This window comes from Aotus nancymaae, unplaced genomic scaffold (genome assembly GCF_030222135.1).
Source record: "Aotus nancymaae isolate 86718 unplaced genomic scaffold, 86718_ANA_hifiasm-v0.15.2.pri h1tg000173l, whole genome shotgun sequence".
Classification (NCBI taxonomy): domain Eukaryota; kingdom Metazoa; phylum Chordata; class Mammalia; order Primates; family Aotidae; genus Aotus; species Aotus nancymaae.
Window position 1 is genome coordinate 236,630 of NW_026988588.1, and position 576,716 is coordinate 813,345.

The 576,716-nt window shown below is 46.8% G+C and overlaps 2 protein-coding genes and 1 pseudogene across 12 annotated transcripts; 1 reads left to right on the forward strand and 2 right to left on the reverse strand.

The window, feature by feature from the left end:
* Window positions 1-12,266: 12,266 nt before the first annotated feature.
* DIP2C (disco interacting protein 2 homolog C) lies at window positions 12,267-404,245 on the reverse strand. 5 transcript variants are annotated; one of them, XM_064371793.1, is made up of 39 exons: window positions 404,067-404,151; window positions 207,867-207,938; window positions 206,175-206,342; window positions 196,338-196,448; window positions 178,622-178,747; window positions 163,328-163,537; window positions 159,558-159,692; window positions 155,930-156,049; window positions 154,260-154,457; window positions 145,594-145,685; window positions 139,439-139,549; window positions 130,894-131,017; window positions 130,446-130,555; window positions 130,176-130,278; window positions 127,790-127,854; window positions 122,558-122,651; window positions 121,997-122,116; window positions 120,656-120,770; window positions 103,123-103,262; window positions 100,490-100,626; window positions 96,140-96,348; window positions 92,622-92,736; window positions 91,915-92,116; window positions 88,174-88,283; window positions 86,854-86,934; window positions 82,048-82,171; window positions 81,062-81,183; window positions 80,011-80,122; window positions 79,820-79,929; window positions 76,481-76,611; window positions 62,123-62,291; window positions 59,075-59,245; window positions 46,816-46,845; window positions 45,385-45,446; window positions 25,787-25,844; window positions 23,759-23,833; window positions 20,912-21,086; window positions 18,952-19,075; window positions 12,267-15,611 (listed from the first exon to the last, which is right to left on the reverse strand). In XM_064371793.1, exons 1-39 carry the CDS (start codon window positions 404,149-404,151, stop codon window positions 15,359-15,361), a joined length of 4,869 nt encoding a protein of 1,622 aa, XP_064227863.1. In that variant the 3' UTR covers window positions 12,267-15,358. The 5 variants fall into 5 exon arrangements, with proteins under 5 accessions (XP_064227863.1, XP_064227864.1, XP_064227865.1 ...); XM_064371794.1 differs by having other exon boundaries at window positions 206,175-206,339; window positions 404,067-404,136; XM_064371795.1 differs by lacking the exon at window positions 46,816-46,845.
* On the forward strand, window positions 363,144-367,723 carry LOC135272991 (uncharacterized; annotated as a pseudogene).
* An 83,957-nt stretch (window positions 404,246-488,202) lies between the features above and the next one.
* Window positions 488,203-567,021, reverse strand: LARP4B (La ribonucleoprotein 4B). 7 transcript variants are annotated; one of them, XM_064371801.1, is made up of 19 exons: window positions 566,619-567,021; window positions 564,196-564,276; window positions 558,779-558,898; window positions 557,596-557,655; window positions 537,184-537,325; window positions 536,813-536,953; window positions 520,143-520,221; window positions 518,024-518,160; window positions 511,597-511,700; window positions 507,042-507,152; window positions 505,865-505,918; window positions 505,551-505,760; window positions 502,032-502,138; window positions 501,343-501,594; window positions 496,915-496,960; window positions 494,790-494,954; window positions 491,181-491,305; window positions 490,872-491,085; window positions 488,203-489,505 (listed from the first exon to the last, which is right to left on the reverse strand). In XM_064371801.1, exons 3-19 carry the CDS (start codon window positions 558,857-558,859, stop codon window positions 489,218-489,220), a joined length of 2,316 nt encoding a protein of 771 aa, XP_064227871.1. In that variant the 5' UTR covers window positions 558,860-558,898; window positions 564,196-564,276; window positions 566,619-567,021; the 3' UTR covers window positions 488,203-489,217. The 7 variants fall into 7 exon arrangements, with proteins under 7 accessions (XP_064227871.1, XP_021526392.2, XP_021526393.2 ...); XM_021670717.2 differs by lacking the exons at window positions 564,196-564,276; window positions 566,619-567,021 and having other exon boundaries at window positions 558,779-559,216; XM_021670718.2 differs by lacking the exons at window positions 564,196-564,276; window positions 566,619-567,021 and having other exon boundaries at window positions 490,977-491,085.
* Between the last annotated feature and the right edge of the window lie 9,695 nt (window positions 567,022-576,716).

Here is a 576,716-nt window from a genome sequence, read left to right on the forward strand (position 1 = left end):
TATTAGAATTGTGTTCTAAAATAGCCTTTTCAATAACAAAAATTTCAACTGACAGATAGGAAACCCATATCTATAAACATGAGTATCACTAAAAATTTCAGTCATTGATTACAGCAAAATGAAAGAAGGCCTCTAGGAAGGTGTTCAGAGTAAGTGAAGTGACAGTGTTGCTTCTGTAACTGGGAGGAGACCAAATTGAAGTAGTGAAGCAAGTGGCTTAGAGAATAAAAAGCAGTTTGCACTTTCCAATATTAAAACTAGAAATACACTTGTGTGAGAGTGGTCTTTTAATAAACAAGAAGGAAAAACGTGCAATTCTTGTAGCAAAGCAATAGCTTTGGTCTGGCTACTCAGGACAAGATAGGTGTAAACAGGTAAGTTTAAAAAGATTTAATAACTTGCTCAGACTTACCCAGTAGGTGAATGGCAGAGCTAGGTCTCAAGCTCAGGTCTGTTCGATTGTAAAGCCCATTTTCTTTACTCTTATGCAAAATTGAATATACAGATAGAATATTATTTGATAAACATTTGAAATTAATGTCATCAAGTTCAGTACATCTAAAATCAAACCCATCACCCTCCCCTGCCTCCACTTCAGCTAGCTCACTGGATGCCAGTCTCAGTTCACGGCAGCATCACAGTCCTGGTCACCCAGACTAGACAGTTCTCAAACTTGTGACATCAGGATCACTGGAGGGCTTATTAAAGCACCACAAGCTTCCACTCCCAGCATGTGCATTGCTCCCAAGTTCCTAAGTGTTGCTGACGGGAACATCCTTTGAGAACACTGCTTTACTGACATGGGAAAAAAAGAAAAGCCATGGACCCTTTCCTGAAAAGTGCACATACACATATATGCAGATAAAATATACAAAATGCTGAGTAAAATTCTATGGATTCCTAAGGCCCAGAATTAGCTTGACCCTCATGTTAAGAATCCCTGATCCAGTCGGACCGGAGCAGCAGAAGTGTGGGGTGGGGGGCAAGTGCAGGCCTGTTACTGTAACTAGGTCAGAGCCTCTCAAACGCTTATATGCGCACAGATCACCTGAGGACCCGGTAAAGATGCAGAATCTGATTGAGTGGGTCTGGCACGGGTGGGGCAGGTAATTCTGCCAGTTCTAATGAGCCTCCAGGTGGTACTGATTCTTCTGGCCAGGGACGGTGTGAGAGGCCAGGTGCCCAGGAGTGTGGAACTCATGAGATGAGGTACTACTGCACTAAATTATGAACCCCATGAAGCAATAGTGTTAAATAAAAATGTATGAGGCAGCATGTAACTTTAAATTTTCTAATAGCCATATTTGAAAAGTCAGAAATAGGTGAAGTTAGTAATACACCTCAATATATCCAAAATACCACTTCAACATGTAATTAACATAAAAATGACTGAGATCACTTACATTCATGTTTAACACCAAGTCTTTAAAATCCAGTGTCTCTGATACCATTCAGACTGGCCATGGTCATTCACAGGCAGCTGGTGGCAACCTGTATTCAATTCAGTGTATTGGGCAGTGGAACTACAAACAAGAGCTTTTTCTTAGACTAGTGCATGCCCTATAGGCGCCTTACCCATAGTAGATATTCATATAGCAAACATGTATTATAGCTTACTCGGAACAAAGGAGCTGAAAAAATGATGAATTCTCACCAAAATTTAAGCCTCGCTGAGGGTGGGCTCTTGATCTGTTTCAGTCTCAGGTTTGAAAGCTTAGGAATATCTAGTCGAGGTCCAAATTGACATTTCATTTAGGCAACCCTGGAAAGGGATCCTAAGTATCCTTGCGGTTCTAACTGGCAGTTTGTAAACCCTTGAGTCTAACTCCTTAATTCCACACTGGAGGTAAAACAGACCCAGAGCTTCTTGGTGTCACAGACAGTAATAATACTACCATACCTCCTCTTTTGTAGTCCTTTACAGACTAGGTGGCTTCATAAAGTCTTGCAAGGACAGGAAGTAGTCCCTACCCTCCTGGAACGAGGCAGGGCAGTTTAGCCAATGCTGTAGAATGCTGAGGAAATTCAGAAAACACCGTGGAAACATCATCCATCGATTCATCACTGTGAGAACTGCTTTAGCTCCTACAGCATCTGTGTGGGATGTAGCGTAAACAGCAATGAGCAGAGCAGACCTCTCCTGTCTCTTGAAAGCTTCGACTCCAGGGAGCAAGGTGCCATGAAGACAGAACGCAGGAGTGTGGAATACAGAGGAAGCATCATGTCTCAGGCGGGGCAAGAACTAGTAAGCTGAACCTTTCAGGGGGAACAGGGGTTAGCTGGAGATGAAAGAGGACAGAGGAACCATACTGATTTTGGATGACTTGTTTTCCTCCATATTTTTACAATGAACATTACTACTTTTGAAAGTAGGGGGAAGTTAGAAAAAGGCTTGGTAGGGAGGTCTGCAGTGTTAAAAGTCACAGGAGAGTCATGGGAGACTCGATGTGGTTATGGGCAGAGGCAGAAGGAAGGAGCGTGCTGGCTTGCAAGGAGAGCAGAGACAGTGGCACAGGGAGGGCAGTAGACCAAGACGTGGATAGGAGACAACCCAAGAAATGTGGCGAAAGGGAGAAGGAAACAGACGGAGGTGCTTGGGACCACAAGAAGAACCTATTTTATCTAACCAGGAGCCCCTTGGTAGAGAAGGTACAGGTCTTCTCCAACACTAGGATTTTAAAAAATTATCTTAGTTTTAAAATTGATACAAAAGTCAAAGGTTGAAAAAGTTACAAAGTCAAAATGTCTCAGCCAATTTAGTTCTCTTGTTCAGAGGCAATCACAGACACCTCCAGTTTCTATGCATCCTTCCAAAGACAGACAGGCAATGCTAGTGCCACCCTAGCACTGAGAACAGTCAAGTTCACTTCTTATCTGTAAATGTGAATGTATAGCACATAGGTGTATACATACATGTGTGTCTATCAACCTGCACTCAAAGTTGCTTTGAAGTATAACCTGAAAGCAGAATGAATTGTAAAGTAGGAGCACAGTGGTTCACACTTCTACTCCCAGCACTTGAGAGGCCAAGGCAGGAGGATCACTTGAGGTCAGGAGTCTGAGGCCAGCTTGGATAACACAATGAGACCCCACTTCTACCAAAAAAAAAAAAAAAGGTTTTAAAACATTATAGAAAGTGCCAATCCACTGTCTTCTATCTCACTTTAGAGGATCAGAAACATTAGGAAAGACTAAGCTCTGAATTTTTAGAATCTTTTAATAATTCTAGCAACTGAATATCTGCTAATGGGAGGGTGAAGAGGTGTGGGACTGAGGACCAAACATTTTTGGATTTGTCTCCAGTAAAAATTTTGTTATTTGTATTCAGTTTCTTACTGCTCTTGATCCTTAGGCCAAAGACAGCTTACTCGGAACAAAAGGAGCTGAAAAAAAATCAGTTCTCGCCAGAATTTAAGTCTCCCTGAGGGTAGGCTCTTATCTGTAAATGTGAGCTTATACACAAATGTACATATTTATACACATATGTACTCTTTCCATAAATCATTACCAAGCATTTTTATTCAGATTTCACTAGTGTTTGTGGGAAGCCTTCAGAGTCCAGGAAGGGTTAGGGTTAGGACCCGCATCTTAATCTGCATTTTAATGATCTCAGTAGTTTTATCCATACCCCTCTTTTAGACTATTATTCTTTTAGTGATTTCTTTTATTGCTCTAAGCAATTGTCAGCTAGGCAACAAAGGCGTATTTTGGAGACCCATCTTGCTCATTGGGTGTCTTTATAATTAAGCAAAGAATAGTTGAAGAATATTGGGCAGCCCCCAGAACCAGAAGGGGTTTGTAGTAACACTGGGACTAACACGAGAGGCGTTTCAGGGAGGGAGTCAGAGACCTGGGGATTTTCCTCAGCTGGTAGTGACGGAAGATCTCCTTGTTTACCTCCTGAATGGAGGCAATTTTCTCAGATTTTATTTTAGAAGCTTTTTAGGTACTGCTGGAAGTCTTCCATTATTTGTGTCTAAAACTAGCTTTTTCCAATTGTATATGAAAATACATTATTTTAGGTATTTCAAAAGACCTCCATTTTAGGTCACTGTTGTTTATGATCATCCTGGGTTAGGTGGGTCCCCTTTCCTAAGTATCTATAATGTATGTAAAATCTGCTGCTATTTAATAGGAGTTTGTCACAACTGAAAAATCAGGCCCAAATTACAGAAAAGCAGCTGCAATTTTTAAAAGCATACTATGTAAAAAGAGATCACAAATATCTAACTGTAAATCCTTTGACCTGAACCTCTGCTGTGAGATAGGGGCAGAAAAACCTTTGACCCAAACCCCTTGTCCTGAAACAGAGGAAGAAAAAAATTTCTCTGTAGAGTTCTTTACCTGAATCTCCTATCCGAAGAGAGAGAGCAAAGCCCTTATGCTAAAAAAAAAAAAAAAAAAAAAAAAAAAGGGGAGTTTGAAAAACAGTCTCAATGTAAGTCTGGACTTTTAACCAAAGAGTGGTGTTACCAAAACGCTAGGGGTTTGATCTAGATGCTGCTGCTTGCTGCATAGAAAGCCAATCTCTGAGACAACAAGTATTGGCAGGAAAGAAGGCTTTAATCAGGTGCTGCAGCTGAGGAGATGAGCGATCAGTCTCAAATCCATCTCCCTAACTGACTAAAATTAGGGGTTTATATAGCAGGGAAGAAATGTGACTACATGTAGGCAAACAGGAACTAGGGAGGGATAAGGAAGGAGTCAGTCAACAGGCAGCAGATGGGTGGTTAGGCAGTCATGATGATGGGTGGTTAGGCAGTCATGATGGGTGGTTAGGCAGTCATGATGGGTGGTTAGGCGGTCATGATGATGGGTGGTTAGGCGGTCATGATGGGTGGTTAGGCGGTCATGATGATGGGTGGTTAGGCAGTCATGATGATGGGTGGTTAGGCAGTCATGATGATGGGTGGTTAGGCGGTCATGATGGGTGGTTAGGCAGTCATGATGATGGGTGGTTAGGCGGTCATGATGATGGGTGGTTAGGCAGTCATGATGATGGGTGGTTAGGCAGTCATGATGGGTGGTTAGGCGGTCATGATGATGGGTGGTTAGGCAGTCATGATGGGTGAGGGTCCTGGCCTCTCATTGTTCAGATGTGGTGACCTGGTGAGTTTGAGCTCCTCAATGCCATTGGGGAGGCCTGATAGTTGGTGTCCTGAGAAAGAAACCCAGGTAAGAAAAATGTAAGTTGCTCAAGTTTTAAGACTGTAGGGGTCAATTTCTATGTTTATTCTAAAGAAACCATGAATGTCAATTCAATGGGACAATTGGGCTAGTTTCAGTGGGAGGCCCGATTTGAGGAGAACTCACCCAAAACACCTGATAGGACTTCTGAAGACACAGAGTTCCTGCTGGTACCAAATGCTGCTTTCAGAAAGAAACACCAGGTGGTCGGGGGAGACACTCGAAATCCTGTGGACTACACCAGACATTCAACCTAAAAGGAAGAAACTGAAGCAAAGTTAATGTAAGTACAAAGTTTATTTGGGCCAAGCTTGTGGATTGCAATTGGGAGCATAGATTCAAGCTGCCCTGAATATATGCTCTGAGAAGCAGCAGTTACAACTGGGTTTTTTGTTTGGTTGTTGTTGTTTTTGGGACGAAGTCTTGCTCTGTCGCCCAGGCTGGAGTGCAATGGCGTGATCTCAGTTCACTGCAACCTCCACCTCCTGGGTTCAAGTGATTCTCCTGCCTCAGCCTCCCAAGTGGCTGAGATTACAGGTGCCTGCCACAATACCCAGCTGATTGTTTTTTAGTAGCGACAGTGTTTCACCATGTTGACTAGGCTAGTCTCAAACTTCTGACTTCACATGATCTGCCCAACTTGGCCTCCCAAAGTGCTGGGATTATAGGTGTGAGCCCCCATGCCAGGCCACAGATGGTTTTTAAAGGCAAAAAAGGAGGACAGGGAGTTGGCTGACAGAAAATTGGCTGTCAGGAATTCTTGCTGGTTTACAGAAACAACAGTGATGAGTGATTGGCTGTACATTGTTAAGCTATGGGATACCAGTCACAGTGTCTGTGGTGGCATCGCTAGGTTGACTTACAGCTGTAGGTACAGGGCATGTGTCATTAGATTGATTCATAGATACTGTAGCAACAGCAAGCAGTATCAAGAGATGCACATGTGAAGTGGGGATGTGACTTTACATAAGAGGTGCACATGTGAAGTGGGGATGTGACTTTACATCAAGAGATGCACATGTGAAGTGGGGATGTGTCTTTACATCAAGAGACGCACATGTGAAGTGGGGATGTGACTTTATATCAAGAGATGCACATGTGAAGTGGGGATGTGACTTTACATAAGAGATGCACATGTGAAGTGGGGATGTGACTTTACATCAAGAGATGCACATGTGAAGTGGGGATGTGTCTTTACATCAAGAGACGCACATGTGAAGTGGGGATGTGACTTTATATCAAGAGATGCACATGTGAAGTGGGGATGTGACTTTACATAACAGATGCACATATGAAGTGGGGATGTGACTTTACATCAAGAGATGCACATGTGAAGTGGGGATGTGACTTTAAATCAAGAGATGCACATGTGAAGTGGGGATGTGACTTTACATCAAGAGATGCACATGTGAAGTGGGGATGTGACTTTACATCAAGAGATGCACATGTGAAGTGGGGATGTGACTTTACATAAGAGATGCACATGTGAAGTGGGGATATGACTTTACATCAAGAGATGCACATGTGAAGTGTGGATGTGTCTTTACATCAAGAGATGCACATGTGAAGTGGGGATGTGACTTTACATAAGAGATGCACATGTGAAGTGGGGATGTGACTTTACATCAAGAGATGCACATGTGAAGTGGGGATGTGACTTTACATAAGAGATGCACATGTGAAGTGGGGATGTGACTTTACATAAGAGATGCACATGTGAAGTGATGTGACTGCTGCCTCATTCTACTGTCTTTCTGGACGTGATAGTTTAAAAGGACTCACATTCCTCAGATAACAGTTCTTTTCTCACATATCTATGGACAAGAGTAATTTGTATTATTATACTGTGACTGGAGGGGGTGAGCACCTCCCTCAGAGCTCAGGCCTGAGAGCTGCCGGACGTGGGGAGCTGTGCGATCCTTAGCACCAATGGTTGGGGCTCAAACATTTGAGGACTTTCATCAAAAAAATCCAGCTGTCATTTATTTTTGTAAGACCCAAGGGCTGAGAATAGCCTTTATACTTTTAAATGGCAGAAAAAAGATCAATAGAATACTCGATGGGAAAATCATTTGAAATTCAATTCGTGTCTACCAAAAAAGCTCTGGCACTAGCGCCACGGTACTTATTTGAGGGCTATCTCTGGCTGCATTTGTGCTACACTCGGAATCAAGTGGTTGAGATGGAAACCGTATGGCCCACAAAGCCTAAAGTATATTCTATCTGGCCCTTTACAGAAAGTTTGCCTTCCCTGTCTTATAAGGTTAGCAGTGAGCTAGAGCTGACACCAAGCACAGCCAGGAAGCCTCTTAAAATGGTTTAATCTTAACCCACAGAATCTCTAAAAGCCATGAATATCACCTAGTCCCATTTTGGCAGCCCACTTCTACCTCCAGGAAACACAGAGCTGGCAGCTGATACAGGCAGCACAGTGTCACCTGTCTTTGGTTTATGAGCTCCCCAGAATGATCACCTAGCTTATGACGACCTGATGCAGCCCAGGAAATGCCTGCAGCGTGCCCACTAGCAGCAGGAACCACTCTGTGAGGATGAGAACGTTTTACATTAAGAACTCCCTGTTTGTTTTGCAGCGGACTACTCAGGCCACACAAGTGTGGCCTCTCGGCGATTTGAACCATTTGAAGCTCCCTATCCCTGCAGGGAGGCTGGGTTCTTGGTGGAAACCTGGTCTGACAGTGAGAGGCCTGAAGAGCAGACCCCGTGAAAACACCTTTTTACAGTGACCAAAGCCGCCAGTCGTGGGCCAGTGACGCAACAGGTCACCTGGTGCATTCTAGCTCCTCAAAAAAGCAGCCCCCGGGAGGGCCAGGAGGAGGCTGCTGACCCCAGCTTCCCTTGCAGCCGCCCCAAGTATGCCCAGGAGCCCTGCAGGTTTGGGTTCACCACGTCCTACCAGAGGCCCGAGATGCTATATTTCTTTTTCTTTTTCTTTTTTGAGACAGAGTTTTGCTCTTGTTGCCCAGGCTGGAGTGCAATGGTACAATCTTGGCTCACTGCAACCTCCGCCTCCTGCGTTCAAACAATTTTCCTGCCTCAGCCTCCTGAGTAGCTGGGATTATAGCCACGCGCCACGACGCCCGGCTAATTTTTAAAATATTTTTAGTACAGACAGGGTTTCTCCATGTTGATCAGGCTGGTCTCAAGCTCCTGACCTCAGGTGATCCACCCACCTAGGCCTCTCAAAGTGCTGGGATCACAGGCATAAGCCATGTGCCTGGCCCAAGACTCTGCGTTTCTTACGAGCTCCCAGGGGATGCAGATAGTCCTGGTCAGAGGCACACATTCTGAGTATCAAGAGCCATGGGGCCTTCTGTGATTGAGGAAGGGGCATTTCTGGGGTGGGCAGAAGAAAGGTCTCTGGCTGAGCTGGAGCAGCCACCTCCATCACTGTTTTCTAGTAACTGCAACATCCACCGTCTTCCCTTCCCACAGCTGACCATGGCTTTGGAAAATGCTCTCAAACTTTTTCAGAGGAGTTGACCCCCAACTCCGCACTTAGGGGAAGTCAACCCTACTTCTCCTAATCCAGAGAAAGAATAAAAAGGAATTGTTTCTAAAGGCCCTTTAGAAGTATCTTCAGGTCTGACAGGGGCGAGCTAATCTCTCTGGTCACCTTCCAGGAATCTTCTGACTGCAAAAAAATAGCATTACTACATGACTATAAACCCAATTAGAGAGAGAAAAACACAACCATTTAACTCAAGTATAAGCATCTGGCCTCTGCCCATCATAAGAGAGTAACACAAATATCTATTTTCAAGATGAAACTAAATATTATTGACCCAAACATGAATGGGGAGACCTCAGTATGACACAGCTCTTACCTGGATGGAATTCGTAATCAAGAGGATGAGACAGGATTAGAACTTGTGCCAATGTGAAAGGGTTTACTCAGGCATCGTTGATTTTGCTTGAATGCATGGATAATTTCCAAAGTTCCTTGGAGCTGAATTTCACCATTTATTTTAGTGAAGGTCCTGGTGAGCCCACCTTGACTTAGGTGATGGTAAGAAGCAGTGAAGTGGCCACAACGCTGGGCAAGAGAAGCCAGCATCAACAGCCAGGGAGTGGCTGGGTCCTCACCAGGCTGGTGGGCCCTGGGCCAGGAGGAACAGCACCTTTGCCTGGTCCATGAGTAACTGGGTCCAACTCTCCTGTGGACATAGAAGGCCAAGGTGACTGGCATTTGCAGGAAAAGAAAAAGGCAGCCACTGAACTTGGCAGGTTGAGAAGGTGGTCATACCTGCTTAGTCACCTCTAATCAGAGTCCTCCTCCTCAGCCTCAGGGTGAGCCTCTCCTAAGCTGTGTCTTTGGTATTTCATGGGCACTGGGAGCTGGTGAAGAAGCTGGAGGGTCCTCTGGGAGATGACAGAAGCCCAGAGTAGCCTTATATTCAACAAGTAGGTGTGCTTATGAAGTTCTGTTTCCAGATTTCTGGAAACACAGGAAGGCATACGTGTGATGTCTAAGGTAACCTCAGCCTCTGGGTAGGGTCAGAAGGGCTAGCTCCAGTGTCCCAGGAGGGCCTGAGGTTAGTCCCTTCCCTTCCCAGCTCCCCTCCATGGTTTAGCCTGATCCCTTCCGTCCCTGAGTCCTGCACATGGATGCTACACAGAGCCTCTACTCCACTCCCAGGAAATGGAATCTGCACAGCTAGGGCTGCGTAGCTGTCTGTTAAAGAACAGACCTACGAAACGAGCATTCTGACATCATTTCCTGCAGAAACACATTTTTAAATAGCTCAGGTTCTTGTTCCAGTACTGGAGCCTAGGTGTTGCTGGGGTGCCTGGGATGAAAGGGTCCCTAAAAGTGGAGTTCTCCTGCAGTTCAGCTCAGAGCAGAGACACCAGGATGCACTGTCATGGGGTTATCTGTCCTGTGAGGTCAGGCTGGTGGCTCAGGATAGTCCATGCCCTTTCCCTCCACTCTGTTCTATTCCAGACCTGCAGCAGCTGACAAGTGGCCAGGTCCATCCCTGGACATCCACTTGGACCTGGCTACTTCTGCACCTCCTGAAACAGGGATAGGTCCCTGGGGCCTCCTGGAGGGGCGCACACACACCTCCACGTGCTTCTCACACACTCTCCTCCGGTAGGGCCACAAAATATGTTTCTGCCCAACTATGCTGTGTAACCAAACTTCCTAAGGACTTAACCTTTCTGCCTCCTGCACCCTCCTTCCCTGGCAGGGCTTCTAAGAAACATGGCTGGGAACCTCATCTGAGTGAGGCCAGCTGGTTTGTAGAAGTTATTTGCTAGAAGTCTTTGTAGTTGGTGTAGTTAAAAAACTTAGGCTGGGCATGGTGGCTCATGCCTGTAATCCCAGCACTTTGGGAGGCTGAGGCAGGCGGATCACGAGATGGAGACCATCCTGGCCAACATGGTGAAACCTGTCTCTACTAAAAATACAAAAACTAGCTGGGTGTGGTGGTACATGGCTGTAATCCCAGCTGCTCCGGAGGCTGAGGCAGGAGAATCGCTTCAACTTGGGAGGCGGAAGTTGCAGTAAGCTGAGATCATGCCACTGCACACCACCCTGGTGACAGAGTGAGACTCTGTCTCCAAAATAAATAAAAAAATAAATAAATTAAAAATTAAAAACTCAAGTCTCAGAGGCAGTAACGGAAGCCCTTTCTATTTCTACCCATTTCTGCCTTGAATGCCAGTTCTAAACAGGGCTGATCTGGCTACCATGTGACAGAGCTCAGGCACAAACTCGCTGTGCCCACGGAAGTCCAAGTCCAGTTTAGAGATGGGGGGGTCAAGACAGGTGTGAGATCTGGGGAGTGCAGAGCAGAACCACCACTGGACCCCTCGAGCAAGCTGGGTGGACCCATGTTGCCAACACCCACGATGCCCTCGTCTGACAGGCCACGTTAGCACTGGGGCCAACCCAAATCACTTGCTAAGCTAGGGTATCAGCTTGGTCTTGCCCAGTTGTTTTGTTCACAGAATTAACACTACAGGCCAAAAGACAGTAAGAGCTACAACTGAGTAAGCCCTAGACTTGAGCTGCATGTGCCTGCAGTACATTTTGCCAGAGGGAGATGATGATACCAGCCAATGTTTTCATCCTACAAAGAAAACCCAGGGATGACAGGAGAGGTCGTATAGGACTCAGCATGACTTTCTGGAATCTGGTAGAAAAAAATGTTCATCAGCACAGATCAGGAATTGCGAGTTCTACTGAGACAACAGTCAGAGCTCAGCATCACAGCAAATGCTCTCCACAAAAGCACTCTGCCTCTGTCCAGATGGACAGACCAACTCACCCTCAGTGCACTGAGATATTTCACAGAGAATTCTCAACACAAAGTAGGGGCTAGCCAGCCCACAAAACTGCTCTTGGCTGCGTCCTAAGAACCCAGCCTTGTGCAAGGGGCCACAGAGAACGCAAAACACAACTTCATAGCAGCAAATCCTACACTCACGCACAGGCGCTGGAACGCACGCATGCACAGTTCAAAGGAGGGCCCCCCGGGAACAGTTCTTCTGGTTACCTGGTTTGTGCTTGACTGGTCACAGTGAGGGCTGCCACCTGAGAAGTGGGGACCTGTGGAGAAGCATCTCTCCTTTGCTATCTTCAGCTTAATCCGACGCAGCCCTGCAGGTCTCACACCAGCCGTGCACTTTCACACACCCAAAGCCTCATTCTCGGTCAGCGTGGGACTGTCCTGAATGAAAGCTGGGGGTCAGGGGAGGCAAGTGAAATTCCAATAAAAAGGCACTTAGATTACACCTGGGTCTCTGAGCGAAGATTTTAGTTCCACTGATTTTCTTGTGAATAAACGTTTATCTTCACGGAACCACTAGGCTGAAGGCCAGTTGACCTGCTACTGCTTTCCAAAAGACAAAACCATAAGGACTCTCAGATCTTGGGCAAAAGATACAGCTTTTGGTTGTCACATGGACAAAGACAATTTGGGTTGGAATAGTCAACCACTCCTACTTCCTGACACACAAAGGTTCCCTATGATACAATTGACAAAGCATTTGCACACAGGACTCATGCTGTTCGTTCCCAAATTACCAATAATCTGTACACTTGCAGCAAAATGTGAACAAATATATTTAGATATATTTAAAAGAATTTAAAAAAACATTTCACAAAACATTTGTTGCCATAGGAATTATTTTTAGTAATAAACGCCCACATGAAAATTTAAACATTGTTCAAAGTATGATTATCTGTACTAAGTAATGCAACAAATTATGTAAACAGAGTCAGATACATTTCCCTGTAGGAGTGACTTCCTTCTTGGGATTAAAGCTGTCCCAGACATCTTTCCAGGGGACCAATTAAGAAACTGCTATTTTCAGAGCAACAAAAATAAAAGCTTTTATTTGTTCATTTGAATATAAAACAGGCGTTATCACAGATGTACAAAGCGTACTGGTGGTTTAACATACAAGAAGGTTGCTGTCCTTTGCACATAAAAATTTTGTTTGAAACCGTGATTGGTTGAGTACATGAATTTCTCTAACCAGTCACCACACTCTGAAATAACGCTGCTAACATTCAACTGATAAAAGGGACCATCTCCCTTGGGTAAAGTGTCAAGCAGGATTAAATATATATAATAAACAAGCACCATGAGGAATCTGCTCCTGTTTGATTAGGTCTGTGTTTATATGTTCATTGTGTACCCTCTTTTTGTGCAAGTTGATTACACAGTTTTGTCTGACTTCAAAAGCACAAGGTCACAAGACAAACATTTTTTTACATTCTCATGAATGATTTATCTACAGTACAATTTCTGAAACAGAATGACCCTTCTTTATTGCTGAAACTGGTGGTACTGTCTCCTTTCCTTTTTCTTGCACAATGAAATTTCAATCTCAGTCCACCAACTCTTTTGAGCCAAAACTCTAACATCAGAGTTGACAGGATGCAGAAGAGACTGCTGCTAACTGCCCTCACAACTGCACTGCAGCGTTCACTCTCCTTGGACATAGAGTTGATTTGGTGACAGTTGAAATTATGTTTGAAGTGATATCTAAATCTGTTTTGCTTCCTGACTTCCGCTGGACCTCAGTGTTTTCCTGCACACTGCAATGAATGTTTCATAGTCAGTGTCTGACCTGAAGCCCTACACCTACTTCCCTTCAAACAAGGTGGGTGGGTGGGTGGGTGGGTGGAAGAAAATGTCTTTTTTTTCCTGTGTGTGGTGGTTCCCCCCTTAGGAAGCAGAGACTAGGAATGTGTATCTGAAGCATATGGAGAAAAATATTCACACACAGCAATGAGGTCAAACAATATTTCAAGAATCAAATGGTTTGTGGAGATGGAAGGATGCACCACATATGCAGACAAATTTTTTTATATGTGCCACTTAATTTTTTTTTTTTTACAACAATCAGCCTTGGATCTCAGAAGTCAAACAAAACTCTTTTAGCAAAAGGCTTACTGCTGACTGCATACAGCAAAGGCAGACAAAGACACTGCCTACAACATAATGAAAAATAATCTAAATTTTGCCCAGCATCAATCTTAGTCATGCATATCTAGCACCGAGAGCCACTGCAGGTCACACTGGGGCAGTCACAGAACACATCTTTCTCAGAGTGCAGATGCTCCTTCTTGGACACCGTGGGCCAATTCAATTTAGAAGTGCACAGGTGAGCTCTGAGAAGCTGTGGCCAGGAGCTGCCAGGGCAGAAACCAGGGCACAGTCGTCCACAGGCGGCAAACGATGCAGCTGGAGGACTTCTTGCTTTAGCCGGAGCTCTGGCATGAACCCCCGGGAACTGTGCTCAGGAGGCTCACACAGAGCTGGCTAGGTCTTAAGATGAGGGGACGATCACCGATGTGAGTTCCGGACACTCTGTCCACTCCACATTGGCCATCGGAGGGGGAATCAATGCAACCCAGTGCAAATGACCACAGAATCGCATTCCTTTTCATAGCAAGGACCAAAAAAAGATGACACTAACAAAAATGATGAAAAACATTGTGCAATGAATTCTTGCAGCTAAGAAAACTATCTGCCAACCTACACCCCTCAGTATCATCAGCACACACTGGCATAAACACATTCACTGTTGTCCCACAGCAAAGAAAACAACAGTGCACACTGAGCTTTCAATTCTTTCACCATCCTTGAGATGGCAATAATTTCCCTGGCTGGTCTCTGGTTCTAGAAGAAATTGAGACAGCGCTCCTGCGATCTGTGACTGCTGTAACAGCAGAGTGTGTGTGAGCACGGGGGGCACACCATGCAAGTGACAAGTTCTGCATCGTCAACTTTAAAATCTCCTTTGTTCATTAGTGAATTTATATTTCATATATATATATTTGTTGTGATACTATCCACGCAAGATAATACAACACTTTTTTATATTAGCAAACATTACAAGACTTTAATATTCTTGAATGTTTTTCTCTTTTATAGTTCTAAAGAGATCAAAATAAATTAAACGTTTTGTACATAATTACATATTGAGGAAGTTAACTTATTTTATCTTTTTAGTTTAGTACAAAGATATTTGCAAGATAATTGCCGAAATACACCTTATTTATAATTTCTTCTCATTCTATACTAACTTCAAAGGCCATATATCAGCCTTTGTTTCTTCAGCACATTTCTGACAAAGAAAGCTGCTAAAATCTAATTGGAAGGTGCTATTTGGAAGGTTGTCTCGTACCTCAAACTTTCCTAAAAGGATGAGATCTAGCGATGGCTTAAATTAGTAACAGATCCATGTCATTAAGATTTCATGACACATTAAAACAGAGAAAACAATTCTTTGTCACACTACATAAACTGTTTAAAAGAACCCAATAGAGGGCAGGATACTTTTTAATTGCTATTTCGGCTTAACAAAATACCACATTTACGAAGAAAGCACTTATTATCCAATAATTAAAAAAGAAAGAAAAGAAAAGAAAGTTTTTGAAATGGGCTTTTCCAATGAACTGAAGGCAGTAATCCAAAGTTCTTCTGAGCGAAATTCAGTGGTAAATTCACATTTCACCCCCATGCCAATCGTGGCTGCTGTGAGAAGTCCTCTTTCTCCTTCTCTTCCTCCTCCACTCTCACCACAGAATGGCTGCATTCTGGTGAGTGTTGCCCTGTGTCTGCAAGCTTCAGTGGACATGGAGAACAATGTTTACATCTCTAGAAAAGTCCATGGAAGCCGAGAGGCAAGACTACATGTTGTAGGCCACATAGATGGGGTCTAGCTGGTCTGCCAAAAACCCATCTCGCAGGTGCATGCGCTGCTTCTCCCCGCGGGAGTTGATGGGGATGACGCCGATGTCCACTACGACCACCACTCCGACAATCAGGTAGTGCTCCTCCAGGACCACGTTGGTCACTAAGGGAACCAGGTCCAAGGCTTCTTGTTCCGACCCATCGAGCTCAACCACAACCACCAACAAATTTGTCCAGGTAAACACAGCACTAAAGGACAAAAAAGAAAGCCATCGTTATGTGAATTCATGCTTTATTTAACAGCTGCGGTTTCTTTTCACAAGTTCACTGGGCTCTCTCTGACCTGCCCGAGCACTCCCGACAGTCTCCTCCGGCCTCTCCACGTCCTCCGTCTGCCGCTCACTAAACGCCCCCCACACAGCCTTCTTGGCGAAGCACCTGCCAGTGTTTTTCCTACCAGCCTTCTCTCTCGGTGGCTTCTGCACGTATCTCACCATCTTCCTGAGCTCCCATTTCTAGCACAGGGTTATGCCACCTGGCTACGGAGTCTGTATTCCAGTACTGCCTCTGCTGCTTCCTGGAGAACCGATGCCCTGATCGCAGAGTGCAGCAAGCCATCAGCCTCTGCCCTCAAGGCAGCCCTGCGCCTCCTGCTTCTAGAGCCCAGCTCTGCTGTTGCAGGGCGTGGGCGCAGGTGTGTGTGTGCGGAGACCCAGGGCATGGGTGCATACTCCTCTCTGTGTGTGTGGTGCGCCTGAGGGGGAGCGTGTTTCCCAGCCCTGCGGCTTGGGCTCAGCGTGGAAGCTGGTCAGCCTGTGTTAGGGAGGTGAATGCCAGCGGAGGCTCCAGAAGGGCTGGCTGTGGGGGCTTCTCCTGGTGTGTCTTGATGAAGACACACCTGGGCTGGCCCTTGGGTCCCAGAGTATAAGAAACACATGGAGAAGAGCCACCAGTCCTATGCCTGGCCGAACTGCTCGCCCCAACTGAGCCAGCCCTCGACTGCAGATGTGGGGACATCTTAACAACTCTGTCTAAAGCACTGAGCATGGCTGGCTTCCTTACAGCAGCGTCTAATCCATGTGCAGAGAGAAGTCTTCTGGAATGTGGAAGAGTCACTCAAATGTTTTTTTTGGGATCGAGTCATCCTTCGGCAGGATGGGCACCGGAGTATTTATTCTGTCCAGCAGGTGGAAGCGAAAGCCCAGTGCTTTATATTTTAAACTACACAGGATCGGCTTTTAGAAATAGCTGTTTAAAGGCCCTGATAGTCAGACCCTGGTGCTCGAGGTCTGCTTGGCTGAGGAGGCCAGAAGGTTCCCAGGCAGTGGGGCTGGATGGAGACCGGGCCCCAGGGCTGCTGGTCACGTGCCTGACAAACACATTCTATCCCAGCTTGAGGCAGGAGGTACTGAGGAAACTCACTACTGTTCTAAGTGTGAGAGTAAGTCAATTAGGAAAAAAATATGTATTTTATCCAGTATGGCCCATATATGTTAAACTGAAAGGGAAAATTGGAGAATTTTCCTGGAAATTCTCAACAGTTCTCCTGGATTTGGCTTTGTGATTGCTGCACGCCTAGAAGCATGCTAAGAACTGTTTCCAAGAAAACGTGCTGGTGCTTAATTCCAGCCACACTGCTCCTTGTGATGTTAGAACGTTGCTCTGCGTGGCCCATGTGAGCCCACATTGTGAGTCTGTATCACAGATACGTACGTCTCAGGCACATTGGGTATACTTTTATTATGGCATTTGAAATTTATAGAACAGTCCTAGAATATCATAATGCGCGTGGCTCTCCAGAGGTAAGAGTTGGTGGAGGGTGTGCTTGCTCTATGGCTTCCTCTGGGCTGCGGGGACCTACGGGATGGTGCCAGTGACTCGAGCTCTCAGAGCTTTCCCAGGAGCAGTGCATGCTACGTAGCGCTGACAACAACTGACAGAAGCGACAAAGTGCGTCTGGCCTGAATCTGGCAACACGGAGTCCCGTTCCGCAAAGCTGGGGTCACGGCTCAGCATGGAGCAGCCAGTGGTGGCCGGAAGGGGCAGTGCAGGGAGGCTGGGAGAGGGAAGATGGAGCAAAGCATCATCTCAAGCATTCGAAAGTCCACTCAAAGGGCAGCATGTGGACAAGGGGCATGTGAGTCCCTGACCAAGTGAGGGACAGACCCAGGTCGGCGGCCACGTGGCGGGTAACAGCAGCAACACTTACTACAGAGTGAAGCCCAGCACCAGGGTCTAGAAGCCCAGAGGGCACCAGCGAGGCCCTCGATGCTCACCTTTCAGCGGGAAACCAGACAGAAAATGCTTGAGGGAGGTGATACAAACCAATTAAAGTTATTTCCTTAAAAATACAAAAATGGAAGGCTGTAACTGATAGTCACAGCTATTTAGATGGAAAATAAGGTAGGCCCTGGCCCAGTTTCTGGGTCAAAGTCTTCTTAGAGTTTCTGTCTTCTTTGTATACTCAGGGAGAGAAGTGTCAAGGAGACTGACAATTTGAGGAATTGTGTTTGAGAGTAGGGGCTTAGCCAATTCGAACCACAGGATCACGGTCAGGTATGCAAACTCAATCTTGTAAATTCTCCCAAGTACTCACTGTTCAGATTCAGCAAATGGCAGTAAGTACCAGCCTTTATTGCACCTCAGTTAGCTAAGAAGAGGAACGAACGATCTCAGAAACCATCCTTTCAACCCAGAAAAGCTGTTGATGGGAGAGTGCAGAATGCGCCTCCCTCAGGGTTTCTGAGCTGAGACTGAGACTGTTTCATCAGGGGCCTCTCAGTAAGCACCCTGTCTGTTACCGAGGGAATGAACAAGTCTAAAGCCAATGGTGTTGAGTCGCTTTCCATCCTAACTGCAAATATAAAGGCACCGAGCAAGCCTGTGAAAGTCCCCAGCTCTGGCTGACTTAACTCACAGCACTCTAGCATCCAGTCCACTCCCACACATAAGAACGTGCTGCTGATTCTCCAGCAGCACCATGGACATGCTCAGCACTTCACAACAGATTACACGGGTCAGAGAGGAAGATAAAGTCCCAGCCGCAAAGTTCTCACCTGGGCCCAGACCAGAGCCTGCCCCCAGGCAGCATGTGCAATGCACACACCCTGTCACTGCCAGCCTTGGCCTAACTCAAGCAATTCTTCCTTTGGAAGTCTCCTCTGGGGTCTGGCCACACGCTGCCTCGCCTTCACTGGAAATGTTCCCACGTCTCATGTTACTTACAGTCCCCAAGTCGATAGTCATAAAAGTATTTTCTGTGCCTATGTATGTGTCAGGTTTGTTTTCTTTCTATATCATGCTTTTATAAATTAAAAACCAAACAATAATTTGGCTTCCTGGAAAATGTTATCAAGTAGTTTTCATAGCAATAGTCTGTCGTGTTCAGGTAACACATGATATATTAACTCTATGTGTGGAGCATTCTTTTGTTGCTTTAACCCCAAAAGATAAAGGTTTATAGTTCAATGTTGACTCATACGTCCTTCCCTACCTGAGCGAAACTCTCCTCTACTGCCATGCCCTCCACATTCCCAGTGCTTCACAAACTGCTCCCAATTCAGGTACAAGCCGCGAGCTCACAACTTACCATTCCGTGACGCTTTTATGGGCTCTGATGACCGAGGTCTCGATGTCGATTGGGTGGTACCGCATGCCCCGCAGCTCCATGGCTTCGTCCAGGGCCCCAACCACGTAGAGGGCATCGTGGCGCTCTGTTCAGGAATGAAAGCCTGTGTGAGCTTCCCTGTCATGCTGCTCAAGCTGCTTTCCTTCTTTTCTTTAAAAAGATGAAAAACTACCCCCAAGTGAGACAGGGACATGAAGGAAGGGGATCATGGTTCCGGGGACAGTCTGTCTCCTTCTGCCAGTGAGAGAGCTCCCTGGCAAGGCCCGGCTTGTGTGTCGGTGCCCAACAGGCTAGCTGCAAGGCCGCCATGCTCCCTCTGCACTGGCTCAGCTTCCATACCCAGTCAACTGCCCATCGCATGCTCATCAGGAGGAACTGAGGGATGGGTCAGCACCCAGTGGTCTGCGTCCCGTGGACCCATCAGCCGAGGTCTCGCCCGCCCAGGGTCACACAGGATGCTGTGGCCACAGCAGACCCAGCTCCCTGACTCCATCCCACACAGGCTCCTCTGTGCTATCAGTTCTGGGTATAAACAGGTAAAGAAAGCATAGCTCCTGGTAATGTTCACGAAGAGTTCCTTAGCTCGCGGAGCCATGAAATTTATTTCTATCCTTCATGCAAACCTCAGAATCATGACAATGACGACAAGTGGTCAAGTCCTATCTTTCCTCAAGGAAGTATGTCCTAAATTTTTATAGAGTTGTAAGCATATTAGGGAGAATTTGAAAGGAAGGACTGACATGTAAAATCATATCAGATGTGAGTATTTCCTAATTTCAGTCAGAATGTAAAATCATATCAGATGTGAGTATTTCCTAATTTCAGTCAGACAAAGAAAGATGGAGACACTGACTTGGCCTCTGCCCCTACAGCAGCTTTGCCTCTTCCCCTGTGGCAGGGGACACATCCTTCAGGGAATCCCTGCTCCCAGGACTCAGCGGGACGTGGCTTTCCTGGGCTTTCTCTAGGAGCTTTTGCAGCTTCCAGGAACCTCAGCACACTCAAACTAGTCTATCATGTCCCACAGTGCAAATGTCAGACCAGGATATTTTCGTATGATTCCTAAATTTAGCCCATTGGGCCAGGCCCTCATAGGTATGTTAGACAGGCACATAAGGAAGCCTTACTGCTGTCTAGAAACTCATCTCCCTGGGGTTTTGGTCAGGCAAGATCTCATCAGGAACCTCAGCTTCCATTGTTGTGAAACAGCCAAGTCCTGCCTCTATTTTTAGCAGAACCAAGGAGATAAGAAAGGATTCTGGAATAAGCAAAGAATTAAATATGGAAGTGCACTTTTACACTGTGGCATCAGGAAGCAGCCCTGGCCTCATCCCCGCTCTCCTCTGATGAGGCAAAGGCAATGCCGTACATCCAGCCACTCCACACCAGGCACCAGCAGCTGCAGCACCAGGCCCTGTACTCTGGTGAGTGCATGGGCAGAGACGGCCAGCCACCAGGGCCAAGAGCCTCGAGCCTCCTCTTCCCAGACAGGGACAGACCCAGTCCTGGAAGGGGCAGCATGCACGTTCTTGCAGCTACCGGGCTAGCTTCTGTCTCGGATGGACCCTGCGTGAGCATGCAGCCTTCAGACGTGCTGAGAAGACTCTGTGGGCTAAGACTGGGCACTTTGCTGTGGAAGGCACTGCAGCCTGTGCTCAGCCGCTGGGACCCTCCCTAATTTTCAGTTTGCATTGGTTCTCAGGACAGGACGGCGTACATGAGGCACAGCTCAGCTTGTGGGACACATTTGCATTTTGCCTTTCTCTTTTAAACTCAGCTCTTTTCCCACTGGGTTGCAGCTGGCGCACATGTCCTCTGGGTTTGGCCGCAGTGAACCTTGGGAATGGCTTCTGTACCTAGGGGTGTCTAACCTCTCTGCCCATCTGTGTGGGGGGGCCATCCAGCCTGGACACTTACTCACCTCCATTTGCATCTGTGAGCTCAGTTCTCCGCAGGAACCCCAGGTAGCCTGTGCGTGCCCAGACGGTCTGGGTGTCTCCAAAACTTAGTCTTGAATTGAAGTGATCCGACTGGAGGGATTCGTCTCCGTAAATAGTGAAATAACCACTGGCATTGTGGGCACTGTGAACCCAAATCTGCGAACGGAGAGAAATGTCACTGTGGAGGACATTATTTTATCTCCAGCGAAGTGAGGCTACAACTTTGACAATAAATTATATTCAGTGATATGAAAAGTTTTCTTGAACTGAATAAGCAAAATGATGTTAATCTCATCCAGGTTTCCGGAGACACATGGAGGATACTGACATAGAGGCACTTTACCAACTTTGTGGCCAAGAAACCAAGCAAGCCACCCACCTATGGGGACTGTATTAAAGCGGTTTAGTTGAAGATTTAAGAAACAGCTTTTAAAAACATACACAGCAAATGAACAAAGTCATATTAGATTCCTTACACTCTTCCAAATGATCGTTTCTAAAGAGCAAGAACAAAGTTAAAAAGCTTTGAGATTTCTTCTCATGTCACCTGGTTAGCATATTTCTAGACATATATTGCAATTAAACCACACACCACAGAACAAAACCTAAGGGATGAACGCGCATCACACCAAAAAACGGGGACAAAAATGCTTGGATGTCTGACATCTGGGGAAATGGGTAAGCAAAGACTGATAGAGTGACTCAGAGCCACAGCCACGTGGATCACACTGAACCATGGACAGCGCTGGGTAAAAGCAAAACCAGTAAGTTCCACAGATGCCCATGCTGCTCTGCCCACACAGCAAGGGTCAGGAGAGGCAGGGCCTTTTGGACTCTGGCGTGTCTGCAGTGTAGACGTTCCAGGCTTGGCTGTTTCCGTTATTTACCGACAATGAAAAGTGGTAAGTTCCACGAAGTCAGAAACTGGTTTACTCCGGCACCCACGTCCCAGGGCAGTGCCCAGTGCGCGGCGGCACTCAGTGCCTGCTAAACAAATGACGAAACCGAGAGAGCGCAGCATCAGATCAGGGAAACGACAATGTTCTCGGTTCCCAAACACAAAGAAATTCTCATTAAAGCAATGGAATATTCTACAGCCTTAAAAATGAAGGGAATCCTGCCATTTGCAAGAGCACGGATGAGCCTGGAAGAAGTGATGCTGAGTGAAAAGCCGGAACAGAGAAGGACAAATCCTGCACTACCTCACTCACATGGAATCTAAAAAGCTGCGTGCACAGAAGTGGAGGGTAAGCAGTGGTTGCCAGGGGCTTAGCAAGGGGGAGATGAGGGGCAAAGGTGCAAACCGTCAGACGGCGAACAGGTTCTGGGGAGAAAAGGTAGCATGGTGACTACAGTGAATAATACCCTATTGTTTACTTGAAATTTGGTAACAACAGAGCCTAAATGTTCTCAACACACACACAAGAATGTGAGGTGATGGACAACAGAACTAACGCGGTCGTGGTATCTGTTTCATATTATGTATAAACATCAAAGCATCACAGCGCATCCCTGACTTATGATAACTTTCTCGATCACCCCTCAGAGTGGAAAACACACATTCCCAATGAGAACGTCATCTTGGAAATTTCACCAGTTCTGGCCACCCTCAGAGGGAAGAGAGTTCTGACCTTAGCCCAGCACACGTCTCAGGCAGCACCTGTGGGGACCCCTCTGGGTGCTGGAGAAGCAGGCTCTGCCTTCCAGCTTTGTTTCTAGGAACGTATTTAAAGGAAACTCCTAAGCGGGAGCAGCACAGAATTTTATCTTTGTAGTTCTGATCTTCCATGTGTCTGAGAGAGTCAAGCCAGGGGCCAAAAAAAAGGCCCAGGAAGAAAAGCAAGATGGGATGTGAGAACTGGTTAGGACTTGCTCATTAACTGTGTGTTCACCCACGCACCATGCAGAAACGTGTTCTTGTGTGTGCTGGGGATGCAGCTGGGGCCGAGAAGGTGGCGGCTGCAGGAAGGGGGATGCCTGCCGAGACGGGACAGGTGCAAGGGGAGCGAAGGTGTCCATGGCTGGACAAAGGGCTTGGTCTAACTGCACGGCAGGCCTGGCCTTGGATGGAGTAACAGGCGGGAGGGCACGCGTGCTGGCACCGTGGGAGGAGGCTGGCTCCAGACACACTCTTCTCTGGTGCCCTCCACTTCCTCGTAGAAGCAGCAAGCTCATTGCTAGAAAGAAGAATGGGGAGGAAGGAGGACGCATGAAACAAGTCGCCTCTCAGACTAGGGACGCCCAGCAGCACCAGGGCCTGCTTGAGATGAGGTGTCAAGAATGGAGACCAGACCGTGCAGCTCCACGAGGCGTCTTTCTCCAGCTAAATCCCACCAGTAGCACGGGGGTGGAGGGGCACAGCGCAGGGAGTGAAGAACCAGCCAGGGTGGGCCCATCCTGAACACAATGGGGCAAAGCTGTCAAGTATCCTTGTTTGCTTTCTGATCTGAAATCAACACGTGACCTCTTGGCTGCTGTGAACTAGCATCACTCTCTGTGGAGGTCTCTGCTGTTTTCCTGGTGAAGGACTTCTAAGTAAGAACAGCAGGAACAGAGAAAGCAAATTCGAAAGCTAAGAAGGAAACTCAGTCCACATGCATTATGTGTTTAAATCTTTTCTGAATTATTTGAGGAGAATATATTACACTTCCCTAAGGAAATGCCATCTTGTAACTGTGAGCTTTCATGGACCCATTTGAGCAACAAAGCTTACTTCACGCCATTTCCAAGGCACTCATAACTCACTCAACTCAGATGGGTGTGTGGCAGTTCGAGGGTGTGTGAGCAGTTCTGATGCTGTCAAGACAAGCCGAGGACACATAACTCACCTCTCCGAGGTGCGAGTCCCCCAGTGGTCCTTTCGTTTCTGGGTTGGCAATTATAATCCGAACCCCTGGAAGTATCTATTTGGGAGAGGAAAAGTCTCTTGTCAATGGAAGGAATACAGGAAGAGGCTACACACAAGCCAACCTCAATCTCGTCTTCATGTCATTTCCTTTTTAAAGACGGTTTAGAAAGCAATTAAATCAACATTATATGCTACAAAGTTATGACCCATTATACAACCACAGCCTCACAATCACGGCATCACGATCACACTCTCACTGTAATTGTTACGATATTGTATGCCATTACAGTGATCTTAAAATTAAACATTTTGATTGACAATCATACCTCAATAAAGCTAAAAGAAATCTATTTAAAATCATAAAAACAACTTTTGAACAAAAACATGATAAATGATGTAACGTTTAACACGGCCTGACTTTTGCAAAATGGGAATTTTCAGTTGTTTCAATGAAGTTATTCACAATATTTACACAGATTCAATATTACGTCTTACACTCTGGCACAAGGCATGGATGGAAGGTGATGCTTGCCGTCATCACTGAAGTCAGAGAGTCACAGAATGACGTTTTCAGGGGTAAGCGTGGACTTGAAGATAACCCAAAATGATTCTGGCAAAACTATTTAGCAGACAACTGCTTTGGTGGTGCCAGCAGGGAAAGATTCTGTGTCAACTGCTAGTGAAGTCTGGTGGGCTTTAATTAGGATGTCTGTGTGATATCCAGCTCATCTCCACCGAACTGTCAACTCAAGATACTGGGGAACTGCAGGTAAACATCTTCTACTGTAATGGATGTCAATATTAAACATTTCCTTTTTTTTCATTGAGACAGGGTCTGGCGCTGCCACCCAGGCTGGAGTGTAGTGGCACAGTCACAGTTTACTGCAGCCTCAGCCCCACAAAGTGCTGGGATTACAGGCACGAGACACTGGGTCTGGCCAGAATTTCCTTCTTAATGGAAGTTTAGCCTAGAAATACCTCACATTCCACTGACACCACTTAGATAAGGAATCAAAAGTTCATTCTGGAAATCCTGAACATAGCCTGCCTCAGATCAGTTCATCTACCATTTACAATTGAGATAAAGGCAAAACATTTTATGGTAAAAACATAGAATGTCCTGGAATAGTGACACTGTGCTTTCAGTCTGAATTGAGACTTGAGGGCTCTGGGTTCTGCTGCTGGCGAGGTCCGCCAGACTGTTATGGTGATGGTGAGCACATTCCTATTGCTGGAGCCAACACTGTAAAGAATTCCAACTTGCAGTCTTGCAGGCAATTTTATAAGAGGCCCAGAAGCAACATGAGATGCTTTTAGAATTCTATCAATGGAGAAGGAATCTGACAATTGGGGCCAAAAAAGAGTCGTCATTTAGGTTTAAGTATGTTTACTGCCCTTTAGTTCTAGTAAAAAACACAACCACTGTGGCAGAAACTACTAGGTATTTTTTGATAACCATTCTTTTTTACTCCCACAGTAACAGATACCCCGATTTTTAGGCAGGCCTGCAGATATTCAGAATTGATATCTCAATAGTTCCCAACCTTCTTTTTAGCCAGGGTGGCCATGTGACCAAATTCTGATCAATGGTATTTCAGTGTAGGACAGCTTGGGAACCTTCCCTATGGTCTGCACGCTTTCTTCTCTTCTTTTTCTGTTTCTCCTCCTGCTGGCTGGAATATGGAAATGATGGCTGGAGTGGGAGCAGCTGCCTCAGCCCCTGAGGTACCCTTGGGAATTGGGCTACGTTGTGCAGAACGAGGCCAAAAGCACCACCGCCTGTGCTGGCTTCATGGAGCAGGAAATGCCTATTTCCCAACTTTTACCTGAGGAAAAAAGTCTAACTTGTTTAAAACACTGTTATTTTGAGTTTCTATACTGATTGATATGTTACTTTCCAGAAAGCTTTTGAAAAAAGACATTCTATAAAATACATTTCTTAAAACTTCAAAGCCCATACACTCAGAAGCAAACTGACACAATGCATGCTTCTTCCCCTAATTCTTACCTTTCCCGATTCCATCAGGGGCAGGCTATGAGGGGATCCTCTTTCCACTAAACGGACTCTGCAAACAAAGAGAAAATATTCCTAGATGTGTTTTCTGTGCAGTTTCCCCTTCACCAATTCAGCACGCGGTCATGAGCCCAGCAGGCTGTCAGGGAAAGTTGATTCTGAGCATCATCCAATGGCAAAGACATAAGTCACAGAAAGGGCAACCCAGTAGCAGCGGAAACTGTACCTAAAGTGATGGCCACAAAGAAAGCAGATGAAGCCACATCTCTCAAACCTGCCAAATAACTGGAAAAATAACTCTGAACTTAAAGTAACCATGAGTCCATTTATCATTTTCAGAAAAGGAAAAGAACGCGGATTACAGGGCATCCTTGAAAGAGCTGTGGGTCGCCCAGGACCGTGCCACCTGGTCCTGAAGCATGGATGGCTGCACTGTGGGTGGAAGGCAGGGCCAGGTGTGCAGAGGCCGAGCCCCCTCCCTGCAGGTGGAAGCAGGGCCAGGTGTGCAGGGGCTGAGCCCCCTCCCTGCAGGTGGAAGCAGGGCCAGGTGTGCAGGGGCTGAGCCCCCTCCCTGCAGGTGGAAGCAGGGCCATGTGTGCAGGGGCCGAGCCCCCTCCCTGCAGGTGGAAGCAGGGCCAGGTGTGCAGGGGCCGAGCCCCCTCCCTGCAGGTGGAAGCAGGGCCAGATGTGCAGGGGCCGAGAGTCCTCCCAAGGCAGTGTGAGCATCACAGCCACAGAGCAGAGAGAACTGCCGGGCCCTGTGACGGCAAAGCTACTCAGAAAAGAAACTCTTCAAAGAACACGTCATAGTAATTTAATCTTAAGAACTGCAAGAACATTGCAGCGATCACAGCCAGCACTTCGCCAACAGTCCCTGCAGGCACGTTATTTCTGTCTTTCGAGGCCTTCACTACTGGTTTTGCATTTTTACCAGGTCCTAGTGGACCACGACACTCTTCATTTACCTAAGAGGCAATTTTTATTTAAACAAAGTAAAGCAAAGGAGAAAGTGCTCAAAGGCTTGAAGATGGCAGATCACAGGAGGACCTGCCTCCCACCTGGGGACAGGCTGTGGGCAGGGAGTCTGTTGGCTCCTGAGATGTCCTTCCTGCCATTGATGTGGTTTTTTTCTCAGAGACAGGGTCTCACTCTGTCACCCAAGCTGGAATATGGTGGTGTAATTGTGGCTCATTGCAGTCTTGACCTGCTGGCCTCAAGCAATCCCCCGACCTCAGCCTCCTGAGTTGCTGGGACTACAGGTGTGTACTACCACAGCCGGCTAACTTCTGTTTCTGTAGAGATGAGGTCTCACTATGTTGCTCAGGCTGGTCTCAAGCTCCCGGTCTCAGGAGCCTCCGAAAGCGTTGAGATTACAGGCATGAGCTACCATACCCAGCCCTCACTGAGATTTGAACCACACTCTTAGGCACTGGGCACAGTGGTCTTCCTCTGTAACTGACAGGTGTAGTCAAAGAAAGAGGATGAAGGGGAGGGAAGGGGCAGGAGGTACCAAGAAAGAAGCCTGAGTGTCACAGGGCTCTGAGGGAACAGTCCAGCGTAGCCCTCTGCAAAGCATGAGGGAGGCCGTGGAGGGTGTGTGCACCTCCGGGCACAGGGGTGTTCCTGCCACCAAGGGGGAGGTACCCAGCAGCATGGAAGACACGCAGTGCCAGTAAACCCAGGAGCAGCATGAAGGGCTTGGCGCAGGTGCAGTGTGTGTGCCAGTGTCTTCGGACAGGCCTTGACTGCTCCACTGCTCCTGTCGGACCCAGGGCTGTCTGCAGCCAGGGGCACCGTCTCCTGTGGCTGTTCAGTGACTGAGGCTACAGAACAATTCCTCCCACCCAACCTAGTGTGACTTCTCCTGTTGCTGCAGACAGAGCAGCCTGTGCCGGGGACGGTCATCTGTGGTGGAGCAGAAACAGGGAAGGCTGGTGGCACTTTCCCTTCCGCAGGAGAACAGAGAGGAGACGCTGGGGAGGCAGCCTGCATGTGTAAGCAGGAGTCTGATCAGGGAGGAGGACTTACTGGAGCCATTTCAGATTGGATGACAAGCATCAACTCTTTGGTGTTTGTCTTAAAGGGAAACCTTGCTGCTAACAGCTGCTGATGGCTGCCAAAGAGTTCACACGATTCAAGCTCTTCGGGAATACACCGATATACTGGATGATGCTAACCTCCTCCACAAAAGCCTCACTGGCTGCTTTAACACAGAATTGCAAGAAACCAAAGAACTTTCAGGAGCCAGGTAGGGTTACGCTAACTTCGGGTGGGTCACTACTGAGACCTGCCCTGAGAACACCTAGAATTGTGGTGCAACACAAACATGCCCTCCTCTGGACCCTGACCACGCAGCAGCACACGGCACGAGCACACCTGAGACACCGGCAGGACGTGCCCATGCCGGACAAGGACACCAACTCCTTCCTGCTGTGACAGGAGGCCCGCACACGCGCTCTGATCTGAGCAGTCAGTGGAGTCAAAAGCCGGTGAACTGTGGATTCCAGAAATGGGCGATCTGCTCCAGACGAAGACAGTAGTAGAGAAGCCAGGCCAGCTGACCAGGGCAGCAGTGAGAAAGAGGCACCTGAAGATGGCGAGGAGAGGGAAAGAACGAGAGGTGGGGTCAGATGCCCCTGCCTCAGCGTCCTACAAAGGCCAGGTGACCAGCCAGGGAGTGAAACTCAGCCGAAACTGAGGGCTGTTTTGGACACACTGTTTCCGTTTCTGTGCCCAGTCCACAGTCATCTCTACTTTAGGATGTCCGAGATCTTGTCACTGGCTGGAGTCGGATGAACCGGCAGCTCTGGGAGCTGTCACTATGGGGATGACTTCAGATAGGGTCCGGGGTTCGCTCAGGAAACAAGGCTCTTGAGTTACAAAAGTGACGGGCAAATGCCCCAGGGCTCTGCCAGGCAGGGCACAGGCTGTGCAGTATTCCCAGATCTTCCTTCTCTCCATCCCTGTGAGTTTCTGCCTTGGCCTGTGCCCAGCCACTAATGGGGCATGGAGGAAAACAAGACAGGTGAGGCTCCGGGCAGGTGTGTGCTGGCCGGCGCCTCGCCCTCCGGCCGCACATCCTTCACTCTCTCCTGCTCTTGTCCCATACTGATCCGCAGCCTCAGGAAGGGAAGCAAGATGGAATCTCAGCTGAGAACCTTGTCTGAAGTGTGGAAAACATGGAAGATCTATCATCCAGAATTTCCTCTCTGGTTAGTCTGAAAAAGGTGCGCTCCATATGAAAACAGGTACAGGGTGCTAAACCACTCCGGGCCAGTCCAGGATGAAGCAGCTCAATATCCTGCTAGCAAATGCCACACAGGAATTCCTTCATCTACACCAAGCTGAACAATATCCACATAGCAAAGAGAGGAAAAAAGCTGCCCCTTATCTAAGGGCAGAAGAGATTTTTCCTACAGAACCAGGAGATGTATCTGTAACATACACATCGAAGGGCTGATTAGCTCCATGTGCAAAGAACTCATAGCAATAAACAAGGTGATCTTGGGGTTATTAACACTTCTCAGTTAGAACCAGGTTGTAAGGTTAAAACCAAGGCATCTCCTGGCATGGTTTTACAAGTGAGAGGTGGGCTGCTGGAGGGAAGTGCAGAGGTCTGAGGACTCCAAGAGCCAGACCGGGGCAGGAGTGCTCCATGAGGGAGGGAGAAACACACACAGAGGCAGCCAGGCTAGCCCTCTCCTGCGGGAAGTGTGACTGAGCCACCAACAGGAGGACCCTCATATTGCAGAAGCCATCGTGCCAAGGCCCGTGCCCAGCAGAGCTACCCTCTGTGGCAGAGCACCTGCCACTCAGGTCATGCTGCAAAGTCTGCTTCAGATAACTCAGGGCTGAGTAAAGCTGCCAGCTCCAGACCAGGAACTCTGTGCTGCTTTTCTTGCTGCCTCCAGCGTGTATTACTGCTGACCAAATTGGCTCCAGGAGGTGCGCACTGACACCCTCCCCAGCTGAAAGTCAGTTTTAAACAGCGCACTTACTTTCACATCAAGGCTACAATTTAACCATGTGTCTGAATAACTCTTCTAGCCTGGCCTATCTTGCCCCTTATTTCTTCTTGACTCTAGTATAAATCCTGGACTTGTGGGGAACGAACTGTCTTTTCATCCCACGCTGTCAAGTGGACTTGAAGTTTAGACTTTTACTGGAAAAGCAGAGACAGAGAGTTGACATGAGGGTACTTGCCACTAGCCTCTAACTTGCCCTGTCCTTGAACTGCTCTCAAATCGACTCAAATTAGCAATCTGTTTCACTAGAAGTGATGCCTTGGAAAGCTACAGCCCTGATTGTACCGTGTAACCCTGAGGGGGAATGAAGGCATGGTGGTCACAAGGTCTTTCTGTGAGGTCTTCATTCTTCATTAGTGCTTCCTGGCATCACACACTTGACCTCCTGGGAATGGGTGGGAAGGTGCTGCTTAGATAACCTGGTTTTTCATCATTTGTCTAAGAAGAGCCATGGTCGAACCTCTCTCTAATCCTTCCCCACAAAGTTACAGATGGGACTCTTTCTTCCTCCAACTGAGATTCTCACCAAGGGGCAAGAAGCCTCATCTGGGCCAGGCAAAGGGGGATGAGCACACCTGCCCTCTGCCCAGGACCACTCCCATGTCCTGGCAGTACCGGGAATCCTCCCACTGGCTGGCAGAGCATCCATCAGCACACCAGCTCTGGAGACATAATAACAACCGAGAAACAAAACAGCAATCTCTACCCCAACAGACGAGTGCTGGCACATGGCAGCACCGCCCCCACCAGAAAGACAATCGCTTCAGACGAGTGCAGCTGGAGCCATGACCAACGCCTCGGGGAGGGACACCTGATGCAGAGCACTGCCCTGTCCACCCACGCTGCTGCTCAGCACTGGCCCGATGGCCACTCATGACCTGAAGGTTCCTGCACCCTCTGCACCTTCAATCTCAAAAACCGGCATGAGACCAGATGCAGACAGAGCTGGTGCCGACCTCAGTGCCAACTCTGTGGCATTTCGAGGGGAGGAGACGGGACACAGAGTAACCTGGTGCCACATGGAAAGCTCAGCTGCAGCGCAGCCCTGCTCACCGTTTGAGGATGGCATTTATGAATGTGCTGCTGAAAAAGCAACCAGAACTTAAGATTTTAAACTATACCTTCTTCCAAAATTAATTTGAAACATTTAAAATATCCAATACAATAAGACCATTTGAACAACAACCTTTTAAAAATCCCCCCAAAAAGAGGAGAAATTAAATATTTAAAAACTTTAGGCTAATTGACAGAGATGCTGTGATTGAGTCTAGTCTGCAGCCTCCTGGCAGCTAAGGTGCAGGAGAAGACTGAGGCAAGTGTTACGTCAAAGTTGGGATTTTAAGGTCTTGCTATTTCCTTTGCAACCAGTGAAGCACGTAAGAGCATTAAAATCACAAGGAATAACAATGCTTAGAAATAACAGGCATCATGTTCACACATTCACAACCACTAACAAAACAAACAAAACCAAAAACAAATGCACTAAGATCTCTACAGGAGGTCCTCCCAGGACTCAAGCCCTAACAAAGGACTGCATGAGACAGCCACGGTGGCCACCACAAAAGGCTAAGGGCAAGCAGACTTGGTCATGGAAGCCCAGAAACAGATACCAATCACCCTGAAATAAGCAACAAGAGAAAACAGAAGAAGGCTTTCCTCTAACCAACAGCACTGCACAAATGAAGTACCAGAGCACACTTCGTGTACTTTTTCATGTATAGAATCATAAACTCAACCTGACCCCCCTCCAATCCAGACTCTTCTGTGCATCCTCTCCCTCAGGAGGAAGCGAGCTCTCTGTTCTTTTCTTCCCATAAAAGGCACCATTTGGAGGTGTGGACTGAGCCTACCTTGCAGCACAAACTGCCCTCTTCCATCTTCTTCCAAGGCCAGATGGTTTCCAAGTTTCCAAAGTGCTTGATCTCTGAATGCTAAGTCTGAGCACAGACCCCTGCTACCTAAGATCCCAATCACATGCATTGATGTGCGGGGTGCAGTGGCTCATGCATGTAACCTTAGCACTTTGGGAGGCTGAGGTAGGAGGATCACTTGAGCCCAGGAGTTTGAGACCAGCCTAGGAAACGTGGTGAGACCCCGTCTCTACAAAAAATGCAAAAGTTAGCAAGGTGTGGTGGCATGCACCTGTAGTCCCAACTACTCGGGAGGCTGAGGTGGGAGGATCACTCGAGCTTGTGAGTCAAGAGATCACCGTGGGCTGTGATCATGCCACTGCACTCCAGCCTGGATGACAGAGTGACACCTGTCTCAAAAAAAAGTGTGTGTGTGGGGAAGCATCAGTATTACTATGGCAAAGAGTGGGATAAACTGTTTATCACTTTATGTCCATCCATAAGGTTTTCATGACAAATTCCTTTGCCCTGAATTTAAAAAAAAAAAAAAACCCCTTCTTGTTTTTGATAACTCCTTGGCTTTCAAAAAAAATACTTTCTGAATAAGACCTCAAAAGCACAGGCCACAGAAGCAAAAACAAGCAAATGGGATTCTATATAACTTAAAAGCTTCTGCACAGCAAAAGGGAAAAATCAAAGTGAAAAAACCACCTCCAGAATGAAAGAACACACTTACAAACTACTCACAAGACAGGGAGTTAATATTCAGGGTATGTAAGGAACTCAGACATCTCAACCTCAAAAGCAAAAGCCCAACCAAACAAAAAACCAAACAATCTGATTTAAAAATGGGTAAATGATCCGAACAGACACTTCTCAAAAGACATAAATGGCCAGAAAATATATGAAAAGTGCTCAACATCACAAATCATCAGAGAAGTGGAAGCCTTTTCTTTTTTTTTAAGTGAAAGCAGGTTTATTAGGAAACAAAATGAATAAAGGAATGGCTACTCCACAGGCAGAGCGCAGCATGGGCTGCTCAGCTGCTCATACTTATCGTCACTAGAGAGGTGAAGTTCAAAACCACAGTGAGCTATCATCTCACTCCAGTTAAGATGGCTATTATCAAAATGACAAAAAGTATCAAGTGCTGGTGAGGATACAGAGAGGGAAGAGAGACTCTTAGACACTGTTGCTAGGAATATAAACTAGTCCAGCCACTATGGAGGCCAGTATGAAGGTTCCTTCACACACACACACACACACACACACACACACCCTATGATAGAACTACCATATGATCCAACAATCCCACTGGGGGTTTATCCAAAGGAAAGAAAATCATCTGTCTACTGGAGAGACATCTGCACTCCTCTGTCTACTGCGGCATGATCCAAACAGCTAAGATATGGAATCCACACAGGAGTCCGACCGCAGATGAATGGATATGGAAAGTGTGGTATGTTACACTGGATACAATTCAGCCATAACATAATGAAATCCTGTCATCTGCAGCAAGACAGACGAAAATGCAGGACATTACATTAAATAGAAAGTTACACACTACATGTTCTCACTCGTGTGGAAGCTAAATAAAGTTGATTTCACTGAGGTACAAAATAGAACGAGGGGTACCGGAGGCTGGGAAGACAGGGATGGGGAGAGATTTGTTAAAGGGAACAAAGTCACAGCTGGATGGGGGGACTAAGTTCCAGTGTTCTGCAGGATGACTATAACTAACAGTAATTTACTATTCAAATAGCTAGGAGGAAGACACAAACATTTCCAAAGAACTGATGCATGTTCCTGATCTAATACCCTGATCTGCTCACCATGCGCTCTATGTATTGAAACATAACTATTTACCATGAGTTGTACAATTATGTGCTAATTAAAAAATTTAAAAATACACTTTTTAGGACAGTTTCAGATTTAAGAAAAATTGAGCAGATGGTAGAGCTCTCACGTTGCCCTACAATACACCCAGTTTCAGACTGTGTGCACATCTGACATCAGTTGGAAGTAGTGAGCCAACACTAAGATGACTTAAACCCATGCTTTACTCAGGCTTCCTCACTTTCCCCCCAGTGCCCCTTTCGCGTCCCAGGACCCTACCCAGAATCCCACGTGACATTTGGCCGTCACGTGTTCTTGGGCTCCTACGGGCTGTGACAGTCTCTGAGAAATGTCCTTGATTTGCTGACCTTGACAACTTTGAGGGGACTGGGGAGCTGTTTCGTAGGCTGCCCTTCGGTTGGGATTTGTCTGACCTTGCTCATGGATAGACGTGGGTCACAGGTGTTTTGGAGAAAGGCCTCAGAGATGAGCACCCTTCCCCTGCTCATCACCGTTGACGGTGACCTTGCACTTAGCTGGGTCACATCTGCAGGTTTTTCCCATCCCCTTCACATGCCCTCTCTGGAGGCATCACTCTGCACAGCCCATGCTACAGAGGAGAGGGCATGTGCTCTCTTCCTGGCTTCTGAGATGCAAGACTGCTGGCCTCATGGAGGGCACAGCCTCCTGCCTCTGGGTGACCAAGCCCACGCCCCAGGCCCAGTAGCTTTTGTTTTTAGACAGCATTTATCATGTCATGTTTACATGCAGAGGCAACACTGTTGATATTGGAGGGAGGGGATGTTGGTCAGCCCAAGGGCCGTGAGCAGACAGTAGAGTGCTGGGGTCTGGGGAAGGTGGAGGGGTCAGGAGTAAAGGCAGCTGCAGGGGATCATGGTGAGTGGGAAATGCTCACTGCTTCATTTAGGAGATAAACTGAGGCCCTGAAAGGCTTAAAGTCGTACTGATGCGGCAAAGGAAAAGAAGAAATTAGAAAATTAGAAAATGGGATGTGAAGACTCAAAATATCAATGAGTTTAAACACAGACATAGTCTCTCTGGGATATGGATGGTAATTCTAAAAAAGCACAGACAAAAATATTATGGCAACAAGCCTGCCTCTTCCTTCTCCTGAAAACTTGCCTTGGAGGGGCAGGACCCAGAGCCCGCCTCTGGCAACCATCCTGGCCTGCTTGCAGCCGGCCACGGTGCTCCATGGCTGCTCTCCTTCCACACACATCCGGCTAGGGGATTTTTGGAGAGTGGGGAGCCAGAGAGGCAGGAGCAGTGCAAATCAGGCCACGGGAGGATGGCAGGGCCTCGCAGGAGACTCTCCCGTCCAAATAACACAAGTGACGTGGTCTAAATGTCAGTTATTTCCTTTTCATTCAGTTTTCTCCACTGGTTAGTCACCTGTTTTCTAGTGGACTGCAAGTTCTGTTTAAGGAATCGTGAAAGCCATCCTGTCCCTTATTCAATGATCATGTGTCAAGTTGGGCAAGACGATGGATTAGAAGGCTGTTCATGCCTGAAGACAACCAGAGCAGAAGAAATGAAGGAGAAAAATATAAACTAATCATAAGAAAAAAGGCATCTGCATGAGTACATACACAAAATCGTATATCCACGTAACGGTATAACTACATCAGCTAATTGTACCGAGACCTACAGCCAGCACTGTCCCAAGCACCTGACACATACTAAGAATCCTCCTAACAACTTTAGGAGTGGCATCGCTACTGCCATTTCACAGGCAGAGAAAGTAAAACACAAGAAGGCAACCTGCGTAGGATCTCATGGCCAGAAAGTGATAGATCTGAGGCCAGACAACGGGTCCTGAGCCTAATCCAAGACCTGTTAGATTCATCGCAGCCAAAAAACTCTGAGGCCCAGGTAGGGTACCCAAGGGACAGGGGAGTGAGGGCGAGGCTCCCGGGTACATCTGCTGGGGCAGTCACCTGAGGAGCATGTGACATACTGAGAAGCTGGAGTGAAAAGTACAGTCATGTCCCTTGATGACACAGAGACATTCTGAGAGATGAGTTGTCAACCGACTGCGTCATTGTGCAAACACCATGAGTGCCCTACACACACCTGGATGGGGAAGCCTCCTGACTGTGTCATTGTGCAAACACCACGAGTGACCTACACACACCTGGATGGGGGAGCCTCCTCACTGCATCATTGTGCAAACACCACGAGTGACCTACACACACTTGGATGGGGGAGCCTCCTGACTGCATCATCGTGCAAACACTAGTGACCTACACACACCGGGATGGGGGAGCCTCCTGACTGTGTCATCATGCAAACACCACGAGTGACCTACACACACCTGGATGGGGGAGCCTCCTGACTGCATCATCGTGCAAACATGAGTGACCTACACACACCTGGATGGGGGAGCCTCCTGACTGTGTCATCGTGCAAACACGAGTGACCTACACACACTTGGATGGGGGAGCCTCGTGACTGCATCATCGTGCAAACACGAGTGACCTACACACACCTGGATGGGGGAGCCTCCTGTGTCATCATGCAAACACCACAAGTGACCTACACACACCTGGATGGTAGAGCCTCCTGACTGTGTCATCATGCAAACACAAGTGACCTACACACATCTGGATGGTAGAGCCTCCTGACTGTGTCATCGTGCAAACACGAGTGACCTACACACACCTGGATGGGGGAGCCTCCTCACTGTGTCATCATGCAAACACAAGTGACCTACACACACCTGGATGGGGGAGCCTCCTGACTGCATCATCGTGCAAACACGAGTGACCTACACACACCTGGATGGGGGAGCCTCCTGACTGTGTCATCATGCAAACACAAGTGACCTACACACACCTGGATGGGGGAGCCTCCTCACTGTGTCATCATGCAAACACAAGTGACCTACACACACCTGGATGGGGGAGCCTCCTGACTGCATCATCGTGCAAACACGAGTGACCTACACACACCTGGATGGGGGAGCCTCCTCACTGTGTCATCATGCAAACACAAGTGACCTACACACACCTGGATGGGGGAGCCTCCTGACTGCATCATCGTGCAAACACGAGTGACCTACACACACCTGGATGGGGGAGCCTCCTGACTGTGTCATCATGCAAACACAAGTGACCTACACACACCTGGATGGGGGAGCCTCCTCACTGTGCCATCATGCAAACACAAGTGACCTACACACACCTGGATGGGGGAGCCTCCTGACTGCATCATCGTGCAAACACGAGTGACCTACACACACCTGGATGGGGGAGCCTCCTGACTGTGTCATCGTGCAAACATCATGAGTGACCTACACACACCTGGATGGGGGAGCCTCCTGACTGCGTCATGCAAACACCACAAGTGACCTACACACACCTGGACGGTAGAGCCTCCTGACTGTGTCATCATGCAAACACAAGTGACCTACACACACCTGGATGGGAGAGCCTCCTGACTGCATCATCGTGCAAACACGAGTGACTTACACACACCTGGATGGGGGAGCCTCCTGACTGTGTCATCGTGCAAACACCACGAGTGACCTACACACACCTGGATGGGGGAGCCTCCTCACTGCATCATCGTGCAAACACGAGTGACCTACACACACCTGGAAGGGGGAGCCTCCTCACTGCATCATCGTGCAAACAGGAATGACCTACACACACCTGGATGGGGGAGCCTCCTGACTGTGTCATCATGCAAACACGAGTGACCTACACACACCTGGATGGGGGAGCCTCCTGACTGTGTCATCGTGCAAACACGAGTGACCTACACACACCTGGATGGGGGACCCTCCTGACTGTGTCATCGTGCAAACACCACGAGTGACCTACACACACCTGGATGGGGGAGCCTCCTGACTGCGCCATCGTGCAAACACCACGAGTGACCTACACACACCTGGATGGGGGAGCCTCCTCACTGCATCATCGTGCAAACACGAATGACCTACACACACCTGGATGGGGGAGCCTCCTGACTGTGTCATCGTGGAAACACGAGTGATCTACACACACCTGAATGGGGGAGCCTCCTGACTGTGTCATCGTGCAAACACCACGAGTGACCTACACACACCTGGATGGGGGAGCCTCCTCACTGCATCATCGTGCAAACACGAATGACCTACACACACATGGATGGGGGAGCCTCCTGACTGTGTCATCGTGCAAACATGAGTGACCTACACACACCGGGATGGGGGAGCCTCCTGACTGTGTCATCGTGCAAACACCACGAGTGACCTACGCACACCTGGATGGGGGAGCCTCCTCACTGCATCATCGTGCAAACACGAATGACCTACACACACCTGGATGGGGGAGCCTCCTGGCTGTGTCATCGTGCAAACACCACGAGTGACCTACACACACTTGGATGGGGGAGCCTCCTCACTGCATCATCATGCAAACACGAGTGACCTACACACACCGGGATGGGGGAGCCTCCTGACTGTGTCATCGTGCAAACACCACGAGTGACCTACACACACTTGGATGGGGGAGCCTCCTCACTGCATCATAATGCAAACACGAGTGACCTACACACACCTGGATGGGGGAGCCTCCTCACTGCATCATCATGCAAATACGAGTGACCTACACACACCGGGATGGGGGAGCCTCCTGACTGCGCCATCGTGCACACACCACGAGTGACCTACACACACCTGGATGGGGGAGCCTCCTGACTGTGTCATCGTGCAAACACGAGTGACCTACACACACCTGGATGGGGGAGCCTCCTGACTGCATCATCGTGCAAACACTAGTGACCTACACACACCTGGATGGGGGAGCCTCCTGACTGCGCCATCGTGCACACACCACGAGTGACCTACACACACCTGGATGGGGGAGCCTGACTGTGTCATCGTGCAAACATGAGTGACCTACACACACCTGGATGGGGGAGCCTCCTGACTGCGCCATCGTGCACACACCACGAGTGACCTACACACACCTGGATGGGGGAGCCTGACTGTGTCATCGTGCAAACATGAGTGACCTACACACACCTGGATGGGGGAGCCTCTTGACTGTGTCATCGTGCAAACACGAGTGACCTACACGCACCTGGATGGGGGAGCCTCCTCACTGCATCATCGTGCAAACACGAGTGACCTACACACACCTGGACGGGGGAGCCTCCTGACTGCATCATCGTGCAAACACGAGTGACCTACACACACCTGGACGGGTGTGCCTCCTGTGCTTCTATACTGTGTGGTACGGCCAAGTGCTCCCGGGCTGCATGCCTGGACAGCCCGTGACTACACACACTGTAACACAACAGCGTTTCTGTACCTAGACATACAAAAGGGACAGTAAAAAATGCTGTAAAGAGATAAAAAAACAGTGCACCCATATAGGAAACTTACCCATAAACAGAGCTTGCAGGGCTGAAAGCTGCTCTAGGTGAGCAGGTGGTGAGTGCACACAAAGGGCTAAGACCTCGCCGGAAGCGGCTGTCAACTTTGTAAGCACTGTGCCCGTAAGCGACACTAAATCTACATGAAAATTCCTCTGCTAAATAAATTAACCTCCATTTACTGTAACTTTATGTTGTAAATTGTCGAAAGCTTTTTGACTCATTTATAAAAACAGAGATTAAAACATTGTAGAGCTGTACAATTTTTCCTTATATCCTTATAAGCTTCCAATTAAAAGCTTTTTACTTTTTTTTTTTCTTTTTTTTGAGACAGAGTTTCGCTCTTGTTACCCAGGCTGGAGTGCAATGGCGCGATCTCGGCTCACCGCAACCTCCGCCTCCTGGGTTCAGGCAATTCTCCTGCCTCAGCCTCCTGAGTAGCTGGGATTACAGGCACGCGCCACCGTGCCTAGCTAATTTTTTTGTATTTTTAGTAGAGACGGGGTTTCACCATGTTGACCATGATGATCTCGATCTCTCGACCTTGTGATCCACCCACCTCGGCCTCCCAAAGTGCTGAGATTACAGGCGTGAGCCACCGCGCCCGGCCGAAGCTTTTTACTTTTTAAACTTTTTTTGTTAAAAACTAATAGACCCACACATTAATCTGGGCCTCCACAGGGTCAGGATCACTGAAATTGCTGCCTTCCACCTCCACGTCTTGTCCTATTGGAAGGTCTTTAGGGCAATGACATGCATGGAGTTGTGATCTCCTGTGGGAACAATGCCTTCTTCCAGTTTCCTCCTGAAGGACCTGCTGAGGCTGTCTTACAGTTAACTTTCCACTGCAAGTAGAGAGAATGTACTCTAAGATAAAGACCAATGGTAAGTACGTAAACCAGTTACACAGCTGTGTTTCATCATAATCCAGTATTACGCATGTACTGTGTACGATCCTACTTGCTGGATGTATATACGACGGGCAGCACAGGTTTGTTTACGCTAGCATCGCCACAAACACGATGGCTACAATGTCAAAAAGTCCTCCATTTTCAGAAGAATTTTTTGGCTTCATTGCAGTTTTGGGGAACCACTGTCATTTAGAGAACAGTGTCTTGGGGACCACTATGGTCCGTCATTGACAGAAACGTCACTACGCAGCGCATGGCTAATTCAGTAAAGGGGCGCGGGCTCCGCTTACAGCCAAGCTCCCAGTCTGCTGAAACCACAGGCCACGATGGGTGGACTAAAGACTAGCTGGAGAACTCTGGCACCCTTCCAGCGAATCCTTCTCATGCACACATGTATGCACACGAATGCACTCACACACAACATACTTCCTGTGTGCATACTTGTAACACAACTCCACATACAAAACATAAGGCAATACTAAGACTCAGTTTGCATGTGCACATGCACATACATGCGACACACACAATACTCACATAGCCAACACACCAGCACAAACGCATCTGCATGCACACATCTACACATGCAACATACACACGTACATTCAGTACACTACACTCACATGCACAAACTCACACTTGCACACACATGCACACGAGTGTGCACTTGCATTCTTGCAGACCCTCATACACTTGTACCACACACCCACCCACCCACGCAACATACACGTGCACGCTCATACTTGCATGTACTTGTGTGTACAAATATATGCTGCATATTTGGATGCACACACAAGATGTGCAAAGCCATAAACAGGTACACCAGTCGAAACAGTCATAATTGCAACACACTTGCACACTTGCAACACACTCATGACACACATGCACGTGTCTATATTTGCAGCACACAATATACACAATACACTCATGCACATGCACGTGCAGTTGAAACATGCAATACTGCACACACAGGCACACTTGCAACATAAAACAGCATCATATATACACAATACTCTTGCACAAACTCATACTCTCATGCATGTATGCACTTACATCATACTTGTACCCAGATCACACTCACCCATGCAACATGACACAGGCAAGCTCACATACACACACAAACTCACATTCGCTTATGTGCAGACACTACACACACACTTGCAACACACACACATACATGCAGGTACACATACCACACTCACACATGCACTGAGACACACACACACAAGGACCTGACTGGGTGGAAGGCTGCTGTTTAGCTGTTTGTCTTGATCTCTATCTTCACTCCTTCCATTCTGTTGCTAAGTCTCAAGTCTACTGATGCACTTTTATTCTGTGCCCCCTGCTCTCAGGATCTTGATACCTGGGCTAACCACTGAGTTGAAATTAATTTAATGTCTATGCTTTTCTGGTAATACTCTTTAACTATGACTTCAAGTTACAAGCCCTGAGGAAGCTAAGAAAGTTTTCATTCTCGGACTTTACACCGGTGTAATGTTCATAAGATCTAACAAATTGCTACAACTATTTCTTTTTGAAACAAGGTCTTGCTCTGCCACCCAGGCTGGAGTGCAGTGGTGTGATCACAGCTCACTGTAGCCTTTAACTCCTAGGCTCAAGCAGTCCTCCCACCTCAGCCTCCTGAGTAGCCAGGAATACCGGCACATGCCACCACACCTAGCTAATTAAAAAATCTGTAGAGATGGAGTCTTGCTATGTTGCCCAGGCTGGTCTCAAAACTCTTGTACTCCAGTGATTCTCCTGCCTCAGCCTCCCAAAGCACTGGGATTACAGGTGTGACCCCTGTGCCCAGCCTTAAAACCCCATCTTTAACCGTGGACAAATATCTGTATTTTTTCCTATCTAAAGTCTGAAAAACTCAAGTATTTATGGAAAGACCAAATTGGAAGTCACGAGAGACTACTGCATTCATTTTAAATGAATAACATTGTAAAGAATATTTTAAAAATGAACAGTCTCTTTCAGATAGTCTCTACAGTTTCATCATTTCCTTCCTGCACATATGGGACTGTGATCTGTACCAGAAGCAGGGAGAGTGTGTCTCCTTGCTCTGTGATGCAGAAATGCTCTCCAGGGTGACCTGTGCAGATGCAGGCGGGTCCCACCCACCATGGCTCCATGAATAAAAAGGGCACCAGAAACAGAGGCAGAAAACCAAGTAGAAATGGCTAACGGACCTGTTTGACCACTGACTTCCACAATGGTGGTCTTCCTCTGTAAGCCTTCACTCTCCTCCTCGCTCAAGGAAATTGCATGTGCATACCAATAAGCTAACCTTCTCCAGAGTAATTAGATGATGATGGGGCGGGTGCCTTGGAGCTCCCAAGTGAGTGCGCCATTAAAGTGACAGAACAGTAATTAATCCCGTGATAGAACCTAATGCAGATCAAGTGAGAAAAACCACCATCCCATTTTTATAGGAAGAATAACAAGAAAGAAATAGGGTCAGTGCTTTTGGTGGCTCTCATTTCATGCCCCCCAGCTGCTGGCCTTGGACTGTCTGACTTTCTCACCCTCTGTAGTCAGCTGCCCTGGGCCTGTGGAACAGAAGGGGCAAGTCCTCTGTCATCACCCAGCTGCCAGAGCTCAGTGACAGCGTCTGCCCCAGTCCGACACTTCATAGAGTTCCTTGACATCGTCCTCACAGGTGCCTGGGAAGACTGGTTTTACTGCACCTGTTCTGAGCACCCTCAAAGCTCCTGCAAATGCGATCCCCAGGGTTGGAGGTGGCGCCTAAAGGGAAGAGTGGGAGTCATGTGGGCGGATCCTTCAAACAGGTGTAGGACCTCCCTGGAGGTGAGCGGGTTCTCGCTCTACCAGTTTCCAGGTGAGCCAGTGGCTAAAGAGTCTGTTCCCCCCATCCCCTCCTCCCACCGCGTGATCTCTGCACATGCAGCTTCTTTCTCTCCACCGTGAGTGAAGCACCTGAGGTCTGACCAGAGGCAGATGCAGGTACATTTCCAGTAGAGCCTGCAGAACGCTGAGTCAAATACACTGCTTTTCTTTATAAGTCACCCAGCCTCAGGTGTTCCTTAGAGAGACTGAAACAGACTAAAGCAAGAGGGAAGCCGAGGTGACAGAGAATAACATCTCGTCCCAAAGGAGCTGACCTCTGACCTGTGTGACCCAGAGCCCCCTTCTGCCAGTGGCTTCAGCACGAGGCGTGTTGCATGCTGGTAAAGGTCAGAAGTAATGCTGGAGATTAAAGCCGGATGACATTTTTACCCGGGAATATTTAAGGGAAGTTTAAGGAAGGAAAGGGCGTTGGAGCTGAGCTTGGAAGACTGGAGGGAAGGCCCCTGAGGCCAGAATCCCTGGAGTGGGCAGGCGGCCGTGGGCTGCAGGCTGCGAGTGGGTGCTGGAGGCATTGGAGGACAAGGCTGGGACTCCACTGAGTTCTCTGCACTGGGGTTAAGGGAGAAGGGGCCCAGCCAGACGGAGGGGGCACAGACAGACCCGGTCAGAAAGGTCAAAGAAGAGAACATTGTGAGAAAAAAAAAAGTGAAAGGAATGAGGGAGAGTGACAGCAGCTCCAGGAGCCGGGAGGGAAGGGTAGCGTCTCCCACGCAAGTGCGTGGGAGGAACAGTGGCAAAGGCTGCCTCTAGAGGCCAGCAGGGAGCAGTTCAGGGGTGCCGGGCAGGGCCTGGTGAAAGGAAGTCCCTCTGCCACGTAGAGCCGGACTTTGTTTTTGTTCTTTGTAAGTAAAATGCTGAGGACGCAGGGAGGGTCTGAGTCTCGTGAAGACATCCGGCATCCGAGGAGCTCCCCTTGGTGCTGCTCAAAGGCAAGAGCCAGCGCCGTCAGTGCTGACGGGAGCCACGCTGTGGCGTGGGGGAACCTGACCTGGATGGTGCGCTCCTGTTACCTATGTACTCTCACTTCCATCTCAGATGCTCTCCAAAGGAGCTAGCAGCCTAGCCAGGGCAAAGTTTGCTCTTTGAGGGCCAGGCCATAGACAGAACCACATGAATGTGTTCTTTGATGAGCTACTGCTCACTTCTTCAGGAAGTCATACAATTATGTTTTCCAAAGAATTCTTATGGGGAGTCAAGCAGATTTGTTTTAAAGCCCAAAAGTAATTATTTAGAAAATTGTATGCCCAGAAACAAGTTATCTAATCTCAAATGACATGTCTCTCTAAGTGTTCCAGTCTGAACTTTGTCCCTGGCACCTGGTAAACCTGGGGCAGGTGATGTCTCTGGCCCTCAGCCTGTAGGGCCTCTCTAGGGCTTCTAGGTGGCTGCCACTTATATGTAATTTCTTAACTGTGCAGCCAGTGGGTCTGTCGACTGGAGGTTCTGATACAAGAGCCACAGGGCCAGGCACACATCCACAAGTGTGAACCGTCAGGGCAGCCGTGGCTCCTGGGCCTGGGAGCTCTCAGCCACAGGCTGTTCCATGTAGGCTTCTGGGCAGCATCTCTGCCTCCCCCCACCAGATGCCAGCTGAGCCACTGCTCACATTGTGATGACTGAAAATGCCTCCAGGCACGCCAGACCTCCCTGGGGGCACAGGCACACACAGCAACACGTCACAGAGCAGCTGCCGATGGTGATAAGGGCAGACACCACATCCCATGCACTTCACCTAAGCCACAATGAACGGGCATGTCCAGTCACCAAGTGGAAAATGACCTGTTTCAATGGGGAAGTCTGCAGTAAAAATGACAGCATTCTTTTCTTCCTCTCTGGAGGGAGGTGAGCAGGTGAAATATTATCTGAGCAGGTGAGATTCCTCTAAAGGTCTTTTCGTCCTGCTCAACCCTATCATCCCTGCCTCCTGGAGACGTCCTCACACACTCACCAAGAACTCCACTTTTCTTCTCCGGGGCCACTTAGGAGGCTACATAGAAAAGGTGACCCCTAACTCCTATTTTAAGCACCTTCATAAAACATTTCCATTCATGTAAAGAAATGTGGGCATTTCTTTACATGAATGGGCATTTCTTTACATAACATTTTACGAGAGGTGCAAAATGGTGCCTGACTAAAATGGCCAAGGAAAAGAACCAAGCACCTGCCCCTGGTGAGACGGTCAGATAAAGCAGCTCTGGCCACATTCTTCCTACCACTGCTGTCCCCCAGCGGGTTTCTTTTTCTTTTCTTTTTTTTTTTTTTGAGACAGAGTCTTGTTCTATTGCCCAGGCTGGAGGGCAGAGGTGCGATCTCAGCTCACTGTAACCCCTGACTCCCAGGTTCAAGCAATTCTCCTGACTCAGCCTCCCAAGTAGCTGAGATTACAAGTGCCCACCACCATACCTGGCTAATTTTTAGTGGAGACAGGGTTTCGCCATGTTGCCCAGGCTGGTCTCAAACTCCTGACCTCAGGTGATCCGCCTGCCTTGGCCTCCCAAAGTGCTGGGATTACAGGAGTGAGCCCCTGTGCCCAGCCAGTTTTCTAATTGCAAAGTTCAGGCCAATACCTAACTCCACCACGTCACTCACAACAGCCATGCTCTGAGCACATAAACGTCACACACACCACTTATCCTACACGGATACCTGCATGCAAGGCCACAGAACAGAAAATACAAAGGAAAACAAGAAAAAACCCCAGCAGCATATAGTACCTGTCATGCCTCAGGGCTCTCATGTCAACGTAGACCGTGGTTGGGTCAGGTCCTGAGGTCCCCTGCAAGCAACAACACAGGGTGGTTAGTTCAAGTTTACGTGGAAGATCAGGGTCTATGCTGCTTCTAGCTGCGAAACATTTCTTTGGTAAAATTTTAAAGTGAAAAATAAAACTAAAAGTATTTAGACCAACAACCTCTCCAAGGCACCACCTGTTAGCTTTCAGCTTGATAACCTAAATTCCAGAAGGAATACCTGATTAGGATAATACTGGATTCACACGGCTTGACCACCGATATACAGAAATAGGAGAGAGAAGAGATAAGCCACACACCGTGCCAATTAAACGGAAACTGCCAGGACGGCGGCTGGCCGCAAAAGCAGGTGGGAAGGGTATGAAGCATCTTTGTGGAGAAACTTTTACTACATGCACCCACCTTTAAAAACAAAAGGTGTATTCTGAGGGCCCAGGGCAGTGAAGCAGAGGCGTGACGTGGACGGACAGGTCAGGGAGGAAGAGGTGAGGGCAGCATCTTGATCCTCCGGCCTCAGGAGGACATTTTTGGCCAAGACATAGGTCAGAGAAGGGGTATTTTATCCTGGTAAGCTATGCAGGACTTTGTGGTCTGAGCCATTGGGCTGTTGATTTTACACAGGGATCCAGAAATCTTATCTTGGCACCATAAAATGCTTGAAAAATTACACCATGCTGACTTCTGACCAGTTACCTCTGTCCAGATAAGAGCAGTCTCATTACAAACTAAAATTGTATATCCACTTTTTGGGAAGGCAATGTAATACCTTGGCTGGAAAAAAGACTGAATCTACAATAAATTTACCAAAAAATAAGGAATCCCTTCAGAATTCATTTGAAGAATTACACTAAAATTCTTCAGGAGAGAATTTCAATTTTTCTACTAAATGCATAAAATTGTCTTACATTGTTTATATATAAGGGAAAAAACCCAAAGACAATGTCATTAAAACCATACCATAGTACTCACAACCCTGGGCTGTGGTATCTCACCGCCGAGATCGAGAAAAAGAACAGAACATGCGAGTCAGCTGTGCAGCAAAGCCGCGCCACAGACTGGCGCCGAGCAGGGAACCAGCCACAGTGAGTAATGCAAAATACATAGCCACGGAAGGTCAATTAAGAAGAAACAAGCGAATGGAAAACAGGTGGAGAATGAAATAGAGACGACCCAAACCGGCAAAGGAACCACTGACCGCACCGTGGGAAGACAGCGTCGGCTCCGCGTGAGGCCTCAGCGCAACACCACTGGGCCGGCAGCACCCGTGATCCCAGGGCCCACAGACCCCCAGCCAATCTCTGCACTCAACCGCTAGTCTGTCCCACGGCTGGATGCGCGCAAGGCAGCAGGGCTAGGCAAGGAGGCACGGGTGTGACAGACAGGAAAGTCCCCTACCTGCTCGGCCAGGGTCCACAGCCTGTGAGGCTACAGCAGCAGAAGGGTGAGGACGAGAAGAGAGGAGAGGACACCAGACAACAGAAACCCACACACACAACACACAGACACGCATGACCCAACAGTGAAAAATGGGATAGAGAAGAGGGAGGGGTGGGGAGGAGGATGCGAAAAGCGGGAAACAAAATGAAAAGAAGATCAAAAACAACATCAAAGATGGAAATCATTAAAAATAATCACTGTATCGTTACAGGCTAAAAGAAATGTTTTAAAGATGTCAGCATATCCACAGGGCAACAGAAGAGGCGGCAGCAGGTGACCGGCTGAGTGACTTTTCAACACGTAAGGTAAATGGTGCACAGCACAGTCTCACTCACGGTGCTCTTTCTGAGGGAAGCGGAGGGCAAGTTTTATTTGCTAAATCTGTTTAGGTAGTTCCAAGTTTCTGATCCTAGTAACAAAGGCGGGCCTGCAGCGTTTACATCTGAAATTAGGGCTCTAGCCCTATCCACCTACATGATCAGGCGAAAGCGGAGGCCACTGTGCATCTGAAGCCTGAGAGAATCTGACACTGAGCTCTCACGCAGTCTGCTCAGCAGCCTCACGAGCAGTTTCCACATCAGCAAACGTCCTCTGCTGCTGTTCCCCAGACAGACACCACCTTTAGTTTTCTTCTCCCCCTCATCTTCCATGGCTGTGGTCCCTGCCTGCTGCCTGTATTAAATCATCTACCTCAGCTGCTGGACAATTCCAGAAAGCAACCTGGGCAAGCTCCTTGGATGCAAGGTATTTTTCACTATGTCACTTAGCTGTCTTTCCCAAATATGCCCAAGAAGAACAAAGAGTAGAAGATTTTCCCCAGGTGCCTGGACTGATGCACACCTGTTCTTTGTGTGTACGGCCCAGCACCCACCCACACCCCATGACGACAACAGGCAGACACTAGAGACACAGCCGCAGCAGTCAAAAGGGAGTTCTGAACTGGGATTCTTCAGGCTGAAATATGGTAACAAAGCCAGATGGGAAAACTGCCACCACTCACAACAGAGCCAAGTCTATGAAAATAAGCAATGACTCAAGATTGAAAAAAAAACATTCATGATTCCACTTTTCTCTGTTACGTCGCTAGGGTAATTATGGCTACCGCCCTCTCTCAGCATCCTTATCTTTAAAAAACAGAGGCAGGGCATGAAAACAGAAAATAATTGGTCAATAAAGGCATGTACATTCCAAACACATAGTGGACTTTTGCTGAATATATTCAAGCTGAATGCAGTGATTTAAATAATTTCCTTCCTTTGTGATTCCTTGAAACCTAAATATTAACTGGAATGAAAGGAAGTCAACATTCTCTCTAAATTATCTTAATTCAGAAATTCTATTATAATGGCTCAAGGCAGTATCTCAGAAAAAAACGTGAATGGCTAGTACTTCCTTCCCGTCTTGCATCACGTGGAGGAGGCAACACTACACCTGCAGCCAAGTGGGCTGAAGCATGAATGGAGAAGAATTTGTGACCGAGGCGAAGAGGAAAGATACAGATGCCTCCAAATTACAACATCCCTGAGCTACGAAGTCTGAAATTTCAAGATACATATTGAGTGAGTATTTAACAAAATCTTCATATTGCCAAAGAATGCTATCCTTATATAAAGAGATACCTAATGCAAAAGAATGCCTCTCAGTATTTAAGAATCAAATACTTGCAAAAAGGATCCACAGAAAAACAGCATTATCCATTCCAACTAAAACCTATTCAGAAACAAGATAAAGCATTTTTGAAATTCCACGTTATAGTAATGAGAAAAAAGGAACCACATTAAAATTCAGTTACATAATAAAAACGTTAAAGACTCAGCCTTCCATATCCCTGAGTTTTGCATGTTTAGATTTAACCAACCTTGGTTCACAAATGTTTGAAAAAACTGCACCAGTACTCAACAGGCACAGACATTTTCTTGTAATAATTCCCCGAACGAGACAGTACAACTATTTACACAGCGTTTACATCACATTAGGCATTATAAGTCATTCAGAGATGATTTAAGGTACACCAGAGGATGTGCATAGGTTGTATGCAAATGCTGTGCCATTTTCTAGCAGGGACCTGAGTGTCTGTGGACTTAGGTATCCATGGGGAGTCTGGAAACCTGTCCCGTCCCCCGTGGAAACTGAGGGACAAATGTATATGCCAAAAAATAAGTTTCTAACTGACATAAAAGTATTACACCAATTAGGTAGCAAGTGCTTTTTGAACAGGTGAGTTATATTTAAATCTCAGCTGAAGATACACAGACTCACACCCCAAATATCAGCAAAGAAAACACAAAACGGCACTAATTTTAGCACTTAAGCTGATTAGTGATTATCCTTTTCAGCAATTCACACACCATAATATCAGCACAATCTAGTACTTGCACAGAGGGATACAGTTAAGTAGAAATATGTGAAAGAACAAACCAACTCCAAAGAACTGACACTGGGCTTATCCAGTATGCTAGGTTAGTCTGAGAAGACAAGAAAAAGCTTGTGTATATGTCTCCAGGCAAACAACATTCCTGAAATTAAAAGGGAAAATGACATACAATTTGACTACATCTTTGTACTCCTCTTTCCAGAAGAATTTCTCTATTCGCATTAAATGTAGGTGCTATGAAATGTAACAGGCTTGGAGGAGCCTTAATGTTGTACTCCGAGTCATCTTTTCAAAATGAGTAGCTAAATATGACACGTCCCTGCCTGAAGCCCTATAACAATTTCCCACCGATCTTGGGAAAAGGACCAGTGCTTCACGCATCCCTCTGTCGTCCTCCCTCACCTAACCCTCTGAGGTTGCAGGGGCTTCAGTTCCGCTTCCCTGGCCAGAGTGCTCTTCCCTCCCCATTCTCGTCACCGCTAACTCATCTTTGTGAACTCCAGCCAGCATCTCCTTAAAGAAGCCTGACTGGGAGCTCAGCCCTCCCTGTGCTGTGCCGGATCACCAGCCTCTGGACGTTGTCCTTCACATGGTCTGTGGCCAATGTCCGCCTCTCCTGCACATGGGAAGGCCCACCAGGATGAGGCTGGGTCTGCTCTCGCTGCCGTGAAATACCTTAGACTAGGTAACAGCTGCTCACAGCTCTGGAGTCTAGGAAGTCCCAGATCGATGCACCTGCAGAATGGATGAATATGTTCCTTTAGGCCTCTTGTATGAGGGTGGAAGTCTCATTTGTGAGGGTGCCTTTTTCACGATCTAAGCACCTTCTAAAGGCCTATCTTATTCTACTGTGTTTGGGATTCTATTTTGACATACAAGTTTTGAGGGGACACAGACATTCCAACCTCAGCAATCGTGTGCTTCTCACGTCTTTGTGGGTGCAGCTGCTGTGGGTTCTTGTCCCTCTTGTTCTTTGCTCCTCCCTTCCTGCCTCCTTTGCTCATGAATAGAAAGAATATTTTTGGTATCTCATTTTACCCTCTGTGTATTAACTTTTTGCATGGTTTATTGCATTCTATCTTCACACAGTGTTATGAAAATGAAGAAATCTTGGAATGGTGCATTTCCAGGCCCTTCCTGTTGTCTCATCTGCTATTCCTACACATGCTATAAGCACATCAGCTGTTAATATTTTTGCTTTAAACAGTTAATACTTTTTAAACAAACTGAAAAATATTGACATGTCTACATACTGATAGATTCTAAAATGTTTTCTTGTGTTTATCTGTTTTAGTATTCTTCATTTCTTCTTAAAAATTTGGGCTTCACTTTACGATCATTTATTTTTATCCCAAGACATTCTTACCATTTCTTGTGATACGTGCTTGCTGATGGACTCTCTAGGTTGGCTAAGCATGTGTTTTCTCTTCCGTCCTGAAGGCTCTCCTGTGGATAAACAGTTCTCTCAGCAGCCTGCATGGGCAACTCCACTGTATTCTGGCTTCCTGCACTTCTGACGGGCGCTCAGTATCATTTTTATTATTCCCGCTATGTAGCTTTATTTACACAGCTGCTTTAAGACTGACTCTGACAGTGACTTTCAGTGTTTTGACAACAATGTGTCTGGGTGTGGTTTCTTCTCATTCACTCTGCCTGGAGCTCACTGAACGTCTTGAATCTTTGCGTTGATTTTTCCCTTCATTCCTGGCCATAGGTCTTCGGATTGTTCTCCTGCCCTGTTTTCTCTCACCCACTCCTTCTGGGGCTCCGATCGCTACAGGTAGACCACTGACGTCCCACAGGCTTCAGACACTCTGTTCCACTATATTTTCATGCCTTTTCTCCTTGTTTTATGTTTGGGAAATTTCTGTTGATCAGACTTCCAGTTCATTCAATGAGTCTTCCCTCTGCTCTGTCTACTCTCCTATTAAACCATGGGATTTTATTTCTACTACTACAGTTTTCATTTCCAGTATTTCCATTTTGGTTTTTTCACGGTTGTTATCTTTGTGCAACACATCCCAACTCTTCATAGATGTTGTATACGTTTTCAACGACTTCCTGCTCACCCATCACAGCTATTTCAAAGCCTCTGATAATTCCAACGTGTTTCTTCTACTGACCCTTCTAGCGGCCATGTCCTCTCATAAACATGAGTCCAATTCTCTTGCTTCTTTTAATTTCTGATTACATAACACAAATAGTGTTTTATGAACAATGAAGACTGTGTTTAAAAGAACAGTAAAGATTAAATAACATTTACCCCCAGAATTTACAAGCCAGTGGGCAGGATCTGGATGCTGGGCCTGAGCACTGACACTGGATGTCTTCTGTGCTTTACGGCTGAGAGATCGGCTTTCCAAACAGTGGGAGACTCTTCTCACCTACGGCTTTGCTGCCGGCTCTGTAGGTAACTGGGTGATTCTCTCTTCTCTTCAGTCTCACCTCCAGCCTTTGGAAGGCAAATATGTTACATGTAGTGAAGGGCAAGGACGCTACAAAGAGATGTGCTATGCCCTCATCCCACCTCCATTGTTGAAGTGTGAGTGGAGTGCCCACAGTGATCCGGGCTGCTCTGAAGCGGTAAACACATGGCCCTCCCGGGTGATCTGGGCTGCCCTGGAGGGGTAGCTAGCGGCTCTGTTGGGTGATCCGGGCCATGGAGGGGTGGCCAGCGGCTCTCCTGCTCACCTTCCAGCTCTCCAGCCCTCAGGAGCCCCTGCCTTTTGCACACTAAAGGTCCTGAGTGCCTCAGAGAAAATGAATCCACTTTTAGGGCTCCCTCTTCAGACACCAGGGGCCTGAGGTTTTGTATTCACTAGAATACAAAGGCCTAGAAACCCCAGGTTGGTGAGAACCTTGGGATGCTCATCCACCTTACAAACCAGATACTACCATTTACATTGTTTAAAAAGTTCAGAAACTTTTTGCTTTATCATTTTTTATGGTAAATTCCTCCTCCTGGCCATGGGTAAAACCACATACAGGTCTCAAATTGCCAAAGGAGCTTTCCACTGCTTACAGGTCAGGAAGCTGGCTGATGTGCAGGGTAACCAGAATACGGTTTCCATGATCCCAGCACTGGCTTCCTTAGCTGGGACGACGTGTATCAGCAGGAGAGGGTGTACAAGTTCCTGCTGGCCGTGGCTCATTCCCTGAGGCTTTCAAAATCCCAGCAGCACCTTATTTTTTAATTTCCTTCACCTAAAAGCAGTGTAGGGGGACAAGGACACTGAGAACTCAAGTTAATGAAAGTCTTATTATAACTATTTGAGAATTACTTAAGATTTACATCATCCCCTGAGCCTTCTACATTTATTCCCCTTCCACCCCCGCTTTTTTTTTTTTCCAGACCGAGTCTTGCTCTGTTGCCCAGGCTGGAATGCAGTGGCACAATCCCGGCTCACTACAACCTCCACCTCCCGAGTTCAGGTGATTCCTCTGACTCAGCCTCCTGAATAGCTGGGATGAGGGGCATGTGCCACCACACCTGGCTAATTTTTGTATTTTCAATAGAGGCAGGGTTTCACCATGTTGGCCAGGCTATTCTCAAACTCCTGACCTCAGATGATCCACCCTCCTCGGCCTCCCAAAGTGCTGGTATTACAGGCGTGAGCCACTGTGCCCAGCCCACTTCTTTCTTTTCAACAATCCGTGACTCTATTTCTATTACTAAGGTGGCTTTATTTCTCTTTCATTGTGTGAGTTTCAAGATTTAAGGGTCACTGCAACAGTTACTGTTGATTTGATCCCACAAAGCCACTTATAATAAAGCTGCCCTCTCAGATTAATCAGTTATTTTTTCCATAAAATAAAAATCAAAAGTTTGTGTTTATATTTTTTTCCTAATAAACAAACAAATGAGCTCTCTTGGAAAACAGAAGACCTCATGTTTTTCTTCCCTTCTTCTACTAGAAGGAGGATGCTAATTTTTCTGTTACAGTGAACAGTATCTCTAAATCTAATGCAACAGAAGACATTCCAGCTTACATTTTTGAAGAGTAATTGTGGCTGTGAGAAATATATTTCCAAATATTAATAAATGATACCATCTAATAATCCTAAGAGAAATTTATGTGAAAGGTAATATTAAACATAGAAGTAATAACTTGATCTTTCTAATGTCCACTTCTATCATAAATTCAATAAATTGCAATTGTTTTAAAGTCATTTTTACAGCGAAAGATTCTGGGAAATGTTACTCCTAACAATAACACATAGCTTTTACTTCTAAATTTTGTTGTTTTTACCTTCTAGCTTTGTCAATTAGGAAAGTTCACCTAACTTCTCAGGGCCTTCATCTCTCTTCTGAAAATGACTCAACAGGACCCTGAATGAGCATGGGAAGACCTAACTAGATGCTGTCTGAATCCCAACGGTCCAATGCAATTACTAAAGAATGTATTTTTCAAGCGTGAATGTCTCTTTTCTTAAGGTGCGAGCCCCAGACTTCCTGTTTGAGATGAAAATGCTGAAGCCTGAAGAATAGTAAACCTTGCCTTTCATTCGCAAGGAACAGTTACAAATGTTGTACAAAGCTTTTAGCTGGTGAAGATTCACACCAGGGATTCATTGTAGAGAAAATTCAACATGCCAAGTTATTTTCCATGGGAGACTAGACTCTAGTCAAGTAAGGAGGTGTTTGATTTCTCTAATGTGAATCGTATTTACACACAGACTGGTACTTAAGGGAATCAGTACTTCCACGCAGTGTGGGCAACATCAAGAAGCGATTGTGATTATGTGAGATGGCACTGGACGCTCACAGAGATTCTTTGGTAAAACCATGTTCTTGGCCAGGTGCAGTGGCTCATGCCTGTAATCCCACCACTTTGGGAGGCTGAGGCAGGAGGGTCACTTGGGGCCAGGAGTTCAAGACCAGCCTGGGCAACACAGTGAGACCCTGTCTCTACAAACAACAACAACAAAGAAAAAACTGTTCTCTAACACAGCTACTCACAGAGCAGAACAGACATGGACATGTTTATAAATAATTATAAAGCAGTAGAAAGTTTGAAGGAGGAGGAACAAAGTGCCCTAGGAATTTAGAGGAAAAAGAGCATTGCAGCTGAGGGTGTCCGAGAAGACCCCACGGAGGGGACCCAGGCAGAGAAGCAGTACAAGGGCAGAGCAAAGTCCATCCAGGCCGAGCACAGTGTGCCAGGGTTATAACACAGAACAGGGAAGACTGCCTAAGACAGTGGCTCAGGAAACACTGCACAAAGGGGAGGCAGATGCTTGGGGCTGGATGGTGGGAGGACCAGGGTGCCACTGATGAAGATGATTTTGCAAAGTAAAAACAAACCCCCAATGTATATCTGTATACCTGTAACACTTAGTGTGTCAGATATGTTTAAAAAGTGCTTGTCCAGGTGTCAAGTCAGCACTGATAAAACTGCATGCGGCTTCCCCTTGATGTAGCACTGCTCAGTAGCACCAGCGAGGCCTTTAAGTCCTGCAGTAATAAAAATCATGAACTACGCAGCTCCGCCTTCCCCAAAGACCAGGAGCCCTTCTGAAAGCAATGCCACTGACACGTCCTAAGCCCTGGTGCACACGGGTGAGGCTCCCCTTCTCTTGTGGACAATGTTCTTTGCTGAGTTTGCTCCCTATCTCCTGGAGCTAAAACTCTTCCCTCACTCCAACAGGTGTCTCAGATAAAACTCTTCCCTCCCTCCATCAGGCATCCCCCACCAGAGCACATGGTCAGGGAAGGCCTGCTGGGGTGCGGGGGTGCAGGGGGCACGTGGGCACCAGTGGAGAAACCGACACTGTTAGGACACAGTCCATCAGCTGAGAGCAGACATGTCCCTGCTTCCACACTCGCTCGCAATGCTGCTGTTTCAAACTGAAAACTAAATTTGTCAACATCTTTAAATATTTAGGTACGAGGTTTGGAATTTTGGGAATATCTTAATTTTTTGCGTTTTTGATTTTTTACATCAAATGATTGTGATTATCTTGGAGTATAGATGGGTTTATTAGTGTCATTTATTTATAAGCTAATGTATATATTGATTGTGTTTTCTAAAGTAAATTTTTTTTATAAAGAAAAATCCAATGTATACAAAATTCAGAAACACTTCAGGCTTTCCTTATTACCACTCATAAGAACTCAGTGTGGTTCATACATTTAACGTATCAGGCATGTCCTGTGTGCTGGGCTCTGGAGAGCTGGGGAGTGAGGAGCTGGCTCTGCCTCTGGATCCAGGGCTTCTCCCGCTCTGCTTGCTATCACAACATCATGTTTGATTCTGCAAAATTTTTAGAAAATGAATGTTTCCAAAGACCAGCTCTGCCTGAAGCCTTTGCGCTTACTCTGCCTTCACTGGACTTCCACATGGCTTCAGCCCTTTGCTGTGCTCTGCTGAAGCATTCCTGACTGCCTGACCCCAGGATGTCCCCCTGTGTTCATGGCACGCCAGCTTCTCACTGCCTACTAAGAATTACTCACTTCCCGAAAAAATCATCTACATGCTTACTGTCCATCTCACTGACTATGAGAAATGTTTGATCGTGGCACAAACTTTGTCATAAATTTCTTTGTAGTAAAATTTGACTTAGGCTGACATGAGCCCCTTCACACCTGGGTCTACTGCCCTCCTTGCTGCAGGAGCACTGCCACATGTGATACTGAGCTGTGGCATCACGCATGGCATCTGTGCACGTCACCTTTCACAAAGCCAGAAACCTAATTCTGAGGCACACCTACCCTCAAAGGTTCTGGCAAGGGGAGGTAAGCCTGCACTGCTTTGTACACAAATTTAATTTCCCCCTGCTAGTAGACATGCTGATACTTCCAACTATTTCCCAATACTATAAAGACAAGGAAACGCTGACTGAAAGGAGCTTTCAATAGGGCGAATAAGTAGAAAACTGAACATGTATAAAAATGCTTAAAGATATTGCCAAGATTGCAAAATAGCACCATGACCCATGATTAGTAATACTGCATTTTAATTTAGCAGTCATATTGATGAAACTGTCTTCTGTACGAGAACATACTGCTATTTGCTATTAAGAATACAGAAGAGTCCTCAACATTCTCACAGCACACATTCATTCAACATCCACCACGTGTCTGGCCCCGCCCAAGTGCCGAGGTAAGGACGGTGGCACGCTGCAGATGCCTCACAGCAAACACCTGCACTCCAACTCTGCTCTTCACTCTGTCCTTTTCCCTCACAGCAAACACCCGCACACCAACTCTGTTCCTCACTCTGTCCCTTTCCCTCGCAGCAAACACCCGCACACCAACTCTGTTCTTCACTCTGTCCCTTTCACTCGCAGCAAACACCGGCACACCAACTCTGTTCTTCACTCTGTCCCTTTCCCTCACAGCAAACACCCGCACTCCAACTCTGTTCTTCACTGTCCTTTTTCCTCACAGCAAACACCGGCACACCAACTCTGTTCTTCACTTTGTCCTTTTTCCTCGCTGCAAACACCCGCACACCAACTCTGTTCTTCACTCTGTCCCTTTCCCTCGCAGCAAACACCGGCACTCCAACTCTGTTCTTCACTCTGTCCCTTTTCCACGCTTTTTGTCTTTCACCTCCATGTTTTGATTCGTCTTCAGTGTATTTTATCTTCTACTGTGCATACTCCTTCCTTGTAAACCATGTGAAAACATTTTTGGATCCAGGGGGATAGAAATAAATGAAAAATAAAGAGGAAAATAAATTTATGTACTCTGTAAGAGGCCAGTGTTGCACAATAGGTTGTAGAACTCTATTAGCTGTTGGAGTGCGCAGTGCTAAATGTTACTACGTCAGCACTGAAGCAACTCTGCTCTTCTCCCTTGACTCCCACCCCGGCATTTTAAGAGACAAAGTCAGAAGCAGCAGCCTAGCATTGCCAGTGCCCATCTCTCATAAATCAAGGATTTGCTCTTGCCCAAGGGTCCCTGTGGCTGGTGGGCAGAGGCAAATGGGACATCACACTATTGTTGAACTCATTTATGAAGCAAATTTCTGCATTTCTTATTTCCCCTAATCGGATAGATGGCGATAAACATTTATGAGGAACAGAAAACGGTGAAAAGGGAGAGAAAACTTCAATATTTTAAGAACTAGTTTGGTGAGATAAATCTAATTCTTAACATGACCTCTTAGAAAAGGTTAATTTTAATCACAGGACAAGGTTTACCTGACTCTTGAGAGAAATTTGGTAATTTATAATTTCTTAAAAATGGAGCTATTGTAATGATTAAAAGAGAAGGAAAACAGAAACAAGGAACAACACATATAGGAAAATTAAAAAAAAAAAAAAGGCCAGGTGTGGTTGCTCATGTCTGTAATCCCAGCACTTCGGGAGGCCAAGGCAGACATATCGTTAAGCTCTGGAGTTCAAGACCAGCCTGGGTAACACAATGAAACCCCATCTCTACAAAAAATAGAAAAATTAGTCAGGCGTGGTGGTGTGCACCTGTAGTCCCAGCTACTTGAGAGGCTGAGGTGGGAGGATCGCTTGTGCCTGGGGGTGGGGGTCGAGGCTGCAGTGTGCCAAGATTACGTCACTGCACTCAAGCCTGGGTGACAGAGCCATGCCCTGACTCAAAAAAGAAAAAGAAAATTAAATAAAGCTTTTGTAGCTACTTTTTCTGAAGTGATCTCGGGAAGAGAGGAGGTTCCCTCCTCTGACCCAGTGGCCAACTCCAAGCACCTAGACAGGCACATAAAGGGCAGAAAGAACCTTTGGAGGCTCACCCAGCAGCAACTTAAGCAATCACTCTGGGATCACCCAGCAGCAACTTAAGCAATCACTCTGCGATCACCCAGCAGCAACTTAAGCAATCACTTTGGGATCACCCAGCAGCAACCTTAAGCAATCACTCTGGGATCACCCAGCAGCAACTTAAGCAATCACTCTGGGATCACCCAGCAGCAACCTTAAGCAATCACTCTGGGATCACCCAGCAGCAACCTTAAGCAATCACTCTGGGATCACCCAGCAGCAACTTAAGCAATCACTTTGGGATCACCCAGCAGCAACCTTAAGCAATCACTCTGGGATCACCCAGCAGCAACCTTAAGCAATCACTCTGGGATCACCCAGCAGCAACTTAAGCAATCACTCTGGGATCACCCAGCAGCAACCTTAAGCAATCACTCTGGGATCACCCAGCAGCAACTTAAGCAATCACTCTGTGATCACCCAGCAGCAACTTAAGCAATCACTTTGGGATCACTCAGCAGCAACTTAAGCAATCACTCTGGGATCGCAAGTAGGATGGGGGTGGGCAGAGAGGGAGGTGGAAGTGATGGCACCAACCATTTGCCTCAGCAGCACACCTGCTGAAAAGGAAGCCCTTATTCTTCCAGGAACCAAATCTGCAGCTCTGCCTGGGGCTGGCCAGCCACTCCTCATGTGGTCTCACTAGAACGTCCTCACTTACACCTGTTTCACAGAAATGCAGCTTTGCTGTTTCTAAACTGCCACTGCAGCAGGAATCCCAGAACCTGCTCAACGTAAGCAATTCCTACAGAGATTGTCTACATACATGAGACTAAGTACTTCAAGAGACAGATTCCTCAATCTGTCTAGTATCTAAACCTTAACAAGTCTGACAGCAGGGGTCTGGACACACTACTACTCCTGTCATAAAAATTAAAATGTTCTAGGACAGAGTAAGTGCTATGAATGCTTGTTATGAATAATGGATATGAACGCAGACTGTAGTTTAGAAAAACAGCGATGTGCACCAACCGCAAACATGACTGAGGGATCTCTTCTGAACGTAGCTAAGCATCAGCCGAGGGAGACAGGTGGAGACAGTCTGTGCTGTGCCCGCCCCTGAAGCCACGCTGTCGACTCAGTGCCTGTGACGGTGGCGAATCTCACCTGCAAGCAAATCGCTAGGTTCACCCTGCAGCCAAACGAGGTGCTGACAGCCCGCGGGTGAAGGCCCAGGTCCTTAAACAGCTTTGAGAACGACTGTGTGAGTGCAATCCGAGGCCGCTCTTCTGCCACGACCACACAGGTCCTTACTCGGGACAAGTCCAACCCTCGAGCCTGGAGATAACAACAGAGAAACTAAGTCAGCCCCCATGAGCTGAGCTTGGAGTGAGCCAGAGATTCCTTCACTCGGATCCCTGCATAAACACTGGAAAACTCAACACAGCTATACAAACTGTGTCCACTTTGTTAACAAATCCAGGGTGTTGGTGAAAAAAACATTCACACAGCTTATTCAAACAATTAAGAACGAAATTATAAACATGTCTCAACAGCCACCTGGAGCCACATAACTGTGATGAGGAAAAAGGCTGAGGAAGAGCAACTTCCTGGATGAGACAATTAAAGGCAGTTTGGGAAAGGAGAGGCATCTGATACACTCTTGTGGGCATGGATGTACAAGAACACACACTGGAGAGAAACAGGAAAAATCTACATCTTTTAAAGAGATGGGGTCTTGCTATGTTACCCAGGCTGCAGTTGAACTCCTGGGCTCAAGAGACCCTCCCGCTTTAGTAGTCTCCCCACTTTGGTCTCCCAAGTAGCTGAGACTACAGGCATGTACCAACCACCACACCCAGCATGAAAACCTACATTTTAATATATAGGAATATAAAACTAAATTTTTTAGACGACTTCATATAGACAGTGCTCCATTTATGTCCCATTACACTGAGAAGGTCACAGATATATTCTCACTCTCAAGCGTGTCCGTTTCTACAGTAAGCATAAGATCAAGAACATCTCTCAGTTTCCACACCAAATTTAGTCAGCTGAGCACAGCAAAAGTCATACACGGATTTCAAGGAGTTAAGCACAATTCACTCTGTGGTAAAGGCTGGCTCTGCCTGGGCCAAGTGGAAGGAAAAGAAGCTAACAACAGGCTCATGAATGTGAAGGTGAACCGTGAATGACCATGTCTTGGAGTGGAAACCAGAGCTACTAAGAGGGCAACCACCAAAACCCCAACCGTCAGGTCCTTTGAGCTCTGTCAAGGTAGCCCTGGCATGTGGACAACTGATAAGGGTCCTGATGAGGAGACACAGCTCTAGCTTTGGCATTTGCTCTCAGTGTACAGGCATGACTGCACACACACAGTTAACCAGGAAAAGCTCAAGCTGGGTAATTCAAATTACATATTCACACGTGTGCATGTCTGAGAGGCAGAGCCGCATGCAGCTGCAACAGCAGGTCTGAAGCCAGAGATTCTAAATTTGGCTCCAGGTTAATTCAAGGTAAGAGCCTGGAAAGGTAGCTTAGTTTCTCTTGACGTAACTTTCCTCATCTTTAAAATGGAGACAGTAACGGCTCCTACTTCAGAGAGCTATTGTAAGGATTAAATGAACATGTAAAATGCTTAGTGACCCTCAACTATGTCATCACTATTTTATTTTGGTTATTTATACATGTGCCTACAGGAAGTTCATGAAAATGTACTCACTTTCTAATACAATACAGGTGAACGTGAATAGTATTTTGTAACTTTTTCCTATATAAATACAAAACTTAAAATGATTGCACAATTACTTATGTTACATGAAGTTATCTTGCATTTTGCTTTTCTGATCAAGCTTAATGCATTAGGAAGACAAAAAAATGCAGGACAGATAAATGTACCGCTGAGCTATTTATCTGTGTGTAGATGACACAAACGCAGATACAATCTGTGTATATACAAAGACATACATACATCCAAACAGTACATAGTCAGTACTGAAATCTAATCAAAACTGGTCATATGATTATTCCCTCCTAGTTACTTGGAACTAAGAACTACTTAATTTACAATGAAGATATACCTATCAAAATGTCCTTGGTTTATATGGAGGGAAATGCTACTAATCTTACATAATGGCAATTATTAAAAAAAAAACACAACACTGTTAATTGTAAAACAAATTTAGCTCAGGGTCCAGACTACAGGGTCTCCAGGGAAAACAAAAATGAGTGGTTAAATTCAAACCTACCTTCAGATAAAGTTAACACCACCTAAGAGCTTCTAAACACTGAACACTTCAGAACACTGAATCCACAAAACAAACCAAAAAACAAATTCAGCATCTTTCAAGTAGACCCAGTGGAATGATAGACATTGAAAGTATTTTACATTCTGGCTCGTTGCTGTCTGTGGTTGTGGGGAAATACTCACGTTAAAAACATTTTCATGTTTTGACAGGTGGCTCAGGCCTGTAAACCTAGCACTTTGGGAGGCAGAGGCGGGTGGATCAGCTGAGGTCGGGAGTTCAAGACCAGCCTGACCAACATGGAAAAACCCTGTCTCTACTAAAGTTACAAAATTAGCCGGGCGTGGTGGTGCATGCCTGTAATCCCAGCTACTCTGGAGGCTGAGGCAGGAAAATCACTTGAACCTGGGAGGCAGAGTTTGTGGTGAGCCGAGATCGTGCCATTGCACTCCAGCCTGGGCAACAAGAGCGAAACTCCGTCTTGGGGAAAACAACAACAACAACAAACCATTTTCATGGCCGGGTGCGGTGGCTCCCGCCTGTAATCCCAGCACTTTGGGAGGCCGAGGCAGGTGGATCACGAGGTCAGGAGTTCAAGACCAGCCTGGCCAACATGGTGAAACCCTGTCTCTACTAAAAAAAAAAATACAGAATTAGCTGGGCACGGTGGCGCATGCCTGTAATCCCAACTACTTGGGAGGCTGAAGCAGGAGAATTGCTTGAATCGGGACCCAGGAGGCGGAGGTTGCAGTGAGCCAAGATCACGCCACTGCACTCCAGCCTGGGCTACGGAGCGAGACTCCATCTCAAAAAAAAAAAAAAATTTTCATATGAAGGCAGTTTGTAAGCTTCAGGTGACATTAGAATAAACCTAAGCTTTTTTTTGTGGATTGTTTTAAATTCACCCAATCACAGATGTGCCTTCTTAGAAATGAGTCCCTGTAGGCTTGTGGGGCGCGGAGCTGCTTACCTTGAGGGACTCTGTTTGTGAGCCCAGCCCCTTGGTGCACAGCTCCATCACGGAGTAGGAGCAAAATGTGTCACGGACTTTGTACTGACTCACGGCAAGAAGCCACAAGGCAGGGTTGGTTTCCAGCTCAGAGGGTGGGATCAGGATGGACTGGTGCCCAGAATACACACTGCAGAGAAAGAAGAGGCTGTCAGGGTGGGAGCTCAGCAGCGCTGGTGGCTCAGGGCAGCACTGACACCGAGGAAAAGGAGGACCTAGAACAGTCCATGCTGCCATTTGTAGATGGGGACAGTAAAACCAATGCTGCAAATTGCAACATGAAAGCATTCTGAAAAGCAAATATGTACTAGAGAATCATGAGGCGGTTACTACCACTATGAACACACAATTGAGACATCTAAATGCTGTGATGCTGTTACGTCTCTCAGACCTGCTGCATTAGCAAACTGCATCCTCTTTCTTAGTAGAAAACATAGGGATCAAATTTTTGCAAAAAAATGTCTAACTTCGGAACAGAAGCTAGCAAACCACAGACACTGCCTGTTTTTGTAAATAAAGTTTTATTGGAACAGGGCCACCACCACTCGTTTAAATATTGTTTCCAGCAGCTTTGAGCTGAGTGGTTGGACAAAGACCACAGAACCTAAAATATTTACCAAACAGCAATTTAAGGAAGAGTAGGCCTATACCTGGTTTAGAAAACAGATAGCCAGGGAGAAAAAAAGACAATTATGATAATTCAAGTTAGTCACCCAATCTTTTTAAGTTTGGATTTTTACTTAAAAATCATCTCAACAAATCACCAAACAGAAGAAATGAAGAAAATATAACCATTCTTTAATTTTACCTCATACTAGAGAACAGATTTAGAGAAATGAAGAACTAACAGGTTACATATTTCAATTCATCATCAGTTGATGGGTAAGTGTGGATTTAATAAACAACTTGTCAAAACTACATTTTTAATGGTTTTAATTTTTTGGTTTACTACTATGAATTCACATTAATAGATATCATACATTAAAATGTCCTAGATACGTCACGTTCTAAGATATAAAATTTAATTAATGAGAATGTTCTGGTGCCCAGGCTAGAGTACAGTGGTGTAATCATAGCTCTACTGTAACCTCAAATTCTTGGGCTCCAGCCATCCTCCTGCCTCTCCTGAGTAGGTAGGTCCACAGGTGCATACCACCATGCCTGACCCCTTTTTTCTTTTTTTTTGCAATGTTAGGGTCTCACTATGTTGCCCAGGCTCATCTTGAACTTCTGGGCTCAAGTAATCCTATCTTGTTCCTGCTATGGCCATGTAAGATGTGCCTGGGCCTCCCAAAGTGTTGGGATCACAGGCATGAGCCACCATGCCCAACCTACACAATTTTTTTTTTTTGAGACAGAGTCTGACTCTGTCGTCCAGGCTATAGTGCAGTAGCATGATCTTGGCTCACTGTAACCTCTGCCTTTTGAGCTGAAGCCATCCTTCCACCTCAACCCCCCAAGTAGCTGGGACCATAGGTGTACACCACTAGGCCTGGCTAACTTTTGTGGTTTCTTTTTTTTTTTTTTTTTTTTAATAGAGACAGGGTTTCATTATGTTGCTCAGGCTGGTCTCAAACTCCTGGTTTCAAGTGCTCCTTCTGTCTTGGCCTCCCAAAGTGCTAGGATTACAGGCATGAGCCACCAGGAGAGGCCTAAACAAAATTTCATCGATGAAATAGCACTACGGTTAACGAGTTAGGTCTTGTTAACTACTATGCAATGATACCAAAGCCAGTTCTTTCCAATCTCATTTAAAAATTTTCCTAATTGTTCACAACCAGTTAAAGAAATGTAAGGAAATTAAGTTGGCTAACAAAATATATTTCAAATAGGACCCTTAGCATGAAAAACTACTCTTCTGCAAATATAACAAAGGTATTTTGTGGCAAGTTTCCGTTTCTTTCTTCATTCTCTATCACAAAGCTTTATTTATTTTTGTCAAAAGGAAACACAGTCAGCCCTCTGTATCTGTGAGTTCCCCATCTGTGGCTTCAACCATGAATCAAAGATATTCATGAAAAAAACTGCATCTATACCTAACTTGTAGACTTTCTTGTCATTGACTGAACAACATAATACAACTATTTACATAGCATTTACATTGTATTAGGTACTACAAGTAATCCAGAAATTATTTAAAATACAAGAAAGGAAGTGCGTAGGTGATTTGCAAACACTATGCCATTTTATATTAGGGATTTGAGCACCCTTGCTTTTTGGTATCCGCAGGGGTCCTAGAACCTGTCTCCTCCATTGACACTGAGGGACGACTGTAAACAATGACCTTTTCAAGGGTTTAATCATTTGAGATCAGGGTTAGGCATGTAAGGGGTGAATATCAGGCCTCAAATTATTACTCTGTTGTAAGTTGGCCATTTTGCCTTAGTTTAAAAAATTTTATCATGGTAAAATATATGTAACATAAAGTTTACCATATTAACCACTTCTTTTTTCTGTGACAGAGTCTCACTTTGTCACCCACGCTAGAGTGCAGTGGTGTGATCACAGGTCACTGCAGCCCTGACCTCCTGGGCTTAAGTGATCCTCCCATCTCCCAAGTATCTGGGACTACAGGCACATACCACCGTGACTGGCTAAATTTTTGGTGGGGAGATGGGACTCACTATGTTGCCCAGACTGGTTTGGAACTCCAAGGTTTAAGCAATCCTCCTGCCTTGGACTCCCAAAGTCATTGTAACTATTTCTAAGTATTGCTTGAAGTAGCTTCCTCAAAAATATACATCAACATTAATGATTTGCTTGGTCAGAACTGTCAGCATACAAACAGACTTGGATACTCAATGTGAATTCCTGGCTGAAGAATTTCAAACATACCTGTGAAAACTAAATATAGTTTCATCTCCTTCCTCATCCCCATAAGTAAGACGTCAACATTTAGAAAAAACTAGTAAGTCTTGACAGCAGAAACAAATAGAAAACCCAACTCTTCATTTCCTACTTGCCCTTACCTCGCTCAATATGACAAATGTTCATTAGTTGCTGTATTAGCCAAAATTGATTTTTTGGCACTGACAATAAATACTGCTATGGACAACACAAACCTACTTAATAGCAGGTTGTTTACTCTGAAGACATTATTTTCTGATAATGTTTGGAACCTGAGCTGTTGTTCTTTAGATCTTAACTTCTAAAAGAACAAAATAATTAAAAATAGACATTTTAGTAAGTAGTATAAATTTGCACATTAGCAATTTGACGATTTCAGATTACTAACCTGACAAAACATGCCAACAACTGAAAACTCTCCCAACTTGGGCATTCACCAAGACAGGTTCACCTCACCTGGGGACCCTGCCAGCAGGCATGACATCTAGCCCAGGGTCTCCCTATACACTTTAGCTACCGCAATGCAGTGCTTTATTCTTTTTCTGTTTCGAGACACAGTCTCACTCTGTCACCCAGGCTGGAGTGCAGTGGTGCAATCTTGGCTCAATGCAACCTCTGCCTCCAGGGTTCAAGCAATTCTCCTGTGGCGTTATTTCTGAAGCCTCTGTTCTGTTTCATTGGTCTATATATCTGTTTTGGTACCAGTATCATGCTGTTTTGATCACTGTAGCCTTGTAATATACTTTGAAGTCAGGTAGCATAATGCCTCCGGCTTTGTTCTTCTTGCTTAGGATTGTCTTGGCTATGCAGGCTCTTTTTCAGTTCCACAAGAAATTTAAGGTAGTTTTTTCCAATTCTGTGAAGAAAGTCAATGGTAGCTTGATGGGGATAGCATTGAATCTATAAATTACTTTGGGCAATATGGCCATTTTCATGATATTGATTCTTCCTAATGAGCATGGGATTCCTAATGATTCTTCCATGAGCATGGGATGTTTTTCCATCTGTTTGTGTCCTCTCTTATTTCATTGAGCAGTGGTTTGTAGTTCTCCTTGAAGAGGTCCTTTACATCCCTCGTAAGTTGTATTCCTAGGTATTTTATTCTCTTTGTAGCAATTGTGAATGAGAATTCACTCATGATTTGGCTCTGTTTGTCTGTTATTGGTGTATAATAATGCTTTGGTTTTTGCACGTTGATTTTGTACCCTGAGACTTAGCTGAAGTTGCTTATCAGCTTAAGGAGGTTTTGGGCTGAGACAACGGGGTCTTCTAAATATACAATCATGTCTTCTGCAAATAGAGACAATTTGATTTCTTCTTTTCCTAATTGAATATCCTTTCTTTCTCTTGCCTGATTGCCCTGGCCAGAACTTCCAATACTATGTTGCATAGGAATGCTAAGAGAGGGCATCCTTGTCTTGCGCCAGTTTTCAAAGGGAATGCTTCTGGCTTTTGCCCATTCAGTATATTTGCTGTGGGTTTGTCATAAATAGCTCTTCTTATTTTGAGATACTTTCCATCAGTACCTAGTTTATTGAGAGTCTTTAGCATAAAGGACTGTTGAATTTGGTTGAAGGCCTTCTCTGCATCTATTGAGATAATCGTGATTTTTGTCTTTGGTTCTGTTTATGTGATGGATTATGTTTATTGATTGGTATATGTTGAACCAGCCTTGCTTCCTGGGGATGAAGCAGACTTGGTCATGGTGGATAAGCTTTTTCATGGGCTGTTAGAATCGGTTTGTCAGTATTTTATCAAGGATTTTTGCATTGATGTTCATCAGGGATATTGGCCTGAAAGTTTCTTTTGTTGTTGTGTCTCTGCCAGGTTTTGGTATCAGAATGATGCTGGCCTCATAAAATGAGTCAGAGATTATTCTCTCTTTTTCTATTGTTTGGAATAGTTTCACAAGTAATGGTAACAGTTCTTCTTTGTACCTCTGGTGCAATTCAGCTGTGAACTCATCTGGTCCTGGACTTGTTTTGGTTGGTAGGCTATTAATTATTGCCTCAATTTCAGACCTTGTTATTGGTTTATTGAGGGATTCAACTTCTTCCTGGTTTAGTGTTGGGAGGGTGTAAGTGTCCAGGTATTTATCCATTTCATCTAGATTTGTCTGGTTTATTTGCATAGAAGTGTTTGTGGTATTCTGATGGTAGTGTGTATTTCTGTGGTGATATCCCCTTTATCGGTGGTGGTGATATCCCCTTTATCATTTTTTTTTTATTGCGTCTATGTGATTCTTCTCTCTTTTCTTCTTTAATAGTATGGCTAGGGCATGATGGTACACGCCTGTAATCCCAGCTACTGAGGAGGCTGAGGCAGGAGAACCGCTTGAACCCAGGAGGTAGAGGTTTCGTTGAGTCGAGATTGTGCCATTGCACTCCAGCCTGGGCAACAAGAGCAAAACTCCATCTAAAAAAAGAAAAACAATAGTCTGGCTAGCAGTCTATTTTGTTGATCTTTTCGAAAAATCAGCTCCTGGATTCATTAATTTTTTTGAAGCGTTTTTTTGTCTATCTCCTTCAGTTCTGCTCTGATTTTAGTTATTTCTTGTCTTCTAACTTTTGAATTTGTTTGCTCTTGCTTCTCTAGTTCTTTTAATTGTGACATTAGGGTGTTGATTTTAGATCTTTCCTGCTTTCTCTTGTGGGCATTTAGTGCTGTAAATTTCCCCCTTCACACTGCTTTAAATGTGTCCCAGAGATTCTGGTACTTTGTGTCTTCGTTCTCATTGATTCCAAAGGACATCTTTATTTCTGCCTTCATTTCATTATTTATCCAGTAGTCATTCGGGAGCAGGTTGTTCAGTTCCCATGTAGTTGTGCGGTTTTGAGTGAGTTTCTTAATCCTGAGTTCTAATTTGATTGCACTGGAGTCTGAGAGACTGTTATGATTTCCATTCATTTGTATTTGCTGAGGAGTATTTTACTTCCAATTATGTCGTCAATTTTAGAATAAGTGCGATGTGGTGCCGAGAAGAATGTATATTCTGTGGACTTGGGGTGGAGAGTTCTGTAGATGTCTATTAGGTCTGCTCTGTCTAGAGCTGAGTGTAAGTCCTGGATATCCTTGTTAACTCTGTGTCTCACTGATCTAATATGGACAGTGGGTGTTAAATTCTTGTACTATTATTGTGTGAGAGTCTAAGTCTCTTTGTAGGTCTCTAAGAATTTGCTTCACCAGTCTGGGTACTCCTGTATTGGGTACATATACATTTAGGATAGTTAGTTCTTCCTGTTGCATCCCCTTACCATTATGTAATGTTCTTGTCTCTTTTGATCTTTGTTAGTTTAAAGTCTGTTTTATCAGAGACTAGGATTGTGACCCCTGCTTTTTTTGGCTTTCCATTTGCTTGATAAATCTTCCTCCATCCCTTCATTTTGAGCCTATTTGTTTCTTTTCATGTGAGACATGTCTCCAGAATACAGCACATCAATGATGTGCTGTGACTTTTTTCTTTTCTTTTTTTTTGAGACAGAGTCTCACTGTGTCGCCAGGCTGGAGTGCAATGGCATGATCTCAGATTGCTGCAACCTCCACGTTCCAGGTTCAAGTGAGTCTCCTGCCTCAGATTCCCGAGTAGCTGGGACTACAGGCATGCACCACCACGTCCAGCTAATTTTTATATTTTTAGTAGAGATGGGGTTTCACTTCCCGCGTGAGGCGACGTTGGCCAAGATAGTCTTGATCTCTTGACTTTGTGATCCTCCTCAGCCTCCCAAAGTGCTGGGATTACAGGCATGAGCCACCACCCCCGGCCTTGGGTCTTGACTCTTTAACCAATTTGCCAGGCTGTGTCTTTTAATTGGGGTATTTAGCCCATTTACATTTAAGGTTATTATTTTTATATATGAATTTTATCCTGCCATTATGATGCTAGCTGGTTATTTTGCCCGTTAGTTGATGCCGTTTCTTCCTAGCATTGGTGTTCTTTACAATTTGGTATGTTTTTGCAGTGGTTGGTACCAGTTGTTCCTTTCCATGTTTTGTGCTTTCTTCAAGAGCACTTGTAAGGCAGGCCTGGTAGTGACAAAATCACTCAGCATTTGCTTATCTGTAAAGGATTTTATTTTCTCCTTCACTTATGAAACTTAGTTTGGGTTGAAATGAAATTCTTGTTGAAATTCTTTTCTGTAAGAATGTTAAATATTGGCCCCCACTCTCTTCTGGCTTGTAGGGTTTCTGCTGAGAGATCCACTGTTTGTCAAATGGTTTTTGCTTTGTGGGTAACCCAGCCTTTCTCTCTGGCTGCCCTTAACATTTTTTCCTTCATTTCAAGCTTGGTGAAATCTGATGATTACATGTCTTGGGGTTGCTGTTCTCAAGAAGTATCTTTGTGGTGTTCTCTGTATTTCCTGAATTTGAATGTTGGCCTGCCTTGCTAGGTTGGGGAAGTTCTCCTGGATAACATCCTGAAGAATGTTTTCCAACCTGGTTTCATTCTCCCTGTCACTTTCAGGTACACTGATCAAACGTAGATTTGGTCTTTTTCACATAATCCCATACTTCTTGGAGGCTTCTTTCATTTTTCACTCCTTTTTCTCTAATCTTGCCTTCTCACTTTATTTCATTGAGTTGATATTCAATCTCTGACATCCTTCTGCTTGACCAATTCGGCTACTGAAACTTGTGTGTGGTTCGCAAAGTTCTTGTGCTGTGTTCTTCAGCTCCATCAGGTCATTTGTGTTCTTCTCTGAACTGGTTATTCTAGTTAGCATTTTGTCTAACCTTTTTTCAAGGTTTTTAGCTTCCTCTCATTGGGTTAGAACATGCTCCTTTACCTTGGAGAAGTTTGTTATTACCCACCTTCTGAAGCCTGCTTCTGTCAATTCATCAAAATCATTCTCCATCCAGTTTTGTTCCCTTGTTGGCAAGGAGTTGTGATACCTTGGAGGAGAAGAGGCATTCTGGTTTTTGGAATTTTCAGCCTTTTTGCAATGGTTTCTCTCCATCTTTGTGGATTTATCTACCTTTGGCCTGTGAAGTTGGTGACCTTTGGCTGGGGTCTGAGTGGATGTCCTTTCTGTGATGTTGAAACTATTCCTTTCTGTTAGTTAGTTTTCCTTCTAACAGTCAGGTCCCTCTGCTGCAGGTCTGCTGGAATTTGCTGGAGGTCCACTCTGATCCTGCTTGCCTAGATATCACCATCAGAGGCTGCAGAACAGCAAAGATTGCTGCCTGTTCCTTCCTCTAGTAACTTCATCCCAGAGAGGTATCTGACAGATGCCAGCCAGAGCTCTCCTGTATGAGGTATCTGTCAGTCCCTGCTTGGAGGTGTTTCCCAGTCAGGCTACACAGGGATCAGGGAGCCACTTGAGGAGGCAGTCTGTCCATTATCAGAGTTCGAACGCTGTGCTGTGAGATCTGCTGCTCCCTTTAGAGCTGCCAGGGAGGGAAGTTTAAGTCTGCTGAAGCTGTGTCCACAACCACCCCTTCTCCCAGGTACTCTGTCCCAAGAAGGTGGGGGCTTTATTTATAAGGCCCTGATGGTCTGCTGCCTTTTTTCAGAGATGCCCTGCCCAGTGAGAAGGGAATCTAGTGAAGCAGTCTGCCTGCAGCAGCCTTGCCGAGCTGTGGTGGGCAAGCCCAGTTCAAACTTCCTGGTGGCTTTATTTACACGGTAAGGTTAAAACTGCCTACTCCAGCTTCAGCAATGGCGGACGCACCTCCCTCCACCTAGCTTGAGCGTCCCAGGTCAAGCTCAGGCTGCTGTGCTAGCAGCTAGAATTTCAAGCCAGTGGAGGATCTTAGCTTGCTGATGTCCATGAGGGTGGGACATGCCAAGTCAGACCACTTAGCTCCTTGGCTTCAGCCCCCCTTCCAGGGGAGTGAGCAGTTCTGTCTCACTGGTGTTCCAGGCACCACTGGGGTATGAAAAAAACAAAACTACTGCAGCTTCCTCGGTGTCTGCCCAAATGGCCTCCCAGTTTTGTGCTGGAAACCCAGGGCCCTGGAATTGTAGGTACCGGAGGGAATATCCTGGTCTGTGGGTTGTGAAGACTGTGGGAAAAGCACAGTAACTGGGCGGGAGTACAGGAAACAGTCCTAATGGCTTCCTTTGGCTAGGAGAGGGCGTTCCCCAGCCCCTTGAGCTTCCCGCGTGAGGCGATGCCCCCCGCTGCTTCAGCTTACCCTCTTTGGGCTGCACCCACTGTCCAACCAGTCCCAATAAGATGAACCAGGTACCTCTGTTGGAAATGCAGAAATCACCCGCCTTTTGCATCAATCTCATTGGGAGCTGCATGCAGAGCTGTTCCTATTTGGCCATCTTGGAAACTCCCCCACCATCTTAATAATATTGAATCTTCCAATACATGAATATGGGCTATCTGACACAATTTTTGAAAACAGGTATAATCTTAAAAATATTTTGAAACAATTCCCTTACATTCATGATTTTCAGATAAACAATCCTCTACTTTATGACAGAAGAAAGCCTTAGGATGAGGACACATACATTATGTGTGTCGCTTAAAACTTTCAAATAATCACAAAGTTACATTTAAAATAATTTTTTCTCCTTGAATTATCTGATGGTGAGTCATTGACTTGATGCCTTTCAATCCCAGACACTTCAGGGGTATTTCCAAAAAACAAGTGTATTTTCCTCCATAAACAACTTAGCCATCAAAACCAGAAAACAAACATTCCTTCTATCCCAGCTCAGACCCTATTCCAGTTTCTCCAGCTGTCCCCGATTACATACCCTGTAGCAAAAGGGTCCTGTTTGCACAGGCACACTGCGAGCAAGTGGTTAGCTCGCAGCCTCCCTCTGCCCAGAGCGAGTTTCTGGATGTTTTATGACTCTCACAACAGCAGGCTTTGTGAAGTAATTCTAGGCAGGTGCACTGTCCAGTCCCCTAGCTTAGGTGGCTGATGTTTCCACACAGGGAGATCCAGGGCAGGCATCTTTGGCAGGAGTATTGTGGGAGCAACACTGCTTTCCTCATCTCACACCACGTGCTGCAGGCTTCACCATCACTGAGGTTGCCTGGACCACCTGGTTCAGGCTTTTCCACTGTGAAGCCTCTTTCCTCTAACTACTTTGTAGATGGCTACTATATAAATCCCCACTTCTCATCAAGCATTGAATTTGTTCATCTATTTGTATCTGAATAGTTGGAAAATTTCCTATTTTTACCCGAAGTGTTATAATCTGTTTCAATCTTTATTTCTTGAGACAGGGTCTTGCTCTGTCACCTAGGCTAGAATGGGTGGCGTGATCTCAGCTCACTGCAACCTCAACCTTCCAGGCTCAAGTGATCCTCCACCTCAGCCTCCCAAGTAGTTGGGACCACAGGCACACACCACTACGCCTGGCTAATTAAAAAAATTGGTTTTGGAGGCTGGGTGTGGTGGTTTAGGCCTGTTATTCCTACACTTTGGGAGGCTGAGGTGGGAGGGTGGCTAGAAGTTCAAGACCAGCCTGGGCAACATGGCAAGACCCTATCTCTATAAAAAGTGTAAAAATTAGCACTCCTGTGGTCCCAGGATAACAATGCTTTGGTGAAGGATGGGTCCATGTACAATGGTGGTCTCATGAGACTATTATGAAGCTGAAAAATTTCTACTGCCTATAGACATTGCAGCATACCACATTACTCACATTTGTAGTCATACTGGTCTAAACAAAACTGTACCGCCAGTCATATAAAAGCACAGGACATACAATCACATCTTCAGTTCTGTTCATGTGACGAACCACATTTATTGATATGTATATGATACAACCTTGAGTCTTGGGCATGGTAGATTAGCTTTTTGATGAGCACATATGGTTATGTACACAACCTAATACTTAACCATGATGATATACAACTGTGTTACTGGTTTATGAATTTACTGTATTTTTTGTTATTTTACAGCATACTACTACCTATAAAAAAGAAAGTTAATTGTAGAACACCCTTGGCAGGTCCTTCAGGAGGGTCTTCCAGAAGAAGGTATTGTTATCCTTGGAGGTGACAGCTCCATGCGCATACTGACCCGAAGATGCTTCAGTGGGACAAGATGTGGAGGAGAAGGCAGTGACACTGAACACTCTGGCCCTGTGGAGGCCTAGGCAGGTGTGTGTGTGTGTGTGTGTGTGTGTGTTGTGGAGGCCTAGGCAGTTGTGTGTGTGTGTTATGGAGGTTTATGCAGCTGTGTTAGGCAGCTGTGTGTGTGTGTGTTGTGGAGGCCTAGGCAGCTGTGTGTGTGTGCATGCATGCGTGCACACGTGTTGTGGAGGCCTAGGCTGGTGTGTGTGTGTGTGTGCATGTTGTGGAGGCCTAGGCAGTTGTGTGTGTGTGTTGTGGAGGCTTATGCAGCTGTGTTAGGCAGCTGTGTGTGTGTTGTGGAGGCCTAGGCAGCTGTGTGTGCATGCGTACGTGCATGCGTGTGTTGTGGAGGCCTAGGCTGATGTGTGTGTGTGTGTGTGTGTGTTGTGGAGGCCTAGGCTGGTGTGTGTGTGTGCACGTGCGCATGTGTGTGTGTATCTGTGTTGTGGAGGCCTAGGCTGATATGTGCATGCATGTGTATTAGTTTTTAACAAAAAGTTTAAAATGTTATTTAAAATTTAATAGAAAGGAATTTATAGAGTAAGGACATAAAAAATTATTTTTGTATAGTTGTATAATGTGTGTTTTAAGCTAAGTGTTTTTATAGATGAGTCAAAAATTTAAAAATTAAAATGTTTATAAAGTTAAAAAGTTACAGTAAGCTAAGGCTAATTTATCATTTAAGAACTATAGGCATTTTTGATGAACTTAGTGTAGCCGAAGCGTCTGGTGTTTACAGAGGCTACAGTAGTGTGCAGTAATGTCCTGGGCCCTCACGTCCAGGTGCCACATACTCACTGACCCACCCAGTGAGTTTAACCTTCTGGACCTTACTTTTACTGTACCTTTTTTGTGCTTGAATATGTCTAGATACACAGATACTTACCATTGCGTTACAATGGCCACAGCATTCAGTGTACTGCCACACTGCACATGACTGCAGCCTGGGTATATCAGGCTGTCCCAGCCAGGTCTGTGTAAGCACACTCGGTGTTTGCACAACACTGAAATCACCCAAGTGGAACGCATCCCCATCACCCAACGATGCCTGACTGCACTTACTTCCAATCCCCCACATGCAGCCCATCTCCCTCTGTGGCTGCCCAGTCCCGGAACAAGCTGTGACTCCCACACTGCACCCTGCCTGGCTCCCACAGCCCAGGCTGGGAACAGCCCTCTGTGGACTCCCCTCCTCTAACCTAGGCTTGGGCACCCTGTGTGGCTGCTCCCCACCAAGATGCCCTCCCTACCCTGCTGTGCTCTTAGAGGCACACCCCGAGGACAAGGCCTCCTCACATTTCACACCCCCAGGGCCTCTTCTGCCCGGTTCTCTTTCCAGACCTGCTGAACTCCATGGGAAAGGGAAGTCATTATTATTTTAACTTCTGTATTAGTCATTGTGCATCTAGGACCCAAGTGCTTTTTTTTTTTTTTTTTTAAGCAAGTCCATTGGGATCTGTTTCTATAGAGGATTTTTGTTTTTACTGGAAACATTTATGGCTATATTTATTTGTACTGTTGCAAGGGCAATCAACAAAGTACTGTGATCTTATGACTTCTGAGTTATTAATATTTTTCAGGGAAGATGCTTGTTAAAGTTCATCACAACCTGGACAAGCCCTTAAAGAGTCTATTGTAATTGTTGGTTCACACCGAGAACTTACTTTCCCTGCCACAAACACCTTCTCTGATTTTCATGGGGAGCCAGGCTTGGTGAGTCTGCAGGCAGGAGTCTTCCATCTGTTGGCTTTGGTTTTACTTGTATACTCTGCCAGATGAAATACAGTCACCCTACAAGGGCAGTTGTTCAGAACAGACCTCTGCCCTCCAGCTTCACATGTATATCTAAGGCCATTTTGGCCCAACTGTTGGAATAGTATGTTCTGAGCGATTTCCCAAGGAAAAAAAATCACTCACAGTATTATTGCATTTTAGATTGAGGCAAAAATCATTAAATATTTCATTATTCAGTTTTATCTGCTTTCTCAAAAAGCTGAATTGTCCTAATTAGAATATCAGTATTTTTCAAAAATACAAGATTACATTTTAATCCAACTTAATACTCTTAAATATTAAGAATACATTAAAAATGTTTGTTTACAGACATGAGAAAAAATTCCCACTGGGCACGTGGCTCATGAGGGCAAGGTGGGTGGATCACTTGAGGTCAGGAGTTCAAGACCAGCCTGGCCAACATGGTGAAACCCCGTATCTACTAAAAATACAAAAATTAGCTGGGCATCGTGGCAGGCACCTGTAATCCCAGCTACTCAAGAGGCTGAGGCATGGGAATTGCTTGAACCTGGGAGGCAGAGGTTGCAGTGGGCTGAGATTGTGCCACTGCACTCCAGCCTGGGTGACAGACTGAGACTTTGTCTCAAAAAAAAAAAAAAGAAAAGAGAAAGATCCACTATAAATTTTAGGAAAATCATAACCAATTTCATACTGTAACATCTCAGATTTATAAATACATTAATGCATAATCATAAAATAGTATGTGCAAAAAAGATTTATCAGTGAAGTTACATGTTTGCGTTAGCTTTAATATGCCCCGTTTTAAAAAAAGGGGGGTGGGGAGCAGGCGGAAAATACAAAACTGCTAAAATGCTGATACATGAAGCTGGATGACAGTCACTGGTGTGTACTGCTGGACACGCTCTACACAAGTATGTTTGAAAATGTTAATAAATTGGAAAATGAACTCTGAAACACTATGTGCTCAAATGTTGCTAGTGGATATTTATTGGTAATGCCCTTTATCAGGTGGTATGATTATTGATGGCTTTATTTTCTTCTTTATATTACTTTGTATTTTCTAAAAATTTCTACAATGATCACGTATGTATGATCAGACAAAAAAGCCAAGAAACATCCATTTGGTTTTCTGGTCCTTCATTCATCCCATAAATGTCTGCTGAGCACCTGCTGTGAGCCAGGCTTCGAGCTGACTGCTGGGCAGAGTGCCGCATGCCCCAGGGAACACTCAGCCCTTGTGGACTCACCTCTGGGCTTGCCCAGCCTAGGTCCTGCAGTAACAGCTGGAGTGAAGCCCGAGGGAGGTGAGAGGCTGCAATGCCTGCTGGCCCAGCGGGAACCCAGATCAAGCACGATCGCAAGGCTTTACAGGCATAAGAGCCAAGTCCGAAGCCTGGGAGTCTTCTGATTGTCAGAAATAAAGGTCCACACAGACAACTCTCCAAAATGTTCCTCCACTGCTGCAGAAAGTGACTGTCACCCCAGGCGCTGTTCTGTCCCCAAGAGCCAAATCCACCAGGAGAGAGACAGGGACAGGAGTCAGCCCCAGGCCTCCTCCAGCAGGAGTGGGGGTACGGGGCCAGTGCTGAGGCTGCCTGGCTGGGTGTAAGGTCTGGAGAAGAAGGTGCATGATTTTTTTTTTTTTTTAATATAAAGATATGGAGAGGAATCTTACCTGCAGAGGCACCAGAGGACAAATCCCAGTCCACAGTAGGGGTCCAGGCAGATGGCCACTTCTCTAGAAGGGTAAAGTTCACACTGCAGCTTAATGGAACGGCAGAAGGCACTGGTGGCTGCATGAGACATCTGCAAAACACAGGGCAGTGTTACATGAATGGGGCCTGACACCCTAAGACACCCGTGAGAAAACAAGGCTGCATTAAATGCATGGGACCGCATGCCCAAGGATATCTATGAGACAATAGGCTGCATTAAATGCACGGGGCCTGACACCCAAAGGCATCTAAAATACAGTAAGGCCGCAGGAAATGTATGCTGGCCTGGCACAGTGGCTCATACCTGTAATCCCAACACTTTGGGAGGCCAGGGTGGGATGATGGCTTGAGACCAGGAGTTCCAGGCTGCAGTGAGCTATGACTACCACTGCACTCCAGCCTGGACAACAGAGTGAGACCCTGTCTCTTCAATAAAATTTAAAGAACGAAACCCAAAAAACAACAAATGTATGATATCTGGCACCAAATGCCCAAAGCTGTTTTTAGGACCAGGGACAACTATAGCCAAGCTGGGGCTACACTGTGTCTGGGGAATGTGAGTGGCCGATATTTTCACTGGAGTTCTCATTGTCAATGAGTAAACCTCACTCAGAACTGCAGGTCCTGCAGGACCTAGCAATTCCAGCTGTTGAAATAGTGCATTTGAAGAGCAAGTCATGCAGGAAGGGGTTCTAGTGTGACTCTCTCTCCAACACACTGACCCACAAGTAGAGGAGACACCATGGCACACTCCCGCCTCTGCCAGTCAAGGCTCTGCCTCATTCATGGGTGTCTCCAGGGCTGGACAAGGCCTCTGCTGTGCAGCAGGTGGCCAGTGAGACCTGCTGGGTGGCTCACCATCTCAATGATCAGGAAGTGAAGGCTCACAGAAGTGAAAGATTTTGCTGACTGTGACATGAGTTAGAGCCCAGGTCCTCCTACACTCATCCTTTACCATCCTCCACCACCCTGCAGGGAGATGGTGACCAAAATCCATTCATCCCATCATTGACCAGACAGTGAAGAGCTCTCCGTATCTTCCCCTTCCCTAATCCCTGTAATAGTCCACTACAGTCCATGTGTAACGTAGATTAATTCGAAATACAATAAAATATATTACTAACATTAATTTTCTCACAGAAGCTTTCTTGCCAAACAAACCTAAGAGGAAAATAGAAGTCAAAGCAGCATAGAAAATGGTTCTGATTTCTGTGGTTTTAAAACATGTCACAAGTTATCTGAAGTTGAATGTTGACCAGAGCTAAACTGTAAAGGGACCAGCACAAAGCCTGGTAACTGGAAATCCAGCCAAACGCCTGGCTCCCATCTTTCATTTGCCACTCCAGCAAGACGTGAGACAACCGGGGTTTGGGGTCCTCTCACTGTGAAATTCTGCATCATTGTTGAAAGTTCTGCCCAGAGGGTTTCATAACTGCTTTACTATATTCATACAGTGGAATGTAGAATTTTTATAGAACGTAAAATGTAAGTAATTCTTTTTAGTTTGTTTTTAAGGTAAGTATTTGTTTAATGGAGAAATGAGATTGAATTTATCAAATACTCATCCAGACTCCTGCCTCCCTGGATTAGCAGCTAGTAGTAAAGTCCTGCCTCCCAAAATTACCCACCCACTCAGATCAGCAACTAGAGCAAGCCTACCCTGAACTGCTGCTCTGTGCAAAGCACTATTTCTAGGTGAAGAATTGATCTCTTCAGCACAGCAAATACTAAAGTACTGAGAGCTTGTTATATATCAGGTATGGTGTTAGGTGCTGGAGATGAACAGAAGACTGAAACATGGCCCTGCCCTCTGGGTCCAGTGGGAATTCAGAGATGAGCAGGAGCACAACCATGTATGATGTAAGAGAAGGGTGCTCCTATCACCTGGCTGTGGGTCTCAGACCCACTGGGGCTTTCACGTGACTTCAGGAGACAAACAAGAATGGACACTGGTTAAAGAAAAGCAGCTGGCCAGGCGCAGTGGCTCAAGCCTGTAATCCTAGCACTTTGGGAGGCTGAGGCGGGCGGATCATGAGGTCAAGAGATCAAGACCATTCTGGCCAACATGGTGAAACCCCGTCTCTACTAAAAATACAAAAAAATTAGCTGGACCTGGTGGTGTGCGCCTGTAGTCCCAGCTACCCTGGAGGCTGAGGCATGAGAATTGCTTGAACCCGGGAGGCAGAGGTTGCAGCAAGCCAAGATCGTGCCACTGCACTCCAGTCTGGCGCCTGGCGACAGAGCGAGACTCTGTCTCAAAAAAAAAAAGAAAGAAAAAGAAAAGAAAAGCAGCTAAGAAAGTTCTGATGATCTACTCTACATGAGATGCAGAGATTGTAAGTGGGCCACAAGAATGGCACAATCGGAAGCATGAGCTTCTCTTCTGGCTGTGACAGTAGGAGGGTCACTGCTAACTTCATCCTATAGGAACTACGTCATCTTGATCTGAAAACATTTCTTTTCAAAAGCTTTTGAAAAATTATTTTATTTCACATTGTAGCTAATTTGCCATTTCATTTCAGTTCTACTAAGAGGTGGATGGAGAGTGAGAACTGTTGTGAGGCAGACAAAGCCAGCTTACCCGTCAGACCCACAGATGGAGGCAGAGGGCGCAAAAGGCTGCGGAGTCCCCGATGGGTGGGGTTTGTACAGCAGCTCAACGAGGGTGTCACCTGAGCTGAGAGGGTCATCACCCAGGCTGGAGTGCAGTGGCGCGATCTTGGCTCACTGCAATCTCCGCCTCCCAGGTTCAAGCAATTCTCCTGCCTCAGCTTCCCAAGTGGCTGGGACTACAGGCGCCTGCCACTATGCCCGGTTAATTTTTGTATTTTTAGTAGAGAGAGGGTTTCACCGTGTTAGTCAGGCTGGTCTCGAACTCCTAACCTCAGGTAATCCACCTGCCTTGGCTTCCCAAAGTGCTGGGATTACAGGCGTGAGTCACTGGCCAATGACGACTTCTAATAGAGCCCAGGTTAAAACGCAACAAAGTATAGTATGCAGAGATTTATCATAGAGCACTCAGATTTGAGAACCAGCAAGAGAGAAAAACACGTGCAGTGTTCTACTGTCAGCTATGGAGACCGCGTTCATATAAAAACATATTTGGGGCATTTGGACAGAATTAGTCAGCCTAGTTAAGGACGGAAATGATCATACGTGTCGTGCTGTGAATGAAACACGTACATACGGCTCTTTCCACATCTCAGAGTCTGATTACACGAGTCGGCACATGGGCTTGCCATGTCCAGCACGCTCTGAAGTGGCCTCCCGTGGCCACCTCCTGCAGCCGCCCTGCTCACCTTTACGCCAGCTAGCATCCCAGTTGTGGACACGCTGAAGTCGAGATACGCAAGGGTGTCTGGGTTGCAAGGTTTGCAGATCTGGGCAGGCCGCTTCTTTGGCAAATCATCTGGAGAAGAACACGGCTATCAACAGATCTGGCCTGAGCAAATCCCATGAGCAAACCACCGTCTCCAGCCAAAGCACTGACCTGTGTCCAGGATGAGGGGCCACGTCCTGACATCCACAGCTGCCGCCGCCTCCCTGGACCGTAGCAACTTACAGATGAGCTGTGTTGTCATCAGACAGGCAGAGCGACTCACCTGGCATCAGAGAATGAGAATGAAGCCGGATGAAAGCGTGCTCACTACACACGTGTCTCCTGCTCGCTAAGCACACTAAAACTATGTAGCTTTAATGGGCAGATTAGGCTCCCGAGCCCTGCTGGCTCCTGCTGGTTAGCTGAGGGAGAAGAACGCTAGGAGTCTGGTGATGGGAGCTGGGCCAGAATGTGGGGCAGAGCTCAGGTCCTGAAGCCTGTGCACCTGTACTTTCCTGGCCCAGCAGCATCCACAGCATCATGACCACGTACAGAAAAGAGCTCACTGCTCACACCGTTAGCTCTGTTCTACTGGAAATGTCACACATATCCAGACACATCGTGCGTACTTTGTAGCAGGAGTGGCCACTGTGGGGGTCCTCCAACACCATGGAGAAAGGGACTCAGATGTGGGTGGGACAAGGCATTCTCTGCCCCAAACTGCTTTCCCCTGTAGTTCCTCCTTCAAGGAGGAAAATACAGCGGAATCCTATGAAACTTCTCCAGCTATAGACAAGGGAAAACAGATCTATACTTTCAAACAGGAGCAGGAAACTTCTAAATCCTGAGGAGAGAGCTTTTGAAAAAGTCCTTCCTCTTCCCATGGTGGGTCTGCTCAGCTGGGTTTGTGGGGAAGCCTGAGGGATGGTGAGGATACCCTCTCTTGGGACCTGTTTTCTCCCGGGCATCTTCAACTTCAAGACCTGCAGTAAGAGCTACTATCCAGCTTCTGCCTCCACGTACAAGTTTAGATCTCACCTCTATATTCAGACCGTAGGCTCCCTGCAGGCAGAGACCCTTTCCTGTTCTGACTGTTTGATTCCAGACACACACCAGCTCCCATAGCCAGCTGCTGCCCTGGGAGATGTCAGAGTCTGCGTGCGGTCTGTGAACTCGACACTCAGCTCCAGGCAGGTGGAGGCCCAGCTCCCAGGTACGTTACCTCCACAATCATCTTAACGGTAGGCAGCGTCGTCGCGATGTTCTGTGGGTGCGGGGGGCGGACGGTTATTGGCACACAGCCTGCATACAGGCAGCCATAAAATGCTGCGATCAGGTCTATTCCTACACAGGAGAAAACCAAGCATCACTACTGAAGCAGATCACGCTGCTTAGTGGCCACTGTCCCTGTCAGCATAAATGCCAGTCTAGGACAAGTTCAACGGGTGAACGAGCAGCGAAACTTCTCACAGGCTCCGTCATCCTGGTGGGTTTTGTCAGCTTTGGCAGGCACTGTCATTTTCCCATCCTTTCAGACTGAGATGACGAGGCAGCCTGGAGGTTTAATTTCTACATCATTTTGCTAAGCAAATACCCACCTTTGTAATTGTGAATTTAGTTAAGATTTAGGTACTATTAAGTGAACCACCTGAGGTATCTAGTGACACAAATTAGATATAAAAGTCTTTGAAGGGGCCGGCGCGGTGGCTCACGCCTGTAATCCCAGCACTTTTTGGGAGGCCGAGGCGGATGAATTATGAGGTCAGGAGTTCGAGACCAGCCTGGCCAACATGGTGAAACCCCATCTCTACTAAAAATACAAAACTTAGCCAGGAGTGGTGGCAAGTGCCTGTAATCCCAGCTACTTGGGAGGCTGAGGCAGGAGAATTTCTTGAACCCGGAAAGTGGAGGTTGCAGTGAGTCAAGATCACACCACTACACTCCAACCTGGGTGACAGAGCAAGACTCCATCTCAAAAAAAAAAAAAAGTCTTTGAAAGCATCAATTTACTGAAGCCTCTGACAGTAGCACATGTAGCTGGTGCCCGTAAGTGGTCATAGCGAGACACAATGGGCCAGTAAGCATCCAGCTGGATACAGCACAGACTCCTGGCCATCACACTGCCCTCTCAGGCACCAGTGGGTGTGTAAGGGAGCTCCATGCACTGCAGCGGTCGACGTCTCTCAGGGAAGCCCACCCTGCCTGTACCTGGGGGGTAGACCAAGGCCACATGGTCCCCGTCCTGCAGGTGGCCCCGCTCCATCAGCATCACGGCAATCTTCTCAGCACGCTTGTGCAGCTGCACGCAGGTCAGCGAGTTCGCGATCGCACCCTGCGGGCCAATCACAGGGACAAGCGCGTAAGATTCCTTCAGTCGAGATGTTTGTGGAGAGCGCGCACGCGTCATACAACTCACTGACACAAAGCGTACGTCACTGGGTTTTAGAACATGCACAGACCTGTGCAACCAACATGGAGAGTCAATTTTAGAATGTTTTCAGCTTCCCCTAAAACCACATATCTATTAGAGGTCAACTCCATTTTCTTCCAACTACGTAAGAAGTACAGACCAAAAAGCATCTACATATATTTGGGGTGGCAACAAACATTTTAAAAAATGATTAGATGAATTAAAAAACAGTGGAACAAAAAAAAACCCTAGTAATTCTGGGACTTGTGTTACTGTCATGGGCAGTGAGAATTACCATTGCGCCTGCAGGGCCCAGAAGTTGGTAATGAAGACCGATTAAAAACGTTCATTTAGAAAGACCACATCAAAAATCAAGGAAGTCAGAAAGCAAAAAACAAAAGTAAAACAAATAGTTAAAAATACCCTAAAGGAATGAAAAGAACTGTCAAACGCGATTTCATGTAGACTTTACTGTAGAAACAAATAGAAAACATATTTGTGCTCAAAATGCCTTACAAAAGAGTTGTAAAGGAAGATGGGCTGCAAGATACGTACTAAGAAACATCCTAAGAGTGTAGGATTCACTATTTATTTATTTATTTTTTTGAGACAGGGTCTCTGTCTCCCAGGCTGAAGTGCAGTGGCATGATCACCGTTCACTGCAGCCTGGACCTGCTGGGCTCAAGCGATTCTCCTGCCTCAGCATCCTGAGCAGCTGGGACGACAGATGCCACCATTATGCCTGGCTCATTCTTTTAAAAAAAATATATATATATCTCGCAGATATAGGGTCTCCCTATGTTGCCCAGGCTGGTCTCAAACTCCTGGCCTCAAGTGATCTTCCCACCTTGGCATCACTATTTAAGCCAAGAAGAAAAATATGAATAAACTGCAAATTATAAGCATGCAACTAACCAAAACAAGCTTTTCCTGAGGACACATTTTACAATTTAAGTTCATGTGCAGCATTCTCAGATGTGGAGAGACTGCTGTCTACAGTCATTTAAAAACCACTTCTTTGTGATTGGATTCTGTCTCACAGCTGCTAACAGGGTGAGGATCATCCCTCAAGCAGTGGGCAAGTGGACTGAAGTCCATGGGACCAGGAAGACTCCAGAGCCAAAAAGTGACAGAACAACCAGGCTCAGGAATTCTCGTGTAAGTCACAGCTACAAAGAATAACGTGAGAGTGTGGGGACAGAAAGCACCGCAAGCCCGAGAAGGCTGCCGGGGACTGGACACCGCGATTCAGCGCTTAGGCACCGGGAGAGAGGCCCCGAGGGGCTGGTGGGGAGCTGACTTTGTGGAACGAGGAGGACGCTGCATAGATGAACAGTTTCGGGGGCTATTCAGCAGCGATGCTGGGAAAAGCATGTCAGCCTCCCTGCTCAAAGGGCCCATGTCGGAAACACGCGGGCGGGACACGGTGTGAGTGGAAGAGAACTTCTCAGGAAGCATCAAGATGTGAGCGCTAGACCCTGACCTCTACCAAAACATCCAGAAGACGGCCGAGGAGCAAGGACTGCGGGGAGGCTGCCCAGGTAATTGCCCCATGGGTCTTCAGACCTGTCCCGCCAACTGTGGTTGGTTTCCTCCATGCAGGAGAGCATTAGCTTACATTTCTCTGAATTCAACCTTCTCATCCCACACATTTTCCTTAATTATTTTCCCCCTTAGGGGACGTCTAAAAAATAAGAAAACAGAAACTGATTTAAAGTAGAAGAGCCCAAGAGCAGAAGGTGGCAGAGATGGGCAAAGACAACAAGGCTTTCTGCCATGTTGGTCAGGCTGGTCTCGAACTCCTCACCTCAAGTGATCCACCTGCCTTACAAAGTGCTGGGACTGTAGGTATGAGCCATGGCACCCGGCCTCCACCACTTTAAATGAGCTTGTGACTACACTGCCAGCAAAGAGTGGCCAAATTCATAATCAACAGAAACATGCCTCCTTGATGGAAGCAGCGGCTGAATGGCCACGCCCCAGATGAGTGACTGGTGTACATGCTGAACAGGGATGCTTAGGATATGCTGAGTGGTTCCTTATTGGAATGAATTTCACCTGTTTCTTTTTGCTTTTTAAAATCTTGCTTTTAGAAAATGTGTGATTCTGTATGTTTCCGTTGGACAGTGCTGAACAGGGAAGCTGATTTAGGTGGGGATTACACTACGAACATCGTGGAAACGATGCTGCTGCCTTGGTCCAGGCCGAGCATCTCGGTGTGCATACAAGGCAGCAGAGAGGGAGATGGACACAGATGCCTGATCTGATGCTTGCAGGAAAGAAATGGCTCAAGTGTGCCTGTCTCTATGTGCAGCGAGCCTCGGAAACAGCAAGTCACACCTCCAAGGAAAAGGTATCCTCAGGTCATGCCTTCCTCACACAGTCCAATAGTAAATTACTCATGGCTTTGATGCCTACGTCTGGCCCCCATCTGATTTGCAGTTGTTCCTAATAAAGCCCTTTTCAGAGAACCTGAATCATTTCTAGGAAATACCTTTTCCCAGAAGATCCAGCATCCAGCTATGCAAATGACCACCACAGGGGATCAGGGCCAGACAGACCAGATGCCAAGCCCAGCACCATGGCACCACCCAGCAAACAATCTGAGGGATCCTCTCCAAATCAGGCACAGCTGGAACAGCTCTATTTGCCTCCTGATGGCACACGCTGCCTACGAACACGCCTAAATCATTTCCGAATCTTCGCACATATGGGGGTCTGCTGCTTCCTGAGCTGCCCATCAATACCTCTAGATTATTGAACACAGACGCTCATGTAACCCACACACATGGGTGCAACATGTCAGGCAAGGTCGGGGCAGGGCTTCAAGGAGACTCAGAGCTGAATCCGCCCCTGGCAGCTTGCGGCATGCAAAGGGATGGCCACCTCTGTGAGGAAATTAAGGGAAGGAGAAAGCACCTTCCGAAGGATCTGGGGTGCCGGAGGGAGGCTGGAGTTGGCGCCACAGATTTACGTCGCCACTTTGGAGGTGACAATGGAAGTCTCTACAGCACTGCCAAGACCAAAGGGAAAGAGGAAAAGTCACAAGTAGTTTACAGGAGGAACACTGCTTGGAGAGAACAAAGTCAGAGGAGAGGAGAGGAGACGGGCAGGAAATCAAGACAGCGCCCGAGGACGGCGAACCTGACCATCGACTGGGTTAACAAAGGGGCCTCATCCATATTCACAGGCCGAGGAAGGGTCCAATGGAGAAAGAGACGAAAAGTGGAAGGTGGCATTTCAGATACAGGGACCCACAGCAACTCTGGGTCCTCAAGAGCTCCAGCCCCCGTGCCTGATCTGTCAGCGCAGGGCAAAGGTTCCATCACAGTGCCAGCGAACTAGGGCCAGAGAGGTAACAGAAACAGGCCTTGCTGTTTTTACCGGCTCTTCCTGGGAAATGGTCTCGAGCAGACACAGTGAAGGACCAGCTACTGGGATCAACTCAACACACGCGGCAATGTCAAGACGAGAAGTGCATCTCTGGCAGAGGAGGAGGAAGAGAGGTTATTCCTGTGACTAAATCACATGCAAAGAATGGTATAACAAACTCAAACCAGAGAGTTGGAGAATAATTTCACGATGTTGCTGGCACTTTCTTTCATCTTCAATCCACTGCTTCAAATGGCAGGGGGGCCTAATGCACTAAGATTTTGATATTTAGTAATTCTCAACAGCTATGACTTTTTGAAGAGCTGCAAGAGACTATACTTGTCAAGAAGACTTATATTTCTCATCTATTTTTCAAGCTTCGTTTCCATGGCAAAAAAAAAAAGTTAGAAGCATATTAAGATTTTTGCATTTTTGTTGTTAATAGTATTAGCTTATTTAAGGCCTTACTCTTAAGTACTACAATAGAACAATATTTGATCAGCTTGGTTTTCTCATGTCAAGTGTAAACAGAAACTTTAATTACAAAGTGGAAATAATTTTCATTCTTGAGTCTGCAATAAACATAACTTCTGATGTATAAAAAAGTAGTTTAGGGCCGGGTGTGGTGGCTCATGGGTGTAATCCCAGCACTTTGGGAGGCCAAGGCAGGTGGATCACTCAAGGCCACGAGTTCAACACCAGCCTGGCCAACGTGGTGAAACCCCGTCTCTACTAAGAATATAAAAATTAGCCAGACATGGTGGTGGGCACCTGTAGTCCCAGCTATTCAAACGCTAAGGCATGAGAATTGCTTAAACCAGGGAAGTGGAGGCTGCAGTGAGCAGACTGCCACTGCACTCCAGCCTGGGCAAGAGAGAGAGAGACTGTCGCAAAATAAAAAAAAAAAAAAAAGTAGTTTAGTAATCAAAATAAAAATGCAAATATCTCAGACTTGCAATTTCTCTCTTGTAGATATCATCAAGAAACATTGTAAATAGGGTGCTAAAATATCTGTATTCACAAACAGGTGTAAATAACTGCACAAATTGTTATGTTTAAAAGCAATCCCTAGGTAAAAAAGTCTCATTAGTCAAAATAGCAAAAAATAAGAAGAATTAACATAAGACTGAAGTGAAAGGATTGAGTCAGAAATAAAGAAGCAGAAGCGCTCCCGGGAACCAGGCTGGCCCCTTCGAGGTGAGCAGCCAGGGAACGCGAGCTCCGGGCCTCACCCGACAGTTGAGCAGCGTGTAGAGGACGTGGTCCGGGGTGGTCTGCGCTCTCCACTGCAAGACCTCCGAGAGGAACAGGAACTGGAACAGAGCACAGGTGAGGCTCAGGCTATGCGGTGTGAGGTGAGGCAACCCCGATATTAAACCCACAGAAGTTGTCTGAGTGGCTTTGGGTCTTAGAACCACGTGCTTCTCTGCAGGGAGTCGAGGACACGCATGCTGGGAAAATCTCGAACGCATACAATGGCAGGACAAGCAAGTCTCCAGCTTTGTTCCTGCAGGGTCTTAGATTCACAGCACCCGACTTAAGAGTCACAAAGCAAAGGACTGATGCTGTATCAAGGTTTGAGAGGTTTACTGAAAGTCTGCCCAAGGATGGGAACCATTTCCCTCATAGGCAGGACCAGCCTGCACAGAAATCCCTTCTCCTGGGGCTTCCAGGAGATGCGACATGGATTTCGATGGCTACAACGACAGAATCAGATCTATCCGGTTTTAAAAAGTGAGCTCTAACAAATTTAGGTTTTTTAGAACAGCAATACCCTAATGGCGTTAAGCCACATTGCAAATTACACAAACTACATGTTCCCTACCGATCTGGTTCACGGTAAAAGGGGCCTTGTTTCACATTCGGGTACAGCAAAAGCCCACAGATAAGGCTTCATCCCTTTCATAAATAGGGTTGGCACAGTGATCAAGGGGTTCTGATTAACATATTACTGGAGGTTACCAAGTTGGCAAAGTTTCACAGGGTGGATTTTGCCCCATTTCCTAATGGGCCATACAGAAGGGGACACCTTTTGGCTGCGGGAAACAGGACCTCTGGAGCATTCTCAAGGCTGAACAGTTCTAATGGGGACTTGTAGACACACACAACACCCTGTGCAAAGTCAGGGCCTCAGGAGGTTCTCCCACAGCCTCTAATGCCACTGTCAGGAGGCCTGGGTTTTGAACTGCTTCGTAGAGTCCAAAGAGCCCAGGACAGAAGGCTTGCTGCAAGCTGCTGTGGGGCAGAGTGAGCTTTGGATCTGGGCTGGTGGGAAATTAGAAATGAGTAGTTAGGGGAACACAGTGCAGGACAAGCACGGCCAGACATTTGCCTCAGTCCTGCAGGTCGTGGGATTGGACACCCCTCACCAATTTCTGCATCGACGTGAAATTTTCTGAAACTTTGTATCTCCTAATAAAGATGTTTTTCTTATGAAATTATATGGTCTCTTGCAGGAGAGGACAGGTAGAATAAAGGCGAGATGGCAGTGGAGGTCTAACCGCCAGAGCAGGAAAGTCGGGGATGGTCACCGTGGGGACCCGGGCTCCTACCTTCCGGGCCTGGTCGTTGTCTTCTATCTGACCCAGGTCTCTGCCACTAGCCTGGGCAATTCTCTTCCCAGAGACCAGGTTCCCCACCATCACAGAGGCGGGGCCGATTTCTGGAAAGAAACAGAGGCACACCCATTAGGAAACAAGAGAGAAATTCCTTAAGACTTTGACCTCCCACCTTGGTAGAGACCTACTAAGGCAGGGAGAGAGGAAGGGAGAAGGGGAATGGGGTAGGGGGGAGGGGGGAGGGGGAGTTAAAGAATATATACCGAAAGAATTGCACGTAAAATAACGATGACATTATCAATTTGTGCCTAATCCTTGGTTTGAAGGCTACTGTTAAGTCAAATTCTTAAACTCCCGATAATGGTCAAGTACCAGGTTTATGAACCAGGCCACATGCTGCATTAGTTACCATGCATGAAGAGCTATGGCTAATCAGACTGCTCATTGCCATGTCAAAAACACACACGTGTCTAGATGCAGTTGATGGGGAGGTGGCATAGAACAAGACTTAGGATGGGCCCATCACTGTGACAACCGCCATCGAGTCCCTTCACGGACATGGCGGCACCAGGACCAGGCGGTCAAGGCCTGACGTCCTCTGGCCAGCCCCCAGGGAGAGCAGGGCCACCAGGTCTCTACAGACGCACAGTCATCCTTTTCAAATTCAGGTGCCGTAAATGATTCCACTTATCACAGCTATGCAGGAGAAGGGAGGACACTTCAGCAGGAGTGAAATCCAGAGAACAGTCTGTGAGCAGATGTCTGGGCTTCTGCCTGCCGGTGCTTGGGTTCTAGGTGACTTGTAGGAGGCTCATAGTAAGATGCCTTCTACACTCAGTAAATCATTTTTGAATTTTCACGTCGTAGTTGTGAACAGACTGTTAATTCTTACAGAAGAGGAATAGCCTTTTCACATTTAGCAAAAGAATTTGGTCAGGTGCTGCATGCTGGAAGGAAGGGAGCTGACCTGTGGTGGGAACAATGGCTCCCACACGATTTCCAACACCTGGGAGCACCCTCATTCACCTGCCATGCATCTTCTATCTTTACCAGATAGAAGCATCTTCTGAATGAAGCATCTTTAACAAAAATTTTTTTGAGACAGTCTCACTATGTTGCCCGTGCTGGTCTCGAAGTCCTGGGCTCCAGTTATTCTCCCGCCCCAGCCTCTTGCATTGCTGGGACCACAGGCGTGAGCCACTACACCTGGATGATGAAGCTCTTAGCCTTCTCCTTGGTGACTGATGCTGGGCAAGATGAGATGGCTTTTCTAAGAAGCCAACTTGGAAACTGGCCTAAACGGGTTCCAAGGCTTCCCCCAGTGTCGTTAAGAATTCAGACTGGGGTAGAGAAAGCGAGCTTTTGAGGAGGGATCAGGCTTTGGCAGAGCCTTATTTCGTGCTCCTCTGTCACGTCTTCCCTTATCTCCACGTGCACCCTCTGGACCGGAGTTTGGGACCTTGAATGCCTCCTCACACAGACTCAGGGACTCAGTTTTCCTGACTGCTCCTGGGAGGCAGAGGCCTTCCAGCTGCACCTCACTCTCAAAGCCTGTTCTTAGCAGCAGGGGATGGTCTCCTCTGTTGAAGAGAGGTGGGCGTGTCCGAAATGCTCCCTGGGTGTATCACTCTCTCGCCCATTAATATAGAGTTGAGAGATATCCCAAAACATGTACATTTGACACTCAGTCTCTGCTCTCTTCTGCACCCATTTATGGATTCACCCATCTGCAAGTCAGCAGCTGCAACGCTGGTGTTATCAAATTCCTACCACATGATGTGTGGCAAATTCACTCAGGGCACAGGGCAGGAGTTTTATCTCCAAAACAGCAGCAAGACACACAGAATACCAAGTGGGAGGCGAGGCCAGCCCTTCCCAGGAGCAGGGGCTCTGGCCATTCCTCAACGACCCCCACCACCCATGCTGGGACAATATTCCCAGGGGCGTTTAAAACTGTGGAATTGCACCTAGGTTTGTAACTAATATTTTTGCTAGCTCAGCTGATGAGTTCAAGGTCTTTTAATACTTTTGTGCTCAAATAAGATCATCTCAGGGTACACAGTGCCATTAACGGAGTAAATATGAATTCATCCAGCAAGAAAGGCAATTTGGTTGTCAACAGTCCTTCTCGGTTTCCAGCATCTCAGAACACCTCACCCAAAAATGGCCTCAAGGACTGTTCGCTTTGGCTTCCAATAACCTTGCCACTTACTTGTCAGTGTTATTTTAAATGTTTATTCCAAAGGGGCCTTAAAAGTCATCCAGCCCAATTCCCTCTGTGTGGTTCGGAAGCTGAGGCCCCAAGGGATGTCCTCTGTGCAGCCCCAACTCCTGCCCCTTGGTGGAAGGGCTTTGTAGCAGGCCCTTGGCAGAGACAGACAAGTCTATGGGTAACCCAAAGGAACTCAGCTCCTGACCTCACGGCGAGGCTGCTGGCTGTGTCTCCCGCCTGGGATTTCCTCACCAGCTCTGTCGCCCGCTCAGGTTTTCCTGACTTCGCTCGAAGCTGCTGGCTGTCTCCCACCTGGGTTTTCCTGACCTCGCTGGAGGCTGTTGGCTCTGTCTCCTGACCTCATGCGAGGCTGCTGGCTCTGTCTCCCGCCTAGGATTTCCACCAGGTCTGTCTCCCGCCTAGGTTTTCCCAGCCTCGCTTGAGGCTGCTGGCTCTGTCTCTCCCTGGGATTTCCTCACCTCACACGAGGCTGCTGGCTCTGTCTCCTGCCTGGGTTTCCTGACCTCAGCATGAGGCTGTCGGCCGCTCTCTCTTGCCTGGCTTTTCCCAGTCGCTGGGCTTCTTGACATTTGGCTCAGGTGTGCCAAGCCCTGCAGCTATGGACTCATTACAGCTTTGCATTTGCACAGGATTCTCCCTACCATAAACACCTGTCTGAACCCTGTCTCCACCAGCTACTGAACTGCCAGGCTTCCCATCTGGGAGCAAAGGTCACTGGGGTCACTGGGGTCACTGGGGTCACTGGGTCAAGAGTGTCTGATAATGAATCAGACAGTGGGGAGAGAGAATCAGATCACTTCAGAGTTTACAATACACTATAGAAACAAACAGCCTAGGGAGAGCAACTGCATCTGCATCCTTCACGAGGTCGTTTACAGACAGCAGATGGAGGAGGCGCTTCCCACCCCTCCTGGGGCCCTCAGACCGAGGAGGTGCTCCCCGCCCCTCCCGAGGCACCCTCTAAGGACGATGCCCTGTGATTTCAGTGGCTCCTAACAGAAGGCCATGCACCCACAGAATTTAGCGAAAAGGACACTGTCACCTGCAACTCCACATTCACTGTCGCAATCGTAAAAACCAGAGACCCCGAGAACAAGGGTGTGAACAAAAAAGAAATGGAGGAAGAATATTTAAGGAAATCTCCAACATAAGAAAAAAAATAAAAATAAGTAGGTCAGAAATGAAAGAGCAACACTAAATGTGAACCCGATATGCCTAGAAAGGAGAGCACCACGGCAAGTCCTTCGGGGGAGTGAGCTTTCGCCGCGAGAGAACAACAAAGCCAGTAAGTTCCGCGCTGATGACCACACAAAACAGCCCTGATTCTAGAGAGGACAGAAGCACGACATTTACAGGCAGGAAACCAGAATCCAAGTGCTCTCCCTGTTCTATTCTTGGGGTAACCGCTTCATTCCCGCAAGCATGAGCTTCCTGCAGGCAGCTCTGGGTGAACTCCCGCAGAACTCCTGCACCTCACAAAACCGCCCACGTGCTGCACATACCTGGCTGCTTCTGTCGAGGCTTAGGCAGGTTTGTGACGCAGGTGTGGGGACACATTAGGACGTTGCAGGGGTGCAGAGAGCCCTCCAGAAAAAGCTGTTTTGTTTCTGACAAATGGATGCCACCAAGCGGGGTTTTGGGGAGGGTGTTTGCTGGTACCAAGGCCAGGCAATAAACTCCAACCTGATGTATACTGTCAATTGCCTAGAAAGTTAGGAAAGAAGAAATCATATTATAATAGGAAGCATAAACAGAAACACTCAGTATATATTTATATTATGCAAAATATGATCCACAATACATAGAAGTCTGTCCAGTATAAGCACTGTTCCCAGTGTAAAAACGCCAAGGAAAGAGAAAGGGTTTTCTTACTAAACTCACCAAAACTAAATAATTTTACCCAGGGCTTGGGGAAGACCACATACAGTCAAAAAGGAACTCTGGAGACAAGATAACATGTTCTCAAAATCAAATGGAAAGCTTACTTTGACCTCCCCAAGGTGACCGGTAGGAACCAGTTGTGCAAACTCCTGGTCCCTACACCCTCAATCTGCTCAGCTAGTTTCTGGACACTTGATGTAACTCCTGATCAAATGAAGGGAAGGGAAAAGGATCACCCCATGGGCAAGGCCACAGCTGGTCAGGTCATGATCTGAATGAAGTAGGGAGGCCAGAAACAAGACAAGAGAGGACCAGCGTGGAGGGTGACCTGCAGCACGCGGCTCATCCACTGGAAGCTGTCCTCCTCTGTGGAGTCGGGCCTCTGCTCAGCCACTATCACGATCCTCTCGTCGTGCAGCACAGTCACGGAGAACACGGCTATCCTGCGGGAACAAAGGAGCATGGTGAGCATGCGCCAGGGACACCCACTCAGCCTTCCCTCTACAATCAGGGGCTCCATAACCGTCACTAGTGAGTGACACATCTCAGGAGGCCACAGCACCAACTATAATTCCAAAACGGCAGCTGTGCTTCCAAATTTCCCCACATTCATCATTACAGGAAGAGCTGTGGGAGGTGCCCAGGGATGCCTCGGAGCCGAAGTCATCCTGATCCCCATGGAGGCCGTGCACAGCACCCGTGGGCCCTGCTGACAAGGTTACACCTCTCAGTACGGAGAGTGAGCGTGCGATGATCAGACCTGCTGAAATTTAGACAGCGACACCCTTCACATCTCGAGTTTGCGCCTGTGGAGTTAATGGTCTCCAAATCAGTAGAAATTTCCTGTTTTGGAACTAGTGATTTTCTGCTAAGTGTATGTGCCTTACACAATCAGCATAGCACAGTCAACTATAGTAAACTCTTTTTTACAAAGAGGTTGTAGCTTTAAAGATAATTAAAAGGCGGCAAGTCTACTTCCCACTCCCGTCAGCTTCCAAACTGAAATAAGGCTCTAAAATACTTTATGACTTCCTCCAGATTGGCGAAAACTCCAGAACCAGGGCAACTTGTTTCATCACAGAGCCTCCCCTGTGCACTTAGCAAGGCAGGGAAGAAAACTGTGGGAGAGCGGGGAAGTGACAAGCATCCGCACTCTCACGCGAGTCTGTGGGTGATGGGCGTCCGCACTGTCACGTGAGTCCGTGGGTGACGGGCATCTGCACTCTCACGCGAGTGTGGGTGATGAGCAACTGTACTCTCAGGTAAGTCTGTGGGTGACAAGCATCTGCACTCCCATGTGAGTATGTAGGTGACGAGCATCTGCGCTCTCAGGTAAGTCTGTGGGTGACGGGTGTCTGCACTCTCACGTGAGTCTGTGGGTGACAAGCATCCGCACTCACGCAAGTCTGTGGGTGACGGGCATCCGCACTCTCACGCGAGTCTGTGGGTGACGGGCGTCCGCACTCTCACGTGAGTCTGTGGGTGATGGGCGTCCACACTGTCACGTGAGTCTGTGGGTGATGGGTGTCCGCACTCTCACGCGAGTCTGTGGGTGATGGGCATTCACACTCTCACGCGAGTCTGTGGGTGATGGGTGTCCACATTCTCACGTGAGTCTGTGGGTGATGAGCAACTGTACTCTCAGGTAAGTCTGTGGGTGACGAGCATCCGCACTCCCATGTGAGTATGTAGGTGACAAGCATCTGTGCTCTCAGGTAAGTCTGTGGGTGACGGGTGTCTGCACTCTCACGTGAGTCTGTGGGTGATGAGCAACTGTGCTCTCAGGTAAGTCTGTGGATGACGAGCATCCGCATTCACGCGAGTCTGTGGGTGATGGGCATCCGCACTCTCACGCGAGTCTGTGGGTGACGGGCATCCGCACTCTCACGCGAGTCTGTGGGTGATGAGCGACTGTACTCTCAGGTAAGTCTGTGGGTGACAAGCATCCGCACTCATGCGAGTCTGTGGGTGACGGGCATCCGCACTCTCACACGAGTCTGTGGGTGATGGGTGTCCGCACTCTCACACGAGTCTGTGGGTGATGAGCAACTGTACTCTCAGGTAAGTCTGTGGGTGACAAGCATCCGCACTCATGCAAGTCTGGGTGACGGGCATCCGCACTCTCACGTGAGTTTGTGGGTGATGAGCAACTGTACTCTCAGGTAAGTCTGTGGGTGACGGGCATCCGCACTCTCACGCGAGTCTGTGGGTGACGGGCATCCGCACTCATGCGAGTCTGTGGGTGACAGGCATCTGCACTCTCACGCAAGTCTGTGGGTGATGGGCGTCCGCACTCTCACGTGAGTCCGTGGGTGACGGGCATCTGCACTCTCACGCGAGTGTGGGTGATGAGCAACTGTACTCTCAGGTAAGTCTGTGGGTGACGAGCATCTGCACTCCCATGTGAGTATGTAGGTGACGAGCATCTGCGCTCTCAGGTAAGTCTGTGGGTGACGGGTGTCTGCACTCTCACGTGAGTCTGTGGGTGACAAGCATCCGCACTCACGCAAGTCTGTGGGTGACGGGCATCCGCACTCTCACGTGAGTCTGTGGGTGATGGGTGTCCACACTCTCATGCGAGTCTGTGGGTGATGGGCATCCGCACTCTCACACGAGTCTGTGGGTGACGGGCGTCCGCACTCTCACGTGAGTCTGTGGGTGACAAGCATCCGCACTCACGCAAGTCTGTGGGTGACGGGCATCCGCACTCTCACGTGAGTCTGTGGGTGATGGGTGTCTGCACTCTCACGCGAGTCTGTGGGTGACGGGCATCAGCGCTCTCACGCGAGTCTGTGGGTGACGGGCGTCCACACTATCACGCGAGTCTGTGGGTGATGGGTGTCCACACTCTCACGTGAGTCTGTGGGTGATGAGCAACTGTGCTCTCAGGTAAGTCTGTGGATGACGAGCATCCGCATTCACACGAGTCTGTGGGTGATGGGCATCCGCACTCTCACGCGAGTCTGTGGGTGACGGGCATCCGCACTCTCACACGAGTCTGTGGGTGACGGGCATCCGCACTCTCACGCGAGTCTGTGGGTGATGAGCGACTGTACTCTCAGGTAAGTCTGTGGGTGACAAGCATCCACACTCATGCGAGTCTGTGGGTGACGGGCATCCGCACTCTCACGCGAGTCTGTGGGTGATGAGCAACTGTACTCTCAGGTAAGTCTGTGGGTGACGAGCAACTGCACTCCCATGTGAGTACGTAGGTGACGAGCATCTGCACTCTCAGGTAAGTCTGTGGGTGACGGGCATCTGCACGCTCACAAGAGTCTGTGGGTGACGAGCGACTGCGCTCTCAGGTAAGTCTATGGGTGACAGGTGACTGTGCTTTCAGGTAAGTCTGTGGGTGACGGGCATCTGCACTCTCACGCGAGTCTGTGGGTGACGAGCAACTGTGCTCTCGGGTAAGTCTGTAGGTGACGAGTGTCCACGCACTCTCATGTGAGTCTGGAGGTGACGAGCATCTGCGCTCTCAGGTAAGTCTGTGACTCGACGTCGTCCTTGGGTCTTTCCAACCCTCTCCATAATGAATATCTGAATCTTTAATTTGTTCTGTTATTTATCAGAAATAAGTTTTCAAAAGCATATTTCTATTATACTTAGAGGAGAAGTTAAATGGAAATATGTTTATGAGCTCAGGAAATTTCTATAAAGTCTTGGACATTCAGAAATAGATTAAATCTCAGAGATCACTGAGTGCAGGTGCTTCAATTATATGGAAGAGAAAACCGAAACACAATAAATGTAAGGAATCTGTGTAACTTTTAAACCCTCCAAAACCACATGAAAAGTGTGGTCGACAGGCAATACATGCTTAATTAGCAGAAGAACACCACTGACCTTCCTCTGTAGACAAACTTCATGGGCTCCACGGCCAGGGCGGTGGCCACAATGTCGTCGGCGTTGTGCCTGCGCCCGCTGACCACCATGAGGCCGTCCATCTTGCCCACCACGAAGACAAGACCCCCAGGACCCACAAACCCCAGCAGGCCTGTCCTTATGAATGGGTATTCGCTGATCGGAGCCCCAGAGCTCGTCATGGGAAATACCTGGGGAAAGAGCATCCATCAGGCCATCATCCATGTGGTCAGCTGGTTTCAGTCCTCCCTGCTTCTCCTGTGCACATGGCACTTGCTTGGCTTAAGCTCTGCCTCCTGCCCGGGGGCCGAGGTCACAGTGACCACTGGTGGCCATCAGCCTTTGAGGCAGAAAAGGACTTCCCACCCACCTCGGCAGAAGCCCAGCTGTTCCTGCACCCCTGCACCTCCACTTGCCTGCTAGAGCCTCCTCCCACCTCTGAACCCTGAACAGGTAACAGGTGGCAGTCTCACAGTAGGCCAATTCAGCTAACTGATTACTTTGACTATAAAACCGCAATGTAAAAGATAAGTGAAGAATCAAAGTATATTTTAAACAACACATGTCAATCTTAAAGTAATGTCTGTTCATTCATAAAATGTTATTTTCCCTTGTTCGAAGTATGCTGAAAAGAAAAATATTAAGGAAGGAAATCAATGACTTCAAGCTCTAAACCTTTTTTCCTACACCCTTGCAGATAACTCACATAGAAAAGAGATGTGGTTTTTATTTAGATTTGTATCTAGCTCCAGTTTCAAGGGATATTTTAGAAAGCTGAATTCACATTCAAGAAAGCCATCGTGGACAGGCACTATAACATCTGTTCAGCCACATCCAAAGTTCTAAACATTTAGGCTCGTAACAGTGGTTCGTGCCTGTAATCCCAACACTTTGGGAGGCTAAGATGGGAAGATTGCTTGAGGACAGGAGTTTTAGATCAGCCTGGGCAACAGCATGAGACCCCATATGTACAAAAGAAAATTTTTAAAAATTATTCAAGTGTGGTGGCACATGCCTACAGTCCCAGCTACTCAGCGCTGAGGCAGGAAGATGGCTTGAGCCCAGGAGCTTGAACCTGCAGTGAGGTGTGATCGTGCCACGGCCCTCCGGCCTGAGTGATGGAGCAAGACCCTGTCTTAACAACAACAAAATGTTCTAAACGTTTAGGAAACGTACCCTCAAACAACTTATGTTTTCTTACATACAGCTTAAATGTTGTGCTACTTCTAAAGCCATGACCTACTTGGTAAAAAGGTAAAAGTTCTGAGTGGCAGCACTAAGCATGCAGGCCCACACGTCTGACCCCTTATTAATGTCTCTGCTCATTACACAGCACATCTGTGCACACACCCCATATATGCACATCACACACACATCTGTGCATATGCCCCATATATGCACATTACACATGCATCCATGCACATGCCCCACACATGCACATCACACACGCATCTGTGCACATGCCCCACGCACAATTCACACATGAATCTATGCACATGCCCCACACGCACACATCACAACATGCATCTGTGCACACGCCCCACATGCACATCACATGTATTCGTGCACATGCCCACATGCGCACATCACACATGTATCTGTACACATGTCCCACACATGCACATTACACACACATCTGTGCACACATCCCTCATGTTGCACACATCTGTGCACTCACCACACACACATTACACACGCATCTGTCCACACCATACACATGCACAACACACGCATTTGTGCACATGCACATTACACATGCATCGGTCTATACCACACACCCCCACACATGCACATTACACACACATCTGTGCACATGTCCCATATATGCACATTACACAGGACATCTGTGCACGTGCCCCATATATGCACATTACACATGCATCTGTGTACACTCCCCACACACACATTACACATGCATCTGTGCACATGGTCCCCACACACATTACACAGGCATCTGTGCACTCCCCACACACGCACATTACACACACATCTGTCCACACCACATACACACACCTGTGCACATGACCCCCACACACATCTGTCTACACCACACACATTACACACGTCTACACCACTTACACCCCACACACGCACATTACACACACATCTGTCTACGTCACACACCCCCCAAAAAAGTACATTACCTGTGCATCTGTCCACCACACACGTGCCACACACACATTACACATCTGTGAAAACCACACATGCCTCATACATGCACATTACACATGCATCTGTGCACATGCTCCACACATGCACATTACACTCACCTGTGCACACCACACGCCCCACACACATACACACATCAGCGCACTCCCCATACACATTATACATCTGCATACACACTCCTCCCCACATTACACGTGTATCTGTGCACACGCCCCCCCACACATCACAATCTGTGCACACCACACATGCCCCATACATGCACGTTATACAAACATCAGTGCACTCCCCATACACGCACATTACACATGCAACTGCATACATGTCCCCACACACATTACACACGTGTCTGTACAACACACTTTCCATACAGACACCTTACACACACAGTGCACTCCCCATACACACACACACCTGTGTACATCACACACGCACCATACATGCACATCACACCCACATCTGTGCACACCCCATACATGCACATTACACACGCATTTGTCCATACCACCCCCCACACACTACCCACGCATCTGTGCACACGTCTTACACATGCACATTACACATGCATCTGTGCACACCATGCACATTACACACACATCTGTGCACACCCCATACATGCACATTACACACGCATCTGTCCACACCACCCCACACACACTACCCACGCATCTGTGCACACGTCCTACACATGCACATTACACATGCATCCGTGCACACCATTCACATTACACACACATCTGTGCACACCCCATACATGCACATTACACATGCATCTGTCCACACCACCCCCCACACACTACCCATGCATCTTTGCACACGTCTTACACGTGCACATTACACATGCATCTGTGCACACCATGCACATTACACACATCTGTGCACAAGCCCCACAAATGCACATTACCCACACATCTGTGCACACGCCCCACACGTACATTACACACGCATCTAACACGCCCCACACATGCATATTACACAGACATCTGTCCACATCCCACACATGCACATTACCCACGCATCTGTGTACACACCCCACATACACATTACACACACATCTATGTATCCCACACATTACACACATATCTATGTACACGCCCCACATGTACATTACCCATGCACCTGTGCAAACCCCACACATGCAATTACACATCTGTGTATACCACACACATTACACATCTGTGCACATCCCACACATGCACATTACACATGTGTACAACACACACATACATTACACACACCTGTGTGCACACCCTACATGCGCACATTACACACATCTGTGCACACCACAGACCCATGTGCACATTACACACACGTGTATACCACACCCCCACATGCACATTACACATCTGTGCACACCACACCCCACATGAGCACATTACACACATCTGTGCACATCACACACCCTCCACATGCACACATTACATACACATCTGTCTACACACCCACACATGCACATTACACATGTATCTGCACATGCCCACATGCACATTATACACACATGCACATTATACATGCATCTGTGTACACCACATACACACTCCCTATATACACACATTACACACACATCTGTGTACACAACATACATACTTGCTTGTGCCACTGAGATTGTTACATACATGTCTGCCCAAGTTCTCACAGGTTCATACCTGGCCGCATCTAGCCCAGGATGAGAGGCCGTAAAGGGGCTCCAGTTGGCTTCCCTAGGTCAGGGTTCATACCTAGCCATGTCTAGCTCAGGCCAAGGGGCCGTCAAGGGGCTCCAGTTGGCTTCCCCAGGTGATGGTTTATACCTGGCCACATCTACCCAGGCTGAGGGGCCATCAAGAGGCTCCAGATGGCTTCCCCAGGTGAGGCCCTTCACACACACAAATGCACGTTCCCTCACAATTCAGTTTTCATAGTAAAAATGAGAAAAGTAACAAAAAGGACCCTTTTAAAGAAATCATGCTTATTCTTTTAAACACTGGTTATAAGGTCAGAACAATGCTGATAAAACAAATTGATCAAAAACGATAAAAAGCAGTAAAGTGCAATCATTTTAATTAATATAAACACGTCTTGCTGAAAATCAAGCCTACATTTCATGTCTATCACTGCACACTTGGCAAGGGTTATATGGAGACAGAGCCACAGCCAGTGCTCATGGCAGGACTCTCCTCGACCTACCTCAAAGGTGTTCTTGGTCATGCCAGAGAGGCCATAGTAGGACGTGCCCGTTGCAACTGCACACACACACAGCTCCCCGATCTCATCTGTTCTACACAGCTGAGGAATCCCGTCTGGCTTCACCGAACACATTATGGCTAAAAGCAAACAGAAAAGCACACACAGTGTGAAAGGAGGTGGGGTGGGGAGAACGAAGAGGAGGAGGAAGATGGGAATATGAACAAAAATGGGGCTGGAACAAAACTGCAAGGATGGCCATCAGCCAGGCACTCATTTCCCTAAAGAGTCATGATTTTCAGGTTGCAGCAAAATGTCAAATTTCACAGTTGAAACATCAATACCTATTTTCAATTGTCTAATGTTAATGTGCAAGTTTTATTTAGGGGTGTAACCTCATCTGCCATCTAGATATGGGGAGGACCCTCAGAACCAGCATCAGGGCCACCAGCCACATGCACATCAGCAACGTGGGTGCAGCCTGAACTCTGCAAATCGAGCCTCTAACATCTTATGGAAATCTTCATCTTTGATTTCATACTCCCTGCAAGGTAAGCCCTTCAGAGAACATCGTTTAAGTGCTTCAGCACATGGTTCCAGGATGATAAATTCTCACTGGTCTGTGCCACGAGCACTTTGATGCTTTGTACAATGTCAGCATCCTACGTACCCTCCTGCAAGCCACCCACAAATCTGATTTGGCAACCAAGAGTCTCACATTTCAGAGGGGTGGAGTGTGTACTGAGTGACAGCTGAGCTGTTTAGAAAGAGCCTCAATGGCCGGCACCCAATGGGCTGGAGTACAGGTGTCTAAGAAGTAGAACAGTGTTCAAAACATAAGAAAAGTTACTCACAGGAAGAAAAATTCACATGAAAATTACACTGAAACATTCTTCACCCACCAGATGGGTAAAAATAAAATTCAGGTAATACAGCGGATAAGGGAGTGGAAAAAGAAGTGCTGTTGTTTACCGCTTGGCAGGGTGTAAATCCTCACAGCCTTAGGAAAGACAATTATCGTAACAACTACATTAGTAGTTCTATTTCAAACAGAACTCCCACTTCTAGAACTGTTTCCATTAGACACAAGGGGGTCACTCACTGCAGCAGCAATAGAGGAAAAATCACCCAATCAAGGGAGGCTCAAATAAACTCTGTGCTCCCACAACATAGCACTGTGTTGCCTGGAGAACAGCATGGAGCTCGCTACGCGCTGACAAAGGGACTTTCAGATATAAAACATGCACATGTACACAGTACTCTATCATTCTGTCAGAAAACCCCCCAAACCCAGGGCAGAGACACACACGTGAGTTGCACGCTTCGCAGTACTCCATCATTATGTGAGAGACACACATGTGGGGTGCATGCGTCTGTTTCCACAGCCCCGGGTGCATCCGACAGGGAGCCTGGGAATCTCGCAGTTGCTCTCATGGTCAGAAAGTTGCGTTTTTATCGTGTTCTTCAGAACCTTTTGAATATTTCACCATGCAGCTCTCTTTATTTGAAAACTAGGTATTAAAGGAAGAAATGGAGCCGGGGGCCTGGCCACTGCCGGGAAGCAGGCAGTGGGCTGCACACAGAGGCTGTAGGGCCAGAAGCAGAAGCAGAGCCGCGGGGACGCCAGAGGGCGTCTGCAGGGAATTGGGGGGTTAGTGAGGAGGAGGAAAGCCAAGGGCTGCCTTCATTTCTTTTATGCCTAACAGGGCAAACAGAAAGGCAAGATGGCTTCTGGAATGCCTGGCCCCAGCACAGCTCACCGTGAAGGGCATGAGGGGTCTGCCTCTGTGAGACTCCGCAGGGCAGGGGTCCCTGCTGAGGCCCACCTGACCTGGTGCCCTGCACCTGCTGCTGAAGGTGGCAGCACTGCTTGAACGGGCCTGGCTACCCTGCTGGGCTTGAGTCCACACCCCGTGCCTGGGGAGCTCAGCAGGAGACAAAGGCTTTGGGGGGCCCCAGCTGAGAAAAGAGTCAGGTTCGCTTTCGGGGGCCAGACAGCCAGGGGCTTGATGCTGCCTGTGGTCTCATGAGATGAAAGCCAGGTATGTGAAGCCTGAGAATGGTAAGGTGGCTCCTGGGAGGTGCCTGGGTGTTCCTTGTGGGGCAGGTTGGGAAGCATGGTAGGCTCTGCAGCCAGGCGCTTCCTCACACATCTGTGGAAAGGCTTCTGAAACTTGGAAAAAGGGCTGTCTGCTGAAAACAAGCTTCATGGTCACACAGACATATTCCTCGGTTTTCACAAGTGTCTGCCTTCAGGGAACCCGAGCTTGGCTGTTCCCACTCTGGCTGGTGCCTTAGGGTGAAGGACAGGTACATCCTCTGGGGCAGAGGGGAAGCTGCCCAGGCACCAGTGTAGACCCTGCATTGGCCCCAAAGCCTTCCAGGGAAGGGGAGCCTGAGGTCCCAGTGTGCAAAGGTACCCTTCACCATCTTCTCGATCATCTGGTGTTTTCCTTTACCAGAGAGCGAACACTGCCTCAAACGTCTGAAGCCCAAGAAGGACTTCAGAAGACTGGGAGTGAGGCTCTCACCCGAAAGTTCACACACACAGGAATGTGGAACGCGTGTTCTGGTGACGTATGTTAGAAAAGCATCTAACAACAGGTTAGTCTGTGCAGCTCGAGACCCACACTCACCTCCAGGCATCACGAGGCCGACATCCTGCACGGTGAGCACCGAGAGCTTCTCTTCTGAGTCCACACGAATGACCCCGTAGGTCAGCCCGTGCATGGAGAGGACGCCCCGGCCTGGCGGCTGGTTACTGTCATCTGTGGGCCTGTATAGCAGTTTTCAAGTTGGATATGTGGGAGCACATAAGCCATCACAACCACAGACAGTCAGCACACATGCAGCAGTCTGGGCACCCCTGGGAACAGAGCTGGCCGCCACGTGGACATCAGGGGTGTTCGTTCTGTTTATGACAACTGGCGGCCAGTCTTCTGCTTCCAGCTCTGCATTCCCGGGGAATCTCTACAGCACCCGAGAACTACGAAGGCGGCTCCTCTCCTGCCCCCTCTACGCAAACCCTGCACAGACTGGCTCTCTCTCTCCTCCCAGCTCCCGCTCACTGCACGGTCTGTGCTTCCAGTTTCACAAACATCTGGATGGGTGTGCATCCCCTCCAAGAATGCAGACAAAACCACTGAACAGAAATGATGGAAATCCTGATGGTCCAGCCTCAATTCAGATGCAGCCTGTCTAGGCATATGCCCAATTTTATATATAAGAATCTAAATTAAGATTTACGCTGTGCCATTCTGGCTGCCAAGTTCTAAGGAAGATTATTTGGGTGGCAGGCAAGCTGTAAAATGCATTGTGGGTCAGGAGAGGAAGGGTCTACATAAACCCGTTTTCAGAAGACCACTGCGCTCACGCTCGCCACTCTGTGGCCCCCCGACCTCCTCTGCTGGACACCCGAACTCGCTCCTGCTGCTACCCAAGATGTTCCTCCAGCTGACATCCGCACAGCTTTCTCCTTCCCTCTCTCCAGAGTTTGGCTTAAATTTGGGTCTTCTCGTCCCCTCAGAAAACACCCCCCACCAAGTGCATACACCTGACTACCTGTGCAGCCTCCTCTCTCAGACCCTAACTCTCTCGAGAGCAGCCAGAACTTGTTTTGTTCACTGCTGCGTCCCAGCCCTGGAAAAGATCTAACAATAAATATCTGCTGACTGAATTTGTGAATAAGTAAGTTAAAATATCTCTAAAATCATGGATTATATCCCTGAAAACTAACAATTCTTCAATGGTTAACTAAGGAGTCACCACAATTTAGGTATACATCACATTTGTTTCTGTAACTTTCCATATACAAATCTTTAATGCACTTCAGACCTAGAAGTTGGACTACAAGTTTTCTGTTTAACTTTAAAATATTATGGTTTATAATGAAACTGAAGACATAAATGGGGCAAGATAAAAGTTAAAATTTGCAAAAAGAGATCTCATTTGAATGAGTAACTGATGTGTTGAAAAAAGCATAAAAGACTCAGGAAACAGCATTAGTCTAGATCTAAGAGTCAAAAAGGATAGAGCCAACCAGATATAAAAGATAAGTCTGCCCAAATAAGAAAACCCATGTGGAATCACCTGGATAGGATGAGCTCAAATCACCAAGCTTCAAATTATTATCCTGGCCTTTTACTGCCCAGAAACCCCAAACAAATCAAAACTTCAACACGTTCTCAGTGGTTCCACCACCATTCCCTCTCCCTACAAGAGTTCTCTACAAAGATTCAGTGTGGAATTCAGGAACGGTGAGCTTCAGCATCTGTTGTGGGTTGAACTACGTCCCCGCAAAAGATCACCCCTCATACCTGTGACCTTATTTGGAAGCAAGGCCTTTGCAGAGACAGATGTCCCTGGACTTGCAACGGGGTTATGACCTGATAAACCCATTGTAAAGGTGAAAAACTGCTAGTCGAACCACCTTAAGCCAGGACCATCTGTAGGATCAAGATGAGGTCATGCTGGGTTAGAACTGACTCTAAATCAAATTATTCTGTCCTTGTAAGAAGAGGAGAGAGGCGCAGGCACAGGGAGAAGGTCACGTGACAATGGAGGTAGAGATGGGAGTGACAGGCACCCATTAAGGATCACTGAGCAGAGCAACACCAGAGGTCGGGGCAGGCCCGGGCGGGTTCCCTCAGCGCCTCTGGACACCCAGCCCTGCGACACCTCAGTCTCTGACTTCAGCCTCCAGAACTGAGACAAGTGTCTGTTGTTTAAACCACCCAGTGTGTGGTACTTTGTAATGAGAGCCCGAATACATTGTCTTAGTAATACAAATTTAAGGTATACTTATTGTTTTAAAAAGCCACATGAAAGCAAAGTGCTGGGCAGCCAAGATTGAGAACACTGACCTGCCATGATCTGTGAACGACAGGCCAGGAGGAAAAAGTTGTATTAGGACCCAATCACGTATGTATTGTTGTCTCAGTTACAAAATCCCCTTTCCTTATTTTTTTTATTTTTATTTTTTTTTTTGAGAAACAGTTTCACTCTGTCATCTAGGCTGCAGTGCAATGGTACGATCTTGGCTCACTGCAACCTCGGCCTCCAGGTTCAAGCCATTCTCATGCCTCAGCCTCTCGAATAACTGGGACTACAGGTGTGTGCCACCACAGCCAGTTAATTTTTTTGCTATCAATAGTAGAGACAGGGTTTCATCATGTAGGCCAGGCTGGCCTCGAACTCCAGATCTCAAGTGATCTGTTCATCTCAGCCTCCCAATGTGCTGGGATTATAGGCATGAGCCACCGCACCTGGCCAAGATCCTCTTTTCTATGTTTAAACACAGTTAATGAGAAATAAGACTTGATACCTAAATACTTTAAAATTACAAATTGTGTTTGCTATAGGAAACTTTTAATTATACAACGACAGTTACAGGAGGCTAAATACGTTCACTTACAATGTAAATTAGTGACATTAACCTTGTACTAACTTAACCTGCCACTGTATGTTTATATTCCCTTGCTAGTCAGAGAAACCACATGGCCCTGGGTAATTTTCCTTGCAGATGTGCAAGACACAGGCACACAGGTGGGCACAGAAGCGTGGGGGCTCCCAACTCAGAGGCAGGTGCAGAAGCACAGGGGCTCCTGACTCAGAGCCGGGCACAGAAGCTCCCGACTCAGAGGCGGGCACAGAAGCGCAGGGGCTCCCAACACTGAGGTGGACACAGGGGCTCCCGACACACAGGTGGGCACAGAAGCACATGAGCTGCTGACACACAGGCGGGCACAGAAGCGCGGGAGCTCCCGACACACAAGTGGACACACAGGTGGGCACAGAAGCGTGGGAGCTCCCAGCACACAGGTGGGCACAGAAGCACAGGAGCTCCCAACACGCAGGCACAGAAACGTGGGAGCTCCCGGCACACAGGCAGCCTCACAGCCCCACCTCCCCACAGACGTGGTGTCTGGGGTCACCCCTTAACTTCTGACCTGGTGGTGCTGACGCCTCCCTCTCCAGATGGTAAACCAATGCTCCACTGGCACTGTCCATGTGCCAGAATGGTTCTGAGTCCTTCATGCATAGGGACTCACTTAAAATTCACCACAAGCCTATGACTATTATTCCCCAATTTCCGATGAGAAAACTTGGGCACAGAAAGGTTGACTTCATTACCCAGGTGAGTGGTGGGGCTCAGCGGGACTCAGACCCAGAGCACAGCCCCTGCTGACCTGAGTGCCTGTCCCTCCCTGGCCTTCTCCTGCCTCCGATCCCAAGACATGAAGTGAATCAGTCTACTGCTGTCTTTTTACAAAAACTTAGAAGCAAACAGTATGACCAACATGAGCACATTCTTAGTATGAACAAGGCAAACATCACAGTCAAAAGGGAAAGTCCCTGTTTCTGCTCCAGTCCTATGCCCTACAGATAACCACTATTGAGATTTTTATAACCACTATTGAGATTTTTATATGTAAAGGTTTAGACTCCTAGATATGCAGTTACATATAAAATTTGTATGTATACTAATATATTGATTTTTAAAAGTAAAGCAGAATGAAGATGCATCTTCTTCTATAACTCACTCTCTTCACCAAACATATCTGCAGATCTTTCCATGTGCCTGTGTGGGTGGGTGCATCTGTGTGGGCAGGTGCATGCGTGTGCGTGTGTAGGCATGTGCACCACTGAATTCAGCCGGTTTGTTACACAGTGTTCAGTAATATGAATATATGATCATATATTTTCTTTCATTCAATTTTTATATAGCTGGAAATGTATCTGTAATATACATATCTAGAAAGAAAATGGAAGAATCTAAAAGCATATATACTTAAAATTTTAAGACCTAAATACCCTCCCAGAAGAACATATTTTGCATTCCAACTGACAGAACATGAGTATTATTTTCTCAGCTACTAGAAAAACACCTACCTAGCACTGGCTGTGCGTTGCTGTGGTTATACACTTAACACCCGTTTCTGCACAGCAGCCCTGTGGAGATGGGTGCTGCACCATAACCCTCCCCGATTAGCAGACGGGGCAGGCGTGAGGAGGACCGAGTGCTGCCAAGGCCGCTGCTGCGGTGCTGAGCCAGCGCCGGTCTCAGGCTGGCCTCAATCTGTGCATCCGACCACGGCACCAAGCTGCGCTGGCAGTGCCTGTCTCTGCGCACACTGGCCAACACTGATAATCAAACCTTACAATATTTCCCAATTTGTTGAGTAAAACACCATTCCCTGTTGTTTCAAGTTGTGTTCCCTGTATTATTAAGCAAGTTAGATGACATTTATCTCCATCCACACCTTGCTAGAAAGTAAAAATCCCAAGTAGGTAGACGAGGTGAGGAAGGGAAGAAACAATCCCCATAGGCAGAATTCAAGGGGATTTAAAAATATCTAACTTAATAATAAATATCAGTAAATTAAATAATGGCCGATAAAGGTATCCACCCACTCATCAACTTCCAAACTCAGTTCCAAAGTGAAACGGTGTTCAAGACCAAGCAGGTTCGTGTGTCTCATGAAGAATACGAATTCCAGGAAGGACCAGCTTAGTGATCTCCGGGACAGTAAGGAGGTGGCATCCATGCTTGGAGAGATGGAAGGAGCAAAATACACAGCTATGTGTACAATACCACAATGATGTGCAAAAGGGAAGCGAAAATAAAATTAAAGGACAACAGAGTCTGGATGTTTCGTTGCCTCCAGATCTCACATTGAAACGTGACCTCCAACACTGGAGGCAGGCCTGTTCTCACAGTAACGCGAAGAGTTCTCACTCTATGGGTTCACGTGGGATCTGGTTGTTTAAAAAAGAGGTGGGCACGTCCTCTATATCTAAGCATGTGACACGCAGGGACACATCCTAGTCTGCCTTCTACATGATCATGAGCTTCCTGAGGCATCATTGGATGCAGAGCAGATGCTGCAGCTACAGCTCTCTTACAGCCTACAGAACTGTGAGCCAAAATAAACCTCTCTTCCTTATAAATTACCCAGCCTCATGTATTCCTTTATAACAATGCAGACAGACTGACAAAAAGGAGGGATGCACACCAGACTCAGCAATGAGGCCTCAGGAGGAATGTGCACTATGGCTTCAATGGAACAGTTTGCACCATTTACCTGTCATAGCACTTTCAGCCTCTGTAAAACATTTCATGAGCCTTGCCTGAATAACACCTGAAGAAGCAGCTCCTATTAATTTCAATGAACACATCCACAGTTCACTACTCCTGACCACAAGCAGAGCCTGGCCAGGCTCAGGTCATTAACACAAAACAGACAGATCCAGTAGTAAACAAGCCTTACCAGCCTCTAGTTCTCGGGCTTACAGAGGAACCGCAATTGCATCTGCACAGCTTTAGTGCCACTTGTCATTGGCTGAATCCTTAAGCAAGTGAGTAAACAAAGGTCTTTCATTTCTTTCATCTTATCTGGGTAATCTCCAAGCTAGTAATTCTCAGCTTAGAGAGCTCAGAGAGCGAGCTTCCCACCTTCATCACCTCACCCATCCTGTGTATATAGCCTTTTTTTTTCACTGAATATACTCTTTACAGATATTTAATTTTTTGTTACCAAAAGAGGGATCACACCATATAAACTTTTTGCAAACTCGTTCTCATAAGCATCAGCCACCTTTCTGTGTCCAGGGGAGGTTACGGGCTGGAACTGGGGGACCCCATAGGGAAGGCCCCTCCTCTGGCGTCTTCCTGCTGCACCTCGCACCTCAGCCAAAACAAACTTCTCAGCATCTTCTAACAGACTGTAAAAGGCAGGTGGTGGGTTAAGTAACAGGAAAACTTGCCTTGCTCTTCAGTGCTACCTAATTATCATGTTCTTCTTCAGGTAATTTTCATCTATAAACTATTCTGTAGTTAGAGAATTTCAAAATTTTATCCCAGTTTTTAGATAAAGTTACGTATTTTAGTTTATCTTGCTTTCTCTTACACATGGGATTATGGAACTCTGGGTCTGACTTTTCTGGGCAGTCAGAAGTGCTTGCTCTTGGCAGCTGCTCTGGCTCAGGACTGATGCTGATGTGTCCCCCCATCACTCGTACAGGCAACATCAGCCCCAGTGGGTGTCGGACAGCATCCTTCTCACTGTGGATACCTTTTCTTTGATTTTGTTCCAGCCTTCTAGGCTGGATACTTTCAAAAAACAGAAGATAGCTGTGGTGACAAGGGGATATTTTATCTTTTCTGGAATTACTTTTTTATTGTTTTGTACGATTTTTGCCTTTTCATTACTAAAATATCAAGGTATCCAAATAGTACTATGTAATTACAAAGCTAATTATGTTGTTTAGTTCAACAATTTCACAATGTAGCTTGAAGAAAATCAATTCTATCATCTACATTCTAGAGATGGTAACAGACTCAGATGGCAGAAGGTTTAGGGCATACTTGTAGCCAGGAAATAGTTTCCTGGTTTTCGCCTTGCAATTATTCCTTTAAAAAAATTCCGATGAGTTCAGGCATCACAAGCCCCTATTTCCCTAGTATTTTTCTACTCTAAAACTAACATCAGGAGAAAAGAAAACATAAAGTATAGTAGGCTGGTCACAGTTTTAAAGAGAAGAAACTTTAAATGCCTGGTTGAAAATACAGTTCACGTAGGAAGACAGAGCAGATTTCACTAGAGAACGTGACTTCCTGCTACCACTTGGCTGGAATGTGTGAACACACAGACACGAAGGTCAAAACAGACATGTGAAGGCACACAACATCAACACAAACATGAAGACAGGCACACACAGGTGGAGACAGATACGTGAAGACACACACCACATCAATACAAACATGAAGACAGGCACACAGGTGAGGACATGCATGAACACAGGCATGCATAAGGACACACACATGAACACAGACATGATTGCATGGAGATAGGACATGAACACAAGACATGCCTGAGGACAGGCACACACACACACAGAAGACATGCATGAGGACCGGCACATCTCCAGCCCTTGTCCTTTCAAGGTCTCTGACTCATGTTCTTAAAGAATCTCAACCACCCTGCAATGAGTGCTGGTCATTCCTTTTTGGAGACTGGCCTTTTTCTGAGGGGAGAGCCAGCTGCATAAGTTCTGGCAATGACCTGCCTCCAGTACTGGGTAACCTGAGGGAGGGTACAGTACCTGGAGCCCAGGCGCTAGGCTGCTTCTCCATAACTTCCATCACCAGGGCTGCTGCTGGCTCCCACAACTCTCTCCCACCCCCTCCCCAACTCCAGGGCTGCTGCGGCTCTCACATGCCACCCCACCCCAATCATTGCCAGGGCTGCTGCCGCTCCCATGCCCCCCAACCCCCATCATTGTCAGGGCTGCTCACAGCTCAGACGTCCACACTCTGCCCTGATGTACCTGCAGACTGACTCAGTTCAGACATCCACGCTCTGCCCTGATGTACCTGCAGACTGACTCATAGCTCAGACATCCATGCTCTGCCCTGATGTACCTGCAGACTGACTCAGCTCAGATGTCCATGCTTGGCCCTGCTGTGCCTGCTGCCACTGGGTGGCTTTCCTGTGAGTGCCTCATCTTCTGACTTATCTACTTTTTTGTTTTTTGCAGGAATGAATCACTAAGTGATACATTTTCCAGAGAGGGCCAAAATTCTACAAATAGTGAGCAAATGCATCTGCAATTTTATTTGCATTCTACTGCCGATAATCACTATACTTTTAAAATTAAATGTACTAAAAGCCAAGCAAGCAACCAGCCGCACAGAGCACGGGAAATGCAATCTCTGCTTTGTCACTAGGGCAGAACAAGCTGTCTCTGGAAGATGGTTAAAAAGCAGGACACAAATGCTTATATCACAACATAGAGGAAACGCCCATCCTAGTACCCATTCAAACCCATTCTCCACAGACCCTTCTCTGCAACAAAACAGAGCAATGTAGCAGCCAAACACTTGGTTTTTTGAGACAGAATCTCACTCTGTTGCCAGGTGCCAGGCTGCAGTGCAGTGGCACAATCTCAGCTCACTGCAACCTCCACTTCCCAGGTTCAAGCAATTCTCCTGCCTCAGCCTCCCGAGTAGCTGGGACTACAGGCATGTGTCACCACGTCCACCTAATTTTTGTGTTTTTTTCAGTAGAGATGGGGTTTCACCATGTTGGCCAGGATGGTCTCCATCTCTTGACCTCGTGATCTGGCCTCCCAAAGTGCTGGGATTACAGACGTAAGCCACTGCGCACGGCCTTGTTTTTTTCTTTAAAAATCATAAGGAGTAAATAAAATGTGAGCACTGTAGTTCTTCCCATACCGGATGTGACAACATTTAAGAAGGCATTCATTTTGTTCCCATGCCAAACCTATAGGGAAGCCTTTCCAGACCCCACTTAAAACAGCTTTGCAGAACGTATGAAAGCCATTTTTCACTTAGTAACCTGGCCTCTGACCTCTCCTGCGTGGAAAATTCACCTCAAGTCTTGAGACAGAACACACTATGAGTTCAAAGGCCCTGGCTCATTTTCTAAAAACACGCATCTGTCCCAACCTTTCTGTGGCATACAAATGAAACCCCAGCATGCAGGGAAGTTTTCCTGCTGTTCATATATTCAGAAAACAACACAGAGAGGAGGGTGTTGGTGGAAACACAAGCACGAGTGTGGCTTTCTTCACATTTACTCGAAAGTGACTTAAACATGAGGATCATGAAAGATGCAGATGCTGAAGCCTCGCACTGGCTTCTCTCCTGAAAATTTTCACCACTGAGATAGAGTCATTACCTAACTCATCTCCGGGCAATGAAGGTGGAAGTGCAATGGCCAATTATAGAGATTATCCTTTCGTAAAGCATCAGCACTAAACAGTTTAAATACGCATCGCACGCACAGTAACGCCATAAAAAGACAGCAGGTATCCTGATGAGACTGAAGAATGACAGAGGGGCAGGGAGACCTGGCACAGGAGCTCTCAGGGGCTGCTTCTAGTTTTCAGAACACAGTCATTCCTAATTCAAACTGGAATACTAAACTTGGACCTTTTAATCCTTTTCTGACCTTCAGTTTGAACCCAATCATGCCAATCAGAAAGTGGCACATCTGAGAAGACCACTGAAGCCAACTCCAGGGAGGTGGTTCTGGAGAGGGGCTGCTGTAACCCACTGTGAGCCGTGTCCAGAGAGCACTCCTCCTGACACCGTGCAGGGTGCAGGCCGCAGGGAACCTGATGTACACGGCCACGGGCACCCCTGGGCGAGACAGCGGGAAGGACACATGCCCTGACCTGGTTATTTCTGCCTGTGTCCTGGTCAGTGCCTGCCCTTCCAGTTTTGCCTGTCATAACTCCAAAATCACACACCGCTCTGGGAAGCCTGCTGCAAGCAGGTCTCCACACTCACTCTAACAGAGCTCAGCCCACAGGAATGGAAAGAGCCTCCTCTTCCCTACCACTGGGCATACTGCCACGGACACGCCGCCCAAGGATTCCCACACCTCCTCTTCCTCTGGACCAGCCTTGAGTGGGCCGGCAGCAGCCGACACAGGACACAGCTTCTCCGCCGGAGCCTGTTCTCGGCAGATGGCCACAACAGTGTATTTAGGCTGTCAGTGGCACCTACATCTTCTAAGTAAAATGAAAACCAACAAAAACCCAAAACCACACATGGCTCCGCTTGTGTAAAATGCCAAGTGTGTGCATATCACGTGCATAAACGCACAGGAAGAGGTCTGGCCTTCACTTCTTGTGAATGACATGGGATTGTCACAGGAAAGTGTACAGGAGGAACTTCCTGAATTTACCTACTTTAAATTTTACTTTCATTCACTCAAAAAATATGTATCAGGAAGCAACTATATACCAGAGACAATGAAAAAACAAACATACCAGCAAATCCCACAGCACATAGAAGTCAGTAACACTGCAAGAAAAAAGCAGGCTGATGAGGTCCCCGCATGGAAGAGCAATCGCGCCTCCCAATGCAGGGGCCACACTGCAGGCGGTGGGCACAGGCGCAGTAAAGAGCAGATGCAGGCCTTCAACCTCCTCATGGAGGAACAGCCAGGCCCACGCAAGTGAGAGGAAGGGGCAGGAAGAGAGGCAGCCAGGGCAAGCGGGCAGGTCCCATGGGCCGTGCACTCCTGCAGACTCTGTCACCTGAACAAGAGGCCAAGGAGGGCTCTGGCCAGACCAGAGACAGAACAGGAGCACAGAGCCTAGGGGAGAGCAGCCCTGGCAGCAGCAGGGGAAAGAGAAACAGCTGGATTTAGATGTTTCCTGGCAGCCTGGATTGGGGGGTAGGGCACCAGGAAGGGGCGGCACGAGAAAGGTTCTGAGTTTCCAGCCAGGCAGCTGCAAGGACAGAGGGACCATCGCACGAGGCTGCGGAGGCCAGGAGAGAAGCAGCAATTTCTGAATCACTTTTAACAGTAAAAGTGCATACATTGCTTCCACTGGGAATGTTAAAATATGAGAAATTATGATGACTGACACTTAAATTAGAAACTGTATCCTCCCTGCTTCTTATGCTCATTACCAAAGTGAAAGCAGAATTGAATTGTCAACACAGTGCCAAGACCACAGTGCCGAGATCTTTGTGTATTCCTGGGCCTGACCCTACTTTTCATGGACAGTGAAATGCTACAAAGCCTGGCAAATGGAAAGGTGCATGGCACACACAGTCCACAGGCTCAGTGGCTGCAGATGCCAGGCTGTGACCTCCTGCCCACAACCTGCTGCAGCCCTGTGACACCGGTGGCACCAGTATCAGCAGGCACAGTATTGGCTTCCTCATTCACAAAGGAAGAGATTGGAAACCTCGAAGGATGGTTGGTCCAAGGTGACATATCAGAAGGTCCAGTCAGTCCAATCGCCTGCCTTTTCTACTGAATATGGTGTTTTTGAAAATCAAAATGAAGACTTGAAAGCACTTTTAAATCTACAAAGTAATGGACAAACTCCAGGTAACGAACACCATAGCAAACATCTGGTAAATATTAGCTGACTAAGCCATCTTGTGATACAGCTTGGATTCTGTCCACCGATCCTATCCTAACAGCAAACTGAAGGGGTGAAGGGTGATTTTAAGTCAAGTCAAACCCCAAAATCAGTTCTGGCACAGCGTAGCATTGACCACGCACAAGTTCTCAGCATGGAGGAAATTTGCTGGGGTTTAGAGCCAGGCATCACCTGTCTCTCTGCTCCTGTCTTTCTCATCTCAAGGTGTCCATTGTCCTGGGCCCCTCCGGCGGCTGCTAGGCCTGCAGAGCCGCAGAGGGTGCACAGCCACGGAGCCAAACCCTGAAATCAGCTGTTGGTTTTAGAAACTACAGTACAGTTTTTCACATAACCTGCAACCTGCTTTATTTCAGTTGTCTGTGAGGGTATTTACATCTAAATTTAAAAAATAACCTCCTATTTCAATTTTGGTTACAGGCATTTATCATTCTGAGATCCAAGAAGGAAGGTGAAATGGTGAGGCATCTGTGGTACTTGTGATTAATTTACATGGGTAACACAAATTTTTTTTTTTTACATTGGTAACACAACCTGCACTGTCAAATACATCACAAGACTATTTTCCCAAAATTGTACTGTCTGGCTAAAACCATGAAGTCAGTAAGGAAGCAGTGAGCGTGGCTTAGATTCAAAGTTGTCCACCTTCTCCTGGGCGGTTTTTTGTGGTTTGTTATCTTATACAGGAGCCACATGGAAGGGGGCACACATCACTAAATGTCACATGTGGCCTGGGACACATGGCGTGGACACAGGACATAGGCACAGACCATGAGATATGAACACCGCTGTTACCACATAAGCAGATCAGGGTAATCTTGGCTATGCCTTCATCTCCCTGGTATATTGCAGACTTGTGTGAATCGTGAAATGCTTGCCTTTTGGTTTTAAAGACCGGGAAGAGTCACGGGATAGAGTGCTGAGGAGAAAGGCGAAGCAACTTCGTCAAGGCAAGCGTCCGGACCCTCTGCAAGGGGGAGTGTCCAGGTTAAAACAAGGCTCAGATGAGTCTGCGAGGAAAGATCTTTCATCAACATCTGAAGGTCAGAAGACAGAGCAAGGATCATGAAGCGGATTTGGAAACTCAAAAGCGCTTTCTCTTCAAAAAGCTGTGTTACCGACATACCTTTTTATTTATTTATTTATTTATTTTTTATTTATTTTTTTTTTTTTGAGACGGAGTTTCGCTCGTTACCCAGGCTGGAGTGCAATGGCGCGATCTCGGCTCACCGCAACCTCCGCCTCCCGGATTCAGGCAATTCTCCTGCCTCAGCCTCCTGAGTAGCTGGGATCACAGGCACGCGCCACCATGCCCAGCTAATTTTTTGTATTTTTAGTAGAGACGGGGTTTCACCACGTTGACCAGGATGGTCTTGATCTCTTGACCTCGTGATCCACCCGCCTCGGCCTCCCAAAGTGCTAGGATTACAGGCTTGAGCCACCGTGCCCGGCCTATTTATTTATTTATTTGAGACAGCGTCCCACTCTGTCACCCAGGCTGGAGTGCAGTGGCACGATCTCAGCTCACTGCAACCTCTGCCTCCTGGGTTCAAGCGATTCTTCTGCCTCAGCCTCCCAAGTAGCTGAGGTTACAGGCACACGCCATCATGCCTGGCTAATTTTTGTATTTTTTTTCTAGAGACACGGTTTCACCATGTTGGCTGGGCTGGTCTTGAACTCCTGACCTCAGGTGATCCACCTGCCTCGGCCTGCCAAAGTGCTGGGATTACAGGTGTGAGCCCCCGCCCCCACCTGACACACCTTTTGATGGTATAGTTTGTTTTTTCACAGGAGCTGCCTACCATGAGGTCATTCTGCCTGTCACTCAGGGGTACTCAAGAAGGGGAGAGAAGTGAACCTTCCCGGCCTCTTCAGAGCCCAAGCCCAGGGCTGTGCACAGCAGGGGAGTTGAAATTAAGATGGTCACTTGCTGCGTATGGCAGGAGTCGCACACTTTCTCAGGAAAGGGCCAGAAAGTAAACACTTGAGGCCACACTGCTCCACTCAGCTGCTATGGGTAACTGGTGGCAAGCGGGCACGGCTGAGACCCAAGGAGATGCCAAGCACAGAAAGGGGCAGAGTGGGGTCCATCCATCCGTGACGCAAGGACACATTCTGCTTGTTCACCCAGTGAAACCACAGGGCAAGTTCACAGTATCTGCAATGACCTCTCCCTTGACCTGATGGGCTGTGGACATCCTCCCTCACCATGCCGCTTTCTGGTCTTTCTTTCTGCTGCGTCCACAGCACAAGAACTACTTCTGCCAAACAACAGGTGTTCTAAAAACATCTCCTGAGTGGATGAGAAGCTAACATGGAGCCAGAGACAGGTTGGAAAGCAGAGGAAGGAGGGAAAACAGAAGAACAAGAGTGCTCACAGGTTGAACAGTGAGGGGACCGCAGCAGAGGGCAGGCTCTCCCCGCAGACCCATGTGAAAGAAAAGGGCAAACAGCTGGCTGGGAGGGGAATGTGACACGGGAAGCGTCTAGGAGGCGCTGGGGCCAGGGGACAAGGCCCTTAGTGCTCGCAGCTCCATGCCAGGCCCAGCCAAGACTGTTTTCTGACCAAGTGCTCTTGCAAACAGGGCCCGCCCCACGAATCCTGCCCTCCCACTTCCCAGTTTTGTGGTTGGCTGTGGGAAACAGAGCACAGGCTCCCCAGACCTCTGGAGGCACATGGGCTCTGGGGAAGGGCTCCGGGACCCAGGTGACCCTGTCTCTGGAGGGGGTTGCAGGACCCGGAAGAACAGCAGGCGAGGCAGCCACCCTCCCTCTGGGGTGGAACAGCTCCAGGGAGACCCGCCTGCCCCGGTTCTGGTGTTTTCAGTGGTTATCTGGGAACAAGTGACTATGGCTCTAAAGACTGACAATGGCTGCAGGTTATCATCCGGAGTGGAGAGGCCAGAGGACGGGCAGAGGCATGCTGGAGGCCAGCAGACAGGAGCCAAGCCTCCCGGGGCCAGGTCGGCTGCCCCAGCCTTCTGGCTCAGATCAGCTCCTAGTCTCTGGTACATCTAATACACAGATTCATCAGTCTGGGGTGGAGGTAGGTTCAGATTCTGTTTCAGCCAGTCACAAACAGAGCCTGGAAGCTGCTCAATCTCCACTCAAACTAACGATCCCCCTGTGTATACGGCAGGTTCTCCTGATGCTGGGCATGTTTGCTGGTTGGTGGGTTTAATGCCTGAGCCCCATGAACCATGAGAGAAACGTCTCTCGGGCCACACCAAGACACACTCGGTAAACAGCTGCTGCTTCATTTGCCTGTAACAGACCCTGACCTTTTAATCTTCTCAAAAAAAAAAATTGGAGAGCATTTTAAAAGATTTTACAAGAAAGGATCAAACATCCTTTGCTGATCCTTTCTTCCTTTCGCCAATCGATGCTGGGGCTCGGTGCTGTGGGCCTTCACAGGGTGTGCTCTCAGGAGGCAAATGGGCAAAGCACCCCACCCTAACTCTGTGTATGGAGAAGCACGGGTGAGCCATCGCCCTCCCCATCATAACTCTGGGCTTCCTGCTTGTGAATGGCTCATTTTCTGAATTGTCTGTGGCAAAGCTGTGACTTGACAGAACTGTGGGGTCTTAAACATTGACAGGTGGAAGGAAATTTACAGATTACTGAACCCAACCCCTCATTTTCCGGTGAAGACAATGAGGCCTGGGACAAAGGGCGGTGGTCAGGATCCTGCAGCCACCCACCCAGGCTCTGAATTGGCTCCAGACCCGAGGCCCCACCAGGTTTGCTGCCTGAAGCCCCACCTTGGCATCCACTCTTGGGTCCTCAAATAGACACGCATTTTAGTGCTAATCTCTGAAGAACAGGATTGCGATGGTAAATCCGCTACTACAACCTCGGATGTATTTCTTCTCCAAGGTCTAACAGGAATGCCAGAAGATTATTCAGAGAGCACCTGCTGTTAGGGTAACTCTATCCTTTTAAAAACTGACATAAGAACACCATAAAAACCCTAGAAGAAAACCTAGGCAAAACCATTCAGGACATAGGCATAGGCAAGGACTTCATGACTAAAACACCAAAAGCAATGGCAACAAAAGCCAAAATAGACAAATGGGATCTAATTAAACTAAAGAGCTTCTGCACAGCAAAAGAAACACCAGCAACCAACAGAACAGGAAAAAAATTTCTGCAATCTACCCATCTGACAAACGGCTAATATCCAGAATCTACAAAGAACTAAAGCAGATTTACAAGAAAAAAGCAAACAAACCCATTCAAAAGTGGATGAAGGATATGAACAGACACTTTTCAAAAGAAGACATTTATGTGGCCAACAAACATATGAAAAAATGCTCATCATCACTGGTCATTAGAGAAATGCAAATCAAAACCACGTTGAGATACCATCTCACACCGGTTAGAATAGTGATCATAAAAAATCTGGAGACAATAGATGCTGGAGAGGATGTGAAGAAAAAGGAACACTTTTACACTGTTGCTGGGAGTGTAAATTAGTTCAACCACTGTGGAAGACAGTGTGGAGATTTCTCAAATCTGACCCAGCAATCCCATTACTAGGTATATACCCGAAGAATTATAAATCATTCTATTATAAAGACACACGCACACGTTTGCTGTAGTGCTGTTTATGATAGCAAAGAGCTGGAATCAACCCAAAGGCCCATCAATGATAGACTGGACAAAGAAAATTTGGCACATATACACCATGGAATACTATGCAGCCATAAAAAATGACAAGTTAGTGTCCTGTGTAGAGACATGGATGAATCTAGAAACCATCATTCTCAGCAAACTGACACAAGAACAGAAAACCAAACACTGCATGTTTTCACTCACAGGTGGGTGATGAACAATCAGAACAATTGGGCACAGGGAAGGGAACAACACTCACTGGGCTAGGTGGAGAGGTGGAGGGGAGGGAAGGGGAGGGACAGCAGGGGGTGGGGCAGATGGGGAGGGATAACACTGGGAGAAATGCCTGATGTAGGTGATGGGGTTGAGGGGGAATATGGCACGTATGTACTTATGCAACAATCCTGCAGGATGCAGGATGTGCACATGTACCCCAGAGCCCAAAGTACAATTAAAAAATATAAAAGTGAAGATCAGATTCTGGTTAGTGTTACCTTCTTTTATCTATTTAAATTAGGTAAGACTTTTAACTTCTGGTTTAATCAAAATTAAAAGTGGCTTCTGATATTTCAAATGTTTCCAGTTTCTCAGCCTGCTAGTCAGCTAATCTAGTTAATATTACATGAACACCTAAAAGCTTCAGAAGGTCTCTTTACTTAAGGAAATCATTTCAGTAATATTTTTTGGAAAGCCCAATGTTTTCATAAAGCACAGCAGAACTCACGTACTTTGTACACTGACTTTCCTATGTCATTTACACTATATCTGTGCTCTATGAGAGAAAACCTAATTAGGGATGGAACGCAAAGATATTAAAAAATAAGTCATGTCACAAGTTACAAAGGTCTAGATGAGTCACACACTTTCTGACATGAGTGCTGATGGCAGAGAGGTTGCTCAAACAGGCCTTTCTTGCACTAGCACTTGAGATTGATGGTGTTGAACACTTTCCATCCTGGCAGCACAGATTCTACACCCCCATTACCACTTCCTTCCCAAGCACTATGCCGCCATATAGCAGGCTGCAGTGATCTGGGTCATAGTGACCTGACCCAGGGCCCTCTGGATGACGGCAGCCTCAAGGAAAGCACTCCTTGGGACATCTGGTTACCACAGACCTTCGAGCTCTTAGATGTGGCACTAAGCTGCTGGAATGCTTAGCAAAGCAGCGCCCTTTAAAGTTCAGCATTCCAAAGGGCAGAAAGTGAAGACAGCGAAGCGCAGAAATGGCATGCCACAGAGCGCGTGCTCGGCTGTGAGGATCTCACTTCTTCTAGTGCCTACTCTATCCCATCCCAAATCAAACCAGACACTGATATGAGCACCTGGAAACTGGAGTAACGTGCAAGGACTGGATATTATGGCTCCATGTGTCTCCAGACAGTTCCACTTACTAAGGAATTACAGTGAAACTTCAGGGAGCGATCAATGTTTTTTAATAAACGAATCTAGGCTGTTTGAAAGAATCTGTTCCAGCACATAAAAGAGAAATAAACTCATCCTGAAAAGTTAGGTCCCATTTTCACCCTCACCCTCAGCATTGACTGTCAGGATTTCCTGATCTCCCTCTGCTGCTGAATTAGGATTGTCTCTAGGTTATCTACGTAAATCAGCATGACCCAGTACCTCCGGATGGCTACAGTGAGGGCCTCTGGCGAGCTGGCACAGGGACAGATGACCTCCTGTCGAAGGCCTTTACTTTGGAAGACATTGAGAAATGCATCGCAAGAAGAAATAGACCCTAGAGTGAAAGAGGGACAATGATCAGACAGCTGAAGCACAGTGACTAATTACAAAATCCCGTAACATAAAACATTTCTGAAGGTCGGATTCAGGCACAAGTGGATCTAGGCAGCATGGAAAAACACTGCATTTAATACAATTATGTTACACTGAAAGTTGTTATTCTCAAAATAATAGAACTCAAGAATTTAAGAATGCAATCTCCACATTTATGATGCCTTTTCTGGCAGATGAACTTACTTCAGTCACTTTTCTTGAGACCTCTTCCACCACTTTCAGTATGCAAAGTCCAAGAGGGGGAAAATCTAAACCAAATGCTGAAAACTTTCCTCTAAATTAATTTAAATGATGAGGGCGAGGCATAATTATGAAGAACATATCAGCTAAACTATTTCCAAATACAGATATACTTTCCTTTATGTAAGATGTATTGTTCTGTGGAGTTATGGGTTAAAAACAATTGTTTATTAAATTTGCTCAGTATTTATGAAATTATATAAGTGAAAATGGTTTATAAAACATGTTTATGAGTCTAATTTTGTATTCCTGGCATTAAAGGAGTTTATGCTGCTTTAGTTTACAAATTTAAATGCTGCATGTTGCATAAATGTGGTAAGAAACCTCCTTTCATCAATTTCACTTTGCTTCTAAGCTTTAGATCTTTTCTCACAAAAGCATGCCAGCTAGGTTCTTATTTCAGTTGACTGAAATATTTCTCAAGGTATATTAATAGCATTCTGTAGAACTGCTAGTTTACTTTATCTGGGTATTTTTGTTAGAGAATGTAGTAATGAAATTACATTAAAAATGACAAATTAATTTACTGATCAAGGAAACTACTATAGACCATAAAGTAATAGCAGCCGAATATTTCCTGAGGCACTTATTACCTGCTTAGGGCTTATTTCATTTAATCCTCATGAAAGTTTATGACTTAAGCACCATTTTACAGCCAGGGGAAACAGGGTCAGCAAAGGAACTTTCTCTACAGAACCAAGACATCCTCTGAATCCCAGGGCTGTGGTGTCTGCAAATGCCTGTCCTTATCCTTATGCCATCGTACCTCTCGGCCAGAGTGAGTGACACTGTTTGGTTATTTTAAGACCACTTCTTTACTAAGATAAAGATTAGAAAAAGAAAAATCAAAGTGCAAAGAACGAAACCTGGAAAAAAAAGACTCCACAGATAGCCTGCCTCGCGAGTTCACATGGGTTCTTCACTTACAGGGGTTCGCTCCGTCTGCCACGATCAGCATTCGCAGAGAGGAGAGGTTGATGTCTCTCTGATCTCTGTGTGCTACTAATGCCCAATGCATATCCCTCGATTTCACACACGCCACTTTTGCTAAATAGAAAAATAGAAATAGGTTAGTATGTGCCACTGTCAGACCATCCCCTATTGAAAAAGAGGTTATGATGAGTAGTGGGGAAGGGTGAAGAATCATTTGTCACCCAGCCCCCCAGAGCCACATAGGACCCACTTTTTTTCTTATTTTTAAGATGGAGTTTTGCTCATCGCCCAGGCTAGAGTGCAGTGGCACAATCTTGGCTCACTGTTACTTCCTTCTCCTGGGTTCAAGCAATTCTCCTGCCTCAACCTCCGGAGTAGTTGGGATTACAGGCGCCCCCCACCACGCCTGGCTAATTTTTATATTTTTAGTAGAGACAGGGTTTCACCATGGTGGCCAGACTGGTCTTGAACTCCTGACCTCAGGTGACCCACCCACCTCACCCTCCCAAAGTGCTGGGATTACAGGCATGAGCCACCCTACCCGCTGAGACCCACCTTTGTACTGGCAGACCTTTTGGATCCAGGAGAGAGGATTCACCTTCATCAGCGAGTATGGGATGCTGATCACATGCATCATGTTCATGACACTCTGCAATCAATGAAGGAACACACAGGGTGAGCATGGAGGGGCATGCAGAGGAGCAGCTCTCAGCCAGCGGTGCAGACACCAGGCCACATAGGCCCCCAGAGGAGGAGTGGTTCTCAGAGAATTCCATGAACACCAGGACGCACAGGTCCCTGGAGGCTCTTCAGGGAGGGGATGGCAGGGACGGCCAGTATAGAGAGGCACACAGAGCAGCAGCTCTCAGTCAGTGTCATGGACACCAAGCCTCACAGGGCCCTGCAGGCTCCTTAAGGTTGGGACCATAGGGACAGCAGGGACGGCAAGTACAAAGGGCATGGCAGAGGAGCAGCTCTCAGAGAGTGCCGTGGACACCAGGCCACATGGGGCCCTGGAGAGGAGGAGAAGCGGCTCTCAGGGAGCACCATGGACAATAGGCCACACAGTTCTGGAGGAGGAGCGACTCTCAGGGAACACCGAGGACAACAGGCCACACAGGGCCCTGGAGGCTCATTAGGGTGGGAGGGTGGGGAGGGGCAGGGATGGTTGGTCTCCGTCAGGTGTGAAATGGCCGAGTCTTGCTGTGATCCTGTAAAGGCACGTCTATGGAAAAGCGACTTCTCAAGGTCTCCCTTGAACATCACTGCTTTCCCTAAACTACACTGAGATAATTAATTTAAGTCCAAATCCTTTTGAAGATGTAACCTTTGGTGCAGGATCGTAATTTTCAATGACCTTTCGTATCCTCAAAGCCTAATTCTTCCTAGTGTGATATGCTACCTTTCGTTTCACAGAACCCATCTTGAGAATCACATGCTGCCCTGAAACATGGGGCTGGGGGAAACTCACTCTGGCTCCTGCCAGACCTTGCTGCAGCAGATCGGGATTCCTGAGAAAAATAAACTACGAAACACTGGCTAGTACCTACACCTTGCTGCACCACACTGAGGCTGGGACTCACACCTGCACACTGCTGCACACTGAGGCTGGGACTGACACCTGCACACTGCTGCACACTGAGGCTGGGACTCACACCTGCACACTGCTGCACACTGAGGCAGGACTCACACCTGCACACTGCTGCACGCTGGGGCTGGGACTCACACCCACATGCTAGTGCATGCTGAGGCAGGACTCACACCTGCATACTGCTGCACGCTGAAGCAGGACTCACACCTGCACACTGCTGCACACTGAGGCTGAGACTCACACCTGCACACTGCTGCACACTGAGGTTGAGACTCACACCCACATGCTGCTGCACACTGAGGCTGAGACTCACACCCACATGCTGCTGCACGCTGAGGCAGGACTCACACCTGCACACTGCTGCACGCTGAGGCAGGACTCACACCTGCACACTGCTGCACACTGAGGTTGAGACTCACACCCACATGCTGCTGCATACTGAGGCAGGACTCACACCTGCACACTGCTGCACGCTGAGGCAGGACTCACACCTGCACACTGATGCACACTGAGGCTGAGACTCACACCCACATGCTGCTGCACGCTGAGGCAGGACTCACACCTGCACACTGATGCACATTGAGGCAGGACTCACACCTGCACACTGATGCACACTAAGGCTGAGACTCACACCTGCACACTGCTGCACACTGAGGCTGAGACTCACACCCACATGATGCTGCACACTGAGGCAGGACTCACACCTGCACACTGATGCACGCTGAGGCAGGACTCACACCTGCACACTGCTGCATGCTGAGGCTGGGACTCACACCCACATGCTGCTGCACGCTGAGGCAGGACTCACACCTGCACACTGCTGCACACTGAGGCTGAGACTCACATCTGCACACTGCTGCACACTGAGGCTGGGACTCACACCTGCATACTGCTGCACACTGAGGCTGAGACTCACACCTGCACACTGATGCACGCTGAGGCTGAGACTCACACCTGCACACTGCTGCACACTGAGGCTGAGACTCACCTGCACACTGCTGCACACTGAGGCTGGGACTCACACCCACATGCTGCTGCACGCTGAGGCAGGACTCACACCTGCACACTGCTGCACACTAAGGCTGAGACTCACACCTGCAAACTGCTGCACACTGAGGCTGAGACTCACACCTGCACACTGCTGCACACTGAGGTTGGGACTCACACCCATATGCTGCTGCACACTGAGGCACGACTCACACCTGCACACTGCTGCACACTGAGGCTGAGACTCACACCTGCACACTGCTGCACACTGAGTCTGAGACTCACACCCACATGCTGCTGCACACTGAGGCAGGACTCACACCTGCACACTGCTGCACACTGAGGCTGGGACTCACACCTGCACACTGTTGCACACTGAGGCTGGGACTCACACCCACATGCTGCTGCATGCTGAGGCACGACTCACACCTGCACACTGCTGCACACTGAGGCTGGGACTCACACCTGCACACTGCTGCACACTGAGGCTGGGACTCACACCCACATGCTGCTGCACGCTGAGGCAGGACTCACACCTGCACACTGAGGCTGGGACTCACACCTGCACACTGATGCACACTGAGGTTGGGACTCACACCCACATGCTGCTGCACACTGAGGCACGACTCACACCTGCACACTGCTGCACACTGAGGCTGGGACTCACACCCACATGCTGCTGCACGCTGAGGCAGGACTCACACCTGCACACTGCTGCACACTGAGGCTGGGACTCACACCTGCACACTGCTGCACACTGAGGCTGGGACTCACACCCACATGCTGCTGCACGCTGAGGCAGGACTCACACCTGCACACTGCTACACGCTGGGGCAGGACTCACACCTGCACACTGCTGCACGCTGAGGCTGAGACTCACACCTGCATGGGCAGCACGCACACATGTGCCACAGGCAGGCTGTGCGGTAGGCTGGGATTCTTGCAGTCTTGCAGGCTATAGGGTAGAGGCAGAGCCACTGGCTTGATTGGGGAAGCTCCAGATGAAAGAGGAAAGACGACATGCCCCTTCCCTCCCCAGAGCTCTGCCGGCTCCCTCCCTACTCTGTGCTGGGGGAGGTGAGGGCATCTTTCTGGTTGCTGCAGTCTGCTCAGAGACCTCACTTCAGATGCGATGGTGCAGAGACCCGCACCTGCCAGCTGTACCCCGAGAACAAAGCTGGCACCACCCGTAAGAGATACTCAAGGAGCAAGGTGGCTCCAGGATGAGGCCTTGAAGCAGGGCTGTGCAGACAACGTCACAGCCAGAAATTCGGGCGTCCTAATAACGAGAGCAAGTAACAGCAACAGTAAGGTAGCTGTCTGTTCTTCAGGACCTGATAACTGAATCACATGCACCAAACATACAGGTGCAGCAGGTGCTTAAACTTTCGGCCACATCAAATAGGATTGCCGTTCCCATTCACAGACAGGAAAACTGAGGTTCAGATTTGAGAAGGGCCTTAGACGCAAAGGTGACATGTCCGAGTCACAAAGCAAAGGCTGAGACACGAGCCCAGGTCCTCCAATCCCAAAGTTGGGGCTCCCCCCATCCCCCGCACCAGCACAGGACGGTGCCAGTACCACGCTGCTCATCCCTTCCCCTAACAGCAACCAGGCTTCAGAGACGACCCACATGTGTCACAGAAAGACGCCAGATGGGCTTCTCTGGAGCCTCAGATATTTGGCCTAGGAGATACTTGCTGGCTCCTCCTCACAAGTTCTGCTTCACTGAGAAACAGCAAACCCTGTATTCATATGTCCATGACTCATGCGACAACTACTAGAATTTTCTACCTCCAAAAGGTAAGATGCTTTAGCATGAGAAATTATTCAAAAGAAAAATGAGCGGAAATTACCACATATGAAACAGACCAGGGGAGCATCTAAGCAGTCATGCTCCGTGTAGCTTTTAAGTGCCAAGCCTGCCTTAAAAAACAAGGTTACTTCCCCATGAAAAGCACCCACAGCCCGGCGCCGTCATCCGGGGCACTCACGATCGTGAGACAGTCGTTTCTCTGTAACACACACTGATTTCCACCTTCAAGGGCAAATCCATAAACGACTTTTCCCTGCAGGTAACACAACAGCAGGCCCCATAAACGCCTGTAACACAGGAACATCCAGCTAACCAGATGCACAGGACAGTGATCCACACACAAACCAACCTTTGATGTTACTGTAAGATACTGAATGCCAAAAGTGTGGGAAGAAAGATAATGAACTCCATGTCAGCTGTTTTTTGGCAGCTATAACCTCAATCCATGCATCCAAGACCCTCACACTAGTGGCTGCTGAAACACCTGGTGTTGTGGTGTAGCCGTGAACCACGTTAGTGACAGCATCAGCCTCCTAACAGTGATGGTCTTCCACTCACAGTGTGGGGAGAAGCAACTTGCCCAGGTGGACATGTATTCAAATCTAGTCACTTGTATTCCGACAGCAAGCACACTCCTGTGTGGACAGGCAGGGCGGGCAGGGGACTCGTGTATGGACAGAGGCTGGCGGGACAGTGGACTCCTGTGTGGACAGATGCTGGAGGGACAGGGGACTCCTGCATGGACAGAGGCTGGAAGGACAGGGGACTCCTGTGTGGACAGACGCTGGAGGACAGGGGACTCCCGTGTGGACAGAGGCTGAGGGGACAGGGGACTCTTGCGTGGACAGAGGTTGATGGGACAGGGGACTCTTGCATGGACAGAGGCTGGAGGGACAGGGGACTCCTGTGTGGACAGACGCTGGAGGACAGGGGACTCCTGCATGGACAGAGGCTGAGGGGACAGGGGACTCTTGCATGGACAGAGGTTGAGGGGACAGGGGACTCTTGCGTGGACAGAGGCTGGAGGGACAGGGGACTCCTGCATGGACAGAGACTGAGGGGACAGAGGACTTCTGCGTGGACAGATGCTGGAGGGACAGGGGACTCCTGCATGGACAGAGGCTGGAGGGACAGGGAACTCCTGCGTGGAGAGACGCTGGAGGGACAGGGGACTCCTGCGTGGACAGAGGCTGGAGGGACAGGGGACTCCTGTGTGGACAGAGACTGGAGGGACAGGGGACTCCTGTGTGGACAGAGGCTGAGGGGACAGGGGACTCCTGTGTGGACAGAGGCTGGTGGGACAGGGGACTCCTGTGTGGACAGGCAGGGTACAGGCAGGGCGGGCAGGAGACTCCTGTGTGGACAGTTGCAGTGGGGGGCGGATCTCACTTACTGTGAGGATGCCATGCCAGAGCCCGACGTCCTTCTTGAAGTCCAGCACATTCACAATGGTTTCAGCTGCACGACAGAGGGAGTCAGGAGATTTTTACTTAGGACAGGGCAGCACAGATCAAAATGCAAAGAAAATCCAACATTGCATTGGGGGTAGTAACAGATCTTGGAAAAATATCATTTTGCTGTATCTTGGTGGAAATTCTGTAGCCTCCAAGTAGACCTGTTTGAGTGCCGACCATCCTGGAGTTTCTAGACAGATATCCTGACACGTGAGTGAGCAGCATTAGCTCTCCATGCTGCGCCTTAAAACACAGTGTTTCTGGCCAGAGAGGGTGGCTCACACCTGTAATCCCAGCACTGTGGGAGGCTGAGGTGGGTGGATCACCTGAGATCAAGAGTTCGAGACCAGCCTGGCCCACATGGCAAAACCCCATCTATACTAAAAATATAAAAATTAGCTGGCATGGTGGCAGGCACCTGTAATCCCAGCTACTCGGGAGGCTGAGGCAGGAGAATCTCTTGAACCTGGGAGGCAGAGGTTGCAGTGACCTGAGATCACACTACTGCCCTCCAGCCTGGGTGACAGAGCAAAACTCCGTCTCAAAAAAACAAAAAACAAACCAGTAAACCACCGTGTTCCTTCTCTTTCTATGTATTTCCCCCTCCCTGCCTTTTCCTTTAAAAAATTTCTTTTCGCTTCCTCGTGAGTCTCCCAGGAGAGGAAGCTTTGCAGCCAGCGTGCCCTGCGTGCATAGAGGAGGAGGTGGATTTTTCTCAACGCAGGAGCCTACGCAGCTCTACTGGAAGTCTCCAAGTCTGGGGTTGCGATAAAAAAGGAGGCAGCGGAATTCGGAAGAGAGAGAGAGAAGTCTATTCAATGACTATGGGGGAGGGCTCTAAAAAGGTGCTAAAAGCTCGTGTTTGACGAGGATCTCTATCACCCAGCATGGAAGTGAAGCCCCGGAGCTGGCCAGGAACAGGCCCAGCTTTCTCCTGAAGTCACCCGGCCAGCCAAGGCCAGCAGCTGCATGCACGTGACTCAGTCTCACCTCCCCTTCCACAGGCTGAAGTGTGGCGGGAACAGACTGAGCGGCTTTCACAACAAACAGCCAAAAGGAAACAGCCCAAGTTCCTTTTTAAAGCAGTGAAGTCAGGAGCGAATGGCTCTGTTCCCATCCAACCTCTGCAAGGGTGACTTCCCTGGAACCTAGAGGCATTATTAGGGCAGGTAACAGGGGTCCTAAGGTTAGACAACAGGGCGGTGAAACTAGGACAATGCATCCCCACAGTGAAAAGTCCACGGCCAAACATCTGAATACCCACGAGACACATGTGCTGTTTTTAAAAGGGAGATAATCAGGATAGGGAGAATAAAAACAGTAGAAAAAGAAAAGCCTTTCATTCCACAGCGGAGCAACACATGCCACCATGGCTCCGCCAAGTTCCAGAAAGAGATGCCAGGCAGGGCTGCACACTGCAGTTGTGCCCTGTCAGGACCCTGGTCAAGGGGGTCACTAGGGGGCTTCAGGAGGTCTCTGGAGTGGGTCTCAAGGGGCCTCAGGGCATCCCAAGGGATCTCAGGGCCACGGGGGTTCTCTGGGGGGGTCTCAAAGGGCCTCAGGGCACATCACGGGGTCTCAGAGCATCTCAGGAGGTTTTAGGGGGTCTCAGCAGGACTCAGGGCACCAATGAGTCTCTGGGGATCCTGGGGTCTGCCCGCACCCTTCACTCTGTGCCATTTCAGCACAGTTGCCACGGTTCCCTCCACTCACTTCCCCTCTCTGCCTCCCATACCAACCCAGCAAGGGGAAAGAAAACACAGAATGGGCACCAATTCTTCTCAGCCATGGAAGCCCAGAGTCTGACACGATGGGTACGGGTGGGCAGACACGCGGGCATTTTCTTTACAATTCCCGACGATACACCAATGTGCACCTAGGGATGAACCTGCATGGGGTTCCCAACGTCTCCCCAAATCCACATGTTGAAGCCCCAGGCCCCAGCATGGCTGTGTGTGGAGACAGTGCCTTTAAGGAGGTCATTCACGTTCAATGGGTTCGTAAGGATGGGCTCCTAACTACACATCTTCTTACACCTCCTATGAGAAGCCAGGAGGCCCTCACTGGGAACTGCCCAAGAGCACGCTGACCTCTGACCTCCAGCACTGTGAAAACATAAATGTCTGCTGTTGAAGCTGCCCAGTCTGTGGTATTTTGCTACGGCAGGCGGAGCTGATACCCTAACTCAACAATAAGTTAACATCAGTGGAACTGGGCACGAACTTCACGCTATTTCTACAGCTCCTCGCGGGAGTGATGTGGCCTCTGTGTCAGGTGTCCCGGTTAGAACCAGGGTCCCAAGGAGCCGGGGTCTGGCAGGCCCACCTTCCGTGTAGCCGCACGCCTGCGTCAGGGCCTGGCAGTGGGTCAACAGTGCAGTCCTCGTCACCGTCACGCCCAGAACGCTGCCGTCCTTACACGTCTTGTACTGAAACAAGACAGAAAGTGTGAGGAAAGGGGCTGAGAGGTCAAGGCAGCTTTCCCGGTTATTTGAGGTGCTCTGAGTCCCTTAATTCTGGCATTTGTGTAACCATCAGAAATGCATGTTAGTTCCCAAGGTCACACCAGGGCCAGTGGAGGCCGAGGCTGACTCACCTCAATATATGCAGTGTCGTTATTAGCATCTTTAATGTGAGGGAACCAGTCTCGGGGTGGCTTGGAGAGATGCTTCGACTCTGTGACAAACCACAGCAGCTTTGGCCAACCTTGGAAATGAACAACAAGTTCCTTTTAAGTGTTGCCCAGAAAGTATGTCTGTAGAATTTCTCTCCATTCTTGAGGTATACTTTCAACCACTTCAACTAGATGGAAATCTCTGGTGTTTCCATATGTCATGGGATCTAAGACGTCAACAGACGAGCACCCAATCCACCACCACGTGTTACATCATGTCACCCCACGGGCCAGTCACCCAGATGTGTCATCAGAGATGTGGACGCGTGAAAAGTCGTGGGTCTGCAACTCAGGCGGGATGATGCATTTCCGCAGCTGTCTTCTGACAAAAGACTTGGGCATGCGAGCTCTCAGAGGCTTGGTGGCCTACCTTTAAACTGTGGGATCTCTCCTGTTGGGCTTTTGGGAAGTCCTTTATGGCAAGCATCACTAGTCAAGGCTACAGTAACTCCGCAGCTTCCAAGCAAGAAACCTATCTGCTGGCTCCCTGCATCCTGAGAGGGCAACAAAGAGAGATGAGAATCCATGACCCGCCCCGCTCCAGCAGAAGCACTGCCCAGCCTTCGGTACTGGACAGTGAGCTAACCTCCCAAGCCCTCCCTCCAGAGTTCACATGGAATCTGGAGTCTGCAGAACCAGGACACAACCCCAGCCCTGCTGTTTGGTTTGTGGCCTCAGTGTCCTCACATGTAAAACGGGGACAGAAAGAACAGCCCTCGCCCAGGTTTGTTGACAGACAAATTCGAAGTGTATGGAAAGGGCTCAGTACAGGGCTGGTGCTCCATGGGTTGCATTAAGAGGCTGCTAGTGTAGTTCCCTCTGATTCTATAAGACTATGATTATATGACATAATTACCACGGAGGACAGACAAGGTTTGAGAAAACACTTCTATCTAATACATCAACACCAAGCACCTGATTTTTAAAATACTCGAAGACCAAAGGCATGGAGGGCACACCTGGTGTGGGTGCTAGGTAGGAAGAGTACCTGGGCCAGAGAAAGGAAAACCTGGGTCACCACCTTCCTCACCCTGAGCACGCCCGGTCCGCCCCCTCCTCACCGTGAGCACGCCCGGTCCGCCCCCTCCTCACCCTGAGCATGCCCAGTCTCAGCAAAGTAACTAAGCTTGCCAAAACAGGTCACTGCTGTGCAGCCGCACTGGAGATACGGGTACAGGTGGCTCCTGCCAGCAGCAGTTCTGAAAGGTCAGACCTGCGCAGACCAGACTCCCTTGGCTGCAGCAGCCAGGGAGCCACCATGCCCATGCCAGTCCTCACTCCTGTCCCGCTGCCTGGAAGCAGGTGGGAGAACAGCCAAGGTGCTCACATCACTCTCTCTACACCCACCAGCTGTGCCAGCTGCATGAAGTTTCCATTATTTGATTCATAAAATAATCTGAAAGCTCCAAAACAGCCAGGATTTCAGGAACTAAAAATGCCACACAGTAAGCAAGTCAACCCTCTTCACTCCCCAGATGTCTCTGTGTGCAGCCCCCAGCGTGGACTGCCCCCCAGCACAGACCCCTACAAGTCCTCTCTTCACTCCCCAGATGGCTCTGCGTGGGGCCCCCAGCATGGACCGCCCCCCCCACATAGACCCCTACAAGTCCTCTCTTCACTCCCCAGATGGCTCTGCGTGGTCCCCCAGCATGGCCGCCAGCGCAGACCCACAGGTCACCCCTTTTCATTCCCCAGATGGCTCTGCATGGGGCCCCCAGCGTGGACCGCCCCCCCACATAGGCACCTACAAGTCCTCTCTTCACTCCCCAGATGGCTCTGCGTGGTCCCCCAGCATGGCCACCAGCGCAGACCCACAGGTCACCCCTTTTCACTCCCCAGATGGCTGTGTGGACCCCCCACCACCCCAAGAGTGGACCACCCCAGAGTGGAGCCTGCACAGCCCAGTTGCTGTTGGTGACTGGAGGCCTGGCTGTGGATCTTCCCACCTGCTCCCTGATAATTGAAAACAGGAGATGAAGACTGGTGTTTTCACCTGGGTAAATTAGGAAGCATTAAAATTTCAAAGCTGTAGTCTCTTAAGTGTTTAGTTAGACTTTTCTTACTGTAGATTTAAATCTGTGGAATTTTCACGGAGCAATAACCAAACAGGCCAACCAGTGCACACACGAAGCAACTCCGTGAGGTCTGGCCACGGGGAGCTCAGCTGACAGAACCCACTTCGGTGACGCCTTGTGGTGCTTTCCCTGCAGGCAGTGCTCGCTCAAGTGAAGCCATGATCAGTTACTTGTATGTGAATCTCAGCATCACATTAGAAAATGCCTCAACTCTGCAAAGGTGAGGGGCACAGGTGGGGTGACATCAGCTTCCACAGCAGGAAGGCGGCTCCGCCGAGCCAGAAAGCGCCCAGCTGAGGCAGGAGCACTTGCATGACAGTCACAAGACGGAGGAACGGCTGAAGCCAGTCGCTCATGGCTGTAGGTGAAACGCTGACCTCGGGCCAGGAGCCAAGCTTTCCCTAAACCCTGCCTTTGTAGTGTTTGCCCATGATTTAATCCCTCAAGTGATAAAATCATAAACATAAAAAGACCCCTAAAAATTAAGGAAGAGACCAAAAACCACAGGAGCAGCGGGCCTGGGGGGATGCAGCTGTGATTCAGCCATGGTAAGGCTGGGCCTCCTTCTCCTCATCACATAGACAGTGCCCCCGCAGCCCCATCAGATGTCAGCCCTCAGCACAGCTCTGCCCAGGCCTAGCCGGCATGCATAGAACAGCACTTACCGTGACTCACCCTACACACCCGTGTGGGAGGCAGTCCCGGGAAGCCTTCAACACACACACAGGTGCCCACGCACACACGCACTCACACACATTCAAACACAGGTGCCCATGCAGATGCGCAAGCACAAACACACGTGCCCATACACATGTGTGTGCACATTCACACACAGGTGCCCATGCACACACACATGCACACATTCACCCACAGATGCCTATGCACACACATTAACACAGAAGTGCCCATGCAGATACACATGCACAAATTCACACGTGCCCATACACGTGCATGCACACATTTACACACAGGTGTCCATGCACACACATGCACATTCACACGTGCCCCTGCACACATGGGCACACATTGACACACATATGCCCATGCACATGCATGCATACACACATTGACACACATACTCATGCACACACGTGCACACATTCACACAGATGCCCATGCACAAGTGTGCACACACATGTCCACACATGCATGCACATTCACATACTCATGCACACATGTGCCCATGCACAAACACATGCATTCACACACGTGCCCACACATACATGTGCACACACACATACAGAATCAATAAAGAACAGGACCAGGTAGGTGGTCCCTGCACACAGCACCAGCAGCAAAGGGCTATGGGTCTTCGGTGAGCCTCACAGCCTCTGCACGTGACCCAAAGACGGGTCAGACCACTTGGACTAGTGGCAACGGCTTTCTTAATTCACAGCCCTCAGTCCTCTGTCCTTGGAAGGGTGGCGCCGGCCTCAGTCTGGCTGGATCTGAGGCCAGCTCCGGGACACAGGTGCCATGCTTCAGGAAAGTGTGAATAACAAGAATCCTCCCAGCACCATTCAGAAAACTAGGTTCTCATCAGGGCCTGTATTCTAAGACCCTTCTAGTGGCTGTAGGACTGACAGATGGAAGAGATATTAGGGCTCACACACTTGTCACTACACGAATATGCTCATTTTGCATTGCACCACAGCCAATGAATTCCTTCAATTAAAAATAAAGTTCTCTAAGACCAACAAACTGCTATATTCTAAAGGCACATTTCTCGAAGGATGGCACACAAATGACCAACACATCCATGAAAAGTTGCTTGACATCACTAATCATCAGGGAAACACAAATTAAAACCACAAGGAAGCCAGGTGTGATGGCTCATGCCTCCTAGCACTTTGGGAGGCTGAGGCAGGCAGATCACTTGAGGTCAGGAGTTCAAGACCAGTTTGGCCAAAGCGGCTAAACCCTCTCTCTACTAAAAATATAAAAATTAGCCGAGTGTGATGGCACATGCCTGTAATCCCAGGTACTCAGGAGGCTGAGGCAGGAGAATTGCTTGAACCTGGGAGGCAGAGGTTGCAGTGAGCTGAGATCGCACCACTGCACTCTAACCTGGGTGACAGAGCAAGACTCCCTCTCGAAAGAACACAAAAAACAAACCAAAAACCACCACAAGGAGACATCACCTTATATTGCTCACATTGGTTATAATGGCTTTTATTAAAAAGAGGAAAAATACCTGTTGGTGAGGACGCAGAGAAAAGAAAACCTTTGCACACTGTTGGTGGGAATGCAAATTAGTACAGCCATTATGGAAAATGGTACGAAGGTTTCTAACAAAAAAACTAAAAATACAACTACCATATGATCTAGCAATCTTGCTATTGGGCATTTATCCAAAGGAACTGAAATCGATCCAAAATTCAGGAGATTATCTGCATCCCCACATTCACTGGAGTGTGACACACAAGGGCCAAGAAGAGAAATCAACCAAAGTGCCCAGCGACCGATGAACGGAGGCAGAACCGGTGCTATTCCGCCTTCAGTGAGGAGGAAAGCCTGCCATGTGCTGGCCCAGAGGACATTACTCTATGGGAAATAAGCCAGCCACAGAGAGGAATGCCGCAAGACCTCCTTTGTCAGAAGAGACAAAACCTCAGATTGGAGGAAGACGTTTTGAGATCTACTGCACAGTGGGGTAACTATAGTCAACAAAAATGTAATGTACATTTCAAAATAACTAAGAGTAAATTCCAAATATCTCATCATAAAAAATGAGGGGTAAGCAAGGTGACAAATATATTAATCAGTTTGATAAACATTCCCGTTGTATGCGTATATCAAAGTATCACACTGTACCACATAAATGTGTATCATTTGTCCGTTAAAATAATATTTAAAAAATAAACTCCAGTCACAGTCTTTAGAACTCAGAGGCTCGGCCTTAGGGGAGGTCTGTCTTCTACACCTATGACATCACTTGTGGCTTCCCTAGAATCCAAATGCCCTGTTAATGTCTGTGCATTCTTCACAGCTTTCTGCATAGCCTGAGACAGCTGCAGGCAAAGTCACGTCACAGTTATATTGGCACACAGAGGGCGAGGCAGGAACGTCAGCCATTTCTTCTGAGAGGGGTTTTGGTGCTCATCATGCTTGGTAATAAAACTGCATTCATGGAGGGCCCCTCCCTACGTCCTAGAGGTGAGTGAGGGGACAGGCAGGGGCTCTTTACTGGCATCTTCATGTCCTCGTCACCTGCGCAGGTTACAGTCACTGACACCTAAGTCCTCAGGGACCTCCCAGCATGAGAAGTCCTGTTCTCCTGAGATGTCCCCACCCTGTTTTCCTGCTGTGCTTCCTGCCCTCTGACCACACGGAGTCCCTCTGAGAAGCCCCCATCCCCATGCAGACCCCACCCTGTGCACAGTGAACCTACAGCCTCTACTGGGGTGCAAGGGGCTCTCAGCCCAGGGGACTGTCCGGTTGTCCTGCAGGGGAGGATTACGGTGAAACGTTTCATGGCTGAAATAAATGCCAACTTGGAATTTCTAAAAAATCTGCATCAGTGGTATTTGGAGCTATGCCCAGGATTTCAGATAACAGGATGGCATTTCTGCCAACCAGAAAGCAGCACTCGAACTTGCTCAGGAAAACCACCTCCCACCTTCATCCAAATTATTTTCCTTTGCAAACCAGCCTGGTGTGGAGGACACCAGGCTATACACTTAACATGGACAAATACAAATTGTTAAAGTGAAGAAAAGAAGAAAAAATTGTTACAAATAACAATGATACATGTTCTGTGTCTGGTTATTGAAGCAGTCTCCATATGCTCGTGCCTACAAGTTCCTGCAAATCATCATTTCACTGTTGCTTAGAGACCTCAGAGCATGTCCAGAGAGCCTCTAACCACTGACATGAACATCAGCTGAAGAGGAGCTGCATAAACCCCTCACTAGATCCCAGGATGGGGGTTAATTGAGGCACTGAGAGATCACAGCTGTCACGCTTAGGGAATCCTCCAGTCCTTTCCACTTTTCTCAAGTACTGTGACGACCAAGGGACCCAGGGCAATGTCTGAGGCACACGTGGTGTGCAAGCTGCAGATCGGGGGAAACGCATTCTCCCAGAGTAGCTACCATAGACACCCCCGCCCCTGCTGGAGGGGAGCTCTGCCAGACACACACACACGGGAAGCCAAGCATGAACCTCCTGGCACTGTACATAAGAAATGAAAATAGCAATCATCTTTCCTGTTTCCAAAAAGAATCCCACGTTCTCTCCCTCCTCATCCAAGGGGCAGAGTTTGAAATGCAACCATGTAACTGGCACAGACCCTGAAGAGATACCCATGATATGTTCCAAGAGGTGGCAGACGGTTTTCTTAAATATTGAATCAATAAACTTTCATGTCGGAGCCACAAAGACAGCCGAAAGTTCCTTTGGAAACTCTCAGCCTGGGCTACCAGTGATTGCTGCCTTTTAGAGCTAGAAGAGTCACCCACACGGTGCACTCATTAAAGATGTGCTGAAGGGGCCAGGCACAGTGGCTCATGCCTGTAATTCCAGCCCTGTGGGAGGCTAAAGCAGGCAGATCACCTGAGGTCAGGAGTTCAAGACCAGCCTGGCCAACATAACAAACCTGTCTCTATTAAAAAGTAAAAATTAGCGAGGCGTGGTGGTGCACACCTGTAATCCCAGCTACTCGGGAGGCTGAGGTAGGAGAATCGCTTGAACCCTTGAGGCAGAAGTTGCCATGAGCTGAAATTGTGCCACTGCACTCAAGCCTGGGAGACAGAGTGACTCCATCTCAAAAAACAAAACAGCAATGCACTGAAGGGAGCTGATGGTTTCAAGGAAGTGTCCACAGGCACATCGCAGGTTCAGACCCGGTGGCCCCTCAGGGCGCATAGTGCTGGCTTACTCCCACAGGACTGGCCATCCTACAGGGAGCAGCAGCATGACCTGCACTGCAGCCACTCCACGTTATGTCTCTTAAAGTTACCGTAACTCTGCTTTACAGAGGAACAAACTATCCACAGGGACTACAACTGATATGTAGAATAAACCAATAATAAAATTCTAAGCCCCTCAACCAACCGAAGAGACCTCTTCCCTCAGCCAAGGACATTCCAAAGTTAACCTGAAAAACCAGTTCAGCCATGAAGGGGAGGACGGGTTGGACGTGCCTTACACCCTGGTCCTCTGAAATTCAGGTACAGCTGACCAGCAATGGCATTAAACAGACTCTTTGTAGCAATAAGATACCAACATGACAAATAGCAGGCCCTGAAAGAAATAAAAGTATTTTACCTCAAAATATATTTCTTTGACATAGTTTGAAATAGTCCTATAAAGCTCTCTCTTGCAGGGAAAATCTACATTCGTAGAGAATCTCCTTCCCTTTCTAGGTCCTCTTCCTGATGCAAGAGAGATCTAACTAAGTCTGGCACTGTTTTACGTCTGATAAGAACCATTTACATCTATTCTCTCTGAAGCCTGCTACCTAGAGGCTTCATCCCCATAATAAAAACCTTGGTCTTCACAACCCCTAACCCTAAGACACTGGTTTCTATTGATTCCAGGGCTTTAGATGAATTCTTTCAACCAACTGCCAATCAATCTTAGACTCCACCTGTGACCTGGAAGGCCCCCGACTTCTGCTTCAAGCTGTACTGCCTTTTTAGACCAAACCAACATATGTCTTACATGTATTGACTAATGTCTCTCAGGTCTCCCTAAAATGTATAAACCCAAACTGCAGGCTGACCACTTTGGCTCATGTTCTCAGGACCTTCAGAAGCTGCAGCCTGACCACCTTGGCTCATGTTCTCAGGACCTCCCAAGGCTGCAGCCTGACCACCTTGGCTCATGTTCTCAGGACCTCCCAAGGCTACAGCCTGACCACCTTGGCTCATGTTCTCACGACCTCCCAAGGCTGCAGCCTGACCACCTTGGCTCATGTTCTCACGACCTCCGGAAGCTGCAGCCTCACCACCTTGGTTCATGTTCTCAGGACCTCCCAAGGCTACAGCCTGACCACCTTGGCTCATGTTCTCACAACCTCCCAAGGCTGCAGCCTGACCACCTTGGCTCATGTTCTCACGACCTCCCAAGGCTGCAGCCTGACCACCTTGGCTCATGTTCTCACGACCTCCCAAGGCTGCAGCCTCACCACCTTGGCTCATGTTCTCACAACCTCCGGAAGCTGCAGCCTGACCACCTTGGCTCATGTTCTCAGGACCTCCCAAGGCTGCAGCCTGACCACCTTGGCTCATGTTCTCAGGACCTCCCAAGGCTGCAGCCTGACCACCTTGGCTCATGTTCTCAGGACCTCCTGAAGCTGTGTCAGGGCCATGTCCTTAATTCTGGCAAAATACAATTCTAAATTGAGACCTAACTCAAATATTGTTTTATTTACAATGCACATTAATTTTTTTTTATATTGGATTAAACAATAACTACAATAGTAAGTTTAGTGGTTTAATTATAGAATAAGATCTGACAAGTCACAGGTCAACCTGGGACTAGATAACGTGAAAACACCTGAACAAAAGCAGCATCCACCATCGTTCAAAAAATAATAAATTTAAAAAACTATTATTTACCCCAATTCTAGTGCACATAACACCAAGGAACAGGATTCTCAAACACCCTTGCTTTACTGACCAAGATGCTGCTGCTCCACATTCGACCCCAAAGCTGTGCTCCACCTCGGGGGCACCCATCCCAGCTGTGGGGGCCACTAGTGACCACACCCCTTATTGAGGCCACTGAAGAAAACCCAGTTTCTCAGAACAGCAAGGAGGCCTTCACCCTGCTGGGAGACTGCCACCATGAAAACCATGTCACCCAGTGAGACCAACCAAAGGGCACGCTCCTTACCTTCCTCGTGAGAGGCACCTCGATGGGCACAGGGACCACTTCTGCCAGCAGGCAGCCGTAGAAAGCCACCATGAAGGCGGCCGGGTCGTTGTTGGGGAACACCAGCGCTACCTGTAGGACAGGCAGAGTGGGGTCAGCGTTAATGTGGGATCCTGGCTTCCTAAGACGCCGCAGAAGAGCCTGGTTCTAGGTAAGAGGGCATGCCTCAGTGAAAATCAGGTGCCCTACGTAAGATGCATTTCAGTAAGCTGTGTTTTAGTAAGCATCACATACCTTGCCTTTAATTCACGTAGAAGACAAACACGTGAATAATCGTCTATGACACCGTCACTGGAGCACAACTGCCTCTTTCTGCATCCATACCCACACGTTTTCACACAGATGAAGTTACAGCCTATTGTTGCTCACCAAGCTTTCTAAGTGCTTCCTTGTGTTTCTACAGAGTCTTCATAACTGTCATGGGACGGTTGTACAGTTCTTCATTAAGCCGTGCACAGGACTCAACTCAGATCCCATGTTCATGTTTAGCTCTGGGATCTCGGGCACAACTGTGGCCTTTCCAAGCCTTAGTTTTCTTCTCTCAAAAGTGAGAACGATGATACAGCCTATGTCTTAATGTTTGGTAAAGGTCAAATGAGAGAATGTAGAGAGCTCAGTGGGATACCTGACACACAGCATGAGTTGGTAGACACTAAGTGACTGGAACTGGGGCTGGCAGCACCGTCAGTCACCTGATGCCGCACACATGCATGTGTTGTGGCCCTGCCCTGGCAGCAAAGTCCTCCCTGTGTAGTTGCCTGTATGTGACACCAACTGATCTGCCTAGCTCAGCTTCTCTTCGGAACCAAGTTCCTAAGAATAGATTTGTCACAGAGTTCTGAAAGTGTGGTTAATGTAAATTATCATCAAGTAATATTGGTACCTAATAGATAGTATGATTTTTTTTTAAGAAACAAATTCTCACTCTATTGTCCAGACTGGAGTGCAGTGGCACAATCATAGCTCACTGCAGCCTTGAACTCCTGGGCTGAAGTGATCCTCCTGCCTCAGCCTCCTAAGTAACTGGGACTACAGGAGGGCACTACCACAGCCAGCTAATTTTTAAAAAATATTTTTAGATGGGGTCTTGCTATGTTGCCCAGGCTGGCCTCTAACTCCTGGCCTCAAGCAATTCTCCTGCCTTGGCCCCCCCAAAGCGTTGGGATTACAGATGTGAGCCAGTGTGCCTGGCCAATATGATTTCTAAATGTTTTCTGATAGTCCTTAACAGTATGGTGTATCCTGAGGAAGAATGATTTTCCTTCAGTGATAGAGTTTTAATAGACAACCCTATTTCTGGATTCCCACTACGTCCTGCAGAACTCTGCTTCTATTTTAACACAGGTTACTGGTAGCTTTAGTGTCATTCTTCCTTACGGACAAGTTTGGTATGTTTTCATCAGCACATGAATCCTATGATTTAGCACATATGCATAATTTTTGCATTACCTTTTTTTTTTTTGAGATGGAGTCTTGCTCTGTCACCCAGGCTGCAATACACTGATGCAATCTCAGCTCACTGCAACCTCCGCCTCCCAGGTTCAAGCGATTCTCCTGCCTCAGCCTCCCAAGTAGCTAGGATTACAGGCATGTGCCACCACACCCAGCCAATTTTTTAATATTTTTTGTTGAAACAGAGTTTTACCATGTTGGTCAGGCTGGTCTCAAACTCCTGACCTCAGGTGATCTGCCTGCCTTGACCACCCAAAATGCTGGAATTACAGGTATGAGCCACCACACCAGCTCTCATTCTTGAACTGAAACAACTTTTCATTAAAAATGTCCTAACTGGAAGTAATTTCATTGTAAACAGCTTTAGATAAACATCCTGATAATCTCTGTATCCAAGCAAGCAGGCTGACATGAAAGGATCCAGATGGTTGTTGAGAGAGGACAGGCCATGCTGGAAAGGCCGAGATGCAGGAATCTGGTAGACACAAAATCAAGTTCTGGATTCTATGAATATTTCCTTTCTGTGTGGCATTTCCACAGTCCACTATAATCTGCTAAATAAGAGTTAGAAAAGGAATGAAATGATTTACACGTCTATGCAGATAAGCCACAACCAATTCTTTCTTAAAACTACCTAGTCAGAGCCAATTTATCTAGACTGGAATTGTAATGGAGAAAGAGTAACTCATGCAGAGTTGAGTTTATACTAGTCATGAGTGTCATCTGATGGACTGAGAGCTGATGGCATGTTTTTCAGATCTTGAACAAACAGTATTAAGTTAAATATAAGATTTCCACATGACCACTGCTTCTTCCCCTAAGGCAGACCAAAAAACACCTGGAAACTAAGTTAGACAATTCAGAAGATGTTGAAGTTCCATCCAGAACTGATGGTTGCACGCATTCATAAACAGCGTGTTCAATTCTGACTCGTTATTCTTCCCAGAATACCAGCTTTGGAGGTACAGTCTTCACCAAGGGCACACGGCTGAGCTGGAGAGGATACCTGTCATCCCCACAGCCAGACTGTGATCAGCCCTCCCCCGAGAAGCACCTCGAGTCTGGCTCCTCTCCTGGCTCCTGGCACCTCTGCTCAAAGGAAGTTCTTCCTTACCAAGGGTTTAAAATTCTCACTGGTTTATCACTATTCAGAGTTAATGCTGAAAATTCCACATTATAGACCACTGCAGAGTTGTACTGAAATGTGAAAAGTTAATAAAGCAGAATATGAAACTGTACATTATTGTATGGATGCGAAAATACAAGTAACGGAGAGAAAAGGGTCAAATACTTAAAGGCTCTTTTGGCATCAAAACTGAGAATTTTTTTGCAGTTTGTTTTAGGAAAAAGAAGTTTGTACTTACATCGTTTTTCTTAGGCATTCCTTCAATATGTGAACCAGTCACACATCCTGTTTTATTGGTACCCCCATAGTGACGCCAAAACCATACTGTACGAATGCAAAGATGCTCGATTTTTGTCAACCCACATGGCTTCCCTCCACTCAATCCTGTGTGCTTCTCTGATCTCTGACTGCACCTGATGATTCACAGAGGAGGCATCAGCCAGTCAGGAGACGCAAGCCCAGCCTCCTCAGCGGAGCGAAGGCCTTTCCAGCTGAAGGACTCCCAGCTTCCTCCCAGCTCCCTCCAGGGCTCTGCACGCAGCCGGCCCCAGTGTCCAGCTTCAGCACCTTCCACACTACTTCCGGGTACCTGCCCAAGAGCTCTAGGCTCATCTTTTTCGAGAGGCCTTCTCAGATACTCTTTCGTAAGAAAAATTTTAGAAAAGTGGCCCCTTTTTCTAAAGGGGCTGACCCACCAAGCCAAACCAATCCCTGCCCAAAAAAAGCCTCTTTATGTATTTCATTCAAACTGTGCTCCTGTATCCCTACTGACGTCTTAGAGGAACACAGGAGTTTATTTTGTAATTATTATTATACGGAAACTTTAAGAATCTGGAGGCCATCCTACTAAAGAATTTTTTAAAAAACTATTAAGACTATGAACCACATTACAGATAAAGGAGATATTCCATGACAATTGCCATTTCATTGTTGTGGCAACACAACATTTATGGTTCTAACAATTTTTACATGCAGAATTCAGTAGCATTAAGTACAATCACACTGTTGTACAACCACCCTCACCAGCCATCTCTAGAACCTTCTCATCGTCCCAAGCCGAAACTCTGTCCCTATTAAACGTCACTTTGCATTCCCCTCCCCAGACCCTGGCACCTACCCTTCTACTTTCTTTCTCTACAGTCTGACTACTCTAGGCACCTCATGAAACCACCCTTGCAAACACTGTAACTGCAGAAATTATGACAGTGAAAGGGATCAGAACTAACCGACTCCATCTTGCTTCTAACCTTTAAGCTGTCCTTGTTCATTCCTGGGTGTAGGCCAAACTAGCCTTGGGAAGGAATTCAGTTTATGGTTTGACTCTGAAACAAAATTGATAATAGCCCTTTCAGAAAAAGGCCCCCTTCTTGCCTGGGGACCAGTCAGCCTTTGCAGGACAAACAAATTAGCTACAAGATTAGAAATTACCATTTGGGGTCATACAACCTCTGGCTCCAAAAGTCTGACCCTCCCAAATCACTCCTGGGGATAACATCACTATTGTAAAACCTAAGATCAGGGCTTGAGATAATTTGCAGACCTTGTACTTGATGGAGTAGCTGACACCACCCAGACAGGTCATCTTGCTCACACAGTTCAGTGATGCCACCCAGGAATAGAACACAGCAGGAAAAACTCGCTTAGACCTCCTATGATTCCATCTCCAGCCTGACCAGTCAGCACTCCCCACTTCCTACCAAGTTATCCTTAAAAACTCTGATCTGATCCTCGAAGGCTTGGGGACCAAACTCCCGTCTCTCGCACAGCCAGCTCTGCGTTAATTACTCTTTCTCCACTGCAATTCCCATCTAGATAAATTGGCTCTGGGCAGTTAGGCTCATATGAGTGAATCACGCAGTACTTGCTTTGTGTCTGGCTTACGTTACTAGTCATAGCTTCTTCAAGGCTCATCCATGTAGTATGTGCCAGAATGTCCTCCCTTCTAAAGGGAAATCCACGTCCTGTTCCATGTATTTGGGGTTGCTTCTACCGTTTGGTTTTCTGAGTAGGCTGCTGAGCCTGAGCGTTCTAGTATCTCTTCTAGACCTTGTTTTCGATCCTTTTGGGTGCATACCCAGAAAGAGAATTGCTGGATCAAATGGTAATTCTATGTTTAATTTTTTGAGGGACTGTCATAATGTTTTTCAGAGAGGCTGCACCATTTTACGTTTTCACCAGCAACACACAAGGGTTCCAATTTCCCCACATCCTTGCCAACACGTGCCCTTTTCTGTGGTTTGGTAATTGCCATCCATCTTGGTGTCAAGTGGCATTTCACTGAGATTTTGGTTTGCATTTCCCTGATCAGCGATGCTGAGTAGCTTTTCATGTGTTTATCGGCCATTGGCAAATCTTCTTTGGAGAAACTTGTATTCAAGTCTCTGGCTCATTTAAACATTTTTATTGTTTCTTTCGGTGGTGGTAGTGAGTTGTAGCAATTCTGTAAATATTCTGGATACTAATCTGTTGGAAAATAATTTGCAAACGTTTTCTCCCATTCTGTAGGTTGCCTTTTCACTCTCTTGATAGTGCTCTTTGATGTACAATTTAAACAAAGTTCAATTTATTTTTTCTTTTGTTGCCTGTGCTTTTGGTATCATATCCAAGAAACTGTTGCCAAATCCAATGTCATGAGGTATTTTCTCTGTATTTTCTGAGGCATTTTACGTTTTCTTCCAAGTTTTGGTTTTAGCTCTCACATTTGGTCCATTTTGAGTGAATTTTTTACATATGACATTAGGTAAATGTCCGACTTCATTCTCTTGCAGGTGGATATCCAATTTTCCCAGCACTGTGTGCCGGAAAGACCATCCTTTCCCCATTGAATATCTTTGCACCCTGCTGGATATCACTTGTCCATATATATGAGAGTTTACCTCTAGGCTCTTCGTTCTGTTCCCTTGGTTTTTATGTCTGTCTCGAAGCCAGTACCACACTGTTGTGATTATTACAGCTTTGCAGTCAATTCTGTCATCAGGAAATATGACAGCTACAATTTACTTTTAAAAGTTAAAGGCCAAACGTGTTCAATAAAAAATGGGAAGAATCCCAGTCTACCACAGTCTCCTCGAGCTGCCGCAATCTGTGGAACACACCCCACAGCAGACTCATGCCTTTATAGTACTGCTGAAGTCATCAAAGCTCATGCTCTTGTTGGTTTATGGAGCTCTAAATGATGTATTTATGTAATTCACTTGGAGTCCTTCAGGCAGGATAACCTATCTTGGGGCATCTAAAGCACATAAAGAGGCTCTACATGTAAATGCAAGAAAACCAGGTTCTAAACCAAGCCCCACGTCTAGACTGGGGTATAAAGCATGGACAAGACCACAACCTGCTCAGGATATAACATTAGAATGGAGACACTATTAATAGTATCTGCCCTGTGTAACTTACCAGGCCGCAGGTAAGAATAAAAATTTGCTTTCCAATGGAGAGTGGTGGCGGCAGCGCTGAACTCTGGAATTATTAAACAGTAGGCACCTTTTCCACACAGGACTGTGTGTTTTCTGGATCCAGCAATTTACATTGCACTTACCCTGTCTCCAGGCCGCACCATGGGTTCCTGCTTTGTGCCCAGTTTGTGCAGAATGCTGTAAGCGACCTTCATACTTCTTGTCCACAGCTTGCCTATGAATACAAATCACAGACAAGGGTGCATGTTAAATCACACGAGAGCACTGCTTCTCCAAACCCACGTCTAGGACATGCGTCCATTCTGCTTCCTGCGTATCATGGTCTGCAAGCGACCTGAACTGAGGGCAGCTGAGCAAAGGGGAACTGGCAGGCGAGAGTGGAGACTGAGTGAAAGCAGAAAAGCAGCAGGGGTTCTAAAGACAAAACTTCAGGAGAGAATGAAAATAACAAGTGAAAACCAGGCATTGGCCTGTCTTCTGATCTGTCTGTGATGGGGTGGAAGGTGCTGACAGTGTACGCACCGTCACAAGGCTGGGATCTGCCCAGCTGAGATGACACTGCCAGGGAACGGAAGGGCCCTGAGAACCCTCTTCCTGCAGATCAAAGATTCAACTCATCCTGAGTCCCTGGAGCAAAAGCACTGACTCCAACTCTGACAGTCAGAGCTGCCTGGACGCTCAAACAAGGCCAGCACAAAACAAATCCCCTCTCAGTGTGGGAAGTGCCCGCAGCAAAGCCACTGAAAACGCCAATTATCAGTACAGAAACCGTGGGGAAGGGTCTCGGGAGGAAGTCCTGGGGGGTCCCCGCAACAGCGTCACTGCCACGTCACGCATGGTGACATGTCCCTCGTCCACAGACGGTCCCACGTGAGTGTGATGAACACAGAGCAGAAAACGGCCCGAGAGTCTCGCTTGAAACAGCCTCTTTCCCTCCCCAAGTCCTACGTTTCTCACCTTCAAACTTTCCTAACCTCAGGGGTTTAGGGTTTTTAATCACAAATCCTTGGATTCAGATAATGGTAAATATTTGAAATTATTTAAAATTTCTGAACTCTACGAACATTACCACAAAGCAAGATTAAACACAAACACTTTTGAAAAAGGGCTTGGCTCTGAAGAACACACCTTCACATCCCGGCCTCTTCCACACCAGACACGTCCTCAGCATTATCGGGTCAGGTAAGCAGTCAGAGATCAAACAATGACTTTAAAGCCTAAAGTGAGTTCTCAAATACACCATGGCCTTTTACAACCCAGTCTCAGGACTGCATCTGTGAGAGCTTCTCAGTAGTCAAGGCGTCAGAAGACATAATAATAGGGTAATAAAGGTAACAGCAATCTTAACTATTTTCTGTTTCAATGCAATCACTGTTCTAATCTTTTCCCTATTTTAAATGTAAACACTAAATCAAAGATTTTGTTGTCTATAACAGCTCAAATTTCAAAACTCTGAATTTATTTCACATCAGAATGAGAGCTCCTCAGATTATTATTATTTGTCTATCACAGGATTTATCTCCTTACTAATGAGAGAGCAAAGAGAATGATTATCTCTGATTGCTCTAGTTCCTAGAATACTTCCTGTTCATACTGCGTGCTTTGCAAATGTTTTTTCATTTTTCTAATATCACAGGAAGGCTATGATGAAGTACAAAGTTAGGGTGTGCATTCTAGCATATTCCTGAGCACTTCACTGCTAGACACACGCTTTTATTCATGTTCCCTCCTCCCATCTTCTTTAACTTCTCATCCTCAACACCGTGGGCAGTCTTCAAGACTGGAAGCTTTACAGTCATCTGGAATTCCATTTGAGGGTTTTCCTTTCCTGAAAACGATCACTGGTTCATTAGATGTAACTCAGGGGTATTTTTCCCCCAACAAAAACAGTTATTTTGTGGCTTTAGATTTTTTTAATGTGAACGAGATTAGGGAACTATTAATAGTTGGGTAAACAATTACAATCAATTCATTTCAATTGAAAGAAAAACAATGTGTTGTTACTGAATAGATCAATTACACTCAATTAGCACCATTATAGTTTGTGAAAGTTTCAACTCCATTCTCAGCTAAGAGTCTTGAAATCCCAAGTTCATACAGATGCTAGTTTACAATAGAGAGTTTGAAAAGGCTAAAACACATGCAAACTTTTGGCAAAATTCTTGAAATATAGTTGGTATTTTTATACTTCTCAAAGAGAAAAGTCACGACATTAAGCTGCTGATATAAAGATACAGCAGCTCTTAACTGATGCATAAAGGAGATGTGTGTGATGTAAGCACTGTTGTATTAGATATTAATTATAATTTCCCTTGGCTTTGACTGAGGAACAGGCAACTGTACAGAGTGTGTCACTGCTGAGGGGCGAGGCAGTGGGTGATGACGAGCTGAACCAGAGCAAGCCCGGGTACAAGACGGGAGCTTGAGAGACACACCCTCCACCATGCAAAAAGCAGAAAGGCCACAGAAAGGTGGCCGGGTGCTCTGCTAGTTCCAGCATATAGATTTCTTGAAACATCTGGAACAAAAGTAAACCATAAATAAAACATAAAAAGGGAGATGAACATGAGCATCTGCTTGGTAGAGAAAGCAAAATGAACTCATAGGTCTCTCCCGAAAACCACAGAGGTAGCAGAGGAAAAACGTAAAAGCTTCTGCGAGGTAGGACATGCTAAGAGGTATTAACTGCACAGCATGACTTACTCTTAAGATTATGTAATGCCATGTGCAGTCTAAAGTAGAAACCAGAATTATAGATGTTTTACAAGTTTATTCACTTGCGGTTAACTTTCATTAGCCATCTCTACCTTCTATTGATGATCCTAAGGTTTATCAGCTGGGAATTCTGCTACCCCAGTGCTTCACAGAAAGCTAGATTTGGGGGTTGAGAGAAACGGCAAGACTTTAGACAGTACAGCCCTTTAATAATACCAAATTACTCAGTATTAGAACAATTCTTATTTGATGAGCTTGTTTCTGAGTCTTCTTAGCAACAGCCATCTACGTTAGTTCATCTACGTTAGTGTTTCTACGTAGATGGCACTTTCCACCATGTTCACTGAGTTTTCATCCGATAAGCTGTAATCTTCCATCTGGGAACGTGTTCCTTTCTTATATTCCTTTAACAAGTAAAAACCAAGATCAACCCACGCCTGCAATTAATATGGATAATTAAAATACAACAAAATATAGATGATTTAAAAGCAGGAGTTAAAACGCACTGGTTGTGGGCATGAGTTCTGATGAATCCAACTTTACATATGTAATATTTAGTCTGTGTCTTACATCTCCAATTCATCCTTACCTTGCAGGAAGGGGAAAGACACCAACACTACTCCACTGTTCAATGTGAGGGGTGACACTTCTGATCAAGATCACAAGCCCCGTAAGAACTGTGTCTTATTCATTTTTGATTTCCCAAACCTCAGTTCCATGACAATGAATAGTGTATGCTTAACACATCCAAGAGAACATCTGTTACTTCTCAGAGTGAATGCATGTACCCGTGAACATACGGCTGCTCCTGGAATTCCCCACATATAGGTGGGGAGACCTTAGCAGCCATCAGCTGTCACGCAGCAGTGACTCCAAGTACACAATTAGCTCCAGGGCCGAATTTGGCCAGAGATGACCAAATTTCATCCTTTTGACCAAAAAAAAACCTGTTTCTGAGAGCATAATTTAAAAAATAAAGTTTATGCTCCATCATGGAAGACACACACTATCCATTTAAAACTACTCATTGAAGCCATAAAAGCAAATGGGGCTACGAAACACATGCTTCTAAACCCAACATGTTCCCAAACCCAATGATGTGCTCCCAAACCCAGTGATGCACTCCCAAACCCAAAGATGTGCTCCCAAACCCAGTGATGTCCTCCCAAACCTAATGATGCACTCCCAAACCCAGTGATGCACTCCCAAACCCAAAGATGTGCTCCCAAACCCAATGATGTGCTCCCAAACCCAGTGATGTGCTCCCAAACCCAATGATGTGCTCCCAAACCCAATGATGCGCTCCTAAACCCAGTGATGCACTCCCAAACCCAAGGATGTGCTCCCAAACCCAGTGATGTGCTCCCAAACCCAAAGATGTGCTCCCAAACCCAGTGATGCACTCCCAAACCCAAAGATGTGCTCCCAAACCCAAAGATGTGCTCCCAAACCCAATGATGTGCTCCTAAACCCAGTGATGCACTCCCAAACCCAAAGATGTGCTCCCAAACCCAGTGATGCGCTCCCAAACCCAAAGATGCGCTCCCAAACCCAGTGATGCACTCCCAAACCCAAAGATGTGCTCCCAAACCCAGTGATGTGCTCCCAAACCTAATGATGCACTCCCAAACCCAGTGATGCACTCCCAAACCCAAAGATGTGCTCCCAAACCCAATGATGTGCTCCCAAACCCAGTGATGTGCTCCCAAACCCAATGATGTGCTCCCAAACCCAATGATGCACTCCTAAACCCAGTGATGCACTCCCAAACCCAAGGATGTGCTCCCAAACCCAGTGATGCGCTCCCAAACCCAAAGATGTGCTCCCAAACCCAGTGATGCACTCCCAAATCCAAAGATGTGCTCCCAAACCCAATGATGTGCTCCTAAACCCAGTGATGCACTCCCAAACCCAAAGATGTGCTCCCAAACCCAGTGATGCACTCTCAAACCCAAAGATGTGCTCCGAAACCCAATGATGTGCTCCTAAACCCAAAGATGTGCTCCCAAACCCGAAGATGTGCTCCCAAACCCAGTGATGCGCTCCCAAACCCAAAGATGTGCTCCCAAACCCAGTGATGTGCTCCCAAACCCAATGATGTGCTCCCAAACCCAGTGATGCACTCCCAAACCCAGTGATGTGTTCCCAAACCCAAAGATGTGCTCCCAAACCCAATGATGCGCTCCCAAACCCAAAGATGTGCTCCCAAACCCAGTGATGTGCTCCCAAACCCAATGATGTGCTCCCAAACCCAATGATGTGCTCCTAAACCCAATTATGTGCTCCCAAACCCAGTGATGTGCTCCTAAACCCAATGATGTGCTCCCAAACCCAGTGATGTGCTCCCAAACCCAATGATGAGCTCCCAAACTCAATGTGCTCCCAAGCCCAAATCCCGCATCTGCTGTGAAAGACACGGGTCTACAGCTGCTGCCTCCTGGAGCTCCACCCGCAAAAGGCGAGGCTCTATGAGGTTCCATGATTCAATATAGCATCTGGCTCTGACTTCCATGGCTAATGTAGAAAGCAATTCCTTTCCTACCTGCAATCAAAAAAGTGTTCTGTTATCACCACAAAATCTAAAGTTAAAAACAAATCTGCAACTGACAACAGCTGGAGCTACGTCAACAGGTGCCAAGAGCCTGGAATTGAAACAGCTATGTTTAAAATTTCAACGACCAACATAAATCTCACATATGCAAACATAATGTGAACCATTTTAGTCTTTTAGTTATTTTCTTATCTTTTACAAATTCCAATTAGTTTTTTAGAGATGGGGTCTTGCTCTGTCACTGAGGCTGGAGTGCAGTGACGCGATCATAGCTCACTGCAGCCTTGAACTCCTGGGCTCAAGTGATCCTCCTGCCTCAGCTCCCCGGTAGCTGGAAATACAGGCGTGAGCCATCCTGCCAGCCTTTTAGTTACTAAGCTAGTTTCTTTGCAAAGCTGAGGCAGAAAGTAGGAAAAGAGCTTGACAATCTGCTTCTCCATGGCCTCTTACCCACAGAAGAAAGAGAAATGCATTTCTCTGCTACTGTCAACCATGTGCTCAAAGTTTATAGCCTGTATTGATGGTACTAAAGACTTAAGAAAAAGGTGGAGAGAGATCCAAGATGGCTGATCATTAGCAGCTCGGGCTCCTAGCTCCCAGTGAAAGTGCAGAGAACGAGAGGACGCCACACTTTCAGACGAATATTTGTTGCTCACAGACCAGGAGATTCCCAGCAGAGGAGCCCCACGGGTCGCCAGGGCGACTCTTGTGGCTGGCGCAGCGGTTTTGCTGGTGCCTTAGCGCGCCAGTTTTTGGTGCAGAGTCCGGAGATTTCCGGGCAGAAAAGCACCATCAATCTTAACACCGCTATTTTGGCCAGCACAGTGGACTGCTCAGATTTCGGCGCTGGGAATCAACAAGTTGGACGTCTGCTCAGAGACCTAGTTAGAAAGTCGGTAATTACAAAGACAACAGACGGATAAATATATAATGAAGGGAAGAAATCAGCGTAAAAAGGCAGAGAATACTCAAAATCAGAATGCCTCTCCCTCTACAGGGGATCGCAATTCCTCTTCAGTAACGGAACAAGGCTTAATAGATTACGAGTGTGTTCCAATAACAGAAGCAGGTTTCAAAACGTGGGTGATAAGAAACTTCTGTGAATTAAAAGAACTTGTTTTAACCCAATGCAAAGAAACTAAGAACCTTGAAAAAAGGTTTGACGAAAGGTCAATGAGAATGGACAATTTAGAGAGGAATATAAGTGAATTGATGGAGCTGAAAAACACAACACGAGAACTTCGCGAAGCATGCACAAGTTTAAACAGTCAAATTGATCAAGTAGAAGAAAGGATATCAGAAGTCGAGAACCAGCTCAGTGAAATGAAATGAGAAGACAAGATTGGAGAAAAAAGGATGAAAAGGAATGAGCAAAGTCTCCAGGAAATATGGGACTATGTGAAAAGACCTAATTTACGTTTGATAGGTGTACCTGAATGTAACGAAGAGAATGAATCCAAGTTGGAAAATACTCTTCAGGATATCATTCAGGAAAACTTTCCCAGCCGAGATATTCAACTCCAGGTAACACAGAGACCACCACAAAGATATTCTTCAAGAAGACCAACCCCAAGGCACATAATTGCCAGATTTATTAGGGTTGAAATGAAGGAGAAAATACTAAGGGCAGCCAGAGAGAAAGGTCAGGTTACCCATAAAGGGAAACCTATCAGACTTACAGCAGATCTCTCAGCAGAAACCCTACAAGCCAGAAAAGAGTGGGGACCAATATTTAACATCCTTAAAGAAAAGAACTTTCAACCCAGAATTTCCTATCCAGCCAAACTAAGCTGTATAATCGAAGGAAAAATTAAATCCTTTGCGAACAAACAAGTACTTAGAGACTTCACCACCACCAGGCCTGCTTTACAAGAGCTTCTGAAAGAAGCACTATACATATAAAGGAACAACCAATATCAGCCTTTCCAAAAATATATCAAAAAGAAAAGAACATTAACACAACGAAAAATTTACACTAACTAATGGGCAAAACAGCCAGCTAGCATCAAATGCCAGTATTAAACTTACATATATTCTAATTGGATAAAATGCCAAAACCCATTGGTATGCTGCATCCAGACCCATCTCACATGCAACGATACACAAAGACTCAAAACAAAGAGAAGGAGGAAGATTTATCAACCAATCAGAGAGTAAAAATAAACAAATAAAAAGCAGGAGATGCAATTCTCGCCTCTGATAAAGTAGACTTTAAAGCAACAAAGAGCAAAAGAGGCAAAGAAGGACATTACATAATGGCAAAAGGATCAATGTAACAAGAAGAGCTAACGATTTTATAGATCAACGAGACAGAAAATTAACAAGGACATCCAACACTTGAACTCAGACCCGGAACAAGTAAACTTAATAAACATTTATAGAACTCTCCACTTCAAATACATAAAACATACATTATCACCTCACACCTATTCCATAAGTGACTACATAATTGGAAGTAAATCACTCCTCGGTAATCGCATAGCATTTCATAGGTTTAAATGAAATATTGGTTGGCTGCTCGTTTGTTATTTTCTTCCCTTATTCCTTCCTGTTTACATCAAGTATAATTTATTGGCATAAAAGAAGTTTTCAATACCCATTACTAAACTGCATTCTAGCCTGGGCAAGAAAGCAATACTCCCATTCTCTCTCTCTCTTTCTCTTCCTTTTTCCTCCTCTTCTTTATTCTTTTTCTTTCTTTCTTTCAAAAAAAAAAAAGAAAGAAAAAAAGAAAGAAAATGGTGGTTTCTCTGTCCTTCTGAAAAAGTCCTCTGGAAACCAATTTTGTTTCTTCTGATACATATCAGAAAGTTTAGATATACATTTTTCTAACCAGCAATCTTTGTTGAAAGCTTAGCACTTCAATAAATCGGGTATGTATTTAAGAAGATCTAACATCTTATTAGAGTTATGGTCACTGATTTAAGCAATCATTTCTGGTGTTAACTAAAAAATAAAATTTAACAACTACTCACTTTTTATATTGAAATAATTTTCCTAAAAAGTTTCTTTAGATTCCATTTATTTCTGTGCCAGAAACATAAGGCAGCAGAAAAATCAATCAGCCACCCAAAATAAAGGACACTGAGTTTCAAGTGTTTGGGAGTGGCTACCCAAGGGGATGGACAAAGGACAGAGGGTGAGCCTCCCGGATTACTGTGAGGATGTAGAGGCACAGGGATGGACAAAGGACGGAGGGTGAGCCTCGGGGATTACCGTTAAGTGAGGATGTAGAGGGAGGGGAGGGACAGAGGGTGAGCCTCGGGGATTACCGTAAGTGAGGATGTAGAGGGAGGGGATGATCAAAGGACAGAGGGTGAGCCTCCCAGATTACCATAACTGAGGATGTAGAGGCACAGGGATGGACAAAGGACAGAGGGTGAGCCTTGGGGATTACCGTAAGTGAGGATGTAGAGGGAGGGGATGGGGAAAGGACAGAGGGTGAGCCGCTGGGATTACCATAAGTGAGGATGTAGAGGCACAGGGATGGACAAAGGACAGAGGGTGAGCCTCGGGGATTACCGTAAGTTAGGATGTAGAGGGGCTTCCCGTTTGTGTCCATGGTGGTCAGGCAGGGGGCCTTGGGTGAGATGGTGCCCCACCTCTGCAGTGCAGCTTCCAGCGATGGCGGCCAGTTCGTGACCACACCCAGCTGCTCTCCGCGCATGGCCAGCATCTGGGCCCCCTCCGGCTTTGGTTGGTTTGGATCTGGTTGTTGAACTAAATCATTTGAATACAAGGGGTTACAAGAGAAATGCATCCACATTAGCATGGCTACTTTTTATTCTTCATAAAGAAGCCAGGAGATTTATATTTAAGGTGCACATTTATTGGCTGACAGAAAAGCATGCTTATCTAGAATTGGGGTCTATACACTAGCATCGTGGATGCTGGTAAAAAAAAAATCGATTCCTGTAATTTCCAGGGTAGCATGTGGATGGAGCACTTCGGTGGACCTGGACACATCTGCAAACTGACAGCAGGTGGAACTGCGTACCACATTGTGCCAAAAGCCTGGAATTAAACCGCCATAGATATGCTCCCATTGCTACTTTTTCCATGATAAACTAGTGATTTTGGACCCCAAATTGCTTAAATTTGCTAAATTATGTTTTGTCCTTAAAAACTAAACAATAAATTTCTTTTTGGAGGCAGGGTCTCTCTCTTTTGCCTTAGCTGGAATGCAGTGGCATGATCACAGTTCCCTGCAGCCTCGACCTCCCAGACTCAGGTTAACCTCTGACCTCAGCCTCCCAAGGAGCTAGGACTACAGGTGTGCACCACCATGCCCAGCTACTTTTACCACCATGCCTAGCTACTTTTAGATTTTTTTTTTTTTGTAGAGACAGGATTTTGCCCAGGCTGGTCTCAAACTCCTGGGCTCAAGTAATCCACTCACCTTGGTCTCTGACAGTGCTGGGATTACAGGTGTGAGCCACCGCACCTGGCCTGAGCTATACATTCAAACCTGCTACAACTACTCTGAATAAAAGGAGCGTGGAGCAAGAATGTTCCCAAGTAAAACTAAATCCAGTGTGTCGTAGTTAAATACCACCTGCCCAATTCTTGAGACAGGGAAGAATGGAAATTATCGCTCCCATTTCTGGAACAGGTTCATCTCTCACTTTATGACTGACAAGAAAATTAGTCGTTTTTACTTGTGGTTTAACACATAAGATACTAAGGAGCTCAAGTTTGCTATAACGAGTGATTATTTTATTTGTTTCAACTTTAAGTTGTTTGTGTAGAAAGACCCAGAAGCATTCAGAGGCAAAGGCAGCAGCTCTGGCGTCTGTAAGGAGAGGCAGGAGGAGGAGGGGAGGAGACAGCCCTTCAAACGCATTCAGAGTGCCTGTTTTGCTGAGAGCAAAAGATTTCCCCAGTTTACTTGCTTTTCTGTATTTTTATACTTTTCTTGTATTTCTATACTATTACAGAGTTCTTAAGAACAGACCTGACCTGTGTCACCGAAGAAAATCACATTCTGCAGAGGACAACTAACCACCAGGTAAGAGATCTGCCGACACTGCGGCCGCCCGGGAACATCACCTCCTCCCAACCTGGGTTCCTATCATCCTGTGAATGCCAAGATGACTGCTCTTAAAAAGTAAAAGAGCCTTGTAGAAAAAGTGTCATTGTTTATGGGACCACAGGAGCATCTGAAAGAAACATGTGGGGAAGAGTTCTCTCACCTTCCAATAATTCTTCAAAGTCATCGACAAAGAATTCTCGTAAAGGTGGTCGTTTGGGTCGTTTGAGGGTATTGACAAGCTGCTGGATTTTTGCTGACACCCGGCTACTTACTGGTACTCCTGAAAAACAGGAACCGGGGGTAAGGGAAGCAATCATCACAGCTTGAACAAGCACCCACAGTACCACAGCCCCATCCCCAGTGCAGGTGCAACAGGCTGGCATCCTTCTAGATGCGATTCCAGGAGGGGCCCGATATGACGCTGCTGCACAGTAGCCCTGCAGCTACGCAGGAGACAGGACAGAGATGCATGGGACCCGAATGTCCACCATGCTCCAGGATGTGCTGCTCTGCTGGTCACAATGGGAAGACTCAGGACCACATATGCTTGACCTCAGTTCTGATTCTCAGGACAGAATTTGCCATCTGCAGAAGGCAGACTCTCCTCATTCCCACTGCCCTAGGCCCCCCTTCTCAACAGGGTGAGACCACCAGTGGATCAGTAAGTCCTTCCCTGAGTCTGTCTCTACAGAGACCACCAGCAGTCAGCCTCAAGGAGGTATGAGAACATCGGGCCGGTGAGTCACATCTGGGAACCTCCAGCATTCCCACAGCCCAGGGTTCAGGTTCCAGAACCAACATGCCCAAGCCCTGTCTTCTCCTAATCAAGGCTGAGCTCCTCACACGTGTTCCAAACCCACACAGCTCAGCCCACACATAGGCAATGCATTCTAAAGCACAGAAGTTAAAGTCTCTAAACTCAAATTTTTGTGTAACAGAATACTAGCATATACCTATCCAAGTGTTCTGAGAAAATCCCCATTTTATAATACTGTGCTTATTAATTACAATGATGAATGCTGTATCATTTTGAAAATCAACTAAATGAACTGATAAATGAAAAAAAGGTTTTCAAATTTCAAGATGAATAAATCAAATAAATGAACAAGGCAGAGGACTGAGACGTTGATGCCCCAACCAGATCAAAAGCGTCCTCCCCAGGCACACACTGCCAGCTGGCAAGACCTAGAAAACCATCACCCAGAGCTATAGGCTTGGATGGGGTGGGGTGGGGGTAGGGAGGGTGGAGGGCTCTGCAGGTGCGGCTGGCAGGACCTGTGAAATCATCACCCGGAAATGCGGTCTTGGACGGTACAGAGGGGGTGAGGGAGGTGTCGGGGGGGGGGGGCGCGGAGAAGGCTCCGCAGGTGCAGCCAGCAGGACCTGAGAAACCATCACACAGAGCTGCGGGCTTGGACAGTGCAGGGGGCTCTGCTGGGGCGGCTGGTAGGTCTTTCCCCTCACCCGAGGCAGAGCCCTTGTTTTCCCCTGCAGAGGACCATAAAAAACAGACTTTAGCCAGGCTCGGTGGCTCATGCCTGTAATCCCAGCACTTTGGGAGGCAAAGGTGGGCAGATCAGCTGAGGTCAGGAGTTCGAGACCAGACTGGCCAACATGGCAAAATCTCCTATTAAAAATTAGCCGAACATGGTGGCGGGTGCCTGTAATCCCAGTTATTCAGGAGGCTGATGCAGGAGAACCAGCTGAACTCGGGAGGTGGAGGGTGCAGTGAGCCAAAATCACGTCACTGCACTCCAGCCTGGGTGACAGAGTAGGATTCCATCTCAAAACAAAAAAACAGACTTCAACATTTGGAGGAACAGAACAGAATTCAAGGAAATTTTTTCTTTCAAGAATTTTTAATAGATAGTCTCAAAATGCTCTATGGGCACTTTCAGAATTGAGACATTAAATATTTCATATCTCTGAAAACAGAAAAACACACAATCCAGAATTCTCAACATCTAACCATGGTATTTTCCCATTAAATAGCCCAATTAATTTGGTTCAATGAATCAGAGGCCATTCCACAATGCCAGTGATCCTCAAGCTTAATTTGGCAGAATTGCCTTGGGGCCCCCCTAACTTCCAGCTCATGACGTCTGGGGCGTGGCCCAGAATCACCATGCCAGCAAGTGCCCCTGTGGAATTCTGGTGTGGGAGGCTGCGACACACTGAGACCACACAACGCACGATGCAGGATTTACCTGGGGAATAAAGGCAAAGGTGACAGATTTGAAAGATGACACAGTTACTAAAATGACCATGATGAGACTAACAAAAATGGCCAATTTAGTAAAGACCGAATTGATTAGAGAACTAAAGCAAATGATGACACTGAAACACTTTCCAGGAAAAGTCGTCGCACTAACTAGACACTTGCAAAGGCAAAGCAGGGCTCTGCTTCATGTGAGAACGCAGCAATGCACTTGTCAGAGCTCAGATAGGCCTCCTTCCTGTCTGCCTGCGCCTGTCAGAGGTCAGATAGGCCTCCCTGTTCACCTGCGCCTGTCGGGTCTTGGATAGGCCTCCCTGTCCACCTGCGCCTGTCAGAGGTCAGATAGGCTTCCCTGTCCACCTGCGCCTGTTGGGTCTCGGATAAGCCTCCCTGTCCACCTGCGCCTGTCGGGTCTTGGATAGGCCTCCCTGTCCACCTGTGCCTGTCAGAGGTCAGATAGGCTTCCCTGTCCACCTGCGCCTGTTGGGTCTCGGATAGGCCTCCCTGTCCACCTGCACCTGTCAGGGCCCAGATAGGCCTCCCTGTCCACCTGTGCCTGTCGGGGCCCAGATGTGCCTCCCTGTCCACCTGCACCTGTCGGGGCCCAGATAGGCCTCCCTGTCCACCTGTGTCTGTCAGGTCTGGCATAGGTCTCCCTGTCCACCTGTATCTGTCGGGGCTCGGGTAGGCCTCCCTGTCCACCTGTGTCTGTCAGGTCTGGCATAGGTCTCCCTGTCCACCTGTGTCTGTCAGAGGTCAGATAGGCCTCCCTGTCCACCTGCGCCTGTAGGGGCTCGGATAGGCCCCCCCTGTCCACCTGTGCCTGTCAGAGCTCAGACAGGCCTCCCCTGTCACCTTGCGCCCACTGGGGCTTGGACAGGCCCCCCGTCCACCTGCGAGTCCTGTGCACCACAAGACGGCACGCCAAGGCGGCTCCATGCAGCTTCTCACAAGGGCATTGTATTTCACTGCTAGGCTCTACTGTGACTTTTATGACCCCAGGAAGGACTAAGACTTAAATAGAATAGTAGCTGGGTGATACGAACAGTCATTGTAATTAGAACATACCAAGACCAGGCCACGAGGAAGGACAGAGAACCCCTCAGCCGCAGCCTGCTACCAAATCACTGATATTTCTGTCCAACATGGAAAAAAAAGACCCTCTTTCTTCGGAAGTCTAAAGCAACATATCAGCCCATCTCACAATTACTTTGTTGTACATTTAACTTCATCTTGCTCTTCTAAGTAACTGTTCATGGTGGTTCAATTGCTGAACCACCATTATTCAGTAGCTAAAACGTCAACATCTTATAAAAGTTCTTTTTCTTCTCATGACTAAATTCCTACATTTACATTTTTCCTACAAGGAGTAACATTTGGCTCACTTGGAGAATATTTGCATTTCTGTGGCTAGGCCACCTTCCATGAGAGGCTCCTGAAAGATCTGATTTATTGGCTTTCTTAGAACTGATTGCTCCCCAGGAAGAAACACACCCAGTCACAGGCACAGAAACGGACACTGGCACCAGCAGTTTACCAGAAAGAAACACATCTCTGCTTTGACACGTACCATCCCCGGTCTCCATGAGCTCGGCGTTGCCGTACTTGGGTGCTGTCCGGGACCCCGTGGAGCCCTGCGGTCTCTCCACCTGTATTGAGTGCTCTGAGGTGTACGTGGTTACATCAGGAGGTGCAGAATGATTTTCTGTAAAGAAGCACATCATGAGATTTTCTGGTGGTTGTCAAGTTTTCTCTGAAGGCTAAGCAAGCCACAGCCTAAGAAGAGACCAGAGCACAGGTGCTCTGGTCTATGTGTGCCGTGAGCTGCCAAAGCCACTCTCAGCCACATCCGCCACACCATCCAGCACAAAGGGGGACCTGGCATAACTCATGTTGCCACAAATGGAGCAGAGTTCAGTCCAACTTCCGACGCCATTTCCTACCAGGAGCCACGTCAGCAGACCTCAGTAGCATTTTAACTAAAGTAATGTTAGCCAATGGCAGGGCCTCAGGAACCCTGTGTTTGTTCACGGAAGGGTCCTATTTCCTATCTACCACAGGCAACACAGCTGAGGGCTTACTCACGCTTTGAAGCCAGGAGCCTCGATTGGAAACCCAGCTCTAGAAACTTCTGGGAATTTGGGGAAGTCCCTTAAGCTCTCCATGCCTCAGTTTCTTCATCCATCAAATGGGAACAGTAATGGCCATGACCATGTAGGGTAGTGGGGTGGATTAAGTGAGTTAACATGTGTAAAGGTCATAGGATTTTCTTCATAAAAGGGGAGACATTAGAACTATTATTTTATTATTTGTCTTAGTACAAACAATACTAGTCATTCAAAAAACCACATTTACACCCTAATGTGTACTAAGGGCTGCATTAGGCCAATGAGCACGTGGAGCTCTTTCCCTTACAGCATCCCCTGGAGATAAAGCTGAGCCATATGTGGCTAAGTGTGGAAAAGCAAGCTTTTCTATTTAATGAAGGAAGCGTTGAGGAAGATGCGCCAAGCATCCCATTGATGATGCTCATCACACCTAGAATCTTGATGACGGGCGCCCCGACGCGGATCTTGATTCTGAATCCTCCTCTGACAGAAGCTTTTCGGGAACACCTGCCACTTGTCCCACGTGACAGAAGCACAGTATTTTGTGTTCCTGAAAGTGGTGCTCATCCCCAAAAGCCTTTCTTCACCAGACGCCACCTGTGTCAGCACCATGCCCGGAGGCCATCTAGATGGCGAAATTAACAGAACGCACAAAAACAGGACACAGAAAATTGAGGCACAAAAGAGGCTGTGAAAGGAGGATCCTTTATGATCTGAGAACAGAGCAGAAGTAGGGGGGCAAGCTGCCTGGGCACCGCGTCAGCCCCTCCTCACAGAGGGTGTTAATCTGGGGTCACAAGAAGATTTGGCAAGGCCACAAACTTGGAACCTATGACTGAGAAGAGAAGAATCATCGGCTCTCACTAAGGAGCAGGCCTGCCACACTGTCCGTCAGTGTGACGTTCCGCCTGGGAGGCAGGCAGACCCAGGCCCAACTTCCTGCAGAAGCAACTCACACACCCTCAGTCCTCAGCGGACTTGGACGGCAGCATCTGGAGGCCTCCTCTCTGCTCCAAGGTGTAAAAGTATTGCACACAGCTTCTAGGTGGACAGTGAGTAGAGCAGTAGAAAGAGAAACCTGGAATGGGATCTCCTATCTTATGCCACATTGGCTTGGCTGTTAAGATACATGTGAGATGTCCCTACTTAATTGCTGGCATAGTTAAATTGGCGGAAAAAATCCACAAAGGACTACTTGAGATTTTGCTTCAAAAACAAGTAAAACATGGCCAGCTCTGTGAGACTCTGTGACCTGGACTCCAGCCCTGGGCTTTTCTCCTCTCTGACAAAAGCAGCCTCTGCGGTCTCCACTTCCATCCCTTGCTGGGGGGATCGGCCAGTGTGACTCAGTTGTTTACTGTGGCCTGGACTCCTTAAAACACTCATGTGCATGCACGCGCACACACACACATGCACACATTTTCTTGTTTGTAGGCTTCTATGATCTCAAAAGGTCAAATGCAAATCTGACTTTTTACTTCTTTTGTTTTGCCACAGAAAGTATTTTCTTTTCTCAAGTTTATTTTGCCACTGCTTGCTTTCCAAAAAAATTTCATAGTTATAGAAAATGTTCAGATATTCTAGGAAGATCATCTTTGTGCCAAATCAGAACTTACTGAAATGTATACACCCAAGAGTTACATTTAGATCATACTGAGCCTTGATATACATGAGTTATGAAACCTGCATAGTTTGGATAAATTAATTCTTTGTGCTAAAATTTCCATCATTATTGCAAGGATAAACCCACTGAGGGAGGCCCAAGTGCAGTGATTAATTTGTTCAAAAATATGTGTTTTTCTTGGTAAGATTATGAGCATTTCCTTAAAAATGAATAAAATCAGAAGATACAAATGCTTCCACGTGGCAGAGGTGGTGTTTGGCCTCTCAGTTCAGGTGCCAGATAAAAATGGCAAAGCCTCGGCCACTATCCTGGGATTCAAAATATACATGGAATTTTATTATGTAAAGTCACACATTTCTGTTCAATTTTTAACTTCCTGTGATTTCAAGTAGAGGTTATTAATTTCAAGTAGAGGTTATTAAGTAACCAGTGTACATGTTCCCGAAAATATGTCAAACTGAAGTGTAATAACAGTACTTTGCATGTGTAATAACAGATACTTTGCAAACTTTTAAAGAGTATTTCTATTTTCTCCTTTATACTCCCAAAAGTTCTGAGAGAGAAAAAAGAAATTATTTTTCTCATTTTTCACTAAAAACTTAAAGCAGGAGAAGTGACTTCAAGATCCCAGCAGCAGTTATTGGGAAAAGTGAGACAAGACCCAGCTCTCCTGACCACAAACTCGTGATCCAGACAGAAAACGGCCGATACTTTAACTCTGGGTGAACGCTGGAGGGGCTGAGACCCAAGTCAATCCGAAACACCTCTGAACATCGAAGAGTCCGTGACCTAGAGTGAACATCCTGGGGTTCTGAGGTATGTGTGGGCAATTTAATCACTCGTGACGCTCACTTGTTTTCCTCTGCATTTTCCAGAGAGCAGGCTTTCCTATGGTAGCTGAGATACCGGGAGGGTCTGGGTCTGTGGCTCACACTCCGTTATAGGCAACATGGTACGCAGCATCTCCTGTTGCTGCTTTAAGGAGAGGCATCCCCAAACCCTATTCAACCCAATTCATGTACTTTATGAAAAACATTTACTACTGAACCATTCAAAGGCAGAGCGATGCAAAGTTCATCACCGCTCACCCATGCGCTGGCTATTCCTTTAATAATTCTCACTTCACTTCTTTTCCACAGCACCTTCAAATGTCATAGGGCAGAGGCCCTAACTGCTTTTCCTAACACAGAGGATCTCCCTTGTCATGGAACCTACACACATAACAGTGTGATGTGCCCAGGAAATCTGAACACCTGTGACAGACAGCAGTGTCAATCAGTCCTACTGATCGGCACTCTTAAAGGTTCACTTAGGAGCGTAAGTGAGAAGAAAACACATAAGCGGACATGGCTGCAGGTCTCTCCAGGAACAAGAATGGATTTGCTGATGAACAGATGGCCCCTGGAATTGCAGCTGTGGGAGGGACCTGGGTATGAGAAGCAGTAAAGCAGCTTCCAGAAACAATCAGACCAAAGCACCCCAGCGGCCAGAGGGGCTCTGCGCTTTTTCCACAGAGGGATTCCACAGGGATGATGCAGACAGAGGAGAACATGCACACAGAAAGGCGTTTAGTCAACAGGCACAGAAAGACACTGGAAGCGTGCTCACCTATGTGGGTCTGGGCCATGACGTCTGCCAGCCTGTGGGCGGCACCGCTGCCCCCGCTCTGCGTGGAGGACGAGGAGGTGGTGGACGTGGTGGAGCCGTGGATGGCCTGGCTGATCCAGTGCTCCATGTTGATGCTGCCTTGGCTGGAGGTGGGGGTGCCCTGGGAGTCCCCCTGCACTGAGCCTTCGTCTTCTGAGCCTGAAGAGGTATCTGTGTAAGAAGAAAGGCAATTTGCTATATATTGCAGCAAAAACATGTACCACAATTTCAGTCCCTCTCCAAACACAGATTGACTTCACCTAAGTCTGAACAGTTGTTCAATGACTTTTTGCTGTAAACTCTCTTGTGAAGTTAAACCACTCTTCAGATAATGAACCATTTCTTTTGGAGTAATGAATTTTTCATCCAAAACACCTTAAATAAACATACTACAAGATGTTTATTTTGACAGTGTAATCTCAGACAAAGGCACACTTACCCATTTCCTATACACAACAGTTTCGGAAGAAACCAAGTGTTTTCTTGTGTCACCCACAAAGTGAGAGCACGAGGGCCATGTTTCCTCAGGGACGCTGAAGCCTGTGCTGCTCTCCTGAGTCTCACAGTGTGACTATGTTTAGTCCTTGTTAGTCCTGAGATGTTCTTCTGAGAACTAATTTATTTCTAAGCCAGTGTGTGTTAGCTCCTTAAGGATGGAGCTATGCAGCTCCTTAACCCATGCAGCTCCTTAAGGATGGAGACGCTGATGCCAGTAACAGAAAGAAAGTAGAAGGTACTCACATGGAGCGGCCCCGCCACCCTCCCTTTCTTCCAGTGCACATGACAAACCTTCATCACATTTTTCTCTCAGATGAAATCTATTCACTTTTACAGCATTCGTTTCTTGTACATTCTCATTATTTATTGATTTTTCTATCTGTACAAATTGGATATCTTGGACTGTGATAAGATTTATCAACTTTTTCACTGTAATTTATGAGAATATTTTTCACTTAATAAGTTTTCATGCAGTATCAAGGGTTTGAGAATGAATTATTGGCATATTTGTTATTTAAACTTCAATGTAAGAATGACATTCAGAATCCTTCCTACAGATGAGTTATGGGAGACGCCAGCTCAGGTGAGCAGCTCCAGAGCATCGGATAAGAGGAGTCGTCACGGCAAATAATCTTAAGACACAGGTTTGTTTTTCAAAAGATAGTAACTGCAAACAATTTTCACACTTATTATCACTGTCACATGACTTAGGCTATCTGGAAATTTTTTTAAAGTTTACTTGTTAAAAATTTGTTAGAAAAGCAACAATATTAAGGGCCTGAAAATTCTCTATCACCCTGCCTTTCAAGAAAACTTACACAATTTATATAAAAAGTGAAATTGACACAGCCTCGAGACTTTTGAGAAAGGTACACCCCCAAGTATCCAAACGGAGCACAACTATCTCCCCAGAACGTCTTCTCATGACTCTTCACAGTCTTTCATTCCTAACTCCCATCCGCCTTTTCCAAGAAAGCTGCAGAATAATATGATGTATACACTCCACAGAATAACAGCAAAGCAAACAAGCAGCGTATGAGAAGGATGATACTGCACGACCAATGGTGGCCAGAATTAAATACCTCGGACAGGAATTAAGGTTAACATTCAAAAATGAATCAGTGTTGCACACCGTATAGAATTAAGGGAGTAGAACCACATGTTAACCTCAGAAGACAGAAAAGTACTGACAAATTCAAGATTAAAAACTCAACAAACCAGGAATAGAAGCTAATTTCCTCAACCTGCTAAAGTGCATTTGTGAAAAGCCACGGCTAACATTGTATTTAATGGTCAACAATGGAATGCATTTTCCCTAAGACTGAGAACAAGACAAAGATATGCCCTCTTGCCATTTTTATTCAACATCATCTGGCAGTTTCCAGCTAATAAATTCAATTAATAAATTTAATAATAAACTAAAGACATCCAGTTTAGAAAGGAAGGAATAAAAGGGTCTTTATTAACAGATGACCTTAGATGTAGAAAATTGCAAGAAATCCACCAGAAATGCTTTACATTATTAAAAAATGAGTCTGATGAGGTCACAGGACACAAAATACACATATATTAACAATAAACCTGAAAATGGAATTTATAGTTCCATTCACAATAGCATCAAAAGCATAAAACATTCAGCACAACTTCTAACAAAAAGGTGCAAAATGTGTGCACTGAAAACTATAAAATATCACTGAGAGAAATTAAAGAAGATTCAAATAAATGGAAACAAAATAAATGGAGACAGAATCATAATCATGAATTGGAAAACTCAGTATTATCAAGACAGCAATTGTTCCCAAAGTGTTCTATAAATTCAAGGCACTCCCTAATAAAATCCCAGAAGGGGGTGTGTGTGTGAAATTGAAAGCTTATTCTCAATTTTATTTGGAAATACAAAGGAACTAGAATAGCCAAAATAATTTTGAAAAAGGAAAACAAAGTTGGAGGACTTCACTATCTGATTTCAAAACTTTACATAAAGTCACAGTAATTAAGGGAGTGTCAGCACAAGAACAGACATATATGTCAAAGGAACAAAATTAAACCCAGAAATAAAGTCTTATATTTATGGTCAATTAATTTTTGACAAAGGTCTCAAGACAACTTAGAATAATATGATGTACCCAGTTACCCACACTCCAAAAAGAAAGCATGGGAAAAAAATTCCCCCAAACCAAAACAACAAAAAAATTCACTTAGATCCCTACTGCATGCATACAAATTAACTCAAAATGGATCACGAATCTAAATTAAATGACAGTAAGACTATGAGATTTAAAACCTCCAAAAACATGATCCATAAAATACAAATTATAAACTGGACTTCATCCAAATAGAAAACTATTAAGTTTTAAAAGATGACTATCTCCCTATAGCTAATGTGACAAATTAGCTTGATCGTAGTGGCTTATAACAACACACATATTTATTATCCTACAAATGGAGAAGTCAGAAAATCTGAGTGTCAGCAGAGCTATGTTCCTTTCAGAGGCTTCAAAGGAGCCTTTCCCAACTTCTAGAGGCCACTTGCGTCCTTGACTCACAGCCCCTCCCCATCTTTTCAGAGCATCACTCCAGTCTCTGACTCTTCCTCTTCTCGGGTAAGGACCTTCTTGATTACAGTGGGTCTACTTAGTTAAGCCAGGATAATGGTCCTATCTCAAGATCTTTAAATTAATCATGGCTGAAAAATACCTTTTACCACTTAAGGTAACACGTTCGTAAGTTCTGAGGATTACGACATGAATATCTTGGGGGAGGGGTATTTATTCTGTCTACCACAGAACAGTCTGTCCTTTCATTGAGAAACTGTACATCTGTAAAAGTCTTATGTTCAGATTGTATAAGGCACCTATAACCCATAAGATGACAACCAACCCCTTTAAAACATGGGCAAAAAATCTGAACCGATATTTTACCAATTAATATATACAAATGGCTATGAATAGGAATTAGCACATTAAAAGCTAATAGGCATATTAAAAGATGCTTAGCATCATTAATTGTTTCAAATTAAATGCACAATGATATTCTATTTCACATCAATTAGAATGGCAAAAATAAAAATACTAACAATACCAATTGCTGGTGATGATGTAGAGAAATTGGGATGCTCATATACTGCTGGTGGGAGTGTAAAATGGTGCAGAAATTTTGTAAACAATTTGGCAGTTTTTAAAAAGCGAAACATAAACTTAGGGTAAAAGTCAATCATTCTACTACTTGGCATCCAACCAAGATAAAGGAAATTATATGTATACACAAAGATATGTACATATATAATGTTGACAGCATTATTAATAATTGCTAAATACTGGAAACAATGAATAACCAATTGGTGAATCAATAAAGAGAATGCGTTATATCCACTAATAGAATATAATTCACAGTCAGAAGGAATAAGCTACTGATGCCTGGTACAACATGGATGAACTTCAACAGGTAAAGGAGGTGTAAAGGAGTGCACATAAAATTATAATATAAAAAACTAAAAACCATAAAATCATAAACATAGATTAAAATATTCTAGAAAATTTAGAGAGTGCTGTTACAATTTATAGGATTCTTTTCTTTTCACAGAGCTAAGCTTTCATCCGGTATCATTTGCAATCAGTCTAAAGTACATTCTTTAGCATGTTTATAGCATAGTTCTGCTGATAACACATTCTCTCAGCTTTCACATTTGTGAATGTGTTATTTCACCCTTGTTTGTAAAGGAGATTTTTACTAGATATGAGTTGACAGGCTTTTCCCCTTCTTTTAGTACTTTAGAAAACGTCTTTCCATTGTCTTGTGGTCTCTATTGTATCTTTATGGAAGTCATGCATGGTTCAAATGCTTCTTCTCTGGTATGTAACGTGTCTTTTTCTTCTGAGTACTTCTGGGATTTCCTCTTAATCTTTGGATTTCAGTACTTTGACTATTATAAACTTAGATGTGATTATTTTTATACTTGTTCTGCTCAAAGTTCACTGAACTTCTCAGGGCTGGACACCGGTATTTTACATCAATTTGAGAAAATTATGACTCATTTCTTCAAATACTTCTGCTCTTTTCTCTCTTCCTTCTTGTATTACAAGTATGTTAACATTGTACCATAGGAACTTGAGGTTCTGCCAATTTTTCCTTAATTTTTGTTTCCCTGGTCTTCACTTTGGTTAATTTCTCTTCATCCCTCTTAAAGTTCATCCATCTTCCTTCTACAACCTGTTAAGCCCATCCAGCGAAATTTCATCTCAGTATTGTGTTTTTCAGTTTTAGAGCAATGTCTCATGTATTCTTTCCAACCCCACATATGCACAGCTTCCCCTACCATCAACATTCTCTACCAGAGTGGTACAGCTGATATTTCTACACTGAAACATCATTATCACCCAAACTCCATAGCTCACATCAGGGTTCTTTCTTGGTATTGTACAATATATGGGCTTCGATAAATGTGTAACGTATCCTCGATGACAGTATCATACAGAGTATCGCATGATACTAAAATCCTCCTGCTCTGCCTATATATCCCTGCCTCCTCCAGCCCCTGGCAGCCACTGATCTCTTCACTGTCTCCACAATCTTGCCTTTTCCAGGATGTTGTATAGCTGAAATGACACAGTAACCTTTTCAGATTGGCCTCTTTCACTTAGCAATATGCAATTGAAGTTACCTCCATGTCTTTTTATGGATAGCTCATTTAATTTATTTTTAGCACTGAATAATATCCCACTGTCTGGATGTACCATTTTACTTATACATTCACCTGCTGAAGGGCATTTTGGTTGCTTCCCAGTTTTGGTAGTTATGAATAAGGCTGCTCTAAATATCTATGTGTAGTCTTTGTGTGTGGACATAAGTTTTCAACTCCTTTGAGTAAATGCCAAGGAGTATAATTGCTAGATCATATGGTAAAAGTATATTTAGTTTTGTAAGAAATCACCAAACTGTCTTCCTAAAGGCTGTTCTATTTTGCATTAAGACTGGCCACGAATGAGAGAGAATTCTCACTGCTGCGCATTGTTACAAGCTTTGGTGCTGATGAAGTTCTGGATTCTGGCCATTCTGATAGCTGTGTAGTGATACCTTACTGTTGTTTTCATCTGCATTTCTCTATGACATGTGAAGCATCATTTCATATGTATATCTGCCATCTTTATATCTTCTTTGATGAGGCATCTGTTAGTCTTTGGTCCATGTTTAATTTTACTTACTCATTTTTTAAAGACAGAGTCTCACTATGTTGCCTAGTCTGGAGCCAATTCACAGGTGCAATCCCGCTATTGATCAGCACAGGAATTCTGACCTGCTCCGTTTCCAATGTAGGCTAGTTTATTCCTCCCATGAGGTCACTGGGTTGACACTAAACTTAGTGTGGACAACTGATAGGCATAACTCACAATAACCTGGAACTCCTGGACTCAAGTGATCCTCCTGCCTCTGCCTCCTGAGTAGCTGAGACTACAGACACATGCCATCACACTTGACCGGCCCCTGTTTTAATCACGTTGATTGCTTCGTTATTTTTGACTTTTAAGAGTTCTTTGAATATTTCAAATAAAAGTTCTTTATCATTTACATATTTTGTAAACATCTTCTGTCTGTGGCTTGTATTTTAATTACTTTGTCTTTCAAATAGCAGAAAATGTTATTTTTATTGGAGACCCACTTATCAATTCTTTCAATTCTTTGTTGTATTATCTAAAAAGTTATCACCAAACCAAAGCCACCTAGATTTTCTCTTACCTTCTATAAATTCTATAGTTTTGCATTTTACATTTAGATCTGTCATCTATTTTGACAGGCAGGAATACAATACTTCACCACTATATGAATGAGGATGGTGGCTGTGTGATCTATTTTAATTTTTTTGAAGATGTAATGTCTGTCTAATTTTTTTCTTTGCATGTGGATGCCCAGTTGTTACAGTACCATTTGTTAAAAACACTATATTTGCTCCACTGTATTGCCTTTGTTCCTGTCAAAGTTTAGTTGACTTTTTTTTTTTTACTGGGCTTTCTTAGTCTGTCCCATTCATCCTTTGGTTTGTTCTTTCACCAAGGCCACATGTCTTCACTATCATCGAATTATAGTAAGTCTTCAAGTTGGGTAGTGTCAGTCTTCAACTTTGCTCTTCTTTTTCAATATTGAAGTGGCTGTTCTGGGTCTCTCCAAAAAACTTTCAAATCAGTTTGTTGATATTAAAAAAAAAAACTTGTTGGAATTTTGATTGGATTGCATTGAACCTATATATCGAGTTGGGAAGGAAACATCTTGACAGTACTCAGGGTTCCTATCCATGAACATGGACTACCTGTCCATTTATTTAGTTTTCCTGTGAATGAGTTTTGTAGTTTTCCTCATACAGGTCTTGAATATATTTTGTTAGATTTTATACCTAAGTATTTCATTTTGTGGAGTGCTACTGGAAATGGTTTTTAAAAAATTATTATTTTTAGTAGAGATGGGGTTTTGCCATGTTGGCCAGGCTGGTCTCCAACTTCTGACCTCAGGTGATCTGCCTGCCTCAGTCTCCCAAAGTACTGGGATTATGGACATGAGCCATGGTTTTTACTTTCAATTTCTGCTTGTTCATTGCTGGTAAACAGGAAATTCACTGAACTTTTGTACATTAAACTCATATCCTGCAATACTGGTATAATCACTTATTAGTTCGAGGTTTTTCTGGTTTATTTTTGTTTTGTTTTTGATAAATTCTTTTGGATCCTCTACATCGGCAAGCATGCCATCTATGAACAAAGTTTTATTTCTCTTCCCAATGAATATATATTTTATTTTTTTTCTTGTCATAACTGCATTAGCTAGGACTTCTAGTACAATGTTGAACAAAAGTAATGAGAGGAGACATCCTTGTTTTTTCTGATCCCCTTTCCAGATCTTAGTGGGAAAGATTCTAGTTTCTCACAATTGAATATGATGTTAACAGAAGGTTTTTAGTAGATATTCTTTATCGAGTTGAGGAAGCTCACCTCTGTTCCTAGTTTGCTGAAAGTTTTTAAGAGTGTTTGATTTTGTCAAATGTGTTTTTTCTTTAGCCTGTTAAAGTGATGAATTACATAATTAGTTTTCGAATGTTAAACCAGCATTGGATACGTGAAACAAATTCCACTTGGTTTTGCTGCACAATCCAGTGTTGGATTTAATTTGCTAACATTTTGAAGGTTATTGCATCTACATTCACGAGAGATGTTGCTCTATAGTTTTCTTGTAATATTTTGTTCTAGTTTTGGTATTAAAACGATGCGGGCTCTGGAGAATGAGTTAAAAAGTATTCCCCAGCTTCTCTGTTCTGAAAGAGATTGTAGAGAATTGGGTATAATTTCTTCTCAGACGTTTGATAGAATTCATCAGTGAACCTCTGGGACTGGCACTCTCTGTTTTGAAAGGTTATTAACTACTGATTCAGTTGAACAGATATAGGCCTATACAGATTGTTTCTTCCTGTTCAAATTCTGGCAGATTCTGTCTTTAAAGAAATCGGTCCATTTCATCCAAGTTATCAAATTTGTGGCCATAGAGTTGTTAATAAAATTCCTCTATTATCCTTGTAATGTCCATGGGATCTGTAGTGATGTCCCTTATTTCATTTCTCAATTGGTAATTTATATCCTCTATTTCTTTCTTATTCTTGTTAGAGGCTTATAAATTCTCTCTCAAAGAACCAGCTTTTGGTTTCATTGACTTTCTCTACTGATTTTCTGTTTTCAATGTATTGATTTCTGCTGTTTCATTATTTGTCTCCTGCTTAATTAACTTGCTGTTCTTTTTCTAGTTTTCTAATGTAAAAGCTTACTGATTTTAGATCTTTTTTAACATATGCATTTAAAGCTATAAATTTCCCTCTAAACATTACTTTCATTGCATCTCACAAATTTTAAAAAGTTTTTTCATTTACTTCAAAATTTTAAAGAAATCATATTTCTTCCTTGAGCAAGATTTTATAAGTATATTGCTTAATCTCCTAATATATTTTCCAGTCATCTGTTACTGATTTCTACTTTATTGTGGTTAAGAACATTGTTGTTTGATTCCTATTCTTTTGAATTTGTTAAGGTCTGTTTTGTGGACCAAAACATGGTATATTTTGGTGAATGTTCTGTATTTTGTTGTTGGAGAAAACAGTCTATAAATGTCAATTATATACAGTTGACTGAAGATGTTAATTTCAATTTTGTCCTTACTGATTTTCTGGCTACTGAACTGGTCCATTTCTGACAAAAGGGGGTTAAAATTTCCAACAATAATAGTGGGTTAATTATTTCTCCTTGAAGTTTATCAGTTTTTGCTTTGGCATTTTGATGCTTTGCTAGGCAGAAACACATTTAAGGATTATTGTATCTTCTTGGAAAATTGACCCCTTTATTATTATGGAATTGTCATCTCTGGTAACTTCTCTTGATATAAAGTCTACTCCATCTCAAATTAACATTACCACTTTGGTTTTTTTGAATTAATGTTGGCCGGGTGCAGTGGCTCATGTCTGTAATCCCAGCACTTTGGGAGGCTGAAGTGGGCGGATCACCTGAGGTCAGGAGTTCGAGATCAACCTGGCCAACATGGTGAAATTTCATCTCTACAAAAATACAAAAAAAAAAAAAAAAAAAAAAAATAGCTGGGCATGACAACAGCTTCCTGTAATTCCAGCTACTCGGGAGGCTGAGGTAGGAAAATCAGTTGAACCTGGGAGGCAGAGGTTGCAGCGAGCCAAGACTGCACCATTGCACTCCAGCCTGTGCAAAAAGCAAGACTCTGTCTCAAAAAAAAAAAAAAAAAATTAGTGTTAACATTTTTATATTTTTCCATCCCTTTACTGTTGATCTATATATGTCTTTATATTTAAAGTGGATTTCTTATAGACAATATACAGTTGGGTGTACTCGGACTACTGACTTTGAAAGTGAGTAATGATACACAGTTGGATTAACATCTACAGTGTTTGTTACTATTTTCTATTTGTTGCCCTTGTTCTTTTTGTCTTTCACTTTGATTTTTTTCTTGCAATTTTAATTGAGCATCTTCTATGATTTATTTTCTTTCCTTTCTTAGCATATCAGTTCCTTTTAAGTGGCTTCCTTGGAATTTGCAATATAAAGTTATAAGTAACCCAAGTCCACTTTCAAACAACACTGTACTGCTTTCTGGATAATGCAAGCACCTTACAATAACAAAATAATTCCTAATTGCTCTCTCCCATCCCTTGTATTACTGCTGTCATTCATTTCACTTATATTTAAGTATGTGTATATGATACATACATAAGCATATATAACCAAATATACTGTCACTATTATGAATGAACTGATATGTCAGATCTATTAAGAAAAATGAAAGTTTTTTTTCTACTTTCACTGTTCCTTTGACATTTTTTTTTTTTTTAACAGACAAGGTCTTGCTCTGTTGCCCAGGCTGGAGTGCAGCAGCATCATTATAGCTCACTGTAGCCTTGAACAGGATCCTAGGCTCAAGTGACCCTCCTGTCTCAGCCTCTCAAAGTAGCTGGGACTACAGGTATGAGCCACCGTGTTTGGCTAATTTTTTTTTAAGAGACAGAGTCTTACTACGTTGTCCAGGCTGGTCTCAAATAACTGGCCTCCCACAATTCTCCCACCTTGGCCTCTCAGAGTGTTATGGTGACAGTCCCTGCACACAGCCTGCGCTCTTCCTTTCTTTATGCAGAGCTGAGTTACTGACCTCTACTATTTTCTCTCTAAAGAACTTTGAACATTTTTTGCAAGGCAGGTCTACGGGCAACAAATTTTCTCAATTTTTGCCTGGGAAAGTCTACTTTTCCTTCACTTTTAAAAGATAATTTCACAGGGTACAGACTTCTAGGTTGATGAGATTTTTTTCCTCTCAATACTTTAAATATTTCACTCCACTCTTCTTGCCTTGATGGTTTTTGAGGAGAAGTTGAAAATAATTCTTATCTTTCATCTTCTATAGGGAAGGTGATTATTACTCTGGCTTCTTTGGTTTTTTTAATCTTTGATTTGTCATAGTTTGAAAATTATATGCCCAAGTATAGTTTATTTTTGTTTTGTTTTCATCATTGTTGTTTTTACATTTTTCCTGCTTGGTGTTTGAGTTTCCTGAATCTATGGTTTGCTGTCTGGCATTAATCTGAGAAAATTCAGCCATTATTGTTACAAATACTTCTTCTGTTCCTCTTTCTTCTCCTTGTATCACCGTTACGCATATTTTACACCTTCTGTAGTTGTCCCATAGTGCTTGGATACTCTCTAGTTAGTCTCTAGTTAACTAGCTTCTCTGGAAGGCAGATCGAGTGAAGGGTATTCCTGCATATTTAAAAATGATTCATTTTCTCCTTCCCCTGTAGTAAGTATGAGAGGATTTTTCTCTGATATTTACTTCAAGGACCTGGTTGAGCTTCTGATGGTACAACTCACAAAAGCACGGGTCCACGTGCATAAGCCTCCTGGGGGGTTTAACTCTCAGGCTTGGCCACACCTCACTGCAGCAAGTTGTCAATTACAGTTAAGATATTTCAAACCCAGCGCAGTTTCCTTGGAGCATTCTGCTCCGGCGTATGGTGGTTCTCCGCTTTTTTTTACCTGTCCATCCAATCTGGGGACAGTGGCTTGCCTGCAACCTCACATCTTTTGCATGTTTAAGAAGAGTTGCTGATTTTTCAGTTTGCTCAGCTTTTTGCTTGTGAGGAAGAAGCAACGATTTCCAAGATTGCCAGGTACAGAACCTGAAACTCCCTATCTCCATCATAGTAAAAAGTATCTTCTTTTCCTCTGGCTCAAGTATTAAAATATTTTCTTTTAGTTCTTTGACACATTTTCATTTGATTGCCTGAATATTTATAATTATAGATTTAAAAACTATCTTCTGCTATATCAGATATTTAGACCAGTGCCTTTCAACAGAATTATGAGTCCTATATAGAACTTTAAACCTTCTTTGTAGCCTCATATATATAAATGTATAAACAGGTACAATTAATTTTACTAATATATTTTTAACTCAAAATGCTCATACTGTACTTTCAATAAGAAATAAAAATATTTTCTATTTTTCATATTAATTGATGTGTCTTTCACACTCACAGCGAATTCAATTCAGACCAGGTGCTCTTCCTGTGCTCAGCCGCCACACGTGATGAGTGGCGACAGATCTAGTGTGGTGGACACCATCTTGCACAGTGTGCGTGCACATTTTACTGCCTTTTTTCTTGACCACAGATTCTACCTCCTGTTTCTCTGTATATGCAGTGATTATTTGCTGAATATTACACATTGGAAAACATGTTGAGCATACTCAGGATCCCGTAACCTTCCTCTGAAGCTTTCAGCTCTTGTTTTAGCAGGCAGCGCAGGCACTGCTGGGTCATCGTGACCACGGGCAGGCTTCTATTGATTCGTTGCTAGTGTGGATCTGTGGAGAGCTCCAGTCCTGCACACACTCCATTCTCCACCTCCTGGACCTGGTAGGGTGGCCATGCATCACTCACACCTGAGCTCTCCGCGCATTGTCTGCAAGTGTTCTCCATGGAGAGAGCAAGTGCACTATGGGTTCATCTCATTCATTCTCCTGCTCTCGGGTTCTGGCTTACACAGTTGTGGTCCGCAGACTGAAAACAGCCATCTCATTTGTTTCATGCAGTTTTACAGTTGTTTGCAGCAGGTGTGTGATTTGGGTCCCTTTTATTTCATCATGGTTAGAAGCAGAAGTTTTGGTAAATTATTCTTGTATCTTCACGTGTGAAAACTAAAGGAACATTTCATCCATAGAATATTAGCATTGCAACAATCCTAATGAGATTTCCTCCAGAAACTATGATCCTAGTCAGCAACCAGTCATTTCACAGAGAGAAGATAAACTTCAAGAATATTCTCTGAAGAGCAATGAAAACTGAGGTAAGATCTAACTACTGTTACCAACAACCAAGAAAAATAGATCAGAGGAAATGCAGCTAAGATTTCATTGAAGTAAGCATGATAATAAACATGCAGACTACCACTAAGCATAAAATAGGCTGGGAGTAAAAAAATTTTTATGATATTGATTTATGATTGTACACAACTGCCCCATGTGATATTACTAGGATTCCTTATGAAAATTTACAAAATGTGTTTTATGGTTAACATAAAAATGCTAATCAAATAAATGTAAATATTTCACAAAAACATTTCAAATAATATTTTTATATTTTGCAAAGACATCTGCATAATGAGGTTTTTCATCACACATGACCCAATAACATTTCCCAGTGGCTGGATTCAATATGAGAAATAAGCATAAACACAAATAATTGCAATGCTTCTTCCATTTTAAACTCACTTCTCTTATATAAAGTGGTCAAGCAAAATACCTATTGCCTTAAATACTGGCTAGTGCCAAAAATTTGGTTTAAAATTTTTTAAAACTTTTAAGTCCATTTTGTTAGTTACAAAAAGAATACATATAAATAAAATTTTTACCATAGGTTTTGGCAAATTGTAACCATAAACAAACAGGATTAAGCATATTATTTTTTTTGAGACAGGGTCTTGCTCTGTTGTCCAGGCTGGAGTGCAGTGGCGCAACCATGGCTCACTGCAGCCTCAACCTTCCACATCAGCCTCCTGAGCAGCTGGAACTACAGGCACACACAACCATGCCTGACTGATTTCTGTATGGTCTGTAGAGATGGGGCTTTGAAATGTTGCCCAGGTTGGTCTCAAACACTGGGGCTCAAGCAATCTGCCTGCCTCGGCTTCCCAAAGCGCTGGGGTTAGAAGGGTGAGCCACCACACCCAGCCTAATCATTTTTAAACAGTCTCTAATTATTTATTATTATTTTCTAATTGAGATAGGGTCTCACTCTGTTGCCCAGGGTGAAGTGGAGTGGTGCTGCCTCAGCTCAATGCAAGCTCTGCCTACAGGGCTCAAGTGATTCTTCTACCTCAGCCTTCCAAGTAGCTGAGACTACAAGTGTCCACCACCATGTCCAGCTACTTTTTTGTACTTTTGGTGGAGAAAAAATATACAAAAGGCATTTTTGTTCATTTTGCCACATTGTCCAGGCTGGTCTCGAACTTCTGGGCTCAAGCCATTCACCTACCCTGGACTCCTAAAGTGCAGGCGTTACAGGCATTAGCCACCATCCCTAGTCCCTAATTATGTGCTGTGGCTTAATATTAAAATAAAGAAAGGGAGGAGCCCAAGGGAGCATGTTGGCAGAAAGAGCTCCCTTGCCAACAACCTTGCTAGCATGGCATTCACTTCCTTGCCTTCTGGCACTGTGTTCTTGAGATGATAAAACACAAAAACACCACAGGAACACCATGTCTCTACAAAAAATTAAAAATTAGCTGGGTGTGGTGCCATGCACCTGTGGTCCCAGCTGCTTGAGGGGCTGAAGTGGGAGGACCGCTTGAGCCCGGGTGGTCACAGCTGCAGTGAGCGACGAGCTGCGATCATGCTACTGAATTCCAACCTTGGCGATGGAGCAAGACCTTGTCTCAAAACAAACAAAAAATAGCGAAAACCCAAAATGGTGCACTCTTTAAGTTCTGTCCTATAAATCTCAGTACCTTCACTTGTAAAGGGACAAAAATGTGACTACTCAGGAGCTGTCTGGAATAATGTGGCATATCCTCGACCTCAGTTCTGATGTGAATCATGTCCTGCTGTCTCACTGCTTGCCAAGACCGAGCTAAACTTCAAAATATAAAAATACTCCCAAAAATGTTGTACTTTTTCAACTATTCACATTGTACCCTAACTTTCTCTTGTAGTGGAAAAAAAAAAAGGTGGCATTTAAAATGGCATGTAGCCTCAAAGTGGTGGCAGGCGATTTAGGTCCTTCGAGAAGACAAGCTTGCAACAATGACGTCAACAATGCTGGAATCAAAATCACAGAAACTAAACTCCAAATGAAGTGGGTTCAATCCGTGTTTCTAACAAGTATCTGGGTAACTGAACTTTCTGCTTCACTTTGGTTGTGAAGATCATGAGATGTAGTTTATAATTATTTGGGCAGAGTAAAATAGAGAATTTGGGTAGTTACGTAAAATTCAAGATTAAATAAAAGCAGTATTCTATAACAGAAATATAAATGTGCTATTACCTTGAGTAATTTAGATCAGGGGTTGGCAGGTCTGTGCACCCAATCTGGTCTGCTGTTCTTTTACATAAAGTTTTATTGGTACATAGCAATACCCACTTGCTATCACCTATGGCAGCTTTCATACTCCAAGGGCAGAGCTGAGTAATTGTAGAGACCTTACAGCCTACAGGAACTAAAATGCTATATGGCACCTTGGAAGCAAAGTTTATGACCTTGATTCAGGTAACTGCCTAAATTGTCCAAGTCGCCTGTTCTAAAACAATACAACAGTACAGCACACTTATATGAAGATTTGAGAACACATAGGTACCAGCCTAATCAGAAGAAAAGTCCAATTTCACCCAGAAGACCACATACTCTTCCCTTTTCCATACAAAGAATTAAATGAATAAAACCGTGTAAGATTTTACCAGTATGTATCGTATGAGTCTTGGTGAAAAGTTAAAAATGTGTATTTATACAGATAGATAATAACGTTAACTTTCCTTCCAAATTTAACTCATACTATTTTTGGACTTCTGGTTCACAAAATTTGCATCATTCCACCATTATTTTGGAAATGAAAACTCCTGATTGCTGGGCTTGTTGACAATATTAAGGTGCCTGAACATGGCAGGCACCTGAAGGTGGCGGGCACCTCAGGAGGCAGTGTTGGGGAACGTGTCCCTTACCTGGAGGGGTATAGGCATCCATGGAGGTCTGCACGACCAGGGACCTGCGTTTGGAAGGCATAGGCACCGCCATCTTCCGCTCTTTGTGTTTGGCCAGAGCCGCCTGGACAGCTTCTGTGTGGACATCTGAAACGGAGGGAGCTTAGTCACTCAGTGCTCAGCTGAGGTCCCAGAGGCCAAGCTGCCCCCTCTTCTGTTCCTGGAGCACAGTTCATCCACCTTCTGAAACTCACCAACACATGGGTAGGTGAGGAAAGAAAACTGGTGTTTACGATTCCAGTAAAGACATTAAAACTCATTCACAGACTTTTAATTACTAATTTTATCACTGAAGAATCCATATCTATAAGCAAACACTGGCTGTAAAGTACGCTGTGATTTTTCTTTTTAGGATGAATGGCCCTTGATCTTTGGAGATCTCTTTGTAGGTCACACATCTGAGCCACCAAATCCTTTCACCGTACTGCTGAGGGTTGTGTGCACGCCTCGCACCCTTACTCATGCAGCCATGGTCACAGCTCAGCTGGGCACCAGCCACGGGCCAGGACTGTGTTGGCTGTTGATATGGTTTGGCTGTGTCCCCACCCAAATCTCAACATGAACTGTATCTCCCAGAATCCCCACATGTTGTGGGAGGGACCTAGGGAGAGAGAACTGAAGCATGAGGGCCTTCTTTCCTGTGCTAGTATTGTGATAGTGAATAAGTTTCACAAGATCTCATAGGTTTATCAGGGGCTTCTGCTTTCACCTCTTCCTCGTTTTCTATTGCCGCCACAATGTAAGAAGTGCCTTTCACCTCCTGCCATGATTCTGAGGCCTCCCCAGCTATGTGGAACTATAAGTCCAATTAAACCTCTTTTTCTTCCCAGTGTGGGGTATGTCTTTATCAGCAGTGTAAAAACAGACTAACATGACCATTAACACGTTTTGTGGCTATTAACCCATTACATTAATTCCACACATTCACTGAGTGCCTCCTCTGTAAGGTAGTGCCCTAAGAGCTGGGGACAGTGCTGACAAGGTAGATGTGTCACCACATCTCACACAGGGCACTCCCTAATGGACAAGATGGGGTCCAGGTGACAGACGAAGCAGCGACTCCAAACTGTGAAGCCAGAGAAGACCCTCTTAACGCGAAATCAGAGTAACAGGAAGGAACCACACAGGCTACCAATACAAGAATCTTCAAGACACAGGCAAAAACCCGCTCAAAGGCCCTAAACTGTGAGAATGGTGTTGGCAGATAAAAACACCACCAACAAAAATGGTCAGTGTGACTGAAGATGGGTTGGGAGGAGAGGATCCCCAGGATGGGGCAGTCTTCTCTGAAGCTGTGAGGATAATCCGACTGAAAGGGAATCAGACATGTCTTTCCTGCTTAAACCCTCCACAGTGCTGCCTCAGACAGGACCCAGATCCTGCCGCGTCACGCACCCCAATAAGCCCATTACGGTTGTGGTCATCCTTTGTGTGTACTTTCTTCCTCCTAACTAGATCAAGAGCCTGGTTTTCTGACTAGTCTTTCTAATTCCCAGGTCAAAAACCAATACATGACTGACTTAGGTTCATGGCTGAAACTTGAAGGGCTCATCAATGAGGTGACACAGTCCATTCACTTCCCAGGAATCACTTTCAGTTTTGCATATTCTTTTTAAACTTTTTGGATGTAATTTCAAACACAGAAAATCTGAAGGACCAGCATAGAGAATTCCCATATAACTTTTACCCAGGTTCACCAACTGCTCCTGTCTTACACCACTGTTCTCCCTGTCTCTCCCCCATGCATTTGCTAAGTCAAATGAAAAAAAATTTCAGATACCATGCCCCTCTATACCTAAATGTTTTGATGTGTTCCTCAACACAAGGATATTCTCTCACATAAATTTCCCTCAAGGTCAGGAAATTTAACTGTCATATACTATAGCCCAATCCAAAGTTCACGTTCAAATGGTGTCAACTGTCTCCATAATTTTCTTACTTTGTCTTCCCATTTTATGATCCAAACCAGGATCATGAATTGCATTTATTTGTCATGTGATTTTTACCCTCCTTAAATCCAAGTTTCTTGGCTTTTGTGTTTCTTGAAATTGGAAATTTTAAAGAATACAGGCCACTTATTTTATAGCTTGTCTTTTATTCTGGTATCTTCGGGACTCAAGAGTGTGCATTTTAGCAGGGATACTGCAGAAGTCTGTCCTGTGTGACAATGTTAACATTGGTCACTCAGTGAAGGTGGCGCTTATTGAGTTCCTCCACAGTAAAGATGCTACTTCTCCCATTGCAATAAAGATTCGGGAGGAGAGACCCTGACGCTATGTGCATATTCTGTTTCTCATCAATGCTTCACTACTGGTTTTAGCATCCACTGATGATTGCCTGTCATTCCTTCTAAATCATTAGATCTACACTCACTTAAAAAATACTCATTTTATCTTTCATCATTCATTTACACATATCAACATGTACCCATGGAGTCTGACTTGGTGGGTTAAAATTCATAATTATAATGGTTTATTCTGGTGCTCAAACAGCTGCAGATTTGACACCAGATTCCCCAGTCCTGGGACCAGGAGGCCCAGCTCCTTCTAGTGAAAAATGGTGTCTGGAAGCTAAGACTGGGCACCAGGTGTGCTGCCACAGTGGGTCACTGCTGCCAGACAGTGCTGGCAGGCAAAACACACCACACATGTACACGCAAGTACACCCATACCATACCCATCCACAGGCACTTCTGTCACTGCTTATGTCTGTTGGGAGCCACCAGCTCATACTGGTACCTCCTCCTGCAACCCAATGCTGTATGATCCATTCCAGGCTTTGGCTTTTTCTCATTTCTACCTCTCTTGCCAAGAAAGAAACCTGGCTCCTGTTAGCCTCAATCTAGTCACTGATTTATTAAGCTTATTTGCTTAAGCCTGGAGATACAGAAATGCTTTTAGAATTGCTATCAATACCACTGTGAAAAATCTATCAAGTAGAGTTCAGTGTTCGCTTATAATTATTTTTTCATTGTTTTTGGAAGGGATGGAGTATAAAGTATACATAGTGAGAAGTTCAGATCTTAAGTACACTCGATGCATTTTGATAAATGGAAATCAACCTATTACCCCAATCAAGATAAATCTTTTGCCCCAAAGTTCCCACATGCCCCCTCCCAGTCAACCCTGGCCTTCAATAAACAGCCATGGTTCATTCACAATGAGTGTTCCTTGGCACTCTTCCGTCACCAGAGACTCGTGCAGATTCTGCATCACACGGACTCCACGCTATGGTGTTCCCTCTATAGGCAATTCAAGGCTCCTGGAACTCATCCCCACTGCCTGTTTCGGTTTTAGTATTTTGCACATTTTTTCTCATGGAAACTAGGACAATGTACGAGTATACCATAATTTGTTCATGTTTCTCCAGCTGAGAGAGATTTGTTTCCAGTTTTTGGCTGTGACAATTTACTCTTAAGATAATGTACATTCTTTTACATGGACACACATTTTCATTTCTCCTTGGTGAACGTCTAAAGTGTAACTGCTGGGCCATATGGTAAGTGTACACATTTTAAAAAAACTCCCAAACTGTTTGCTAAAGTGGCTGTAACATTTTGAGTCCCCATCAGTGTGAGGTCCAGCCTGTCACAGCTTCACCAGCACCTGCTACTGCACTTCGTTCCCACTCCTGTGAAGCGGAACCTTGTGGGTTTAAGTTGTACTTACCTGACGACCCCTGGCGGGCACTTTTCACAGGCCCATGGGGATGTGTATACCATCTCTTATGAAGACTCTATCTAGTCACTTGTAGATTCCCTAAAATGTTCTCAATAAGCCCCTGTGTCTTCTGTAAATCAAGTGTCTCACCCCTTCCAAGTCTTCGTGCCTCTGAGTTCTCCTGACTCACTTCACTGACAAGGACCCCAGTAAGTGCCACATGGACTAGAGCCATGGAAAATGGCTGTGTTCCGGTACCCACCTGTGTGCCGAGCAGCCCGGCTGCCACCACCGAGGAGGCAGTCAGCTCTCATTTTTCAGGAATGGCCTTTATCAAACAGAGACATTTCCCTTCTGTTCCTGATTTAATAGGAAATCCGTATAAGGACTACTAAATGTCATCAGATGTTTTTCAGCATCTACTGAGATGAGGAAATGGGTGTATCTCCTTCATTTTTTGTTAATTATATCGATTTTTGAATGATGAGCTAAGTGTGCAATGCAAAACCATAGCACATCATGGGAACAAACTCCAATTGGTCGTGCTGTTCTTATCCCTTTTACATATTTCTGGGTCTGATTTAGTAATAATTTGTTAAAAGCTTTTGCAACTGTATTTCAGGAAAAGGGGAAGGTGTAAGATTTTGCCCTGCATGCAAGCTAACAAGGCAGCCAGCACCAGCCCAATGTGAGCCGGGACATTCCTGGGCCAGGAACAAAGGGCTTTTCACACACCGTGGCAGCAGGATCCATTCACCCCCGCAGACATGCAGCGACATCCTGGCCACTTAAAGGACTTTCAAGCTCATCTTATGTAAGAAAAGTCAACTTCTTCACCTTCCTGTACAAAGGCAAGATGCTATTTAGGCAAAACAAAATTAACGATCATGTAAAGAAATGCTTACATTTTTCTCTTCTGAGAAAATTTGTTTTTAGCGACCATGGCTGTCAAAGCACGCACTTGTATATTATACATGACATTATCACCAAAGTCACAGTGCTTTCCTACTTTCAAATAATTTATCCAGAGTCCTGAAAGGTGAGTATTTTAAACAGAAAAGTGATATGTGGCTTTCCTCTGGCTAAGGAGTAAGCCGAACTTTGTGAAATATGTGATTTTTCTAATTAGAAAATCTGAAAACAAGACATCGTGAGATCCTGTTATCTCTAGGGAGCAGTGAAATGGGTGTTGGGAAACTGAGGGAGCTTTGGAATGGGAATCTCATGGCCTTAATGGGGAGTCCGGCAAATGGGAAAACAGGTGTTCTGATTTACGGACATTTCTGAAAGCTTCAAGTCCACTCTGTGCTGCATTCTGAATGACTTCTTCCTGTGATGTGGACCCGAAAGAAGAGAGGTCCCAGTTCAGCATTCGTCAGGGTCTGGCACCATGACTCACCTCTACAGGGTAAAGATGTTTATGTATACATTACAACGGTTCAACTGTATAAAAACTGATATGGATCAATTCCCTTATTTCTCACTTGGGCCACACTTTCTGATTCTGCAAGAACATATTGCTTGGCTAAAAGACATGATGTTGACATTGAAAAGCAAAAAGACACTATAAAAATGGTGCAGAGAGTTCTTCTCCAAGGCCACTGGGACACATACTCTGTTGATGACCAGCTGTCTACTAGCAGCAGCAAGAGACACAGCTCCACATGTGAGCAGCCACAGCACCCAGGGCTGTGACCCATATTAAGACCCCCAAAGGTGAGGACAGGCCTATCAACAGTCTTGGAAAGTACACTTCTTTTCCGGAATAGCTTCCCAAGAGAAAACAGAAACACTGATAACTGCAGGCATTTCTATGACTGGTCTGGAACAATGAAACCAGACACCTCCAACAAGGAACACATCTTGTTCCAACTGAGGCAAACAAAAAGACCAAGAAAACAGCACGAAAGACAGGTTAGTTCTATCACTTACACACCCGGATATGTACATGTATGTCTGTGCGTATATCTATGTATACGGCCGTATGTGTAGGTATAAAATATACTGTCCATGCCTCAATAATGGCATCCTCTAAATACAGCCTGCAAGTTCCTCAGGGCCAGGGTGGGAGCCTTGAAGCTCATCTCCAGCACCAGGCTGTGCTCCCCAGCTCCTGCCCATGGACGGTGACCAGTGAAGCAACAAATCCTCCTGGCCCTGTTCCTTCTACACCACATCAGGAACAGGGGTATACCCAGTGCAGAAAGCTCCCTGGAGCCCGAACAGATCATTCGATTCTAATTCAGATTGACCTCCTCCTCCTCTCTGCAGTACAGTCCTATAAACAAATTTTCAAAAAGCTACCAAACCACCACCTCAAACCTCATGCTTTGTCTACTTCGAAACAGGACATGGGACTGGCGTTTATATGGCCACCAGAGCACTCACAGCGTATTATCCTATTACCCCTCAATGCCCAAAATAATAATGTGGTCTCTCAGAGTCAAAACCACCACCACCACCACCACCACCACCCAGCCTTTCTTTATGGTGTAGCCTCTTTCTATACGGTCTTCCTTTTTGCCCCAAACTTGATATTCTTTTTACTTTCTCCTTATTTCCTGATTATAATTTGATCACTACAATTAAAGTGCTTGTGTTAAAAGCAGTTTTATTTAAAAAGAATTGAAAGAACTACATCAAAATTTTAAGAGTAGCCATTTCAGGATGACAAGATGACAATATTTTGCTTTGTGTTCTTTTTTTTTTTTTTTTTCTGAGACAGTCTCTCTCTGTCGCCAGGCTGGAGTGCAGTGGCGTGATCTTGGCTCACTGCAACCTCTGCCTTCTGGGTTCAAGCAATTCTCCTGCCTCAGCCTCCTGAATAGCTGGGATTACAGGCGTGTGTCACCATGCCCAGCTAATTTTTTTTATTTAGTAGAGACAGGGTTTCACCATGTTAGTCAGGCTGGTCTCAAACTCTTGACCTCGTGATCCACCCACCTCGGCCTCCCAAAAAGTGCTGGGATTACAGCCATAAGCCACCACACCTGGCCCATTCTTTTCAATGTTTGCAAAGTTTTTTGCTTTGAGTGTAATCACTTTTACAATCAGATAGAGTTATGTGAAGTGCTTGATTGAAGGAGGCCATGAAGCATGTACACACCGCTCTATTTCTAACATAAAGCAATTGTTCAGTAAAGGATGGAGAGGCAGGAAAGGTACATCTTAAAGCAATGCAAATCTATTTTTCATCAAAAGACATTTTAAAAAATGTTTGCACCATACACAAGTCTGCTAAATTTTGTTATAAAACAGAAAACAGTAACAGAACACTTTAATCCACAAGGAGATCAGCACACACCCACTTGGGGCCACTCCAGAACGAAGATGGAGAGTGGTTCACTCACAGCTGACCCACAGGACGGGTAACACGAGCAGGAGGAAAACGTAGGGACCACGCAACGTCAGACTGCTGACTGCACAGCAAAAGCGAGCAACACATAAGCCAGCGGAGCAACTACACTATTGTAAAAGGATGTCTATATGCTATGTTAACCGCAAATCAATGGCATGGTGACAATTCAAAGCATCTATAAACATCACCTTGAAGATTCCATCAGACTGTACACTGAACGATATTATGACAAATAACAATGACAGGATAGCCCCCCTCCCCAAATTGTGCTATGGGGTCTTCTCAGTGCAGACCCTTAGAGAACGGGTTAACCCCATCAAAACAAGGCGAAGATGTGGAAAAAGGACAACCTGCCTAGGTTCTTAAGCTTCTTAAGCCCGCGGTGTAATTACGGCTGAAAGCATTTCCTACAACATGGAATGAAGTGAGTTAGACTCTACCTCCATGTGCTAAGCTGTTGCTATGTTTAATAATCCCAGTGTGACTCAAACATCCAAACCAGAAAGGAATACCCGGCCACTAGCACCTGAAATAGTGATTGAATGGACTGCTCTTTGTGGAGAGACCTTTCACAACGTGACACTGAGAGGGGTCATGCGAGGCGACCTATGCCCCGGCCCCCCGGTTCCTCTCGCTGCTCCTCCTGGGTCCTTCGCACAGCCTGGTAGTCTGCCAGCACCCTCCTACAGAGAACACACCCCACGCAGCTACTGGAGAGGTCTTCTCCTAAGACATCCAGCTTAAAACGCCGCATGTCCACTACCAGTGGCCCAAATCTGCAGGTGAGGTGAGAGAAGAGGGAGAGATTTGACTACAGGGCATGGGGGTCAGGATGGACCCATCTCCCATGACAGCTGACACTGGTGGGTCACAGGGAGGCCTGGCCAGTCTGAGGCTCTGGTTTGAGGAAGGGGACAGTGTCAGATGAACACACAGTGCTGGAAAGGGTATCGGCTGAGAACAAAGACATTTGCAGCACTCCTCATAAAACCCAGATCACTCTAAGAAGAGCTCATAAGATGAAGAACTTCTAGGAAAATATAACATGGGTAAACAAGTTGCTAGAAAACAAATATTTCCTTGAAAACACAACATAATTGCCATAAAATGAGCCAATAAATGAAATTCAGCAGCTGTGCAACATCAGAAATCCATCAAAGCATCAGATCAGGTGAATGATCTGAGGCTACAAAGCCTCAGTTACAAATGCCCTGAATTCAGTTTCACCCCACCACGTGAATGAGACACCAGACGAGAAGCTGTGGAATGGAAACAATGGCACACGGAAATCTCCTGTGTGAGGGTACCAGGCAGGATTGCAGAGGAGTCGACAGACGTGTAGGCGAATGTCACAACAGTAACAAGATTTGCTGGTCATGCTAGACACACACACAGTGTCACAGACAGCAAATGCCTGAAATACAAATGCTTAAAAAGATGAAAGGAGAAAATAATGGGGATGCTTAGCAGTTAGGAAAGAAGGCAGTGATTTTCTAGGCTTTCTAAGTATCTTTGAGGATGAGCACCGAAAGTGTTCAAGGATATTTCCACCGATGGAGAGGCTGGGAAGTGATGGATTAAAATTTCATGTAAACAGAACATTACTTTAGTTTGGGATTGTAAGTGGCATTAATGTGCTATTGAAGCAAAGAGAAAAGCAGCAGATGCATAAATATCAAGTGAGAAGGAGACATGGGAAGGAAACAGGGACAGCTGGACTCAGGGCTGTCAGGGCAAACGTATCACAGGGCTCCAAGGAGACCACGCTGCCCGCAGCCTCAGGTGGGGCGTTCTTGCCGGAGAACCTCCTACGAAGCTGTCGGGGCTGGGCGGTGAGCTGCTGGCTGCCATGCCACACAGAGGCCAGAGACCCCAGCAGCAGCAGGACCTGCTGGGGCCCATGTGCATGGCTCCGGGACTAAGAAGGGAAGCCACTGTCCCAACACGCTTCTGCCACACTCCACTAACACGAGCGAAGGAATTTGCAGGGCTCAGATCCACTGTTTCTGAAGAAGGCAATAAAGGGTGAATTTGGAACTGAGAGACAATAAATTGGTAGAGGCGCATTTGGTAACCCAAAATAGGCATATATTTCTCGTCTTTTCTCTCTGCTGCAGCTGTTTATGGTTCATTCCCTTTAGGCCTTTCACTCTAAGAATCCAAAAGTACCCATCTATTGAGAGAAAGGATTATTCAGGATCAGTTGCATGCAGCATTGAGTAGATCACTATTGCTAGTAAAGAAGTTGTTGACACTTCTTTCATTTGTAGTGTTAAATCGGTTAACTAAAATGTATTTCTTTAACAGCATTTCTTAAAGTACTGAAAATGGTAATAAACCACTTAGTATGTCACATGACGCTGGAGAAATAAAAAATATCTTCTCTTGCAATAGTTTATTAGAAGTTCAACATCACAGCACACACATCATGCAGCCATTCCTTATGCCTCCATTTTATGCAAGCACCTCTTCCTAAAATAATGAAAATGAAACATTCATTTTTCTTTCCACTTAATTCCATGAGCTGCGATTCTGTCTCACTGACAGGAAGTGGCAAGGGACTGGCAACATCCCATGCTCCTGTGTTCCAGGGAAACGGAAGAATACTGGATTCAGAGTCCAGGCTTTGGTATCAGAATCCCAGCTCTGCCACTATCACTGAGTAAGTTCTCAAATCCCTCGACGTGTCCCTTTCATCATCCGTAAAGTGGGAGCAATACTGTAGAGCTGCTGTGAGAATTACCTATGATGGAATATACACAGCGAACTACTAGGTACAGGTCACACAGCAGCACTCAGCAACAGCTGCTTTTATAAATACCTGGAAGCAACGGATTTGCTACAAATTTCTAACCCTAAAAAGCCCAAAGGGATTAGACTGCTGACAAATCCCACCTTGTCCACTGGCACGGACGACACAAATTCCTGGAGTGACATGACCACAGGACATACACATCCCGTAGTCACCTGGGAAATGCAGGCTTATCCTAACACTAGTGTCTTGCATGACCATATATTACAGGCCACAGGACAGACCTACTAGCACTGCATCTCAATAGCAGGAAGGAAGACAGGCAACGATGCCAATTACCTCCAAATGGGAGCAAGTGAACAGTATCAAACCAGTCACCAGCAGCTTCAAAGTCAGTTCCTTGAAGGTCAGTCCCAAAGGGCCGTCACTGGCCATGGGTCCTCGCTCTTCAGACTCTCATATTTTGAGTCCCCACATGAACTTCTAACTAATGTCTTTAAACAGATAAAAGTTAATACACCACTTTCCTTTTGGTTTAACTAGATCGTGATCTGTTTTGTTCTGGGGGAAACCAGTATCCTGCAGTACGATAAGCAATGGAATATTTCGGGGATAAAGAAAATCGGAACGCTTCAAACCCCTCAGAGAAGAGGTAGCATAAAAATGCACCCTTTATGCTTGCTGTCGGTATTGCTGTTACTAGTATCCTAGATTCCTATGTATGCCCACAGGTTTAAATCTTTAGAAAAACGTACCCCCTTCACTTCTGTCTTCTGAAGTCATAAACTCACGATCCATTTCCTAGAGCTCCTGTTATTTGCACAGAGCTCACAGCATTACACAATCAGCACACACACAGCCTGGGGACTGCCGTCCAATGCCAAAGACAACCGTGAAATCAAGAGGAGACTGTTCCTCCAAGGTGACACTTGGCTTCACAGCAGCAGGGCAGGAATACATAGGTTTGGGAGCCAGGCCACACAGGTTCAAATCCCAGCTCCTCTGTTACCTTAAGCAAGTTACTGAACCTATAAGCACCCCCGTTTCCTGGGATGCAAATTAAGAGTCCCTGCTAGAGGGGAGAGTAAGTAAGAGTCCCTGCTAGAGGGGAGGCCCTGAGGATTAAATGAGTGACCACGTCGGAGAGCTCACAGCAGAGCTGCTCGTGGCAATGAAAACACTCCCCAAGTGATAGCATTCAACAAGATGCTCATCCTTAGGGTGAACCAAGTCTGAAAAGTGGACCAAGAAGAAGCCGAGTCTGGGAGAAGCCAAAGTTGTAAAAGGGGCCAAACGAGACAGGCTGTGCGGAACCCCACCTGTCCACGGCTGCCCTTCATCTCCACTGCACAGGCCGACTGTGTTCCCTTCCACGAGAGACCGAGTGAGAGGCTGTGCAGAACCCCACCTGTCCACGGCCGCCCTTCGTCTCCACCGCACAGGCCGACTGTGTTCCCTTCCACGAGAGACCGAATGAGACAGGCTGTGCGGAACCCCACCTGTCCACGGCCGCCCTTCGTCTCCACCGCACAGGCCGACTATGTTCCCTTCCACGAGACCGAATGAGACAGGCTGTGCGGAACCCCACCTGTCCACGGCCGCCCTTCGTCTCCACCGCACAGGCCGACTGTGTTCCCTTCCACGAGAGACCGAGTGAGAGGCTGTGCGGAACCCCACCTGTCCACGGCCGCCCTTCCTCTCCACCGCACAGGCCGACTGTGTTCCCTTCCATGAGGATTTCTTGTTGTCATGCTGCACTTTTGTTCTTTGGTAAAATATGCAGAAGCAGAAGTGTGGAGAGTCGTGCAAAATGGTGAAGACAGAGTAAAGGCAAGAAGATTTTATCTTCACTTATTCCTTCTCTAAGCCTTTCTTTATGTGGCGTTTCTGACCTGCATGTCCAGGCTACTGACAGCTCATCAAACACATTCTTCATTTCTCTTGCAGTGTTTATTTTCAGCATTGCCTTTTAATTCCTAGATTTTCCATCTCTCTGCTCTTGCTGTCCACTTCCAATTACAGCACAATAGTTTGAGGTTACCATCTCAATTCTTTGACAGATCTAGAAAGAGTTGTTTATTTTCAGTTTGTACAGCTCTTTGCTCATGGGGACAAGTGTGATAACTTCCAAGCTCCTCAGGTGCTGGGCTGGAAACCAGAAGTCTATGCATCCCCCACTTTATTATTTTTATTAAAGAAAATGTCACTGTCACAGAATCCTCTGGTTGCCAGAACAACCCTCCATAACCCACCACAGGCAGCCTTGGAAAAGCCGCTGCATGCTCAAGAGTGTGTGTGAACAGGAGACAAGGCTGTGTCATTCTGGAAAGCATGACCCCACAGACATCCCTGAGAGGCTCTTGGACCCCTGGGGGTCCCTGGGCTCTGTTGGAAGCTTGCCATCCTAGAGGACACAGGGACACTCTACTGCAAAGGAGGGCGAGGCTGAGGTCAGGCTCTGATGCCTGAGAGGGCAGCCTGGGCTGTCCACACTCACACACAGAGGTTCTTAGTTCACCTGACGACACAGTAGTAGTTCCAACCACATCAGGGAATGGCGTGCTGCATGTGAGTGCTGATATTCTTCCTCTCACAGTCTTGGATGGAACGGGCACAACACAAGTCTCAGGGTTTTCTTTTCCAGAGTTTTTGGTTGTGGGAAAAAGGGTGATAACTAAAGTTAGAATCTAAGCTCTGAGACTTTACCTAGTCAAGGTAATGAAGTGCCTAAAATAGACTCTGCTACATTCTAGGTGCTCGATAAATGCCTGTTCATTCACTCACTTCCGAAATCAAACTCAAGTTCCAAAAGAAAGTGATTTAAAAAGAAGAGATACATACCACTACAAAGAATTTTCGTAAAAATTCATTACAAGGTAAGGTCATGGGTTTAGAAATGAAATGAGAAAATACAGCTAGGAAAGATTAAATGGCTGACTAGATTAATTGTTAAGTAGGTCAATTATCTAAGAGATAACAGAGTAACTTCTTGGCTGAGGAAATTCGGTCACTGAAGCAACCACAGTAGCTCTACCACTAAGATGAGTGGTCACAGAGCTTGAGCTGCTGAGTCTCCCAAGGAGCCACAGCCCTTTCCTCGTCAATGACTCCAGTCTTCCTGGTCAGCTCAGGAGAAAGGAAAAGGCAGACAGAAAACTCTGAAATGTGTCTACTGGTTGTAAGGTCTGTTCTCGCCGAGGATAAAACAAAGAAACTGAGGCCAGCATGAAAATAATCCAATGAGAAGGAATGTATTCAGGCTCCCGTGTGAGGTTCTGCGGTCCGACTGGAAGGGTCACTCCTCTCAGACGTGGGGTTTTATAGGGAGTGGAGGCGCTTGATTGGTTGTGCCCAAGGTGAGTGGGACAAAATGGCGGGGAGTGGGGCCCGGATGGAACAAAATGGTATCAGGTAGGTCCTGGCGGGGCTTTTTTTCCCAGCCCCCCGGCAGGGGGAGGGGGGTGTCTGAGCTCCCTGCGAGGGGAGAGGGTGTGTCCGAGCTCCCCACGAGGGAGGGGGGTGTGTCTGAGCTCCCGGCGAGGGAAGGGGGGGCTGTGCGCAAGCTCCGACGCAACCAGCCTTACACTGGTCATAGACTAACATAAGCTCCCCTTACCTCACACCTCATTGTTAAAACCATGTAAGCATGTATTCTAAGAGAAAGTAAATTATAGTATATCTAAATTTAAAGAACTCACAACTAGATCCCTGTAACAACAGTGAATAGCAGAGAATAAGGAACCCCAATAATGACCCCTATCTCCTGCTTTACTGAAGAGTAGTTGCCATGCTATATAAAGGGAAGTGTTCTGTGTTGGCTACGGAAAGTGAGAGCCTCACCTGAGCATTCACAGGCAATGCAGAGGTCACAGGGTGCACTCCATCTCCCAATCAGTCACTACTCATTAAAAACAATGATGAGTACCCAAATTTTAAAACTACAACAGCATGCATGGAATCATGGTCATTGTATCTCACATAAATGACACTTCAAGGAATGTCTACAAAATTGTTCATAAATTCTACCACCTGTAACCTACACACAGTAAGCTTGATTCTCTAAAGAGAAGTAGCTGCAGAATTGGGGACTATCATCTGTTCAGGAGCATAAGCTGGACATCTCAGAGTCACCCTGGGTACAGAATCAGAGGCCATCATCTGTTCAGGTGCATAAGCTGGACATCTCCGAGTCACCCTGGGTACGGAATCAGAGGCCATCATCTGCGCAGGTGCATAAGCTGGACATCTCAGAGTCACCCTGGGTACAGAGTCAGAGGCCATCATCTGCGCAGGTGCATAAGCTGGACATCTCCGAGTCACCCTGGGTACAGAATCAGAGGCCATCATCTGCGCAGGTGCATAAGCTGGACATCTCCGAGTCACCCTGGGTGCAGAATCAGAGGCCATCATCTGTGCAGGTGCATAAGCTGGACACCTGAGTCACCCTGGGTACAGAATTGGGGAGCATCATCTGTGCAGGTGCAAAACTAGGACATCAAGGTCACCTTGATTTCCTCTCATGTTCCTCCATGTTAACCCAACCTTCAGGACCTACTGCTATTCTCTTTGGAGCATTTTTCAAATCTCACTGGTACTATTTTTTTTTTTTTTTTTTTTTGAGACACAGTATCACTGTGTCACCCAGGCTGGAGTGCAGTGGTGTGATCTCGGGTCACTGCGACCTCCATCTCCCCGGTTCAAGAGATTCTCCTGCCTCAGCCTCTGGAGTAGCTGGGATAATGGGAATGCGCTACCACACCCAGCTAACTTTTGTATTTTTAGTAGAGATGGGGTTTCGCCATGTTGGCCTGACTGGTCTCAAACTCCTGAACTCAGGTGATCTTCCAGCCTCAGCCTCCCAAAGTGCTGGGATTAGAGGCATGAGCCACCGTGCACAGCCCTGACCAAGATCTCTTAACTACACATCAGTACTTAAGAGATATCAGGGTCTTTTGGACTCCCCCACTTTTAGCCCATGTTTCATGATGCTGCTAAAGTGATCTTCAAACCCTGAACTGGCTCCCACAGTGCCTTTGCCTAAAATCTTCAAGTGGTTCTCATCGTCTTCAGGATGAAGTCCAAACTTCCGAGCATGACACACAAGATGCTATAACCTGGCCCCTCCTACCTAACTTCTTGCCCTCCCCCAAATGTGTTATGCTCCCCCATCTTCCTTCCTTCAAAATACAGAAGCCAGGCAATATTGATGCTTGGCCAACACAAATGAACCAAGCAGAGATCCTGGCCTGTGTGGGCCTCGTATTCTTATTGGAGAAGGTGAGAGATAGGGAGGCAGATGGAAGACGGATGGATGATAGATGGAAAATGGATGGATGGTGTTATGTAAGTGGATGATTGACAGGTAAGTGGATGATTGATGAAAGGGCAGACAGATGCATGAGAGGTCGATAAATGGAGGAATGATTGACAGGTGGGTAAATAACTAATACAGATATGCAGATGGAGCGACAGAATGTCATGTGGTGATAACGGCAACAGAGACATGAATCAGGATGGGGAAGGGGAGGGATTGTGTATGAAGAGGCACGATATTTCACAATTCTACAAAAACAGGAGAAATGAACCCTGCTTCTCACGTCGAGCCTCGCTTCCCCTGCGGAGCACAGCCTGCGGTCTGTGAGCTGAAGCGCTGGTCTCCTCCAGCCGCCCTCCCACTCTCAGCCACCCACTTCGCTGTGTGCCTCTCCCACACCTTCCTGCCTTTGAAGAGCTGACATAAGGTGCACAGGTGAACAGAAAACGCACCCAAGGCCAAGAGATCACTGTCTCCTGCTACACTCACCTCTCAGGCTTCTATCTAGAGAGAAGCACGTGAGTCAACCACAACCTGCCACACTTATCTCACGAAGTAGCTGGGACTATGAAGATGACACGATCCAAAGACCAGGTCAACACACAGTTGATCAACCCCCTGCAGCGTCACGGAGAGAGACAGAATGTAGGAAACAAGATGCAATGGCGACTGATGCTGGCCTCTTCTCCTGTGTGGGAAGGCGTCAGGCTTTCATCCCACTGTGATGAGCGACCCCTGTGATCCTCAGCCATCATGCAGCCTCCCTGAACTTCTGTTTCCTCATCTACAAAACAGAAGGAAGACCACCACTGGCTTCCATCTCGGTGTGTTGTGTGTTCACAGACAGGGCACCGACACAGTAGCACTGACAGGGCGAGGGAAGCGTTCGTCGCAGGCTGACGGCACGCAGGCGCCTCCACTCTCCCGAATGCGACGGGGGCATCCAAGACACCCGCGTGAGTAAGAGAAGCTCTCGGTACGCATCAGGGTTTAAGACAGTTCTGAAATAAGGGAGGTTGGATTTGGGAACAAATCCTCCTCCATCCCATCCCCACACATTTTCCTGGGGTCAAAGCCTCCTCGGAGAATGCAGAAGGGATGCTAAGGAGGTGCACTGGCTTTTCACTCAGGCTCTCAGGCACATCCTTCTCGTTTGCACGGGTGACGCTTTCTGCAGCCATAAACCCCCATAGAAAGGACAGCAGAGCCAAGATGCCAGGCAGACAGTGATTGAGGACGCGGCGAGAGCAGCTAATCACATGAACCTGTGCGGACAGAGAGATTCATTACAACACAGCTGAGACTCACAGGATTTCCTCGACCACCGGGTGAGTTCCATAATCCCTTACATTCAGTCTCCTCTTCTGACACACGAGACAACAGTCACACTTCACCTGCTTATCATGAAGCTCAATGTGAGAACGCCCGTGATGCGCATGTGAAAAACAAAGTGACTCATGAATCAGGTCCATCAGCAGCGATCACCCCTGTCCTAACCGGTGCCCCAGGAACTACAAAAGAATTCACAAGTAATTTTCTTTTAAAGAAGCACTTGAACCTCCATGTTGGAAAAACTCAGAGTAATTCAAACATCAATCACAGCCTAAGTTTTTTGTTAGTTTTGTTTCATTTTGAGACGGAGTCTTACTCTGTCACTCATGCTGGAGTGCCGTGGTGTGATCTCGGCTCACTGCAACCTCCACCTCCCGGGTTCAAGTGATTCTTCAGCCTCAGCCTCCTGAGTAGCTGGGACTACAGGTGCATGCCACCACACCTGGCTAATTTGTGTATTTTTGGTAGAGACGGGTTTCAACATATTGGCCAGGCTGGTCTCTTAACTCCTGACCTTGTGATCCACCCACCTTGGCCTCTGAAAGTGCTGGATTACAAGCATGAGCCACTAAACTCAGCCTTTTTTTTTTAATTGAGATGGAGTCTTGGTCTGTTGCCCGGGCTGGAGTGCAATGGTGCGATCACTGCAACCTCTGCCTCCCAGGTTCAAGTGCTTCTCCTGCCTCAGCCTCCCGAGTGGCTGGGATTACAGGCATGCCCCACCATGCCCGACTGCCTAAGTTTTCTGTTGCTAAATCAATAAAATTTCAGCTGGCCAAGCCCCGGTGACAGTGGCAACTCAGTCTCCAGACAACCCCGTGCAGATAGCATCATAAAACACAGGGGAAAACCAAACAGGAAACGTATGACAGTGGATGGGTTTCGTTTCCATTTAGAAGAGTATACCTGGAGGACAAATCACTGAGGGTAAAAAGAGAAAGACTCTCCTAGCAACCACGATTACAAAATTATTTAATAGTGACACCTAAAAATGAGAAAGATTTGACATGAGATTATCACCTTTTTAATGAGTATGAAATTCTAAATAAACAACATAGGCTTTTAAAGCACGTGAAGAACTACCATTTACCAGACACTGGAGTCTCCCAAGAGGGTGTGTCTGCGCAGAAAACTGGAGGTTCGTCGCCTGCCGGAGACCCACACCCGCTGCGCTTCTGCCTCTCGCAGTGGCTGGGCACAGGCACCTTCTTGGCAAAAGCGGCAGATGGACGAATTACTACCATGCCCTGCCCCGTGCTTACCTGACCGATAGCGCTCATCTCGTGACCCTGAAGACCGTCGGCGGTGGTAGCGGGAGGCAGAGGAAGGAGTGACGGGAGGCCGGCGTTCTTGCGGCAAAGCTTGGTCCACCCCTGCATTTCAGGGAAAACAGCAGAGTGAGGTATGGCTGTGCTGAGTGGAGTCTGCAGACTCTAGCAAATCATCCCTCCCTCCTCACAGCAAAGCCAGAGCCACCCACGGGACTGGACATGGGGGCACCTCAGAGTCCACAGGCAGGAGGGTGAGGGCTGAGGGGAAAGCTCTCCCACAGGTGAGGAGGTCACTCCTGCCTGGATGCCGCCATGGTCATTTCACAGTGCAAAGGCCCCCTGCACCACAGGGAGGGACACAAACCCAGCCACAGGTGACAACTGGATTCCTTGGAGTTAGGGTGAGAGCAACCGGGCCCAAGACACAGACTCAAGGTATGACCTTTCCATGTAATAAATATACAGAATGGGTCATATATATTCTTAAGAAAACTTAAAAGTACATTATTAAAGTTAGTTTTAAAATAAATCTTATAGGATAATTTAACAATATAGTTCAGGTAACCCGGATATACCATGAACTTCCAGCTTTGTTCATTCTCGATTACTCTCTGGAAACTTACTCCGTTTGATGCCAAGTGTTTTAACACATTATATTTGACTACGGCTTTTATGAATCACAAAAAAACATTAATGTGGTCCGATAAAAATGATTTAATGGTATTGGTCAAAACCCTGACCCGAATCTGCCTGTCACGGTATTGATTATACTCAGGTAATATTAGGGTGGCCAGGAACACAACTAGACAAAACTAACCCCACAGGAATTGTGTCATCCTCACAGCTCCACGAAGAACTGCTCCAATACTGAGCACCAATCACTAACAGATGCTTCTTCTGGAAAGGATTAGTCATATTTGATTGAAAGTAAATAAGAAATAAAAGTTTTAAGTTAACAAAAGAAACATTTAGTCCCTGGTTTTTCACGTTGGGCTCTTGGGACAGTTGTCGAGTCTGCAGACTTAATCTTCCTCTTCCTCTGCTGGTTTCTGAACAGCAGCCTTTGATGGCACCCGTGTGGGTCCCCCGTCAGGCGGGTGAGTTCAGAACTGAGTAAAGCACGGCTCCTACGCCGCCATTTTGTGAAGTTCCATGTGCTCTTCTTTCAGCAAGCGTCCAAATCACTACAGTTCCTGATGACTGAACTGTCTGCTGCTACCAACCTCTTCCAGTCATCATTCACAAATGATCGCTTAAAAATGATCTTCAATTACCTTTTTATCAAACAGATGCATTTTAGGAAATCAAAGAGTACTATCAATCTCATGTGAAAATAGTAGTTACCTGGCACTTACGTTCATAAATATAGACTTATAATGCGACTTCCTGAATGGTCCTTTTTAGATACCACCCCTTAAGCCACTGTGGTCATCACGCCAAGGCTATGTACAGATGGTCTTCTGCAGGGTCCGCAGTGTGCTAAAATACCTTCCTATCTTAGGCTTTTCAATGATGCTGGAGTTAATACTTTTAATCTATTTTCTATTATCTTGGCTTTCAATGTACCTGTGGCCAACCCTTTCATGATTCTGCAGCAGCACTGAAAACTGTTTCCCATACTTTTCTTACCCACAATCAAACACTAACAACCTGGTGAGAATCTTTGTTCGCTTCTCCTGGAAGTCCTGTTGGAGCCCCACCCTGATCCCAGACGTGCTACAGTCACTGCTCCACGCCCTTCTTCCCACTGCTGGAGCCCCGCCCTGACCCCAGACCTGCTACAGTCACTAGGCCATGCCCTTCTTCCAACTGCTGGAGCCCCACCCTGACCCCAGACGTGCTATAGTCACTGGGCCTTGCCCTTCTTCCCACCGGCTGTGGACACTCACTGTGCTGGTCACCCGTTCTCATGCTCCTCAATGCCCCCTCTATTCTCCCGTTCTTAAGGAGCACCTCAAGTGGCTTCTTCAGAAAGGACGGACGAGAAGGAACACTTGGGGGCCCGGCACATCTGAAAGTGCTTTTCTTTCTACCCAGTGTGACTGGGTCTTTTACCTACATATGGAATTCTAGGTGAAAATTACTTTCATTCATTGCCTTTTATTTCCATTATTGGTGAGAAGCTAAACGTCACTCTGATGCTATAATCTTTGGGTAGTATCCATTCCTTTCTTTTCTCCTTCCATCATCTTTTCTTTATTCCCACTGGAGGAGCTGCAAGCAAGTTTTTTCTTCTTATGGGGGCACAACACCGCATCTCTTCCCAGGAGGGCTTTCATCTGGGCTGTTTTGTTTGCCAAAAGAAGAGCCCTCTCCTCTCCAGTTTTATAACCAAACACAGGCACATTCGTCCCTCTGGGCTGGGCTATTCCCTCCATATGTGTGCTCTGATCTGGGCCGTCTGTTTTCAGTACCATTCCCAAGTCTGGAGCCTCCCCATTTAATTTCTCCAGAGAACACACACAGCTGGAAGGAGGGGAGAGGCGGCCACCTGCTTCCTGGACACCGGTCTCCTGGCTCCACACCCGCAGTGCCCATAGCTCTCCCAGTGTCTGCATCTTGGCTTTCTCCATTCTGCTAAATGATGAACCACAAATTCCTCTACATGACTTCTTGTCTTGTGGATTTATACCTTATACAGTCACTGACATCTTAGCACAGTTTGGGGAGAAATAGAGATAAATGCACATTTTCAAGTTGCCAAGCGTAACTGGTGGCCTGGCGTTTTCAATGTTTCCCCTTCGATCTTAGTCCCACAACTATCCAGTCCATTCAAACACGCTTCCTGGAATCACCTCCAAGCCTAACCTCCTCTTGGTGCCCACAAACAATGGTCTACAGAGTTCTAGGCTGCTGCTTGGCTTCTCACAGGCCTTACATGTCTGATATCAAAAAGCTATTTTTGCACACCAACCTTGTGAATACTTACTCTCATAGGTCGAAATGCAATGTTTACAACAAAAGTTTGAAAACAGAAACGAATAAAACAGAAGGGCTGAAAATCAGCTCTCAGGAGAGTCACAGAAAGATCGGAAGCCTCATGACAGAAGGCATGGTAAGGGAGAGAGGCGGGCATGGACGGTCCCTGGGAAGGGGAGGTCCCCAGGGAGATGGTGTGGCTGCATCCAAACATGCAAAAGTCTGGAGGACAAAAAGCGAGGCCTCCTCAGGCAAATACAAGCTGAGATGGAGTTGAGATTCTCCTCCCAGGAGCACCTGCTCAGCTTTCACGCATTGGCCATGACAGGCACCAGCTCAACTCCAGCCCTCCATAGACAAGAGATCCCACGCCTGCGGTTGGGGCCCCGATCCATCTGGCTCCCGTGATTCTGTGGTATCCTGGGCAAGTTCCGGAACCTTTCTTAGGACAGAAGCAGCAGTGATAGCCTGGCCTAAGCACTTTACACTTCACCATTCATCAACACAAAAAGCTCCAGGCCGGGACCATTCCTTCTGCTGTTTTCTTGGCAAGGAAACACGGGTGCAGAACGGATCTGTGAGTGCGGGCGGCCTGGTGCCACCCTTGTATGGTGTCTGAACATTTTCCTGTGACTGCCTTTTCATTTGCAAATGGGCCCCTCTCCTAGGCCCCTTAGCAACCTGGCATGAGGGCCTTCGGGTGCTCCCCATCTTCAAATGTCTGAATCCCCTATGACCTGTCTCCTCCTGGGGTCAGCACATAGCCTGCCTGGGCACTGTCCATAGCAGGTGTTCTCTGCCTAGAGTACTGTGGCTTCTGCTTCCTCCCAGTGCCCAGGGCTGTCTTCCCCACATTGGTCCAGGAGGGCTCTGACGGTTTCATTCCTTCACATCCTGATGACCACGGAACAAAGCTCCCAACTCCTTCACTGGAACTGGGTCCCTCTGAGCCTCACTCCACCTTCCTGTCCAGTCGCATCATCTCTTGTGCCCCAAACCCCGGACCTGAGTCAAAGTGGAATGCCCACTGTCCCAGGTCTGAGCACCATTTTTATTAAACCTTCAATTACTTATAGCACATAATTAAGAAAGGATTCCCCAGGGAAAATTCTAACAATAGAGTTCTGTGAACTGAGCAGCCCATCAATTCCAGGTTAGTAGATAAGTGCAGGAGGGCACTTCATTGATACCATGAAAAAGCAGACAGTGGACAACACGGCAATCCTCAAGTCACCCTCAGAATGGGGCAGGCCTGAGCCGCCACCCTCTGACACAGCAGCGCTCCACAGGCTGGGAGCCCAGCAACCCGGGCGCCACGTGGTTCTTCAGGATGTTCAATGTACTAGAAAAAAGTCAGGATTTCTAAATTTAGAGAGTCAGAAGTACACTGAAAATCCTGATTTTCAACATGTTTTTAAAAGACATCATCAATAATGTGTGGAGGAAAACTTAAATTTTAAAAGTATATGGGATTTAAGATGACAAGGCCTTGCTCCAAATTCCCATCTTGTTCTCATTCATCGTGTGTCCAGGTATGCTGGGGGTGCAGGCATAAACATCTCTATGGCTGACCTTGAGAGCTCTCCTGGCCTCCTTCCCGGGCACCCAGGGGCAAGCACGCCATGCTCCATGGAGGCCTCCACAGGAATGCCCTGCATGAGAAGCCCACTCTGGGCCCTTCGTGAAACTGCTGGGGATTGTTCTGTATTTCAGGTCTGTCTCAAAGCAGTTTCTGAATCCAGAATCTGTCCCAAAGCACTCTCTCCAGGACCCAATTACACACTCTTGTTCATATCGCAGAACTTGTTTTTAAAGTAAGTACAATCCAGAACTTTGGCATAAAGCAAACAGGACAACTGCTCCTTTGTATTTACTCAGATGGGAACACCACACAATGAGAAGACTGAAACCCACCTGCCCCAACCCCACAAATTCTCACCCTTTTTTTTTTTTTTTTTTTTAAAGTTTTGCTCTGTCGCCCAGGCTGGAGTGCAATGGCACAATCCTGGCTCACTGCAACCTCCGCCTCTTGGGTTCCAGCGATTATCCTGCCTCAGTCTCCTAAGTAGCTGGGATTACAGGCACCCACCACTATGCCCAGCTAGTTTCTGTATTTTTTTATACAGAAACGTAGAGACGGGGTTTCAACATGTTGGTCAGGCTAGTCTCAAACTCCTTACCTCAGGTGATCCATCCGCCTCAGCCTCCCAAAGTGCTGGGATGACAGGCGCAAGCCATCGTACCTAGCCCCATGCTGTCCTCCTTTCTATCCATCTTTCATGAACCGAAATCTTTACCACAAATCGGTATACGTTTGCTTAACAACCATTTTCCTATTATAATATTTTAACTTGATTAGGGGCTCACACATGGGAAATTGTCGACGATCCGGAGTCGGAAGGGTCTGACATCTGTGCTTCATCCCCCAGCCTGACCTCTGGTCGTGCTCACTGGATGAGATAACAATCTCTCCATCAGGGCCGGGGCTACACGTTTCTGCACTTTGCTTATACCTCGGATTTTTCACAAAACCCACATGAGCAGTTCCAAAGTGGGCACTACCCTCCCCACTGGAGACACACCCAACTCTGCTCAGATCCTAGACACCCCGCATGGTGTGGGCTCAGCTGCACCCTCTATCCCTAGCGACTGACATCTGGGATGAGGAATGTGATTATTAAATGTTGCTAAAAAGGCCAGGAAATGCACGGGTTCCAATCTACAACTGCGTGTGACGGAACACGTCTCCGGCAACTGAGTGTGGTACCCTGGGAAGTACCAGTGGGAACACAGCTGACCCGAAACACAGGTGGTTCACCTTTCGCTGCAGCAACTTGATCTAGAAAGATTCACGCTAAGTCACAGGCAATGCAATCTAGACAATCTCATTTCTCCTTCTCTGGGATTTAAGTTTGCACCTCACCCTGTGAGCCACCACACGGCCTGCCCCTAAGTGGGGGAAACCTGCCAGGGACAGGCTCCCAGGACCCCGCAGCCCAGCTGAGGAGGCGATCTCTGTGCCAGCACATGCAGGAAATGGCTGCGCTGGGGTCACAAGACTGTAATGCTCACGGCAGAACAAGAATGCAGACCTGCTCTGCACCTGCCCCGGGAAAGCACAGCCTCTGCTGACATGAAGCATCAGACCAACCAACAGCAGGCCCAGGTGAACAGGCCATGGTCAGCCAGCCACGTCTTCTAAAGAACACAGAACAAAGTGGCATTTACGTCCGCAAAGGTAAGAAAGGTTCTCATTACGTATGTGACCAAAGTGCAAGATTCACAAACGCCAACTCCAGGCCACTTCCTCTCTCACAACTGTCAAAACCCAGCAGGAGAATCTGCAATGGGCCTCAGAAGAAGCCCTCTCCATGGAGAAAGGGCAACGCAGCCACTCAAAGCGATAGCACTCAGGCCAGAAGAGCTGTTCTCATGGGAACATGCAATCCACTTACAGGATCCAACGCTGGGATTTAGGCCAAACAACAGCACTCAGGCCAGAACAGCTGTTCTCAGGAGAACATGTGATCCACTTACAGGATCCAACGCTGGGATTTAGGCCAAGCAACAGCACTCAGGCCACAACAGATGTTCTCAGGAGAACATGTGATCCACTTACAGGATCCAGTGCTGGGATTTAGGCCAAACAACAGCACTCAGGCCAGAACAGCTGTTCTCAGGAGAACATGTGATCCACTTACAGGATCCAGTGCTGGGATTTAGGCCAAGCAACAGCACTCAGGCCAAAACAGCTGTTCTCATGGGAACATGCAATCCACTTACGGGATCCAACAGTAGGATTTAGGCCAGGTTCTAAAAATGATAAAATCCACTGACTGGGCTGGACTGAGGTATATGTTGCCCTCCGTCAATTCGGTCATTAATTAGCACTTACATGTTACCATCTGCCATTTAAACTTATCCAAATCAAGAACAAAAATAAAACCGTGGCACAGATAGACACCTGAGGCAGTGGAAGGTCTCCGGTGCCCATTTCAGGCTTTGCGTGAATCTGAGCATCATGTGGGCATGGTGGTGTCTGCCCTCAGGACACTGCACATCCATTCTCACACCATGGTGGGGGTGGCCACTCGGCAGAGGGCAAGCAAGTGCTGCTCCAGCCTGACCCTATGGGCAGACTCGGCCCCTTGTCCCACACCCTGGCATCCATTCAGCAAATACCTGCCCAACATCCACTTTCCGTGAGCAGGCAGCCAGGGCCTTGGGCGGTTTACTTCCTACTGTGGGAAGTGGGGTGGAGACTGAGCACTTAGTAATCACCACCGAACTACGCCCGTGGTGTTTCAGAGCTAGGACGCCAGGGAGATGGGAACCAGGACCATCTGACTCAGGGATCGGGAGAAATCCCTCAGGACCAAGGGGTCAGGGAAGAAATCCCTCAGGATACAGCATCCGAACTGAGCTTTCAACACCACCCGGACACGGCCTGTGGACTGTCCAAGCAAGGGATCGGGGGAAATCCCTCATGACGTAGTATCCGAACTTACCTTTCAACACCACCCAGACACGGCCAAATGTGCAGCCTGGGCAGAGTTCCCAGTGTAGACAGCAGCGTGGCCATTGGAGAGCCCTGGCAGCAGGGAGTAGGGAGGAACTGAGAAAACTCTGGGTTTGTGATCAGGGATTAGGATCAACAGCCAGACAGCACAGCGCGAGCCTGCAGGCCAGGGCCGCTATCAAGGTCTCAGTGGAAACAGTGTGGGGCTGAACTCTCACTGACCATGGGAGGCCGCTCACACAACAACCCCACAGAGAGAGGCTGTGTCGGGCACACCGACCCCCTTACAGAATCCTTGTAACTGGCACCTGGGGTCAAGCTGTCTGGCTGTTGGAGGAAAAGCAAGCTGGGCTTGGAGAGGAATACTGGATCTTCATAAATCGCTCAAGACCAAGAAACGTTTCACGGACAATCACATAAGAAGTTGCTGTGAGAAAGAGGAACTGTATCTGAGTGAGGAAGATTTCACTGTTTACAGCCACCACACTGAAATTTTACTACTTTAAATCTCCATGGCTTGTACTGTAAAAGCAGCGAGCCTTGTTATCAAAGCCCACAGTGTTACTGAGATATTCCCGAAGAGGGTGCCACACAGTGGAGTCCATTTCCTATGTTTACCAGTTTAACTGGGCTGGGGCTGATGAGGGTGGGTCTGAACCGCAAAATGGCAGGTGCCAAGTGGGCAGCTTCCCTAAACAGGGTCTTCTCCCTGAAAATGATCTTCAGGCACTCTCGCTGACCCTTTCACTGCACATATGATCCTCACATTTCTTCCTGGCTCCTGGCACTCTTTTTCTCAACTAGATTTAGGCAGGCGCTCAGCACCACACTCACTGCTGAACCCTGACCGGGGGCCCTGATACCGCCACTGCCCTCCTGAGCCACTGGGACTCACCTGGCTGGCCTAGAGAATGGAACTCCCAATGCAGCTCATAATCCTGCATCCCAAACATTCTAGAAACACTTCTAGAATACTTGCTGGAGAAATACGGATATAAATGTTGGGGAAAAAAAGGGTGGAAGTTAATCACAACACTCCAACTTCCCAGGAATAGTCAGACATGGTGTATGCTCGCTCATCACCAGAAGCATCTCCTAATGAAGGTCAGCAGGGGAACGCAGCCTGGCTGGAACCCCAGCCCCCCTTCCTGAGTCCAGTGTCTGGGCCTGAATCAGGTGGTCTGGGCCATCCCTCCTCCTGTTTCCTCACGTTTCCAGCAGATAAATTCTGAAATGGACCTCATGGCTAACACCCAGTGCTGTCACCTTCTCATCAACTCTGCCACTTGCTCCTGAGGGTGTGAGGGCATCAGCCAGGGGCTGGAGAGGAGGAAGGTGGTGGAGGCTGGGAGACAAAGGCAGGGGTATCCCCTTCTGAAATCCCGATGGCCAATTTTAATAATAAAGTGTGCCTCTATGACTCGATTTTACTGATTTTTTTTTTTTGAGACAGGGTCTCACTCTGTCGCCCAGGCTGGAGTACAGTGGCGCAATCATAGCTCACTGCAGCCTTGACTCCCTGTACTCAAGAGATCCTCCTGCCTCAGCCTCCCATACAGCTGGGATCACAGGCACACCACATCATGCCTGACTGACTTCTTCTTTTGTAGAGATGGGGACTCCCTTTGTTGCCCAGGCTGGTCTCAAACTCCTGGGCTCAAGCAATCCCCCTGCCTCAGCCTCCCAAAGTGCTGGATTACAGGTGTGAGCCCCTGCGCCCAGCCTTGTGTATGATTTTAAAACACCAAATTTTGAAGTATAACCATGAACATGAATTTAAAAATTCAACCTGAATATGATTTTTTCATTCTATTGGAAAATGCATTGAACTCCCCTATTGTCTCATGAAATTCCTATATTCCAAATACTATCCACCAAAGTAATTTTGACCTTTGAACAGAATCCTTACCCCTAAGAACATACTCTATGATTGACTGGTTTTTCTATTTCAAAAACCCGAACTTGGCTCTTTGGGATGGAAATCTCAAAATTACTCCCTCTAGCAGATCTCACAGGCCAAGACTTAACAGCTCATCCTTTAATGAGGTCTTTGACTGTAAGAAGACCAGTGACTTTAAGAGCAGCTTTATAATTTGTCATGCATTCTTCCTGTTTTGTAAGTGGTGCCCCAACTGAGAAAGTGGAATCGTGAAAGCAACATTCTACTTTAACAGGAAACCCAGAACTGGGCCCTGACTCACAGGGACAGAGCCGGCCTCTGGTGAGCTCTGGGCCCGCGGAGTGCTCTGGCTGTAGCTCACTGGAGAATGAATGGGACCCTCAGGCCCAGGCCACGCCCTACGGGCCTATACAGGATGGCACTTGGAGGGTGGCCCCTTTTCAAATGTTGTCCCTGCTGTGGGCCTGGCTCTCAGCAAAGCAGCGCTCACCGAAACGAAAGTAAAACAGAGGCCGGTTCCCCGCGGTGCTGGCCGCCCGCTCCCGGGCCGCGGCTTCTCGGACGTCACACACCCCGATGTGAGCAGAGCGGAACGTTCTTCTCGGCGCTCCTTCACTGTGCTGCAGTCTACACCGAACCACGGCAGCTCCATTTGCTGCTGTAACAAGTTGAAAAAAAACTAATTAATTCAAACTTTAGTTTTTTTTAAATTTGTTACAGCGCTGAGCAGAGCTGCCGACCCCATGCAGAACAGCACACAGACCACCAAGGGGACCACACGGCGTGGCCACCCTCTGATCCCAGCCAAGGCCAAGGCTGGGGCCACCGTGGGCACCACAGCGCGCTGGAGAACCGTCCTGAGAAGCAGGGAACTGCTTCTGTTTCACTTTTGTTCGGCAAGGCACAAAAGTTAAAACCAACAGCGTCCGCAGCCTACGGTCAGCCTCCCACCCTTCCACAGGACATGAGGGCACCTGCAGAGGGGAACTCACAGGGACAGGGCTGGGGCAGCTGTCACCACATGGCTCTGTGAGAAAAGAACGAGGGAGGGGGCACAGGCCGTCAGGGGATCTGCCCAGCACCACCTGAAGCCTCTCGCCCCAGCGTTTCCGCCAAGCCCTCTGCTTCCCTTCTCTCGGATTCCTCGGCATCTCTCCCTGACTTAAGCCTCCGCTAAGCAAGGCCTACACGAACACATCCACCGTTACAGCACTGTCTCAAAAATCAAGGTAAGAACAACAGGAAATGAAAACAAAACTACAAATAGCAGAAGCTCCACACCGAGCTTCCTGGAGTGCGAGCCCCAGGAAACTTTCCTTGCTGAGTCAACAGGACGCCGGACAGGCATCAGGGCCTCGAGAAGAACAGAACTGGGCTTTGCGCAGGTGTGGACACATGCATCCTTAAACCTTCTAAAATGTTGTTTCAACGATAAAAACTAAGGAGTTCATTTTCCACCTTTAAAATTCACATTGCTATCTTTTGTGCTTGAGGAAGAAACTGCTTGCGTTAGCTTTAAGCCATTCCTCGAGCCTAGCAAATTGTCAAGGAAGGTCACTTTCCAGCTGACTGAGCTTGCCTGGGAACTGAGGTGCTAGAATCCTAGTCTAACATGAGGTTCTTTCTCCTGAAATTTACAGAACCTAGCTCAAGTGCAGAGAAGCTACAAGTCTGCACATGTAGAAACGCTGGCAGGGAAGCAATCATCATGCATGTTTACGACCACCTCCCAACACACAAGAAACTTCCACGGTTTCAGAGTCCTAGGTGGGATATCACAGCACTGTCTAGATTTGGCCTCCTAAGACAGCAAAAAATGCCTTGGATTAAACCATAATCAATAGTAATAAATAACTCTCTAAACCAAGTATGTTGAAATCATAAATCATAAAGTGTATTTTTATGATTACAGCATTTTAAAGTAATCAACACAATATTGATCTGTACTTATAGAGGAAACACCTATTAAATTAGGCACATTATTAGAAAAATTCTATGTGCCTTAGACATTCACACAGCATGTGTGATTGTTCAAAGGAATTAGATGCCCGGAGCGTGAAGGCCAGGCGCCTCCTCCTACAGTCTCAGGAGTACAGAAACGTCTGCCTCCAGGTGTTTCTCTGGCATGATGCATTGAATGCACGAAATGAGATGACTCATGCTACTCATAGGGGTTACATACTCGGAGGCTGTGGCAGGTAGGCTCCAATTAACTTTGACCTCTTCTTTTCATATCCTTTTTGTGTGATGTCACCTGCAAGAGAAGGAAAAAGAAGTTCAGCATGGTCTCAGTGGACAGAGTTTATAATTCAACGGCGCTCAAGAAGACACAGTCATCATGGTATCTTGTTTGCCTTATCATTGGAATATTAAAAACAAGCATTGCACACCGTGCAACGTGAGTTCCGCCTCAGCTCTCAAACAAAAACCCACAGCATTTACGTCACATAAAACTCATATGTTAAACACACACCTGTTTCTGGCCCCTTCCTGCTTGGTTTAACCGGCTGGGGTCCAGAATTAAACCCCGGCCACCTCATCGCCACAGGCTGCCACAGGAAGCCAACCCCGGCAGCAGGGGCAGTTGTTAACTCAATCGACAACTGATCCTGTGGCTGCCGAGGCCGGGATGGCCGACACCAGCACCAATCGGCATCTTCTTCATTAATGAGACATTTTCCTGTCAGTCACAAGGACTTTAAAACCACAACAGTGCTTTTGAAATATAAGTGATGAAGGCCAAGGGAAAAAGCCAAAGAACAAAGCCTGCAGAAATCCAGAGGAGGTGAGAAAGGTGCTTCTAGTGAGGCAAGAATCCACACGTTAAAGCCAACAGCTCGCAGATGGCAAGGGGGCCGCGCAGCAGCAGTGCCTTTCCCGGGGCCAGCGCAGCACACGGGCCAAAACCACCTCATCAATACACAGAGGCCTTTCCCAATCACAAGGTCCAGCACACACAGAATACTCATTAGCTGCTAATCTTTTTGGAATCTGTTGTATTTTCTTCTAAGACTGATGAAATCATAATTCCTAGAAGCATTAAAAACTCAAGTTTTAATAAAAATAAAGCAAGCAAGTGAAAAGTTATCATGATGTACACATGAGCTGGTCAACTTGCTTTTCCTAGTGAAGGATGGGCACTGTTGGAGGGCAGCCTTTGCCTCTGCGGCCACCTTCACCAGCTCACTGAGGCTCACGACACGGGTTGTCTCCCCACGGAACACAAGGCCGACATCTGAACACGGAACCACAAACAATATGACATGGAGTCCGCGTCCGCCCATCGATGAGCGTTCTCGAGGTGCTGGCCAGCACCAACAAAGGCTTGGTTTCTGCAGAAACACTAAAGTTGTGTGCAGCGTTATGCATGCTGGGCACCACACCCGCAGCCATTGGCTGCCCACTGCAGAGACTGATCGGTCGCTTTTGGAAGTGCCTTGTTAACCCATTTTACAAAGGCTGTCCAAAATCTGAACCACAGAGGCAGCCACATGCACATGTGCTCTGGAGCTCAGGGACGAGTTGCTGCCTCAAATGCTGGCTGTGAAGTCAGTTTCGCTCTTTTCTCCTACAGACTGCAACGCCTGTACCACCACCACAGGAGAGAAAAATATCTGGTTTTGAGGAAACATTATAAAACAATCTGTAGAGGAAATAAGATAACAGCAAGCTGGAAATTCTGTCCCGGCCCATCAATCACAGGAGACTTGGTTAACCGGTAGAAACATCCCCAGCCATTTCACTTCAACTCTCTTGAGAGCAGAATGACAGAGGAAGAAGCATCCAGCTTAGGGGGCTTGGTTGACTCAAGCTCCCCTCTTCTGTTGCACAGAAGGTGGGTTGTTCCACCTACGAGGACAGAGCAGAACCCCCTACCCGCCACCCCATCCACACACTTGGCCTTGGGATCCCCTCTCCTGCTGCAGAGAAGGTGGGTCGTTCCACCTACAAGGACAGAGCAGAAACCGACCCCATCCACACGCTCAGCCTTGGGATCCCCTGAAAAGGCAGCACAGCCGATGCATTGTCCTCCATGTGGTTCCCAGCCCGGCCTGGAAGGTGGCAGTGTGAGGAGGAGGCTGCTCCGCCCACTCTGTCCCGTGTTCAGCATCTAGAGGAGTCACCTCCACAGCCTGCTCCCTGCAACTGAGGAAATATCCCGGTGAACAGGAAAGAAAGGGCCAGGAGCAGATGGAACACAGCTGCACCCGGGATGATGATGGGTGAGCACCTGCCCTACCACACAACAACATGCCAGGCAGCTCTCCCGGCTGACTGCCCCGCTGCTCCAGCATCCTGGCCTTGCAGTCTGCCTTGCACAATTCTACGATCAAGTCCCATCCTGATAGCCCTGTCTACACCCAGATTTCAGCTCCCAAGTCTCGCTAATTTCTCAGTTGATCATTTAAGGATGGGGAGCTACTCTTCCTTAATTTTCAGTTGAGGCTGGCATCGAAGAAAACTGATGGTGAACTCTGCCTCGCTTCAGAAAGCTCAGATTGCCAAGGCCCCCAGCCGGAGGAACAAGTGTGTTCCTCCAGGCCCATGGCTCCTCTCCCCAGGGAAGTCACTCCTGCAGGCCTCACTGCACACGTCTTCTCATGCTCCTCACCACACAGGCTCCACAGCGAATCTCAGGACAGGGAAGAGTCAGACACAAGGAGAAGCTGCTACTGAAAAGCAGGTGTTTGGCTTGATTTAAATCGAACCCCTAATCAATCGGCAAAGAAAATTTCCAGAAAAGACTAAGAAATCCTAGGTTACTATTATCTCTCAAAACCTAGGAGGTGGGAAAGGGCGGCACCACTGAGTCACTTCCACGCCCTGCACTTCCCCCAAACCAAGGTCTGCAAGCTAAGTCTCAAGGCTGAGCCCAGGCTCCGGGCCACCTGATGCGGACAGACCTGCAGATAAGCAACTGGCTGGGAGCACTGAAGACCGAGGCAGACGTGGGGAGATCATCTGCCTGTTCAGTGACTGGGGGTCGGGCCGAGGGGAAATTTATGACAATTTTATCACCAAACTGCAGAAGACAATGGCTCGATGTGCGTGCTGCCCCAAAGTGCCTGATGCCGTGGCCCCTGACACCAGGCTCACTCAGCACCCAAAGCTCAGGCTCACAGGCTCTTGCTACGTTTTCATGGAAGAAGTCCAATTATTTTTAACTCTGAACTACCTCAGCATCTGGCACACAGAGGTCCAGAAGATTCCCATCATAGACTCGCTTCAAGTTTACATGAGCAAACCTTCTAGCAGCGGGGCTTTGACAAGCTGTCCTTTATTGTGAAGCAACCAATGTTTCCTCTGCGAACACAGTAACAGATAATAGGCGATACCCCAGTAAGACAAAGTCACCAGCAGAACACTGAGACAGAGGGATGATGATGCTTTCCTTCCCCAAATGGAAGAATTCTTTTTTTCACTTAGGTTGCAGTCTGGAGTTTCAGGGCAAAACCCAATTCTTAGAAAAGCAAGGAAAGGTCTGCCCAGTAAACGCAGGGTTAAAACGACAGAAGGGGACAACCAGCCCTGTGGCTTGGGAACCCTTCCTCTCCAGTCTGGCCCACAAAAGCCAATCTGGCCCCATGCAGAGCCAATGCTATCCGAGAGCGCTGTGGCCCTCAGGGATGAAGGGAATGGGCCACAGAGCTGCTTCCACGTTGGGGCTCAGCTCTAAACACACAGACACACCCAGCAGTGATGGTTTTCATGCGAAGTGTCAGGAGATTATTTAATGCTGGAGAGGATGCTGTGTATTACAAAGCAATTGTTTCCATGTTCGGAATTCTACGGCCGTCAGGAGCCCTGCTGCTGCTGCTCCCCTGAGCCTACTGCTTTATAAGGAACCGGGAGACCCTGAAAGGCACTGCCCTCTCAGCAAGGCTGAGTTTTTTTAATCTCCGATAGGCTTCTTTGTTCTCCAGCAGAAGCTGTAGGCCGGTAACAGCTCCTGCATGTACCCCTCACCTACACTGGGGACAGGGGCAGGAGGACCTGGGATGTCCTCTCACCCCAGCAAGCTGAGCACAGCACGGGCCCCCCACAGGCCAGCTAACTAATGTGGGTCTCATTTTTCTCATGGAAAAAAATAGGTGATAGCACCTATATACCTGCTACTGCAGATAGATCAAACACACAGGATGTAAAGGTCTCAAAGTATTAAGGATGCAAGAAAATCTTTAAAAAATACAGCAAGCACTCATTCAATACCTGTTACATATTCAACTTGTAAGAGACGTCCGAGTCAAGGGGAGACTCATGGACACAGACCTGCTGTGCAGCCTTCAGGGCCATAGGAATCGCCCCTTCAGGGGAGGGAGGCAAAGATGACAGACCCAGGAAAACCAGGGACTAGGGAGAAACTCAAAATCCTGACCCCTTGAGAAAAGTTGTTCTGCTTCGATGTCAACCACCATCCTGGGACTGCAGACGCATAGGCTCCCGTGCTGCTGAGATGCTCCAAGCTCTGGGGCTGAGGCTCCTGGCCCCACGAACAACACAGGAAGCAGCCAGAAGGGTCGCTACAAGAATGCAAACATGATGAGCCTGTCTCCCCAAACCGAGTCAGAGGCTTCTCCCTGCTGTTTGGGCTGTGAACAAACTCCCCACAGGGCCGGCAAGTCCTTCCTGACTTGCCCCTCCACCTTCACTTGCTCTGCTATGGTTCCACCTGCACCCGCTGTGCCCATTACTGCCTCATTCTCACCAGCCCCCAGCACATTTCCAGTGCAAGTATAGTATGGGCAGCTTAAATTCCATAAAGATCTTTTAAATAAAGGAGCCAGGGTAAACAGAAAGCCTGCATTGGGATTCATACATTCACCAAAGCTTTCGGTTTAATAAAAACATTATTTATTGTTATTTAGTGCCTAGTGCCCCCATACTCCAGGTGACAGAGCAAGAGCCTGCCTCAAACACACACACACACACACACACACACACACACACACACACACACTCTTAATGGCAGGAGCAGAAAGGAAACATTTAATTAATGGCAGGAGCAAGAAGGTTTTAGACACACTGTTGCATTCAGATGTCCAGATCACTTCGAGTTTTACCTTTTTGGTTTTCTGCATTTGTACTGTCCCCTGTAGCTCTTCTATTTGGTATGTTAAGAATTCCAGTTAGAAGGGGGATTAAAGGAAAGAGCCTGGAGTCCATTCTACTTTCAACACATGGATCAAAAGAACAGGAGAAAGAGCATCAGAAGTTCACACGACCGCAGCGGTCTTGAAAATAAGCTTCCGATGCTAAAACATCGTAGTACTAACAGTCTCTGAAGGGCTTAAAATACGAACGCCAGTGGAATTTTTAACAATTCGAAGGGAGGGTGCGGTGTGCATGTGGAGCAGAGGCTTTGTGAGTTTGAGGAGATTCCCGTCCTCCTGCAGCCTCACAACACTCCCTCCTTCCTGTCCCTGGAAGAGTGGGGGCTCTGCACAAGGTCTCCAGAGACGCCCCAGCGGTAGTCCTGGCCAGTCGGAAGATTTGAACATACCAGTTTCACACAAAACTGCTGTCGTAACTTGCTAAAAACTCTTCAGGCAAGCGTTATTTCTCCAGTATGTTCTGGGAGTTGGAAATCCCTCCTTCACACAAAAAGGAAAAAGAAATCACCCTCTGTAGAAGGGCAGCTCTGAGAAGACTCTGCCGGTACTACACCCAGCTATTTACATTTCTCATGATGCTGATTCTCAATTTTCCAGATCTCAGGCCTCACCAGTAAGTTGGTTTTACTGGATGTTGTATTTAGATTTTCTGGTGGTGGGGGCAGGGAGAAGGGGCAAGGTAGGGCCGATGAGGCCCAGCTTCCATGATTTCTAGCTAGACATTTAGAAGCTGAAGTGTAGAACAGGACCCAGCATGGCCCAGTCCTCCCTGTGGGCTCTTCTCAGATGGCTGCCATGGGCCTCACGGCTTGAGAGCAAGCCTCTTGCGCTCCACCCTCCGCTCCCCGACAGGAAGAGGGAGAGACCCCTCAGAGTTTTTCCTTTGGATTGGGAGAGAGCATGAACCTGAGGACAGGTGGATAGGGGAAAGGATGGAGGCTGATTATCCACCTACAAAGCCGGGGTCCTACTGCAGACTTTACAGACAACTATGGCATTTAAACGTGATGGATTCCACAAGCATTATCATCCTGATTTCACAATGACAGTCTCAGCAAGTCCGAGATGCCTACCAAACGAAGTCACCATGCAGAACTGCCTGGCCCCGTGCTGCCGTCCCACCCCTGACTACAGGAGATCCTTCAGATGCCACAGCAGGGAGAATGTCACAGCCCTGCTGAAGGAGGGGAAGACAACTGGAAGAAACAAATGTCCACATCACTTCCAGGATCTGAAAAGTTACACTGGATCACCCTGAGGTGAGCGGTGCGGTCTATCCCGGATGCCAGGCCACAGGGAACGGCTGCAACCCCACGTCATGTAACCCACTTCTGCATCAGAAAGTGCGCTCAGGGAAACAAGAGAACTACTAAGGCTATCAAAGACTGAATTGTTTTGACAACAGAAAGAAGTGGGCTAACCTCAGCAAACACAAAAGTGTATGCCGTCCCGAGTCCTAAACCCTGGGAAGAGCACATCTCTGTCAACAGCGCTCCACAGCCACTGTGTTCACGCCACAGTCAGAAGCGAGCAGCGAGCTCAGCACTGGAGCCAACAGAGCCTCAACTTTCCACAATACATCAAGCACTGTCTTCCTATTTTAGAAGCACACACCTCCTCGCCCAGAGTTTGACTTTAAGTCTTTGCAGAATCATTTAAGCAGCTGCGGAGTAGCTATGGCTTTCTGCTCAGTTGCCTTTTTAAGTCAAAGCGCCCAAGAGTCAAAGCAATCCAAGAGGCTGTTCATCCAGTCCAAACGCAGCATGAGAGAGCAAAGCTCAGAGAGAGGTGCAGTGAGTGGTCAGGCCACCTGTGCCCGCATCACAGAACCAAGGGGATCTACGAAGGTAAATTCTGCAGTGTTGGCAAAGATGTGGTGCACACAGTTGATGGGAGTGCAAATCAGTGCAGCTGCTGTGGAAAACAGCATGAAGCATCTTCTAAAACTAGAAATAAACCTTTATGATCCAGCAATCCCTTGTCTGGGTAAATATCCCAAGGAATTTAAACTAGTGTAACGCAGCGATACCTGCACGCTCATGTCCACCGCAGCGCTATTCACAACCACTTAGATGTGGAATTGACCTACGTGTCCGTCAGTGAATGAACAGATAGAGAAATCATGGTGTACGGACACAATGAATACTATTGACCTTAAAGAACAAAATCCTGTCATTTGCAAAAACATAGGTAAACCTGGAAGATATTATGCTAAGTGAAATAAACCAGGCACAGAAATACAAATACTGCATGATCTCACTTACACAGGGCATCTAAAAGAGTCGAATTTATAGAAATAGAGAGGAACAGGGGTTACCAACGACCGGGGATGTGGACACAGGGAGATGCTGGTCAAGGGCACATGCTTCATGAAAAGATGAGTCAATTCTGGAGATATAATGCACAGTATGACAGATACAGTTAATAACAACATATTGTCCACCTGCAATTCAGTCAGTGAGTGGATCTTAGGTATTCTCACCACACACACAAGTTAACTACAATGCACAGCGTGGTAACTAGTTAATAACATGTATCGTCCACCTGCAATTCAGTCAGAGAAGGGATCTTACCTATTCTCACCACACACACAAGTTAACTACAATGCACAGCGTGGTAACTACAGTTAATAACATGTATCGTCCGCCTGCAATTCAGTCAGAGAAGGGATCTTACCTATTCTCACCACACACACAAGTTAACTACAATGCACAGCGTGGTAACTACAGTTAATAACATGTATCGTCCGCCTGCAATTCAGTCAGAGAAGGGATCTTACCTATTCTCACCACACACACAAATTTACTACAATGCACAGCGTGGTAACTACAGTTAGTAACATGTATCGTCTGCCTGCAATTCAGTTAGAGAAGGTATCTGAGGTATTTTCACCACACACAGGAATTAACTACAAGGTGAGGAATGTGTTATTAATAGCTTGAATTCAGGGAGGAAAAGAAACCCTGAAATCCTTCCCTTCCCCCTCCCTAAAAACTATTCATAGATTTTGAATGTTGGTCTATGTGGAAAAAATTCTGTTTTTTCTAGTAAGTGAGTAAAGTGTGCTTAAGTACATCCTTCGGTGTCCATGGGTGAGGGGTCCCAGGGGATCAGGATCCCAAACTCTACGGATGCTCGAGTCTCTGACAGACAATGGCGCAGCATCTGCACAGAACCTATGCATGCCCTCCTGTGTACTTTAACTCAAACAATGTGAGTTCTGTGTAAACGGTGGTTGTACTGTATTGCTTAGGGAATCATGAAAATGAAAAAGTCCGCACATGTTCAGAGCAGGTCAGAGCATTCTTTTCTTTCTGAATACTTTCACCTTCAGTTTGGCTGAATCTAGGGTAATAGAACCCACCGACCTGGAGGGCCAGCTCTACATCTTGGAGATCTTTAAAATTCAACAGGCAGGGGGAGGAATACAGGCTGTTCCTGCCACGCCCCTCAGTACTTCCCGGTGGTTCTGCTGTGTTAGCTGCTTCTCGTTTGACCAACTTCAGAATGAATCTTCATCAGCAACAGGGCAGCTCTGGACAGAGGGAAGCAGGTGTCCTCTCAAAAACCGTGTTGGCTGCGGCAACGAGCTTGAGACCATGTCTTCTCCCAGACGTTCATCCTGAGGAATCCGAACCATATGTGGTGAAGATCAGTCCTGCCACATACAGCAAGTTCTTGGATCCAAGGAAACGAAACATGCAGCCAGGGCTCCTCTGATGCACACAAGGCCATGCGGAGAAGCATCTGGTAGTGTATGGCATCAGGCTGCTTCCACCATACAGATAGGACGCAGAGGAAGAATTTCTTGAAGCAACAATAATACATTTGGATTGAAATGCAAAATGCAAGCACCAAAAAAATAGCTGTTTTGGAACAGGTTGGGACAGGGAAAATATCTGTCATGAGATTAAAAACAATTTTTTTTTTGAGACAAGTTCTGCTCTGTTGCCCAGGCTGGAGTGCAGTGGTGTGGTCATGGCTCACTGCAGCCTTGACCTCCCAGGATCAAGTGATCCTTCCACCTCAGCCTTCTGGGTAGCTGGGACCACAGGCGGGCACCACCACACCTGGCTAACTGTATATTTTTTGTAGAGATGGGGTCTCACTGTGTTGCCCAGGCTGGCCTCAAGCTCTTGGGCCCAAGTGATCCTCCTGCCTGGGCTTCCCCAAAGTGCTGGGATTACAAGCATGAGCCACCGAATCCAGCCTCTGTCATGAGTTTTATAAACACAGTACTTGAGTGTTTTCCGACCTCTTGCTCTCCAGCCGGCTTCCCTAGCTGTGGTGATGGTGGTGGTGCTGCTGTCGCGTTGATCACCTCTTCAGGAAGGGCAGGGAAGCAGATGACAGGGATGTGGTATACCCAGAGAATGGCCCAGCGCTAACAGGAGATGCCTCAGCTGAAGGAAGTCCTCAGAGCCCCCGCATCCCCACACGATCCCACTCACCATCAGCAGTTTGGGCCACAGAAGCAGGCGCCAGAAGAGATGCTTGCCTCTCCTCGGGGTCACATCCGACAGACCCCACCCAGGACGTGTAGAACAGGGCAGAGTCACAGTCATTTCTCCCTGCTGCCCAGGGGTTCTCTTAGGGGCTCGTCAGAAGTGCACCTCTGTCAAGGGATGACTGTTTGACTTCCATTTCATTTACCTGAAATGAAGTTTCTGCCCATTCCTTCTCAGCAAATGCAATTTTTCAATGAAGAAGTCAGCTCACCCCAAGACTCTGGGATCAAGTGTGCCCTGATCTCCATCCCTGAGTACAAAACCTCCTCTCAGCTCCCAGGCACCTTGGGAAGAGTCAGGACCCCACTCACCGTCCTGCAGCAACACCCCAGGCCTAAAAAAAAGAAAAAGAAGTGTCTGCCATGTGGGCGAGTTAAGGGGGCAATGAGCATTTGTTGAGTCCTGCCGGCTAATTATAGATAAAACATGGTTTTTGAGAACTGTGAATGCATATTTTCTATGATGTTATTTATCTGCATGCCAGCATTTCTCACCAATGCTCCTCTGCGCTGCAGAGCACTGCTGACTTCAGAGAAAACCTGCTTTCCTTGAGGGATTCTCAACTACCAGTTTTCATGCAAGGCACTGACTCTGAAAACTCAGTCCTATTCATGTTTTTTATCCTTTTTCACACATTGAAAACGGGCTGCTCAATGAGAATGGCACAGCTGAACCCCTCGATGGCCACGTGGCTGAGGTTCACCACACACTGTGCCGACTGACCCTTTGTCAGCACCGCGGCCTGACAGCAGCACTCACACTGTCACCTTCTCCCTTTGCAGGCTGCTGGGCTGCATCAGTCCATTTTCACGCTGCTGTAAAGAACTGCCCAAGACTCTGTAATTAATAAAGGAAAGAGTTTGATTGACTCATAGTTCCACATAGCTGGGGGGACCTCAGGACACTGACGTTCATGAGGAAGGTGAAGGGGAAGCAAAGGCATGTCTGACGTGGCGGCAGGCGAGAGGAAAGCACACAAGAGGGAGGAGCCCACACTCATCAAAACACCAGATCTCGTGAGAACCCCTCCCAGTCACAAGGACAGCATGGGGGAATCCCCTAGCATGCAATCACCTCCCACCACCTTTTGCCCTTGGCACGTGGGGGTTATGGAAACACAATTCCAGATGAGATGTGGGTGTGGTACACAGCCAAGCCATATCAGGGGCTTTCCTGATACCATTTTAAAGGAACTCTGAAATGTCCAGTTATCATTCGTCAAATTATTCACTTTACCAAAGAGCAAGTGTGGATACGCTGGCCCCTCGAACCTGTGAATAGCCTAGGTGCTGACTAGGACTTATCTCCAGTAACCTGGCTCTGCCACCCCGGGAGCAAGGTAGGAGTCCAACCTCAAGCCCAGCTCTTGCTCAGGTGGGTTCCGAAGGCAGACATGGCCACTGAGAGCAAGTTCAGACCCAGGGAATAGAACTGAGGACCCCTCAGCAAGTGCAGACTCCTGCAAGCCTTCACAGGAGAAGTGGGCTCACCTGGGCCCTCCCCTACATCTGTATATCCCGGGGACCCCTGCAGGCAATGCCCACCAGCTTCCCTGACACCCACCTCCCTGCTCATCAGCGTCTGGGGTGAAGGTGGGTTCAAAGCCCTGCCTGTCTCAGGAGCAGGGCCCACGGCTGCTTCCATGTTCTCTTCCTGAGACCTATGGCCACCAGCCCCTGGCTGCTCTGTCAGACATTAGCCAGTACTATTTCAGTAGGTCCTGTGACCCCACAAATCCAAGATACACAAGGGGAAAGTGACTGCTGCTTAGCAATTAAACACAAATACTGCAGCTTTCACTTGGCCCTTGCTTAGAAACACTGTACGTGCACCTAGACTTTATGTGAGAATTTCCAAATGCCATAGAAATTATCCTGGACTTTATTTCCTCGTTCATTCATCCCTCAAATATTTAATCCCTACTGTGTGCCATATGACGGACAGAGTCTAGTACATGAAACAGAAATCCTACACAACATAGAAGCCACACACAAAAGAAACTGTACACCAAACACAGACACAGTATCACCAAATGTGTGCTAGATAAAAGATTTTAAAAGTTTTACTTTAAAACTTTTTACAAGCTGGAAGTAAAGGGATGCTTAAGTCAATGACTCCAGTGATTTTCTTAAACAAATCGCCCCATCTGGCTAAGAAATGGAAAACAACATTAGGCAAGCTGGGTCCCACCAGGAGAGGAATGACAGCACCAACCTCCCCTCACAGGTTCAGGACTCAGAAGATGCCAAGAGCTTGATACCATCCTTAAAGCTGAATTTTTCTGACAATCTTGCTTTCTAAAATAATAGTTCAGTCATGAAGAGGCTTGCAGTGGATTTAAGAGGTCTGAGGTTTTCTTTTGGAGAGTGGAGGGGGCAAATGACTGACCAGAAGATGTATGTAATCAGCTCAAGTTATTCCAGAAAAGTTCATACAAACGTGACAACTCTCTCTGAGACCAGTGAGCTGGGGGCATCCCTCCAGGAAACGCTGAGGCTTCCTGTGCACAAATTCACGTCGCGTCAAAAATATCCCAAGCTGCAGGGAGGAAAGCAGAGACAATTCCTTGCACAACACGTAAATGTGGTAAGATTTTGATGGCTTCACCAGCTATTTAAATAATAATATTGATAGTACAAACTTTAATTTGTGGAAGCATCCTTTCTAAAAGATTCTGCCCAACCTTTATTATATGGAATGATTAAGAATATACTTTATTCACAAGGCAAAGTAGAACGTATGTAATCCCATACTCACTGATACACTAAGAGAATTAGAACTTGTCAGCAAAGATTTCTGCTTTGCAATACTGACTCCTACAATAAAAGAATCAAACCCCTGTTGTTTACATAAGGACATGTGTATTCAAGATTTTCATTACAATATGTTTATGAAGAGACATGCATTGGTACCCTATATCCTAATTATAGAGGGAAGATGAAAATATCCAATCAGAGAGAATGGGGGATGGGTCTTCATTCATATAAAGTGAAAAAAAGAGGCCAATAATCAAAGTGTAAAACAGCCTGAAGAACATGATATTACAAGGTAACTTGCAGAACAAAGCAGCCCAGACAAGCAAATGGACTGGCCCAGAGAAACACAAATGAGAATAAAATTACATGTAATTCAATACATGAGCACTGCAGTATTCATTCAAGAATACGCATCATATACCTACTGCATGCCAGGTGCCATGTCAGGTGTCTGGCAATATCAGAACATCAAATATAAAACTTCTGCACCCACACGGCACTTCAATTCCCGGCCAGGTGCACTGGCTCCCTGTGCCTTGGGAGGCTGAGGTGGGAGGATTGCTTGAGCCCAAGAGTCTAAGACCAGCCTGGGCAACACAGTGAGACGCCATTTCTACTACATTAATTAGTTAATTGGGTGTGATGGAATGCACCTGTAGTCTCAGCTGTGCAGGAGACTGAGGTGGGAGGACTGCATGAGCCTGGGAAGTCGAGGTTGCAGTGAGCTCTGATTGCACCCCTATACTCCAGCCTGGGTCCAAACATTCAAATTCCCACATAATTTTTAGAACACCAATACACCATGCAACCATCTTCCCAATAAGCTCAATTATTTCCTGGTCAAGGCAGAGAACGTGAGGATATTATGAGGCGCATGCAGAAACTAAACCTGCATGAATTTTTATCTTTTGCTAAAATGAGATCTGGGTGAACTAAATAAAACCACTATGAGCGTTCCAAGGAAAATAATTTTCAACTGAACTGAAACAAAAATTAAAACCTATGAAATGCAGCCAAAATAATGATGGGATGTAAGCTTGTAGCATGAAAGATACATATTTGAAAAAAGTAAGGTCTCAGGTCAATAACCTAAGCTTCTATCTTAATTTAAAAAGGTAAAGTCAACTCAAAGCCAGTAAAAATAAAGACACCATAAAGAGCACAAATCAAAGAAACTGAAAACAGAAAGAAGTAAAACCGGAAGCCTACACATAAAAATTCCCAAGGAATCTACAAAAGTTAAGTCCTAGATACAATACCTGAGTTTAGCGAGGTCACGACACACTCAAATCTTACTTCTACCTACTGGCAATTAGTATTTGGGACCTAAATTTTTAAAACAATACCATTTACAGCAGCTGTATAAAAACTACTTAGGTATAAATCTAACAAAGTACGCAGAGAATGCGTATGAGGAAAACCACGAAATACTGATGCAACAAAGAAAAGAGCTACGTCAACAGAGTCACGAGTCCGAGGAGAAGCGGCAACACAGTCAAGACGCCAGTTCTCTCTACACTGACCCACAGACGCATCACAATTCCAACATAAATCCCACCCGCACTTTCTGTAGATACAGATAAGCTAAGTTACATGAAAAGGAAGAAACGGAGAACAATAAACATTCCGATTACAAAACTGGCAAAGATCGAACAGATACATCGATGAAGTAGATCGATGGATTGCAAATAACCACCATGGGGAGCTCACAGAGATGCACAGAAAGTGGCGGTGCTACTGTATATAAATTTAAAAAATAAAATAAAAACTTTGACAAAGGAGAAACAAATGGAACCAAGGGCCACAAAGATGTATTTTAAAGCTGGAGGAAAACTGTGGAAGTCTTCCTTGAGTCTTTCTCCGAGAGCGCCACCTGACCACCCAGGAGAAGTCACTGACAGACCCAGAACTGGTTGGCGCTAACCACAGCTTCCAAACAGGTGAAAGTCATTTGAAGAACATCCAGAAATATCCCTCCGGCTCTTAACCTTCTGCTGTGCTGAACTCGGAGTTACGCTGATGGGCCTCCATATGCACACTCAGTCTGCATTTGTAAACCACTTTTTAACTCTCTCAGGACAGGGCAATCCTTCTTTGTCCCTACCATTTTCATCACGGTTCTATACGCACCTGAAAAACTCTGCCGCCTACATCAGACATTTTGTCTAAACCCATTACTGTCATTTACCCTAAATTTGCAACCATTCATTTCAATTCCAAGTCCAAAGACTCATTTCCACAGTAACTATTTTACTCAAGAATTAAAATTCCAGCTTGCTGATCACACTTAAAGTCAACTGCTTTCAGCTTCTGGGTTATAGATAAAATTGGTATAATTATGTAAACAGAGAGGATTTCATGGAAATACTCTCTCTTCACGACACATGCAGGCGTCAGCTGTAGCCTTCAATCCAACTGCCTGCCCACCCAGAGCATGAAAGAGCAACAAAGAGTATTTATCCCCATCTCCTTGAGCTGGAGACCCAAAGCACATCAATCACTGTCCAATCACCACACGGCAAAAATTGGTTCTAACGCCCCGTGGAGAATAAAGACCACACCAGAAAAGGCATGCAAGGGAAGTAGCCGTCTGCCACGGGGCTCCCACCTGCAAGATGGCAAACCCGTGCCGGCGTGCCGAGGCCAGCCCTCGATGTAATGCATACCCTGCCACCACAGAACCCTTCCAGGCACGAACCACCCGGAAGTCCTGGGAGAGAAAACCCAGCATGTAATGTTGCTGTCAGACCTGCATGTATGATCTCTAGGATGGCCATGTTAGTCCGGGAGAGCCAGGACGGGACTCTGAAGCCGCAAGATGACCAGGCAGAGAAGCACACACGGGCTCCATGACCAAGTCATGAGTAATGAGATGAGACACTTCCCTGAGTTCTGTCACCTTGCCACTGAAAATTTAGGACATCTTCCTTTTTCCTAAGAAAGCATAAGGCCTGAGTAACAAAAAGTGATGGCTAACCTGGTTCTTTTCAGCCTCATAATAAAAGACAACAACCCAAGTCACTAAAATGTCACATCCTATCGCTGCATCATGGCTTTTATTGCATGTCAAACCCTCAGCTCCAAGCAAGCAGTGACTCTAAATCGTACTCAAAGAGAACAGGTGAGCCCTTCAGTCTCCGTTTCTTAACACTCAAAACCGCTTCCATAGGAGCTCATGCGACTCTCAGTGTTAGGCTTCATCATTCATTCATTCATTCATTCAACAAAACCACCATGAACCCATGGGATCCCCACCACCCTGCCCTCTGAGGGATACTATTCTGCTGAAACCTGTGTCCACACCCATATTACTGCAGCCCAGCACCCTTCCCGGAACCGTGCGTACCTCCCCAAAAGAAAACAACTGTGATAATATCCAGTTGTGTTCGGAGGAGGAATTCCAACCGTAGATGTTTTAAGGCAACAGACTAATAATTGGCACCTCGTCAATACAGAGTTATTACCTTTCCAGCAGTATCTCCAGTCCCTCTACAAGGATACACAGATACACACAAAGGAGCTCAGGAGGCCAAGAGAGGCTGTCAGGAAAAGAAGAGAAAGTAAAACACTTCAGGAACAGAGAGGGGAATCTCCACCTTCTACTGCTACAATTTGTGTCTTACTGATCAAGGCAAGGGGCAATGCCCTGCCTGAGGCTCTTGGCTGATCCCCAGCTGTCCTTCCTGGTAATAAACAAGCTGCCAAGCTGCACTTCCTGTGTGCCCTGATGCCAGGGGAGATGGAGGCCGCCTGTCCAGCTGTGCTTCCTCTGTGTGCCCCTGACACCAGGGGAGATGGAGGCCGCCTGCCCAGGTGCATTCCCTCTACTGGTGCCCCTGACACCAGTAGGATGCTTCGTGGGCCTATATTGACATTTGTAGCATCATCACCTCCTGTAAGAACCCCCTTTCAGAGGTAGCAGGATGATAGGGCAGGTTTTTTCCTGAGAAGTAAAGATGCTGAGAAACCCAGGGATTTGGAGCAGTGCCTGTGACAGTGAGCAGTTGGCCAGAGAGGATTAGGAACGCAGGTGAAAAAGCAAAGGGGACCATGACCTCTACATGGCATCACGTCAGGCAGCACAAGGGGGTACCGGTATTCCTAGAACCGCCTTGCATTGCGTGGCATTTACACACTTCAGCACACTGCCCATGCTTGTTACCTTCAGAAGACACATTTAAGTAACCTCGACTCACTGCGAGGCAGCTGGAGAGAGACTGCTGGAGACCACCAGCCCAGAGTCAAGCCTCCATTATCTCCTGCCTGCAGGACTTCCGCATGAAGCTGACACATCCAAATGTGCGTAAGATTTATAAAGAGCAGACAAGCTCCATGACATCTTCTGAGAGGGAAGCTGTGCAGTGTCGGGCTGGGACAGCAGCAGCAAGGGAGATCAGCCTGAGGCCTGGGGCATCGCAGCCGGGAAATCTCGGGTAGACGGCCTGTGTGTGTAGCCTTGGGGTCTGAGGCCTCCAACTGTCCATGTGGCTCCCACAGCTCAAGTCCAGCATGTGGTCATGACCCAGGGCAGGGCCACTCACAAGGCACAGTTCATCTCACATGTGATGGGGGTGCTGAATGATACGCCAACGTAGCGGAAGAGAATCCCCGGAACCATTTGCAGAAGGCACTCACCAGGCCACTCCCAGCAACAAACACGCTGCACCAAGGGGCTGGGCACTTGTGCAGTCTACAGCTGCACCCCATCCCCTGACACACAGTGGCCCCCAGCACATCCTACTTGCCAGCTGAAGCCCCCAAAGCAGGAAGGAGGGGCTTCGCGAGCCACACAACATTCCCATTTCACGCCTAAGAAATGAGCCCCTCACTGAAGTCGGTCCCACACCGGCCAGCTGTGCCCAATCAGAGGTATGCAAGGTTCCATACCTGGTCTCCAGCTATGCACAGTCAGAGGCGTGTGAGGTCACAGACCCAGTCACACACCACGCCTGATCAGAGGCATGTGAAGTTGTGGACCCGGTCACCTGCTGTGCCCAATCAGAGGGGTGCATGGTCACAGACCTGGTCACCCACTGCGCTCGATCACAGGTGTGCGAGGTTAGGGACCCGGTCACCCGCTGCCCCCAATCAGAGGGGTGCATGGTCACAGACCTGGTCACCCACTGTGCCCGATCATAGGTGTGCAAGATTAGGGACCCGGTCACCAGCCAGGACTTGTGCTGACATTTCCAGTGTCATCCCGGCTTCCTTCAAAACTTGAAAAATCTTTAGATATTTCCCAAAAACTTTTGAAAACGATGCACATGTGCACAGGTGAGTTTGTTCCTGCACATTCCTTTCAGCACAGAGGATTGAAGATCAGAGGTTAGAGCACTCCAGCCCAGTGCCCACATCCCAACCCGTCTGCAAAAACTCGAGCGCAAGCAGCCCCCTCTGAAGCCACCTGGAGCCAGTGGCAGGCCAGGGACTCAGGCCGTGTCCTGTCAGTTACACTGAACAAAATGTCATTCAACACTGGCCATGCCCCTACGTTTTAATGTCTAAAAACCACATGTAAACCTTCCCAAACAACTACAATCTATGAGAGATTTTACAGCTAGAATCTTAAAGACATCAGAGACTGACCAGTCTTGACCTACATCACAGCAGACACTGCCCAACTTGACTCTGACCCTAGCTTTGTCGAAGGCAGCGGTCACCTGGCCGTCAGGGTGACCACAGCCCAGGCACAGACAGGGCTAGCTCTGGTCCCTCCTTGCACCTTAACTGGGCTCCTGAGCTGCTGTCTATGACCAGTGATGCTAACGCCCAGAGCAGCTTCCAGGAAAGCAGTAAACCTTCCATGTCATCCCCTCACTAGAATGGCCATGTATAAATGAGCCACCTTTCTGTTACTCTCCTGCCATTCCCAAAGAAGGGGTGGGTTAAACTTCTTCCTTCTCCACAGGCCCAACACAAGTCACACCGGCCCTGAAACCAGGCTCATCTACTTCATCCTGGGAAACACACACAATTCACAATCAGAGGTGCACACAATCAGGCTACGCACCATCAGAGGTGCGCACAGAGGCTGTGCACAGAGGCTGTGCACAGAGGCACAGAGGCTGTGCACAATCAAAGGCTGTGCATAATCAGAAGCACGCACAGTCAGAAGCTCTGCACAGAGGCACGTACATTCAGAGGTGCGCACAATCAAAGGCTGTGCACAATCAGAGGTGTGCACAGAGGCACACCATCAGAAGCTGTGCACAGACGCACAGAGGCTGTGCACAATCAAAGGCTGTGCATAATCAGAAGCACGCAGAGTCAGAAGCTGTGCACAGAGGCACGCACATTCAGAGGCGCACACAATCAGAGGCTGTGCATAATCAGAGGCGCGTAGCATCAGAGGCATGCACCATCTCCACGTCCTCATCAGAAGCTGTTCCTGACCATTTACCTGGGGCCAAGTTTAAATGAGTAGCCCAGGTTGTAAAAGACTTTTAGGAGGAGAGGACTTCTCTACAATCTTTCTCTGAAGGTAGTCTACGCGTTCCGCCATCAGTACCACTTCTGCCTGTCCCTGTCAGGAAGAGCTGCAACCATGTCTTGGTGCCCTTCCAGTGCAGAACGCTGCCTTTCCGTCTCTTTCCAAGCCCAGGATGGCTTCTGGCAACCCATCACCTCTGCTCAGCCACCCACCCCCAATGCCTTCCTCCCTCACCCCACAGGGGAGCTCCTGCAGCCAGGCTTTCTGGCTCACTGCCCTGATGCAGTCACTTACACCCTCATCCCAGGCTGGAAATCTCTTCTGAAAATATCCAAACCTTACCCACATCAGGCTCCATCTTTCCCCAGAGCCCCACAACCCCTCCAGAGCAGTATCTCCAGTGTCCGTGCAGCCAGGGCCTGTGCACGAATCCGTGGGCTCAGAGCTCCAGCCCCTCAGTTCCTCCGTGTGTCCCCTTACTCCCTGCTCTCCAGCATAATGTCCTCTAGCCTCAATTTCCTGATAGGTAAAAGGAAGATTAACAGTTTACGTACCTGCATCACTTAACACAGCATCCAGCCCAGAATATATCCTTGATAAATGACAGGTATTGCTGTGCTGTTACCATTATGCTGGTTCAAGATTTCCTGTGAGCCTCTAAGCTCTTTGCAGCAAAGACAGCTCAACAGTCCAGTCCAGGCCTGTCTGTGGCGGATGGATGGGTGAGTGGCCGATGGACACATGTGACACTGAATGGGGACTGTGCAAAGCCAGCCCTGCGTATTTTGGTCAACATGAGAAAAAAGCTTCCCATGCTTGCTTGCTGCTGTCCTAACTGCAGCATCCAGAAGGAGCCACTTGTAAGGCAGCTGTGCCGCATGTACTTTCTCAGAAGGAGATGGCAAGGGGGAGACTGGCTGGAGACAGGAGGTCGTGAGCTACAGATCAGGGCTGCATGACCTAGAGAAGGCGTCACTCAAAACGCCGCTTCGTTCCAACAGCTGTGCTGGAGGCCGCCATGCAGACCTGACCGCCCCACTCCAGGGCCAACCACCTGGCGCTCTTGGGTGTCTCATCCTCTGCACCTCTTCACAGAGCAAATGAGCTTTTGACTTCAGCCTGTCCTAGCTAGAACACCGATCCCACCTCCCATGTCCTGAACTGGATTTTTTCCAGGATCGCTGTGGAAACAGAGTTGGACAAGCAGGCCCAGGACACTACATGGCATTTCCTGGCAAGGACACTCATGATGGCCAACCATAAATAACTAGGGGTCAACTGGTTTTGCAGACTGACTATAACTTTACTTATGGCATGCATGGATACTGATTTACCAAGGGAGTGGCACAGAGGAGGTCGACTGTGCCAGGCATTCCCGCATGCACTGACATCTTCAGACTCGGATGGCGTCCTTGTCTTACAGATGATCAAACTGAAGCTCAGAAACTAGGGAGCTTGTCCAAGACCAGCAACAAGCACATGGGCAGCTGGGGTTCAATCAGGTCCTTCCCTGGATCCGTCTGTACCGCTCCCCATCCCACGCCACTATGGCCCCTGATGGACACAGCAGGTCCAAACATCCGGCACCCCAAGCACGGAGTACAGAGCGGCTTCCACAGTGGAAACTCACACACGGTCCACTCGCCTTCCTGCCGAATGCCTCAGGGACTCCGTGCAGTCAGGTCTGCAGCTGTGACCTCACTGCACTGGGAGATCTGGGCGACAGGCGGCGTTTTGGAGGGTGCTCGTCCAGAAGGGAGAAGGGCATCTGAGGGGCCGCTTTCACATGGAAGCCCCAGGCCCGACTGTGGAGCCTCAGCTTGGGCTCCTGAGGAGGGTTCGAAGGCCCATCTTCACCGAGTGCAACCCCAGCAGATGCCCACAGCATCCACCGACTGCTCCCCCTTCCTCTCCTAGCTGGGCTCTGCCACTCCAGGAGAAGCCCTGCTTGCACTACTCTCAGGAACAGAAAAAGGAAACACAGGAACACCGTCAAGGCACAAGGGAGACCTCTCGTCAGTTAAATTCAAACGCCATTTATTACGCACCAACTAGATGCAATTGGTGGCAGGAGCTGTGGGAAACCCCAGGGTGACTGGGAGTTAAGAGACCCCCTAATCCAGGGTCCCTTCCAGACTGCCTCAGATCCACATCTCGAGGGAGAAGCGACCCCAGGAGTGAGGCCCAGGGCGGCTTTCTAATGAGCAAGGTCAGAGTGGCCTTCGGGCAGCCTCTGGGCCCCACACCAGATCATCTGATCAGCTGGCCAACGGCTTACAATGCCAGTGATTCCAGGAGAAAGCCGGAACCTGTTGGACAGAGACTGGGAAAGGCAGCACCAAGATCAGCTGGAGGAGGGGCGGGGAGGGGGGCGGGGAGGGGGTGGGGTGGGGGGGGTGGGGGGGCAGGGAGGGGGGTGGTGGAGGAGGGGTGGAGAGGGGGGCTGGGGGAGGAGGGGCGGGGAGGGGGCAGGGGAGGAGGGGCGGGGGGGCAGGGGAGGAGGGGCGGAGAGGGGGGCAGGGGAGGAGGGGCGGGGAGGGGTGCAGGGGAGGAGGGGCAGGGGAGAAGGGGCGGGGAGGGGGGCAGGGGAGGAAGGGCAGGGGAGGAGGGGCAGGGGCGCTTCAGTGGGGGATTCATTGGTGGATCAATGAGACACAGGACACCTGAGAGAACGGCCCACAAAGTGACTCCCGGCCTGGAGAGCAGCTTGGAGAGGATGGGGTCGCCGTGGGCTCCTCCCAACCCACGCCTGGGATGGGTCTGGCTGCAGTGAGAGGAGCTCTTGTTTCACAGCAAAAACGGTGCAGGCAACGCAGCAGGGCAGGCACTTCAGCCCGGGGCACAGGAACCACGGGGTGCAGCGTGGCCTAAGGCAAACCAGACACACTGGAAGCCAAGGTCCCACTTTAACATTCAGTGACATCAAATAGAGGGAGTTATCTGTAGCGACTGCCTTCCCGGGGGACCCATACAACATGCATGACCACAGACACTCACCTGGGGGCTACACCACCTCACAAGCATTGACCGCCAACACTGACCGAGTCATCCCCAGGTCCTGGGGGCTACACCACCTCACAAGCACTGACCGCCGACACTGACCGAGTCATCCCCAGGTCCTGGGGGCTACACCACCTCACAAGCACTGACCGCCAACATTGACCGAGTCATCCCCAGGTCCTGGGGGCTAACACCACATCCACGTACATTGCTTCCATTCACAAATCTATGAGGGGCAAGTGTTAGCCCTAGTTTATAGAGATGAGGAAGATGCTGCTTGGAGAAGCTAAGTGATAAAACCAGACACAGACACACCTGCTGTCTCCAAGATCCCTGCTCTATGTTCTAGGGTCTCACAAAGGCTGGGTGTTTTGCATTTTAAGTGACTAATCATAGGCGGTTTCCTTCTCTTCTGCACCTCTTTAGCTGAATGTGCACGTCCATGCTCAGCTGCAGGTGCACTGCCGTATGTGGACCAGCAGTGCTATTTCCTGCCTTGGGGTCTCGTCACTGCCTTCAGGAAAGCTCCCGCCTGCTTTATAGCTGTGCCAGGCAGGTCCAGCCAGCAGCACAGTGAAATCTCTGCAGCACCAGAGCTAAGTGCTGGCTGAGATTTTGACAGCAAAGCCAGCAGAGCAATGAAGATAAACCAAACAACACTCTTCTATTGTAACGCAGACGGAAGTCTAGAAGCAGAAGGAGCCGACACCCCTGACGCAGGCAACAGTGTCTCACTACGATGCTAATAGCAGTTTGCTGTTTCCAGGCGTCCGCAAGCCAGGGGTTTCCCTGTTTATCTGCTCTTGGGCTGCCTGATCAAATCTCTGTAAAGATCAGCGATATCTAAATTGACCCAATATCCGCACGCTGACTGCTCGGAGACGGCGGTGTAGAACAGCCAGCATGTCGCTTAGTCACACAGGCACAAACACATCGCTTGCCACTCCTGCCTTTATTTCATCAAAACCTAGTATTTTCTCCTGAATATTAACAGTAGCAAAGTTAAGTCTGTTAGCCTTCATGATCCATTTGAAACATCAGCTTGCTTTGTTCAAGAGATTTAAGCCACACATAAGTCTTTCTTGCCAAGGTCAATACACACACACAGCCGTTTCTGAAGTTGTTGTTTCTGGAACAAAAGCCTTGGCTGGCCTGCCCCTGTGAACATTCCCACGAAGAGCACACTGTTGCCAGGCTGCTTGGCCGGCCAGCAGGGGGCAGGAGAGAGCAGCGGGTACCAGCGCAAGGTTCCTGCCAACCCGTCTCACTCCATCAGGGCACGGCGTCCTGCCAACCCAGCGGCTTCCTCCAAGGGGAAGCAGCCTCTTCAGCAGCCACGCTGATTTCAGACAGCTCAGCCAAAGGGGCAACAGGGTCAACAGAGTTCTCTCCGAGAAAAATGTACACCCTCATGTTGTTAAAGGAAAACTTCTGTTACCAGGAAACCTTAATATTAGATTCAACATAAAACAGCCAACAAGACTGTCTCCAAACCAACGTGCTACTAGTGCTTTCTCTTCCAATGCTGCTTAAACACAGGGAAGTATGAGGAAAAAAAGAGCATGGCATTTACTTCTTAAAAATTAACACCTCTTCCAGGTTAATTTCACTCATATCGTAAAGACTCAGAGCTGCAGATTCCTTAGAGGAACGTCGGGGGAGGTGGATCCCAACGCTGACCCGGCCCGCCCCCCAAGGTCAGTCACCTCACAGGGTTCACACCTCCCAAAAACCTGCTACCTCCACAAGGAAAGGTGAAGTCTCCGAGATCTCCTGGTGGATAACTTAGAGGACCGTGCATGGCGGGTGGGGAGGAGGTGGATCCCGACGCTGACCCAGCCTCCCTCCAGGTCAATCACCCCACGGGGTTCACACCTCTCCAGGACCTGCTACTTCCACAAGGAAAGGTGGCCTCTCCGAACTCTCTTCAGAGGGAGCACCGAATAGGAGCTAGAGACAGACACAGACTTACCACAACTGCTTAAAAATCATAAAATGCAACACATAGTTAAGGACCTTCTTAGTTTTTTCAAACTGTAAGAACAAAGTGAGACTGGTTTAGCCTCTGTGCCACAGTGACACAGTATAAATCTGTCTTTCACTATTTGTTCCTTCTCCAGCAGCCACTGCCTAGCTGGCCAACGGCGGAGGAAGAGCGTCTGGTCCTCCTGAGAGGCTCTCAGTAAAAGCATGAGCAACACAATCGCGGCGTCAGGATGCCACACGCGTTAGGGACACCCACAGACCACTAAAGCTTTCTTACAAGTGCACCGACCGGGCCTCCTGCACTTTGTAAATGTTGACCTTCCTAAGCTTTGTCATATTGAAAATTTTTAACTGCAGTCCACACATACTTGTCTTATTTTTATCCTAGAGGCATATTATTACAGCAAATTAAATTTGCAAGGTTGAAGGGTTTTCTCAAAGTTGACTTCAATCATGGAAGAAAAAAAATAAGGCCAGCTGTTTGGGAGGCTGAGGCAAGCAAATCGCTTGAGCCCAGGAGCTCGAGACCAGCCTGGGAAACATGGCAAAACCCTGTTTCTACTAAAAATACAAAAAAAAATTAGCTGGGCATGGTGGCATGTGTCTATAGTCCCAGCTACTCAGGAAGCTGAGGTGGGAGGATCACCTGAGCCCGGGAGGTGAAGGCTGCAGTGAGCCAAGATTTGCATTGCTGCACTCCAGCCTGGGCAACACAACGAGACCCTGTCTCAAAAAAAAAAAAAAAAATAGCAGAAACTACTATATAAATCTTTATGGAAGGGCGCTGGCTGGGAATGATGGCTCACTTCTGTAATCCCAGTACTTTGAGAGGTCAAGGTGTGGCGGGGGGATCACTTGAGGTCAGGAGTTCAAGACCAGCCTGGCCAACATAGCAAAACCCTGTCTTTACTAAAAATACAAAAATTAGCCAGGTGTGTTAGTGGACACCTATAATCCCAACAGCTTGGGAGGCTGAGGCAGGAGAATCACTTGAATCCAGGAGGCCAAAGTTGCAGTGAGCTGAGATCATGCCACTGCATTCCAACCTGGGCAACAAAAGCAAGACTCCACTTCAAAAAAAAAAAAAAAAAAGCCGGCGGAAGCTATCATTTAAGGGAAGGGAGAAGAGCATTCGGCATTTATACATCTCACGCACACATCTGCAGTGGTGCCCTAAACGATTCAAAATACAATTCCTAAAGATATCGCTCAAAACTACTCACCAAGTTACATGCTAACAGCACATGCATTTTAAGAGTGCTACATTATGTTTTTAAGCATCTGTATCCAGTATTTTAGCATACTGGCAGTGTTCCCTTCACGTGCCGCACGCCTAAATGATTACATGTTTAGTCACTGATTTTAAAATTTGTAATATCCTTTAGATAAAATATATCTAAACATAAGCTACTAAATTAATGACTAAGGGGAAAAATTACTCATTAACTCAGAAGTTAAACTTTACAAACTGAATGTGTTGGCTCTCACGTAAGCTAGATTAGTTTTTACAACTGTTTCTGTTGTGTGTGTGTTTCCCTCAAGGATGGAAGTCTCCTCTTTACTCTCAGAAGGAACAGATACGCACAGGAGTTTCAAGGAAAAAGGTAAAGACACAGATGCAAAGTTAACGTCATTACAGCCTGCACCTCTCACACACTGTGCCACACTGCAGCCTGCAATTTGCCTTGTATCACGCATGCCTTCCACACCTTACCAGAAAGCCAAAGTCTCTAAGTGTAACCAAGAAAGACAAGCAGAGAAATGACCTCCAGCACATCCAGCATGCACGCAAATGTTTAAACGTTCATCAGAATAAAACAAAAAACCCACCTTAGCTCACAATTTTAACTGGTAGAGTCATCTGCATAGCAATTTAAAAAGTCAAATTAAGTAAAAACCTAATTGAAACTCTCAAGAAATACAAAGTTTATACAAAAGACATCTGCAAACATTGACAGCGAGGACAGGACTTCACTCTGCATCCAGCCTGTCCTGGAAGCTGCAGCCAAATGCCAGGTTGTATAGATCCAAAAATCAGAAGAAACAAGCGTTGAAATGTGTACAGTCTCGACAATGTACAAGTTCAGATGTAGGATACTCAGAAACCTCGAATTTCCAATTAGAAAACAGGAACATGAGCAAGTTTCCCTGCAGTGCCCACCTTCTGCCTAAGAAATGCGTACCAGGAATGCTGGCCACCTCAGGAGAACAGAAGGCTTCCCCAGCAGAGCCCACCTTCTGCCTAAGGAATGCTAAACAGGGACGCTGGCCACCTTGGGAGGACAAAAGGCTTTTGGTCACACTCACTCTGAGAACCACACACCTGGCCCCGCCACAAACACCTGCTGATAATGAAGAACCACCCTCCTTTCCTTGGGCATTACTCAAACACTTGAGCCAGGAGAGTTTATTTACAGAGTCTATTATCAACTGAGTTCTTGTTCAATGCGTCAAGCTTGTTGAAGGCATGGCAACCCCACTCCTGGCCCAATTAAGTGAACAGAACAGAGCAAATGCCCCCAATTTGATGGCACTCAGTCACAACAGCAGCAGCCACCATTCACAGGGCGCTGGCTTCATGCCGGGAATGGTTCCAAGCGTCTTTTCTAGGTCCGAGGAATGTGCATTGCAACCCTGAGTGGTAGTACACAACGTGCACCAGAGAGTTCTGAGACAGCTAAGTCCAGGCTGTCCGTGGGCCTTGCCACGTGGCCGTTCACGTCCCCTGCAGATCACGGCTCACTGCAGGGACAGCGGGCCCCAGGGCTGCCTTGAGGCAAGCTCCCTGCATCGCCTCCTCCTGGCGCCTGACACCAACCCTCACCGTTGCTGCCAACACCTTCTCGTCACTCCCAAGGGGCCTGTTCTTTCTGCTCTTCCCGCCCCTTGCTCCCCTCAGCCTGTGTCCGGCTTAGAGGACGCTCACATCAATGCCAACACACATGTGATCACCACCTTCCACGGGGCCTGATGCCTAGGAGTGTAATTATCAGAACGTTGGATTCCTGTGCTTGCTGGAGAATTTCTTCCCATTGTGGAAGTGAAGGAGGTAAAATTCTAGGTGCCTGCAATAACCTCATTTCTGTAGCTAAGCAACTTCAGTAGTAGCAAAAACAAAAGGGCTTTTTTTAATGTCTTCTTCTATACAAGCTAAATACAACTTAATTTTTACATCCACGTTATCAGCTCCCACCTGGTGAGCAGGCAAATAGCAGTTCTCAAAGAAACAAATTGTTCCATAATTTTAGCGTTATCACTATTAAGCAAGAATTATCCCCAAAATACACAATAATCTTGTTCTTACATTCAAAAATTGATTGTCACATAGTGAAATAAGCACTTAATGCAAAGAAATGTTTCTTTTCAGGTTTCTATTCTGGAAAAAAAAAAAAGATTCCTGGCAGAGAGATAAACACTAATTATGCAACGATCCACAGTGCCTCAGGGAAAAATAATGTCATCCAATTAGTTCTTTAAAGTGTCACAAATGCAGCTGAGTTTTAAGAGTAATTTGTCCCTAATTATCACAAGAATCTTTAAAAATCTTAATACTGAAAGAATAACCATAAACGGATATAAAATGTAAAGCAGAAGAGTTAACATTTAGGGTAGATTTTGGCCCATATTTTTAACACATGCATAGTTATTATTTATCCAGCTGAAGGATATCCCGCTCCTCCTAGGCTCTTTAAGACTGATTTTCAAACACAAAGAGGGTGACACTTACGGACTGCCTGCTTTTCCCCCAAAAGCGCACAGGCTGAAATTCTCACACCCAAAGTGAAGGTGTCAGGAGGTGAGGTCTTTGGGAGGTGATGAGTTCCCGAGGCTGGAGCCCTGTGAATGGGGTTTGTGCCTCAGAACTCCCTTGCCCCTCCTCTCCTCCACCATGTCAGGGCCAGAGAGAAGGCGTGTGCAAACCAGGAAGGGGCCCGCACCAGAACCCACCCAAGCGGCACCCTGATCCCGCCACCTTCTAGCCTCCAGAACAGTGAGAAACAAATTCCTGCTGTTTACAAGCCACTCAGTCAATGGTGTTTTGTTACCGCAGCCTGAGCTGCCTGAGACCAACGCTCGCCGTCCTACGGAGGTGGCTACTCCCCTCTTCCAGAAAGAGGGTAGACAGCCTGGCTATCTATTAGGGCTTAATTAAAACCCATGTCTCCTCTCCGCCATGACAGATCCCACCTCCGCCACCCCATGAGCCAGCAGTTACTAGGATTAACAGAAAAGGAGGATCATTTTAGACCAGCCCCTCCACGTCAGTCTGAAGCCTGTAACTGTGCCCACTTCCATGGTGGCCGTGTCACTGGACTCCCCACGCCAGTTCTGTACACTGGTCCCAGGCTCTGCACACAGACTCTTCCAGCTGCCCATCCGGCATACCCATTTCCCCTTCTGCTTTGCAGACTGTCCTTCAATATCCAACCCCACTCTGTAGCCCAAGGGCTTCCAATCTGGCCATTTGGGGTGAGTCCAGCCATGCACTGTAGTTCCTGGCTCAGGTAACCCAGGCCCAAGCAGCTGGCACCAATGCTCCTCTGGCTGCAGGGCCTGCACAACCACTAGCCACCCCAGGGCCCAGGAGGAGAGGCAGAGGAAGCTGTGAAGCTGCCAAGAGCTGAGAGGTGACAGGGAGCCCCTAAGATGAGATGGACGCCATAGAAGGAATTCAGAGAAAGAGCCCCAGGGCTGGATGGGCCATGCCCATAGCCTGCCCTGCTGAGCCCCAGGGCTGGATGGGTCATGCCCACAGTCTGCACTGCTGAGCCTCAGGGCTGGACAGGTCATGCCCACAATCTGCACCGCTGAGCCCCAGGGCTGGATGGGTCGTGCCCATAATCTGCACTGCTGAGCCCCAGGGCTGGAAGGGCCATGCCCACAGCCTGCACTGCTGAGCCCCACGGCTGGACGGACCATGCCCATATCCTGCACTCCTGAGCCCCACAGCTGGATGGACCATGTCCATAGCCTGCACCGCTGAGCCCCAGGGTTGCACGGGTCATGCCCACAGTCTGCACTGCTGAGCCCCAGGGCTGGACAGGTCATGCCCACAGTCTACACCGCTGAGCCCCAGGGCTGGATGGGTTGTGCCCACAATCTGCACTGCTGAGCCCCAGGGCTGGATGGCCACGCCCGCAGCCTGCACTGCTGAGTTTTCCAGGTTTCTGAACTCATTCAATTGCTGACCCAGGCAGCATGTGTTTCCTGAGTGCTGGCCCTGTATGGCATTGGATATGGCAATAAAGTAGGACCCGCCTACCCTTCTCTCTCCCCTACCCCCACCGACATACATGGGGCCCCCTTCCTGGCGGGAAATCAGGACATGTACAGGCCTGGGTGCCCAGCTGGCACCGTGAGCCTGGGAAGAGGGGTGTTTCAGATGGAGAGAGTGAAGCCTTGCCAATGGGCCCAGCAGTCACCTGCGCTGCCACAGCCAGGCTGAGTCAGGATCAGCTCGCACAGAAACCTGACTCTCTCAAGTGTGCGCCTAAGCTCATCAGAGACAGAAACTGTCTCCTGATCATCTCTATCACTTTCTCTACATGTCTACTCACACACAGACGATGGAGTTTCAGAAGCACAGCTGTGACTTTGGAGACAGATCCAAAGCCTCCCCCTGCTCCTCTCCTTGGTGCCACTGACTGGGAGGGGCCGGTACGGCTGTAAAGCTGCACACCCACAGCCACCCAGCCGCTGAGACGCGGACCATTGACGATTGCTTCTCCCAGAGAACTCTGCTCCATCTTGGAGAACACCATGGCGGGTGGAAAGCTCTGATAAAGAGCACGCTTCTCCCCAGAGTCATCGGAGGCACCCCCACCCTGCATTCGGCAGTTTACTTACATTCTGAAAAATATCTGAATTAATGAGGGACACTAAAATGAAAAGGTCATGCCAGAAAGTTTAGAAGGCCCAAAGGTTTCTGAACCAAGACTGCTGGGGTCCATGTGCTTACAGGGAAAGTTTCTACACGGGCCTTCAACAAGCAACGCTCAGCAGGGAGGGCTGCGCTCTGGGCAGAGCCAACACATCAGATGCAGCCAAGTCACATCAGAGGCTACAACAACTGAAATACAGCGCTCTTCTAAGTTCTGCATGCTACCTGCAGAAAGTGACTAGAGAGTAATTTAAGATGGGGGAAGAAAAGGATCAAGTTAGAAATAAAGTTATTTCTGCATACAAAAGAATTTCTATACCTACTGGCTTTCTGAGAGTAACAACTTCAACATGAGATACACATCTCAGTTGGAAGGAGTTTGGATTTTCCATGGGCAGAGACAGCCGCTCTCCAGGAAACGCGAACACTTTCACACCCACTGAGCCATGTGCCCCTGGGGCCAACCTGACCTGTCTCAGCACCTCCTGCTCAGCCTCCAGCCAGCTCCTTTCAGCACTCGCCCCCACTGCTCCCAGAGCCTGCACCAGCCCAGGATCTTGTCTTCTACTGCTGTCAACCATCTGCTGCCAAACTTTCACTCTGGGGCAAATAAGCTGGAAATGAAAAAATTACAGGACGCTTTGCTTTTTAAAATTTTGTCTTCTCAGAAAACAAAGAACACTAATTCTACTTCCACGGTTTAATATGTTGCCTCCATCTGCATGTTCGTGGATATATGTTTTTATGTATATTTTAATCAATACTTAGAAAGGCATGCACTGTTGACTACATTTAGTTTAATTACATTTGAAGTAAGAAGTTTTAAATTCAGTGAATTTAAGCACTCAAAATTTAAGCCCTCTGACATCTATTAATTAAATGAACCCAACAACCCAAGCGCCTCCCCTGAGGCATCTGGACCACGAGATTTAAGAGCAGCCTTTGCTCCCAAGACGGCCCTTGGTGATGAGGAAAATTGGTCAAAAAATCATCCCTCCAGCCCTCAGCCACGTGCTTAGAGGTCTGGCTTCCTCTCTGCCCCACAAAGCCCGACTCTTGGTCATAGCTCTGCTGCTCGCTGGGGTGAGACCGCAGGCATCACTGCGCCTGTAAGGGGAGAAGCCGGTCAGGACACAGGATCCTGGCTATCCCGGCAGCGCTCAAGCTCACCAATACCGTAATTAACTTTGCAGTGAATTACTTAAGGTTTATCTACTGAATAATTTAGATACATATATTCTAACAGGGAAATCCTGAACATAGAATACAGGCCACACCGTCACACAGATTCTATCTGGCCAGCACTATTTTTGTTTGCCTTTTCAATAGACTTTTTAAAAAGCAGTTTTCAGTTCACAGTAAAATCAGGAGGAAAGTACAGGGTCCTCATGTATCTCCTTCCCCAGCACACACACAGCCTCCGCCTTTCTCCCGCCCCCACCGGACCAGCACATCTGTACAACGGACAGACCCCCTCATGGCACCACCACGAAGAGTCCACAGCTCACACCAGGGCTCGGACCACTGCTGCTCACTCTGTGGGCTTCACAGATGTAGGACAGCATGGATCCCCCCACCAGGAAAGCATCATATGGAGTAGTGCTGAATAATATCCCATTTTCTGACATACCAGAGTTTATCCATTTACTTGCTGAAGGGCATCTTAGCTGCTTCCAAGTTTGGGCAATTATAAAAAGGCCACCATCAACATATGTGTGCAAATTTCCGCATGGACGTAAACGTTCAGCTCCTCTGAGTAACGTCCAGGAGTGTGATTGCTCCTGTGGTCAGAGGGCTTGGTTCCACGGGAAACTGCCAGGCTGCCATCCCCAGCAGCTGCACAAGTGAGGGTCCTGATGCCCCACATGCCCACTGGCACTCAGCGGCAGTGGAGTTCCGGTTTTGGCCACGCTGCAGGGTGTGCAATGGCACGTCACCCTGTGATATACAACGTGGCCGTCTTTTCACTGGTAGATTTGCCACCTGTGTATCTTCTTTGCTGGGGCATCTGTCCAGGTCTTCGGTCCATTTTTAACCAGTTTGTTCATTTTTTATCGTTGAGTTTTACAAGCTCCTTGCAAGTTTTAGATCACAGCCTTTATCAGATGAGCCTTTTGTAGGTAAGTTCTCTACATCTGTGACTTGCCCTCTCATGCTCCTGAGGCACTATGTTTTTACTTTAAAAAACGATTTAGACAGAAGATGGGCCTTCCAGCCCACACTGTTCTCATTTTAGCCGTGGTCACCACCCACCCAACTCTGGTTCTCACCTTTTTGCAATCTGCTGGCTCCATAGGGGTCCCTCCAGCCTAACTCTCTAACGTATTTCCAATGAAGGCAACGTAAAAGCAGGCAGCTTGCAGGCTAGGAGGAGCTGATGGAGGCCAGAGGCAGAGTGTGAGGGCCAGCAGCTTCATCTCCCTCGGACAGGCAGGCCTCTCAGACATCCCTCTAGGTCATCTCCAAATCAAGTACCCGCCTTGGCCGTGGGCAGGGAGCAAGGCCTGGCCTGGATTTCAGTGCATTTGACCTGGCACTGCATTTACAGGTGAGCTTCTGTAACCGGAAACTCTACTCTCTGGGGGAGAACGTGGTTTTCATTACCAAAGGCTTTTAATTAAGAAACCAAAGAGCAATGCCTGGAGTGAGGATGCAGTGACTGCTCTGAGTTACCGCACGCTCGTTTCTACCTGACGTAAAGGACCCTGGAGTGAGGATGCAGTGACTGCTGAGTTACCCACACACTCATTATCTGTTTTTACAAATAAAGAACCCTGTGGGCCTGTTCCAGGACTTTTTAGCCTAGACCTAAAAATTCGCAGCCCAGGAAATTCTAACCATTTTAGAAACCTGAGGGGTGGGCCAAGGGAATCTCAAAGAGTTTGGTGCTGGCTGTGGGGTCAGCGAAGGGTGGCTGGGGCTTCCCACAAGCACTCCCGGGAGGCCATGCACTGGCCTAAGGCTGGTTCCACATCCTGTCCTCGGTTTCCACACCCAGCGGTGACTGAAGCCCCCCTTCAGTAGCGGTCCCTGGCCCCAGGCCCTAACATCCACATCCAGGCCCCTGGTGGAGCAGCTTCTACCCCAGGGAGGCTGAAACTGGAGAGAGCCTGGAGCTCTAAGCAATCATGGCAATACCACTGGCTTCCCTTCCAGAAGCTGGATTCCCCTAAATACCTCATGGAGCAGTCACCAGCCTAGAATGTCCCCTCGAAGGGTTTGTGAGAGAGAAAACCTCCTTGGCTCCTCAAGCCACAATACTGCAGAGTCCCTGGTCACAGCATCCTTACCTAATCAGGAGCCGTTCACGCCTTTAATCAAGACATGAGAACAAAAATGCAATGGCACAGCCCTGCACACCCAGAACTCAGACCGTCTGTTGCTCAAATTCATCTTACTAACACCAGAAAGCCATGGTGGTGGCTATCCAGGTGAAGGCAATCAACAGCTTTTTGCTGGAGGTGCACTCTGTACATTCACTGCCCAGTCATCTTGGAGTCAGGAGCTGCTGTGCAGAGAAAAGCTGTGCACGTCTCAGGCGCATGCAGCACAGTGAGTCTCACTTGGCCGATCTCTCCGCCAACTCCCAGCAATAGCACCTGTAGGGTCCCATCCCTCAGGAGCACATGCTTGGACACCACAGTGTCCTGGGGATCCACACAATGGCGCTGTGTGCCCCAGAAGCTTAAAAAGTCCCACTTCATCAATGCTTCCATGGGTGAGGCAGGGCCAGAGGCCAATCTCGAGCAGTTAAGGTTCTCTGTGGGGCTGGCGTCCAGGCGGGAAGGCGGCTTAAAAAGCTCTCCTCTCACTGTGGAACTTCCTAGGCCCCCACGTGAACAGAGCCTAAATAACATGCAAGAAACAACAGGCACGAGAACCAGCGGTTTCTAAGATGGGCAAGCTGAGCTGATCACAACACACCTGACAGGGATGGCACCGGAGTCCCTCCAATGCCCTGTGAGGATGGCACTGCCAGTGTCTCCCTAAAACCTGCCAAAGTCGAGTTAAACTCAAGGCTCCCACAGCGCTACCAGCATCTCCCTAAAACCTGCCGGAGTTAGACTTGAGGCTCCCACGGCGCTGCTGGAGTCTCCCTAAAACCTGCCGAGGTCGAGTTAGACTTGAGGCTCCCACAGGGCTGCTGGAGTCTCCCTAAAACCTGCCAAGGTCAAGTTAGACTTGAGGCTCCCACGGCGCTGCCAGTGTCTCCCTAAAACCTGCTGAGGTCAAGTTAGACTTGAGGCTCCCACAGCGCTGCTGGAGTCTCCCTAAAACCTGCTGAGTTCGAGTTAGACTTGAAGCTCCCACGGCGCTGCCAGTGTCTCCCTAAAACCTTCCAAGGTCGAGTTAGACTCGAGGCTCCCAAGGAGCAGGGCAGGTCCGTTCAATCCCACAAACTGAACCTTCTCCTAGGCCGTCTCATGGCCCCCATCTCACAGATGGGAACCGGGATACCATGCCATCGACCCAGCCAACTCCAGTTGCGCAAGCTCTGCACACGATGCTGAGTTTCCATGTCTGCTGGCATCTAAGTGACTGAGCCCCCATTCCTTCCTCTATACCACACACCAGTACAGTGAAGACTTACAGACTGGATATTCACATAAAATACTGCTTAACCACAACTTCTGATTTTAAAAATGTTTAATTCCTACTCACAGAGCTTAAAGTGTTCTGTCCTAAGAGGAGGCAGTTGTAATTAAGCACAAGAGAGAAAGAAGGAATCAGAGTGGTGCCGAGTGTTCTTGATATTCGTCTAAATCTATTCACCACATCACCAACCTCCTGTCACCTGCTTCCTTTGTTTTCTGTCCTTAAAAAATACAAAAGCACAATAGTTAATTCTCAAAATAGACAACCTATTTTACTGATGCTTAGCTATAAAGTAGCGAACTACATATCCAAAAGGGAGATACGGGAAAACAGAAAAGGCAGGAGACAGATCCTAAATGCAGTTAAAACAATCAGGATGGGAGGGCAGCAGCACCAGCACTTGGCCTGTTACTTCTTCTGTCAGCCACATAGGCTGGGCAGCTCCCTCCACCACATAGGCTGGGCAGCTCCCTTCGCCACACAGGCTGGACAGCTCCCTTAGTGCTGAAACTACATCATCTAGGATTTCTGTTGCAATTACTTTGGTAAATTATCCTTCCTGCTATGGAGAGAAACGTTTAGCTTGCTTTATTTTTTTAAGTCAGAGTCTTACTCTGTCACCGAGGCTGGAGTACAGTAGTATGATCATCGCTCACTGCAACCTTGACCTTCTGGCTCAAGCAGTCCTCCCGCCTCAGCCTCCCAGGTAGCTGGGACCCACAGGCGAGCTTCACTTCGTTGCTAACAAATTTCTAATTCACCACTGCATGGCAGGCACGTCGGGCCATCTGTCTGGATGCCTACCTTGCCCACCAGTTGTGTGGTCTCTAAAGTGGATCCACTCCAGTTGCCCAAGCTCTGCACACGATGCTGAGTTTCCATGTCTGCTGGTGTCTAAGTGACTGACAGCCCAGAGCACCCCCCAATATGCCACCATGAGCCGGGCTTGATTCCACAGGCAACTCTGTTTCCCATGATGAGATGCGGCACATGAGCACAGATTAACGGATGTCAGCAACTAACACATTTCTCAGCTCTAAGCAGAGGACCAAGGGTTTAGTTCTCTACTTATTTGCTATAGGCTTGATTCAAAACAGCTTTCTGGACTTCCAGGGACAAATATCTCTAACTGGTGAGAATTCTGGCTTTATTTATGGAAGAATCAACTAGTGCCCATTTTGTAACTGCTGTTCTCATCAGAACTTGAGGCCAAAGGGAAAATTAAAAGGGGGGCCAAGGTCATGACACCCAGTTTGTACAGGGTCAATCAGCCTGCTGGAGCGGGTGGGATGAGTGGGGTTTTTAAACTGTTGAGTTTTAAAAACATGGCTGCAGGCTGGGTGCAGTGGCTCCAACTGTAAGCCCAGAACTTTGGGAGGCTGAGGTGTGAAGATTGCTTGAGGCCAGGAGTTCAAGACTAGCCTGGGCAACATAGCAAGACCCCATCTCTTTTTTTAAAAAAAAAGACTGTTACTAAAATAATAATAAAAAGGTTAATACAATAAATTACTATGTGAACATCACACCCCCTGCTGGCAGACAAGATGGACTCTGTGGCTATGATGAGGCCGGCAGAGAAATGTAAGCAGGCATCACAGGGAGAGCTGGCCCCAAGCCCCCACGTCAGTAATTCCTGTGCAGTTAGTTAACCAGCATGACGTCTCCTCCCACAATCAGACAGAAGCTGCTTCAGAGGAATGCTGTCCGGAGCTTGGTGGACTCCTGACTCCGGCCAACCAGACACCCCACCCTGGGACCCTGCCTGCAGCCCAGACTGGACAGAAGGGCCTCACAGCATTCTTTCCCATCAGAAGCCACAGACCCTGAGCCAGTCCCAGCTGTTTACAGAGGCTGCGCATTAAAGTGTCTCTGCCCAACAGCTCACCTTTGGATGTGATGCGCTGCATCCACCTCATTTCAAATGTTACGCTCGCCCCAAGGTGAACATGGGATGTTACAGGTTAACTCACTGTGCATGTCCTAGACATTCCACAAACCCCATGAACACACACAGCAGGCTAACAAACCCCGGAGCGTTTAAATGCCACGAGGGGCCTCCTCCCCTCCTGAGTGCGTGTGCATACGGTTCCTCCAAGACCACACTTCCCACACCATAGAGTGTTACTCTGAAAATAAAACCATCTCCTTTTTCCTTCCTCTGTAGATCTCATGGTCATGTTGTTAAAACTATTGCTACAAATGTAAAGAAATGGGGAATCATATGGGCTGGTCACCAAATTCCTAGCACGGAAGTTCCAGGGACCCCCAGTCGAGGGAAGCTTCTATCGCCCTAAAGCCGACTCTGGAGGTGAAGGCCGAGTTGGGGAAAGGCAGTGAGCAGCAGAAAGGCTGTGGCACCCACACATCCACACCACAGGGCCCCTGCAGTTGTGTGTAAGGAATTCTTGGCCTGTCCTGGGGTTTGGGGAAATCAGATGCAAGCAGATATTGTATGCTCCGCAGCGGGACCATGAAGTCTGCGGAACCTCAGAGGTACACAACCAAACAGCAGCACGGGTCCCACAGGCAGAGCCTCGACAGGCACCAGTGTCAACAACGCAGTCACGCTGGAAGGGACAGCCGACGCAGACAACACCTGCAACCCCAGCACGCAGCAGTGTCTGAGTGTGGGGGTCTCTGGCCAGGCTCCACCACAAGTGCCACATTCTGTGGCAAAATTTTAAAAATAGGTTTTAACTAGTTATAACTCTATAACTTGTTTTACAGATAAACTGAGAGAACACAGGGTACCCACAGGCTCCAAAACCCTTCGCCTAGAACCGAGTATAGAATGAAGATGGCTGCTGCTCCGAGTACGATGAGTCTCCCTTAGTGCCGTAAATAATCCTTGATCCAAGTGACTGAATGCTCCTCCTAAACCAGAAGGCACCCTCTGTCCCCAGGCCTGTCCATCAGCCCCAGCAGAAGCTTCTAGAGTAAGAGTATGAAAATTTGTATTGGACAGATGTAAACCTGGCAAAGTCACAGGGGCTCGTCCTAGAAGCCCATCCATTTACCCACTCATGCCCTGAAGAGCTCTGCCCCCAGCTCCACAGCCGCAGTCATGCTGAACCACAAGAACTGGCTTCTAGACCCTTAAACCACTCCCACTCTCCCCTGGACAGACCTTTCTCAAACCGTGAGGCCCAGAGTAGCCTTAACAGGTGGGCCCAGCAGAACTGGCCACTGCATTTTCTTACTGGCAAGTGAATCGACATAGTTACCTAAGTAGAGCCACCAAAACAGGATGTTGTTCTACTTAAAAGACCTCATTTCTGTCCATTTAGAATTGTTATTTCACGTGTGTGTGTGTGTTTGTGTGTGAAAGAGAAAGAGAGAGACAGAGTGTGTGTGTGATGGGATGGGGGTCTTGTTCTGTCGCTGAGGCACAGTGTACCACAAGTACAGTGGTGCCATCACACTTCACTGCAGCCTCGACCTCCCAGGCTTGGGTGATCCTCCAGCCTCAGCCTCCCGACTAGCTGGGACCACAGGTGCATACCACCACTCCCATTTAGTTTCTTGTAGATTTCAGGGTCTTGCTATGTTGCCCAGGCTGGTCTTGAACTCCTGGGCTCAAAAGTCATCCACTCACCTCAGCCTCCCAAGGTGCTGTGATTATAGGTAAGAGCCACTATGTCCAGCCTGGAGTTGACATTTCTTAAATGATAACTGAGTTTGACATGTGAACCCCACTTACACAGATCTCAGCACACTCTCGCAGCAGGTGGGTTTTTCTGAATCTTGATTCTGTCTATTCAAGGTCAATATCTAAAAAAGGGTCAGAACTGACCCTCCGTGGTAACGCCCAAGGGGAAATGCAGCAGAATCTAAGGCTATGAGAGACAGAGTAAAAGGGGTGGAAAATACACATCTAAATTCTGGTGTTAAAATCATAATCGCCAGCACTTTAAGAGGCAACTTGCTTTCGAAAACATCTAGCTGCTGGATTAACTTCAAACAAAAAGTCACCAGATTCCACAGGCAGATGCTCAGAGGGGCACAGCTTTCTAAAGGCACCGAGATCCCTCCAGGCCGCACAGCCTGGGGCAGCGTGACAGCCTCCGGGCAAACTAAACAAAAGCTTGTTTCTCTGAAGGAAGATGCTCAAGTCCTTCAAAATACTTTCTTCTAAAAGGGTTAGACAGCCTCCTAAAACACTGTTTATAGCGCCAGTGTGCTCAGGAGAAAGGAAAACCCATCTCAGGACCCCAAAAAGCACTAAGCTGAAGGGAAAAAAGTCAAGGTGGGGAGCTGCTTCAGGGCAAATCTGCCTCCCCTTCTATTCCTAAAACAGACAGCTACTAAGACTTAAAAAAAAAAAAAAAAAAAAAAGCCATGTACCTCCCTCACAATTGGTCCAAAAGGAAATTCCTCCTGGACAGGGGACAGAGAGAACTCAGAATCACCCTCTGCACGCTGAGATAAACGCACATCTGCTTGCTTCCTCTGGAAAGGCTAACCAGAAACCCATTTGTCTCTGATCTACCTGTGACCTGGAAGCCCCTCCCCGCTTCCAGCTGTGCCACCTTTCCAGACCAAACCAATGTCCATCTTGCATATATCGACTGACGTCTCATGCCTCCCTAAAATATGTAAAACCAAGTTGTGCCCTGAACACCCTGGGCACCTGTTATCAGGACTTTCTGAAGCTGTCATGCATGTGTCCTTAACCCTAGGAAAATGAACTTCCCAAATGGGCTGAGAACTGTCTCAGAGACACTTTTGGTTTGCAGGAAGCAGGATGCTGGGTCAGAGCATCTCTCACAGCTCAGGTATGGCCGGACCCTCCTCTACCGCAGCCTATTCAAGAGAAGGTGGCACTCGCCCTACAGATCCACGGCCCTGTGGGGGCTCAGCTGGAGCTGAACCGTTCTCCCCTGGTAAGAGTCAGGGCCAGGGCCGGGGGTGGGAAGAGGAGAGATGCAGCAGGCATGAGGGGCACCAGGGAAATTCCACACCATGCTAACTCTGATCTGATGTGCTCTGGCCAAAGCCACGCTTCTCAGGGGGCATTTCCCTTCACACAGACGGATATCATCAATGTCTAGTACCCGCCATGGAACAGATCCTTCCCCAGGAGGCAGACGCTTGGTTGTAACACTTGGTAATGAGGGGCATGCCTTCCTGCTCATTCTGTAGTGTTTCCTGTTACCTACTTTACCTGAATCTAAACATGGTTCCTGTTTACACTCTGCAGTGACACAGACAGCTAAACACGAGATTCAGTGTTATAACACACTAGTCACTGCTGACCTCACATTCTTTATTTGTTCATTTATATTACCATCTTTACTCGAGATGAAATGTTACAGTCTCATAGAAAGTCTATGCGGGCTACAGCGGTCATACCCCTGGCTCTCAAACCTTTTATGTCAAACATGTAAAGAGAGCACACAGGTTCACAGGTTCAAAGAATTATTGGTATTAACTCAAGGAAATACGACATCTTGTGTCATATTTCCTATTTCAGTATACTGAGAATTAAGTCAGAATAATTATTATAAACATACACATTTATATGTACACGAGAGCCACATTTTCCACATTCCTCTCCCGTTGCTCACGTAAGCTTCCATCCTGAGGTTCACTTCGGGTGCAAAGAATATCTTCAGACGGATGGTAGGTTAGTTCCCTGGGTTTCCACAACAAACGTCAGATCGGGCGGCTTAAACAATAGAAATGGATTATCTCCCAGTTTGGGAGCCGGAGTCCAAAATCAAGGTGTGGGCAGGGCCGCGCTCCCCCTGAGGGCTCCACAGAGGACCCTTCCTGCCTCATCCAGCATGTGGGCTCAGAATCCCTTGGCCGGAGGGTTCTACGGAGGATCCTCCCTGACTCTTCTGGCATGGGCTCAGGCGTCCCTTAGCCCTTGAGGGCTCCACGGAGGATCCTCCCTGCCTCTTCTGGCATGGGCTCAGGAGTCTTTTAGCCCTTGAGGGCTCCACGGAGGATCCTCCCTGCCTCTTCCGGCGTGGGCTCAGGAGTCCCTTAGCTTGCAACCGCATCACGCCAGTCTCTGCCTCTGTCTTCACATGGCCTTTTTCTGTGTCTCTGTCTCAAATTTTTCTTTCCTTTCCAAGGACACCAGCCACTGGACTCTGGGTCCACCCTAAACCCCGGATAATCTCCTGAGAGCATTATATCTATCTGCAAAGACCCTGTCCCCAGTAGGGACATTCACAGTCCTCGGGGCTAGGACTTGGACGTAAGCTTGGGAGGACAAAATTTAATGCCAGGTGCCGAACAGACAACGAATGCAATTCTGAATTCTTTCCTGGGACTGACTCCCAGTGCTCTGTGGAGGGGAACCATCCTGAGAGGTGCTAAGACAAAGGCAATGAGTGCTGTTTTTAGAAGCCTAAGCTGTGATTGATTAAACCTTCTTTCCAGTAAATAGCTTCTACATAGCCAGAAGACAGTGAGTGAGATCCAAAGGGAAAAGGCAGTGATCTGAAACCATCTTCTTGAGGTCCCTCAGTTCTGTTTTCTAGTTGACTATCTCAAAGTTAACACACCAGTTCTCCATTCTTTGTTTTTCCTAGAACGTATCATCCCTGCCGTGATACCACCACCCACTTTGTATTAATAGCAGATAAACAAAAGAATGTCAGCATCAGGTGTGAGGCTGGCTGTCCTACGTCTCACAGCACCTCAGCCCAGGCTCTCCTCACCACACCCCATCAGGCAGCCTGAAGGGACTCACCCAGGTCACAGGTAAAGTTTGATTCCCTCCATGGGGGGAAGAAGTGAGGGTGGAGTGAGTTTGACAGCCTGAACACACAGAAGAAAGGCTGCATGCAGGAAGCAGTGGGGATCCGGGCCCTGCACAGCCCCCGCCCCCCGGGGCCTCACCCGGATCAGAATCTCTGATTTGGGAGTAAATATGACTCAAACATGGCAGGCACACTCTCGCCACTTAAAGGACTCTCTAGAACTGTTTCTAAAATATCTAGTGTTAACAAATAAGAAGGATCACCCTGGCTTAAGTTCCAGACTTAAGTTCCTTTCAATTTGCCTCCCTTTTTTCCCCATGAGTAGCTCCCTAATGTCTGAGGAAGCTCAGACAACACAAGTAACTGAGACCCAGTGCTCAGCCTCCTCCCCCAGCCCAGGGCAAGGGCATCACCCACATTTTAGCCAGGCTTTTCACCCGTGAACATGACAATGTGAGACGGATGAGGAAACACACAGAGACACAGGCTGGTGAGTAAACTCTGGGTGGTGCAAACCCATTGCTCTGGCTACAAGCAAAGTTCCTGGAGTCTCCCTAAATATCGAAGCAGTTGTCTTGTCTGTGATTTTTTTTTTTTTTTTTTAAGATGGAATCGTGGCATTCTGTTGCCCAGGCTGGAGTATAGTGGCATGATCTTGGCTTGCTACAGCCTCCACCTCCCAGGTTCAAGCGATTACCCTGCCTCAGCCTCCCAAGTAGCTGGGATTACACGTGTGTGCTCCACACCTGGCTAATTTTTGTATTTTTGGTAGAGATGGGGTTACGCCATGTTGGCCAATCTGGTCTTGAACTCCTAGCCTCAAGTGATCATCCACTTTGGCCTCCCAAAGTGCTGGGATTACAGCCGCTAGCCACCACATGTGGCCATCTGAATTTATTTTAAATTTTTAAGCTTTTAATGTTTCTAGGCATAAATGTATCCTCTGGGGATAACAAATGCTTCCTGATGTTTTTTTGTTTTTGAGACAGGGTCTTGCTCTGTTACCCAGGCTGGAGTGCAGTGGCACAATAATAGCTCATGGCAGCCTCAAGCTCTCTTCTCCAGAGATCCTTCCACCTCCCACTCCCAAATACCTAGGACTACCGGTGTGCACCACCACGCCTGGCTAGTTATTTTTTGTAGAGATGGGATCTTGCTATCTGGTTGTCCAGCCTGGTCTCAAACTCCTGGCCTCAAGAAATCCTTCAACCCTGCCCTTCCAAAGCACTAGAATTACAGACGTGAGCACTGTGCCCAGCCTCCTGAAGATTTTCATCATAAACAGGTGCCATAATCCTGGACTCTTCTGGCTCAGCTGGTACAGGGGCTAGTGCAAGAGAGAGCTCGTTCAGGGTCTCAGAGTGGAAATGGGCAGGCCTGCCTGTGCCCTCAGATCTAAGTCAATGGTGTCAGCCTCTGGGTTTGAGTTTTTGGGTTTCTGTTGTTCTGTAGCCAAACTTAAGAACCTCACAAATAAGTCTAAGAATCTCAAATTACCCAGGAAGGGATATAAATGTTGCAAGGTTCTTACTGAAAACAATTTTTTTAACAAAAGATTAATTGTACCTACTAATACTATCACAATTTTAAATCCTATCAAAAAATGTAAATTACAAGTACTGGGTAATATGACTTTGAAAAATTTGCTCATTAGCGAAAAGCAGCACATCACTTAAACCTACATGACTAGTAATAAGACAGAAACACTTTTTCTATGTTTGTTAACCTGCTATATGACCTCAGTTGTGGGTTGTCTGTTCATGTCATTCCATGCGTTTACTGAATTTCTACAGCATTTCTCACCAATTGAGCAAACCTTTCATAGAGTGTCATATTAATCTTTTAATCTTTGCTATATTGGATTTTTAAATATTTATTTTGCTTCTAGAGTCTGTACTCTGTCCCGGGGTTCCATGCGTGTGGATTCAACCAACTATAGACCAAGAATATTTTTTAATGTGTTTGTATTAAGCACTCAGACTTTATTACTCATTGAATATAGTTTAATAACTATTCACATAGCATGTACATGGTGTTGGTGTTAGGAGCAATCTAGACATGACTGAAAGTCTGCAGGAGGATGTGCATACATCATATGCAAACACCATGCCATTCTATACGACGGACGTGAGCTCTCGCAGACCTTGGTATCCATGGGCAGTCCTGCAACCTACCCACCATGGGGACTGCGGAATGGCTATAATAGAAAATAAAGTTTTATACTAAATCTAATCTTTTGTTAAGAAATTTCTGTGCATCACGTGTATTATCTGGAAGCCCTTCCTGGCTCAGAGACTTGACATTCTCTTATCTTTTTGTCCATTTACCTAACTCCTCATCCCTGTAAATTTACTGAACACAAGTCAACTTTTATAATTAAATTCTTACAGGAATCGCATTCATACTGTAACCTGCTTTGGTTAATAAAGTGAAATAACCAACAGTTTTGAAAACCAGCTGTATCAGGATAAAGCTGACCCACAATATGCAAAAACATGTGATTTCAAAGCTAACCAGCATAAAACATATTACAAACCCCTAAATATGAAAATATCTGACACCAAAACAGACATTCCAGAATAGACAAGATGTTCAAAAAAGCCCTTTGCAGAAAACCACTTTCCCCTTCATTTTTCACACGGTTTCTAGAAGCCTGTGTTTAGTAATAACCATGAATCAGAAGTAGCATCTGCTGCAATTTCTGCTACTGCAACACAGACTATTATCAAAGAAAAATAAAAAGGACACCACATATTTCCTATTTATGAGAACAGGTGAGTGTTATAAAAATGATGTGTGTGTTCTAAAGTCAACAATGTTGAAATTCTCCCTCGACACTAGGAGGTAATCACTAAAGCTTATGTACTTGGAAACTTCCAAGGAGACCAAGTTCAGAACTGTCACAGTGCAGCACCCTCCTCATGTGATTAACTCAGACTGGCTTGAGGGCAAGTGCCCCCATCACAGCGGGAAAGCTGCCCAGCCCAGCACGTCCTGAGATCACACAGACCTTCACCTTCCCCCCATCTTCAGTGGTTCCTTTACACTGGGAACCAGAGACCAAAACCCAAAACACTTCCACAAATCTCAAGACAGTCTTGAGTCCTCTTCTCCTTGGCCCTTCTCTTCCTGAAAAAGCTTCTTTCATAAGCAATCTGTAGTGCTTACCAGAGCCAGGGTGGAAGGAGAGCTAGTGTCTGATGGAGTTTCAGCGTGGGGAGATGAGGAAGTTCTGGAGATGGATGGCGGTGATCGCAGCACAACAGTCTGAACGCACTTAATGCCATCAAACCATACACTTAGCAATTGTCAGAGTGCTATGTAATTTTACCACAGTAAAAGGAATTTAACTGAGAAAAGTAATCTGTAATTACTGTCTCCAATGTCTTGAATCCTGTAAGGTGCATTTACTTTTGGAAATCCACAGAGCAGTTGTGAAAGACTAACACTCCTTTCGTCTCTGAAACACAAGTAAGTCCTTCAAGGGTTTTGATTACAGGAAAGTAGCTGGAAAGCAAAGAGTGTGTTAGACACGGCAGCCATGATAAGACAAACACACCGCAGGAAGGTGGGGGTCGTGCGACGTGCAGACGGGAAGGGTGTGGGCTGCCACAACACCCGGCACTCAGAGGCGCCTGGGCAGGAGCTGAGGGCACCAAACATGCGCAATCATGCAACACTGACAGGCCCAAGTCGGCCACTGCTGCCGACATCCACTCTGGCCAGCGCATCCTCTGCCACAGAGGCACACACCCTGCCGAGGACAGTGCACAGGTTAAATGTCAAAGCACGGACATGCTCAGGTCCAGCTGCTCAGAGAGACGCAAAAATGACGCATTTCCCAAACCCCAGCTGCGTGACCTCCACCCGACTGCACCCCATCCCGTGTATCCCCCACACCTGTCTCTTCTGGATCCCACAGCGTGACCCTCCATCTGACTGCACCCCACCCCGTGTATCCCCGTACCCGTCTCTCCCAGACCCCGCAGCACGACCCTTCACCCGACTGCACCCTGTCCCATGCATCCCCACACCCATCTTTCAGCCCTCACTTTCTCATTGGGTCACGCGCTAACAATCCGCTGTGTGCCTGGTGCACCAAGCCTGGTCAGTGGCCTCCAGAGAATGTGCCAGGACATGCCCCTGGGAACCCCTAGTGCACAAGTTGGTCTCCTGCAGGACGCTTGGCTTTTCTATCTGCGGGAGCCGGCACCCATCCCTACAACTGACTGCACTCTCAGAAAAGTCACAAAAGGCTCCTCACCAACCCAGCAGCATCTTGAGGCCATATCCCACCTGCCTGCTCAGAAGCCTTCCAACCTGCGACGGCTCACTCCTTCCTGAGCTCCTTCAGCTTCCTGCCTCTAATCCACTGGTTCCTCTCCTCATGGGCCTCTTTCCTGTCATCTGGCAGGGTTGTAACGGGACCCTCTGGCTCTCACGCTACCCTGGCTGTGCAGACACACCCACTGAGTAGAACACACACGTCCAGCCCGACCTTGCTGATGTACTCCAGCTGGCCCTGGACTCACAGTGCGCTACTGGTGTGCATCTGTGAGTTACCTCCTGGGAGACTGCCAGGCAAGAGTCACATCAATTGGGAGGCACCTCTGAGAGGCAGAGCACATGGTGCAGTGCCTGGAGCATCACATGCCTCAACAGGCATTCCACATCTTCTCCTCTCCTGGCAGAGATTCGCTACAGGAAGAAAGCCATTCCTCCAGTGCTGCCACTTCAAACCCGGGGAAAACAAAGTTCAGAAACGACGGTGTCAAAGAGGCAGGACCCACTAGCAGGGCTGCCGGCGGCCGACCACACCTGCAGCATTCCCCAGCCACCACGGCCAACGGCCCAGGCTCCAGAAATGCGTGACTTCAACCACAGGGGTAAAAATCCTGCCAAGCCAACCATTTCCTTAACAATCAGACTGGGGCTGGGGGATTCTAACCCTGCCCCCTTCTTGATAGCCAACCATTTCCTTAACAATCAGACTGGGGCTGGGGGATTCTAACCCTGCCCTCTTCTTGATAGCACAAATCATCAGATACCAGTTATTTTCTAAGTCAGCACTTTGCTTCTGCCAAATGCACCAGGAAAAGTCAGAAATGTTGAGTGCCGACGACACCAATACCAACAACATTCGGTTCTGGTGGCTTTGGTCACTAGCTGCACAGATACAATCGAACGGCGCCGAGATCCATGGACATCACCAGTCTTCCCAAGGATCCTGTTCCTGAGTCTTCTATGTGTCACCCAAGCTGTTAGGAATAACCGTCTCCTTTGCAAGGGCTGAGCCATGCGTCCCACTCGCCCGTCCTCTGCCAATACACCTGCCTTCACCAGCTTCATGCACATTTCCGAGCAAGTGTGTGTGCAGGTGCTATCACTTATTTCAGTAGAAAGAATGTACACAGACACCACACAGAGATGGGTAACCCTGTTAGGAGCTTTGCAGGGAGATCTAAGTGATTAAATGTGCCAAACTCCTGTTGCCATGGAAATGAAACTAATGTACTATGCCTGGATCGTTTATTGCACTACTAAAGACCATCTGGGCAAAGGGAATATGCTTCTGCATATCATTCAGCTCACGTTCACATGTCGGTTTTCCCTGAATATGGCTGTTACGTGAGATAGAAATCAGTAAGATAGGCTGTAACATACAGTATGGATCGCTGTCTCTCCTAGGTTCAAACATACGGTTTAAGATCCTCAGAAAATGAAGTTTAACTCTATGGGGACATGAGTTACATAGTAACACATTTTGGATACAGTATCTTTCACATTCTAAATGTCAACACCAAAGAAGTTCTTTAATTTCTGTTTAAATTGAGAAAGAATTTACAAGCCATAAATTTCCCCATATTAAAGGGTACAATTCAGTGTTTTTCGCATATTCTCAAAGCCGCACAACAATCACCACTACTATTTAATTCCAGGACTTTTTCACCACTGGCCAAAAAAACCTTGAACCCATTAAAAGTCAGCACCTGCTCCTTCCTTCCGCCAGCCCCTGGCATCACCAGCCGACTTCTGTTTCTATGGATTTGCCTATTCTGGATGCCTGTCGTGAGTGCGATCATACAGTGCATGACCTTTGGTGCCCAGCGTCGTTTACGTTCAAGCTCGTTCAGGCTGGAGCACGTACTCCTTCATTCCTTTTTACAGCTGAATGACATTCCATTGTGTGCATATTTTGTTCATCCATTCATCTGTTTACAGACACCTGGGTTATTTCTACTTTTTGACTGTTACGAATAATGCTAAGTGAAACTGCTAGGTCATACGGCGATTTTACGCTTAACTTTTTGAGGAACTGCCAGACTTTTCCAAAGCAAGTGTAGCATTTTACTTCCCCTCCCACTAGCAATGTATAAAGATTGAAATTTCCTATCCTCACCAACATATTGCTGTCCAATACTTGGGTTTTACCCACCCCAGTGGTTGTGAAGTGGCATCTCACATTGTTTTGATTTCCATTTCTAAGATGACGAATTCTGCTGAACATCTCATGTGCTTTTTAAGGCATTTATATATCTTTCTTTGGAGATGTCTATTCAAATCCTTTGTCCATTTTTAAACTGGATTTAGGCCCTTATGGGATCTAATCTGCAAATAATTTATCCTGTTCTGTGGGTTGCCTTTTTACTTTAATAGTACCCTCTGAAATGAACATTTCTAATTTTGATATTGTCTTTTTTCCCTTCAGTTGCCTACTCCAGCATAACAGTTTCACCTGGATTTCTCCTCTAAGGATGTCCCTGCAAGATTCCCATGTTAAAGTCATAACCCCCAGAAACTCAAAATGTCACTGTATTTAGATATAGGGCCTTTAAAGGGCAGTTTGGGTTACATAAGCTCTTCAGAGTAGGCCCTGATCCACTGTGACTGGTGTTCTTAGAAAAGGAGAAAATTTGGACACAGAGTCCTCAGGGCCGCACACACATAAGAGAAACTTGTGGGGGCACAGGGAAGACACCGTCTACACAGCATGGGGTGAGGCCCCAGGAGGATCCAACCCTGCCCGCACCTTGACCCCAGACTTCCGGCTTCCAGAACAAAGGAAAGAAGATTCTGTGGTTTAAGCTGCACAGTCCATGGTGTTTGTCATGGTACCCAGCAGACTGACAGAATGGGTCCCACAGTGTCGGCTCTTATGCTGGATCCATTTTGAGCCACTTTTTGTGTAGGATGAGGGAGGGTCCAGTCCATCCCTTTCCATGTGGCTATCCAGTTGTCCCAGCACCATTTACTGAGTTGTGAAAGGAAAAAGTAAAGCAACCCCTTACACCAGACTAGAAGATATATTCAAGAATCATGAACAATTTGTCGTCGGTTTAACCCAGTGGTTTTCAAACTTTTAGGTCTCAGGAACCCTCTGCACGTTAATTACTAAAGATCACAAAAAGCTTCCTCATGAGGCTGGGAACGGTGTCTCATGCCTGTAGTCCCAGCTCTTTGGGAGATTGAGGTGGGTGGATCACCTGATGTCAGGAGTTCAAGACCAGCCTTAGCAACATGGTGAAACTCCGTCTCTACTAAAATACAAAAATTAGCCAGGTGTGGTGGTGTGTGCCTGAAGTCCCAACTACTTGGGAGGCTGAGGTAGGAAAATCGCTTGAACCTGGGAGGTGGAGGTTGAAGTGAGCTGAGGTCACACCACGACACTCCAGCCTGGGTGACAGAGCGAGACTCCATCACAAAAAAAAAAAATAACAAAAATTTATTTTTAAAAATTCATTTTAAAATAACAAAGTCATTACATATTAATAAACAACATAGTCTTAAATAAAAAACCATTTTCCAAAATAAGCAGCAGCGTGGCAACAGTTTGCATTGCTGTGAACACCTACCACCTCTCTGTACCTGGCACAGCGGGGTTCTCGCACCCACATCTCTATTCAGTGGGCTGCAGAGCTGTGGTTGAAGTTTACGAAAAAAGTCCAGCCCCACGCTTGTGTACACAGTTAGGAAGAAAGAAGTATTTTAATTGTGTTCTCAGGTAATTTTAGGTATTCTCTGCTGCTATGCCAAATTTAACAAACAGCGCTTCCGTATAGGCCATCTGCAAGGCAGAGTCTAGACCTGGTGGACAGGCCTTCCTGCCTCAACTCCTTCTAAGCCAACTGGGCGGTCCTGCACTTGAATGCTCTTTTACCAGCACATGATTTTGTAATCACACATTGTTAGAAAATGCTGGTTCACAGAGTTATGCACAGCTTCCACATTTCGTTATATATCCAAAAAAATCACATCAATATCACCACTGACCACGTGAGAAACAGTGGTGGACATGAGATTTTTATATTTTAATATTCACTGGAGAGCTCAAATGTCTATCTTTAGGAATACTGTAAAATATTGTCCTTGAAATGAAAGAGTAAATCTCTTCATTTTTCAGGCCACACCTGCAAATTCCGACATCTGAAGAGGCACAGTTTGTAAGTCATTCTTTAAAGAAGGATGTTGATGGAAGAAATGGTTCTGCGGGTTCATAGCTCAGAGGCACCAGTGTTCTACCAAGATAACCATCAAATCCTCGGAAGACACACCTGGGCGCACTTCCCATTTCTCACTCAGAACATTCCAGAGGGAACGCTGAATCCCAGTGCTGCAAGCAGGACTCAAGTTTACTCTCACTCACACAGTAAACCTAGGCAGCTCCCTCAGCCCCTACCCCAAGGCCACAGCCTTGGTCCTCTGGTCTAGGGGGGCTCCCAAAGCTCCTGCCAACAGAGAAAAGCATGCACCCATGTCTTAGAAAGCCCTCTGAGATCTGGCAAACACTTCTGCTTATGTGCCAACCAAGTACGTGTGACACGGCCACAGCCAGCTGTAAGGCAGGCAGCACACTAACCAGCAAATACTCAGGGTGTTATGGAGGAGGAAGGCAGGCGACAGTGAGGTACCCAGCATATACTCAGGGCTCACGTTATGGAGGAGGAAGGCGACAGACAGGACCCAGCATATACTCAGGGCTCACGTTATGGAGGAGGAAGGAAGGTGACAACAAGGTACCCGGCAGGGTTCACATCACTGAGGAGGGAGGGAGGGTGGAGACAAGGACGCTGGGAGCAGTCTCTGTCATAAGCTTTAGCATTTACAAGGCTCGCTGAAGATTACCTGACTTGATCCTCACAATAGCTCACAATATAGGCAGAGGCATGACTGTTTTCACCACTTCATAAATAGTCAGAGATCCAGAGAACTGATGATCACATGATCTTCCCACAGGCTCCCAGAAATCATCTTCAAATCATCATCTCTGTCTCAGTTTGTACACATGTGATAGTACCTCAGTCACATGCGATACACGCGGAGCCCTCTCTGCAGGGGGATTTTAACGCCACTCTGCCATTCCATCCTTCCATCGCACCCCTGCCCTCTCCTGCATTTCAGCCACACCCACCGCCCCTCGGGGAGCCTGCACCACCCCACCTCCCTGCCCGCTGATGCCAATGGCTTGGGTCACCTTTGACTTTCATTTACACCTGCAGGGACCTGTTACTCCTTCAAATGCAGCTCAAACTCATTATGTGAAACCTTTTTCAGCCATCGCAACTGTCATGTGTAAAATCAGAGTCTGTGGAATGCTTCCCTTAGAAGGTGCTTATGTTGCCTCATTGGCGGTGATCAGGATCAAATTCTGAGCAAAGCCAGGTGGTGTGGCGGTCCCCTCTCCCCACCTATGCCACAGTGCACTTACAACAAGGATTTCTGGAAGCACCTTTTCAGTCCAATTCACGCATGAGTCTGCCCCACTCCCTAGAAAAGCATCTGGAGGTCAGGGCTTAAGGGTCCTGGGTAGGTAAAGGGAGCTTAGTACCCTCTCTGGAGTTGTCGCCCAGATACCGGTGGCTACAAGGGAAGAAACTTGCATCCTGTGAAATATCTAGGCCCTGAGACCTATTCAGGAGCACAAGACGGGGACAGGAGCCTCAAATGGACCCTCAGAAGGGCAGTCAGCAGGAGCTGTGGAGGCCACCAGGAGGGAGGCAAACAGCAAGGCCAGAGGTTATGTGGCCAGAAGGAGGTGATGTGGTGGGACGGGGAGGAGACGTGGCCAGAGGTGACATGGCCAGGAGGGAGGTGATGTGGCCAGGAGGGAGGAGATGTGGCCAGAGGTGATGTGGCCGGGAGGGAGGGGACTTGGCCAGGAGGGAGGTGATGTGGCCAGTGGGAGGAGACATGGCTGTAGAGAAGACACATGGCTGGGAGGAAGGAGACTTGGTCAGAGGTGATGTGGCCGGGAGGGAGGTGACATGGCCAGAGGTAACCGGCCGGGAGGGAGGTGACGTGGCCAGAGGTGACATGGCCGGGAGGAAGGTGTCATGGCCAGAGGTGACATGGCCGGGAGGGAGATGTGGCCAGAGGTGACATGGCCAGGAGGGAGGTGACATGGCCAGAGGTGACGTGGCCAGGAGGGAGGTGACATGGCCAGAGGTGACACGGCCGGGAGGGAGGTGACGTGGCCAGAGGTGACACAGCCGGGAGGGAGGAGACGTGGCCAGAGGTGACACGGCTGGGAGGGAGATGACGTGGCCAGAGGTGACGTGGCCAGGAGGGAGGAGATGTGGCCAGAGGTGACATGGCCAGGGGGAGAAAACACAGCTGGAGGGAAGGGACAAGACGGGTCTCCAAGCCTCAGACTGCAGAGCTTCCACACTTGCACAGCCTCACAGACTGTCTGAGTCTGATTTATGGATGACATTTTAATTAAGATGTTATATCTAACTTTAAGGAAAAGTAGCAATTTGGAACTATCGTGTACATTTAAAGCATGGTACAAATATAGCACATTTCCCAAACCAAGGAACAGTGCACTGGTAGGAAAAAATAGCAGCTCACCCAAAAAAAAGTGAGTAAAGAAAAAATTCATTTAAGATCAGAAATAAAAAAGAGATCCTACAGCTCTTCTAGTCCCATCCCCACTTGACCATGAATGGGTAAAGAGAAGTAGATTCTAGTCAGTCAGCAGAATTAAAGACAAAGTCGATCCATGTTACCTTTTACTTGACAGAAAACAAGAAACGCATTCAGGAATCCCTACAAACAGTTGCTTTAGTCCCAAAATGCAGAATTCACCTTCATCAAATTAAATCAACTGCCAAGTGTGTATAAAGTTTTTTTTTCATTATTGAATTCCCACTCCCAGGGGCCTTTTTAGACCTTTTTTCTCCTAATTGCCTCCAACACCCGGGAAATTTGAACCCCACAGGTAAACCGTGCCTCCATTCACACAGCGCCCTTTGGAGCAGACAGTCCATTGCTCTAAGACGTCCTTCCTTGCCCCCTAAGCACCAAGTACTGCCTGCTGAGAACACACAACGTGCACACATACGAACTCTGAGAGACCTACTCACAAGTCGACAGGCGAAATGTGGCACATCAGAAGGAAGACAAGACTAACAAGCTTTGCCAACACCCCAAAACCGTGAAGAAGAGGCACAGGCTCCTATGCCAGTGATCCTGGAAAACAGCCAAGTGCAGCATTTGGAGAAGCAGCACCGCAGGCCAGGAGGGTCCAGGGACTTCAGAGGGGAGAGGTGCCCCTGACCAGGTACTGGGAGCTTTAGAAGGGAGAGGCACCCCTGACCAGGTACTGGGAGCTTTAGAGGGGAGAGGCACCCCTGACCAGGTACTGGGAGCTTTAGAGGGGAGAGGTGCCCCTGACCAGGTACTGGGAGCTTTAGAGGGGAGAGGCACCCCTGACCAGGTACTGGGAGCTTTAGAGGGGAGAGGTGCCCCTGACCAGGTACTGGGAGCTTTAGAGGGGAGAGGCACCCCTGACCAGGTACTGGGAGCTTTAGAGGGGAGAGGTGCCCCTGACCAGGTATTGGGGGAGAGGCACCCCTGACCAGGTACTGGGAGCTTTAGAGGGGAGAGGCACCCCTGATCAGGTACTGGGAGCTTTAGAGGGGAGAGGTGCCCCTGACCAGGTATTGGGGGAGAGGCGCCCCTGACCAGGTACTGGGAGCTTTAGAGGGGAGAGGTGCCCCTGACCAGGTACTGGGAGCTTTAGAGGGGAGAGGCGCCCCTGACCAGGTACTGGGAGCTTTAGAGGGGAGAGGTGCCCCTGACCAGGTATTGGGGGAGAGGCGCCCCTGACCAGGTACTGGGAGCTTTAGAGGGGAGAGGTGCCCCTGACCAGGTACTGGGAGCTTTAGAGGGGAGAGGTGTCCCTGACCAGGTACTGGGAGCTTTAGAGGGGAGAGGCGCCCCTGACCAGGTGCTAGGGGCTTCAGAGGGGAGAGGCGCCCCTGACCAGGTACTGGGAGCTTTAGAGGGGAGAGGCGCCCCTGACCAGGTACTGGGAGCTTTAGAGGGGAGAGGCGCCCCTGACCAGGTATTGGGAGCTTTAGAGGAGAGAGGCGTCCCTGACCAGGTGCAGGGGGCTTCAGAGGGGAGGGGTGCCCCGACCACCTGCTGGGGGATTCAGAGGGGAGGTGCACCCCCGTCCAGGTGCCCAGGGCTTCAGAGGGGAGGGGCGCCACTGACCACATGCTGGGGCTTCAGAGGGGAGGGGCATCCCTGACCAGGTGCCAGGGGTTTCAGAGGGGAGAGGTGCCCCCAACCACAAGCTGGGAGCTTCAGAGTGGAGGGGCACCCCTGACCACGTGCAGAGGGCTTCAGAGGGGTGCCCCTGACCACATGCTGGGGGCTTCAAAAGGGAGGGGTGCCCCTGACCAGGTGCTGGGGGCTTCAGAGGGGAAGGGCGCCCCTGACCAGGTATTGGGAGCTTCAGAGGGGAGGGGCGCCCCTGACCAGGTGCCGGGTGCTTCAGAGGGGAAGGGTGTACCTGACCACGTGCTGGGGGCTTCAGAGGGGAGGGGCGCCCCTGACCAGGTGCTGGAGGTGGCTGGACAAGCCCTGGGTGCCTGAGTCACTTTTCACTTCCTACTCCTGAATCTTGCCCTGAAGCTCTCAGCAAGTCCATGTACTTATTTACCCATAAAATTAAGTATCTGTGAGTAACACAAGTCACTAATCCACACAGATCCGAGTCCACAGATAGCTCCCAGAGGCGCCACGGTTCTTTCTGGTAGAAGGGCAGCCACAGGGGCCCAGGCTGCTAGGAAGGGAGCCTGTGTCACCAGCCTGATGCCACTCACACAAGAAGGTAAACAGGATGTCTACCTTCTGGAACCATGCTGTCTCCTAATGAAGCAACTAGGAACATGTAGATATTTTATTATTTTTTTTTTCTTAAGACAGAGTCTCCCTCTGTCACCCAGGCTGGAGTGCAGTGGTGCAATCTCGGCTTGCTGCAATCTCTGCCTCCAGGGTTCAAGCGATTCTCCTGCCTCGGCCTGCTGAGCAGCTGTGATTACAGGCGTCTGCCACCACGCTCGGCTAATTTTTGTATTTTTAGTAGAGATGGGGTTTTACCACGTTGGCCAAGCTGGTCTCTAACTCCCAACCTCACATGATCTGCCTGCCTCGGCCTCCCAAAGTGCTGGGAATACAGGCATGAGCCACTGCACCCAGCCCATGTAGCTATTTAAAATTGACTAAAATTAAATAAAATTAGAAGTTGAGTTTCTCATTTACACTTCAAGCATTCAATACCCACAGGTGCCACCGACCACAGAGGCTGGTAGACAGGCACGGTATCTCCACACCACAGAAGGATCTATGGACGAAGTGGCTCTAAGACCATCTTGGTATCTTCATATTGAAGCTACTGAAGTTTTACTCTGTTTACTACAGACGTCAGATGCTCCCATTTAAAAATGTCAGTGCTACTGCAACAATCAGACCTGTGACTCCCAGAAGCTCTTCTCTTCCTGGACAAATAACTGAAGAGCGTCTCCACTCTGCCTCCACACTAAGGGATGGCAGAAGCCTCTGTGTAATATTAGGAAAAAAAAAAATCAAATCCCTAGCCCCCTCCCCCGCTACAATTTTTTGAAATGCCTCTTAATAGTCAGAATTGCCAGTTGCAATGAACAGGCATCCCTCAACCAGGCAGCAATGGGAAGGAAGAAGGAGGAGACACAGGGATGCCTGTTTCCTCTGGGACCCCAGGCCCAGCAGGGACCGGGAGGGCAGCACAGCCCAGCAGACCTGCAACACACCTGATGTGATGGTGCAAACGGCTTCCCTGGGGCTCGGTCCCCTCCTCCTCCCACACTGGCCACTGCGGTTCAGGTAGAGGCAGCTCCCTGAGCCCCAACACCCACAGCCGGTCCCCTCCTCACAGGTCTCAGCTCCACAGTCACTGCCTCAAGTCCTCCTTGACGCTTCTCAACATTGTCCAAATACCATGCCCGCTCCACCCCACAGCTGTTGCTGCCACCCACCCTGCCACGGATCCTGGCACCCAGCAGGTGCCTGAGACACCCGGGGGAGCACACGTGGCAGGCCAGGGCTGGGAGTTCCAAGGCCACACCCCGCACACCACCATGAGCACCAGGGAGGCTACAGACGGAGTCCCAGCTTCAGGTCTGCAACTCAGCTTCTTCTGGCCCCTGAGGCCAAGAACCTAGTGAGGGAGGGTGGATGTGAAGCAGATTCCCAAACGCCCTTCCTGCTCCTCAGGAGGAAGCAGGCCTCGGTGCACGACCCCATGAGCATCATTCTCCTGCGAGGCCAGCTGTGTCACAGCACCGACACCTTCACCACAGGGAACCCACTCCTGTAAGGAGAAAGCCACTAAGTACCACAGGAACCACATCCACTGGCAGCATCTGCTGAGCCCGATCACTGACGGAAGCAGCCGGGATCCCACGTAGCACACACCGACTCAGAACCTGCCTGGACACCACAACACCAACCCCAATCAGTGACAGGAGCAGCTGGGACCCCACACAGCACATACTGAACCTGCCTGGCAGCCACAACGCTGACCCCGATCAGTGACAAAAGCAGCAGCACTGCACGTAGCATGCACTGACTCCAAAACCACCTGGCACCCCACGACACCGACCAACTTGCTGAAGCTCAGCTTCAACTCCTCAGGAGCCTCTTCCAGGGGAGCCAGGCCTGCCCATTTTCCCTGGGCTCAGAGAAAGATGAGTGGCTCAGCCCACAGTGTGAACAGAGTCAAGCTCCCATTAGCTGTGCAGACAACCTCCCCAGTCCTAACCTGGGAAGGGGCCAAGCACACAAACAGCCATCTTTGCCCACGCAGGTACAGCATTCAGCCAGATCTCTCGATGGAGTAATGACAGGTCAACTTCAGGTTCCTCAGTGCCAGGCTCTGGGGTGCACCTCAGGCCACTGCACCTTTGAAATGCAGCTGTGGACTCTTCTAGGCTGCTCAATGTCACTGCCCATTTTGTTCAGACACTGCAGGCTCCTGCCACAGTGTCATGCCCAGGCCACCCCTGCTAGCATCCTCCAAGACGCTGCTGCAGCCACTGCAATCTGATAACAGCCACTCGTGGGCATCAAAGGGAGGGCTTCTCAAGGGTCTTCCAAGAGTGGTGACTTGCACTACAGCCTCAGAAGGCTGTATCCTAGCTGAACCTGGTTCAGTCTGCAATCTAAGCCCGGCTGCTGGGGAGACACACTCCATTGTAACTGACGGAGGCTGTCAGTGGCAGCTCCACCAAGACCAAGAACGGCAACTCATTTGAGATTTACTATCCATACTTTGATGTTTAAAAGGAAAGCATGGTGATGTTGCAGCAGCAAAAAAATTTCAATAATCTGTCACATCAAGATACAGCAGAAATCTTGCTACAATTTTAATAGGGTCTATGCAAAGGAACAGATGGGTCTATTTCAGGAATAGTACTTGCTGACTTTTTAGAAATAAAGTCCCTGCCAAGTAAAAGGCAGTTTATACTTCTGCTTTGGACACAGAGAGGGAACGTTCTTCCTTATTATTCTAATACATTAACTTTAAGTATTCTGATAGACTAAGTGTATTAAATATTCAAAAATAAGTAGTTCTGTTTAGTCTACTTATTCCTTAAATGTAGCTTTCAAAGAGTGACAAACACCCCATGTCTGCCCCAGCTCCAGCCGTCTCCATGGAGTGGACAGAGCTTGGGAAATGGCCATTGTGGAGGCCTGGAAGGCCGAGCCTTTGCTAAGCAGAAGAGTGACGGGGTCAGCCATCCTAGGGAAGAAGCCCATGTTTGCTATGTTATTGATGATATCCACAATAATTTGTATTTTGCCTCCCAACAGGACCTGGGATCCATGTTTGAGCAAGCGGCTCACGCCAGGGGACCCTGCACGCCACTCTTTCCCTGACCTCCCAGGAAGAGCCAGCCGCTGGGGCCCAGGGAGAGCCGGGTCTTGCCCCTTTTATCCCTCGCCCCTGCCCCTGGCTTGCTGTGGTATCCAGCAGTGCCAACTGAACACATGTTCATGTGGAGCATTCAAGGGGAGCCCCTATGCAGAAATCAGCCGAGAAGCAGGACTTTGCATGCCAGTGACAGTCACTCGAATGGATGTAAAGAATCAAGTTTTCAACAATGTGGGTGCTGCCGCTAAGTCCCTCAAGCCTTTCGTGAGTCTAGAGCCACAGAGCCATTTGCTGCACTCCCACAATCTCTAAGCACCCTGCACAGAAGCCCAGTTTATCCAAAGGACCATACAATTTTGCATGCAAACACTTGAAGTTTGGTGTAATGAATTAAAAGTTTTAAGTCACCACTTCAATTTTCCATTGATCTATTCACTCAAACAAGTGTCTCTTGAGTACATGTATCGAACACTGTGGAATTAGGATTTAGTTCATGCCTTCAAGACATATACCTCATAAAAGAAAACATACACACTTGCAATTGTAACAGTGGTGTACAGGAGAGAGTTTCACAGGCTGATTAGAAAGAGCCAAGGAGGAAGCAATGGTTCATTTCCATCTGCAGTGTGTAAATGTTTCCTTGAGAAAGTAACCTTTTCTACAGTGGTATCTGCTCCTTACTGTTCAGATCTTGCTTCATAGGGTATTCAATTACCACCTTCTATGTGCTGCTTATATAAAATACATCATTGTCAAGGGAGGTTATAAATTATAAAATAACTGAAATGCTTCACAAACCCTGAGTTGTGAATGGTGTGATGTGTTCCCATGTTCTCGAGACACAAAGGGCAGGACTCTGGTCCCTTCTCCTCCCCACTGCCCCATTCCCAGAGAGGGACAGAGGCCAGGCTGCCACGCAGGCCCAGAGCTGGCTCCAGGGCCAGGACACCCAGCACAGACTCTCTGCGCCCCTTGCAAGAAATACAGCCTTGGGGGCCAATCACTAAGTTACCGGCTTGGGGAAGTGAGTCTCATACAAAGCCTGTGCTTCCAAGCGCCAGGACGAAGCAGGGGCCACCAGGAAAGCTATTCCAGGTGCTCCTGAAAACTGGGCACGGAGTCACAGCCTCAAAGGAAGCATAGGTGATGAGGTGGCCCAAGACTGGGAGGTTGGCCAGAAGCTCAGAGGCCAGACGGGCCTGCAGGAGACAACCACTTCTCTCTCTTCATTAAAGACAGACAGTCTGGGCTTCACTTTTATGTATGGAGTTTAACAGTACAGAAATATCACAAACAGATTAGACTTCATATATTTACCCCAATTATTTTTTGCATTAAAAAAATGTTTATTGCAACTAATTCTAAATCCAACAAAAACAAGTGTAAAACTGCATGCCTACAAAATGTAAAACATAATCTCTTCACCCATATGAGACCCAAAATTTAGTTTACCTTTTCTTCAGTATTTCATTATCTGCTGATTTTTGTTTCAAGTCATTACGGAGGTCTCTCCTCATGGTCCCATGAGAAGCATTCATGGGCTCTTTGCTGTTTTATAGTTTTTTACGTTTATGAGCAGCACGATTTTCCCACACTTGTTTGTTTCCTTGATCACCAATTTTTCATAATAAGGATATCATTGTGCATTGGAAAACCTAATAACTGAACATGATTCAAAGTGAAAAGAGTAAGGGCACATTGGATACTATGACAGAGCACTCTCAGTCACCCAATCTCCCTGGGTGACCAGGCACACCCCTAATTTCCTTGTAACCCCAGCATGCGGGTATCACTGTGGCTGACAAGACTGGCCCATGGGGTGGGGGGTGCGCGGGGAGGCATGAAAGCAAAGAGAAGAGAAGCCGGGTGACTCGTATTTAGGAGACTTGGGTGATCCTGTGGAGCCGCATTTCTCAGGGTGTCGGGGGACCAGCCACATGCAGGGAACCTCCTGCCTGGAGGGTGGCAGACTCCTGGGACCAGCCTCAGACCCATTCATCAGAGAATATAAAGGCAGGGCCTTGGCAAGCCTCCAGCATAGTTACTACAAACTCTGAAAAGAAGCCGTCAAGGAAGGACTACTTCTGCTGCAAGCCCATTATCTTCAGGGTCACGCAGGACGCTGCTCTGAACACACGTTCAAGCCACAGAACACCCTTCCTGCGCGACCCCCACTGCTGCCAGGCCCAGCAGGAGCAGCCGCTGAGTAGGGGAAAGGCCTTCGCTCCTAACCCTGCTCCCAACACACACCTCACTCAAATTCTTATGGAAATCCCGTCAGAGTTCAGGTCACGGCAGCCTTTCCCTCACAGCACCCACACCTTCCACAGTCGAATTCCAGGCTTCATCCTGGGCCCTGCCGAGCACACCAAGGTCTCTGGCACCTCAGGGTGTCCTCAAGCGGCCATCCACATCTTCCCAAGAAGGGGATCTGCATGCCCCAGCAGCTGCTGCCTGTCTCTACCGGGACATGGAGGTTGCTCGGCAAACTCGACCCCCTCAGACTGAACACAGCCCTTCCCTCAAAGACCCTGTCGCTCCAACGTGTCACCATCTCCACAAAACAAACCATGAAACAAACCCCTCTCCCTCCAGTGTTCCCACCTGGTCCACTGGGGCCGGGCCCCCTATCCTGTCCACACATCCCCTTGAGGACAGCAGCACATTCCACTGGGATCAGCAGCCCCACACTCACCCCCAACACCCACCACATTCAAACAACATTTTTCTTGAAACATCAAAGGAGATACAGAAGACCACCCTAAACAAATGCATGCCTTGATGAGTTACAGACAGGAACATGCTTTGAGCCCGCCCCCGGAAGTGATCTGTGCACCTGAGTCCTTCACAGCCCCCCGTCCCTTAAGCCCGCCCCCGGAAGTGATCTGTGCACCTGAGTCCTTCACAGCCCCCCGTCCCAACCTTCACAGTCTGTCGGACCCACATGCACGCTCGCCTCTCTCTCGCATCTCACAGTCAGATTCTGTCATTTTCCTCAGCTTTAAGTCAATGCCCTAAACTTCTCACATGGCCCAGGAGCTAGCTCCCAGGTGGCCCGACGACCGCCTTCCCAGGGCTTACACAGCTGCGTGCTCCCTCCAACAGAGCTCAGGGCTGTCGGTGTGGCCCAGGGGACATAGCGAGGAGACTGGCCACCTTGACACCGGCGTAAGACCCACGCTCCCATGTCTCTGGGCAAAGGAGCGGCCCTGGGGCAGGGACAGGCCTCGGCAGCCCCAGGGAGGGGCCCTGTGTGGTAGACCAGGCCTCGGCCCGCAGACACATAAGCGCAGCATCCTGGAACAGAACTTCTAGCAGTACTGAGCCTACAGATGGTGCAGCCCTGGCCAGCATCTTCACCGGCCACAAAAAGTGTGACCCAGGGGACTGAGCCAGAACCACCCAGCAGGGCTGCCCTGAACTGCAACCTGTAGAAACTGCATAGCTGTGTGTGAATGCTGCCTTAAGCCAGTAGCTTTGGGGTCACTTTTCACACACCAACCACGCATTTCTGGATGCACACGGGTTCCCAGGCCACGATGAGAACTGCTGGCCTCACCTGGGCTATCTCATCTGTGTTGCCCCAACACTGTGTTTCTCTCAGAGTCAGAAAGGCTGCCAGGACTCCCTTTTCTTCACAAAGTAGTTAGAAGCTCACAATATAAAGCTAAAAAAAAAAAGCAATCTGCAAAATACAAGGGGAGGTGTACACACAGGCGTGTACAGGCGTGAAAGCACCAGGGGCTGTCTTTGGTCGCCTGGTTTTTAGGTGTCGCCCTCACCGTTTTACATCTGCACCATCATGAACAGCACACCACAGTACTGAGGGGAAGCCCCAGCTTCTCAAGAGGCACATGAGGCTTTTTACTTATGCGACAGGTTGCATATCATCACAATCTAGAACTGTGAGCCCCCCCACCACTGCCAGGACTGGGTCAGGTCTGCCCTGTGCTCCATGGACCAGGCTCCCTGCCAGCCCCCACTGACTTGCCCCTGAGATGGCACAGCTGCTTCTAAAACAGAGGCTGAGCCCCACCAGAGACCTGAAATACCTGTCATTAAATCAAACTTGGCCACGGATAAATTTGAAGATTTTTATTAAACTTGACTCTGGAACATTCATCAGAGGACTCATAACTGAATGCTCCTTTGTCCAGATGCCAATGGAGAAGGCCAAGGTGCGGGAACCCACAAAGCCCAACAAGGCAGACTCAGAGCTGTGTGGCGTAATTAGTACTGATTTTGTTTTGACAGTTGCCTTTTATATTCAGATTAAAATAAAAGACAAGATGCAAAAGTAGCTCACATTCTATTTCAATTCTCTGTATTTCTGTAGTAACTGGGACCCTTTCCCTCTGGTTTCCCAGCCAAGCATTAAATAGCCCAGCTGGGATTTGTCAAAGTCTGGGCCTCTGTTGTAGAATGAGTGAGGCGGGTAGGGAGAGAGAGGAGGAGGGAAGGAGGGAAAGGAGAGGAAGAGGGAAGGGGAGGGGAGTGGGAGAAACCCCTAAGGGCTGGAGGGATGGCAACCTCGGGCTCCCCCTTCCATGATAACTAAGAGCTGGCATCACGCACGTGGCACTGTCATATGACTGAGCTGACACACTCGAGAATTAAAATCCTTAAGAAGAGGAGTAAGCACCCAGCATCTTCAGATTAGGGTAGTGTCCTGGTTTCACATTTTCCTTATATGACGTTCTATAAATTGTAAAGATAGCACATTTTCTTACTAGCCACGCTATTCCCCCAATACTAACTATAATAAAGACTAGACAGCATCTGAGTACTGAGCATGTGTCAAGCCTGGTGAGACAGGAATGATTTACTTTTCTAGAGAAAGAAACAGGTTCTGAGATAAACTTCCTGAGGTCACACAGCTGTCTCCAACCCCCTCTGCTTCCTAACCCTGAAACGGGATGGGAGGACTGGAGTCATTTGTGTCAATAAATTTACCTGTATACATCTCACAGATTTCGAGATTCAACTCCCAGATCTAATCATCTCTATTCAGAAATGTATAAAGGAAAGTACAGTTATATGACCTCGAGCTGGGGGAACAAAGGCACGCAGGCTCGATGCAGACGTGGGGTGAGTGTGGAGGCGGATGCCCAGTGCAGGGGGCAGGAGCACGTCCGGCTGGGCACAGCAGCACAGCGGTCCTGCCATGCCAGCACAGGGGCCACCACCATGTCTTGGGCACAAGCAGCTTCTCTTCCACAGGAATCTAACCCTAAAGTGTGTTCCTGAGAAGTACGGACCACCATCTCGGAAATCAGACATGATGTAACACGCTTATCTATACAGGCCGACCACAACAGGGAATCGCCAATAATTCCCATCTCACCACCAATTATTTATTTCTGGTAAATATTGATTATTGTAAGTTAACTGAGGCAACACAGGAACAAAATAATGGAAATGTCAGTGAATCCACTCCACCAGCTGAAGAGCTGGGCTGTCTAACGATGAAATGGAAGGAATCCTGGAGAACGCAGCAAGATCCCAGACCCCGCGGACCAGCAACTCTCCTCCGCAGGAGAGTTAGGCCGTGGGGCCAAGGAGTGGTTTCCAAGGAATCTCAGAAGTTCTCAAGATCTTCAGAGTTTAATGGGAATTGTATATTTGCATCTGAGTCACACGAGCACATTAAAAGCAAAATTTCACCTTTCCACTAGAATTATAATGAGCTTGGGGCGGCGGCACTGGCTGTATCTCATGCTCATGAGACATTTGGAGGCAGCCGTGCATCTAAGGTGAATCATTTTAATAATGAAAGAAGCCCTTGGTCCCTTCATTTGGGACCACAGACCCCATGACGAGGGTCTGCCCAGGACAAGCTTTGGCCTGGAACGCATGGTGTCCGTCGGGGGAGCACCAGGAAAGGGCCGGGGCAACCCCCACATGAGTTCAGCGTGTCCTACCCAATGCAGTTGGCATCAACCACAGGGATCTTTTGTTTTTGTTCAGGAAGGAACATGTTTAAAAGCCTGGGGCCCAAAACCTGGAATCCTCAAAGCTCCCCACAGAGCAGGGTTAATCTGCACCTTTCCTCATGTTAAAATCAACAACTATATATGGCTGCTGGCGGCATCTCAGCACAGGTGCGATGCTGGGCTTTCTTGCTGTCTGGGGAAAGCAGTAATTCCAGGCCTCTGCCTTCCTACCTCCCCAGAGGCTCTGGCCCAGTTGAGCTCAGCTTCTCCCAGGTAAGAAGCACAGACCAGCCTCCCACTTGCCCCTGTGCACAGCTCTGGTTACAAAGCAGCGGTGCAGACCCTGGCACCTTGACTCGAGCCCTCACAGCCCAGCCCTGTGGCTGCTGCCTGACAGGAGGCAGCTGCTGGGGCCACTACTCATGGTTCAGCACAGCAAGGTCCAGACACACTGGGCAAGACATCCACCCACCCGGCCATTCATCTCTAACCTAAAACAAACAGGAATTCAGGGAGGTGTTCCCTCCCCTTGACTAACCCATCCCTCCCATTCTCATCTCTCCCTTCTGCCCTGTCAGTGCACCCAAGTCCTGACTCCCAGTTTCATAGGGAATCTAAAACAATGATAATTTTAGAAACTGGGAGGTACATATAAAACAAGTCAGATAAAGCAAGTGTCAACTGATCATCCACTCCATATAGGGCAGAGCGCAGTCCTTGGGATAAAATCCACAGGGGAGGAAAACACGCCACCCATGATTGAGGTGGACAGGATGCAGGGAGCCACGCGGCGGGGAGGTTCAAACAAGCCGGCGTGAACGCAAACTAAAGTGCTCAGCAGTGGGAAGACAAAAGCCCCACAACACCGGAGACAGATAAACACTGCTGTTAAAAAACGTCTCACTGTTCGGGCCGGCGCGGTGGCTCACGCCTGTAATCCCAACACTTTGGGAGGTCAAGGTGGACGGATCACCTGAGGTCAGCAGTTTGAGACCAACCTGGCCAACATGGTGAAACCCTGTCTCTAAAAATAAAAAATAAATAAAAGTCTCACTGTTAAGAGTCTATCAAGATTTAAGTTCTTGAGTCACTTAATGTATCAGCACACAATCTTCTCAAATGCCTGAAACTCAGGGCAGTAAACACGTGAATCAGTTTTCCTAAGTCCATTGTTTTCTTGGGTAGGCCTCTGATTCTCAGGCTGGTTTCAAAGTAAGCTTTCTCTGTTTGCCAATAACTTAATAATTAACATACTTGAAAACACACTGACTTCCAAATTAATCTGCTAATAAAATATTAATTACCACACTGATTATCCATAGAAAAAACCGTCATCTTCTGGTTGTAAAAACGTTAAAATTCTAAACCTGGTGGCCATCTGAACAGCCCCTCCTCTTGGCAAGGGTATTCCAAAGCTAACCTGAAAAACCAGTTCAGGCTGTGATGGGGCAGGGGTCAGACTTGCCTCATGATCCCCACCTCCCTTCTGGAATTAGGGAGAACTTAGACCCTAAGTCTGATAGGAAACATTTATAATATATTCTCTCTCAAGCTACCTGGAGGCTTCCCTCCACATGACAAAGTCTTGGTCTCCACAACCCCTCATCTTACATTACTCTCTTCAGACAAGAACTTAACTCTTTCAACCAACTGTCAATCTGGAAATTTTTGAATCTATCTATGACCTGGACACCTCCACTTCCAGTTGTCCTGGCTTTCCAGGACACTGGCTAACAAAGGACTCTTAATTTGGAACTCAGAGCGTGGTGTGTTCCTTCTAACTCGCTGGGTTACAACATTTGCACAAGACATGAGCATGATGGCTCTAGTCCCTCCTTTGGTGTCAGCGGTGTGGCTCCACTCTGAGACCCTGCTGCACCACCCGGGCTGTGTGCCTGCCCATGATGGCTGTGGGCAGACTATAGCGATTCTAAAATAATCAGCAAGCTGACATTCCCAAGGGTGCATTTTAAAGAAAAATGTGCAAGTTTTACTGCATGAAATCAGCTACATCATTTGCTACTCCAAAGGCTTTTTCTTCTGCTTTCCCAAGGTTTTCCAAATGATCCCGACAGGTAAGGTCCCGGTTACGGTTGGGCAGGCTGCGACTGATGTTTAAAACACAGAGGAGCTACGTCAAAGGATTTTCCCCATTCACCGACATCATCAGGACAAACTTTAAACAGTAATGATGATTTCCCTGTCTGGAAAATTGAGCTAACTTGAGGACTAACGCAACAAATGTGTTTGCCAAAATTGCAGGTGGACATTTTAGTGAATGAAACACTATTTCAAGGAAGATAATGCCTCACTATTCAAAGGCATATTTTTGTCACTTTTTATATTTCAGCTTCATGTATTTGAATCATGAAGTGAGAGACTCATACCTGATACGTTACAGAATCTCCACAAAACAGACAAAATTCCAATTCTGTACATTCACTCTCATTCTTTTCCATATGCACACTGATGGTCGTAATTTAAGTTGGCATTCCAAGAGGATTTCTAAATTAAAATATCTTCTACTTTAAACATTATGTGTTAAACATTAAACATTCCATTGTTAAACATTTATAACAGGGTTTGGATGGCTAGTTTTAAAGATTTCTTCCTCACTGAAATGCTCTGTTCCTTCAGCCAGCTTTTCATATATTTAACCAATAAATGGTCCATTCTGAAACACTCCAGAAACGGAAACACATTTGCAGAGTGGACACACTCAACACAGAAATGCAGAGCATCAAACAACAGGGAACAACCAGCATGATGGAGGAAGAGGCACCATGTGAGTGCCCCTAAACACACACACAAGCCTGGCTGCTTAAAAGGAACAAATATAGCTCGATACGCCTAAGTGAGCATTGACCTGTGTGACCTTATCAAGCTGAGCTGCAGGAATCTTCCTTGGAGGTTTTTCTCCCTTACGCTGCCTGCAGGTGCCACTGGGTTCCTGGGGCAGTCTCCTGTCTTTGTTTAGAATATCACAGTATCTGGAAGCCTGTCTGATCCCAAGTCAGAGCCTTGTTATCACTCAGACACCATCACTCAGGGCTCGTCGACCACCTCCTGCTAACGCAGACTGTTCCACAGAGCCCTGCAGGCAGGCTTGCTGCATCCATGATTTTAAGGTTGGGGCTGCTGGTTTTTGCCGGCACAGATGCAGACTAACATATTTATAATGACTGAAAGCAGCGCCCACTTTTATGTTCCTTCTGTAACGGTGGTAATAGTAACAGCAGCATTTCCCCCATACTTAAAAACAACCTCCTGCTAATAGCCGTTGTATTCCACCCCCTTCCTTAAAATTAACAGAATTTACCAAACTAGGTGAAATCAGTCTTCATGAGAAAGCGACAAATCACCGTTCACGCAATGGCACAGTAGCTGGGCACACAGCGTTATGTCAACATCCCAAACTAACCACCCATCACAATATTCCCAACTTGCAGGAAAGCTAGAAAAATCAGGTTTAAAATATATTTAATTATAGCAGAATTTCACAAAAATAACAATGAAAGTCAAACAGAAACCAAAGTTTCTGAGGAAACTAACTTTGTTGGCCAAGCAAGGAAAACCATTATCCAGTGCTGATTACACTGTTTTTACGTATAGCAGCCAAAGATGTGTCCAGAGGAAAAGAGACTTTGAAAGATTATTAGCCTTTCGGTGAGAATGATTTCTTAATAAGTTCATACTACTGGGCTATATCAATAGCCAATTAAGAAATGAGGCAAATTATTTTGAGTAGTTTTCCTTAGTTCTTAATGTGTCAAAAATTCCAACACTGCTAAGGTTGTTCATTCAGGGAATCGATGTTGAATTTGAAGGAACTGAAGAATTAAAGTCTATGAATAATCTGAATGGATCAATTATCTGAGAGAGTATTTCAAAGCTGAGAAAACACTAATACCACACAACCAGAAGTGGAATCTGCTAAAATGTGTCATAACTAAGCAGGTAAAAAATACGGAACAGAAAAAGATTTAGGTGAGCAAATTCTCAGACCTTGTGAAAATCTGAAGTGTCTGAGTCCTTGGTGCGCCTCTCATTACTCACTGGCAGGCCATCAGTGGAGAACGTTTCCTGCCTTGTGCGTGGCTGAGGCAGGACTGTGTGAACGATCATCATCTCCTTGCTCTCTCCAGCCCACGGCTCCATCTCCTCAATCACGGATCACCTAACCCACACCCTGGCCTGGATGCCACCTTGGGGCAGCGAGGGGTGGCTCCAACTCCTCGATCACGGATCGCTCACCCAACACCCCGGCCCGGATGCCACCTTGGGGTGGTGAGGGGTGGTTCCAGGGCCTGCCTCATTCCTCTCAGCCACAGGCCTTCACTGCCTGACATTCGCAGTCTTAAGAACCATCATTCCACATATTTTCTCCAGGGACAGGGGCAAGTCTGGTAACTGTTATTCCATCTCGGCCAGAAGCTGAGGGCCAAGTGCAGCAGAGCTAAGGGTGTCCACGCAGAAGCCGAGTGCTATGTTCCGATCCCGGGTCTGCTGCTTGACTCTGCAGCGTTTTGCCTGTCTCCTTTTGGCCTCCGTTTCCTCATCTCTAACATGGGGTGAAAAACATTCCCACCTCAGCGAGTTTCTATGAAGATTCAATGAGCCTATATGCCCAAAGCACTCAGCACAGTGCCCAGCAAACACCAGGCACTGCACAGAACGCAGCTTACATGGAACGCTGCGTGGAACACCAGCCACCTTTACCCAGTGCTCTTCCCATCTCAGAAAAAAACACACAACACGTGAGCAGAAACTGGAAAAAAATGACAAATGTCTCCCCAGCCTGACCTCCTGACTCACACACACAGTAGAAATCTTTCTTGTCTATGTTTTACCATCGCCTTTACAATATCCAAGCAAAACCGCGTTACAACTCAGTGAGTTTAACACCTACTGAAAACCTGGCAAGGATGAATAGAAAGAACTTTTCTGGTCCCGTCGCTACCATCAATTTCCCTTCCTGTATTCGATGGCAAGCCGCCAGGTACTGCAGGAGAGGGCAGTGCCACCGCTCCCCTAATCAGTTAGGAAGTCCCCTATGGAGCCCTTGCCATAAGCCTTGCTCTAGCCTGGACCACCTCTGGTCAGTATCAGGGCCTCCAGTGAGCGCAGGCAGGAGAACACGTCCATTCGGTCAACAGACTAGGTATAAACATCCTCTCTGCACAAAGCATCATACTGACATTTGTACGTATGCAGCATTCAAGTACCTAAAGAGCACCACCCTTCCAGAAGTTTAAATTCAGCTGAGGAAACATAAGACTCCTAAAAATACGAAACAGTATCTGAGTTGTAAAAAAGAACCAAACACACACACCTGTAAAGCAAAGTCAAACTTTCAAAAAATACTCATTTCACATGCAGTGAAACTGTCTGCAACTACATTTTAGCCCTTTTTAAACAAGGCATATGAGCAGCAATCAGTTTTTCCAAATGTAGTCGATGGCATTTTCCACAGACTAACCCAACTTCATCTAGAATTTAAAACCACAGAATCCACATGTGCTAAAGGAATAAGGATGTAAAATGGTACATTTCCCACTTGCCACAGGTAAGCTTAGCTTTTAAAAAGTGTATCATCAAATGCACTTAAAATTTCAAACTCCTGCAATTGCCCAAAACCCAAGAATAAAAATGTGTGCTTACAGTCACATAACAGAGTACAGCGCAGCAAGGAGACTAAAGCCAGAGTTACCCTCCCAGGCTGGCGCCCTGCTCTGACCTACGGAACAGTTTAATAACTTGGTGAAAACCTGCAAGAGTTACCCTCCCGGGCTGGCGCCCTGCTCTGAGCTATGAGCTATGGAACAGTTTATTAACTCAGTAAAGCACTGCTGAGTCCGAGGGTGGAAGGCAACCACTGACCAGTACTTCTCACACGTCGGGAAGCAGGCAGGCCCACGGTGGGCGCCCAGCTGTGAACTGCTGTTTAAGATCCACCTCACCCGCTCTCCTGCTGGAGGCAGTGCCTTTGACTCCAGCAAAGAGCTGTGTTCAGACACTGTTGGAACCCTGATGGAGAGGGGCAGATTCCAAATCCACCAGAAAACAAACACCTATCTCAACACGGGGACATACTCTAAGAATAGAAACTTTTAAAATCAATGTCTTCTTTTAGGACTTTCTGACTTTAAGATCTTCGGTCCAAAAACAGTAGTAGCTTACATTTTGGAATGTCTACAGAAATGTAATTTTTTTGCCCATTTTTAAAATGTAATCGTAGTTACCATTCGTTAAAAGCCTGGCCAGGAATCTTACCAACACACTTTTCAGGTGACCCTGGCGGGGAAACTGCGCCGTGTCTTCCTCAGAAGCCGTGTTGCTGCAGCCAGTTCACCTGCCGCACGTACCACCGTCCCGTCAGAGGTCCCACCAAACCCTGGACCATTACAGCTGCCTCTCCTCTCAGGGAGCACACCACAAACAAGCAGCGCCAGCACGTCGCACACTGTTTTTACAGTTCACTTAGACTGACGCTTACACGTTCAGATAGCAAAACAGACGCCGGTGCCGAGAAGACATCTGTCAGCACCCTCTCCCGCCCTCTCCAGCAGCGAACGCCCACGGGCCCCAGCACACAGAAGCCCAGGCTTTCTTCACACCAACCGTGGCCAGGATTTTTTGAGTCTCTTGCCATGGAGGCAGTGTTTTCAGAGACAACAGCAGCACCTCCGAGGGTCCCAACAGGGTACAGCAGTGGCCCACAACTGCTCCAACTCAGGCCCACGGGACAGATGGCATGGCTCACCATGCACCACGCAGAGCGGCGTCTGTGGTTGCTGTGATGCACAGGTAGCGTGCCACCAAGGCATTTCATCCACAGCACATACTGCATCTGAACCAAGGCTCAGAGGAAAGAAATCCCATTCCATAAACCATCAGAGGCCGAGGGAGCCATCTCAGAACTAATGTTCCGTGGCTCGAATCTCTTTGAGATGAACCGACCTATTCAGAAAGGGAAAAATAATTCTTTGTAATTGGAAAGAAGCTAAATGTTAAGACTCACTGGGTTACACAGAGCCCAGATCAGTGTCATCTGAGAACCTGGAAATGCACGTATCCAGGGTATCCAGGGTCCCATCTCAGAGCCGCCAAATAAAACCCAACTGTGATGGAAGGATAAGTACCTGTTGTGTTTTTTGTTTTGTTCGGTTTTTCTTCTTTTTTTGAGAGGGAATCTTGCTCTGTCACCCAGGCTGGAGTGCAGTGGTGCGATCCGGGTCACTGCAACTTCCGCTTCCTGGGTTTAAGTGATTCTCCTGCCTCAGCCTCCTGAGTAGCTGGAATTACAGCCGTGCACCACCACGCCTGGCTAAATTTTGCATTTTTAGTACAGATGGGGTTTCACCATGTTGGTCAGGTTGGTCTTAAACTCCTGACCTCATGATCCTCCCGCCTTGGCCTCCCAAAGACAGGCACCTGTTTTAACAGTCACCCTTGCTCCCAGCCACAACACAACTGAAAGTCAGCTGATAATTAACTGGGCTGTTGAATCTCTTACTCAGTAAAGATTTCCTAAATCATCTGAATATTTCTGCCAAACAAACATTCTCTTTGGTTTACAAGCCTTGAGCACCAGTCAGCATGACATAGAGAAGCCTAGTTTTTTTGAGACAGAGTCTCGCTCTGTTGTCCAGGCTGGAATGCAGTGGCACGATCTCGGCTCACTGCAGCCTCTGCCTCTGGAGTAACTGGGACTATAGGTGTGCACCACCTCACCCAGCTAGTTTTTGTATTTTTAGTAGAGATGGCGTCTCAACACGTTGGCCAGGCTGGTCTCGAACTCCTGACCTCAGGTGATCCGCCTGCCCCGGCCTCCCAAAGTGCTGGGACTGCAGGCATGAGCCACCACACCAGGCTAAGAAGTTTCTGATAGAGGCTGAGGGGAGGCTCCTGTCCCATCCCGGGGCATCCACGTCCCACCCAGCTTCCCACACTGACAACGCTCGAGGCATCACAGCAAGGGCGGCTGCATCCCCGCAGTTCTCTGTGCTAAGGCCACAGATGCGTGAGCTGTCATCGCCCTGGAGCTGCCACTCAGCCTTGTCATGTTGGCACGAGCACAGTAGAAACCACCAAGCCCCCAGGAGGAAGGAGTGAGGTCCAGGGGAGCGAACCAAGAGGGAGGGGTGCAGGTCGGCCCAGGAGGCCACTACGTTAGTGAGTTCACACACCTCAAATACCTCCCACATCCATCCGTGCAGGGAGGGGACGGAAGCCATTTAGAACCTGTGGCACTTTCTCTAACAAGGAGTGAAAATATCAGAGCTAAAGTTCTACCCTAGCGGGGAGATGCTATTCAACAAGTTTCATAGACCCAAATGGGAGCAAGAGAAACCAATCGCACAAGATAGGTAGATGGAAATGAATCAGAAAATTCAGCTGTGAAGCTTTCAGAAAAAAAGTCAATTGATCTGCACAATGGCTGTGGCTCTGTCCAATTATTTCTGCAAATGTCTCCCTGTGATGAGCCATCTCAGAGCCGTTCAAGACGGTATCAAAATCAAAATGCCAAGGCACATTCGTATTTTAGACAACCTGCAACAGTACAGAAATGAGCAGTGGTGCCAGAGAGTTAAAGTTTGTTTGAAGTAAATTCCAGCATGAGGGCACGTGCTTCTTGGCTGAAGCAATGAAGTGGACTGCTGCTCACTGTTGGGGAGACCAGCTTTCAGTTACAACGTGGTCAAGGGTCTGCAAACCACGATACCCAAGCCATAGACAGGAAACCAGAAGTGATTTTTACACTTTAAAGTAAGTTTAGCAAAAGAAAAAGAATATGCAGAGACTTCTGTCCCACAAAGCATAACACATTGTTACCCTGCCCTTTACAGAAGCTTCTAGCTTAGTTGTCAGCTACAACGTGTTTCTATAAAATCATGTCATTGATTCTCAAGCGGGCCAGGAAAAGTCACACTTCTGAACAACCCTCAATGGAGATGCACCAACCTGTGTTTAAAACAGGTTTGATTTTTGTAAAAGCCAAAACAGGGGAGGTCATTCAGCTAAGTATTATTGTAATACAATTTGAGATACATAATGATGTATCTCATAATGACAACAGAATAACCAATTGGCATTCCTGTGTGAAAACGAACTAGTTCAAAGTCAAATGCAAAACAACAAACCAAAGCAGGTTTGGGCTCTCAAAGTGATCAGTGAAATTGGGAATAACATTCAGTTAAATGATACTCATTTGCTTTATTACTTAAAAAAACAAAACAAATACCACTACACAATCACTCCTTAATTTAAATACTGCTGCAAAATAAAGTGGAGAGACTTCTTACTGAAGGGCTAATAATCAGCCATCATCACCATGAATAGACTCTGCTGTGCAGGCTCAGGCCTCCTGCCCTCAAAGACATGGAGAGGGAGGAGAGGGGATGGTCAAGAAGAAACGGATGTGGCAACCATGACCTAGTCAGCTATTCTACCCTCACACCTTTCTTCCCGACTTAAAATTCTGGAGCCTTCTGGGCCTTATCTTCCTATGTCAATAAGTCAGCAAGTTCTGGAAGCCAGACATCTACAGTGCTTCTGGCAGCCACATCCTCTGTCTTCCCCCATGTTTGGGGGTCCCATCAGCTCACCCCTGGATAGTTTCAATAGCCTCCGAGCTCCAGCTCACCATGAATAGACCTTGCACTCCACAGACTGAAGTACGCCAAGAGCCACTCGAGGCTGCCACTGCTATGACCAAAGGCTTTCAGAGACAGTCACAGCACTGCATAAATCCATGAGGCTTCATCAGGCACCACACGGCTCCAGCATTCCATCTCGCCTGTCGCCACCACCATAGCTGTGAGTCTATGACGTGCCAGGAAGGGAAGGAAGGGACTATATGGATCATCTCATTTAAGCTTCACAGTGTCAACAGGTGGATTTTGTCGTGCCTGATTTATGGATCAGGAAACAGTTTTAAAGAGGCCAAGCACAGGACCCTGCTGACACAGCAGGAAGCCCCGCTAAGGCCTGGATGTGATCCCACCCCACTCTCCCTGGGTCCCAACATCCACTCCTCCCCAGTAGCCCCACACAGGCCTGGGCATGACCCCGCCCCATCCTCCCGGAGTCAAAACGTCCAGTCCTTCCCAGCAGCCACACAAAGGCCTGGGCCTGACCCCACCCTACACTCCCTGGGTCATAACATCCACTCCTCCCCAGTGGAAGCCTGATCCTGGGTCTGCCTGAACTGCTGCCATTACTAAGACACAACCCATGTCTCCCCACAGCCCAGAGGCGTGTGCACTTCCAACCAACCAGATGTCTCGCTTCAGCACCTGCATCCGACACATCACTTCAGCCAAAAGCTTCTCTCAAACCTCCCCTCCACCTGCTGGCCACACAGGCCTGTGCCTATCACCTGTAACACACAAATTCTCACATATTCTTGTGTCGCACTGTCCAACTGATTAAAGTCTGCTGGGAGGAGGAACCTAAGTAGATAAATGCACATCCTACTTCACTCCCAGAACACTGCCTTGCACGAGGCAACTGACTCCCAGCAAATTCAATTCAGCCCAGTATTGCCATTCAAAGAAACGCAGAGCATAAGGGCTCTGGTAATAATTAAAAGCGTATTTCATTAGTCACCTGAAATTCCACATACTGCTGCAACACCAGCACCCCTCTCTCGTCCTCACCAGGCTCTACTCAACGGATGTTATTCTTCCAGCACACGATGCCCCACGGGCACTGCAGGCTTCCCCGCACCCCACCCCGGCATGGCCTAAGGACATGACGGAGTGTTGCCCCCAACAACTAAAGGATCTGAAGCCGGCCGCCTGCTCTGTAGAATAACGGAGAGAGATGTTATTAATCCCTGACATTTCCATGGACAGACCACTCAGCGAAACCAGGAAGAATGCCACAAAATAGAAAGCACCCACAGAGAGGAGCACTTCTCTCTCCAGCCTGACAGCAAATGGCAGCTGAGAGGACGATCTCTTCGGGATAACTGTGGAGTACATCTAAGGTCTGCAACAGCCCCGAAGAGGGCCAACTCCCCCCACCCCAGTTCCTGAGACTCAGCCCTGCCAAGCCAATCTCCTGGAAGATCAGCTCCAACGCACCCTGCGAGAGGATCGGAAACTAGCTCCACGGCTCATTTCCCAGGCTCCCATCACCGCCCTTTGTCCCTTCTCTTCCTTCTCCCTTCCTCCATCCCTTCTTCACTCCCACCCTCCCTCATCCCCTTTCACTTCCCTTCTTTCCTTCTCTCCTCCCTCATCTCCTTTCCACCACGCACCTTCCTCTCCTCCATCCCCCTCTTCACTCTCATCCTCCCTCGTCCCTTTTCACTTCTCTGCTTTTCCTCCTCTCTCCCCCTCACACCTTCCTCATTGCACTTCCCGATCCAACTCAGCTGACATATTCTCAGGTCAATAGAGGGTTTTCTTTCACTTGGTGTTTTTATTGCAATGATTTTTCTTAACAATGAATGGAGATCTGTTTTGGACCATCTGGATGGCCACCTAGTGACCAGCTGCTGCCCTGTGGGCTTCGTGTCCACCCAGTGTCCTCACGGCACCAGCGCCCAGCAGCACGGCTGTGATCAGCATGTGGGAGAGGCATCCTGCCCAAGAGGTCCTGCAAAGCCTCCCCAGCAAAGCAAGGCCCAGCATGGCAGGGAAAGTACCATGCCCATGATGCAAGCAGTTCAGCTTCTAAAAACTGCCCATCGACTGTGACTTACTTTGTATCCATGGTTACAAAAGAACTGTAAGCATTCTGGAGTATGTTGTTGGTTTCGTGTTTGCAAAATCTAAGCAACATTACAATGAAAATCACTGTACTCTGCCCCTGAGGCTCTAGGGGTGTTTTCCTCTCAAAAGGAGCCCATTCCAGGACTCGATTGAGCGACAGCCTTCGATCACAGTTATTTTAGTGGTAACAGGTGGACTCAGCCAGCAGGGAGCTGGGGCCCTCGACAGCCTCACTGCTCCACACGCCAGTGTTCTAAGGATCACATGTGTGCAGACAGCACCTGGCATGTGTGCAGCAAGCTTGCTAACATGCCCAAAACATCTCACTCATACTCGCTAGCCACACCTCTTCACTCAGCCTCCACGGTGTTTCACTCTGCTTTTATGTTGCTATGAACTATGCATCCTGAGCCACACAAAAATTCCTCAGCTCCTTCAGGGCAGGGGGCTGCATCTCTCCACCTCGGAGCCCCCATTCCAGACAGCACAGGATTTGCAGAGTGGGTGAGTCTAATGTTCATGACACTTTCTCAATATTCCTTTCACATCACTCCGAAACCAAAAAAGAGTATACCAACTTCTTACTGAGACTATGAGGAAAATATTTGTTCTATTATTGGTCACTTAACATAAGACTTGTGAAGAGTGTGACTTTAAATGAACACTCTAAGCACCCAAACTGTGAACATTCTGCTCCAGTGACTGTATTTATGGGTCACAAGGACAAAACTTCTCCACAGTAGCCAAAAAATAAGTGAATGCTCTTTTTTAACATAACCTCCACTCATCTGAAAGTCACAGATACAGTTTTTCCTTTATAAAAGATCCAATGATCCACAGGCCAGGTTTAATAACACGTGGATCCAGGTGAGAAAATGACCCCTCAGTGTCCCTCCCGGGTAAGTTCCACAGAGCTGCCTCCCTCAAAGACCAGGGCAGCCAGGAAACTACATTCTCCAGTAAATGACAGTCGACAGGATTCCGTTAGTAAGCTGCTGTAAGATTGCGATCTCCCACAGCAGACAGAGCCTCTCAAGAGTCAAGATGTCCCCATTCCCTGAATTTCCTACAAAGAACAGGGCACGCTACCCAACAGTGGACTAAGGCAGTTAATAAACGTGTTTTCAGGAAACAACAGAATCAACCCACAAATGAGAGGTACTGTTTTCCTTCTAGGAGGGAAACGCTATAAAGCATGCAACATTGTCGCACGTAAATGGTTTCTTTGGGCGTTCCTGTGTCTGTTGTCACATGCAGCACATCGCCTCTAAAGTCCAAGTTCTGTAACTCACATCCCGGGAGGTGGAAAATCATTCCAAATTTTAGCAATCAAGTAAGAACCTGATCAAGAGACGCCTACTTGTTCTGGAGTCTAAGCAGCAATATATTGCTGCAATATAATGAAAAACAGGGATGACTAATGAAGAAAATTTCAATACTAAAAAAAGACTAAAACATAATTAGATTTATTCTACTCTAGTTTAGACAGAGCAGCCAGGCAGTTCACCCATACGTTATTATTATTGTCATTGCTATTATTTGTTTCTGAGACAGGGTCTCACTCTGTCAACAAGGCTTGAGTGCAGTGGTGTGATCTCCACTCGCTGCAAGCTCCACCTCCCAGGCTCAAGCGATTCTCTTACTTCAGCCTCCCCGAGTAGCTGGGACTACAGGCATGCAACCATTATGTCCAGCTAAATTTTACGTTTTCAGTAGAACTGGGGTTTCGCCAGGTTGCCCAGGCTGGTCTCAAACTCCCAGGCTCAAGCAATCCACCCACCTCAGTCTCCCAAAGTGCTGGGATTACACGTGTAAGCCCTCATGCCCAGCCCTTTTTTTAAGTGATTATGTGCTTCGGAATCTTGTAGGTACTTTTTTTTTTTTTAAGAACAAGCAGAGTAATTCCGTAAGAAACTACTAACAGAGGTTTTACACATCTCAAAACTCACAACTGAAATGCTAAGAATACAGTGTATTTTATTCACCGAAGCAGCATTCTTAGTCCTATAAAAGTGATACTGTGGACACACCACCACCATTGCACAGCCTGAGGTGTGGTGGATCACCAGAGGTAGGGAGTTCAAGACCAGTCTGACCAACATGGTGAAACCCCATCTCTACTAAAAATAAAAAATTAGCCAGGCATGTTGGCATACACCTGTAATCCCAGCTACTTGGGAGGCTGAGGCATGAGAATTGCTTGAACCTGGGAAGTAGAGGTTGCAGTGAGCCAAGATCGCACTACTGTACTCCAGCCTAGGTGACAGACTGAGACTCTATCTTAAAAAAAAAAAAAAAAGTCAAGATGAAAACTAATTGCCAATATCCAGATTCCATTTATTTAAAATATAAAATTCATTAGCTGGTACTTGATGAAGTTATTTTTTCTTCATTACAATCCTGTATATCTAACACTGCCCAAAATGTTTACATTTGGACACACCTTAAGGGTGACTAACAAAAAACCCCAGTGCATGTATTTCATAAGTGAGCAAGTTCCAGTAAGGCTGCATCCTGCTGTAATTAATCCTTTGACAACATAAAACTGAGCCATTCTCTGACATAGCACTGACACACAGTACAAGAAGAATGACCTCCAATTAAGTAAGTTGCTAGATTTAGAGAACACATAAATACAGTTTATCACTAATTCATCAGTAATTAGCAAGAATTTAAAGGAAGAAAAAGCATCAGGACTGTAACTAGGAATAAAGGCAAAAGTAAACATGAGAAATTAGTCACGTTTAAATCAATGCCCTTTCTATGTGGCCATAACAGTTTGTACACCTGTTGTTTATACTTTATCATGCTAAGCTGTCACCAAGCTCTCTATGAAGGTGGTAAGAGCTTCCCGAGTCACAGAGCCTCATATTCCTATTTAAACCTGAAACAGCCAACACCATGCTTAGCACACAGTAAGAACTCTGTAGATGCTCGGGAATATATGCCAGGGTGAAGGGTCCCAGCCCTGCCATCAGCCTGCTGCTTATCCAAAGTATCAGACAAAGCCCTGCCTTCAAGCTGCTCAGATCTAACTAGTACAAGATTTTTCTTTTAATATGAAAAGTTAAATAACTATGAATGACAAAGACTCTGAACACTTATGAGAAACATAAGGCAACCTAGTAAGGTAAACTTGGCTGAGACTAAACCAGAGATGGTTTTTTAACCACAAAAGAGGAAAGAACCGAAGAACATTTTAGAAAGTTGTGAGCAATTTCTATTTCTCTATGTTAGAACCTGGAATTTACCTTTGAGACAGACCATCATTCTGTTCTGAAAAATCAGATTCTTCTTGCAATCATCCACCAGGAGTGAAATTCCCAAAGACATAGAAAACAAAGTACTAATTTTAAAAATCCGAGCAACTAACTACATTCTTAGATTTGAGATTTCTTATTCTCAAATTCCAAATTTGGAAATGTTTTGTACAAAGTTCCAATTTCCCCTGTTTACTTGAAACCTCTCTACTCTTTTGTCCTAAATATCTTCTTTCTCATCCTTCCAAACAGTACCTGAAAATGAACTTACACATCGTTTTCAACTTTAACAAAGAAGATACTGTGTTTGTCACAAAGTGTTTATATTTGCAATGATAGGAAGGATTTTGCTGTATCATGAGGAAGAACACAAGGCAGTAACTATTCCACGAATAAAGAGAAAGAGTATGAGCACATTTCCTGATGAACGGCAACTTCTCACTTACTGAGCTGAGTACTAACAAAGTTGTGATAAGGCAGCTAGACAGTCGCTCTGTTAGCTCTACCTCACTTCAGCCACCGAGTCACTGCTTCGGTTCTCTCTCATCTGGGGATGAAACACACCTCATAGAGCTGTTTATGATTTCAGGAACACACATGTCAATGAAGTTTTTGGTTCCTAAATCATTGCAAAGGGTCCAGTAACTGGCCAGATTTCAACTAGGTTGCAAGGAATAACTATTTTCATCCTATACTCTCTGGCGCTAGTGAGACGGCGTGTTCGTGGATCCCTACTGGAGCCCTATTCCTGGTGCCACAAAGTGTACACACATCCATATCCATATAGTGTGCAAACATAAGTGCACTATAACGTGTGTGTACATCCATAGAGCATACACACATCCACATCCATATCGTGCATCTACATAGGTACACTATAACACATATGTACATGCATAGTATGTACACACATCCATAACCACCCAGTGTACATGCATAGATACACTATAACACCTATGTATGTGCAGTGTACACACATCCAGATCCATAGTGTACATACATAAGTGCAGCATAACATGTATGTACATGCATATAGTGTACACACAACCATATCCATACAGAGTATGTACATAGGTACACTATAATACGTATGCACATGCATAGTGTACACACACCCATATCCAGTGTACATACATAGATGCAGTATACTTATGTACATGCATAGAGGATACACACATCCATAACCAGCATACATACATAGGTACAATATAACATGTATGTACATGCATAGAGCATACACACATCCATATCCAGCATACATACATAGGTACAATATAACATGTATGTACATGCATAGAGCATACACACATCCATATCCATATGGCGTACATGCTCTACAACATGTGTGTAGAGCATAAACATATCACTATCCATACAGTGTACATAAGTGCAGTATAAAATATATGTATGTGCATATAGCATACACAGCCATATCCACACACAGCATACATACATAGGTACACTATAGCACATATGTACATGCATATGGTGTACACATATGCACATCCATATGGTGTACACATATGCACATCCATATGTACACAGGTATCCTATAACATGCATATAGATGCATATACACATTCATATCCAAACTATGTACATGCATAGGTGCACAACATGCATACACATGCACATAGCATACCCATATGCACATGTATACAATGTACATACATAGGTACACTGTCACGTAGAGTGTACACATGTGTAGCATGTACACACATGCAGTATATAGTATACATACAAATGCAGCATGCATACAGGTACAAGTAGTGCGCACATGTCCACAAGTGTATTTACAGTGTATACGCATGTATGTATAAAGTGTACATGCATGCTTATAGTAGGCACACATGTACACTTATACAAATAATGTGTGCACAAGCCCATATGGTGTATGTACATGGGTATATAGGGCATTACATACATGCAAATGCATACACATATGCAATACAGATACATACATGTCCAAATGGTGTGCATATAACCATAGTGCTATACAGTTACATGTACATATGTACACAATGTGTACATGCATGCCTAAAGCGTGCACACATGTACACAGTGTACATGCCTATACATTGTAAATACATGCAGTGGAAATGCATATAGTATTCATATACCACATACACACAACATGTGTACATTTAGACACTGCACATATACAAAGACCCAGAAAGGGCCATGAATTATTAACACTGTGGAAAGGCTTCTAGTTCTACCTAAGTGAATTTTTTTTCAAACTACAATAGAACTCATACAGAGAAGGTTTTCAAAAAATAATTTCAATGAATAAAGCTAGTGACAAAAACACAATGGGAAGGGTACAGCTTACGTTTTCCCTCAGAGCTCTGGCCTTGACCATGGAAGTTCAGAGATTTCCTAATGTAGACACGTCAGTACTGATTCACAATGACACACTCTTTAAAAATTAGAAATGTGTACTCGTGTTTAGGCCTTTGAGACCAAGCCTCTTATTTAACCGAGTTCTGACTGAATTTCTTGACTCACAGTATTCTGGCGGAGTATTCATTTTCTGGTGAGACAGGCGACCATCCCAGGGTGAGCGCAACACCAGCCCTTCAAGGTCAACTTTCCAGGAGCTATGTCCGGCAGAACGCAATCCAATACCCAAGCAGGATTCCCCACCACAAAGCGAGCATCCCCAACCTGGCCACTCACCCAGACGCTTTCTGATACTCAGTCTATTTGTTTTCCTTTCTTGAATTCAGCTGATTAAAAGACGATTGCACATTAATATGAATATACAAAAAAAATGGAAGTGTCCACTTTAAATAAGCAAATTGTATGGTATGTGACTTTTATCTCAATCAAGCTGTTTTTGAAAATTAAAAAAAAACAGCCATGTGTTCATGTCTGAAAAGTTAATACATCCATATCCCACTTTCTAAATGAGAGACTGCAAGTATGATGTCACCGAACCACGGCCACTGTTGCCAGAATACAGGCAAAGTCTTCTGCAAATATGAATGAATTTCTAGGAATACAAAAGTAAAGATAATTTACTTAAAATGTTAAGCTGTCAAAGATACTAGTCAAAAAGGTACTTAGGTTTTTAAGTTATTTTTAAAAGAATTTTAAGTTGTAATATTTAAAAGCCTCTGGAAAAAGAAAAGATATAAATATCTGAAGATTTACATTAAATGATTTTCAGGTCCTGTTGATAAAGTTAAATAAGCTCAGCCTTATGGGTTCCATTCCTCTTTGAGGCTGCGGATGGAATCCACCACAAGAGAATGGAATAAACAGCAAGGCCACACCACAGGGCACAGGCAGTGAGCCAGGGCTGACTGGTTATCAGGCTCTGGGGCAGTTCTACTTGGTTCTACCCAGGCCCCACTGGAGATGAAAACCTGTGCTTTAGAAACCTTCAAATCCCCCACCTTTCAAAATTAAATCCTCTCCAATTGAGGCCTGAGTCCAAAAATCTCCCGACATATTAGCATGTGTTAGGTCGGCTGTCCCCAACGTTTTTGGCACCAGGGATCAGTTTTGCGGAAGACAATTCTTCCACAGATGGGGGCTGGGGGGTGGTTTTATGATGAAACTGGTCCACCTTGGATCAGGCACTGGATCCTCATAAGGAGCACCTACGTGATCCCTCTGATACACAGTTCACAATAGGGTTCGAACGTCTATGAGACAGGAGGCGGGGCTCAGACGGTCATGGTCGCCCGCCCGCCACTCACCACCTGCTACAATCCTGGTTCCTAACCGGCCATGGACAGGTACTGGTCTGCAGCCCAGGGCTAAGCCCTACTGGCCAGTGCACACACCAGCCAGGGTGGAGACACTGCTCATGACCCTGCTGGACAGGAAGGAAGCCTGAGGGCAGCTCCCTGACCGGGATGCTGTGCACCCAACCCAAATAAATACAGAGGTTCTCTGTAAAAACCCACTGTACACCTGCCATAAAACAGAAACACACCTGGGCAACAAGACCCCATCCCTACTACAAAAAAAAAAACATTAGCCAGGCATGGCGGTACACGCCTGAGGTCCCAGCTACTCTGGGGACTGACATGGGAGGATCGCCTGAGCCAAGGAGGTCCAGGCTGCAGTGAGCCGGGATCACACCATTGCATGCCAGCCTGGGTAACAGAGCAAGACCCTGTCTCAAAAAATATAAAATGAAAACAAACAGAAACTGGATTAGTTTAGGGTGGAGGAAAAACCACAGGAGACTAGAGAATGGTGTGAGATAGGGCTTCTATCAGAAAGAACAACATGTCTCCAAAGCAAGTGTTCACATCCTTACAAGGCCCTGCGCTCGGGAATCACCAGTGAGGCCACATGGCCAACCTCTTCCTGCTTTAGATAAAGTGGAACCAAACACTTTAACGAGACAAAAGGACTTTGAGAAAACCGGGAGGTTCTCAGAATTTCTAATTGAGAAAATAGGATTATATATGTGAGTTCCTATGATATAGTCTCAAAACAATGGAAGGAAGGTACCATTTTCAAATATGAAAATTTCTTATGCATATTCAAGTATTATCTCTTGGGAAAATTGGGAAGAATAATTGTCTCCATAACAAAAAACATACACAGAGCACTTTGCCACACATAATACAGGTAATTTATGACAGCTGCCATATATTTTCACATATCTCACCATTTGGGCATCTTCTAGGTTTGCAAAATTCAGTGACTAATTTTACTCTCCACAACACACACAGAAATGCACGATCATAGCTCCATCGATGGAGCGTTCGCCGTTATAAACACATTAATAGGAAAAAGAATGTTATACTCAAAGTGCATCTGCAAACACGGTTTTCTTATGAAATGCCAAGGTATGCAAAGCAGACATGGTGTATCGCTCAAGCCCACAAGGACGTGGAACACCCAAGCACACGCAAAGCAGACACAGCATACTGCTAAAAACACATGGGGAGCAGAACACCTCTCTTAGTAGAAAGAGAGCACATAGGATAGCTAATTGAGAACAACATTTTTTAAAAGTTTATATGCAATCAATTATCCCAGGGAACCTGTTTGGTACCTACATTAAAGGCAATTCATTCATTATTCTACCTAGGGCTCTTTACAGAAGGTTCACAGTAAGATCCCCAGAAATGGCATTCCCCTAGTGAATTTTCAACACTTAGATTTCAGTATTGAAAACTTTGTAAGCAGTCAGGAGAGGGACAGCTCAGAGGCTGAAAGCACCCAGGTCAGGGCAGCAGAGACGTGGCCAGAAGTGGGCCCTTCTGTCTCTGACAGCCTCACCTGAGCCTCACTTTCTGCACTGCCCTTGGCTGCTCATGAGATTGTGCCAAAACACATCTGTGCATGCCAAACACAGCTCTCAGCAGGTGGCCAACAGCTGGAAGTGATTCCACCACTTTCGCCCTCCTCCTAACTAGTAGAGAACACCTGATGCAGAAACAGGTATTAAATGAGTTAGAAAAGCCAAAATCCACCCAATCACTCCAAAAAAAACAAAAAAACACTACTGCCCAATATTGATGTGAGCCAAAAACATGCAAGTCTTGAGCTCACCCACGATTACCCGGAAGGAGAGCAGCTCTGAGCAGAGACACATGTGAAGGAGAGAAGTGCGGGGGCTGGGGGTGCCTGTCTTCGTGACCCCACTGAGATCACCGACCTCTGGCCCTTGGTGTCTGTCCTATGGAGGAGGTGGCCCCCAAATCCCTGCATCCCCTTCAACACTGACTCTGAGGCTGCCCTGAAGCCTCCCAGTGCTGGGACTGCCTCTGAATCCTGTTTACCCGCACATCTACATAACTGAAAACAAAAATCAAGTACCCAGACAGGAAAAGAAAAATATATGTGAATCCTCTCCTATTCAACAGGCATTTAAAAAGTAACAGGAAAATTGTGATCATTTTTAAAAAACAACCACCAGCTGACATGTCCTGTTGAAATGTTTTCACTAATCAGGAACATCTTTACAAGCATCTGTGTTTTTAGGAAACCAGCTGACAGGTTCCAAATCATCTCAGAGTCTGTGACCTGACCCTCGCTCACGCGCACCCCCTTTCCAGTGGAACAAGCCCTGGACAGCATTCAAATGGTGAGGAACAAGAGTAGCTTTCCCTCAACAACCCAAAACAACCTCGACTCCAGCAGCCCAGAGAACAGCGACGTTTGTTTAGACACTTTCCCGCGGACCTTGTCAGATGGAGTGTTCCCCTCCCATGCCACCCTGTTTTACTCTCCCTGGGACCCCAGCAGCCATCTCCCTCACAAGCTGGAAACAGAGGCCAAGCTGAAAAAGGCTTCCCTACTAAAACCACTCAGGAGACGGATGTTCCCAAACACATGCGGCCCTGCATATTGCACACCTGGAGAATACCCAGACGGCAGACAGACGCTACAAAGATGTTCCCCTAAAGAGCAACTCAATTTCTAATTTCCCCTAGGGAAAAATGTGAGGGCCAGAACTTTCCAGAAAATCGTGTCTGGGAGGAAACCACTCACCTCCGACACTTCCCAAACCTGCCTTCTTGCAGGTGCTGAGGGACATCCCTCCCGCCACCAGCTGTCCGCCCAGGACAGCAGCAGGGCTTGGGCAACCGACACCTGGGCAACTGATGAAGTCTTGTCCCCAGGGTGAAAGCCTTGTCCCAGGCGCCACTTCCCAGAGCCCCCCAGCAAGAAAATAGAGGCGGGACAGAGAACGAAGGGCTGACTCAAGGTGGGGGAGCCACGGACCCGCGCAGTTCAGAATCAGACGTGCTCTGCTGTGGACGGCGCCCAGGAAAAGGCCAGCACAGAGACCCCTGTGCCTGTCAAACGGGACCAGCATCCTCCAGTCCCAGAAGGAGGCAGAAGCCCTCGCTCCAGGGCTGCAACTTTGTGATCACAGCTTAGAGTCTGGTTCCAGGATTTCCAGAATCAAAAACGCACCAAACTGTAAAGTCGCCAGGACAGCAGGGCCCGGGAGCAGACTCAGGGCAGGGAACGGGTAGAAACCACACACACACGCGCACGCGTGTGCACACATATGCAGCACACACACACACGCTTACTCCATACATACCCCACCCCCTTCACCAAATACCTTACAAACATTACACATGTATGTACTCCATGCACACCAAATACACTCACCACAAGCACACACAACACACACATGAACCTGCTCACTCCACACACACCTGCTCAAATACACTCACCACCCCCTCACACACACAGAACACATATACATGCATGCTTACACAGTCCTGGGATCGAAAGGGAAGCTTTTTACTCCTCCCCTCTGAACACAGGAGGTCAGTGGTCCCCTCGCATCTTACCCTGGGAATCAGAATTGTCCACCTGAGAACCACCCAGGACGATCCACACACCTGCTGCGACAGCAGCACCGTACCTGGTCCCCAGGTGAGCAAAGCAAATCCCACCTTTTGAATAAAACTGGATGAGCCGGACACTGGTGGCCTGCAGCATGTGTATCTGTGTGTATTGTTAAGCCCCACGTCTGCGCCACCTGCAAGAGGAACACAGCCCTTGGTCCCGTGTTCTCAGGACAGCCTGTGAGGTGGACGCTGGTGCTTCTGTCTCCCGGTGGAAAGGACAGAGGCCATGGTCAGGGCTGGCACATCAGGAGGTCGGGGTTCAAATCCCATTTGCCTTGCAATGAAGCACTTATCATTCATCCAGTGACTTCTATCAACAGCCTTAAGACGTACCACAGTTACCAGCAATTTTGAGTGTTCCTCAGGACGTTGTAAATCACCTGAATAAGCCAATATTTTATTAGAAATATTTTGCCACATCTGCTTTCAAAATTCTATGTTATGAAATGACTAATGAAAACTTGAGCTATGCAATAAAGCTCATATTTAAATGAATCATAAAATGACTATCACAAAGGAAGTTTTAACTTGAAGTGAAAAATAATATCCTCTAAATGATATCAGCCAGAATTATCTTAAATCATTACTGATCCCATATGCTTAATTAATTATACAGAATAATCTCAGATATGGAGTTAAAACCATTACCTGAATGAACATGTTCTGCTATAATAAGCCGCATAGGCGTCTCTGGAGATGATTTTAATCGGGACTTACAACGCGCACCATCGTGGCAAAAGGCCAAGGCGCAACACAGAAAACCACCACCAACCTCGAAGACGCCTGCTGCTTTGAAACGATCTCGTTTCCACAGATGAGGTGGAAAGAATACTGTCAATATTTGCAAAGGAAAAACCATGCAAGAAAAGAATCTTATCAATTACCCTTTTACATTATTAGGAAAAACTGATTTCTCTTTTGGGATGATTAAAAAAGAAAACGAGACATTTCTGGAGATTTTTATCTTTTCTCCTTTTTCTTTCTGAGACAGGGTCATGGCTCTATTGCCCAGACTGGAGCACGGTGGAGCAATCGCAGCTCGCTATAGCCTGAGTGATCCTCCCACCTCAGCCTCCAGAGTAGCAGAGACCACAGGCACGCACCACCAAGCCCAGCTAACATTTCTGTTGTTACAGAGATGGGGTCTTGCTATGTTGCCCAGGCTGGTCTTGAACTCCTTGGCCTCAAGTGATCCTCCCGCCTTGGCCTCCCAAAGTGCTGGGATTAAAGGCACAAGACACCATACCCAACCTTTTTCTTAATTTCATAACAATTATGCTGCACTCAGAGAAAACAGAACTATTAATGAGAATAAAGTTGGTGAAGCAGTATGTTGATACGAGATACTAATTTTTAAATCTGAGTTTGAATTAAATATTTGTTCCATTTGTTTTATGCCATGTTAAATAAAAAATGAAATTGTTAACAAAATATACCAAACAAAAATGGTAGCTCAAATCAGGTTTTACAAAGAAGTTCAACAGATGATTCCAATCATATGTTTATTTCTAGATTTTAGAAAATAAGTCATAACCATCTTCTATAGTTTTGTTGGCATAGAGCCAAGATTAAATCAAAATGTGCAAATGTGCCTCAGGGTGAGGCAGGGAACCCCAGCCCAGCAAGCATGCATATGCAGAAACATTTTGACCAAATTTATTTTCCAACATATAATTAAAGAGATCCCAGATACACTTATCTCTCTCCCCTCAAAGTATGTGAGGTTGAGTTTATCCTAGTATTTGATAAAAAGGCACGTGTGAAAATAACAGCAAAGCTCAGGCAACCCACGCAGACCCCAGCAGATGCTATAACGGAAGGGAGGCCGCGCAGGCAGGGATGTGAGCATGCCCTCGCTCATCTCACGGTGAAAGCACCCAACACTACAGATTCCATTCCAAGAGTTAGTGGAAAACTCACCCTCGTACCAGGATGCTCTGTGTTCCTAAATCTACCTGCTTTAAATATGTATGAACTGTACTTCACTCATGAGGCTCACCAGGAGATACTTACTTTCAGATTTAGTCTAAGTGCACCATGTCATATCGGAAAACAGACATTCCAGCAAAAACAGTGGTCAAATGCATTTCTATAAAATTTTCTACCTCTTTTCACAGGAGAAAAAAGGGAACTTGCTACCAAGGGCTGGAGACAAAGCCGTTACTGCAGACAAGAGCGCTGAGCACCCCAGAAACCAAGACACCACGAGGCATGGCCATGAACCTTGGATGCGGGAGTAACACACGAGGCTAGCACAGGCCCTCTCCAAAAGCAGGAGGCCGACTCCTTCCTCCTCCTCAATCCGTCTCCCCCAGCTCCCTCCAGGCCTCAGTGGCTGCTGACAGGGCAGAGCCACAACTGGGAGGAGGCTCTCAATTCCACCAGGGACAGGCACCCCGGATGCTGGGGACTCCGCTTCGGCCCTCCACGCCCACCTTCTCAGGAGCCAGGTGTGGCCACTTTGACCCTCTTCGTTTCTGTGGCTCCTACAAAAGCCTATCTAGTGAGCTCAGGCTGCCTCACACTCCAGGGATGCCTGGCACAGGCCAAGTGTCCTTATCCAAGCTTCCGGGGCCTGAAGGGTCTTGGAATATTTCACTATCCGGTAGGGCATCCCTAGTCTGAAATCCAAAGTGCTCCAAAAACCATTTCCTTCGAGCGTCATGAGGATGCTCAGAATACTTCAGGTTTTGGAGCATTTTGGAGTAGGGACACTCAGCCTTAATTTAAACCTCTCCAAGGAAACCACACACACTGAAGCCCCTGATGTCCACCCTACACAATCCCAGCATACCCTCTGAAGTCCTCAGCAACAACACATTTTCTGTATTCAAAAATAACCACAAGTCACATGAACTCACACGCAGCCACAGAAGGGGGTTTTGGACACCTGCACAGACTGGATGAAATTTATCTGTCACCTTTTTACCTGGGTAATTTAAATAGAGTCATTCCTCAAAACACACCTGTTTTACTGAGTTACATTTTAAGGTTAGCACACACACAAATCATTTAAGGAAAACGAGTCACTCTGGGCCGCGTGTGGTTGCCTTACTCCCATGAATGACACTAAACATTCACCTTTACTTCTGGATAAGGGAGAAGAGGCAAAGCCGTATTTTTGTTAAAACAAAGACACAAAAAACAAGGTTAAGGAGGGTTTGAGAGGTTCCTCCAGTCCTCCTGGGATTTAATATCTCTACGGGCTATTTTAAGTAATAGGATGTATAAGAATTTAGAAACATGTTCTTCATTGCCACTTCTGCTCCTGGTTTCCAAAGAGTTAAAAACCAGAGCCCTTAAAACAAGTATCTTTAATTTGGAACTGTCACTTTTCTGGTCCTCAGTGACAGTTTGTCGCATCTGCCAGGGATGGGCTGGGGCTGGGGCTAGGGTGGGAGTGGCAGCCGCACCTCAGATCTGAGTATTCACCGTCACTTTACAGGCATGACCTCACGTCACTCTTGCATCATCCCTATCCTACATATGGGTAAACTGAGGCTCAGGCTGGCCAAGGACCTCGTCCAGGCCCCTCCACGTCAGGTGGCAGGATGGGCTCTGGACCCTACATGCTGCGGCCTCAACACCATCAATTCCACGCAAGAGATCGCAAACCCCAGAGGGTGCTCCATTCTGCCTCTTTGCCATTTTCAGAATTTTTTGTTTCAAATCAAAAGCCTTATTGTCATAATTATCACCTTACGACTTTGGTCAATACCAGTCCTATTTGGGAAATAGTTCTTTCACTTTCTAAGGGATTCTAACCAATTCCAAACAGAACACACAGGATTTGTCTTGCTCCAATTTGAAAGGGCTAAAGGGAATTTTTGTTTGAAACCGAAAAGTTTTCTTGCCAGTGCCTTCCTTGCCTCTATCACAGCTTAGTTAATATGTAAAAAAAAAAAAAAAAAAACAAAGGAGAGGGTCATGTTCCCCTCAGGGCAGCGAAGCTGTAAAATTGCGACGTGAAGGTCTCACCAGGGCCCAGAGGCTTCTGTAGGCAACTACAACGTCTGAGCCACTGCCACGAGTCCTGGGGATGGCTCCACCTAATCCAAAAGCCCCACTTCTGGAACGGGCAACGTGAATCTAAGAAACTGACAACTCCGCACGTGGTCAAGTGGTGTCAGAAACCAACACTCAGCTCCTGGAAACCTCTGACCATGCCGGCCAGGAGCAGCCCCGCTCAGCACCCCTGGAAGGGCAGCCTGCCCAGCACATGTTCCTCTAAGGCATCATCCATGCAGCAAGGACTGCACCCTCCTCACCTAACGGTGGGAGGGGCAGCATCCATGGGCTGCTGATGCTCATCCCTGGCAGTTAGCCAGCAGCACACAAATCTCACTGCTGCACAGAGACCATCACCGGGCGATCAGAGCAGGAAGACCTGGTGCCCTGGATGTCACCTTGCCCAGGGGAGAAGACGGCAGCGAAGGGAGAGGATGATGCCTGGAAGGCTCACAAGAGGGGAGGGGAGAGGAGGGGAGAGGAGGATGCCTGGAAGGCTCACAGGAGGGCAAGGGAGGAGAGGGGAGAGGAGGATGCCTGGAAGGCTCACAGGAGGGGAGGGGAGAGGAGGGGAGAGGAGGGGAGAGGAGGGGAGAGGAGGGGAGAGGAGGGGAGAGGAGGATGCCTGGAAGGCTCACAGGAGGGGAAGGGAGGGGAGATGCCTGGAAGGCTCACAGGAGGGGAAGGGAGGAGAGGGGAGAGGAGGATGCCTGGAAGGCTCACAGGAGAGGAAGGGAGGGGAGGGGAGAGGAGGACGCCTGGAAGGCTCACAGGAGAGGAGGGGAAAGGAGGACGCCTGGAAGGCTTATGGAGGGGAGGGGAGAGGAGGGGAGAGGAGGATGCCTGGAAGGCTCACAGGAGGGGAAGGGAGGGGAGGGGAGAGGAGGACGCCTGGAAGGCTCACAGGAGAGGAGGGGAAAGGAGGACGCCTGGAAGGCTCACCGGAGGGGAGGGGAGAGGAGGGGAGGGGAGGACGCCTGGAAGGCTCACAGGAGGGGAAAGGACAGGAGGACGCCTGGAAGGCTCATGGGAGGGGAGAGGAGGGGAGGGGAGGACGCCTGGAAGGCTAATGGGAAGGGAGAGGGGAGGAGGGGAGAAGAGGACGCCTGGAAGGCTCATGGGAGGGGAGTGGAGAGGAGAGGAGGGGAGGGGAGGACGCCTGGAAGACTCACGGGAGGGGAGGGGAGAGGAGGACGCCTGGAAGGGTCATGGGAGGGGAGTGGAGAGGAGGACGCCTGGAAGGCTCATGGGAGGGGAAGGGAGAGGAGGGGAGAGGAGGACCCCTGGAAGGCTCACAGGAGGGGAGGGGAGGGGAGGGGAGAGGAGGACGCCTGGAAGGCTCACAGGAGGGGAAGGGTCAGGAGGACGCCTGGAAGGCTCATGGGAGGGGAGAGGAGGGGAGGGGAGGACGCCTGGAAGGCTAACGGGAAGGGAGAGGAGAGGAGGGGAGAGGAGGACGCCTGGAAGGCTCATGGGAGGGTAGTGGAGAGGAAAGGAGGGGAGGGGAGGAAGCCTGGAAGGCTCACGGGAGGGGAGGGGAGAGGAGGACGCCTGGAAGGGTCATGGGAGGGGAGTGGAGAGGAGGACGCCTGGAAGGCTCATGGGAGGGGAAGGGAGAGGAGGACGCCTGGAAGGCTCACGGGAGGGGAGGGGAGAGGAGGATGCCTGGAAGGGTCATGGGAGGGGAGTGGAGAGGAGAGGAAGGGAGGACGCCTGGAAGGCTAATGGGAAGGGAGGGGAGAGGAGGACGCCTGGAAGGCTCACGGGAGGGGAGGGGAGGGGAGAGAAGGATGCCTGGAAGGCTCATGGGAGGGGAAGGGAGAGGAGGGGAGAGGAGGACGCCTGGAAGGCTCGCGGAAGGGGAGGGGAGGGGAGAGAAGGATGCCTGGAAGGCTCACAGGAGAGGAGGGGAGAGGAGGGGAGAGGAGGGGAGAGGAGGGGAGAGGAGGGGAGAGGAGGGGAGAAGAGGGGAGAGGAGAATGCCTGGAAGGCTCACAGGAGGGGAGGGGAGGGGAGAGGTGGACGCCTGGAAGGCTCATGGGAGGGGAATGGAGAGGACGACTCCTGGAAGGCTCACGGAAGGCAGGTGCACAGCCTCCATGTTTTCCACACTCAGCAGGGTTAGAAATTCCTGTAGAAGTGGAATGCAGGAGACCGCAACACCCCAAGCAAAGAAAGGGGAGGAGGGGTCAAAAAAGTATTCACTCATTAACAAGGAGAGTGTGCATGAAGCCGCTTCCAGGACTACATAAGAAGTCATTCACAGGTGTTTCAGAAAGTAAGGGTAGCGGGAGATAGCTTGCTCAGCTCTGAAACAGGCTGCCATCCCACAGGCCACGCAGTCCCTGAGATTAGCATCTCAGTGAACAAAAGTCACCCCATCTCTGCCAGAGAAAATCCTACAAGCCAACACATAACCTCACAAAACCTGGGCTTAGCCGTTGAGAACAAAGAGTCTGACTCGGTCCATCCTTCCAGATGATTAAAGACCCAGGGGCTCATCAGACAACCTCGAGGGACTGTCTCTGCCCAGTCCCTTTCCAAGTTCTGGACAATTTTTCTTAAAGTGCTACCAGCAGTATGCTCCAATAGAGACTTAATTAACTGGCTCTAGGTCCTCCGATTAAATTTTGAAATTAGAAATACACACTTGGTCAGGTACAGTGGCTTATTCCTGTGATCTCAGTACTTTGGGAGGCTGAGGCAGGTGGACTGCTTAGGCCCAGGAGTTCAAGCCTAGCCTAAGCAACATTGCAAAACTTCATATCTACAAAAAATACAAAAATAAGCCAGGCATGAGGACACATGCCTGTGGTCCTGGATACTCAGAGGGCTGAGGCAGGAGGATCACTTGAGCCTGGGAGATCAAGGCTACAATGAGCCATGCTCACACCACTGCACTCCAGCCTGGGCAACAAAAGTGAGACCCCGTCTCAAAAAAAGAAAAAAAAAAAGAGAGAAAAAGAAATATGTACCTGACTAAACAAAAATCAGAGGCCAGTGGGACCACTTGAAAACACCTGCAAATTCTGGCTGGGCATTCCATCCCCTTGATTCACAGTGGGCGTGGCACAGCTCTGAAGGACGGGACCCCATGCGCCTTCCGAGGCTAGACCTTAAAGCACAGCTTTTCCTTGCTGGACGGAACAATGGCCTTGGAGCTGGGACACCTGGGGCAATGCAAAACCGTCCTGAGGCTGCCATGGGAGGGGAGTCTGGGACGTCACGAAGCCTGGGACACCCTGGGACAGTGCCACCATCCCAAGGCCACCATGGCAGGAGAGCCTGGGACACGAAGCCTGGGATACCCTGGGGCAGTGTCACCATCCCAAGGCCGTCATGGCAGGAGAGCCTGGACATCATGAAGCCTGGGGCAGTGTCACCATCCCAAGGCCACCATGGCAGGAGAGCCTGGACATCATGAAGCCTGGGACACCCTGGGGCAGTGTCACCATCCCAAGGCCACCATGGCACAAGGGGGCCCTGGTGCCATTGAGAGGCTGCACAGCAGGTCCAAGCCCAGGCCAGGAGTGAAAAGGCCTCCACGTCATTTCTGTCCCTCCAGCTAAGACCACAGACGTCACGGAGCAGAAATGCATCACCCTCAATGTCCCTGTGTAACTTTTTGGCCACAGAATCTGGAAGCATAAAAGATGGTTCTCGGCTGGCTTGTTGCTGCCTCAGATAGGGGCTCAGGCTCCTGCAAATGACCTCTGTCCTCTTTCCACACAAAACCTGGCTCACACCAAGCAGCATCTAAATCCTAGAAGACCTGCTAAACACAAGTGCAGTTACAAAGTGGTGAAATGGGGACATGTGCTCCAATGGAACCGGGGTATCTCAGGAAGACCTGGGCATTCCAGGGTGAGGGCTTGCTGGGACCCAGGACATGGAACAAGAGCCATCTCCTGGTCCCGTCACACATGAATCAGCTAAGGACCGATTCCGTCAGAGGGCTGAGCACCACCCCGAAACATACCAAAGTCAAAACAAGCCCGGCACGACCCAGAGGCTAGTGAAGACGACAGGACCAGATGAGGACACGGGATCCTGGCAGGCCAATCCGGGCCCGACCGAGGGGCGGCAGCACTGCCTGTGCCCCTGCAGATGCAGAAGGATGAGCGGGTGCAGGCTGGGCTTGCACTTCTGCTCTACTTCTCAGGGCGGGGAGAGGAGGCAGAGGCAGCATTAGCACTCACCTTGCCCCCGGCTGCTTATTTTTTTTCTGCTCGTGAGTCGTGCTCGCTTTATGTGGACGCCATAGCTATAATAACGGCTCCCTGATTGTTTCACTGCCTACATAAAGGGCTTTCAGAATTCACTTCGATCCTCAGGAAAGGGGCCATACCTAGCTTTCTCCCTTAAAAAGCTGCATCTCATATGGGGAAAAGAAAAATCAATCAAGACAGAAATCAAGTAAAGGCCATAAAATACATCAATTTAAACATTAAAATTTAATAGTCCACGTTAAATTGAAGATGAGTTAAGTCACATTTCCAAACCTCCAAAAGCGCAGCAGTCATTGCTGGGAGGGAGTGGTCTGCATCACACAAAGGCTGGTCTGTAAGGGCACAGGCTAGATGAGGGTTCAGATGTCAAGTGCAAGGAGAACGTCTCAGCAAAAGCTCCCCTGCCCTGCAACTGTCCTCTTCCAGAAGACAAGATTATCTGTCAGTTTAGCACACGGCCTGGGGAGGCCTGAGGCGGGAGGTGGGAAGTGGAGGTGGGAGGCAGGCCTGGGTGGGTCACCTAGCAACCAAGCTCCTCACCCACGCAACCACACCACGCTAAGCTGAGCGGGACACAGAAACACCACTAATTCTCCCCAAAAAGAACAGGAAAGGTGGCACACTGCCATGCCAGGCATCTCGCAGCTGAGAAGACGGAGGGAAGCCAGGGAGGCACGTTTAACCTTGCTCACATTGTGGAGGGAGGGAATAATGCCGTTCAACTCTCCATCACAACTTCTCTCACTTGACAGAGTTGCACAATTCTTTCTAGCAATGAGTGGCAGAAAACAAAAATCACAGATCCTTCCTAGAAATGTTTCTGAAGAACTGGACATAAATTATGTTCAGGAAATAGCATTTGAATGACTCAAATGCTTTTATTTTAATAATCCCAGAGTAAATAATTCTATAAAACCAAGAATCATGGTCTTACACGGCTCCAGGATCATGGCCCAGGTGACATGGGCACACACATCCTGCAGCTCTGACACTTGGCTAAAGTGAGGTGAGTAAGATGACCCTGGGTGTAATTTACACGGACACAGGAAGGTGGCTGGGCCCGAAACCAAGAACACAGACGTCCTGCAGGGCCTTACCCAAATGCTACTCCAAGGTACAACCAGTAAGATCATTCAAAACTGAGGAATGTGGCAGAATAAAGCTGTCAGGAGGTTTTAATCACCAACAACACTAGTTACATGACCCAAAGACGATTAAAACCCCAGGCCCCTCAAGAATAAGTTTTGTCTATACTTAAATGCATTTAATCACCACATTAGAGGGTTGGGGGGCAGAGGGCAGGTTATTCCTTTGTTTTGCAGCAAATATATCCAGCTGCTGTAAAAGGAAAAGGCAATTTGGTAACGAAGCGTCTTGGAGCTTCCCGACAGGCCTCAAGGAGACGTAGGATAAGAAGTAGGCTGCATGATTCATAGATTCTTTCTGCCCATCTGTAGAAAATGTCTTAATTACTCTAAGGGTGTCTTTTATATTAAAAGCTTAATTTTGATGAAGTCTTATCTACTGTGTTTTTTCCTTGATTATGGATCATGGTATCATGACTAAGAACTCTAACCCTAGGGTCAAGACAATTTCTCCCATTTTCTTCTACAAGATTTGTAGTTTGGCATTTTACATTCAGGGCTATGGTCTACCTTAATTTTAATTCAGGAATTTCTCCTTGTTTTCACTTTTTTGCATATGGCTGTCCCATAATTCCAGCACAATTTGTTTAAAAGACTCAAATTCTACTGAATTGCTTTTGCATCTTTGGGTCTATTCTGGACTCTACTCTGTCAGCTGACCTGTGTGTCTATCCTGAGTGTAATTTATGACTTTAATGGATGTCTCTTCGTGAAAAGGTCATTCTGTCTGGAAGAAAAAGCACACTAGGAACACTCTGATGAGATTCTTCCTCTTGTCAGGAGAGCAGAGGTGAGGCCTTACGGCTCCCAGGCGAATGCCCAGGTAAAACCTTAACACATGAAACAGAGAGCAATTCATTTCGAAATAGTTACCGAGGGCCACAACATGAGACCAATGCAGCCATGAAAACGGCAATAATTTAACAGAATGAAATTCATAAAGAACTGCTGAGAAGCGTGTGATACATTATATACATCACCGTATCCTCAGATTCTGACAGTTGACTAGAAGAACAGAAATTCCTTCATGGTACAGTTCAAACAGGAGAAAATTAGGCAGGGGTGGTTTCCATACCACACAGGGCATGCATGAAATAGAAACTTCCTCTAAATGTTAGACCCCCGGAGTGATGTGGTAAACCCGGTGAGAGGCACAGAACTGTGAAAGCCGGAGTCTCGGCCTGGGCCCCTCCACCCAGCCTCCGCGTCCACAGATGACGAGGCTCGAATGTCAGGCCAGGAGCAAACAAGGCAGTTACCGGGGGACAAGAAAACGAGCGCATGGTGCAAAGCAAGGATCTGAAATAGCACAGCACCTGTGAGTCAAGCGGGATAAACTGACTCAAAACATAGGTTCTAAAAGAGCCACAGCAAGCTGTTCCTCAGTTCCAGAAAGGCTAAGTGACTAACGCCCACCCTGAGCATCTTCTCCCAGCGACGACCCTGGTGATAACAAGGCCCAGCTCCTCTGAACCGGTGCCAAACCTCAGGGAGAAACTTTGCAGGTATAATTTTTTTTTTTTTAAGACAGAGTCTCATTCTGTCGCCCAGGCTGGAGTGCAGTGGCATAATCTCGGCTCACTGCAATCTCCACCTCCTGGGTTCAAGCGATTCTCCTGCCTCAGCCTCCCAAGTAGCTGGGATTATAGGTGCCCGCCACCACACCCAGCTAATTTTTATACTTTTAGTAGAGACAGGGTTTCACCACGTTGGCCACGATGGTCTTGAACTCCTGATCTCAGGTGATCCTCCTCCCTCAGCCTCCCAAAGTGCTGGGATTACAGGGATTAGCCAATGCTCCCTGTCATTACTGGTATAATTCCTAAGCTACTCCCTCACACCCACTCCCATTTTTTTTAAAACCAGTTTTATGGCTGTGTTTTTTCCAAGAGAACCAAACAGTTACCCATTTGAAGCACAAATAACACTGGCACTGTTTTAAAACGAAAAATGCCAATTTTCACAGAGGTTTCCAAATACCTAGCCTATTTGAGCCCTGCGAATAAAATCAAGCTGTTGGCTGAATACAACTTCCCTCTGCACCTCTCTGTTAATTAGACACAAGGATGAAGCCACGAGCTAGGAACATAAAGGCAGGAACCACCAAGGAGCCGAAACTCCAAATGAAAGCTCGAGGGATCAACACAAGGGTTAGGGTCAGGGCACCCCGCATGGCCTCCTCTCCTTCCTTTTCAGAACTTCCAGAAAATGAGGCAGGGACCACCTCAGACATCCAATGGTGCAGGCGCGGAGGAGGAAGGCGGCCTGAGGGCCGGGGTGGCAGTGGCCTGAATGGGGCGGTCCTATGGTGGGCTCCACAGCAATTTGGCAACTGGGAAATCACATTCCACAAACAGCAGAAATTCTCCATGTGTGCTACATCTTCCATCACTGAAGAACTATTTGCGAGTCTAAAACCATACTCGAGTGTTATTTCACATTTCAAGCAAAGACAACACTGATAGCACACGAGGGTAAAACTTCATAGCCATGTGTTCTGGGTGTTAAACAAGAGTTTTTCTGTTCTAAACATGTAGTTACACAGTCTTGGATTTCTATATAATTCATACACTTCCTAATTAGCAGAAATATTAATAAAAATGAATTACAAGTATAAGATCAGAGGAGCCTTTCAAATGACTTCAGGTTTTGCAACTGTTTCAACTTAAGAAAATGGTTCCGGCTATGGGTGACAAAGCATGACAGTCTTTGTGTGGCTATAATCAGGGTTCACATTGGCTCCATGGCGGAGGATGTTACACACGGTCACACTCTTCTATAAAAATCCTGAAAAATGAAGGCTGAATATAGATACACACCCCTCCCCCAGAATAATCCAAATGTCTATCAATGTGAAAACAGATGAGTTATGGTTTGTTCTCATCATGGAATATTCCTCAGCAGTGAAACAAACTACAGCTATCGGTGATAGCCAGGAAAAAGAAAATCATTTTAAAAATGCTTAAAGTGAACTGACTAGGTGGAATTCCTCGACTACAGGTGTCTGCTTAAAAATGGTACTGTTTTGAATCCTGCAATTTAGAAATTATAATTAGCAACCCTGTTTAGCAGCACATCTAGAAAAAAGCAAAACAATGACTACACAACTTTAAATTTTGGTAAATTGTAACTATTACTGTGAAAACTCTAAAAATGAGAAGTTTTTCCCAACTGTTCCTTTGACAAGCTTCAAAATAAATACCATAAAAATACAGTTCTGGTTAAGTTAGTAGAATCAAAGTCTGAATATGTATGAGCTGTCCCTCCCTCGCTATCTGTACATCATGTACAAATCTAAGAGCAGGTAGGGCCTTTGAGGGCGAGGGTCTCCTCTGCCGCCTTCCTGCTGGGCCAACCCCAGGAGGCTCACTGGGTTTCCATCCCTGCCTCATTCACCATCCCCCAGGGTGGTCTCATCCTTGTCTGGGGCTCAGCTCTGCCCCAAGTTCCTCTCTATCTTTGGAGCCTGAAAACACCCATGCCCAGGGTAACCCTAAGTCCACATTTACCCCCAGACTCCTAATTTTACATCTGTTTCACCAGCATCACCTTAGTGATGATTCCAACAGCCTTCACACCTCACCCCCTGCCCCCACTGTCTCCCAGCAAACCCCACTCAGATGCACCTGCCCCAGACCCCATACCTGGGTCTGTGCGTGCCACCCTGCTCTGACCACTCGAGGACCATCTCTCTTTCTTGAGGAATCAGCTGGGGACCATCTCCTTGTTGAAGGCTGTCCTGACTTCCAACCCTCTCCAGCAAAGACTAGGGCCCTCCTCAGCCCTTCCCCCAAAACCTGGGCCAAGCACAAAGATGGTGTGGATCCTAGCTGTGCCTGGGATGCCCTGGGCAGGGTCCCCAGATGCTCTGCACGTGGCTCAGGGCACAGCCTGAACACACCAAGTGCTGAAGAAATAAAACCAACATGAGCTGACCTCTGTGATAGGGCCTCCTTTACCATCAATATCTGTTTCTCCTCTAGTCAGTAAAATCCACAAGCAGGAGGTGGCGGAGGGGAGGCGTTGTCTCACTCATCTTCAAACTCCCAGAGTCACCCTGGCAGGTAAAGGGGACTTGAATGTTTTCTGAAGGAAGCAGCTGTTAATCGGATAAATATGAACATTGAAGCCACTTTCTGTTGCAGAGTTGAAAGGCCTCTGAAATTCAGAACTCTGTGTAGGAGTTCAGAACACTTCATTAAGAATGACTCCAATCCCAGCAGAACTGGCCCTAGAACCAATGCTAACCAATTCAGGAGCTGTTCATGGTTCCTCAGTTCATTATCACAACTCAGTGACAGAGCAGCCATGCACAGATCCTTAGACAATGTCGAGTCCTGTGAAGTTCCCGCTACAGACCAGGAGAAAATGGCCAGACATGGACCCGGGGAAGGTGCAGACCTTGCGTTAGATCAGCTCCATTATTATAAACAGCACACCTGCCAGGCCCTTTCCTATCTGCATAACTTCTACAAATTCCTCAACTCTCACATCTGACACCTAAGAAAGACTGCACAGCCCCACGTGAAACCTCCCATTTACCTCCCAAGATGACCCGGCATGGTCGAGTACTAATTATTTAAATGTAAGGGAACTGGAGGGTGCATGGGGCTGTTCTCGAGTCCCTACTGCTTCCTGACGGGACGGCCCAACGCTTCACACCTACAGAAGGGCATGTCTCGTCAGCCACATCATAGAGTCAAGAAAACCCAAGCTCATTTTCTCAAGACCACACAAAACCAAACCACAAAGCAGGGCAGAATCTCGACTCTCTGGGTTCAGGTCATGTCAAGTTTACAATCTGCTGCTGTGGACCCTGCAGGAAATGACGACCCTGATTTTGGCTTCGACCTCAAGTGACCCAGAAGCATGGGGATACCTGGGCATAGACATCCCTCAGCACCACACACCCAGGGTCTGTACCCGCCAAGAACCTGGCACCTCTGGGCTGCAGGAGGCGACCCAAGGTGGGGCATGAACACATTCTCAGCAGGTGGGGCTGCATGCAGGGGCAGGAACAGCAGGGGCACCCTGACCCTCTCTGGAGCCACAAGCCACAAGGGGCTGCAGGCTCTGGAAGGACTTCCCCTGGGAGGGGAGACTTGACCAACTGAAAGGCTGAGGCAGGAACCTGCCCCTCACAGCTGTCCCCTCTATCAAGGGGGCTAAGAGTAAGGAGCAGACACATTCTCCATTCCTTGCAGAAAAGCAAACAGGAAATCCAGGGGCTAAAAGCACCAAGACTCTGCTATGGAGAAAGCCAGCCACAGGGGTGAGTTTATGGAAGCTCACTGAGTCCCAAAGGGGTGAGACCCTCCTATCTGTAATCGCCCACGGCCAGTGTCAACCAGTACATCCAGCAAGTCTGCACAGGCACACCAGTCTCAGAGCCCATTTCTGAAACGCAGCGTCAGCCCCAAGGGAACCTAGCTGGCTGTGAGCTCAAAATGACCCACCTAGGCCGCAGCTGGGAACATCTCAGGCAACAGCCAGTTGGGGAAAATGGCAGAGCCAGTGCCTGGATTTGGCCACAGCACTGTCTCCCCGACCTCATTGTTCAGTGTATGCAGCTCCGAGGCAGGGCGGGCCTTGAGGGCAGCGTTCACCCCGCACTACCCTTGTACCTGGAACATGGCACGACCACTGTGAACAAACAGCCATCCTGGAAAATTAATGGATCTAGGCCCAGTGAGTCAGACACTGAATGTGCCACACAGTGGGCCCTTGGGTGTGACCGCAGGGGACGGTGGGGGATGGTAGGTCCCCCGGCTTCCTGACCACCTAGATTCCCTCTCCTCTTGACCTCCACAAACTCATTCTAATTTGGGCTTCGAACTCCCTGGAAGCAAGCAAAAATGGTTCTTTTGCCCCCCATATGAGTAGTTCTCTGGTGCTTCCTGCCCTTAGTTTGGTGGAACAAAGCAAGCCCAGAATTATTTTTACACATTGCAATCAGAGTGAACAGACTGATGACCAATTACTCAGAAAACAAAAAGTTCAACAGAAAAAAGGAACCCTGGAAATGCTAACCTCAAAGCAGCCCCTACCTGATGCAGGTGGCCTGCATGCTGCACCTGCTCTCTGCGCCCGGAGCCTCCACAGTGAATGTGCTGCTTCACTTATTCTCCCACGACAGCACAACACGGGTGGGTGTGACAAGCTTGTGAGAGGCAGCTTTCGTCCCCACAGCCCCCGAGGCCAGTGAAGGGCCATTAGAGGCTGGTCCTGAAGCATCTGTGGTCCTGCAACCACGAGCCTAGGACAGGGGGACTCAGAGCTGACCCTGCCCCCACAGTCTGACATCACTGCCACCTTTGGAATGGCAGATCTCGGGGGGGACAGTGCTAGGGTGGACCAGCTAGCTCTGACCAAGACAGAAAGGAGCACCCCCTTGTTGCCCCCACCCCGATGATTCTCCAGAGGAGCCCGGACCCCTGGGCCCCAGGGACCAGAAGCATATCCCCAGGGAAGCCTGGTTGTCCCAGGCAAAGTCAAGGCACGTTTTTATCTGATGCATCACCAACCACCGTAGGCCATGAGCTCTAGGTCCACAGTGCGCCAGGCCCGGACCACGGGAGCTTGCTGCGGCGTCTGAGTGCTCTCCACACTCAGGGCCACCTCTCTCCTGCTGCTGAGCTCCAAAGCGGAGCAAGCCTTCCCAGAAAGACCCAGCAGCAGTGGTGGCTTTCATGCCATGGTGCAGCTGGGAGGCGTCAGGGACCCTGTGTCCAATCCCTGATCTCACAGATGGGAAAGTGGTGGCTCAAAGTGTTAAAAAGGAAAAAAAAAAAAAATCAAGGTCCACATCATGAGTTGCTTCCCAGGGTTGACTGAGCTGGCCCGTGCAGACGGGGCTGTGGCTTCCATAATGCTGCAGGATTTCTTCTGGCGCTGGCATCAGGAAGCCACCCCGGAGGAGGAGCACCCCTGGGGAAGGCCTGGACTCCGCTGCTCCAGGACCAGGCTGAGCTCTGCAAAGTCAACACTGAACAGCGGCCGGGGTCACATTGAGGGGTTCCATCATTGGCTCCCCAAATCCCCACACACTGCAGGACCATCCAGAGGACACACCTGCCATCACAGCATCTGGGCAGTGGGAAGCGGTGTTCTGTTAGTGCTTAAGGAGTTTTTATTCAACTTTCTCAGAGACTGGCAAAAGCATTAACTAATTTCACATCCCAGGACCAACTTCAGAGGCCTGCAAAGCCAGAGAGGGGAGCAAAGACGTAACACGTCCTCACACGAGACCTGATGCGAGCACCCGCTTCTCAGATGCGTCACAAGGTGCAGAGCTTGTCTGACACTGCTCACGTCCCCCCACCTACAGGTCTTCTACGTGGCATCAGCCTCCTGGGCACTCTGGGGACAGGAGGTAAAATGGCAAGTCCCCTCTGCAGCAAAGGCACGGGGCAGGGACCCAACGGAATCAAATGACCTTCATTTTTCTGACAGTCTCAAAACAGAAGGAAAATGCTGTGCAGCCGACGCCCCCTCACGCAGGTTTATCTACCTGTTACTCAGAGTCCAAGACAGAAAACTCAGGTTTTCATCAGTTCCTATTTTCCCCACCAGGAAGCCTTTGTTTTTAATATCATGCGAACTTGGCCTACACCAGCCAAATATTGGCAGTTTTCTATGGTTCAACTGAATAAAATATGATCGTGACCTTTTATGAAACCATGAAGAAAAAGTGGATATAACCATATGTGATTCCAGACTGCGGCTTTGTTCCTGAAGCACTAACTCTTCTCACTCAGGATTTTAGACTCTGAAGAATAAACACCAATATCCCACCAAGAAAACCAAAAGAATGAAATGATTTTGCATCTACCTTGAGCCTTTTCGGAATAAGGCAGGACACAACTTTTAAAAAGCTGTGTTGTCCCTCCACGTACACAGGGGCATTGGTTCCAGGACACCCGCCGAGTTTACCCAAATCTATGTGTCCGCAGGACCCACGGCCACCCTTGTAGAACTGCACGAAGGAAACATCGGCCCTCCACACAGCCAGGTTTTTTCAATAAGGGTTTGGTTGGAAAAAAAATTAACGTAAGTGCACTTTGGGAGGCCAAGGCAGGAGGATCACCTGAGGTTGGGGGTTTGAGACCAGCCTGCCCAACATGGAGAAATCCCATCTCTACTAAAAATACAAAACGGCGTGGTGGTGCATGCCTGTAATCCCAGCTACTTGGGAGGCTGAGGCAGGAGTATCACTTGAACCCAGGAGGCAGAGATTCGGTAAGCCGAGATTGTCCCATTGCACTCCAGCCTGGTCAACAAGAGTGAAACTCCGTCTCAAAAAAAAAAAAAAAAATTACCGTAAGTGAACCTTTGAAGCTCAAACCCACATTCAGGGTCAGGTGTATTTACTACTTGTGTTATAATCGAAAGCCTGAAAGCCACCATTCTCGATACTTTATGTGACAGGTAAATTAACTGTTCTGATTAGAAAGATGAGGAAAAAGCTTATTAAGCCGACAACGAGAGTGTACGCTGCTATGGTGAACTGAGAACAGACATGAGTAAGCGCCAAGGCTGGGGTGACTGCCTGTTCTCACACCCTCAGACTCACTATGCTTTATTCCTCCACCTCCCTATCTGCTGAAAGGGATAATCCCTCTTCCCCACGACTAAAAGACTTTTATAAGATTCAGGTGAGAAGTGCTAGGAGAAGCTGAAAGGTCACAGATAACATTTTAAAAAATAAACTTCATTATATTAACATAAGCATTTAACAAGCCCATTATAATGATGAAAAAATGGTATTCAGTTGCTAGGCAAGGTGGCTCATGCCTATAATCCCAGCACTTTGAAAGGCCAAGGCGGGTGGATCACCTGAGGTGAGGAGTTTGAGACCAATCTGGCCAACATGGTGAAACTCTGTCTCTACTGAAAATACGAAAATTAGCCAGGTGTGGCGGTGGGCACCCGTAATCTCAGCTACTTAGGAGGCTGAGGCAGGAGAATCACTTGAACCCAAGAGGCAGAGGTTGCAGTGAGCCAAGATCATGCCATTGCACCCCAGCATGGGTGATGAGAGTGAAACTCCATCGCAAAAAAAGAAAAAAAAGGTATTAAGTTTTCCTCCCAATGAACCTATCACCACAGTGAAGTATCCTATAGGTACTTATTCAACCATGAGATACACCACAGGAGACGTAGACTAACCGGACACAGTTCCTCCCTGAAAGAAGGCTGAACCCAACAGAAGGAATGAACACATTCCGAATGGAATCAGTGTGGGGAATGGATGCTGCTGGAGGTGGAACTGGCTTCAGAGCACCTGCTCAAGTGGCTGAGAAATAAGGAGTCATTGGTGGCATCACCTTCCGTGCCCGAGCTGGCGGTGGGGAGCCTGTCATCAGCACCACCACTGCCCCAGACAAAGATCCCAAGAACCACCCGACAAGCTTACAAGCTCACCAAGGAGACAACTGAACAAAGCGTGCGGAGTGACGTGAACACGCAGATGTGAGGACCACGGCTGGGGCTGGTTTTGTGCGTCAACCTGAGTAGGCCCCTGGGTGACCAGATGGCTGGTTCTGAATTATGAGTGTGTGAGATGCATGTTTGCATCTGGATTGAGTGGAGACCCATCCTCACCACTGTGGGAGGCACCACTCTGTCCACCCAGAGCTCCAGGGCTGGAGTAAAACAGGAAGGTGGCGAAGGCTTGGCTTGCTCCGGCTGTCTGGCTGTGGGCCGGTGACATCAGTCTTTCACCCCTGTGCTCCTGGGTCTCAGCTCCTCAGAGCTAGATGGTATTTGCACCCTCTGCTTCTCAAGCCTTCGAGCCACACCAGGCCTCCAGCTTGCAGTGTGGGTCCTGGGGCTTCTCAGCCTCCATAGCCCCTTCAGCTAAGCTCACCCTAGAGACACACCCACACCCGGCTGCCTCTGTCTCTGTGGAGAGCCCCGACTAGAAGCTGCCCCTTGAGGTGGTCTTCAGAGTTTCCTTGTAGCCCCTAAGACCCCAGTGCCCCTCCTACAATTCTAGGCAGAAAGAAAACACCTGGTGAGTGGAGACCGACGGGCAGAGGTGTGTGCCAAGGACGCGCTGGGCAGGAGGGCACCAGCGCTCTCACTCAGCAAATCATCAACCTTGCTTGCCACAAAAATGAGAACAGTGAAGATTTCTTCAAACAACAGAAATGAGTTTGTTTCATGATTTGCTCTGAATACCCTAACGCTATTAACGATTACATAAGTCTTTAAAGGCCCTTGAACTACTTCTGTCCCTTCGTGTTTTTATACCAAATAAGCCTGAGGTTAGAAGAGGATAAATAACGTCACTGACCACAGCTGGGACCACGTGAGAACACAGCTTACACCCATAAGGTCCTGGCAGCCCCAAGTCCTTTCCTTGCTATTTACAGAAATACGGGGTAACCTGGAGGAGGGCTGAGCGTGGACCTGGCCATGCCCCCAGGGGCCGAGAACTGCACCTGTCTGTCCATTCTTCCCTCCACCCCGCAGTTTCCTCCTACACGGACTTGGCCTGACGTGGCTAACACATTCATCAGTGCCGTCATTAAATGTTTATCTTCGCATCACCACAAAGGCCTCCTCTGACCAGGACTAGATCTGCAGTCAGCGCAAGGCTATAGGACATGCACGGACCAGACTGACCGATCATGGCCTCCCACAAGGCAGGCACCGGGGAAGGAGTCAGAGAGGCCGGGGATTGAGCAGCATTCACCAGGGGAGGCGAAGGCCGGCATCGGCCGCCACTGAGGGCCTCCCTTCCCACCTCAGGGCAGCTGCGATCACATTTTCCAATGCACCAGGAGACCCCTGCATTGAGCACAAACATTTTCCAACCTTCAAATCAATACAGAATCACAACATGGACGTTCCCTCAATCCAAATGGCCACCCCACAAAACAGACATGCAATTGTCATACACATTTCCTGTGGGAAACAAGTCAGTCTCAGGCACGGGGGCCACATGGGGAGATGCCCCAAGCCGCAGCCTGGGTCTTCCTTGATACAGCTCCTCTTTTCTCCTTCCCCCTATCCCTCCCCACCCAGTTTCAGTCCTCCCCTCGTCCACAGCTCCTCTTCCCCCAGCCCCTCCCCACTCCACCCTCAGCTTCAGAGGCTCCTTCCTCAAATTGTTTCCCCTTGATAAAGTCACTTGTTCCCCAAATACAAAACAATTAAAGGCATGGGGGCTCAAGAGAAAATCTACATGGTGGCTCATGTTTTAGATTCTCTTAAGTCTGAGAATAACCAGGTAAGAATCTTTGGCATCTGAATGTGGTCTGAAGGCATCTGAGCAAAACGCCTGGCGCTGGCCCGGAGTGGGTCATGAGGTATCTTGGACATCACTGTAAATTTGCACTGATTATTTAAAACATCACTAGCAGAATAGAAGCACATGAATAGTTACTTTTCTGTTAAAAGTAGGGAAAAACTCCAGGCTGCCCTCAAGGTACATCCTTCCTATCAGGCCTCTATGTGCAAGCCTGGACCCAGAAAGTCTGAAGTGCTGCCTGCCTTGGCTGATTGCTCCCCACCCCCCTCACCGCCAACCCCACAGACTGATTAAAAATTGAGATACAACTGAATCCTTAACAGGCCAAAAAGAAACCAAGTTCCATGGAAGTATCATCTCTTCACCACATCACAGTTAAAGGAAGCAAACAGAAATGAGTTTGTTTCATGATATGAAAACAAACTTCATGAAAAGAAGCTCACGAAAGGAAGCAGCACTGGCCGTCCGACCAGCTATTCACTTGTGGGTCAGTAAAAGAAGGCAATGCTGTTCAGGACAATGAGGAGATGTTAACCTGAAAAGGGCAAAATCGCAGAGGCTGGAGGGACGGTCCAGGTAACCCAGCACCCTCAGTGGAAGAGGACCCCCTTGAGACCACAGAGCCCAGAGCTCCAGTGTTTTTGGGGCAAGTACTCAACTGCAACCCTGATGTCCTAACACCTTCTGCGTCTCCGCCCATATCACAGGGAATCCGTGAATGCCAAGGAAATGTAATGGATTTCGCAATACATTTAGATTTTTAGCATGAAATGCAAACTGAAAACCAAAGATAAACAGTGAGAAACTTTGGGAATTAACCTAAATACAGTTCACTGAATGCCCAAACTCAAAGCCAGTCTCCAAGAGGTGATAAGCCAGGTATGATGGCTAATGCCTGTAATCCCAGAACTTGGGAAGGCTGAGGCAGGAGAATCACTCAAGCCTGGAAGGTTGAGGCTACAGTGAGCTATCAGCGTGCCACTGCACTCCAGCCTGGGTGACGGAATGAGACTGTCTCAAAAAAATAAATAATAATAAATAAAATTTAAAAGGAAATCAAATGAATTCAGCCACACCCCCTGTTAAATTTTCATTTGGGTACCTGGAGTGATCTAGTTCCTTTTTCCCTTGCAATACGTGAATAATCTAACAAATAATTACATGGTTATTGCATTTCAGGGAAAAAGCTAAAAATCATTTTAAAGTTCCCTCCACAGAACAGAATATTGTTAGTGATCTCTATCTGCTTTACAATAAATGTGCTATTCAGCTTCACATGTCTACAATACGGTTTTTGTTAAACAGCATTTATGTAGATAGATGAGAAAGTCAAGAAACACTTGGTCTATGTAGAAGCAACAGAAGACATGTTTCAACAGAAAAGTGAAAAGATACCACCGTGTGGATCATCCGCAAATTCTGTCCTCATCTGCCCCATGGACACAAAAAATACCCAAGCACGTGCCTAGTGTCCACCAAAAGCAGAGAAAGGCTGGGGGGGTCCCTCAAGCTGTTTAACGACCAGCCCCACTTGCCACCGCCACGTAACAAAATCTCCATGGCAATTTCAGTGTGTTTCGTTCATGATTCCACTGACATCAGGCTTAAGAAACATAAACTTAGAAATGTTTTGCCTACCTTTAAAATCCAAGCGTGGCACTCTAATAGAAATGAACACTTTTGATTATTATGGGTTCACTCAACTTTTCCAGATTTCTACTTAGAGAAAACTATAAAGTTCCTGTCAGTTACATCCTTAAAGTTTTCAATAATTTTAAAATGCAAAGGTTGAGCAAGACTAGTAAAGACAGGTACACACACATACACACATCAAGTTTTTCTCTCAAAGAGATGAGCCCTTTTCTAAGATTCAGGGTGTAAATGTGGTTGTCATCCTACTTTTGAGGAGAGAGGACGGGCTGCGTTGTGTGACCTGACTTTCCGCCATGCACCAACGATGCACCGTAGGGGACAGTGCTGCCGCCACCTCCCCGGTCTCTGCTCAGTGCGGGCCGGAGGAGCTCATGCTGTGTACACCGTCACGAGGCCAGGTGTGCAGGAGGGGGGCTTCCGGGACTCACTCCAGGCAATACCAGGGCAGGCAGTGCCTTGTGCCAGTGGGCATCCAGCCTAGCACAAGAGGAGCCGCGAGGAGGTCTGTGCTTCACTCCCCAGCCCCAAGCAGAGGGGAAGGGGGTGCCTGTATCGTAATTAATACATGTTTATAGACACACAGAGACCCTGTAGTGCAAGGAGCAGAACTAGAAGGAATCATGGAAATAAGAGGGAAGATGTTTGGTTATGACTGGCAGAGCCACCCCAAGCCTCGGCACTTCCTGCCGGAGCCTTCACTGACCAGGCTCCTCCAGGGTCACTATATTGCCCAGCTCACCATCAGGGCAGACGGCAACGCTGAACCTCAGCGCAACCTCCCACGCCTTCCTCACCAGCCCAGGGGACGAGCTGCTAATGAGAGTGTCCCAACGCCTGAATGTGGGAACATGGAGGTGACTCCAGTAGAAAGGGGGGTGGCCCCGATGGCCAAGGGTGTACAGATATTCCCAGGTGCCGCGGCAGCCCTTTCTATTTTAAAGAGGACGGCCTCAGGTGTGCAGATATTCCCATATTCCCAAGCACTCTAGCAGCGCTTTCCACGTTAAAAAAGACGGCCATGGGTGTGCAGATGCTTCTGAGAGCCCCAGTATCCCTTTCTACCTTAAAAAAGATGGCCATAGGTGTGCCAATGCCCCCAAGCGCCCCAGTAGCCCTTTCCACCTTAAAGAAGATGGCTACGGGTGTGCGGATAATCTGGTGTGCCCCAGTAGCCCTTTCCACCTTAAAGAGATTTTCACACAGTCTCTTTTCAGTCTCAAAACTATTCAGTGAGGTTGGAGGAGTATCATTGTGGACAAACACTGATTGGCACCAAGTAAAAGTGATTTTATAACCACGTCTCAACCATAAGAGAATCAGGTCTTTGGCTATCTGGTCAAAGCTTTTTCTATAAAGAAGTTGGATAATTAAATGGAACGGACGTTTTCCAAAGCTTGTTACAGAAGCCACATCTTCCCAGCTGTGGCTCTGTGCTGTCATGTGCACATGTCGGTAGCCAGCCCTGCCAAGACTCACGGCACCTTACATGTTCACCTAAAAAGGCTGCTCAGTCCATCATTGAAGGCTGTGGCGTGCTCTGAAATGAATTTGCCACTTCAGCCTACACTCTTTACTCCCTTGTTTGGGTAAAGAAAACCAAAAGGCAGAATTTGTTTTGGCCAATTGCCTGCTGCACCCAACTACAGAGGTTTTAATTATAGTATTTTAATTGCATCATAGAAAGCAAAGTCATACAGATATCAACCCATCATTACCACTCCAAAGGTTTAGTAAATCTCTAGATAATCAGACAAAAATTTTAAAAGATACATTAAGGTTTACAACACTCAAGTTTAACACTACATCCATGCTTCAAAAACCACCATTCCTATTTTAGGTGTCAAAATGCATATGAGAAAATAAGAAATGTGCTGAATGTGTTTTGTGTAATCTTAGAAAAACTGCCACTTTAAAAACGACACTAGTTCATGGCTCCAGATAGATGTGGCAGACAGGATCACTCAATTTCAATCCACCTGAAGCCGGGAAACTAAAAGTTCCAGACTCCAGGGCATGAGAATTCCCACTTCTGGAAACAGTCTGGAATGCAGACTTGTGGCAGAGAACTCTTTCCTGCCCACACTCTAACTGTCCTCTGTGGAAAGCAATGAGTCAAATAAAGACAAGTCCACCCCACAAGCGGGACTGGACTCCAAAGGACCCTTTGAAGGTGGGAGGCACCCACTGCTCTGACCACAGGCCTCCAGGCATCTGAGGGCTCCCCAAAACTGTTCTCACTTTCACAGGAAAGAGTGAACAAGGACAGGAGGAGCCGTGTGGGGAAGCAGGGACAGGGTGGCTGATCGATCTCAGGGCTCACCGAAACTGTTCTCTCTTTCAAAGGGAAGAGTGAACAAGGCCAGGAGGAGCCGTGTGGGGAAGCAGGGGTTGGGTGGCTGATAGGGGATTAGAGATTTTCTGAGGCTGCCTGTTCTCCAGAAGGGCCTCAGGCACGGGTAAGGAAAGAAGAGGAACCAAGATTTGGCTAATAAGCGTTTTGTTCCAACTGATCAGAGGGAACAGGCAGTTTAATCACTTACGAGGCAGAGAATGGGTGTTTGAAGGCCTGTGTCTGGCCTTGTCCTGCGGTCACCCACAAGTCAGTGTAAGCTATCTGGGAAGGGGCTCCTTGCAGTAAACAAAGAGGGGGATGTCTTAACCATCACTGTTTTACAGGATCACAGGGCTCAGGCAGCATTCAGTACCGTCACACATCAAGGCTTTTATAGACTGAAGAAAATTCCTCCAGTCCTAAGTTGTCAGTTCTCAAGCCCTCAAGTTCCTGCTAAGATTCCCAGAAGGGCCTCTGCTTCTTACACCAAATCCCAGCTGCACAGCCATCTTCCTCCCACAGCAAATGCTGACAGAAGGCTGTGGCTCCGCTGCAGTCTTAACACTATCGCGGCCCTAACATGGCAGCAGAGCAACAGCTCTGGCCTGAATGTCTGTCCCTAAAAGCTCATACTGAAACAATCTCCAATGGGATGCCTTAGGAGGTGGCGCCTTTGGGAGGCCCCACTCTCAGGACTGGGGTTGGCATCCTTGTTGGGAGGCCTGAGGGAGCCCTCCTGCTCCTCCGCCACTTGAGGCACAGTGAAACTTGCTGTCTGTGAGCAACAGGCCCCGGGGCACCAGATCTGCTGGCGCCTTGATCTTGGACTTCCCAGCCTTCAGAACTGTTGTTTACAAATTACCCAATCTACAGCAGTCCGGACAGCCAGACAGTAATGTTACAACTTTAGTCCCTTTCTCAGTGGACCAGAGGCCTTCTGTGAGCAAGAAGTCCCTGGAGGATGGGAAGGAGGTTCACGAGGAATTCTACCCAGAACCAGGGTGTCAATCCTGTCTCACAGGAAGCCAGAAAACTGGAGTGGGTGGGTGGGCCAGATGCAATGTGTCACCTGCTTGTCTAAGCCTCGCTCTCTGCCTCTCAACATGACAGCAGTGATAACAACCCTCACCCAAGCCGTTCGGGGAGGGAAGAGTGCTGGGTGATTAACGATTGTTAGCGCCATAGAAATTAAGCAAAGAATCCACCCTGCGTCTTATAAAACCAAACCCAAACCAGTCCAGGAATTCCACATCACCACCAATTTGCATAGAGAAATGCTAGATTCTCATATGTAAGCTCTGGCATGTCATCTGTATTAACGTTTGCAGAATTTTCATATACTAAGTATATAAAACAGGAAAATAAATCATGCAATTTGGAGGCTGAGGCAGGAGAACCATTTGAGTCCAGGAGGCGGAGGTTGCAGTGAGCCAACATTGCACCACCATACTCCAGCCTGGGAGACAGAGACTCCATCTCAAAAAAAAAAGCCATGAGATTTTGCCGCTTCATACTAGTAAAGTGGGCAGATTCTACAACTGACCCTCATTCAAAGGTTGCCTAATGCTGACTTGGGAACTCTGTCTCTGATATGCTTGAAGTTTTAATCCCAACATGTAATGTGTTTAAGACAACTCCCCCAGGAGCTCTGAACAAGTATTTCAGATATACATTAAACAAGACCACACTATGTGACCAAAATCTAACCTTTTTACAAACCCAAACTGCAGAACCAGAGAAGACACTGATTCTGTCCAATTTTCTTTTCCACCATCCTTTGTTTCCTACAAACCATCTCTCATTATAATTTAGGGATGATATAACAGGGTTATTTGTCAAAGGTTTGTAGGTGAAGAATAGAGAGAATGCATTAATTTCCTATTGCTGCTGCAACAAAAATGCAAAAGAACTCAAACCTACTCTCACAGCCCTAGAAGTCAGGAGTCCGGGGCTGAAGTTAAGGGGTCGCCATGCTGCATTCCTGCCTGGAGTCTCTGGGTGCCCTCCCACCTCTTAGAGGGCACGCTGCACAGCTTGGCTCACAGCCCACACCCCTCTGTCCCATGCCCCGCCCTTGGCCCAGCGCCCCTCCGGCCCCTGCCCCCTCCTCAGCCCCACAACACCCACACCCCAGCCCTGCCCTCAGCCCCATGTCCCTCTGGCCTCTACCTTGTCCTTAGGTCTCCTCCTCTGAGGCAGACCCTCATCCTCCCTCTCATAAAGGCATGTATGAGGACACTGGACCCACCTGGACAATCCAGGGTCCTATCCCCATCTCACTATTAGTCACATCTGCAAAGCCCCTTTTGCCATGTAAGGAAAATTTCATTATACTAACATAAGCATTTAACAAGTCCATTATAATGATGTAAAAATTGGCATTGTTTTCCTCCTAATGAACAGGTCATTCGGTCACCCATGTAACCTGTATTTATTTGACTATTAAATATACAAACTTTAGGAGACATAAAAATGAGGAAGACGGTTCCTCCCTGAAAGAAGACCGGATCCTAGATGGAAGGGATGAACACATTCTGAATGGAATCAACGTAACTCAACATTTGAGTCAGAGAAACGAAGCAATAACACTTTTAAAAAGAAACAGAAAGCCATCACAATCAAGTAGGCTTCATCCTGGGGATGCAAGGCTGGTTCAACATATGCAAGTCTATAAACGTAATCCACCACATAAACAGAACCAAAGACAAAAACCACTTGATTATCTCAAGACATGCAGAGAAGGCCTTTGAAAAAATTCAAAAGCCCTTTATGCTAAAAACCCTCAATAAACTAGGTATCAACAGAATGTATCTCAAAATAATAAAAGCTATTTATGACAAACCCACAGCCAATATCATACTGAATGGGCAAAAACTGGAAGCTTTCCCTTTGAAATCTGGCACCAGACAAGGATGCCCTCTCTCACCACTCCTATTCAATATAGTACTGGAAGTTCTAGCCAGAGCAATCAGGCAAGAAAAATAAATAAAGGATATTCAATTAGAAAAGGAGGAAGCCAAATTGTCTTTACTTGCAGATGACATGATTGTATATTTAGAAGACCCCCATCATCTCAGCCCAAAATCTCCTGAAACTGATAAGCAACTTCAGCAAAGTCTCAGGATATAAAATCAATGTGCAGAAATCACAAGCATTCCTAAACACCAATAACAGACTAACAGAGAGTCAAATCAAGAGCGAACTCCCATTCACAATTGCTACAAAGAGAATAAAATACCTAGGAATACAATTAACAAAGGATGTAAAGGGCCTCTTCAAAGAGAACTACAAACCACTGCTCAAGGAAATAAGAGAGGACACAAACAGATGGAGAAACATTCCATGCTCATGGTTAGGAAGAATCAGTATCGTGAAAATGGCCATACTGCCCAAAGTCATTTATAGATTCAACGCTATCCCCATCAAGCTACCAATGACCCTATTCACAGAACAGGAAAAAAACTACCTTAAACTTCATATGGAACAAAAAGAGAGCCCACATAGCCAAGACAATCCTAAGCAAAAAGAACAAAGCTGGAGGCATCACGCTACCTGACTTCAAACTACACTACAAGGCTACAGTAATCAAAACAGCATGGTACTGGGACCAAAACAGAGATACAGACCAATGGAACAGAACAGAGGCCTCAGAAGCAATGCCACACATCTACAACATCTGATCTTTGACAAACCTGACAAAAGCAATGGGGAAAGGATTCCCTGTTTAATAAATGGTGTTGGGAAAACTGGTTAGCCATGTGCAGAAAACAAAAACTGGATTCCTTCCTCACACCTTACACTAAAATTAACTCCAGATGGATTAAAGACTTAAACATAAGACCTAACACCATAAAAACCCTAGAAGAAAGCCTAGGCAAAACCATTCAGGACATCAGTATAGGCAAGGACTTCATGACTAAAACACCAAAAGCATTGGCAACAAAAGCCAAAATAGACAAATCGGATCTAATTAAACTCCAGAGCTCCTGTACAGCAAAAGAAACAATCATTAGAGTGAACCAGCAACCAAAAGAATGGCAAAAAATTTTTGCAATCTACCCATCTGACAAAGGGCTAATATCCAGAATCTACAAAGAACTAAAACAGCTTTACAAGAAAATAACAAACCTATCCAAAAGTGGGTGAAGGATATGAACACTTTTCAAAAGAAGACACATATGAGGCCAACAAACATATTAAAAAATGCTCATCATCACTGGTCATTAGAGAAATGCAAATGAAAACCATATTGAGAGGCCATCTCATGCCAGTTAGTATGTCAATCATTAAAAAATCTGGAGACAACAGATGCTGGAGAGGATGTGGAGAAACAGGAACACTTTTACAGTGTTGGTGGGAGTGTAAACTAGTTCAACCATTGTGGAAGACAGTGTGGCAATTCTTCAATGATCTAAAAACAGAAATTCCATTTGACCCAGCAATCTCATTACTGGGTATATATTCAAAGGATTATAAATCGTTCTGTTATAAAGACACATGCACACGCATGTTCACTGCAGCACTGTTTACAATAAGACAGACCTGGAACTAACCCAAATGCCCATCGATGATAGACTGGACAAGGAAAATGTGGCACATATACACCATGGAATACTATGTGCAGCCATAAAAAATGATGAGTTCGTGTCCTTTGTAGGGACATAGATGAACCTGGAAACCATCATTCTAAGCAAACTGACACAAGAACAGAAAATCAAATACCGCATGTTCTCGCTCATAGGCGGATGTTGAAGAGTGAGAACACATGGACACAGGGAGGGGAGCATCACACACTGGGGTCTGTTGCCAGGGGCTAAGGGAGGGACATCATGGGGTGGAGAGGTTGGGGAGGGATAACATGGGGACAAATGGCAGATATAGGTGACGGGGAGAGGGAGGCAGCAAACCACATTGCCATGTATGTACCTCTGCAACAATCCTGCATGATCTGCACATGTACCCCAGAACCTAAAGTACAATTAAAAAAAAAAAAAAAAAAAAAAAACCAGAAAAATATTAAATGACCAAGCTGAAAAGAAATAGAAATAATCCTACAAAACCAACACAAGAACAATTTATCACTATGGTTTATTTCCTTCTAGTATTTTTTATATGTACTTTTTAATCTAACAAATTGATACATATGATTGTATGTCTTTCTGGGATACTTGTGATATTTTGATACATGTATACAATGTGAGTGTAGTGATCAAATCAGGGTAACTGGAATATCCATGAACTTAAACATTTATCATTTCTTTGTGTTGGGCGCATATATATATATATAGGGAGAGAGAAGAATGTAAAAGATTAGAGTATAAATATGTCCTCTGCTTGTTATATAATCTTTATACATATAATTTTAATGGCTTAAATATATTCTATAATGTAGATTTATCACATTTTGTTTAATTATTATCCAATGTTAGATTTTAGTGTGGTTTTATCATCATAGATTTCTTTTGCCCGTTCCTGGACTTCATATAAAAGGAATTCAATAGAACATATTCTTTTTGTCTAGATTTTCTTTCTGTACAACACAATGTTATTAAGATTTATCCATATTTTTATATGTATCTATGGTTTATTCCTTTCTTTGGCTGAGTAGTTTTCTATTGTATAAATATATCAGCTTATTTATCTATTCTCCTGTTGATGAACATTTGAGTTGTTTCAAAGTTTAGGCTCTTACAAGTAAAGCTGTTATAAACATCCATTAGAAAAAAAACAAAACAAAAAGTATGTACTGTGTGCCTGCTGTAGTTCACAGCTGAACCTAGCGTCAGGAGAGCGAGCGTGCAGGCCCAAGTTTAAGATCAAATATCAAATATCAGGAGCTTTCAACATTTTTAACTGGCCTCTTGATTACAGTTTTTATGAAAAAACATCTAATTAAAGAAATTAATTTCCCCCAAAAGATATTTCTCAATCTATTGTCCCATATAAACTAAATGGCTATATTAAAGAAAATAGACAAATGTTTAAATTAGGGAGTTTGCCTATGACTCGGAGAAGCATGATTTTCTTCTGGCCAAGCAGGAAGCAGCTAGACCAGACTAGGGGGAAGTAAAAACAGCAATTTCCACTCTGACCACGGCCTGGCACCGGGGCATTCTCCATCAGAATATGAGTGTAGTGTTTCCCACATACCACCCTCTGACAAAACGCAGCCCAAGGGTGTGGGAAAGGCCATCCACATCTGAAAAATCTACTAAGTGTAGACACATCAAAAGCCACAGAATACTAAAGCGCCAAGGAGACTCCTGTACCCCTGGGGTTTACAGAAAATGGTCAGCATCACGCATGCCTGAGGTCCGGGGTCAGCTCCCAGCTGCAACGATGCCATGAGTGCAGCCCTGGCTTCCCCTCTGCTCGGAGAGCTGGTCACTCTGCTGGCAGCACTCAGAGCTCAGAATGTCTTAGATGAAAGTGACATATTCCTTTTAAAATGGGGAACTGGGGCACCACAACTGAAGCTCTGTGACTATCTCAACTACTGGGTTTTGGGATAGCATTAGGAAATCATGAGAATCCAAACCTCAATTTCATAGCAGATTCCAGATTCACTACAGGTTCCAGAATTTCCTGAAACATTCAATTTATCACTCAGGATTCCCTTGACAAAGCTAATGAAGTCTAAATCCCTTAGAGAAAAACCACCCTAAGCATCACTACAAATAAGATGAACTGATGCCTGCCCTTCGCAGCAAACATATAAACTGCTATTCACGCAAGACTGTGCTGGAGGAAGCTCTCGGCTGAAGCAGAATCTGTGAGACTTCATCATCCCCACTGTGGATTGAGTGTGAAGACTATCACCAAACCGGAGCCCCAGTGTGAAGCAGAGAACAGAGTCTCTGACACCTGCCTGGACATTTCATTTTCACCTCTGTCTTGGATACTGATCACCCTCAGAACTACTCAATCACCCACATCTGCGGGTCATTTATCCAGCCACCAGGATAACATAGTTATACAATAAAAATGTCTTCTCAGGGGTTTCTATCATACTAAACATGGAAGCTCAGAAGGCTAGGTAAGCCCAAGGAAGGGGGAAATGTTCTCCAAGCAGAAAGAAACCAACGACGACCAGGCAGAGACTCTCAGGAGAAAGAAACAGAGCCCGTTGCAGCCTTTCAGGCCCTGGTGGCCGCAGCACCATTTCCACAGACGCATCCTGCTAGGCCATCCAAAGGGGCCCACTTGCAAGACGTTCACCCTACTTCTGGCTCCTGCAAGACCCTCTGCAGCCCCACTCCACGCTGGGGTCCGACTGTGAAAGTCTTCCTGGTGAGACCCCTCAGAGCCTGCGCAGCATCCGAGACCAGGAAGCACCAAAAACACTGACCAAAGATATAGAAACCCACAAACCCATTCTCCTTGCACTGCCTTCTGGATTCTAAGTTTTCTTCAGAACGAGTCCTGCATAAATCCTGGGCTGAGGGTGCCAGCCATGGCCCAGCAGCACCCGGTTCATGGGCTCCACTCAGCCCACAGAGGACCACTGAGGCCCCAGCATGCTCTGTCTGAGAGGCAGCAAGACACCAACCACAGCCACAGAGTTCAGGGTGTGGCCACTCACCCCTCTGCCATAATCGCCTGCTGTGATCTGAATTCTCATTGGTTGAGAAAGGGATCTCATGGCCACTAGCCCCTCTGCCATAATTACCTGCTGTGATCTGATTTCTCATTATTAGGAAGGGGATCTCACTGCTCAATCACTCCCTGCTGCCTCCTCACAAACAAAAAATCCAAAACCCCTCTTAAAGAACGTTTCTATAACCTCAAAGCAAGACCCATCCCGAGATCAGGAAAGATACACACGCATACCTGACATCTGATGGGCGTCACTGACCAACGCCATGGCTTCTGCATGGCATGAGAAGCCAGAGGCCTGTCATGGTGACTCAGGCTGAGGTCTGAATAGGGGCCTTGCCAGCAACCAGGACGCACACCCCAAACCCAAATCCCTGCACTCACATATGTGTCAGAACTGCTGCATGGCCATGAACACCAGTTAAGAACCAAGACGGATCTGTGTCCTGTGGCCCTCACAACGTCCATACACACACAGGCCCACACGGCACCCTGCTCACCTCCGGTGGGGCTCTCCTGCCAAAGAGGATGACTCTGAAGTCCGCTGAGATTTCCAAAGCTCTAGAAAGTCTTCCTCCTGTTTGTTCAGTAGGCCTAAGGCCTTGAAGACACCACAGTGACAACTGACCTGCCTCTTTTAAGGCAGCTCAAACACAACACCTAAACACAGCAACAGTCCTCAGCTGAGTTGCTGGACCTCACTGCCCTCTAGAGCAGCTGATAACCCACTGGGCTAAGGAGAAGGCATAGACATCACATCCAGAAGCCAGTGGTGCTCTCGTCTGTGTTCCAGGAGCCGCCCAAGTGAGTCCCTCCAAGGCTTCCAAGTCCCGCTGGAAGATTTTTTTCATTGTATCTCTCTGTATCAGAGATGTTATATCCCATATGGTATCTATGAGATTGTCTCTACTTTTATGAGCACATATGCTCCCTGACTTACCACGGGGCTAAACTGTTCCAATAAACCCACCATAAGTGGAAAATATCCTAAATAGAAAGTGCATTTGACATAAAACATTTTCAATTTACAATGGGTTCACCCAGAGGCAGCCCATCACAGGCCAAGCAACGCACGGAGTGTGACTAGTTCATACCATCATAAGGTTGAAAAATGGTTAAGTGTAACCATTGTAAGCCAGGGACCATCTGTATTACGGCTCCCATCTTCAGAGACGGGGGAAACCTCTTTTTACACAAGAATCACAATTTACAATCCTCAAAATGGGTAAGGGGAAAAAAACCTAAATTAGTTTCTTAACATTCTACAGGTTCAAACAAAGCCAAAGTTAAACCAAACAAAGGGCCACAAGGCCGTTTGTGCCATGTACTAACACTCAGCACAGCCCCTCAGGGTGGGTCCCAGAGGCAGCCGAGGCTTGCCGCGACAGACACCCTAACAAACCAAAACCCGAGTTCCAGGTGTGGTTAAGTCATGTGATGTCTCCACTAGAATATGTGCCCACATTCCTCAGCAAATCTCATCTGATCTTCATCTCCCTCCCATGACCTAAAAGGAACACACATACACACACAGAGATAATTTCAAAAACATTCGTACTTGCATTAATTTCTGGGCCTTCAGAATAGCCCTAATGGGGGATAAACCTCTCCTCCAACCCACTGCTTAGTCTTCTTAGTGGATAAAGGATTTTACACAACACAAGTCAGCATATAAAAGATCTTCTATAAAAATAACTAAGTGGTTCTCATTACAGTGATACGACTAGTATACCAAGGACACGAACATATAGCACAACGTCTATTAAAGAATGATTAATTTGTTCCCCTAAAAATTCTAACATCTACACAGGAAAAACCCTATAACGTAAGCATATTTTGTCATTCTTTACCATTATAGTCATATAAACAAAAGAGAGTATCACAAAAGCAAAAGGTAAGACATGTTTGGTTTTTATGACTTGCTGTTCTAAATTTAATATAAAATTGCTAAAACCACCAAGACAAACATGACTACAAAGTACTGAACGATCTTTACCTAAATTCAAGTCACTGTTCAAACACTGTTACCTCTGCTCTCCTCACAGGAACTTTCCAAAAGTAAACTCTGGAATTAATAGGACAAATTTTTTCTGGTGATGAAAACAAGGAAGAAACTGGTTGGAGGCTGTTCCCTGGTTGTCAGAAGCTTTTCTTTTGCAAAATTTCACTGAGGAAAAAAAGTACAAAATAGATCTTTACATTCACTTACAATCTATCAAGCAATACTGGAGCAAGCTTTAGATATTGGCCACATTCTATCAGGGCTGACTTTCTGAACATTAAATCAAAATCAGTCTCTCAAGTCTTAGAGCATCCACAGTTTGTCTTCTCAAAACCACTTAAGATTTCATAATTAACCCAATTAAGAAATAATGTAAGTCATCTCCTTTATCTTTGACATGAAGGGGTAATTTTCCCCCAGAATAGTTCCTCTTTTTTCTTCACATGATTTAATCTTTGGTTGGAGTATTTAACAGGATAATTTGTGTTTCTTTCCTTCTTAGAAAATAAAATACATGACCTTTCCAATATCAAAAACACTAAATGATAATGCTATAGCTTAACCAGGTCAAAAGCAGTTTTTAAAAAGAGAACAAAACAAAAAAAAACCTAACTGCATCTTTGGGTCTTATGTGAGGCAATATCAGGGTCACCTGGACGGACCCCTGCTTGGTCAGTGCCCCTTCCCAGCAGTGCTCCTAGTGGAAGCCACAGGCACAGAGGAATGCCACATTCCACTGCAGGCTTTGGGGATAGGCTGCTTGCTGTAACATCACAGTGGCTCATATCCCCCGAATATAAAGCCAGTAACCACTCCCAGATTCACCACAACAGTGTCCACAGCAGCCAAGAACCAGAATCATCTGAGTGCCCAACAACAGGGGATGAAGGGAACATACCCTACGCATACAGAGGAGCAGCTCCCCACCACACAGCATAGAGCCCTGTCACCCGCAGCCAAGAACCAGAATCATCTGAGTGCTCATCAACAGGGATGAAGGGAACATGCCCTACGCATACAAAGGAACAGCTCCTCACCACACAGCATAGAGCCCTGTCACCCACAGCCAAGAACCAGAATCATCTGAGTGCCCATCAACAGGGATGAAGGGAACATGCCCTACGTGTACAGAGGAGCAGCTCCCCACCACACAACATAGAGCCCTGTCACCCACAGCCAAGAACCAGAATCACAGCATAAAGCCCTGTCATCTGCAGCAGCATGGAGGGAGCTGGAAGACATTATGTTAAACAAGCCAAGCACAGAAAGAAACCCCACACGCTGTCACTCATAAGCAGGAGTTGAGAGCACAGATCTCACCGAGGCTGAGAGTAGCTGGTGGTCAGCAGAGCCCAGAGGATGCAGTGAGGAATGGGAGAGATTAGTAATGGGTACAAACACACACAGCCTAACAGGAGGACAAGACCTACTATTCAATCAATCAGCAAGGGGGATGACAGTGGGTCATCTACTGTGTATTTCAAAATAGCTAGGAGGGAATAATTTGAATGTTACCAGCACAAAGAAAAGAAAATGTTTAAAGTGAAAGACATCCCAATTACCTAGATTTTATCAATATAGGAATGTATCAAGATATCACATGTACCCTGAAAATATGTACATTATGCATCAACAAAAACATAAAAATAAACCAATGGCATAACTGTTTCCAAAGCACCTGCAGGTGAGAAGAACGAGGAGCCTGACACGGTTTGGCTATGTGTCCCCACCCAAATCTCATGCTGAACTGTAATCCCCAGTGTTGGAGGTGGGACCTGGTGGGAGGTGATTGAATCATGAGGGTGGTTTCAAATGGTTTAGCACAATCCCCCAAGTGCTATCTCGTAATCAAGTTCTCATGAGATCTGGTTGTTTCAAAGTGCATGGCACCTTCCCCTCCACTTACTCCCTCTCCTTCCGGCCATATGAGACATGCCTGCCTCCCTTTCACCTTCCACCCTGATTCTAAGTTTCTCCAGAAGTAGAAGCCAGTAGAGCCCACAGAACCATATGCCGATTCAACCTGTTTTCCTTATAAATTAGCCAGCCTCAGGTAGTTCTTTATAGCAGTGGAAGAATGGATTAATGCAGGTCCCAGGACCAGCAATGTCTTTCTTCTACCCAGCAGTCATCAAGGCCTAACACCCCAGCTGGTTTTCCAAAGCCTTTGCCAGAATGCTGAGACGGTTTTGGGGATACTAACTTCCCCATCTCTGGCAAACCAGATGGGGCATATTTGTCTCTTAGCACCTTGCTCAGAACCTCCACTTCTAAAAGAGCCTCCCACCAGGGGCCTCTCTTTAGCAGCAGAAAAGTTAAGCATTCCTTTCACTTCACTTCCTCTGAACAATTAAACATCTTAAGTTTTTTTCCCATCTTCCCAGTTCATTGAAAAAACATCTTATGCTTTCCATTTTTATAACACACACACATACACAGGAAAAGCAGTGCCATGAGAGAAAGGGCTCTTGTTCTCCTAGATCTGAGCCTGGCAGTCAAACACTAGCTGGATTCGTACTAATACGATATCCAGAGGCAGAAATGCAAATATCTCCATGGCTTCAAATACCCTAGGATCTAACAGGCCCAGTGGCCCATGTAATTATGGTTTGTACTGGGCCATTCAAACGGTGTCCAAATCCCTGTCCGAGTGAGCTCTTTAATTTCAGGACTTTTCAGACAGCTGCTTTTTTGCCTTTTTTTTTTTAAGGGATCTATTATGTTACAATCAAGAATGACCCAGGCCAGGTGTGGTGGCTCATGCCTGTAATCCCAGCACTTTGGGAGGCCGAGGCAAGCAGATCACCTGATCTCAGGAGTTCGAGACCAGCCTGGTCAACATGGTGAAACCCTGTCTCTACTAACACAAAAGTGAGCCATGCGTGGTGGTGGGCACTTATAATCCCAGCTACTCAGGAGGCTGAGCAGAACTGTTTGAACCCGGGAGGTTGAGGTTGCAGTGAGTAAAGATTGCACCATCCTGGGCAACAGTGGAAAAAACAATAAAAATAAACCAATCTACCCAGTTAATTCTTCACAAATGTCAAATATATCAGTTAAAAGATAAATAATAAGAAAGCATATTTTTAAATTTTAATCTTTAAAGAAGATATGAAGATGGAAAGAAGTTCTCCAAGGATGGGAGGAGAAAAAGTGCAGTTAAGAAAATTTTAAAACCTCAGAAGAAAAACAAGTATGGAGTAAGATCTCAAGGCAAATCTTTGTATTTTGATTTAAAAAAAAAAAAACAGATGCCCAAAATATTAACTCTCCCATCTGCATCTTATATTACTCCCCATCCTTTGAAAGGCTGGAGATGGCATCCCAGATTCCAAAGTTCCCAGCCACGGCTCACATCAGGCAGTATCTCTCACAGCCGATTACTCCTGACTGTGCCAAGAGCGCTCTGTGGCCCAGCTTACACAAAAAAGTCCCAATTTACACACATGTTCACTTTGAACAAAGAAATGAAACAAATATTGACATTCCATGGAACCAAGTATTCTCTTCTGAAACGTCAAGAAGTGTCAGCTTACCAAGAGCCAAGCAGCTCGGTTACGGAAAGCACTGGTTGGCTGCCTTGCTGGGTTAGTGTTAAATGTGTTTAAAATGTTAAGTTATCCAGCCCCGCTCCCAGTGGGTGTGTATGTCGAGCTGGCTGCAGTACTGATGCATACAGCCCATCCTTTCCCATGGTTTTGCCTAAAGCAGAGCACCCCACACCCAGGAAGAGGCCACAGGACAACGTGGTCCGAGGTTTAGGACAGTTTCAGGGAGAGCCGCAGGCCGACTGCCTCATCCACAAAGAGTCACTCATTTCAGAGGAAATCTCTGAAAAAATTCATAACATGTGAATTTTTAAAATTCAAGATTTCTAATTTCATCCCATAAGAACTTTTGAAGAACAGATGTGCACCTGCTCCCTCCAAGTCAACGAGAGGAGGCTCAGACAGTCACTCACAAGTCCTCAGCCTCCACTTCCACACCTAGAAAATGTCAGCTCAAACAGATCACAACGCAGTGCTATTTTCTATAAATAAGAAGCACGCCCTGGCATCTGAGTTGAGATGTGAATGTCTGGAATGTGCCTGCCAGGCCCGGGAGGAACTGCAGCAGCTGCAGGATACAAGCCCACTTAGGAATCCAATTTGGAGGGAACCCAAGGCACCTAAAATTGGTTCCACTGGTTTTATTTTCTTGGCAAGGCTTGACCAGGCAAACAACTGCATTAGTCTCCACCCTGGATATCTGTGATTCCTTATCTCTTTTAATAATTACCACTGTTTCTAATTTATGCTAATTGGGATGGGGACTTAACAGCAGGTAATTAGAGCAATTGCAGAATTTGCTACTGAATTACAATGGCCCAGATTCCTGACAATGGACTCTTACGGAAGAACCGTTGCCCAGGAATGGAGTTCAACAAGTCCTCCCCACACCCCAAGAAACATGGCGTTTCCACACACCCCTGCTTTGGTCTCCCTGCCAGCTTCCTGATCTTGGCCATCTGATGGCATCTGACCTCCTGACTGTTGACCTCCTGTCTGTCCTGCCTTCCTCCAGCCTGGGATATTCAGGGACACCCATATACAGGACCAGAAAACCAGGGTTATCCTAAACCAATACCTGCATTCAAAGTCCTCCACGGCACCCCGACAGTCACCAAGGGCCAGGAGAGCAATCCGGCAACTGCTCCCAGAACCTTCGGCCTCAAAACAGGCACACATCTGCATTCTCTCTGCCATGCACACGTGCAGAAACGTCAGGCTCCACCTAGAAGTATCATTAGGCACATCTGGATTCAAGCTGACAACACTGCATCCTCTCTGCCGTGCACACGTGCAGAAACGTCAGGCTCCACCTAGAAGTATTAGGCACATCTGGATTCAAGCTGACAACACCGCATTCTCTCTGCCGTGCACACGAGCAGAAATGTCAGGCTCCACCTAGAAGTATCATTAGCTTCCACGCTGGCTAGGAGCCCAAGTTGAGTCACACTTCACAATCTCAATTCACCATCAACAGAGAAGCCTGCACTTTTCCCCTGGTGCACAGTGTGCACGCATTTCCCCTGGAAACTCAGCTGTGAGCCTGGCTGAGGCGGCCACACAGACACCCCAGCCCCTGCAAGTGGGCCTGAACGTGTCCCTCTGCTATCCGCACACAGTGCCCAAGGCTAGCAGTGCCAGCTCTGTGGTGGGATCCATCTGGGCCTGCAGAGGACCTGGGGCACAGGAACTGCTGAGCCAACCCGCAGCCAGAGGCCTAAGGGATCCCTATGAGGCTCTCTGGCCAAGGTGCCCTCACCACAGGCAGAGCCACACAAGAGAACTGCCTGCAGAACTGGAAACGTCCCAATCTGCTCTGCCAACACAGAAAGACAACAGCCACCTGTGGCTGCTGGGCCCGAAACGTGGCCACTGGGCTGAAGGGCTGAGTCTGGAATTTAATTTGTAAAGTTCTTTTCAAATGTGTTTAGCTATGTAATCAAATCTTTATTGTAATTAAATTTAAAGGAGCCCCTGGCTATGGGCTCCCTCGTCGGGCATCACGGCTCCAGAGAGTAAGTGTGGGGAGGAGAGGCCCAGAGCCTCTCTGCGTTCTCCACACTAATTCAACAAGTCACTGTAAGGAAAGGCACTCCAGCAGCAGGAGTGGCACGCACAGAAAGAACTGGGTTGGCCCTGACACAAGCGTGACCTCCATGGCATCCTGGCTGCCTCTGCCAAGAGGCAAGAGACAATGACACCCACCTGGACTGGTGTCCAGATGCGATGACGCACCCAAGCATTGGTCCCACGCCAGCTAGAGATCATCAGCCGCTCATCCTTTGCAAAACAGGCAGAGCTGTCCTGAGTCCTCACGAAGAAGGAAGAATTAAGGAGGCAATTCTCATGATTCCCACAATACACGTGACGCTCCTCAGCGGAACAGACACAGGCCTCCCTGTGAAAGCACCAAGGACTGTGTGGTCCCCAGGCCGGCTGTTGCTTCCAACAATCAGAGGAAGAAACCAGATCTGTTTCCTTCTTTTAGGAGAATCACTTGTACCATGATTAGACCGAAGATAGAAAATGGTTTATGTTATTTAATCACCAAGCACCACTTCTTCAAGGAGGGCCTGGGCACCTGCAGCCATCCTGGTAGGGGCCGCAGTGTTTACAACAGAAACAGGAGTGAATGAGTGCTTCTGCAAGGAAGGCCTGCGAACCTGCAGCCATCCTCGTAGGGCCGCAGTGTTTACATGGAGACACAGGCAACTATGAGGTTTGGCTTCCTCGGGGACGCTAAATTCAAACTTTTGCCACTGAGGAATCTGTCATTTACAGTCACTCACCTCAGTGACAGAAGAGGGCTCAAGACACAGACTTCAACTCAGGCACAGGTCCCATCAAATTCACAAATTTAACAAAACATTTACTTGGGATGCCAGAAGAGACGCAGCTTAAAACACACACAACAGACAGAGTTTGCTTAGCCCGTTCTTCCAGAAACTTCTACTCCTAAAGCACGTCTCCAGTGGATTCTACGGACGGACGACAGACACATCCACGCCTTGTCCGTGGCAGCACAGAAACCCACTTGAAAGAGAGCCACTCCCACCAAGCTTCCTGGCTTTGGTGTTTAAAATCTGCATCTCATGCATGACATTACACACCTCTGAATAACAGAGTTATTATAACAGGTTAAGGTGGGACATGTACATGGCACATGTAACAGGTTAAGGTGGGACATGTACATGGCACATTAAGTCAAGACGTGCATAAAACCATCCTAAACACGGCCGTAGGCATGTACCTTAGTTCCACATCGGTCACGAATATCCATCCTATACTTTTGGTCCCTTAATCTACCTATTCCCGTGAAATCAACAACCCGCCCACTTCTGCACCTCCATCTCGCTCCGGGCCCATACGGACAGGGCTTGGTTATACTTGAATTATATCTGGCATTTGGTTCTTGCTTCAGGGCCATCTCACCAAGACTGTGCATACTTTCCCCTTAAATAAGACATCACGATGGTGTAGCGCTATCACCCTCTTAACCGCAGAGTTAAATAACACTGCGACTGTCATTTCACCCAAAAGGGCTCTAGGAAACGAAGCACTGCCCAGACGCTAGAAGTCACCAGCTCTCTCCCTGTAGCCTGATTCCTTCCTACCTGCAGGGAGCTTCGGGGATGCAGCGATCACAGTTAATCACAGTTAATCACAGTTACGACCACATGAGACTCTCGGAGCATGGACAAAGAAACTGAGTGCTGAATTTCTCCACATTTAGCACCCTTCTGTTTTATCCTAAAGACAGCTGAGAAAGGCTGGGGCTGATCTCCTCCTGGAGTGTAATGACTCCAGCCACTTCTCCCCACCGCAGGTCACCCCCAAGTCACATGCTTTTGAGAAACCAAAGCAATTCTGTTCTTTTCACTCTGGGTTCCAAGTACCAAATTCCTCAATTTTATCAATTAGGTTATCAAGCAGCCATTTGTAATCTGGACTGCCATCTGATACAAAATTTAAAGCTAATTTAGGTTGTGGTAATAGCTCCTATTTACATTATAAACTAGCATGAATGAAAACTTTAATCTGTTTATTGTTCATGGGACCAATTTTGTAAACAAACCAATTATTTGAGCAATCATTGTCTTCAGTCAAATGCAAATTAATTTGCTTTGTTCATAAAAGAGTTATTTTCCAGTAGGAATTTTTAAATTCATGGTCAGAATTTCCCGAGCCTGTCTCTGCACCTTCCCCCAAGTGCACAGCGGGACTCTCCAAGGCATCCCATTGGTGGGCCCACCAAACAGAATAAGTACAGAGCAGCCCCCCTACCTCCAGCCCAGGAAGCAAGTCTGAGCCCCAGCAACCCCCTTGCCCAGCTGTCCAGCCAGGGCTTCCTCAACAGCACGGCACCAGCCCTCTCGCCCAGCCGGGGCTTCCTCACCATCGCAGCACCAGAGGTGTGCCAGGTTTAACGCCACATGTGCGTAGAGAGCAGAGCGCTGCATGGACCACAGGACATTCTGCAAATGCGAATTTCCTCCTTGGCAGTAACGCTTCGCCACAGGAACAGCCCAGCAACCCTCTGTACCTTCCTCAAAGTATCCAGGCCAGCTGTAGAGAGGTTAATGAGTGCCTAGGATTCGGCATTTAACACGATTCTTATGAATAAAAAAGGTCGAGAGCCACGCCCATCAGCAAGATGGCCTTCACTCATTCGCTGGCTCCGAAAAGACACAAATTCAGGTATTGGGCCAGAGAGAGACAGGACAGGGATGGGGAGGTGGAGGGTGAATTCCATGGACCACTACCCACCCCTACTGAGACTCCGTGATTCAAGGAGAAGCAAAGCCAGGGAGAAAAGATGCCCACACCGGCAGGAACTGAGATTTCACCTCAAACATGCAGCACGTGGCTAATAGCCAAGGCTGGGCAAGCTGGGAGCATAGAATGGGCTCACAGGCCCAGAGGTGCCCCCCACACCCAGACCCAGCGCAGACCTCCCAGGCACCGCCTCCGTGCCTCCAGCCTGGCTTATGCCCTGCTCCCTCTCTACTTTGTTGGTTTCTCAGCCACCCTCTGAAGCGCAGGACCTCTGCCCTGGACTGCTGCACACGCTTCTCCCCACCCATGGCTCCCCACAAGCTTGGAGGACTGCAAATAGCCAGGTGGGTAAAAGCTGGGTTCTAGGGCTAACATCCTGCCTGAGACATTAGTTCCATCCCTAGCTGTGATGCGAGCCCCTCAGTTTCTCAAATGTGAGTGAGATGGGGATGGTAACTGAACCCACTTCCCAGGGTAGCTGTGGAGACTGAGACCACGCACAGCCATACCATGGCGTCCAGCACACAAGGGGGTAACCGCCCCTCCCCTTGGGGCACCTTCCCACTTGCCGTTCTGAAGGAGGCTCAGAAACCACCCTCCAAGGGCACTCATCTGTTCCTTCTTGCACTAATGCCTCACCTACAGAAATCCACTTTGACTTCCAGCAGTGCAGGTGTGATAATTTAAGAATCCTGCTTGCTTGTGAGCTCCAAGAGCTTGAGGTCACCAGCATCCCAGGACCCAGCACTGTCCCACTCTGTGACTGCATCTTTAAAATTCCAAAATACTCTTCAAAATGCTATTGACATTTGGTTTGTGCATAAAATGCTAAAACCCTCAAGTGAAACAAATGTCTTCAACAGTTTGATTCAATTATAACATGTGAGTTACACATCTGCCAAGCTATAAGGCCTCATGCCTTTACCAGAGAGCATTTTCTTATGTATCATCAAATGGTTCATTAATATAAATTACGACAATCTCTTTAAGAAACAGGGTTGTTGTTTTTTTTTTCTGGCATTAGCTGACCAAAGGAAAACTGGGTTCTAGCAGGCTTGCTGGCCTGTAGAGGCCAACACAACTGCTGAGACAAAACCAAACTCCTTCCCACTGACGTGGCCTCCTCCCAGGCCCCTCACCCGGGCACCCGCAGGCCCCTGGAGGAGCGAGCTGACCTGCCCACATTTCTCAAATGCACAGCTGCTGCTCGCACCACAGACGGGGCTCAAGGCTCCAGCGCAGGCGCCCAGCATGCTAAAAATACCAGGCAGCGTCCACGCCAGGTGACAGTGGCTTTCACTCCACCCCAAAGCCATGTATAAATTTATAGTCGTGACTAAATAATGATTTTTAGACCCCCATGACATACTTTGCTCGCTTTTATGCCACTAAGTTAAAAGACTATCACTCAGCCACAGGCTCTGAAATCATGGAATAATTCATTATTTGGGAACAGAGCCTATGCCAGGTCACAATAAGCACTCAGGACAACACCCCATGGCTTCCCAAAAACAACCAGGTCCACACAAGCCCATGCAGACCAGAGCCCTCCCGCACTACTCAGCCACATGAGCACGTCCTGGCGGAAGCTGCACCACCTCCGCAAACACTGTCCCTCGCCAAGGTGTGCTTGGCTACGCCCTTTTTCCAGAACTAAAAACCCGAAAGGACAGGTCTGCGTAGAAAACATCAAAAGTACTTCCAATTCCTTCTTCCAGCTCAGGACACAGGAAGCTTTTTTCAGCCTTCACCATATTCTGACTGTGGCCTAGTTCCCGTAAGACGAGATAAAATCAGAATTCTAGTCACTGCCTCCTGGGCTGTGTGGCAGGCACACCCTTCCTTCCCAAGCTCAACCTTCAGTTACATGGGAAAGGCATGGTAAGCCCCCTTTCCCTCAGTAAAACCACAGTTCCCAGAACTCTGGGGCCGTCCCCCAACTCCACTGTGAATTCCTGGAAAAATCACATTTCCATGTATGCACCTTCCTGTGCCCCCAACTCCACCGTGAACTCCTGGACAAGTCACATTTCCATGTGTGCACCTTCCTGTGCCCCCAACTCCACTGTGAACTCCTGGACAAGTCACATTCCGATGTGTGCGCCTTCCTGTGCCCCTAACTCCACTGTGAACTCCTAGACAAGTCACATTCCCATGTGTGCACCTTCCTGTGCCCCCAACTCCACCGTGAACTCCTGGACAAGTCACATTTCCATGTGTACACCTTCCTGTGTCCCCAACTCCACCGTGAACTCCTGGACAAGTCACATTTCCACGTGTGCACCTTCCTGTGCCCCCAACTCCACCGTGAACTCCTGGACAAATCACATTTCCACGTGTACACCTTCCTGTGCCCCGAACTCCACCGTGAACTCCTGGACAAGTCACATTTCCATGTGTGCACCTTCCTGTGCCCCCAACTCCACCATGAACTCCTGGACAAGTCACATTTCCATGTGCACAGCTTCCTGTGCCCCCAACTCCATTGTGAATTCCTGGACAAATCACATTCCCATGTGTGCACCTTCCTGTGCCCCCAACTCCACCGTGAACTCCTGGACAAGTCACATTTCCACATGTACACCTTCCTGTGCCCCCAACTCCACCGTGAACTCCTGGACAAATCACATTTCCATGTGTGCACCTTCCTGTGCCCCCAACTCCACTGTGAACTCCTGGACAAGTCACATTTCCACATGTACACTTTCCTGTGCCCCCAACTCCATTGTGAACTCCTGGACAAATCACATTCCCATGTGTGCACCTTCCCGTGCCCCCAACTCCACTGTGAACTCCTGGACAAGTCACATTTCCACATGTACACCTTCCTGTGCCCCCAACTCCACCGTGAACTCCTGGACAAGTCACATTCCCATGTGTGCACCTTCCTGTGCCCCCAACTCCACTGTGAACTCCTGGACAAGTCACATTTCCACATGTACACTTTCCTGTGCCCCCAACTCCATTGTGAACTCCTGGACAAATCACATTCCCATGTGTGCACCTTCCCGTGCCCCCAACTCCACTGTGAACTCCTGGACAAGTCACATTTCCACATGTACACCTTCCTGTGCCCCCAACTCCACCGTGAACTCCTGGACAAGTCACATTCCCATATGTGCACCTTCCTGTGCCCCCAACTCCACCGTGAGCTCCTGGACAAGTCACATTTCCATGTGTGCACCTTCCTGTGCCCCCAACTCCACTGTGAACTCCTGGACAAGTCACATTTCCACGTGTACACCTTCCTGTGCCCCCAACTCCACTGTGAACTCCTGGACAAGTCACATTTCCACGTGTACACCTTCCTGTGCCCCCAACTCCACTGTGAACTCCTGGAAAAGTCACATTTCCATGTGTACACCTTCCTGTGCCCCCAACTCCACCGTGACTCCTGGACAAATCACATTTCCATATGTACACCTTTCTGTGCTAGTTTTCTATTTCTCCTGTAAGAACTGACCCCAAACTTAGCGCCCTAAACAACACTAATTTTCTCACATTTCTGGAAGCTGGAGTCCCAAACAGGTCACACGGGCTAACGTCCAGGGGCCGGCAGGGCTAGCTCCAGAGAAGCGACTATCTCCTCGCCTCCCTCAGCCTCGAGGGGCTTCGGCATCCCTCGGTCCATGGCACCCACTGTCTCCAGGTCCATGGCGGCCCTGATGGTTCCTCAACAGGAAGACGCAGAACATCGGGAGCCTAGGCTCCACGCAGGCGCCAAGCCTACCCACCCTCCCGGCTCCTCACAAGCTCTCGTGCAAGCTAATACGATTCCACTTTAACAAGCGTCACCTGTGCAAGGGGCAGTGCCCGCTGCTATGAACCTGGTTACCCTCGCCCATACAGACCCCAGGACTAAATTCACGGGCCATGAACCACTCCACAAGCAATGAGTGACCGACCACCTGCCCGGGGACCTCCATGGCCCAGCAGAAACCTCTGGTGCCTCCCCGTGGGCCCAGGGGTCGGCAGCTCGGGCTCTGCAGCGCCAGAGGGCCCTGGATAAAAATGGCAGCTTCTGTGTCGGGGGGCCACCTGCCCATGGATGGTTCTCTGTACTTTAAGAAGACCAGGTGGACAACCTACGCCACACGCAGCTCCATCACTAGAATAACAGCTGCACGTGGCGAGTGCACGGATGGCCACCCCTCTGGCCCCGCCCACCTGCGCTAGCACATCACCGCATGGCGCCCAATCAGACACAGCTGCCGGCACAGCCCAGCTGTCAGCCCCCAAGAACATTCCGGATCACAATTCACAGCAGTGACTCCCATCAGGGCCACATGTGGTTGAACGTATTTACAGGAGGAGGCCACAGCAGATGGGGCTGGACTGAGAGCCCTTCCCACTGTACATTCTTATAACACCATTTTATTTGTGCTTTATTAAATTGTATGGCTTTTTGTCTTCCTGTCTACTTTATGGGAGTGTTTCCTGTTCTCACAACTGCAGTGATACTTCAAGCTACAACTATCAATGTGTAAACAGCCTGGAAGATGCCTTATCATTAAACGTTTCACAAGCAAGCAGTCAGAGGCACCTAAACAGGAGGCCCATTTTCTTCTCTGAGCCAAACCTACATCCGACTCGAAACAACACCAGGAGGAGAGGGGCTGGATCCGCAGCACCCATTCCTAGGGGCCTCCTGGGGGGGCAGGGAGAAGCCCCGCGTTATGGCACCTTCATACTAAAGTCCATTTGGGTAAATTTAAGCAACAGGCTTAAGAGATTAAGCAAACCGTGAAATGAAACCACTAACCACAGTTTCTCCAAAACAGAACTAAACTCCCTTTAGTTTAAACTGGAAAAGCAGAAGTGATGATCAGGATACAAAAAAATGACCACGTATCTGAACACAGGAGAACAGACAAGGGCCACCGTCTCTTCTGTGTCAGGAGGAGCTTCTCATCTACGCTGGATTTAGAAGGTTGCTCCTTTTGACTGAAAGTTATTGCCAAACCTGGTGTGTAAGCAAGCTTCAATTATTTCAAGGTTCAGCAGTAAAACTCTGCAACTCGCAAAACCATTTTAATTGGTTTGAATTTTAAAGTGACTCAATTTGTTGGCTGGATTATCTAACGGCTTAACCATGTGGTCATGCTGGAAAATTATTCCAGTTATTTTTGTTTTTCCCACTGAAGACACATGTGAACGTTCTTGTAGTTTGCAGTTGGCTGGTTCTGATACTTGGTCCTGAGGAGGCCCAAGTACCTGGAAAAGAAAAATCTGAAACCTCAAGACATTTGAGTGTGGTCAGGGGAGATGGAGACCCCGACCCGAGGGCAACTGACGGACTCAGCACGCGAGCAGGCCAGCCCGACGCACCAGGCCGTGTATTCTCCGCTTACAAAACAACACCAGCACACACCCCCGGGGCGTGCACACACACTCTGTATGCACTCATATCTGTCCATGCCAACACTGGCACACAACCCCGGGGCATGCACACACGCTCTCTATACACTCATATCTGTCCCTGCCAATGCTCTGTACGCACTCATATCTCTTCCCTGCCAACACCAGCACACACCCCCGGGGCATGCACACATGCTCTGTACATGCTCACATCTGTCCCTGCAGCCCCAGTCAAAGAGTCACAGAGAGGAAGAGGAAGAGGAGGAGGGACTCAAAGGGCACAGAGGTCCTGGGCCGGCTCCGCTCCCTACCTCAAGGGAGACCCCTCATATGATCCCAATGGTCACTTACTCTTCCACCTGCATCCTCCATCCTCGCATGTGGATAAGGAGGAAGCCCAATGCACAGGGCTGTGATGGGCATGAACAAAAGACTGCAGGAGCTCACGCCAAGGTGCTGAGTATGGGGCCTGCGGAGTGCTTACATCATAAACCAAGAGGCTGACACAGCTTCTGGAAAGGATGTCATTTGCTGATAAACTGAAACGTGTGACCTAAGAGCCTGTGAAGGTCTACAAACAAACCAACCAAAACGTTTTTTCTTTTTTTTTTTTTTTTTTGCAAACACCATAGCCTGTTTGTTTTTAATGCTCTACCTTCTTTGTATATAATTTAGTTTAATTGCAGTCAAAATAAGTCCAATAAATACACAAAATCACAGGACTGAGCATGGACAGTCATTTCACTTCGTGTCCTCCAGCCTTTAGGACACATCAAGGAAAGACACGATTCTAGGATTCCTGTTAGAAGCGCTGCCGAGGCACCTGCGGGGGCTTCCAAGTTGCAGCTGTTGATGCTACCCCCAAGCTGCTTGGACAATGCCGAAGATTCCTGAGGTCTCTTCTGTTCCAGCCCTCACCCAGGAGAGAAGGTGGCGGGAGATAGGGTGGGCAAAGAGAGGGAGAGGAAGGGAAGAAGGGGAAGGGAGGGGAGGAGAGGGGCAGGGAAGAGGGAAGAGGCGCCCGTTTCATCCAGCAAAGTAGCTGCATTGTAGTGAGAATGGAGGGTGTGTTGCCTCTCAGGACAGCGAGCTCAAGCTGTTTATAATTGTTAGAGTAAACAACGACCGGCTGAGGACAGGGCTGTAACTGGAGTTGACGATGTTTTATTTTCATAGTTGATGCTGGGGACCAGGACCTAAAGCACCATGCCTTGCACTTCCGCCAGATGGTCCATTTGACTAAACACCCAGTACTGACTTGGAATTATGACATGTAGGACACCCCTTACCACAGTAACATAAAACTCACGTTACATGCCGTTTGCTCAGCGACTGGCTTCTCATAAGCTCAGTCCAGTTCAATTCAGTAAGCATTTACCAAGAAACTACTAGACCGAGAGCTGTGCTAGACACTGGATGTGGGGTGATGGGGATACGAAGATGGGGAATTAGACCTCAAGAAGCTCAGATGCTCTCATTTAATTCCCTAATGTAATTATCCAGCTTCAGTTTGATGGCTGTAATGTCTAAATTCTTTTTTCTTTATTCCAGTTCCACATAGCAAAGCATAAATAATAACAGAGGAATGATTTTGTGTTGGAATATTCAGTGGACAGAGAAGCATTCCAACAGGCGTAGGACATTGTCACTGTCCCCAGGGAGCCTGTGACATGGCTGCACAGAGTATGCAAGTGAAGATTCCAGAGCACGAGCATCAAGTGGCACGAGGCAGCACAGAGGCCACACCAGATGGACACCTGCCGAGGGGAATGCAGCCGGGCTGGCCAGGGAGGTCACGGGAACAGGCGCAGGCGTCTCCCTCCAGCCGCACTTGGGTTTTCATGAGGATGCATGCGGGGAAGGGGATGAAACCAGAATGCTGTGGGGCTGAGGGGAGGAGGGGAGGGACGCAGGGCTGAGGGCTGGCCACTACCCCTTGCATTCATGCCCCTATGAACGCTGCCCAAATCAGCCCTAATGGTGAGAGGTCAGGTGGATACAAGAGGCCAACGGACTTCGCTTCCCTGGCATTAACAGATTACAGTCATTAAAAACACCTTCTGAGTTTTCATCTGGAAAACTCTGCAAATGATATTTAGAGACAAGAGGCAGAAGATGAGGCCAACACATTTGGAATGGAAGCGCCACCTGGCTCCTTCTCTCTGCACTCAGGACCCAACCGAAGTCCTTGAGCCGAAGAGGACTCAGGAGCTGCCAGGCCCAAGAACACCACCCCTGACCAGAGTGGTGAACAGCAGGGCGAGGTCCCCGGCACGTGGATGGCGGGATCTGCGATATCTCAATCCCAGGGCACGAAGCGGAGAAAGATTAGGGCTCCCAGCTGAAGCTTTGTTGTCATCTCCGTCAACAAAGTTGAGAAGGACTGAGTAGGACCAAAGCCGGACTGCCAGCTCCTCGGTGGCTGCCGACGGGGCCCTCACGCTGCGGGTGGGACAGTCTAGGGGAGCCCACAGACAGCAGCAGGAATCGCAGCCACGAGTGCCCCAGGGGCCCCAAAACACAAGTGTGCAGCCTGAGGAAGGCGGTGCCCACTGAGGAAGGTGGCATCCAGGCGTGCGCCCCACTCGAGAGGCATGCGGAACCGGAGCATGGCACTTTCCTGTGAGTGGCTTTGTGGGGTGTAGGAACACAAAGAGGGGCTCCAGTAGCTCAGAAGTCTCCCACCAGCCCGCAGGGACCCAGGAGGCCCCTCTGGACCTAGCTGGAGTCTCTCCAGGGAAGTCTCCAAAGTCCTATGGAGGGGGTGAGCATCGTTCTTGCTCTGCCCTGATGAGGCCCCCTGACAAGTATCCTGAATATGCAGGCACACAGCTGGTTTACTCACCTGAAAGGGACCTGCTGAGCTACCAGCCAGGGAGGGTTGAAGAGAACCTGACCAACACATGAACCTCCCCAAGCACTCACCTGGGGCACCCACGGAAAACTATGGAAGCTGTGAAGACAGAGGTGAACACAGGGAGGAGGCTGCACTGGGGGAGGTGTGCTGCGCTCCACAAGCAAACAAGGGAGGCGCTCGGTGCTCTGAAAAACCCGCTGTACCCACAGCTGCAGGCCTGGCCGGCAGCACGACCTTGGCGGCCTGGACCCAGGAGCACATGTGTTAGGCAGGAGCTGCCCAGCCCTCCGGGAGAGGCACCGGGAGCAGCCCCTCACCTGGCACTTTTGCTAGATGGGCGCCATCATCGTAGATGCAGATACCTGATATCGACTATGACAACCAGCTATGCACCTTGAATTACAGCCGTGTTCTCAGCAGGTCACTATTTACACTGACAATTACAAGTAGCTTGAACTCGCTGTCCTGAGAGGCAACAAACCCTTCATTATCTCGGCCACAGCCTCTCTGCAGCCCTCCTCCCCCGCCACTTCCCGCTGGGGCAACGTGAAGTCCCATGACAGTGACTCAGAGCCAGTACAGTAGCTTCAATGCAGAAAAAAAATCACAAAAAACTCAAACACATCCTAAAAATGGGCAGTTGGTAGGAGCTGATTCCTAAATTAAACATTGTTCAGAGGCTTTCTGGGCTAGCACGGCTCTAATAACAGGCTTCTGCTTTCTGCTTCCCTGAGAAGGAAGAACAGCTAGGAGGCCAGACTCTGCTTTCTGCAGGCTCCGCTACGTGGAGCCTGCCCTGTGGCCGCAGTGGCCTGTGCCAGACAGTGTGACGGTCGCCCACAGTGAACATTCAGCACAGCAGAGCGCAGACAGGATGAGGAGGCTTGGGGAAGAACAGAAAGTGACTTTTAACCCTGCAGAAGACATTAAGCCACACAAGGCCTCACAACACACTGCACTTCAATCAGGGCCAAAGCAGGCCCAGCTCTTAATAGTTCCAATAAATGCAAAGGCCACACTGGAAAGCTGCGTGAACCCTTTTGACTCCTCACAGGTGAGGAGCCACTGCCTAAAACACAACGTGAAAGAACTGACCTGAAACTGCACATTATAAAACTTATTTTTAAATGATGGCGCTTAATTTAAAAGACTCACAAAGGACACTGCATTAGAAAGTGACAGAATGAAACTGTGAGGGTGACCACAGGAGTCCCTGGAAAGGGGCCTCCAGATTTCACCAAATGTGTCAAAAGAGTTTTGCAAGCTAAGGAAAACTGCATGTGATGAAATATTTGATTAATCACTTAACTCCTCTCAACATAGGAAACTATAAGAAAAAGTCTTCCCAGAAGGTAAGGCAAGACAGTGGGCTGTGAATCCACAAAGAAATATCCACTACGTCCATGGACCACGACAAAAGAAATGCTGACAAGGGCTGATGCCGAGTGCCAAAGACACGCTGGAGTCCAGGGCTCCGTGTGCACCTGTGCCAGGGACAGGAAGGGTCACACTGTCCAGACGGGAAACCAGGGCAGGAACACCAGGAAACAGTGATGGGGGCCTGACACTGAGTGCCGATGACATGCTGGAGTCCAGAGCTCCATGCACCCGTGTGCCGGGGACAGGCAGGGTCCCACTGTCCAGAAGGCAAACCAGGGTGGGAACACCAGGGCACCCGTCCCAAGGTGCAGAGCCAGTGAACAGGGTGCCAGAGCCATACTGGGCCAATCCCAGCTGCCAGGCTCTGGGGCTCCTGGGAATGGACTCCTGGTGACTTGACTCCAGGGTAGGAGAGGCAGCAGCATCCCCCAAAGGCACCTGGAGAAGTGGTGTTACTCTCTGTCCCCTGTCCCTGGTGTTACTCTCTGTATCCTTCTGTCTCTGGTGTTACTCTCTATCCCCCCGTCTATGTCCCCTGTCCCTGGTGTTACTGTGTCCTTCTGTCCCTGGTGTTACTTTCCGTCCCCTGTCTCTGGTGTTACTCTCTGTGTCCTCCTATCTCTGGTGTTACTCTCCGCCCCTGTCCCTGATGTTACTCTCTGTCCCCTGTCATTACTCTGTGTCCTTCTGCCCCTGGTGTTACTCTGTGTCCTCCTGCCCCTGGTGTTACTGTGTCCTCCTGTCCCTGGTGTTACTCTGTGTCCTCCTGCCCCTGGTGTTACTGTGTCCTCCTGCCCCTGGTGTTACTCTGTGTCCTCCTGCCCCTGGTGTTACTCTGTGTCCTCCTGCCCCTGGTGTTACTGTGTCCTTCTGTCCCTGGTGTTACTTTCCGTCCCCTGTCTCTGGTGTTACTCTGTGTCCTCCTGCCCCTGGTGTTACTGTGTCCTTCTGTCCCTGGTGTTACTTTCCGTCCCCTATCTCTGGTGTTACTCTGTGTCCTCCTGCCCCTGCTGTTACTCTGTGTCCTCCTGCCCCTGGTGTTACTCTGTGTCCTCCTGCCCCTGGTGTTACTTTCTGTCTCCTGCCCCTGGTGGTACTCTGTGTCCTCCTGCCCCTGGTGTTACTCTGTGTCCTCCTGCTCCTGCTGTTACTCTACGTTCCGTTATGCTCCATCCCACTGGCATTCCGGCCTATTTGGGATAGGACACACGCCCTGTGGAGATGCCAGCATGGGGCCAGAAGAGCCTGAGACTCTCTCACTGATGCCCAGGAAGGATGGAACAGCCCACGGTCATGCTGATAAGACAGGATGAAAACATCTGTGTCCATAATGTTCTTTTCACTAGAACTGTTTGGACCATTCATGAACTAATCGGTTAAATATCAACAAGGACCATTCACATTTATTCTTTTTGGCTATAGTTTTCCAACCCACCAGAAACCACACTCCTACGAATTATTCCTAACTCAATGTCAGCGCTTTGTGCCTTTTAGGAAAAACACACCTCTTTCCCTCCAGCTTTGTCCTCCTTCCATGAAACGTGCCTCTGACTGCATCGCTCGCTATACCAGGATTTCGCTCAGCTACAGAGGAAAATCTGAGCGGGTCTCAGAGGTGAGCGGTCCCTGCACAGGCAGCGGCTCCGTAACAACCTCCAGGGAGCCTGGCCCAGGCCTGCCCCACACACCAGAACTGTGCCTTCCCACCCTCAGGCCCCCAAAGCTGCTTCCCCTCCAGGCATCATGCCCCAGGCAAGAAGGCCAGACAAGGGCCCAGGGATGCTGTGTGTCGGGAAGGCCTCCTGACAACTCCCTCTCTGGGACCCCCAATCAGCATCCCAGCATCTGGACCTGCGTCACCAGCTGCCCCACTGTGCAAGAGAACTGGATTTTCAGCTGGGTCCACTGTTTCCCTAAACAACATTATGGTTTTGTTACTGAGAAAGAAGGAAAAAGCAGGCATCTTCTTGGCAACTCCACGACGTCCGGCCCACCGGTTCTCACCACACCAGAGATGTCCACCCAGGACAGATGGTGTCTTCAACAGAGTGCCACTGACCCAGAAGTGCAGTAATTTTTACACTTTCACCAGAGTCACTGACTCCTTCACCTTTACACCCAAGAAAAACATGTTTGCCAAGCAAATTAGATGTCCAGGAGGTTTAAGGAAAACCCCAAGCCTGCTTTCTTTAAGCCTCAGACTTTTCAGGCCATCATGGGACGTTCACTCGAGAGTGAGGCTGCGTCCGAAAGCTCTGCTCCTGCTGGGCATCACGAACTGACCACACGGCTCAGCCACGTGGACCCTCAAAGGACTTCACGAGTGGCACCTCCCTGGTACACGTGTCAACGCGTGCACTTCGTTCAGCCTCAAACAGACTACACCCTCGTTACAGGGTCGGGGATCCGCCTCCTGCCATCAGCCCCCAACCTCACCGAGGTTCTGCGTCTGCGTCTGTAATAACTGCCGTTTTACCCAGGTACTAAAATGCAGCATCAGAGTGTTTAAAGGTCTTTAATATCACCAACTTTCTGGGTGTAGTTCTCGGCACTTTAATGCAGCCGTTCGATACAGGCCTTACAACTCAGATATAGCTCATACCTTTCCCACCTAACCAAGGAGGAAACTGACGCACAGAAGGTTGCAGGAAAGCACACAGCTTCTAAGTAGTAGATTGGGATTCAAACCAGTGATCATCACATGCTGAGCTACCTCTCAGGCTGTGGTAACGTCCGACGTTAACCAGGTAGAACAGTGTTCCATAAATCAGCCAGAAATGGTCCTTGTGGATGGGCCTGTGGTTACTCCTCCCTGCAGAACGAGACCATTAGCCCAAAAATCTGCCTGTGCCACACTCAAGTGTTTACATATCCAATTACTTTTAAAATATCCTATCACGCATGTGTACAGCCATTTAGAGCCATACAGACTGTTTTGCTGACAATCAGCCCAAGACCTCTGTCAGCAACAGGCAGGGTGCCAGGTCCAGAGAGGGCAGGACAGACGCAAACAGGAACCGCTGCATCCCTGTGGGGCCTTGCCCTGATGGGCCCAGGAGGACATGGCACAGACCACGGGCACAGGCAGGCGGTGGGCCGGGAGAAGCGCTGGCAGGAGGCAGTGCTCTGAGCTCTGATGGATGGAACACTGCTAAGCAGCAAAGGTGGAGAGAGGGCACCCGTCTGAGAAGATGAAAAGGCAGCAAAGCACAGCCAGCCTCAGGGAACCAGAAGCCACAGGGACATCAGGCTGGGCGCTGCTGTTGAGGGATTGTCCTGGGCCTGGAGGGGCATCCCTAACACTCTCCACCGGATGCCAGGGTCACCCCCAGCCCCAGGTGAGAACCACGGATCCCAGAGGTGAATGAGGCCAGCCTGTGGGAAGCAGGGGGCTGGGACCGCCCTGCACGATGAAAGCTGGATTCTATTTTGTGGGGTTTTGGTCACACTAATGGTTGGTCAGGGATGTCCACGGGGAAGTGACTTGAGGCAGTGAAAAGGACAGGTTAGAGAAGGGGCTGGTGAGGCCAGCAGGGCACTCACTGCCTGGGTCCAAGGAGAAGGAAATAAAGGCTGGCAACACGACGGTGGCAGGGAGCCCAGAGGGAAGGAACTGCTGGTGGAGACACAGGGCTGGCCCCGCACCGGGCTGCGAGCGGCTACCCGTGGGTCAACCTATTAATTCTCATCATGGCCCCAGAGGCAGCTGTGAGGATCCCTCTCCTGAGGACAGAACTGCTCCAGAGCCACACAGCGAGGATGGACAGAACCAAGATTTGGGCCAACTCCAAAGCGAGGGATCCTGACCCCTCACCTGTGGTCCCAAGACAGGGACTAGAATCTCCTGGACACACAGACCCTCCCAGGAGCTGCAGGAATGGGAAGTGGATGCCCCAGACCAGCAGCAGGACCCAGGGTTTCTGCCCTCCAGAGCACACTGGGACCAGCCACTGCACAGGTGGACACGTGGTGCTTTAACCTACGCTGGCAGAAGGACGCTCTCGCTCTCAGGGTGGAAACCGCAGTGCAATCAGGCCTGGCCTCACTGCTTTAACCCACGCTGGCAGAAGGACGCCCTCGCTCTCAGGGTGGAAACCGCAGTGCAATCAGGCCTGGCCTCACTGCTTTAACCTACGCTGGCAGAAGGACGCCCTCGCTCTCAGGGTGGAAACCACAGCTGCAATCAGGCCTGGCCTCACTGCTTCAACTCTCGCTAGCGGAAGGAAGCCCTCGCTCTCAGAGTGGAAACCGCAGTGTAATCAAGCCTGGCCTCACTGCTTGATTCCACACTCACAGCCATACATGCTGCTGAAGCATCCCAACATCGGGGTGCCCGGAGACACTCAGCTGAGATCGTGGTGCTTTCTGTAACTGCCCTCGTTTCTTTATAATATAGATCTAGACTCCATCTTTTGCAATGCGTGGGGTTCTAGGAAGAGGCCGGCCAGCCGGGAAGTATCCTGGGCTCTATCCCAGTGACGATGAACTTGGCTCCCAAAGAGGGCAGCTTTTTCTCTGTAGTGACCCCCAGGGGCCATGCCTGCACCCACCTTGCTGAAGATAATTTGCTTTCTCATCCATAAAAGAATAAAGTGGACCAATTCATTTCCACACTCACTTCCAACTCTAAGAACCTGTGTTAAGAAATCAAAGACACTAACCCAAGGAGCAAACCAGGAGATTAATGAAACGACGCAACCATCACAATTCACAGCATTACAAGTTTTCTTTTCTGGTCTGTTCTTCTCTTTTGGTTTAAATAATTAAAGATACTTGTTGACAAGTAAAAACTTCCCTAAGAAACTAAAAAAAAATGGTTCTAATTAAACATTTAAGCATTCTTCCATATACTTTTAAAATCAGTTGTAATTATAGCTCTACTTAGTGTTAAGTAAGTTAACTAAATGAAAAGTTAATTATACAGAGGGGCAATTATAAAAAGTAAGATAACATATTCATGCCATCCTGAATAATTAATAAGACCTCTTTGATTTCGTTCAGACCAGGGATTCTGTGCTGATAGGCTCTCAGTTCTCTTGAAATAATGGTGAAATTTTAAAATTAGTTTTGTACTTAAACATGTCCCCAAAGTGAAGCACAGCGGCTAATGTGTGTCGAGGTGCTGAGCAGAGTGAGCTGCTCCACCATGGCTGATGCCCTGACTCCCATGGGCTGCATCCCGGAACCAACACCCTGACTCCAGTGGGCTGCGTCCCGGGGACCAACACCCTGACTCCCATGGGCTGCGTCCCGGGGACCAACGCCCTGACTCCCGTGGGCTGCGTCCCGGGGAGCAACGCCCTGACTCCCGTGGGTTGCGTCCCGGAGCCCAATGCCCTGACTCCCGTGGGCTGCGTCCCGGGATTCCCATGGGCTGCGTCCCGGGGGCCAACGCCCTGACTCCCATGGGCTGCATCCCAGGGCCATCTTAGCGCAGTGAAAATTCAGGAAACAGACCAGGTGGCAGGAGGGTGTCTTGCCCTCCAGGAACCTCATGAGTCTTGCTAGGGGGTCAAACAACGAGAGAATGAAACCAGCAGCCACTGAATCCGGGCCTGCATGCCCAGGCCTTGTCACACACACCTGCTGGCCGGCATCCTCCCAGGCCTTGTCACACACACCTGCTGGCCGGCATCCTCCCAGGCCCTGCCACACACACCTGCTGGCCGGCATCTCCCTGAGACCCGTCCAGCACAGGCAGCAGCAGCGACCAGCCCTTGGAGCGCAGGGACAGCAGAGCAGGGTCATCGAAGCTGGGCGGCTTCTCCACAAGACCTCCCCGCTCTCAGGGAGCTCAGGGCTCCTCAGTGAGAAATTCCAGCTGAGCTCCAGGGGAAAGCAGGTAGGAGGGCCTGGCTCCTCTGCCCCCATCTCCTCTCCCCAACACTGGAAGGGGGTCATATATCAATGCTAACTCTTGCACTGACTCAATTAATTCAAACAATTCACAAAAACAAACTTACTTTAAGTGTTAATTTCAGAAAAAGAACTAAAATTTGTTCAAATAATTCACATAATTAAAATGATTTTAATTGTTAATTTAATTAAGATAACTCAGTTTTAAAAGCATCATCTGCCTTGGTACGTTCTCCTTAATGCACTTCCCATCTTCCAGGGGGTTTCCTTCCACCCAGCATAGCAGCAGATTCTGGTGTGTCAGGTGTTCCCAGGCTGCCATCAGCCCCTGGGGTGCTGACAGTTCTGCGGCCATCACCATCGTCATTAATCTGCCTAAGAACATCCATCCAAAGGGATGCTCTGTGGCCCCACGTGACGACATCTGATGTGCAGCTAAACACTCGAGGTGTCGCCTGGTGACAGCGGATGACAGAACTGTGGGCAGGGTAGTACGCTCAGTACTCAGCACCTCTGGGCAGCCATGCTCTGAATGTGTTTTTTTAAAAGACCATTCTTTAATGGGTGAACCCTGAGAAGAAATGCTAAAGATTGTTTTTAACTATTTTTATATTGAGACAGATCTTTATCAAACATTCACTCAATGCTAAATGTCACTTCTCCAGCCAACCCCTTTAAAAATACCTAAAATTTAAGACCGTGACACTTTCAAACACATACTTAGTAATGCATTCCCAGGAGCTAAGAAAGCATAGCAGCTTAACGTTTTCACATTATATAAGCATGAAGTTTGGCGAAGGCATTTTAATATTTTTACCTGAATATTTTAATAAAAACAAAACATCACTTTCACTTTAATACTCTACTTAGTATATAAGTTTCTATTAAATAAACTATCAATGTCAGTAACCCACATGCTGATAAATTTTTGAAAACTTCGGAAACTACTAAGTATAATCAAAGACTACTTTAACTTTTGAGCTGAGAAGAACCTGTGTCAGGAAACAGAATTGAGATTGAAGAAATAAAAGCACAGTTGTTTTTTTTTTTGAGACGGAGTCTCCCTCTGTCACCAGGCTGGAGTGCAGTGGTATAATCTCAGCTCACTGCAACCTCCACTTCCCAGGTTCAAGCATTCTCCTGCTTCGGCCTCCCGAGTAGCTCGGATTACAGACGCAAGCTACCACACTTGGCTAATTTTTGTATTGTTAGTAGAGACGGGGTTTTACCATATTGGCCAGGCTGGTCTCAAACTCCTGAACTTGTGATCCACCTGCTTCAACCTCCCAAAGTGCTGGGATTACAGGCGTGACCCACCCTACCCGGCCTGTACCCTTTCCTTATAAATAAAACCCAGGGCCACCTGTGACCCAAGACCCTGGGCACTGAGCAGAGAAAACATCCAGGGTGAGAGCGTTCACCTCCCAGCAGTGCTGCAGAGTAGATGGGGTGACTTCAAGCCACAGGTGGCCACACCTCCCCTGCCTCTGGCCCGTGGCCACTGCTCATGTGTTCCTACCCCATTCCAGCATGAGCCACGGGGTCCTCACGTAACCCTCACGTAACCCAAGGCCACTGCAGCACCTCCTGGAACAAACCATCCACAGGCAGACTGCTCTGCACTCAAGGTACAAAGACTGTTTTTAAAACTGCTGGGCTCTGGAACTTATCCCAGTAACAGGCTAGATTAAGAAAACTGACCAAAAACAGTAGGAAGAAAAACTCATTACACCCATTGAGGCACGAAACATGCACACAGTCTCTGAAATAACTGCAGAGGAGTTTTCCTGGGTTAGGTACTCGGTGGGGTGAACCTACCCCAGAGTTGGACCACGGCACGCAGTGGGAACCAAAGAACATCTAATAAATGTGGGAAATAACTCAACTCCCAAACAGACACAGAAATCACTTTCTTCCTTAAAAGCTTCTCTCTTTTATTCTCAGAAAGACTCTCTTTGGTGGCTTCACTGCTGAAGGGACAAGGCTGTCATCCCCCTGAGCAGGCTGGCCACCTTCCAGAAAGCAGCCCTGGACAGTCTCCAGATCCTACAGCCCCCAAGTCCACCTTGCCTAGTGATGATCCCTCATTACAAAACCTAATCATCAGAAAGGGCCTCCCAATCCATAGCTGGTGAGTGGCGTTTTATTCAGGGAAATGCTAATAAAAACCTGGGGCTCTGCGTAAACACCGTCCCCTCGGTACTGAGGCTCCACACAGATCGCACACAGGGAGAGACAGGCCTCTCCCCTTCCTGGCGCCCCAAGCCTCTCATAACATTTTATTAGCTGAGTTTTGCGATGGTTACTTTTAACCTGCCTGTCCGAGGCAGCTGCACTAAACTACTTGCCCAGGGCAGATCCACCCGCAGTGACTATCAGCCCAAAGTTTGAAGTAGCACTGGAAAACAAGGTGGTTTCAGGGCGCTACACTTCCCTGACCTCTTTTCCAGGGATGCCAGGTAAGTTTCTGCTGCAGCTGATGATATCACTACTACACTAACATTAGTTCAATGGCAGGCCACCAATTAACACTTAATTTACAACCAAACAACCTAAACGTCCTTAAGAGTGAAACCCCGTCTCTACTAAAAATACAAAAAATTAGCTGGGCGTGGTGGTGCACACCTGTAATCCCAGCTACTAGGGAAGCTGAGGCAGGAGAATCACTTGGACCCAGGAGGCAGAGGTTGCAATGAGCTGAGATCATGCCATTGCATTCCAGCCTGGGCAACAAGAGAGAAACTCTGTCTTAAAAAAAAAAAAAAAGAAGTGATTCTAATGACACCGTCAACATTTTAAGTTCTTCCGGAGGGTAGCACAAAATTATCACACATAACGTAATGCCAATTAGATCAACATTCTGTCCTCACAGATCCATACCTAAATCCTTATTTCAAACTGGTCCCACATTTCTCAGAATTTAGGAGGACTGAGAGGAATAACCAAGAACAAGCAAGGTTTAAGCAGAGGTCAATCTTCCTGACTCTCGCTTAGGAACTCACTCCAAACTCCTCCTGTGTTATCAGCCTGGATAACAGTCCCTGGTGGCCACACAAGAACAGAGAGAGGATTCCATGAACCCATGACAGACCTTGCCCTCTAACCCAAGGCAGAGGAGGGAGGCAGACAGTCACGAAAGCCGGAAAAGTAGGGAACTGTGATTCTTCCTGATTTAATGTAGGAGATTGGGCCTAAAAACAAGGTAAATCCACCTGTGAATGGGGTGAGCTCCCAGCTGGCTGTGTAGAGGCTGTGGAGATGAAGGAACTTACTTTCCTACACACTGAAGTCCACCAGGGTCTCCATATCTGCTGGCACCTGGGCCCGGCTGGTCCCTCACAGACTGGGATGGCAGTGGCCATGTCCAGAAAGAATGTCAAGGACGGACGGACAGACGTCCTGGACAGACACTGAACCCAGACTAGGGGCCGGGCGGAGGAAAGTGGCACAGCTTCAGGGTCGGCGGGGCGAGGCTGGGAAGCAGGTCTCTAGGGCGTTGAGGGCTCTGAGTGGGCCTGGCAAGGGCCTGTGTCTCCTTGTCCAACAGAGGCAGGAGTGGCTGCCCAGTGGGGGCTGCAGCTGTGGTGAAGCAGCTGGTGTGATGCAGCAGGAGGTCGTAGCTAGCCCTGCCCCCAACCCTGGAGGAGTGACCCAGCTGCAAACACTGCCCTAGAAGCCGCTGTGTCCTAGCCCCCAAAGGGAAAGGCAGAAAATGGCCCCAGGACACTGGGCACTCAGGAGGTGGTGAGACCTCCAGGCCCTGCAGTCAACCGGCAGGCGAGGGCAGAGGTGGCCAAACTGCAGCTCAGTGAAGGGGCCTTGCCAGGAAAGGCCCCCAGAGGCTACCCCACCAGCCGAGGCGGGGGTAAAGGGGGGTGAATTACTTCCTGCCCAGAGGCTCCACAGGGGCCTTGGTGGTGACGTGCTCTGACAGACGACCATCCAGACAGAGTCACTCACACCTCTGTCAAGCTCTGCACCCAAGTGGAACTGTCACCACAGACACTGAGGCAGGCAGTGCTCATCTCAAAACTGTACAAGTGGTTTCTTTAGCCAGTTCTCCAAATTCGTAATGACAATCCACACTAAACATGTGTTTTCAGTATCACCTGTGCTCACAGCTATGTATAAAATAACTTTGTCACAAAGAAAACTAGGTGGTGAACCCAGGAGGAGGAAATCCCCACGACAAGTCAAAAGAACATCAACAGCTGCGACGTCAGCTCTTCCTGCTGAGCCCAAGAGCGGCTTGGCTTGAGTCACTTCCGTTTTAATTTCCAGATTTATTTTCACTTTCCCACATTTTCATTATAAAAATGTTCAAACATATCTAAAAAGTGGAAGAACAATACAATGAATGCCCAAGTTTTCTTCACGTGGAGATCCAACAACTGCTAACATTCAGTTAGATTTGCTTTCTCGCCCTCTCTGTAGATCATATATATACAGATTTTTCTCTCCTCTGGAGCCACTTGAAGGTGAGAGGCTCCTGCCGCCTCCCCGAGTCCTCAGGCACACATTCCCTAAGAACATGGGCTCCTCTCCTCTGCAGCTGCAGCACCATCATCAGCAGACAAGAATCAGTTCAGAGCATCGCTGTCCAGTTTATATTCAATTAACACAGTTGTCCCAAAAACGTCTTTTCTACCCGGGCCACACATTGCGCCTAGTGACTCTCCTTCCCCGTCTTCATCTGGGACAGCCTCGCACCCCTTTTATCTGTGACCTGCACTCTGAGAATCCAGGGCCATCGTCTCACAGAACATCCCCTAGCCCAGACGCATCTGTTTCTTGGGGCGTCATTAAATTCCCTCCTATGCACCTCCATTCCCTGTAAACAGGAAGTTTAAGTCTATAGGCACGATCATCTTCTATCAAGTGCTTCTCAAAATGGCAACTTCCCAGTAAGGCTGCCGGTCCATGAGAGGTGCAAGTTCCTACTCCTGGTCACTGACAGTGCAGCTGAGACCAGCACCACGTGGACCCATGCGCACCAGCACCCACATCCCCAAATCAGAAATGCCTGGAGGGGGTGCGGGCAGCCAAGACACCTGGAGGTATGAACCGCAGAGGTGTGAGGCAAGAACAGAGTCAAATCATAATGTAACGTCTGACTCCAGATGGTCCCACCTGGGTAAGACAGTGACATCTCCCTGCCAAGTATCTGAAGCCCAAGAATACAACAGAAAATTCACCACCTGCCTTCATCCACCCAGGCTGCTATCACAACACACTGTAGGCTGGGCGGGTGCTGACGAACAGTAGAATTTCGTTTCTCACAGCCCTGAGGCTGGGAAGCCCACGAACAAGGCCTGACAGGGTTGTCTGGTGAGGGCTTCCTGGTTCACAGATGGCACCTTATCGCTGGGTCCGGACATAGTGGAAGGAGCGAGGGACACAAATCCCATTTATGCAACCCCACCCTCACAACCTCCTCACCTCCCAAAGGCCACACCTCCTAGTACCATCTCCTCGGGGCTGAGGATTCCAACTTGTAAATCTTGGGGAAACACAAACATTGCAAAAGGCTATCATTTAATTTTTCAAAAAGGCACTTTTGCTGCTACAAAGTCTCAAGATAAAATCAAAAGAAAGAGGCCTTCAGAGAAGTCAGTCCACACAGTTCTCCCCAAAGGGCAAACAATCGATAGCCACCACTTTTTATCCAAGACCCAGCGAGTGCCCCGGTCTTCATGACCAATTCTAAATCGCCGGACCTCTCCTCTGCCACTCAGAGGCCAGAGTCACCCCTCAGTCCAGAGCTTAACACCAAAGCAGAGCTGCCTGAGAGACATCAGCTAATCCAATAAGACAAGCCAAGACTCTTGCCCAAGGCCTCATCCCTCCACCAGGGAAACATGGAAGGGCCAGATGTCTGGCCGCCCTTCCTTCCTCCTCTGAAGCCCCAGAGACACAGCCCCAGCCAAGTGGAGGACAGATGTGTGCCTCAGGCATCACAGGGGTGACGTCAGTTGGGCACCAAGTCTGAGAAAATGGAAACAGGACTGCTGTGAAAAGCTCAGGCTCAGTCACCTCTGAGCTAAATTCTAAATGCAGTTATTTCAGATCTATGTGGAAGTAATTCTTTAAAAGTATATATGAACAGTGACTAGCAACCAGGATGATAAGTACTCAATATGTGTTTCATGAATAACTCAATTTTTAAAATTTATGAAAAGAGCATGCTCTATTTAGGAGAATTCTATTTAATTTGACATCCTAACTATACAGTGGCTCCTTCGTGCTGACAGCAGAGTTTGCTTCAGTTAACTCAGAAAAAAGGTAAGTAACTCTAATAAGAAACCAAAAGCCTTTACAGAGAGTAAAATTATGGTGCCAATTCAACTGTGCATGGCAATTTCACCTAAATGTTTAAATTCTCTAAGCACGGTATGCAGAAAACAAGACGTAACATAAATCAGTGTATCCCCTCAAGCACTATGACCTGGAATTTGACAAAGTTTGACTGTGAGTTACAAGAAGAGGGGGGATGAGGCCATCAAGTTCCTTCCCCTCTCCCCTTACATTCCATTTTGGTGATCAATTTAATGCAGAGAAATTCCTGCTTCAGGTTTGCAGACATTGGAGCAATTCTGGCATTGATTCACCCAGGACACTAGAAGGCTGGAAGTCTGCAGGGTGCACATATTTAAAATCACAGGAGCACTGGAGTGGTGGAAAGAGGTGCCCACTAAGGCGTCATCATTTCCAGGACAGGCTCTGATTCCACCTCCGGACCCTTTTGCAAAAAGCCATTGCTACAAACCTATAGCCAGCAGAAGGAAACACACAGGAGACCCCAGTGCCCTCCTGGCTTCCCAGAAGGTCTCAGAAGGATGAGACATGTAACCCACGCTCAATCCTGGACCCTCCTCCCTGCGTTCAGTTTGATGCATGTCATCTGCCTGAGGTCACAGGATGGGCACAAGGCCATGCCTCAGGTCAGCAGGGTGCTAACCAGAACACGGTCCACGCAAGGGGACGCGTCAGGTCAGGAGGGTGCTGCCCAGAACATGGTTCACACAAGGACATGTGTCAGGTCAGGAAGCTGCTGCCAGGCTCTCGATGGGCACATGGGAATGCATCAGGCTGGCAGGGTGCTGCCTGGCTCTCAGTATCAGCCATATGTGCACATTCTCCACTGAAGCCACGTTGGAAGCCCCTTCTGGCAGGTTTAGGAAGCTTGCGTCCAAGGTCATTAAATGCATGGCAAGCTTGCCTTGGAGGCATTTTACTCTGCTAATGACAAGGAAGCATTTTCATCGCACTGAATAGTTTAAAGTATGCTTTCTTGTCCACTGACTCTTTGAAATAGGCATACTGTGCTTGTGCTTGTTTTACAGATTAAATCAAGGCTCTAATACATTTAGACCCCTGTCCCAGGTACACACAAATCAGCGGCATCGCTAGAATGTGTTTTGGACCACTGGAGGAAGCCAAATCACAGCATTATCCAGCAACACTGCTAAAAGTATATTTCCAAATGTGTCTCCCTGGCCTGGGCTGGGTTCACAGCTTCCACTGACCACAAGGCATCTGCCAGGCACTCTGCGTGCTTTCTCCCACACCCGCCGTGCCTGTGGCCTGTGCCTGTCCCTCCATGTGCCAGCGCATACCACACAGCTAATGCACACCTCCCATAGGCAGCCAGTGCCTGAACGTTCCATCCCCACTGCTGGTGGGGTTCCTGTAGGCTCTGCAGGACCCACAGAGCCCCGCCTCAGCCACCAGAAGCTGTGCTTTGTCCCTAGAGGTGCCCTTTGATGTGGCAACACAGCAGATGGCCAAGTGTTAGATAATTAAGGCTCAGGAAATCACAGCGATCTTACCTTTAGAACTCACCGCTCTCCACAGCACTACATCCTGAAGGGTGGGTCATCAGAATCGGGGAAGAGATGCTCAAGGTTCCCTCTCGCCCTGACAGCCTCAGAAACTGCTCCCCTCTGTTGGTTTCTCACCACACCTCAATAAACTGAGCTCACAGCAAGAGGCGGGCAAGCCCTGCTCGGCTGGAGTAAAAAATGCAGCAGACCTGGGGTGGATGCAACAGGGGAAGAGGGTGAGTATGCCCTGAGAACCTCGCGGCAGCACTGCCAATCAAGGCCAGACTCCAACTGTGGCAGCAGCAACAGCGTTGGGCAAGTCACGGAGAAAGCCCCACCCAGGCAGGCCACGTGAACCAGCAGTGACCCCAAACCAATGTGCTCATCACACTGGGCACATGCACATGTGTGTGGACACACATGAATGTGTTCCAATTAACATGATGCTACGTCATAATCAACAATGCTTCCCCCCAGGATTCATTACATGTCACCTGGCACACTGAGACTTTTTTTCCTGCCTCTCTTCCTATACAAAAAGTGGAAAATGGGTCGAAGATCATTCACAACAAATTATTGCTAATTGCAAAAAAAAAAAAAATCCTACTCTCATATTGGAAGACCTCAAGGCAACATTTCATTCTTTGAGGTCACGGTTTAGACCCCTAGGTGGGTCTGCAACTGCAGGGAATCCCCAGATGGGCAGTTTTGGGGCCAGCAAGGATGCCTGCCATGCATCTAGGTCTCGGCAGGTGGCTCCGTGACCTCGGCTGGGTCACCAACCTATTCCTGCACTCAGACCCCACCAGGAAGGAGGGCACCAGCCCACACATCTCTATTCCTGAGGCTACCTCCCCTACATTCTGCTGCACTGCTGGGTTCCATGCCTTAGATCCCTGGCACCTTAAAGTTGACATTCCCCCACCTGTCCTCACAAAGATGATACTCATCCCCACCTGGTCAGTACTTAGGGAGAAAGGAACCCAGGTCTCAGCTCGATTTTCTGCCAGTCCTTTGAAATGCAGGCTGGCCAGCAGCATTGGTGTCTAGCACCACCAGGTTACCCGTGGAGAAAACAAAGCGGAACAAGATGTACTCAAGTCAGCTGCAGCAAGTGCTTCTATATTCCTGCTCCAACAAGGAAAAGCAGGCAGCAGAGCGCGTGGCTCACTCCTCTTGTCCTTCCTGGTTGGGACAGAGGTATAGAAGCATTTTGGGAGGCTGAGGCAGGAATAACGCTTGAATTCGAGACCAGCCTGGGCAATATAGCAAGACCCCGTCTCTACCAAAAAAAAAAAAATTAGCCCAGTGTGGTAGTGCGTGCCTGTAGTCCCAGCTACTCAGAGGGCTGAGGCGGGAGGATCACCTCAGCCCAGGAGGCGGAGGTTATAGGGAGCTGAGATTGCACCACTGCACTCCAGCCTGGGCAACAGAGCAAGACCCTGTACCAAAAAATAAAAGAAAAGAAATACAGGAGACCACTAATAATTCCAAATAGTGCCTACTAATTTGAAATCTTTTCCAGATATGATGAAGGAAATCATTTTTCTTCCCATACCCATTCTAAGGAAGCATTTCTATTTTTCTGCTGCACAATTGGTAACCTGCTCTTTCAGATCCTGGCCTCTTTCAGCCATGAATACGCCAAGCAGGGCTTGCTGGTGTGCAAGCAAAGCAGAGCTCTGAATCCTCAGCATCCTCAGACCCACCGGGAGCAGGGGAAGGGATGAAGGACCCCTGGCTCTGAACGTCACACTGGGGTGGGGCAGGTCTAGGGTAGGGCAGGTTTGCACTTCTAACGCATTCCAGTCTACGGCATACCACCCTAAACACCCCCGATCTAGTCCGACGCATACCAGAGGGAAGAGCCACACACACAGGGCAGGTCACAGAGCAAGTGTCCAGCCACCAGGCCACCAGGTGCCTATTTAAATGCAAACCAACCAAGCAGCTTAGGTCAAACAGGTTTACGCTCTTAATGCATTGACCAGCACAGCCAGCGATAAATATCACTCCTACGTTAGACCTTCTGCTCACTGACAATCAGAGGAATGGCCTGAAATGTCAAAGCTGAAGGGTGTGTGCCACAGTCAGGGCTCTGCACACCCCCATTCCAGGCCATAGCACGTGGGCGCCCTCACCAGCATCAGGGTCTCACCGACCAGCTCCGTGCTCACACTTACTAAAACATGACCACTCTTTCAGCCCTTCATTTATTTGTACCCTATAGCGGTGTTCAAGGGAGGCTAACTTAAAGGAATGTAATACAAACATCTGTGAACTCTTCCTCCAAATCCATTGTGTGGTCCTCCAGAAAGAGAAATATTAAAAAGAAAATTTAAGAATCAAACACAGGCCGTGCACAGTGGCTCATGCCTGTAATCCCAGCACTTTGGGAGGCCAAGTCAGGCGGATCACTTGACGTCAGGAGTTCAAGACCAGCCTGACCAACATGGAGAAACCTCGCCTGTACTAAAAATACAAAATTAGCCAGGCATGGTGGCGCACACCTGTAATCGCAGCTACTCAGGAGGTTGAGGTAGGAGAATCGCTCGCACCTGGGAGGCAGAGGTTACGGTGAGCCAAGTTCTTGCCATTGCACTCCAGCCTGGGCAACAAGAACAAAACTCCATCTCAAAAAAAAAAAAAAAAAATCAAACACAGGGCCAGGCACAGGGGCTCATGCCTGTAATCCCAACACTTTGAGAGTCCGAGGCAGGTGGATCACTTGAGGCCAGGAGTTTAAGACCAGCCAGACCAACCTGGCAAAACCCCATCTATACTAAAAATACAAAAATCAGCCAGGCCTGGTGGCACATCCCTGTAATCCCAGCTACTTGTGGGGGGCTGAGGAACAAGAATTGTTTGAATCAGAGGCGGAGGTTGCAGTGAGCCAAGATCACGCCACTGCACTCCAGCCTGGGCAACAGAGTGAGATTCTGTCTCAAAATAAAAAAATCAAACACAGGAGACCGTGGAGCAAGCCCTTGCCCCCTTCCATGTCAGCTGTGCTGCGCCAGACAGGAACGTGCCAAGCTCAAAGAAGAGTCCACCTGGCTGGGTAAACGACGTTACTGATCACACAGGCTTGGATCCCCTAACCCTCGTTATGTCTGTGTCACTCACAAGCAGGCACTAGGCCCCCACGACACACAGGGAATCCCTCTGGCCATCCGATGACCATCCATTGATAAATAAAAAGCATTAATTCTGGCTGGGTTACAGAGTTGCACACATCAATACTTGTTACCGTTCACAAATGTTCCACTTGAGGGTAGAGTGAAGTTACAGAATTGGGAAGAACTTCACAGACGTACGACGGGTGCATTTAAGGAAAAAATGTAAGGAAGAGGTGAAAACATGGAATATCCTAATCTCCGTCTTTTCATCACCCTCTAAATCCTATGATTCCAGTTCTGTTCATTCCCCAGTGAAAAATAACAAGTGATTCACACTCAGGCACAAAGTGGCTTAGGAAGCTATGGCTGTTTTTAAAAGATGAAACAATTTAGAAGATCAGGATTCCATGAGCGTATTCCTTACTTAAAAAGAAGTAACTGGAAGTTACACATAAGCATGCCAAGGCTGTCCTAAAGGCCAGGAGCCCCTCAGAAGAACAGAGAACATGCAGCCTCTGCAGACCAAGGCAGGTGGCCAGGCCCAAGAGGAGGGATGGGCAAGCTGCAGGAGGCTTGCAGAGGGAGTGGTCCCACCCACAACCTCTTGCAGAAATTCCTAATTAGACCCTGACAGTCACTCTGTTTACTGAATTGTCTCCTGGTCATTAAGAAGAGTGAAACTGTTGAAAGCCTACAGCCAACCCCCTGGATAATAGTCATGATATATTTTAGAGACGGAAAGGATCCCAACACAATCTCACATGAACACAGCTGCAGGCGTATCCTGGGAGTGTGACTTCTTGCTCTGTCAGGGACATGGCCCACCATAGAGCCACAAGGGTTCTGCCCGACACCCCCACTTCAGGGAGTCTGGGCAGGTACAGCTGAAACAGTACCCAGGGGGCAACCTCTGCCCCCTACTTCTCAAAAGTACATGCAGAAGCAGGCAGAATGAACACTATGGCCCCAAGCCTCAGACATACAGTTCAGCACTGCCGTCTGTGAAACAAGAACAAAAGTCGCATGGGAAGGTGAGCATGAAAATAAAAAAAATCACAGTAGAATTACAGTGAAAATGGATGAGATGGGGGAGGATTGTGAGGAAGCTGAGAAAGGAACTGAGGACCTGAAGATGCACCTTAGGGCCAGGACATTCCGACAAGACAAAAAAGAAGCCTCCGGACCGACGAGGCGGGACATCACCTTCATTATGGAAATAAAGGGGAAAAGCCTGAAAACATCGGTTTCCTACCACGAAGCAAAAATCAAGCTGCCCTCAGACCTCCCTCTACGACACTGGATTAAGGAAGACAAGGACACAGTATCTGTGGGGTCTGGCAGAAGAGCTGGCGCAAAGGTCCCGGAGCTGCCGTCTTCAGAAGCAGCCGCGACAGCCTCAGATCCAGTGCAGTCTTGTCTTGAAAAATCTATCAGCCTATAACCCCTCATCAAAGCAGAGCCACAGCTGGCTGCAGGGGTTTGGTGTAAGGCGATTTATAAATCTTTCTCCGTGCAGACCCCAAACTCGAGAGGCCGCCGGTCACACCCTGGAAGGACCTCAGCCCACGGGATGCCCTGTGCCTCCTCTCTGCCCCATCTCTAACGCCAAGAAACATTTACTCATAAAATTACGTTATTTCAAATTTGTTAATTGCATACGTTGTTTATAAAGAAACCAAGAAAATTGACAAAAACATTGATGACTTGATCATCAATCATCAATGTATTGGTGTATTATAACTAATTTTTAAACAAAACATGTTGTCTAAATTTTCCAGAATGAACAAATACTCCTCTTTTTAACAAGAAAGGTGCTTTTTCTTTTTTTTTTTTATACAGAGTTTCGCTCTTATGCCCAGGCTAGAGTGCAATGGGGTGATCTCAGCTCACTGCAACCTCCACCTCCTGCGTTCAAGTGATTCTCCTGCTGGGATTACAGGCATGTGCCACCATGCCCAGCTAATTATTTTTTGTATTTTTAATACAGACAGGGTTTCACCATGTTGGTCAGGCTGGTTTTGAATTCCTGACCTCAGGTAATCTGCCCGCCTCGGCTTCCCAAAGTGCTAGGATTACAGGCGTGAGCCATCGTGCCCAGCCACATACTTCTAAAGTCACCATAAACAATTACATACCCATCCTATGATCATGGTCTCACAATAAAAAGGGAACAATATAAACAGCAGAAGGAAGTGCACGAATATGTTGATAGTGTTTATCTCTGAATCACGGGGGGCCTATTTTGCCTTCCATTTCCCTGTGTTTGACCTGTCACTTCTGTAATACAATAATAGAGCAAACGCAATAGTTCAAGAAACACCGTTGCCCACTAGGACATAAATCCCGTCTCCCCAACAATGCTGCAGTGCTGCATCCGCCCACCTCTGATTTTATCTTTTAAGTCAGCTAGGTTTTCTCTCCTAAAAAGAATCATGTTGTATCATTATTCTTTAAATTAAGGTGACTTAACATTCACACAGATTTCAACACCTTTTGGAAAGGTGACATGTAAAGTTTAACTAAGATTTGTTTGTTCTGAGAATAGCCAGGGCCCATTCCCAGGTGAGGGGCCTCCAGAAACACTGGCTGTATCAGCCGGGCACTCACCTGGAGAAACAAGCCGTTGACACCTCTACCCTCCACCCGGCCCCAGCAGGAATGTGGTACACAGCTGAAGACAGGCCACTCTATTAAAACACCAAGGGCTGTTTCCAGGAGCTCCTCACTCCCCTGTGCTCCCCGCACCCTGTGCAGGTACCAGAGTCTCTGTCCAGCCTCCCCCAAGGCTCTCCACGCCCACACACCACACCTCCTTCTACCCCACACTGACCTGCACCACCCAACTCCCCACGTCTCTTACCGACCACCCGCCTTGACTCCCCCATAGCCTAGAAACTGCAAAGCTGCCTAGCAGCAAGAGGGGATGGGCGGCAACCATGGCGGCCAGGTGGCACCTGCTCCCACAGGCCTGCAGGGTCACAGGGCCTACCTCACAGAGCCGTCTTTAAGCACAAGTACAGAGACAAACACATGCAGCTTTAGCATTACTTTGCTGTTAATGCTGTTAAATTAACTTTATAACACTTGGTTATAACATGCACTATTTTTTATAGCAATTACTAAAGTAACAACTCATAATGCATTCATTTACCATATTAAGCCAAGCAACTGAAAAACCAAACGCACGAGCAGAATTTTATAGGACTGTAGTAGTTTTTGTGAGGCTGTCAAATTATTTTAAGCTCAAAATTAGAGTAATTAAATCTGTGACTCTCAACTGGGGGAGGTGGCCACACACAGAGGGGGGAAGTTAAAATCCTTTTTTTCTTCCAAACCTCACACAGACCCACTCGGTTGGTAGTTTCCATTACTGGAATTATGACCTGTTCCTTAGGTTAAGAACAACTGCCTAATGCCTATTAAAAATAATGTTTCTTCTTTTCCTCAGCGCATGTGAAATGAGCCATGGTGGCAAGGTGGGTGAGAACAGAGGAAAACTGAGTCCACGTCCACATTTGATGGTGGCTTAACGCACCTCAGGGCGTGTTCTCTTTGCCTTCATTAATTTCCAGGTAGTAAGAAAGCAATTTTTCTTATTGGAAAAGGAGAAAATTAAGTGACTGTAAAATAATATAATTTCCTCAAAGCAAAACAAAAGACAACCAACTTTTCCTTTTTTCACATTACCCAATAATTTTAAGACTTAGGATTTTGTCACGTTACAGCAAATGCCATTCATAAGAGGGAAGTCGGAAGTCAGAACACAGTGTGTGCTATTCAAATTCTCAATGAATAATTAACTCAAATGTGCTCAGAGTGCTATAAAATGAAATTAATTTATTTTTAGTTTAACCCAAAATCCCAAACCACTTGCCAAATGATCCTCTATTTGTCCTACATAAAGGGCAGGGTCTTTCTGGCAGAAAATCACTGAAGTTTTTATTTGCAGTAAGAGCAGCATGCCTTCTTATTATCAAACAAGTGCATAGCCCCCTCGAGGGGGTCACCCGTCACCCACATCCCAGTGCGTCACTGCTTTGTGGCACACCATTAACACATCAAAATGGAAAAGGAAATTTAAGCAGTGTTTGCTGTTCAAAGTTCACGTCAACAATTCCTTATTAGGAAGGTACTTTTGAGCCTTTCCTCCTACGTCTGGGAGCTGCCAGCAACCCAGTTCCAGGAGAGAAAACAGCTCAACACCTCCGCAGCCCATAGAGTCCTCTTGTTGGGACAAGGACCCCCCAGGAGAGAGGAGTCCCCAGCATGGTCAACACTGGAGGTCCTGGGGGTGGGTGGTAGTGGGGAAGCCACGCGGGGAGGACTATTCCGTGTTCTCTTCCCCTCAGGAGACAGCTGGCCCACAGGAACACAGCAGCAGATGCAATTTCAGGGCCAGGGACCATGGTGCCTCGGGCTGTGGACCACACCAGGTCACAGCCACTGCATGCCCCACACCAGGGCTGTGGACCATGCCGGCCCACAGCAGCTGCATGCCCCGGACCGGGGCTGTGGACCACAACACCTCACAACCACTGCATGCCCCAGACCAGGGCTGTGGACCACGCCAGCCCACAGCAGCTACATGCCCCAGACTGGGGCTGTGGACCACACCACCTCACAGCCACTGCATACCCCAGACCATGGCTGTGGACCACGCCAGCCCATAGCAGCTACATGCCCCAGACCGGGGCTGTGGACCACGCCGGCCCACAGCAGCTGCATGCCCCAGACCAACACGAGAAGAGCACAGGCTGACAACAACTCTGTCTACAGTTATCCTTCCTAAGACAGTCCACAGTCACTTCTATCCGGTGCTCTTCCCCCACCCCAGCTGGTCCCCCCGTGACAGCCATGTCCCTGAGAACAGGATGTGAAGCCAGGAGGGGCGTTGGTCCCTTCAGATCGCAGGGGCTGCCAGGCAGCACCTTCCACCTGCAGAGGGCCGGAGGCATGGAAGCCATTCCACAGTGTACGAGCCAGCGAGGGGCCTCCCAGCCTTAGAACCTGGACAGCTTCTGGCCAGACTGCTCTGGGCTGACCCCCTCCTCACACTCACTTCCTTGCATAATATAGTTCAAATCGTTTTCTGTAATTTACAACTGGAATCCTGGGTGATCCACCACGGAACCCAGATGTCCTCAGTTCTGCCCTGGTCCCCACTTGTGAGAGGCCCATGGCATAACAAAAACTCCCCCCAGGATTCCTGGGCCACATGGGTGTGTCCCCACAGGACCCTGAGGCTGCACAGCTCTGGCTGTTTCCCTTCCAGAGCCTGGAGTTGCCCTCTCTGCATCTCTCCCAGTATCAGGGCTCAGGCCCCAACCCCGGTTTCTGCAGAAGCCCTTTCTTCCGTCCTAGCCCCTGCCACCCCTCCTGGTCTCACCACACTCAGCCAATGTCCATTGGGGGCCTCAGAGGGTGCCTCCACCTGCCCAGGTCTGGGACCACCACCCCCCCTAAATATCTACAGACCCTGTCCTCACCTGCATCGCACCAGTGATGGCGCCATGGCGTGGGTTCCGGTCACCAGTCAGCCTCCCCACCAACGTGGACATGTTCCCATCAGGAACCACCTACTTTCGAATCCCCAGCACCGTGCTCAGGTCCCAGGGAGGCCCCAGCAGCCTGAGGAACAACCAAACTAGTGACTGAATGAATAAGTATGTTAAGTTGTTAAGTGGAAAATAGCAGAAGGGTTAGTAGAATGTACAAGTAACAATTACAGTTTGATGAAAATCAGTACCACATGGAAGGTATTATGCATAAAAAAGCTTAACTTTGTTTCAGCACCTTTCCAATTAACTGTTTTTAAACAATATTTCCCCTTAAAGGTGCATCTTTTATAAAACAAGAACACAAGGCTCTAAGGCCAACCTCAAATATTTATTCAAGTGAATTCACATCCCCCAAATTTTCTGTATCCTAAAATCTGGACTTTTGCCAAATAGTGCCCTTAGCACAGAAATCTCTCCAAGGAGCTGAGGAGCCTGGCATACCGTGGCCAGGTCATCAGTCATCATCACCAGCAGCTGTGGCATGAGAGGGAGGGTGTGTGAAGAAACCAACAGGGAACCACAAAAGAAATCACCTATGACTGGAAACAGCCATCCGTGGTGTACTCAGGGAGGTGGTTCCAGGACCCCATGGACACCAAATCCAGGCATGTTCAGGCCCCATAGATGCACCTGCCAAATCTGCATGTACAAGAGTCAGCCCTCCAGACATGAGTTTCACATGGCAGGAATATCTTGTTTTTTCCCTGAGTTTGACTGAAAAAATCCACATGTAAGTTAACCCACAAAGCTCAAGCCTGTGTCACAGAAGAGTCAATTGTATGCAATTGACACTGATTCCTACTACAATATCCAAATCTTAGCATAACCAGTTTGGTAAACAAAATGAGCAAAATTCAAAAACTAAAGCAGCATCTTTTCCTGCAAGTTGCCTCACAGCCATCACACACCAAGCAGTAAACACTCACAAGACTGTGGGCATCTCAGGGTGCCCCACCTCCCCAAAGACCAAGGGGTCACAGTTCCACATTATCCAACAACACTTTGGATGCAGCCTCAAGCCTGGGAGCCCTCCCAGCCAGCCCAGAGCAGCCCCAGAAAAGAGGTGTGAGGGGTGATGTCTACAGTTCCTTAAAAAAAAAAAGAAGTTAGATATTCAGCTCCACATTTAAAATAGTCATGGCACCAAGTGCTGTGGCTCATGCCTGTAATGCCAGCACTTTGAGAGGCCGAGATGGGCAGAGCACTTGAGGTCAGGAGTTCAAGACCAGCCTGGCCAACATGGCAAAAACCCTTCTCTACTAAAAATACAAAAATTAGCCAAGCACAGTGGCATGTACCTGTAATCCCAGATATTTGAGAGGCTGAGGCAGGAGAATTGCTTGAACCCTGGAGGCAGAAGTTGTAGTGAGCCAAGATCGCACCACTGTACTGCAGCCTGGGCGACACAGCAAGATTTTGTCTCAAAAACAAAAAAACAAAAAACGACATATGCATGCCTAGTCCTTGGAGCTGTGGCAACAAAGCTGGCAACATATTCTGGGTGTTCACAATCAATGTTTTACATGAGCTACACTGCAAGTCTCAGTCTTGATCTTACTACAGCTATCACCCATTACAAATCAAAACAAGATCCATAATTCTGCCTCCTACTAAAATATCCTAATTGAAACATGTTAACACAATACATTTCTTTGGGTGAGAAAGTCTCCACCAGGGTGGGGAACAGAGGGCCCACCAATTGTGTGATGGCCCTAACCACCTAGGACTCGCAAATCATCCACAGCAAGGCTGGCGACTCAAAAAGAACACTAAATTGCTCTTTGACGTTAATTCTTAAAACTTGAGAAACCTAAGTTCTCTTTGTGAAAGACTTGAGAGAGGATGAAGTCAGAAATAGCTCAGAAGAGACAACCCTTGCTAATCATGTCTGCATTAACAGATCCCCTAAAACCATCTCTTCAACAGGGACACGGACTGCAAACAGGAACGCCACGCATACCTTTCCCAAATTACCCAGTCCCGGCCCATCCATGCCTCACTCTGCCCCTCAGGAGGCCCCAGCCAAGTCCAATAAGGAAATGACCCACACCAGAGGCATGCACAGGCCGCGAGGGCAGCGGTGTCCGGGGATTCCACTCCACGAACCTCGGCAGCACACAGGGAGATGCGTCTCTCCTTACCGGTTGCTGCCGGAGATTTGCTAGCGGCGCTTTCATTCTTCACAGCTGCTATCTGATCTCATGCTAATCAGTGTTTTTCAGACAACAAAGTCAAGGTTTCTCGGAAGAGACTGCCAGATGAAAAAAACGGGAGAAAAGGCATAAAAGGTAGAAAAGCCAGAAGTCCGTTTCTGTACTCAGCTGGACAGGTGAAGTCATTTAAGTGCAGCGTGATCTGGGCATTCCAAATACACAGGGCTTTCCAATTTTGTTAAAATGAAACCCAGCTTATGAAAAGGCCTGGACTTCCCGTAATGTGTGGTATTTATAGTGTGGAGGGCACTGTAGAGAAGTCATCAGAGTATTAACAGCCAGGATCCACTGAGGCTCTGCCATGTTCAAGGCATGAAGCAACTGTTCACATAAAACGCCTCACTTGATCCAACACAGAATACACAGACTGCTTCACAGAACACTACCAGAGAGGGACCACCAAATGATCCCCAAGAAGTCATGAATACCTTAAAAGTAAGAAAGCCAACCTCCTCCCTGTCTCTTATCTCCCTGTCCTCATTTTCATAGAACCAAAGAAATATCAAGGGCCAGGGACACTGCACGCTATCCTGGTGGTTATACTCTCCACCATGGAGCCTGACAGTGTCTGTTTTGTGCTATTCGAGGCTACTTTCCATACGATACGAGTACAACACTGTTTGTTCCATTCTATGCTACTCTACAGAATAGACTATTTGTTCTATGCCATATCATACTATTCCACTCTATATGATAGATTATACTGTTTCATTCTACACTCTGTAACACTGTGCTATCTGTTCTATTCTATACTATTTTTCTTCTATACCGAAAGAAGTTAGCCAGCTTGCTTAGGCAGACAGTAAGGGAAGGGTCCCAGAGAGCCTCCCACCCATGTTTTGCACAGATAAGGAAACTTGCACTGGGGCCTTGCCTAAACATGCCCTCAGCAGACTAAGGGCCCACATGCACACGGGGTGGTGGGGGAATGGGGTGGAGCCATCAGAAATTCGCTCCTTACCAGCCCCATCAGCTTCTATGTAAAAGCCCTCAGAGTCAACTGGGAAGGGGCAACCGGCCACCTGCTTTCAGGACTCCTCTTTTCACTGAGAGCTTTTCTTTTCACTTAATAAATTCTACTGCACTACTCTTCGATATCCGCATGCCTGTTTCTTCCTGGTCATGAGACAAGAACCTGGACCCAGCTGAGCTAAGGAGCAAAAAATCCTGCATCAGTGCTACAGAACATGATCCTCTCTGTTCTGTGCTATGTGACTCTACTATTCTACCCCACACTATGTAATATTAACACTATGCTGTGCGTTCTAATCTAGACTATACCATGCTGTGTAATACTATGTTGCTAGTTCAGTGCATACTATACAATACTATCCGGCTTGTTCTATTCTAAGCCATATAATACTATTTGTTCTATTGTATACTATACTATATAATGTTATACTGTTTGTTCTATTCTAGAGTATACTACACTATACTGTTTGTTCCATGCTACCCTATATAACTTTATACTAGTTGTTCTATTCTGCACTACTCTGTATAATTCTATCCTGTTTGTTCCATTCTATGCAATACCTGCATTGCTTTACCATGCTCTACCATACAAGAGTAGAGCCAGTTATACTTTCATAATCTCTTTTCCAAGCTCTTACCCAGTGCAGTATTCAAATGTGATGTTTTACTATGCCTCACATAAGTGCACATTTCACGATAATCAATGCCATTTCCAACAGTTATAGAATTCCGTCACTATGATTCTATCAATATGGCTTCTTGGGGCTTTTCTGTAAGTTCTTTGCAGGGTCTCTTTTCCCAGTGAAAAGAACAGTAAGGTCCCAGTAAGATCCTATGAAACCAGCATCAGCACAGGCTCCCAACTGTGCACACTGCTGGACTCCATGTGGAAAGAGTGACAGGAAGACAGACAGCTGTCGGTGGATGGCAGGCAATAAGGACAAAGTAGATTCCAGAACTGAGGCAGGTACCGAGGCTCTGGCACATCTGAGAATCAATCCCAATTCCAGCCACTCACAGAAAGGCAGAGGTGATTGAGCAGAAAGAGCATGGAACTTTGCTTTAACAAAGCAAATGCTTAAAATCCACTGTGAGGAAGCCACGGTGAAATAGCAGTAGGCTCCACTAATAAGCGCTGCTTTAAAAAATGGAAGGGAGAAGGTTGATTTTGACATGGGCCATGTGCAAAGTTGGCTACACCTGCCGCTGGACCTGCCGCTGGACCCGACACTGAATCTGCTGCTGGACCTGATGCTGGATCTGAGGCTGGACCTGACACTGGACCTGACACTGGACCTGACACTGTACCTGCTGCTGGACCTGATGTTGGACCTGCCGCTGGACCTGACACTGGACCTGACACTGGACCTGACTCTGGACCTGCCGCTGAACCTGCCTCTGGACCTGACACTGGACCTGACACTGGGCCTGACTCTGGACCTGCCGCTGAACCTGCCGCTGAACCTCACACTGGACCTGATGCCAGACCTGCCGCTGAACCTGCCACTGGACCTGCCACTGGACCTGCCACTGGATGTGACACTGGACCTGATGCTAGACCTGCCGCCGGACCTGCCACTGGAACTGACTCTGGACTTGCTGCTGAACCTGCCGCTTGACCTGACACTGGATCTGACACTGGATCTGCCACTGGATCTGCCACTGGACCTGACTCTGGACCTGACACCGGACCTGACACTGGATCTGCCGCTGGACCTGCCGCTGGACCTGACACTGGACCTGACACTAACAAATGCTGCAAATCTTTACAGAGAGAAAAATATAATGCATCTGAGAGCAGCTGTCCCAGCTCTGGATGAAGCTGGCAGAAATAGGAAGCAGCAGAGACACACATCATTCAGTGGGCAGAGTCAGCGACCTTCCTGTAAGTCCAGGAAAGTTCAAACTGTATGACTGCAACTAGAAATACCAATCATTAGCCAGACCTCCTGGCAAATATCACCACTGACCCAGTGTCATTCTGTGCAGTGTATTATATCACATGTACAGGAAATCATTCACAAAGCCTTTAACAAGGAAGTATTAACATGACTTTTAATGCATTATAACAGCTTTGCACCCATTTAACATGTATTTAATCCCAATGGTGTATGTAAACACATATTTTACAGAACTTTACGCATGTTTACCTAACAGCTCAAAACTTTACAGTGTCTCTCCCTCCCTGAGAGGACAGTGGAGGATCCTATGCACTCTCTCCAGGAGCATGCCCTTCCTGGAGAGGACTCACAAATCAAATGTGCACACACACACATGCATGCATGCACAGACACATACATATCACACACACATACACGCAGACATACATGCAATACACACATTCACACATGCACACACATTCACATAATCATATGCATAATACCAACACACACACAGACACACACATGCATATACATACACATTCATGCATATACATCTGACGTGTAAACATATAACATGCCCAAATATACATTCATAACTATACACACATGAGCATCATGCATGTGTACTCATACATATATGCACTGTCATGCCTAAACATGTAACACATACACAAACATAAGGCAACACATACACATATATGCACATGCTTGCATACATGTGTACATTACAAAGGCACACATACATGCAAAAACATATACATGCAATACGCACATTCATACACATAAATGCAGATACACACATTTATATACCACTCAAAAACCCCATTATTCAATTCTATACAAAGTGGTTTATCCCCTAAATGTACCTTCTTGTAATTAATAAGCCCTACTTTACTGCACATTTCTACATTTCTTGATTTCACATAATGAGGTCTCACATACAGCATACATATACACACTCATACTTGAACATATGTGAACATACAAGTAGAAATACGCACATGTGCATGAATACCCTCTTCTGTAAAGGTATTCTCAAACTTGAATTGGACGAATTCTGCTAATTATAGTCAGAGTTAGCAAAGATATATATTTGACCTCGGACTAAATATACTCGTTCTTTTTGTTACCCCTGGCAACAGCAAGAATGTAAAACAGGGTTGTATGATATGGTGCCACTTATTCAATCCCACTTCCTGGGATCTGACCCACTCGTAATGGCTTGTCTGTCTGAGTGACTTCCTTCTGACTAAAATCATCAGATAATTCCTTCCCTTCCTGCTTTCTCTTTCCCAGAGAAAGGCCTTTCACTACCCTTTCATCATCTCGGAAACTAAATCATAGTTGTCAAAATTGAAGGCAAAGAAACAGCCTTAGGAGAGAATCCCACAGTGGGACAGACCAGAAAGAGGAAAAAATATTCCTTTTGAACATGTACAAAAGGAGAAGTCAAGAGGCCTGGGTTCCCTCTCAAGACAGAAACAGACGTTGGCAGAGCAGTCGCTCAGCTCAGTTCATCTCTGTGTATAAAACATAGATTCTATAGCCCTTGTCCCTGTTTCATGACATTGCAGTGAAGGAAAATGAAATAGAGGGCACAGGCTGGAGAAAAGGGAAAGTAGGATGACTTTTAAAACGTGTACCTGCTTTTCAAGGGCACAATGAGGACATTTTCAAGTACACTAAAGCTGATTTATAAGATGGGGTATAAACACTCTACAAGGTCATTAGACTTTAGACTTACAAACAGATAACATTATCTTAGCATCATAAGTCAGATGTTCTACAAATACTAAGAATAGCCAGCACAACAGGATCCACTATGAGGTGTCAAAACATAACCCATGAAGTGTGGCCGAGAGCTCCTATAACCTGATTTCTAGGAATCTAATTTTAAACATCCTCACAGCTAGCACATCACAAAAATACAGAGCTCCAAATGCCATAACACAAGTGCTAACAACACCTAGCCAAAAATATACGAGGCATTTCAGGCAAAAATCCCAGAATCAGAAGAACACAAGTTCTATCCTCAAGTTCTTCAAAAGCTGGTGCTGACTGAGGCTCTTCTGCAGACTTCAACAAAAGACATGCTTGAATTAGCCATTGACAGTAACCCTGAATCAACACGCACAGTGTTCTGAAAAGCACAAGGCCTGCTCTGGGCTTGTAACCCCTGGAAACTTTCTCTGGACTGCACCAAGTGGATGACTTTGAGAACTCAGAATAACCAACAACCAGTCGATGAACAGAGCAGGAAAACTGCAGCCTCCCTGGGGACCTGGCTCTTGCCCGCCCCCTTTCTTCCACATATCTCCACCCTTCCCCCTTTCTTCCATGTACCTTCTCCCTTCCTGGCTCCCTCCACCACTGGAGACACTTCAGGTTCAGGCCCCTTCCCAGCTGTGTCCTGGTCCACAGCCGGCCAACTGCCCCCATGAAGTGCCAGGCCTTGAAGGACCATCTCCACCTGCTCCCTGCACTTCCAGCATTACCCCCAGGCTCTGGCTGCCCTCAGGGACCAGGCTCTACTCAAAGGCTCCAACTGGAGTCCTGCCCCCTGGTTTTCAGCAACATTTGCAGTCCTGCCTCCTGGTTTTCAGCAACATTTAGAAGCTCTTAGCTCTGGGCTTTAGTGAACTGCACTGCCCAGCTCTTCTCTGGACTCTAAGGAGGCCGTTTTCTGGATCTTCTGACTCTTCCTACATTTCCAAATGTGGGTTTTTCTTTGGCTTCCTCCCTCCTAACACGCAAGCCTCACAACACTTCTACATAGGAGACTCCCAAATCCACCCTGGTCCAGATTTTCCCCAAGCCTCATTCTGTATTTCCAAACTCACACCTTGCAGTGATGTCTCCAAGTAACTCCGAGTCAGGTCTGAAATGCGGTTTGCCATCTTCCACACTTGCTTCTCCTCCCGATTTCCAGCAAAGCACAACTCTGACTCGGCAGTGCAGATCCTGACCTGGGCACTGAATCACTCAGCTTACTGGCTGCTTTCTCTCCTCCTCTCGCCACGGCGAGCACCCTGCTCTGAGCCTACCCCGTCCTCCCTGGCTCCACAGCATGCCACACGTCAGAGGCACGATTCTCTCCAAAACATCTCCGTGGCTCCCTAGTATCCAACAGGTAAGGACTTCCACATTCTGGCCCCAATCTAACTTTCTGGCCTCAACCTCAGATATGCATGTGCATATTTTATCTATGCAGAGAGAGTACAGGCATCAGGCCTGCTTTCATTCCTGGGCTCCTAGCTCCTCCTGAGGGTGTTGTGTGAGGTACCCATGCACTTTCCAAATGCTAAGTGAATATACACTCTTTGAGAACACTTACTTGATAATTTTGTAGCACTGCCAGACAATGTGGACAAAGTGAGAACTATGCAGGTGTGTGGAAGCTGCCTTGCCCAGACCTCATTCACCCAGCCGCTCCAGGATGTGCAAGGTGTCGGCGCACAGGCAGGCGCAGGCTGCACCCCCACAGCTGGGCCTCGAGAGCCAAACACTAATCATGAAGCAGCTGTGTTTGTTCCTAAATCTGTTTATGCCGGTGTGCTTGTTACACATTACTTAAACCAATAAACTATGACTCCAAAGAGGGAGCAACTGATTGTATGAAAACTATGTTGGATGCTTTTTAAAGACTTGATATAGGGTAAATTGTTTTTCATTTTAATCTTTTTTAAATTGCCATCAAATTAGGTATGGGCAAAAAAAATTGTAAAATGTTTGAGGAAATAATTTTTAAAGGTTTCAAATCTAACTTATCTTGTTTCTCTTGTGTTGCCTGTTCTCATCTAGAAGGATCAAAGCTGTGGCAGGCCTGCAATGGCTGTGGTTAGAAGAAAGAGGCCACACCCACAGCCAGCAGAACATGCTCAGCAGCAGCCTGGCCCTGCATGGAAGAGGCATGTATACTCTCGGGAGAGGCGGATGCACACTTACGCTTCCCAGCTCCGACCTCTTTGATTAACTGAACATCAGATAAAAGGGTTTCTACTGTGCAGGAAACATTCTAAACACTCTGGACCCTACTGGGGCAGATGGTGACTGTGACCCAGTGACGCCACTCTCCAATAGGCAGCGTGGTCTGCAGCGGGAAACCTCTGGGGCAGCCCTAACCCAGCACGGGTAAGTTTCCATTGTAACTCTATGTCCAGCGTAAATAAACTGTGGAAAACTGGGAGATGGTACAAGAAAGCAAGGACACTAACTAATGAACAGAAAGGCCTACAGGAAAGGCTCTAATCAGCTGAAATAGGCCTGGGAAATGAAAGGCCAGGCTGGAACTTAACAACAGCTTTCTAGGCTAGGAGGAAGGACAGCAGCTGCCCCATCCATGCCGGGAGAGAACAGATGGACTCAGCTGGAAAGCACTTCCCCGACTAAAGTGTCTTTTGAAAGGGAGATCTCAGAGTTTCCCTCCCTGGAATGCTTTAACCCTTCATGAAACACAGCAGAAATTCCATAATCCTGCGTCCCAGGAAACAGGGAGGGGATGGCACCCTCCAGCACATAGAAGCATTTAGAGGAATAAGCAGCTACACAGAGATGGTAGAATCCATGCCTCACAAAGGCCAAGATCTCTGAGAAATAAAGTTGTATGCAGATTTACGCATAGGCAGGCTGAAATGCATATGCCAAGACACAGTTCTGGAAGCTTGTCTGCTGGAAGGTCCACATTCGGGTATGTTTCATAGTCATCAGAACTGGATTTTCAGAAATTTAAAACTCTTAATGAAGAAATGCAAACCTACATGTTTCACACTACTACCTAAAGTAGCAGTTCTCAAGCAGGGCGATTCTGCTGGGAGGAGGGATGCTGATGGCACCAGAGGGTAGGAGGCAGGGGTGACACTCAGCATCGCGGGCGTGGAGGACAGCCTCCCCACAAAGGCTCCTCGGGGACACACCAGAGGGTGGAAAGCAGGGGTGACACTCAGCATCGAAGGCACCAAGGACAGCTTCCCCACAGGGCTCTTTGGGACCACATGGGAGGGTGGAAGGCAGGGGTGACACTCAGCATCACAGGCGCCGGAGACGGCTTCCCCAAAAGGGCTCTTTGGGACCTCATTGAAGGGTGGGAGGCAGGGGTGAGGCTCAGCATCGCAGGCACCGAGGACAGCCTTCCCACAACAGTTCCTCGGGGTCACACCAGAGGGTAGCAGGCAGGGGTGACACTCAGCATCACAGGCGCTGACAATGGCCTCCTCCCCACAAGGGCTCCTTGGGGTCAGAGCACCCGTAGTACTGAGGGGAAAAGCCCTGACACAAAGGATCAAGTATTTGCATTTTCAACATAGCTCAGGGAGTCTTCACACAGAGATTCCCATCTGCCTTTATGTGCAAAGTATGGGGACTTGCAACAGATAAACCTTCACAAGACACAACACATGGACCTAACAATTCTATTTTGCTCCAGAAGACAGAAAAGAAGGAATGGTTTGGGGAGATGCACCAAAATTCTGTGAGTTCTTGACTAAAAATTACCAAGTCCACCGTATTCCGGCATCAGCAGTCCTGGGAAGGCCCAGACCCACCTCACCCACAGCAGGACCCAGGCAAGGCTTTAAACTTCAGACATCCCTTTTCATAACACTGGCTATTTCATATGGTTAATAAATCATCCAATAAAATGACACACAAAAGCTTAGTTATAAACTTGACACATTAACACTATTGATCATTGGTATATGTCTGGGTTAATCAACTTTACAATGCTACAGAGAAATCATTGGTACTAAGAGTTGTAAGAATGACTTTTTAAAATTTATGTACCTCAATTTTTTATACTGTTACTTTTTACATTTTAAAAAATGTATATTCTAAAACACTTTTGCTATTTTTAAATGTACCCAACATATATCTACAAATATATAAGGAATTTTTTTAAAAAATATCAGAGTAGAAGGAATTAAAACTCATAACTTAAAACAAAATAGATGGTAAAAAACAAAGTAGAGAGTTCTCACAGATTCCTTAAGGAATATATAGTAATAAAGCTCAAAAAGTATATTAAAACCTTTATAACTGTAAAATGTTTTAATTATCAACTAACAAGAAAATACTAAATCGTGACTAGCAGATCCCCGAATCTGTTCAGCACCTGTACTGTATCCTGGATCTGCTGAAGAACAGATCAATTCTGTTAAGAGTTAACCTTGAAATTTAAACACACACACACACACACACACACACACACACACAGAGGTTTAAAGATTTAGAGTTCCTGAATAAAACAGAAAATAAAAATAACATTTCTGCACCTGTGAGTTCTCTTGACTCTAATTTATGTTTTACTTTGGATGGTTCATAAAATGTACATAGATACCTTAACTGTGCTTTATTGTTACGTACTGTGACTGTTAATTCACTATTAACCACATTCTATAGCTAAATTCTAACACTAATCATGGTGGCATCATTAGGACATTGTTCTAGGTGGTGCTTTTTTAACTAAAAAAATGGGGGATAGGTAATAAATAATTATGTAATCTAAAGCAAAAGTTTTAATTATATGAGTCTGGTAACATTATCATCTACCACAGAAAATATTTTTAATAGTTCCAGGAAACTTCACATAAGAAACACTAAATAAAACTCTAAGTCCAGTACATGAGTTAGATACATTTCCAAAAGAAAAGCACACACAGTTGGCTGGGAGTGCCTGGATCTTCTCTAGCAAAAGATTCGTGGAATCCATGCTTTCGCTGCCACGTGATGAGGCACACGCAGACTGGGATGCCATCTTCCATCCTCCAGAACAAAACGCTACGCGACACCACATCGCCAGATTCTCACACTGGGGAATCCCTGAGCAAAGACCTCACGTTACTCTCCTCTTCAGCAGCTTTCCCAAAACAAAACACGTCAATCAAATGAACCAGATGAAATATATGCGATCGAAAGGAAAACAAGAGCCGGGTCTTATAGGGTCTCACACTAGGAACACTCCATAAATCTTATACTGAATTCATTCATCCTTCAACACAATCTGCTGATAAAAGGTAAATAATCAGGTGGAAATCACTCAAAGAAGCGCTCTTCCTCCCCCAACAGACGTCGAAGTCTTCACCTTGGCATTTACGGAGTGCTCTAACTTTTAAGCGCTCGCTGTCACCAATGCAGGCCAGCAGGACCCTGAAAAAGCAGAGGTCCCAGAGGCTCCTCCCTCAATACGTGGCTACCTACCGTGGAGGAAGGAAGAGCAGCTGCGAATTCGTGAGAAACGGTTATTTGGAATAATTCAAGTCCATGTAACATATGTAATTGTGAGTTTTCATTTTCTTCAAACTGGCTTTATTATTATTATTAACTATTCCTTCAGCACCTACTGAGAAAGTGAGAGGAAAGCAAAGGGCGTCACTCCCTACCGCTGAAAGGCTCATGGCATCCCTGGAAAAGCAAACAAGGCGAATGCTGGTCTGCATTCAGCACTAATAAGGAGCAAGTGGGAAGAATCCAGAGCATCCCCGCCTCCCTCATCACTCCTGCACTGATGTGAAAACATGAGTATGGCGCACATGGGAAAGCTGCTGGCTCCCAGAGCCTGGCCCGCTGCAGCAGGATCACTTGGGACTGAGATCCTGCGGCCTGAGTTGGGGCCAGGGAAACCCCGCCTGCAGGACTGCAGGAAGCAGCCATTTCTGCACACAGGTAACACTGAATTGGGGGTAAACAAAGATGGCCGGGTCGGCCTGTGGCCTGTTTCCCCACAGGTATTAACAGTTCAATAGCCGTGATGGCAGCAGCTAAACAGCCTACCACAGGAGGCAGGTGGGGTCTGAATGTGGGCCTGGGGGCTGGTGGAAGACACGTGTGTTGAGGTGTGTGGTCAGGGCTGGCCTGCTTCCCCAGGCCTGCAATGACAGAGGTAGCCCCCCAGGAAATACCACAGGCAGCCCCCAGCCAGCAAGCTGCCCCAAGAAGCAGCATGTCCCTGAAAATCAGAAGCAGCCAAGCTGAACCCCACCTCATCTGAAAGAGCTGGGTGCCAGGGAGAGGGCACCAACCCAGTCTCCTAATCTTAAAGTACATTAAGAGCAACACCAAGAAAAAGAAACACAACTCCCTGACCTGGAAAAGTGAAATTTAAAACAAGAAACATACAGGTTCTAACTAAAAGGCAGACAGACCGGGCGTGGTGGTTCACGCCTGTAATCCCAGCATTTTGGGAGGCAGAGGTGGGTGGATCACTCGAGGTCAGGATTTCAAGACCAGCCTGGCCAACATGGTGAAACCCCACCTCTACTAAAAATATGAAAATTAGCCTTGCATGGTGGCATGCGCCTGTAGTCCCAACTACTCAGGAGGCTACGGCAGGAGAACTGCTTGACCTGGGAGGTGGAGGTTGCAGTGAGCCAAGATCGTGCCACTGCACTCCAGCCTGGGCAAGAGATCGAGGCTCTATCTCAAAAAAAAAATTTTTTTAATAAAATAAAAGGCAGACAAAAGGAGATTTACTCTGATCTTAAAAACAGAAGTATTTGTTTCACAGTCTAGATAATTGAAGCTCTGCACAGAAATCACCTAGGGCCCTGCTCTCCCTCACAACAGGCTGGGACAGAGGGAAGGAGAGCAGGACGTGAGCGCCCTGTCAGGAGGGTGGCATGCCCAGTGCGGGCTCCGTTCTCTCCAGGTAAGACCCCGGCATCTCCACAGGAACACCCATCTCCCTTCCCCGCAATCCACTCGCTGCTCACAGCCAGTCAAGGGGGACACTCTTCAGGTAGGAGCACATGGCTTTAGGGAGAGCCTGAACTCCCATGTCCCAGGTGTGGCTCGTGAGGGAGCATAGAGGAAGAAGGCACGTCCTGAGAAGGAGGAGGCGCAGGAGGACAAGAGAGGCAGGTGCCCATCGGTGGCGCTGAGCACAGGGCCTGGCTGAGGCCTCCTGGGGAGGGGCAGAGGCAAATATGCTGCTGCTTCTAAGCGACTAGGGAGGACACCACTCGGAAGGGGCTGCAAGGCATGACTCGCCGAGGAGCAGTCAGATGGATGCCCCGCCTCCCACATGGCACACACTGACAACATGCAACACGCACACAACACATTAGTCTATACAACACATACGCAGTACACACAACTCACAACAATTGTGCATATAGCACACTCATACAACACAAATACAGACACAACTTGCATACAACACAACACGCATGTTCAATGCACTCATATAACACAATACTCATAACACAACACATGCAACTCACAACATACATGTACAACATACTCATACAACACACACAATTTACACACAACACACATACAACACACATGCAATACATGCAACTCACATACAACATACACATATAACACACTCATACAACACAACACTCATATACCAAATAGATACAACTCACATGACATGACACACACGTACAACACACTCATAGAACACACATGCAATACATGCAACTCACAACACAACATACACACATATCACACTCATACAACACAATACTCATACAACACACAATATATGCAACTCACATACAATGCAATATGAACATACAACACACTCATACAACATACATACGAGACATACAACTCATACAATACATATCTAATACATGCAACTCACATACAACACAACATACACGTACAACACACTCATACAACACACACAACGTACAACACTCACTCATACAACACACATACAATACATGCAACTCACATACAATGCAACATGCACATACAACACACTCATACAACATACATAGGAGATATGCAACTCATACAATACATATCTAATACATGCAACTCATATACAACACAACATACACATACAACACTCATACACACACACAACACATGCAACTCATACAATACATGCCCAATACATGCAACTCACAAACAACATATACAAAACTCATGCAGCACACATACAACATAACATGCACGTACAACACACTCATACAACATACACACAATACATGCAACTCACAACACAACATACACACAACTCATACAGCACACATACAACACATTCAGCTCGCATACAAAATATGCACATGTAACACATTTATACCACACACAACACATACAACATACACATAACACAGGCAACTCACAACACAAATACATGTACAATGCACTCTTACAGCACACAATACTCATACAACATATGCAATTCACAAATACACATAGAACACACTCATACAACACAACACTCATACAATACATGCAACTCAACACAACATGCACGTACAACACACTCATACAACAGACATACAACACATGCAACTCACATACAACACAACACACTCATACAACACATTCATACAACACACACTGTACAGATTCTAAGTATAAAATAGAAAACAGCAAACGCACAGTTTCTAAAGTACGACGAAAGCTTTTTTCAAGAAGGTCATCCAACATCCAAACTGGTAACATGTCCTCATCTTCAGCTGCTGTTCAGATTCAAGCATCTTTATCATTCGCTCCATGAATTATAATAATACAACATACAATCCCTTTTTCATTTTACACCTACTTTGGTGTGGGGTGCTCCCAAACAGAGGCCAGGAGTCTCAGAGTCATCCCTCAGAACAAAACACAACCCACACTCAGAGGCCAGAAAGGGAACTCACATGGCTCCATGTGCTCTCTCATCTGCAGAGCTCTGCTTTAATTACTTTGTACATAACCAGGGCTGAAAGGGGGTTGGCAAGGGTACTGAAGAGTGATTGGCAGACGGAGATCAGCCAAAATCCAAGGGAAAATGCTGAACACAACGGATGGTACTCAGGCTCCTGAAAGTTTGTTGAGAAGGGTCTTGCTCCAAAGAAAAAGTTCTTTCCCCAAGTTATTGAGGAATTCACAGCAGACCCCGCCCCCGAGGCACCATCTGCCGAAGGCCTATGAGTCAAAAAGACAAGACAGAAGCAAGGGTGTGGCGGGAGGACAGCGAGAGGGGCTGAGAACTGGGAAATGAGTGATGGGTGCAAACGGACACCTGACTCCAGGGTTATCATCTCAGAAACCAAGTCTGTCTGAGTTTGTGGTAACAGCATTAGTGCTTTCACCGAACCTGTACTCAACACTTGAGGACCTCCCCGTATTATGAAGATGAACTGAAAAATAACATTAATTCACAATGTTGAGTTCAGCCACAGAAAATAAAATTGCTATAATCCACTACAAGTCCCACTGCATCTTTCTTTAAGATTGGGTTACGATGCACATAAGAGGCAGCTTGAGATCTAAAATACTTAAACTGGCAAACACCTTGTTTCCCTGAATTCTGACAACCATGGCACCAGCTAGGGTAAGACCAAGTTGTTTTCATGGCTTCCAGAACAGCAGAACAGATCAATCATAAATATGCGAAAGTGATCTGAAGACAGAATTAATATTCCACGCTTCAGCTTAAACTAGTCATGTGATTTCCAGTAAGTGGGAAACATTCACACCAATTTTTATAAGAAAGTTCAATGTAAACACAGTACAGAACACAATCTTTGTTCTGGAATTTATTTAATATGACAATTTTAATTGTCTTTATAGATTCCTGATATTGAAGGCTCATCTTTATCAATGATTTTTTCTGACTGAGGAAATGGACTCAAAACAGCCTGTATAAAAGGAAAACAGTATATATGTACACATATGCACACACACACACGTACACATGCATACACACGCACATACACATGTGCACACATACACACATGTACACACACGCATGCATGCACACACATACACATGTGTATCATCTCAGGTACATGGATTCAAAATTCTGATGCAAACCAGAATAATCACAAAACAGGGTAGGGTGTCAACAAGTTAGAAGATGAATGTTCTGGAATGTTCCAAAGACAGTATCGGAGGAGGGCTGCACATCACATAAAAATCTTATCCACTTTAAAAGGGACCATTCCTGCCAACACTGGCATGGATTAAGATGATTTCATTTACATAAGGAACAGAAGATATAATATTTGTTCTAATGAGATTCTCTAATCACTAGATTATTTTCACAGTTATAAGTAATCACTAAATAACTTCCTTTCAAGGGTCTAAAACTAAAAATAAGATAACAAAAGAAAGTCACAGTCCTGACAGCTCTATCATGCATATCAAAGCTGTGAATATAAAGCATGTTTTTGAGACTATGCTCTCCTCAAATATCCTTCATGGAATTTTGTACCAGTAATGGCTGGTAGTTTAGTTAATTGTTATACCAGGTGGAAAAGTGTATCATTTAGAATATATGAAGTAATCATGTAAAGAAAAATGAACACATACTGAAACCAGGTCTCATTTCAAAACTGTTTCTTACCTTGAATTTGCTTAATTGACTTCATGAGGTGGGCCTCGCCAAGAGAAAGCAGAGCTGGGATCACCCCTGAGGCTGCTTCAGGAAGAGCTGGGTGGGCACCAAGCCCCTCAGACCAAGGGCTCAGCCACGGCGCTGTGACCCCATCACTGCAGCTCCCTGAGCATGTGTCCCTGTGTGTCATGCAAAACCCTGCCACGCAGGTGACACACGCCATACACCTGACAGGCTAAGCACATGCAGAGCGATCAGTAAGTAGTAACTAGAAAAAGGTGAAGGCCCTCCATCATGGATGGGGAAAACAGGCCACAGACACACACACGCCGGTGTGAAACATCGGACAGGGAAAACAAGCCACAGACGCACACACGCCAGTGTGGAACATTAGACGGGGGCAACAGGCCACAGACGCACACATGCCAGTGTGGAACATCAGATGGGGGAAAACAGGCCACAGACACACACATGCCAGTGTGGAACATCAGATGGGGGCAACAGGCCACAGACGCACACATGCCGGTGTGGAACATCAGATGGGGGAACAGGCCACAGACGCACACATGCCGGTGTGGAACATCAGATGGGTGAAAACAGGCCACAGACACACACACGCCAGTGTGGAACATCAGATGGGGGCAACAGGCCACAGACGCACACATGCCGGTGTGGAACATCAGATGGGGGAAAACAGGCCACAGACACACACACGCCAGTGTGGAACATCAGATGGGGGGAACAGGCCACAGACGCACACACGCCAGTGTGGAACATTAGATGGGGGAAACAGGCCACAGACGCACGCATGCCAGTGTGGAACATCAGATGGGGGAAAACAGGCCACAGACACACACATGCCAGTGTGGAACATTAGACAGGGGCAACAGGCCACAGACGCACACATGCCGGTGTGGAACATTAGACAGGGGCAACAGGCCACAGACGCACACACGCCAGTGTGGAACATCAGATGGGGGAAAACAGGCCACAGACACACACATGCCAGTGTGGAACATTAGATGGGGAGAAACAGGCCACAGACGCACGCACGCTGATGTGGAACATCAGATGGGGGAAAAAAGGCCACAGACGCACACACACCAGTGTGGAACATCAGATGGGGGGAAACAGGCCACAGACGCACGCACGCCGGTGTGGAACATCAGACGTGAAAGTCCCGGCCAGGCACCGTCCACTCCCACTAGGGACTCCTGTTCCTGGGGAGCCTTAGATGAGCAGATTCACGTCCATTAAATGTGACCCCATTCCCTGCAATCACTGGAGGTCACCATTAAACCGAAGAGCACTTAACTTGGAATACAAGCACTCTGCATTAAAGAACTAAAGATGGACTGGAGGCCGCTTAGAAACTGTGACAATCATTCTTGTTAGTGACAGCGAAGCTTCAAGAGTGGTCACTTTTCCTGTAGAAATGCCACAGAGGTGATTCCTGGAACTCATTCAGAATATTTCTTTCCCAGAAACCACACAACCAAGAATTTAGTGGTGCTGTCTCTTGACTAGAAAGATTAAGATTTCTGATGAAACTAAATCATGTCCAGCCTCCGGATTCTAGAAAACACTCTACAGAAAAGCTGATGAAACTAAACCATCTCCAGCCTCCTGATTCTAAAAGATGTTCTACAGAAAAGCTGATAAAACTAAACCATCTCTGTCTCTGGATTCTAGAAGATGCTTTCCAGAAAAGCTGATGAAACTAAACCATCTTTAGTCTCCTGATTCTAGAAGATGCTATCCAGAACTCAAAGGGGCTGCATATCTTTTGTTATCCATGACATACATAAAAAATTTTTAAATGTACAGAAAATGTAGTAATTGTACAGCGAATACCCATGTATCTACCCCCTGGATCACAGATTAGATTTTAAATGTAAAGTTCTAAAGGTTCCCAGCTAAGGAAATCTGCAGCATAAGCCTCTACCTGGTTAGAAGCAAGGGGAATGAAATGAGCTTTTCCCGGCCTTGCTGCTCAGCTGGAAGGGGCTGCCACAGCTCATCCACCCTGCCCCGGAGCACCCAGGATGGCTGTGGAGCTCCTGCCACCCACCACAGAGGCAAGGCTGGATCCCCAATCTTGGTGTTGAGAGTGAGCCAACCTTTAGAGGTCACTTGGTCTATACTTGAATAAAAAATGTTCCAGGAAACCAAGGATTCCGAAGCCTCTGATGAATTCCTATTTGAAACCTACTCTCCTCATCTGTACAGAGAAGACAATGCTGTCTCCTGGGAAAGCATCTCAAAAGCATGGAAAAAAAGGATCCAGATGAGAGCAGCTGAAAACTACAAGGCACCCTGCAATTATAAGACTTTTTCTATATCTTTGTTTCAATATTCTAAATATTGCTCTCCATCCCACATCACCTTTCAGGAGCAAATCATAACAATCAAAACTGTCAGCAGAATCCCTACTAGCTCAGTTGCCCGTGTGCTGCTTCTCCCTGCATGAGAATTCCTGCAGAACGATGGGGCCATCCAAGAATGGCTCTCTGCCATCATCTGCCCATACTCCTTCCCCGGGGAGCTATTCCTGTACTCATGGGGCATGGGAAACCTGTATACCACCACCAGAAAGTCCTTGTTATACACTTCCCAGAAGGGCTGATTGTATCCAGAATCCTAATTGCATTGAACACTAAACCTAACAAATCATCAAGAAACCAAGGAAATGCAAGGCCATCTCCTACTCCGGGTGCACGGCTACTAGGGGAGAAATAGAAAATGAGATATGAAAGGAAACTTTTAAGATATTCAGACCATCTCTGGATGTTTCCAGGAACCCAACACAGATCACTGCTGTTCCTAATAGCAGGAAAGAAGTTCTAAAATACCAAGAGGCATGATTGAGTCCCTCACTTGTATGAAATCAAAATAATAATCCATCACTATCAACAAAGGGACAAAAGAAAATTCTACTTCCTTTTCATATTAATTTGTGTATAAGTAACTGAGAAAATCTTAATGTCTGAACTGCAATATCAACAGAAAATAATATTCTATTAAAAGACATAGACTGAGTGGTTTAAAAAAAAGAAAAACCAACTACATGCTGCCTACAAAAAACTCACTTCAGCTGTAAAGAGACACATGGACTAAACATGAAGGGATAGAAAAACATGTTCCACATAAATGGAAATCAAAAGTGAGCAAGAGTAGCTACATTTATTTCAGATAAATCACAACAACTGTAAAAAGGGGGAAAAAAGGTAATTATATAATGATAAAGTGGTCAACTCAGCAAGAGAATATAATAATTACGAACATATGGGCACCTGATACCAAAGCACCCAGATATATAAAGCAAATATTATTAGATCTAAATAGAGAGGACAGGCACGGCGTCTCATGCCAGCAATCCCAGCACTTTGGGAGGCGGAGGCGGGTAGATCACCTGAGGTCAGGAATTCAAGACCAGCCTGACCAACATGGTGAAACCCCGTCTCTACTAAATACAAAAAATTAGCCGGGCGTGGTGGCACATGCCTGTAATCCCAGCTACTTGGGAGGCTGAGGCAGGAGAATCACTTCAACTCAGGAGGTAGAGGTTGCAGTGAGCCGAGATTGCACCACTGCATTCCAGCCTGGGCAACAAGAGCGAAACTCCGTCTCTAAATAAATAAAGTGAGGAGACTCCAACACAACAAGAGTAGGGACTCCAAAACCCCAGTCTTAGCAATGCAGATCATCTAGACAGGAAATATCAACAAAACATTGATTCAAAGTGCACTGTAGACCAAATGGACCTAGCACACATTTACAAAACACTTCATCCAACAGATACAAAATGCACATTCTTCGCAGCACATGGAACATTCTCTAGGATCAACCACATGCTAGGCTACAAAATAAGTCTCAATACATTTTTTTAAATTGAGATTATATCAAGGATATTCTCAGACTACAATAGATTAAAGCTGTAAATCAACAACAAGGAGAAATTTCAAAATTTTATAAATACATAGAAATTAAACAACATGCCCTTGAATAGCCAACGGGTGAATGAAGAAATTAAGAAGGAAATTTAAAAATTTCTAGAAACAGGGCTGGGCGCTGTGGCTCACGCCTATAATCCCAGCACTTTGGGAGGCTGAGGCGGGTGGATCACGAGGTCAAGAGATCAAGACCACCCTGGTCAACATGGTGAAACCCTGTCTCTACTAAAAATACAAAAATTAGCTGGGCATGGTGGCGCGTGCCTGTAGTCCCAGCTACTCAGGAGGCTGAGGCAGGAGAATTGTTTGAACCTGGAAGGCGGAGGTTGCAGTGAGCCGAGATCGTGCCATTGCACTCTAGCCTGGGTAACAAGAGCGAAACTCCGTCTCAAAAAAAAAAAAAAATTTCTAGAAACAAATGAAAACAAACACAACATCTCCAAACCTATGGCATACAGCAAAAGCAGTATTAACAGGAAAGTTCATAGCAACAAACTCCTACATTAAAACAACATAAAGATTTAAAATAAACAACCTAACAACGAACTACAATGAGCTAGAAGAGCAAGAAAAGAACAAATCCAAAAGTAGTAGAAGAAAAGAAGTAATAAAGATCAAAGAGGAACTAAATAAAATTGAAACTAAAAAATACAAATGATGAAGGAAACAAAAGTTGGTTTTTTGAAAAGATAAATAAAATAGACAAACTATTAGCTACACTAAGGAAAAAAGAAATCCCAAATAAATAAAATTAGAAACAAAAAAGGAGAATTATAACTGATACCACAGAAATACAAGGGATCATTAGAGACTATTATGAACAACTATATGTCAACAGATTGGAAAACCTAGAGGAAATGGATAAATTCCTGGACACGTAAGACCTACCAAGATGGAACCAGGAAGAAACAGAAACCCTAAACAGACCAACAATGAGTAACGTGTGTGACTGAGTAATAATAAAAAGTCTCCCAACAAAGAAAACCCCAGGACTAAATGGCTTCACAGCTGAATTCTACAAATTTTTATTTCAATTCTTCTCAACTTATTCCAAAAATATTGAAGAGAAAGTAATTTTGCCAAGTTCATTCTTCAAGGCCAGCATTACCCTGACACCAAACTAAGACAAGAGCACAATAAAAAGAGGTCAGTATCCCTGATGAGCATAGATGCAAAAATCCTCAACAAAATGCTGGCAAACTGAACCCAACAGCAAATCAAAAAGATTACACACCATGATCAAGTGGGATTTATCCCAGGATGCAAGGATGGCTCAACAAACACAAATCAATAAACATGCTACATCACATCAACAGAATTACGGACAGAAACCATAGGATAATTTCAATAGATACAGAAAAAGCATTTGATAAAATTCAATGTTGCTTCATGATAAAAACTCTCAACAAACTAGGCACTGAAGGAAACATACCTCAACACAATAAGGCCATATGTGACAAACCCACAGCTAACATAATACGGAATGGGGAACAGCTAAAAGCTTTTTCTCTGAGATCTATAACAAGACAAGGATGCCCACTTGTACCACTCCTCTTCAACACAGTACTGAGAGTCCTAGTCGGACCAATCAGGCAAGAGAAAGAAATCAAGGGCATTCGAAGTGGAAAGGGGGAACTCTAATTGTCTGTTTGCAGACAATACACTCTTATATATTAAAAAAAAAAAAAAGATGCCAGCAAAAAACTCTTCAAACTAATAAATTCAGTAAAGTGACAGACTACAAAATCAACATATAAAAATCAGTAGCATTTGTATAGACCAACAATGAACTCGTGGCAAAAGCAATCAAGAAAGCAAACCCATTTAGCTACAAAAATATAAAATAAAAACAAAAATACCTTGGAAGAAACCTAACTAAGAGGGTGAAAGATCTCTACAAGGAAAATTATATTCTACCCTTGAGGGTAGAATAGTGGATTCTAGAGACAGGGAAGGGTGGCGGGAGGGGAGAAAGGGAGAGGTTGGCTAATGGATATGAAATTACATCTAGATAGGAGAAATCAGGTTTGGTGTTCTATAGCCTTGTAGAGTGACTATAGTTTACAGTTTAGTGTATATTTTCAAGCAGCTAGAAGACAGGATTTTGAGTATTCCCAGCATTAAGAAATAACAAATGTTTGAGATGAGGGACATGCTAATTACCCTGATTTGCTAATTGCACATGATAAACATGTATTGAAATATAACACTGTATCCCATAGATATGTACTATAATGTGTCCACTAAAAATAATAATGTTAAAAATCCAAGTGCTATTTCTCATTTGTCCTATGTCAATGTTGTGGGCCACTGGTGGAGCCCTAGCCATTTGCAAACAAGACTATAGTCACTTGAGCTAAAAGCAAATGAATTGCCACAAAAACTACCACTGGCAACAAGTCGTTTCCAGAATGTCCTGCCCACAGCACTGCCACAGTCACTGTGGGCACGAAAGACACACTGGCAAACAAGTTTCAACCCCAGCACAGTTGATGTCTTCACTTCTCTAGTTTGGAATAGGTGTGTATTCAAAACTTACATTTACTCCAACTGCCCCCTTGCTTAAATAGCTCCTTAAGGATGACTTCCTGTTACTAATCCCAACAGCTTCGGTGCATCCACTATATTCTCCAAAGTAAATAAAAAGAGAAAATGTGTTGAAAGCCTGATAATGTTCCCTTAAGATTCCAGCATGATGTACTGCTTGAAATGGCCACTCCACCTTGTTCCTTTATGGTACTTTTAAAGTAGCCCCAGTTATTATAAATAATTGAAGCCACAATTTCTGCCATACCATTAGGTTCACAAAGGGTGGGGCCAGGGGACTTCAAAGTCTGTCTCTGATTTTTTATTTGAAAAAAAAAAGTTTATGAGAGTAGGTAATGAAAATAAATATTCACACAACTCGGAACAGGGATGGTGAAACTTAAAGCCCCAGCCTGGCACAGGTATCCAGCCAGTGAGGGTGAGGACACAGACTCATACGGTCCCCACAATCCCCCAGAAGTGCCACAGGCAGGAGGGTGGTCTGAGACAGAGCCAAGCTCCGAATTCCAGGAGCTGTTTGGCTCATGTGCACGAGGATGCCCCACGTCACCCGTCCCAGTGCAGAGCACAAGGATGACCCACATCACCTGTCCTGCTGCAGAACACAAGGATGCCCCTGTCACCAGCCCCCAGTGCAGAGCATGCCTCAAAGGTGCCAGCCCAGCCTCCCCACACACACTGGCTGCCAAGGCACATGCCCTCCAAGAAGGAGGATCCAAGAAGTCATGGAAGAGTGAGGTTCTGCTCTTCATCATCCCCGAACAGAGGCGAAAGCCCCAGCAGACATTTGGGGAACCCCTACAGGTGGTTCTGGACTCTAGCAGAGGCTCAAAGATGTCCCCAAATACTCCAGGCTCGAATCTAAAACAGGCCACTCTTCTAGCTATGCCCAGACTGGAACCTATAGAGGCCGTCCTTCCCAGCTTTCCTCTGGAATAGCAGGCTTAAAAGCATATCAACTAAAAGGGGCCACGAGGAAGGAAGAAGTCTTATCTTTAAAAAGAGAAAGATTTAAAAAAAAAAAAAAAAAAAAAGAGGCACTGAGGCTCTGAACCCATCTGAGCACAGTGTACAGGCTCAGCATCTGTCATCACTGCATCTGTCAGACATGCATACTCCCCACACCCGTACTCCCAGTCCCCATGCTCCCGATGCCTGTCTCCTGGCGCCTGTGCTCCCCACACTCATGCTCCCCTCACTGTGCTCCCTGGGCCCATGCTCCCTCTGCCCATGCTCCCCGTGCCCATGCTCCCTGTACCCGTGCTCCCCACACTCATGCTCCCCGCACTGTGCTCCCTGGGCCCATGCTCCCTGTACCCGTGCTCCCCACACTCATGCTCCCCGCACTGTGCTCCCTGGGCCCATGCTCCCTGTACCCATGCTCCCCACACTCAAGCTCCCCGCACTGTGCTCCCTCTGCCCATGCTCCGTGAACTCATGTTCTCTGTGCCTATGCTCCCCACACCCATGTTCCCCACACCCGTGCTCCCCACACCATGTTCCCTGTGCCCATGCTCCCCACATTCGTGCTCTCTGCACTGTGCTCCCTGCACCCATGCTCCCTGCATCTGTGCTCCCCACGCTGTGCTCCCTGCACCCATGCTCCCTGCGCCAGTGCTTCCTGCGCCCGTGCTCCCTGCGCCTGTGCTCCCTGCACTCATGTTCCCTGCGCCCGTGCTCCCCACACCCATGCTCCTCACACCCATGCTCCATGCACTGTGCTCCCTGGCCCATGCTCCGCATACTCATGCTCCCTGTACTGTGCTCCCTGCGCCCATGCTCCGCATACTCGTGCTCCCTGTACTGCGCTCCCTACGCCCATGCTCCCTGCATCCGTGCTCCCTGAGCCTGTGCTCCCTGCACTCATGTTCCCTGAGCCCATGCTCCCTGCATCCGTGCTCCCTGAGCCTGTGCTCCCCATACTGTGCTCCTTGCACCCATGCTCCCTGTGCCTGTGCTCCCCACACTCATGTTCCCCGCACCTATGCTCCTGACACCCGTGCTCCCCACGGTGTGCTCCCTGTGCCCACAATTGCTCCTCGAACTCTCTCCCACTAATTTCCTCTGTACACACCTCTTGATAGTCACCGTCACCTCGAATCGCCTGGATAAATGGAGGTAAAGAAAACGTCTAGAGTAGCATTTTAGAGGACGGAAGTGGAAGAGGCTATTTACCAAGCAGGACTGTGAGATGAGCGCATCTGATCCACTTTAATCCTGACAGTCGGTTTATTAGCCCCGTTCGACAGCTGGGGACACCGAAGTGGGGAGGGACGCACTTGCTAACCCCAATGATGCTGAGAGCACAGGCCCAACCCCAGTCCCACAGCCACAGGAGGAGGCTCCTGAGCAGCCAGGCACAGAGGTGCAGCCCAGAGAATGCTTGGGACCCTGGCACAGACTCCTTAGGAAGGAAACAGAGAAAGGCCCACAGAGACTCAAGCAGCACAGAAGAAGGTCATCCACAAGTTAAAAATAGATGTTTGTCCTTTACCATCCCAGCATGCTAAAAATCCAATCCGCTCATGCACGTGGCCTGACGTGAGCCTGGCCCCCTGCAGCATTCGGCCAAGCCAGAGACACACCTGCCCCTCTCCCGACAATAGCAGGCTCTGCAGCTGCGCTTCAATGTACTTGACACCCTTCTATGAGGATTAAGCTACACTCTGTCAGCACTGGGTGAGTTTAATCCCAACACAGCTAACTGTGTCGATCTGCAGTGCAACAAACAACCTGCTTTGGATAATTCTGTTACCGACAAAGACCCTGAATCTCCCAGCAAGGTTTAGTGACACGACTTACCTTTCCATTTTCATTTCAGGTAAACTGGCCCACACAGTCTAGTTTACCTGCTGATACTTCCTTGGAAAGACCATCAGGGGAGATCCACACCATTTTCATCTTTATAGGGATGTGAATTTCAGTTTGATGAGAAAGGGAATGAGGAAATAAAACAAGGATCCAAAGCAGATGCCTGTGTGTTTCCTGGGAGTGACAAAGCCAGGAACTGTGGCTCTGTGTCAGGCAAGGGAGCAACAGAGACAAAGCCACCAACTCCTGAGACAGAGGAGCTGACGCATGGTGCAGCCACTGCCTGTGGCCACAGAAATTTCAGGGAACACAGACCCTCAGTCACATGGTACAGTCACTGCCTGCGACCATGGAAATTCCAGGAATGCAAGACTCTCAATCACATGGTACAGCCACAGTCTACCGCCACAGAAATTCCAGGGAACACAGACCCCCAATCACATGATACAGCCGCTGCCTGTGGCCACGGAAATTCTAGGGAACACAGACCCCAGTCACATGGTACAAGCACCACCTATGACCACGGAAATTCCAGGGAACACAGACCCTCAGTCACATGGTACAGCCACTGCCTGCGGCCATGGAAATTCCAAGGAACGCAGACCCTCAGTTGCATGGTGCAGCCACCATCTATGGCCACGGAAATTCTAGGGAACGCAGACTCTCAGTCACATGGTACAGCTACCACCTATGGCCACAGAAATTCCAGGGAACGCAGACTCTCAGTCGCATGGTGCAGCCACCACCTATGACCACGGAAATTCCAGGAAAGTACAGACCCTTAGTCACATGGTACAGCCACCACCTATGGCCACGGAAATTCCAGGGAAGCACAGACCCTTAGTCACATGGTGCAGCCACCACCTATGACCACGGAAATTCTAGGGAACGCAAACTCTCAGTCACATGGTACAGCTACCACCTATGGCCACAGAAATTCCAGGGAACACAGACCCTCAGTCGCATGGTGCAGCCACCACCTATGGCCATGGAAATTCTGGGGAACATAGACCCCAGTCGCATGGTGCAGCCACAGCCTGCAGCCATGGAAATCCAGGGAATGCAGATGCCAGTCACATGCTACAGCCACCACCTATGGCCATGGAAATTCCAGGGAACACAGACCCTCAGTCACATGGTACAGTCACCACCAACAGCCAAAGAAATTCTGGGGAACACAGACTCAGTTGCATGGTGCAACCACAGCCTGTGGCCACAGAAATTCCAAGGAACAGAGACCCCAGTCTCTAAAGTGTTATTTGCTTTATGAACTGCACCGCAGTGATTGTGGAAGAGTTTCTCTCTGTGCAAAGCTCAGTATCCAGAAGGGAAGTCAGCCCCAGGAATGCCTTCCTCCTCTTCAGAGCTCAGGGCCCAGGGCTAACACCCTTATTCAGCAACGGTGCCTATGGAGGGTCCTCCAACACTCTGCATGCACCTCCTAGGAGCAGAGGCTGCAACAGGGACCCAGAGACCAAGTCCCTGCTCAGACAACAGTGAGCTGGTGGCCTTCCACTCTAAGTTCCAACTGCATGGAGTAGGTATTCCATGAACGCTTGCTAAATGAATGAATCACATAATAAAGTCATCTGTGCTGACCTTTGCTGGTCTGCTGACTGTGGGCTTCAAAGCGTAGTGCTTCAGATGACCTCATTCCTGGAGCAGCCAGCTCTTCCCAGAGCCACGGCCGCTGGAGGACAAAGGCCAGGGCTTCTCTCCTGCAGCAACATGCTCAGGACCCTGTGCTGGACATGCTGGGGGCGTCTCTAGCAGAAGAGCCTCAGCCCTGACTTTGCAACACCAGTTAACCCCAGGGGAGTCACAAGTGCTCAAAATCAAGTAAATGTCCATTGTGATTTAACATAACAATTTTAGAAGAAGGGCAGAGTGCCACCTCCTTCCTCAAACTGGGAACCATAAATCTCGATACAAGGCCTTAACTGAGGCTCTGTCTTAAATCCTGCTAAAATTACCAGCCAAACACCCAAATTTACAATAGAGTTGAAGGGGAAAAAAAAAAAAAACAACTAAGCCAAACACCCGTAAGAAATGATCAAGTAAACTGTGATACATCAACCCAAAGATTAAACATTAATACTATAAAGTAGCAAGATATTAAAAGAATACAAACTCTATGTACATCATGGCTCAAGGGTTCTAAAATTGCAGAGAGACAAAGAGTGGACTGGAAGGAGGATATGTTTACAGACACATGTGTTCTTTTTAATTTTAATGGCATACTGTTTCTCTAATACATGTATGATTTGACTAACCAGGTAACTTAGCAAAAAAAAAAAAATCAATTGTGCCTATGGATAAATATATAAAGAATCCCTCTCTCTCATGCCAATGAAATTAGTTTGGGTCTGGCCCACAGTCTTCAATCTTTTAATTAAGACACAAAACCATCTTCTAAGTTATTAGCAAAAAAATGATTTAAAACCAGGAGCCCAGAAGAAAAGGACCCTATCAATCATAGCATCTCTCCATGCCTCTCTATCCTGGACAGTGTTCTTTCTTTCCCCATTTTTCATACCTACTGCACAAAGCACTTAGCAAAGAACTATCTCAATTCATGAGTCGCACAGCACAAAGGGCGGACGTTGCTACCAAACATACCCTGCAGCCCAAAAACAAAGCAGTAACCCCCAGCGAAGCAAAAACAAGAGACCGCTGGTTATCATTTTAAGTCTCACAACTCAAAATGTTAGCACTTTCCTACTTTGTTGGTTTCAAGGGCTTGTTAAAATTAACTCCCCTACTGCATACGGAAGAAAGAAGCGGGATGGTTGTACAGGCTCCAAGGAGGCGGTACCCCTCATTCCACGGCCGACTGCTGCCTTCCCACACCAGCTGGGTTTACCATTTAGTCTCCCTTAAAGGGAACTGTTTATGATCATCAGAAACAAATGGATGCAATTACTTCTTTTGAGACGTAACAAGTTTTTGGCCCTCAGCAGGAAGGACAGGGCACTGGCACAAAAGTAGGTAACCTCTGCATGGTACACACACACACAGAAGGAAGATTAAAGCCTTGAAGGCGGAGGCGTTTGGAAAGCGAAGGTGGAAATAGGAAGGACGCCAACAGGATAGAATGGTCAGAAACCCATCACGTCACCAAAGGACTCTTTCTATGTTACGGAGGACAAAATGCCCCTATTTCCAGGGTAAATACCCATTTGCCAAACTCAGCCAGTGTCTGCAAGCAGGAGTCTGCTTTTTTAAGGCGTCTGAGTAATGATGAGAAGAGTGAGAAATGATCTTAGTAATGGGACTGACAGGGACCAGGGCTGGTGACTCAGCTGATGTGCACAGCATCAAAACCAAGGTTCCTCAACGTGCTGCTCCCTCTGCAGCTCAGAAGAGCGCTACAACTCACCCCATAAATCACTGCTTAAAAAAAAATCAGTTCTAAAAAAAGAGACGACCCATTTGAAAGCAGCTGGGAGGAGGAAGACAGAGAGTGACTCACAGCATCCAACCGCTTGTAGCCTCGGAATCATAACAAGAATATGAAACTAGTGGGTCCAGTGTGAGGCAGAACAGAGACGCTGTCATGGCTCTCAGGAGGCTGAGGGGGAAGTGTGCATGGCTCGGGCCCCGCAGCATACTAATGGCGCATGGAGCAGCCTATGGGCCCTGTGCCCTCCATTTGGGTTCACTTTCCTAGCTTCCTGGCTAAATTCAATGTATAGAATTTATTCACCAAGAAAAGAACACTCAAATCAAACTACTGTCGTAACTCTGCAGGACTCTTAACATTCCAGTCCACACGCTCCAAAGCCCACACATATCAGTGCTGCCACCGTGCAGGTAACAATGTTTTCAATGCATCCTGCACGTATCCATCTCATTCACGATACTTGGTTATCTGTGATGACTTTCAGACAGATGTAACAATGCCACCGGGCTGTGATGCCTGGCTCCAGCAGGCAGGCGGCTCCGGCAGCATCAGGCCTCACCTTCCTGAACCCATGGACCCTCCTGCCCTCTTCCCAGTTACAAAAAACTGTCTGTGAGGCTGAATGAGGTTCAGCTTTCACACATTCGTTTTTCAGAGTAAGCTACTTCTTTTCAACGAAAATAATGTGCACAGCATTCTCAGGGCCTCCTCTTGGGCTCTGGAAGGCAGCCCTTGGGTCAGCTCTTGCACAGGTGTGTGTCTTCCTCTGTGTGAGGGGTGAGACCTCCAAGATATGCACAGGGCTGGAGGTGTAGGGTGCATAACTCCATTCGAGAGCCACACACATCTGTGCCAAGTGCCCTGAAAAAGCCACCCCTAAAACCTACAAACTTCCCACTGGTACATCACTTTAGGATCCCCCATGCAGGCTGTGTGGGGACCAGGCCTCTGCACATTCATATGTGCTAATAATAACACATGCAGCCAGGTACAGTGGCTCATGCCTGTAATCCCAACACTTTGGGAGGCCAAGGCAGGTGGATCACCTGAGGTCAGGAGTTCGAGACCAGCCTAGCCAACATGGTGAAACTCCGTTTCTACTAAAAATACAAAAAATTTAGCTGGGCGTGATGGCACATGCCTGTAGTCCCAGCTACTCAGGAGGCTGAGGCAAAAGAATCACTTGAACCCAGGAGGCAGAAGTTGCAGTGAGCCAAGATCACACCACTGTACTCCAGCCTAGGGAACAGAGCAAGACTTCATCTTAAAAAAAAAAAAAAAATTAACCAGGCATGGTGTCAGGTGCCTGTAGTCCCAACTACTCAGGAGGCTGAAGCAGGAGAATTGCTTGAACCAGGGAGGCAGAGGTTGCAGTGAACCAAGACCACACAATTGCACTCCAGCCTGGGCAACAAGAGCAAAACTCCATCTCAAATACATATATATATATATTATATTAACACACGCACACAGGTCCCTTAACCAATGCAGGGTCCCTCAACCAACACAGGGAGACTCAGCACGTTCCCAAGCCTTCACCTCCCTCAGCGAGCAGGTTCTCCCCTGCTGAGAAAAAGTTAGGCTGCACTACTGCAGAGCATAACTGATCGCTGAAGGAATCAGCTACATTAATTAGCAGAGCAGAGCATAGAGGACGGAGTCAGTGGGCACGGAACACACTGACGATTACCAAAGCCACAGAGTACAAAAGCATAGCACCTATTTTTTTTTTAATTCTGCCAAAACCAACAATTTTTGCAGGCTATATCATGAGTTCTATCAAAATAATTCAGCGCCTCCCAAACAAATGGGAAAGAGCTCCTTCTGAAGCATGCACTGCCCAGAAAGATCAGCAACCAGTCAACAGAGAAACTTACTTCCTAATTTGAATAAACAAATGAATGCAATCTTTTTAAAAATAACAATAATAATAAGATGAGGCCAAGCACAGTGACTCACACCTGTAATCCCAGCACTTTGGAAAGCTGAGGTGGGTAGATCACAAGGTGAGTAGTTAGAAACCAGCCTGGCCAAGATGGTGAAATCCCGTCTCTACTAAAAATATAAAAATTAGCCAGGCATGGTAGTGGGCACCTATAATCCCAGCTACTCAGGAGGCTGAGGCAGGAGAATCACCTGAACCTGGGAGGTGGAGGATGCAGTGAGCTAAGACTGCACCATTGCACTCCAGCCTGAGCAACAAAGCAAGACTCTGCCTCAAAAATAAAATAAAATAAGACATGAGGCCAGGCGCAGTGGCTGACACCTGTAATCCCAACACATTGGGAGGTCATGGCAGGCAAATCACCTGAGGTGAAGAGTTTGAGACCAGCCTGGCCAACATGGTGAAACCCCATTACTACAAAGATACAAAAACCAGCCAGGTATTGTGGCAGGCACCTGTAATCCCAGCTACTCAGGAGGCTGAGGCATGAGAATCACTTGAACCCAGGAGGTTGAGGTTGCAGTGAGTCAAGCTTATACCACTGCACTCCAGCCTGGGAGACAGAATGAGACCCTTTCTCAAAAAATAAAAAATAAATAAGACACGAATTTGTCTTTACAGGGAAGTTTTCTGTTTCCTCTCCAATTTGCTTGTCAATTCCACTTAAAGTATCAGTTATTAATTAAATAATTTTTAGGCCCTTTAAAGCCACAAAGAAAAATATGCAATTATAAAAAGCAAAACTGTAGGAAAGAGAAGGGAGAAGAAAATATTCTAGGGGAAGGAATATGAGAAAGCAGCTGCCGCAGCCCTCCTGTTCCTTAATCCTTCCCAGAATAGAGCTCCAGATCACCTGGAGGCCTCCTTACCCTCATGGCCTCCCCACCCTCATGGCCTCTCCACCTTTGGGGCCTCTCCACCCACATAGCGTCCCCACCCTCAGGGCTCCTCACCCACAGGGCCTCCTCACCCGCAGAACCTCTGCACCCGCAGAGCCTCTGCACCCTCACAGCCTCTCTACCTGCAGGTCCTCTCCACCACGGGACCTCTCCACCAGCATAGCCTTCCCCCATGTGGCCTTCCCACTTGCACAACCTCCTCACCAAAAGGGCCTCCGCACCCTCACAGCCTCTTCACCCACAGGGCTTCTCCTCCACCTGCACAGCCTCCCCACCCGCACAGCCTCCCCACCCACACAGCCTCCCCACCTGCACAGCCTCCCGACCTGTGTGGCCTCTTCACCTGCGTGGCCTCCTCCCTGGCTCACATTCAGACCCAAGTGTGTAGAGAGACAACACCCCTGGCCTCACACCCCAAATGCACCCCCACATAGATCCAAGGCCGTAGGCTTCCACAGGAGGGCTGCCCAACACTTCTCCCCACAGAGAGCCCTTGTGTTTTGCTGGCCGTGTGCTCTGTGGTGTGAGCCGGTCTCACTTTACCCTTTGAGGGGCATTAGGTGACACAGGGCAGGGACCAGCAGTGGAAGATGAAGCCCTCAGCCCCGCAGCAGTTAGTGACCTTCGAAGCCCACAAAGCAGAACACCAGCAGTGCATGTAACAGTGCCCTCGGCACAGCAGAATTGGACCAGAGTCTAGAAAACTGGACAATGTGTGACCCACTCAGGCTGGTGGACCATGCAGGAACCTCAGGGGAATGCTCTGCTCTTTCTCCCAATCTATATTATGTGCTTAAAATGAAATTTTTTTCCATCCTCCTCTGTATGAAATGAGCACTGGAAATTCCACATGTTTCTATGATATTTTCTGATATTTTAATAAAATGATGACAACCAACTTGAAGAATTCTCTCCACTTGAATTTTGATTGAAGATGGGAAAGCAATCCACAGAAATAATTCGGCATTAACAGCTGTTTTCAGCTTTCACTCTGAAAGCAGATATGTTGAAGAATTTTTGAAGTCCAATAACATAAAGCAACACAAATTTTTGATCCTTCAATTCGTGGGTTTCTATTAAACAACACTGGAAAACAAGTTGATTCATCTAATTTAAGCCTATAAAACTGTTTTATGTGGTTACAAGACACAGGATAGCAAATAACCTTACAGCACTACCCTCATAAACTCAACCTGGGCAAACCCACACTTCACAGTAAAGTCAAAGACCACCCAGCGAACAGATGGAGCAGTGGGGCCAGCACGGGCTGGAGGGCGCAGGGATGCTGAAGGGAGCCATGAAACAACCCTCTCACACTTTCTTCTTAAATGTGTAGCTCAGGTCTCTGCAAGATTCATACAGAAGGAAAAACCATAATTAGGCTTCCTGCATGCAAACACACACACCCTTTTCTCTGCCTGGTCGCTCAGTAAGAAACTCATTAAGCCCTTTTATTAAGAAATCTGTACAGATGCAAGTTGTTCATGGGGAATTCAGCTGAGAGCACCTTCACTGAAAGCGGCTATGCCACCGTCTGGGCAGCAAGATGGTATCACTCACCCTCTAAGAGCGACTGACAAGCAAGTGTCATCACCTCAAAAGGCCACAATGCCCCAACACACCGGACACCAGTTCCCAGCGACATCCCAGACTCTGGGAACAAATGTGGGTCCAACTTCTGAGCTGGGCCCCACGGGTGGGGGACCCTCAGACTCACCCTGCTGAGCTTTGGGGCACCACACTCTGCTGGCATGGATGGGCAGTAACACCTCTCGTCAGCGTGATGCAGAAGTTCCTGTCCTGAGACAGCACACGAGGTGGGTGCTGCAGGCAGGGGTGCAGCTGGGCCATGACGCAAGCCAGGAAATCTACCCAAGGCTGACACAATCAGATAACCGGGGTGGGCCTTTTCCAAATGATACTCTCCTTATCTTGCCAAACGAGCTGTCCACGCTGCACACTCTATTTACCAGTTTACATCCGAACCCTACACACGGCTCTCCTGCCTCCTAGCCATGCCCTCCTCATCCTTGCCTCCCCAGGAGGGCGGCAGCCAAGCCCACAGACCTGTGTCATGTTATAGGACACTGACACACCTCGAGGAACCCCACATTTGAAACTGAAAAACAGGAACACTTCCCGTCCCTGGAAGTCTGGAAAGGCAACTGGCTGCACACCACAGTCCCTGCTCACTCCCTTCTTGGCCCTGAAAGTGTTAAAAGGGAAAACAAAGTCAACACCAGCTCCTCCCTGCTGGTGAAAATTGGCACGAATGAATTTAGTTTCTGGCTGCCGGCCCTCACAAAACCGTTACCCAAAAAAAGTTCACCATGCTAAACCGCTCCAAATATAAATGTGAGAGGCGCCGGCCCACCCCACTCCACGTTCCATGAGTGGCCTGACCAGGGTGAGCCCGGAGATGGCTAAACAGACCTCAAACATTTCAGATTTGAGAACTCCAGTGGTTTTGAGGAAAAGACCTGGCAAAACCCGATCTGAAACTTATGACAGTTGAGCACATGATCTCCACCATTAGGAGCAAACAAGAGGCGTACACAACACTCCGTGAGACCGCGGTGGCCGACCTGCCACAAACCCTCCTACGAAGCCCGGCCCGGGGGGAAGTCTGCGATTCCACCCAGGCCTCCCGCGCCACACACGCGAACAATGGTGGTGGGATCCCCCGGGCGGCTACAGGACCGCCGCACAGCCTGAGCCGGCAGGGCTCGAACCCAGAGTCCAACGACAAGTTTCGCATTGAAATCAGGCGGGGCGTTCCAGGCAGTCCCCGCAGGCGAGGAGGTGGCGCGCACCGCGCTGCTGCACCAAGGACGCGGCGGCTCCAGCGCAGAGCGCACGGGAAGGCCGATTCCGCCGGGCCCGGCCGCTGCATCCTGCGTCCCCCCGCGGCGCCCAGGCCCTACAGACACCCCCAGGGCGGGGGGTTCGCGGCCCCACAGACACCCCAGGGCGGGGGGCCCAAGCCCCACAGACACCCCAGAGCGGGGGTTTCCCGGCCCCACAGACACCCCAGAGCGGGGGTTTCCCGGCCCCACAGACACCCCAGAGCGGGGGGTTCGCGGCCCCACAGACACCACAGAGCGGGGGATTCGCGGCCTCACAGAAACCCCCAGAGCGGGGGCGGTTCGCGGCCTCACAGCCCCAGAGAGCGGCGCCCAAGCCCCACAGACACCCCAAGGCGCGGGGCCCAAACCCCACAGACACCCCAGAGCGGGGGTTTCCCGGCCTCACAGACACCCCCAGGGCGGGGGGTTCGCGGCCTCACAGACACCCCAGAGCGGGGGTGGGGGTTCGCGGCCCCACAGACACTCCCAGGGCGCAGTGAGCTCCGGGCCTCACACACATCTCCAGGGCCCGGGGTCTGGGGGGCCGGAGGGCGCGCACGCTGCGGGCTGGGGTCTCATCTCACCCTCCAGGCCCGGCTCCCGCCCCGCCACAGGCCCCGCGCCCCCCGCCCGCCGCGCGCGGCCCTCCCCGGCGACAGCGCGGCCCGGCCCGGGGCGGGGGCCCGGTTACCTTCCGACAGCTCCAGCTCCAGCTCGGCCAGGCGCGCCCGCACCTCCAGCGGCAGGGCCATGCCCTCCAGGCTGCGGTCCGCCATGCTCCGCGGGCGCCGCGCCCCGCACGGCCTCCTCTTTGTTCGCAGGCGGAGGTCTCGGCGGCCCGCTCCTCGCGCCCGGCGGAACCGCACCGAGGAGGAGGCGGCGGCGCGGGCGCGGGAGGCCGGCGGCGGGCGCGCAGGGACCTCCCTCCCCTCAGCGCCTCTTCAGCGCGGCCCCGCCACGGCCGCCTGGCGCGCCCCCGCGCCCCTCGCGCCCCGGCCCGCCCCGCGCGCTCTCGGCCCCCTCAGGCGCTGCGGCCCCGGCCCCGGCCCGGCTGTTTCTCGGCCACTGCCTGGCGGGAGCGTCTCTGCGCGCTCGCGTCGCAGGGGGCGCGCAGGAGTAGGCGCGCGCAGGGGCGCGGGGGCGCGCGGGGGCCCCGGCGCGCGGCCGCGTCGGCGCAGCGCACGCTCCCGGGGGCGCGCTCGTGGGGGTGGGGCGCAGGGCCCGCGGGGCGGGGCGGGGCGGGGCGGTCTTGGCTTCTCCGCGTCCAGCGCGGCCTCCGGGACGGGTCCCGTCGCCTGGTCCACCCCGCTCCCTGCGAAAAACACGTCCTGGAGCCGCAGCTTGACGTCTGCGCGTAAACTCCCAGTGCCCCGGGTCCTGGAGGGCTGGTTTTTTTCGAATAAACATTTTAAGAGGCGGAGACGGAGCGCCAGGCTGGAAGTTTCGAATGCAGCCGGCCAGCAGATGACCTTGAGCGCCTCCGAGCCTTTGCCTGGGGGTCAGTGTCCTCATCTGTGAAAAGGGGCTGGAGGAGGTCAGGTCACCCAATCTCCAAATGTCAGGGCGGCCCAAAAAGCCTGGCCCCAGCCCTCGCTGGACAGGCTGCAGGCCCCAGGGTTCCGACCCTCCTTCCCCTTAGGGACCATCAGCTCCCAGCCTCTGCGCCACCTCTGCGTGTATCTAGTCCTGACCATTTGACACCTTCTGTGTCTCTAGTCCTGACCATTTGACTCCCTCTGTGTCTCTAGTCCTGACCATTTGACACCCTCTGTGTCTCTAGTCCTGACCATTTGACTCCCTCTGTGTCTCTAGTCCTGACCATTTGACACCCCCTGTGTCTCTAGTCCTGACCATTTGACACCCTCTGTGTCTCTAGTCCTGACCATTTGACACCCCCTGTGTCTCTAGTCCTGACCATTTGACACCCTCTGTGTCTCTAGTCCTGACCATTTGACCCCCTGTGTCTCTAGTCCTGACCATTTGACACCCTCTGTGTCTCTAGTCCTGACCATTTGACCCCCTGTGTCTCTAGTCCTGACCATTTGACACCCTCTGTGTCTCTAGTCCTGACCATTTGACACCCTCTGTGTCTCTAGTCCTGACCATTTGACCCCCTGTGTCTCTAGTCCTGACCGTTTGACCCCCTCTATGTCTCTAGTCCTGACCGTTTGACCCCCTCTGTGTCTCTAGTCCTGACCGTTTGACCCCCTCTGTGTCTCTAGTCCTGACCGTTTGACACCCTCTGTGTCTCTAGTCCTGACCATTTGACCCCCTCTGTGTCTCTAGTCCTGACCGTTTGACCCCCTGTGTCTCTAGTCCTGACCGTTTGACCCCCTGTGTCTCTAGTCCTGACCGTTTGACCCCCTGTGTCTCTAGTCCTGACCGTTTGACCCCCTCTATGTCTCTAGTCCTGACCATTTGACCCCCTCTGTGTCTCTAGTCCTGACCATTTGACACCCTCTGTGTCTAGTCCTGACCATTTGACACCCTCTGTGTCTCTAGTCCTGACCATTTGACACCCTCTGTGTCTCTAGTCCTGACCATTTGACCCCCTGTGTCTCTAGTCCTGACCATTTGACCCCCTCTGTGTCTCTGGTCCTGACCATTTGACCCCCTCTGTGTCTCTAGTCCTGACCATTTGACCCCCTGTGTCTCTCGTCCTGACCATTTGGGGAGGCCCTCGCATCTCCAGCTGTCCACTGAGCAGCCTTGCCTAATACTCCCTGACACCCTAAATGCCACAAAATGAAGTCAGCTGCTCCCAATGACTTACTATCTACCTGCTTCTCATAACTGCCCCCGTTGTCTGCATCATCTTCCTCCTCTCTCTCCACACATTCTCCCCAGTCTGTCACATAAAGCCCTGTCTACCTGACCTCCTTTACATGCTATGCCCTCTCTTCCTAGCTAGCCACTCCCTCAGGCCCAGAGCTTCCTAAAGAGCTCCTGGCCTCCCCGTCCCCCACAGGACACTGGCCAGCACTGGCTCCCCGAGGCCCAGCTGCACTCACTCCGCTTTCAGCGTAGGCAGCAGGAACACAGGTTTCCCCCACTCGCCTTGACTGGAGCCCCCACCAGTGGGTGCCCACCTGCAGGGCAGCCTTGCAGCCTCCATACTCCAGCTCCTGCAGACAACGTGGCTGACCCCCAGCACCTCTGCTCCTGGCCTTCACCCTGGAGAGCCTGCCCAATCTCTGCCTATAGCCTGCCCCTTCTCTGCCTGCTGCCTGCCCCATCTCTGCCTGTTGCCTGCCCGCCCCTTCTCTGTCCGTGCCACCCACAGCCATCCCTGACTCCAGGTCCAGAACAACCTCTCCCCTCCCTCTTCCTGCCCTGGCCACTTCCTGCCCTCATCACGTTTGGCCTTTCGTTTATCTTCTCTATAGTCTGAGTGAGTATAAGCGCCTGGAGGACAGAGCCCATGCCTCACAGATCCTTGCCCTTCCTATGGATCTAGCAACTGCCAGAGGTGTGTGCGTTTCCCGTAGCGATCTGTCCTTTCAGTGGGGAATTGTGAGACGCAAACAACAGACAACGATGAGTTGGGAAACAGGAACCCCAAAATCCGTGTGCTTCCTGCCCGAGCTGTGCGCCTGTGTCTGGTGCACACTGTGGGTTCGTCCTTCGCTCAAGACTCCGTTCGGTGCAACAGACATGGGTGTCACAAGCACGTGGCCCCACCATCATCTCTCCCCTTTTCGTGATAAAGACACCTACCAACAATGTAGGGGCCATGGAGAAGATCCCACCCAGCCCCCTGCTTGTCACAGATAAAAGTCCTTAGAGACAGAAAGGGGAGCAGAACCAGGATTCAAACCCCAGTCTCCAAAGCAAAGCCCTGAGTTCATTTCATTATAGTGAAGTCACACTGTGTATTCCAAGCAATAAATGGTGTCAAGTCCATTTAGGGCAGGGTAATGTCAGAATAAAAATATGTATTGCCGGGCCAGGCACGGTGGCTCATGCCTGTAATCTCAGCATTTTGGGAGGCTGAGGTGGGTGGATCATTTGAGGTCAGGAGTTCGAGACCAGCCTGGCCAACATGGTGAAACCCCGTCTCTACTAAAAATACAAAAAATTAGTCGGGGATGGTGGTGCGTGCCTGTAGTCTCAGCTACACAGGAGGCTGAGGCAAGAATCACTTGAACCCAGTAGGTGGACTTTGCAGTGAACCAAGATCTCACCATTGCACTACAGCCTGAGTGACAGAGCGAGACTCAGCCTAAAAAACAAAAATTTTTTTCATTAAATATATATATATATATATATATAGTCCCTTTTTAATAAGCAGATGGGCCTTAATCATTTGCATATGATCCTATAACTGATGTTGCTTGCAAAGAAAACTTGTATTTTGCATTAAACACATTGAGATTATAAACTCAGATTTTGAGCTGATGGTTCCTTTCAGCAGGCCTTTGTGCACCTACACATTACACGTGTGAGTGTCAGCTCTTGGCCTTAGACTGTCATTTCCAGGAGGCTGATAGATATCATCTTTATCCAGAACTCCTACCATCTCCTTGAAATTCACGCTGTCCACAATCAAACTCATCCTACCTACCAATCCTCTCCCCGCTACGTTATTTCCAAGAGCAGCATCCCTTTCACTTTGAGTCCCCTCAAGAACGTCTACCTACGTCAAGGCCTCCGGCTATGGCACAGATCAGGCCTTCAGGGCCGCCTTCCAGTCTCTGCACCACAGCTGCCAGATCACTCTTCCTAAAAAGTACCTCTCAGCACAGACCACAGGCCCCTTGCTGTACAACCCACAAGGATTCTATGCCTGCAGACTGAAGACCTCCTGAATTTGACATCACTGGCTTCACAGGCCCTGCACTGAACATTCCTCCCTGCGTTCTGTGCGTCCAGCCTCCTTCCTGCCCCAAGGTTCGGCTGTGGCATCTGTTTTTCTGACATGCTCCCTCCTGTCTTTTCTCCTTCCCTAAAACCTGAGTCATAGCCACACACGGAATATCACCTAGTCTCGTCCAAGTTGAAACGCCACTTCTTCCATGCAGCCTTCCCGAATCACCTGGTTAGAAAGATTCTCTCCCACCTGTGGAATTACACACCTCTTTATCCACCTGCTCTCCCTGGGATTGGTAATTTATATGTGTGTTTTATCTGGTGGCTGGCTTATCCACAATTCTCCCATTATGTTGACTGACATCACAAACAGCATAGTGCCTCTTGTCTGGAAGCGGAGACCAGCACAGCAACAGGGAGGAGCAGCCATATCCCCAACCTCATTCTGTTCCGCCTTGAGCAGACTCGCAGAATGCGTGACTTGGTGAAAACCTTGCCATCCCTTGTGTTCATAAGTGTAAAAACCTGGTTCAAATGTGTTTCCAGAGAGAAATGAAGTTGCCCAGTAGATGTTTATTAGAATGAGTCAAATAGACTCCCAGCTTTGGCAGACTTCAAAAGCTCTGCCAAACCCCTGAAATTTCCACCAGGGATTAAAGTCACATTTTTGAGCTCTGGTCAGTTGCCTTCAGAAAACCACTGTAAAAACTCATGACTGTTGTGTGGGAGGTGGCTGCACAACTCCCAGCATTTATTAACACAATAGCAGGGTTTAATTTATCAAATAGGGGATGGGCACATTGGCTCATGCCTGTAATCTCAGCACTTTGGAGGCTGAGGCTAGGGGATCACTTCAGCTTAGGTGTTCAAAATCGGCCTGGACCACACAGTGAGATCCCTATCTCTACCAAAAAAATTTTTTAAAGTTAGCCTGGTGTGCTGGCGTGCATCTGTAGTCCCAGCTACTTGAGAGGCTGAGATGGCAGGACTGCTTGAGTCAGGGAGTTTGAGGCTGCAGTGAGCTAAGATCATACCACTGCACTCCAGCCTGGGTGACAGAACAAGACCCTGTCTCAAAAAAGAATAATAATAAATTATTAACTAAGCCAGCCTTTCCGTAACAAAGCCCAGGGGGTCTGAATATGAATGTGGCCAGGGGCAGGGGCTCAGTGGGAGGGAGAGGCTCCCCAGCCTGGGTCCTGGCCTCCTGGCAAGAGGTTGAGGGCTGAAGAGACACTAAAATGTGAAACTGACGCTATCTTTGCTACTCCACAGTTTTGCCTAGACAAGTCTCAAAAACGGTGTTGTGAGCTCCACAGAGGGACAGCTACATGTGTCAAATTAAACAACTAATTAATTACCATGCCAGCTAGTATTATTTCTACGTCTTGCTGTACTGTCTGCTGAAGGGTAATTCGTCACCATTATTTACCTAACTTCCAGGATCTTACCTCTATTTTTTTCTGCTTCACTGAATTCCAAGTCAATTCTAATGAGTGAAAAATTAATTACTTAGGTGCAACTGGGTTCGAGATTTCAGGAAATCTGGTTGGGGAGGTAACAAGTAGCAAAGGAATGTGTTGAATCAGAGCGTGCAGAAGGTATCAGTGCCAGGCAGAGGGTTTATTTATTCATGAGATCGCTAACGGGAAGGAAACAGAGCTCTCAGGGAATGGCTCCCCTGCAGAAATGCATCTCAGAGCTGCACCTGGACTCCTTCTCTCTTCATCAGATTAATGGAAAATTGTTCACGCTGTGCTCTCCCCTATGTGCCCCAATTTTGTGACTTGTTTTTCCTTTTCCAAAGCTCCTAGAAGAGTAGCTTGTAAAATACTGCAGTTGGCGTCCTCCAGGTACTTAGCTGCAATCCTATGTATGGCCGAGGGAAGCAGGGGCTACAATCTCACTGTGACAAAATCTTCCTAAGCTGCAATTTTCACACAGAACTGCGGCTGGCAGCTTATGTTTTGGGTTATGTTGCATTCTTGTCTTACCATATTATCAGAAATTCAGCTTGGGTAGACTAAAGAAAGGACAAAAGTGAGTAATTGCCTGACACAGAAAGCTTGGGTTTAATTAACTAGTACTTAGAAAGCAACTTACAACCTCTGAATTCAGCTCATCTATGCAGTCAAGAGATCAACATTTTCATGACAGGTGTTTTTTACAACATTCTAGAATTAATTCTATAATTTGAATATGACTAAGTTTGGTAAAGCAGAGGTACATTTTCCTGTCTAGTAGTGGTTGCCGTCTTCCTCTGGAAGTAGCAAACTCTCCAATCTATTTACTGAATAACAAGTACACTAATGAAAGAGAAAAAGCAAGACGTAATCCCAGAGAATCCCACAGTACAATCAATTTGCTCTTCCATTTAATTGATGGAAGTACTGAGAATTCAACTGTGACTCAAAGGTATTTTGATAGAAAAACAAGTTGTGAAATTTATCTTGAGCAAATCACCTGAGTGTTTGGTTATATATGTTACTACAAATCGGCATACAATTATTGATAATTGAATTAGTTCTGGTGATTTGAATAATTTCAGTTAATTCTTAATCACTGTGCTAATGGTAACACTGGCAGCACACAATAACAAATACTGCAAAAATTACTCCTGTCTGATCTTAGATTATATAATACTTTTACAGCATATTTCCTTTGCCAATTATGATTGATTACTGTCTGGCTTAATTAAGCTATTGTTAAAATTAATTACCATCCTAGAACACATATCCACCAACAGCGGAGACAAAGGAAACACCAGCTTCTGAAGTGGAAGGCAGAGGATGTAAAATTTTGCTGTCAAAAATCGACAAAGTGACAAACTTTCCGAAAATTTTAAAATCGACCTTATTCTTCAACATGGAAAAACACACCCCCAAGTCAAGCACATTCCCAGATGGCTTCTGTGACATGGAGTGAGACCCTGCCGCGGTGCTCTTGAGTTGTGCGAGTGGCAGAAGCTTGTGGCTGTGGCCTGAGTCCGGACCATCTCACACCCACACCAACACGAGCAAAGAATATCAGAAGGCCACGAGGCTCCACTGTGCACGCTGAGGACACAGTCGTCCGGCGATGTTCAGCAGCTGTGGGCCGGGCTCCCGAACCATCGCAGTACAAACCAGCAGTTGAAGCTTCATTTGTTGAGAATGGTCAGGGGGAGCCTGAGTCAAGGGACGTCCCGGAACATGCAGACCGCAATCAGGCGGCAGTGCCACTGCGGCCGGCGCTGTGTCTCAGGTCCTTGCTGTCCTGGCCACCAATGTCAGGCTGGGCTCCAGGAAGCAGGGCCTGAGGCAGGGGCCCGGGTCAGGTGCCTTATGGAGGGTGTGCGCTACAGACAGACCCGTCAGGGGTGGCCACCTCAGCACAGGACGAAGCAGAGCCCTCGGCCCTGCAGCTCAGAGCACCACAGGGCCAGTCCTCAGGGCAAGACGCCACCGGGGCCAGCCAGGTGCAGGCAGGGAGTGGCCCACCCATGGGCTCATCCCACCAGGAACACACATGGCTGTGACCCACCCACAGCCACATGATGGCCACTAGAGGACGGGGCACCCAGCCTGGAGCACCCGAGCAGGCTCACTGAGAACCCCCACAGGCCCTGTGGTGCTCTGAGCTGCAGGGCCGAGGGAACCCAAAGGGGCTCACTTCTACGGAATGAGCGTCCACCAAGCAGCATGTTCAGGCAGACGGCGTCTCAGAGGGTGAGGGTCCCACATGATCTCTGGGGAAAACATTGGACCTACGCGAGTCAGTGTTTTTTGGTTTATTTTGTATGTTATTTTTTGTTTATTTTTATTTTTAATTTATTTTTTATAGTGCAGTGGCACTATCCCAGCTCACTGCAACTTCTGTCTTCCAGGTTCAAGTGATTCTCCTGTCTCAGCCTCCCGAGTAGCTGGAATTACAGTTGCCCACCACCCCACCCAGCTAATTTTTGTATTTTTAGTAGAGACATGGGATTTCACCATCTTGGCCAGGCTGGTCTCGAACTCCTGAACTCATGATCCACCCGCCTTAGCCTCCCATAGGGCTGGGATTATAGGCGTGAAGCTACCACGCCCGGCCTGTGTTTTACTCTTATGTCTCCATTTGCTTTGTGTAGACTCATAAAGAATTTTAGACAACGTCCTGGTGCCAAGCCCTGCACTGAATGCTGTATAGGACGTGGGTCAGGAGCTTATATACATGTAGGGCCTGTAGTCTTAGGACGTGGGTCAGGAGCTGACATGCCTGTAGGGCCTGTAATCTTAGGACGTGGGTCAGGAACTTACATGCATGTAGGGCCTGTAGTCTTAGGACATGGGTCAGGAGCTTACATGCCTGTAGGGCCTGTAGTCTTAGGATGTGGGTCAGGAGCTTACATGCCTGTAGGGCCTGTAGTCTTAGGACGTGGGTCAAGAGCTTACATGCATGTAGGGCCTGTAGTCTTAGGACGTGGGTCAGGAGCTTACATGCCTGTAGGGCCTGTAGTCTTGGGACGTGGGTCAGGAGCTTACATGCATGTAGGGCCTGTAGTTCATAGGACGTGGGTCAGGAGCTTACATACGTGTAGGGCCTGTAGTCTTAGGACATGGGTCAGGAGCTTATGTGCCTGTAGGGCCTGTAGTCTTGGGACATGGGTCAGGAGCTTACATAGGTGTAGGGCCTATAGTCTTAGGACGTGGGTCAGCAGCTTACATGCCTGTAGGGCCTGTAATCTTAAGATGTGGGTCAGGAGCTTACATGCCTGTAGGACCTGTAGTCTTAGGACACGGGTCAGGAGCTTACATGCATGTAGGGCCTGTAGTCTTAGGACATGGGTCAGGACCTTACATACGTGTAGGGCCTGTAGTCTTAGGACATGGGTCAGGAGCTTACATACGTGTAGGGCCTGTAGTCTTAGGACGTGGGTCAGGAGCTTACATGCATGTAGGGCCTGTAGTCTTAGGACATGGGTCAGGAGCTTACATATGTGTAGGGCCTGTAGTCTTAGGACATGGGTCAGGAACTTACATGCGTGTAGGGCCTGTAGTCTTGGGACGTGGGTCAGGAGCTTACATGCCTGTAGGGCCTGTAGTCTTGGGACGTGGGTCAGGAGCTTACATACGTGTAGGGCCTGTAGTCTTAAGACGTGGGTCAGGAGCTTACATGCATGTAGGGCCTGTAGTCTTAGGACATGGGTCAGGAGCTTACATGCCTGTAGGGCCTGTAGTCTTAGGACATGGGTCAGGAACTTACATGCGTGTAGGGCCTGTAGTCTTAGGATATGGGTCAGGAGCTTACATGCGTGTAGGGCCTGTAGTCTTAGGACATGGGTCAGGAGCTTACATGCCTGTAGGGCCTGTAGTCATAGGACATGGGTCAGGAGCTTACATGCATGTAGGGCCTGTAGTCTTAGGACGTGGGTCAGGAGCTTACATGCCTGTAGGGCCTATAGTCTTAGGACATGGGTCAGGAGCTTACATACGTGTAGGGCCTGTAGTCTTAGGACATGGGCCAGGAGCTTACATGCCTGTAGGGTCTGTAGTCTTGGGACGTGGGTCAGGAGCTTACATACGTGTAGGGCCTGTAGTCTTAGGACATGGGTCAGGAGCTTACATGCATGTAGGGCCTGTAGTCTTAAGACGTGGGTCAGGAGCTTACATACGTGTAGGGCCTGTAGTCTTAGGACGTGGGTCAGGAGCTTACATGCGTGTAGGGCCTGTAGTCTTAGGACGTGGGTCAGGAGCTTACATGTCTGTACGGCCTGTAATCTTAGGACGTGGGTCAGGAGCTTACATGCGTGTAGGGCCTGTAGTCTTAGGACGTGGGTCAGGAGGTTACATACGTGTAGGGCCTGTAGTCTTAGGACGTGGGTCAGGAGCTTACATGCGTGTAGGGCCTGTAGTCTTAGGACGTGTGTCAGGAGGTTACATACGTGTAGGGCCTCTAGTTCATAGGACGTGGGTCAAAAGCTTACATACGTGTAGGGCCTGTAGTCTTAGGACGTGGGTCAGGAGCTTACATACGTGTAGGGCCTGTAGTTCATAGGATGTGGGTCAGGTGCTTACATGCATGTAGGGCCTGTAGTCTTAGGACATGGGTCAGGAGCTTACATACGTGTAGGGCCTGTAGTCTTAGGACGTGGGTCAGGAGCTTACATGCCTGTAGGGCCTGTAGTCTTAGGACATGGGTCAGGAGCTTACATATGTGTAGGGCCTGTAGTTCATAGGACGTGGGTCAGAAGCTAACGTGCATGTAGGGCCTGTAGTCTTAGGACATGCGTCAGGAGCTTACATGCCTGTAGGGCCTGTAGTCTTAGGACGTGGGTCAGGAGTTTACATACATGTAGGGCCTGTAGTTGATAGGACATGGGTCAGAACCTTACATGCCTGTAGGGCCTGTAGTCTTAGGACATGGGTCAGGAGCTTACATATGTGTAGGGCCTGTAGTCTTAGGACATGTGTCAGGAGCTTACATATGTGTAGGGCCTGTAGTTCATAGGACATGGGTCAGGAGCTTACATGCCTGTAGGGCCTGTAGTCTTAGGACGTGGGTCAGGAGCTTACATGCATGTAGGGCCTGTAGTCCCAGCGGAAGACACGGATGCAAAGAAAGGTGGCAGACACCCCTGGAAAGTCAGGCCTCTTTAGCCAGGAGAAGTTAGTTTATAAGGGACCATGGTTTGTCCAAAATATCTGATTTGAAACCCTTCCCTTGCCCATGGGAAACTTATGTCACTCAGCCCTCGAAGTGCATGGCCAGGACCTCTCCCAGACCAGCTGCTCATCTCCCCCTGGCCCAGGGGTTGCCCACCTGGTGGTTTCCCTCTGGTGATCAGACCTCCCGTGTGGGCATCGGAGACCTTGGTAGGTGTGTCACGCTCTGCACACGAATCCCGTGAGCCTGGCCGGGCTCCGGTTACCTTCCCAGCCCCTCACCCTGCCCTGGCTTGGAGAGAAGCAGGCACACCAGGGCCCTGGATCCCTTGTTCCTGGCACACCCCTCTGGATACTCACTGAGGGTAGCTCCCTGAGGGGCCTTCACACAATGCTAAAGCCAAGGCTTCCACACACACAGGATCCTCGGGAATCTGACCCCACATGGGAAAGCGTGGCCAGGCAGTCACAGAGTCTTGGCCAAAGTGCTTGCACCAGGCACCCCCGATGCCCCACAGCTACAAGGGTGGGCCCTGAGGGGCCCGCCTATCCCGAAGCAGCTTGCCCAGCCCCACAGGCTCAGATGCATGCACCCCTTCCTGCAGCCCTGGTGGCATCCTCCTTTCCAGCAGGCAGCCTCACCAAGGGCTACACACAGTTTCTCAAGGAATTTAGACCCCAGGAAGACGTAGCTGTGCAAAAAAGTCACAGGAGAGCAAAGCAGAATTTAGCAAGTGCCATGAGCAGCATGTTCCTGAGGAAGGTGAAGAATGAGGTCAATCTGAAAATCATTAATGCCCGCTGGGGTCTCCAGTGGACACTCCCACCGTGTGGCGCCTCCTCCATTCCCTTCACGGGTGGCACTGCTATCGCTTCCCTCCCACCCTGGGCCTCCGCAGAATGTTAGATGGAAATACTCTGAAGCACAAGAAAGAGAGAAAGAAAAAGACTGGAGGGTGGAAAGACAGAGGTCAGGAGTGGAGGGAGGGGCAGAGACGGGAGAGTAACATGGGACTTCGGAACCTTTCAGAGGATGTGCAGTCACGGAGAAAGATCCGTGTCAGCAACACAGAAGGAGGTGGATGAAGCAAGACTCAGTGCAGGCAGAAACAAGAGTTGAACTAATGATTTTTAAAATATGATAAATCAGATAATTTTAAAAAAAATCAAGATGCAAAATGCCGTAGGTTTTTTTGTTTTGTTTTGTTTTTGAGACAGAGTCTCCCTCTGTTGCCCAGGCTGGAGAGCAGTATTGTGAGCTCGGCTCACTGCAACCTCTACTTCCTGGGTTCAAGTGATTCCTCTGCCTCAGCCTCCCAAGTAGCTGGGATTACAGGTGAGTGTCACCATGCCCAGCTAATTTTTGTATTTTTAGTAGAGATGGGGTTTCACCACTTTGGCCAGGCTGGTCTCGAATTCCCAACCTGCCTTAGCCTCCCAAAGTGCTGGGATTACAGGGATAAGCCACCGTGCCCGGCCCAAAATGCTGTTTTTAAATGTTGCTGTGGAAATTAGATATTGTGCTCGCTTCAGCAGCACATATACTAAAAATTGGAAATTAGATAGGGTGTCAGATTCCTGGGGCTGCCATAGCTAAGTGCCACAACTGAGTGGTTCTGACAACAGACATCAGCCAGGCATGATGGCTCACGCCTGTAATCTCAGCACTTTGGGAGGCTAAGGAGGGCGGATCCCTTGAGCCAGGAGTTTGAGACCAGCCTGGGCAACATAGCAAGACCTCATCTCTACAAAAAATTAAAATAAAAACAATTAGCCGGGCGTGGTGGTGCGCCTGTGGTTCCAGATACTTGGAAGGCTGAGGACCACCTAGGCCCAGGAGTTTGAGGCTGCAGTAAGCTATGATTGCACCACTGCACTCCAGTCTTGGTGACAGAAGAAGACCCTGTCAATCAGTCAATCAATCAATAAAAGGAAAAACAAAACCCCAGAAAGGTGTTGTCTCAGTCCTGGGACTGGATGTCTGAAATCCAGCTGTCAGCAGGGCCCTGCTCTCCCTGGTGGCTGGAGGGGAGGATCCTTCCCATCCTTCAGGCTCCTGGGAGCTCTGCAGTGCTTGGCATTCAGCAGCTCATCACTGCATCCCTCCGGCCTGACTCCAGGGCCACACTGCTGTCTTCCCTCATCTGTACTGTCTACAAAGGTCCTCTTTTTATGAGGACATCGCTCATATTGGATTAGGACCCACAGTAATCACCTGATCTTGACATAGTTAAATCTGCAAACACCCTATTTCCAAAATAGCTACCCTCTAAGGTGCTAAAGCTTAGGACTTCCATCCCTCTTCTTTTGGGGGACATAGTTCACCCCATAACAGATGTAAATATGGGGAAAACAAATTTAGGTAGAGGCTTTTCATCCTGAGCATCAGGAAGCTACAAAGGGTTAACTCTCACACAGCAAATGAACGAACCAAAGCTGTGAGTGAGACGGAAGCAGTGGAAGAAATTATTAGTAACATATGGTATACAACTTTTACAATTTTTGAATAACGAAAAAAGAAATTAAAAGGCAATGAACCAGTGATTACAGAAGAGACTGGTTTTATTTCTAGAACATGAGAAACAGATCATGCTTATCTGCTGATTAACTGATGGGCTGCCTTCTCCGCCACCTGAGACAGTTTCATTTGACATCACGTTTCTGGTCACCTTAGTAATGGACAGCTACTCTGACAGACAGTGCCTCTGATTATAATTTTCTGAGACCAAAATATTCCCTTTTATTATAAGAAAACTTCTACTAGTGAACGTGTCTTAGCTCTTCAGAGAGGTGCTCTTCCTAATACTGGCCTATAAAAATGAGCTGCAGTAAGCCTCTCTGAACTGGTGCTGGCTCCTTTGGCAAGCAGAGACCACCCTAGAGAACAGACAGGGGTGTGTCCTCTGCACACAGTTACCCCTTCGAGGAGGAAGCTGTGCCCCCTCTGGGCTGTGCACACCCATTTCTTCTTCACTCTCACCAGCCAGCTCAATCCTCCACTCTCCTGGGCAGTATGTGCATATGAGCGTGCACCATGAGTGGTGTATGCATGAGCATGCACTGTGCATGGTGTGTGCGCATGAGAATGCACCATGCGTGATGTGTGCATGAGCGTGCATCATGAGTGGTGTGTGCACATGAGAGTGCACCATGCATGGTGTGTGCATGAGCGTGCACCATGGGTGGTGTGTGCACATGAGAGTGCACCGTGCATGTGTGCATGAGCGTGCACCATGAGTGGTGTGTGCATGAGTGTGCACTGTGCGTGGTGTGTGCATAAGAGTACACCGTGCATTGTGTGCATGAGCGTGCACCATGCGTGATGTGTGCATGAGTGTGCACCGTGTATGGTGTGTGCATGAGCGTGCCCTGTGCATGGTATGTGCATGAGCGTGCACCATGTGTAGTCTGTGTGTGCATAAGTGTGCACCAAGTGTGGTGTGTGCATTAGCATGCATCATGTGTGGTGTGTGTGCATGAGAGTGCACTGTGCATGATGTGTGCATGAGCGTGCCCTGTGTGTGGTGTGTGCATGAGTGTGCACCGTGTATGGTGTGTGCATAAGCATGCACCATGCATGGTGTGCGTGATGAGCGTGCACTGTGTGTGGTGTGTGCCTGAATGTGCACCGTGTGTGGTGAAATGGAGTTTCACTCTTGTCACCCAGGCTGGAGTGCAATAGCGTGGTCTTGGCTTATTGCAACCTCCACCTCCTGGGTTCAAGCGATCCTTCTGTCTCAGCTTCCCAAGTAGCTGAGACTACAGGTGCCCACCATCACGACCAGCTAATTTTTGTATTTTTAGTAGAGATGGGGTTTCACCATGTTAGCCAGGCTGGTCTTGAACTTCTGACCTCAGGAGATCTGCCCACCTCAGCCTCCCAAAGTGCTGGGATTACTGGCATGAGCCACCATGCCGGTTTCTAAGTTACTTTTAAACGTGCTAAATTATTGTTGACTTCAGTCAGTCTGCTATCAATTACTATATTTTGTTCATTCTGTCTAACTGTATTTTTGTACCCATTAACCATCCCACTTTCCCCTGCACTCCCCACTATTCTTCTCACTCTGGTAACCATTATTCTACTCTCCATCTTCATGAGTTTGGTTGTTTTAATTTTTAGTTCCCACAAATGAGTAAGAACATGCAAAGTTTGTCTTTCTGGGCCTGGCTTATTTGACTTAACATAATATCCTCCAGTTCCTTCCATGTCATTGCAAATGGATCTCATTCTTTTTCAGGGCTGAACAGTACTCATTGTGTATCTGTACCACATTCTCTTTATCCATTAATCTGTTAGTGGATGCTGAGGCTGCTTCAAAAACTTAGCTATTTTGAATAGCGCAGTTATAACATGAGAGTGCAGATATCTCTTCTATATGCTGTTTTCCTCTCTTTGGGGTATATATCTAGCAGTGGGATTGATGGATCATATGGTAGCTATATTTTTAGTTTTTTGAAAAACCTCTATACTGTTATCCATATCTAGTAATTTTCTCTTGTATGCTGCACATTGTGCACAATATGTTGCAGACAGAGAAGATCATGTCTTCTCTCTTTATAGGGTGTTGAGTTTGTTCTGGCAGACAGTGGAATTAGTAGTACTTATTTTTGGTCTTCTCAGCCTTCGTTCTGTTCTTTGCTAGAGTGAGTCTGTTTGGTTTAGAAAGCCGGGTACAGTGGCTCACACCTGTAATCCCAGCACTTTGGGAGGCCGAGGCAGGCAGATCACAAGGTCAAGAGATCGAAACCATCCTGGACAACATGGTGAAACCCTGTCTCTATAAAAAAAAAATTAAAAAAGAAAAGAAAGTATTTTTATGATATGATCCTAACTCTAGAGTGTGGGACTCACTCTTAAGGCTTGGCCTTTCTGGGATCTTAACTCTATTCCAAAATGCTCAGTGAGATTTCTCCACTGCCGAGACTAGAACTCCAATGTCTCCCAAAACTGCATGCTTCCTTGTGTCACCATTTAGCTCATGGCCTGCAGTAGGCAATCCCTGCTAAGCCCCACAGAGTTCTGCCCTTCACCTGTGCAACCCAGATTTGAGCCAAGGGGCCATGTTGAAGCTCCATGCGTATTTCTGGGGGCTCCTCTCTGTGTACTTTCCCCTTCTGAGAAACCCCACCAAATAAATCCAACCCTTTCAAAAACTTGAACTTCAGTCTTTTCCTTCTCAGCTCCAGACCACCATCCTGCTTGGCTCTGCCTCCATCCCCTGCAGCAGGAGAGTTCCCAAGTAGAAAGCCAGAGCAATGGCAGGCAGCACAGGCTCACCTCATGAGCTTCTCTTCCCCTGTGATGCACATTTTCTTGTATTTCTTTTGTTAAAATTAAGTGGGTGAGCTCCTGGTCGAGATGCCCACCCAGATGACAGTTACAACGCACACTTTTCAAAGCCTACCACACCTTGTCTCCTGTGTTGCCACGTTGTAGTTGTTTCCAGTGGCAAGTCTGGAATCACGTACTGTGTCATGGTTGGCAGTAGAAGCCTGTGAAAATATTTTCATGTGCATATACTGTAAATACCAGTCCAGATTGGACAAAAAGGATAATGATTTCTGGAGGGAAGTCTCCAGCAAAAATAATGAAACTGATAGAATTGGCATATTGAGAAGAGATTGAGGTTGAATTATTTTAGGGATAAGTGATATTTACATAGTCATAATAATGTAAATTCTGAGAATTGCCATAAACAAAATACTTAGGGAAGAACAGAATCGGAAATGTTTGTGTGTGAGCACAGAGAGTAAGAGATAAATTAGAAAGCCAGGTCTGACTGGACCAGGCGCGGTGGCTCATGCCTGTAATCCCAGCACTTTGGAAGGCCGAGGCAGGTGGATCACTTGAGCCCAGGAGTTCAAGACCAGCCTGGGCAACATAGTGAGACTCCGTTTCAAAAAAAAAAAGGACAGCTAAGTCCAGCAGTATGAACTTACTATTTAGAAATATGCAGTAAACACCAAAGGAAACATCAGAGAAGTAAACTGTATGTGCCTGTAGAAAATGGAATGGAATTGGTCTGGAAATTGCTTCATTGGAAGTCTAATTATGCAAGTATACATTCTTTATTGTGAAAAATAACATACAGAAATGTGCATAAATATTTTGATATTTAACAAATAAGTAGAAAGCCAACTAATTCTTAACCAGGTTATAAAATTGATTTTCATTTATTTTACAAAATATAACATATAGAAATGTGAATAAATGCTATCGGTAGCACTTAAATAATTGAAAATTCAACTAACCATGAGCCAAGTCAAGAAACTGAACATTATTTTCATCCTAAAAGCCCTTCATGCATCACTTCCTGACTACAGTTCCCTCGTTCCTACCAAGACAGACCATTCTCCCAACTTGCACAGTAATTCTTGCTTTTCTTTACCATCACTGCATGCATTGCTATAAAATATGGTTTCATTTTGCTTACTTTTGAGCTTTGAATAAATAGAATTATACCGTTAAGTATAATTTTTACATATTTTTTTCAACTCTCCTTTAGGTTGGTAGATTCATCCATGCTGTTTCATGAAGCCTATATTTTTTTTCCTCTAAGTAAATATTTTTTGAATATTTTAGAATATATTGATTCATTCTACCATTCTATGTCGATGGACATTTGGGTCATTTCCAGATTTGGCCATTATAGGACAAATGTATTATGCTTTATAAGTAGTATAACACATGGTTATATAGTATCATATATATGATACCCTGGTGAACATAAATGCACCTTTCCCCGCCACTCTGCATTGCTTTCTATGTCATGGATTGCCAAGCATTTTGAGCTCTCTGTTCTGTTCCACTCAGCTATCTGTTCATTCCTGAACCATTACTACACGGTATTGATTAATACAGCCAATAACGTCTACACATCTGATGGAGCCAGATCTCTTGCGCCTTCCTCCCCCTCCTCCCTTCTTCTCCCTCAATGTCGTGGCGCTTCCTGTCCCTGGAATTTTTGCACATTTTGAATTACCTTGTCATGTGCCCCTACCTCATCCCAAATGCCTCCTGGGATTCTGAGTGGGAGTGCATTGAATCTAGAAATCAGTGTAGAGATTAACCACCTCTCTGCATTTTGATTCTCCACAACTGCACATCTCTCCATTTGCCTTTCAGTCATGTCTTTCAGTCTTTCAGGAAAGTTTTATAATTTTCTCATAAAGGGTTTTTGCACCATTCTTCTTTATCTATTATAATTGCTATCGGTGATGCTATTTGTAAATGGTATATTTTTAAATTACATTTTCTATTTGTTGCTTTTATATAGAATACAATTGAATTTTTATACTGATATTGTTTTGGTAACCCCCTATAAACTTTCTTACTAATTCCAATAATTTATCTGTAAAATTTATTTATTTATTTATTTATTGAGACGGAGCTTCGCTTGTTACCCAGGCTGGAGTGCAACGGCGCGATCTCGGCTCACCACAGCCTCCGCCTCCTGGGTTCAAGCAATTCTCCTGCCTCAGCCTCCCAAGTAGCTGGGACTACAGGCTGCGCCATCAGGCCCAGCTAATTTTTGTATTTTTGTATTTTTAGTAGAGACGGGATTTCACCACGTTGACCAGGATGGTCTCGATCTCTTGACCTCGTGATCCACCCGCCTCGGCCTCCCAAAGTGTTGGGATTACAGGCGTGAGCCACCGCGCCAGGCCAAAATATTTTTTGAATTTACTACAGATACAATTGTTTTATCTACAAAGAATGATTGCTTAGTTTGTTCCTTCCCTCAGCATTGCTCAGGTGGGGCCTCCCTGCAGCAGGTTCAGCCCTGAACTTCTGCTTGGCATTGCCCAAGCACATGCTCTCTGCAGTGCCTCTGCTCTTGTGACAAGTCTCTGCCTGGGCCCCAGGTTGTCCACGGCACCTTTTGAAATCCAGGTGGAGGCTGCCCCATAGCTCCAGCATTCTTCTTGCCTAAAAATTAGAACCACACGGACGCCACCAAGGTTTACAGCTGTACTTTCCAGATCCATGGCTCCAGCCGCCGCTGCAGCGACTGAGCACTGCACAGGATGTGGGTCTGCCTCAAGTTCCCGGCCAGTGACGGGAGCAGCCTTGAGGATCTCGGAGGTGCCTTCAGGGCCGTTCTCCCGTCGTCCTGATGATTCCTTCTTTCCTTGGTCACCTCCTCACTGAACAGTTACTTGGCCACACCGTTGGTTTGCTCTCCCAAACTCACGTTTTTATTCTTTACATGGTCAGGCTGAAACATGTCAAAATCCTTCCATTTTGCTTCTCTTTTAATGATGAATTCCATCTTTAAGTCACTTATGTCATATCTGACTGTGTGTGATTTAAGTAGCCACACAACTTTTTCATCATTTTGCTTAGACATTTCTTCTGCCAAATATCCTGGTTCATTGCTCTCACATTCCACCTCCCATAAAGCCCCGAGACACGGAGACAATTCAGACAAGTTCTTCGCATCTTCATGACAAGGATGGCCTTTCCTCTAGTTTCTAATACCTTGTTCCTCATTTCTGCCTGACACCTTATCAGAATATCCTGTCCGTATCTCCACCAACATTCTAGTCACAACCACGTAAGGAATCTCCCGGAAGGTTCAGCTTTCCCCACAGTTCTCATTTTCTTCTAAGCCCGCACCAGAATTTCCCTTAACACCCCATTCATGGCAATCCAGGCTGTTACTGACACGTACCTCCAAATTCTTCCAGCCGCTACCCATTTCCCAATCCAAAGTCACTTCTACATTTTCAGGTATTTGCTATAGAAACGGCCTGATTTCTCACTACCAGTTTTCTCTCTTAGTCTGTCTTGTGTTTCTAGAATAGAATACCGTAGACTGGATCATTTATAATGAACAGAAATTTGTTTGGTTCAGAGTTCTGGAGGCTGGGAAGTCCTACATCAAGGTGCTGGCATCTTGTGAGGGCCTTTGTGCTGTGTCATCTCAGGGCAGAGAATGCAAGAGAGTCAGAGAGGGCTGAACCTGCTCTTATAACTAACCCAGCCCTGCAGCAACGGCATTCATCCATTCATGAGGGCAGAGCCGTCACCACCCATCGCCTCCCCACATTGTGGCATGGGGGGCCGAGTTTCTAACACACGAACCTTGAAACCACAGCACTAGTAAAGGGTATCTTGAGAGGCGATGAAGTAAAGGATGGGTCTCTGCATCCCCAAATTCTCCCAGCCTAGTAGCCACAGATAGGCTGATAAAAGAACTCCAAATAATCAGATTTCTGAAATCTATGCCAGTGTCTTTGAAAAACAAGTCAGCCACAGGAACAAGACTTTTCCCCACTGATACTTAAGCCAAAAATTGACTGCCCTCAACCAAAAAAGAAAGAAAGAAAAAAGAAAGGAATGAATAGAGAAAAAGAAAAGAAAAAAGAAGGAAAAATCCATACATATAAAACAACAGGAACTGGGGCATAGTTGGAATTCTGCGGCTCTCACCCTAAAACTGCAATGAATGAACTGTGCCAGTTGGACTTGACTATTCATGAACTCAAAACAGTGGGGCACGTATTTAATCCAGTGATTTCATTTTGATTTCATGATCATATTCTGGGGCTTACTATATTACTGTATTTTAAAATTTTTATATTTCTGTTCATAAGTGAAATTGGCCTGAAATATTCCTTATTTGTCCTTGGTATCAAGGTTTATTATATCTTAAAATTAAAGTTGCAAAATATTCCTTCTTTTTCTGTTGTCTGGAAGAGTTCATGTAAGAATGGAATTGTTTTCTCCTTGAGTGTTTGGAATAGCTACCTTGTGAGGCAGCGGGCCTGGAGTTTTCTTTTAAGGGAAGAAATGTACTGCTGATGTAAGTATTTAAAGGTTTTTGGTCTATTGTAGTCTTCCATTTCTTCTTAAGTCAGTCTTGATATACTTCCCTAAACATTTCCCCATTTCATCAATATTTTCAAATTCATTGGCATAAAGTTGTTAGTAATATCTTAATTCTTTTTTTTTTTTTTTTGAGACGGAGTTTCGCTCTTGTTACCCAGGCTGGAGTGCAATGGTGCAATCTCGAATCACCGCAACCTCCGCCTCCTGGGTTCAGGCAATTCTCCTGCCTCAGCCTCCTGAGTAGCTGGGATTACAGGCACGCGCCACCATGCCCGGCTAATTTTTTGTATTTTTAGTAGAGATGGGGTTTCACCATGTTGACCAGGATGGTCTCGATCTCTTGACCTCGTGATCCACCCTCCTCGGCCTCCCAAAGTGCTGGGATTACAGGCGTGAGCCACCGTGCCCGGCCCTGCATTTGCTTTTTTAAACTTCTTTGATGGATATTAAGCTTCTTACTTTTCAGCACTTTTTCACTTCTGATATATGAACATGAAGCTATAAATTTTCTTTCAGTTAAAGCTTTGGCTTTATTTATAGTCTTAATATGTAGCATTTTCATTATTCAATTCAAAATTTAATTTTCATTATAATTAATTATAGCACATGATTTATTTAGAATAATGTTTCTAATTTCCAAAACTATCTTTCCATTATGTTTTTGCTATTGAGTTCCCCCTTAATTACATTATGATCAGAGAATATTTGGATATTATGTAAATCATTTGTAATGTTTTAAATCTTGCTTTATAATCATGTTCGCAAATGCTCTGTGAATACTAGAAAATATGTTTTCTGCAATTGGTTATAGTGTCCAATACATGCTTTCAAATCTAGTTGGTTACTTATATCATTCATCCTTTTGTATCTGGTCTGATAATTTCCGTTGATCACTGAGAGGAGTGTACCAAAATTTACCTCTATAATTGTGAATTTGTCTATTTTTCCTTATAGGGCTATCAAGTTTTTGCATTATATATTTTGGTGTTACTTTTAAGAGGTACATCCACATTAAAATGATCGTATCTTCCTAATTGAATGTTCATTACTACAAAGCATCCTTCTTATCCCACCCAGCGCTTTCTGCCTTGCAGCCTATTTTGCATGACATTAATCCGTTTACACCAAAATATCTTTTGCAAGTACAAAAGTTGTGCCTCATTGCTAATCATTTCTACGTGATCTCTTTTCATTGGCTGACCTAAGACGCTTTTCCTGTCTTAAAGTGTATCCACTGAGCTTTAAATTTTGGTTGTTATATTTATGTTTACAAGTTCTGTCGTCTCTCTCTGTTGCTCAGTCTGAAGCGCAGTGGTGTGAACGTGACTCCCTGTAGCTTCAACCTGCTGGGCTCAAGCGATCCTCCAGCTTCAGCCTTCTGAGTAGCTGGGACCACAGGCATGTGTCACCACACCTGGCTAAGTTTAAAAAGTTTTTTGTAGGTGTGGTGTCTCACTCTATTGCCTAGGCTGGTGTTGACCTCCTGGCCTCAAGCGATCCTTCTACCGCAGCCTCCCAAAATGCTGGGATTACAGGTGTGAGTCACCATACCTAGCCTAGAAGCTCTGTTTTTAAGTGGACCTCATTACTGTTTATAGTTTTAACTTTCTCTGCATAAATTTCAAATGTGTATTTCATTTCTTTAAACATGCTGTGTTTAGTTGTTTCAAAATGCGTATCTGATAATTTCACTCTTTAAAATCTGTCCAGTTCTGCTTCCATTATTTCTGTTTCTCCTGATTCTCATTCACGTTGTCTCGCACCGCCCCACTGCCATTACTTAGGGTATCTTGCAATCCCTACTAGAAAATGTGTTTTCTGCAACAGCATCCAATAGATGTTATTGTGGTTACAGTGTCCGACAGATGTTATTAAATGGCCACCTGCTGGCCACTGACCTTGGAAGTTACTGCTGTTGGTTACCTGAGGTCCTGGATATAAACACCCTCCTTTACAAGCTTTTGGTTCCTTGTAGGAATGTTAGGATGCTAACAGGCTCAACCATCTCAAGTCAACTCCATGGCTGTATTTTCCTTGGCCTCCAAGTCATAGATCACATGTACACAGTACCAGTCTATGCAGGAGCTGGGCTCTGGTCCCAGATAAATTCTCTGGAATTTTTTTCCCCATTTTCTTTCCTAGTCTGCTTTTCCTAGTCCAAAGCAGCTTTCTTTAAAATCCCCTGTGGGTGTGTGGAGGGTGGTTTAGATACGGCTCACCTCTGCTCTGTATGTGATTCCCTTTGGGGTCCCAGCCTAGCACCAAGAGCCTCTTCTTTATGATTCTGGGTACAGGGACTGATTTCTCCTCCTCTCATCCTGGGTGGCTGAGAAACCAAGACCTAGTATAGGCCCAGCAGACACCCTCAGGGTATGAGCCTGCTTTGATGGTCACAGATCCTTTCCAGTATTTAATGTACACACACGCTTGGAAACTCACTACAGACTTTTGGATCATAATTTGGAGTTCCTGATGTCTTCTCATATTTTTGAAGTTTTTAAAAAAATACATAGGCTAGGCATGGTGCTCACATCTGTAACCTAGCACTTGGGGAGACTGAGGCAGAATAGCTTGAGCCCAGGAGTTAGAGACTAGCTTGGGCAAGATAGTAAGACCCCATCTCTACAAAAAAAATATAAAAATTAGCTGGGTGTGTGACATGGTTTGGCTGTGCCCCACCCAAATCTCATCTTGAATTGTAGCTCCCATAATCCCCACTGGAGGGACCTGGTGGGAGGTAGTAGAATCATGGGGGCAGGTTCTTCCAGTGCTGTTCTCATGATAGTGAATAAGTCTCATGAGATCTGGTGGTTTTATAGAAGGCAGTTCCCCTGCACACGCTCTCCTGCCTGCCGCCATGGAAGACCTGCCTTTGCATCCCCTTCACCTTCCGCCGTGATTGTGAGGCCTTCCCAGCCTCATGGAATGTGAGTCCATCAAACCTCTTTTCCTTTATAAATTACCCAGGGTTGGGTATGTCTTTACTAGCAGTGTGAGAACAGACTAACACAGTGTGATAGCGTGCATTTGTAGTCCCAGCTACTTAGGAGGCTGAGGTGGGAGGATCACTGTTCCCAAGAGGCAGAGGTTGCCGTGAGTTGTGACTGTACCACTGCGTTCCACTCTCTCTGGGCGACAGAGTGAGGCTCTGTCTCAAAACAAAAGGTAGAAGTTCTGAGTCACTACTTAGTTTGGGCTTACAAGAATCCAGTTCAATCGCTATTAAAATATATTCTTCTCCTTGAATAAATGTTCTCAGAAAATTGAAAAGTATTGTTTTATAGGCCTCCAGATCCTAGTTGATTTTTATTGCTCTATTTTTAAATAGTTCATGGAATCAGGATAATAGGAGTTTAGACAGCACAGTCCCTGCACTGCTTATTACTGAATCTCCTAAGCTACTGCCTAAGCTCACTTCCCAGGGAATGTGGAAAAGTTAGCGTGGTTACACAATCAGAGACTCATACACTGGAAGGATCCTTGGAGATTTTCTGAACCAACAAATCAATTGATTTTTTAAAAGAAACAGAAGAATTCTCAAGGTTAAGTGACTTGCCCACATTAAGTCTGCAGTGTTAAATTGCAGATCCAGGCCATTGTCTCAGTAACAGCTCCTCCTCTAAGAAAACTCAACAACATTCAAACAACACCGCTTCTCTCGCTGACCCAGTAGGATGCCCTGAGTTAGACGCACACACAGCTACACAGTAGCTCAGCCCCGCCCCTGGGAACCAGACCCTCCCCTCTCCACACTGCCCCATTCTTGCGGCTAGAGAAAGAAGAGAAGTGCAAGGGGGGAAAGAAACGTTTTCCTACGGGGCTTGGACTTGTTCTTGCAGGGAAATCCCTGATCCAGGGACGTCCACCCCTATCTGGATGGTTGGTGCGGTGTCTGATGGTCAGTTTTCGTTTTCTGGGCTCCATGGAAGAGAAAGAAGAGCTTGCACAGGCATTTCTTTTGCCATCCCTTTAAACTAGATGCTTCACAGGTTTGCTTGTGCTGATTTTAACACTACAACATAGTCATCTCTCTCATATTTGTAATGTTGACATTCACAAATATGTACAGACTTTTACATGCAATTTAGTCAAGGTTGGTAAATCTAACACTTGTGGCCACCATCCAGACCGAGAAACAGAACATTACAAGTCTCCATGCTTCCCTTGCCAATCACAGCCCCCCAAACAGGCATCTGACGTTTTCAGTGGTCATTGCTTTGCTTTGCTTTACAGTTTTACGACGTGTGTGTACCTCCCTAGAATATTCAGTTTGGTTTTACATGTTATTGAATTTCATGTAAGTGGAACCACATTATGTATTATTTAAAAAAAAATTTTTTTTTTAGAGGTGGGGTCTCCCTATGCTGCCCAGGCTGGTCTCAAACTCCTGGCCTCAAGTGATCCTCCTGCCTCAGACTCCCAAAGCTCTGGGATTGCAGGTGGGAGCCACAGTGCCCAGACCATGCTATGCATTCTTCTGGGACTGCTCTTCCCCCTCATCATTATATTTGTAAGATTCATCCACGCTGTTATCTGTACCTGCCATTCTCTCATCTTCATTGCAGAACAGAATCTCATAGAATAAATGTACTTCAGCTTATCCATTCTATTTTTCTTTTTTCTGAGAAGGAGTCTTGCTCTGTCGCCTAGGCTGGAGTACAGTACATAATCTTGGCTCACTGCAACCTCCACCTCCCAGCTTCAAACAATTTTCTGCCTCAGCCTCCTGAGTAGCTGGAACTACAGGTATGTGCCACCATGCCTGGCGAATTTTTGTATTTTAAGTAGAGATGGGGTTTCACCATGTTGGCCAGGATGGTCTCAATCTCCTGACCTTGTGATCCGCCCACCTTGGCCTCCCAAAGTGCTGGGATTACAGGTGTAAGCCACCATGCCCAGCCGTCCATTCTGTTATTGATGGGCATTTGAGTGGCTTGCAATTTGGGGCTATTAACAGTAATAATATGACACTTTGAGCAGGCTGGTACATAGATCTTTAGACACACACAGACTCACACTCAGATCTCTGACGTATATTTCTAGGGGGAGAGCTGGTGTGATTTTCTTCAACTTTACTGGATAACGTGAGGCTGTTCCTCAGTGATGGCACCCAACTGGGACCCAAGTGCTAACGGGGCCTATAGAGCTTATTTTACCCATTATTAAAGTGAGGGTTAGCTATAAACTTTTCAAAAAACACTTTTTCTGGCCAGGTGCAGTGACTCACACCTGTGAATCCCAGCACTTTGGGAGGCTGAGGCAGGAAGATAGCTCAAGGCCAGGAGTTTGAGACCAGCCTGGGCAACATAGTGAGACTCCATCTCTACAAAAAATACAGATTAGCTGGGCACGGTGGCATGTGCCTGTGCTCTTCGATTCTTGGGAAGCTGAGACAGAAGGATCACTTGAGCCCAGGAGTTTGAGGTTGCAGTGAGCTGAGATTGTGCCACTGTACTCTAGCCTGGGCAACAGAATAAGACCCTATCTAAAAAAAAAAAAAAGAAAGAAAGAAAAGAAAAAAATAACAGATGTTGGTGAGGTTGCAGAGAAAAGGGAACACATATATATATACACTGTTGGTGGGAATGTAAGTTAGTTCAGCCATTGTGGAAACCAGCTTAGAGATTTCTCAACCAGGAGTCCCATTACTGGGCATATATCCAAAAGAAAACAAATCTTTCTGCCAAAAAGACACCTGCGCCTGCATATTCATTGAAGCACTATTCATAATAGCAAAGACGTGGACTCAACCTAGATACCCATCAGTGGTGGATGGGATACAGAAAACGGGGTCCAGACGTACCATGGAATACTATGCAGCCATAAAAAGAACAAGATCACATCTTTTGTGGGATGGAGCTAGAGGTTATTATCCTTCGCAAATGACCACAGGAACAGAAAAGCAAATACCGCATGTTCTCATGTTTATGTGGGAGCTACGCATTGAGCACACATGGTCATGAAGATAAGAACCACAGACACTGGAGGCACTAGATAGGAAGTGGGGGGGTAAGGGCCGAAAACTAGCTCTCAGGTACTGTGCACAGTGCCTGGGCGACGGGGTCATTCCTAACACACACCCCAGCAACAAACCTGCACGCGAACCCCCAGATCTGAAATAAAAGTTGAAAGAAAAAAATTGAAAAAACAGAGAAATTGGAAATAAATATTATGGAAGATTTATTTCTTCATGGTTTTTGTTTGCTTATTTTGAGACGGAGTCTTGCTCTGTCACACAGGCTGGAGTGCAGTGGTGCAATCTCAGCTCACTACAACCTCTGCCTCCCTGGTTCAAGTGATTCTCCTGCCCTCACCTCCCAAGTAGCTGGGATTACAGGTGCCCGCCACCATGCCCAGCTCAATTTTTGTATTTTTAGTAGAGAGGAGTTTTGCCATGTTGGCCAGGCTAGTCTCGAATTCCTGACTTCAAGTAATCTGCCTGTCTTGACCTCCCAAAGTGCTGGGATTACAGGTGTGAGCCATTGTGCCTGGCTTCCATTGTTTACATTCTAGAGACAGGATACATAGATGGATGGACGGGGAGGCAGGCAGAGAGGCAATCGGCAGATAGGTAGACAGAAGATGAACTCTAGGTTTGAAACTAGAAAACACATTCATGAGAGAAACCATCATGAACGTTTCTGCCCACACACGCTGTTCCTCCAGTTGTTAAAGTTATTAGATGCTATTCAATACATAATTGTTGATCACAGTTGCATTTTAAGGGATTGTTCCCACAAGTTCGGCAAACTGCTTGATGTAACCAGACACTTGTGAAGCCTGTTCACACGAGGTTCTGTGCTCTGCAAAAAGGGAACGCAAGGATGGGCAGAGCAAGTTTTACTCAGATCCACAAATTTGATACCACATTTATCTGATTTTATGTATATTTTTAGATATTTTAACTTCTCTGAAATACAGTGTGTCTTTTTTTTTTGAGACAGAGTCTCACTCTGTTGCCCAGGCTGGAGTGCAGTGGCACAATATCGGCTCACTGCAACCTCTGCCTCCCAAGTTCAAGCGATCCTCCTGCCCCAGCCTCCTGGAATTACAAGCACCCACCACCACTCCTGGCTAATTTTTGTATTTTTAGTAGAGACGGGGTTTCACCATGTTGGTCAGGCTGGTGTCCTGACCTTGTGATCCACCCACCTTGGCCTCCCAAAGTGCTGGGATTATAGGCGTGAGCCAGTGCACCCGGCCTCAGCATGTCTTAAAATGTCAGTTTGTCATTTTAAGTAGTTCATTTGGCGGCACTTTTTCTTTCTTGGTGACTCATAAAACAATGGCATTCCTGATAGTTGAAACCTTCTTAGATTCCACAAAATATGCTGATCATTTCACTCACTTTCTTACATTCTTTAAGCAACATTTGGTGGAGATGAACATTTCAAAACGTTGTCTGCTCAAATTTTTAGGATAAATAAAAAGCAAAAAGCCTCCCTCATCGTCTGAAGTCAGTTGTTTATCTCCTTTGGCACATATATTTTAGGAATGAATTTGTTCTTCTTTTAAATAATGATATACGTACATTTAAAACTTGTAGCAATACCAGAAAGTCTCATTAAAAAAAAAAAAAAGTCATCCCAAATTCCACCGTTCAGAAATAAACACTGTCAACATTGGGTGAACATTATTCACGATGTCTCCAGAAAACAAAATTTCCTGTCTGCTGTCTCTGAACCAGGTGTCCTGTTCGGGCTCTGAAGTCACTCTCCGGGACACACTGTCCTTGGGTGAGGTCACACACACCGACTCCTTCGGGCTCCTGAGCGTTTCCCGCTGTGTCTTTCATCATCTCAAGGTTCCCGCCTTCCTTTAACTTGACTTTCCAGTCATGTCTATTCTTCCCTTGTTTGTAACTAAATGAAATTAACTGGGAAGTTTTTGTTTTGTTGATGTTATCGTTTCCAGAGCTCACCATATCGTCTCTGAACCAATCATATTTTCCACAGCAAGCGGGAAGCCCCGAAGGGAATTTACTTCTGTTCCTTTTGTGATATTTCTTCTAGCCTGAGTTCTTTGTGTTTTGCTAACAGGGCTCTTTTCCCTCCCTCCTTCCTTCTCCCTCCCTTCTTCCTTCCTGTTGTCTTTCCCTCCCCCCTCCCTCCCTCCTCGTACCATGCTCCTCTTCCTCCCTTGAGCTCGTGGACAGTTGGCAGCTTGGTTTGCTCTGATGTCCTGTGGCTGAATTCTCTCCCAGTCTCATCTGAGACCAGCTTTTCTTCCACAAGGAGTGATATGGGAGTTGTTTTTATATCCCAAAGGTACTGTGTGTGTCTGAGGGTGAGTGTGTGTGACTGTGTGAGTGTTCGAGTGTTAATGTGCATTTTTTTGTGTGTATGTACATGTGTGTTTGTAGTGTGTGCGCATGAGAGTGTGTTAAAGACTCATGTTGTAACATGGTAACTGCCCCATAAACTGCATACCTCGACCATACCTTGGCTTTCCATTGAAACTGCTCTCTGTAACCCTAATGTGACAGGCAAGCAGTCCAAACCAACGCCATCTTGGCCCCCGCGCCATTTTAAGAAAAACCAGGACTTGTAATAAGTAACTAAGGTCTGTAATTTTCCACCCTACCCAGACAATGTGTAAACTAACGCTTATGTCGACTTCTGTGAACCACTTAAGTAACAATCAGAAGGTCCAAAGCCCCTCACCCTCACCCCTGCCCAGGAGGTGGTTTACAGGCACAAAAGGTCTTGACACCCTCCTTTCGGGGCCACGGGTTAGAGAGACGTGAGTCCTCTGTGGTCACCGGCAATAAAGACCCTGTAATTTAGCCTAGTCTTTGTCTCAGTGGTGATTTCGTGCTCGCTCGGTTACAACAATGTCATCATACACTCATGTCTGAGTATGTGAGTTCACTGTGAGCGTGAGTGTGTGTGTATGTGTATTTCTGAGCATGTCTGAGTGTGCAGTGAGGTGAGGCAGGGAGGGGTGTAAAAACTCAATTCCATTTACAATAGTCACAAAAGCAATACAGTACCTAGGAATACGTTTAACCAAGGAGATGAAAGACCTCCACAAGAAGAGCTAGAAGACACCGATGAAAGAAATCGCAGATGACACAAAAAAAAGGAAAAACATCCCACGCTCATGAACTGGAAGAATCAATATCATTAAAATGACCATACTGCCCGGAGCAATCTACAGATTCAACATAATCTCTATCAAAATACCAATGGAACCAAAAAAGAGCCTGAATAGCCAAGGCAGTCCTGGCATAAAGAACAGATCGAGATGCATCACGTTGCCTGACTTTAAATTATACTACAAGTCTATAGTAACAGCAACATGGCACTGGTACAAAAACAGAAAAATGTAGATCAATGGAATAGAACAGAGAACCCAGAAGTAAAGCCACATACCTGCAACTAACTGATCTTCAGCAAAGTTGACCAAACTGAACCACAGGAAAAGGACATCCTCTTAATAAATGGTGCTGAGAAAATTGGTTATCCATATCTAGAAGAACGAAACTGGATTCCTAACTATCATCATAAACAAAAATTGTATCAAGATGGATGAAAGACTTAAATGTGCAGGAAAAGAAATCATCAACAGAGTAAACTGACAAGAAATGGAATGGGAGAAAATATTTACAAATTATGCCTCCAACAAAGGACTAATATCCAGAAGTGACAAGGAACTGAAACATCTCAACAAGAAAAAATAACCCCATTAAAAACTGGGCAAAGGGCATGGACAGATATTTCTCAAAAGAATAAATACATATGGCTCACAAACACATTAAAAAAAATAATATCACAGATCATCAGAAAAATGCAAATTAAAACCACATCTTATATCAGTCTGAATGGCTATTATGAAAATGTCAAAAAACAACAGATGTTGGCATGGGTGTGGAGAAAAGGGAGTGCTTATACCCTGTTGCTGGGAATATAAATTAGTTCAACCTCTATGGAAAACAGCTTGGAGATTTCTCAAATAACTGAAAAAAGAGCTACCATCCTACCCAGCAATCCCACTTTTGGGTATCTACCCAAAGGAAAAGAAATCATTATGCAAAAAAGACACCCATACGTGTATGTTTATCACAGCACTACTCACAACAGCAAAGTCACGAAACCAACCTAAGTGTGCATTAAGGGTTGACTGGATACAAAAATATGGTATATCCAAACTATGGAATATTATGCAGTCATAGAAAAGAATGAAGCCACATCCTTTGCAGCAACATGGGTGGAGCTGGAGACCACTATCCTAAATGAACTAACTCAGAAACAGAAAAGCAAACACTGCATGTTCTTGCTTATGAGTGGGAGCTCTACAATGGGCACACACGGACATGAAGATGGAAATAACAGACACCGGAGGCCTGAAAGTGGGGAGGAAAGAATAGGGGAGGGATGAAAAACCACCTGTCAGGCACGATGTTCACTGTCTGGGTAATGGGTGCTCTAGAGCTCAATCCCACCAGTGTGCAACAGACCCAAGGAATAAACACACGTGTGTATCTTGCACCTAAAATAAAACAAAGTTAAAAAAAAAAAAAACTAAAGGAAAAGAAATAAAATTAAGCACAGCAATTTCCCTGAACTTGAAAACCTTACCAGCACCCAAGCCCACGATCGAGTGAGGCTCTCCAGATCGGGTGTCACTAAGCCACTTTCTCTTGACACCCACAGATCAACACAAGGAAACCACTGGGGGGTGCATGAGGGAAAGAGTCTAATGAATCCATCCGAAATAGAATCTGAATTTTACTTCTGGACTCTAAGCACAGTGTGTGTACACTGTGCACTTTAAGGAAATATCTTTCAATTAAGGTTTTCTAAAAGCACCTGAAATACATCTGGGTTTTAATTTTGCCACTAAGGACACACTGCATTACAGCCTGGGTCACCTGATTCATAAATCACAACTCGTCGTAAAGTCCTTCGAGGCACATGTGACCCTTGGTGTTGTGTCAATGTATCAAGCGTCTCACACGTGTCTGTTGTGTGCCAGGCACAATTCTAAAGTTATGAGAAGGTGGCCATGAGGAGGTGGCGTTCTGAGACTGAGGTCCCACAAGTGTCTTGCTCAGGAAATAATGTTAAAAGATACCTAGCTTGAGACAGGAAGAAATATCTGTGATGTGTTATGAAGTAAAGAAACAAGTGGCAGAATAATATATAATATAACCTCATTTTTAAACACAAAAAGGATATGTGTGTGTCTGTGCGTGTGTGTGTGCATGTGCATATGAGCACACAGGAGAAGTCTGGAGGGATTCACATCTAACTGATCACGCGTGCTGGTGAGACGCGGCAGGAAGGACGGGGGAACCGGAGCATCTCACTTGTCACTTTACACTTTTTATATTGTTTGAATTTATTTTACACTGAGGATTTATTACTCTTATTTCCATTAGTTTTTCTTTTATTTTTATTGTGATAAAATACATATTACAGGCCAGGCATGGTGGCTCATGCCTATAATCCCAGGCCGAGGTGGGCAGATCACCCGAGGTCAGGAGTTCAAGACCAGCCCAGCCAGTATGGCCAAACCCCATCTCTACTAAAAATACAAAAATTAGCTGGGCATGGTAGCTCATGCCTGTAATCCCAGCTACTCGGGAGGCTGAGACAGGAGAATCACTTGAACCCAGGAGGCAGAAGTTGCGTGAGCCGAGAATGTGCCACTGCACTCCAGCCTGGTTGACAGAGCGAGACTCTACGTCATAAATGGAAAACAAAACACATATAGTATAAAATTTACCATTAGTGACCACTTTTTTTTTTTTTTTTGAGGCAGAATTTCGCTCTTGTCGCCCAGGTTGGAATGCAGTGGCACATTCTCGGCTCACTGCAACCCCTGCTTCCCGGGTTCAAGTGACTCTCCTGCCTCAGCCTCCTGAGTAGCTGGGAACACAGGCGCCCACCACCAAGCCTGGCTAATTTTTTTTGTATTTTTAGCAGAGACAGGGTTTCACCATATTGGCCGGGCTGGTCTCTAACTGACCCTAGGCGATCCACCTGCCTTGGCCTCCCAAAGTGCTGGGATTACAGGTGTGAGCCACCGCACCCAGCCCTGTCGTAACTACTTTTAGGTGAACAGTTCAGTGGCACCAAGCACACTCATGCTGCTGCCATCACCACCGTCATCCCCAGAGCTCTGTCTTCTCAAACAGAAGCTCCACCCCATTAAACACCCTTCCCGCCCGCCTCCCCAGCCCCTGGCACCCACCCTTCCACCTTCTGTCTCTGTGCATCTCACGCAACTGCAGGGACCTCCTGTGGGTGGAATCGTGCAGTGTTTGCCTTTTCTGTGTCTGGCTTAATCCAGCTCAGCGTGACGTCCTCAGGGTTCATCCGTGTTGTAGCCTGTGTTGGAACATCCTTCCTTCCTCCCAGCCTGCTTTAAGGCAAAATCCACAGCTGACACCACACTTGATGCTGAGACCGAATTCTCTCTCCCTCAGTCAAACAGAACTTACTGTCCCTCTCAGGTCTCCCTCCTTAATTCAAGGTGAACTGTGAAAACAGCCAGAAATAATGATAAAAGGGTGACAGACGGAAATAATAATCCATATGAGGCTATATGACAAATTTGGCAGACATAAATTGACTCTGAGGCTTCAATAGCAAAGAGAATAAAATTGACTTTTTTTTTTTTTTTGAGACAGGGTCTTACTCTGCTGCCGAGGCCAGAGAGCAGTGATGCTGATCATAGATCACTGCAATCTCGACCTCCTGGGCTCAAGTGATCCTCCCACCTCAGCCTCAGTAATGGCGATTACAGGTGTGAGCCACCATGCCCAGCTGAAAGATTTTTACACAGAAACACAGCATTACCATGAAAATAAGAGGCAGAATACATACATCACGAAGAGGACACCCAGGACCTGCCACAAAGGCCGTGAGAAAATCCCAACAATTAACAAAGACTCATATTTCAATGACCCATTCATCACAACTATATAACATTAAACCTACCTATATATTAATACTAGAAACACATTTCAACTCACCCATACATCCCACACACTTTAATGTGAATAGGAAAAGAAATTAACTGGGGGAAAAAAACCTAACTATTGAACACATATACTATTATTTAAAGAGCACCTACGGAATTCTCACCTCAATATTTTCTTGCAAAGTATGCTCTTTTTAAGTCTAAATAATATCCCATTGTCTACACATGAGCCACAGTCACGTGGGAGAGTGCCACGGATTGCCAGGCGGAGGCTGTTGATGTGGACCATTTTGCCATCTACCCCACACTCCAAATCATGGGAATGAATGTGCAGTCCCTCCAATGTGAGATAAGAACATTTGCTTCACCACAGGCTTATCAACATTGCATATTATCAATTTTTTAAATGTTTGCTAATCTGATACATTTAAAAAATCATATTAATCATTTCTTTCACTTTGATTTCCCAGGCTAATACTGAGGTATAGCTTATTTGCATATGTAAATTTCTTCTGTGAATTACCTCTTTAGATACTTTTCCCATTTCTCTGCTGGTTTCTTTTTAAAAATACTCTTGCCTAGACCACTGTTACATACATAAAGCTGAAATGGAAGATTAAACAATTTTGCGGGTAATTCAAGAAAACCTTCATTTTGTACTTAATTATCCAGATGTTCTAAGTGCAAATTTTGATTTGAATCATCCATCTAATTACTTTAATTCCTTACTTTTCCATTTTAGCCAAGAAAACTTATTTTTATTGTACTTTTACTGAATAATTTTAAAATAAAACTCTGTTCAACTTTGTTCTTACCATAACCAAAAATCTAGCACTAGAGATTAGTTCCACCTCATTTGTTTCCAGCAAGAGTCTCTGACAGAGCCTTTCTTTCTGCTTTTACCTAAAAACCTCTTCCAGAGCTTTGTTGTTAGGGTGTGTTCTTCTGAACTGGTCAAGTTGGAGAAGAAATAAATGAGACCACCCTGCTGTGTGCTAAACAGCCCCTACCGAGCTACACATCACCTTCAGGAGGCCAAGGCATGGTCTGCAGAGGCTTAGGGGGTCAGTGCTGGAGGAGGGGCTTCCAGTGAAGAGTAAACAGCAAAAGATGGAATATTCCAACAAGAAGGGAAATGACAGTAATAGAAGATTCAGTCCTTATTTACAGCAGCTACGATTTTCTCTGTAAAAATGAAAAAGAAACCAAATGAAGAGAATTAAAATAGATTTTTAGCCAAGTGGCAGCATAAACAGAAGGAAGAATTTTTAAGACGCGACAGTACACCTGTACACCAGCAGCGTGTCTGCCTAGAAAATAAGGAGAGAGAGGAAGAACACCACCACCCTTGACAGGATCTAAAAATAGAAAACAGCTTTGAAAATTTAATTCGAGAGATGAATAGCAGGCTGCGCATGGTGGCTCACGCCTGTAATCCCAGCACTCCGGGAGGCCAGCGTGGCCAGATCACTTGAGGTCAGGAGTTCAAGACCAGCCTGGCCAACATGGTCAAACCTCGTCTCTACTAAAAATACAAAAATTAGCCAGGCGTGGTGGTGAGCGCCCGTAATTCCAGCTACTCAGAATGCCGAGGCAGGAAAATTGCTTGAACCCAGGAAGTGGAGGTCGCAGTGAGCTGAGATCGCACCACTGCACTCCAGCCTGGGCAAAGTAACACTCCATATCAAAAAAAAAAAAAAAAAAAAAAAATCACTGAAGTGTCAGTGAGTTTACCATGTTTTCCTATTCGGAAAAAAAAAGAAAGGCATTTTCATGTCAAAGAAAACAATTTGTCACCAACAAACTCTCACAACATGAAACGCTAAAAGAATTTCTTTCAGAATGAAAGGAGTTGATATTAGATGAAAATATGGATCCTCAGAAGTGAATGAAGAGCATGAGAAATGGTAAATATCTGGCTAAATACAAAAGATGTTTTCGGCTTTATTGCCTTTAATTCTTTTATGCTGCATGTGACTGTTTAAAGCAAATGCTACACCGTTACCTTGTGGAGTTCATAGTAAGTGTAAATAAAGTATGTCTCACAACAGTATCATAAAGCGTGTGGGTGGGAGGAACACGGCCCTGTGTGATCGTGGAGGTGCCACATGTCACGTGACGTATTAGAGCAGCCGCGGTGAGAGTGAAGGGCGTCAAATCCAGGTTCCTGCTGGAACGGAACTCTCCTTCCTGCCTTTCCCACTAAATACAGCTATTTTAAAACCTGAATATGATGCATGGAGCAGCTAATGGAAATCTCTAAAAAGTAAATAGTAACAGGCACATTGGGAAGAACAGCATTTTAAATATCACTGAACTGGCAGTGAGTTTCCCATGTTTTCCTTCAGCGTCATTCAGCCTAGACTCAATAAGCCTAAAATCCAGACTAGAGGATATGGATACAGATGGCCTCAGAGACCCTCAAGCTCTGGGTTGAATCATTCATTGGAAAAAGGTCTCCTAACACTCAGAAATTTCCCGTTAAAAATATGCATATATTCACTTCCGTCCTAATTCCTAAGTACTTCTGTGGTGGCAGCAGTGAAGGACCCACCCACAGGAGCGTGAACTGTACGGGCAGCCAGACCGTCCTCTCCACATGGAGGAGCCGTGACACGGGGTGGGTGGGGCACGCTCAGCTTCCTTTCCTCTCTTCTCTGGTTGGCTGGACCTGGACAGCAGGACAAGGAGAGAAAAGCTCGAGGTTTCTCCAGGACACTTGAAAAATGCCAGGACATCGTGGAGAAAAAGAGCTTAGAACACTGAATCCACGAAGCTGTTTATGAACACCTGGGCTCGCCCCTGAACTACACATGCATAGATCTGACTTGAAACATATATACAATTTTCATGGCTGGGCACAGTGGCTCGCGCCTGTAATCCTAGAACTTTGGGAGGCCAAGGCGGGCGGATCACAAGGTCAGGAGTTCAAGACCAGCCTGACCAATATGATGAAACCCCGTCTCTACTAAAAATACAGAAAAAATTAGCTGGGCATGGCGGCATGCGCCCGTAATCCCAGCTACTTGGGAGGCTGAGGCAGGAGAATTGCTTGAGCCCTGCAGGTGGAGGTTGCAGTGAGCTGAGATCACACCATAAAATTTAAACAAGACCTAGAATACTGTATAATATTCAAATTATCCAAAACACAATCCAAAATTACTTAATATAAGGCCAGGCGTGGTGGCTCTTGCCTGTAATCCCAGCACTCTGGGAGACCAAGGCAGGTGGATCACCTGAGATCAGGAGTTTAAGAGCAGCCTGGCCAACAGAGTGAAGCTTCATTTCTACTAAAAATACAAAAGTTAGCTGGGAGTGGTGTTGCGTGCCTGTAATCCCAGCAACCCAGGAGGCAGAGGCAGGAGAATCGCTGGAACTCGAGAGGTGGAGGCTGCAGTGAGCTGAGATTGTGCCACTGCCCTCCAGCCTTGGTGACAGAGCGAGACTCCATCTCAAAAAAAAAAAAAAAAAAAAAAAAAAAAATATATATATATATATATATATAACCAGTAAATATGTTAGCTTACATGGAAAAAGACAGTCAACAGGTGGTAATGCTGAGATAACACAGATGTTGGAACTACCTGACAAGACTTTAAATCAGCTCTTATAAAAATGCTCCAAGCACTCTTGGAATGAATGGAAATATGGAACATCACAGCAAAGACACAGAAGATGTGAATAAAAACTGCTGAGCAGACACCACACACCAATTATCAATACCAGGGAGGACTCCAACCACATGGAGAATAGCAAAGATCATTGCAATGCTGACCACCAGAAAGAAGTCCAAACTATTCTGCCCACTGTATCTTGGTATCAGGGTCACCAAAGGGAATATAAAACAGTCAAGCATTAGGTAGGAAAACATCTTAATTCACAGCAGAGAAGAGCTGGAGTGAGATAGGCTCTAGCAGTGTGCACTGTCCCCTGGCTTGTGGACCACTCTGGCAGCCAATGAGAGCAATCGGCTTTCATGCACCCCTCTCATGCTGCAGAAGAGGGTCCCTTCTTCTCCCCTGTGGAGTGTGAAACACTAAAAGCTGGGCCATGTCTGAGGGTTATTGATGTTATACATTTAAGCTGAACAAAAGAACACACATGGGCCAGGCACAGTGACTCACACCTGTAATCCCAATACTCTGGGAGGCTGAAGTGGGTGGATCACCTGATGTCAGGAGTTCAAGACCAGCCTAGGCAACATGGTGAAACTGTCTTTACTAAAAATACAAAAATTTGCCAGGTGTGGTGGCACATACCTCTAATCTCAGCTACTCAAGAGGCTGAGGTGGGAGAATCACTTAAACCTGGGAAGGAGAGGTTGCAGTGAGCCAAGATTGTGCCACTGCACTCTAGCCTGGGTGACAAGAGCAAATCTCCATCTCAAAAAAGTAAATTAATTAAATTAAAAAGCACACATGGAGCTTGAAACAGGGAAAGATATCCCCACCCAACGTGATGAGCCCAACACTGGCTGCATAGGCTCTTTATTTCTTGGTAAGGAAGTTTTCTAGGCCCAATGCCCATTTTCATGCAGCCTGAAGGGGATCAAAAGACTCCATGCATGTGACTGCCTTTCCCAACAAACACCAAATGGAGAAAAATGATAACAAAATACAATTATGGAAAATGTTAAAACTCAATGGATAGTCTCAAAAGAATGGAAATGACAGAGGAAAGAGACAGTAAACCTGAAGATGGACCAGTAGAAATTATCCAATCTAAATAACAGAGGGAAAAAGATTTTTAAAATGACAGTTTCAGGGACTCATAGGACAATATCAAAGTGTACAACATTCATGTTACCAGAGTCCCAGAAGCAGCAAAGAAAGAGTGTGATGCAAAAAGAAGTATTTGAAGAAATGATGGCTGAAAAATTCCATTTGACCAAAACCTAAATCTCGGTGTCTTTTGAGGTTTAAAAAGTGCAGTGAACTCAAAATATGATCAGCCTAAAGAAATGTACACTCAGACACATCATATTAAGCAGCTAAAAACTAAAGACAAAAAATTTGAAAGCAACCAGAGTGAAATGACATATTACTTATAGAGTAACAAGCTTTCAAATGACTGCCAATTTATCCTCAGAAACCATGGAAGCCAGCAGGAAATGGAGCATTTTTAATGTGCTGAAAGAAAAGGGCTGTCATCCTAGAATTCTATAACCAGTGAAATGTATCTGTCAGAAATTAAGATGAAATAAAGACATTCTCAGATGAAACAAAACTGAGAGAAGTCATTGCCAACAAAACTGTTCCTGAAGAAGTAATAATGGGAGCTCTTGAAGCAGAAGGAAATAACATTAGACAGAAATTTGGACTGTCTGGGTAAATATAATACAGTTGTCCCGTTTACCTGCAAGGAATACACTCCAAGACCCCCAGTGGACGTCTGGAACCATGAATGGCACTGAAACTGGTTGCCATCCATGGGAACACGTTTTTGTTCATGTCTTCCATCCACAAATGTAATGCCTTTTCCATCTTAACTAAGCACTTACTGGCTCACTGCAACCACTGCCTCCCAGGCTCAAGCAATTCTTCCGCATCAGCCTCCCAAGTAGCTGGGATTACAGGTGAGCACCACCATACTCAGCTAATTTTTTTTTTTTTTAAGATGGAGTCTTACTCTGTCACCCAGGCTGTAGTGCAGTGGTATGATCTCGGCTCACTGCAACATCTGCCTCTTGGGTTCAAGCAATTCTTCCACTTCAGCCTCCCAAGTAGCTGTAATTACAGGTTCACACCACCATGCCTGGTTAATTTTTGTATTTTTAGTAGAGATGGGGTTTCACCATATTGGCCAGGCTGGTCTCAAACTCCTGACCTCAAGATCCTCCCGCCTTAGCCTCTCAAAGTGCTAGGATTACAAGCATGAGTGCCACTGCGCCTGGCCTTAATTTTTGTGTTTTTCAGTAGAGCTGGGGTTTTGCCACATTGGCCAGACTGGTCTTGAATTCCTGACCTCAAGTGATCCACTCACTTCAGCCTCCCAAAGTGCTGGAACTACAGGCATCAGCCACCACGCCCAGCCTGACTGTAACTTTTGCAACTTGAAGTGCGACAGCAAAACTAACTTGAATTTATCTTTTCATCTTCATAATTTCATGGATAGATTTGTTCTTACCATAAGGTCTTAGGAATCTCAGCATATAACTTTTTCTTGCCTTATTAAGTAAAATATGTTTACTTTTTCACTGACAGGAAGCATTTTGCTTCTCTTTGGTGTGTCTATCTGAATTTCCATCATCACTGCTCTTGTGCTCTGGGGCCATGATGAAATAAAACAAGGGTTACTGGAACACAAGCACTGTGATATGCAACAGCTGATCTGATAACCAAGATGGCAACTGAGGGACTAACGGAGGGGTAGCGCGTACAGCATGGATACTGTGGGCAAAAAGACGATTCACATCCCAGGTGGGATGAAGCAAAATGGTATGAAATTTGATCACGCACTCAGAAAGGCATGCAATTTAAAGCTTATGAATGCTTTATTCCTAGAATTTTCTATTTAATATTTTTGGACCATGGTTGACCTCAGGTAACTAAAACCACAGAAAGCCACTGCACTCCAGCCTGGGTGACAAGAGTGAGACTTCATCCCAAAAAAGAAAAAAGAAAAAAAAAACAATAGCTTCTGTTCGTGAGTATATGGAGAAAGGGGAACTCTTGCACACTGTTGATGGGAATGTAAGTTAGTATAGGAACTACAGAGAACAGCATGGAGAGTTCTAAAACACCTAAAAATAGAACTATCATATGATCCAGCAATCCCACTACTGGGTAATTATCCAAAGTGGAAAGAAATCAATATATCAAAGAAATACATGGCACTCCCAGGTTTACTGCATCACTATTCACGGTAGCAAAGACATGGAACCAGTCTAAGTATTCGTTACCAGATGAATGGATAAAGAAAATGTGACACACACACACACACACACACGGAAAACTATTTGTCCATAAAAAAGAATAAAATCGTGTAATTTGTGGCAACATGATGAAACTGAAAGTCATGAAGTAAAATAAGCCAGGCACAGAACAACAAACATCATACGTTCTCATATGTGGAAACCAAAAAAGTTAATCATACAAAGGAAGACGGTACAAATGCACAATTAAAAAACATACAGTCTAATGTTCAGTAGCAGAGGAGGGAGACTATAGGTAACAATTATGGATTTTTTTTTTTTTGAGACAGAGTCTTGCTCTGTTGCCCAGGCTGGAGTGCAGTGGTGTGATCTCGGCTCACTGCAACCTTCACCACTCAGGTTCAAGTGATTCTCCTACCTTAGTCTCCCTAGTAGCTGGGACTATAGGTGCATAGCACCATGCCCAGCTAATTTTTGTATTTTAGTAGAGATGGGGTTTCACCATGTTGGTCAGGCTGGTCTCGAACTCCTGACCTCAGGTGATCCACCCGCCTCAGCCTCCCAAAGTGCTGGGATTACAGGCATGAGCCACTGCACCTGGCCTTACGTATTGTATATTTTAAATAGCTAGAGGAGAGGACTTCAGATGTATTCAACATACAGAAATGATAAATACTCAAGTGACTAATACTCTGAATATCCCAACTTGATCATTATATATGCACATATACTCATAGGGACCATACCAGAAAGTTTTATGAGTGTAACAAAATTTTACATGTACCCCATAAATAGGTACAAATATAATGTACCAAAAAGAATTTTAAAAATAAAAAAAGCAGTGTATGTATATATACACATTTACACCCATACACATATACTGATAGGGACTCTACCAGAAAGATATACACTAAAGGTTAGTGGTTACTTTTTGTGTTGTGTGTGATTTTTCTTTTCTTTTTTTTATGTCTATGTGTGATTTCCAAGTGTTCTAAAATGAACACATTTTTATAATTAAGAAAAAGATCTCATTAAACATAAAATCGAGGCTTCCACTTCTAAGTAAAACAGCTAGAAAATTAAGCAACATGTATTTAACAATCTATCTGCAAAATAACCCCAGTACATAACACTGTTTACAGGCACTAGACAACAGACGGTGCAGGACTGTCATCCTTAGGAAGTGGGAAACAGTAGAGATGTCAGTCCTCCAAGCAGCCTAGATTGGCTCCTGAGGGCTGGCTGTGATCTTAGCAACGGTGGGGAAAACGATGCCAGGTAGTTTCATTGAGTAGAGGAGGCAGAGGCAGCTAGAACAAGCGAGGCAGAGTACTGGAGAGGAGAAAATAACTCAGGCAAAGACCTCAGAAATATTCATAAGGGTTCTCCTGAGTCTTCAGCTAGAAACCATTTGCTCATGACCAAAGCAAAACTCCTTAGTTTGCAAACAGCAAATTCCAGGGAAAGAAAAAGCACTGGGGAGCGACAAGGGAAGTGACTTCCAGAGCCCACAGGTGGGAATCGTTCATGTCCTCCATGGCTAGGAGAGAGGAAGGCTGTGTTGAGTCCATCGGCTGCCAGTAAACTGCCTCAGTAGTGAGCCCAAACTAGTTCTATGGGAAAGACTAACTCAGACCTGCCTTAAAACAGCTTAAAATCAAGACTTGAAAGGATCACGCCGGACTGAAAATAACTTTAATACTTTTTAAAGACATACAAGAAAATCTAGAGTTTGAAAATCTAAAATTCACATTGGCTGGCATCTAAAACAAAATTACTAGACATGCAACAAAGCAAGAAGATGTGAAACCTAATCAGTCAATAGAAACAGGCCTAGAAGTGACAGAGATTATGGAGTTATCACACAAAGATCTAAAATAGTTATTATAAATTTGTTCAATAGCTCAAGAATATAATGAAGAGAGAAATGCAGGATATAAAAGAAAAAAAGAGTCAGGTGCGGTGGCTCACGCCTGTAATCCCAGCGCTTTGGGAGGCTGAGGTGGGCAGATCACCTGAGGTCAGGAGCTCAAGACCAGCCTGACCGATATGGTGAAACCCCATCTTTAAAAAAAAAAAAAAAAATAGAAAAAGAACTAAATGAAAGTTCCAGAGATGAAAATTACAATAGCTAAAACAAAAATTCTATTAAATGGTATTAACAGCTAATTAAACATTACTGAAGAAAAGATCAATGAAACTTCAAGACACAGCAAAAGAAGCTATCCAAAATAAATCAGAGAGAGAAAAGAACTGAAAAGGTGAGCAGAGGCCTCACGTACCAAAGGCCATGTCACATGATCTGAATGTATGTAATTGGAAACCCACTATGGGAATGGGGCAAAAAGAAATGTAATGGTGCAATTTTCTAAACTCAAAAAATGCATATAAACCTAGGACCCAAAAACTCAATGAACCCTCAATGATAAATACAAAGAAAATCATACCAGGACATATTATAATGAAAATACTCAAAACTCATAATAAGAAAACAAAATCTTAAAAGTAGCTATAGGGCTGGAAATGGTGGCTCAGGCTTGTAATTCCAGCACTTTGGGAGGCCAAGGTGGGTGGATCACTTGAGATCAGGAGTTCCAGACTAGTCTGGCCAACATGGTGAAACCCCATCTCTATTAAAAATACAAAACGTAGCCAGGTATGGTGGTGTGTGCCTGTAATCCCAGCTACTCAGGAGGCTGAGGCACAAGAATTGCTTGAACCCAGGAGGCAGAGGTTGCAGTAAGCCAAAATCGCACCACTGCACTGCAGCCTGGGTGACAGAGTGAGAATCTATTTAAAAAAAAAAAAAAAAAAGTAGCCAAAGAATAAAGACACAGAAAGCACAAATTAGTTTTTTTTAAAAGATAAATTGAACTTTAACATGCAAACTTCTGCACTTTGAAAATCTCCATTAAGAAAATGAAAAAGCAAGCCCCAGACTGGGAGAAAGTTTCTGCCACAGGACTTGTACCTGCAATACATAAACAACTCTTACAACTCAATAAGATGAAAAACTCATTTTTTATGGGAAGAATATTTGAACAGACACTTCATAAAATATACAAATTGCCAACAAACACCAGAAAATGTGCTTAACATTATGCAGATTAATCACATGGAAATGAAAACCACATGCAAATGAAAAGCCAAATGAGAGACTACTGTGTACCTATCAGACGGCTACAGTTTAAAGGGCTGACAACACCAAGTGCTGGTGAGTATGCGGAGCCACCAGAACGCTTGACGTTGTTGAGCCCTTTCATTTAAATTGGCAAATAGAACAGTGACTGATCTCACATCTGGGATTGAATGACGTATCCAAGACTTGGTGAACTGGGAGAGCAGGTCATGAAGGGAATCCACACAACGAATGAACGTTTTATTGTAAGAAAAAAGGATGGCCGGGCGCGGTGGCTCACGCCTGTAATCCCAGCACTTTGGGAGGCTGAGGCGGGTGGATCACCTGAGGTCATGAGTTCAAGACCAGCCTCAGCAACATGGCAAAACCCCATCTCTACCAAAAATACAAAAATTAGCCAGGCGTGGTGGTGGGCACCTGTAATCCCACCAACTCAGGAGGCTGAGGCACGAGAATCACTTGAACATGGGAGGCAGAGGTTGCAGTGAGCCGAGATCATGCCTGGGTGACAGAGCGAGACTCCGTCTTAAAAAAAAGAAAAAAAAGAGACAGCTACAGACAGAATGCTTGTGTCTCCCCAAAATGCATACACTGAACTCCGCACCCCCAAGGGGGTGGTATTTGAAGGTGGGTCCTTTGGGAAGTAATTAGGTCATGAGGGTGCAGCCCTTGTGAATGGGATTAGTGCCCTTATGAAAGACGCCCCAGAGATCTCCCTCTCCCCTTCCACCATGTGAGGACTCGTGACTCAGGAAAGTGTTGTCTATGAACCAGGAGCGGGTCCCCACCAGACGCTGATTCTGCAGGTGCCTTGGCTTCCAGGCTCCAGCACTGTGGGGTCAATGTCCATTGTTTACAAGTCAGCCAGTCTACCTTAGTGACCAGAATGGACTCACACAAAGATGTAAATGTAACATTTAAAAAGTAAACACCCTAGAATGTTAAGTTTGGGTTGGAAATATCAGCATACACATATCATCTTTTTCCCTAATTCTGGCCAGTGAAAGGCCTAGAAGCAGTGACAGGGCAGAGGCAGCCGCCCCACACTCAGGCTCCGATTGCTGACACCAACCCCTCGGAAGGAGCCAGAGCTCAGAGGAGGAAGGCCAGCCCAGGACTGGGGCAGGAGAGACGCAATATGAGCCCAAGGACACCTTTGTGTCCTGGAAATCAAAGAAGCTGCAAAGACCCGAAGACAAAGAACAGAGGCACCTCCAGGATGTGGGCTCCGAAGCCAACGATGGGAAGGGTTCAGGTCTAAAGGAATCGTGAATGTATTCACTGAGACGGGAAGGGTTCAGGTCTAAAGGAATCGTGAATGTATTCACTGAGACGGGAAGGGTTCAGGTCTAAAGGAATCGTGAATGTATTCACTGAGACGGGAAGGGTTCAGGTCTAAAGGAATCGTGAATGTATTCACTGAGACATATTTAATATGATAAAACATGAGTTCACAACATTAGTTTAAAAATAAAAAGCAAAACACAAAGATGAAAAAATCTCATTTGTTACCATTGGAGGTAAGTTGGACACCAATTTATTATACTCAGAAAATTGGCAATTAAAAGGAAAAATGTTAAAACTTTGTAAGCCAGGCATGGTGGCTCACGCTGGTAATCCTAGCACTTTGGGAGGCTGAGGCGGGCAGATCACAAGGTCAGGAGTTTGAGACCAGTCTGACCAATACAGTGAAACCCCATGTCTACTAAAAATACAAAAACTAGCTGGGTGTGGTGGCACACACCTGTAATCCCAGCTACTCAGGAGGCTGAGGCAGGAGAATCGCTTGAACCTGGGAGGAGGAGGTTGCGGTGAAAAAAGATCACACCTGTGCACTCCAGCCCGGGTTACAGAGAGAGACTGTCTCAAAAAAAAAAAAAAAAAAAACAAAAAAAAAACAAACTTTCTTTCCGAACAATCCTACTTTAACATTAAGAGAATATTCTTTTTAAAGAGGAATTCCAGCTAATAAATATAGAAAGACTGGAGAATGAGAACATCACCAGTTTGCAACCCCTATGCCTGAACGGGAGCTGTGAAGTGCCCCGTCACAGGAGCGTTTTCTCACTAGTCAAATCTTAGAATCAGCACTGAAGCTGGCCGATGTCTGTGCATCCTCAGGTGAGGCGAGGTAAAGAACACTGCACTGCCTGTGACATATTCCTGCTCAGCTGCGCTGCATTTGAGTCTGATCAACCCTTCACGCTGCCGTCCAGCTTAGAGGAGACAGGGGCGTGTGGAAGCCAGCCAAACAGCATGGCCCAGTCCCCAGTGTTAGCTAGCTGTGGACACAGTCACGCTGCATAACAAACGGCTCTGATCGTGATTCTCAGCTCTCAGCCCCGCAGGAGGGAGGGGGGCCCCATGGCTCTGTGTCAGTCTGGGTTCTGAGCCGCGCTATGGAGGGCGGGGGCAGCAGGGAGGGAGTCACCACCCAACCAGCCATGCTGGGGCCGTCCTTCTCCTACAGAGCCTGAGGGCAGGAAGAGAACAACTTGCTAAAAAATATCTGCAGGGACACAGATGAAGCTGGACACCATTATCCTCAGCCAACTAACACACGAACAGAAACCAAACACCGCATGTCCTCACTTATGAGTGGCTGCCGAACAACGAGAACACCTGGATACAGGGAGGGGAACACCAGGACACGGGGAGGGGAACACGCGGACATGGGGAGGGGATCATGCGGACACGGGGAGGGGAACACGTGGACACGGGGAGGGGATCACATGGACACGGGGAGGGGAACACCTGGACACGGGGAGGGGAACACCTGGACACGGGGAGGGGAACACCTGGACACGGGGAGGGGATCACGTGGACACGGGGAGGGGGATCACGTGGACATGGGGAGGGGGAACACCTGGACATGGGGAGGGGGAACACCTGGACACAGGGAGGGGAACACCTGGACACGGGGAGGGGGAACACGTGGACACAGGGAGGGGAACAGCACACACCGGGCAGCGACAGGGGTGGGGAGGAGGGAGGCAGAGTATCAGGAGAAATACTGAATGCTTGGGGCTTAATACCAGGTGATGGGTTGATGGATGCAGCAACCCACCATGGCACATGTTTACCTGTGTAACAGACCTACACGTCCTGCACACATATCCCAGAACCAAATAAAAGAGACTTCAGAGACAACACCAAAGAGGCCAATCAAACCTTTACCTTTGACGGTTTATCAAGATAATGATGAAGGCATCATTGGCAATACTGCTGCTACGGAAGCCGTCCTCTACAAAGGGAAGGTGCTTGGGAGGTGGGGAAATGGAGGAGGGGCTGTCCTTCCCTGGGCCGCTGCCCAGGCGCTGGGCTGCTTGCTGGGGAGGGTCACCTGCTCACTGCCTACAGGCCGAGGCCACCCTCAGACTCTGCCTCTCTCCCTGCCGGGGCTGCCTGAGGCAAACGGGTTGGCTAGGGCTTGGCCTCTGCCCCGCCTCCAGAGGGGGACTTACCCGGCCCACCTGGGTTACAGGCCAGAGTCTTGGCAACAGCCCCGCGCAGGTGCGATTGGGAGGGAAGAGGACAGCCAGGCCTGATGGGGCCCTGAGGGTGGCAGACACTGGGACTAGCTCGCCCTGCGCATGGGGGCTGGTGGGGTGGATGAGATGGACAGGGGCTGGATCCACACCAGGCTGTCAGCATAAAACACATCAGATTTCCAAGGCTTCGCACCAAAACCCCCACTAATGATGTTTATATTGGTTGCATGCTGAAATAATATTAGAGATACAGCGGTTTAAGTAAAATATTTTATCAGAATTTTATCTGCTTCTCTTTTACTTCTTAACCATGGCTACTAGGAGTTTAAAATGACACGGGTGTCTTCTTGTTCTGTTTGTCATGGGCGGAGGTGGCCAGATGGAAGGACGAGTGTAGCAGAACCAACATGGATTTAAAGGGGTAACTCGGACGCCCGCTCCCACCATAGATTTAAAGGGGTCACTCGGACGCCCACTCCCACCATGGATTTAAGGGGGTCACTCGGACGCCTATTCCCCGCCATGGTGTTTAAGGCTGGGGTCACTCGGACGCCCACTCCCACCATGGATTTAAGGGGGTCACTCGGACGCCTGCTCCCCGCCATGATGTTTAAGGCTGGGGTCACTCGGATGCCCGCTCCCACCATAGATTTAAGGGGGTCACTCGGACCCCCGCTCCCACCATGGATTTAAGAGGGTCACTCGGACGCCTGCTCCCCGCCATGGTGTTTAAGGCTGGGGTCACTCGGATGCCCGCTCCCACCATGGATTTAAGGGGGTCACTCGGACACCCGCTCCCACCATGGATTTAAGGGGGTCACTCGGACGCCTGCTCCCCGCCATGGTGTTTAAGGCTGGGGTCACTCGGACGCCCGCACCCACCATGGATTTCAGGGGGTCACTCGGACGCCTGCTCCCCGCCATGGTGTTTAAGGCTGGGGTCACTCGGATGCCCGCTCCCACCATGGATTTCAGGGGGTCACTCGGACGCCCGCTCCCACCATGGATTTAAGGGGGTCACTGGGACACCTGCTCCCCGCCATGGTGTTTAAGGCCGGGGTCACGCGGACGCCCTCTCCCACCATGGATTTAAGAGGGTCACTCGGACGCCTGCTCCCCACCATGGATTTAAGGGGGTCACTAGGACGCCCGCTCCCACCATGGATTTAAGAGGGTCACTCGGATGCCTGCTCCCCGCCATGGATTTAAGGGGGTCACTCGGACGCCTGCTCCCACCATGGATTTAAGGGGGTCACTCGGACGCCCACTCCCACCATGGATTTAAGAGGGTCAGTCGGACGCCCGCTCCCCGCCATGGATTTAAGGGGGTCACTCGGATGCCCACTCCCACCATGGATTTAAGGGGGTCACTCGGACGCCCACTCCCACCATGGATTTAAGAGGGTCACTCGGACGCCTGCTCCCCGCCATGGATTTAAGGGGGTCACTCGGACGCCCGCTCCCACCATGGATTTAAGGGGGTCACTCGGACGCCCACTCCCACCATGGATTTAAGAGGGTCACTCGGACGCCTGCTCCCCACCATGGATTTAAGGGGGTCACTCGGACGCCCGCTCCCACCATGGATTTAAGGGGGTCACTCGGACGCCCGCTCCCACCGTGGATTTAAGGGGGTCACTCGGACGCCCGCTCCCACCGTGGATTTAAGGGGGTCACTCGGACACTTGCTCCCCGCCATGGTGTTTAAGGCTGGGGTCACTCGGACGCCCGCTCCCACCATGGATTTAAGGGGATCACTCGGACGCCCACTCCAACCATGGATTTAAGGGGGTCACTCGGACACCTGCTCCCCGCCATGGTGTTTAAGGCGGTCACTCGGACACCTGCTCCCCGCCATGGTGTTTAAGGCTGGGGTCACTCGGACGCCTGCTCCCACCATGGATTTCAGGGGGTCACTCGGACGCCTGCTCCCCGCCATGGTGTTTAAGGCTGGGGTCACTCGGATGCCCGCTCCCACCATGGATTTCAGGGGGTTACTCGGACGCCCACTCCCACCATGGATTTAAGGGGGTCACTGGGACACCTGCTCCCCGCCATGGTGTTTAAGGCCGGGGTCACGCGGACGCCCTCTCCCACCATGGATTTAAGAGGGTCACTCGGACGCCTGCTCCCCGCCATGGATTTAAGGGGGTCACTCGGACGCCTACTCCCACCATGGATTTAAGAGGGTCACTCGGACGCCCGCTCCCCGCCATGGATTTAAGGGGGTCACTCGGACGCCCGCTCCCACCATGGATTTAAGGGGGTCACTCGGACGCCCGCTCCCATCATGGATTTAAGGGGGTCACTCGGACGCCTACTCCCACCATGGATTTAAGGGGGTCACTCGGACGCCCGCTCCCACCATGGATTTAAGGGGGTCACTCGGACGCCTGCTCCCCGCCATGGTGTTTAAGGCTGGGGTCACTCGGACGCCCACTCCCACCATGGATTTAACGGCGTCACTCGGACGCCTGCTTCCCGCCATGGTGTTTAAGGCTGGGGTCACTCGGACGCCCGCTCCCACCATGGATTTAAGGGGGTCACTTGGATGCCCGCTCCCACCATGGATTTAAGGCTGGGGTCACTCGGACGCCCGCTCCCACCATGGATTTAAGGGGGTCACTCGGACGCCCGCTCCCACCATGGATTTAAGGGGGTCACTCGGACGCCCGCTCTCCCCATGGATTTAAGGGAGTCACTCGGATGCCCGCTCTCCCCATGGATTTAAGGGGGTCACTCGGACGCCCACTCCCACCATGGATTTAAGGGGGTCACTCGGACGCCTGCTCCCACCATGGATTTAAGGGGTTCACTCGGACGCCTGCTCCCACCATGGATTTAAGGCCAGAGTCACTTGGACGCCTGCTCCATGGCATTCATGGCACAGTGACTCCGTGAGTGGGGTGAGGATACCCCATCGAATTCCCACAGGAACTCGAGCCGGGACCATCTGCTGTGGGTGACTCGGTCTCTGAAAATCTCCTGACAAGGTAGAGCCACCAACTCTGGCGAGATTTTTTTTTTTTTTGAGATGGAGTTTCACTCTTGTTGCTCAGGCTGGAATGCAATAGTGTGATCTCGGCTCACCACAACCTCCACCTCCCAGGTTCAAGTGATTCTCCTGCCTCAGCCTTCCGAGTAGTTGGGATTACAGGCACCTGCCACCATGCCTGGCTAATTTTTATATTTTTAGTAGAGATGGGATTTCACCATGTTGGCCAGGCTGGTCTCAAACTCCTGACCTCAGGTGATCTGCCCATCCTGGCCTCCAAAAGTGCTGGGATTACAGACGTGTGCCGCCACGCCCAGCCTGGTGAGATTTTATTTTATTGGTAAATAAGTTTTTGCATTGAACTAACACCAGGCTTCACAAACGTGGGGAGGAAGACGCAGCACCTGGGAGCAGACGCAACCCTCAGGGCTGTTGCGGGAGGGGAGATCACGTGGAATCCAGAGTCCGGTTACTTTGGCAGTCAGTGAAATGGGATATTTAATATTCACACATTTCATTTCACAAGTGACCCCAGTGTGCCTCTGTGCCTAAGACCTGGAACAGATGACTCACAGGGAGGGATGGGCTGTGTGGAGAATAAGCCAGGAGCCGACTCAGAGGCACTTTCCCTGGCAGGAAAAGCCGGGTCCCCAGAACCTCCTAGGGCGCCCTGAGAACTCTGGGTTTGTTCTGAGAGGGGCAGGCACTAGCTGGGGCACGTGAGCAGGGACATGATGGGGTCACTCATTCTGCAGGGAAACCAGCCTCTGGCCGCTGCAGGGGTACAGGAGGCAAGAGAGCAGGGGTGAGGCCAGACGGGTCACCCGGCCCAGCCCCGTGCAGGGGTTGAGAAGCTGGGTACACACACTCCAGGTGATGGCCGTGTCCCCGTGCCCCTGAGGCAGCAGGGCCTGCCTGATGTCAGGGTGGCTGCAAGGTGTGCCCCAGTGATTCGGGGGCTTCTTGGATGGACAAAGCCTGGCTGCGTCCCTGAGTTTCAGAAAACTCCTTTCTCCTCCAATCCTACTCATTTTAGCAAAGTAGAACTGGGACTGCAGGCAGCGTCAGTGCTGAAAATACCAGGTATGAGAGATGGAGTTTGAAAGATGAGTGCGTGGAGCTGTACCCCAGAAATGCAAGTGTAGGCCTCACCCTTGGCCGGCAGGCATCATTTGCCCCTAGCAGGAGGCAGAGGCCTGCGCTGCCCACCCGCTCAGGAAGGGGTCAATGGCCAGGCCCCACACTCCCCTGTGCGGCAAGTCACTTGAGAGCTTGCTGAGTACATGTTCCTCTCTAGGGGCTCGTGGGGGTTGAGATGCTGGAGGCGTCCGGAGAAACGGGGCTGGAGGCTGCAGCCAGGTTTGCTGAAGAGCGAGGGGCTGGAAGTTTTGCATTATTTTTTGTGTCCCAGGGCAAACTCTGGGCACTGGCCCTAAGTGTGGCCCCAACTGGAGGTTGGGAGTACAGTCTAACATGGAAGCTCTTTCTGAAAGGTTTGCTTGAGACCCCGACTTACGCTCTGCCGCCGCTTCGGCAGGTGCAGCCAGCTCTGGAGACAGGGCACAGCACTGCGTTAGGGTTAGGGTCACCCGCTCAGGGCCGCCAGCATGCACGCCATCACCCGCTCCCTGTCCTAACCACCGGCCTCCCCAGATCGCAGAGACAAGCCCGTGGGCAGGAACGATGCTCCCTCTGTCGTAAAGACGATGGTAAGACATGGGTGTCACAGACACTAAGCTATTTAGTCTTTTGAACTTGCTCACATCAGTTCACAAAAGAACCAGTAGAAACTGAGTCATGGCCTTCACCTGGGAGAAGTGCGCTGAGCAGTTCCTCTAAGCCAGAGATGAAGACACAGGCACTCAGGCCCTCCCATCCCCCAATGGGCAGGGCTCGCTGCCACAGCCTCAGTGACCTACTCAGGAACTGACAGGAGCACTCAGCCATGCTGGACACACCTTCACCCCAGAACCCCCAGCACCGCCTGCCAGAGTCCCATTCTTCCGAAGTCTCCCACTCTCCAGCTCTGGACCACCATCGCCACCCACAAAGAGGAGGAAAGGAAGTTCGAGTGTCCTTAGGGGCCTGTGGCCAACTTTCCACGTGACTTCAATGCCTGGCATTGGCCCCCGTGTCTGGTGTGAGGGCTGCTGGCTGTTGAGACGGATCGCACGCTGTGTTTGGAGGCACCAGCCACTGGCAGCACCGGTGCCAAAAGCCCTCCGAGATATTATTGGAAAAGAGCCTTGGTGTGCCTGCCTGGCACAGAGAAGCCTCCCAAGAAATGTCAGATGAGTCATGAGTCTCAGAGGGGGCAGGCAGCCAGGGAGGAAGCAAGGAGCGAAACCAGGAGGGAGCAGCAGGAGGGCAGAGGGTGTGGGGGCCGGGGTCAGTGCAGCGAGCGGGGGGTGGGGTCACCGGGGGCCGGCAGCTGGTGCAGATGCCGTGTGCACAGACATCTGTGAGCGCCCGGGCCCAACCCAGGCCTCCATATCCAGGTCTAAAGGGGTGGCCCTGGCCTCAGTGCCCTTCTGGCCTCAGGTAATCATTCTCCGTCAGATCAGAGGCCCTTCTGGTCACCTGGTGGATGGCTTGGGTCTCTAACGCCACAGGGTGTATCCATTCTTAGCCCTCAACACCTGTGTGTTCGACTGAGCCCTGATCCTGGCAGCAGGCCCTGCGTGGCCGGACGAGGCTCCTGAAATCCAGAGGGCAAGGCCAACCCGAGAGGAGAGGCCGGAGCAGAAGGCGCCTCTGTCAAGATCTCCCCACGAGCCGTACTTTCTTGAGATGGAGTTTCACTCCTGTCGCCCAGGCTGGAGTGCAGTGGCATAATCTCGGCTCAACACAACCTCCGCCTCCCGGGTTCAAGCGATTCTCCTGCCTCAGCCTCCCGAGTAGCTGGGATTACAGGCATGCACCACCATGCCTGGCTAATTTTTGTATTTTCAGTAGAGGTAGGGGTTTCTCTTCGTTGGCCAGACTGGTCTCAATCTCCCGACCTTAGGTAGTCCGCCCTCCGTGGCCTCCCAAAGTGCTGGGATTACAGGTGTGCGCCACCGTGCCTGGCGCACAAGCAGCGCTTTCTAGGTGCAGCCCTGTAAAAGGTTTTCTTCTCCTCAGCGCAGCCTGTCGATTCTAAAGGCGCCATCATACTTGGCGTCTCAGGGCGTGGCCGTGGACCAGTCCAGAGCCCTGGGCAGCTTCACCTGTGGACTGGCTTTCTGGAAGGGGCCCAGGAACCTGCATTTTAACAAGTTTTCTGGGGGATTTTCCTTCGAGGTCACCCCTGGCCTAGATTTGGCTTTTCTGCCCCTGATTTGATTCTGAGGCAGCAGTGATCAGTTCCAGACACCTGCACGAGCTCTCTCCAGGTGTCCTGAGGCCCAAGAGGCCCATCTGATTCCCCAAGAAACCAAAGCAATCTCACTCGGCCAAGCCTCTCGCAGATATTCCCTGGGCAAGGCCACTGCAGTCCTAGCCCGGGAGGCAGCTCACAGCTCCTGGATTATTTATAAGTCGGGTCCAGTCCAGCCCATCTAAGCCATCTACGCCCCTTTTGAGGCCTGGCAGGCAGCCAGGGATGCACTGAGAGACCCTCTGTCCCCCACCCACCGCTCAGAGGGGGTGAGAGGCCAGGAAAACCACTCCCATTTTAGAAAGGTGGTTTTTCAGGCTGTGCCCACTGTGGAACCAGGACGCCCAGCACCTGTGTGTGGGCGAATCTGTGATGTGAAAACGTGTCAGTGGGAAACCGTGACTCCAGAGCCTCCTTCCCCAGCGTGGGCTCTGACACTGATCCCTGCCGCAGTCAGCCCTGGCACTGTCCACATCGACGTGGGGCTGATGGCCATGCAGGGTGTTTTCCGCCACGTCCCCTTCTTGTTGCCAGGATGGGAAGAAGAGCTGAGGGCCGCCTTGGAGCTGTGCAGGGGGCTGGAAGGTGCCAACCAGACATCTCATCCGCCTGCGGGGGCTCCTTGGGAGTAGAAACCACTCCTGCCCCACCAAGCCGGAGCAGGTAGGTAAAAACGGCAGATTCCTCCCTCGGGGATAATCACATCCCTGGAGGCCCCACAGGACCAGCACCAGCTGCCCACGAGGTCAAACTGCAGGGCACGGCGCCTTCCCCTTCCCCTTCCGCTTCTGCTTCCTGGGGCCACGCACCAAATAAACCACTTGTTCTCAAATCCACCCTCAGGGCTTTCTGTGGTGGGAGCCTCTACCTGACTCCCCGATTCCCAGGCCTGCAGGGACAAGGCCAGCTCTGGGAGCTGAAGTGTTTATCCCCACTATCTGGGACGGATTGGTGGGCAGAAGCCTCGCAGGAGGGCGGGAGGAGGGAGTGTCTACATCTGAACTCAGCCCTCTTGGGAGATGCTGGGGTCCAACCTGGAGGAAACGGCAGAGATAAGGGCAGCAGAGTGGGCAGCCGCAAAGCCCGAGCCGGTTTTGTGCTGGGGCTGAGGACCTGGCCTGGCAGTTTGGTGGAGGGCACCAGTCTCCAGAGGCCACCCTGCCCGTGAGCGAGGCACAGGTGAGAGCGTCAGCTTCGCAGCGGGGCAGAGGGACCTGTGGGAGCTGGCCCAGCGGCTTCTCTAGCCCTTGGCCACGGAAGCAACTCCTACTTGGGGAGAGGTGAGTGGGTCCCATCCTGGGGAGGCAGCAACCTTCCATCCAGAGTCAAAGACCCCCCCCAGTGAGGACAGCGGGACCTGGCCTCAGGAGCCTGGGTTGTTGTCTAAGGACCTTCGATGCAGGCAGGAGGGTGAGTCACTCCTTCCCACTCCGAGACTGAGCATAACACGAGGCTCCATGAACACTTAACCATGGAGTTAAGGCTCCAGTGAGGAGTGCTGGGAAGCACATTTCAGAAGCTTGCTAAGTCTCACAGTCCAGGAATCAGAATTTCTGATACTGAGTGAGAATTCAGAGAAGCCCTCATTTCGAGCAGGCAGAAGCCTGTGTGGTAAGACCAAGGCCTCCCACACAGCGGGGGGTGCCCAGTGGAGACCTGCACAGTAGGGGGAGTGCCCGGCGGAGACCTGCACAGTAGGGGGGCAGCCCGGCGGAGACCTGCACAGTCGGGGGGGGTGCCCGGCAGAGACCTGCACAGTCGGGGGGGGTGCCCGGCGGAGACCTGCACAGCAGGGGGGCAACCCGGCGGAGACCTGCACAGTAGGGGGGGGTGCCCAGTGGAGACCTGCACAGTCGGGGGGCGTGCCCGGCGGAGACCTGCACAGTAGGGGGAGTGCCCGGCGGAGACCTGCACAGTAGGGGGGTGCCCGGCGGAGACCTGCACAGTCGGGGGGGTGCCCGGCGGAGACCTGCACAGTGGGGGGTGCCCGGTGGAGACCTGCACAGTTGGGGGTGTGCCCGGTGGAGACCTGCACAGTTGGGGGTGTGCCCGGTGGAGACCTGCACAGTAGGGGGGCAGCCGGGCGGAGACCTGCACAGTCGGGGGGGGGTGCCCGGCGGAGACCTGCACAGTCGGGGGGGGGTGCCCGGCGGAGACCTGCACAGTGGGGGGGGGTGCCCGGTGGAGACCTGCACAGTCGGGGGGGGTGCCCGGTGGAGACCTGCACAGTAGGGGGAGTGCCCGGCGGAGACCTGCACAGTAGGAGGGCAGCCCAGCGGAGACCTGCACAGTAGAGGGGGGTGCCCAGTGGAGACCTGCACATTGGGGGGGGGTGCCCAGTGGAGACCTGCACAGTGGGGGGTGCCCAGCGGAGACCTGCACAGTAGGTAGTGGGCCTGGCCTCGCACAGCTGGGCTCCTGAGACGCAGACGATGTGATATGAGAGGCCAAAGGTCCAGTGTGGAAAATGGCATGAAGACCACGTTGCAATCTCTGATGCTGATGGCATGCAGTGGCAGCATTCTGGATGTACTGGGTGAATGAACTAACATGAGCTTGGCCTGTTTCTCCTTTTTTGAATGTGGGTGGCATCCCGCTTCCATCAGACCACACTGCGGAGACCTCCGGGAAACACAAGGTTCCTCCTCTCCACAGGAAGACACAGGATTCCTGAACCAGAGTGTGGCCCTGGGGGGAGGCCCTGCCTGTTCCTCCAGCAGGGAGTGCTTGTGCTGGGATGCAGGAGGGGCCGGGCACCAGCGCCATCATCCACCCTAGGCCAGGCAGCCATGACCAGTGGGCCCCAGCCTCTTCCCACCCAGTGGCCAGCGCTCCTCCGGCCCCCAACTGGCCCCAGTCTTCACCGCGACTGCCACTCTGGCCCACAAGCTGCCCTCATCCTCTTCCGTGGAGCAGGCGGCACCCTCACCGATCTCTGTCACAGACATCAATCTGCTTTCTGCACAGAAGGCTGCTGTGTGCTGAAGCTGGAAGGAACCTGTGAGGCCCTAAGATACTCTGTCTCTTAAGCCACCCCGCTGCGTGCAGGAGCCAGGACTAGACTGGCTAAGGGGTGACCGAAAGGCCCCAACCCTCTGTCCACCTCCCAGGCTGGCCAGCACCTGGTGATGGGGGCCAAGGCAGCGGCAGGGCAGGGCTGACGAGGCAAGATTTGCCACCCGCCTACAGAACAGGTGTGCGAGCCTCCCAGGGCCAGATGCAGACAGAGCTGTCGCCGCCTCTACGCCTGGAGTTCCGGGAGCCTCCCTCCCATCCCCAGCAGCAGACGCCACTCCACGTCCCCCCGACCCCGGCCACCCTGGGGTCTGAACTCCCAGCCAAGCCTGGCCTCTGCACACAGCAGTGAGAAGCCATGCACAACACAAGCCCCCTGATGGCTCCCCACTGGCCCCCCTCTGTGCGTTTGACCTCAGCCTCCTGAGCCTCCGAAGCGAAGCCGTTTCTGAGCGACACCGGCGTCCCTGAGCTTCACCGCATCAGGCTTCTCTCGCCCTTTGTGAATCGGGCCTGAGTCATCCCAGACTCACTGGGTGCTTTCCTCTGAGAGCTGAGGGTGACTCCGTCACAGCCGTGCACCCTGGTGGCTGTTTTCCAGCATTTGCCCGCCAGGCCCTTGTTTCTTGTTCTGTTATTTATTCCACTGAGGAGCCCTGATGAGCACGAGAGGAGCTCGTGCCTGATAAATACGCGCCGAGGCTGCTGGCACCTGAGCACGTTTTTCCCAGAAACACACCTGGCGCCCGGCCCCGAACAGCGCGTACTGCCTGCAGGGCAGCTTTTGTGCCCTTGAAGCTGGCAGGCCAGAGCCTCCGAGGACTGCTCCAGGAAGCCTCCGGAGAGCTGCGACCTCAGTTCATTCCCCGCTGGCTGTCCCCCACCCCCTGCCCCGTCACCCGCCGTGTCTCCTGCTCGGAAGAGTGGCTGTTGCTTCCTCCCCTGCCCCTCCAGCCCCCTCTCCTGGCCGATCAGCATCTGGCACTGGTGGGCTGCAAAGAAAGCTGCCAGGTGTCAGCACAGGCCAGGGTGGGCTGTGGAACAGGCACCCCCAAGGCCGGGCCGTGGCAGGCAAAGGCGCCTCCCTTGCTGGCGTGCTGGCCAGAGGGGTCCTTCGGCCCCCAGGGCACTGCCCACCTTCCTGTCTTAGAAGCTGCCCCCACACAGCCCTGGGAGGAGCCTGGAGGGTCAGTGCCAACTCTGAGGTGCTCCCACGGGTGACACAGTCACTTCCACCCGGTTTTATTGTTTGAGCAAGATGCCTGGCCCGGCCCCACACCCCGTGGCAGTTGCGTGAGCACGTGGGGTCTCTGGCCCAGAGGTGCTCCTTACCAGTGTGCAAGTGACTGGGGGTGGGGGTGTAACTGATAAAAACGTGAGAGGCAGAGGAGGCTGCTGTGGGGGGCGGTTCACCACAGAGAACACACTGTGAAGCTAGGATCCCAACCTCGAGACCAGCTTTCAGTGTTTAGGGGAAGTCCTTGGGGTGGGGTATTTACAGCCAACCACGAATGTTAAGCCGCAAAATGGCCTAGAGGTAAGAAGGACCCTCAAGACCAGTCCCCAGGGTTAAATGCATGAGCGTCCTGCAGGATGGAGCTGACTGGGGGAGAAACTCCGGGGCACAGACACGCCTTGTCTCTGAAGTCAGGACAGGACTGAGGGAGGGCTGGGGAATGCATCCGGGCGGGCGAGGCCTCCAGCCACACAGACCAGGGAGGGTGCCGGCCCCAGGGAGGGTGCCAGCCTCAGCGGGGGTTCCGCCCTCAGAAGGCTGCCTTCCAAGAGCCTTCCCAACTCAAGAGCAGCTGGAGCCCCTCCAAGGGGAAGGTTCGGTCCTCACCACCGGATGCCATTTCTCGAGCACAGACCCTTCTTTTTTAAAAACAAAGAAATGCAATTAATTTTACTTTTCTGGAAAAAAATTTGTTTTTGAGATGGGGTCTTGCTCTGTGACCCAGGCTGCAGTGCAGTGGCGTGATCATGGCCCTCCGTAACCTCAGCCTCCCAAGGTGCTGGGATTACAGGTGTGAGCCACTGCACCCAGCTAACTAATTTTACCCTTTTCATGGGCAAAAACTGTACACAGCACCAAGAACCCAAAGTATGCAGGGGCAGCACGGCCCCTCCTCCCCGTCCCCCCGCCCCCTGCTCAAAGGCAACTGTAACTGTCAGTCTCTGCAGACTCCCAAGGGCTCCTGCCGGGGGAGGGTCCTTGTCTACGGTGAAGGGGTGGCCAGCACAGGGTGGGGCTTTCCCTTCTCTCAGGTGAGCACCCTTGAATGTAAATCTGACATCACTGCCCTCAGGCTCAGCTCAGACCCTCAGTGCAGCCGTTGGAGTGGACGCCCCACGGCCGCCCCCAGCCGGCTCTCAGGCCTTGGGCTCCCAGGGCCCCTTCGTCACATGCGACGCTGTTCCATGTTTGCTGACGACTTCGCCACGTCCACGGCCGATTCCACCCACTCCTTGAGACCCAACTGAACGCACTGCCTCTTCCTCCCCAGTTTCTGCAGGGCCGTCCGCCCTCCTCTCAGTCCCCAGACTGTCCCATTCTTCGTTGTCACAGCCGCTGCTGTGGGCAGAACCACGTCCCCCAGATCCATTCACTGAAGCCTCAGCTTCGATGTGTGATGTTTGGAGACGCAGCTTTCCAGAGGTAGTTAGAATAACTGAGGCCGTGAGTGTGGGGTCCTGATCCCAGGGGCCGTGGCCTCCAGGACAAGAAAAGACACCGTGCTCTCCGCCTGTGCAGAGGGAAGGCACCAGGTGGCTCTGCCGGCACCATGACCAGAACTTCCAGCCTCCAGACCATGAGACGTAAATCTCCGTGTCTATGGTGTTGGCGTGGACACCCGCTCTGCCGGGGTCCTCTGCAGGCAGGGATGGTGCCGGCCATTCCTAGATCCCTGGGGAGCAGCACGGACTGCAGGGAAAGCAGCTTGCGAGCCCGGCTTCAGGCACCGAGGCAGTGTCCGACTCCGGCCGCCCTGCAGCCACACGTGAAATCACGGCCATTGCTGCAAAGGTCTCGGGTCCTTTGAGAACTGAATATGAGTCTCTGGCAGCAGCTCCTACCAATGCTTTTTAAATTCCAAGACACTGAGTGAACTCGCCTTGAGAATCTTCTGCTTCTAACCTGGAGTCCTGACAGTCTTTGGCTGACAGAGCTCAGGCCAAGCTAAAGCTTCAAGGCAGGACCAGTCCCTGAGACAAGACTTGCCTTTGGGGCATTCTCCTGGCTCCAGGGCACGAGGGTGTGCGGGCTCCCCTCTGCACAGTGAGTGGAGGCCCTCAGGCAGGCCATGCCAGGCTGGTGCCAAGGGGCTGCGGGTGCCCTGGGCTCCAAGGGTGGGGGAATCGGGGTGGAGGGGGGACTTCCCTGCATCAGCTCGGGGAACTGAGTGGCCTGTTACCAGCGGCTGGTGAGGCTGTTCCTTCAGGCTTTTTCCTGCCTGTTCAAGACATGCAGGCACAATGAATGAGTCACTCAGGAGGCCCCCGAGCCGGGCTGCCCGTAGCTGGGGTGGGACCTCAGCTGCCTCTGCCCATCCTGCAGGCCCTTCGGACGCCAGCCCCGGGTCCCTGGCCAGCAGCCAGCAGGGGAGCGAGCGTCTCGGGTCCAGGTCCTGCCCCTGCGTCCGTGTGAAGTGCTTCTTTTTTTTAAATTTTTTTATTTTTAGAGTTTTATTATGGCAAATTTAAAACACACAGAAAAAGAGAAAGCACGAAATTTTGAACTTCCGTATACCCGTTATCAGCCGTGATCACAACTGCTAACACTTAGTCACATTTTCTTTCTTCTTTCTGTGGTATTTGGGCTCTGGGGCGCACGTGCACGTCCTGTACCCTGCAAGGCTGCTGCAGAGGTACTTACACGCCACGGTGGTTTGCTGTCTCTATCTCCCCGGCCCCCCGGCCCCGCCCCCATCACCTACATCAAGCATTTCTCCCGGTGTTATCCCTCCCCGTCCTCCCCGGCCCCTCACTGTCCCTCCACGCCACCTCCCAACCTAGCACTGTGACTGTTGCTCCCTTCCCTGTGCCCAAGTGTTCTCATCGTTCGCCACCCGCCTGTGAGTGAAAACATGGTGCTTGGTTCTGTTCTTGTGTCAGTTTGCTGAGAATGATGGTTCATGTGACGTGCTTCTATCCCATGTCTTCACTGTGCTGCTCCCTGCTCAGGCTAATTTAACAAAACCCCTGGGACTGCGGTGAACTCAGCTAATGACAACCGCGGCCCCCCCACCCCACTGCTCTTGATTTTACCGATTGTCTTTGAAATGGAGCATGTCAAGTGACACTTCCAGACAGAAGCTGCTGAGAGAGTTGGGTTTTATCTTATTTATTTATTTATTTTTCAGATGGAGTCTCGCTCTGTTGCCCAGGCTGGAGGGCAGTGGCCTGGTCTCCGCTCACTGCCACCTCCACCTCCTGGGTTCAAGCAATTCTCCGGCCTTAGCCTCCCAACTGGCTGGGATTACAGGTGTGTGCCACCACACCCAGCTACTTTTTAATATTTTTGGTAGAGATGGGGTTTCACCATGTTGGCCAGGCTGGCCTCAAACTCCTGACCTCAGGTGATCCGCCACCTCGGCCTCCCAAAGTGCTGGGATTACAGGCAGGAGCCACCACGCCTGGTGAGAGTTGGGTTTTGGTTTTATTTTGTTTTTCACAGATGCCTGGGGTTGAAAGATACAGAAGTGGGAGCAGGCGGAGGTGTGTGCCCAAACTCAGCCTTGCCCTGCAGGAGCTCAGGCAGGGAGGCTGCATGCCAGGACAGGCGGCCCCTCACTCACCCCACACTGACCTCATGTCCCTGTCGAATTCCTCATCCCAGGCTGGGCCGGACATTGAGTGCTGGACAGAGCTTAGCGTGTGGGATGGCTCCAGCTGGGTTAGAAACCAGGTACACGGCAGAAGCCGGCCTGGAGCTGCCCACAGCCCCTCGCTTTAAACTGGGCACAAGCTCTTGCTGACTTATATGCCACCATAAAGCCAAATGGCCACATATAAAACAGATGTAATTAAAAACCGACATGAACATAACCCAGCAGGCGGTGCTTTGTGGAGACAGCGCCGGTTCCAGGGGCCACTCTGGGGCTGGTTGTCCTCTCTGCGCTCCGGCTAGGAAGATGCTTGGCCCTGCGGGGCTCAAATGGCCCTTCTGGTGGACGTGCGTTGATGTTGCCACGTTGCACTGAATTAAAGTGCTGTGGCTGCTGTGACGGGTCAGGAAGACAAACTCAGCCCAGAGCACAACTATGAGGCACAAGGCTGTCCCCAAATAGCATCAAACCAAACGTGGCCATGGGAGGCTGTGGGTAAGTCCCACCTCGCAGAGCTCTGCTCCGGCGCCACGGGGGGCTGGCTGGGGCCCCTTTGCAAGGCCCATGTGCCCTGCGACACCAGCACCCACCACAGGCCGCACGGGGAGATGCCGTGGCTGCGTTTCCTAGCCAGGGGTTCTGGGTTCAGACCCTGTCCATGGCATTCTGCCCGGCAGTGCAGGTTCACCCAGATGGACGCTGATGGCCAGGGGGCACCTCCGGGGTCCCTGTCCCACACTGATGGTCGTCTCTCCGGGACGTGTGGAGCAGAGGCCTTTGCCATGGGTGTGTATTTCCTTTTTGTTCCTGGTGTGGAATTCTCTTGGGATGTGGGGGATGACAGTAAGAACATCAAGGAGCTGCTGCTGGATGGTGGAGGCCCCCGTCATAGGAAGACCACCCCCAGCTGGTGTGTCTGTGCCCCTGGCCTCTGGGAACTTTCCAGTCTCTGGTGAGCCTGGCCAAAGACGCCCTTGAGGCCACTCTGGCCACTGGGAGGTCGCTGAAGCCACACCCACAGGATGGGGATGGCTGGGCCAGGCTTCTCTGTCACTGACACTGACCGCCCGGCATGGTCCTGGGTGCCCTGGCTGTGGCTGGACCTGAGGCAGACGGAACCCCCTCCTGGCCCAACTGTCTGCACGACGCAAGTGGGACGCAGGAAAGTCTGAGCTCTACAGTTCAGGTCGCAGCATCTGAGGGTGGAGCCTGGGACCCCTTTGCCTTTCCAATATGTGACACCAAGAATTTCCCAAAATGTCCTCAGTTTATCCCGAAGCGCAACATGGCTAGGGAGCAGAGCAGAGGCGTGGAGGGCAGGAAGTGGAAGACGGGCCTCGCCTCCCAGGCCAAATGCCAGCCCCACGCTCCTTGCCTGCTGGGGTCCTGCGCTGCCCACTCCCAACGGGCACACACCCAAATGGGCACAGCCACTCTGCCTCTCACGTGCCCAGGTCCCCAGCCAGCCCCCCAACCTCCAGCAGGCACTGGCGAGGCAGGAGGAGGCCGTGTGTCGGCCCCATTCAGGGCAGCAGTCACAGAGGGGGCGGGGATGTGGGCTGTGAGGCTGAGGTCTCGGCTGTTTTGCACCAGGCTCAGCCGCCCAGTGAGTCTCCCTCCCCGCCTGTCTCTCCCAAGCAAGCTGCTCAGCCCTCAGCAGGAGGTCACGTCCCAGCCTCCAAACCTGTTTCTGGCAGCCACAGACCCCTACTCCAAGGGAGCTGACTCAGAAGCCCGTGAGGCAGGGCGGAAACAGCCAGCTTTGGAAAATCCAGCTCTTAGACCCGGTGTGTGCAGTCTTTAAGAACTGTTAAGGGCTGGGCGTGGTGGCTCACACCTGTAATCCCAGTGCTTTGGGAGGCTAGGGGTTCGAGGCCAGTCTGGGCAACACGGCAAGACCCTGTACTAAAAACATAATTAGCCAGGCATGGTGGTGTGCACCTGTGGTCCCAGCCACTCGGGAGGCTGAGATAGGAGGATCGCTTGAGCCCAGGAGTTTGAGGCTGCAGTGAGCCAAGATCATGCCACTGCACTCCAGCCTGGGCAACAGAGCCTGTCTAAAAAGAAATCTTCCAGGTGGAGCTCCTAGGAAAGGTGGCCTGCAGCAGGCATCCCTGAGCAGGCCCCTGAGCGCTCTTGGGCGACGGTTCTCACCTGGAGCACCATCTGTGTCCGCTTCAGCGGCACTTCCTCTCCTCTGCCCCCACGGCCATTGGCTCTCAAAGAGATCCTCCAAGAGATACATCTGTCGGCCTCTCAACTGCACACTCCTGTCTGGGGAGCTTGCCAGAGCACAGGGCCGGGCCTGGTCTATGGCTCTGACAGCGCCCAGGGCATGCGGATTGGGCCACACTCTGACGTGCATTTCACAGAGGAAGGAAGGACAGGGAGGAGTCGAGGCAAGGCAGCCTGTCACCAGCAAGTCATGGAGTTGTCTGGGGTCTGCTGCGGAGCTTCCAGTGCACTCCGGCCCCGCCACCAGACCAGCTAGGCCAGACCCCCTGGGAGCCGGGCCGAGCACCAGCTTTACAGTTGTCCCAGGTGGTCTGAGTGACTGAGCCACAGGCAAGTCTGGAGCCAGGAGCAGCTGTCAAGGATCCGGCGCAGCTGTACTGAAGCCCACACCCACTCCCCAGCCCGGCCTGGTGAGTGTGCATGTGTTCACCTGTGTGTGCACATGTGTACATGTATGAGTGTGTGCATGCATGCTGGTGTGCATGCATGTGTGTACATGTCTGTGCACATCTACCTGGGTGTGTACGTCTGTGCCTGTGTGCACATCTACCTGGGTGTGCACGTGTGCCTGTGTGTACATGTCTGTGCCTGTGTGCACATCTACCTGGGTGTGTACATGTCTGTGCCTGTATACACATCTACCTGGGTGTGCACGTGTGCCTGTGTGTACATGTCTGTGCCTGTGTGCCCATCTACCTGGGTGTGTACATGTCTGTGCCTGTGTGCACATCTATGTGTGCAACTCTGACGCACACTAATGGTCAAGAGCCGCAGGTGCTGATGAGACTGCGGGGCGTCCGAAGAGGTGGACACGGCTTGCCCCGCAGGGCGGCTGTGTGGGGCCCCCTCCCCTCCCGCCAGGACCTCCGCTCACATGGGATGTGTGTGCCTCTCCAGGTGTTCACCTGATGAGAGCTAGCGGCCCAGTCTTCCCTTGTAAGCATAGGTCACAGGCTGCTCACCACATGTCAACAGGCTGTGTTGCAGTTGAACACTCACCCCCAGCATGGTCAGCGTTCACTGGGGAAGGGCCTGGTCTGGTGAAGCCTTGAGCTGCCTGGGCAGGGTGGCCCTCAGGGCTGGGCCACATACAGGAATAACAGGAATTAGAAAACAGGATACTCCCAAAATATGTAAAATTTTTAGCCAGGTGTAATGGTGCACCCCTGTAGTCCCAGCTACTTGGAAGGCTAAGGTGGGAGGACCCACTGAGCCCAGGAGATGGAGGCTGCAGTGAGCTGTGATGGCGCCACTGCGCTCCAGCCTGGGCGATGGAACAAGACCCGTCTTAAAAAAAAAACCTTAAGGCCGGCGCGGTGGCTCAAGCCTGTAATCCCAGCACTTTGGGAGGCCGAGGTGTGTGGATCACGAGGTCAAGAGATCGAGACCATCCTGGTCAACATGGTGAAACCCCATCTCTACTAAAAATACAAAAAATTAGCTGGGCACAGTGGCGCGTGTCTGTAATCCCAGCTACTCAGGAGGTTGAGGCAGGAGAATTGCCTGAACCCAGGAGGTGGAGGTTGTGGTGAGCCGAGATCGCGCCGTTTCACTCCAGCCTGGGTAACAAGAGCGAAACGCTGTCTCAAAAAAAAAAAGAAAAAAAAAAACCTTAAAAATAAAAGTTTTTAAAGTTCTCTACTGTTTCTTTTGCTTATTGTTGGAGACAGCTGCATCGAAAGACCACACTCTAAGTCACTGCTGTGTCAAATTCAGTCAGAGCTGCTGGATGACAGCTGTCTATTGCTGTCACCCGTTTCAGGCGTATCAAAAACACTCCAAATAAAACATAAATGGGATGAGATGTGCCCAGAAACCAGGAGAAATGGTGTAACGTGCTGCAGACATTTAAACGGAGCTACAGCCATGGTTTTCCAACCCAGCGTTCTGTTTGGCATCCCTCACTCTCTACAGCTTTGCCTCCTTAACGTAAACGAGTCTGACGAAAAAATGGCACAAGACATTGAACCATGCTCTTGAGCATTTTTTTTTTTTTTAAGATGGAATCTCACACTGTCGCCCAGGCTGGAGTGCAGTGGTGCGATCTCTGCTCACTGCAACCTCTGCCTCTTGGGTTTAAGCAATTCTGCTGCCTCAGCCTCCTGAGCAGCCGGGATTACAGGCATCCTCCACCACACCCAGCTAATTTTATGTATTTTTTTTGGTAAAGATGGGGTTTCACTATGGTGGCCAGGCTGGTCTCAAACTCCTGACCTCGTGATCTGCCCACTTCAGCTTCCCAAAGTGCTGGGATTACATGAGCATTTTTAAACAGTCCTTCCAACTTTCCCCTGGTGCTCAGCTCCATCACGGGACCAAATGCTGGCCCAGCACTAGGGCCTGGGCAGAGTGGGATCTGTGATATTTGTGTAGACAATTTAGTACATTAGGCCTAGGGTTCTTCCCTTTCAAAGGGCTCCTCTGACCCTTACTACACCGTAAAATGGGCAGGAGAGAGCTGCTCATGCACGTTTTAAAGACAAGTTCAAAGGATGCAGAGATAAGAAGACTCACCCCAGGTGTTCGGAGGCCGCAGTGAGTAAAAGTCAGGCTTGGAGCCAGCTCTGAGAGTTGAAGGAAAATAAATTCAATATTACAAACAACAACAACAACTCTGTATTTCCATACGCTTGCAATGAACAGTAAGCGATAGAAAAAAAATCGCATCAAAATATGAAATCTCTACAGATAAATTTAACAAAAGATGTGTAAGACCCGAGTATGTTGACTACCAAACACTGAAATTAAGTCAAACAGTGGCATTAAGACCTAAATAGCGACTCAGAGGACCCCATAATGTCAAGAAGTCAGTCCCACCCAATGGACGTGCAGGTTCCATGCAATCCCAATAAAATCCTGTAGAAATGACGAGCTGCCACTAAAACATGGAGATACGAAAGGCCTGGAATAGCCAAAATTACCTTGAAAATTAAGAGCACAGTTGCACTTGGGGCCGAGCTTTCCCAGCTCCTCACCTGGGCCCACCTCTGTGCACCTGCTGGCCGCCCCCGGGTTCTTTCTTGATGCTGGTGCTTGTGCCTGCCATCAGGGGACTTGTGGGTGGACCCGCCCGGGCCAACCCTGCACCCCTCCAGCGCCCTCCTCCCTACCCCACCTCAGGCTTAGCAGGGAGCTCAGACCTCTGTTCACTAAGTATCATCCCACTGCCTAAGGCAACAGAAAGCTTCTCCCAGTAAACCAGGATCCAGGATATACTCGCCCCACTGGCCACAGTCACTCCTACCCATACACACCATCTACTGGCTCATGGGTCAAACTGCACAGCTCCATGTAAAACCTGCCAACAGAAGTGCCTAGGGCTCTAGGGGCAAAGTCAGAAGACCCTAGTAGTACTCGCTACAGTCACACGCCTGCCTCCGGGGGGCGGTGGGGCAGGAACTAAAAGATAATGATATAGAGAAATAAAGAGAAAAATCCTACCTGCAAGAAAATGATTACAAAAATTAGAAGTGCCTGCGTCTCCAGATGAGACCATGAAAAATCTGAAAGTACTGACACTGCAGAGGATCCCAGTAGCTCTCCAGCAGTGGGCCCTGACCAAAACGGAACTCAGAAATGACAGATAAGAATGTAGGCATGGATTTCAAGGAAGATCAACAAGATGCAAGGCAGGGTTGAATATCAGCACAGAGAAACTTCTAAAGCCACCCCGGAAATAATGAAGGAAGAGATAAACATATTAAAAATAAATCAATCAGAGCTTCTGGAATTGAAAAACTCATGGAATTTCAAACTACAACTGCAACTTTACCAATAGACTGGGCCAAATAGAAGAAAGAATTACAGAGCTTGAAGACCAGTCTTTTGAATTAACCCAGACAAAAATATAGAAAAGAAGTTTTAAATGAACAAAATCTTCAAGAAATACAGAACTATGTAAAGTGATCAAACCTATAAATTACTGGCATTCCTGAGAAAGAAGGAGAAAAAGTAAAAAACCTGAAAAATATATTTGAGGGAATAGTTCCAGAAAATTGTCCTAATCTTGCTAGAGGGGTAGACATCCAGATAGAAGAAATCCAGAGAACACCTCTGATATGGTTTGGCCGTGTCCCCACCCACATCTCATCTTGAATTTTAGCTCCCATAATCCCCACATGTTGTGGGAGTGACCTGGTGGGAGATAATTGAATCATGGGGGTAGGTTTCTCCATGCTGTCCTCATGATAGTGAGTATGTCTCATGAGATCTAATGTTTTTGTAAAGGGCAGTTCCCCTGCACGTGCTCTCTTGCCTGCCGCCATGTAAAACATGCCTTTGCTCTCCTTTGCCTTCTGCCGTGATTGTGAGGCCTCCTCAGCCCTGTAGAACTGTGAGTCCATTAAACCTCCTTTCCTTTATAAATTACCTAGTCACGGGTATGTCTTTATTAGCAGTGTGAGAACAGACTAATACAGTAAATTGGTACTGGGAGTGAGGCACTGCTGTTAAGATCCCCAAAATGTGAAAGCAACTTTGGAACTGGCCAACAGGCAGAGGTTGAAACGGTTTGGAGGACTCAGAAGAAGACAGGAAAATGTGGGAAAGTTTGGAACTTACTAGAAACTTGGAAGGCTCAGGAGACAGAAAGACGTGGGAAAGTTTGGAACTTCCTAGAGATTTGCTGAATGGCTTTGACCAAAGTGCTGACAGTGAAATGGATAATAAAGTCCAGGCTGATGTGGTCTCAGATGGAGATGAGGAGCTTGTTGGGAACTGGAGCAAAGGTGACTCTTGTTATGCTTTAGCAAAGAAGCTGGCAGCATTTTGCCCCTGCCCTAGACAATCTGTAGAACATTGAACTTGAGAGAGATGATTTAGGGTATCTGGCAGAAGAAATTTCTAAGCGGCAAAGTGTTCAAGAGGAAGCAGAGGATAAAAGTTTGGAAAATTTGTAGCCAGACAATGCAACAGACAAGAAAAACCTATTTTCTGGAGAGAAATTCAAGCCTGCTGCAGAAATTCACTTAAGTAACAAGGAGCCAAATGTTAATCACCAAGCCAATGGGGAAAATGTCTCCAGAGCATATCAGAGACCTTCAAGACAGCTTAGGAGGAAAAAATGGTTTTGTGGGCTGGATCCAGAGCCCACCTGCTGTGTACAGCCTAGGAACTCGATGCCCTGTGTCCTAGCCACTCCAGTCATGGCTAAAAGGGGCCAAGGTACAGCTCTGGCCATGACTTTAGAGAGTGAAAGCCCCAAGGCTTGCCAGCTTCCACATGGTGTTGGTCCTGCAGGTGCACAGAATACAAGAACTGAGGTTTGGGAACCTCCACCTAGATTTCAGAGGATGTATGGAATGCCTGGATGTCCATCCACAGGTGTGGCTGCAGGTGCAGAGGGCACCAAGTCCTTAGACTGCACAAAGCAGCAAGACCCTGAGCCTAGCCCACGAAACCATTTTTTCCTCCTAGGCATCCCAGCTTGTGATGTAAGGAGCTGCTGTGAAGACCTCTGACATGCCCTGGAGACATTTTGCCCATTGTTTTGAGAATTAACATTTGGCTCCTGGTTACTTAGGCAAATTTCTGCATCTGGCTTGAATTTCTTGTCAGAAAATTGGTTTTTCTTTTCTATTGCACTGTCAGGCTGCAAACTTGCTGAACTTTGATGCTGTGCTTCCCTTTTAAACATAAGTTCCAATTCCAAACCATATCTTTGTGAAAGAATAAAACTGAATGCTTTTAAGAGCACCCAAGTCACCTCTTGAACACTTTGCTTCTTAGAAATTTCTTCCACCAGATGCCCCAAATTATCTCTCTCAAGTTCAAAGTTCCACAGATCTCTAGGGTAGAGGCAAAAGGCTTCCAGTCTCTTTGCTAAAGCATAACAAGAATCACCTTTGCTCCAGTTCCCAGTAAGTTCCTCATCTTCATCTGAGACTACCTCAACCTGGACTTTTTGGTGAAAACCATTCAACAAGTCTCTAGGAAGTTCCAAACTTTCCCATACCTTCTTGTCTTTTTCTGAGTCCTCCAAACTGTTCCAACCTCTACTTGTTACCCAGTTACAAAGTTGCTTCCACATTTTCGGGTATCTTTTTTTTTGAGACAGAGTCTCACTCTTTTCACCCAGGCTGGAGTGCATTGGCACGATCTCAGCTCACTGCAACCTCTGCCTCCTGGGTTCAAGTGATTCTCCTTCCTCAGCCTCCCAAGTAGCAGGGATTACAGGTGCTCACCATCACACCCAGCTAATTTTTCTATTTTTAGTAGAGACAGGGTTTTGCCATGATGGCCAGGCTGGTCTCAAACTCCTGACCTTAGGTTATCCGCCTGCCTCAGCCTCCCAAAGTGCTGGGATTACAGGCGTGAGCCTCACTCTACCAGTACCAATTTACTGTATTAGTCAATTTTCACACTGCTATAAATAAATATCCATGTTCTCCTTTCCATGTTGAAGAATAAAAAAAAAAAAAATCCAAGACTGGGTAATTTACTTAAAGAAAAAAAAAAGAGGTTTAATGGACTCACAGTTCCACATGGCTGGCGAGGCCTCACAATCATAGCAGAAGACAAAGGAGGAGCAAAGGCACATCTTACGTGGCGGCAAGAGAGCGTATGCAGGGACCCTTTATAAAACAATCAGATCTCATGAGACTTCTTCACTTCACCAGAACAGCATAGAAAATAGCCATCCCTATGATTTAATTACCTCCACTGGGTCACTCCTATGACACATGGGGATTTGGGGAGCTACGATTCAAGATGAGATTTGGGTAGGGACACAGCCAAACTATATCAGCCTCTGAGATCTATTCAAAAGGAGTATCACCAAGGCATATCGTCACCAGACAGTCCAAGGTCAACACTTAAAAAAAATAATATTAACAGCTGCTAGAGAAAAAGGTCATATTATGTACAAAGGGAACCTGATCAGGATAACAGCAGACGTCTCAGCAGAAACCTCACAAGCCAAGAGAGATTGGGGGCCTATTATCAGCATCCTTAAGGAAAAAAAATTCCAACCAAGAATTTCATATCTCACTGAACTAAGCTTCATAAGTAATAGAGAAATAAAATCTTTTTCAGACAAGCAAGTGCCAAGGGAATTCATTGCTGCTAGACCAGCCTTATAAGAGACCCTTAAGGGAACTCTGAACATAGAAACAAAATAGTGATACCTACTGCCACAAAAATACACATAAGTACACAGCTCACAGACCCTATAAAGCATCCATACAATAGAAACTAAGCAACCAGCTAACAACTTCACGACAGGATCAACACCTCACGTATCAATATTAACCTTGAATGTAAATGGTCTAAACACCCCACTTAAAAGGTACAGAGTGGCAAGTTGAATAAAAAAGCAAAACCCATCTGTCTGCTATCTTCAAGAGACCCACCTCACATGTAACAACACCCATAGGCTCAAAGTAAAGGGCTAGAGAAATGGAAAACAAAAAAGAGCAGGGGTTACTATTCTTAGATGTTAAACCAACAACAGTTAGAAAATAAAAAAAAAAAAGGACAAAGAAGGGTATTACATAATGATAAGACTTCAATTCAACAAGAAAACTATCCTAAATATATATACATCCAACATTGGACCACCAGATTCATAAAACAAGTACTCCTACACCTACAAAAAGACTTAGATGACCACACAATAATAGTGGGGGACTTCAATACGCGACTGACAGCATTAGACAGATCATCAAAGAATAAGAAATTCTGGACTTAAATTTAACACTTGACCAATTGGACCTAACAGATACCTACAGAACCCTTCACCTATCAACCACAGAACATACATTCTTCTCATCTGCACATAGAATATACTCCAAGATTGGCCATATGCTTGGCCATAAAGCAAGTCTCAATAAATTCAAACAAAATTGAAATCATACAAACCATACTCTCAGACCATAGTGGAATAAAAATAGAAATCAGTACCAAGAAACTGTGAAAACCACACAGCTACATGAAAATTAAACAACTTTGCTCCTGAATAACTTTTTGGTAAACAACAAAATTAAGGCAGAAATCAAAAATTTCTTTAAAAGAAATGAAAACAGAGACACAATATACCAAAATATCTGGGATGCAACAGAAGCAGTAATAATAGCAAAGTCTGTAGTGATAAACACCTATCTCAAAAAGTTACGAAGATCTCGAATTAGCAATCTAACATCACCTAGTGAAACTAGAAAAACAAGAACAAACCCCAAATCTAGCAGAAGGAAAGAAATAACCAAAATCACAGCAGAACTGAATGAAACTGAAATGCAAAAATCCACACAAAAGATCAATGAAGCTAATAGTTGGTTATTTGAAAGACTAGACAAGATTGATATACTGCTAGCTAGATTAACAAAGGAAACACAGAATCTCCCAAGATTGTGCAGGAAACAAACAAGCAAACAAACAAACCTTGAACAGACCAATATTGAGTTATGAAATTGAAGCAGTAATGAACCTACCAATCAAAAAAAGCCATGGAATATATGGATTCACAGCCAAAGTCTACCAGATTCATCAAGAAGAGCTGGTACCAATTCCACTGAAGCATTCAAAAAAATTGAGAAGGGACTCCTCTCTAACTCATTCTATGAAGCCAACATCATCCTTTTACCAAAACCTGGCAAAAACAAGACGAAAAAAGCAAACTACAAGCCAATATCCCTGATGAACACAGATATGAAAATCCTCAACAAAATACTAGCAAACTGAATTCAACAGCACATCAAGAAGAATTCACCATGATCAAGTAGGCTGCATTCCTGGGATACAAGGTTGGTTTAACATACACAAATCAATAAACATGATTTACCACTTAAACAAAATTAAACACAAAAAACATATAATATCTTTTTTTTTTTTTTTTTTTGTTTTGAGGCAGAGTCTCACTCAGTCTCCCAGGCTAGAGTGCAATGGCTCAATCTCTGCTCACTGCAACTTCCACCTCCTGGGCTCAAGCAATTCTCCTGTCTCAGTCTCCTGAGTAGCTGGGATTACAGGTGCCCACCACCATGCCCATCTAATTTTTGTATTTTTAGTAGAGATGGGGTTTCACCATGTTGGCCAGGCTGGTTTTTGAACTCCTGATCACAAGTGACCTGCCCGCCTTGGCCTCCCAAAGTGCTGGGATTACAGGTGTGAGGCACCGGGCCCAGACATAATCATCTTAATAAATTCAGAAAAAAGCTTCTGATAAAATCCCAAATCCCTTAATGAAAAAATCCTCAAGGAACTATCAAAGGAACATGAAAATCATCAAAGGAACAAACCTCAAAATAATAAGAGCCATCTATGACAAACAAACAGCCAACATCATCCTGAATGGTAAAAACTGGAAGCAGTCCCCTTGAAAACTGGAACAAGACAAGGATGCCCATTTTCACTACTCCTAGTCCACACAGTACTGGAAGTACTAGCCAGAGCAGTCATGGAAAAGAAAGAAAAAGGCATTCAAATTGGAAAATAAGTCAAACTATCTTTCTTTGCAGATGATATGAATCTGTACCTAGAGAACCCTAAAGATTGCCAAAAAGCCTCTTAGACTTGACAAATGACTTCAGTAAAATTTCAGAATACAAAATCAATATATACAAATCAGTAGCTTTTCTATGCACCAATAACACTCAAGCTGAGAGCCAAATCAAGAACACATATTCACAATAACCAGATCTCTACAAGAGCTAAAACATACTAATGAAAGAAATCACACATGACACTAATAAATGAAAAAACATTCCATGCTCATAGATTCGAAGAATCAATGTAGCTAAAATGGCCATACTGCCCAAAGCAATCTACAGATTCAATGCATGCCTATCAAGTCATCATCATTTTTCACTGAACCAGAAAAATTATGAAAAATTTTAGAACTCTTCTAAAATTCATATTGAACAAAAAAGAGCCTGAATAGCCAAAGCAATCCTAAGCAAAAAAAATAAATAAATAAGTTGGAAACCTCACATTACCTGACTTCAAACTATACTATAAGGCTACAGTAACCAAAACAGCATGGTACTGATACCAAAACAGACCCAAAGACCAGTGGAACAGAATAGAGAACCCAGAAATAAAGCTACACACCTACAGCCATCTGATCTTGGTCAAAGTTGACAAAAATAAGCAATGGAGAAAGGACTCCCTATTCAATAAATGGTGCTGGGAACTGGCTAGCCATACACAGAATGACACTGGATCCCTACCTCTCACCATATACAAAAATTAACTCAAGATGGATTAAAGATTTAAATGTAAGACCTCAAATTATACACATCCTAGAAAAAGTCTTAGGAATCACCATTTTGGAAATCAGCCTTGGCAAAGAATTTATAACTAAATCCTCAGAAGCAATCACAACAAAAAACAAAACTTGACACAGACCTACACTAAAAGCTTCTGAACAGCAAAAGAAACTATCAACAGAGTAAACAGATGAACTACAGAATAGGGAAAATATCTGTAAACTGTGCATTCTACCAAGATGTAATATCCAGAATCCATACCACACTTAAAGAAATCAACAAGCAAAAAACACATAACTCAATTTAAAAACAGGCAAAAGACATGAACAGACACTTCTCAAAAGAAAACACAAGTGACCAACAAATGTGAAAAAATGCTCCATATCACTAAACATCAGAGAAATGCAAGTCAAAACCACAATTAGACACTATCTCACTCCAGTCAGAATGGCTACTATTATATAGGATTTTGGGGTTTTTTTTAGGACAGGGTCTTGGTCTGTTGACCAGGCTGGAGTGCAGTAGCATGATCACAGCACACTGCAGCCTTCAACTCCTGGGCTTAAAGGATCCTTTCGCCTCAGCCCCCCAAAATGGCTAGGACTACAGGTGTGTGCCACCACACCCAGCTATTTTTATTTTTTGTAGAGACAAAGTCTTGCTGTGTTGCCTAGGTTGGTCTCAAACTCTTAGGCTCAAGCAATCCTTCTGCCTTAGCCTCCCAAAGTGTGAGGATTACAGATGTGAGCCATTGTGCCCAGCCAGAAAGGCTATAACTAAAGTCAGAAAATAATAGATGCTGGCAAAGCTGCAGAGAAAAGAGAATGCTGATACACTGTTGGTGGAAATGTGGGCCCTGCAGTCCCGGTCCCCCTGCCTGCCCCACATGGCTGCACGCATCAGAATCCTTTGGATCAGCCGTGCAAAGTAAGCCAGCAATGCTCCGATGTCCCCAGGACAGAAGCGTGGAATCACCAAGTAGCCACTCAACCCACACCCTGCTGCCTGCAAGCCAAGGACGAGGACAACGAGCTTCAGGCCTTGAGGGGCATGACCCCGTGTGCTGTCCCAGGTCTCAGGAGACCCCAGGATAGAGCTCTGGCTGCAGCAGCCAGGGCCACCCTTCAGCCCCATGCCATGTGACACAGTCACGGCCACACAACACAAACTGTCTCCTTCATCGTGTTTCATGTAGATTGTGTTGAAATGGTCCTATTTGGGGCATAGTCAAATAAAATATTTCAAAAATAACTTCGCCTGTCTCCTGTTGGGCTTTTCTGGGGGTCGCAGGATGCTCCCATTCCCCTCAGAGCAGGGCTGGAAGCTTCTCTGGGTTTACTGAGAAGCGGCCCGGGGTTCCTGCCTGTGGGGGTGTCTGCCTGGCACTCACTGGCCGGGTCACTGACCCGGGTGAGGCTGGCTCCCACAAGCCCAGCTTGGCATCCAGGCTGCAGCCATTTTGCAGCCCATATGGCCGTTCCAAGAGGGGGTTAGCAGTTTTCCTCCCATGGAACGTCCAGGACACAGTGCAGCTTGTCCCCCCGTCCCCGCCCCAACCCAGCCTTCCCAGAGCCGTCTCTCTAAGTCTGGTCTTCGGGCTCGAATGGCATGCTAAACAGGGCGGGAAATGCCTCTTTCCTGCCAAACCAGAGGTCAGGCGGGCCAAGGGCATGAGGGTGGGGCCATCTGCTTCAGGAAAGGAAGGCGGCTTCTCCTGGAGACATGAGGGTCCACACTCGTGCCACCTGGGTTCCTGCTGTCTGGCCAGACAGGGCCCACGACCCCCACCTCTCCACACCTCCCATCGGCGGTCCTGCCCCCTCCCGGCTGTGCACAGATGTGTGGGCACCTCGAGGCGGTCCTGGGCTGGGTGACACTCTGGCCTTTCTCACCTCGAAGCATCGCTCCCTGGACAAGCTCCTCGGGACTCCCCACTGACAGCACAGGCGAGAGGCCCGTGTTTCTAGGGAGAGGTGGCCCCTTAGACTCTGCGCCACTCAGGGCCCTCCCAACTTGAGTCACTGGCAGGGATCCTCTCAGCTCACTCTGTTCCCTCTGCAGTCTCAGCGCTGGCCAGTCCTGTGCTGAGGGGCCGCGCCACGTTCCCAACCATTTGTGGCCAGTGGGAGGGAACGTGGGGTGGGTGGGTGAGCCGCCTGTAGGTTAGGAGGAAAAAGCAAAAAATTCAACAAACTTGAAATGTAAAAATTGTGATTTTTACAGAAATACTGTTCAAGCATTTTACCTTAAACATTGTGCCTCTGTGACAATAACTGGGTTGGCTGTTTTCTTTGGGTGAGCTCTGCCAATATTTTTTCACATTTTTTTTTAATTTTACATTTAGGTTTGAAGTTTTCATTGTCACCATTAAGTTTCAGTATATTTTCTGCAGTCATCCACAAGAATGGGTCAGTAGCATAAAACTGTTTCATCAGAACACTAATGTAACGTAAATATTAGCTGGAACCATGTAAAGTTGCCACTTGATCACTTCGACCTCTAAAAACAGCAATTTCATCTGGCATGACCAAACACGACTCTAAGTAACATACATGTTTACAAGCAAAGCTGACTGGGCTCTCCAAGCCACAGGGAGAGCAAGACGAAGCTTTGCAGAATGCAGCTGGCGGCGATCACTCAGGGCATCCCTGAGAGCAGCATTCCTGTGGCAGGACCGCCCGCCCGGGAGGTCGTAGCTGAGGTCCCACAGAGCTGCCAGGGCTGGGCGGGCTCTGCCTGCGCCACTCCTGTGTGCCAGCAGCGCAGCCAAGGGCAATGTGATGCTGATGAGCCTGGCCCTGGCTCCTCAGGGAGGGTCTTGGAGACCTGTGGGCAGCCTGAGGAGGAGTTGCCTCCCTGGCAGGCCCCTCCATCGGGCGCCACCCTGAGGTCTCTGGCTGCCAACGAGATGGGACCACCTGAGTTTCTAACAGGAAGGATGAGGCCAAAATATGTATCCTGGACAGTGGCAAGGCGTTTTTGCAACTGCAAGGCGAAAATGTCAAGACACCTTCCCAGCCTTGGGACAACACAAACCTGCTGTCCACAGGGTGGGTTTTGCACAGGAGTACGAGCGCCTCACACCTCAAGCTTGCCGATTCTCCTCACCTGGGGAAAACGCTTATTTAAATGCTGCTTTACAACTGCTCTTGTCAAGGGCACCGGGAGGGCTGATGGCTTCCCACGCCCTAAGTGGGTGTTGGTGACATCCCCAGCGTGCGGCATGGCTGGAGCCCGAGCCCTGGCTGAGGACACGTCCTCCTGTCACTCTGGGCTCCTCTGGCTAAAAGAGGGTGCCTGCCTCTCGTCTCTGGGGCTCCTCTCTCCCCACTTCCCCAGCTTAGTGTCTACACCACGAACCCACGTGAGCTCCACCCTGGGCTCATTGTGCTGATGGTTTCTTTCTAGCCCTCCCCCATCTAGCAGCAGGTGGCCCAGGCTCTCCCCCTCCCTCCTGACCTCTCCCTCCAGGTCGCTTCCTACCAAGCAGCTTCTGGGCCTCGCAGGGGCATCTAGAAGCCGGAAGGTGCGCAGGGGACGCTGAGGGTGCAGGGCCTAGCCTTCGGCCAGCCCCTTGGCCTCTGGTCTCTGCTCTGAACAAGGCACGTGGGTGCCTCTGGGCTTTTGAGCTGGGATGGAAAGGACCCCCAGGCTGCTGCACGGAGAAGGGCAGACGGGGATCCAGCACGCAAGCAGGGACCGAGGAAGAGGTGGGCAGAGACGTGGCAGGTGTGCATGCCGAGGCCACCCCGCGCAGGGAGGGGAGGAGTGTGCAAGCCGAGACGTGTGCCTGCATGGGCTGTCATGGGCGTGGCCTCTGGAGTCTGTGAGGGTCAGGGCTAAGGGTGCGGCCTGGCGGCCTCTGCAGAGCTACCTCTGGTGCCTGTCCACAGCATCTGGACACCGGGCTACGGATGGACCCGGGAGCACCCCCTGCACAGGTGCTGCAGGTACCCAGGGGAAGAGCCTTCACCGCTGCCAGGCCCTCGGGGCTCACGCCAGAAGCAGACTCATTAGAAGACTACGAACAGTGCTGAGTGCTGCAGAGGAAGACAGGGACAGAGGCAGGTGACGCGCGGCTGTTGGAGATGGCGCCAGGCATCTCTGGGAAGGGCGAATATCCTGCAAAAAGCGGGATAAATTCTGAGGGAAGGGGCCAGCAGGTCCCTGGCAGTGTGGGCGGAAGGTGTGCGCTCAGAGATGAAGTTGCAGGTGGGTTAGGGAGGGCTCCCGGGAGGGACCTGAAGGTGTACGTGTCTAAACCTAATTCCTTCCCGCAGGAAACCATCGGAGCGTTCAAAGCAAGGGAACAGGGCACGGTCACCACCATAAAGGACCCTCAGGCTGGGTGGAGTACAGTGGCAGGGAGACTGGCGACGAGATGGCTGGGCTGGACAAGGCAAAGGCAGGAGTGGGTGGGACTCTTGGAGGGACTGGCAGAAGATTTGGGTTGCCTGTCTGCGTCGGGGCTGCCCGTGGAAATGGGGTTCCTGTGAGGAGCAGGATCGAGGCTGGACAGTGGGTGGTCCCATCAGAGACATGGACTGACTGCATGCAGGTGGCCATGCCAAGGACGCAGGAGGCTGAGCAGGGCCAGGGCTGAGGAGCTCGAATGTACCGAGTAGACTGTTATCCGTTCTTTCTTAATGGCCCCAATTTTGTTCAGGAACCCACCTCTCCCGTCACCATGCACCTTGGGGTACCTGGCCCCACCCCAGAGCCCAGGATGGACTTCACTTGCATGAAAGCCCCTTCCCTGTGCTGGTGTTTAGGTCCTAAAACCAGCCAATAAGATGTAAACTTTACCGGCAACTTTTTCCTTATTCCCAAAGCCACACAAGGAACTCTTCCCTCCCCACCCCGGGGTTAAGATGTCTGGCTGCAGTACCCCAAACTGCCGCAAACTCCTGCTGAGGACGCTGCCGCCACGGTGGCCTGGCCCGACAGCAGCCTGGAGCCCTGCCTTCCTCCACAGGGGACAGCACATCACACCTGCCCCAGGGCCCAGGCTGGGGCCTCTGTGCTTCCAGGCTGATGCAGGGCCTGGAAAGAGGGCACTGCCCCCGCTGGCCTCAGGAAAGGAGAGACGCGACAGCAGGAGGTCAGCTAGGAGCTGACAGCGCGAGAGAACTGAGAAATGGCAAATTATAATCCCCAGGAAGGCCAGGGAAAAAAGAAATAGAGCAGCAGCAAACAGCAAAACGGGTGGTGTAATTGGTCCGTAAGCAACAGTTACAAGACTGAGGCTGGCAGAGCGGATTAACGAACACCTGCCACTCCGTGCTGTCCACAAGCAACTCCCTTCAGATAGGACACAGGCGGGCTGAAAGTAGGAGGATGAAAGACGGCACATCACACAGACATTCGGGAGAAAGAGCTGGGCTTTGTTAGTATCAAAGTAACACTTCAGAGCAAAGACATTAACTAGGGTCCAGGGTCCTAATGACAGATCAGTCCAAGAAGACACGGTGGTCCTCAGTGCGCATGCGTGGAACATGTCCTGTTAGGATGAGGGTGAGGAAGACTGCGGGGGCCCTCGGAGGTGGCCAGCTGCACCTGTAAACGCCCCATTTCTGCACTCGCCTCTAACATCAGAGCCTTTCCTACACTGAACGTGTCTTTACGCTCCCATCCTGTGTAGTAAACACATAGTGAGCTTCAGCTGGGAAAAGTGGCTGCTCCAGCCAAGGAAATCCTGGTCTCGGGTGAAAGGCAGAGGGGAAGTTGGCTCTCCTGCAACTCCATCTCCTGGAAGCTCACTGATCTGCCCAGGGGCCTGGCGATCGCTCTCCCGTCCCCACTTGGTCCTGCAAGCCCCTCTGGGTGGAGCTGCTCATCCCTTGCTCCTGGGCTCAAGCCTAGAGGGTGACTCAGCCTGCATCAGGATCCTCTTCACAATCTCCTACCTCATCCTGGGCCCTGAGGCCTCCAGCTCCACCAGGGCAGGGCTTGGCTTCTCTGGCCAGGTACATGCTCCAAGGCATCACACGCTTGGCTATGGCCTGTGCTGTAAGTTCCATACACACCTGAAGGGCCTCTGGCTAAGCCACTGCAGCTTAGACTGCGTCCTTCCTTCCTGGCCTTCGGCTTCACCTACTATCCCTCCTCTCCATGGTGGAAACACCCACACACACCTTCGTCTAAGAGACCAGCAGTTTACTCGGATCAGAAATAGCCTGTGCCCAGGCAGGTCCAGCAACACACGTGGTCCTTATGCAGTTGTTAGTTCAATCCACTGCTTTAGAGGAACACAGGATTTTAGCACTATTAAAAGATGTGGCTAGAGCAAGGAATGGAATACAATTCCAAACTTTTGGTGGAGAGGGGTGGCATGAAGTATGTAAACCTTTAGGGTTTGGGTCTTACACATCTCCGACAGCCATGAGGAGACTAAGCCCTGGCTCTTTTGTGGGACCTGCTGACTCCAGCAGAGCCCTGCAGCCAATCCACAGACACGTGGTGTTCACTACCAGCCAGGGAGATCGGGGTGGGGGTGAGGGTCCACTTTGTGGTAACAGCAAATCAATACCTCATCCTATTTCCTCGCAGGGCAGTGCTGTGCACAGAGAAGACACGAAGTATACTTCATTGAGTTAACACACATTTACCGTGTATCTGCTGATTTTCAGATGGTGTGCTAAGGGCAGGGGAGGCTGGTGATCCAGATGGCAGAATTCCTGCCCTCAGGGAGCACAATCAATCACACTGTGATGAGTTCTATGAAGGAATTTCTCTGCAACACAGGATGATTGGTGAGTTAAATGCTATGGTGCTAGGACAGAAGGGGAAAGAGAGAGGCAATGGAGAACAGAGAGCCCAGGTAGAGACCCACGCACACATGGGAAGTCTGTAAGTAACAAGACTGGCACTGCAGACCAGTGGAGAGACAGTGAACTCACTGGTAAGTGATACTGGAGAAAGAATCTTTCCATATGGCAGAAAGTAAAACTGGGTTCCTGTCTAAGCACACACACCACACACACATGATCAAGCCCAGCCGGAATAAAGGCACACACACCACACACACACATGATCAAGCCCAGCCGGATTAAAGGCACACATACCCCACACACACACAATTATCTTTATGACTCTGGAGTAGGGAAAGTCTTCTTAAGCAAGTCCCAGACACTCAAACAATAAACGAGAAGACTGATACATTTTACTACATAATAATTAAACACCATAGGGCCCGGCGCAGTGGCTCACTCCTGTAATCCCAGCACTTTGGGAGGCCGAGGCAGGTGGATCAAGATCAAGGTCAAGAGATCAAGACCATCCTGGTCAACATGGTAAAACCCCATCTCTACTAAAAAATACAAAAATTAGCTGGGCATGGTGGCGCACGTCTGTAGTCCCAGCTACTTGGGAGGCTGAGGCAGGAGAATTGCCTGAACCCAGGAGGCAGAGGTTGCGGTGAGCCGAGATCATGCCATTGCACTCCAGCCTGGATAACAAGAACGAAACTCCGTCTCAAAAAAAATAAATAAATAAACACCATAAAAGATACTATTCTAAATAACGTTAAGAGTTAAGACAACTGGTAGGTTGAAAGCAAGTATCTGTAACGTATATAACAAAGGATTAATAGCCTGAACAGATAATCAATTCTATCACAAAAAGACAGTGAAAATGGGAAGACGACATGAAAAGGCAATGCACAGAGGAGGAAGGTCAGTCCAACATCTTCATCAGACTCCCGTCCACTCAGTGCCTGGCACAGGAGAGGCCCGCCTCCCGCCAGCCTCCTAGTGCAGGCATCACCGCTGCCTGAGGATGAGTCTGTCACCCCGAGGACCCAACGTCAGTTCCAAACAGCTTCAGGGACACAGCTTTGGAGAGAGTGTCATTTTCACAAAACAAATGAAAGCCCTGATACAGGAACATCTATTTTTGTGGTAAATCTTGGCGGTCAGGGTAATGACTGTCTCCCCATGAGCACTTGATGTTAATGCCAACTCTGAACCCCTAAAACACAACGGGTGAGCCCCGTGTGCCGCAGCCAGCCGCAACGTGGGTGAGAAGCCTTTAGGATCCAGTAATATATGAGGCCCGTCTTTCTTTCTCATGCACGCTTATGGGAACAGACAAAAAACTATGTTTAGAAAAGATGCATTCTTGAAGAAATTTTAATTAAAAAAAAAAATCAAAAGAAAAATTGAACAGTGCCTAAATCTTTATTTTCATAACCTACATTTTTTTTTTTCAAATTAGACAGTTTTACACTGAATGACACAAAAGGAAACTTAAATTACCAATAGTTTACATGTAAGCTTGATTCCAGTCTTAATGAAAAGAAGAACAAAAACAAAACCCTCAGAGTGTCCACGCGGCGCCCCTGCGCTGTGAGCTGCTGGCGGCCAGCGCCCTTGCCTGGATTGTCTGCAGCCCTGTAGTGGGCCGTGAGGCATGCAAGCCGCAACTACAGCTCGCCAGCGGGGCACGCTGACAGGCATGCACCACCACTACCCATCGCCCAAGTACACTGAACTGGTTTTAAGCCTGAACTGCAGAGATCCTGACTAACACAGCAATGCAAGACGTTTACTGCCACAGCCAGTGACAGCAGTGAAGCGATGTGATGACAGACAGCCTGGGTGGAAATGTCAAGACACTAACTCTCAGAGAACAACTACTCCACTTGAAATTCATGTTTGGTTTTTATTCTTCTACTTCAAAATGATAAGCATCATCACACGATTTTACAAGTTAAAATGCCATCTGTCGTTGCTGCGTCTCTGATTCTATAACCTGAGACACCGCTAGGGATGTATGAAGGACACTCGCCGCTTTGTGTGCCACAGCACAGTCTGCACCATCACCGCTTCCTATCACAATTCCCACCTTCTTCTGAGTGGAAACGCTCAGAGGAGTATCAGGTATTTTTGGACATTATATAGCTATCTGGCATTTCACCTTTGCTTAATTAAAAACGATGCTATAAAACTCACACCCGAGCAAGGTTTCAGTTCTTGATGCAGAGACTGTCGCTGGCTGGCAGTAACTACAGGGTATTGACCAGATGGCAGCAGAGCCCTCCAGCGGTGACTGGCTACTGCACGCACTGCCCTCCTCATGCAGCTGGTGAGCTCACACTTCAGCTGACAGACAAAGTGAAGGACTAAGCTGGCTCTAACCACACACACTGCGCTGCGATGCTCACACCTTGGGGGAAAGGACTTCTCATTATTAAAAACCAAGGACTCGCTGTGGGTGGAGGGGGGTTGTGATCTGGGAATGGCTGATGGCGCCCTGGCCCTTCCCTAGCAAAGATGCACCTCAAAGGCCCAGGCCTCAGGGCTGCCTCCCAGCTTTTAGAGTATTGAGTTTGGGTTTCAGAGATTAATTATTTCTGATTTTTTTGGGGGTGGTCAGTGAACTGACAACTACAAAAAAATAAATCCCCGTGTTTCTTTAAAATGCATTTGAAAAACACTAGCCCTGTGGCTATTTCTCTGTATCTGAATAATGGCAATTGCTTTAAAGGAAATGGTCAGATATGTCAGGCATGTTATCCTCTGACAGGTAAGTCATGCTTAAAGCTGCAGGTGATCTTAACTAGATTACTTTTTACCTTCACTTATGATCCTGCCAGGTTTTGCTCTCTATATTATACCTTAAAACTTTCACATTAGATATGATTAGTATGCATTTCATACTTTTTAAAAGAGTATGAAAACATCTGGAGGCTTTTAATAAGACTTTCCAATTCCCTTTTGCAGCAAAGAGGCAGAATCAGTTCAACACATCGATGTAAGAGAAAAAAGAAAATCTCAACAAATCAAAATAATATTCAAACCACAACATTTAGTTTATCTACATCCAGCTCAACAGCAACATTTATAATATATCAATAATTTTTATCAGAATTTTCTCTGTAGGGTACCTTTTTAATATGTTCTGATTATTTACAACTGTACAGGCGAAGCACGCTCCCAAGTGCACATATTTAATACAGTATTGACTATTTGCATTTACAGGATTTTCCAACATTCTGAAAAAAAGATCAACTGTTTAAGATCTTTAAGGTATATTACAAAAACTACTGCTAGCTCTTGCACTACAGTATGCTTACTCAGTCAAACTAGTGACGGGAGATCCACACAGTAACTGAGTAACTCTGACCCACTCATGCCAACCCAGGGCCGGGCTCCATGGACTCTAAGCTGTCTTATACAAAAGTTAAGGCAAAGTCATTTTCAAGTTTAAATAAAATTCAAGTCTTTAAATATTGGATGGAAATAATTTTTTCTTAAAAAAAACCCTCAGTCTTGTTAAATAACATTTTGTGGAATAAAGTGTATGGTTACATTTAGCAGGAAATATTCTTATTTTAATGTTTGCTGCTTAGAATACTTAAAGAAAAATTTTAGGCATTTTAAAACAAAATAATTTATATGTAACTTCATTATAAACTTGCTAACTTTAGTGCATCCTTGTTCGTCAGAAGTGCAGCACTTCTGTGAGTGAATCAATGAGGCCCTCGTCTCGGAGGTAAAAGAGCAGGGACTGTACCCTCCAGCAGCCAGAGAGGGGAAACCACAAACACCATTCTCTCGCAATTCCATGTGCTGATGCAGAAGTACGGGAGACACCCACATGGAGCTGACCAAGATGTGGCCTCTCTCTAACCAGAGTGCTGGGGAACGAACACGGACAGAAACGTGCCCAGAGCAGGGCCGGAGCCGTCAGCTCACAGGGGTCAAAACAACATCATGGTACAACTTCTGGTAATGTGTCAGTGGGCAACAGTTTATGTTTTCATTGAGGTTCTATTCACAATGTGCTTTGAATTTATGTTACATAATAACCACTTGAAACTGGAGTGAGAAGCTGGTTACTTGCTTGCAGTGCATCAGAACCAAGGTTCCGCGTTTCCCTGGGGTGGCCCCTGCAGGTTCACTCTGCCCACAAGATCAGAAAGGACGCGCTCTCTACATTCTTAAATGCCAGAGTCCCCTACTAATGGCTTAGGTGGAAGCACAGCTCCCACATCAGCACTGATGCCCTGGCGTGGCCAGCACTGCTTCCGTGAGGCCACACCTGCCTCTGCCAGGGCCACTGGCCTTCATTCATCTGTGGGGACGTTCTAGAGATACGCACTTGCAGACTAGTTACACAAAAAAAAGTAGCATAGTTCTCTTAATTTAGAAAAACTCACTATATATAGCTTGCTGAAGTTCAGAGCCACATGGAGGCTTAATAAAAAATACCAATTTGTTAGGATAAATGCATTTTCTATCTTTGAAAAAAAAATCAGACTTCTGCATCACCTCCAGTTAAGCACCAACCTAAAATAAGGTTTGTATTAATTAAATCCTGAAAAATTCATTTTTTTTTCAAGAGGGGGAGAATCCAACTCACAGAAGAAAACCAACGTGAGGATCCCACAGGCCTCAGACACTGCAAGCTCCTAACCAGCGGCTCGCCCTCGCACTGAGTGGGAAGAGTGTCTCATGTGTGGTTAACACGGCACTCTGCGACCCCTCCCAGACGTACGGTTTTCACTGAGGAGACTTCGGGGGAGTGCTCTGCTCTCGGCTGAGACGCTTCCCCATGGCTGAGGGTGAGGGTCGGCCCCCTGCCGGCCGCCTCTGGTCTCTGGGGGCTCCAGGTGTGGACTTGAGGGCTGGGGGCTCCCGGTATCTCTCCGCGGGGTCTGCCAGCTTCTTTTCCTCCTTCCCACAACCAGCAGTGTTTGGCTTTTGTTCTTTTTGGGGTTGCAGTGGGGAAGAAGGAGGCTCTTTACTCGTTCTCTGACAAATCTCTGCATAGCTGGGCTTTCGCAATTCCTGAAAACAGACAATTCTGGGTTACCTGTGTGAAACTGTGCCTCAAGGGACAAGACAGGATATCAAGTTCACTTAAGATAAAAGAGTTTTCAATTGTAACTAAGTTTCCATCTTCACTAGTGTTTTTAATTTCTAGAAAGTATAAAATTCAATGATTTGGTTTCCTCTGCAATATAACATTCCCTCTGTGCTACTCTAATAATGCCTAAAAAAAATGGATGAAATTAGAAAAGGCATGAGAAGAAAAGGGCTGACTGAACGCCATGCCCTACCCAGCCCATGCCTGCTCAGGCAATGTGGAAGCCCAGGAGGAGTCCTGATGCTGCCTGCGCTCGCCAACCCACCTCAGGACAACAGAGGGGTGTTCCGGATGCCCACAGCGGGCAATGGATTCTCACATGGTACCCAACCTTGAAAGGTAAACTCCAAAAACAGTCTTCAAAAACGGTCTGCACATTTCAAACTACAAAGAACTAGAAATGATGAAGGCAGCTAAAATCTTCACAGAAATGTGTAATAGGGTTTTCAGGTAAGTGGAAGCATAATGGCTAAAGTAAAATACTTCATTCACCTACAAAAACTATTGCCTTAATAGTATTTTGACGAGAGTGGGAACGACAGAGTCTCGTTCTGTCGCCCAGGCTGGAGTGCAGTGGCACGATCTCAGCTCACTGCCTCCCGGGTTCAGGCGATTCTCCTGCCTCACCCTCCCGAGTAGCTGGGACTACAGATGCATACCACCACGAACGGCTAATTTTTCATATTTTTAGTAGAGATGGGGTTTCACCGTGTTAGCCAGGATAGTCTTGATCTCCTGACCTTGTGATCTCCCTGCCTCAGCCTCCCAAAGTGCTGAGATAACAGGCCTGAGCCACCGCACCTGGCCCGGACTTTAATAACTTTACTTTATTAAAAAATCCTTTTTAAGACTCAGCCCAAGGGACAGTAATTCAAGGAAAAAGCTCACCCAAGATCAAACTATAGAGGACACAATTCAGAGTAAGTGAGGCCATGGTTCACCCAGTAGGGAAACCAGCAGAAAGGAAGTTGCTGGGGTTCAGGCCTGCTGGGCCCACAGGGATCAGAGGGTGGTTAGGCCACCGTCTTACTCTTCCTTTCTCTTCGTCAGACACACAGACACAGACACACACACAGAGACACATGAAATGCTGAAATAATCCTGAAGTCTAAGAAGAAATAGGAGCTGGGATCTTGTGACTTCTCAAGAAACCTCTACTGACCAACACTGATATTAAGGACTACGTCACGGTCCAAGAAAGAACTGGAGTAGTGGGAAATTATTAGCAAATATTAAAGGTATTTTGTACAGGAAACACAACACAGACAGATGCAAATAAAAACCCACCAAATTAGATGTGATTAAAAAACGAGCAGGTGCAGGAGTGCGCAGCGTCTGTTCACACCAGAGCCTCGCGGCTGTCGTGCAGGAAGGCAGGCACGAGGTACGTACCGTGGCGGCTCCGTTCACCTGCACCGATTTACATGCTGTCGCAGTGAGGGCAGGAGGAAGTCTGTCCACACTGTGGGCTTCCCTCTGTTTCTCCGCCACCTTGGGATCACTGTAAAAATGCCACCCAATATTTGAATCTCATGCAACATCACAGGCCACTCAAGTCAGTAAACACCAAGGCGCTGGTAGAACACCAATACTCACTCGGGTAAATGAGTTGGGGAGGGGGATTGCTCGTATGTTGCTGATACAGCACAAGAAGCTGGCACCGAGGGCTCTCTGGAGACCACTACAGGAAGGGTATTCATGCTCGAATCTGCACTGAGGGTCTAAAACAGGGTGGAGAGTGTTCATCAGAGTCCTGCTGGCACTAAGTGGAGCTGGTACCAGTGCCCGTTCACCCCACCTGAGAACAGCCTTGGAGAGAGGCCCGAGGACAGAGGGAAAGAGCGTCTCCTGTAGCAAAAATGTCACAAAGAGCCCAGGACTGTCCTCTGCCCCACAGAGCACTCATTCTTTTTCTTGGCAAATGCCCCATTGTTCCGTCACGGGTCCTTATCTGCTCTCCCACAATGATGATCTACAAGCTTATTTCATATATATATATATAAAATTGCACTTTAGGTTCTGGTACGTGCAGAACATGCAGGATTGTTGCATAGATACATACAAGGCAATGTGGTTTGCTGCCTCCATCCCCCCATCACCTATTATCTGGCATTTCCCCTCCCCAACTTCCCTACCCCGCACTGTCCCTCTCCTATTCCCCCTCAACAGACCCCAGTGTGTGGTGCGCCCCTCCCTGTGTCCATGTGTTCTCACTGTTCAACACCTGCCTATGAGTGAGAATATGCGGTGTTTGATTTTCTGTTCTTGTGTCAGGTTACTGAGAATGATGGTTTCCAGATTCATCCACGTCCCTACAAATGACACGAACTCATCGTTTTTTATGGCTTATTTCTTAACTGAACAGTCATCAAACACATCTTACCCACCTGGCACTTTGGGCTCAGCATGGTATGGCACAAAACCACACACACATCTCCTGGGTGTTGAGTCCTAACAAAGTTCTACATGACTCATCCACACAGCTCATAAAAAACGGTCTGTGCCCCCACATCTGTATAAATGTGGGCTCCCTGAGGCAGGTGGCAGGCACTGACAGCAGCAGTCCCTGAATTCACAACAACCCCAGGAAGCAGGTGGGCTAATGTCCCCATCTCAACTGATGAGAAAACTGAGGCCCGATACATCTAAATAATCTGTCCAAGGTCAGAAAGCTAATAAGAACTGAGTGAAACTTATTCCCTCCTTAATCCAGCCAGCGAGTCCCTGTGCAGTGGCTATTTTATCTGTGCTTGATCTTATTCACATGGGACATCATGACACACTTGTCATGCAACTTAAAAAAGGCAGGAGGGCAGGTGATCTTCACACTTCTGCCCTTAGATGAAGGTGGATGACAGACTGAGAGCCCTTCCAGCCCGAGAACCAGAATCTGCTGCAACTCCTGTGCCTGAGCAGAGGAATCCAGCTTGGTGGGAACAGGATGGCAAAGGGCTCCTTTTGTAAAAGGTCCTTTTAAACTCAGGGTAAGGGCCGGGTGGTGTGGTGGTTCATACCTATAATCCTAGCGCTTTGGGAGGCCGAGGTAGGCAGATCACCTGAGGTTAGAGGTTCCAGACCAGCCTGTCCGACAAGGTGAAACCCCCTCTCCACTAACAACACAAAAATTAGCCCGGCATGGTGATGCCTGCCTATAATCCCAGCCACTTGGGAGGCTGAGGTGAGGCAGGAGAATTGCTTAAATCTGGCAGGCAGAGGTTGCAGTGAGCCAAGGTCACACCACTGCACTCCAGCTTGGGTGACAGAGCAAGATTCCATCTCAAAAAATAAAAATAAAAAAATTCAGGCTATGTTCCGTCCCAATGCAACTGAAATGCAGATCCACAACTGCACTCATGAAGCAAGTCAGAGTGACCATCACAAGCTCCATGTCAACAGGGGAAGGGCTGAACCCCATCATTACTGGAGTCTCCACCCTACTTTGAAACTCATGGGCGATGCTGTCGACTTAAGAAGCTCCCAAGCAGCAGCAGCAATGGAGCCTGTTGCACCTGGCTGGTGGCATGAGGCTCAGGCTCAGGCTTTTCGAAGCAGCAATTCTTTTCTCAAGAGAAACCTTACACGGAAACTCGAAATGGGCACGGCAGCAGCTGCACTCAGTACCAAGGGGAACATGCCACAAACCAGAATTCATGGTCTTTCAAGTGCATTTCTTCTCAGGGCACAAATACCTTAGAAATTATGGGGTGGAAATTTAAGGCTATGTGACAGAATTCTGGAATGCACTCAACCTCCAAGGTTGAAAACAGGAGTGTGACGATTTACCAATATGAAAAGGAAGAGACACGTCACCTTGCTTTAGCCTAAAGATACTGCCTCAAAATCCACCTTAAATTCTGCCCTAGAAACTGAGGAACTGTTCTATCTACTACGGGGCCTTCCCTAAAGCCCAGGGAGGAAGAGATGCTGACTCTGCAGACCTAGGTAGGGTAGCAGGTGGCATGGTCATGTGGCATGGAATATACCTGCAGTGACTCTGAGGCACAGCTGGAGAAAGGGCCCCTGGGACAGGAGATGAAGGCAGCCACGAGTGCTTAGCAGGCTCTTCCTGTGCACAGTAAGTAACTGGGCAGAAAACTTGCTCTGCACCTTCCAGAGCCTTCAAACGCCAGGCGTGGCAGCTGGACCAGTCCCACCTTCGCCTTGCTAAGCACATTAGAGGCCAGGAGCACTGGGCTGAGTGTCCTCTGGCATCTGCAGCTCGGAATGGCTCCTGGGATGATGTTCACTGCCGCGGAGGGAGCACCCCATGGGGCAGCCCAGGCCTCACCAGAAACCACCAGCACTACAGTGAGGTCCTCCCAGGCTTCTTGCTCCTGTCTCACGTAGATCACTACACATTTTAATGATTTCCAATGTAATTCAGATTTTTCTATTTCATTCTGTTTTTTTGTAAAACAAAGGCAGGTCTGAACAAAAATGACAACAATGCAATCTAAGTTTCTGGGTGAGAGAAAGGGTCTATACGGTGTATGGCCCAGCTTTCTACCTAAGTTTCTGGGTGAGAGAAAGGGTCTATACGGCGTACCATGGCCCAGCTTTCTACCTAAGTTTCTGGGTGAGAGAAAGGGTCTATATGGCGTACCATGGCCCAGCTTTCTACCTAAGTTTCTGGGTGAGAGAAAGGGTCTATACGGCGTATGGCCCAGCTTTCTACCTAAGTTTCTGGGTGAGAGAAAGGGTCTATACGGCGTATGGCCCAGCTTTCTACCTAAGTTTCTGGGTGAGAGAAAGGGTCTATATGGCGTACCATGGCCCAGCTTTCTACCTAAGTTTCTGGGTGAGAGAAAGGGTCTATACGGCATATGGCCCAGCTTTCTACCTAAGTTTCTGGGTGAGAGAAAGGGTCTATACTGCGTACCATGGCCCAGCTTTCTACCTAAGTTTCTGGGTGAGAGAAAGGGTCTATACGGCGTATCATGGCCCAGCTTTCTACCTAAGTTTCTGGGTGAGAAAAAGGGTCTATACGGCGTTATCATGGCCCAGCTTTCTACCTCTGACTTCATCAGACAGCAAGGTTCAAGGCTGGCCTTACTCCAAACCTGTGTGACCTCTGCAATCACCTGGCCTCCAAACCTCTCCTGAGTATTAAAAACAAACATGTATGAAGAGCTCGGCAAAGAGCCTGCCATGGAACCCGTACCTAGACACTGTTGACAACCATTAGACATGTAACGGATTCCTTACCCTTTCTTTGGATGGTCCTATTATCAAGCTAGATAGCCTGTTTTCAAACAAGTCCTCTGTCTTCAAATTGCCTGCAGCTCCAGGTAACGGAGGGAAGTTGGATAGCCCCAGCTCGAAGCTTGGTGACGGAGGCTTTGGTGGCGTTGGAGACTGTGTCTGGCTGCTCTGCAACAGAATGACACCCCAGGGTCATGGTATGGAAACAGAAGGCCAAGCAGCTTCTCATTTCCACACCTGTCGGGAAAATATCTGTAAAAACAACGCGCAGATCATTCAACCCAGACAAGGGCTTCCTCACCCAATCAAAGGTCCTCTCCCAAGCAACTTCAACCATCTAGAGCAGAGCTGTGAAACTGAAATCTCAAGGCTGCTGCTGCCGCCCAAGTAACGTGTCAAAAAGGACACAGTAAGGTTAAGGTGCCATCCAAAGAGCCATCCACCCATGGCTGCCAGCACTCAAGAACAGCAGGGGCAGCTGAAGGCAAGAGAGACGCTCTGGAGTGACTCCAGCCCACCAGATGGAAAGCAGGGCAGCGTGAGTCTAGACATTAAACTTTCCCATTTTCAGACAAGTTTTGTTATTACAGCATAGTTTTTCATGTAAGTCACAAAGATAATTGTAAAAAACAAAATATGACACTTTCTCCACTGTCCACAACCTGTTAAGAAACGTTACACACATTTGTATTAAAAAAGTGGTTTAACAAAAGGGGAGCTTGAATTCTCTGAAAATCAACTTAAAGGTTATATTTTTAAATAATTAAAAACACAGTATTTGATAACAAATTCTGATCAGATTCTTTGACTTCAAGAAAGCAAACTCAGTATAATAAGAAGTGAGTATACATTGTAAGCCCAAATCTCAGGAGAAAGGCAATGATACCTTTTTAGTGGAAAATGATCTATCAACCTGCTTTAACAAGCTGGCAGTCATTTTGTGAGTAAATAGTTCCTTGGCTGAAGGACACATGGCACAGAAAGCGGAAATGAGTTTCTATTTAGTTTAGAAATGAGTTTATATTAACTAAAGAATACAAGTATTTTTGGTTGGAACAATGAGCTACTTAGACTAGGATGCAAAGTTCTCATGGAATTCACCTAACTTGAGAGTGTCAATATTTTTCCAAAATTTATACCACAGGAAGGTGATTCCCTACATCAGTAGATTCTAGAGAAAATATGCATGCCAGAACTCAAGGGAAAGCAGGTCAAAGGATGAAAATGAATTCAGGCTGATCCAAACCCCAGTCTGTGCTGGGCATTCCTCGTTTCTCTGCTCCATGGTACTAGGGCCTAATTTTAACTTAGCTTTTCCCAGTTAGGTGCCCTTGGAAGTAAGGTTGTACCTCCTAAGCAGCTGGCAACTGGCTCTCTATAACCTAGTATTGTGAACACGATGCTCAAAGTAATCCTGCACATGGCCACTATGATAGCAAAGCAGTTTTAAACATCTGCACGTTGATGAGGTGAACACAGCTTTTCAGAAGATAAGCATTATTAGAGACAACCTTCCCCAAAAATGTATTTAAATCTCAACTCGTAGAAGCAGAATGGGCAGGCAACAACTGCTCTGATGTTGGAGTTACAAAATGTCATTGCCTGCAGATGGGCTTCACTTGGAAGGCAGTGTTAAAATTCTCTAGAATCTGTGCGCCTCTAGGTGAGGTCTGAGTACTGCTCAGGTCCCATGAGCGTGGTTAGACCCAAGGCTCACACACTTTTCAGCATCTGTACCTCTCTGAGGTCCTGAATACACGTACTCAAGACAACGAGCGCACGCTCTGTCATCAGGACAACACGGGCCATACGCTGAAGCTTCTAAGCAGGTCACAGTCACGAACACATGCATCAGCAAAGCAAAGCACAACGGAGCAGAAACGGCTGTGGGAAAGCACCGCAGCAGGCACAACGGTGCAGAAACGGCTGTGGGAAAGCACCACGGCAGGCACAACGGTGCCCCTGCGTTTCACAACCGATGTTCAGATGCTCGCCGTGTTAGTTCAGACGGTTACAGGAGTTCACTCATTCCAACTGGAATTAACGGATAAAAACTACCTTACCAGGTCTGTTTGGTATAAATTAGATTTAGATATCTTGTAAAGAGGCATAAGCTTTATGTACTCACTGTAAACTTCTCCTCCCTTTTCTTCCGGTAGCCAAAGGAATTCTTCCTAGGAGTGAAAAGTGAAAGATTGTTATTTTTTTTCCTACTTGGAGAATTTATTGTTGAGCACGTTTGCGCTCACATAATCAAAGTACACATTAATTCAGTCTTTAACACTATCAAAGATGACTTTTGATTCTAAAATCCCAACTTTAAGAAGCATAAGCAGAACAACACAAAGTTTACAGCAACGGGATAGCACAGGAGTCCACGCAAGTAACAAGGAAAGGCAAACGCTGGCTGAAGCCGCCTCCCTAGTGCCTCTTTGGGATGTCCGTTGAGACACGAGTACTGAAGACCTACCGGGTCGAAATGACAAAGACACATAAAAGACGAGCCTGAGCTCCATCAGTGAGTTGTTTAAAATGGTGCTGAGAATTTCTCCAATGCAGATTTGCTTTACATCAGAATTTAAAAGTCCCCAAACACCCTGTCCCATCCCTTCCTTTGCCCTCTCAGCTTCCTCCACCACTGCCTCAATGGCTGATCCCTTCCACAAAAAGCACACAAGGACCTCTGTGCCCCAAAGACTTCCTGTCCCCACCTGCCAGCCTCAGCAATCATGTTCTGGACTTGCCCTTGCAGGCAGCAAGGCCACATCACACACACAGTTGATAACCACATGGATAGACACCGATTAAATGGTGACTTCACGTGGAGCCCTGAGACATTAGGATGGCCAAGACATTCTCATTTCCCTGGACAGGCTTATGTAATCTAACAAGTCACATGACACACATTAATTTCACTTTATAATTTAATAGAATGCAAAGACTCCCCCATGGGCCTTGTATTATATAACCTGGAAGGACTTAAGGAACAGTCTTAACTAATTCCTTCATTTACAGAAAACCAAAAAGGAGTCTTGCCTAAGATGGCCAAACATTGGAATACCCCGTGGACTTTCAGGCGAGCCCCTCTGGGGGAAGGAAGCACAAACCTTTAGGATTCTAGAGCAAACCCTCGTTATCTCCTACAGAAAACACTACAGAAATAGCTCCTGGTTTTCTACTGGGCCCCTGAGGAGACTGCAGGCTAGAGTATGGGATATGGATGGGTACTGAGCCACAGGTAGGGCGCAAATCCTGGCAAACTTCCCTCCTGTAGGACTAGGTAGCTTGGTGCTCCTCGTCCTGGCCTGCATTATGGACAGCTACTGCAGTACACACCTAGCTCAGCACCACTCCCAAATTAAAGGTGCTCCCAAAACCCAGGGAGCTGAACTCCCACTCCACTGTGCCAAGACTCAGAAGTAGTGGAAAGGTGGGGCGACACTGGCTCATGACCTGAGCTAGGGTAACAGCCGGATGAGAATCTTGAGTGGGACAGGACTCAGCTGGCCACAGGAACCTGTGAGGGGTGGGAGATGGATGGTGCCAGCACCTGCTTGCCCAGAGTCATCGCCCTGAGTGCCAAATGGAAGGATACCAGTCACATGGGAGAAAGATGTCCTGCAGGGCTCGGCACAGGGCATCCCTCCGCCAAGGGCAGCCTGCTCATCACTACTGGCTGGAACGCAGGAGGACCATCCCTTGGAATGCAGTGGTGTCCAGGACACACACTTGCCTTCCATGGGGTCCTATCCCAGTCACCATCAGTGGGCCCAGCCAACACTCCCACACCCTCATGGGCTCCACGAAAACACTGTCAGCTATCAGTGCCCATTCATGCAGAGAGCAGGCTGGCCAAGCCAAGGCTCAGCAACAAGGCCATAGTGGGTTCCAGCTCATAAGGGGCAGCAAGGGACCCAGGGTGGACCCGGCACCACAGAGGAAACATCACTGTGACACCCGCGACTCTGAACGTGGTGCTGTGAAGGCCTGAGACCCTGAATTGGCATGCTTCCCCCAACTGAACCTAACGGTAGCTCCACCAAGGAAGCAACACACCTCGCGCCTGGGGCTCCTCATGCCATTCAATCCAGCTCCCACACAAGGGTAGGGAAGTGTGTCTGGACTCTCCGAGCTGTGCCCCGCCATGGCTCCCACACAAGGGTAGGGAAGTGTGTCTGGACTCTCCGAGCTGTGCCCCGCCATGGCTCCCACACAAGGGTAGGGAAGTGTGTCTGGACTCTCCGAGCTGTGCCCCGCCATGGCTTCCACACAAGGGTAGGGAAGTGTGTCTGGACTCTCCGAGCTGTGCACTGCCACGGCTCCCACACAAAGGTAGGGAAGTGTGTCTGGACTCTCTGAGCGATGTCCCACCATGGCTCCCACACAAGGGTAGGGAAGTGTGTCTGGACTCTAAGGGGTTCTCCAGAGCATCTTAGCACTTTGGTCCACTAGAGGAAGTTAATGGAAACAAAACAAAACCTCCCAAAAAGGGGAGGTTGAGGCACAGCTACTGTGGATCAGGTTTCTCAGGGGAAGCAAGGCCTGGAGCACCTCCCTGCGAAGCAGCACGAGCTCTTTCTAAAGACAGAAGGAAGGAGGGGGTTACAAAGGTCAGCTCTGGCTTCACGACCCACTGCAGGAACAGGCTGTGGGAGCCACGTGCACTTTCCCCGCCCATTGTGTCAGTGTGAGCTATGCTTCCTAAGCCATTCCCTGCAGCAGTGCTTAGGTTTCGGGTGGGAGAACAGTTATCCTCATCTGGCGGGGAGACAGAGGGTCTCCACTGGTACAAAATCTGTATCTGTTAGGCAAAAGCATAAACCTGTTACAGCTGCATCTGGAAGTTCAAGTATTATTGAAAGGCGTCCTGTGTAGACCACATTCGTTAGCAAGGTTTGGCCTCTCACCTTCAAAGCCACCTGTATACACTTTGCGAGGTGGCTGGAATTCAACAAACCCCACTCTCATTTGCCAGGAAGCTTCTAGTGATGCTCTTACGAACAGGGCATGCTGAAGGGCACAGGAGGCTGAGGCCAAGGACCTTGTCCATCCAGTCTGCTTCTTTTTACACCATGCCCACAACTGATGCCCCTCAGAGGGACCCAGATGGCTTTGATGAGTGGGGCTCTGCCCCAAGTCTGAGCCCCAGCTCTACAGGCTCCCTTCCTCCAAGTTTCTGGGCCCTAAGAACCCCAAACTAAGCCCCAGGGAAAACAGCTGCTCCCTGAAGTCACTGACTCTACATGACACAGTGGGCCCCTTTTGGCTTTGCATCTCCAAGGCCTGTTAAGCCAATCTGACGCCATGTTTCCTGTGAGACACAGCCCAGTGCCGGCTCTCCCCAACCATGGTGCCTTCCTATGCCACTGCGCAATCCCCGCAGGGCCTCCCGTGTGCTCATTTAATCATCACAGGCAGGAAACGAGATGCTTCCGATGCCTCTTTATGTTGAATTCTCACTGCACAGAGCGTATGCACTGTGGCAGGTGGGAAGAGGAGCTTGCACATGAGGCATGGTGCTGTGCACTTTGTGTACAGAAAACTTAGCAAAGCTCAGGAGGTCGAGTCACTTGCTTGTTACTTATGAGAGGAAACTCCTGACGGTCCTTATCACGGCAAGGACTGAGAAGACTAACAGGCCTGATCAACAATGGTCACGTGAAGTGGGTCACACCTGTTATACCAGCACTATGGAAGACCAAGGCGGGAGAACGGCTCTAGGCCAGGAGTTCAAGACCAGCCTGGGCAATACAGTGAGACCCTGCCTCTACGAAAAACTTTAAAAATAGCCAGGCAAAAAAATAAAATAAGACAAAAAAAAATAAAAAAGACTCGGGGGTGGTCAAACAAACAAACAAAAATAGCTAGGCATGGTGTTGTGGGCCTGAAGTCCTAGCTACTCAGCATGCTGAGGCAACAGGATTGCTTGAACCCAGGAGTTCAAGGCTGCAGTGAGTCATGATCACACCACTGTACCCTAGTCTGGGCAACAGAGCAAGACCCTGTCAAAAAAACAAAATCAAAAACCTGCTACAGTCTTGATGCCCCCCAACATTAAACAAAACCACAACAGTGGGCAGGGAGCACAGCCACGGCCCATCCTGGCGAGTCTCCACGTGGAAGAGACGGGACGTAAATGCTCATCTGCCCGGTTCCCAGCTCCAGTCTCCACCTGCAGTGCTGCTGCACACTCTGCAGGAGGGCGCCGGGCCAGGAGCCACGGGGCAGAGCCCGAACGCTGCCCTCATAGAGGGGCCTGGAGAGCCAGGGACACTGCCAAGAGAAGACTGCAGGCACACAGGGTGGAGTCTACGACTGCTGAGCTCCCATGTTTCCACAAATAATGATCTGAAACCCCTACAGTTCTCACCGAACTATTTTATATCACAAAAAAGATGAAGCCATGTAAGTCTCAGCAATTATATAAACCCTTTATGTTTATAGCCTTCTATTAGATTTTGCGATATTTAAAGACAATTATAAGACATATCTAAATTAAAGAATTTCTAAAATATTAGTAGTTTATGTGGTACACAGTAGCTGCTCAACAACTCACCTTCCCCTCCCTAAACCAGGAGAGGATTCGAGACTGCTTGGCTCCACACGCCCAGGTGCAGTCTCTCTCTTGGCATATGCTGAAGGGTTTTGTATCCGTGTTCTAGTTTGACCTGCTTGCCTTGTTTGTGGACTCCGGACACCATTAATTAATCGATCTGCAGTGAAGTTAAATATTGAAGGACTTTCTAATAACCCAGGTCCTCTCTCTGCACTAGGAATCGCATGGCGCAGATGAGATTTACTAGGATTCCTGTAAATAAAAATGGTTTCATGTGTTCAGTTATAAAATGATCAAGGTATTATATAACATGCATACTGACATGGAATATTTAAGCTGAAATCTGCTGTTTAATAAAAATAGGCTTTGGAATGGTTAACTCATAACGTATAGGATAATGCAAATCTATTAACAATGTGCCACCAACCTGCTTAGCTGTTTTTCAGTCCGGGCCCAAACTAAAAGCAGGCACATCTAATGTGTACAAGTTGCCCCAAAGCCTCCTCTGAGAGAATCTATCCTTTGAGCAGGCACCCGTGGCAAACTGTGGTGCTCAGTCTTAATGCAGCTGTGTGCTTTCGGTGGCTCTGTCTGCAAGGAGCAGGACTAGTGATAGAAGCTCTCTCATCCCAGCTCTGGAAGGGCAGTAGGGTAAAGCCCAAAACTGCTAGGACTACCTCGGAACTTGCCTGCTTCGAGGAGGATACTGTCTGAGAGAAGTCAGAGGAGACGCTGCAGGCTTGAACGTTGGAGACGTAAACCCATTTATAAATCCAGTATTTGGAAATGGAGTTACCTAGATTCATTTGAAAACAGACAAGTAAATAAACTATAAAACAGACTTCAATTGGATTAATACCAACAAATCTGTGGAAACCGAGGACATTTCTTGATCTTGTCAGGGTCATGACCCATGCTGAGACATGTATCTTACAATTTTAATGGATGGTGTTTAGAACAACCAATGGGTGTTGTTTAGAAGTAGGCTAGAGCTTTTCTACATCCTGTCAGCCAATCCTTGCCAACAGTCCAGTGAGGAGGAGGAGCGACATACACGGAAGCTGGCACTGAGAGGAAAGACGTGGTCAAGAGTGCGTGGGCTCCAACAGGTGTTGTGACCTTTAACACATCGGTCTGAAAAAGTCCAAAGGCTGTACTATCTCCATTACTGGCAGGAAGTCAACAGTTCTTGATTCCTGATGGCTTTAATACAACTCATCAACGTCCTGAAGCTCAGGAACACCTGCACACTTACTGCTGCTCATTCAGCTTTATACACCCACAGCCTTGGACAGCGCTTTTACCTTTACCTCGACACAAGTCCTGCTCTGCAGATCAGGGTATTTTCAGATCATCATTATTCCCTAAGTCACAGGGTAAGTATGGCATGCAAATATACTGACATAAGATTCAGAAGAACGTTAGAAAGGGTCACAGAACCTCTAAAAGATCTTAAGTAGTTAAAAATATTAAGCATAGAATTTTAAGTATTGGTGAACTATTTCTAAAATCTAGACACATACAAAAATGAAATAAAACTTAGTGTTAAAACAGTTCCTTTAAAAAAAAAAAAGAAGAGATTAATCGCTCTAATTCTCTGGCTTCTGGACCCATGGTTTCCAGTACGTTCTGAATCACTGACATTTTGCTCCTAATGCTCCCGATGCAGTGCACTTAGTTCCTGAGGCCTTCCAGTCCACACCTTCATGCCACTAAAGTGACAGAGATACACATAGACCCCTTCTTGTTTGGGAAAAAAAAGAAAAAGAAATACAAAAGGAAAAAAGCAAGTCATTCTCCTTAATTAAGGCTAACTGGAAGACAGAACAGAAAAAGAATGTTAGAGATAGTTTAGGACCAAAATAAAATCATACAAAAGGAAAACACTTAAAACTTCATTAGAATCTCCAATTTGCTACTTGAGAAACTCTATATTCTGTAAGAATCAAACTATTTAAAAATAAATCACACAAGAAGAGTCATTAATGTAGACTTAGATATCAGGCTGTAAATCATGGCAAGAGCAGTGAAGACTAATCATTTCACGAAAGGCATTTTACAGACAGAGCCCTGATATTCAAGTAATTTTGCTCAAGCTAAAAAATAAAATTGGTCATATATAAAAAATAAAGTTGATTATTAACACAATAACTTCCTATTATAACTTGTTGGGGATTAATAGGCATGATCTCTTCAGCTGCAGAACAAGGGACACACATTTTACAGTAAGTAAAAGGCTGCGATGGAGAACCCAGTTTCATAGACCCAGAGCAGGACCAGGCGGCTGTTACACACCACAAGCAGAACGCACAACACGAGACGACAAGGCCATAAACTGACCCAGGACCCCACGAAATCCCAGTCAGGGTCAACCATGATTAAAGAAAAGAGAGAAGCAACTGCTGCAGGAAGAAGGAAATAGGACAAGCATGGCAAGCCATGTGCAGGGATGATTCTTCAACAGTCAGAGCCTACGGACTCAAGTCCCTCTGAGGTTCTCTCGTGATATGTTTTTGGGAAAAAGAAGTATTCAGCTATGGCTTCACTTTTACGGAATGTACTACTTCAAAAAACCAGAAACTTTTCTTGCCATTAGGATTTACTCAAAACAGACAGAAGGAACTTTGCCAAAGGCTCTTCTACTACAGTTGTTCCAGACTCAGGAGGAGACGGGGAGCTTCTGAAAATCTCTCTAGACACATCCTGTCCCTGCCTGCCCTTCACACGGCCTTAGGACCTATTTTCTATCTTTTCTTTTCTTTTATTTTTTAAGAGGCGGGGTTTCACCATGTTGGCCAGGCTGGTCTTGAAGTTCTGACCTCAGGTGAACTGCCCGCCTCAGCCTCCCAAAGTGTTGGGATTACAGCTGTGAGCCACTGCGCCCAGACAGGACCTATTTTCTAAATGGAGTATGGTTTCATTTCTCTGCTTAGAAACCTTAGATAACTTCCCACAGCACCAGGCCAAAGCACACATGCCTCAGGATAGCTAAGCACCTGCACAGTTAGGCCTGGAAACATCCAGCTGGCTCCCCAACTCCCTGCCACCAGTCTATGCTTCAGCTCAGATGCCCACAAATCCATGACCATCTTCTGTTCATGCAACTTCTCTTTGATTCCTTCTGAAAAAACTCAACCTGAAAAGCTCGACTTAGATTACAACACGATCCCTGATGACACTGTCAGTTTCTGGCATTCTGTACATGTGTCTCCCCGGCACGCTTGATTTTCCAGTCTGAGTTGTTTCATGGACCCTTATCTTTACTTTCCAGTGTATACAGGCACTGTTTTCTCAAGTTCTCTCTGCTCTGAACCTACCCTCCTTTTCTGACTGTCAGCAGTGATGTCCCTGCACGTCAGGCTGAGTCCCAGCCATCTGACCCTGAGGGACCGCCCAGTCCTTCCCTGACTTAGTCCACAGCAAAACCCTGGACATGAACTCTTTTCAAAGTTAGTAACTCAATTTCTGCTTTCTGACCATAACCTTCTATGTATTCTACCCTTCAATCTCTCTAATTCCAACTAACCTGCATTGCTACCTCATGCAAACCTCTAGTCCATAAACCATCTTCACTTCTTAACCTAGACTTCAGTTTCAAGGACATGCTTATCAGTGTATTGCTGACTCTGATACATCCAGGGCCACCAAACTCATGCCAATTCCCACCCAAGACCCGCCTGATCTTTCAAGCATCTACAGCAGCACACACAGAGAAAATGTCTAGACCCAGTACAGACTCAGGAATTCCAACCACAGGCCGTCACAAAGGCCAAAATCTATAAAAATTAATCATGTCAACCAACTCTAAGGCTGTTGAGAAGTGAGTAAAATAAGGCTGGTGAGACAGCAGGCCTTCTTGTCCTTGCTGTCAGAAGCCTATTCAACCCCTCTTCCTCCTCAGTTAATCCCCCTTGCACTGTCCTCCGTGTAGTGGACACCAGGTACACTACAGCTCTTATTGAATTCTGTGTCTTGATAAGAGCTGCATGTCAAGAGGGGAGAAGGGCTGGGCAGGGACTGTGATCCCAGCAATCCAACGTTCTTTATGCACAAGCTCTGTTCTCAGCTAAATTTAAAATTCCCCCACATAACTTGAAGGTCTATTTTACTATGTCAGACTGCACATGTGTCTGGCTTCCTATCAGATGAGGATTCAAGTATCTAGCATAGTGTCTACAACATAAATTCCAAGTAAAGAAAAGACGTACCAAGGGTGGGTCGAGATAGCTGTGCGTTGCTGACCACGTCTGGGGTGTGATCAGGCTGTACAGAGGGAACTGCTGCTGGGGGCTGTACATGGGAGGGAAGTAGAATGATGTCGCGTAGCGCTGCTGGGCGTACAGGCTCACGTCCAGGGGTCTAAATCCATTCTTTGGCAAAAATGTGTTTATAGCTATCGCCTTTGCTTTTATCCGCGCCTGTTTGAAAATATGCAAGTTTCTATTCGAATACTTAAATATGCAAGTTTCTATTCGAACTCCAATTTGCAAATAAACCAAGTATAACCAATGCTCTTGCTTACCTTAATTGGTTTTCCTTGAAAAGTTTTGACTTCTTCTCGAAGGTATTTATAAGCCTAAGGGCAAAATTAAGTGCAAAGTTCCATTCAATTAACCTTATGAGTAAGATGCACCAATAATTCACTCAGTAGCTCAAACAGGGAAATATATAATTAAATTATGGTGAACAGAACCTAGAATAATGATTCTTGACACTCCCTGGGTCACAGATCCCTTAAAATAACGGTATAAGAGCTATGTAATGTATACCCCAAATTCTCACAAACAAGATTGTATACAATTTTCTAAGTATTAATAGATACCAGAGAAGTCTCCCAAAGACCACTCGCTAAGAATCTTGACCTGGCGGAAAATGATGAATACTTAGTTCCTAGCATGAATACCAATTTCAGGTTAGGAGTATGCAGTTCAGGAAATACCAGACAGGAAGGAAAAGGATTATGATCATAACATTCAGAAGTCATTCTTTACATATCTCCTTGTTCTTCTCCACATTAATTCTACATTAAACCCCTATAAAACTGTGAAGGCTCTGCATCTCTGATGCAATGTCATTCGACAACATTCGCCATGCAGGCTAGCAGAGCTCACACTCTGCTCCACAATCATGGTTATCTTCCATTCCCCTTTTCCCCTTCCATCCAATTAAAACCCATCTTTCAGGTTTCTGTGTTTTCTTTTCAGAACCCCACACATTGTTTATACCATTTAACACTTTATAATATATGTGTTAGTTTCCCCACAAATAAGATGCTTCCCTTAAGGGGAGGAAAACTACTAACCCCTTACATCTCCTTACAGAGCTTACTTCTCAATACCATTAAAAGCGTCTTCCAGCATACAATGATGTCCGCTGGAAGATGAAGATTAAGTTCAAATCTCCCCACAAACATTTTGCAATTAGTAAAACTTTTCTCTGCTCAGACAGAAGAACAAAACTGATTTTCCAAGGTTGCTTTGCTTAAAATGTCCTTAGAAAGTCACATGCTTTTTATATTGCTATAAAAACTGTCTATACAAAGACACTCATTTAAGTTTCTACAACTTGATTTCCTCTGCCGATTATACTCCAACTTCCCATCACAAGTCAACTCAATGCCCAAGTGTAGTTCCAACAGGTACCAATACCAAAGACAGGTGAACTATGCACTTCATACGGTGACGGTGGAAAGAACTTACCTGTTGTGCGTCAGCTTCTGTTTCAAATGTAATAAACCAATTATCATTATAGGCAAATTCACAGTTTATAAATTTCGGTAAATTATCTCCTTTAAATAGTGCTTCTACTTCCTACGGGAAATAGAGATGTTAGAAATTAATTTTCAACAATGCCACTTTTTCTCCTCACCAAAAATTTTTTTAACCTATGCAGTCTCTTAAGGAGCTATCCTTAAACAAAGTCTAACATACCATGATGCCTAGTAAATCTGTCTTCCAAAAAGGATGAGGATTCAGTGGGGCTTCCAGAATCAGAATCACAATGCCATAGAGAAAAACAGTTACACAACTTACAGCTTCTCCTACTCTCAAGACACCATTGAGCAAATTAATGTGAAAACTATCACATCATTTTCTGGGCTAACTGCATGACTTTAAAAAATAAAAGGTAATTTAAGAAAAAAAAATTGCTTGGACTTTTGTTTCTGACCATGATGAGCTAGATTCACTCTCCCAGATGACTCAATTTAAAAACCAAAGAAAAAATACATGAAGTAATGGTTTCAGGCCCTGAACCCCAGGCAGTACATGAGTGTGATCCCTGAAAGGGACATGAACAAGAACAAGGCGGGTGGCCCTCAGTGTCTGGGCTGCAGAGATGGCAGGGTGAGCCTGCAGATGGGCCTTCCCCACATCTTCAGCCTGGAGGATAAGAGGGAACAAGCCCAGAGCAGGCTCACCCAGAGAGGAATGGTTTGTTTTCCCAGTAGCCACAATGCAAAACTCTCCTAAACCCACAGGATAGCAGGGACAGTACTCAGAAGGGCATTGCTTCAGCAGTGGGGAAAATGAGCCCTAGAGAAAAGGTTGTTCTGATTCTACTAACATGTTGGTTCCAAGTAACTTAACTGCATTTCAAAACAAAGCTCAAGAATGTTTATTAGAATACAAAAATATTCAGTAAAGTAAAATTTAAAATATCAATCATCTCCTCAAAAATTACAAAGCATATTAAAAAAAAGAAAAAGAAAATATATAATGCAAGAGGTTAGACCTAGAAATGATAGATGATACACTTAATACACATAAAACACTTACTATATATACATTCCATAGTCCATAAAAGGAAAGACTAAGTGTATTAAATATATATGGAAGATTTTTTTTAAAAAGACCCCAATTCACTGCAGATGAAAAATACAATGTCTGAAATTAAAACTACACTAAGTAAGATCAACAGCTGACTAGACACTTTCTGAAGAAAAGACAAAAGAGGGCCGGGCGAGGTGGCTCACGCCTGTAATCCCAGCACTTTGGGAGGCCGAGGCGGGTGGATCACCAGGTCAAGAGATCGAGACCATCCTGGTCAACAAGGTGAAACCCCATCTCTACTAAAAAATACAAAAATTAGCTGGGCATGGTGGCGCATGCCTGTAGTCCCAGCTACTCAGAAGGCTGAGGCAAGAGAATTGCTTGAACCCAGGAGGCGGAGGTTGCGGTGAGCTGAGATCGCGCCATTGCACTCCAGCCTGGGTAACAAGAGCGAAACTCCATCTCAAAAAAAAAAAAAAAGACAAAAGGGAGAAGAAAACATTTAACAAAATAATGGCTCAATAAATTTCAAGTACCAGAAGCCTGAAAACTACACCAAAGCGTATTGCAATCAATTTGCTTAAAACCAGTAATAAAATCTTCACAGCAGCCAGAGAAAGACTTATTACATACAGAAGGATGGAGATAACAACCACCACAGAAAACTTATACCAGAATAGAGAATACCTTTAAAACACAGAAAGGGAGGGAAAAACCCCATCAATCCAGAAATCCATATGCAGCAACACTATCTTTCATAAATAAGGGTGAAATAAAGATTTTCCAAACATACTAAAGCTGAAAAAAAAATTCATAATTGGCAGACCTGTACAAGACATGCTAAAGGAATAACCAGGCAGATGGAAAGTCCAGATGGACATAAAGCACTGTAAATGGTAAATACTGAATAAATATAAAACATATTTTTCTTGTTTTTAATCTCTTTTAAGAAATGACTTGTTTAAAGCAAATATAACAACGATGTATTGTGAGGCTTATGACTACATAGAATTAGAATGTACAACAACAGCACAGGTCAGAAGTGGAGAATGGGAGCGCAGGGCTGGACAGTAAGGAGGCAAAGTGCTCTGTGAATCACACAGACTCGAGTCAAGTTAGGGGGTCAGCTAAAAACCCTAAAGCAGGGGCGTCCAATCTTTTGGCTTCCCTAGGCCACATTGGAAGTAGAAGAACTCTCTTGGGCCACACATAAAATATACTAACGATAGCTGATGAGCTTTTAAAAAAAAGAATCTCATAATGTTTTAAGAAAGCTGATGAGTTGTGTTGGGCCACATCGGGTTGGAGAAGCATGCCCTCAAGCATCATTAAAAAAAAACAACAAAGAGTTATACCTAATAAGCCAAAAAAAGAAGATAAAAACACACGTTTAATCCTAAACAAAAGGAGGGAAAAGGGAAAAAAAATAAAGAACAGAAGAGACAAACAGAAAACAAACAGCAAGATGATAAATTTAATTACATCATTACATCATTAACCTCTTAAATGCAGATGGGCTACACTCCCAATTAAAAGACAGAAATTTTCAGATTGGATAAGAAAAGCAAGACTCAATTAAATATGAAAACACAAATGGGTTAAAAGAGGATAGAAAAGACATACCATGCTAATGTCAATCAAGGATAGCGAGAGTGGCTATATTCAGACCAGATTCCAGAGGAAAAACAGCACCAGGAAAAAAAGGGCCATTCCATAAAAAATTACTAGCCAGGTACACTTCAAAAAGTACAAAAGGAATTGAACAACCAAATGAACTACAAAAATGATTTCCAGGGATTCTAATTCCTGTTGTTGTCTCATCTCTGACAAATGCTTACTGGTTAAAAGATAAAACACACACACATATCAATGCAAAAGTCATACTTGACTAATGGTAAATTAGGACTATGACATTTAAAATCAACCAATAATACTTTAAGGCCACTAGACTATCAGTCTACTGGTGGCAAAAATGGTTTACTCCTCTGCCTCTGGGAAAATCCTACCTTTAAGAAAATCAGAATCAGTATTTAAAATGTACTAATCACTGACAAGCACCTAATTACAACTAAGGAAGAATTTTCTGGAAACTTCTAGCCTACACTTCTAAGACCCAGTAGAAGGGTGTTATAGAGTCTTTGGGAACTTATTTTCTTATGTGGATTGTTTTAGCCTACTTATTTTCCTTCCCTTTTTTCTAGAACTTTTAATTTATCGAAGAGTTTTCTTTAAGCCTTCTCAAGACTTTCATTGCTCAAGTTTTGCAACAGACATAAGGTCAGCAGTTTTGAATAACAGAACTCCAAAATCAATGTCTACTGTTAAATGCAGAAAATTCTTCTTGGTTAAAGTTTTATAAACATTTCAAGTCTTAAAAATTAGGATCTATGTTTTAAATAATACTTTGAATTAATACAGATGTCCAAATTAGTCATAAGAAATATGCTGGTCCCTCATATTCAGACCCTTAATAAAATATATATATATATATAAAATCTAAATTCTTTTTCTCCACATATTAGAACTAGTAAAGACAGCCTGTGTTGAAAAGAAGGTAAAACTTGCTAGAATAAGACCATACTTATATGAGAGTAATAGAATTTCTTATGCTAGGCAGACAACGTTGTTGGAATCCTAACCTTTGTCACATGCGAGAATTGTTTTCCTTAAAAAAACCCTCACACACACTAACCCACTTGTACCAAAACACTAAATCTTGGAAGCCTGAGCAGCAATGTCTATTTGCTCCGCAGAGAAGGTGTGTGGGAAGATGCAGCATGAATGACTGAGGCTGAAATCATGTGAGATGTAAGATGAGTAACAAACCAGGATTCCTGTGTTCTGCGAGTCCCCAGAGCAGGAAGATTCCGTTTTACATGAAGACTTTAGTTCATGATCTCAAGCGTGACCATCAGTGTATTTACTACACAAAGCAACTTAGTTTAGGCATTTGGGCAAATAGCAGATTTTACAGCAACATATAACAGTAGATTGCTTTTCATTACTTTTAAGCTATCAAATACTATGGTTCCCTAAAATTACTGCCCAAGTTACTGGTTCTCTAAGAGTGGCTGTGCTGGCTTGGACTAGGCCACATTGATGGCTCAGAGAGTTATTCACAATGCCCCTCTGTCATAAAAATACTTGTTTGAACAGTTATTGATCACCAAAGTGCTCTTTATTGTGACTTGTGCGTTTACTTATTTTTAAATATTTAAATGTGTTATTTTTAATTGCTATAGTAATGGATAAACCCTCACTATCTTTAGTATAAAGGAGTACTGAGATCAAAAGGTTTGGGAATCGTTCCCTCCTACTCTGTAACTCTCAATGTGTGTAAATCCTGGGAAAACAGTATTAATGTAAGAATTCAGTCTACAAAATACACAGCCCAAAAAAACATAAAAGTAAAAAAATAAAAATGAAACCCAACAAAGACCTTTGGGAAAACATCCAAGTAACCTTCGGAGGAGAAATTACTTACTTCCACAGGGGTAGCTTCAGATATTTCACGCAATATTACTATGCAGCGATTTTGATTTGGCCTTACTTTTTCTCCCTTTTCATCCACTTGGACTAAAGGTAAAGCTATAAAGAGAAGAAAAATCAATGGTAAAACAAAAATACTAAAATATGATATGCCAGTGGAATGTGTTACACTGTATTACTAAATAAGCTAAAGAAATCTGCAAGTACTGGGCAAACTGTCAAAATTTTGCTAGCCTAACAAAAGGTTTAAACCAATCTCATCTGTTAAATTTTTCAAAACTATGGACATTTTAAAATCCTACAAGAGCTATAATGTATGCAACAGTATGAAACAAAGGTTCTAAACAGGTCAAGTACTAAAGGCAGATTAAAATACAGGGTTAATGGCTTTCTCCTTTCCATAAGTACCTAAAATGAAATAATCTTGTCTTATTATAACTGATTCGGTAAGCCCTTTGCTGGCTCCCTGATGATAATCTCTTACCTAACGGCCATGCATTGTTTACACTAGGATGCTCACGCGGCTGCAATAATAGGCCTAGTTTAGATTTTGCCAGTTTTTACATAAACTTTTATTGTGTTCTGGTATCACATCTATGAAATCATGCAATGCACAGATTCGAGTCACGGCGCGTAATGATCATAATTAGGGCTCAGAGGTGCCCACTATTGCAAAGACACAAACTACCAGCATCAGGAATGGAAGTGGGCAATATCATTACAGGTTCTATCAACAGGAAAAAGATAACAAGGGAATATTATGAAAAAGTTCACACTAATAAATTACATGAAATAGAAACATTTCTTAAAAGACATAAAACACCAAAGCTTACTCTACAAGAAAGGTAACTGGTGCATAATTATAACTTAGTTTTTATATCTTAATCTGACAAAAGATATCAAAGACTTGTATGCTGAAAAGTGCAAAACACTGCCAACAGAACATTTTAAAGACCAAAATAACAACATACTCTGTGCTTGTGGGTTGTAAAACTTAACATTGGTAGAATGGGTAACTTCTTCTCAAGTAAATTTACAGAATCAATGCAATCCCAATAGAAACACAAACAGGACTTTTTGAAAAACTGTCACAATTATTCTAAAATTTATACACAAAAGCAAAACATTTAGAAAAACCACAACAAAGCTGGAGGTTCCGTACCTACTTTAAGACTTATTATAACATTACAGTGATCAAGATACTACAGTGTCTTTACTAAATCAGACAAGTAATAAGGGAATAGAACACATGTTCCAGAGATCAACACCCAGGTGCATGGGCAGTCAATACAAGGGCCCAAACACGCATGGTGCTATAACAGATGAACTCAGGATCCACACCCCACACCATGTACAAACATCAGCACAACACAGATCACAGACTCCAATGTTCAAATGTGAAACATAAAACTAATATAAGGAAAACTATCATAACCTTGGGCCAAGCAAAGATTTCTTATGTGCAACACCAAAATCAAGATCTGTAACAGGAAAAAAATTAACAAATTAGACTATATAAAGAATTACTACTTCTGCTTCTTGAAAAACACTGACAGAACAACAACAAAAAAAACCAGTTGTAGACTGAGAGAGCATATTTGTTAAGCATGTGTGTGATAAGGACTTGTATCCAGAATACCTGAAATACATATTAACGTGCACACACATACATCATTGACAATATGATCAAGGAGCAAAGCAGCATCTTTTTCAATAAGTAGTGCTGAACTACTTGACATCCATATGCAGAAAATTAGTCTAGATGCAGACCTGGCGCCACCATTCATAAAAATTAACACAAAATGAATCATGGACCTAAGTATAAAATGCAAAACCATAAGTCGTAGAAAACATAGGAGAAAATCTAGAAGACCTTGGGTCTGACAATAACTTTTTAGATACAACACCAAAGGCTTCATCCATGAAAAACTTCATTAACATTTAATACTTCTGCTCTGTGAGAGGCAATGTCAACTGGATAAGAAGACAAGCCATTGACAGATGGATAGTTGCAAAAGATACATCTGATAAAGGACTGTTAACATCAAAATACAAAAAAATCTAAAAACCTCAACAATAAGAAAATGAACAAACTTGGCTGGGCATGGTGGCTCATGCCTGTAATCCCAGCACTTTAGAAGGCCAAGGTGGGCAGATCACGAGGTCAAGAGACTGAGACCATCCTAGCCAACATGATGAAACCCCGTCTCTACTAAAAATACAAAAATTAGCTGGGCGTGGTAGAACACAACTGTAGTCCCAGCTACTCAGGAGGCTGAGGCAGGAGAATCGCTTGAACTCGGGGGGTAGAGGTTGACGTGAGCTGAGATGGCGTCATTGTACTCCAGCCTGGGTAAGAAGAGCAAAACTTAGAGAGAGAGAGAGAGAAAGAGAGAGAGAGAGAGAGAGAGAGAATATGCAAATTAAAACATCAATGAGATGCCACTGCATAACTATCAGCACGGCAAAAATCCAAAACAATGATACCAACAAATGCTGGCAAGGATGTAGAGCAACAGGAACTCTCATTCACTGCCGATGGGAACGCAAAGTGGTACATCCACTTTGGAAGACAATTTGGTGGTTTCTTATAAAAGAAATCATAATTTTAGCATATGATCTGGCAATTGTGCTCCTTGGTATTTATCGAAAGGTGCGAAAAAATTATGTCCACGCAAAACTCTGCACACAGAGTTTATAGCAACTTTACTCATAACTGCCAAAACTTGGAAGTAATCAAGATGTCCTTCAGTGGGTAGATGGAGAAACAACCTGTGGGACATCCAGACAATTAACTCTTATTCAACACTAAAAGAAATGATCTATCAGCCATGAAGACATGGAGGAACCTTCAACATATATTGCTAAGTGAAAGAAGCCAATCTGAAAAGGCTACGTCCTATAGGATTCCAACTCTACAACATTCTGGAAGAGGTGAAATTACAGGATCAGTGGCTTCCAGTGATTAGGGAGAGGGAGGGATGAACAGGTGGTACTCAGAGGATGTTTAGGTCAACAAAATTATCCTATATAATACTGTACTGGTAGACACACGTCACAATACAGTTGTCTGAATCTACAGAATATACAATACGAAGTGAACCCTTATGTAAACTGTGGACTCCAGGTGATAATGATGTGTCAGTGTAGTTTCATCAGTTGTAAATGTTCCTGTGGTGGGGAATGTCCATAAGGGAAGAGGCCAAACATGTGTGCAGGTACTATATGGGCGATGTCCCTACTTTGCTCAGTTTTGCTGTGAGACTAAAACTGTTTCAAAAAATAAAGTCAACTTCTAAAGAAAGGACTCAATTGTTACTAAAACTAATAAAGTATGTGTGGGACGTCTAAACAGACACTTCTGCAAAGAAGAAAAAGGGAGGCAAATCAGCACATTAAAAAAATGTTCACCTTCATTAACCATTAGAGAAACAGAAGGTAAAACCTCAGTAAGATACCACTATCCAGTTATTAGAAAACATAAAATTAGCATGACTACATACCAAGCGTGAGAAGGATATGGGGCAACTGGAGCTCTCATCCCTGCTGGTGGTGGCCAACTGTAAAATGGTCCAACCACTTTGGAAAACAGATGGGCAGTTTCACAGTTAATCATACACCTAACCACACAATCCAGACATTCCGCTTCTGGTTATTTACCCGAGACAGAGGGAAGCACATGGTCACACAAAGACTTTTACACAGATGTTCACAGCAATTTGTAGTGGTCAAAACCTGGCAATACCCTAAATGTCCATAACTAGTAGGTACATAAACCAACTGGGAATATCCATTTGAGAGAATACTTCCCAGCAAAAAGAAGTAATCACCTATTAATCCAGTAAACAAAAAAATAGTTATGCCTGACCAAAAGAAAGTGATATTGCATAATTGACTCCATTCACATGGAATATGTAAGCACTACAAACTAATCTGCAGTGACAGGAAGCAAATCAGTGGTTGCCGGGAGAGGGAGTAGAGGAAGCTTGGCGGGGGCAGGCTGTGGTGGCTATGTTTGGTATCGTGATTGTGGTAGTTTCATGGGTGTATAAATATGCAAAAATTACCAAATGTACACTTAGAATGTATGGTTTATGGTATGTAAATTCTACCTCCATACAGCAGGGGTATTACCCTCTGCACTTCACTCCTTGCCCAACTCACCTCTCGCCATGATGCGACAATGAATCCCATTCCCGCTTTCACACCACCTCTGTGCTCCTCTGAACCCACAAAAATCCCTGTGCTTCAGCTTTACACATCCCCAAGCTTTATATATATGGTATCATCTTGCACAAATTTGGAAATATGCTTTTATAAACATTCTCATTTTAAAATTTATTCTTGTTGGAATATGTAGTTCTAGCTCACTGTAACAGCTCTGGTACTCACTGCATGAATAAATACATTTATTCTGGTGACAAATATTTTAGCATGTCTTTTTAATTGGCAGTTTCAGTTATATTAAGGGTAAAAACAGTACTTGAATCAGACATACTGGGACACACACTGTATGTGCATTATGGTATTAAAAATAATCTAGAAATGTAACTTACACAACTTAATACAAGAGCTGCAGTATTCAAATTAAAGTAAAATCATTCAGACAATCTTGAGTTTAATTTTTAAAAAGATAAAATTAAATATTCATTAAGTATCTGCTACGTGTCTGAGTCTTTGCTAGGTATTTTGGGCACAAGATTTAAACATAAGATGAGACCAGGCACGGTGGCTCTCAGCACTTTGGGAGACCGAGACGGGCAGATCACTTGAGGTCAGGAGGTTGAGACTGGCCATGCTCCATGGTGAAACTTTGTCTCTACTAAAAATACAAAAAATTAGCTGGGCATGCTAGGGCACCCTTGTAATCCCCAGCTACTTGGGAGGCTGAGGCACAAGAATCACTTAAACACGGGAGGGAGAGGTTGCAGTGAGCTGAGACGGCACCACTGCACTCCAGCCTGGGTGACAGAGTGTGATTCCATCTCAAAAATAAATAAATTCATTAATTTAATTTAATTTTTTAAAAAATATGATGAGAACTTTGCTCCTGTGGACCTACTGATGACATCTTCATCCTCTTCAGAACTACAATTAATGCGATAAACTTGCTAACTATATTCTTATCACTCAGCTTCTTACAAAGGCATGTATATTTCTGTCCAAAAATTGAGTGAAAAAAGACAAAATGAGAAACAAAAGGGCCGAGTGCAAATGGATAAAATGTTAACAGTCATAAAGAAGGTGGGAGCAGCTGGGGTAAAATAGGTGATGAGGCTGCCCTGGATAGCTCATGGGAAGGTGGGCTCTCTTAAGCAACCACAGAGAGCAATTTAATATCTTCATGGTTGGTGGAAACACCCCTTGCCAGTAACAACTGAGAAATCATCCCAGTAGCAGCATTTCCAAGGTCTGTCCTAAAAGAAATAACTAAACCTGGAACTCCTAATCATAACCAAAAAGACTTCAGAGTATAAACAGGAACAAAAATGCTGCTGGCCTTTCAAAGATGGAGCCACATTCAGCTGGCATAGACAACAGCTTCTGTTCTGCATGGTGACACCAGGGAGAACAGTGCCATCCTGGCAGACGGCAGTGCCACTCTCAGAGTTCACAGTCAATGGTAATTATATTTGCCAGTTTCCTCACTGTTTCCAATAATTTAATAACCCATGACATTTGTCTAAAAACAGAAAAATAGAAGACTCTTATTTGTGAAAAAAAAAATCCAACTAAGTTCTAAGGTAAGATGCTCATCTTTTTATACTACTTGTAAAGTCAAATCCACACAAGAAAAAAAAAATCTGCAGTCTTCAGTCCAGCTGCTAAGCCAGGGGACAATGTGAAAACCTTCTATGTTAGTGTGGGCAGTGGACTTAAGTCAGGCTTAGCCAGTCCGATCACTCAACACTAAGTAGCAGGCACCATCTGCACTTGATGCTTAAACACTGTGATACTGCCGAACTTCAAAGAAACAGCTTCATCCACAACATAATTTTAAGAAAAATGCAAAAATATTTCATCGAAACATTAACAGGAAGTTGCAATTTGAAAGAAACTCCTTTAGTGGCAAAACTGTAATTAAAATGTATTTTACTTTAACTATAAATGCTATTTTTATTTTGTTTTTTTATGAATGAAACATCTGTCTTTAAAATCCCCATTAAAAATATTCCTTTTCTATATCATATGACCAAAAACTTGCTTGAGGTTTCATGATGGATTCAATTGGCACTCCCCAGGACTATCAGGCACTATTCCAGAATTACTGGACCTGGGCAGGAAGGAATGAAAGTCCAGAGAACAGTCTGATTTGCCATCAAGAACCTTAACATTTGATGGCTATAGGTTTAAAGGTTCATACTGATAAGACAAATGATCTAAAGATAAGTATTATTAATTTAACATTGTCATTTACTTACATCTTAGCACTTCCACAATCAAGTCCACATCAGTGCTGAGCTTCTTGATGTGGTCGAGGTTAGCCACCGTTGTGATTGGCACATACTGGTCACTATCCATCTGTGATATAAGATACATGTCACTAGCAAGGTTCTCCCTGTTGAAAGAAAACAATTTCCTTTAATCAATATTTCTTTAAAAGGAAGTTTCACCTACAGCAATTCCAGTTTCACAAGAGACGTGAGTGTGGCATGGTATCGCTTTGGAGTTAAATCTGAACCCATGCTCCATCTGTTATTTGCTGTCTCTCTGGCCTCAGGTAAATTTTTTCAAAATCTCTGCCTTGGAGAGGCTAGGAGAGCAAAAGTAAAAGTATACTGCACTTTCTACAATCAAAATTCGTGAGATGATGATTATTTTTAAATAAGATGTAACTATTTATAGCTCTCATTTTTGTCCTAAAAATTATTTGAGGAGTTTACTAAAAACACATACAATTTTGTTAGGCCAGGCACGGTGGCCCATGCCTGTAATCCCAGTACTTGGGAAGCCAAGGCAGGCAGATCACCTGGAGTCAGGAGTTTGAGACTAGCCTGGCCAACGTGGTGAAACCCCGTCTCTACTAAAAATACAAAAATTAGCCAGGTGGGGTGGCAGGCACCTGTAATCCCAGCTACTCGGGAGGCTGAGGCAGGAGAATCGCTTGAACTCGGGAGGTGGAGGTTGCAATAAGCCAAGACTGTGCCACTGCACTCCAGCCTGGGAGACATGAGTAAAACTCTGTCTCAAAAATAAAAATAAAAATTAAGTAAAGAAATCCAGCTGAATGAACAAGAAGGGAAAACATAAAAAGCCATGTGGAACAGCATGGGCCAGGATAAGGTTATTCCCAAAATTCTTCCTGTAGACTCTGGAGCACTCACTAGAGAGGTTATATCCAGCCCTGACTTCCTAGCAGCCAGAATTCAAAAGAAGGAAACAGAATCAGTAACTTTACCCACAAAATCCAAAGGTGAGCCACAAATAATCAGCAGTTTGGGCCAAGATGAGCTATTTTCTGGTGCTTTGGCCAAAGATCAATGTTTTCTGTGATTTCTCAAGAAAAGACATTGTGTGATGTAGTGAACAAGGCCCAAAAAACATTTCAAAACTGAGCATAGTGCTGGGTTCCTGGGGCCTCTGCTCAGTGTCCCTCGGTGAAGGCCCATGACTGCCAATCAAATGGAGGACATGCAGAAAGAGGCCCTGCTCCACCCTCATCTCCGGGGCCTTCCAGGTGTAGCTGATTCTGGCCCCGTGGGACTACAGACAGGCGTGGGTGGCAGAGAGCTCACACTTGTGCTCCACTAGGGTGCTCAACTGGTGCCCCAGCACCTTTTGTGCCTACTGTGTCATGGTGCGGGTTCGCTCAGGCTCCAAATGTGGAACAGCATGGGCGTGGGGAGGAGGCCAGCAAAGCCCCTCACACCTCCACCTCACACAGCCACACCAGTTTCAAGGAGCCCCTAGCAGACACCTGTGTGGAATCCTCAGGGCTCCAGAGAAAACACATGGACAATCATCATCACTGACAGAAAACCTTACACATGGCCAACTGGTTATACTCATACTCGGAGAAATTACATCAAACCCAATCCCATTTTCCTTTATGTCCAGTTCTGCCAAAGGTTTTACTAAGAAAAAGGTATTACTCAGGGGAAAAAGTATTAAAAATGAGTGTTACATAAGTAAAACAACTTGCTATCTCAGTATGAGGTGTGTTTTCAGAAACAACGTAGCACATTTGTTCTCAAACTTCAGTGTGATAAAGAGTCTGATTCAGCAGCATGGGCCGGGCCAGGCCAGGCCAGGGACGGCACTTCAGACAGTGACCACCAAGATCACTGTGGCCTCAACTCTGGGGACCACTGACATGAGGGTTACCTTCCATTCTCAAATGTGAAAAGACAGTTATTACTCAATACTCCACATCATATATATATATATATATACATATATACATATATATACATATATACATATATATATATACACATATATACATATATATATATGGATATGAGTAGATACATACTCTTTCTTAATTATTTGTACAATATCAGAAATATCAGGTACTAGAAAAACCATCACCAGCCTCACCTAGATAAGCAGAATTCCAATGTTTTTTTAAGTACTTCTCGGGGGTCTTCCTGGCTTTCTGGTTGAGACTCATTTCCTCCTACAGAAAAGTAATGATCAACTTAGGAAAAATGGCTTAAAATTTAGGAAGCAGATAATTCAGTACAGCAGTTCTAATGCTTTCAACTCTGACACAACTACATTAAGTGCATACTGCATATGAAAAATGCTATTTTACCTATCAAAAAGTAAATCATGTAAAAAAAAAAAAAAAAAAACTATCCCTTTATTCCCCAAAACAAAAACAGCACAGTTTAGAAAAATAATCTAAGTCTCATAAGCAGTTTAGCAAGGGCTTTTCTTTAAACCAGAAATCACAATTGTAAGCTTAGTTAATGTCTTGTCTCAAAAAGAAGTTTCAAATAACCTACACAAACACAGACACTGAACAATAATAAAATAAAGAGGAAAAAATTGAAACAACAACAAAAAAGGTAACAGGCAAAAACAAACAAACAAACAACAACAAAAAAAAAAACCCAAGGCTGGAGATCATAAAGACAGTCCCTAGGACTAGACAATTTCTACAACAGAGGCTTAAATTTGCCTTTAAAACTTCCGGATAGTCAAAGGAACAATGGAGAAATTGTTGTGTTATAGAGTTCCTATAAGAGAATGATAAACAAACCAGATCTTCAAGAGGAAACAAAAGCGGGTTCTAAATCCTGGAAGAAATTTCTGAGAGGATGCCAGAGGGCATGGTGCGTGTGGTCACGGGAAGCACAGGGCTGTGGATGCAGGAGTTCCAGAAGATGGAGCTGAACTCTGGACACTGAGTAAACAGGTACTTTAATAATGTTGAGATGACAGGCATTGAAATGCTAAGAACTAAGTTTTTTCCTACGTTCCTATACACATTAGCATGGTACAATCATACATGAGCCATTCTAACACAAGGCAGACTTGTATCTTAAAAGTCAAAGTTAAAGACCATGAAAAGGCAAAGACAAAGTGGAGAGTTCAGGACAAATAAGAGGGACAGAGAGTTTGCATAGTGTTACACAATGAGCTTAGTAAAATCCACCCCATCAGCAAAAACAAACAAACAAACAAAAAACTGCTAAAGCAACCGTAACACAAAACCAAACCATGGGACTTAATGAGAACAAAAACTGAAAACACAACCTGATGCCACTGTCCATCTAGAAGGCATCTCTGGATCACTCATTTAAATTCACACTCCACGCCCCCATATTTAATAGGTATTTACTAAGTATTTCTATGTGCCAGGCAATATTGCAGGCTCTGTGAATTCAGCCTGAATAAGGCAAAGCCTCTGCTCTCATGAAGCCAACATTCTAATGGGAGAGGCAGATGACAGACAGTTAATCAGCAACTATACACATCATGTCAGAGAGAAACTGACACTGAGGAAACAACCCAGAATAAGGGGAGGCAAGGCCCGGTGCCCGCTGGACAGAAAGTGCCATGTGACCTGATGGAGGAGGGGTGGGGCATGCAGGAAGGTGGGAAGTGTGTTCTAAGTGGGGTGCTTCAAGCACAGGGGTCAAGTCCAGCAGTAGGAGCCCGGCACAGCTGAGAAGAGGGGTGACGGACACAGTAAGAAATGGGGTCACAGAGGCTGATGTATGTGAATGAGATCAAGTAGAACACTAGAATAACCTAAACTTAATAGAATACCCAATTCAGGGCTGACATTTTGAAAAGACCTCTGTGGTCTAGGAAGAAAATTCTTGAATGAAAAAATAAAAAGAAAAGATCTCTGGTTCCATGGTATGGACAGACCCCAGCCAGAAGCTAATGCAATCATCGAGGACAGACCACTAGACAGGACTCTCCAAGTGACAGGTGGTGCTGAAGCCACGAGGGAATAAAGAGCAGTCTACGAATGAACCCAGGACACTCCCACCTTCAGCAGGAGGCAAGCGCATGAGGGCCAAAGGACACAGGTTCACAGTGAGCAAGGTGGGAACACCATTAGGGTCCTGTGTAGTTAGGAGCCAAGAGAATCATCCACAATAAAATAACACAGTAGAGCCAGGTAGGTTAAGAAGTTGGAACTAACTACTAGATCTTGCTGCACCAGCGTCATTAAAGAGCTTGACAAATGCCACTTAGGACAACTGTCTACCTGGACTGGATTCAAGAGAGAATGGAAGCAAGGAGATAGGGACAGCAAGCAGATAGCTGAAGTGTTCTGCTGTGAAAGACAGGCTGCTCAGGGCAGTTTCACCTATGGGCGATGATACCACCTTAGAAACATGGGGAATGACCCAACCATGCAAGTAACGCCTGACACTGCAGAGGAGACTGAGAAGCAAAGTCAATGACAAAGAAGTGAGGTGGGCTCTCAGGGAGACTGGAGGTTGGGCATGTGGTATCAGTAAGACACAGGCAATCTGCCTCCAGGCAAGATAGGATCACAGGGACTAGGTTAACTTTCCCTTTAAAATCACCAAGAAACCAAGTAAGATAGATGAAACGATGGTTTTCCAGATGTGGAACACAGGGCAACAAAGGACATGGATTCCTATGTAACATGAGACACTAAAGTAACCCCCACACGTCCAGCCCACTCCCTTGGGGGAAGTCCCAGGCTGTGCCCAGGGAGTGGGAAGTCAGGTGGGAACCCAGCGTATGGCTGTGATGAAGAGATCAAGAGAATGCAGGAGATGGAGAGGCTGAGTGTACAGGACAGTAAGAGGAGCTCCAGAGAACTCCAGGGGCTCAGGCCCCACCAAGTAGTCAGAAAGGTTCTTTGCAAAGCAAGGATGTGATGAAACTACCCCACGCTTATGGAAGAACCACCTGAGAGGATCAGAAGTATAACAATATATGTCATTCACGTGCAGGGCCTGAAATGTAACTGTCCCCAAAAGAAAATCTTGTGATTCCCGGAGCTCTGCCTCCGCGGTAGAAAACAGGCCCCACACAGCACGGCTCCACTCACGCCTAACACATCTTTAAAAACAAGATATGAAAGGATCACAGTGTTTCCAAGAAACTTAGCTGCATCCCAGAACGAAAATCAAATATTTAAAGAACTACAAAAATACTAAGCCCTGAATAAAGTAAAATTCGATCTAACTAAAAATTAGCATGCATGCAAAGAAAGAAGCAAGAATATCTGACCCATGACATTGAGAAATGTCAACCAACAGAAATCAATCCAGAACTGACACAGATGTTAAAATTAACTGATAAGGACACACTGAAAGTTACCATAACTGTATTCCATATGTTCAAAAAGTCAGGTAAGGACATGAAACTTACCAAAAGAAAAAACTGCTAGAGATGAAAACTCCAATGTCTGGTATTAAAAATACTTGATAAGATTAACAGGGTGGGCATTATGGCAGACTCGGGAACTTAAAGATACAGTAACAGAAACTTCCCAAAACGAAACACAGAAATGAGAAGTATGACCAACCAGCACAGAGGATCAGTAAGCTTCGGACAACATCAAGCAACTCAGCTCAAGTGTAACAGGAGACCCTGCCAGTCAGTCCCCAACACAGAGAAAATCCACACACAGGAACAGAGAGCACCAGAAACTACCATGACATGGATAAATATGTACGCTTTTTTTGCTTGTTATATCTCTTTTAAAAATAACTGACTTAAATAAAAATAAAAACAACATATTGTCAGTTTATAGCGTAACTGCAAAATGCATGATGACCAAAGCATCCAGGCCACGAGAAATGACAGCAGACTGCCCTGATGCTGCGCTCTACGTGAAGCAGCACGCAGCCATCCGAAGGTAGACTGTGTTAACCGAAAGAAGTGGAGTAAAACGCGAAGAAACCATTAAAACAGCAAAACAAGGAAAAAGAAGCCTACTCCAAAGGAAAGTAGAGAAAGAGCGAAAGAGGAACAAAGAACAGATGGGACAAAAATAAACAGAACACACCTCGTACTCAATCTTGAGTTCTGATATCACTCTCCAATGAAGGAGCCAGCGCTCCTTGGAGAAATGACTGAAGCAAGGAGAAAAAAACCAAACCAAATAAGCACAAAAACCCACGTTGACGGGGCGTGTCAAGGGGGGCCGCCAGAACTCCTGATGGCCAAGGCAAGAACAGTAACTTGAACAACAAAATAAAGCAGTATTGGATTATGACCAAAAGTATAAAACAAACATTCTTGAACCCATACTGCTATAAATAGTTGAATAAGTAAATAAATAAAGGAGAAGAGACAAATCTCCCATACATAAGAATTTTAAATAATTTACGAATATTTGTGTCCTCACGGAGGGGGACCATAAATCCCCATTCCTATGTTTGGACTGTATGCAGCGACTTCTTTCCAAACAGTACAACATGGAAACAGGGAGGGAAAGGGTAACTTCAGAGTGAGAAACCCAGTAAACAGCCAAGTGATCAAGATCACACCAACAGTGATAAGTCGCACTGACAGTATGCACCTTTGATATATGTGATAAGAATGGTGTTTTACCTTCTCAAACCCATTAACATTGTAATATCATAACGAGAAAAACATATTCTAACAGAAGAGAATGTTACAAAATACTTGACTAGTACTCTTCAGAACTATGATATCAAAATTACCAAAAACAAGGAAAGCCTGGGAAACTGTTACAGCCAAGAGGAGCCTAAGGAGACATAAGATTAAATAAAATGTGGTTCCTAGCTGGGATTCTGCAACAGAAAAAGGAATTTAGGTTAAAATCTATCATTACTGGTTCAGTGATTGGGACAAATGTACCATATTAATATAAGGTGTTAAGAGTAGGAAAAACTTAGTGCCAGCTATAGGGGAACACCGTGTGTTCAATTGTCTCAATTTTTCTGTAAGTCTAAAACTATTCTAAAACAAATAGCAAGATGAGAGATCTAAACCTAACCAAAGCAATTACCACACTAAATGTTAACATTCTAAAGACTTGAATTAGGAGACAAAAAAGCAAAGCCCAAATGTTATCCATAAAAAATGTGGGAGCCACAGTAGCCCCGGCCACTTGTCCTGGTGCGTGAGGAGGCGAGGCTACATGTTCGAGGCCAGCCTGGGCAACATAGAAACCTCTCATCCGTTAAAAAAAAAAATTTTTTTAACCCACTTTATTAAATACACAAATAGGTTAAAAGCCAAAGGACAGACGAAGATATATCATGTTAAGATTAGTCAAAAGAAACCTGGAGTGATTATATTAATGTGAGACAAAGTAAATTGAGAGCAAAAACTATTACTAAAGATAGAGAGGGGTCAATTAAGAGGCCAAAAATCTTAACAAGGCTTCAAAATACATGAAGGAAAAACTAATAAAACTAAAAGGATAGACAAATGCAAAAATTAACAGAATCCCTCTTTCAATGGCTGACAGAACAAGTATGCAGAAATCAGAAAGAGTATAGTAATCTTGAACACTATCACTCAACTTGACCTCATTAACACTGACAAAATATTCCCCATAGCAACAGCAAAACACACATTCTTCTCAAGGGCAAATGAAATATTTAACAAGACAGACCATATTTGGAGCCATAAAACAAGAATTAATACATATAAAGAAATTCAAGTCATACAAGTCATACAAGTCATACAAAGTATGTACTTTGACTACAATGAAATTAAACTAGAAATTAATAAAAACTAGATCCCTGGAAAATCCCAAAATATTTGGATACTAAATTAAATATCTCTAAATTACCTACGAATCAAGGAAATAAATTATTTGGAAGTAACTGAAAATGAAAACAATGCATCAAAATTTGAGAGATTCTGCTTAAGCACTATTTATGGGGAAAATAATAATACTAAATGGCTATATCAGAAAATAAAAAAGGCCTCATATTAATGAGCTCTGCTTTCAACTTAGCACACAGGAAAAAGGGTAAAGTAAACCCAAAGAAATCAGAAGAAAGTATATTACAAAGATGAGAAGAAAAACAATGAAATAGGAAAGAGTAAAACAAATGAGAAAAATCAGTAAAATGAAAACACTAACCTTTTTTTGGTTTTCTTTTTGAGACAGAGTTTTGCTCTGTCCCCCATGCTGGAGTGCAATGGTGCCATCTAGGCTCACTGCAACCTCCGCCTCTCAGGTTCAAGCAATTCTCCTGCCTCAGCCTCCTGAGTAGTGGGGACTACAGGTGCCCGCTACCATACCCAGCTAATTTTTGTATTTTTAATAGAAATGGGGTTTCACCATGTTGGTGAGGCTGGTCTTGAACTCTTTGACCTCAGGTGATCCACCAGCCTCAGGCTCTCAAAGTGCTGGGATTACAGGCATGAGCAACCATGCCTAGCCGAAAACACTTTTTGATAAGGTCAATAAAACTGAAAAATCTCTATCCAGATTGATTGGGGTTATAAAGAAGACACAAATTACCAATTAACAGGGATGAGTGATGTAACAGGACTACAGATTCCACAGGTGATAACAGAGCATTATGAGCAACTCTGTGCTTAAATCCCACAACTCCGAAGAAACAGACCAAATCTTTGTGAATATATAAACTCAAGCTCCCAGAAGAAGAAATACATGAGTAGCACTACAAAAAAGGAAACTGTAGTTGAAAGCTTTCCCACAAAGAAAACTCCTGCCCATGCAGGACGCAGTGGCTCCCAGTTGTAATCTCAGTTGAGAGGCTGAGGTGAGCGGACCCCTTAAGCTCAGGAGTTCAACAGCCTGGGAAACCCTGTGTCTACAGAAAATACAAAAATTAGCCAGGGGTGGTGGTGTGCTCCTGTAGTCCCAGCAACTTGGGAGGCTAAGGCAGGAGAATTGCTTGAGACTGGGAGGTTGAGACTGAGTGAGCCATGATCATACTACCGCACTCCAGCCAGGGTGACAGAGCAAGAACCAAGGAAAAAAAAGAAAGGGAAGGAAGGGGAGGAAGGGGAGGATGGGGAGGGAGGGAGGGAGGAAGGGGAAGATGGGGAGGGAGGGAGGGAGGAAGGGAGGAAGGGAGGGAGGAAGGAAGGAAGGTAGGTAGGTAGGTAGGTGGGCGGGCGGGTAGGCAGGCAGGCTGGGCATGGTAGCACATGCCTACAGTCCCAGCTACTTGGGAGGCTGAGGCACAAGAAGCACTTGAACCCAGGAGGTGAAGGATTGTGCCACTGCACTCCAGCCTAAGTTACAGAGTGAGATTCTGTCTCAAAAAAATAAAAATAAAAAGTCTATTGCTGGAAAATGTTAATTTTTTCTCAGCCTTCAGTAAATAAATAATAATCTTTTTGCTAGTCCTGACTTGATGTTGAGGGCTGATTGTTCAAGATGGTGGTTGCTGGAAACTTTGGTGGCTGTGGCAATTTCTTAAAATAATAAGACAACAGCAAAGTATGCCAAGTAGATTGACTTTTCCTTTCATGAAAGATTTCTCTGCAGCATGTGACGCTATTTGGTATCATTTTGTCAACAGCAGGACTTCTTTCAAAATTAGTCAATCCTCTCCAACTAGGATTATGCTGCTACTTTATCAACTAGGATTATGGAATATTCTATATCCTCTGTTGTCATTTCAACAATATTCACAGCATCTTCACCAGGAATAGATTCTAACTCAAACCATTTTCTATGCTCATCCATAAGAACCAAGTTTTACACAATCAAGTTGTACATGAGATTGCAGCAATTCAGTCATGTTTTCAGGCTCTGCTTCGGATTCTAGTTCTCTTGCTATTTCTCATACACTTGCAGTTACTTTCGCCACTGAAGTCCTGATCCTCTCAAAGTCATCCATGAGGGCTGGCATCAACATCTCTTGTTAATATTGATATTCTGACCTTGCCTCATGAATCACAAATATTCTTAATGACATCTAGAATGATGAATCCTTTCCAGAATCCATCAGAGGAACCATGATTTATGGTAGCTAGAGCCTTGTGAAATGTATTTTGTAAATAAGAAAATTTGAAACTCACAATGACTCCTCAATCCATGGCCTGCAGAATGGATGTTGTGTTGGCAGGCATGAAATCAGCATTCATTTCCTTGTGCATAGATCTGTCAAAGCTCTTGGGTGACTAGGTGCATTGTCAATGAGAAATTAAAATCTGAAAAATATCTTTTTTTGTTTTTTCCTGAGCAGGTCTCAAGAGTAAGCTTAAAATATTCAGTAAACCATGACGTAAATATATATCCTGTCACCCAGGCTTTGTTGGTCCACTTACAGAACACAGGCAAAGCAAATTTAGTATAATTCATAAGGGCTCTAGGATTTTCAGAATGGTAAATGAGCACGGACTTCAAGTTTAAGTCACCAGCTACACTATCCCCTAACAAGAGAGTCGGTTTCTAATGTTGAAACCAGGATGAATTTCTTTTCTTTAGCTATGAAAGTCCTAGATAACTTCTTCTAATATAAGGCTATTTTGTCTCCATTGAAAAATCCGTCATTTACTGTAGCCATCTTCATCAATTATCTTACCCAGATCTTATGGATAATCTGCTGTTTCACCTTGCATTTTTATGTTATGGAGACTGCTTCTTTTCTTTAACCTCATGAACTTACCACTGTGAGCTTCAAACTTTTCTTCTGCAGTTTCCTCACCTCTCAGCCTTCACAGAACTTAAGAGAGTTAGGGTCTTGCTCTGGATTGGGCTTTGGCTTAGGGGAATGTTGTGACTGGTTTTTCTATCCAGATCAAATTTTCTCCGCCTCTGCAAAAAGGCTGTTTTGCTTTCTTATCATTTCTGGGTTCACTGGAGGAGCACTTAATTTGCTACTATAACTTTTCCTTTACATTTACAACTTGGCTAACTGTTTGGCTCCAGAGACCTAGTTTTTGGCCTATCTCGGCCTTTAACATGCCTTGCTCACTAAGCTTAATCATTTCTAGTTTTTGATTAAAAGTCAGATACGAGCAACTCTTCCTGCAATGCTTAGAGGAGGGAATGTAGGGTTATTAGTTGGCCTAATTTCAATACTGTCACATCTCAGGGAATAGGAAGGCCCAAGCAAAGAGAGAGAGACAGGGGAACAGCCGGTCAGTGGAGCAGTAACAACACACACATCATTTATAGATTAAGTTTGCCATCTTAAATGGCATAGCTCCTGGCGCCCCAAAACAATGGCAGTAGTACAAAACACCGAAGATCACAGATCACCGTTAGCATGAATAATTACAAAAAGGCTTAAAATATTGTGAGAATTACGAAAATGTGACACAGAGACATGAAGTGAACACATGCTATTGGAAAAATGGTGCCAATTACTTGCTTGATACAGGGTTGCCAGAAACCTTCAGTTTATAAAAAACGTGGTAGCTGCAAAGCACAACGAAGACTAGCGTGATAAAGCCAGCTACGCCGATAACCCAAGTAGTGCACTATTGGAGTGAAAGCAGCTGGCGGATCAATGAAACAGAAGAGACAGTCCAAAAATAAATCCAGACCGACACAGACAAATGACTTCTGACAAAGGTGCAAAGGCAACACGGTGGAGAGAAGGCTTTCAACACATGGTGCTAGAATAGCTGCAGATTCATATGCACGAAATGAAAGTACCTTTGATCCTTATTTCATAACTTCTACAAAAACTAACCTAAAATGGACCTAAAAATGTAAAATCTAAAGCAATTAAACTTATAGGAGGAGACTTTTGTAACCTTGACAAAGATTTCATAGGTATAAACCAAAAGGAAGATCCATTAAAGAAAAAAATGATAAACTTGGTTATAATTTAAACCGCTTTTCCAAAATACTCTTAGGAGAACAACAAGAATGTATCTGTACATCATGTTATCTGATAAGGACTTACATCCAAAACATATAAATAACTATCAAAACCGAGTAATAAAACAACCCAATAAGAAAACACACAAACAGGCACAACACCAAAGAAGACATATGCATTACACAAACATGCTGCAACTTCAGGTTCTGTATGCGAGAAGCTTGGAAGTCACCACTCTGGTCTGAAAGGAAAAAATCTAGAAAACAGAAAAATTAACAACTTAACAACTCTTCTTAGATCCTAAGAAAAATAAGGGCACAAGGCAAACAACTAGTGCCAAATTGGACAGACAAACATGTGAATAGAGAAGTGATCACAACGTAACGTATGGAGCAGAAACCATTGCAGGAACCAGAGCCAGGACAGAAAACACTGCACTGTAACTGATGAACTGCTGGAGGTTCACGGTGGACAAGTCTGAGAGTTAAAAACTGCAGGGAGTCCTAGTCATTGAGGGGCAAAGGGAGCCGTGCACTTTTGTGAGTTATACTTTCTGGAGCTCGATCAGGTCCTCATAGTGCATATTAGAGAAAAATCCCTTTCTGTTTCTGGCAGTAGTAGAGAAAAAGTAACCATTTTGAAAAATAACAGAGTGCTCATTCTTCTTGACAAGGTCTGCCCTCAGGAAAGACAGTTTAACCAGAGTCCAACTTGCTGGGGTTTAATCAGAGCAGAACATACTTAGAGGAAGGGAAATACACACCTCCTGCCTCCTCTAGCCATCCTGCCCCACCTAAAAGCGGAGGAAAAGAGAGAAGCTCCTGTGAGCTTCACAGTCCAGGGCCCTGGCTCACTGCAGACTGAGACTCCCAGGCCTCCTGTAGAAGGCATCCCCTGCCCACACCTCACCCCACAGCACTGAAAGCCTAGTGACCACAACAGTGCCTTTCACCAGCATGCCACAGCTGGCTCTCAAGAAAGATGCAAGGCATACGCAAAGGAAAAAAACACAGTGTCAAGAGTAGAGCAAGCATCAGAACCAGGCACGACAGGGATGTTAGAACTATGAGACAGGGAATTTAAAACAACTACGATAAGATGCTAAGGGCTCACACATGGATAACAGAGACAGCAGGTAAGAGCAGATGGACAATGCAAGCAGAGAGATGGAAATCCCAAGGGAAAAAAAAGAGGGGTGAGAGATCAAAACTACTCTAACAGATACATAGACTACCTTTGATGAGCTTATTAGGAGACTGGACATGGATGAGGAAAACAATCAGCTTGAGGATCTATCAACAGGAACCTCTGTTGGGACTCAGAAATCAATACCCCAAAACGAAGGCCTTAGAAACAAAAGTGTTTTGGGGTCCTGTTTTATGTCCTTGGGAGCTTGAACTGTGACCAAATGGGAGCACTCTTTGGTCTCCACTATCAAGAGAGGCACAATTTTCCGATCAGGTCAGGTGGCCGGTCTGAAAACAAGAACCCAAGGCTTTTTGTTCTGTATACGTCAAGCACTTGGGAGTTTGTCTTAACAAGAGGTCCCATGTATAAGGGGCTTTTGTCATCTCAACTTTTGTTGCCTGGTTAGTCTGTGTCAACAAGAGTCTTTGCTAATCGAGCCCATTCCTGGGAGTGAATGTTTTGCATGAGGTATCTTTGGAATTGCTTCTACCAAAGCAATTCCAGAGTGTGTTGTTACTCTATGTCCTCTCCAGGATCTATCCTGGACTTTCCATCAAGAGGCTATCGGACTGAGTCACTAATGGAATAAATGTATCACTGAAAATTCTAATTGTCAATGGCAAAAAGATGGATCCTTTAAGTGAGAACTGTACATTTAAAAAAGGATTTTAGAGATTTCATCCTAAGCAATTGATAAAAACATCAAATTTCTAGAAAGACCCAATAGTGTGCTATGGTTAGCCTTAAAAATTCTCTTTAAAGAGCAAAAATCTGACCTATGACAAAATTAAAATCTTTTATTTTATTTATTTATTTATTTTGAGACAGAGTCTCACTCTATTGCCAGGATGGAGTACAGTGGCGTTATCTCGGCTCACTGCAACCTCCGCCTCCTGGGTTTAAGTGATTCTCCTGCCTCAGCCTCCCGAGTAGCTGGGATCACAGGCACCCACCACCGCGCTCAACTAATTTTTGTATTTTTAGTAGAGATGGGGTTTCACCATGTTGGCCAGGATGGCCTCGATCTCTTGACCTTGCGATCTGCCCGCCTTGGACTCCCAAAATGCTGTGATTACAGGCATGTGCCACCGTGCCCGGCCCACTTTTTTTAAAGCTTAAACTGCCAACTTTGGATCCCCTTTGGGTTAACAATGAAGGCAGCTCTACCTTCTTGTAGGCTGACAGTTAAAATTTTAGGCTTTCCCTACGGTGGCCTGGTTAGACATAGAGCAATGGAATAGAATAGAGAGCCCAGAGACAAATCCTTGCATGTACGGCCAATTTTTTTTTTTAATAGGAGTACCACAATTGTTCTATAGGGAAAGGACAGTCTTTTCAATACATGGTGCAAGGACAACTAGATATTGATATGCAAAAACCAAGTTGGATCCATACTTTATACCACAGACAAAAATTAAGTCAAAATGGATCAAAGATCTAAATGTAAGACAGGAAACTATAAAACTTAGATGAAAACATAGACAAAACCTTCATGATATTGGATTCAACAATGTTATCTTAGCTATGACACCAAAGGCATGGACAACCAAACGAAAACTGAACAAACATGAAAATTTTAAATTTTGTACATCAAAAGACAATTATTTGAACAAAATAAAATGGTAACCCATATAATGGAAAAAGATATTTGCAACTGATATATCTGATCAGGAATTAACATACAGAATATATTGAGAACTAAAGATATTAACAAAAACCTGATTCAAAAATAAGGCAAAGGACTTGAATAGACATTTATCCAAAGAAAACATACAAATGGCTGGTAAGAACATGAAAGGGTGTTTGGCATCAATAACCATTAGGGAAATGCAAGCCAAAACTACAAAGATATACCCATTAGAATGGCTATTATAAAAAAAAAAATCAGAAAATAGGCTGGGCATGGTGGTCCATGCCTGTAATCATAGCACCTTGGTAGGCTGAGGCGGGCAGATAACCTGAGATCAAGAGTTCAAGACCAGCCTGGCCAACATGGTTGAACCCCGTCTCTACAAAAAATGCAAAAGTTAGCTGGATGTGGTGGCTCACGCTTGTAATCCCAGCGCTCTGGGAGGCTGAGATGGGCGAATTACTTGAGGTCAGGAGTTCAAGACCAGCCTGACCTACATGGTGAAACCCATCTCTATGAAAAATACAAAACTTAGCTCAGTGTGGTGGCACATGCCTGTAATCCCAGCTACTTGGGAGGCTGAGACAGAAGAATCACTTGACCCTGGGAGGTAGAGGTTGTAGTGAGCTGAGATCACGCTACTGCACTCCAGCCTGGGCAACAGAATGAGACTCCATCTCCAAAAAAAAAAAAAAAAATCAGAAAATAACAAGTACTGGAAAGGATTTAATAAAACTGAAACCCTTGCACACTGATGGAGGAAATGTCAAATAGTATGGCCTGAGTGGAAAACAGCATCCTAAAAAAGTTAAACATAAGAATTACCATATGATCCACAAGTTCTACTTCTGGAAGGCAGTTTGGCAGTTTCCTACAGAACTAAACATACTCTGACCATATGATCCAGCAATTACACTCTTGGGTATTTACCCAAGAAAGTTAAAACCTTCCATCCATACAAAAACCTGCACATGAATGTTAACAGCATCTTTATTTGTCATTGTCAAAATCTGAAAACAACCAAGATGTCCTTCAGTGGGTGAATGGATAATCTGTAGTATATCCAGACAATGGAATGCTATTGAGTGCTAACAAGAAATGAGCTATCAAGTCACGAAAAGACGGAGGAAATTTAAATGTATGTTACTAAATGAAAGAAACCAATCTGAAAAGGCTATATCCTGCAGGATTCCAACCCTATGACATTCTGGAAAAGGTAAAACTATGGAGACAGTGAAAAAATCAATGGCTGCCAGGGATTGAGGGAGGGAGGGGTGAGTAGGCAGAACACAGATGATTTTTAAGGCAGGGAAACTACTCCCTATGATATTACAATGGAGGGTACATGCCATTACACATTTCTTCAAACCCACAGAATGTATAACACCAAGAATGAGACTTCGTGTAAACTGTGGACTCCAGGTGATAACGATGTGCCAATATAGGATCATCAATTATAACAAATCCACCCTCGGGTGGGGGGATGTGGATAGTGGAGGAGGCCATGAACGTGTGGGGTTAGGCGGAGGGGAGTAAATGGAAGATCTCTATACCTTCCACTAAAATTTGCTGTGAATCTCAAAGTGTCAAAAAAAATAATTTTTTAAAAAAGATGTTTGACATCATTAGTCCTTAGGGAAACATAAGTTAAAGCCAAAATAGGATTATACTGTCTACATTTCACAACAGCTAAAATTAAAGACTGACCCTAAGTGTTGATAAGGATATGGTGCTTTAATCCACCACTGGTTGAGAATAGAAAATGGTACCACCACTTTGGAAAACCGCTTTACCATTTCTTAAAAGGATAAACATGCCTACCAGCAGATCAAGCTACTCCATTCCAAGGTATTTACCCAAGAGAAATGAAAACATGTTTATATGAAATCTTGCTTATAAATGTTCACTTTTGTAAACACTTTATTTATTGGTAAAGCCACATTTTGAAAACAATCCCAAAACCCATGAATAGGTAAATGAAAAAAGAAACTGTGGTGTATCGATATCATTAAATACTTCTCGCAATAAAAATGAGTAATGTATGTTACAACACGAATCACTAGCCTAAGTCAGACAAAAACAGTACACACTGCCAAATTCCATCACACGTCACTGTCCAGCAAATTGGGGTCTGAGGCAGGAGGATCACTTGAGCCCAGGAGTTCAATTTTTTTTTAAAGAGAAAAAAATCTACAAATGCAAACTGACGTATACTGATAGAAAGCAGACCACTGGTTCCCTGGAGAAATGAGAGGGCACAGGAAGCTCTTACTAGTGACTGGGATGTTTGTGATCTCAAATGTGATGAGGATTTTACAGGTGCAGAAAAACTTATCAAACTGGGTGGACAAAGCAATGAGGAATGAAAGAGGCAATAAATCAATAACATATTGAATATTTCCTCAATTCTCTTTAAGCTATGGAAAATCTGGAGTACACCTGAACTATATGATGTGTATTGTACGTCAGTTATGCCTCACTCACGCTTTAGAGGAATGGGGGAAAGAGTAGAGGGAGGGAGATGAAGGAGGAAGACAGAGCAGAAGGTATTCTTTTTCTTCTTTTGAAAATATTTTTAAATAACCCTGTTAAAAAGAATCACCTTCTTTTGAAATTAAACTTTCCAGAATATACTTGAACGTGTTGCTATTTCACTTTTGATAACATTCTCTATCTTGTATCTTCAGACAGATTCTCAAATGTTATTTCACTTTTGGTAACGTTATCTATCACCCATCTTCGGGCGGATTTTCACCTGCTCTTTCACTGTTGGTAACATCTTCCGTCCTCAAGACAAATCTTCACATCTATCTACCGCTTATCTATCTTCCATCTTCTGAATACACTGTGACCCCAGTTCAAGATTAGGCCATTTCAATTTAGTCTGAAACTTAAATTGTTTATTTTGAACCCCTTTTACTTCCTGCCATTACATTCTCACTCCCTTAATGTATAATGCCTTTTTATCTTTTGTAAAAATCTGTTTTAATGACTAGTATTCCTTTCCTTTGCCATCTTAAATTCCAATGGACTCTAACATGACTCCAATTTATCCCAATGTTCTGCCATTCCCAAGTTATTAACCAGTTATTGGTGAACAAGGGAGATGTAACCAAATTACATTGCTGAATACTGGCACTTCCTCAGATTTAGAAAACTGCTCATGTAGATGGGTAATACACTTTAAGCAAATTCAAGACTGCAAATTTATATTTACAAGGAACAAACATGACTTAATTTTTGTGCCTTTATAAATACTTATTTGATTAATAAGTTTAAAAAAAAACAAACTGTTAAAAAACCTCTACACATTTTCCCTCTCAAGTGACAGTTTCTGATTTTGACAGCCTTAAGCCAATGACGTTATTCTACATGGCTGTACCTTATAGCATCAAGGCCTAGCCTCTCTGGCCCTGCCCAGTGCATTCCCTGGTCACTGGGATAACAAAATGTCCGAGGCAAGTGGGGTGGGGGAGGGGACAAGGACTGGTTAAGAACCACTGAGATCATGACACAATTGTGGTAATAAAAATGAAAACATGAAAAAATTCCCAGAGGTTTGCTCTGACGATTGCATTTCCAGTAACGTGTGGTGTGCTGCATAACTGGCCCAACCATCTCCTCTTCCCACCTACTCTCTTCCCTTTCCATTTTTATAGCCACTACTCCATACTGAGGTCCTTACAGCCCTGCAAGAGAATAACAGCTTCTATCCAGCTGATCTTAGGTCTGCTTTCCTCCAAGTCGTTGTCTCACACTCCTGCAAAATTTGTCTTCCCCAAATATCTTATTTTCTTCATGTCACTCACTCCCTCATCAACATGTTCAAATGTGAATGGCTTCTAAGACTCGCAAATACGGCCTCAATTGCCCTGACCTATAATACCACAGCGTTTCCTCTCTATCGCCCTCGCTTTACCTAAACTGTCTTACTCTCAAATCCAACATTAAAGTTCCATCTCTGCATTTTTACTGACACTTCGCACTACTAAATTAAACAGGATTCATCTTTTGAGAACTTACATTCTCTATGGCACCCTCCCTAACCAGGGCCTCTCATCCTCTCTGCATCCACTTAAGAGTTTAAAGTAGCATTAAAAGGAGGCAAAGAAAGATATTTGTTTAGAGAAAGTTAAAAAGCTAAATAAAAAACAAAAAATAAAGCAGCCCATATTCTCTGTGAAAATGAATTCATAAAACATGTTTACCTGTTTCGCTACTTTCAGGAAGAGAGTCATATTCCGTGGGACCCAGAGTGAGAGCGTTCATGTCTGCTGGGTCCGACTCCTGTGGGTCTGGCAATGCTGCATTCTCATGGCTCTGGTCACCATCACCACTGGCATCCGATCCTACAGTTAGGAGTTCACCCCAAAAGGGCAGGGTAAGAAGAGTAACTTTCTCTTAAAACAAAGCTTACTCTAGCAGTTACTCAACTTCTTTAACTGGATTGTAAACGACCTGTGGGCTATTCTTACCATGACACAGTTGTGAATGAACATCTTAAAGACAGATTAAAGTGGAAACAAAAGCACAGGCCTGAAAGCAGGGCCACTGCGCACCACGGCCACATTCAACTCACCCTGCCGGCCACAGTCTGAGTGGTGGCCACGCGCCTCCTCCCACGCGGCACTCACATTTGCACTGCTTGCTTCCAGATGTAACACGGGAGCCCCCCACACTTCTGCATTAGGGTTCAGCTCTGAAACCTTAGTTGCTGGTACCTAGGAAGAAATGTGAGATAAACATTTGTATCCAAATGTCAACCAAATACAATTTCGCTCATTAATGCAGAGTTAAGAGACATCTGATTTAGGCTCCAAAGGCTGAGCCAATCTGTGTACACACACCTTCAGGGTAAAATCAGGTTCAGAATTAAAAAAAAAAAATGCAGTCAAAATTCCTTTAAATTACCCACAAGGTTTAAGTTCCTCCTCCCAACACCAAGACTTGCAGAGATGAGGAAGGACAGGCCTGCCATCAGAAAGATTCAGTGTTTCACAAACAGTGTACCTTAGGAAGAGCTGGTGACTTCCTATTCTACCTAATAAAATCACAATTCACGGTTTTACAAACTTGAATACAATGTAGATGAATACAATTCTAATTAGAAAGCTTCAAAAAGTCAGCCGGACATGGTGGTTAACACCTGTAATTCCAGTACTTTGGGAAGCCAAGACGGGCAAATCACTGAGGTCAGGAGTTCAAGACCAGCCTGGCCAAGATGGTGAAACCCCATCTCTACTAATACAGAATCAGCCAGGCGCGGTAGCGTGTGCCTATAATCCCAGCTACTGAGGCAGGAAAATCACTTGAAACCAGGAGGTGGGGGTTGCAGTGAGCCAAGATCACACCATTGCACTCCATCCAGCCTGGGTGACAGAGCAAAACTCCATCTCAAACAAAAAAAGAGAGAGAGAGAGAGAGAAAACTTCAAAAAGTCACAAACAAAAGGTGTAGAAAATGAAAATTGCTCCTAAGAACAAAGGTGTTCTAATAGGTCTGTCAGGGGTACTATAGGATAAGAAAGCTCAAGCATCCTTTGAAAAAGAAGATAAAATATCTCACATTTTTCACAGAACTACCTGTTCCCATTCCCGATAGAGCTTCAGTATCACCTTGAAAGAGAATCCACAGGTGACCATGAGGCTGCCAGTCCAGCATTCTGGACATGGGCTCTCAGATCGCTGGGGCTGAAGCCAAAGCTGCCATGGACAGCTGTGTAACCTGGGCTCAACCTCACCTGGAAGACAAGATTCCTGGTTCCCCTCTAATGGGGTTGCTGACAGCACCATCTCCCACCATCAACTTGATGACTGGCACATACCAAGCACTCATTGCATCCTGAGCTCATCAGCCATCATGACAGTCAGGCATGCTAAGTTAATCCAACAGGGCAGCCCTCTACCCAAAACCCTCCCCCACAGGCTTGGCTCATTTGGAGTATAAGACACAGTTCCCACTGTGGCCACAGTACCCTCCTGTGCTCACTGCTCCCTGGCCTCATCCACTTCCAGGCACACTGACCTTCTTGCTGTTTCTAGGCACAATGGTACTTGTGCTCTTCCCGTCTGTCCAGAACATCCTGACCAGAGACCCTGGACTGGTAGTCCTTCCTGACATATTACATAAACCCACAACAGTCCCCCACCATGTGGAAACTCCCTAAACCCCTGATTTTTCTGACACAAGCTGGGCTTTCTTAATGTTTAAATGAGGACCTATCTGGAATTCTTTTCATTTTTGTTAAGTACTGGTGATAGGGCAAAGAATTGGGTTCCTTCAAGAATGTTATAATCAACAAACACCAATTCTTCAATTTTCCCTCTTGAATCACACCTAAACTTTGCGTTTGGCCTCTGGTTCTGCAGTATTTCTTGCTCTCTTCTCTCTCATCTACCCATCTGTCCAACAAATGCCTCGACATTTGCATCAGCATGGCTGTGACAGGCACAATGCTGAGCAGGTAGGTGTGATGGTGAATGAAGCAGACAGCAGCTCATGGAGCTGCGTGAGGGTGCAGATGACAGCCACAAGTCACCCACGACACTCCCTCTGGCAGTATTTCCGCCTTTCTGCCTGTTCTGTTGTCTTCGTAAATTCATTTCTCTATTCTGTTTCCTACTCTAGTTCTTCCACACAAGGTCTTTCCTAATTACACCCAGTCTCTTTTCACCACCACCACACAATGCAGTTTTCCGGCCTTGGTTCCATTCCATCCACTTAGCTGGCTCCCCTCAGCTCATGCACATAATACACATGCTTTAAATTCCCAACACGATAACTAACAGTAACCTTCTCTATTATTAGTACCTTTTGCAGTTGACTGCCCTACAGTACCGAAATACATTTTGTAGTTTATTAATACAGACCAACAGCACTTTGAAAGCAGTGGCAGCAAGGCTGCTGGGCTCTCACAGCTCTTGTGGCTAGAACAGTGTCTGTGTTCCTTCCATTCCAGGGTGGCGGTCACCACGGGCACTTTGCTCACTGCAGCACTGCTGACAGCTAGCACGGTCCTGAATTCAGGAGGGAGGTGCTCCTGATATCATTCAAGATATATATGTCACGAATGAATCAATGTTTAACAAATAACAGGAATTTTCCACTATTTGACAACTTCTGCAAGGTTTTATGCCACAAATTAATAGGACTCTACCCTTAAACAATGACTACCTCTTAGTGAAGAAGTCCAAATCAAGTGTATGCAGTTAGCAAATGCTCAAATAAATTCTGTGACAGAAGAGATGTGACCAGGAATGAAAGAATGAAGATGTCTTTTGAGGCTTAATAACATTCAAGGATTTACCAGATACTTGAGTACATTCTATGCACTTACCTGTACTGAATCAGAACAAGTCTTGGAGGTGGTTATTAACTAGACTCATTTCACAAATAAAAAAAACAAGGCTGAGAAAGGTTAAGTAACTTGCCCATAAAAACAATGGTAATTGTGTCCAGCAAAATATAACATTATCAAGAGTTCATTAAACTTGTAATTTACAAGAGAAATAGTTTGTATTAAACAAAGATCTGGATCTCCTACTATTTCTATAAAATATGCTAATTCTCTTGCAGTCATATGGAACTCTAAATGATCATCAAGAACTCCAGCGTCGGCCAGGTGCGGGCATGCCTGTAATTCCAGCACTCTGGGAAGCCAAGACGGGCAGATCACTTGAGGTCAGGAATTCAAGACAAGCCTGTCCATTATGGTGAAACCCCATCTCTACTAAAAATACAAAAATTAGCTGGATGTGGTGGCACACACCTGTAATCCCAGCTACTTGGGAGGCTGAAGCAGGAAAATTATTTGAACACAGGAGGCAGAGGTTGCAGTAAGCCAAAATGGCACCAATACACGCCAGCCTGGGCAACACATCAAGACTCCACCCCACCCCCACCCCAACCCCGCAAAAAAAAAAAAATAACAAACAAGAAGAACTGCAGTGTCGTCTGCTTGGCTATAAGTCTTATTTTTCCATTAAAAATGTATGGCTAAGCAAAGGTTATTAAAACCGGAGGCAAGCTGACCTTAACAGCCACATTCCTAAGTGAACATCCCTGAGTCCTGATGCTTTAAATAAATTATTCTACCCCACCCCACCCTGGGCAAAATACTATGCTCCACTTTGAAAAATAATATATCAATTAGTAAGTGTGTACATTATGGACATGAGACAGGGTCTCTCCGACAAGTTACTGAGTAGGAACTAGAGTGACTGATGCCAGCAAAGGGGTACTGGCAGGTGAGGCAACAGAAAGGAGGTGAGAGACTAGGGAAAGACACATGCCATGCAAGCACAAACTACTCCTCAAGTTGCACTAAAAAGCTTAGAAATTCAAGACAATTTGCTGACTTCAGAACCATACCAGGCTCTCCCCACAGTTCTTTATTTAGGAAATGGAGTAACAGCTGCTATATTAAGATTTAGTATTAAAAAAACACCTGTAACAGCACTTTGGAAATTGAAGTTCTGAAAGGCAAAGCATCATCGTTAAATGTGGTAATGCCTCACAGTAGAATCCTGTTTGGGGAATACCTCATAACGGAAAGCTAACTGAAAACTGGAAGCAACCTCTCACTTAGGCATCGTTCATGCTCTGTGTTGATGGCTAGGCAGTGACACTGGTAGACAACTGCAAATTATGTCACTTCTGTAAAAGATTAACTGCAGATTATCTTAAAGATCTAGTTTTATACTGCTGTGCCTCCACAACTATTTAAGGAGCAAAACATTCATTTGAACATACCTCTTTCTGGAAAAACTCCCAATGTGGGCATGGAAATAAAAGCAGTTGACGGATCATTCCTTACACTGTAGAATGGGATTTCTGCTTGTTTATTCCCATACAGAAGTGTTGACACTTGAGTCATCTCTATCTCTTTAACATCAATACTTTTTCTTGCTTCATTGCCCAAAAAAATCACTAATAATCCATCAGTTGAATAATGAGATCTTGGTACTCTGAGTATGTGCTTTCAATCACATTGCTTTGATAAATGTCTGTTTTGTGAGCAAAACTAATTTCCTGTTGTTGAATGATGGTGGCATTTATTACAGAATTTCTGGAAAGATGATCAAACTAGCTACCCATAGAATCATTTGCTAAGCTTCTTCCAAACCAGAGAGGCAAGCCCCATCTCAGGGCTCTAAGAGAGCTCCACCGTGATTCTAACTGCAAGAAGATAGAACCAACATTTTATAGCCAGTTAAAATCAGCAAATTCTATCTGCCTCAGATACAGACAAAGATATCAGGAAGCACCGATTTTTAGATAAGTTTGTCTTCTGCAGTGTGACTTATACCTTCAATGGGCTCACATGCTTACTGAATCAACTACACTGCCCACGCAATAAGATGCCCTCAAAGGGCTCTGTCCACACTGCGGACAGGAGGACAGAACAGCTGGCAAAATTCAGACAGAAAAAAGTCAACACAGAGCTGCGCAGGACAACTAGCAGGGCATGCCTTAGTGCTAACAAGAGTTTGTACCCAAACTCTGGCTTAAATACATCAAACAATGAATTCATATTCTCCAATTTGGAAATCATTAATGGTATAGTAATTCACAGCCATATGTAAGCATTCAAACAACTGCCCAATGTTTAGAATAAATCTGTATTAGTTTTAAGTTAAAAACAATTAAAATGGGCCAGGCCCAGGAGCTCATGCCTGTAATCCCAGCACCTAGGGAGGCCGAGGTAGGTGGATCTCCTGAGGTCAGGAGTTCAAAACCAGCCTGGCCAACATGGCAAAATCCCATTCCTATTAAAAATACAAACATTAGCCGGGCGTATTACTACACGCCTGTAATCCCAATTCCTTGGGAGGCTGTGGCACAAGAATTACTTGAACCCAGGAGGCAGAGGTTACAGTGAGCCAAGATCATGCCACTCCAGTTTGCGTGACAGAGAGAGACTCCGTCTCAAAAAATAAGTAAATAAAAATAAAAAAATAAAAAGAATTAAAATGTATAGCCTAGCATACCGTAGCACAACAGTAAACACAGATAAAACATACTTACGAACTGTCCATCTCTATCATGCCATCCCCAAATAACACCGTCCTCTGATACCGGTAGCTGAGGAGTGTTTTCTGAAAACGAAGCAATTTCCAAGTCCTGTGGCTGATGGTATAGATCCTCACTAAATATTTTTTCAACTTCTAGTGCATCTTTTGTGACTGTATTAGTCCACAGATAGCCCACTTGATATCCACCACAACCACGGGCCAGTCTTTCAGAAAATACTGGATTTGCTAGCCCTCCCATTGGGTAATAGGAAAATTCACCCAAAAAATGGGAGACTCCTTCTGGGAAACTCTGCCAATCCATTTTTGAGGGATGTTCTGATCTGTTTAGGACACCTTCTCTGAGTGATAAAATGTGGTCACTACTTGATACGATAGCATCTTTGCTGTCCATGAGGACAGCAGGAATCCCCTGGGCTGCATCACAGTGGGGAGCTGTGTATCTGTCCACTAGGGTGGGATCAACACCAATCAAAAAGAAATGCCCATCGGAAGTGTCACGTGACTCTATGTTTTCAAAAATCACCTTAGCTTTTCCCATAAAACCCATTTCACCATTTAAAGTAGATTGTTTAAGAGTGGACTTGGCATTTCCTTCTTTGAAATGGTATGCACATTCACTTGTCCCACATGGACCCAGGCAGTCCATAATTTTGGGGTCAATACTATCTTTCTCCAAATAAAATCTCTCTTCCTCTTCTTTACATGTTAGTTTTGGTTTACTCAACCCTGATATATTAGTACCAAAGACAACAGAAGCTTCTTCAATTGATTCAGAGTAAATTCCCTTCCATTTTGGGCTTTCACCACTACTAACAGATTTCTCTACTATTTCTGACTTCTGTATAACTGGATTAAAACTTTGACTTAAAGGTGGTAACACATTAAGACCATTGTATTTGCTGGCATATACTCGGTGTGTTTCATAATTTTTTTCTATTTGATTAGTCTCAACATCAGGGTTCTCTGTTGTACAAAAACTAACGCAGGAGAGCATATCCTGACTTGGCACTGCCTCACATCTTTGTGTACCCGTTTCCCACGCACAGGTTATTTCAGAATCTGACCTGACAGTCTCTGTGTCATCTTCACTTGTCTCTCTATATTCTGCTTTCTGTGATTCTTTTTCACCACTTTCTAACCTTTGGGGGTCACTCAGCTGGTCTCCTGACACAATGACTAAACTCTTCACACATATTTCGCCCTCTGTTTTGTCACTTGGGCTTATTTCCCTCTCTTCTTCCTCTGTGCAGGTGAACATCAATGCGGAGGAAACACAGTTACTCTGAAGAGACCTTGAGTGATGGTGAGACTTGCCATAGGGGGGCGCTCCTTGTGCCATGCTAAGCTTCGAGCTGTCTGTCCTCTGCACCGTCCCCATATCCACCACACGCTCCACACAAGTTAGGTCACAAGTCTGTGTCGAAGCCTCATCTGCTTGACACCAAGATTTCAACTCAAAAGCCCTTATACCGTGACCCTTAGCCCCCAAAATGCCAATTCTGTCCTCTTCTTGGTAAAAGGCACTATTTTCAGATTGCAGAGACAGCTCTCCTCTGTCTGCCAGCAAGGGACTTCTGGCCTCCAGGCTACAGTCTCCTTTGTGCTGCGCCTTCCTCACTGGCCCAGGGACAGATTCCAGCTCCCAGCAGTCATCAAGCTGGCTTGGGGCTGCTTCTCTTGAATTAGTGTGACCTGAGAGACACCCACTTCCAAATCTCACTGCAGTGACAGGCCTGTTGGGACTTAAATCAATGCTATCTAGACCAACGGGAAGGATACTATCTGATTTGCTAACATCCAGGTAGAAACAATCATTGTCTCTTAGTGATTTGATAGGGTTATTTTCTCCCTCCTTTTTAGAATGTAAATTCTGGTCGACACCAGCCTCCTGGTCGTTACTCCCTGAAACACACGCAGTGTCAGTAAGGAAGCTAACAGGTGAATGATCCATCTCACTTCCTACTCCTGAGTTACGGCTCTCACTTTCTTCCAGAAGGACACACGCACGTCTCAGTGAGTCACTGTCCATATTATTATTTACTTCAAGGAGTAGGTCAACATTATGTAGTGCACTACTTTCTGTGTAATTTTTAGGGAATTCAGTGCAAGCGTCTGCCTGTAAAGCCACCTGTGTGTTATCAGCATTTGCTTCACAAGGTGCATGGCTGAATGCCACAGGCTCAGGGCAAGGCTGGGTTTTCCCACTGCATTTCCCTGTCCTTTCATCTGGACCCAGTGCGTCCCGGGGCAAGAGCTCTTCCTGCCGTGGCTCTGGCTCGCCAGCCCCTGACACGGAACGCAGGGCTGAAGGCATAGCAGAGTGACACTCTCCTCTTGCAGTTACTCTGCCTGCCGAGGTGCCCAGCTCCTCTCCTACGCTCGGGAAGGCAGAGTCTGCAACACAAATGCTGTGAAACTCACACTCTCTTAAATCCAGACATTGCTGATGATCAACACAAACAGGGTTTCCATCTTTCTTCTCCCTACTGGATATGTCTAAAGACTTCTTCTCATCATCACTACTGAGGTGAACGCTGACCATCATTTCTTTCTCTACTAAAGCGTTTTTACAAATAGCTGGGTAACAGTGCAGATGGCCACTCACAAAGGTTTTCTCCTGCAGGCCTCGGTCAGAAGGCATCGGCACACATGAGAAAGGTTCCTCTTCACAACAACCTCGGCTGCCACTACCCACGCACGGTGGATCACAGACTCCCTCAGAATTCGGCTCATTAACAACAGTATCTGAATTCTTGTCACTCTCATCCAAGTTTTCATACCTTGTTAAGAATGTATATACAAGAGAGGAAATAGGGTTCAACAACCGTGTAGGTCTACGACCCTGTTTGTGCTCAGACTCTGCACCTGTCCACGCACTAAGGCCAGCAGCTGCACTGCTGGCTCCAATGCCAACACCACGAAGCTCCTCACCTTCAGAGGTACCAAACAACGAAGATAAAGTTTTACTTATCTTGTTTGCTGGTTCCTTCTCCTCCACAGATTTTTGTAACAGGCCAATTTTTTCACTGTCATTGTCACTACTAAGTCCTTTGCTGAAGCAACAGCCCATGTTTGAGAGCTCACAAGCACACAACACGGGTGCCAGTCCCAAGCCTCCACAGACGTACCTCACACTAACTTGCTATGGTTTCTGAGAAGAAGCCAACACCCAGAGACCAAAAATAACCCCTTGCACAGCGGTCACATGTTCCTGCCACTCAAACCCAAATCCTAATGACAACAGAGCCTGACCTGACAACTAGCATACTCCATGTGCTCAATTCCAAACACGACCGGGAATCCAAACACTCAGAACAGTAACAGAAGAATGCTGCATCGTATTCTTTCTTAGTCTCATAAACTCAATAAAATGTAACTTAAAACATTATTCCAGTCAGAAAGATTTCAGCTTCTGGTTTTTCTATAGTGCTTCAGTATTTCCCAAATTACATTTCATGGGATGGTGGCAACTAAATAGTTCACAAACTCCCCCCAAAGGAAAACAGTATCAGAATTTTGTTCCTTAAAATATATAGGTACTTACAGTTGTATCTAATTTTCTAGCTTTAAGAAATGATGTCTGAAATAAACAGCAATTAAAAACCGAAAAAAACAAAGGAGACACCCTCAAAAAAAGCAATTAAAAAAATGTAGACAAGTGTGTCAGGTATGAAAATGGAGTATCAGAGATACATGCTGAAGTATTTGGCATAAAGTGACACATTATCTACAATTTGCTTTAAAATAACCTAGCACATATAGTAAATATATACACACACATAAAAAAGTTAAAACAGTTGTGTGCATAGAGGGAGGAAAAGACTTAAAAACAGTAGTCCACATCAGACATGACAGCACATGCCTGTAATCCCAAGACTTTGGGAGGCCGAGGCAGGTGGATCACCAGAGGTCAGGAGTTCAAGACTAGCCTGGCCAACACGGTGAAACCCTGTCTCTACTAAAAATATAAAAAATTAGCCAGGCATGGGGGTGCATGCCTGTAGTTCCAGCTACTCGGGAGGCTGAGGCAAGAGAATCATTTGAACCTGGGAGGCAGAGGTTGCAGGGAGCCGAGATCGCACCACTGCACTCCAGCCTGGGCGACAAGAGTAAGACTCCATATCAAAAAATAAAAACAAACAGCAGTCTAATGTGGAGATGGGTAACTGTTCAAGTTCATGATGCTACATTCGGTTCATTATATGATTCTCTCCTCAGACTTCTGCAGATGTCTGAGCACTCCAATTAAGAAAAAGGAAAGAATGAAAGAAAAACAGATCTCAAGCTCTGGTACCAAAACTCGAAAGTCTCTTGAAAGCACTTGATGCAGGAACATACAGTCTGCCATCTGGTGAAAAACAGGTGTCTACAACTAAACAAGTTGCTACTGCACTACGTGGTCTGGGCCCTGACTCTGGACTCACATGATGGGTCCAGATGTCATCATAAGAAACATAAGACAAGACCTTATGTCTTATGTTGACATCTGCAATGTTTGGCTCTTAGTAGAAATAATTCTTTTTCTTATTATGGTTCTGACATACTATCTGAAAAACAAAGTAATTCTTTTAATTCCTCTGCAAGAGAGATTTTGCTATTTAACCTGTGAGTTATAACCGGTGTCCGATTAATGTTTTGTTTTTTTTTTTAAATAGTAACATTTTGGCTGGGCACAGTGGCTCACACCTGTAATCCCAGCACTTTCGGAGGGCAAGGTGGGTGGATCACGAGGTCAGGAGTTCAAGACCAGCCTGGCCAAGACGGTGAAACCGTGTCTCTACTAAGAATACAAAAAAAAGTGGTGGCTCACGCCTGTAATCCCAGCACTTTGGGAGGCCGAGGTGGGTGGATCACCTGAGGTCAGGCGTTCAAGACCAGCCTGGCCAACATGGTGAAACCCCATCTCTACTAAAAATACAAAAATTAGCCGGGCGTGGTGGTGCACACCTGTAATCCCAGCTACTCGGGAGGCTGAGGCAGGAGAATCACTTGAACCTGGGAGGTGGAGGTTGCATTGAGCTGAGATCAGGCCATTGTACTCCAACCTGGGCAACAGAGTGAGACTCCATCTCATTAAAAAAAAAAAGCATGGACTGTTGTGCCACACACCCAGTGATCCATCCAAAAACAAGGACTGCAGCCTAAATTCCAAATACCAGAGACTGAAATTTTCAGCCTTGCTAAGGGAACACCTTGATGTTTGAACCTTTGTGTTTTGTACAGGGCATTCTCTGTACTAGTTTGTTGTGGTTATAAAACAATTAGCAAAAAAAAAAAAAAAAAAAAAAAATACAAAAAAAAATTAGCCGGGTGTGGTGGCGGGCGCCTATAATCCCAGCTACTCAGAGGCTTGAGGCAGGAGAATTGCTTGATCCAAGAGGCAGAGGTAGCAGTGAGCAGAGATTGTGCCACTGCACTCCACCCTGGGAGACAGAGCATGACTCCATGTCTAAATAAATAAATAAATAAATTTTATCATTAAAATATTATTACATTTTATCATAAAAAGTTTAGGAATTGGCCGGGCGCGGTGGCTCAAGCCTGTAATCCCAGCACTTTGGGAGGCCGAGGCGGGTGGATCACGAGGTCAAGAGATCGAGACCATCCTGGTCAACATGGTGAAACCCCGTCTCTACTAATACAAAAAACTAGCTGGGCATGGTGGCGCGTGCCTGTAATCCCAGCTACTCAGGAGGCTGAGGCAGGAGAATTGCCTGAACCCAGGAGGCGGAGGTTGCAGTGAGCCGAGATCGCGCCATTGCACTCCAGCATGGGTAACGAGCGAAACTCCGTCTCAAAAAAAAAAAAAAAAAAGTTTAGGAATTATACTTAAACATAAAGGTAACAGGAACATTTCTGAATATACTTAAATTCAGGTACTGAAATCACAATAATAATGATTATGATAATGGTAGTAAACACTTTATATAGCACTGTATGCCACAAAATATTAATTACATACATGCATCCACTTTGCCACAAGTGTTAATTTGTACTCTTAACAACCCCCAAGGTAGATACCACTAATCCACTGTACAGATAAGGGAAATGAGGCACCAAGAGATTTACTAGCAGTTTCGGATGACAAAACGAAACTCAGACCATACACTGACCACAGTGTTATGCTACGTGAGAGAATTAAATATCTACATGGGAAAAACATTCTGCACTAAGGATACAAACAATTCATACCAGCTGTAGGGTGAAAGGGTACAGTAAAGCAGAAAAGCTCATGAGATCACCTGCCTGGGCTTGAGTCTCAGCTCCATTTTTACTACATGTGTCATCTCTGGCAAATTATATAACCTCTCTCTGTCGCAGTTTTCTCATTCGTAAAATGGAGCCAACATTGACACCTATTTCAAAGAGCTGTTGTGCAGACTTTAAGTACTTGGAATAGAATCCCAATATCACTTCAAAGTCCCCATAATCTGGCCCCAGCCTACCTCTATGATCTCGGCTTCTAAAATAACATTCCCCCAACCTCCTCTATCTCATGCAAAAACATCAGCTAACCAACACCAGCACGCTGCCTCAATGCTGTTTTATTCTCCAATCTCCTCCCTGCACTTTTCAAGCCGTAAAGTCCTTTGTGAAACCATTCTGTGCTGCTTTAACAGAATATCTGAGCTGGAGCAATTTATAAAGAACAGAGATTATTTCACACAGTTCTGGAGGCTGAGAGTCTCAAGTTGAGAGGCTGCATCTGGAGAGGCCTTTGCACTGCACCATCACACGCACACTGAGGATATGGAGTCATTCCCGCCACGATGGCACTTACCCACTCATCCACTTGCGAGGGCAAAAAGCCCTACCTCCCAATGCTGCTGCACGGTGGACTGAGTTGCCAACACATGAACTTTGGGGGACACATGCAAAACACAGCATTCCACCCCAGCTCCCACAATTCATGTCCTTCAATAATGCAAAAAACGCTCATTCCATCCCAATACCTCCAACAGTCCAATTGTCTTAACTCATTTCAGCATCAACTTAAAAGTCCAGGGTCTCGTCTGAATCAGATATGGGTGAGACTCAAGGCACGATTCACCCCAAGATCAATTCCTCTCCAGCCCTGAGCGTGGAAATTAACAAGTTATGTGTATCCAAAATACAATGGTGGGACAGGCACACACACACGAAATTTGCTTTCCAAAAGGGAGAAATAGCCAAGAAGAGGCAAGAGGCTCCAGGTAAGTCCAAGACTCAACAGGGCAGACAATATGAAATGTTAAGCCTCTCTGGAGAATCATCTCCTTTGACTCCATGTCCAACCCTCTGGGCACATTGGTGAAGGATTGGGTCCCAAGGGCCTCAGGCAGCCCCACCTCATGGCTTTGCTATTCAGTTATTTCTATGAAGGCATTTTGTTCAACAGTAGATTTACAAATCAACTTTGTGTGGCAGTACTGTGCAAACTGTTGTACTGAGAGAATAGTCAAATCACTGGAAGTGACAGATGTGTCAGAGTTCTCTGCCTGGCAACTGGCTGCTTTCATAGGCACTGGAGTTGAGCTGTCAGGGACTGGAGTCTCCTGCCCACAGCTCTCCCAGGCTGATGGTGCAAGCTGGCAGCTCCACAGTTGAAGGCTCTCGGGCCACTCCCATAACTCCACTAGGCCTGCCCTGTTGGGATTTCTCTGCAGCAGGTTCAACCCCAAATTTCTGCTTGCCATTGCCCGGGTACAGGCTCTCTGCAGTTGTTCTGCTCCTGTGACAAGTCTCTGCCTGGGCCCCCAGGCTGTCCATGACATCTTTTGAAATCTAGGTGAAGGCTGCTCCACAACTCTAGCATTCTTCTTGCCTGAAAATTAGCACCACATGGATGCCACCAAAGTTTATGATTTGTACCTCCTGAAGCCACGCCCTGAGCCACCACTGGGCCCACTTGAGTGACAGCTGGGGTGACTGAGAAGCAATGTACCAGATGTGGGGAGCAGAGGTCCAAGGCAGCTCTGGGCAGCAAGCCTGTACAAGGCCCCCAGTACTCATCTACCAAAGCCATTTTGCTTTCCTAGAGGGCAAATGTGATGCACCTGTGATGAGGGGACAGCCTTAAAGATCTCCGAAATGGCCTCGCCAACACAGCAAGACCCCATCTCTACAAATAAAAATAAAAAGTTAGCGGGCTGTGGGGGCACTTGTCTGTAGTCCTAGCTACTTGGGAGGCTGAGGCAGGAGGAACACTTGAGCCCAGGTGTTTGAGGCTGCCATGAGATATTATTGTTCCACTGCACTCCAGCCTCAGTGACAGAGCAAGACTCTGTCTCTTAAAACAACAAACAAAACAAAACAAACAGCTGGGTGTTTTTAATTATTTCCTTCTTGTTTCTCTTTTTAAATGAAATAACAGTGCCAAATAGAAAGTATTTCCTCTTGAGTTTGGATTCTGAAGCCAGACTGCCTGGGTTCAAATCCTGGTTCTACCACTTTTTAGTCCAGTAATCTTGGGGATAAATTACTTAAGCCTCTTTGTGCCTCAGTTTCCTCCTTTGCGAAATAGGATAACAGTACCTAGGGGTAAGACAAGTGTAGGGCTCACAGGAATTAATGAGTAAACTTAAGTGTTAGGTGAGTGCATAGTAAGAGCCATGATAGTCTGCAGTGATAACCACCATATGTGATATATTCTTTTATACCGGAGACATTTATGAAGCATCTATTTGTCAGGAAGACATTGGGATACATCAGAAAACAAAACAAAACCCTAGCATTCTAGTCCAGAGAGATAAACACTAAACCTAACAAATAGCTAACATTGTTAGAAGATGCTAACTGCTACACATAAGGGGTCTGAAGCAAGCCAGAAGGATGTGGACGTGGATAGATAGGGCTCACTGAGAAGGTGAGGCTGAGACTGAAAGAGGTAAGAGAACAAGCCTCGAAGACTTGTGGGAAACGGGCACACCAGGACCAATCGAGGTAGAGAGCCCTGTGGTGAGGTGATACTGGAATGATCCAAGGGTCAAGAGCCTACTGGGGCTGGCAGCGTGCGAGGGGAGAGCCAGCAGGCAGCAGAGTCAGAGAGGACAGGTAGGGACCTGCCAGGACTCACGCTGACTCTGATGTTGAGCACAGGAGTGCAGGTTCTGAGTTGGTCTTCTCGAAGGGATCCTCTGGCCACTGTGTTAGAACAGAAGGGTGGGTTGGGGACATCAGGGAGGAGTGACTGCAGCTGTCTAGGTAAGAAGCACTGGCTTGATGAGATCAGAACTCCAAACAAAGAATCAAACAGCCCAATCATCTCAGAAGCTTTGACACCACTGCATGACTCTCTCAAGTATCTCTTTTTCTTTTTTCTTTTGGTAAGATGGAGTCTCCCTCTGTCTCCAGGCTGGAGTACAATGGGATCTTGGCTCATGGCAACCTCCAACTACCTGGTTCCAGCAATTCTCCTGTCTCAGCCTCCTGAGTGGCTGCGATTACAGGCACGTGCCACCACGTCCAGCTAATTTTGTCGTATTTTTAGTAGTGACAGGCTTTCACCATGTTGGCCAGGATAGTCTTGATCTCCTGACCTTGTGACTACCCTTCTTGGCTTCCCAAAGTGGTGGGATTACAGGCGTGAGCCACTGCACCCGGCCTCAAGTATCTTATCTACAAAAGTTCCCTGATTTGAAGATACACATTTCTACTATTTTCACAATTTCTATAATTGTGACATGTCTTCAAATTGCTGCCAAAAACTCACAGGACTGTTTCAGGATCTTGGCAGTGGATTACCTACATGTGTTTATTTTGCAGAAAAACACTGAGTTGTACTTTTATGATCTGTGCATGTAGCTATTTGTACATGTAAGAACACTGGTGCCTATGTAGGTAGCCAGGTGCCAGGCAGAGAACTCTGATACATCTGTCACTTCCTCCCAGTGATTTGACTATTCTCTCAGTACAACAGTTTACACAGTACTGCCACACGAAGTAGATTTGTAAATCTGCTATTGAACAAAATGCCTTAATAGAAATTAAACTGAATCCTAAAATGAAAGAATTTGCAAAACAGTTTGTCATATTCTAAACGATGCAAATACTAAGCAGTAAAATTACTAATTTTTTTAAAGGAATTACAAAATGTTCTAAGTTGAAAGATGTTTTTACTGATCCCTGTGCCTTGAAAGACTGCTATTACAATACATCTACAACAAGAGAAGTTTTAGCAGCATGTAACTCATTTACACAAGGATAAAACTAAGAATAGGAAGCCAAACAGGGAATGAAGAAATCCCTCTATTTTTAAATATGCCTTGGAACTAAAAAGATCAGGGGTATGTGTTATAGAAAGCATTCCTTCAGCAAATGATCAAAACGCTACAATCAAAATGCTACAATGCTATCTCATCAAAAAGAAATTTTCTACATTAAAAAGGATCTACTAGCCTTCTCAGCACGAATATATTCTAAGAGGAAAAGATGGCATCTGGTCAAAGAGTATCCGTCATCCTGGGGCAAGTTCTAAGAAGTTACCAAGAGACCAAGAACCGTGCATACACTCTGGGGGTAACTGGAGAAGAATCGGATTGTTTTGTAACTAAATCATTCTGATATAAAGGCAGCTTTACACTTTCTGGTATAGTAACAAACGTATTTCTAAGACAGGAAAATGTATCGACATCCTTAAGGAAAGTTCTTAGGTCTTTGGTTTTTTTTAATTTTTTTTTAGAGACAGGGTCTTCCTCAGTCACCCAGGCTGAAGTGCAGTGGTGCAATCACAGCTCACTGCAGCCTTAACCTCCTAAGCTCAAGCAATTCTCCCCCATCAGCCACCTGAGTAGCCCAGACAACAGGCAAGTACCACCATGCCTGGGTTTTTTTTTTGTAAATACAGAGTCTTGAACTCCTGGGCTCAAGAAATCCTCCCACCTTGGCCTCCCAAACAGCTGGGATTTATAGGTGTGAGCCACTGCACCCAGCCAAGTCTTTTCTTAAAACAGACTGACAAGGTGGCAACAGTCTGCCAAAAGGCTTAACCTGCGAGATAACATGCTAAGAGCAGCCACATGTCATTTATACAAACACAAGAGTTGGATATGTTTACAGAAATTCAAGTTTTCTGATTGCTAGCTGACTCTTATTCAAAATATAGGCCTGCTATAATTAATTTGAATTGCTAAGTAGTAATTATTCATTCAGAAGCTGTGTCATCAAAAGGAAAAGGTGATTTTCAGGCAAAAGCGACTGAAGAGGAGGCAGTTGAGGCAGTAAAAGAGTTTAAGAAGAAAAAAAAAAAGATTCTGGGATGGGCACAGTGGCTCACGCCTGTAATCCCAGCACTTTGGAAAGCTGAGGCAGGCGGATCACTTGAGGCCAGAGTTTGAGACCAGTCTGGGCAACACGGCAAAACCCCATCTCTACTAAAAATACAAAAATTAGACAAGCATGGTGGTGCATGCATATAATTCCAGCTACACAGGAGGCTGAGGCACAAGAATCGCTTGAACCCGGGAGGAGGAGGCTGCAGTGAGCAGAGATAGTGCCACTGCACTACAGGCAGCCTGGGTGATGGAGTGAGACTATCTCAAAAAAAAAAAAAAAAAAAAATCATTCTGACACAGATGTTTTGCTGAACTGTATATAGAGTTTAGTATGAGGACGTGTTAGAGTTCCAATTTCAGCTTTCCAGTTTCACACTATGATTATAGAAAAGACTTGATATGGCTTCGCATCCTTCTTCAGAGGAGGTAATTTCACATAAACACTTCTACCTAATATTACCTGTCCCTTAAACATCATCATTCATTCATATTCCTCTCTCAAACCTGCTGCTGATTTATGAAAAAACACAACAGGATCATTCCAATAGAAAATGAATTCAAGGATGATGCAGTATCTCCAAGGGAAAAGTAGCTGCTTGGCAGGTCATATGCAGGAGTAAGAACTGGAGTCCCTGAGTGGGCTTCAAGAGGGGCAAAAAACCACCAAGAATGAGGTTTGCTACATATGAAGTTTGTGACCCTAACAGGGAAGGTAAAGAACCTTTAACTAAACAACACTGTTGCTGAATGCCAGTGGTTAGATATTTTTTCTTCCTCAAGAAGAACCCATCACAGTGGCCCACTGCCAGTAGTCACTCTTCATCATACATACCCTCGAAACCCTTTCAATCCCCTCTCACTATCCATCGCCTTACCTTCAAAGCCAAGTTCTTAGGAGGCACGTCATTGTCCAAGTTGTGTCTACCACTGCTGTCTCTTGCCCACTGCAATCTGGCTTTTGCTCATACCAGTCCCAGGAAATACTGTTGCTAAGGTCCCAACTGACCCCTCACTTTGTACCGAATCCACCTTACTACACTTCACGAGTCAGCCTTTCTGCCTCCACCCCACACTGTCCTCTGCCTTTCCTCCCAACCCTCTGATACTCCCAGTACTAGTTTCCTTCCAGTTTCTGAAATATTGAAGGACTACAGAGTTTCATCACTGTCCCTGCCTAGAACTCAGGGAAACTTAAAGCAAAGTACTGTGATCATAACTATTCGTGTCATATACTTCAAAATCAGTAGATCCTTATTACATCAAGGCGAGAACATTCAAAAATGACCTTCCTTGACTAGGGGCAAGATAAAAAGTGCATCTTCTAGACTCGCCTAGGTCTCAGAGCCTCCCACCTCCAGGTATATGCTCAGCCTGTAGCTACCTAAGGCTCACGCACAACGTGGTCATGCTGTGTTAGGGCTCCTTGAAGATGTGTATCCCACACTCATCTCAACAACCTCTCCACAGAAAATGTCTTAGTGATTGTTATCACTTGCACTCAGTTTTGTCGAATTGCTACTCAAATTTTATGCAGGCAATACTAGCTGCCTGCCTACCAGACAGAATGCATTGAGCTGGCCACAGAAGGGAACAGACTCAGAGACATAGAGCATGTCTGTGGCTGCCCAAGGCTGGGGGAAAAGTTCTAAGACTACATTATGGTGATGGTTGCGCAACTCAATAAATCTACTAAAAGTAATTCAATGGCATACTTTAAATGCATGAATTTTACAGAATACAAGTTACACTTTAATATTAAAGTTTTACTTTTAATGAACAGAACACAGAACCAGAAGTTTAGTGGAGAAAACATATGTACACAAATGTAAGTAATTCTGACAATCACATCACTCATTATAATACACTGTTCTAATACTAAACAGGGAAACTGTATTCTTACAGTCTAATAAAGATTGCTTTTCTGTGTTCTTTGGCTAACCCTGTAAATAGTTACTAGCCCAATAAATTTTTGTGAAGGGGGCAGGAAACTGTATAATAAATACAACTAAATAGTACCAGTGGATAAATGCAAACCTGCTCCTGAATTATTCAGGTATTTCTTTGGGTATCTCTCTTGCAAGTCTCTTCCTACTCAACTCTAATGTAAAGGCTAAACTGTAAACAGCCTGGTTCCTCAACCCTGACTGCTAAATATATTCACCTGCCCATAACAACTGGAGACTACTGAGCACTGACACCTAATCACTAAGCCAGTGCAAACTCCTGGTCAACTATGAAGCATGTAACTGTCCCCACCTTTAGGTGCACTACAAACAATGCTAATTAGAAAATACTCATAGCAATGCCTGCAACAGGTTTCTTAAGATGTCTGAATATTATATGGTGCTGCAAGTCAACCATGGGGAGGATAGAACTTGTCGAAACAAAATCTCTTAAAGATTTATATTCAAGGGATATCTAATTTATGTCTTATGTAATTTGCATCTTAGACTACCAAAGGTCTCATATTTGGATTTAAAATGACTTTAAAATTCATTTTGTAAAAATCAATGTAAAACAGAATACACAAAAGTCTACATAAATAATAAAATTATAAAATATAATAATTTGGAAGGTATCTTTTGTTCTTTAAACATTCTTCTCTGTTAAAAGCTGGCTGGGCATGGTGGCTCACGCTGTAATCCTAGCACTTTGGGAGGCAAAGGCGGGAATATCACTTGAGCTCAGGAGTTGGAGAGTAGCCTGGGCAAAATAGTGAGACCTCAATTCTATCTAAAAACAGAATTAGATAAACAATCCAACTCCTCCTTTAATTCCTACATGAACTGCTACAATGGGGGGAATAAATGAGATTTATTGTAATTTTTATTTTTTTACTTAAAAATTTACTTTTTAAATTTTATACAATTTATAAGATCCTTAGATCAAACTGAATTTCAAGTAGTAGTTCTCTGAAGCACTGTACATATGCAAATGATGAAAGGCAGGATTTAAAAACCAATGAATTTCCACTTCTTTATTCATCACAGCTAAAATGTGAAACAAATTTTCCGAGTAAAAGCTTACTATTCAGGCTGGGTGCCGTGGCTCACGCCTGTAATCCCAGCAGGAGGGGAGGCCGAAGTGGGCAGATCACAAAGTCAGGAGATAGAGACCATCCTGGCCAACAGGTTGAAACCCCATCTCTACTAAAAATACAAAAAAAATAAGCCAGGTGTATGGTGTGCACCTGTAATCCCAGCTACTCGGGAGGCTGAAATAGGAGAATCGTATGAACCCAGGTGGCGGAGGTAGCAGTGAGCCGAGACTGCGCCACTGCACTCCAGCCTGGGTGACAGAGAGAGCAAGACTCCGTCTCAAAAAAAAAAAAAGCTTACTATTCAATTTATGTGGTTTAAGGAACACAAGCTACCAAAATGTAAAGCTGACCATATACATATAACAGATTATCAATGACACATGAAAATTTTGTGATGAATATTTGACAACAAATTAATCTATGTGGTACACTGTTGTCTGCAGAACTGGACACCAAACAGGCACACACAGAATTTAGAAAAGAGATACAGTATTGACAGCTACTGTACCCTGGGGGTGTGGTGATGAATGGATCCCCTACCACAACTTTTTGAGAAATATCTACATTTTCGAATTTTTGTCACAATACACATTTTTCTTAAGGAAGTTATCCCTGAGCTTTGACTGTGATTAAACAATCTTTGATTAATCTCAAAACTGAATTACCTGACTCAAAGGTGGGATGGAACTTGTCTGAGAAGTGGTTTGAGATATAGGACCATTCATCTGTAAAATTGAAAACAAACACAACATCAGTACAATGTTGAAAAAACAAAAACATTTTCAACCAACAGTAATTAGGCAAAACTAAACCCACCAAGAAATGCACATTTTACATGAAAATTCATGAATTCATAAGATATTCAGAATGTAGGAGTCTTAAAATTTTTAAATTCTGAATGAACATCACAGGTAAAGTTCTTTGCAGTTTCAATGGGGAAAACTAAGAAAAGCAACTTTTCTCAAAGCTGTTTTTGGAACTTTAAATATTACTGCTCGACATAAAATTTTTAAATGAAGAAAAATAGTCAAAAAAATTTATATTAAAACCGAACTCTTTAAATACATTCTACCACAATAACTATGTTATCAAAGTATTTACAAATCACTGCATTTATTTGATTTAAAAAATAAAAGGCTTTAAGCATCTACAGCTGTTAACAAATTTGTTGTTGTTACCACCTACTACTTATAGTTTCCTCTACTAAGCTACCAATACATTTTTCAGACTGATGAGGCTCAGGACTTGCCCCCCCAAAAATATGGCACATTGACATTTGAGGAAACAGCAGAATCAGGCCATGGAAACTAGAAAGAATTCTCCTTACCCTTTTTCCTTGAAGCAGGCCATAAAACACAGCTGATATTCCCCTGGAGACCCTTCCGGAGGGGCTTTGCTTTGTACCAGGAGGAATATCACACAGGGATGTCAAGAAAAACCTGAACACACAGCCTTCCTAAGTTCCTCCAGTTTATTACCTCTAGGTCACATCCCTTTTGTGCAATCATGCTTCTCAACAACTATCAACAACTGCATCAGACTTAGCAAAAACATACAGTTTTCCCTATTTCTTTGGTTCTTCCTTTCTGGAGGTTCCCATGTCATATACAACTTATTATTAAATAAATGTGTATGCTTTTCTCTTGTTCATCTATCTTTTGTTACAGGGGTCTCAGCCATGATCCTCAGATGGGTAAGAAATCTGTTCTCCCCTATAGACTCTAATATCTATATGCAGATCCTAAGAGGTGCCAGTGTTTCTGTTTAGAGTCTCTTACTAAATCCAATATAAAATCCTTTATCAAAAAAAGCAATGGACTCCCCATCACCCCATTAGACAGCACCCACCAGATGAGAGCTGTCCTTGCCCTCCTGGACTCTCTGCGTCTGCGGTTCAGCCACAACCTTAGCGTCCTGATCAGAAGTCATGGGCTCCACTGGGACAAGTTTAATGCTAACCTCAGGATGCTGTAAAATGGCAAAGACATTAGTCATTTGAAGGGCACAGTATGTTGACTCTTTAAATAAAATTAAAATCCTCAAGTTTTCCAGGACATATGTTTATCCCTCTTAATTCAAAAAAGTTTAAAGAAATCTGCCGCTATGTATACCTTACTCACCAAGAAGTGATACTTAATTTTTTAAATAAATAAGTTTCTTCCTCACACCATTTTGGTGAGACCACACTGGAAAACTGGAAAACCATGCACTAACACAAAAAACCCGTCTGTGCCTGGAAACTCAATTCTTTTAAAACACAGAAAATTAAGGGATTAATATCTAAGATCTATAAGGACCTCATATCACTCGAGAGGAAAAAAAAAAAAAGATAACCTGATTTAAAAATGGCCAAAGGCATGAATAGGCATTTTTCCCAAGACGACATAAAAATGGCAATAGAAATACAAAAAAGGTGCCCAGCATCACTAATTACCAGGAAAACGCAGAACTAAACCACAATGATATTTCACCTCACAACTGTCAGAATGGCTATTATCAGTAAGACAAGAGGTAACAAGGTCGTCAAAGAAACAGAACCTTTGTGCACTGTTGGTGGGGATATAAATTGGTACAGCCATTATGAAAATAGTATGTAGGTTGCTCAAAAATTTAAAAATAGAACTACCATATGATCCTTTCTGAGTATATATTCAAAGGCAATGAAATTGCTACCTCATAAGAATAACTGCACTCCCATGTTGACTGCAGTATTATTCACAATAGTCAAGATTTATAAACCACCTACTTGTCCATCAATGGACAAATGGATATAGAAATTGTGATGTGTATATGTCTGTATATACTATGGAATGAAGTATTATTCAGTCTTTAAAAAGAAGAAAACCTCATTGTATGCTATAACATGGGAGAACCTGAAGGACATTATGCCAAGTGAAATAAGCCAGTACAGAAACAAATACTGCACGATCTCACTCATATGTGAAATCTAATATCTTAAAAAGTCAAATACACAGAAACAGAGAATAAAATGGTGACGACCAGGAGGCTAGAAGGTAGGGAGGAAATGAGGAGATCAATGTCAAAGGTTACCAAGTTACAGATATTTTGGATGAGTAAGTCTAGAGACCTAATGTACAACGTGAGGCCTAGAGTTGTAATATTGCATTATACACCAGAAACTTGCTGAGAGTGTATTTTAGGGGCTCTTACCAACACGAAAGAAGGGTAACTATATGACATGATGGCTATATTAATGGGCTGGACTCCAGTAACCACTTCATTATGTATATCAAAACATCATGCTATATGACTTATATATACACAATTTAAAAAAAAAAAAAAAAGCCTGGCAGAATGGCTCACACCTATAATCCCAGCAACTTGAGAGCCCAAAGCAGGCAGATCACCTGAGGTCAAGAGCCAACATGGTGAAACCCCGTCTCTACAAAACATTTCAATGTTAGCTGGAAATGGTGGCAGGCACCTGTAGTCCCAGCTACTGAGGAGGCTGAGGCAGGAGAATCACTTGAACCCAGAGATTGCAGTGAGCTGAGATCACACCACTGCACTCCAACCCAGGCAACATAAACTCCATCTAAAAACAAACAAACAAACAGAAAACTGGCCAGGCGTGGAGGCTCACACCTGTAATCCCAGCCCTTTGAGACCAGGAGTCCAAGACCAGCCTGGTCAACACTGTGAAACCCAGCCTCTACTAAAAATACAAAAATTAGCCAGGCATGGTAGCATATGACTACATACTCCCAGCTACTCGAAGGCTGAGAAACCAGAATCGCATGAACCATGAAGCAGAGAGGTTGCAGTGAGCTGAGATCACATCACTGCACTTCTGCCTCGGCGACAGAACAAAACTCTGTCTTAACAAAAAACAGGCCACGCGCAGTTGGCTCATGCCTATAATCCCAGCACTTTGTGAGGCCGAGGCAGGCAGATCATCTGAGAACAGGAGTTCAAGACCAGCTGGCAAAAATGGCGAAACCCCATCTATACTAAAAATACAAAAATCAGCTGGGCCTGGTGGCACATGCCTGTAGTCCCAGCTACTCAGGAAGCTGAGGCAGTAGAACCGTTTGAACTTGAGAGGCAGAGGTTGCAGTGAGCTGAAGATCACACCACTGCACTCTAGCCTGGGTGACAGAGCAAGATTCCATCTGAAACACACACACACACACACACACACACACACACACACTCTCTCTCTCTCTCTCTCTCTCTCTACAAAGTTAATAGAACTCCAGAAATAAAAAGTTGTTGATGAATGCCAAATTTATATATATTTAACTGTCCTCACTTAACATCATCAATAGGTTCTTGGAAACTGACTTCAAGTGAAAGATGTGTAGCAAAATCAATTTTACCATATGCACAAACAAAAGTTAAGTTCTTAGAGCATATTTCCAGTCATAAAAACATCACCAAACTTCTAAATATAGACCCAAAACTCCTTCTAATATTTAAAATGGCAATAAATATGAGCCATACACATTTTTAAGAGATTAACAAGAAAGACAATTATGTATGTAATTTCTGGTGAGTCGGAAAGTGACAGTGGTTATAGTGGTGGTGTAACCACCACTGGATTTAACCAATCAAGGAATAAATGTTTGCAAAGTAAAAATTCTAAGACTATTACGGCAGAGCCCAGTGGCTCACACCTATAATCCCAGCACTCTGGGAGGCTAAGTCAGACGGAATGCTTGAGCCCAAGAGTTGGAGACCAGCCTGGGCAACATAGCAACACCCATCTCTATACAAAACACAAAAATTAGCTGGGTGTGGTGGCATGCGCCTGTAGTCCCAGCTACTTGGGAGGCTGGGATAGGAGGATTACCTAAGCCCAGGAAGTGGAGGTTGCAGTAAGCCCAGATCGCACCACTGCACTCCAAGCCTGGGAAACAGAACAAGACCCTGTCTCAAAAAAATAAAAAAAGAATATTCCTACCATTAAGCAGTTAAAAAACAAACTAATGACAATAGGGCAGGCTTGCTGAGCACTTTATTTGTTGTGCCTTTCTATTATTATAGTAGACTTTATGAATTTTTGTTGACAATAATTTATATGCATTCATTCATTTCCCAACCTGCTTATTCCAATTCAGTGTGACAGGTGGCCAGAGCCTATCTCAGCAGCTCAAGGAGCAAGATGGGAACCAGCCCCGACAGGATGCCATCCCAACACAGGGTCACTCACATACACACCCACACTCAGACTGCGACCAGGCAGACACGCAAATCCACCCAAAGGTGTGTACCTTTGCAATGTGGGAGGAAACTGCAATACACAAAAAAAACCATATAGACATGTGGAGAACGTGCAAACTCCAAACAGACAGTGGTCCTGGCCAGGAATTGACTTCTTTCTCACAAGGTTGAAATGACATTGAAAGAAATCACGTTTTTCAAAGTGGTTCTTCATGAAGCATATACTCAACCCAATGTCTAGCCACTAAACTTCACATATAACATTTCATTCAATCTTCTCAAACAACCTAAGAAGTAACTGGATCATCAGCACTTTGGGAGGCCGCAGCGGCAGATCACCTGAGGTCAGGAGTTTAAGACCAGCCTGGTCAACGTGGTAAAACCCCATATCTACTAAAAATACAAAAATTAGCCAGGCATGGTTGCGCACACCTGTAATCCCAGCTACTCGTGAGGCTGAGGCAGGAGAAAATCACTTGAAGCCAGGAGGCGGAGGTTGCAGTGAGCCAAGATCACGCCTAATTATACTCTAGCCTAAGAGAATGAGTGAGACTCTGTCTCACTAAAAATAAATAACTCAATCAGTAAGGAGTAACTCTCACAAATCCATATCATGAGGATTCCTAGACATCTAGGTCTGACTTTAAGGCATTTCTTCTTTTCACTGCAAGCTACACTGCTTCACAAACAAGATAAACATTTTTATTTAACCCAGATTATCTTTTTAGGAACATCTGAAAACATCAGACTGTCAGAAAAATACCTTTAAAAGTGAAACTATTTTTCTCTTACTAGGTAACCATACAGGTGTTTCACAGTATAGTGGCGCTCCCTATTCTCAATAATCTGCTTGTGACAAATTCTCAAAAACATTGTTAATGAAATAATCTGATGATCAAAGGCAATCTCATCCAATTGTGTAATGTGTATCATCAATCACAAAAACACCTAAATGCTATAAAACAGAGCTGGAAATGTAAGCTACCAGAGAAGAAATGGTTGAAGTAAATGTTTCACAGAGGTTGCTGTTTTCCAAAATATGGGATGTATGACAAATGTTAAATTTTAACAGATACATCTTAATTTTAATGTACATGTATCTTTTTTTTAAGCCTGTGTGGTACCAACGTCTTCTTATTAAACTACGAAAAAAGCAAATCAATTTAAAGAAATATATTAAGTACTAGTATAAATGTTATCAGGACGCAAAACAATCTTGAAAACAGAATGTGACTAAATTTTAGAAGACACAGATTTAGGGAACATCTGGACTGAGATTCTAGGTGCTTGGTTCTCAGTCCTCAGATGCACTGAAAAATCTTTGGAGAAAATTGTAATTTTGCAGTTTTATAGTTCAGACGTTTGTATTTTTTTTAAACTACGCAGATGATTCTGAAACACCTGAGCAAATACTTCCAGGCAATGTTGAAGTAACATACAAGGAGAGTAAGTAGCTCCTACTCCCTGAGGTGGTTTTCTAGAAGAGAACAGATGGATTCCGTTGTAAAAGAAACCTACATGCCATTAAACATCAATTCTCACACAACCATCAAATCCAGAAACTAAAGACATATTAATAGATTAGCAACCAAACTGGCAAGTCCCCTGGCTCTTGTATTTGCGTTTAGTTTGAAATACAACTAATCTGAAAGTTACCCCTTCAGATTTAGTCTGTAACAAGATTTAGGGTAATGATTACACATACGCCACTGTTACCACTGACGTCCTTTTTCCCATTCTAGGCTCTGATCTTGGACCTCATGGTGCACTTAGCTGTCCTTCTGTTGAGTCTCCTTTATACTGCAACAGTTCCTCAGTCTTGCCTTATTCATCTATACTTTTCCAGAGTACTAGTTAATTACTTTGTAGAATGTACCTCAATTTGAGATGAACCTAGGACATCTTAACGTGAAGCAAGGAAGCCATGAAGACAACTGATCCCATCAGGAAGACATGGAGGCCAAAGCAAAGTAAGGGAGGGGTTCCCAAAAGCCATGCAAGGGACATTAGAATCAAGAAATATGAACAGAAAACAGGTCAGCAGCAATCATGAGCGCTACCACCACCACCACACTGCTCACCTTGGGATTGTAGGACACCCACTCATTATTCCAAAGATCACTAAAGGAAAACGATCATTCAAACTGCTGTTCGTGGATGACCTGCATTTCCAAATAACCAAAAAGCTGATCAGGGCAAGAACCACAGTCAATGCGGAGTCAATGACAGCATCAGAAAATCAAAATATCCCAACATTAAATACAATAATGAAGTCAATAATCATTGATGCCTGCTAAAATTAATCAAGTAAAGAACTGATGAAAGGTTTCCAAATGGTTAAATGAGACACTGACTGAAGCTATTTTTCAGTATTATCATTAAACCTCGGCCACCAGGCATTGCATTTTTGATGTGATCAAAGACTACCATCCACAAAGCACTTATGCCAAAAAAAAGAGCCTATATTTAATCACACCTCTACATCTTACTCCCAATTTAAAGGGAATTCTAGGGAAATACATGTTAAATCATACCAGCACAAAGCCATCATCTAAATCCAAAATGTGGGCAAGAGAGATAACCTCATTTCTATACCAAATAAAAGATACTTAAAAGTAGTTCTTTTTATTGCCACAGAATTGAAAAGCCTTAACCAAAACTACCCAATGTAATATAAGAACTGTGTTTGGATCCTGAGTCAAATAAATGAGGTTTAAAATGGCATTTTTTACATACGAAAACTTGAAGGTTGCCTAGGTAATAAAGACATGATAAAATTACTATTAATTTTATTAAGTTGTAATCACAGTATTGTGATATTTATTTTAAAAGATCTTGTCTTTAAGAGATAGAAACTAAAAGACTCATGAATAAAGATACACATCTGGAATTTGCTTTAGAATACGCCAATAATTTTTTTTAGATTTAAGGGGAGAGAAGAAACAAAAAAACATGAATGGTGGCAAGCTGACGGTAGCTAAAACTAGATAACTGGTAAATTGAGGATCCCTATAGCATCTGCTCTACTTCTATATGTTTAAAATTGTACACAATAATAAGTAAAAGAAAACCCAACTTGAGGGCCGGGCGTGGTGGCTCACGCCTGTAATCCCAGCACTCTGGGAGGCCGAGGTAGGTGGATCACAAGGTCAAGAGATCGAGACCATCCTGGTCAACACGGTGAAACCCCGTCTCTACTAAAAATACAAAAAATTAGCCGGGCATGGTGGCGTGTGCCTGTAATCCCAGCTACTCAGGAGGCTGAGGCAGGAGAATTGCCTGGACCCAGGAGGCGGAGGTTGCGGTGAGCCGAGATTGCGCCATTGCACTCCAGCCTGGGTAACAAGAGCGAAACTCCCGTCTTAAAAAAAAAAGAAAACCTAACTTGGATATATTATTGTTACACACTTAAGACTTCATATGCTTATTTCTATTTAAAATTTGTATTAATGAAATAATACTAACTGTGCAAACAAATTTATCAACAATGTTAATGGCAGCTTAGCAAAAAAAAAAAAAAAAAAAAAAGGAAATAAAAACACAGGAAGTAGGCTCATGCCTGTAATCCCAACACTTTGGGATACCAAGGTGGGGAGGTCACATGAGGTCAGGAATTCAAGACCAGCCTGACCAACAAGGCTGGTGAAACCCTGTCTCCACTAAAATAAATACAAAAATTGCCAGCTACTAGGGAGGCTGAGGCATGAGAATCGCTTGAACCCAGGAGGTAAAGGTTGCAGTGAGCTGAGATCACACCACTGCACTCCAGCCTGGGACAGAGCAAGACTCCATCTCAAAAAAAAAAAAAAAAAGAACAGAACAAGAAAAAGAAAGTAGAAACTAATGCAATGTTACAATTACTTAAAATATTCACAGACTGCATAAAGATAAAAAAAAGACATAAAACTGTAGATACTGAAGTTGTAATATATTTATAAAAAATTCACACAACAAACTTTGCAAGTACTTAAAAATAAAAGAAACTAGAAGATAATATACCAAAAGACTAACAATGTGTGATAAGGTTTTTTACTTCATTTCATCTCCCAGAGTATCAGTTTTTTAAATAACATATTATTCTTATTACACATCTTAATAAAACATCCAGCTTGCTGATTCCACCAGTCACTGAGTCCCCTACCATCTTTCCTACAGAAAGGGCACTGCTGCCCAATGCAGAAGCATCTAAGTCAATTTGCAGCTGTTTTTCAAAATAGATAAATCAAGTGCAATTCAGTGGGCAAATTTTCTTGTGAAACTACACTGCTCAGTCCTGTTCAGTAAGACAATGGCTCTCAACATGTGGTCTAGGCGTAGTTCAGAGTCCCAGAAGCCCTTCCAGTGGGGCCACAAAGTTAAACTATTCTCAAAATAATCCAAAGATGTTCTTTGCTTTTTTCACTCTCATTCTCTCCTGACAAAAGCACAGTGAAGTTTTGGTATAGCATCAAATAATACTCAATATTCATTTATATGAAACTACTACTAAAATAAAATAAATTACCTGTGTGAGGCCAGATTTCCTTCACACACTTCAACCAAAATAACACCCTACTAAAAGATGAAACGCAAAAGCAGGTAAGAATCCAGCCAAGATTCTATTAAGTCAGGTTTTAGAAAACATGAAAAAACAATGCCACTCTTCCCACTAAATTATTTTTTGTTGTGGCAAAGTACGGTTACCTTTCATAAACAATGTTATCTACATTGCCTAATGGGTTTATTATTAAAAATGTGCATTTCTAATATTATTGACTCTAGATATCTAACACAGTAAATATAGATAGAGATAAACCATAGATGGAGACAAATCACATGAACTCAAGCTTGTAGGTGTCTTCTGTAATGTTTAACAGCACAAACAGGTCCTTAGACTAAAAGCTTGAGAACCACTGCTCTAATATAAACTCTTAAAACCTACTGCGATCTCAGCTCACTGCAACCTTTACCTCCTCGGTTCAAGCGATTCTCACGCCTCAGTCTCCCTAGCAGCTGGCAATTTTTGTATTTAGTTTAGTGGAGACAGGGTTTGCCCCAGCAGGCCGCCAGGGACAGTCCCACGAGGACAGCGATGAGGGCTTGGACCTATGGACGTGTGCCGCGGCGCCTCTTTCCCCTCGACCCACCCCCTCCTTTCCGCATAGCTGGGACTGCCCGAGCCCAACTTCTCCTAGTTGGTTTTCAGCCCCACTTTCAGTTTGCCTACACAGGTCTGAGAGGCAGATAGGTCTTCGCTGTGTTTTGTTTTTCCTCTCTTTTTTTCTATGTGGGGGTGGGGGTCGGGACCGGGGCCGGGGCCGAGGCCGGAACGCTGGGGGGCCAGGGGGCCCGGGCGCTGGGGCCATGGCTGCGGGGTTTTATTTATTTATTTATTTTTTATTGTGTGTATTTTTTGTTTCTTTTCTTCTTTTCTGAGACAGGGTATCCCTCTGTTTCACCACGTTCACCAGGCCGGTCTCGAACTCCCGACTTCGTGACCCACCCTGACCTCATGATCGCGGCTCACGGCAGCGTCGACTGCCCCTCCCTGGACTCAGGTGTAGGTGGTATCGACTGACAGCTCGAGATGATCTCAAACTTTTGCGCTCCAGCCATCCTCCCCCATCGGCCTTTCAGACTGCTGTGATGCCAAGCATGAACATGGAACAGGCCTGGTCGTATTTGTCGTTTCTTTCCCATCCTGATTTTCAGTCTGGACGCATAGTTGATAGTACGGGCGTTGCAAACAAACACAATTTTCACACATATCTCACGATCCTGCCTTATCTTTCCAGTGCCACAAGCCCCATTGAGGGTGGCGTGCCTGATCCATGACGGTTTTATATAGTGTAGAAAGCGTTGGTGATGGCCGTGTGCACCTGTTTTTTTTTTTTTTTTTGACGGAGTCTCTCTCTCTCTGTTGCCCAGGCGCAACCCCCGCCTCCCGGGTTCAAACGATTCTCCTGCCTCAGCCTCCACAGTAGCTGGGACTACAGGCGCATGACACCATGCCTGGCTAATTTTCCTATATTTAGTAGAGACAGGGTTTCACCACGTGGGCCACGATGGTCTTCACCTCTTGACCTGCTGATCCTTCCACCTCAGCCTCCCGAGGCTTTCGTGGTGGGATTTCCACGTGACAGGCATGCATGCTTGCGAACTGACAGGGCTTTCCAGATCCATGTCCTGGCAGAGGTCTCTGGCTCAGCGTACCCCATCAGCTGACTGACTTTTTATTATTATTATTATTATTTTCTCTTTTAAGCTGGGCTCGCCTTCCCACCCATGTTGCTCAGTTGCTCAGGCTGGCCTCGAACTTGTGGCCTATTTCAAGTTTAGTGTTGTTGTTGTTGTTGTTCCTATTATGTTCGCGAGGTATGTGGCGGAAGCTACTGCTACTTAGCTGTGTTGGGAAACTCTGTTCTTAGGACACATACTCCGTGAAAATTTCCCCTTCAAACGAGCATCTATTGAAAAATGGAAACGATTTAAAAAATAAAGAGAAAGGCAAAAAAAAAAAAAAAAAAAAGAAAGAAAGAAAAGAAAGTGAAAAGATAACCCAAAGAACAGGAAAAAACATTTGCAAATCATACATCCAGTAAGGGACATATATCTAGAATATATAAACAATTCCTAAAACTCAGTAACAATGAGACAAATAATCCAACTTAAAAATTGACAAATGAGGGCCAGGCACGGTGGCTCACGCCTGTAATCTCAGCACTTTGGGAGGCCAAGGGGGGCAGATTAAGATCAGGAATTCAACACCAGCCTGGCCAACATGGCGAGACCTTGTCTCTACTAAAAATACAAAAATTAGCCCAGCATGGTGGTGGACGCCTGTAATCCCAGCCACTTGGGAAGCTGAGGCAAGAGAATCGCTTGCACCCAGGACACAGAGACTGCAGTAAGCCAAGATCACACCACTGCACTCTAGCCTGAGCAAGAGCAAGACAACGTCTAAAAAAAAAAAATTGGTAAATGATCCGAATGAACATTTTCCCAAAGATATACAAATGCCCAGCAAGCACATGAAAAGATCTTCCACATCATTCGTCATGAGGGAAATACAAAACACAAAATACCACTTTGAAATGAAATTAAATAAAATCAAGTTAATACAGAAAATTAAAAAAAAAATACCACTTTGCATCCCCTTGAATGACAATCATAAGACAGGTAATAGCAAGAGTGGCGAATATATGCAGAAACTGCAGTCTCCACACACTGCTGGTGCAAATGTAAAATAGAGCAGCCTCTATGGGAAGCAGTCTGGCAGTTTCTCACTATGTTAACCAGAGTTACCGAATGACCCAGTAATTCTACTTCTAGGGATATATCCCAGAGAATTGAAAACACATATCTGCCCAAAAACCTGTAAGTGAATTTTCAAAGCAACATTATTCATAACAGCCAAAAAGTAGAAACACCCAAACAGTAAACTATTAGGTTAAGAGCCTCCCTTTTTTATGTGTGTCTATCATAACTCACTGGATTTTCAAATAGCAAAATCATAATTTCAGACCTTGATAATTTCTAAGAAAATTAAAGAGGGGATTCTCCTAAACAGCATGTAATTCTTTTCTTAGTATGAAAGGGTAATGTGGAAACACAAATTATTTGTATCTGAATTAGAAACCTGCAAAGAAGAAGAATGAGTTTGGTAAGGAATTATTCTAAGTGCTTTCTTTACATGTTAGCAAATAAATTTCATTCTGTTAGTTAGGTTCCATGCCCATTTGGCAGAGCAGGAAACTAAGATCAGGGATGACTTAAGGTCACAAAGCTAGTAAGTTCAGTGAGGCTAAATCAATGCACATAATTTTGCTATTCAACTATATATGTTTGGTTATCACTTAAGTACTACAGGCAATTCACTATGAATTCCTGCGTGTAGGTATATGTTCTATCATAACATGATCTCAGAGAAGTATTCCTACAGTTTCCTTAGCTGGTCTTCACTCCTCCTTTCCTTTTACTGTGATATTCACTGCACCAATGTACAGATCATGATTTTAGCACGTAAAACATCCTTTTTCTTACAATATATTTCTTACTTAAATATAAGCTAAATACTTATCTTTTTATACAACAAAAACATTGGTGTAATTCAATGACAGAATAAAACTGGTATTGGATCAATTGTATCAGTGATATTAAATATATTGTACCTTACATGGGGATCTTCAAGTATATTGATAATTTTTACATTATGGGTTGACCTTAGAATATACATTTCATATGAGATTGCACTATATGGGAGCCAAATATAAAACCTCTCTCCTTAATCTAAAAACAGTATTCTGAAATCAAGAACTTCCTACTCCCAATAGATTACTTTCAGTTCCACATGCCATGTTCTGCACATTCTATTCCCCTTTCCTGGAACATAGGTATCCCTGTGTTTCATCTTCTTATCTATAGCGCACAGTGATACTGAGAACAGGACTGATACACATATCCTACCAATGGTATATTACAACTTACCTCAATGATCTTCCTTTTGTTAGTAATATCCAAATACATACGGTCTTACTACAGTATTGTCTAAGTACTCCATTTCTTTATTTGTAAAGTTTGCTAAGTTCTCTTCTAACTCTAATTGTCTGTGATTAGGAGCAATGAGTTAAGGGATGGAGCACGAGCAGAGATAGCACAAGATGCTCCTAGACAGACACGTGTTCCAGAGCTCCAACATAATTAAGACCATTTTATAAAAATTAGTAAATAATCAACTAGATAAGTAAACAGAGATTATCCCAAATAAGGAAAAAAGGCTGTTTAGAACTGCTCTAATTAAGTACTATATAATCTCCTTGGGAATCAATTAGATAAAGTCAAAATGCCTTACTTTCTTTTTTTTTTTTTTTTTTTTTTTTGAGACGGAGTTTCGCTCTTGTTACCCAGGCTGGAGTGCAATGGCGTGATCTCCGCTCACCGCAACCTCCGCCTCCTGGGTTCAGACAATTCTCCTGCCTCAGCCTCCTGAGTAGCTGGGATTACAGGCACGCGCCACCATGCCCAGCTAATTTTTTGTATTTTTAGTAGAGACGGGGTTTCACCATGTTGACCAGGATGGTCTCGATCTCTTAACCTCGTGATCCACCCGCCTCGGCCTCCCAAAGTGCTGGGATTACAGGCGTGAGCCACCACGCCCGGCCAAAATGCCTTACTTTCAATGTCCAAACATAGTTTGTAGAAAAGACAGTTTACCATCCAGACTTTGATCTCTTTGAAGCTAAATAAATTCATCAGAAAAAAAAAACAAAATCAATGCAGCTAAATCAAATCATTAAAAGCACAATCATGGCTGGGCAGAGTGACTCATGCTTACAATCCCAGCGCTCTGGGAAGCAGATCATCTGAGGTCAGGAGTTTGAGACCACCCTGGCCAACATGGAAAAGCCCCATCTCTAGTAAAAAATATGAAACTCTTTTTTTTTTAAGATGGAGTTTCACTCTTGTTGCCCATGCTGGAATGCAGTGGCACGATCTCACGATCTCAGCTCACTGCAGCCTCAACCTTCTGGGTCCAAATGATCTTCCTGCCTAAGCTCCCCAGACAGCTAGAAATACAGGTGCACACCACAAAGCCCGGCTAAAAAGAAGGATATATTTCTTAATAGAAACATTTATTATGATTCCCCCATGTCCGTCTCTAAATACAGAAGTACAGAAAATAAAATATAATAGAAATTACAGTTCCTCATTCATCTGCCTTGCGCTGTCGGTTGGATGGTATGGTCTATCTCACAACTGCCAGCACCACTCTGTAATTTTTAAAATGCACATTCTTAACTTACAACAGAAAAATTCGAGAGTACCTTAAGGCAGATTATGTACCTTACACAGATTATACACTCAAGTGAATCTGTACGCTTGAACAGTGAGAACATTTACAGAACAACAGACTGCTGTTTCCAACAAAGCTGTTATTTTAGTCTTTTGTTTTTTCAAGAATCAGTATCTCTATATAGTCCATTCTTTTCATTTCATGTTCTTATAGTAAATGTGTCACTCAAAGATACTGAGGGATAAAAGAAATGAGTCTAATCTCAGAGTAGCTGTTTAATTATACATTTAAACTGGCACTCACACTGTAAACATACAAGAGTTAAATACAAACTGATGACACTAAAATTTTTCATTTGATTTTTAAAACAAATCATTAAAGAATTTCCTAAGTGGCAAAAACATACTAAAATACGTGAATACAAAACACATCTCAGTTGGTACAAAAGAAAAAAAATCTAAAACAATTATTTGTATTGGGGGATGTGAGGTTGTGAAATATATATTTGGTCTTCCTCCCATTTCATGGCAATACAATTCCTAAATTCCTTGGAATCTCCAAAGTAATAAACATCTTTCTATACACTAATGAGATGACTGGGCTGGCAGTCCTAAGGTAGCTTCAGGATGGGGACTAGTCACACCACAAAGACAGACAGTTGAGACTTTCAGCCCACTCCCAATCTCCAGGTGGGGGAAAGTGGCAGAAGGTCACGTTGATCACCAATGGCCAATGATTTACATGCCTATGCAATGGTGTTTCCATAAAAACTCAAAAGGAATGGGTTTGGGGAGCTTCGAGATAGCTGAACACATGGAAGTTCCTAAAGAGCAGCAGCCCAAAGAGGGCATGGGAACTCCTTGCCCTTCCCCCACACCCTGCCCTACACATCTCTTCATCTGCTCCTTTGTAATATCCTTCAAAATAAACCAGGAAACATGTTTTCCTTACTTCCGTGAGCCGCTCAAGCTAAGTAATGGAACCCAAAGAGGGGGCGGCCATGGAGATACTGATGTATAGCTGGTCCCTTAGAAGCATGAGTAAACCACCTGTGGCATGGGAGTGGCATCAGAAGGGGCAACTTGTAGGACTGAGCCCTCAACCTGTGGGACCTGACACTATCTCCAGGTAGTGCTGAGATTGAGGGGAGGATGCCCCACTGGTGTCTGCTGTAGAAAATGCTTAGTTGCTCATGGGGAGAAATCCCTGCACACTTCTTGGTGACTAGCGGTCTGTTGTGATGTGAGAGCAGAGAAAAAACTGTTTTTTCTTCAGGAGGGAAAGGTCAAAAAATTATTTTCGAAATCTACTGAAAGCTATGATATAGACTAAAATCTTCAAATATAAATTCAGAAGTTCCAGGACTCCTCCAAGTTCATCTACAAACAAGAAATGGAAACGTCAAGGAGTACAGTATGCAGTATGGGGGGCCTCCCTTGCCAGGTGGTGATGGGGCTGACCCACTTCTCCCCCTTCCGGGGACACCAAAAGCAGACAGCACAATGCCTGGCATACAGCACATGTCACAACACCTACTCATGGGTATTACAAGAGCCAAATGGCAGGCATGAAAGCTATGAAAGTCCAGGTTGCTCAGACAGTCAAAGTCACTGATTCCAAGCACAGAATCTTCAAATATTAGGCATTACACCTGCAGACAAGAATTGTTTCCCAGACAACAGAGCAAACTGTTAAACATTAAAATATAATGAATGTCCCCTTACAAAAGTGATACTACTTTTTTAAAAACAGGCTGGGCGTGTGCTGGCTCATGCCTATAGTCCCAGCACTCTGGGAAGCCGAGGTGTATGCAGGCATTGTGCTGTCTGCTTCAGGTGTCCCCCGAAGGAGGAGAGGTGGGTCGGCGCCATCACCACCTGATGTTTCCGTTTCTTGTTTGTAGATGAACTTGGAGGAGTCCTGGAACTCCTGAATTTATATTTGAAGATTTCACTCTATATCACAGCTTTCAGTAGATTTAGAACTCCTCATCTGAGGTCAGGAGTTCAAGACTAGCCTGGACAACGTGGTAAAACCCCGCCTCTACTAAAAGTACAAAAATTAGTCAGACATGGTGGCTGGCGCCTGTAATCCCAGCTACTCGAGAGGCTGAGGTTGGAGAATTGCTTGAATCCGGTAGGCGGAGGTTGCAGTGAGCTGAGATCGCGCCACTGCACTCCAGCCTGGGCAAGAAGAACAAAACTCCATCTCAAAAAAAGACAAAAGGAAAAAAAAAGAATTTAAGTTCCAAGATTAAGAACTTTTTAAAATCTTACTTTGGTTTACTATTCCAAATGATAAGCATCTGAGACATAGCAGTACCATCTCTATTCTATAAATAAACTGAATTACGACTATAGGCCAGTTATGGTTATATGCCTACTTCAATAGACAACGTGATTGAGAAAAGAAAAATAAGTGAGAGCAGTTGAGCTACGTGAGCAATGCAGGCCCAGAGAGACATGAGTGCGGGACTTCTGTCATGCCTCTCACCCCAGATCATGCTGGACTAATTGGTTAAAGTCATTGTGTTCCCGACTGGCTGCCTTACCCTTTTCTTCATGTTCCTGAAATCTATAACAACAAACAAAGCACAGCCAATCAACAGCTTATGTTATTTTGATGTAAATTTTTTGTAAACAACTCAGGAACTGGCTTTTCTTCCTTTAAAAATCTACTCACAACTTCTGCTAATGGAGGGTATACTCAGAGCAACCTGAATCCATACACCTGGGCTGCAATCCCCAGGCTTGGCCCAAATCAACTCTCTACTTATATTAATTTTGCCTCAGCTTCTTCTTTTTAGACTGACATATCTGATGTAAGACAGCAGGATTCAGAATGTCTCCCCTTAATCACTTGGTTTTTCTGAGAACAGCGCTGGGAACCAGTGTGAAACTCCCATCTTCATAGGTCTCATGTGGTGTTTTATGTGAGGTCTCCTGAAACTGGAACTCCAATTTTGGCTGAACGTCTAGACTTCACTTGAACTGTTTTTCAAACTCCCTCTTTCCTTTAAGGGTGAGGGCTTTGCTGTTTTTGGACAAGAGAGTTGGGTAAAAAATTCCGCAGACAACTGCCTTCCTTCTGCCATTGTTTCAGGGCCAGGATTTTGAGCCAAGGTTTTTCCACCTCTGTCTCACAGCAGAGGTTTGGGATGAAGGACTGGCAGTTAGATACTGGTGGTTACGTTTTACATAGCAAGCTTTTAAGACTGCAGCCTTTCATTTGCGACCAATTCCTGTTAGTTCCCAACTGAAAAGTGCAGTCTTTTTGCTCCTCCAGACGGGTATGAGGGTCTGGTCCCCTGCACCTTGCTTGAGCAATTCCCTGCCATCTGCCAGTTAAGGACAATTCAAGACACATCACACTTAAACCCTAAACACATTCCCAGCCCTTGTCACTTTTCAAAAGTTACAAAATTATACAGAATCAAGACTTTACAATTTGAGCACTCTTGCAGAAACATCAGCTGGATTTATGTGCACTTATGGGGCACTCTCTTATAGATACCTAGAAAGTGGACCCACCTAACACAGGACAGTTGTAGGCAGCAGTAGCCAAAATGAGGATCCTTTGAAGTGTCAAAAATAATTCATTTGCATACCTAATTGGGAAACTAAATGGGAGACCTACTTTATGTTTGTGCTGAAATCTGACAGCAAGATGTGAAAAAGATTCCTTTTCAGAGTTCTATGGTCAGAAGTATAAAAAGCTGATATTTTGGCTATCGTTTTTTTGGAAGAAAAAAAAGCCTTTCTGCTTTTTCCTCTTTTGGATCCTGTTTCTGGGAATTTTTTTCAGTCAACTGAAACTCATCTTAAAATGTGCTTGATCCCTATTTGCTTCCTATCTTGTTGGCATGATTTTTGCTGAGGAAAATACAAAACCTCATTAGCACCTTTCAGAAAGTTTTATATCTCCCCAAAATGGCTCCTCTAAGACTTGTTCTGTTTCCTTCCACTTCGACTCCTTCTTCCTTTTGCCATATTTGATACATGAAGAAATCTAGAAGAGATTTCTAATGATTCTGAGACCCCCTTAGGAACAAAAGAGGCAACACTCACCCCCTTTTTGGCGGGGGGTCTTCTGTTCTCCTTGCCAAGTCTGAAGAGTTGTGAGTAGTTTCCTCTCAGGTCTAAAGTGTTCTGTTCCCTTTTGCATTGCACTGTCCAATTTCATTGGTTTTGGGGGGCTTTAGGGATTACTTTATGAGAGAGAACCTGACTTTTGTGGGTGAGATGGTGGACAGCTCACTAGTGAAAGCTGCAGTTTGGGAAGTGGCTGACAGTGAATGGGTGTTATTGCAGGATGTCTATTGTTCCTTCATACATTTAGATAAATGCAGTTTGAACACTTGGAGGCTATAAGAGTGCTCACCTGCCTCAGGTAATGAGGGGTAATATAAAAAATTAAAATTTAAATTTAAAAAAAAAAGAGTGCTCACCACCAAGTGATAAGATTCCCATGTGGGATGGGCTGGTCAGAGTGGGCTGACTGGTCACTCATCAGCCTTGAGGGAACGTCCCTGCAGTAAGGGGCACTGTGGAAGCTCTGCGTGGGGGGTGTTACAGCGTTTCCCTCCTTTGCGGGACACAAGATTCAGTGTATTAATAAAAGTGGAATCCCTGATTTTTAAAGATCTAGATCAGGAGTGTCCAATCTTTGGCTTCCCTGGGCCACATTGGAAGAAGAATTACCTTGGACCACTCATAAAATACACTAACACTAACGACAGCTGATGAGATGCTTAAAAAAAAAAAAAAGGAAAAGAAAGAAATCACCAAAAAAAACAAAAAAAAAACCTCTCATAATCTCTTAAGAAAATGT

What these genes read in the sequence shown, in the direction of transcription:
- LARP4B (XM_064371798.1), bottom strand. Translation starts at nt 545,708, where the DNA reads ATGGGCTGTTGCTTCAGCAAAGGACTTAGTAGTGACAATGACAGTGAA. An exon ending in ATGATAGAGATGGACAGTTC is followed by an intron (nt 537,326 to 542,630) that starts GTAAGTATGTTT and finishes ATTTCTTCCTAG; the next exon opens with GTACCAGCAACTAAGGTTTC. An exon ending in AAAGGGAGGAGAAGTTTACA is followed by an intron (nt 494,955 to 496,914) that starts GTGAGTACATAA and finishes ATTCTGTTGCAG; the next exon opens with AGCAGCCAGACACAGTCTCC.
- DIP2C (XM_064371793.1), bottom strand. Translation starts at nt 404,151, where the DNA reads ATGGCGGACCGCAGCCTGGAGGGCATGGCCCTGCCGCTGGAGGTGCGG. An exon ending in TGGTGCGGCCTGGAGACAGG is followed by an intron (nt 139,550 to 145,593) that starts GTAAGTGCAATG and finishes CCTGTCCTACAG; the next exon opens with GTAGCGCTGGTGTTCCCCAA. An exon ending in ACACGCTGCTCAACTGTCGG is followed by an intron (nt 82,172 to 86,853) that starts GTGAGGCCCGGA and finishes ATTGGCCCGCAG; the next exon opens with GGTGCGATCGCGAACTCGCT.